The 486,009-nt window shown below is 44.8% G+C and overlaps 1 protein-coding gene and 2 pseudogenes across 6 annotated transcripts; all 3 read left to right on the forward strand.

Moving 5' to 3' along the window:
* The first annotated feature begins 33,694 nt into the window (after window positions 1-33,694).
* Window positions 33,695-446,091, forward strand: ppp2r3a (protein phosphatase 2, regulatory subunit B'', alpha). 6 transcript variants are annotated; one of them, XM_070883364.1, is made up of 16 exons: window positions 33,695-33,901; window positions 46,879-47,038; window positions 136,046-136,101; window positions 246,953-249,643; window positions 383,222-383,473; window positions 385,271-385,374; window positions 392,785-392,887; window positions 411,459-411,533; window positions 414,316-414,402; window positions 416,664-416,820; window positions 424,033-424,081; window positions 424,812-424,901; window positions 429,778-429,953; window positions 432,250-432,368; window positions 433,849-433,955; window positions 437,012-446,091. In XM_070883364.1, exons 4-16 carry the CDS (start codon window positions 247,514-247,516, stop codon window positions 437,106-437,108), a joined length of 3,546 nt encoding a protein of 1,181 aa, XP_070739465.1. In that variant the 5' UTR covers window positions 33,695-33,901; window positions 46,879-47,038; window positions 136,046-136,101; window positions 246,953-247,513; the 3' UTR covers window positions 437,109-446,091. The 6 variants fall into 6 exon arrangements, with proteins under 6 accessions (XP_070739465.1, XP_070739467.1, XP_070739469.1 ...); XM_070883366.1 differs by lacking the exon at window positions 136,046-136,101; XM_070883368.1 differs by lacking the exon at window positions 46,879-47,038.
* LOC139266518 (U2 spliceosomal RNA) lies at window positions 89,620-89,798 on the forward strand (annotated as a pseudogene).
* LOC139266504 (U2 spliceosomal RNA) lies at window positions 405,325-405,504 on the forward strand (annotated as a pseudogene).
* Window positions 446,092-486,009: the final 39,918 nt, after the last annotated feature.

Consider the following 486,009-nt stretch of genomic DNA (forward strand, 5'->3'; position numbering starts at 1 on the left):
TACCCCTTATCCTTAGACTATGTCCCCTGGTTCTGGACTTCCCCAACATTGGGAACATTCTTCCTGCATCTAACCTGTCTAAACCCATCAGAATTTTAAACGTTTCTATGAGGTCCCCTTTCATTCTTCTGAACTCCAGTGAATACAAGCCCAGTTGATCCAGTCTTTCTTGATAGGTCAGTCCCGCCATCCCGGGAATCAGTCTAGTGAACCTTCGCTGCACTCCCTCAAGAGCAAGAATATCCTTCCTCAGGTTAGGAGACCAAAACTGTACACAATACTCCAGGTGTGGCCTCACCAAGGCCCTGTACAACTGTAGCAACACCTCCCTGCCCCTGTACTCAAATCCCCTCGATATGAAGGCCAACATGCCATTTGCTTTCTTAACCGCCTGCTGTACCTGCATGCCAACCTTCAATGACTGATGTACCATGACACCCAGGTCTCTTTGCACCTCCCCTTTTCCTAATCTGTCACCATTCAGATAATAGTCTGTCTCTCTGTTTTTACCACCAAAGTGGATAACCTCACATTTATTCACATTATACTTCATCTACCATGCATTTGCCCACTCACCTAACCTATCCAAGTCGCTCTGCAGCCTCATAGCATCCTCCTCGCAGCTCACACTGCCACCCAACTTATTGTCATCCGCAAATTTGGAGATACTACATTTAATCCCCTCGTCTAAATCATTAATGTACAGTGTAAACAGCTGGGGCCCCAGCACAGAACCTTGTGGTACCCCACTAGTCACTGCCTGCCATTCTGAAAAGTACCCATTTACTCCTACTCTTTGCTTCCTGTCTGACAACCAGTTCTCAATCCATGTCAGCACACTAACCCCAATCCCATGTGTTTTAACTTTGCACGTTAATCTCTTGTGTGGGACCTTGTCGAAAGCCTTCTGAAAGTCCAAATGCACCACATCAACTGGTTCTCCCTTGTCCACTCTACTGGAAACATCCTCAAAAAATTCCAGAAGATTTTTCAAGCATGATTTCCCTTTCACAAATCCATGCTGACTTGGACCTATGATGTCACCTCTTTCCAAATGTACTGCTATGACATCCTTAATAATTGATTCCATCATTTTACCCACTACCGATGTCAGGCTGACTGGTCTATAATTCCCTGTTTTCTCTCTCCCTCCTTTTTTAAAAAGTGGGGTTACATTGGCTACCCTCCACTCGATAAGAACTGATCCAGAGTCAATGGTATGTTGAGCAATGACTGTCAATGCATCCGCTATTTCCAAGGCCACCTCCTAAGTACTCTGGGATGCAGTCCATCAGGCCCTGGGGATTTATCGGCCTTCGATCCCATCAATTTCCCCAACACAATTTCCCGACTAATAAGGATTTCCCTCAGTTCCTCCTCCTTACTAGACCCTCTGACCCCTTTTATATCCGGAAGGTTGTTTGTGTCCTCCTTAGTGAATACCGAACCAAAGTACTTGTTCAATTGGTCCGCCATTTCTCTGTTCCCCGTTATGACTTCCCCTGATTCTGACTGCAGGGGACCTACGTTTGTCTTTACTAACCTTTTTCTCTTTACATAGCTATAGAAACTTTTGCAATCTGTCTTAATGTTCCCTGCAAGCTTCTTCGCGTACTCCATTTTCCCTGCCCTAATCAAACCCTTTGTCCTCCTCTGCTGAGTTCTAAATTTCTCCCAGTCCCCGGGTTCGCTGCTATTTCTGGCCAATTTGTATGCCACTTCCTTGGCTTTAGTACTATCCCTGATTTCCCTTGATAGCCACGGTTGAGCCACCTTCCCTTTTTTATTTTTACGACAGACAGGAATGTACAATTGTTGTAGTTCATCCATGCGATCTCTAAATGTCTGCCATTGCCCATCCACAGTCAACCCCTTAACTATCATTCGCCAATCTATCCTAGCCAATTCATGCCTCATACCTTCAAAGTTACCCTTCTTTAAGTTCTGGACCATGGTCTCTGAATTAACTGTTTCATTCTCCATCCTAATGCAGAATTCCACCATATTATGGTCACTCTTCCCCAAGGGGCCTCGTACAATGAGATTGCTAATTAATCCTCTCTCATTACACAACACCCAGTCTAAGATGGCCTCCCCCCTAGTTGGTTCCTCGACATATAGGTCTAGAAAACCATCCCTTATGCACTCCAGGAAATCCTCCTCCACCGTATTGTTTCCAGTTTGCTTAGCCCAATCTATGTGCATATTAAAGTCACCCATTATAACTGCTGCACCTTTATTGCATGCACCCCTAATTTCCTGTTTGATGCCCTCCCCAACATCACTACTACTGTTTGGAGGTCTGTACACAACTCCCACTAACGCTTTTTGCCCTTTGGTGTTCTGCAGCTCTACCCATATAGATTCCACATCATCCAAGCTAATGTCCTTCTTAACTATTACATTAATCTCCTCCTTAACCAGCAATGCTACCCCACCTCCTTTTCCTTTTATTCTATCCTTCCTGAATGTTGAATACCCCTGGATGTTGAGTTCCAAGCCCTGATCATCCTGGAGCCACGTCTCTGTAATCCCAATCACATCATATTTGTTAACATCTATTTGCACAGTTAATTTATCCACCTTATTACGGATACTCCTTTCATTCAGACACAAAGCCTTCAGGCTTGTTTTTTTAACACCCTTTGTCCTTTTCGAATTTTGCTGTACAGTGTTCCTTTTTGTTCTTTGCCTTGGGTTTCTCTGCCCTCCATTTTTCCTCATCTCCTTTATGTCTTTTGCTTGTGTCTCCTTTTTGTTTCCCTCTGTCTCCCTGCATTGGTTCCCATCCCCCTGCCATATTAGTTTAACTCCTCCCCAACAGCAGTAGCAAACACTCCCCCTTGGACATTGGTTCCGGTCCTGCCCAGGTGCAGACCGTCCGGTTTGTACTGGTCCCACCTCCCCCAGAACCGGTTCCAATGCCCCAGGAATTTGAATCCCTCCCTGCTGCACCACTGCTCAAGCCACGTATTCATCTGCGCTATACTTGCTGTCTGGATTTGCCATAGCATCTTAACAGATGAAAACATGACGGGATAGAAATTCCGTTTTCTCAGTGTTTTTACGGTCGCGTCAGACGAGTTGGACTCTTGATCCATTTTCAGCTCTTTGGCAATTTTTTTGGAGCGGACCGGAATTCGGTCATAATGGGGGCAGAAGTGCGGTGGTAAGTGCTCTAGAGGGGTGGAAGTGGGGACGGGATGGAGCAGTGGTGACATCAGTGTGTGTGTACGTCACCACGTCTCACCCCTCATTTAAAGGGGAGAGAACCAGCGATTATTTAGGCTTGGCCACTGGGCCACCAGGGAAGAGGTGCCAGGCTGCCTGTTAGTGGCCCAGTCCGGTGCCATAATTGTCCGGCCAATCAGGAAGTCGGCTGGCAAAAAAAATCATGGCTGCCATGGCAGTGCGCCCTCCCCTTGAAGGGCCGTCGTGCTGCCATGGCTCACAGAGTGAAAGGAAGGTGCACCGACAGAAAAAACTGTCGGGGGCACCGTGTGGCGGATCTATGAGATTTCCATCTAAATTTCGCGGGGGGTGCCATGGAGGTGCGGGAGAGCGAAGGTGCGCGCTTTGATGACATGCTTCAGATGGTCGGCAGCAACGAGGCCGAAAAGGGGACCACCAAAAAAATCTCCGAGGTGAATTTCAATCGTAGTGGCCATTGGACCGCTCGACTCCGTCGCCTGGCCGCCACTTTCTGGCAGTGAGTGGCCTTTTTTGGGAGGCTGAATTTCGGCCCCAACAAGTTCAAATCAACCTCTATCTCTAAGATCAAAAGTGGAATCATTTATCAAAAATACGAGATTCACACAGAACAAATTGTTTATATAGTCAATGGATGACTCATTGCTCTGTATATTCCAATCCAATCAAGGGGGAGGCAGAGGGCAGTATTTTGTAAGGTGCTGTGAAGTGTGGGGATGTCTGCATGCCAATTGGGATCCCAGAAACACAAACACACACAAAAGAAACATGGAAGGGATTATTTTAATACCTAGCATTTAGATTACAATAGGATTTGCATTGCAATAAGATTTAGTACGGAAGTCTTGCAGTTCTCTATAAAAATAAGGAAATGAAAATTTTTGCGAGCAGAAATAACCAAGATTTAAAAAGTCATCATCATCATAGGCAGTCCCTCGAAATCGAGGAAGACTTGCTTCCACTCTAAAAGTGACTGAACAGTCCAAAACGGGAATTACAGTCTCTGTCACAGTTGGGACAGACAGTCATTGGAGGAAAGGGTGGGTGGGGAGTCTGGTTTGCTGCACGCTCCTTCCACTGCCTGCGCTTGTTTTCTGCACGCTCTCGACGACGAGACTCGAGGTGCTCAGCGCCCTCCCGGATGCTCTTCCTCCACTTAGGGTGGTCTTTGGCCAGGGACTCCCAGGTGTTGGTGGGGATGTTGCATTTTATCAAGGAGGTTTTGAGGGTGTCCTTGAAATGTTTCCTCTGCCCACCTGGGGATAGTTTGCCATGTAGGAGTTCCGAGTAGAGCACTTGCTTTGGGAGTCTTGTGTCAGGCATGCGAACAATGTGGCCCGCCCAATGGAGCAGGTTGAGTGTGGTCAGTGCTTCAATGCTGGGGATGTTGGCCTGATCGAGAACACTAACGTTGGTGCATCTGTCCTCCCAGAGGATTTGCAGGATCTTGCGGAGATATCGTTGGTGGTACTACTCCAGCGATTTGAGGGTTTAATGGGGTAATGCACTACATCACAGGACCAAATGACATTGGTTCACAGCATTGATCCTCAAGTGTGTTTGCCATCTCGACCATACCAGTTTGGGAGGGGTGTCACACAATTTCCTCACAGATAGGGACAGAAACTCGGAACAAGGGTCTTTTTTTTTTTAATGTATGGGACGGCACTCTCACACATCACAGTGAATGATTTCAGAGGGCCCATTGGTGGGAGCAGGTTTCTCATCCTTTCAGACCTGGATTGCATGTGGTGCAGGATAAGTGAGAAAGAGAAAAGGGACACAGGAGCGTAGGAACAGGAGTAGACCATTCCGCTCTTCGAACTTGTTCCACCGATCAACTAGATCGTGGCTGATCAGAATCTTAACTCCATCTACTTGCCTTGGTGCCATATCCCTTAATACCCTTGCCTAATAAAAATCTATAAATATCAGCTTTGAAATTTTCAATTGACCCAGACTCAACAGCTTTTTGGGGACAGAGTTCCAGATTTCCACTACCTTTTGTGAGAAGAAGTGTTTCCTGACATCATTCCTAAACAGCCTAGCTCTATTTTTAAGGTTGTGCTCGCCTTGTTCTGGACTCCCCCAACATAGGAAATAGTTTCTCTCGAAGAACTCTATCAACTCCTTTAATCATCTTAAACATCTCAACTAGATCGCCCCTTAATCTTCCATTCAGGAAGAAAAAAATACGAGAGGCAGTTTGACCCTCAGCTAAAAAAAGGGTAAATAAAACCACTGTTTGATATTGAGTGTTGACTTTAAATGCAAGGAAATTGTTTCAGCCATTGTAAAGAGCAGGATTACTGACGGGTAAGTGGGTGTGAAAACATTTCTGTGCTGTATGACTCAGACAGTTAATGTTACATGTTTTTCTTCTATTATTGTTACAACCACTTGAGAAATGAGTCATGGTGTTTCCCATTCAAGCTCGGCATGACATAGTCACTGTGGAAATCACTAAAGCATGCAACGGTCACTCCTATGTCCTGGCCGGTCACTATATGTCTTTCCACCTACCCAGGCTGCAGCAAGGAACATGTGGTGAGGTCATCACTCACCATGTACTTGCAGGGCACCTCGGGCTTCAAATCGGACCCCTCCTTCAGAAAGAGGCAGGGATTGAGCCGTAGCCAGATATCCAGGTCATGGAAGGGGTCTCACTTTAGGAAATTGGAAGGAAATGAAGGAGAGAGGTCGGCGGGAAAATAATGTTATCCGAATCCTCCAGGGTGTTTGCTATACTGCAGCTTGGAAAACTCTGGGAGATGACAATTATTTTATTCACATGAGCTTCTAAATCAGAAAATTCTTTCTAATAGACACAATAGATGGAATATATTTAAGTGCACACTTAGGAGTTTTGTTCCATCTTCCGGACACAGTGAACCAAATTTTCAGAGAGAAAAACAAACTTGTTGACATTAATGCTTTGTAGGTCATTTATATTTTCCCAATGTTCTCAGCTGTTTTCCTGAGCACTGGATAGAGAGAGCAGGAATGTGGCCTGATGTTTTCCCTGATAATTAAGCATAGACTAAGACCTTGAACTTATGCTGTGTGAATATTAATATACACATTTATTACATTCCTATGCAATTCCCCTATCATCTATTTCAACAGACTCCTTATAATAGCAGGCAAATAAATTAAGCATTTGTATTCAAATCTTTACACAGCTTAATTTTCAAAAGCAAGGATCAAATCTGAGAGTTGCTGGCTTGAACGGTTCACTACCACATTACATGGTATATTTATCCTCCAAGCCTTTTGGGAAGCCTTTGAGTCCATTCTTTAAGTACAGATGCATCCATATCGCCATTTTATTAGTTAGATTTTTCTGTTTATTCTTTAGCTTTCCTTCACGCTCCATACCCCAACCGACAGGTCAGGGCAGGGACGTTCTAATTCTCCCATGTTTCTTCCTCTGCTTTCAGGTGTATTTCTCCCCTCACCCTTCCCTCTCCCCCCAAGGACTGGTCTTTGTCATTCCAGCCAGCATCTCACATTTATTTTTTGTGTCCCTTTTTGTCAGCTTACTTCAGTCTGGAGTGGTGCTTTGAGCCTGTATCCCTCCACTTTGCAGCACTTGTATCAGCCATCTTGATGCACTCGTAAACAACTCAAGCAAATAAGTTAGGCTTTCGGATATGCACAAGGTCAAAGAAGTTAATATTGAACCCTCAGTTCAGTCACGGTGGTTGAATTATGTTGCCTGCTTTATATGCCACTGGTGAAAGGATTCTAAGATCCTTGTCGACATGAGAGCTAAGAGGTGGAAGAAGCGTATGCACAGGCTGAAGCGTTAAAGAGGCTGAGGTCCAGGTGAACTACTGCTGGAGATGCAGTACTGATCCGGCTTTCTGGAATCTTACATGGCAAATGGACTCTGGACACTTCTGTTTATACATGTACCGCCAAGACCAACAATTTAGAGGCACCTCAGATGCTGGTTATGAGAAGATCTTGACCATTGGTCTGTTGTAGTACTGTGCTTTGATGTATAGTAGTTATAAAATAAAAATGTGAAAACTCAACAAAAAAAAAGAACATCCCAATCCACTGCTGGCCTCTGATTCTTAGTGTAGTAAAGAGTTGAATTCCATCCAACTAACAAGTAAAACAAGTATTTCTAAAGCTTCATGTGATGTCTCTTCCCCTCTCCCCAACTGTGCAAGAATTTATTTTCCGTATTTGTTTTACTGTCCCCTTCCCCTTTCTGGACCTCTCCATGTTATTTACTGTTCAAGATAGGATGGGTAGCCTGTCCCTAGGCCTCTGCCAGTTCTTGGAAGCTGGCCATTAGTGTTTAGGAGCGGCCCAAGAAAAATCACCCTCCAATTCCCTATCCCTCTCTGTGAGGAAGCACCTGGCCTCTGATCTCGGTGGAATCTTTCCCACACCTGAGATGAGATGGCAACATGTAGGGGCTCACCAGGGTGAATCTGCCTCGCACCGTTCCATAGCACAATGTAGTCGGTCTCATTGTAGCACCCATCAGGAACATCTTTTAAAACTGAGAATGAAACAGCAGTGGTTCACAACCCCTTAAATCAGAATAGAATTATAAGATTGCACAATGCACAAAATCTGTGAAAATGTTGTATGTATTACTTATATGGATTGACACAGATAAGTTCACTCAATTTTTCATACCAACCCTCCATATCGAGGTACTTAATAATAATTTTCAAATCTCGAGGGACTACAATCAAATGGAAGAAATTGTTGAATAATTCTGGATCAATGTTGATGTCCTGAAAGTGGAGAATGTGACATACATCAAAGCATTTGTCATAGTGCTTTCCAGTTGCTTTTTGTTCCAGAGTTTATAAATGTAGGGTGGTATCTGTTATGTATGTATGTAGACCTTACCCAAATGTAAGACTTGCCACTAGGGGGCACACCTGTGGGAGACCTAAGGGTCACCTGTGCACCCTGGGGCAAGCAGGTATAAAAGGTGATTCACCATGCTGCTTCCTCACTCTAGAGTCTGAATAAAGAGACCAAGGTCACAACAATTTGAGCTTGCGATATAGTCGTGTGGATTTATTCTGAACATAACAAATTTGCGACGAGTAACGGATCATGAACTTTCGCGCGGTAATGGCTGCCGTTGGTATTCTTGAGCGATTTGTTGAGGGTGATGATTGGGAAGACTTCGTTGAGTGCCTCGACCCGTACTTTGTGGCCAACGAATTGAACAAGGCTGAGACGGCGGCCAAGCACAGGGCGATTCTCCTCACCGTATGTGGGTCATCGGTATATGGCCTCCTTAAAAATTTGCTGGCACCGGTCAAAATAACGGACAATTCTTACACAGAGCTGTATATGCTGGCTAAGGAACATCTCAAGCCAATGGAGAGCATCCTGATGGCCAGGTACCGCTTTTACACGCACCGTCGCTCCAAGGGCCAGAACGTGGCGAGTTTTGTCGCCGACCTAAGACGCCTTGCAGAGCAGTGCGACTTTGCAGGATCCTTGGGGGAAATGTTGCGGGACTTTATCGTGCTTGGAATTGGCCACGAGGTCATCCTTTGCAAAGTGCTGTCTGTCGAATCCCTAGATCTGAGCAAGGCCATCACGATAGCCCAAGCCTTCATATCCACGAGCGATAACACGAAACAGATATCTTCACAGAATCGAAGCTCACCAGTGAGCACCGTGCATAAAATAATGTTTGCAGCAGGCAGAAAGGCACAGGGCAGGGCCCACCCGATTGCAGAGGCCAGACCTAGGCCTAGAGTGCCTCAGAATCCGCCGTGGAGCGTGAATGCATATCCATTAGCACCATGTTGGTGCTGCGGGGGCAGCCATAGAGCTCATCAATGTCAATTCAAGCCCTATGTGTGCAAGGGCTGTGGAACAATGGGGCACCTCCAGCGAATGTGCAAAGGATCTCTGACTCACCACGTGGCAGAGTCAGGAGAGGACGACCGATCCAGTGAGGATCACAGTGAACGAGCAGAAGAGGCGATTGAACCTGAGGATGAAGAGGAAGTATATGGGATACACACCTTCACCACCAAAAGCCCTACGATAATGTTAAAAGTTGAACTTAACGGCACTCCAGTCTCCATGGAACTAGACACGGGGGCGATTCAATCAATTAAGAGCCGGAAGGCTTTCGAGAGGCTGTAGGGCGATGAAGCACAGCGACCCAAGCTGATCCCGATTCAGGCAAAGCTGCACACCTACACCAAGGAACTGATACCAGTTATTGGTAGCGCAGATATAAGAGTATTCCATGAGGGAGCAGTGCAGGATTTACCACTGTGGATTATTTCAGGTGATGGGCCAACGCTGCTTGGCAGGAGGTGGATGGGGAAGATTTGATGGAACTGGGAAGACCTCTGCGTACCTTCTCCGACGAACGAGGCCTCCCTTTCCCAAAGGCCGAGCAAACCCCCACTTCCAGCTGAACCAGGCATCAAAGTACAGATCGATTTGCAGATCCCCGAGGCACAGGCCGCTTATCACAACCACGAGGAGGTGAAAATTAACCGAGCAGCAGTACAGGCGCGGTACCCACCACCCAAAGCCAACGACGCTTTTACGACGACTGAAGAGGCTCCAGGTTGACCATGCAGAGTGGGACTCCGGCCGAAACGATCCGAATGCATCTTCCCGACGCCAGAGGCAAAATACCTGGGGAGGAAGATCACGGCAGTCGGCATCACAGACATGGATGAGAGGGCGCCCAGACCACGGGACGAAGGTGCGTCCAGACCACAGGATGAGAGAGTGTTCGAACCATGGGACGAGAGAGCATCCAAACCACGGGATGAGAGAGCATCCAGACCACGGAAGGTCCCTGCAAATAACGGAGGAATGTGTTGCCCAGCAAGGAAGATGACTGGGCTTGGGGCAAAGGTAAAGGGGCGGCCAGGAACCCACTAAGCACAAATAAATTGTGTGCACTATGTAACCCTTGTGAGCGGTCTTTCGCGGCCAATGATGTACCATTGTATGGGGTTGGGGATATCTTACAACAAGCCAAAGTAGCGGGCGACCACCAACCGGTCGAATATGTATCTGACAAAGTATTTGTAACAAGTGATGTGTTATCACACGGGGTCGGATGTGTTGTACAGCAAGCCGAAGTAGCGGCCGAACCCCAACCAGTTGTATATGTATCTAACAAAGTATTTGTAGCAAGTGAAATGTTACCGCACGGGGTCGGGATTATTGTGCAGCAAGCAAAAGTAGCGGGCGAGCCCCAAACGATTGAATATGTATCAAATAAGTTAAACAAAGCAGCGGTCTGTGTTCACGGGACTAAAGAGACGTACCAAAGAGTGTCCCAATATGTGCTCGAGTCAGACAAGCTGCTCATCCCACAAGCTTGGGAGAGCAGAGGCACCATTATCGATGCGTTGTTTCGAGAATGTCCAACACTGTCTGCACTGGGGTGGAAACGGTGCAGCCTGCAGACCCACTCGCGGTCATGGGAGTGCTAGAAAGGGAGGGGTCAACCATAACGGACCCCCAGCTTAGGACCTGGACCGGCCAGGATCCCATGTTACTGCCTGCCAAAGGTGAACTGCTAGACGGGATGTGGCAATCTATTTGCCAAAGAGACAATAGACCCATCCCAACGTTGCAAAGCAAGGCAGGGTGGCTACACACAGTGGTGGTCCGGGGCTCCCGTACTATGGCCCAATGTCCACGGGGACCACTAGACCTCACTCCACTACCAAAAGTCTCAAGGCCATTGCGGCCATCCTGGGCTTTCCAGATCTCAGGGTCAGCGACCAAATCACTAAACCTAGCACCACGCGTGCCATGGTAGACTCCCTCCAGACCCGGCCATCCTGGGTGTTACACAATCACCAGACAGAATCACTCAGAACCGAGCCTTCCGCATGCCATCAGCAGAGAAAGCACCATAAGCGCATGGCCCCTCCACGCGACATCAGAATAAGTGATGTAGACCATGTTCAGGGCCCCAGTTGGGCCGCTAGCGCTGCATTAGCCAAGGAGGGGAATAGAGTGTATGTGATGAAAACAGAGCGTTTGATTGTGAAAACATGTATCGGGCTAACGAGTAAAGCAGTGGGACAAGACCAAACTGCGAACTACAGATAACCATAAACCACTGTGAAAGGACCTGGCCCCCAGCGACCCACTAACACGATCAACTTCGCCGTCAACCACAAGGATGAACCTACCGTGTCAGGACTTCAACCCAGGCAATCGACCTGGAGACGCGGGGCGCCAGATCGCCTCAACTTGCAAATAACTTGCACAATAAGACTTTAGCGGGGGGTGATGTTATGTATGTATGTAGACCTTACCCAAATGTAAGACTTGCCACTAGGGGGCACACCTGTGGGAGATCTAAGGGTCACCTGTGCACCCTGGGGCAAGCAGGTATAAAAGGTGATTCATCATGCTGCTTCCTCACTCTAGAGTCTGAATAAAGAGACCAAGGTCACAACAGTTTGAGCTTGTGATATAGTCCTGTGAATTTAATCTGAACATAACAGTATCTAAGAATATGCCATCTGGATGTAAAACTGGGCAAATGGTTCTAGAAACTGGCCGGTTTACATTTCCATTATTTCTGTAATAAGCCGCCAATTTGCAACACCCGTTTTATGCCCAGCCGGCACGTATAAAACCTACCGTCATGTGTTTTCATTAGAGGCTATTCTTTTACTGACAGGAGGAAAATGTGTCATGTTTAGGTGGCTGTATATAGTGGGTATTTGTAAAACATAGTGTGATCTGTTTCAGTCCTCTGTCCACTCCTAATTATCAATGTGAGTCTCGTCGTCGAGAGCATGCAGAAAACAAGCGCAGGCAGCGAAAGGAGCGTGCGGCAAACCAGACTCCCCATCCACCCTTTCCTTTAACGACTGTCTGTCCCACCTGTGACAGAGACTGTAATTCCCATATTGGACTGTACAGTCATCAAAGAACTCACTTTTAGAGTGGAAGCAAGTCTTCCTCGATTTCGCGGAACTGCCTATGATGATGATGATCAATGTGAGTTTTGTAACTGTAGACGAGCTTGTGTCAAAATATCCGATATTTTAACCATGCCTAAATCTATTTTTATATTTTATTACAGCGCCATGTGCTATCAGTAAATTATAGATGGGTTGTAAAATTCTGACTTTAAATTCAAATTGTTCAATGATAGGGTCAGGCACATGAAAATCATAATGAGCCTAAAGATTAACTTACATCTGCACTTATTTAATGGCAGTGGTCAGGATACCAAATCAGTATACTTGCACACAGGTGCATATTTGATATAAACTCTTTGGAAAGTGGACCCACTAGCCTGGACTTCCCAATTAGGAAGGGAGAGTTCTCGCTCATAAATCAAGTAATCATGACCAGAAAAGCTGGCAAAGACCTGTAACACTTATTATGCAATTCCGCAGAGGTGAGGAACACATAAGATGCAACATCTCAATCAGGCAGGATGTTCATCTAAGTATTAATTTGAAGATGGGAATGTCTTACACACCGTTTCCCAATGTTCCAACATGCAGGACATCCATTCATAATTACATCCATGTAAAATGGGCATCCAGGGTTGCTAAGTAAAGGTAAATCTATGGAAGGTGATGGAAAGAATATATTAATAATAGGGTAAGAGTAATTCAGCCATTTCTTAATCACTTTTTTCTTCATTCATTTCCCTCATTTGTGGTGAAAAAAATACTTTGCTTCTGCACCATTCCTGGTACCAATGGATTTCCCAATGGGAACTCCCATATCTGAGGTGAATGGAAGAGCAGGATGAATGGAAAGTTCCAGGCAAGTCTGGCTGCATAAGAGGTGCAGTGCGGCCACCCGATGATACCTGCAGACAGAGATGATATGCCTCATTCTGGCAGATGATTAATGCTTGTGGAAGCTCTATACCCAAAGGAAGCAAGACTAGCAGACTTGTGACACCATTAAGATATGGGACTGGCTGACAAACTGTAATGTTAGATGCTTTATGTGGTGTTGTGGTGTATGTAGGCACCTTTAGTAATGACTCCACGAAGCAGGGTATGATGCTTTGACTGTGCAGACCTGCAGTCTTTTATTAGCAGCTCCTGATTGCTGACAACAAGCTGTTCCTTTTTATACTGGGTTACCTGCCATGTGCAGGCAATCCCTGGGTCTCCAGCAACAGCACCCTCTAGTGTGTACGGTATGAGGGTACATTCAATGTTGCAAGACAGTGTTACAGACATCACACAGTGAACAGGCATGCATACACAACACTTCAACTAAATATTGGGAAGAGCAAAGCCATTGTCTTCAGTCCCCGCCACAAACACTGTTTCCCAGCCACCGACTCCATCCCTCTTCCATGTCTGTGGCTGAACCAGACTGTTTGCAATCTCGTATTTGACCCCAAGAAGAACTACCGATCACATATCCGCTTCCATCACCAAGACCGCCTACTTCCACCTCCATAATACGGCCCGACTCCGCCCCTGCCTCAGCTCATCGACTGCTGAAACTCTCATCCATGCCTTTATTACTTCTAGACTTGACTATTCCAATGCTTTCCTGGTCGGCCTCCCATCGTCCACCCTCCATAAACTTGAGGTTATTCAAAGCTCTGCTGCTAGTTTCCTAACTCGCACCAAGTCCCGTTCACCCATCACCTCTGTGCTACATTGGCACCCAGTCCAGCAACGCCTCAATTTTAAAATTCTCATCCTTGTTTTCAAATCCCTCCATGGCCTCACCCCTCCCTATCTCCTTCAGTGCTAAAACCCTCTGTACCCTCTGCGCTCTTCTAATTCTGGCCTCTTGTGCATCCCCGATTTTAATCGCTCTACACTGGCGGTCATGACTTCAGCTGCCTAGGCCCTCAACTCTGAAATTCCCACCCTAAACCTCTCCGTCTCTCTACCTCTTAACTCCTAAAGGCGCTCCTTGAAACCTACCTGTCACCTGTCCTAATATCTCCTTATGTGGCTCGGTGTCAAATTTTGTTTGATCATCATCATAGGCAGTCCCTCGGAATCGAGGAAAACTTGCTTCCACTCTTAGCATGAGTTCTTAGGTGGCTGAACAGTCCAATACGAGAACCACAGTTGGGACACAAGTGGGACAGATAGTCGTTGAGGGAAAGGGTGGGCAGGGAGCCTGGTTTGCCGCACGCTCATTCCGTTGCCTGCGCTTGATTTCTGCATGCTCTCGGCGACGATACTCGAGGAGCTCAGCACCCTCCCAGATGCACTTCCTCCACTTAGGGCGGTCTTTGGCCAGGGACTCCCAGGTGTCAGTGGGGATGTCGCACTTTATCAGGGAGGCTTTGAGGGTGTCCTTGTAATGTTTCCTCTGCCCATCTTTGGCTCGTTTGCCGTGGACGAGTTCAGAGTAGAGCGCTTGCTTTGGGAGTCTTGTGTCTGGCATACAAATTATGTGGCTTGCCCAGCGGAGCTTCAATGCTGGGGATGTTGGCCTGGACGAGGACGCTAATGTTGGTGCGTCTGTCTTCCCAGAGGATTTGTAGGATCTTGCGGAGACATTGTTGGTGGTATTTCTCCAGCGACTTGAGGTGTCTACTGTACATGGTCCACGTCTCTGGACCATACAGGAGAGCGGGTATTACTACGGCCCTGTAGACCATGAGCTTGGTGACAGTTTTGAGGGCCTGGTCTTCAAACACGCTTTTCCTCAGGCGGCCAAAGGCTGCACTGGCGCACTGGAGACGGTGTTCAATCTTGTCGTCAATGCCTGCTCTTGTTGATAGGAGGCTCCCGAGATAAGGGAAGTGGTCCGCGTTGTCCAAGGCCGCGCCGTGGATCTTGATGTCTGGGGGGCAGTGCTGTGCGATGAGGACAGGCTGGTGGAGGACCTTTGTCTTACTGATGTTTAGTGTAAGTCCCATGCTTTCATACGCCTCGATAAATACGTTGATTTTGTCCTGGAGTTCAGCCTCTGTGTGTGCACAGACGCAGGCATCGTCCATGTACTGTAGCTCGACGACAGAGGTTGGAGTGGTCTTGAACCTAGTCTGGAGACGGCGAAGGTTGAACAGCTTCCCACTGGTTCTGTAGTTTAGCTCCACTCCAGCGGGGAGCTTGTCAGCTGTGAGGTGGAGCATGGCAGCGAGGAAGATTGAGAAGAGGGTTGGGGTGATGACGCAGCCTGCTTGACCCCGGTCCGGATGTGGATTGAGTCTGTGATGGATCCGTTGGTAAGGATCACGGCCTGCATGTCATCATGGAGCAGGCGGAGAATGGTGACGTACTTTGGGGGCATCCGAAATGGAGGAGGACGCTCCATAGACCCTCGCGGTTGACAGTGTCAAAGGTCTTTGTAAGGTCGAAGAAGTCCATGTATAAGGGCTGGTGCTGTTCCCTGCATTTTTCCTGCAGCTAGCACGCTGCAAAAATCATGTCCGTTGTGCTCCGGAGGGGACGAAATCCGCACTGCGACTCTGGGAGGAGCTCCTCGACCATGGGGAGAAGACAGTTGAGGAGGACTCGAGCGACGACTTTCCAAGTGGCTGATAGCAGGAAGATTCCTCTGTAGTTGCCGCAGTCGGACTTGTCTCCTTTTTTAAAGATGGTCACGATCACTGCATCTCCGAGATCTCTCGGCATGCTCTCCTCCCTCCAGATGAGAGAGATGAAGTTGTGTATTCGCGCCAGCAGTGCCTCTCTGCCATACTTCAGTGCCTCAGCAGGGATTCCATCCGCTCCCGTAGCCTTGTTGTTTTTTAGCTGTCTTATGGCTTTTTCTATCTGCAGTGCTGGGGTCTCACTGAGGTGGTAGCGGGTAGCATGCTGCGAGAACACTCGAATCAAAGGTAGAGTCTTGATTGAGGAAATCTTCAAAGTGCTTCTTCCAGCGGGCCCTGACGGCCTCGGTGTCCTTGATGAGTGTTTCCCCTTTCTTGGCCAGCAGCGGGGTGGGGGCGTAGGTGTTTGGACCGTAGGAGTGTTTGATAACACTTCTGTGAAACGCCTTTGGACATTTTACTACATTAAAGATGCTATATAAATGCAAGTTGTTGATGTTTCTCAGAAACACCCCAATTTCAGGATGTCATGCATTCAGTTTCATTGTGTGAAGGAAGACATGCCAGGGTACTGAAATACCAGATTGGTTGCACCCACTAAGATGCCAGCAGCCATAGCTGTAAGCTCTGGCACACCTATTAGAAAACAACTGTGGGAAACTGCATTCCCCAACCTATGCAGATGGTGCCATGGAGTGGCACAGAGGATCACCTGCCTTGCAGCCATCTCATGCAGCACCACCTCCTCTTCAGTGCAGTCACTTGCTTGCATCTCAGGTTTCCTTTTGCTTCAACTTTGCTCAGCACTTCTTCAACTGCTCCTCTTTTAGCCTTAGCAAAGTTGCCAATAGATGAGCCATTCCTAAATTGTAAGCATTTTTGTCACCCCTTTGTCCCCCACTTCCTTTTAATTGTTGGCATCCCTTTAAATTCATACACATCATTTTCTGCTCGCATCGCTAAGTGCTCCCTGCACACATCTAAATCCCGACCTCAAGCTATGCACGATTATGAGGAAAAAAAACCCTGGAAAATTTGTTGCAAATGAGCAGACTTCACTTCTAGCCAGCTTAACACCCACCTAAAATCTTTCAGGTGCAAACTTCACCCATATCAGAAACATTAGGCTCCTGTGTCATTGGGGTAGATTTTGACTTTGTGCAATAGTGTAAAACAAGTGATAGCAAATCGGCTGTCTGTTTTACATCTCTCCCATCAATGGAAATAAATATCGGGAGAGATGTAAACGGGCGGCTGATTAGTTATCACACACTCGCACAAAGTCAAAAATCTACCCCATAGTGTGCAAACACAAGCTTCAATTACAGTATTGACAATTACAGTGAGTTGGTACATAGTCAGGTCTGGTGTTATTGCTGTTGAACTCGAGAGTCAATCTTGCTTCATATTATTATCAATTCTAGGAGAATGAGTAATGAAGAATTGTTCTGGGACCTGGTTCTCACTCTGGAGCTTCTATATTGCCTGATAATACAATGCCTTGTTGTGCCATTCTATCAACATCGGTCCCTCGAACGAGGATGACTTGCTTCCACATGAGTTCACAGATGTTTTAATGATGGACCCGATGTTCCAGTCCTGAACTCCAATTGAGGGGGTGGAAAATGCCTGTGCGTGGATTTTTTTAATGTGTGGAGACCGTTGCACATCAGCCACCACACCGGCTTGACAGAGCTCAGACTTTATCCAGTGGCTAGGGATTTAACCAGGACGACTGGAGACCTGCTCTGCTGCACGGACCTAGTGCGCACACAATCGCAGTATGGGCTGGCCTGTGCTGCACCTGGGCCCTCGGTTCTTCTGGGCCCCGTACCCTCATTCACCGTACCTCCGCCACGATCTCTCACCATTCCTCCGCCACAAAACATTCACCGCGCCTCCGCCACGATCTCTCACACAAACAAACAGTATGATGCTAACACTACTACTGACAAAAAAGGACAATCTAAGTGAAAGTAAAGGGTTGCAACAGCTAGACTCAAAAATTATAAATATATTAAAAATGAATTGAAAAAAATATTACATTGACCATTTCCTTCAGCCTCTGGTGTATGACTGTTGACTTGTAACGGAGATGTGTCATTACCGTGGCACAATGCACGGTCATTATTAGCTCCCTCAGCTCCCTCTCCTTCTTGTTTTGTTCCTCTCCAAACAGCACTTCATTAATGTTGACTCTTATTGAACCCTGACATTTTGTATATTTAGTATTGTGGTATCAATACTGTTATGTCTCAAATAAAGCAATGAAATGAGTACTGTAGACTTGAGTAAGTGTGACGTTAGTCTCTTTATTCTGACTTATATGCAGTGCTCCCAAGGGATGCTGGGATCCCTTGGACTCCAAAGGATGCGCCCTCTGGTGCCGGTAGAATGCGGGTTACAAGGTGTTGCATACATAACATCACTCCCCCGCAAAGTCAATAGTACACTTATTTACAGGGTGAGACAATCTGGGGCTTTCTGCTCCCTAGTCGATCGTCTCGGTACAAACACAGGTGTAGGTGAGTTGGTTGGGCCTTCATTGGGCTGCTGCGCAGCTGGCCTTGCTGAGCTGCTGGGCATGATGAGTTCAGTTTCGTGGTCAACTGTGATGTCAGTTGCCACTTGTGTGTGTATCAGAGGGTCAAATTGGTGGTATCCTGTTCAAGTTGCTCGTGGCTGCCTGTGAATCGCAGTTTGGTTTGGTCCAAATGCTTTCTGCAAGTTAGTCCATTTGCAAGTTTGACCTCAAACACCCTACTCTCTTTTTTGGCTATGATATGCCAGCAAGCCATTTGGGACCAAGTTCATAGTTGAATATAAATACAGGGTCATTGACTTCAATATCGCGTGACAAATTTGTGCGATCATGATACATGCTTTGTTGATGCCGCCTGCCCTCGACATGATCATGGAGATCAGGGTGGGCTAGAGAGAGCCTTGTTTTGAGTGCCCTTTTCATGAGCAGTTCGGCAGGGGGAACCCTGGTGAACAAGAGGGGTCTTGTGCGGTAGCTGAGCAGGACTTGGGACAGGCGGGTCTGCAGGGAGCCTTCCGACATGCATTTCAAGCTTTGCTTGATGGTTTAGACTGCCCATTCTTTCTGGCTGTTAGATGCGGGCTTGAACGGGGCAGATGTGACTTGTTTGATCCCATTGCGGGTCATGAATTCCTTGAATCCAGCGCTGGTGAGCACGGCCCATTGTCGCTGACAAGTGTTATATATGTGGACTTGTACTTACTCAGTACAGCCACCAGAGGGCTCATTCCCTGGAGTCCCAAGGGATCCCATAATCCCTTGGGTGCACACTTCTAAAGGAGGCTTAAGAGGTTGGAGAGGCATTCTGGAGACCTGCAATAAAAGACTAAGGTCACACTTTACTTTGAGTTCACAGTGTTCAGTCTGACTCTTTCTCCATACACAACAACTGGTGACGAGATACAGACAGCGAACCAAAAGATGCCGAGAACAGTGGGCATCCTGGAGAAATTTTCAGAGGGAGATGATTGGGAAACTTTTGTGGAGTGACTCGACTAATAATTCGTGGCCAACGAGCTAGATGGGGAAGAGAGCGCTGCCAAATGAAGCGCGATCCTCCTCACTGGGGCACCAACGTATGGTCTCATGAAGAATCTGCTCACTCCAGCGAAACCCACGGAGAAATCGTACGACGATTTGTGCACACTGGTCTGAGAGCATTTGAACCTGAAGGAAAGCGTTCTGATGGTGAGGTACTGGTTTTATACCTACATAGAAACATAGAAACATAGAAAATAGGTGCAGGAGCAGGCCATTCAGCCCTTCTAGCCTGCACCGCCATTCAATGAGTTCATGGCTGAACATGAAACTTCAGTACCCCCTTCCTGCTTTCTCGCCATAACCCTTGATCCCCCGAGTAGTAAGGACTTCATCTAACTCCCTTTTGAATATATTTAGTGAATTGGCCTCAACTACTTTCTGTGGTAGAGAATTCCACAGGTTCACCACTCTCTGGGTGAAGAAGTTTCTCCTCATCTCGGTCCTAAATGGCTTACCCCTTATCCTCAGACTGTGACCCCTGGTTCTGGACCTCCCCAACATTGGGAACATTCTTTCTGCATCTAACCTGTCTAAACCCGTCAGAATTTTATATGTTTCTATGAGGTCCCCTCTCATTCTTCTGAACTCCAGTGAATACAAGCCCAATTGATCCAATCTTTCTTGATAGGTCAGTCCCGCCATCCCGGGAATCAGTCTGGTGAACCTTCGCTGCACTCCCTCAATAGCAAGAATGTCCTTCCTCAAGTTAGGAGACCAAAACTGTACACAATACTCCAGGTGTGGCCTCACCAAGGCCCTGTACAACTGTAGCAACACCTCCCTGCCCCTGTATTCAAATCCCCTCGCTATGAAGGCCAACATGCCATTTGCTTTCTTAACCGCCTGCTGTACCTGCATGCCAACCTTCAATGACTGATGTACCATGACACCCAGGTCTCGTTGCACCTTCCCTTTTCCTAATCTGTCACCATTCAGATAATAGTCTGTCTCTCTGTTTTTACCACCAAAGTGGATAACCTCACATTTATCCACATTATACTTCATCTGCCATGCATTTGCCCACTCACCTAACCTATCCAAGTCACTCTGCAACCTAATAGCATCCTCCTCGCAGCTCACACTGCCACCCAACTTAGTATCATCCGCAAATTTGGAGATACTGCATTTAATCCCCTCGTCTAAATCATTAATGTACAATGTAAACAGCTGGGGCCCCAGCACAGAACCTTGCGGCACTCCACTAGTCACTGCCTGCCATTCTGAAAAGTACCCGTTTACTCCTACTCTTTGCTTCCTGTCTGACAACCAGTTCTCAATCCACGTCAGCACACTACCCCCAATCCCATGTGCTTTAACTTTGCACATTAATCTCTTGTGTGGGACCTTGTCGAAAGCCTTCTGAAAGTCCAAATATACCACATCAACTGGTTCTCCTTTGTCCACTTTACTGGAAACATCCTCAAAAAATTCCAGAAGATTTGTCAAGCATGATTTCCCTTTCACAAATCCATGCTGACTTGGACCTATCATGTCACCATTTTCCAGATGCACTGCTATGACATCCTTAATAATTGATTCCATCATTTTACCCACTACTGAGGTCAGGCTGACCGGTCTATAATTCCCTGTTTTCTCTCTCCCTCCTTTTTTAAAAAGTGGGGTTACATTGGCTACCCTCCACTCCATAGGAACTGATCCAGAGTCAATGGAATGTTGGAAAATGACTGTCAATGCATCCGCTATTTCCAAGGCCACCTCCTTAAGTACTCTAGGATGCAGGCCATCAGGCCCTGGGGATTTATCTGCCTTCAATCCCATCAATTTCCCCAACACAATTTCCCGACTAATAAAGATTTCCCTCAGTTCCTCTTCCTTACTAGACCCTCTGACCCCTTTTATATCCGGAAGTTTGTTTGTATCCTCCTTAGTGAATACCGAACCAAAGTACTTGTTCAATTGATCCGCCATTTCTTTGTTCCCCGTTATGACTTCCCCTGATTCTGACTGCAGGGGACCTACGTTTGTCTTCACCAACCTTTTTCTCTTTACATACCTATAGAAACTTTTGCAATCCGCCTTAATGTTCCCTGCAAGCTTCTTCTCGTACTCCATTTTCCCTGTCCTAATCAAACCCTTTGTCCTCCTCTGCTGAGTTCTAAATTTCTCCCAGTCCCCAGGTTCGCTGCTATTTCTGGCCAATTTGTATGCCACTTCCTTGGCTTTAATACTATCCCTGATTTCCCTAGATAGCCACGGTTGAGCCACCTTCCCCTTTTTATTTTTACGCCAGACAGGAATGTACAATTGTTGTACTTCATCCATGCGGTCTCTAAATGTCTGCCATTGCCCATCCACAGTCAACCCCCTAAGTATCATTCGCCAATCTATCCTAGCCAATTCTCGCCTCATACCTTCAAAGTTACCCTTCTTTAAGTTCTGGACCATGGTCTCTGAATTTACTGTTTCATTCTCCATCCTAATGCAGAATTCCACCATATTATGGTCACTCTTCCCCAAGGGGCCTCGCACAATGAGATTGCTAATTAATCCTCTCTCATTACACAACACCCAGTCTAAGATGGCCTCCCCCCTAGTTGGTTCCTCAACATATTGGTCTAGAAAACCATCCCTTATGCACTCCAGGAAATCCTCCTCCACCGTATTGCTTCCAGTTTGGCTAGCCCAATCTATGTGCATATTAAAGTCACCCATTATAACTGCTACACCTTTATTGCATGCACCCCTAATTTCCTGTTTGATGCCCTCCCCAACATCCCTATTACTGTTTGGAGGTCTGTACACAACTCCTACTAACGTTTTTTGCCCTTTGGTGTTCTGCAGCTCTACCCATTGTCTGTACACAACTCCTACAAAAGGTCTGAAGGCCAGGAAGAGGCGAGTTATGTCGCCGAGCTAAGATGCCTTGAAGGACATTGCGAATTTGAAGGACATTTGGAGCACATGCTCAGAGACTTTTTCGTACTTGGCATTAGCCACGAAACCATACTTCACAAACTTTTGACTGTAGAGACCCCCAACCTTGAGTAAGGCCATAGCGATAGCCCAGGCGTTCATTGCCACCAGTGACAATATGAAGCAAATCTCTCAGCACACAAGTGCTGCTACAAGTACTGTGAACAAAGTGATGTTGTTTTCGAATCGTAACGTACAGGGCAGGTCATACCATCAGCTGCACGTCCGCAGGTGACTCAGAGTCCACCATCAAGGGTGATGAATGCAAAGCCCTTAACACCTTGTTGGTGCTGTGGTGGTGATCATCGCTTCCATTCATGCCGATTCAAAGAGTACGATTGCAAGGGCTGTGGAACAATGAGACACCTCCAACGAGTGTGCAGGAGCTGCAAAGCCTGTTAAACCTGCAAACCATCATGTTGCAGAGCAGGACAGATCCACGGAGGATCATGACAAACCAGAGCCTCTGATAGAGGAGGCAGAGGAACATAAGGTGCACAGATTCACCACGAATTGTGCCTCGATAAAGCTGAATGTTGAACTAAATGGACTCAAGGTGTCAATGGAGCTGGACACGGGTGCGAGCCAGTCCATCATGGGCAAAAAGACTTTCGAAAGGTTGTGGTGCAACAAGGTCTCAGGACAGTCTTAACTCCAGTTCGCACGAAACTAAGAATTTATTCTAAAGAACTGCTACCGTAAAGGTCTCCTACGATGGAACGGTGCACAAGCTACCACTCTGGGTGGTACCGGGCGATGGTCCCATGCTGCTCAGCAGGAGCTGGCTGGGAAAGATACGCTGGAACTGGGATGACGTCCAAGCGCTATCACCTGCTGACGACACTTCGTGTGCCCAGGTCTTAAACAAATTCCCTTCCCTGTTCGAACCAGGCATCGGGAAATTCCAAGAAACAAAAGTGCAGATCTACCTAATTCCGGGGGCGCGACTCATCCATCACAAGGCGAGAGCAGTGCCGTATATGATGAGAGAAAGGGTAGAGATCAAGCTAGACCGGCTGCAAAGAGAGGGCATCATTTCACCGATCAAGTTCAGCGAGTGGGCCAGTTCTATTGTCCCAGTCTTCAAGGGAGACGGCACCGTCAGAATCTGTGGTGATTACAAAGTAACTGTCAATTGTTTCTCCCTGCAAGACCAATACCCACTACCAAAGGCCGACGACATCTTTGCAACGGTGGCAGGAGGAAAGATGTTCATGAAGCTGGATCTGACTTCAGCCTACATAACGGAGGAACTGGGGGAATCATCAAAGGTCCTCACCTGCATCAACACGCACAAAGGTCTTTTTGCTTATAACAGATGCCCGGTTGGAATCCGATCAACGGCGCCGATATTCCAGAGAAACATGGAAAGTTTACTGAAGTCAGTCCCGCACACCGTGGTCTTCCAGGATGAAATCTTGGTCACAGGTCAGAACACAGTCGAGTACCTGCAGAACCTGGAGGAGGTTCTTAGTCGACTCAACCGCGTGGGGCTCAGGTTAAAACGCTCGAAGTGCGTTTTCCTGGCGCCTGAAGTGGAATTCTTGGGAAGGAGGATTGCGGCGGACGGCATCAGGCCCACCAGCGCGAAGACGGAGGCAATCATAGAAACATAGAAACACAGAAAATAGGTGCAGGAGTCGGCCATTCGGCCCTTCGACCCTGCACCGCCATTCAATAAGATCATGGCTGATCATTCCCTCAGTACCCCTTTCCTGCTTTCTCTCCATACCCCTTGATCCCCTTAGCCGTAAGGGCCATATCTAACTCCCTCTTGAATATATCCAATGAACCCGCATCAACAACTCTCTGTGGCAGAGAATTCCACAGGTTAACAACTCTCTGAGTGAAGAAGTTTCTCCTCATCTCAGTCTTAAGACTATGTCCCCTGGTTCTGGACTTCCCCAACATCGGGGACATTCTTCCCGCAACTAACCTGTCCAGTCCCGTCAGAATCTTATACGTTTCTATGAGATCCCCTCTCATTCTTCTAAACTCCAGTGAATAAAAGCCCAGTTGATCCAGTCTCTCCTCATATGACAGTTCAGCCATCCCTGGAATCAGTCTGGTGAACCTTCGCTGCACTCCCTCAATAGCAAGAACGTCCTTCCTCAGATTAGGAGACCAAAACTGAACACAATATTCCAGTTGAGGCCTCACTAAGGCCCTGTACAACTGCAGTAAGACCTCGCTGCTCCTATACTCAAATACTCTAGCTATGAAGGCCAACATACCATTTGCCTTCTTCACCGCCTGCTGTACCTGCATGTCTACTTTCAGTGACTGATGAACCATGACACCCAGGTCTCGTTGCACCTCCCCTTTTCCGAATCTGCTGCAATCCAGATAATATTCTGCCTTTGTGTTTTTGCCCCCAAAATGGATAACCTCACATTTATCCACATTATACTGCATCTGCCATGCATTTGCCCACTCACCTAACCTGTCCAAGTCACCCTACAGCCTCTTAGGTCCCCCTCACAGCTCACACCACCATCCAGTTTAGTGTCATCTGCAAACTTGGAAATAATACACTCAATTCCTTCATCTAAATCATTGATGTATATTGTAAATAGCTGGGGTCCTAGCACTGAGGCCTGCGACACTCCACTAGTCACTGCCTGTCATTCTGAAAAGGATCCGTTTATCCCGACTCTCTGCTTCCTGTCTGCCAACCAGTTCTCTTTCCACGTCAGTACATTACCCCCAATACCATGCGCTTTGACTTTGCACACCAATCTCTTGTGTGGGACCTTGTCAAAAGCCTTTTGAAAGTCGAAATACACCATATCCACTGGTTCTCCCTTGTCCACTCTGCTAGTTACATCCTCAAAAAATTCTAGAAGATTCGTCAAGCATGATTTCCCTTTCATAAATCCATGCTGACTTGGTCCGATCCTGTCACTGCTTTCCAAATGTGCTGCTATTTCATCCTTAATGATTGATTCCAACACTTTCCCCACTACTGATGTCAGGCTAACCAGTCTATAATTAACCGTTTTCTTTCTCCCTCCTTTTTTAAAAAGTGGTGTTACATTAAACACAATTTCCCGCCTAATAAGGATATCCTTCAGTTCCTCCTTCTCACTAGACCTACTGTCCCCTAGTACAATCGGAAGGTTATTTGTGTCTTCCTTCGTGAAGACAGAACTGAAGTATTTGTTCAATTGGTCTGCCATTTCTTTGTTCCCCATTATAAATTCACCTGAATCCGACTGCAGGGGACCTATGTTTGTCTTCACTAATCTTTTTCTCTTCACATATTTATAGAAGCTTTTGCAGTCAGTTTTTATGTTCCCTGCAAGCTTCCTCTCGTACTCTATTTTCCCCCTCTTAATTAAACCCTTATTCTTCCTCTGTTGAATTCTAACTTTCTCCCAGTCGTCAGGTTTGTTGCTTTTTCTAGCCAAATTATATGCCTCTTCCTTGGCTTTAACACTATCCTTATTTTCCCTTGTTAGCCATGGTTGAGCCACCTTCCCCGTTTTATTTTTACTCCAGACAGGGATGTACAATTGCTGAAGTTCATCCTTGTGATCTTTAAATGTTTGCCATTGCTTATCTACCGTCAACCTTTTAAGTATCCTTTGCCAGTCTATTCTAGCCAATTCACGCCTCAAACCATCGAAGTTACCTTTCCTTAAGCTCAAGACCCGAGTTTCCGAATGAACTGTGTCACTCTCCATCTTAATAAAGAATTCTACCATATTATGGTCACTCTTCCCCAAGGGGTCTCGCACAACAAGATTGCTAATTAGTCCCTTCTCATTACACATCACCCAGTCTAGGATGGCCAGCTCCCTAGTTGGTTCCTCGACATATTGGTCAAGAAAACCATCCCTAATACATTCCAGGAAATCCTCCTCCACCGCATTGCTACCAGTTTGGTTAGCCCAATCAATATGTAGAGTAAAGTCGCCATGATAACTGCTGTACCTTTATTGCACACATCCCTTATTTCTTGTTTGATGCTGTCCCCAACCTCACTACTACTGTTTGGTGGTCTGTACACAACTCCCACTAGCGTTTTCTGTCCTTTGGAATTCCGCAGCTCCACCCATACCGATTCCACATCATCCAGGCTAATGTCCCTCCTTACTATTGCATTAATTTCCTCTTTAACCAGCAACGCCACCCCGCCTCCTTTTCCTTTCTGTCTATCCTTCCTAAATGCTGAGTACCCTTGGATGTTGAGTTCCCAGCCTTGGTCACCCTGGAGCCATGTCTCCGTGATGCCAATTACATCATACCCATTCACTGCTATCTGCGCAGTTAATTTGTCCACCTTATTCCGAATACTCCTCGCATTGAGGCACAGAGCCTTCAGGCTTGTCTTTTTAACACACTTTGCCCCTTTAGAATTTTGCTGTAATGTGGCCCTTTTTGTTTTTTGCCTTGGGTTTCTCTGCCCTCCACTTTTACTATTCTCCTTTCTATCTTTTGCTTCTGACTCCATTTTATTTCCCTCTGTCTCCTTGCATAGGTTCCCACCCCTCAATCGAGAATGCACTGAGGCCACAGAACGTGATGGAGCTGCGGTCGTTTCTGGGACTCTTGAGCTATTTGGTAACTTCTTACCGGGTCTCAGCATACTGCTATAACCACTGCATGTCTCACTACGAAAAGGGGATGAATGGGTTTGGGGCAAAAGCCAAGAAAATGCCTTTGTAAAAGCGAGAAAATTGTTCTGCTCAAATAAATTGCTTGTGTTGTATGATCCATGTAAGCGTTTGGTACTAGCATGTGATGCATCGTCATATGGCGTCGGGTGTGTATTGCAACAAGCTAATGATTTTGGGAAATTGCAACCGTTTGCTTATGATTCCAGGAGTCTGTCTAAGGATGAGAGGGCCTGCAGCATGATTGAAAAAGAAGCGTTAGCGTGTGTCTATGGGAAAAGAAAATGCATCAATACCTGTTAAGGCTAAAATTCGAATGGGAAACTGATGATAAGCCACTCTTTTCCCTGTTTTCCGATAATAAAGAGATAAATACCAATGCATCGGCCCGCATCCAGAGATGGGCGCTCAGGTTTTCCGCATACAACTACGCCATCCGCCACAGGCCAGGCACAGAAAACTGTGCCGATGCTCTCAGTAGGCTGCCATTGCCCACCACGGGGCTCGAAATGGCGCAGCCGCAGATCTAGCCATGGTTATGGAAGCATTTGAGAGTGAGCAATCACCTGTCACTGCCCAGCAGATCAAAACCTGGACAAGCCAGGACCCCTTATTATCTCTAGTCAAAAGCTGTGTGCTTCACGGGAGCTGGTCCAGTGTCCCAGTGGAAATGCAAGAAGAGATAAAGCTGTTCCAGTAGCGCAAAGGTGAAATGTCTACACAGGCAGACTGCCTTCTGTGGGGCAATTGAGTAGTGGTCCCCAAGAAGGGCAGAGACATCTTCATCAATGACCTTCACAGTACCCACCCAGGCATCGTAATGATGAAAGCGACAGCCAGATCCCACGTGAGGTGGCCCGGTATCGACGCGGACTTAGAGTCCTGCGTTCACAGATGTAATATATGCTCGCAGTTAAGCATTGTACCCAGGGAGGCGCCGCTAAGTTTATGGTCTTGGCCCTCCAAACCGTGGTCTAGGGTACACGTCGACTATGCAGGCCCGTTCTTGGGTAAAATGTTCCTTGTGGTTGTAAACGCGTACTCCAAGTGGTTTGAATGTGAGATAATGTTGGCTAGCACCTCTGCTGCCACTACTGAAAGCCTGCGGGCCATGTTTGCCACTCACGGCTTACCCGATGTCCTGGTGAGCGACAACAGGCCATGTTTTACCAGTGCTGAGTTCAAAGAATTCATGACCCGTAACGGGATCAAACATGGCACATCTGCCCTGTTTAAACCAGCGTCCAATGATCAGGCAGAGAGAGCAGTGCAAACCATCAAGCAAGGCTTGAAGAGGGTAACTGAAGTCTCACTGCAGACTCGCCTATCCCGAGTCCTGCTTAGCTACCGCAAGAGACCCCAATCACTCACTGGGATCCCACCTGCTGAACTGCTCATGGAAAGAGCACTTAACATAAGGCTCTCGTTAGTTCACCCTGATCTACATGAACAGGTAGAGAGCAGGCGGCTTCAACAAAGTGCATACCATGATAGCGCAAATGTGTCATGCGAGATTGAAATCAATGATCCTTTATTTGTATTACATTATGGACAAGGTCCCAATTGGCTTCCCGGCACTGTCGTGGCCAAAGAGGGGAGCAGGGTGTTTCAGGTCAAACTTTCAAATGGACTAATTCACCGGAAACACTTGGACCAAATCAAACTCAGATTCACGGATTATCCTGAGCTACCCACCTTGGACCCTACCTTTTTTGATCCCCCAACATACACACTAGTGGCAACCGGCACCACTTGATGACCACGAAGCAGAACCCATCATCCAGAGCAGCCCTGCAGGGCCCAACACACCAGGCAGCCTAGCAAGGCCAGCTGCACAACAGCCCAGCGAGGGCCCAACAAATGATTCAACAACACCAGCTTTTACACTGAGATGATCAACCAGGGCAAGAAAGGCCCCAGATCGACTCACATTGTAAATAGTTACACTATTGACTTTGGCGGGGAGCGTTGTTATATATGTGGACTTGTATTTACTCTGTACAGCCACCAGAGGGCTCATCCCCTGGAGTCCCAACGGATCTCATAATCCCTTGGGAGCACAGGTATTTAAGGAGGCCTCACAGGTTGGAGAGACACTCTGGAGACCTGCAATAAAAGACTAAGATCACACTTCACTTTGAGCTCACAGTGTTCAGTCTGACTCTTTCTCCATGCACAACAAGGACATCAGGCAGGCCGTGCGTGGCAAACATAGCTCGTAGGCTTTCGATGGTGGCAGTGGACATGCTTACAGACATTATTACACACTCAATTCATTTTGAATAAGCATCCACAACAACCAAAAACATTTTGCCTAGAAACGTGCCAGCGAAGTCAACGTGGATCCTAGACCACAGTTTGGAGGGCCATGACCACAAACTTAGCAGTGCCTCCCATGGTGCATTGCTCAGCTGAAAGCAAATGTTGCATTGGCGCACGCAAGACTCCAAATCTGAGTCGTTGCCGGGCTACCACACATGGGATCTGGCTGTAGCTTTCACCATTACTGTGACTGGGTGGGTACTGTGTAGGTCGCGTATGAATGTTTCCCTGCCTTTCTTAGGCAAAACCATGCGATTACCCCACAGACAGTCCGCCTGTATTGATATTTCGTTTTTGCGCCGCTGGAACGGCTTGATTTCTTCATGCATCTCCGCTGGGACGCTGGACCAGCTCGCATGGAGGACACAGTTTTTTACAAGAGACGGTAAAGGATCCTGGCTGGTCCAGGTCCTGATCTGGCAGGTTGTAATGGGTGACTTTTCGTTTTCAAATGCATCCATCACCAAGAGCAAGTCTGTAGGCTGTGCCATTTCCACCCTGGTGGTGGGCAATGGCAGCCGACTGAGAGCATCAGCGCAGTTCTCTGTGCCTGGCCTGTGGCGAATTACATAGTTATATGCAGACAGCATGAGCGCCCATCTTTGGATGCGAGCAGAGGCATTGGTATTAATACCTTATATGCAGTGTTCCCAAGAGATGCTGGGATCCCTTGGAACTCCGACAGAGGCGCCCTCTGGTGGCTGTAGAATGCTGGTTACAAGGTGTTGCATACATAACAAATACACTATAGGAAGAAATAAAATCCACATCTAAGTCAATGCTGTTTGTCATGCAATATTCTTAATTCATCGCTTCCGTTTGGTCTCATCACAGCCACTGCCAGTGCTTCAACCTAGTAGTAGACAGTGAAAAAGCTCTAGATACAACCTAAACTTGGAATGACAAAAATCTGTAACTCCACTGCTAATTCTTTGTTGACATTCCATGTGGGCACAGTATGGACGTTTCATCTGTCCAAGATTATGTTTTATTAAAATCTTGGTGACGATTATCATTATGAAACTAGGCATGAATATTTTAAAAATTCAGATAAACCTTCACCTCTCCATCTTGTTGGCTTCTCGGAGAATAAAATCCACCCATTCATGTGCAGTGGTAATTCCGTCCTTGTAATACAGTATTCAGTGCCCATTATCATCTGCCTGTCAGCAGGGAAAATTTACTGATGGCTCTTAAAAGAACCTCTCCACAGGAAAATAACTTCTCATGCATATGAAGTGACACGATAAGATTAATTAAATAATAAGTGAAGCATGTAAGATCTTCTTCAGTTCATGAAGATGCTCTTCTGTCAGATCTTTGGGTCAGATCAGAGAATTGACTTAGATTAGAATTCGGTTCCTTTTACCACTCTAATTTTGAAGATTATGGGCAATGTTTCCATCCTGCTTGTCACCACCACATAACATTAGTGTCATGCCTGTGTAACAGCAGTACTATTGAATGACACACAAAAAAAGACAATATTTGAAACTCCTCGTCTCGACCATACAGAGTTTTCACACCACACTAATCTGCTATGACTGAGGAGTGCGAGAGTGGAATACAGAATACCAGTGATGTCTTATATTTTTTTACAGTGCCATTCAGACGATGTAGCAGTGATGCCAAGTACATAGGATGGACTGTAGCAGTGTCAACGCAAGCAGGGAAGTGGAATTGAGGCCAAGATCAGATCAGCCATAATCTTATTGAATGACAGAGCAGGCTCAAGGGACCAAATGGCTTATTCCTGCTTCTATTTCTTATGTTCTTATGTACACAACATATTTTCAAATTAAAACAAAAGCCCTGGTCAGAGCAGAACCCGAACAGCTTCTATGCCATTTCCAACTGAATAATTATTTTAGAAGTTCATATAATGCTCCTTAACTGGGGAGAGGGGGGGGCATGGCCAATCAAACTCCTTATGCCCTGGATTGTTATCCCTCCTGGCACAATAGTGAAGACAGATCTAAAGTACAACATAGACCTTTCATCTGGTGATGTGTAATGGCATAACAGAAAATAAAATAGGCCTTCAGCACCATGTTAGGGACATCTTTCTTAGTATTGTTAAGAGGCAAGCAGGAGAAATTCCTCCACTTTAGTTATTAATATAGTGATGGGGAATTATTCCATATCTTTACTGTATATAAGTTCTGCATGCACATCGAACCAATTTTTAAAAAATGTGTTCATGTGATGTGAGATCGCTGGCGAAGCCAGCATTTATTGCCCATCCCTAATTGCCCTTAAGAAGGTGATGGTGAGCTGCCTTCTTGAACCGCTGCAGTCCGTGTGGTGAATGTACTCCCACAGTACTGTTAAGGAGGGAGTTCCAGGATTTTGTTCCAGCAACGATGAAGGAACGATTATATATTTCCAAGTCAGGATTGTGTGCGACTTGGAGGGGTACTTGCAGATGATGGTGCTCCCATGCGCCTGCTGCCCTTGTCTTTCTAGATGGTGGAGGTTGCAGGTTTAGGAGATGCTGCTGAAGAAGTCGTGGCGAGTTGCTGCAGTGCATCTTGTAGATGGTACACACTGCAGCCACGGTGCGCTGGTGGTGGAGGGAGTGAATGTTTAAGGTGCTGGATGGGGTGCCAATCAAGCGGGCTGCTTTGTCCTGGATGGTGTCGAGCTTCTTGAGTGTTGTTGGAGCTGCACTTATCCAGGCAAGTGGAGAGTATTCCATCACACTCCTGACTTGTGCCTTGTAGATGATGGAAAAGCTTTAGAGCTAAGGAGGTGAGACACTCGCCGCAGAATACCCAGCCTCTGAGCTACTCTTGTAGCCACAGTATTTATATGGCTGGTCCAATTTCTGGTGACCCAGGATGTTGATGGTGGGGGATTCGGCGATGATAATGCTGTTGAATGTCAAGGGGAGGTGGTTAGACTCTCGTTTGTTAAAGGTAGTCATTGTCTGGCACTTGTGTGGCGCGAATGTTAATTGTCACTTATCAGCCCAAGCCTGAAAGTCGTCCCAGTCTTGCTGCATGCGGACATGGACTGCTTCATTATCTGAGGAGTGGCGAATGGAAACGAACACTGTGTAATCATCAGCGAACATCCCCACTTCTGACTTTATGATCGCTGCCCTGATTAACTCCTGCAGCGATGTCCTGGGGTTGTGATGATTGACCTCCAACAATCACAACCACCTTCCTTTGTACTAGGTATGAATCCAGCCAGCGGAGAGTTTTCCACCCTGATTCCTATTGACTTCAATTTTATTAGGGTTCCTTGAAGCCACACTCAGTCAAATGCTGCCTTGATGTCAAGGGCTGTCATTCTCAACTCCCCTCTGCAATTCAGCTCTGTTGTCCATGTTCGGACCAAGGCTGTAATGACGTCTGGCGCCCAGTAGTCCTGGGGGAACTGAAATTGGGCATGAGTGAGAAGTTTGTTGTTGAGTATGTGCCGCTTGATAGCACTATCAATGTATGTGGTGTGAAGCTTCATACTGTGCGCAAGACACAAGCGGACTATTGAACTAAAGTACCTTGTTATGCCCATCATCATCTGTTTAGCTGACCATTATATCAATCACTGTTTTCAGTCTCTGTTCTACAAGAAGTTTATACTTTATAAAAGAGAACATGATAATTTATTTATTTAGTAGGCATTGTTCATCTACATTGCTGCAGATCACCGGTTTGCTTCATTGTTACACAACGGGGTGAAAGATATGAGGACTACCCATTTGGAAGCAATTATGTCTAGCTCTTCAAGTTATTCAGTGGAGAAGTGTGCTGTCTTGAGTGGAATTAAGCCACACAAACCAGGAGGGCCCCAGATTCAAACTCCGGTCTTTACTGAGTTTACTGATTTTGGCCAGGGTAGTGTGACAGATGCCCTCAGCACCCTTGGGTTAGTCACAACAAAAATCAGCCACAATTCTCGTTCCAGATCACTAACCAATGGCCCCCACTGGAAAGTATGTGTGTGATGACATCAGGTGAGGGGCTCCACTGAGATGCCCCCTGTGGTTGAACAGTCTGTGAGCACTCACTCTCTAGCCTCATGCCTGAAGAATGGTTGAATTACTAGGTGCTGGCTAGCAGGCGTGGTCCCATATCTCAGCAGAGTCAGGAGAGTAAGGTAACTTGAAAAATAAAATAAAAATAATTTGAGTTATTTCGACTCCCAAAAAGAAATTGGTCATGATACTACTTGTATTCTTTATGAAACCTGACTGCTACACATTGCCTCAAAGAGTTAAAATAAATACCTTCTGCCATACACACAGCTTTTGGTTTGATCTGTTGAAAGCCATTTTTAGAGTACGTTTATAATAGATCAGCCTAAACTGGTTTTTAAATCCTAGTGTGTACAACTCTATCTCCAGCCAAGTCATGTGCTGCTCTCAGTGTCGCTCCAAAGTTTCCATACTCTGATTGGCTGTCATTAACTCCCCCAGAGGACCCCCTCACCACCACCACCACCACAATCCAGAGTCCCTCTGAGAGCTCTCCTCTACGGCATCTGCCTGCCTGTCTATGACTCTCACAGTTAGAATGGAATGAATTAAGAGTTTCAGCAGTGTTCTGTAGTCGGCCCGTAGAGGTTGTCAGTGGAAGTCTGTTCCACCCTTTTTTACAGACACCTCACCCAGAAAAGAAAGTAAAAGTCCCGAGGCAACAGCAGGGGCAGTCTCAAGTCCTTTCTCTTTTTCTAAAACTGTAGTCCCTTCATCAACTGAGCAGGAAGAATATCACTGAAAGTTAAAGGGTATGTGTACTATGCTTTTTTATGTTATCTGAGCTTTCTCCTTTATATTTACCTCAGACTTGAGTGTTGGTCACTGCTTTATTCAAAGGAACTGGAGCAGCAGTGCTGCTTTGCTTGTACTTATTGTGCCCATGAAAAAATCCTTTGTGAAAATCTGTGTTAAAGAGGGATCACAGTGACATGACATTTATACTTATTGCTCCAGGCTTGTTTTACTTTAAGTGCAGGAGAAAATTAAGTTAGATGAAGTAGAACTTCAACAGTAGAGTTACAGGGGCTATGTATCTGTATTTCTGATTTCTAAAGATAGAATTAAACAACCTTAATTATACTATTTTGCACATACTTATGCTAATGATTGTACTGTGTTGAATCCTGTCTATGTTTTTTTTTAATTGAAGTACTATTATCACAGTATTGTAGAAACAAGTTTAGTGCTGGGCTGTGTGAATAGTTTCGGTGTTGGCCTGATGATCGGATTTGAAAGCAATTCTGTGCACATGCATGGATAAATTTATAAGTGTGCTTCAGTTATTTGTTTAATGTAGGGATTTTGAACTGGTCTCACCTCAAGCACGGGTCTGCTTGCCAATACACACAGTGCTGTCGGGTCTGATTTTTGCTGTGTCACATCGAGAGCTATCTCCATTTACACAATATAGTTAGGGCAACAAAACATAAACAAGTGTACCTGATGTTCAGCTGCATGAAATAGTGTTATGCGGGATAGTGAGCAGGATCCACGTGAACAAAGTCTCTGTTCCTCTACAGTCCACAACATATTGTGTATGCCCCCAGTAATATGTGCAATGAGTTTTATATGTATATATATTTATAGAATAATTGAATGTCTAGCTACAAGACTGTAACTTAATCGAGGGGGTTCAGATGACATCATAAAAAGCAACAGTGTAGCCCAAGCAGTTTATAAATGTTATCTGAAACCCTCACTTAAGTACTAGTGTTAGCCTTTACCTGACTCCCTGGTATCTGATATTTAAAGGGGCACTGTCTTCATTTCAAAGTGTTTGGCAAACCTTTACCCATTTGGTTATAAACCTGTGTTGTTGTGCTATAATTCACATCAGGACACTTGCAGATAACACCCGGTTGATGAAAAGAGAACTCATGTCTTCTGACTCTTTCCATTCCCTAAACAAAAAAAAGAATGACCAACATTTGTTCGTGATGACAGTGCCCCTTTAACAACTGTGTGGAGCTTTATCTTTTATAATTTGTAAAAACTTCAATTTTCCTCCTCATTTCTTATCTGAATGCCATTCACAGAAAGGAATTATATTGTATCATACTTCCATTCTTCTAGGTTTATTGAGAAAATGATATGCAGTACATTATGGGATGAAGTACCGGCATAATGTAAAGAGGCATCTGCATTTTTCTGAGATTCACCTTTATATTAATGTTGTCAATGTTCATTTTTGTGTCCACGTCAGACGTTCATGCCTGGCTTAATAACCATGTGTCAAAACCTGCACAGTTATTTCTAAGATGTAAGACTGTTCAGGATGCTTCAGTTGCTGGGGATGTTGGACTTGGGTTGCAATCTGTTTTGCCATATGCGTTCTATCTGTTGGTGCCACATCTTTGTGTGTGTCTGTGGATGCTGGTGGGTGTAATGGTGTGTGAAGGACACGTGAGGAGGGACTTAGTTATTGCATGTGGGAGGAGCTGCTAGCCAAGCTCCAAAGGTCGTAGTAATTAGATTCTGTTGAATCTCTCTGAGGAAATGTCTGAGAGGAATTAATTACATATTGTGGTTATAAGAAAACAGTTCCATGGAGAAAGCGCCTGTTATGATTAATAACTCCGGGGCGATTCTGTTCACTGTGCAGTGCTGGCTCGGTGCAGAGCTGGTACAGAGTGTAGAGAGCTTCTGTCCTGCCTTTTCTGTGTGCCCCTGTGACTGTGACCAGTGCCTGCCGATTCTTGTTCAATTCAAATACTTTGCAAGATTAATTTGTAGGGAAAGGACTTAAAGACGTTATAAAACTAAATGCCCTTTAGGCAGGATAACCAAGTCTCGACAGGACTGTACCTGCATCAGGAAAGTTTTAACTTTGGCGCCTTAGGATACAATGTTACAAAAATACTAGGCGAGGTCCAGTAATTGGACTCTGTCAAACAATTGCTCTGCACAAAACTTCTCGCATGCTGGATTTTTCCTCGGAATTTGTGATAAGGGTTGCGAAAGGGTTAGCACGAGGACAACGACAGTGAAGTTTACAAAGTTAATGAGAAGAGAAGTTCAGAAGATGTGAAACGAGAAAAAGAAAATGCTGGAAACGCATTGAATTACAAAGAATTAAAGCACAGAGACAGGCTATTCGGCCCAACAACTCTATGCTGTTTATGCTCCACACAAGCCTCCGCCCACTGTATTTCATCTCACCCGATCAACGCCCAGCAGGTCAGGCAGCATCTGCGGAGACAACAGACAAGTTGATGTTTATGGGTAAGAACCCTTTGTCACAAACTGGGAAAACGTCCAGAGTTTGGGGCTATGCTAAAATGACCCTCCAGCTTTATTGTGGTCACTACATGTATATTGATGGAAGAGCCAGTAAAGGGAGCATAGCAAATAACATTTCAGGGCACCGAAGAGAAATCTATAACAATATTAGGTTACCTGGAGGTATCCTCTTTTAGATATTGGCCAATATTTGACATGCGGTCAAAATGGGCCCAAAGGCAGAGGTGCGATGGCTAGGCACGCCGGTCTGAAGCCTGAGTTAAATTAGGCTCCGGGCCGCATTTAAATGCGGCTGGCTCTCACGCACGGAGCTGCGGAACAGGTCAGGTCTGGTGGGGCGATCCGTGGGGCTCCACAAACCTGCTGACAGCGGGCTGAAGTCATTTTGTGGACTCGGGGGGAACTCTCTCCTGAGCTGCGAAATAAAAATCACTTTAGCCTATTTTGTTGAGCAGCCTCCAGCGGTCCCTTTAAGGAGTGGTGGTTAGACTGCTCAATGTCCGGTACAGGTAGGTTGAGCATGCTCAGCGCAAGCTCCGCCCATTTGTACCTGAATTTCAATCAGTGTCTTAATAGGACCCTAATTTTCATCTTTAAGCAGCCTTACACCTGTTTCAAGTGGCCGGGCTACTCTGCTATTTACAGGCCTCGCTGAATATCGTGGGCCTTTGGCACAAATGGGATGGACGAGGGTTGAATCTCTCCCCAGATGTGTCTAGCTTGGGCCACTACAGTTAACAAAAAGACAAAGAAGTATTGGAAATGAGTCAAAGAAATGGAATCAGGACCATACCGGGTCTGACCTCAATGAATTATGAAGAGACATTAAGGGAGCGAATGCTGCTTCTATTGAAACAAAAAAGACAAATGGGACAAGAGAGGCACAGCCTTAGATTTTTAAACTGTGCAGGAATCAGCAGGATGCATGGGAGGAAGCTATTTATGTGAAAAAGAGAAAAGGAGGATGTGATTATAAGCTGCGGAAATCTCAGTCCAAACCTAACTTCAGCAGTAACTACTTCCCACTTAAAGCTATCAGTGTGTTGTAGGCTGGCACTTGACTTTAGAATGTTCTGTGACAGTCACAGGAAATGAACTGGAATTTCTGAGGTCATGAGTCCCACTCTGTTAAGGGACAGAGATTCATGCAAAGGTGGTCTAGATTGCTGACTTAAATTACTAGCTGTGCTCTGTCACAGCAATTTCCAGGCAGGGTGGATGTGCCAAGGCTATTAGTGGTAAAGCAGGACAAATTGGATTTGATTTTTTTGTATTACATTGTTTTATGAGAAAATGGAGAAATAAATTCAAATGAAATTCCTAGTAGAAATCCAACTTTTCTTATGGCACTATTTTCAACATGGCATCCCCTAAATTGGTTAATGTAAGGGTTAAAGATCACCACTTCGCAAAGTCATATTCTTACCTTTATAATGATCATGGTTTATGGTCCCCCTCCCCTCCTCCTGGATAGAACTCTTAACTTTCCATTACATCAACAGTCTGAATAGGATAATAACATACAATAATGCTGCCTGTAGATCTGTTGTGTAAGCGCGCTGTAAAATGTTTGACAAGGTCCAGTACCAAAAGATGGCCTGGTAATGGCAAGTGGCAAGCAAGGTATGAGGTAACAGAGTGCTGATGGGGGCAATGGAGTTGATGTGATACATGGACTTCCAAAAGACGTTGGATAAAATGCCACATAATAGGCTTGCCAGTAAAATTGAAGCCCATGGTATAAAAGGGACAGTGGCAGCATGGATACGAAATTGGCTAAGTGACAGGAAACAGAGAGTAGTGATGAACGGTTGTTTTCTGGACTGGAGGAAGGTATACAGTTGTATTCCCCGGGGTCGGTACTAGGACCACTGCTTATCATAATAAAAATTAATGACTTGGACATGGTGTACAGGGCACAATTTCAAAATTTGCAACTGACATAAAACTCGGAAGTCTAGTGAACAGTGAGGAGCATAGTGATAGACTTCAAAAGGACAGAAACAGGCTGGTAGAATGGGCGGACATGTGGCAGATGAAATTTAACATAGAAAAGTGGAAAGTGATGTATTTTGATCGGAAGAATGAGGAGAGGCAATATAAACTAAAGAGTACAATTCTAAAGGGGGTGCATGCACAGAGAGACCTGGGGGTATATGTGCACAAATCGTTGATGGTGGCAGGGCAAGTTGAGAAAGCGGTTAAAAAGGCTTATGGGATCCTGTGTTTCATAAATAAAGACATAGAGTACAAAAGCAAGGAAGTTATAATGAAGCTTTATTAAACATTGGTCCGACCTCAACTGGAGTATTGTATTCAATTCTAGGCACCACACTTTAGGAAGGATATGAAGGCCTAAGAGAGGTTGTAGAAAAGATTTACGAGAATGGTTCCAGGGATGAAGGACTTCAGTTACATGGATAGACTGGAGAAACTGGAGTTGTTCTCCTTAGAGCAGAGAAGGTTGAGAGGAGATTTGATCGAGGTGTTCAAAATCATGAGGAGTTGAGACAGAGTAGATAGAGAGAAACTGTTCCCATTGGCGGAAGAGTCAAGAACCAGAGGACACACATTTATGGTGATTGACAGAAGAACCAAAGGCGACACAAGGAAAAACTTTTTTATACAGCGAGTGGTTAGGTTTGGACTGAGAGGATGGTGGACGCAGATTCAATCGTGGCTTTCAAAAGGGAATTAGATAAGTACCTGAAGGAAAAATAAATTGCAGAGCTATGGGAAATGGGCAAGGGAGTGGGACTAGTTGAAGTGCTATTGCAGAGAGCCGGCATGGGCTGGACGGTTTGAACAGCGGCCTCCTGTGCTGTAACCATTCTATGATTCTATGATTCTAAAGCGACACTACACAAATGGCTTTTTACCTCGACATGACTTCTTTGTAACCCAGCCACAAATATAAGATTTCAGACCAATTAACCTTCAAAGGAAAACTAAGGGTTAGATTTTGAACTGGCCGCTGGGATGTAAAACTGGTGTTGCTGATCAGCTGCCCGTTTTACACCTAAACGATAAGTTAAAAGTCTACCCCTCAACCATAGTTGTAACTATGATTTGGGTGAAAGGGCCTAACAATCATTTTTTGTGCTATGTCCGGAATTTAATATAGCGCCTTTCACAACCTCAGGACGTCCCAAAGCACTTTACAGACTATTAAGTACTTTTGAAGTGTACTCACTGTTGTGCTGTTGCTAGTAGGTAGAATTACATGAAGCTCACATAACTTTCGTAAAATAAGCTTTTACCATTATGGATGTTTATTGAGAAACAATGATGTAATTGAGAACAGGAAATGTCCCCGTTAAGTGGGTCTTGTCAGTAAAAATAAACAGTGAAGCCTTTGAGTTAATTTCAAATGTAACTCAATAAAGTTTATTAATAAAATTGTTGGCAAAAGTTGCGGCGTCAAAACTTCCTCTCGGACTCAAGAATTACTTGCAGCAGGAAGTTCCTGTCCTTAATTGCATTGTCATCTAATCAACAATGATGAAGAGTGATGATAGCTTGGCGGATGGATCTTATTGAACGATGTGCACTCTCTTGCCCGGGCAGCATCAGCAAGCAGAATGGTAGCAGCTTTCAACTTACTGCAGCATCCCTCTAATTCAAGGCACAGAGATACCTTACTGGACATTGTCAAAACCCACATCAAAATCAGTACACATGAGTAGAAGTTTGAAATTTGGCTGTGAAGCCAGTACTCATTAGATAGTGATATACCACTAACACATAGAAAATCAGTACTGTAGATATGTTGAAAGTAATTTTTTAATGAAACATAATGATCTCATTAAGTTGTCAACATCCATATCTGGTACAGACCAGGATTTAAAACAGACTGACAAACTGTGGATGGCATAATGGGCCAACAAAAAATCACCATTTGCAGTTTATGGTGCAGTTCGAGTTGAATCCTGATTGAAAATCTCGCAAATGAGCAGTGATTACCTGGGCAGTTCTTCACTCTCCATAATCTTCTGAAGTTCATGCCGGGAGCAAAGCAAAGTAAGGAAAGCACAATTTTTGGCCATTTTGGTTTTAAATGATTGAATTTAACAGTGTTGACATGGGAAATGTAAGTGGTTATTTCAGCAGAATTGCCTTTTCCCTCCAATTGTATCCCAACCTTTCTTGAAGGCGTTGACTTGTTGGGTACAGTTCCACTTATACGTCACCTACTAGTACCTACCCTAATGGCCATCCTTCCTGCGTGAGCCGAGACAGCGAGCAGATTATTTCACCATGGAGAGTATCCCGGCTGAATCTGATCCTGTCCTCACCCGATGCCCACGTGATCACACCTTCCAGCAGAGTTCACTGATGAGGAATGGGACGCCTGATTGATTTCTCCCTCGGTAGCCCTGAGGTGCTGAAGTAAGTTGCAGTGCCCGTACAGCTGCCTTGATTGAGAATGGCTAATTCAGCACTGATCAGCAATAAAACCTGAGACTTTTGTAAGCTGTTTGGCTCAGTTATACACAAAGTATTAATACAGAGGACTTAATATCTGAGGCATTTGGGAAGTTTAGCACTGGCTTGTCATTGGGTACAGGGTACAACATGTGATTAAGAAGCACAGAATTCTAGTGAAAATGGAGACTCGGTGCTATACTAAGTTTGTTGGTCTATCGTGTAGTAATGTCCAATGACTGATAATGTATGAAATAACTTGCATAAATAGCTGTCTCAGTGTGAGTAATGCAGAGTGTAATGTTTTATTTTGATGCCTCTTGGTGAATTCTATTATATTGTAACAGACATGATAAAACCCTGACTGGAATTTAAACTGTTCCCATAAATAATCAAACTCCAATAGTTCAGTAAATGCAGCAACCTGCCAATGGCCAGAGAACTGTGAACTGAATAGGGTGACATAATCCGATAAAGGTAACTCCGTTTGATATATTAGTTAGGTACTCTAGTCAAGTTGGTAGTTAAAGAATATGCCGGTCAATCAGATGCGAGGGGAATAGGCTGGCTCTCTATTATACGAGAGCTGTGCAGCTACCAGAGACCAGTAATGATTGTGTCCCCTGCTCTAGTAACAACATTTGAGATTAAAATGACTTGTGTTTGGTTAGCTGTTTCAACTTGCTGAGTGACGAGAACCACGAAGGTCCAAGCTCTTACAATGTATATGCATGAAAGCAATAAATCATTGTAAAGAAATAGAACTGTGATAGTGGGAATAGCAACACTGTTAATGTTATGCCATGGTAGCATCAACAATAGCTCGGATTTTGCGGTGGGTAATGATGGCGAACTGTCAGCATTTGCCATCATTAGCCCTCTGAAACTGACCGCAACATCAGTATTTAGCACATGCGCATCTAAATGCGTAAATCCTGAAGTAGCGGTCAATTGTTCACTGCTTCAACACAGGTTGTGCTGTGGCTGCCGCTCCCACCCCCACTTCCCCCTCCCCCTCCCACACCCTCCCTGTCCCCCCGCTCCCTCTACCTCATAGCCGGCAATCAGTGTAATCAGGTGTAACTGGGGTTTTAACAACCATTCTGGCCCTGAAAAGCTAATGTTTATATGGGTAGAATGTCAAATTTCTCCATTATGATAAAAAATTACAATTAAAAAATATATATATTTTTTAATAAGTTTGTTCATGATATTTCAGCTTCTACCTTAACCCCAACCTTTATTTTGCTCTGTGTATCATTTTTAAAAAGTGAGGATAAAAGGTGCTTTTTATTTCCTGTTTTGCTGTCTGTAAAACTTCTTCAATGTGACGTCACTGCAGCATCGACATAGGCATCTCCTATTCACAGCGCTACAATCAATCACACGTCGAGAAACCTCAAGTTTTGTTTCGCTGCTGACTGCAAATTACGGGCCGTTATGTTAGTTTGCTTTTGTCTGTGTTGATGGATTTATGTGTACCAGGGAATGATCATTTTTTGCAATTTGCAGATTTGCCAAAATCATAAATTCAAATAAAGAAAAGCACTTACATGAAAGAGTTAAGATTATGTGAGAGACAGGTGGACATATTGGGCTGAAAGATATAGGTATCACTATAGACTGGCACTACTCCAGTTTGCTGCATGTCCCAAAAGATTATCTATAAATTCTAGAAATTTCAAACAGGAATGCAATTACTGCAGAAACTCTTATTTATTGTGTTGGCCTGTTTATCTAGTTCACTCTGCAACTGGGACACACATGTGGATCTCAGAAAGTTATCTAGCAAAACATGGTCGATCTTTGGAGCTGGAATATTGTACAATTAAGAAGCAATATTCATGTAATGACAGTACAGCTAAATGCCAAAGTGTTCAATGGACCAGCGGACAATTCAACATAAGGAATCCAAAGTGTCTGAATTATCACAATGAAGGCGGGTGCACGACTGTCTCAAGATTTCACCAACATATTTAAATACTGTAGTATATTTGCAAACACTAAAATAAAATATGGAATAATATTCATAGAATCATAGAATCATGCAGTATGGAAGGAGGCCATTCTTCCTATCGTAGCTGTGCTGGCTCTTTGAAAGAGCAACCAATTAGTCCCATTCTACTGCTCTTTCCCCATAGCCCTGCAAATGTTCTTTTTCGAGTATATATCCAATTCCTTTTTGACAGTTATTATTGAATCTGCTTCCACCATCCTTTCAGGTGCATTCCAGATCTTAACAACTTGCTGCGTAAAGAAAAATTATTCTCAGTTCCCCTCTGGTTCTTTTGCCAATTATCTCAAACCTGTGTCCTCTGGTTACTGAACCTCCCATGAGTGAAAAAAGTTTCTCTTTACTTGCTTTATCAAAACCCCTCATAATTTTGAACACCTCTATCAAATCTCCCTTTAACCTTCTCTGCTCTAAGGGGAACAATGTCAATCCCTCTAGTCTCTCCACATAACTAAAGTCCCTCTTCCCTTCAGTTGAACTAGATAAACAGGCCAACACAAAGGACTGATCCCCCAATTAGGCACTCAGTGAAGAGTGGTGCTCAGCGGGAATGCTGATCAAGAAACCATGAGCCTACAGACCTTGATTTTCCATCCATTTAAATTAACGGCTGTAAAATTAGGGACTTCAGACCAGTCTTGACCAATGCTCCTTCTGAGTAATGCTCTCAAATCTCTCTGCTGAAAATGTTGTGATTACTAAGAATGCATCTTAATTACAGGCATATTTATTATTTCTTAGTTGAGATTTTTGATTGGGTTTATGTTAAAAACGAAATACTCTGCTTTTTTAAGCTATATTCCTATTGTAGCTTTTTACTTTTAAATTTGCATTTTGTATTTTTTGCTGTATTTTTGTGGTCCTTGATATGAAAGGAAATCGAATATTGCATTGCTGGGAACTTTGTTAATATATTTGTTCTTGGCATTTATTGCCTAACTCTAGCTGTCCTGGGAAGGTAATGGTGAGTCTAGTCCTTCACTGCTGTAGTCCCTGATTTGATGGTGCTCCATGATGGTTTTAAGTAGAGAATTCTAGTATAGTGGCCCAGTGATAAACTTGTAATTTTAAGATGGAGAAGGAAGAATGTTCCCAATGTTGGGGAAGTCCAGAACCAGAGGTCACAGTCTAAGGATAAGGGGTAAACTATTTAGGACTGAGATGAGGAGAAACATCTTCACCCAGAGAGTGGTGAACCTGTGGAATTCTTGACCACAGAAAGTTGTTGAGGCCAATTCACTAAATATATTCAAAAAGGAGTTAGATGTAGTCCTTCCTACTAGGGGAATCAAGGGGTATGGGGAGAAAGTAGGAATGGGGTACTGAAGTTGCATGTTCAGCCATGAACTCATTGAATGGCGGTGCAGGCTCGAAGGGCCGAATGGCCTACTCCTGCACCTATTTTCTATGTTTCTATGTAAGTTAGCTTGATTTTAAATGTGCTAATAATAACGTAAATGAGTTATAAAAACAGAAAATGCCGCAAATACTCCGCAGGTCAGGCAACATCTGTGTGGAGAGAAACAGAGTTAACGTTTCAGGTCGATGGCCTTTCATCAGAAGGAGTTATAATAGGTGGGGTGGTGACACAATTGGAGTCATTTTAATTTAATCTGCCCGACGGGAACGAGGCAGGTTTGGATTGTTTTACAACCTGTCCAATTTTATTTCCAGTGAAGTACATAGAGCATAAAATCGGGCAGTGTGTAAAACGGGTGTCCGACCTGAACCTGCCTCATTCCCACTGGGCTAAACTCGGGGCTAATAGGTTTATTGTGCTAATGAATAGTGTCATGGCATGTTAGAATACTGGTCCATTATGTGAGTATTAGGTATTAACATAACACTTCAGGTAACTCAACTGAGCCTAAAAAAAATCAAAACCCTTTCAATTGGATTCCAGGGGATAATCAGGTACTGACTGCCTTACAATTCTCAGGGAGAATCGCAATTTGTACAATATTACTGAATTGGTCAGATTTTAAGAACACGCTTGTTGCTGAAAGAATATTACTTGCTTCTTTTTTAGGCTGTGCTATCTCTGAAGATCCAAATCCAGCATTATGTTGAGTGATTTAACTAAACAAAGACCTAATTGCCTCTGTAATTTAGAGCATTGCCATAATGGCTATAATAGAGACCACTTAATTTCCTTTGCTAAACTAAATTAACATTCAAGGAAATGTGGGCTGCCAAATATATTTGAACTGAAGCAGCTTTTATTACATACTATTTAGCAACTCTACAGATCAAATGTATTATACCTATTGTACAGAATAATTACAACATTCTGAAATAACTAATATTAAGGTTAACACTTATAGGTTAGTACTGGTGCCATTCATACTGTATTCTTCCACTGTATCTAATATCTTTTACTGCACAATAGAAATACTATACCCTGTACACACATTCTCCCAAAAGATAATCAAATTAACAACTTAGAGCTACTGAAATGCTTTCGTTGAACACCTCTAGTTAAGCAACAGTTGAACAAAAATCGGCCACCTTGTGCAATTGGGACAGAAATACTCAAACTTTGGCAAGTGAATGAAGACAAAGTACTTTCTTATGCAAGGTTCATTATAGTGCGTGTGGAGGATTTTCCAATGGAGTCATGCTGGTTCGCCAGTCACCCCCACCCCTTCCAGGATTTTCCACCGGAAGTTGTCATGGGACAGAGAATGCGCCTGTCCAAATATTTCAAATGGCAGTGTTATAGCATCCAATGTATCTCCCAGTATTGCATCCCAGCATTGATGCACCCTGGGAAAACTAGTGTATTCCTAGTGTCCAGGGCTGATAGGACTGGGTGGATGTGAGGAGGAATAACGCCTGCGGGCCAATGACTGTCTACATAAAATGCCAACTGTTGTCATGTGTGTAAACCCGTGAAGGATATGAGATAGCTCACTGTGCGTCATTGGTTCAGAGATTTTGATTTGGATGGGACAAGTTGATGAGCTAAGTGGCTTTTTGTCATAACAGTGGATAAATGTGTCACCTGGTTTAGTACTGGCTCAATAAAGGCCAAGAAGATCTCAGTTTTAGTAAGTGATCTCAGGCAGGATCAACTTGTGGGCTCCACAACAATGGACTCTGAATCCCTACCGGAAAGAGATAATTAGCCAGGGAATTAAGATTGGGGCAAGGCACCGGTGGTAGGCCTCACCATCCCATTTTCCCACAGTTGCTGTACCATGTGATTTTGGTGTGGGATAGTGGAGGAAAATCCTGGCCGAAGTGTCAGCTTAGCCATGATGTCCATTAGCATGCCAACAGTCAGCTTTCAAGCTCATGAGAATGGTCTCTTTTGCAAAGGGATGCAACCCGCTTGATTGGAACCCCATCCACTACCTTAAACATTCACCCCCTCCACCACCAGTGCACCACGGCTTCTTTGACAGCACCTCCCAAACCTGTGACCTCTACCATCTAGAAGGACAAAGGCAGTAAGCTTATGGGAACACCATCACCTGCAAGTTCCCCTCCAAGTCACACTCATCCTGACTTGGAAATATGTCGTTGTTCCTTCATCGTCGTTGGATCTATGGGAGTACCTTCACCACACAAACTGCAGTGGTTCAAGAAGGTGGCTCACCACCACCTTCTCAAGAGAACTCAGAGATGAGCAATAAACGCTGACCTGGCCAGTGACGCCCTCATCCCATAAAAAAAAATCTCTGGGAACAGTACTCCAGTATGAGACTATACTCTCAGGCAAAGAGAAAAACAAATTAACATTACAAACAGTTTTGTGGCTATTGAGTTATTGTACTGTTCTTCATGGTTATGTAGGATGTGTGGTACAGCCCGATTTAATTAATTACCATATTGTTGGACAGGGCAAGGTTTTCTGGCACGATTGGCCTCTTTAATGTAGTCTATGTTTTTTTTAAATAACTGTAGTTTCCTGCAATTTCCTATGAGCCTTTTCATTCCGCCACACAAAAGCTCCGATTAAGTCACATTGATGCTGTTGTTGAAATTTTTTGAATGTTGGCTTTTGTCTTTAATATAACTGAAGATTTTTTTCCCCCCTAAAAGGTTGTTGAAGGGACACTGTCCTGATTGCTGTGGAGGGAGTACTGCAGAAGAGTTGGACATTCCACCTCAATGTGGAATAACATGCATGCCATGCTTTCTTGATGCATTTCAATACAAGCTGTGTCGTTGGATTGCAGTGTTTGACAAAGAAATAAAGAAGGTTAGTGAAATGTTTTTATGTAAATATAGTGTCCCAGAAATTCGTTCACACCATGTCGATTGTTCAGACGATAAAGTGTCCAATATGGTGTGTACGCTCATTCCACACTGGAAGCAGGCCGAATGGCATTTGGTTAGGGCGCCCGCCTCAAACTGACCTCGGGTCCAAAGCTTATGCATCTCGGGGGCTGAGTGCTTTTTTCAGGGCCTTTTCCGTAATCATGTGTGTGCTGCGGTCAGTTTTCTCAGGTGCAGAGCAGCCAAACCAACGGTCTTTAAAGGCGCCGATGAAGGTTGTCACCAAAAAGGTAACAGAATATTTGTTTTACTTACCTGAATGTGGAGCCAGGAGGAGCAGGAATGCCGCACTCTCGCCCGAGGTTAAAATCAGGGCTTAGGTCACGTTTGTACATCTGAATCAACTCGACAATAGTACTAGCCTATAAGTTGCATCCTGTTAACATCAAAACCAATTCTGAACAGTTATATCATCCAGGATAGACAGTGTATTCTGGACATTGGATGTAAATTTATGGGAGGTCCAATCCAACCTCAAAAATACAGTATAGCTATGGCACTATACTTTGGCACACTGAGAGCTGTATTTAATAATAGAAACTTTGTCGTCTGTCAATCTGAATCACAGTTGTGAATTATATTGCTTCCTGCCTTAAAATCATTCCCATCTTATCTTGTGAAGCCAATAGAATCATAGGTGACCTTTATCAAAATGACATCAAAGGTGTTTTGATTTGGTTTATGTCATAATTTCGTCCGTTTCTTAACAACTCAAAAAACATTTATTTTGAACGATAAGTGAGTCAAGGGTTATGGGGAGCGGAAGTGGAGTTGAGGCCAGGATCAGATCAGCCATGATCTTATTGAATGGCGGAGCAGGTTCGAGGAGCCAAAAGGCCTACTCCTGCTCCTACTTCTTATGTTCTTATATTAAGAAAATGATTGCCCTTTAACACCAATACTCCAGATAATGCACAAATCAAGAGGTAAAGGATCACAGTTGACCTACTGCAGTCTTGGCTCCAGTTCGTGAGACTTTGGCAGCTTTAGCTTCATATTGTTTGTTTGGGGACGTGCTCTGTCTACACTTTTTTGTTACAACTTTAAAGTACTTGTTGTTTGGTTTACAATCAGAAAATAGGCTACCCGAAGGTAAGGTTTGAAATTTAGTATTGTTAAACACAACCTTTTTGTAGGATTCATTAAAACAGCACAGCTTCTTTAAGCAAGAATGAAATCTTTAGGTTTAGTTATACAGAATGATTTAATATATTAAAATATGAAATTTATATTTGCCTTAGATAACATGTGATAATATTTACATTTTCAGTACAATCATTATCAAATACTCTGCTTTCTGACTATCAATCTAGTATAAAACAGTGCAAAGAAAGCTAGAATATGAGTCACATCCAATAAATGTTACAGGCTATTGATAAGAATTTGGGTTCATTCAGTGTAGAGTTGGCTTTGAAGGGCCTGAATTCAACTAGTTCACTTCTAAATCCAAGTCTGAAATGCCAAACTTTTAATCATAGATTTAATCAATATCCATGCTGATAGGCACAGATAAGGCTGCTCTATCAGGTTATTAGGCAATATAGTTAAAGGGGAGGACCACTGCGAGCTCTGCATATTTTTTAGTTAGATCCACTGGGCCATCAGGGAGGGTTTCGGCCAAGAGGGGGTGACAGGATGGCAGTTGCCGGCCCGGCCGAACCCGAAAGCATAATTGTCGAGCTGACCTGGCAGTCAGTCAACAAAAAATAATAACATGGCGGCCGCGGCAGTGCGCCCTCCCCTTTAAGGACAGCCGTGCCGCCATTTCACAGAGTGTGCACCGACAGCAAAAGCTGCCGGGGGCACCGGCCAGTGGCAGGGCCATTCCCATGGGGCAATTTCGGGTAAGGTGCAATTGCGTGAGGGGTCCCCACTGGTCGGTAGGAGGCTTAGTGCATGGACGCCGCGGTGGGAAAATGGGCAGAGCGGTCCCGGACACCACTCCTCTCCTGAGGATGGGCAATTTCTAAAATAGCGGCCCCTCCACGGAGAGTCGGCGGCCATTCCGCATCACCCCATGATCGCTGCTTTCCAGCGGTCATAGGCCTTATTGAAATGGGCAGTTTCAGCCCCCAGGGATTATAACCATTACCACACTGAGTTAAGTATGCATATTGCATACACATATTAGCATGAAAGTTACTGTCAGTGTGATTGCTTACCCTGGGGCAATTGTGTGGACAAAGGCAGCAATATCATGAAATCCTGAAGTCAAATTTCCCACCCACTCAGCACAACACTAAATATTTCTGTATGGTCTTTAAACCGGCAGTATACATTCTCACACACAGTATGCATTCACCAGCCATCAATTCGAATATGCTCATTATTACTCATTAAGAGGGCAGCCTGCTATTTTTTTCATGGACCACATGTCCAGTGTTCTAATTTCACCCATTTCAAAAAGACCAACCCAGATTCTTACATGTCAGGAATTGAAACATAGCAGAAAGAAGAAAGAAAGAATGTTCATTTATATAGCACCTTTCACAACCTCAGGGAGTCGCGGAACACTTTACAGCCAATTAAGTACTTTTGAAGTGCAGTCACTGTTGTAATGTAGGAAGAACAGCAGCCAATTTGCACACAGCAAGATCCCACAAACAACAATGAGACAAATGATCCAATAATCTGTCTTGAGTGTTGGTTGAGGGATAAACGTTACCCAGGACACTGGGGAAAACTCCCCTTGCTCTTCTTCAAAATAGTGCCATGGGATATTTTGCATCCACCTGAGAGGGCAGACGGGGCCTCGGTTTGTCTCAGTCAAAGCATAGCACCTCCAGTGACAGCTTAGGTTTTGTGCTCATGTCTCATGGAGTGAGCAATGACCTTCAGAGGCAAGAGTGCTACCATTGAACCCCGACTGTCACTTAACAGCAAAAATGTTCATTTGTTTTTGGTGCCAGGCATTGGTAAGCTATGGGGAGTGCTTTCAGTGCATCCCCTCACTTGATTCAGTGGAAGTAGAAAGACAAAGAAGGGCTGCCAAGAATATCAGATGCCACCAGAGGTGGTCTGGACACACCCAGCTTCTCTGCAGGCTCAGGCACAACTACTTGGCACTGACTGAAAAGTGATTTCACAGGTTCCGCACGAAGACAGTAGCAGAGCTGTGCCATTTGCTTCACAGAGACCTGCAGACAACTTCTAACATAAGAATGGCAGTGGCACTGGTCTTGGCCAATTTGCATCCCCGCCGCTCTTTACAGGCTAGTACAGAATCAGCCCATTGTCTCTCTGTGGATGTGTTAATCAGGGTCATGGTTCAGCAGTGTCAGCACCTTACTTTTTGTTTCCCACTGAACAGCAAGCAGCATTGATAGAGCACCCCAAAATCAACTACATTGCTGGATTTTAAGAAGTACAATGGGTCATTCATAGCTACTTAGTTGTAACTGTGCTCTGCTTCTGTTACAGTCTGGTGCTATTAACCAGGAGTGAAGAGGGAGCTGGTTGGGATTCAGATGGTTGAAGGTTCATGAGATGATCAGGTCACCAATTCAACCACATTTAATGTTGCTGCAGCTAACTCATCCTGTCCACTTTTTGGCACATCTACTATATCTTGGATGGCCCAGGTGTGGTGTCGCCCTGTTGCTGAGCACTCTCATTGCATGTCTGTTTGGGAATAGACACGATGGCAGAAATTAAATCTTAAAGCCCTACTTCAAAGTTCTCTCAATCTGAACCCCCACCCCCACCAACCATATATATTGGAGTCTCAAGATCTCTATAGTCATGGCCTGCGAACTCATGGGGGATATCGCAAGTAAGCTTAGGAACTGTGCAACGGAGGAGGGTGGGGCCTTCAAGTTGTCATGTAGCAACTAGTACCCTGCAGTGTGGGCAATCCTTTCTGTATGACTTCACAGTTGTAGGTAATAAGATTTCACCGCACTGATAGCAAACCTGCCCAGTATATTTTGAGCAGACTCAAGTGGCGCCTGTAGTGAATCCTGCTCAGACAACAATCTCCTTTTATATGCAGGCCCTGGCATTGCAGCAGAGGAAGGAACTAAGCTGGTCCTCCAGTCAGCGACTGTCTGCTCTTCTTCAATAGTGCACCGCGGCTGACCCAGTGCTCTCTCTTCAATCTATGTCCTCTGGGGTGTGTATAGCTGCACCGGTGCTTGTAGAGGTTGGTGAGAACGATGCAGGGTACTGTGAGATGCTGCATGGCTCAGGATCATTGGTAGTGTTGGCAGAATGTTCTCCCCAAACCCCTCTCCCCCTGCGCCCCCCCCCCCAGTAAAAGAAGAAGAACCAGTGCTTGCTTTGCAATAAACTGTGTGTGATGTTTCAATGCTGAGTGAATGCCAGAGTGTCTGTGACTGAACAAGGGATAAGATGTGAGGGGTGCAGGGTGGTACCGGCTCTCAGGTCAGGGGGGCCTCCAGCTATATCCTCCCTTACTCTCTCAATGTTTTCATACTCAGTGAAATCCAGGGTGCCTTCCTACAAATTAATCAAGGCTTTGTCATTTCTGGACCCTCATCCAGTTCAAGTCTGTTTCCTTTTGTTAGGTGCCATTTTGTCCTGCACGCAGTGAAGAATCCTTAAGATGTTGCAAGTTTAACAATCACATAACGTGACAGACATGCGCCCATCCTATAGCTCATCCTGTGTGTCAATAAATGAACATGCACCATGCAGCTAGCTTCTGTTGGAAGGATATGCTGTGTGAAGCCCCTTTAAGATTTCAGTGTGACAACATAGTTTCAGTTCTAAGTTGCAGTTTGTATTTGCTTTCCTGCTGTAGTATGGCCATGCATGGTAAGCATTCAATGGGCTGTAAAGTTGTATGAATGTTTTGGATCGCAGCAGTAAATGAGTTACAGGTTATCAGGAAATACTCGTGACATGCATACTTGGGTGAGTTACTTGGCATAGAAAGCCATTGTATTGACTCGCCTTGGCAGCTTTCTTCAAATTTGCCATTTTTATCTATATTTGGACCGAGGTTCTCTGTGTGGCACAGACAGCATTGACTCCTGTCAGCTATCTCCTGCAAGACTTGCTGCATGAGTCACTTCTGTGGAGAGTGCCCTTCAGTCCTAATGGGAACAACCCTCCTACCCCTCAATTCCTGAAGCATTAGTGCCGATGCAGCATTATCAAACCTGGCAGTGCATCAGTGGAATTTTCAACTGCAAACCCATGCCCTGTGCTCCCATACCAGAATTCTACAGGGTTAATGGCTGTTCAAGCCATTTAGGCCTGCCTTAGCTGTTCAACACTCCATTGGGCAGCCCACTGTATGGGGAGGAGCTTGGATGAAATCTGCATCATATGTAAAATATCAGGGATAAACGGTCACTCAATTCCAATCAAGAAAATGGACTGCATTGTACCATTTACTCTGATTTTCAAACGAACAGGTTTTTCAAGGCTATTACTTCCACAGTCAACCTTCCCAATACACTGTGTGGAATCTAACAGATAATACAAGAAGGCCACACACTCACATCCACTAGATCAGCAGTGGGATTATCAGCCAACAGGTAGCTTGTTTTTGAATAAGCCAAGATCAGCCACACTCAGTCTCATCTGCTATTACAACAGGGAAGCCTATTGGAGAAGACATTAAGTAATTACACACAGATCAAGATTGGGCATCACTGGCATCCAGTTAAGAGTCAAAACTAAGCCAAATTCAGTTATTTGGTAAATAAGCTGGCCCATTTGGAGGTTCCATGGGTATGGAACTCAGTTCAACCAACTTTGGCCAATTTGCAGACATCAGCATGCCTACTCCTAATAGGTCAACCTAATTTATGAGTGTAAGTCAGGCAATCCAAATTGGAAAAATAATGCCAGACCTCTGCCCACTTTACATCACTCATGGGCAGGGAAAGCCAGTGTTGGAAGAACCCAACAGGAGGAAGCTTCACTGAAGTATTAATTTGAAGGTAGTGACATTTTGTATACTAATTCATGACATTGGGGCACGCAGGACGTGCATTCATAATCATATGCCTGTCAAGTGGACATCCAAGATGAATTTATAACCCTGCATCCTTAAGAGGAATTGAAAATGGAGACTTTGGCACAGCCTGGTACAGACACTATTTGATTACTCACATCAGATATCACCTTTTATCTGTGGCACAAAAACAAATTGACAATGGTATAATTTTTCAAATGGTTGAAGGAATGTCCCCCTTTAAGCAGGGCCCTGTGAGCAGCATTGTTCACTCTGAATATATTCATAACAGTCATAAAAGGCAGTTGAAGTTTTGAAGTGTTTTTTTTAGCAGTGAACAACATACTGCTGTGTTGTGTGCCTCTGAATGCACTTGGTGCTCAAACAGAGGTTTTCATTGTTCTCTGGATTTTCTGCAGCCCTGGAATAAAGACCAAATTCAAGCAGGAAAAAAAGAAAGAAAATGTACAAAGACTTTCCTTTATGTACTACAGTTTCACTGCCTGTGTTTACTGTATGACAAAAAGGATGAATATCTGTTCTTCAAGGACAAAGGCAACCTTACCAAAACTGCAGATAAGCTGAAAGTTCGAGTAATTATTGCAGCTTGTTTTTGTACCCAACTAAGTAAAGCTGCTTGTGTAATAATGTCAGGTAGCTCATAAAGTGCCTTTAAATGATGAAAACACCATCAGCCATCGGTTTTCATTGCTAATGATGGAGCTAAGACCTGTAATGATGAGTAAACCTGTATCTAGGCCGCCATCAATCATTAGACAGATGCCCACAGGAGACAAACAGACTTTAAAGAAAATTGCTGGAACTATAATAGGTGGATAACATATGTCCCTGGAACAAATATTAACACAATGTTGGGCTCTATAAATGACAAACCGTATCCACTTTCTACAAGTCTCTCGCTTCGAAATAGATGCTTGTCTCTTGTAGGCACTCATACTGTCATTCATAGGAGTTTAGTGAGGCCCAAGTTCTGTTTGGCTCCAAAGCCACAAGAAATCTTGTCACTTCCTAGGAAAGCCTTTCTTACATCCATTTATTTCATCATTTACATTAATAAAAGCATTATTCTTCCAAATTGTTTCAATTTCAAAAAGTAGCAACATTTAATAATCCGGGAAATTCTAGTTCTGTTTATGGGTCAATCTCAGCTCTATCTATTAAAAAAAATATTCTTAATGGAGTACTGGTGAGTGAGTCACAGAGTCAGAAGATTTGGGTTCGGGCACCTCTCGAGACAGCTCCGGCAAGCAGAGACCGGAGTGCCAGCTCGGAATACTGGGTTAATGTCCAGCGGGGGTACGTGTGTCCAATGGTTGTGGGTGTCTCCCCCAGTTAAAGGGTACATGGGGCTCTTTAGTCTTGGTTGCAGTCTACTTGGGAGAAGCTTTCTGAAGATAACAAAAACCTATGGAAGGCAATAGGAAACCACCTCAGCTACTTTTCCTTGTAAGTGGCTGAAGATTCTTATATTCTTATTTTTGAACAATAATGGAGTCAAGGGTTATGGGGAGCAGGCAGGGAAGTGGAGTTGAGGCCAAGATCAGATCAGCCATGATCTTATTGAATGGCGGAGCAGGCTCAAGGGGCCAGATGGCCTACTCCTGCTCCTATTTCTTATGTTCTTATGTGTGAGTCTTCATTTAGGACCTGCCTAGGGAAGAACACAACAGATGGACAGACGATATGTACTACTGTAAGCTCACAGAATCTTGACTTGAAGAATGGTAGTGGTTCAAAGTGGTATCACCATGAATTCACATGCACGATTCTCCAGATTAAATTCACAATCTCTGCCATGCTGTCATAAGTGCCACTAAGTATCCGCCATGTGACTCCCCCCATAGATTGAGTCATGAAACTGAAGAGCAAATAAAGCCAGTAGCCTCTTCATAGCAGGTGTAGGAGTAGCAATGGTGAAGATCAGGGAGTGGGTGACTTAATCCTCCTGCCAACCACTGAATGGTTCACAGGAAATTATAGTGGGGAAACAATATTAAAAATGCAGTTGGAGTCACCAATTTAAAACCTCTCATGGGCCCGAGAAAGAATGTAACCTTGTCGTAAGTTTATATAAGTGGTATTCTTAATATTTGCTCTGACTTTCCATATGGTTGTATAACTTTGCCTTTTCCGCAGGGAATTGCGATGGAAATTTCGCAAAATTGAAAGCAAATTTAATGAATTATTGAAAACTTCGCACTTTTTAATGTTGTCCTTGGGGGCAGGAGGAATGTGTTTAAAGAATGGGGTCGTGATTTTATTTTTAAACAGTTTTCTTGCCGTTGTTTAAATTTCTCTTGAGGATGAAATTGCACTGAGCAATATCAATAATGAATTCATTAATCTTTAATAGAAGCAGAGGAATTCTATACTAACACATTACTGTATTCATTATTAATATGATACCTGTACAGCATGATTTAAATCAAAATGTATTTATATCATCGTGACTATAAAAAATAATACAATGGAAAATTCCCTGAAGGTGAGGTTCAGTGCCACTTGTGGTGTGGAGCATAACTGCATTTAACACTAAGCTTCGAATTACTGAATGATGTTAGGTTTGGGGGATAGAGGTAGGGACATCCTACCAACTGCAATGGAGCAGCTGATGGATCCATCTCTTCCCAGCATAGACCAAAATGCAGAAGGATTACAGTTTCTCTTTTTATGTATCTTTTTCTTGATCGTAAATTGATGTAAGATTATAGGCTGGTAGCAACTGAACAGCTGAAGTAGCCATTTCTATCAAAAACATGTCGTAGTCCTAAAAAAATAAGACAAGCTCTTCATACAGTTTAACCCCAATCCCCACCCCTGTGCTAGTCATGCACAGTTCCATTTGGGCATTCAAAGCAAAAGGAAAGAAGTTTCATTTTATCCAGCATGACTGGGAGGAAACCTAAAATAGGTTGGACTGGAGTCAGGTCAAGATTCATAAACACATTCTCTTTCTCTCCTGCTCTCCCCATGCCCATGCCTCAAACCCACTGCACCATTATATGATGCACATGGACTGCTGTCACATCACACTCTTATCAGCTCCCTATATATTCTTCAACACGTTATCAACGTGTATTAACTTCATCTCAATGCTCAGGGGTCAAAATTAAAATTAATACCAAACTGCATAACAGGCACTGTATTTCAAAGTAATTCATTAAATTCATTGTGCAAAGCACTTTGTTTTGATATAAGGTGCTTTTATAAATGTTTTTATTATTTCACGCTTGTCACAAATTCTTCCAGTTACTAACTGTTTCTCCATTTGTCATCTGATTGTACACATTGATGACACAGATGGACAGTGCCAGCATAACAGTAAGCAAGCTTCAAATGACAACGAGGGTCATTTTGACTTTTTGCGACAATGTAAAGTGGGCAATATCGAATCAGCTGTCCGTTATACATCACTTCCAATTTTCATTTCCATTGAAGCCAATGAATCGTTGTGGGTGACATAGCCTAATGGGCAAAATAGCTGCATAAGCTCAAGCAAACATCGAAGCACCTACAAAAGAAGGTTTGTAATCTAACATTTTAACATTACTTCTGAACATATGAGCCTATTTATATTCTCCCCTTCAAATAGCTCTGGCATTGCTATACACCACTCCCTAAACAAAAGGCTGAGCGGGGACCATCTCATCTAGTTATATTGTTCTTGACCCAACTGCTAAGACAAGGACAAACCACATTAACACACCCTCTGATTTTCCCTCTGGTCCTGAACGAGAGCAGCTTGCCACTAATCATCTCCCGTGATCAGACAAATTTAGGACAGATGTCAGGAAGTAGTTCTTTAGACAACAGAATGATCAATGGCTGGAGTAAGTTGCCAAGGGAGGATGGTTGATAGAAGGGCACTGGACTCATTAAGGAAACAGATAGATTATGTAACAGGAATGCAGTAGTGTTGGTATTCTGGAAAGGTGAGAATAAATGGGCTGATCTTGAGATGATGCACCTGAAATTGGGAATGCATCATGTTGGAATTCAAAGGCATAAAACTGCTCAAGTTAGGGCTCCAACACCACACATGACCTCATCCTTTTAGATTTTAACTCAAAATCTATGAGGCAATTACAAGTTATGACCTTTGAATCACTTTTTATCCATCTATATAATATGTTAAAAATATTATAAAATTCCTATCACACAATTTCTGGCACACCCAAGTGCCACACCTTACTTAAGCTGGTTAGGTTTAAATTTCTCATTTATTTTTCTTTATAGTTAGCTTTCAGTCCTCTCATCTCCCCATTGCATCTGCACAATGGTGGTGTAGTCCACAATATCACTGCTTTCACATTGCATTATTCCACTGGCATGATCATCTTCCTTTCCCCGATGCTGATCTGCAGCCTGGCCAAATCTCCTCCCATTCCCAGATGCTAGTTTTCAGCTCTGGCTCAATCCCCTCCTCCCTCCCTCCCACACACTCGTTCCTAGATGCCAGCCTGGAGCCCTGGTCAGATCTATCCCCGAAATACTGTTCTTCACCTGCCACTGAAAATGCAGCGGGCACCTAGATCCTCCCCTGCACCCACCAGGGGTACAAAAGGTACCCACAACTCCCCAGGCCCAGCCTACAGCCTGGTCTGGATTCCCCCACCCAATCGAATCTCCGCAGCCACCACTTCGCTGCTCCCTTCCCTGCAAGGCCCAAGTCACACACCACCTCTCAGACAAAAAAAGGCAAAAGGAAACAGACCAGTAAAAGAGGACAGAAAGAGAAGAGGAAAAATAAGTCAGAGAGAAATGGAGAGAGAACCAGACAAGAAAACAAATGGAGATAGAACCAGAAAAGGAGAGAAAAGGCGAGAGAAGCAGAAGAAATGAAGAGAGACAAGCAGGGTAGGAGAGAAAGGGGAGCATAAGAGTTGATAAAGAGGGAGAAAAGCAGAAGGGGAGAGAGATAAAGAGAGAAGCAGCAACATCGAGATGACAGAGACAATTGAGAGTGTATCTGCTGACCTAACATGAGCAAGGCCACAGGAGAGCAACTAAAAGATTGTTCTGCATCGAGCATTTCTGTCACACGTCACTTTGTATGAAACACTACAAAATCACAACCGAACAATTGTTTTAAGTATAATTAAAAAGAAAGAAAAGCCAGTCATTTAGCATTGGTTTCTCTGACCAGATAATTTTGCCTCTCCCAGGGAGATGAGCCAAGCAGCTACCATTCTAGAGAAACTTCAAAGAACAAGAAGCTTGTAATTATCATCAGGATATGCCTAGTTACACCCCTTCCCCGCAGGAAGAACCTGACCAATGGTTTTCAGCGAACAAGTCAGCTTAGCAACTAAACCTCCCCATCCCAGAGTACCTGTGAGCAACACCAATGGGTTTTTATAAATAAAGGTCTCTATTACCTCCCAGTAAAAGTGTTCGCCATAAACCGAGTTCATTTCTTCAGAAGAAATGCACCCAAAGGCTGGATCTGAGTCTCAGAACAGACAGAATTAGATTCGGAAATGTATCCAAATAGTGAGTTCAGCCTACTTTTGTAAAGAAGAATGAGAGAAAGGCTTCTCCTTTTATCGATGTAGTCTTTTTGTGCTTTGGTACTGTTCCGTGCAATACAAACTTCGATACAGGACGAGTGCCATGTAATTTCACAGATTGCTTCTTGTACAGCAGCAATGCTGAATACTAGATTCATGGGAAATAGACACGTAATGAACAAGCAGTACAATTGTTATCAGTTATATTCTATTCTGGATTCAGAAAGGATGTGTGTCTTATTCAATGCTCGATGTTCCACCAAATAAGTTGTGGTGGAGCATTCATTTTGAATGCTCTTTTGATAATGGTATAAGAACGGTTTAAATTTGCATTCTGCTCCAAAATAAAATGGTCACCAATTGAAACAATTGCTTTAATGTGTGGTATCACTAGCATAAATCTTTCTACCATCAGTTGCGTGATTATTGATTGGGCAAAAGGGCTGATCCTATGCTAGGCTGCTCCCAGTGCAAAGCGACATTCCCATTCGGGAATTTGCAGGCCTGCAGTTAGTGATCTTCCCTTCATTAGAAAATTATGGGCTGCGGGTCCATGATCTCCTGAACCGAGCTGCAATCTCCGAGGGTGCTGCTCCACTCTGGGAGCAGTCAACTACAGAGTCATCCAGAAATAGATAATTCGATCCAAATACATCCAAAGCTCATGTAAAAATAGGTCCTTGTTTCTTCTGCATGAAGAGGCAGCAGCCAAACCCAATCGTTCAGTGTGTAAATGAGCCTTCTAGTGGATGCTAAGTCATGGAGGAAGCTCCCAGGTTTCTACTCTGCTTTGTGCCCAATAACTGACCTCAGCTGGGCATCAGTTGAGAACTTCAATTGGACTCTGTGGGGGCGAAATTTCCCCTTTTATAGAGGCCAGTTAGCGCCACTGGCGAGGGGGGGGGGGAGGGGGCTAATTGGTCAGAAGAGACTTTTCGCCCAGGGCGGGGGTGGTGGAGGCTGGGTATGGGGGGAGGGGGAGGGCACTACCGTTCCCCAGAAAATTGCCCAGGAGTTTGTGGAGGCAACGTCATGCCCTTACCGCCCCGCGGTGGAAATTGCCACGTAGGCCGCAAGGCTGGCGTGGGCGGATGTCATTGCCAGCTTCGCGGGTTGCGAGCCGACATCTGCTGTCGGGGCGCTACTTAAAAGGAAGGGGTGCCAGCGCCCCGGGCCGCCATCTTTTCCAGATTGGCGACTCTCGGGTCGACTCCAGCATGGCGGTCCTAGCGTGGTCCAGACCGTTATCATGCAGCCCAGCACTCTGTTTTGGGTGCCGGGCTGCAGGCCCGGTCGCACGCTGCCCTGGTAGCCTAGTGGAGGCCATCAGAGGCTTTGCAGTGTGAGCAGCAGCCCTCCCCTTTAAGTTAAGGGGAAGGGCATTGAAGCGCATCAGCGCTACGCGGAGCATCCACGTAGCGCTTCCTTCATCGCCCCAGTAGCACCCTGGGCACACCCCCAAGGGAAGTGGAGCACGTGAGATTGCACTCCACTTCCTTTGAGGGGCGGTAAGCCCAATTCAGCGTCCGGGGTGGGACTTCTGCACCAGGCGCAGAAAGTCCTGGCTCCAGATGGTTACCGCCCCTAATCGGGGCGCGGGGCTATTTCATGCCCTGTGTTCCTACTCTTCATTACTGCTCAGTTCCTTTCTCCCCGACCCCCACCACACTAGGAAATGCACATATGTGCGGGACGGGTGAGGAGAGGGTTAATTCGGATGCTGGCCAACAGTGGAATAACCTGTTATGACCTGTGCTAATCGTGACCATGTAATAGTGCTGGCTGGAGCAATCTGACAATGATTACCTTGATGTAGAATGTCAGCTAGCATGGTGCCAGAATATTAGAAAATTCCGTTTCAGTGAAAGGGTCACCACGGCTATTTGGGCAAAGAATTGGAGAACTGCTGGCAACAGTGGAACTTTACCCCAGCATGAGACAGGGGAGGGAAAAGTTAGCAACAAAAGCCACAGTATATAGGCAGCTATTTAAGACCCTCAATGACCATAACAGTGCCTTTGTAATTAAGTGTACTGCCAGCTTCAAAGACCTTTGCCTTTAAGAAGTGCCATGACCTAATATCAGCTATACAACTACTGGTTGTCTGGAACAATAAAGTTTGATGACACCTTTTTTACAGGAGACTGATTGGGCACATTTAAAGTCCTCGTGACATTACCGTAATGGGAGCTGCTATATTTGTGACTTGGACAAAAGCATGAAAGCAGCAGCAACACAGAGCGCTCTCAACACTGAGAAAATGACTGCCCAACTTGTGTCCTGAAATCTAACCCACAATAGAAGAGAATCAGAAAGTAGAACAGGACAATGAATCAAATCTACCCAGCACTGCGTGAAGCAGTCTGATGATGATTACCCTAGTGCAGAATGCCAGTTAGCCCACTGAGAAAATCTGGAGAGTCCATATTAGTGAAAAGATTACAGTAACTTCTGAAATGTAGGTAAAAGTTTCTCTAGTAACTGGTTAATACTCACAAAACTCCATTGGGCACAGTCATTACCTGTTTAAAATAAGCAGATTAACAACTACATTAAAATAGCACACAAAGGAATTTTATGTGAATGCACTAGCCATTAACATATCGGAGGAAATTCACCTCCTGGTAAAATCAACAAAAAGATGCTGGGAAAACCGTAATAAATCCGTAGTATCTGGAAAGAGGCAACAATGTTTGAGGTGTGAGAACTGGATACTGAAGTATGCAACTCTATATACTGAACAGAATGGGCAAGGGCACAACAAGTTAGAAGGTGGGTATGGTGAATGCCATCATAAAGAGACAATTATTCAAAGTAATACCCTGTAAATGAGTTATTTAGAAAACTGAAACACAAGGTGAAAAACTGCTGGAAGATATATAAAGATCAACTCAAGTCAAGCGGTGAAGAGATAAGTGAATGAGTAAAAAGTATCAGTCAAAATAGTTTCGAAACAGAAGGGAGTAAAGTGAAAGGTGGATGGAAGAAAGGGAGATTATGGTGGGTATCAAAGGTCAGAAGTCATTCAAGTCAATCTTTGGCCCAGAGGGCTACAAACTACCAAGGAAAAAGGTCAATATTGTTCATAAAGGTTACATTGAACTTGTTAGAAGCAGTATAGAAGGTCAAAGATGGAAAGGTCAGAGTGGGAATGGGAAGGAGAGTTAAAGTGGGAGTCACAGGGAGATCACAATCACAATGGTAAACAGAATGGAGATAATTGGCAAAGTGGTGACCCACTCTTCATTGGGTCTCCCCAATATAGAGGAGACTACACCATAAGCAGTGACTACACCATATTATGTTGAAGGATGAGCATACAAATTTATATCTCACAAGGAGTGTTTGAGGCTTTGCTCAATGTTAGAATAAAAGGAAAATGAACCGGCGTTGCATCAGCCACAGTTGCACGGGAAAGAGCTATAAGAAGGGTAGCCAGAAGTGGGGGTCATGTCATAGTGAACAAGGGTATCTCAGATGTAATAGTCCTAATGGAAGCAGAGTGTGGAGAGGAGGAGATAATGTGACTGGCCCATCACCATTATTGCCCCGAAGTCTCAAAAGCCAAAAATCCAGCCCTTTTAAAAGGTCTAACTAAAACCGGCCAATCTATTTGTTTATTGCAACATACAGGCAACTCTCGATTATCTGTACATGGATCCAATGGGAAACGGGATGTAACGGGATTTAAAATTCTGTTGCTAACAAGTGAAAAAACAGCTCCAAATAATTTGGAAAAATCGTCTTCCAAACACTGTGCTCATTTGTATTTACTCATTCTCTCTCTCACACACTCTCTCTCTTTCTCACACTCACACATTCTCTCTCATACACTGTAAAAATTATCCTCCTCTGCCCTTGCTTTGCTAGTGTGTGTGTGCGCGCTGCTGCAGCCGCTGTCTCTCGCGGCCGCCGCTGACGTTGGGAACGGGGGCAGTGCCAGCACCGGGTTCCAGGCACAGAATCTGTACGTGCATGCTGGTAATGTTCATCTTTTGTTACTGTTTGTAGCTGATTGTATTGATTCATTAATGTTTTAACTTATAAATGTAAACTCGCCCTAACGATTGTATTTATTCATTAAAGTTTTAACTTTAAAATGTAGAATCACCCTAACGGAAAAATCATTTACCCGGAATAGCCCAATCGCCGAGGGACCCGGATAATCGAGAGTATATATAAAAAATTATATTAACTCTTGGGATATGGGCATCATTTATTGCCTGTCCCTAATTGTCATCTAGAAGGTAGTCGTGAGCTTCCTTCGTGAACCGCTGCAGTCTGGTGATGACAGTTCTTCCACAGAGCTGTTGAAAAAAATTGTTGTACCCTATGTCCATTTGTTTCTTAAGATGACTGATACTGCAATCCTTTTCATCATCTTCCAGTCATTTCATTTCATTTGGAGTGGGATTGAGGAAGTGGAAGTACATGATTGTGCTATTTCACCAAGCCACTTCATCACTCTAGTCATCTAGAAGAGGATTTGGAAAGATTACCTGTAAATGCAAAATAATATTCTTGTCTCTCACAGTTGATGGAATTTGAACGGCTAGAAAGAAATGTCCTCTTGGTAGCGTGAGTTTGAAAGTGATTAATTCCCATATAATGCCCCTGAAACACAATATATACACTCCAGTTTAGAAAAGAGAGTGCTCTTATAAAAGGCGGTTGGAATATTTTAAAATGCAGAGCTGTTAATAAATGGAATTTACTAGCAGGCTAATCTGTGGACACTTTGCTATAAATCAGTGGTACTCTGCACTAGGATGGTTTGATCAACAGAATGACCTTCAGCCCTATAAATGTATATCATCAATTCATAACAAATTTAAATTTCAGTTCAAAACACAAAAACAATGGCAGTAATCGATATCTTGTCAACTTGAAAGGAAACATGGAAACATAAATGATAGTGCTTGACCTCCTATTATTGAACCATTGCATTCTCATCTTTTGTTTGGTCTCACAGTTTGATTAAAGTGCTCAACAAGACTTGTAATACCATTAAGCCCTGAGATCAGGATACTCAGTGATAAAATAATGGCTAATAATGGGATCAAAGAAAATATTTAATTTAAAAGACTCATGTGCAGGGCTTGATGTTGAACTGGTAGTACCATTAGATGTTCTACATTGAAGTATTTATTCAATGTGCCGGTGAGATTCAGCAGCAGACAACAAAATTGCACTATTGTGAATTTTTACTATAATGAGAAATCACCAGGTTAGACACCTATAATCTATTTTATAATGTATCATTGGAACATCACCCATCTACAAAATAACGGGACATAAAAGGGTCCAATATTAAAAATCGTCACATACATTTTATGGGCCTAAGGGCTCAATTTTCACCAGTGATTTGCACTGTTTTTTTGGAGCAGGCTGCTCTTCTTGGCCTAAATTGAAAAACCACAGTTTCCCCAATCAATTTCCACCAGCGAAACTCAGTCAGTGACGATTTTTTTAGGTAAGTTTTTTTTTCAGCCAAAGGAGGCGTAACCTGCCACCCACACCAATTCTGGCCATTTAGGCAAGTTTGGCCAGCTGAGAGTTACTCCAGTTGTGCTTAGGCCAGAATATGTGGCCTCTGCAGAAAAACCTTCCGGAGAGTTAAGGAAATCGGCGCAGCAGATGCCCGGACACACTAAAAGAATTGAAAAACACATAGCAGCAACTTACCTCCAACCCCGCCCGAAGGCTGTCTGGTCCCATTCTCAGTCCCCGGTTCACACACACAGACAGAGAGACAGAGAGAGACAATGAATTCGAGAACCGAACTGGGGACCGAGAATGGGACCGGACCAGGAGAATGGGGACCGAGAATGGGACCGGACCGGCAAGCCCTTCGGGTGGGGTTGGAGATAAGTTGTTGCTATGTGTTTTTCAATTCTTTTAATGTATTGTAAGCTGGCTGTATGCTTCACTTTGCAGCCTCAGCTCACATTATGTCCCTGGTTACCATGGCAGCCGATCTTTTTGGCGCAGATCAAGGCTCCACCCCCAAAACTAAATGTCGGGTTACGCCATGTCAAAATGAAGAAATCCAACGGAGAAACTTAGAATTTTTTTTTTGGCGTACTTAGGCCCCCAAAAATTGGGCATAACTCTTCAAGTACGCCAAAAAAATGCTTTGGGGAAAATTGAGCCCATTAACACTAATCAATTTAGAAGGGCAGGGTATGGGTGATTAAGCCACTGTTAAATTGTTTGGGGCCTTTTTTTAAGTGGTGTTTTATATATATACTATTAGGTGGTCGCCTGAAAAAAGGCCCTAAAACTCTCAGGAATGTGGTATTTGAGGAGTCAGATCCTCCTGGCTCCAAAAAGCAACTACGGGTCAATGCCGGCCGGCCCACCTCTCTCCCCTTCTGATCGCCTCCGCCGCTGCCCACCCTCAGCCCTGGACTCACCTGTAGGCCTCTTGGTTGATGGACGATACTCGCTATATATACCCCAACAGGCAAGCTGTTTCCGGGTGCCTGATTAACACCCACAGCGATCCTGTAATAGTATGGTGAGGCCTGTGGACGAATTTAAGATGGTGCTGAGGCCTCTCTGTTCCAGTACACCATCGCCGTGCACTGCCAGAATCACGGTCGGTTTGGAGCACTGAAGAACTTAGGTCCCAAGGCTCCCTTTTTAGCATGATCAGGTGTGTAGTGAACCAGTTTGCAGACTGAGTAAATCTTTCCTCAGGACGGATCCAAAGCTAACATATATTCATCAGTGTACTTGACACACAAGACACATCAATGGAAAGGAAAACCAAGTAGAGTTTAAAACAGATGGGCAATCTGACATCGTCTGTTTTATACCCCAGCAAATTTGAAAGTTCTGCCCATACCTTGCTCAGTCATATGTTACAGAGTCAGGGCTACATATTGAATTAGATATTGTATCAGAGTACCATATTATCAGTTCAGTTACAGACACATATGCAGTGCTACACCGCTGCTATCTGAATAGCAATTCACTAAAATAAACAAAATAATTAAAGAAGCTGCTCATTCTCTGCTTTCTTGCGGAATCTCATTTGCTTTAAAAGGAACAATTGTACTTTTAATTTTCTTTGTGATTTAAAGCAATTAGTTGGGGAATTTCTAATTTAGCAGGTTCATGAGGTGGAACAGACTTCTTGGAATAAAACCCATTTAATGACAAAAAAGGACAAGAAAATGAGCTGAACTTAACTGATTCAGAACCAAATTGCAAATAAACAGTGTTGATTCTTCATTAATCCGATTAACTGTGTACCACCATTTTACCACCAAACTAAAACTGTCCAAACAAGAAGTGAGTAAAATTCCTTTGACTCAGCCCAAAGAAATTGAATTTATATAAACTCAAGCATCTGCACTGTCCTTGTTTGCAAAGCATCACAACTTGATAGTGTACTAAAATGTCATTAAGTGTAGTCCTCAAGGACTCAATTCAACTTATCAAGCTGCTTCCCAATTTATTTATTAGACATGTGAACTCAACTGTTCACTGTGATTATTTTCGACAGTAACTTTCAGCTCAAAGGATTTAGCTCCCTGGGGAGTTCGCAAAGAGGCAGGAGGATTTAGGCATTTTAGACATAGTGGCCTGATTTTCTGGCTTTGTGGGCTCAAATTTGGCCCTCCGTTTTTTTCGGTGCATTCATGTGAGGTGCGCCGACTTCCTACGCGCCAAAAATATATTCCCGTATTCTCCCCGCTCTGTCGACTGTCGTTGTGCTTGGCGCGGTGTGGCAATGTAATTAGGGGGCGGAGCCAGGGCCCTGCGTTCAAAAGAGTGCCGGTAGCTCAACGCTTGCGTACTGGAGGTTTTGCACATGCGCAGTAGCTCCTCTGCAGCGTGTTACCCGATGTCCCACCCCTATCCCAGGCCGAGTGGCGCCACGATGCACACCGGGCTGCTGCACGCCATAGAGAGAGCCCCGCACCTATCCTCGGCCGAGTGGCCTCCCGCACCGGCCGGCCGGCCCACTGACTTCCCGGGGCTGAAGTAGGACTTGAGTTTTATTTTTTATTTATTGATGGTTGTGCTTTGTTAGGAGAGTTTTGGTGGGAGGGGGGGCGTGGAAGAGTTTTGTTCGAGGGTGGTGGGGGGTGGGAAAGAGTGTTTTGATCAGGGCGGGGGGGAGGGGAGTCAGCAGCCCTCGGAGGAGAAGTCTACCAGTCCCTCGGAGTTGACTCCTGCAGCCTCCGTGTTCAGCGAGCCCAGCCTGCTGTGTGTTGTGTGTGGCTAGTTCCCTGCACTCTCTCTCCTGCCCGGGCGTCCCATCCACCCGCACTTATCCCCAGTAGAATGGCCTCTCGCACCGGCAGGCCCACTTCCCGGGCCAAGTTATGAAGGTAGGACTTAAGTTTTATTTTTTATTTTTTATTTATTTTCTTTAAATTTATTATTGATGGTTTTTATGCTTCTTGAATGTTGTTGTGAAGGTGTTTAGTGCTTTGCAAGGTCCTCTCCGCTTCCCTTCTTCCCCCATCTCTGGCTACCTGCGCTGATTTCTTAACTCTCCGCAAGGGTTTTCTGTCCGGCCACAAGTGGCCACATACGCTGGCCTAAGTTAGTTTGGAGCAACTATTAGCTTTCCAAACTGGATTAAATGGCCAAAACAGATGTAGGTGGCTGATAATGCCCCCATTTGAGAAAAAAAAACTAAACCAAAAAAATCCTAACTTAACTCACTTACACTGGCGCAAATTAAATGTGCAGAATGGGGATTTTTAAGATACTCCAGAAAAATCAAGTCCAAAAAAAACGGAGCAACTCCTGGGCAAATTTGGGCTCTGCGTAACTATCTTCTGTCTTTGTGAGTTTCCTGAACCATTCTCTATTCTCTGTCTCTTGTCGCAAACATATGCCATCATAGAAAACGCAAAAGTTTACTAACAGCTTCAAAAATGTTGACAGCTCAAAAACATGAGGCACTCTTCTACCTATGACCTTTTCACCTCTAGTTCACATTGGCACCTCTCCCCCTTCAGTTCTGGGTGGCACTGGTTCACTCAGTCTCATCCAGTTCACTGTGGCACCTCTTCTCCCACAGTTCATGCTCCAGACTGGAGTTTTATTACTAGTTACATTTCGTTTTGAGAGGAGACTCTATTTGTGCCTGATTATGCTCCTGTGAAGCACGTAGGGATGGTTTACTACATTAAAAGGTGCTATATAGGAACATAAGAACAGGAGTAGGCCATTCAGCCCCTTGAGCCTGTTCCGTCATTCAGTGAGATCATGGCTGGTCTCTATCTTGTATAAATGCAAGTTTTTGTTGCTGACTGCTTCTTTAAAGCACTTTATATCTCTGCTCCTTTTTTTTTACTATTGGCACCAATTGCTATCTGTAGTTCCTAGATCTTCACCTCCTTTGCTGTGAAACCAGCCACTAGGGAGGAGCTGAGGAGTGGCCCAGCCCGCGATTTCAACCGGTTTGACTCCATGGGGTTCACGGACTTCCAGCCCGCTCCGCTTCGGGTCGGCCCGCACGAATGTGCTGGCGGTCGATGCCGCTTGCCTTCCTCTTACCCGCGCCGCGCACCCGACGAGCGCATGGCGACTCTCTCTCCATTCCTGTCTTCATCTCTGAGTTTTTTTGGTCTTTGCTTAGCGCCCTCACAGCAGAACATCAAAGGTTGAAAACTCAGAATTTGGTGAGTCTTACTGTTCCAATTTAACTGACCCAAAATAATATCCATTAAATTTTGACTAATCCCTCTCCTCTCCAGTCTATCCATTGTGATCAAACTTCATATAGTGCATGATCAACAGTTTTCTTTTTCAGCAGTGACATGAACACGGGGAGATATAAACATCATAGGACAGAACACTTGATTAGCCCAAGTGACTCGAGGCCAAGCACAAATACGTTCTTCCCTTGGAGAGTGGCTGTTTTGAAGTGCTTATGAAAATAATCATCTTTACTGGAAAATATTGGCAAGTAACTATGTGGGTTATATATATATATACTTGGGAAACAAATAAGGCAGGACAGAGCAAAAGAATTTTTGCCATTTGCTCCTGTCTGTTTTCTGCACTATTTTCAGACCTCAGTGTGGTCCTGTCAACAGCACGGGTCAATTTGAGAATGAATTCTCAGTGTCACTGAATGATACTCAAATGCCTTTCTGCACCAGCATGGCAACTTGGAGGAAGAACAGACAGTGTGGTAGATGATTGCTAAAGTGCTCTAGTATTTTTCACTTTAGCCTTGTAACCTCAACGTAACATAGATCTCAAACGCAAGCCCATGTGTTCCAGTGGGGGTTGTATTACTTTTCTAATTGCCACGGATCACGGAAATGATAATCAGCACCATTCACTGAGAAAACTAATTCCCGTGCCTTGTCTTTTTCAAGCAGCAAGCTCTTAAGTATTATACGTATCTTGGACTGATCAATTTATTTATTAGGGAACAAAAATGTCAGCGAAAATAATTCCTGTGGTTTGGGCTTCCTCAGGGTATGAAAGCTAGTCAGATGATGTAGTTTAAATAAAAATTGACTAAATTAGATGGATAACTCTGGATTTAAATATGGTTGCAAATCTCATTGAGATAGGTGCATCTGTCCACCTTGGATAAGCTGGTGTTATTGATATAGTCACAGTTGATAGCAATGAACAATGCTTTTCTAAATCAGTCAAAATTGACCTATACATTTAAGGCCCGAGACTTTTCATTGTGGTTTATGTGTTGTCTTTTTCCATTCTTACTAACTTTCAAGCCATTTTTAAAAATGAGGGAATAATGCTTTTTCATGAAGAAATACATTTACTTTCATTTTAGCTAATATTTGAAATCATTATTTTTACTTTTTAAAAATCCATCAAATGCCTCCTGCACCAGCATTGAAACTTAAAGGAAAAATTGTGATTTTGCAAACAATATTTTTGAGGTCAATGAATAATTTGCATGTGATTCCACTTAATACATAAGTACCTTGGTTCTATTGGCTTGGTTGTACATACGCTGCAATGTATGCTTGAGGGTGAAGGCAGTTTATTATATTGTATCTCCTGGGATCCAGTTGCAGGTCCTTTCTCCATTGTTTGGTAGTCAGGTTGGATTAAATCATTTTTCTGCCCCAGGCTTCGGCAGGATCGTAATATTGATTCATGTCATCCTGCCGAATATGTCTTTGTCCTTCTCTGAGGAGGTGGTTTGGATGTGCAAGGAAAGGCCCCTCTGGTACTTCCACAGCTGTCAAAGCAGTCCATACATTGCGCATACTGACGTATGTGTGTGTGTGTTAGTTTGTGTGTGTGCAAACTGTGTGTGTGTGCGTTAGTTTGTGTGGGTGCGAACTGTGTGTGTGTGCGTGTTAGTTTGTGTGTGTGCGAACTGTGTGTGTGTGCGTGTTAGTTTGTGTGTGTGTGAATGTGTGTGTGTGTGTGTGCATTAGTTTGTGTGTGCGAACTGTGCGTTAGTTTGTGTGCGCGTTAGTTTGTGTGTGTGCGAACTGTGTGTGCGTGCGCGCGTTAGTTTGTGTGTGTGCGAACTGTGTGCGTTAGTTTGTATGTGTGCGAACTGTGTGTGTGTGTGTGCGTGCATTAGTTTGTGTGTGTGCGTGTTAGTTTATGTGTGTGTGAACTTGCCATACACAGTGTAAGTGGGGCAGTAGAGGCTCGGAAGAGGCACATTGGCAGCCTGGGCACCACAGTCTTCAAAGGGATTGGGCAGCCAGAGCACCTTCCCGTTTCAGGTGGTGGGCTCTTTTAATATTAAAATCCTAAGGCCTCCGCAGGGCCCCGATTGCAATTTTTGACGGACAACTCGCCCAGTTTATCAGGCTGGTACAGCAGAAGAAGCCCCATTAAGGAAAGTTGCAAATTATTTTGTGGAGCCAGGAGGGGCAGGATTGCTCCTCTGGGATCCACAAGGATAATGAGGGCCACTGCTGCCCTGGCCCCTCCCTGTGCCTAGAACCTACCTACCTGCCAGGTTGCCCTCCAAGGCCCTCTGATACTGTACCAGCCTGGAGCCTGGGAGCTGCAGCAGGACGCCTATTTGGTGCCCGCAGCTCATCTACTGCTCTGTGAAGCTCTACTTTTCAAAATACAGAGAGCGTTCAAGTGTTAATGAGTTTCATAACTGCTGTTGCATTGTAATGGTTTTCATTGCCAGTAAATGCTTTTATATGTCCCTTTACAAACGCTTGAGCAGTTGCTGAAACTCTTTGCTTTGTTGTACTTCGGGACAACACTGACGCACTTGCTGAGTAAGATATTAATGGTGACAGTCATCATCTCTACCACCCAATACTGTAATCCTTGTAATTATATATGTGTCAGAGATACAATGAGATTGATGGTGCTCACTTAGAACAGAAATTGTGGTGAGATTAGATAAGTCTTGTCTTGTGCTACTTTATAGGTGTTTAAGTTCAGAATTGTAATACATTCTAACAGCTTCAGGACTGCTGTGATAGTGACCCAGTGCGCAATTTAATATTTCATCAAGGTTCAGTACAAGCAGTTAATAAATATCCAAGTATTGCTTATATCTATTCATGCCCCCTCCCCCTCCCGCTCCCCCTCCCCCATTCCTCCTTCCTTCCTTGCCAAAGGAATGCAGTCATACAATTTTCCCTAAGGATATCTCTTTCCTATCCTTATGTTCCACCAATTGGAACTTCACATCCATCCTGCTGTTAATCTCCTCCCTGCTGTTAAGAGTCAACTGTCGGGAAATTGTCAGCAGTAACTTCAGGCTCTTGAACAGCTCAAACACTTAAGATACTGTGCTATTCAGGTGGTAAGAACACATGTTCACCCAAAGGTGGGTGTGCATGAGAGACATTCTAATCATTTTTTCCCCCTCTATGCCACCAACGGCTCGGCATCAAAGCTAATCATGAGATGTAAAGTAATTCCTTTAAAAAAAATAAGCAAAGGCAAATGTTCCATCTCTCAGGATTGCTGACATAAAGAAAATAGGCTTCTGTTGATTGTCTGATAGCTCGCAGTGGGACTGTCACTACTAATGGGCTTGATTGCTTGCTTGTGGTCAATCAGTATCTCAGCAGATTGTGGCAGAAGGAAATCATTCAGAAAATGTTTTAATTGAAACAAGATTTCCTGCATTACCAGTGATTGCGGCACTGGAGCTGCGCATGGATTCACTGTGGAGCATCCGCAATGCTGAGGATGTCGTGAATCGTACGTTTAGTGAGTTGGTCACACCGCAGGTAAAGGTTACTCAGGCAGATAGGGAATGGGTGACCATCAGGCAGAGCAGTGGAAGGAAGGTAGTACAGGGGTCCCCTGCGGTCATCCCCTTCCAAAACAGATACACCACCTTGGGTGCTGTTGGGGGAGATGATTCATCAGGGGAGGGCAGCAACAGCCAAGTTCATGGCACCATAGATGGCTTTGCTGCACAGGAGGGCAGGAAAAAGAGTGGGAGAGCTATATTGGTAGGGGATTCTATTGTAAGGGGAACAGATGGACGTTTCTGCGGCCACAATCGAGACTCCAGGATGGCATGTTGTCTCCCTGGTGCAAGGGTCAAGGATGTCTCGGAGCAGGTGCAGGACATTTTGGAGGGGGAGGGTGAACAGCCAGTTGTCGTGTATATAGGTACCAATGAAAAAGGTAAAAAAAAGGATCAGGTCCTACAAGCTGAACATAGGGAACTAGGAGTTAAATTTAAAAAGCAGGACCTCAAAGGTAGTAATCTCAGGATTGCTATCAGTGCCACGTGCTAGTCAGAGTAGAAACAGCAGGATAGCTAAGATGAATACGTGGCTTGAAGAGTGGTGCAGGAGGGAGGAATTCAAATTCCTGGGACATTGGAACCGGTTCTAGGGGAGGTAGGACCAGTACAAACCGGACAGTCTGCACCTGGGCAGGACCGGAACCAATGTGCTAGGGGAAGTGTTTGCGAGTGCTTTTGGGGAGGGGTTAAACTAATATGACAGGGGGATGGGAGACAGAGAGAAGTAAAATGGGGGAAGAAGCAAAAGATAGAAAGAAGAAAACTAAAAGTGGAGGGCAGAGAAACCCAAGGCAAAAATCAAAAAGGGCCACATTACAGCAAAATTCTAAAGGGACAAAGTGTGTTAAAAAGACAAGCCTGAAGGCTCTGTGCCTCAATGCGAGGTGTATTCGTAATAAGGTATACGAATTAACTGCGCAGGTAGCTATTAACGAATATGATATAATTGGGATTACGGAGACATGGCTCCAGGGTGACCAAGGCTGGGAACTCAACATTCAGGGGTATTCAACATTCAGGAAGGATAGACAGAAAGGAAAAGGAGATCGGGTAGCGTTGCTGGTTAAAGAGGAAATTAACGCAATAGTAAGGAAGGACATTAGCTTGGATGATGTGGAATCTATATAGATAGAGCTGCGGAACAGCAAAGGGCAGAAAAAGCTAGTGGGAATTGTGTACAGACCACCAAACAGTAGTAGTGAGGTTGCAGACAGCATCAAATAAGAAATTAGGGATGCGTGCAATAAAGATACAGCATTTATCATGATAGATTGGGCTAATCAAACTGGTAGCAATACGGTGAAGTGTATTAGGGATGGTTTTCTAGACCAATATGTCGAGGAACCAACTAGGGAGCTGGCCATCCTAGACTGGGTGATGTGTAATGAAAAAGGACTAATTAGCAATCTTGTTGTGCGAGGCCCCTTGGGGAAGAGTGACCATAATATGGTAGAATTCTTTATTAAGATGGAGAGTGACACAGTTAATTCAGAGACTAGGGTCCTGAACTTAAGGAAAGATAACTTCGATGGTATGAGACGTGAATTGGCTAGAATAGACTGGCGAATGATACTTAAAGGGTTGACGGTGGATAGGCAATGGCAAACATTTAAAGATCACATGGATGAACTTCAACAATTGTACATCCCTGTCTGGAGTAAAAATAAAACGGGGAAGGTGGCTCAACTGTGGCTAACAAGGGAAATTAAGGATAGTGTTAAATCCAAGGAAGAGGCATATAAATTGGCCAGAAAAAGCAGCAAATCTGTGTGGGTGAAATTTAGAATTCAGCAGAGGAGGACAAAGGGTTTAATTAGGAGGGGGGAAAATAGAGTTTGAGAGGAAGCTTGCTGGGAACATAAAAACTGCCTGCAAAAGCTTCTATAGATATGTGAAGAGAAAAAGATTAGTGAAGACAAACGTAGGTCCCTTGAAGTCAGAATCAAGTGAATTTATAATGGGGAACAAAGAAATGGCAGACCAATTGAACAAATACTTTGGTTCTGTCTTCACGAAGGAAGACACAAATAACCTTCCGGAAATACTAGGGAACCAAGGGTCTAGCGAGGAGGAACTGAAAGAAATCCTTATTAGTCAGGAAATTGTGTTGGGGAAATTGATGGGATTGAAGGCCGATAAATCCCCAGGGTCTGATAGTCTGCATCCCACAGTACTTAAGGAAGTGGCCCTAGAAATAGTGGATGCATTGGTGATCATTTTCCAACAGTCTATCGAATCTAGATCAGTTCTCATGGACTGGGGGGTAGCTAATGTAACCCCACTTTTTAAAAAAGGAGGGAGAGAGAAAACGGAATTATAGACCGATTACCTTGACATCAGTAGTGGGGAAAATGTTGGAATCAATTATTAAAGATGAAATAGCAGTGCATTTGGAAAGCAGTGACAGGATCGGTCCAAGTCAGCATGGATTTATGAAAGGGAAATCATGCTTGACAAATCTTCTAGAATTTTTGAGGATGTAACTAGTAGAGATGGACAAGGGAGAACCAGTGGATGTCATGTATTTGGACTTTCAAAAGGCTTTTGACAAGGTCCCACACAAGAGATTGTTGTGCAAAATTAGAGCTCTTGGTATTGGGGTAATGCATTGACGTGGATAGAGAACTGGTTGACAGACAGGAAGCAGAGAGTCGGGATAAACGGGTCCTTTTCAGAATGGCAGACAGTGACTAGTGGGGTGCCGCAGGGCTCAGTGCTGGGACCCCAGCTATTTACAATATACATCAATGATTTAGATGAAGGAATTGAGTGTAATATCCCCAAGTTTGCGGATGACACTAAGCTGGGTGGTGGTGTGAGCTGTGAGGAGGATGCTAAAAGGCTGCAGGGTGATTTGGACAGGTTAGGTGAGTGGGCAGATACAGTATAATGTGGATAAATGTGAGGTTATCCACTTTGGGGGCAAAAACATGAAGGCAGAATATTATCTGAATGGCGGCAGATTAGGAATAAGGGAAGTGCAACGAGACCTAGGTGTCATGGTACATCAGTCATTGAATGTTGGCATGCAGGTACAGCAGGCGGTGAAGAAGGCAAATGGCATGTTGGCCTTCATAGCTAGGGGATTTGAGTATAGGATCAGGGAGGTCTTACTGCAGTTGTACAGGGCCTTGGTGAGGCTTCACCTGGAATATTGTGTTCAGTTTTGATCTCCTAATCTGAGGAAGGACGTTCTTGCTATTGAGGGAGTGCAGCGAAAGTTCACCAGACTGATTCCCGGGATGGCAGGACTGACATATAAGAGAGAATGGATCGACTGGGCCTGTATTCACTGGAGTTTAGAAGAATGAGATGGGATCTCATAGAAACATATAAAATTCTGACGGGACTGGACAGGTTAGATGCAGGAAGAATGTTCCTGATGTTGGGGAAGTCCAGAACCAGGGGTCACAGTCTAAGGATGAGGGTTAAGCCATTTAGAACCAAGATGAGGAGAAACTTCTTCACTCAGAGAGTTGTTAACCTGTGGAATTCTCTACTGCAGAGAGTTGTTGATGCCAGTTCGTTAGATATATTCAAGAGGGAGTTAGATATGGCCCTTACGGCTAAAGGGATCAAGGGGTATGGAGAGAAAGCAGGAAAGGGGTACTGAGTGAATGATCAGCCATGTATTGAATGGTGGTGCAGGCTTGAAGGGCCGAATGGCCTACTCCTGCACCTATTTTCTATGTTTCTATGATTCAAACCACTTTAGAAATGGATACTTTGTGAAATAAATTGTTTGGTACTACGAGAACACATGAACTGATGCAGATACTGAAGAACAAATAACCCAGTAATGTACCAGAAACAACCCTACAAAACATTAGAACATTAGAACATAAGAAATAGAAGCAGGGGTAGGCCATTTGGCACCTCGAGCCTTCTCCACCATTCACAAGATCGTGGCTGATCTTCAACCTCAACTCCACTTTCCTGCACTATCTCCAAATCCCTTGACTCCCTTAGTATCCACAAATCTATCGATCTCTGTCTTGAATATACTCAATGACTTAGCCTCCAGAGCCTTTTGGGGTAGACAATTCCAAAGATTCACCACCCTCTGCATGAAAAAATTTCTGTTTATCTCAGTCCTAAATGGCTGACCCCTTATTCTGAGACTCTGACCCCTGGTTCTAGACTCCCTAGCCAGGGGAACCAACCTCCCTGTCAAGCCCTGTAAGAATTTTATATGTTTCAATGCGATCACTTCTCATTCTTCTAAATTCTAGAGAATATAGGCCTAGTTGACTCAATCTCTTCTCATAGGACAATCCCCCCATCTTAGGAATCAGTCTGGTGAACCTTTGTTGCACTCCCTCTATGGCAAGTATATCCTTCCTTAGGTAAGTAGACTAAAATGGTACACAATACTCCAGGTGCAGTCTCACCAGAGATCTATATATTTGCATTAGGATGTCTTTACTCTTATACTCAAATCCTCTTGTGATAAAGGCCAATATATCATTTGCTTTTCTAATTGCTTGCTCTACTAGCATGTTAACTTTCAGTGATTTGTGTGCAAGTCACGCAGGTCCCTCTGAAATCCAACATTTCCCAACCCCTCACCATTTAAAAAATACTCTGCTTTTCTATTTTTCCTACCAAAGTGGATAACTTCACATTTCTCCAATTTATTCCATTTGCCATGTTCTTACCCACTCACTTAGCCTGTCTCTATCCCCAAGAAGCTCTTTGCATCCTCCTCACAACCTACATCCCCACCTAGCTTTGTGTCATCGGTAAACTTGGATAAATTACATTTGGTCCCCTCATCCAAATCATTGATATAGATTGTGAATAGCTGAGGCCCAAGCACTGATCCTTGCGGCACCCCACTAGTTACAGTCTGCCAACCCGAAAATGACCTAATAGATTTGTCAACCATCTGCTCAATCACAACATAATGTAATTCTTTGGTACTTATGTCTCAAAAGGCTGTACTTCACAATGCTGTCCTCTGAGGAACATTGTCACAAGCTCTAAGAACATTTATTTTTAAACATTCTTTACACTTTACAGGTGAATTAAAAGCTTGGTTTGGTTTGCTTTTGGGTGGTACCGATAGGCCATTTAAGCTTTGCTCCTTGGAGTTTATGATAACATTCTGCAATTGGTTAAAGTCTGGTAATTGATTCTTAATCAGCAGTCATTCAACGTGTTTTATTTGCTATGACAATAAATTTGTGAGCTATATCAAGTGAGACAGAGTCACACTCTTTTTCTACTCACGGGAAACCTGCCAATTCCACAAGGAAAAGAAAATAGCCAGTTTTCTTCGACCAACTTAATGGCCTAAAATCAGATGTGTTATTTTCTCAAGTTGTACACATTTTTATTCACGTCTTTCTGTGGATTCACATGTCCATATTTTCTCTTGAGGCACTTTGAGCTCTATTTACATTTCAACTGCAGATTTGCACCTAGTGTAAATCACAGGAGGTATAAACCAATGCAGCTATGTAGCCTACAATCATAATTCAGGGTAACCACTTCAGGTGCAATTAAGAATGAGCACCTGATCAAATTTCAAATCAAATAAAAAAATTAATGTAGGCCAATTCTTTTAAATTCTTATGATAGATATGGGGTACAAATGTAATTCTTTGAAAATGCATACTCCTTTTGAGACGTGAATTTCCATATAACAATAGCAAAGACTAAGCATCCTCGGAGACTTCTGCACCAGCCATTGGAACTTCACGTGGGATAAAGGAAGAATTAATCCAAATTCCAAGTAAAATCTGAATTCTGTACTAGGATAGTAAAGCTTCCCTAACATGAACCTCCTGCCTTTTTTGGGATCGCTGGAGGTCAGATTAGATTCAATTTTGTATCATACTCATATGAAAAGAATATAATCAGTCTATGGTAGGTATGTAGCAAGAGCATTTCACACTCTCTGATTGAAACATTGGGCCTGATTTGCATTCTGCAAAACGTATAGCTTTCCAAATATTCATTGTGTTATACTATCAAACAATTCTTTCCTTATTTGAAATAAGTTTATACTGGTCATTAGAATTTTCAAACATCTTCTCAAACACAACTTTTTATTTTGCTTCAGTGATTGTAAACGATACGATTCATTGTTTTTAGTGCATTGTTATTATTGTTGGTATTTGCTCCAATTTGAATACCCTTAATTTGACCTGTGGTGGCATGAATATTGGCTTAGAAACAATAAACCATAGCAAGTACGATAAATAATTTTTATTCAGGAGCTAACAATGAGTACATAAGCGTATTTAAGGAACCAACTTGAAAATCTCAATCAAAATAGTGTTAACTTATTAAATCTTGCTAAACACAATGATGTAAAAGATTTGTCCTGGAGTCACATATATCACTTTTCACACATATAACTTTATGGGCCCAAGTTTCCACACGAAAAAAAACGGGCGCCCCTCCGAGCTGGGCGCCCGTTTTTCGCGCCTAAAACGGCACCTAAAAAAAAACTCGCGATTCTCGAGCGTTCTGCAGATCCTTGTCTGCCTGGCGTGGCGCCCAGGGGGGCGGAGCCTACACTCGCGCTGATTTTGTAAGTGGGAGGGGGCGGGTACTATTTAAATGAGTTTTTTTCCTGCCGGCAACGCTGCGCGTGCTCGTTGGAGCGTTCGCGCACGCGCAGTGTGAAAAAAACATTGGCACTCGGCCATTTTTGTAGTTCTTTGCAGCTGTTTAGTTTTTGAACATTTTTTTATCAAAGTACATTGCCATCAGCACATCAGCTTCTTGTAGCAGTGAGAAGGGTGCAGGAAGCCTCAGAAAGTTGAGCCAGCCGTTTCCCGACGACCTCCCCCTTTTGCCGTCGGGAAATGGCTCCTCAATTTTTGAGGCTTCCTGCAGCCTTCTCTCTCCCCCCTCCCCGCGTTCGGTCGTCTCCCTTTCCTCCCCCCCCCCCTCCCCCCCCCCCCCGCGCGTTCAGTCGGCTCTCTCCCTCCCGCGTTCAGTTGGCTCCCTTCCCTCTCCCCCCCCCCCCCGCGTTTGGTCGGCTCCCCCCCCCGCGTTCGGTCGGCTCCCCCCCCCCCCCCCCCCCCGCGTTCGGTCGGCTCCCCCCCCCCGCGTTCGGTCGGCTCCCCACCCCCCCCCGTGTTCGGTCGGCTCCCTCCTCCCCTCCCTCCCGCCCGCGTTCGGTAACGGCTGCCTCGTTTTGTGACGCTTGCTGCAGCATTCTTCCTGGCTGAAGCACTTTCACACAGGTAGGAAGATGGTTTATTTAATCTTTTCTTTGCTTATAAATGTTTATTCAGGTTGGATTTATTTGTATAATAATTGTATAAGTATAAATAAGGATTTATTGTAGAATTTAATGAGTTCCCCTCCCCCCCCCCACCTCGTGCCTGATTTGTAACCTGCGCCTGATTTTTTAATGTGTAGAACCGGTTTTTTCAGTTCTACAAAAATCTTCACTTGCTCCATTCTACTTTAGTTTGGAGTACATTTTCACTGTGGAAACTTTCAAATCAGGCGTCAGTGGCCGGACACGCCCCCTTTTGAAGAAAAAATTCTGTTCCAAACTAGAACTGTTCTACCTGACTAGAACTGCAGAAAAAAAAATGTGGAGAATTGCAATTTCTAAGATAGTCCGTTCTCCACCAGTTGATCCTAAAAATCAGGCGCAAATCATGTGGAAACTTGGGCCCTATGCCTCTGTCCCAAAACTGGGACACTAATCCTGAAACTTCAGAAGAAGCGATGTTCTAAACAGGAAGTGAACTGAGATTCACCCTCACAGCATAACAACTGCACTTCCAACCTTCTACATTTCTGGCAAATATGAACCGTACTTGGAGATGCCTAGGCCTCCTAGTATGAATGCTTGTGCCTGCTTTACATGTAAGGGATATTGGACAAACCTTCACTTTGGCAAGGCTGTTTGATACAATATTTATAATAAAGCATTTTTTTTTAAATTGGATCAATGGTGTTACATAAGTATATAAGGGCATGTTCCTCCATTACTTTATGGACTTGGTTAAACCTTAATATTTGTCTTTTTGCCTAAACATTGAGCCTTTGCCAGCTGGGTGATTAGTGGTGAATTCTGACCAGTGTGATCGCAATAGACATATACCATTTTGTTCATTATTTGTCTGAACAGCAGTAAATGGTTGACCCTGTTATTGGATACAGAGTAACAAAAGCTCCATTCACAGTCGGTACCATATATAAAAATATTTATTTAAATAAATATTTTTTAAATCAGTCAAAGTTAGTGCACATTGCGTACAGATTAACAAGTTCAACCATTTTGTGCTTTAAAGCTATAATATAAAACTAATCTCTTGTGGTGCTGACCAAACAGCATATAAATATACCACACATTTGGGCAATAACCCAAGATATTTATCACTAGTTTATCACTTGTAGCATCATCCAACCAACATCCACTACCAAAGAATTCCTGACTTCACCATTTATTGCCCCTCCAGATATACTGTTCCTGAAATTTCTGGGGCTAGAGAGAACAGAAAGAGAAAGGCCTTGAATTTGGGATGCAACCTTGTTATGCTGGGATTCCGCCCATTTCCTGGTAATCGGGCCATAAGCAGGTCATCCACCTGCCTGTCTGGGGAGCTCCCCGGCTGTCCCAGGAATTCCTTTATATCCTTCCATAGGACTCTGCAGAACCAGCTAAGACCCCACACCTTTAATAGGGAAAGGGAATTCATCCTGGAGGGGATCAATTATCTTCCCAAAGAGGCCTACTTGATTTGCTGGGAACAGAAGAAAGAAAGAAAGACAGACTTGGATTTATATAGTCCCTTTCACGACCACCGGATGTTTCAAAGAGGTGAAGAAGAAAAGTTTTTTTAGTGGCCTTGCCAGACCTCCTCTCTGGTGTAGTAGCAAGGCACTGCCCCTAAACTCCAGCTCTGCAGTTCAGGTGGGTGCCACTCTTGTGCCCTTGCAGATGCTATGTGTCTGTCCCAGCCATGCAAATTACCCTTCTCTGCTTCTCTCTCCTCCTTTCATCATCATCATAGGCAGTCCCTTGAAATGAGGATGACTTGCTTCCATGCCGAAAACGGATGAATTCACAGGTGTTTCAATGATATTCTGGAGCCCGAATTACATTTTGAAGGGTGGAAGACACCTGTGCGTGGATTTTTTTAACGTGTGGTGGCCATTGCATCCCAGCCACCATACGGGCTTGACAGAGCTAGGTCTTGGTCCAGTGGCAAGGGTTACCCAAGATGACTGGAGACCAGCTCTGCTGCACGGACTTAGTGCGCACACATATCGCAGTGTGGGCTGGCCCGTGCTGCCCCTTGACCCTCGCCTCTTCTGGACCCCGAAATTTTGTCTCTCCTGGGCCCCGATCACATCCCTCTATGAACACTTGCCGTACCTTCGTCCCGACCTCGCTGCTCCTGCTGCACCTGCTCGCACTGCAATCAGCTGTCGCCCTCCTGCAGCAGCATGCGCTGCTCCCTGCAGTGGAATGCCGCTTCACGCTGCTCCCTCTAATGGCCCCGGCCTGTTCCTCCTTTAAGACACTCCCTAAAATCTACTTCTATGACCCAAGTTGTCCTAACATCTTCTTAAGTGGCTCAGTGTCAAATTTTGCTTGATAACGGCCCTGTGAAGTGCCTTAGTATGTTTTACTATATTAAAGATGCTATATAAATGCGCTTTGTCATTGATAACCCCATGATTTGGGATGGTGTCTTCAGCTGGGCTCCAACTGATGGGGAAGTGGAGAAAACTCTCAGGAATTTCGAGACTATTGTTTTCAAAATTATGAGAAAAGTAAAGGTTGGAGTAATACAATCTTACACATTCACACCTTCGCAGAGCTGCTGAGTACGACAAGTATTGCTGATAGAATTCGGGCCTAACCAAACTCTTTTACATTGATAAACTAGAAAGACAGTGACTGATGAAGCTGGAAATTAAAACTAGTTCAGTGAAAATTCAATTATAACCTTTGGTGGATAATGCTTGCTAATAATAAATAATTAAACGGGCATTATTACCTTCTCGTTAAGGGAAGGTTTCCACAGATTATTTTTTTCCCATTATAGGTCTTTCGAGACCAATACTGTCATATATGTAAACCTGTAAATATCATGTTTAACCACCAGAGGGCTCATCCACTGGAGTCGCAAGGGATCCCACAATCCCTTGGGAGCACCTGTACATAAGAAGGCCTCACAGGCTGGAGAGGCACTCTGGAGTCCTGTAATAAAGGACTATTGTCACACATTACTTTGAGCTTACAGTATCTGGTCAGATTCTTTATTCAAGACATAACAACTGGCGACGAGATACAGATGACGAACCCCACCGCAACAATGCAGAGAACCATGGGCATCCTGGAGAAATTTTCAGAGGGAGATGATTGGGAAACCTTCGTGGAGCGACTCGACCAATACTTCGTGGCCAACGAGCTGGAAGGAGAAGCGAACGCTGCCAAACGAAGGATGATCCTCCTCACCGTTTGCGGGGCACCAACGTATGGTCTCAAAAAATCTGCTCACTCCAGTGAAACCCACAGAGAAGTCATGTAATGATTTGTGCACACTGGCCCGGGAGCATCTAAACCCAACGGAAAGCATCCTGATGGCAAGGTACCGGTTCTACACGTATAAGAGGTCTGAAGGCCAGGAAGTGGCGAACTACATCGCCAAGCTAAGGCGTCTTGCAGGACATTGCAAATTTGAAGGACACTTGGAGCACATGCTCAGGGACTTCTTTGTACTTGGCATTGACCATGAAGTAATACTTTGCAAACTTTTGACTGTAGATCTCAACCTTGAGTAAAGCCATGGCGATAGCCCAGGCGTTCATTGCCACCAGTGACAATACCAAACAAATCTCTCAGCACACGAGTGCTGCTGCAAGCACTGTGAACAAAGTAATGTTGTTTTCAAATCGCAACGTACAGGGCAGGCCTCACATGCCTGCAGCTGCACGTCCGCAGAAGTCTCAGAGTCCGCCATCAAGGATGGTGAATGCAAGGCCATTAACACCTTGCTGTGGAGGTGATCATCGTTTATTTCATGCTGCTTCAAAGGATATGTTTGCAAGGGCTGTGGAACAATGGGACACCTCCAACTTACGTGCAGGCGAGCTGCAAACCCTGCTAATCCTACAAATCACCATGTTGCAGAGGAGGACAATCCATGGTGGATCACGACAAACCAGAGCCTCAGACTGAGGAGGCAGAAGTATATGGCATGCACACATTTACCACAAAGTGTCCCCCGATAATGCTGACGGTTGAATTAAATGGACTCCTGCTGTCAATGGAGCTGGACACGGGCGCGAGCCAGTCCATAATGAGCAAAAAGACTTTTGATAAATTGTGGTGCAACAAGGCCTCAAGGCCAGTCCTGACTCCCATTCATACTAAACTGAGAATGTACGCAAAGGAACTGATTCCCGTAATCGGCAGTGCTACCGTAAAGGTTTCCTACGATGGAGCTGTGCACAATTTACCACTCTGGGTGGTACCGGGCGATGGCCCCACGCTGCTCGGCAGGAGCTGGCTGGGAAAGATACGCTGGAACTGGGACGACATCCGAGCGCTCTCGTCCGTCAACAACACTTCATGTGCCCAGGTCCTAAACAAGTTCCCCTCGCTGTTCGCACCGGGCATCGGGAAGTTCCAAGGAGCAAAAGTACAGATCCACTTGATTCCGGGGGCGCGACCCATCCATCACAAGGCAAGAGCAGTACCGTACATGATGAGAGAGAGGGTGGAGATCGAGCTGGACCGGCTGCAACGAGAGGGCATCATTTCACCGATCGAATTCAACAAGTGGGACATTCCGATTGTTCCAGTCCTCAAGGAAGATGGCACTGTCAGAATCTGTAGTGATTACAAAGTAACTATCAATCGTTTCTCCCTGCAGGATCAATACCCGCTACCAAAGACGACCTATTTGCGACGCTGGCGGGAGGAAAAACGTTCACGAAGCTGGACTTGACCTCGGCCTACCTGACGCAGGAGCAGGTGGAATCATCGAAGGGCCTCACTGCATCAACACACACAAAGGTCTCTTCATTTACAACAGATTCCCATTTGGGATTTGATCAGCCGTGCGATATTCCAGAGGAACATGGAAAGCTTGCTGAAGTCGGTCCCGCGCACCGTGGTCTTCCAGGACGACATCTTGGTTACAGTCGGGACAGCGTCGAGCATCTGCAGAACTTGGAGGAGGTTCTTAGTCGGCTTAATCGTGTGGGGCTCAGGTTAAAACACTCAAAGTGCATTTTCCTGGTGCTTGAAGTGGAGTTCCTGGGGAGAAGAATCGTGGTGGACAGCATCAGGCCCACCGATTCGAAGACGGAGGCAATCAAGAACGCACCGAGAGCACAGAACGTGATGGAGCTGCGGTCGTTTCTAGGGCTCCTGAACTACTTTGGTAACTTCTTAGCGGGTCTAAGCACACTGTTAGAACCACTACTGCGTAAAGGAGATGATTGGATATGGGGTAAAAGCCAAGAAAATGTCCTTGAGAAAGCTAGGAAACTGTTATGCTCAAACAAGTTGCTTGTGCTGTGTGATCCATGTAAGTGTTTGGTACTAGCATGTGATGTGTCGTCATACGGTGTCAGGTGTGTATTGCAACAAGCTAATGAATCTGGGAAATTGTAACCGGTTGCTTATGCATCCAGAAGTCTATCTGAGGCTGAGAGGGCCTACAGCATGATTGAAAAAGAAGCGTTAGCGTGTGTTTATGGGGTAAAGAAAATGTATCAATATCTGCTTGGGCTCAAATTTGAATTTGAAACCGACCATAAGCCACTTATATCCCTCTTTTCTGAAAGTAAGGGGATAAATATGAATGCGTCGGCCCACATCCAGAGATGGGCGCTCACGTTGTCCACATACAACTACGCCATCTGCTACAGGCCAGGCACAGAAAACTGTGTGGATGCTCTCAGTAGGCTGCCATTGCCCACCACAGGGGTGGAGATGGCACAGCCCACAGATTTAGTAATGGAGGCATTCGAGAGTGAGCAATCACCTGTTACCGCCCGACAGATTAGAACCTGGATGAGCCAGGACCCCTTACTGTCCTTAGTCAAAAACTGTGTGCTCCACGGGAGTTGGTCTAGTGTCCCGTTAGAGATGCAGGAAAAAATAAAGCCGTACCAGCGGTGCAGAGATGAAATGTCCATACAGGCAGACTGCCTCCTATGGGGTAATCGGGTAGTGGTGCCAAAAAGGGTAGGGGACACTTTCATTAGTGACCTCCACTGTACCCACCCAGGCATTGTAATGATGAAAGCGATAGCCAAATCCCACGTGTGGTGGCCCGGTATCGATGCAGACTTAGAGTCCAGCAAGCACAAATGTAACACATGTTCACAGTTAAGCAATGCACCCAGCGACGGGCCACTAAGTTTATGGTCCTGGCCCTCCAAACCGCGGTCCAGGGTCCATGTCGCCTATGCAGGCCCATTCTTGGGTAAAATGTTCCTTGTGGTTGTAGATGCATGGATTGAATGTGAGATAATGTCGGCAAGCACATCCGCTGCCATCATTGAAAGCCTGCGGGCCATGTTTGCCACGCACGGCCTGCCTGATGTCCTTGTGAGTGACAACGGGCTGTGCTTCACCAGTGCCGAGTTCAAAGAGATCATGACCTGCAATGGGATAAAACATGTCACATCTGCCCCGTTTAAACCAGCGTGCAATGGTCAGGCAGAGCGAGCAATGCAAACAATCAAGCAGAGCTTGAAGAAGGTAACTGAAGGCTCACTGCAGACTCGCCTATCCCGAGTCCTGCTTAATTACCGCACAGACCCCACTCGCTCACTGGGGGTCCCTCCCGCTGAACTGCTCATGAAAAGGGCACTTAAGACAAGGCTCTCATTAGTCCACCCTGATCTACACGAACAGGTAGAGAGCAGGCGGCTTCAACAGAATACACATCATGATCGCGCAAATGTGTCACATGAAATCGAGATTAATGATCCTGTATTTGTGTTGAACTATGGACAATCCCAAGTGGCTTCCCAGCACTATTGTGGCCAAAGAGGGGAGTAGGGTGTTCCTGGTCAAACTTTCAAATGGACTCACCTGCAGAAAACACTTGGACCAAACCAAACTCAGATTCGCGGACTATCCAGAACCACCTACAATAGACTCTACCTTTTTCGACCCTCCAACACACACACAAGTGGCAACTGACCCAGCGGTTGACCACGAAGCAGAACCCATCACCCGCAGCAGCCCAGCAGGACTCACCACACCCAGCAGCCCTGCAAGGCCAGCTGCGCAGCAGCCCAGCGAGGGCCCAACAAACGACTCACCAAAACCAGCATTTGCACCAAGACAATCAACCAGGGAAAGGAAGGCCCCAGATCGACTCATATTGTAAATAGTTACACTATTGACTTTGAGGGGAGGACAGGGGTGGGGAGGGTTGTTATAAATGTAATCCTGTAAATACCTTGTTTAACCACCAGAGGGCTCATCCCCTGGAGTCCTAAGGGATCCCACAATTCCTTGGGCGCACCTGTACATAAGGAGGCCTCACAGGCTGGAGAGGCATTCTGGAGACCTGTAATAAAGGACTACGGTCACACCTTACTTTGAGCTTACAGTCTCTGATCAGATTCTTTATTCAAGACATAACAAATACCACTGCTGTTGAGAACTGACACATGGTTGCAGCCCTAGTCCACAGCCAATGCTGTTTTTGGACAGCCACCGAGAGGCACATGCTGGTGAGGGCAGTCAAGCACCTTACTCATCCTCCTCCACCCAACATGGAGATGCTCAGTTTCTGGTTAGCACTTACCTAACTGCAGTGGAAGGATTGAAATGGTGTCATCCCGTCCCATGGCACCGTGTGTTGATGCTCCAACACATATCGCCGCCTCTCAACCTACTCGGAATCATTCGCAACCTAACTTTCCACAAACAGAACTCCTCTAGATGGGGCCAATCATCTCTGAGAAGAAATAAGATACATATAGCATAATGGAGAGTATTCGAAGGCCCAACACCCTCACGAGAGTCCCAACTAAAATTAATGTGATGAAGTGTACATCCATTCCTGTTATTTTAGGGACTGGGACAACAGGGAGAGGATGATGGCAGCCAGCTAGTCTCCCAATATGTCACCAAAGGTGTCCAATTCAGTAAAACAAGCAAGGGGCTTATATAACCCAAGATTTCAGATCAGGTGCAGGCAGGCCTTCAGGGAGGCAGGACATATGTCTGTGATAAGTGTCATCATCATAGGCGATCCCTCGAACGAGGATGACTTGCTTCCACATGAGTTCACAGATGTTTCAATGAAGCACCCGATATTCCAGTCCTGAACTCCAATTAAGGGGGTGAAAGATGCCTGTGTGTGGATTTTTTTAACGTGTGGTGACCATTGCACATCAGCCGCAATGCGGGCTTGACAGAGCTAGGTCTTTATCCAGTGGCAAGTGTTAACCAGGACGACTAGAGACTTGCTCTGCTGCACGGACCTAGAGCGCACACATGTCGCAGTGCGGGCTGGCCTGTGCTGCCTCTGGGCCCTCGGCTTTTCTGGGCTCTGTACCCTCACTTGCCGCATCTCCGCCACGATCTCTCGCCGCTCCTCCGCCACAAATATTTGCCACACCTTCGCCACGATCTCCAACCGCACCTCCGCACCAAACATTCGCCGAACCTCCGCCACGATCACCCACCGAATCTCAGCCACGATCCCTCAATGCGCCTCCGCCTCAATCACTCGCCGCACCTCTGCCACGACCTTCTTGTTCCTCTGCTGTACCAGGGCCCCACCAATGCTCCTGCCCACGCTCCAAACAATGATCTGGGTCCTGATGATGTCACCCAGTCGCCTACCTCAAAGCCATCGCACACTTGGAGCAGCTCGCGCTGGATGTTGTCGTAGTATGCTCTGGCTCCTATACTTCCCAACCTGTAGAGCTGTTCTTTCACAGGTTGGGGGGCCACATAAGTGTGTGGGAGCGTTATAGTACCTTTAGTTGACTAAGTTGAATTGATGTTGAAAATATAAAGGGGTGCTACAAGTGCTGGCCATTCTGACACTTAATGACATAATTAAAACCAAAGTACAGCTGCATTCTTCTCGTGCTCCAGCAAACTGCTCTGGGTGGAAGATCCCAAGTTTGTGCTGTGGATTTCTTCAGAGAGTATTCCCAGCCTTGACCACTTCCATCTGAGAGTGTTCTGAGTGGAGGAGTGATACTTCTGCAAAGGAAGTTGTGAATATCGGACCAGGCCCTTCCTACATGCCTCCCAGTGCTTCATCCAGGACTGCCTTTGGCAGGAGCCTGGGAGCAAGCCTTCAGCTGCAGAATGCTTCGGTGTGGGAAAAAATAACCGTAAAGAGTCAGAAAAATTCGAAGTATAAAAATACGAAAAGAGACAATCCATGTTTGAAGCGATGATTCCCTGCTTTAAGCAGAATGGTGGACAGTTTGTAATTATTTCCACCCACAGAGCTGCCACCAGCTCACTTGTGATTCCATCACTTGTGAAAATATTTTTCCCATTACACCCTCTAACATCATCTAAACTACTTGCACTTTAAGATCTTTTTAGTGGCATTCTCAAGAGACCCATTAAACATAAAGGCTTATTTATTAAAAAAATAAGTCTGTTACAGGGGGATAAACAAAATATTATTGCAATGAAACTGTCTATTTTTACAGTGTGCAATGGGTTTGCCAGTTGAATAAATATTTGGCAAGAATCAGTGATGTTAAATTCATAGTCTTAGCTCACTCACCCAGAGACAGGGAATCCTCGCAGTCATTTGAACCGAGCAGTAGGGGTGAGTTACACTCACAGCATAAACAACAAACTTAAGTTAATGTATTTTATGGCATGGCATTGATGCTTTCTGCTGAAGACATATTCTGCTGAGAACGTTCACTCAGTTTGAAGTGTTCATCTCCGGATTTGTGCACAGGGTGCTGGTATGTTCTAAATCAGGAGAGCTTTTGGGGCTTTATACTCTCCCCAACACAATTCCCCATTTGGGGAATGTGTAGGGACAAGGGAGGAGGAGGGTTGGGGATCTTGGCTCTTTAAGGCTCTCACTGTTAAACATAGGAAATAAACAAGACATCGTCACTGACACTGGTTCAATGTGTTCCTTCACCCTCTGTACTGAATTTCCAGATCTACATCAGGGTGTGGAGGCAGCAATTCAAGACCACATATCTTCTCAAAGACACAGATAGGAAACTGGAAGACCACTGTTCCACATCACCTGGTGTCCAAATTTGAGCACTGTTAGCAGCGGCCCACACCCTCAGCTGGGGTTAGTGCTTGAGCTGCGGGAAATAGAGACCCAGACTAAAGAAAAATATAAATGTATTACCGTTTTGGATAATGAGTGGCATTTTCAATAAATAGCATGGGTGGTGGGTGTCAGAATGTGCATTTCAAATTCCCATCAGTTAAGATGGAGTTTCTTTACAGAAAGTTTAGAACTGGTAGAATCAATTGCCACCAAGAGCAAAGAATGCAAAATCTGTTGACTCACTGAAGAGCAAACTGGATGTGTTCCAAGTTATGGGGGATTTGAAGATGACATGTTTGGATCAGGGATGTGATGGCGACAGAAACTTCTATCTGAGTGTCTTGGAGTTAGTATTCCAATGAGTCAGATATGCCATGAGGGCTCCTCTCATTCCTAGGATTTTTATTTTCTCAGAATGATGCTGAAGAGGAATTCACTCAACCTCCAACTTGAACTAATGGGTGGTAACTGGAACACCTGAGTGACACGATCACATTCATGGAGCATGAAAACCCTGTAGTCCTTTCAAACATATACTCTGATTCTACGCACTTACCTGGATTAAACGTTTGGGAAAAGTTGGTATATACAGAATATGATTCTCGGCCTTTTGGCTAAGATCAAGTGTAGTATCTGTTCTTATCAGTTTAATATCCCCTATGGGGACATGATATTGAATAGATTTTTGGACAGGGAGCTGGATCAGGGGCATGCCCCGTCCACTCCATGCACCGACCTGGCATTGCAATATTTCCAGGAACGGTGCAACTTCGCCTCTCGGCCTTTTGGCCTAAGATCAAACACATTGGCGCAAAGTGATCTTTGGCGTTAGAGTTGATCTGTAACGAAATTGGATAAAAAAAAAATACAGAATATGATGTAGTCAAAAAAAAGGAATTTGGTTAGAGAGCGTTGCCTCATGCTTATGATTAAATTGTTAGCTTCAAACAATGTAAACAACTGACTCTGTCTTTATAATGGTGAGAATAGTGGTCACTAAATCTGTGGTTGAAATAGGAACAGCAAAACTACTATGCACTTCCATGGAAAAATATAAAGGGATCTCTGGCTTTCACGGCTTTCAAGGGCCTTGGTGAGACTATACTTGGAGTATTGTGTACAGTTTTGGTTTCCTTACGAAGGAGTGTAACAAAGGTTCACCAGACTGATTCCTGGGATGGGGAGATTGTCCTATGAGGAGAGATTGAGTAGACTAAGCCTATATTCTCTAGAGTTTAGAAGAATGAGAGGTGATCATATTGAAACATACAAAATTATTACAGGGCTTGACAGGGAGGTTGTTTCCTCTGGCTGGGGAGTCTAGAACCAGGGGTCAGAGTCTCAGAATAAGGGGTTGGCCATTTAGGACTGAGATTAGGAGAAATTTCTTCACTCAGAAAGTGATGAATCTTTGGAATTCTGTACCCCAGTGGGCTGTGGAGGCTCAGTCTTTGAGTATAGTCAAGACAGAGATTGATAGATTTTTGGATATTAAGGGAATCGAGAGATATGGGGATAGTGCAGGAAAGTAGAGTTGAGGTAGAAGATCAGCTATGATCTTATTGAATGGCAGAGCAGGCTCGAGGGGCCAAATGACCTACTTCTGCTTCTATTTATCTATCCTGTTCCGATGTTCACAAAAAAGGCTACTTGTTAGTTGCACCCAAAAAAATGCATAATTGCTTTGAAGTAATGCTGATTTCCAGCATAATAGATTGAAATAAATGTGGGCGTAAGTGACTTGCACATCTTTTTATGTTATGTCGAATTTCCACAATTTCTTTGCACCGATTCAGCAAAAACCTCTGCCACTCATTATCATAGCTCCAGCCCCCATGCTGCTCAAACAAATTTCCTGATTTTATCCCAGTTCTGAGCGGGCTGTAAATTTAAACCTAAAATTCTGTCTGTCCATTTCTATCGATGTTTGTACCTGGGTATGAATTGAATAAACATTCATGTGTGTGTGTTTCAGTTCCATTTAGTTTCTGGCAAGAAATGTCGTGGTTTGTAAATAATCCAATATAACGTAATGATTTTGTGACCACCATCCTATTCATGAATCTTACAAAGTGCTTTATTTAAACAAGAAGTAGCAAAGTCACGCTAAAAAACACAGGCACATCATGCCAGCCTGTGGTGACCCAAAGCCAAAAAAACCTTTCTTATTTAAGAGAATCTGATTATAAGATTATCACCAAATTGAAATTAACCCGATGAAAGAATGTGTCTCAGTTTAGGTTTTAAGAGAATTTTAGAAAATGGAATACGCTTGCATAAGTTTTAAGGTATTTTTTCATTGAGAAAAATACTATCGAAATATTGGTTCTTGCTGTATTTAAGCCAGGTATATGCAATGTAATACTTTCATTTTTTTATCAGTTAATATAGTCAGAGTAAGACATAAATGCCAGGGAAGCATGGCTTGCTCACTGGAGAGTGTCCGTCAGATGTGGTATCTGCCACAAGTTGCTCCAGTATTCCCACCAATACCACCATCTTGACAACCACGGAAAACCAATGCTGCTTAAAAAACCCTGAAAATGTGACACAGCAAGTTTTCTTCACTGCTTTTTTTTCAATTAACTTTGTACTTCTCAAGATAAAGGATAAGGAATGGAACATATGTAAGGGTCACTTATTAGGCTACACTTTTTTAAAACTAAGTGATTTTGATCTGGAACCTTAAAAGATTGTATGGTCAGAACTGTTGAAGAGATTAAGACAAGCCAAACAACTTCTGTAGTTTGTCAGGAAAGGATTTTAAAAAATACAAAATTTAGTCATAATCACATCGTTTTAGCATTAGAGTTGTGAATTATAATATTGTTCCCTAGATATCAAGCCAAGTGAAAACAGTTTTAAGGATACAGGGAATGTGGGCTCATCTATGAGAGTAGTCTGAAACCAGGAAGCCAAAAATAATTAGAGTGAAAAAAGTAAATAAAATACTTTTACCCCAAGCATCTAATAGACTGTATGGTGTCATAGTTTTCCATTTTCCACATCAGCCATCCTTAAAGTCATTCTAAGTATCATTGCAACTTTTGTGAACATTTATGCTGAATAATGGGCTGTGGGTCTATACACAGTATTGAAAGTGTTGAACCTACCCAACTAATTTCCCTTACAGCCAGCAGTGAGAGTAGACTGTCATCCCATCAGTCTCAGTTAGATTTGAAACCAGGCCTCAGAAGGGAAAGAGCCGTGTAATTCATTTTACTTTCATTTACACCTTAGTTTTTTTAAACTGTTAATCCTAAAATAAAAATGATAAATCATGGTGGCTGATGACACTGACAATCACATCTTCATGGCTCGTCTTTATTCCTAAACATGTTAAAGTGTCCCTGGCATTCCTCTGGGGTCGATTTTGGTCCAGACTTGGCGCTGCGCCAATGGAAATCGATCATCGGGCCTCATCAACACATTTGGCGAGAGCTGCCGGTGTTGGTCGCGCATCCAAACGGAGCTCGCCCGATAAAGGACTTCAATTTCGGGCATTCTGCCGTGCCAGCAGAAGTCCCGGGGGGTGCGGGGGGAATGGAGTGTGATCAGATTGCTGCGGAGTTAGGGGAGCACAGAAGCCTGCCCCACTCATCGCCGACTAATTCCTGGATAAGGTCCTTCAACAAGTGTAAGGCCCCTAATTTATATATTGAAGAGATCTAACGCCTGTCTTAGGAATACCTAAAACAAAAGGTCCCCGAATTTTGCAGTGGGACCAGCACCTGCACAGATTGGGTGCAGGCTGTACCACTGCTAAAGTGCTATGATTGGTGCCCATTTTATGCCAGAATTTCTCCCCTTTATCTTTACAGCACTGCCTCTTTAAATAAATTTGATTCGTTTTCTATACGTGCTGTTTTTCAATACGCACGGAGTTAATTTTAAGCAAAGCATGGTGCGCATGAGGCCTGAAATAGACTTCAGTAATCTCACTGCATGTTCCTCATCAACCAGAGACTGCACGGCTCCAGTTAGGAAACTGAGCTCCTGACATTAGAAACCATATAAATCCCACTCTGGAAATGAGTCAGACGTGGCAGCAAAGTCCCAGGTGAGTCTGTGTTGAGTTAGCTGATCTCAACCTAGGCAACAGTTGGGACACTATTATTGGCCTCGGGCCTTCAGGCTAGGGAAAGGGAAAATAAAATATCCCAGATTTCCCACTCCTCATCACTATGTGGTGGCCTCTGCTGGAAAGTGGATGTGTTGATAATCAGGTAAGAAGAGGACTCAGGCTCAGCTTCGATTCTGCGCTTCCCCCCATGGTCAAGTAGCCTGATAACACTCACTTTCTCGGCTCACACACTCGACAAAGGTATTGCGGATTGCCAGCATTTCTGGCACTGCACTGCAGCCTGTGTAGGATCCCTCAGGAAAGTGCGTGGGCACAAATTCAGAAGTGCGATCAGATGTGTTACTGAATTTTGCACCAGATCTAATCTACACTCAAAGAACTGGATGTCCTGAAATAGATATGTTTTTGTAAACAAATCACAGTGCAATTGAAGTGAGAGGTCGGGCCACGGTTATAAGTTAGGTAATGAATTACTTCTAACCTCATACATCCAGAAAATCTATCACAAATTCTCTCACGTTTGTTAGCAGCACAATTATTGACCGTGCTGGTAAGATAAAGACCAGACAGTGATAGTGCTATGAAGCTGCAGCTGCACATTATTAGACCATGTTGACAGTACTGCGGACCAACATGATATAAGCCTAGTGAGAATGAAAGTGAAGATTGTTAAGGCACAATCAACTTTGGATACTTACACATTCTGATTACCTCAGGAGCCGACTGGGCCAGTGGTCATAGTGCCTCTACAGGGGCCTGGCTGACATCAATGTACTCAACATAGAGCAAGGGTTGAACTTAGGAGTTCCCTACTCTGCATAGCTCAGTATCATGTCATAAGGTCCAGTTAACCATTGATTCATTGGTGTGTGGTAAATCCGGTGACACTCACTCTTACAGCTTATTGATATCATTACTTGAGAATGTTTTAAATGGGTGGTGTCATCACAGTTATGTGTCTGACAAGACACTTCATCATTTTTAGAAACTGATGGATGTGCAACAACAGGATCAGCAGGCAAGCAGCCTACTCCCAGATATTACTCTTAGGAGGTATATAAAAGATAGATGCTGTATTGTGCAATTTCTTACTTACTGTTGTGAACAAAATCATTTGTAATTAATAACTTTTATTTATTTGGTGCCTTTAACATAGTAAAACGTCCCAAGGCGCTTCACAGCAGTGTTACAAGACAAAACAGATACGTTTGACACATTTGTCGAGCAAAATAGTTGGTATCAGCCTTGACTCAGTGGGTTGCACTCTTGCTTCTGAGTCAGAAAGTCGTGGGTTCAAGTCGCACTCCAGAGACTTGAGCACATAATGCAAGCTGACACTTCAGTGCAGTGCTGAGGGAGTGCTGCACTGTCGGAGGTGCCGTCATTTGTATGAGACATTAAACCACTCTGGCCTTTGTATAAGATCCAACAACAGTGGTGTAGACTCTGTACTTGAGCTCGGTGTGCTCAGGCCAAGGAAAGGGAATATATTCAGCCAAGGGTCCTGCTCCTCATCATCATCCGTTGACCTTGCTGGATGCTGTTTCAAACTGACCTTTTATAATAAATGCCCAATTTGCATATATTACCGAGGCTCCTGCCTGAGTCAGAGAGGAGCCTCGGCCGCCTAAAAAAAGCCCAGTTAAGGTGACAGCAGGAGGGAGGCAAGTGGAAATGAGACGATAAGTTCTCAGGTGGTGTTAACTGCATGGTTGCTCTGTTCCTGTCAAGCAGTGTGGGTTAAAATTACCCCCATACTTCCGTTCTCTACCAGAATGTAGAACTCACTCCCACAAGGAGTAGTTGAGATGAATAGCATAGATGCCATTTAAGGGGAAGCTAGATAAATACATGAGGGGAAAAGTGAATGGAAAGATATGTTGATAGAGTTAGATGAAGTAGGGTGGGAGGAGGCTTGTGTGGAGTATAAACACTGGCATGGACCAGTTGGGCTGAATGGTAAAATTCTATTTTCTAAGTGGAAAAAATAAGCAAGGCCCTGAAATTCTGTGGTGTTTCCAACCACAATTCAGGTGTGGACCCTCAGGGATATGACTTAAACAGACATTTACATCATTTTCCTAGGTATTCCACTGATCTCCCAGTTTCTGCGGGAGACAGGGAGGACTCCTTTATGTCTTCTGTACATTTGATAATTAATTTTTACAGCAAGATGCAAGTTTGCAGTGTATATAATGAAATCATATACCATCTGCTGCTCAGTCAGCTTTAATAAGGTATTTGCAAGTTCTTTTGGACAGCTGTAGATCACTTGTTTATGCAGCAACCTTTCCCATAGCATTTACAAAACATTACTGGATTTTATAATGAGCTATTTATCAGACTACTGCAATATTTACTTCTACCCTTAGAGTCAAATCCCAACCACGGGCAGCTGAAAGCCAGGCACTCAGTAAAACACTGCTTCATTTGTTACAGGATGTATAAGTACTTCAGCAGGAAATAGAGTTCTGCTGTCAATCACCTCAGCAGTCAACAGAGCAAAGACTAGAATCTTGAGTGCAAGGTGTTCCATGCGGATATTCAGCAGGAACAGCTATTAGGGACAGCGCAGTTGCTGCCACTAGTAATGGCTAGCGACACTGCAAGTGAGCCTATGGAAAGAAAGAACTTGCATTTATATCGTGCCTTTCACAATTTCAGGGTATCCCATTGCACTTTACAGTCAATTCATTATTTTTTGAAGCATAGTCACTGTTGTCATGTTGGAAATGCGGCAACCAAAATTACACACAGCAAGCTCCCACAAACAGCAATGAAATAAATGAGCAGACCATCTGTTTTGGTGATGTTGCGGGATAAATGTTGGCCAGGACACCGGGTGAACTATCCCCCTATCCCTCCTCCTTCACACAATGCTCCCAAATCAATTCAAACATGAATCTACAGTGTTCATTTCGAAGCTTCACTCCCATCCCTCCACTGCAAAGGGGATCGAAACTGGGAATGCTTCGAAATAACATGTAAAATATATTAATACATACAATGAAGCACTAGAACTTCTGAAGACTTATGTCTAAACAGTCACACTAATTGAAAAAAAACTATTAAAATAATTTATCGTGCTATTATCTGACAGCTCTATCACTAGCACTTCCGGAGTTCGAGATGCAACGTGCATTAAATATTTATTTTCCCACATATTTTCTAAAGAGTTGAGTAAAAGAAGAATTTGCTTTTAAAACAGAAGAACTTTGTTAATGCAACGAGAGTACACAGGCACAAACCGCAAATGCAAAGTATTTTTCTCCCGCGATAACCAGGGAAGGTTGGCAACCCTGCCACACACTGAGGAACTGGGAGCTGAAGGGTGGGAACTTAATCACCGTTTCACACTCCAGTTCAATGAAAAATGACAAGGTTGGGAAATTTATTCAGAGGCAGAAACAAAATGTCCATCCGTAGTTTCCAAACACTTCATTCCCAAGTTCCCTTACAGGTAGGCTACAGACTTAGGAAAAGATGCAAAAAGGAACTGATTGGAATAGCAAAGTTAGCACAAGTATTTAGCTTTTTTTTTATTCATAACGGGATGTGGGTGCCACCAGCAAGGCCAGCATTTATTGCCCTTCTTTATTTGCCCTAGAGAAGGTGGTGGTGAGCCGCCGCCTTAAATACAACTGAGTGGCTTGCCACGTCATTTCAGAGGAAACCACATTGCTATGGTTCTGGAGTCACATATAGGCCAGACCAGGTAAGGACAGCAGATTTCCTTCCCTAAAGGACATTAGTGAACCAGATGGGTTTTTAGGATTATTAATTGAATTAAAATTCCCCAGCTGCCATGGTAGGATTTGAACTCATGTCACTGGATCATTAGTCCAGGCCTCTGGATTACTAGTCCAGTAACATAACCACTATGCTACCGTACCCTAAAATGGCTGCATACAAACAGCTATTAGTCAGGAACTCTACTGCCTACGGTGCTCGCACAGGCTCCAGTGCAGCCTAACATGCCAACAGGAAACCCGCCCCGTGCCTACTGACCACCACGCCTGCCTGTCAAAGGTCTGCCTCAACTCATTAGTAGAGCATCACTGTCCATCATCTCCACTTCCTTATTTAGCAACCCAGGAGATTAATCTGTCATTCCAGGTGACTCCCAGACAATCCGGGATGGTTGGTAACCTTAGCTTCTGCCAATCTGCCAAAATTATGGTGGCTGATCAGGAGAACCCACAAGGAATTCCCGCTGTTAATATGCTTATACTACATTTTTAAATGGCATTTGATTTAAACAGGTTAACAGCTTCGTAAGAATAGCACACATGTAGGTACGTGTGGTAAGCATTCATATATGAAACTCACCAATTGGAAATTGTACCTTCAAGATAATATATTAGGATGCAGTCAGACTCCAACTCTAGTATCAGTAGATTCCACCAACACTGCAGTTACAATGTAAATAGAGCCTGAATCAGACATTGGGACCTGACCTGACCCGACATCACTAGAAAGTTGAGCGATGTTGGCTAGGAGGAGGTACCCTCAATCCACTTCACTCACAATCAGTTCAGCCTTGCCACCCAAGTTACATTCCAAATTTAGCTTTGGTGTTAGGCAGCTTCCTCTTTGCACCAACACTAAACCTGCAGAGTGTGAATGCAACCTTTGTGCACTGTGCAGCCAAGTAAGAAACTTGGATTCAAATCAGAATCTTGCTGAATATTTATCAGTGGGTTTCCCGCAGTGGGTTATTTGGCAGGCTTGTTTTTGGGCCATAAGGCACAGCGTCATGCAGGGTTGTGATGCCCTACCAAACTGGAGGGAGGGAAAATCGGCAGGTCATACTACAGCATCTCACAGACCAACATTGGCAAGACGCCTTAAAAATGTTCACAGTCAGCTATCTATTCGCTCAGTCCGAGTCCATGGTGCACAGTTTGGGAGGCCACAAAGGGAATGATCAGGGATGAAAGCAATATATAAAGCATAAAAGTAACGAAAGGGGTGTCAATAATAAATGTGGAGAGAAATTAATACAGTTAAACAAATCATTTCTGATTTGGTTTCTCCTGTTATGAAGAGCAATCTCTTTGATGTCCCACTTTTGATCTTTGCTGCTCTATCCAAAAGGAAATGAGTCCTGTTTTAGATTAAATAGATCTACCCCCTGCTTCTATTTTTCAACACATGCTTTGATGCCCCCCTTCCCCCGCCCGCCCCAAGAAGATTTCCCCCCTTGTGAATTTCCTTCAAAATTATTTTGCTCACATATTGGAGATCAGTTCAACTTCTGGGCTGGATAAAACTGTTAGTAGGTGAATCAAAAAAAAACTCCCCTCCTCCCCTCTCCTCCAGCCAATCTCATCAGTTTACCTTTTTAATCACTTGTTTTAGATTTCCTCTACTATTACAGTTTTAGCCCAAACGTTTAGCCAGAGCAAATACCGACTGCAATTTTGGGTTACTAGTAGCAGAGTACAGAATAGATGCCAAGCGCCACTTATGAAGAAGGGTGGTAGGCATTAAAAATATTGATACTCAGAAGAAAGATACATATATCTATGCAATGTCCATGCGGTCAACTGTCGGGGCTTTAAAAATTCCCAAGATATCATTTAAGAATTCAGAGTTTTTTTAAATGGTTAAGAAGGCAAGAGTTTTAGTAAATTGATTTGTTCTAATTATTTGGGGAGCATTGTATTACCTTATGTAGACATTTTTTATGCAGTTTTCCCCATCGTTCTTTGTTGCAGCTTAATTAATGTATTATATGTGCAGAGTCTGAAACAGCAAGGGCCACACAGCACTGGGTATATAATTCAAATTGCTAAAAAGCTTTTTGAGATCAGGCTGGTGATAAAGGTTGAATATGGGTATATCTTCCCTATGATGGGAGACTTGACAGGTCCAACATTGGGCGTTGGCTATTAACTTGTAGAAATTATCTTGAGCCTGCAGTAATAATTGCCATTTTCTGCAACAGGTATCTGCATGGATTGAGTTAGAGGAAGTTCATTATAAGAAATCACAGGGGGATAAATTACCTTGTATGCATTACACACTATTCTAACCTTCAGGGCTCAGGGGCAATAGTTTGACAGCACAGCTCTCAAAAAACATGTCCTTCTTTGTGTGCTCTAAAAGCTGGTGAGCAGTTCACACTATACTTTCTGGTCTCTATAGAGGAGCATTGTATCTGCACCTGATGTTGCACCTATCCATTTTTGACACATCATCTCATCATAATGTTGATGTATTACCTTCAACATCTCAAGACAGTAACAACTTTCTATGATTCTTGTATTTTATAAAGCGCCTTTCACGACTTCAGGATGTCCCAAAGCACTTTACAACTAATAAAGTATCTTTGAAGTGTAGTCACTGTTGTAATGTAGGAAACGTGGCAGCAAATTTTCACACGGCAAAGTCCCACAAACAACAATGTAATAAATGACCAGATCATGTGTTTTAGGTGTTGGTTGAGGGATAATTGTTGGCCAAGATACTAGGAAAACTCCCCAGCGAATAGTGCTGTGGGATTTTTTCTAACCCCTAAGAGGGCAGATGGAGGCCTCAATTTAACGTTTCAGCTGAAAGACGGCACCTCTGGCAATGCATCACTCCCTCAGTACTGCACTGAAGTGCCAACCGAGATTATGTGCTCACGACTCTGGAGTGGAGATAAACTTACAACAGCCTGACTGAGAGACAACAGTGCTATCACTGAGCCAAGGCTGCCTCTTGTATAACATAGCCACAGTATGTAATTTTTCTCAGCTTAATCTACCCCAGAGTTTTTCTCTTTTCTTGTGGTAGTTCAAGGACTCTCTCATGCGCCACTAATTAATTTTTAGCCATTAATATTTCCACATAGTATACTGTGGGTTTTGACTTGGTAATATCTTAAAATACAATCACATGATGTGTACATGCTGAGTCACGAACAAGTATAAAGTCTTCAGAAAATGACACTAAACAGCAGTAGAAAGAAAGATAGTAGGAACATTTTTTACTTTATGACTGGGGGGGTCCTGATAGCACACAGGGAACACGGAAGTCCGGGTCGCCTTGCACACTGTGCAGTTTTAATTCCATAGCGTGCGTGTGACATCACTGACAGGTTCCCCACCCAGAAGTCAGCCTGATTCACAGGCCTGGCTTTCAGTCGGGTGGGGAACACCAGAGAAGAGCACGCAGCCCCAGCAAGGTCTGCGCCCCGACCCCTGGGGACGGGCCGATTTCGGGGAGGGTTCTGATCCCCGATCCCAGGGTGTTCCGATTCCTGACCCAGAGGGGTACAATCCCAGCGGGTTCAATCACTGACCTGGGATGGGGGGGAGGTGGTGGCAGGGAGAGGTCCGATCCCAGGGGGTGTTGTATGGGGGTGGCTGATGGTGGGGAGGCATGAGGGGCAGTGGGGGAAGCACTCCTGCTTCTCCCGGCCCACAAGAAGTACTCCCCGAAGCTACCCTTGCCTTGCTACAACTGCCAGGATTCCCGAGGCCCAGGATTCCCGAGGGCGAGGATTCCCGAGGGCGAGATTCCTGAGGCCCGGTAACCCCGGCCAGTCAATTAAACCTGGACAGCAGGTTCAATCCGAGGTTTCCATCTCCATTAAAACCGGAAGTGGAGGGGTTGGAGGCAGGTCGGAGTGGAAGCAGGTCGGGGTTGGAGGCAGGTCGGGGTTAGAGGCGGGTTGGGGTTGGGATTCAGATTTTTAACCCTTCAACCTTCCATCTGAGCCAAACTCGCCTATTTTGGCCAGTTAAAATTCCTTGCTATGTTTTTTTTCTAGAATAACACTGTCACAATGGAGCCCTGCTGCACTGAGTAACCTGGTTAAACCACTAGTAAATGATGTCATCATTCAGTAAATAAATATTAACTGAAGTTTTCTAATCACAGATATAAAAGTAATACTTATCAGATTACAGGAATTGGAACTTGAATGACTAGCGTGTCCTCAGCTTGAGATGTTCTCGCACATTCTCAGTCACTTCTGTAACTCTCAACACAATACATAGCAATAGAAGACTGGAAGGCTATCCAAGAAAAGGAAGAAGCAACCATTCTTATACACACACTTAATAAAAATGGCAAAATCTCAGATGATTTAATCTACTGAGGTCATTCTGCACTTGTACAAATCTGTACTGATCATAGAAACAATCACTGGGCGAGAGGAGGGAAAAAAAGAACGGGTGTCTCCCCCAGTTTCTGTTTGATGTGGGTTATCTCTCCTCCCTCCAAATTATGAGAATTGCCGCTGAAGTCCCTCCTGACTGTTTTAAGTGGTTGCACATCTGGTGCTTCTCTAAAGTTTAACACATAAAATAGGTATAAGCATTCTGTATTATTGGAAGTATGTACAACCGCACATAATACTTGAAAGTGTATAAACACACGCGCGCATAGACTCCAATAATGGTTGGGTAATCATACTCAAATTAGTCAAATGCCTAATCTTTCTCAATACTAATTCTAAAGTTCTATAACTTAGTGCTTACATAGTGGTCACCAGGCCTAAACAGAAGCAAAGTCTTTGGTTTCAAACTATAATTATATCTGGCAGCTTGTTTTAAACTGTGTTTGTAATGCCCAAAGATTACAATATCAGTAAGACTGCTTTTATTGTGCTTTTATACCTTGTGCATTAGGGGATTGTTTAAATATTTCAGTTGGAATTCTGCCGTTAAAAAAAAATGCAGTCAGTCTTGAAACAAACAGATTAAAAACTCATTGCAGTTTGTAGTAGAAGTTTTACTTCACTGTTAGCTGTGGCTTAGTGATTAGTGCACTCGCCTCTGAGTCAGAAAGTTGTGGGTTCAAAGCACACTCCAGGGACTTGAACACATAAATCTAGGCTGATACTCCAGTGCAGTGCTGAGGGAGTGCTGCACTGTCAGGGGTGTCATCTTATGGATGAGACGTTAAACCGAAGCTGCTCTCTCAGGTGGACGTAAAAGATCCCATGGCACTATTTTGAGGAAGTTATCCCTGGTGTCCTGGCCAATATTTATCCCTCAATCAACGTAATAAAGCCAGTTTATCTGGTCACTATCACATTGCTGTTTGTGAGAGCTTGCTGTGAGCAAATTGGCTGCCGCATTTCCCACATTACAACAGTGACTACACTCCAAAAATAACTTCTTTGGCTGTAAAACGCTTTGAGACATTCGGTGGCCATGACAGGCGCTATATAAATCCAAGTCTTTCTTTTTTCTTTTTACTAGTGGCTAAGGTGTAAAGATTTACACTCACGGTCTATGACTGTGAACAGCAGCATGTTGGTTTGACAAGCTGTGAAACACTGATAAAAGTCATGAAGGCTGGATCCATTTGGATGTTGCTGGAGTTTGTGATCCTGTCCCTTTTACAGATTGGTCTATAAGCTGGGAGATACTGGCTTTAATAAGCAGGAAACTTACTTTACTGGTACCAGCTGCAGCAAGCTATAGCGACTGGTGCGGACCCTCTCTTCCCCCCCCCCCCCCACCTTCCCCCCAAATCATAGGCCTTCAAAGACAAGGGGGCAACACCAGGTCCTTACAGGCTAAAAACAATCAATCTTTTTTGACCATTTAGCCAATGTCAACGATATAAAAATGCCCACTGATCGCACAAAAATTATCATAATTTAGTACTGCTTTGAACATGACCTGGTGTCCCTCTTTCATCGGTGTAATATTTAAACTTTGTAATGTTGTTTTCTCTGAGCTACCAAGCCCTGATTGTTGACATTGCACAGATGAATATTGGAGTACTCTGTTCGTGAACTCAGGGCAGTCTAGACAACATTTGGTGAGATCCAATTATAAGGAAGGAGCTTTTAAGTCACTAAAATTTAAAGTACAAAAAAGCCTACAACTACATATCCGAGTTGTACGTGGCATTACCTGCCTGCTGAGATTTGTGAATATTTAACTACCATTCAAAGCAGCTTAAAATGTCCATTATGAGATTTCCTAAATAGTTATAAGCTGGTTCCCAGTCACACATTTTTACATACGACATGCAAGTCTGAGAATTCAAGAGTTCCTAACTGTTTTATTTCATACAATAAGAATGATTTTTTGGAAGACTTTGATGTGACTATCATAAAACATAATTAGAAAATAACCAACAAATCATTTCTTTCTTAGAAGTTTGAAAAGTTATCAATACCTATCAATTGAATATTAATGCAATCAATCATAATTTTAATATTGATATCTTATATTCCTCACACATTAATTAAATAATCGTTTAAAAAGTTTAAGAACAACCAGTATTTTAGTATTTCAGTGCAGTCCTGAGGAAGTGCTGTAATGTTCGAGATGTCATCTATTGAATGAGACTTTAAACCAAGACTCCAACTGCCCTCTCAGGTGGATGTAAAAAATCCCATGGCACTATTCAAAGAAGAGCAGGGGACTTCTCCTGGTCTTCTAGCCAGCATTTATCCCTCGACCAATATCACTACAAACCAGATTAACTAGTTGTTATCTCATTGTCATTTGTGGGATCATGCTATGCACAGATTGGCTGCTGCATTTCCCTACATTACAACATTCGCCACACCTCAAAAGTACTTCATTGACTGTGAAGAGCTTTGGGACCTCCTGAGGTTGTGAAAGGTGCTATATAAACACAAGTTCTTTTTTTTATAACCTTGATAGTTTGACCATTGATGTTTGCTTGGAAATTATCTAGTCGTGGCCAAAGGGTCAGTGCCACACACTGTGAGGGACCAGGACCTCACACTATCCTCAAAGTGGCTGACTGATGATTGAGCAATAGATACTGGAACCAGTTACTGTTCATTTACAGCACAAACAGGAGCTGTATTGAACTACGTAGGTATCCTGAAGACTATATAAACTCCAACAGTACTCTAACCAGTGAATGCACCTGCTGGGACTCAATCTGTCTTTACAGATACCTTTATAAACAGTATGTGACTGTTATGGCATTTTAGTAATATTCCTTTTCTCTGTATGAATCGTCAGGGTTCTCAGTTGTTGCATTTAACCAATATAATCCTACCAAATACACCATTTTGAAGTAGAATAAAATCAATAAAACACCAATCAGGGGAAAATAGCAAAGAAAAATGGTGTCTATTCGCCTGGAACATGCAATACATTTTTAATGAATATCCAATCATTATAACAGACTCAATGCATCATTCTTCATATTACGCAGTCAGGTAATCTGTTGTGAAAATACGGTATCATGCTACCCATCAACTATTCATTGCATAATATATATTGGCCATTAACATTTCCAGTAATCAATGCGAGCTATTCCTTGGTAACTGTTCAGTAATTCACAATCACTACTCTCCAAGTTATGAGCATAATCACCATCAACAACATGGAGAACATAACTCGTCAGTGGCCACACAATCAGGACCAAATGGCTCAAAACTAGACATGTAACTGAGTGAAACCACCCGATAAAATGAACAGTAGATTTTAAAAAGTTACATAGATTGAATAATTTGAAGACTTTAATCTAATGTAACGAGATGTACAGGTCCATGCAGTGAGAGGGCATGTTGTCCTAGCAAAAGTTTTACTTGAAGTCAAAGATTGGTTCTATTCTAAAACAAAGTGACTTATTAACCACCGTGTCAATCTACACCATCAGGTACCGTGGTGCGTTGTAAATTAAACAGGGTATTTGATTTGGGAAGTCATCCTAAAATACCTGAAGAACACAGGAGGACTGAGAAAAATAAGATTATGATCTGCTACTATGAATATTTTTTCACAGAAGCTCTAAACTTTGTAACATAGGAACATTAGGAATGGGAGGAGGCCATTCAGCCCCTCGAGGCTGCTGCACCATTCAATTCGATCATGGCTGGTCTCTACCTCAACTCCATTATCCTGCCTTTGCTCCATATCCCTTGATGCCCTTATCCAACAAAAATATATTTATCTCGGTCTTGAAAGCTCCAATTGTCCCAGCATCCAAAAACTTTGGAGAGTGTGGGGGAAGAGTACCAAACTTCTACCATCCTTTGTGCGCAAGAAGTGGAATAAATGTATCAATGCATTATCTTGTAAGTACGTACCATGTGAAAAATGTCTACCATATAAGTTACGTAGCATTGAACTAGGTTAAATGTCAGTTAGCGTTTGTTTTGGTAGAGGCTCTTCGAGCTTTGGAGTTTCCAGCTGAGAAAGAAAAAAGAAATAAAGACTTGCATTTATATAGCGCCGTTCACAATAACCAGGTGTCTCAAAGCCCTTTACAGTCAATGAAATACTTTTTGGAGTGTAGTCGCTGTTGTAATGTGAGAAACATGGCAGCTAATTTGCGCACAGCAAACTTCCACAAACAGCAATGTGATAATGACCAGATAATGGGCCCGGAATTCAGTACCGCTGGACTGCTGGTGCCCCCCCCACACACCTTTTTGTGACCATTAGCACTGAAATTTTTGAGTGGCTAGGCCACCCCATATTCAGCTCCATAAGTGAACAAATGGGTTCCAGCACTAATGAACCCTTCCAAAGTGGATTTTTCAGCGGTGTGGCTGTCTTAATTTGAGAGTTATCACCACTGAGAAATTCAGCATGCAGGTAAGGGTTTCTAATGAGCCAGCTACTCCAGGGTTTGCAGCAAGGCCCTGAGGGGGGGAAGGAGTTTGGAATGATGGCTGGTATAAGAGGTGCAAGGAGAGCCAACAGGTTCATTGATATGAAGCTGGAGACACTGATGGTGTGGAGGATCGAAGAAGAATACTGTTTCCTGACATGGGGAGACCTGGCAGACAGGCAGTACATAAAGCACGGAGGGAGATTGCAGGGGAGGTGTGAGGCACCTCCATATATGTGAGGACGCACCCTCCCAGGAGGTTGCTGGCCAGTCTGCATCCAGCCCTTCCAGGGTGGCGATGGGTCAACACCTCCTAGCTCTGGGGTGATGGAGATCCTCCTCCTCATCCTCCTCCTGCGCCGCCTCCTCCTCCTCCTCAGGTGGTACTGCTGGCTCGACCTCCAATGGCTATCCACTCATGATGGCCAGGTTGTGCAGCATGCAGCAGACCACAACGATTATGGAGACCCGTTGAGGAGAGTACTGCAAGGTGCCATCAGAGCGTCATTGTATGCATGGTTCCGTAGAGGAGTGAGCAGCCACGTAGACGGGATATCCCTTGTCCCCAAGCAGCCAACTGCAGTCCTTATTCGGGCTGGTGAAGACGGCGGGCACACTGGTCTGGGGCAGAATGAACGAATCATGGCTGCTGCCTCGCTTGCCCGCCACCTGTCTGCACGGTGCTCATGGCGACACCTTCTCCTGTATGCCGCCCTGCTTTGGGCCAGATGTACCAGGTGTCGCCCTCCCAACACTCCTCCCATCCTCAGGGTGAACCCTGTCAAGCAGGTCTCTGCAGCCCACAGGACTCCACTAAAGAGTCAGGCCTGAAAGTTGTACAAAAGTACAGGGGTATGTGCAAACCTCTGAGCAGCACTCAGCAGGTTTTATGGAGCCAAAACAATTAATAAAACTATATCAAAAGCTAAATACTGCGGGCCATGGAAAATGAAGTAAAAACACTAATAATTAATAAAACTATATCAACAGATAAATGCTGCCGATGTTGGAAAATGAAATATAAACACTAATAAGTAATAAAACTATTTACACACCGAAGGACCCCAGCGCATGTCGCGTTTGAGCACTGCATCGAAAACCTCGCGGGGGCACTGCCGGGAAAAGTCCTACCTTTTCCTCGGTGAATTTCGCCATCCTGGTGACTTTTCAGTGGCCCAGACGCTGCTTCCCTCTCCAATGAAAACATTCCTTTACAGCAGCTTCACCGTGCTGTTTCTGGTGGAATTGAACACCGCTGAAATCCTCCCCGAGCTGAATATGGCTCTGGGAGGGAAAAGTACCCGATCGCGGCGGCCGATCGATTTTTTTCGAGCGACTACCCAAACTCCGTGGTAGCTGTCCCTTCGGGGACGGTGAATTTCGGGCCCAATCTGTTGATTGAGGGATAAATATTGGCCTGGATACCAGGGATAACTCCCCTGCTCTTCCATGAAATAGTACCATGGGATCTTTTATGTCCACCTGAGAGAGCAGACGGGGCCTCGGTTTAATGTTTCACCCAAAAGACAGCACTTCCAACAGTGCAGCACTGGAGTGTCAGCCTAGATTTATATGATCAAGTCTCTGGAACCCACAACCTTCTGACTCAGAGGCGAGTGCACTACCCATTGAGTCACAGCTGGCACTGCAATTCACTGCAAGCATTCAAAAAGGAGTTGGATGATTTCCTGGCTGCGGAAGGTGCGGTATTGGGTGATGTGCCTCATGGTCACTGTGGTCTCCTGGAACACGGGGGATCTCTGGGGGTTGGAGAGGAATTCCCTTCAATTGACCTGTTTTTTGTTTTGCATCTTCCAGGAGATGATGACATGACTGCTGGTGGGTGGAAAGCATTGGGGATCATCACCTTAGTTGCAACATGACTATATGAGACAGGCTCAATGGACCAGCTGGTCTTTATCTGCTATTGCCAGTTTTCCACCCGGAGGTGAAAGTTCAAACCTACCCTATGCATTTTTGCAGCTCAGGGGAGCTGATACCCACCCCCATAACTCTGAGATTATAAGAGGAGACCCACTGCGGTATCAAGTAACAGTAGTTAAAAAACATTGCAGATGTAATAGGACTAATTAAAATGCAGCAAAATAAAACAATGCTTACTGAGCAAAGGAATAGAAATATTTTGTTATATTCTTACTTTTTAAAAAGGTCACTGGTTTTACATTACTGTTTAGAAGCTTAAATAATGTTAACACAATGGGCCCAAGTTTCCACAAGAAAAAAAACGGGCGCCCCTCCGAGCTGGGCGCCCGTTTTTCGCGCCTAAAAGGGCGCCTAAAAAAATCCTCGGTATTCTCCACCGACTTTCAGGTCCTGTGGCACTCGGCGCAGCCGGCACGAGCTATGGGGGGGGCGGAGCCAGGTCCCGGCGCTGAAAACAGTGCCGGGACCTCTGCACATGCGCGCTACAGTCGGCACGCAAGTGCAGTAGCTCCAGGCGCCGAACTGTGTGGGAGGGGCCCGAAGCACGCAGCCCCTAGCCCTGGCCCAATGGCCTCACTGGGGCTGCATGAATGAGGCTCCTCCCACGGCCAGCTCCTGCTCCCCGCCCGACCAGACCCGACACTCGCCCCCCCCCCCCCCCCCCCCCCGCCGACCCGACCCGACCCGACACCCGCTCCCCCCCGACCCGAGACCCGCTCCCCTCCGCCCCGACCGACACCCGAGACCCGCTCCCCTCCGCCCCGACCGACACCCGAGACCCGCTCCCCCGCCCCGACCCGACACCCGCTCCCCCCCCCGACACCCGACACCCGCTCCCCCCCGAGACCCGCTCTCCCCCACCCCCCCCCCCGCCCCGACCCGACACCCGCTCTCCCCCCCGACACCCGAGACCCGCTCGCCCCCGAGACCCGTTCTCCCCCACCCCCCCCGCCCCGACCCGAGACCCGCTGCCCGCCCCGACCCGAGGCCCGCTCCCCCCCCGACCCGCTCCCCGACCCGAGGCCCGCTTCCCCCCCCCCACCCGACCAGACACCCGCTCCCCCCCCCCCCGACCCGACACCCGCCCCCCCCACCCCGACCCGACACCCGCTCCCCCCCCTCCTCCCTCTCCCCCCCCTCCTCCCTCTCCCCCTTCTCCCCTCCCCCTCCTCCCCCTCCCCTCCTCCCCTCCCCTTCCTCCCCCTCCTCCCTTCTTCCCCCTCCTCCCTTCCTCCCCCTCCTCCTTCTCCTCCCTTCCTCCCTCTCCTCCCTTCCTCCCTCCCCTCCCTTCCTCTCTCCCCTTCTCCCTCCCTCTCCCCTTCTCCCTCCCTCTCCCCTTCTCCCTCCCTCTCCTCCCTCTCCCTCCCTCTCCTCCCTCTCCCTCCCTCTCCCCTTCTCCCTCCCTCTCCCCCTCCCTCTCCCCCTCCCTCTCCCCTTCTCCCTCTCCCCCTCCCTCTCCCCTTCTCCCTCCCTCTCCCCTTCTCCCTCCCTCTCCCCTTCTCCCTCCCTCTCCTCCCTCTCCCCTTCTCCCTCCCTCTCCCCTTCTCCCTCCCTCTCCCCTTCTCCCTCCCTCTCCCCTTCTCCCTCCCTCTCCCCTTCTCTCTCCCTCTCCCCTCTCTCTCTCTCTCTCTCCCCTCTCTCCCTCCCTCTCTCGCTCAGCGGCACGAACAGCTGCAGAATTCTCCCTGGCTGAAGCACTTTCACACAGGTAGGAAGATGGTTTATTTAATCTTTTCTTGGCTTATAAATGTTTATTCAGGTTGGATTTATTTGTATAATATTTGTAGAAGTATAAATAAGGATTTATTGTCGAATTTAATGAGTTCCCTTCCCCCCCACCTCGTTCTGGGCGCCTAATTTGTAACCTGCGCCTGATTTTTTAATGTGTAGAACAGGTTTTTTCAGTTCTACAAAAATCTTCACTGGCGCCATTCTACTTTAGTTTGGAGTACATTTTCACTGTGGAAACTTTGAAATCAGGCGTCAGTGGCCGGACACGCCCCCTTTTGAAGAAAAAATTCTGTTCTAAACTAGAACTGTTCTACCTGACTAGAACTGCAGAAAAAAAAATGTGGAGAATTGCGATTTCTAAAATAGTCCGTTCTCCACCAGTTGCTCCTAAAAATCAGGCGCGAATCATGTGGAAACTTGGGCCCTATGTTCTGTCTTCAGTGTGCTGTCTAAACATAATTTATTATTAATTGCAGCCATTGTAGACCCTCTTTATAAAGTTGTTTTTGGAAGTCCTACAAAAGTGAATGTTGTGTTTTGGGATAACTGTTATAAAGCAAGGTCGTTTATATGGTTTTAAGAGGGAGCATAAAAATGAGCTTAATATTAAAAATAATGTTACACTAAAGAGACTTGTGAAGGGGCCTTCTTGCCAATACTTGCGTCGATAGTTCACAAAAACTGCCAACTGCCTAATCACGCTATTCATAAAAAATGAAACAATTATTTTCTGCACATATATATATGTGCAAGAGAAAGAATGAATATAATTTCTCACCACCACCCTCCCCCTTCAATTTTTTTCATCCTCTCTCCTGAAGGCAATGATTGATGCTGGGGGTACGAGTCAATGACACCTTCCACTTTATGGTACCTCACCCAACTGCGCCTAAACAGGGACATCCCAAAACCCCATTGGCCATCAATCCCAAGGTAAATGACTGGTTCATTCAATGTACTCGCCCCCTGATGCTCTGCGAGGCTGTGGAGCCCTGATTTATTTCCCCTGTGCAAGCCACCAGTGCTGAGGGTAGTTGTAGCACCCCTGCTGAAATCATCGAACCAAGCAGGGATCGCACTAGGATGTTACATTTCTAACAGCAAAATTCAGGTCCTTGAACAAAGGATTGTTCCCTGAACATTTTTCAGGAGCCACTTGAGGGAATTGAAGATTATGACAGGCACCCTTGAGTTCCACTCCAGTTCTGATGACGCAAATCTTTTTGAATAGTTTCGAAAGGTGTATCAGGAAAAGATGAACAGGCTGGATCTCTTTTCTCTTGAAGGCGGAAGGGTGACCAAATAGAGGTATTTCAATTATAAAAGGTCTTGCTAGAGAAGACACAGAGAGAATAGAAACATAGAAACATAGAAAATAGGTGCAGGAGTAGGCCATTCGGCCCTTCTAGCCTGCACCGCCATTCAATGAGTTCATGGCTGAACATTCAACTTCAGTACCCCATTCCTGCTTTCTCGCCATACCCCTTGATCCCCCTAGCAGTAAGGACCTCATCTAACTCCTTTTTGAATATATTTAGTGAATTGGCCTCAACAACTTTCTGTGGTAGAGAATTCCACAGGTTCACCACTCTCTGGGTGAAGAAGTTCCTCCGCATCTCGGTCCTAAATGGCTTACCCCTTATCCTTAGACTGTGACCCCTGGTTCTGGACTTCCCCAACATTGGGAACATTCTTCCTGCATCTAACCTGTCTAACCCCGTCAGAATTTTATATGTTTCTATGAGGTCCCCTCTCATTCTTCTGAACTCCAGTGAATACAAGCCCAGTTGATCCAGTCTTTCTTGATAGGTCAGTCCCGCCATCCCGGGAATCAGTCTGGTGAACCTTCGCTGCACTCCCTCAATAGCAAGAATGTCCTTCCTCAGGTTAGGAGACCAAAACTGTACACAATACTCCAGGTGTGGCCTCACCAATGCCCTGTACAACTGTAGCAACACCTCCCTGCCCCTGTACTCAAATCCCCTTGCTATGAAGGCCAACATGCCATTTGCTTTCTTAACCGCCTGCTGCACCTGCATGCCAACCTTCAATGACTGATGTACCATGACACCCAGGTCTCTTTGCACCTCCCCTTTTCCTAATCTGTCACCATTCAGATAATAGTCTGTCTCTCTGTTTTTACCACCAAAGTGGATAACCTCACATTTATCCACATTATACTTCATCTGCCATGCATTTGCCCACTCACCTAACCTATCCAAGTCGCTCTGCAGCCTCACAGCATCCTCCTCGCAGCTCACACTGCCACCCAACTTAGTGTCATCCGCAAACTTGGAGATACTACACTCAATCCCCTCATCTAAATCATTAATGTACAGTGTAAACAGCTGGGGCCCCAGCACAGAACCCTGCGGTACCCCACTAGTCACTGCCTGCCATTCTGAAAAGTACCCATTTACTCCTACTCTTTGCTTCCTGTCTGACAACCAGTTCTCAATCCATGTCAGTACACTACCCCCAATCCCATGTGCTCTAACTTTGCACATCAATCTCTTGTGTGGGACCTTGTCGAACGCCTTCTGAAAGTCCAAATATACCACATCAACTGGTTCTCCCTTATCCACTCTACTGGAAACATCCTCAAAAAATTCCAGAAGATTTGTCAAGCATGATTTCCCTTTCACAAATCCATGCTGACTTGGACCTATCATGTCACCTCTTTCCAAATGCACTGCTATGACATCCTTAATAATTGATTCCATCATTTTACCCACTACCGATGTCAGGCTGACCGGTCTATAATTCCCTGTTTTCTCTCTCCCTCCTTTTTTAAAAAGTGGGGTTACATTGGCTACCCTCCACTCCATAGGAACTGATCCAGAGTCAATGGAATGTTGGAAAATGACTGTCAACGCATCCACTATTTCCAAGGCCACCTCCTTAAGTACTCTGGGATGCAGTCCATCAGGCCCTGGGGATTTATCGGCCTTCAATCCCATCAATTTCCCCAACACAATTTCCCGGCTAATAAGGATTTCCCTCAGTTCCTCCTCCTTACTAGACCCCCCGACCCCTTTTATAACCGGAAGGTTGTTCGTGTCCTCCTTCGTGAATACCGAACCAAAGTACTTGTTCAATTGGTCCGCCATTTCTTTGTTCCCCGTTATGACTTCCCCTGATTCTGACTGCAGGGGACCTACGTTTGTCTTTACTAACCTTTTTCTCTTTACATATCTATAGAAACTTTTGCAATCCGTCTTAATGTTCCCTGCAAGCTTCTTCTCATACTCCATTTTCCCTGCCCTAATCAAACCCTTTGTCCTCCTCTGCTGAGTTCTAAATTTCTCCCAGTCCCCAGGTTCGCTGCTATTTCTGGCCAATTTGTATGCCACTTCCTTGGCTTTAATACTATCCCTGATTTCCCTTGATAGCCACGGTTGAGCCACCTTCCCTTTTTTATTTCTATGCCAGACAGGAATGTACAATTGTTGTAGTTCATCCATGCGGTCTCTAAATGTCTGCCATTGCCCATCCACAGTCAACCCCTTAAGTATCATTCGCCAATCCATCTCAGCCAATTCACGCCTCATACCTTCAAAGTTAGCCTTCTTTAAGTTCTGGACCATGGTCTCTGAATTAACTGTTTCATTCTCCATCCTAATGCAGAATTCCACCATATTATGGTCACTCTTCCCCAAGGGGCCTCGCACAACGAGATTGCTAATTAATCCTTTCTCATTACATAACACCCAGTCTAAGATGGCCTCCCCCCTAGTTGGTTCCTCGACATATTGGTCTAAAAAACCATCCCTTATGCACTCCAGAAAATCCTCCTCCACCGTATTGCTTCCAGTTTGGTTAGCCCAATCTATGTGCATATTAAAGTCACCCATTATAACTGCTGCACCTTTATTGCACGCACCCCTAATTTCCTGTTTGATGCCCTCCCCAACATCACTACTACTGTTTGGAGGTCTGTACACAACTCCCACTAACGTTTTTTGCCCTTTGGTGTTCTGCAGCTCTACCCATATAGATTCCACATCATCCAAGCTAATGTCCTTCCTAACTATTGCCTTAATCTCCTCCTTAACCAGCAATGCTACCCCACCTCCTTTTCCTTTTATTCTATCCTTCCTGAATGTTGAATACCCCTGGATGTTGAGTTCCCAGCCCTGCTCATCCTGGAGCCACGTCTCCGTAATCCCAATCACATCATATTTGTTAACATCTATTTGCACAGTTAATTCATCCACCTTATTGCGGATACTCCTTGCATTAAGACACAAAGCCTTTAGGCTTGTTTTTTTAACACATTGCTGTACAATGGCCCTTTTTGTTCTTTGCCTTGGGTTTCTCTGCCCTCCACTTTTCCTCATCTCCTTTCTGTCTTTTGTTTTTGCCTCCTTTTTGTTTCCCTCTATCTCCCTGCATTGGTTCCCATCCCCCTGCCATATTAGTTTAACTCCTCCCCAACAGCACTAGCAAACACTCCCCCGAGGACATTGGTTCCGATTCTGCCCAGGTGCAGACCGTCCGGATTGTACTGGTCCCACCTCCCCCAGAACCGGTTCCAATGCCCCAGGAATTTGAATCCCTCCCTGCTGCACCATTGCTCAAGCCACGTATTCATCTGAGCTATCCTGCGATTCCTACTCTGACTAGCACGTGGCACTGGTAGCAATCCCGAGATTACTACTTTTGAGGTCCTACTTTTTAATTTAGCTCCTAGCTCCTTAAATTCATTTCGTAGGAACTCATCCCTTTTTTTACCTATGTCATTGGTACCAACGTGCACCACGACAACTGGCTGTTCTCCCTCCCTTTTTAGAATGTCCTCCACCCGCTCCGAGACATCCTTGACCCTTGCACCAGGGAGGCAACATACCATCCTGGAGTCTCGGTTGCGGCCGCAGAAACGCCTATCTATTCCCCTCACAATTGAATCCCCTATCACTATCGCTCTTCCACTCTTTTTCCTGCCCTCCTGTGCATTTGTGGGGCAGAGCAAAACTGGAGGCCATCAATATAAGATAGTCACTTAAAAATCAAATACGGAATTCAAAAGAAACTTCTTTACCCAGAGAGTGGTGAGAATGTGGAACCCACTACCACAGGGAGTGGTTGAAGCAAATAGTATAGATGCGATTAAGGGGAAGTTAGATAAGCATTTGAGTGAGAAGGGAACAGAGGGTTATGAAGGTGGAGTTGGATGAGGAAAGACAGGAGGAGGCTCGAGTGGAGCATAAACGCCAGCATGGACTGGTTGGGCCGAATGGTCTGTTTCTGTGCTGTATATTCTATGTAATCACATGTAACTTTCGTAGAAAAGACCTTCATCAGACTTTTCCTTGTAATTGTTTTGATAGATTCCCTACATAATTTTTTCTGTGTTCACATACAGTAAGGAAGATATGGAAACAATTTAACTGTGAAGATACTTTGATCCAAAGTATTTGCTGCTGAGGCAGCCAGGCTGTAGAGGTGTTGTTGTACCATTGAGTAGCAGGGCCCTAGTTAGCATCTGGAATTCCTCACCCACCAGCTCCCAAATCTTAACCTTGCTTGTCATCAGAAGAGATGCTGAGCAAAGACTAGGGGCTAGAATTTCCACTGCTTCACCGCCCGGTTTCTTGGCCATTTTGGACGAGAGCCGGGTCAATGAAAAATTCCCCAGCTGAGTTCTGCCGGTGATTTTGAAGTACTGCTGGGGAGCAGACCACCGGCGTGCATCATCCATAGATCGCCATGGCGTGATTTTTGGCTCAGCGGTGACCCGTAGGTAAGTTGGAAAAAAACCGCCCACGAGAATCAGTGGAGCTGGGCGGTAGGTAAGTAGTCCTGCAAGAAAAAGGTAAGTAATTGGTTTTTTACTAATTATTTTTAAATTCTCTTGTAATAATTGAAGTGAAAAGGGTCCTGAGATTTGTTATGTTTTCAGTACGACCTCACAAACACACAGGCTCTAAGATGGCTGATAACTTCAGGAAGCCTGTCAGGTGACTCCCTCTTTATTGTTGTAAACAACAATGGCTGCAATGCCACAGTAGTCCACTGGGTGGAGCCATATATATTACACTTCTCCCTCCTTAATGAAGAATTAATTGTAACAAACAATCATATATAACTTGCATGGTTATACATAACAAAAGATATGGACTTATTTTGCCATATTTACAAATCAAGCTTAACCACTTGTTTCCTGTTTTGAAGAGGATACCTTCACTCTTGAACAGAACATTCCAAACATGGTGTCGAACTTAGACTCATTCTAGGCTGATTCTGAAGAAAGGTTTCCTCCAAGGGATGCTCTTGATTTACATTTGAACTCTCTACAACTTCAGACTGTTTGTCTGCCTGACTCGGACTCAGACTTAAATTCTGACTTTCTCTTGGACTTGTTTCCAGTACATTTGATGCAGGATTTGCGACTGGCACTTTAGTTGTATCAAAACTATCTGATGAGTCAGAAATAATTGAATCATTCCAACCTTCAACTCCTTCCACATCTGTAGGTAAAATATGATCAATGTGAACAAACTTCCTGCATTAGGCAATGTATTGGGGAGATTACCCTCTAAAATCTGGTTTACGGTTACTTTGTAATCACCACACAACCTTACCTTACCATCGGACTTAGGTGCAACAACAACGGGTGAAGCCCAATTAAATAGATCTATCTTAGAGATAATGTTCTCAGTCTCTAGTCTTTTGAGTTCTTGCGCAACTTTCTCCTTGAGTGCATATGATATGGGACGTGGCTTGCAGTAAACCGGTCTAGCGTCCTTCTGTACCTTGACATTTGCCTTGAAGCCTTGGATCGGACGGCCTACTTCACAGAACACCTTCTGATTCTTCTTGATGACATCATCCTTTGATGCAAATCTCGTTTTAACACGAAAAATCTCACTCCAATCCAGCTTCAGTGATCCCAACCAATTTCTTCCTAGTAAGGCAAGCTTATCTCCTGCCACTACTAAGAGAGGCAAGCTCTGAAATTGATCCTTGTATTTCACCAGTATGGTGATATGACTTACCACAGGAATGTTCTCCCCCGAGGAGCCTCACAGCTCTATCTTGGATTTCTCCAATGGGAAATCATGCAATTTGTCGAGGAATAGCAATTCCGGTACTACACACCATCATCATCATAGGCAATACCTCGGAATCCCTTGCTTCCACTCTTAAAATGAGTCCTTAGGTGGCTGAACAGTCCAATATGAGAAGCATAGTCCCTGTTACAGGTGGGACAGATAGTTGTTGAGGGTGGGACAGGTTTGCCGCATGCTCGTTCTGCTGCCTGCACTTGATTTCTACATGCTCTCGGCGATGAAACTCGAGCTGCTCAGCGCCCTCCCGGATGCATTTCCTCCAATTAGGGTGGTCTTTGGCCAGGGACTCCCAGGTATCAGTTCAACACCACCTCCAGTGCACCCATGCAGCCTTCGGCCCCCTCAGGAAAAAAGTGTTCGAAGACCAGGCCCTCAAATCTGCTACCAAGCTCATGGTCTACAGGGCTGTAGCAATACCTGCCCTCCTGCATGGCTCAGAGACATGGACCATGTACAGTAGACACCTCAAGTCGCTGGAGAAATACCACTAATGATGTCTCCGCAAGATCCGCAAGATCCTACAAATCTCCTGGGAGGACAGACAAACCAACATTGGCATCCTCAACCAGGCCAACATCCTGACCACACTTGATCAGCTCCGCTGCGCAGGCCACAGTGTCCGCATGCCAGACATGAGACTCCCAAAGCAAGCGCTGTATTCGGAACTCCTTCACGGCAAATGAGCCAAGGTGGGCAGAGGAAACATTACAAGGACACTCTCAAAGCCTCCCTGATAAAGTGCAACACACACGGATGCACCAGTATCGAATTCCATGGGTATCTTGGTTCCTGCAACATCTATGTAGATGATATTTTTCGAATTGATGTTAGATACACTCGTGCTCCTGATGATGTGTTACTCTAAAACCTCCTTGTTCTGTTGTTTTTCTTCCATGCTATGTAGTCTCTGGGGATTTCTACTTATAGCTTTGAAAGTTCATTTACTCTTCAGTCGGCATGCCTTCGCAAGATGCTCAGTTTTCCTGCAGAAGAAACACTCTGCCTTCACATATGGGCAACTTTGAGCAATGTGTTGTCCCAGGCACTGATAGCAGGACTTCAATGCTCTGTTACCATTGTCAGTTGCTGAGACCTTGGGGCCCAACTGCCTTTTACTTTGAACCTGCAGGCGATTCACCTCGGTTGTCTAATGACTGGAAATGGTACGAAATTCTCGGGAATATTGGTTGGCCATGTCCATTGACATAGCTGTCTGACAAGCTAAATCAAAAGTCAAGTTAGGAGGTGTCAACAACTTTCTTATCGCTTCATTTTTCATCCCACAAACAAAGCGGTTACACAATGCTCGGTCCTGAAAGTTTACGAAATTACAGTGAATAGATAGCTTTTTTAATGCTACAATGTACTCACTGATACTTTCATCGGTTAACTGATCTCGTATTCCAAAACGATAACTTTCAGCAATTTCCAGGGGCTCAGGACTGTAGTGCTGTTATAACTTAGTTAGAATTTGCTTAAGTGATATGTCCTTTGGCTTGACAGGCACAAGCAAATTTTTCAGGGTTTCCTACACCTCGGGCCGTGCTTCAGTTATGAAAATAACCTGTTTTCTTTCCAACACCACTCGGTTATGGTTCCATCATCGGGGACTTCAGTGATACTATTTGCGGTGAAAAACATTTTTAGCCGCTCCACATTCGTTCCAAAATTTTCACGGTCGCATTGAAATTCCCCCAAGCGCCCTATTATTCCCATAAGTGCGGCCATCTGGACTCTGGCAGTTCAGCCAAGTGTGCTTGTAATTTACCTTGCATTTTTAGCTGTTACTCAAAACAGAGAAGCTCTCAAAGTCTCTCTGTCAGATGGCTGAATCATCCACCAACAAAAATTTCAGCTAGGTTATCCGATTATCCTATCCTTCATTACCAATTTATGTTTTCAGTACAACTTCATAAACACACAGGCTGTAAGATGGCTGACAACTTCAGGAAGCCTGTCAGGTGACTCCCACTTTATTGTTGTAAACAGCAATGGTTGCAATGCCACAGTAGTCCACTGGGCGGAGCTATATATATTACAAGAATGTTTTTATGATTTTTTTATTTTATGTTTTTTGAAAAAATATTTTCTGTGTTTTCTCCTCCTAGGCCCAACCCACAGCCTCAGTGTAAATTTTTAGTAAATTTATTATTTATCGCCCATTTTCTTTATGAACCGCCCAATCGGTCCAAGATTCCATTTTTTGCCGAGAATCGGTGTGCAATGCCCATTTTTTTCGTTGGGCGGATTTTTTTCTTTTTTGGGGGGAATTTTTCGCCAGTGATAATTTTGGGAATCTTGGCGGTAATTTGGGCGGCAATCGGGTGCTGGCGGGTTGTTGGGAAATTCTAGCCCCAGTGCTTCCCCACAGTGAACAAGAACATAAGAAATAGGAACAGGAGTAGGCCATACGACCCCTTGAACCTGCTCCGCCATTCAATAAGATCATAGCTGATCTGATCATGGACTCAGCTCCACTTCCTTGCCTGCTTCCCTTATCCCCTTATCCCCTTATCGTTTAAGAAACTGTCTATTTCTGTCTTAAATTTATTCAATGTCCCAGCTTCCACAGCTCTCTGAGGCAGCGAATTCCACAGATTTACAACCCTCTGAGAGAAGAAATTTCTCCTCATCTCTGTTTTAAATGGACAGCCCCTTATTCTAAGATCAGGCCCTCTAATTCTAGTCTTCCCCATCAGTGGAAACATCCTCTCTGCATCCTTCTGAATTCCAATGAGTAGAGGCCCAACCTACTCAACCTTTCCTCATAAGTCAACCCCCTCATCCCCGGAATCAACCTAGTGAACCTTCTCTGAACCGCCTCCAAAGCAAGTATATAATTTCGTAAATATGGAAACCAAAACTGCACGCAGTATTCCAGGTGTGGCCTCACCAATACCTTATATAGCTGTAGCAAGACTTCCCTGCTTTTATACTCCATTCCCTTTGCAATAAAGGCCAAGATATCATTGGCCTTCCTGATCACTTGCTGTACCTGCATACTATCCTTTTGCGTCTCATGCACAAGTACCCCCGGTCCCACTGTACTGCGGCACTTTGCAATCTTTCTCCATTTAAATAATAACTTGCTCTTTGATTTTTTTTCTGCCAAAGTGCATGACCTCACACTTTCCAACATTGTACTCCATCTGCCAAATTTTTGCCCACTCACTTAGCCTGTCTATCACCTTTTGCAGATTTTTTGTGTCCTCCTCATACATTGTTTTTCCTCCCATCTTTGTATCATCAGCAAAGTTGACTACGTTACACTCAGTCCCTTCTTCCAAGTCGTTAATATAGATTGTAAATAGAAGGGATCACGTCCCTTTGAGAAGTTGGACAGAGTTTTTGGAGCAGATTGCTTACCTTGATTGAAGAATGATGTATTACATGGGAAGGGGGTGGAAGAGGAAAGAGAAATAACTAATCAAATCAAGGTCTTTTTTAAAGTAAGGAAATAAACAGAAAAGCATTCTTCAGGAGACTTTGTGTAAATCTTTGATACTTTTTTAATGAGAAACTTAAGAGAAGGGCCAAGACCCATCGTGCAAAACTGTTAATAAGTGTGAAAAGTGTATATATTTTAACCTGAATATAGGAATAGACATTTACTTATTCTAAATCTGTTATCATCATCATCATCATAGGCAGTCCCTCGAACCAAGGATGACTTGCTTCCACGTCAAAATGTTCACAGGTGTTTCAATGATGGACCTAAAATTCCAGGCCCGAACTAAATCTTGAAGGGTGGAAGATGCCTGTGCTTGGATTTTTTTAACGTGTGGTGACCTTTGCACACCAGCCACCACACGGGCTTGACAGAGCTAGGTCTTGATCCAGTAGCAAGGATTAACCAAGACAACTGGAGACCTGCTCTGCAACACGGACCTAGTGCACACACATATCGCAGTGAGGGCTGGCCCGTGCTGCCCCTGGGCCTTCGCCTCTTCTGGGCCCCGTGAAGCACAGGGATGCTAGTTGGTGCCTACTTGTGTACTGTTGCTCGCTGATCACAGAGCAGAAAGAGCAACTTTGTTTTGTTACAAGTGTAATGATTAGTTATGCTACAAAGCTTGCTGAGAACAAGAGTTGAATCACAAAGTTATCGTAGCAGGTAAAAACAGACTTGTTCTCTGTATGCTGCCCATGATGGTTTATTTATTTTGCTTTTAAATGAACAACATGATCTCTTTGAAGTGCAAAGATCACATGCAAGTGTGCTATTGTCCTAACACCTGGGAAGAGCAAAGTTATTCTTCCCAGCTGTTCATAGCAGAACTATTAAGATCAAAGGTAAGTGAAAGAAATAACCGTGCGTAGCTCAATGACTTTCTATCTTACGCGGTTTAAGGAAACTGTGTAGTTGGGACCTGTGTGGTGTCGTGTGTCATATGCGTATTATATTCTGGATAACAGACATCATTGAGAAGGTGTATATGTGGTTTTCTTTATTAGTGATGGAGTTACATGTAATGAAAATTATGTCAAGGTCATGGTACAACAAAGAATGCTATATAGAACTATGCAGCACAGAAGGAGACCATTTAACCCATCGCACAATGAAGAAGTAATATTCACTTATTGACAGTACAGCTAAATGCTAAAGTGTCCAATGGACTCATGGACAATTCGACAAAAAGGATCCAAGATGTTCTAAATATCACTTTAATAACAATGAAGGCTGATGCACTCTTATCACTTTAGTAACCTGTGCCGGTTCTTTGAAAGAGCTATCCAATTAGTCCCACCCACATGCTCTTTCCCCATAGCCCGGAAAATGTTTCCTTTTCAAGTATTTATCCAATTCCTTTCTGAAAATTACTATTGAATCAGCTTCCACCGCCTTTTCAGGCAGTACATTCCAGATCATAACTCACAGGGTAAAAAAGATTCTCCTCATCTCCCCTGACTTTATTGCCAATTATCGTAAATCTGTGTCCTCTGGTTACTGACCTTCCTGCTTGTGGCAACAATTTCTTCCTGTCGACTCTATCAAAACCCCTCATACTTTTAGCACCTCTATTAAATCTTCCCTTCACCTTCTTTGCTCCAAGGGGAACAATCCCATCTTCTTTAGTCTCTCCAAATTCCCTCATCTCTGGTACTATTCTGGTATATCTCCTCTGTATCTCTCCAATGCCTTGACATAAGAACATAAGAACAGGAGTAGGCCATTCAGCCCCTCGAGACTGTTCCGCCATTCAGTGAGTTTGTGGCTAGTCTATATCTTAACTCCTATCCGCCTTGGTTATGTAACCTTTAATGCCCTTGCCTAACAAAAATCTATCAATCTCAGTTTTGAAATTTTCAATTGACCCCTAGCCTCAACAGTTTTTGGTGGGAGAGAGTTCCGTATTTTCACTACCCTTTGTATAAAGAAGTGCTTTCTGACATCAGCCCTGAACAGCCTAGCTCTAATTTTTAAGGTTATGCCCCCTTGTTCTGGACTCCCCCATCAGAGGAAATAGTTTATCTCTATCAACCCTATCAAATCCTTTAATCATCTTAAACACCTCAAGTAGATCATACCTTAATCTTCTATATTCAAGGGAATATGAGCCTAGTCTATGCAACCTATCCTCATAATCTAACCCTTAGACATCCTTCCGAAAGTATGGTGCCCAACAAAGCTTTTATTTGATATGCTCTTGCTCTTACTAGTTAGGAAATTAAAACAATAGTAACTATCAGACATCAAAGTATAGCAGAGATTATTATAGAGAACGTGCATTTATATAGTACCTTTCACAACCTTAGGATGTCCCGAAGGACTTTATAGTCAGTGAAGTACTTTTGAAGTATAGTCACTGTTGTAATGTAGGAAACGGACAGCTACTTTGCGCACAGCAAGGTCCCATCAACAGCAATGACAAAGTTATCTGTTTTAGTGCTGTTGGTTGAGGGATAAATATTTCCCAAGACACCAGGGAGAACTTCCCTGCTTTCCTTTATAATAGTGCCGATGGGATCGTTTACGTCCACCTGTGAAGGCAGACGGGGCCTCAGTCCAGAAGACGGCACCTCCAACAGTGCAGCTATTCGATCATCATCATAGGCAGTCCCTCGAAATCGAGGAAACTTGCTTCCACTCTAAAAGTGAGTTCTCAGGTGGCTGAACAGTCCAATACGGGAATTACAGACTCTGTCACAGGTGGGACAGACAGTGATTGAAGGAAAGGATGGGTGGGACAGGTTTGTCGCACGTTCCTTTCGCAGCCTGCACTTGTTTTCTGCATGTTCTCGGCGACAAGACTCGAGGTGCTCAGCGCCCTCCTGGATGCTCTTCCTTCACTTAGAGCGGTCTTTGGCCAGGGACTCCCAGGTGGGTATGATACACTTTATCAAGGAGTCTTTGAGGATATCCTTGAAACATTTCCTCTGCCCACCTGGGGCTCGCTTGCCGTGTAGGAGCTCCATTGGGTACGCCACAGTGTTCGCATGCCCGACACAAGACTCCCAAAGCAAACACTCCACTCGGAGCTATTCTATGCAGTCAATAGTAGTGCCTTGCAGAATATATTTTATTTTTAAAAATTGTTCAAAAGTTCAATAACAACAATAACCTTATTTTGAACCACTCTATTTTAATTTATTATAAAACCAAGGTGAAGGATCAAGCCTCTTAAGCAACCAAAATTGAAAAGAGTAAAAGAGAAGCCAAAATACATTTGGAATTTGTGATCAGGTATATCCCGAAGCTTGGATTTTAAAAGCCTGAAGTTATGGGAGGAAGGAAAGTGTGAGAGTAGTAAGGAATTCCATAGTTTTAAGGTCCTGGGAAACGATGAGTTAAGTGGGAAGGAGGAAGAACGTGTACTTTATTTGAAGTTTATTAAAAATAACAGAGGAAAGTTCAGAAGACTTCTGAACCTAGTAATATCAGTAAAGTACAACATGATAAAAAGTTTGTGAGAGAGGGAGAGAGGTTGGAAGCTGGAGGTGAGAGAGGGAGATCACTGATCAGACAACAAGCTTTTCTTTATATCCATCCCAGGTGTGTGAGAGAGGGGCGTGAACAGCCTCCTTAGATATGGAAACCCTGTTAAAGTCTCTCACCTTAGCCACTCTGAAAACTTCTGACAGCCAACTACAAACTGGTGGCCTGTGAATTATTAGTCTGCCCAGTCTCTCAGCTCGGAGAAAATGCTTGGCCTGAGGGGATATAAAGGAAGAGGAAATAGAGAATTTATGACATATTCTAAATAAATTATATGAGTGAACACATATAGGCTCCAATCTTGAGACCTCCACAGGGGTAAGAAATGTTGTTAATAATTTGCATATAGGCTACACAGCCAAATTAAACTTTTTTTTTAATGCAGCCTATATGTGAATTGATATGGTACATTAAGCACTCATGGTATAAACTGGTCATAAGTTAGAACAAACATTTGTGCAATGTAAAGTATCTCTCATGAGCTCATTGCTCTTGAGGTATGATATCATCCACATATGTTAGACACATTCATATCTTACCATCAGCCTGCAGCTCTACTTCAGTCTACAATGAAAACCTGTACAAAGGAGAACAGAAAGTTAGTAGTAATTTATTGACCCCAGATGCTAAATGCTCCACATGAGGTAGTGCGTAAAAGTATACCAGGCCTTTAAATTTTCCATAAATTCATGATGCCTCTCATTGTTGTAAATCAAAGCCACATGCAGTGAATTCTAATATCAGTAAATTCCTTATTATAAACACTTTGATACTCAGTGCCAATTCATTAAACATTTGAAAATATTTTGCACTTCCACAAATATGTCAAGTACACATTAATATGCTGACTGATGACATTCAAACAAGCACTTGTGAGAATCTAAAGGCAAAATAACAAAATATACCAAAAGATTACCATACAGGGATAAGCAGACTATGAAGGGACAAGTTTTTAAGAAAGAAGTTGCTTTTATATAAAATCCTTTCATATTCTCAGGATATCTCAAAGTGCTTCATGACCAATGAATTGTTTTTGAAGCACAGTTATGTAAGCAAACACAGTAGCCAGTTTGTGCACAAGGACCTACAAACTGCAAATTAGATGAATGACCATTTAATCCATTTTAGTGGCATTGGTTGAGGGATGAATATTGGCCATAACATGAGGAGAATTCCCCTTGTTTTTCCAGATAGTGCCGTGGCATCTTTTATGTCCACCTGAACAGGTTTAGCATTACATCCAAAAGTGGAGATAATTTTAATTTAATCTAGCGGGCGGGAAACAGAAGGGTTTAGGTCGGTCTCCCTATTTCACACCATGCTACTCTGGAAGATTAAACCGGGTAAGGTGTTAAACCGCCCATGTCCTTGCCAAGCAGCCCTGGCAATGGAACACTCCCTCTATAGTGCACTGAAGTATCAGTCTAGATTATATGCGAAAGTCCTGGAGTGGGGCCTGAATCCACAGCCTCTAGACTCAAAAGTGAAAATGCTACCACTTAGTCAAGTTGACACTGTGGGGGTGAAATTGGTCTTCAAAGGTAGCACAAATCGGGCAATAGCAAATCAACAGCCCAGTTCACATCACGCCCAATTTTCTTCTTCATTGAGGTCAATGAAAAAGAAAAATGTCCGGGGTGTAAACGGGCTGATTCATTATCGCTCATTTTGCGCTACCGCCAAAGATCAGTTTGACCCTCTTTTAAAGTGGACAATCTCATCTAAGAGATCATTACCATCAGGAGAAACTGTGGGCACATCAGAGAATTATGATGAGACCACAGAAAACTTTAGCAGGAAATTCCCCAAGCTTTCAAGTAAAATGGTCCATCATAGACACCAACAAAGGTAGGAAGCAGTACATGAAAGAAAAGGTAATGTTTCTGGCTAGATCATCACGGAGAAAGAGCTCTGCCTGGAAGAAAAGCCATAGCAAGAGGCTCTGCAGTGTTGAATATTGTGAATATAAGTGAATATTGAAAGAGTGATTTTATCCTTGCCATTATGGACACGGTGCTTCTTCATGGAACGGAATGATTTGCGACACTGAAAGATGTCCTCACTAAGGGCAGGTGATCTGAGAACCTTGTGTATGCAAACAATTATCTCAGGTGCCAACTACTTGAACTGTTGTTTTAAGACACACGTCTTCTGGAAACAGATATGATGTGCTTTCTGTACAAGAAACATGCAATGGAATCTGATTGATGCCAACATTGTCCCCCACAATCAACAGAAATTTCCACATAGCAGAGGCTTTGACCATCATTTTCCAGTCCTCTCTGGCTTCAGATGTGGTGCTAGAGGACTTGAGGACTGCTAATGTGGTATCTTTGTTTAAGAAAGGAGAAAGGGGTAGACCGAGTAATTACAGGCCAGTCAGCCTAACCTCAGTTGTGGGAAAATTATTGGAAAAAATCCTGAAGGACAGGATAAATCTACATTTAGAAAGAAATGGGTTAATCAGGGACAGTCAGCATGGATTTGTTAAGGGAAGGTCGTGTCTGACTAACTTGATTGAATTTTTCGAGGAGGTAACCAGGAGGGTCGATGAGAGCAGTGTGTATGATGTAGTGTATATGGATTTTAGCGAAGCCTTCGATAAGGTCCCACATGGCAGACTGGTCACAAAAGTAAAACCTCATGGGATCCAGGGCAAAATGGCAAGTTGAATCCAAAATTGGCTGAGGCAGGAAGCAAAGGGTAATGGTTGATGGGTATTTTTGTGATTGGAAGGATGTTTCCAGTGGGGTTCCGCAGTTCTCAGTGCAACGTCCCTTGCTTTTTGTGGTATACATCAACGATCGAGACTTGAATATAGGGGGTATGATTAAGAAGTTTGCAGATGATACAAATATAGGCTGTGTGGTTGATAATGAAGAAGAATGCTGTGGACTGCAGGAAGCTATCAATCAGTTGGTCAGGTGGGCAGAACAGTGGCAGATGGAATTTAATCCGGAGAAGTATAAGGTAAAGCATTTGGGGAGGGCTTAAAAAGGAAAGGAATACACGTTAAATGGTAGGACATTGAGAAGTGTAGAGGAACAAAGGGACCTGGGAGTGCATGTCCACAGATCCGTGAAGGTAGCAGGCCAGGTAGATAAGGTGATTAAGAAGGCATATGGAATGTGTAGTGTCCCTGCACCTTACTACAAACTCACATGAGGCATATACGCATCAGACACGGTCATTCTGTGACCTTCACTTTTATTCACAGGACCAAGGAGTGCTGACCCTGGGTTGCACCTCCCCTTTTATACCTGGAAACCCAGGTGAGGAGTGTCTCCCGCAAGTTCACCCCCTGTGGTCAGGGTGTGCCTTTCTAGGGTACAGGTACAGTGTACATGAGTTACAGTTACATGGCTATGTCATTGCAAAGTCTTTTTGTTTCAGAGGTTAAGTCTTTTTGTTTCAGAGGTTAAGTCTGTCAGGTGGTCGACACTCTCTCGTGTAGCGCCGCAGTTGTGGCTCTGGTGGCTGAGCCTCGGCACAAGTCTCTGTCACTTGAGGTGATTCCGACCTGTCCGGGCTGGCCGCAGGGATTGTGCATGCTGAGGGCTGTCTTTGTTGCTCGTCCGCTGGCAGTGGTGTGGGTGCCATCTCATGCTCTTCTTCAGGTTCCTCCGTGTCTATGCTGAACCTTTTCTTTACTTGGTCCAAGTGTTTGCGGCATATCTGCCCATTGTTTAGTCGGACCACCATGACTCTATTTCCTTCTTTGCCAATTACGGTGCCCTCAAGTCACTTGGGTCCCAAAGCATGGTTAAGAACAAATACCGGGTCATCTACTTCTATGCACCTCCCCCTTGAGTTTCGATCATGGAGCTCGGTTTGGGACTGGCGCTTGCCCTCAACAATGTCTGCCAGGGCTGGGTGAATGAGAGACAGCCGCGTCTTGAGCGTGCGTTTCATGAGGAGTTCCGCTGGCGGGACTCCTGTGAGCGAGTGCGGGAGGGACCTGTAGGCCAGCAGGAGGCGCGATAGGCAGTACTGAAGGGAGGGTCCTTGGATGCGTAACATGCCTTGTTTTACGACTTGGACCGCCTGTTCCGCCTGGCCATTGGAAGCCGGCTTAAATGGCGCTGTCCGGACGTGCTTGATAAAATTGCCCGACATAAACTCCTGGAATTCATGGCTGGTGAAACACGGGCCATTGTCGCTGACCAGGATGTCCGGCAAGCCATGGGTTGCGAAAACCGTACGCAGACCCTCCACGGTGATGGATGTCATGCACGAGTTCAATATGATGCACTCGATCCACTTCGAGTATGCATCAACAACGATCAGGAACATTTTCCCCATGAACTGCCCCGCATAATCTACGTGAATACGTGACCATGGTCTGGTGGGCCAGGGCCACAGGCTGAGTGGGGCCTCCATGGGAGCATTGCCCAGCTGGACACACATCGTGCACCTGCGATCCCAGTGTTCCAGGTCTGAGTCAATCCCCTGCCATCATACATGTGACCGGGCAATGGCCTTCATTAACACGATGCCAGGGTGCTCGCTGTGGAGTTCCCTGATGAACGCTTCCCTTCCTTTCTGGGGCATGACTACCCGGCTGCCCCATAGCAGGCAGCCGGCTTGGATAGAGAGCTCATCCATCCGTCTCTGAAACGGTCTGACTTCCTCGGGGCACGCCCTGTGTGCAGGCGCCCAATCCCCAGTCAGGACACATTTCTTTATCATAGATAGGAGGGGGTCCCTGTTGGTCCAGAGTTTGATCTGGCGGGCTGTGATGGGGGAGCCCGGTCAAAAGCCTCAACGGCCATGACCATCTCGGCGCTCTGCTCCAACGCCCCCTCGGTGGTGGCCAGTTTTAGAGAGGATTTGAGGGGAACTTGGGTTGTGGAGGTCTGGCACTTACTTCCTGAAAGGGTGGTACAGGCATAAACCCTCACCACATTTAAAAAGTACTTGGATGTGCACTTGAAGTGCCATAACCTGCAGGGTTACGGGCCTAGAGCTGGAAAGTGGGATTAGGCTGGATAGCCTCTTGTTGACACAATGGGCCAAAATGGCCTCCTTCTGTGCTGTGAACTTCTATGATTCTATGAAATATATTAGTGTGACTGCAGAGAGAGTTGGAATATAAAGACTTCTCTCCTCTTTAAACTAATCACAGAGATTTAATATTACCTGTATGCTTTGTAATTACTTTGGCATCCACCAGATCCAGGAAGCAAGCTGCTGGATGCTACCTTTACTTTATTGGGTATAGTATTCCTGTATCGTCAGTAAAGCCTAGAGCTGTGCTAGCGGAATGTTTGATACCGTATTTAATATTTAATGCCAATCATCTCTAATAGCGTCTTCTGGAGTCTGCTAATACGCATGTTGGCAGAGCTTTGCAAATGCCACGTACATGCTGATCGGTGCAAATAAATATGGAATTTTCCATTCTGCAGCAAAGTAAAATGTATGCCAAGTGGTGCTTTGTGAATACCATACATCTGTGAAAATTCTACAAATGACAAATTGTGAAAATCCACAACTGGCAGACTCAGAGGAACTTATATGAACAGGAGCTCGGTATAACTCTGATGTGCACGCTTTTTTATAAGCAACTATTTTTATTCATGCCAGCCTGTTGTGTATCACTGGATTCCGCCATATTTGCAGTTCTACATAGACACACTTCTCAGTAAATATCCACCCTCGTGTGGTTCTATACCGATGCCTGCCTTCACATCTCCTCCAAGAGATACATTTAGGTTGACTGCCACAGTGCATCAGGAGAGCAGAGTAGTTGAGTATGCCACCGGCTTCAGACAAATACTTTTTGCTAACAATGAGCTTTTGTATTTGGGCCGGATTATAGCACATCAAACAGACATGGCCATGCAATGATGCACTTGTTTTATTTTTAGAAAATTGAACGTATTTCAAACAAAACTGGGTCATACTGTTCTCGTATTTCACCAATACTGAGATTTTTTTTTTGTACTTTATTATGTCTCCAGCAGCAGGTCCCAAAATCCAATGGAATTTCTAAAAAACAATTCTATTCATTTCATATACCTTTGGCATTCCATGATTAATAAAACTTCAATTTAATTCTCCACGTAGACATATTGCTGTTGTCGACTGCTGTGGGTAAAAAAACATGGCAAACATTCAGTGGCTTATAAATGGAAATAAAATCAAACGTCCTCCAAATTTAAAAAATCTTATTTAAAAATAGATGGACCTGAATTTATAAAGTGCCTTTCACAAACTCAGGACATCCCAAAGCAATTTACAGCCAATGAAATAATTTTGAAGTGTCGTCACTGTTGCAATGTAGGAAATGTGGCAGCAAATTTGCAAACAGCAAACTCCCACAAACCGAAATATGATAATGACCAGATAATCTGTTTTAGTGATGTTGGTTATGGGATAAATATTGGCCAAGACACCAGGGATAACTCACCTGTTTTCTTCGAAATAGTGCCGTGGGCTGAGAGGGCAGGTGTGGCCTCAGTTTAACAACTCATCTGAAAGACGGATCTTCAATTCTGATCTTCCATTGAAATACTTATGTGTAATCTGGGGCCTGGAGCCTAGTTGTGAGGTTCAGCATATATATTAGTAACATGTTATAAAAATGTTCAGAAAACTGCTTTTTATAGATATATTGCTGAAAACAAAACTTTATAAAGCATTCATTACTGCTGGTTAAACCAATAATATTGTACGGTAGTGTTTGGGCAGCTTTTAGGTAATAGTGGGTTTCTGTTCTCTCACTCCACTGTAATTCCCCTAATGTGGTGCTGCCTGATTTTTGGGGGGATTCTCTGACTTTATAAACCATCGGATTTTCCAAACCCTGTAATCTTGACAAAATTTAAGTGCATGACCAACATAAATAGCGTAAGTGCCTCAGTAGATAGTCACCATGTTCTCTGGTTTAACCCAAAGTGCAGGCCAAAGATCCAACAGAACAATTCAAAAGATTGTAAGCCTCTTTATAGATTATCTAAATAGTTTGCATTTACATGAATCAGGCCCACATAACATAGTTATGCCCAAAGTGGAGGAAGAGCATCCGGAAGGGCGTTGAGCAACTCGAGTCTCGTCGCCGAGAGCATGCAGAAACCAAGCGCAGACAGCGGAAGGAGCGTGCGGCAAACCAGACTCCCCACCCACCCTTTCCTTCAACCACTGTCTGCCCCACCTGTGACAGAGACTGTAATTCCCGCATTGGACTGTATAGCCACCTGTGAACTCACTTTTAAAGTGGAAGCGAGTCGATTTCGAGGGACTGCCTATGATGATGATGATCAAAGGCAAAAACAAAATACTGAGGATGCTAGAATCTGAAATAAAAACAGAAAATGTTGGAAATACTCAGCAGGACAGGCATAAGCTGTGGAGAGAGAAACAGAGTTAACATTTCAGCTCAAGGAAGGAATGGAGGAAGGCAGGAAAGACAGACAATTAAGCACTTTTGACAAATCTTCTAGAATTTTTTGAGGATGTAACTAGTAGAGTGGACAAGGGAGAACCAGTAGATGTGGTGTATTTGGACTTTCAAAAGGCTTTTGACAAGGTCCCACACAAGAGATTGGTGTGCAAAATTAAAGCACATGGTATTTGGGATAATGTATTGACATGGATAGAGAATTGGTTGGCAGACAGGAAGCAGAGAGTCGGGATAAACGGGTCCTTTTCAGAATGGCAGGCAGTGACTAGTGGGGTGCCGCAGGGTCAGTGCTGGGACCCCAGCTATTTACAATATACATTAATGATTTAGATGAAGGAATTGAGTGTAATATCTCCAAGTTTGCAAATGACACGAAGCTGGGTGGCAGTGTGAGCTGTGAGGAGGATGCTAAGAGGCTGCAGGGTGACTTGGACAGGTTAGGTGAGTGGGAGATGCAGTATAATGTGGACAAATGTAAGGTTATCCACTTTGGAGGCAAAAACACGAAGGCAGAATATTATCTGAATGGCGGCAGATTAGGAAAAGGGGAGGTGCAACGAGACCTGGGTGTCATGGTACATCTGTCATTGAAAGCATGCAGATACAGCAGGCGGTGAAGGCGGCAAATGGTATGTTGGCCTTCATAGCTAGGGGATTTGAGTAAAGGAGCAGGGAGGTCTTACTGCAGTTGTACAGGGCCTTAGTGAGGCCTCACCTGGAATATTGTGTTCAGTTTTGGTCTCCTAATCTGAAGAAGGACGTTCTTGCTATTGAGGGAGTGCAGCGAAGGTTCACCAGACTGATTCCCGGGATGGCAGGACTGATATATGAGGAGAGACTGGATCGACTGGGCCTGTGTTCACTGGAGTTTAGAAGGATGAGAGGGGATCTCATAAAAACATATAAAATTCTGACGGGACTGGACAGGTTAGCTGCAGGAAGAATGTCCCCGATGTTGGCGAAATCCAGAACCAGGGGACATAGTCTAAGGATAAGGGGTAGGCCATTTAGGACTGAGATGAGGAGAAGCTTCTTCACTCAGAAAGTTGTTAACCTGTGGAATTCCCTACCACAGAGAGTTGTTGATACCAGTTCATTGGATATATTCAAGAGGGAGTTAGATGTGGCCCTTATGGCTAAAGGGATCAAGGGGTATGGCGAGAAAGCAGGAAAGGGGTACTGAGGTGAATGATCAGCCATGATCTTATTGAATGGTGGTGCAGGCTTGAAGGGCCTGCACCTATTTTCTATGTTTCTATGTTTCTAATTGTCGTCACTGTTGTAATGTAGGAACTTTAAGGCAGCCAATTTATGCACTGCAAAGCTCCCACAAACAGCAATGTGATAATGACCAGATAATATTATTTAGTGATGTTGATTGAGGGATAATTATGGGCCAAGTCATCAGGATAACTCCCCTGCTCTTCTTTGAAATAGGGCTATGGGATCCTTAATGTCTACTTGAGAGGCCAGACAGGGCCTCGATTTAATGACTCATCCGAAAGACGCCACTTCCGACAGTGCAGCACTCACTCCCCCAGTACAGTGCTGAAGTGTCAGCCTAGATTTTGTGCTCAAGTTTCCAGAATGGGACTTGAACCTAAACTCACAACTCATTAAAAAATGAGGATTTAAAAAAAACTTTTGTCGTAGCAAAAATGTTTTTTGTGCAGATTATATTCTTTCCATTTGATTCAGCTATGACTTCCTCTTCCAAACTTTGCTGTTCTATAAGGATTTAAAGCAGCAAAATCTGTGAGTATCAGTACTATAAGAATTATTCACAGTTACTATGCCATTTCTTATGGATGTAAGAATTGCCCTGTGGAGCTTTTAGAATCTTCACAAATAATTACTCTTAGAAGGTTGAAGAGATAAAATATTAAGAGTAGATTCCATGTAGATGATTTTATTTATATTCTGGCTTTGACTGAAACTTGGCTTAAAGTTAGCAACACCTGCCTCTTACCAAGTCTCCATGTCAGGCTAACCTTTCCACCACCTGCCCCACCCAAACGACCATGGTGGTAGCATGACCCTTATCACCAAGTCACAACCTAGTTTCTCCTTTTACTCTATTGGCATCTTCTCTTCCCTTGAGCACTTCATCCTGTTCCATCCCTCTCGTCTCTCCTTTAAAATCCTTGACATCTTCATATTGTCCAAGCCCCAACCCAATATTCTCCCTGAGATGTCCTCCCTCCTTGTCTCAATCATTCAATGCACTGAGCTGCTCCTCATTCTTGGTGATTTCAATTTCCTTCTAAGCTCCCCATGCCCTTTTGGTTTTGAATTCCTCACACTCCTGACCTCCCCTTAGCCTTTCCCTCTATCATCATCATAGGCAGTCCCTCGAAGCAAGGATGACTTGCTTCCACGCCAAAAAGGGATGAGTTCACAAGTGTTTCAATGAAGGACCTAATATTCCAGATCCTGAACTACATCGTGAAGGGTGGAAGATGCCTGTGCTTGGATTTTTTAACGTGTGCTAGCCGTTACACAACAGCCACCACACGGGCTTGACAGAGCTAGGTCTTGGTCCAGTGGCAAGGATTACCCAAGACTAACTGGAGACCAGATTTGCTGCACAGACCGAGCGCGCGCACATATCGCAGTGTGGGCTGACCCGTGCTGCCCCTGGGCCCTCACCTCTCCTGGGCCCCTCTCATTTCCCTCTACGGACTCTTGCCGCTCCTTCGCCCCTCCTGCTGTGCCTGGCCGCACTGCATTCAGCGACCTGGCTTCGTAGCCATCGCCCTCCTGCAGCAGCACGCACTGCTCCCTGCAGTGGTATGCCACCACACGCTGCTCCCTCCAATGGCCCCGGCCAGCTGATGGTCTTGCAGGCCCGGACCACTGCCTTCCCTCTATATAAACTCTCCTACCCATATACATGGCCACCCCTTCAAATATACCATCTCCTGTGATATCTCTGTTTCTGTGGTCTTCGTCACTGGCAAGGTCGTCTCTGACCACTTCCTTGTATCCCTCACCAACCACATTCATTTATTCCCTTCTAACCCCATCCGCACTAGGAAAAACTTCCCCATGTCACATATAACTGCACTTTCATATCTCAACTGGCTAGCCTCCATTTTCCATGTTACCTCTACAGCTGTCAATTTGCATCACTGCTCCCTCACCTGCACCTTTGATGCCTTTGCCCCCAGCAAATCCTTTACTGTCTTCCATTCTGTTTATTCCCCCTCATACGGCAACTATATTTGCTTCCTCCTGTTAAGGAGATACAAACTGAAGCACAAACGCCTTAGCAATTAATCACCAGATCTGCCTAGACCTCATCAAGCACTATCAGGCCTTAGCTCAATTTTGCCAAAACCAGCCACTGGTCTCGAATCATTATGTAAGGGAAAGATAACCCCAAGTTTATTTTCCTCAATACTACCTGCCTCCTCAAACTCATCTCCCCTGCCCCCTCCACCTTCACCTCTAACAAGTGTCAGCAGTTCACGGATTTCTTTGTCACCAAGATCAAGACCATCTGTTCAGCTGCCTCTGGTGTTTCTCCCCTACCCTTTCCCACTAAACCAAACCTGGTCGCTTCCCTGTTAAAACTCGGTCAAAAGCCCCTCCTTAAAAAAAAAAATTCCCCTTGCAAACTATTGCCTTATTATCAACCTACCTTCCCTCTCCAAAGCCCTGAAAATGTTTTTGCCTCCCAGATTCATGCCCATCTCTCCCACAACTCCCTATATAAATACAAGTTACAGTTGTGGTTGAATGTTATGGGCAGGTGAGGAACAAACCTCATTGAATAATCAGTAAGGATGAACTTGTAAATATGTTTGTACGTCTGACTCAGCTGCATTTGTATAGAGTGCAATACTCAGGCTTACTGAATCCATGCCCAAAGGTTGCAAATTAGGGCCTTTAATAAGGAAAGCAAACATATCTGACCCAGCAGCAACTTGGATACATACTCAGTATGGAAGTCAGAATAGCGGTGACTCTTATCCATGCCACTTTTACAAAAGTAGAAGAATACACTTACAAAACCTGTAGTTTATTATTCTAAACCAAATACTGCAAGTTATTAGGCGTCTTGCATCAGCGATCATTGGTTATCCTTGATCATAATTGGGGATAACCTTCATCCAATCCTCAATGTTATATTCTTAAACTCAGCTTCCGCTATCTTTCAGATATGTACAACTGGAGTTCATGAGGGTTGATTTATTCCACTTTCTGCACATTGATCTTTTACTGACAGCTGAGTCACATGGACTGACATGGACCACAGGCACCTGAGATTGAATCACATGACTGTTTTTCCTCAACGGTTTTCTCCCTTCCCTTCCTCTCCCTTTCCGAAAGCACTGACTCCTTGCTGGGGTACAGTTTCACAGGAGCCTGTCAACCTACAACACCTTGCCGAAGCTGCCGATATTTAAGTGTGAGCCTTAACAGTGAGTTTTGGTTGTCTCATTGACCACCAGGAGCATTACAGCTCAGCTCAATTCTGTTCTCACCAGATAGTTGCAAACCTTCCAACAGGAGTCACAAGACAATAATCTGGAGCAGAATTTCTTCTAACCCAGCATTGCGGAGGCCAATTTTAGAACCCTCCTGGCTGAAATTAGCTAATTCTGCGCAGACTGGGGTCCTTTCTGGTCAATGGATAAACTTCCTGAGTCATTCGAAGAGTTGAATAACATTACTTCAAAAGTGATGATGTGGAATTTGATTTAATTGCAAATTTCTGGCAACATAACTAAAATGTATTATGTATTAGCCACACAAAAAAGTTATTTTAACAATGTAGATATAGTGAAACAATAGTGTACTTTTAAAATACATGACATGTAATCTTAGTATTTATTGACAAGGCACTGTGGCTTTAAGACAGAGAGCGAAGGAATCAAAATTGTCATCATTAGCCCCTGTTAAGTCAAGGAATTCATTTTCCTTTTATGGACAAATTTAGGTCACCTGTCACAATGCATTTCCACTGCACATCAGGGTAACCTGCCTGTGGCACTTAGCTTCTTACAGGGATGTAAGTTGTATCAAATAAATATACTATTATTTCAATAGTCCAATGTATAAAAAAACTGTAACTTTAATTTGTAAAGGGCGCTGAAGCGACAGGCTAAGGCACATCCATGGCTGAGTCGTGTCAGCAATACAACAGCAGTCTGCTTCGTCTTTGAGGGGCTGGTCAGCGGTCCATGAAGTATATGCTAATATTTTTTATTTCGCTTTCAGCTACAGCTAACATCTCGAACAAAAGTAAGTTTCTTCATGAGATTTATCTTGTGTTTTCTCTTCAGAACAATCAGTGAGTCAAGACTGAATTAGACCTGAGCAAAATGCCATTTTATTTAAGGTATGACGAATGTTCAATTTATCTTTAATTAATGAACACATGCTGTGCTTTTAGTGTTAATGTAAAGTGTGCTTCTGTTGCTGACCACCTTGTTTGTTTTCCCTTGCTGTCTAGAAAACAAATTCTATCAGGTTTAAATGAGATTACTCGTATCAGCTTTTTATAGACATAAGCATTGTGGAAAAGATAAATCTGGAAAATGATTTCAACCTAAATTGCAAGACTAGGACAAGAGAACACAGGTTCAAGCAAGTAAAAGGCAAATTTAGCACGGATGTCTGGAAGTTGTTGTTATATGAAGAGTGATTAATACTCAGATTGTGGACAGTAGTGGAGGTGAAATTGCTGGTATTATTTAAACAGCAATGGGGTGTGGGGGAAGTTGCGGGGTCTTTCTGGATGAATGAACTAAGATGGGCTAAATGACTTCCCTCAACCATATTAATTTTGTGATCTTGAAGATTATTTAATCAAACTTTGATTAAACTGGATTCACTTAACCAGAGCTGATTATATCTTGAAATCAATGTGGAACTTACTGCCAGTGACAGCTTAAACTAATGCTAGAGTCGTATGAAGAGGTTTGAAGATCAGCTGTGATATTTTGTTAAAGACTAAAGTTATTAAACCTTTTAATAATTAAACTTTTCATATTTTTTCTTCAGTTTTGTTTTATTTTTTTAAAACCTACCGGTAATTAGATTCCCCATTTTCACAGCACATGGAGAAAGTGGGAGGGTGCACTGTTTCCAGGTCTATTCCATTTCTAATGGAATTTAATTCTTAGAGCATGGAAATTATGCGAAACTTTTATTCATCACTGGTTAGGCCTCAGTTGGAGCGTTGTGTCTAATGCTGGGCATCACACTTTAGGAAGGATGTCCAGGCCATCGAGAGGGCACAGAAGAGATTAACCAGAATGATAGTAGGGATGAGGAGAGACTTATGTGGAGAGACTAGAGAAGAACATAAGAACATAAGAAATAGGAGCAGGCCATACGGCCCCTCGAGCCTGCTCCGCCATTTAATATGATCATGGCTGATCCGATCATGGACTCAGGTCCACTTCTCTGCCCGCTCTCCATAACCTCTTATTCCCTTATTGTTTAAGAAACTGTCTATTTCTGTCTTAAATTTATTCAATGTCCCAGCTTCCACAGCTCTCTGAGGCAGCGAATTCCACAGATCCACGACCCTCTGAGAGAAGAAATTTCTCCTCATCTCAGTTTTAAATGGGCGGCCCCTTATTCTAAGGCTATGCCCTCTAGTTCTAGTCCCCCCAACAGTGGAAACATCCTTTCTGCATCCATATGTGAAGCTGAGATTGTTCTCCTTAGAGCAGAAGAGGATTAGGGGAGATTTAAAAGAGGTGTTCAAAATTATATGGGGTTTTGATAGAGTAAATAATAAGAAACTATTTCCACTGACATGTGAGTCGGTAACCAGAGGACACAGATTTGAGATAATTGGCATCAGAACTATAGAGAAGATAAGAATTTTTTTAATTATCTGGAATGTACTGCTGGAAGGGTAGTGCAAGCAGATTCAATAGTAATTTTTAAAAGGGAATTGGATATATACTTGAAAAGGAAAGATTTGCAGGACAATGGGGAAAGAGTAAAGGAGTGGGATGAATTGGATAGCTCTTTCAAAGAGCCAGCAGAGGCATAATGGGCGAGTGGCCTGCTTCTATGATATTCTCAAGCTTGATTCTCCCTCTCTGCTTCTCCTTTGCTTCGGGAGGAGTACATAGCCCCCACTCCACACTTGCTCTAAAACTGGTACCTCACCATGTGAGAATGTACTCAAATCGTACTGCTCTGTAGTCCAGTTGCTTTGCTGCACTAGGAAATCCTTAAATATGAAGAATGGAAGTACATTTCTGATTGCTGTTGTGATATTTAAGATAATCTACAGTTGAATAGGAGATAGATATTAAAGAACAGACTCTAAGCTACTGCTTGTAACAAAGTAGATTGAGGAAGAATATAGTTTAAAATCAGTTGATAAAAATAATCATATTAAACCACCATGGTGTGGGAAAAGAAGACATCACTGTGGTAGTTGATTTATAATGCCAAAAGACGACCAAATTTACCCTGTAACCCACCCTCCCATTGCCAATATATAATGTTTGCACTGTGATTGCCAACTCGGCTCTCATGTAAATGGTCATTATTGCCAATCCTAATACAAGAAGACACCCACCAGTATAAATTAGCAGTGGACTCCTCCTGAATACCAGCCATTGTATTCTTCATCTTCTTCCACCTCCATGTTGCTACGCCCCCAATTACTTGTCCCCTTATGCAGAACCCATCTGCACAGGCAGATTACTGCACCTGATCACAGCACAAATAAATTGGGAGATTTGGAATAAAAAAATCTACAAGGAATTTTTGATAGCTATTTTCAAATTTGAGGTTATTAGAAAACTGGAATTAAACAGTCATCAAATGCAGTAATGATCGTCTCATTTAAAATAAACAAATGGGCAAGTGCTTATTAGAGAGTGACAGGTGGATAGAAAGTTCAGGGCTTTGACTCAAGTAAAATAACTGTAGGATACTGAGGGATCTGGGAGTCCATGTGCATGAAACACATAAAGTTAGAATGCAGGTACAGCAAGTAATCAGGAAGGCAAATGGAATGTTGGCATTTATTGCAAGAGGAGTGGAGTATAAAAGCAGGGAAGTCCTGCTCCAACTGTAAGATCACACCTGGAGTACTGCGTACAGTTTTGGTCTCCTTATTTAAGGAGGGATATACTTGCATTGGAGGCAGTTCAGAGAAGGTTCACTAGGTTGATTCCGGAGATGAAGGGGTTGTCTTATGAAGAAAGGTTGAGCAGCTTGGGCCCTTTACTCATTGGAGTTTAGAAGAATGAGAGGTGATCTTATTGATACTGAGGGGGCTTGACAGGGTAGATGCAGAGAGGAAGTTTCCCTTCGTGAGGGAATGTAGAACTAGGGGGCATAATTTCAGAATAAGGGGTCGCCTATTTAAAATGGAAATGAGGAAGAATTTCTTCTCTCAGAGGGTCTTGAATCTTTGGAATTCTCTACACCAGAGAGCTGTTGAGGCTGGGTCATTGAATATATTTAAGATAGAAATAGATAGAGTTTTGAATGATAGGCTATGGGGAGCAGGCAGGAAAGTGGAGTTGAGGCCAAGATCTGATCAGCCATGATTTTATTGAATGGTGGAGCACCCTCGAGGGGCCAAATGGCCTACTCCTGTTCCTATTTATTATATTCTTATGTTCTTATGATCATCATCATAGGCAGTCCCTCGAATCGAAGATGACTTGCTTCCACGTCAAAAAGTTCACAGGTGTTTCAATGAAGGACCTAAAATTCCAGTTCCCGAACTAAATCTTGAAGGGTGGAAGATGCCTGTGCATGGATTTTTTTAACGTGTGGTGACCATTGCACACCAGCCACCACACGGGCTTGACAGAGCTAGGTCTTGCTCCAGTAACAAGGATTAACCAAGACGACTGGAGAGCAGCTCTGCTGCATGGACCTAGTGCGCACACATATCACAGTGTGTCCTTGCCTCTTCTGGGCCCCAAACTCACGCCTCTCCTGGGCCCCAATCACGTCCTTCTACAATCTCTCGCCGCTTCTTCACCCTGACCTCGCCGCTCCTGCTGTATCTGCCCACACTCCAATCACCGACCTGGATCTTGGGAGATTGGATTGAAGGGAGAAAAAATCTGACTAAACAGTGACAAGAACTATTTATTTCTATAGGGAGTAAAAGATCTGATACCTTATTTGGAATGATTCAATGATACAGATCTTAAATACTTTATGTTCAAAGTTGTATTGGGGTGCAGCTCTAACTGTTCCTTAGTGGTGCAAACCACCTGTCCCTGTTGCAGGATTGTTCTTCCAAAAGGATAGTTGTGCTGAAGAGAGCTATTTCTTGTTGCTAGTTTATGTTACCTTGTGATACGAGAGCCATAAACACTAATTTCATGGTGATTAGCATCCTTCGTGGGTCAAAGATTAACATCAATAGTTGTTTTCCAACCACAGAATTGACATCTCTGAGATTTTAAACAGGTGTTTTGAAGTATCTGGGATCTTATTTTACTTGGCACCTCAAAACATGCAGCAAATTTCTATCCTTTCAGTCGCGAAAAATCCTGTATAATTTAGCAAATGGCAAGTCAAAGTTTCTTTCAAAGCTCTAGGTGTCTGTTCATATCTATAAAATTTAACTCCACCTCATGTTCTTTTGAGACATTTTCTCATATAATTTGACAAAATAGTCACGAGTTTTCAAATATCCTGAAGTTGTGAAAAAATTCCAAAATAAGGCCCATTCCGTCATAGCTCTCACCGTGTTGCAATATACTTTTTGTCATTACTGTTTTGAACAAAGCATAGATTACCCCACTGACGGCTACAATTGTCAAACATTGATATGGACAGGCAGTGAGACTGATGACAATCATGTTTATTTTTTTGGATTTAGACTTTGTTTTGTTACATAGAAACATAGAAAATAGGTGCAGGAGTAGGCCATTCGGCCCTTCGAGCCTGCACCGCCATTCAATGAGTTCATGGCTGAACATGCAACTTCAGTACCCCATTCCTGCTTTCTCACCATACCCCTTGATTCCCCTAATAGTAAGGACTTCATCTAACTCCTTTTTTGAATATATTTAGTGAATTGGCCTCAACAACTTTCTGTGGTAGAGAATTCCACAGGTTCACCACTCTCTGGGTGAAGAAATTCCTCCTCATCTCGGTCCTAAATGGCTTCCCCCTTATCCTTAGACTGTGTCCCCTGGTTCTGGACTTCCCCAACATTGGGAACATTCTTCCTGCATCTAACCTGTCTAACCCCGTCAGAATTTTAAACGTTTCTATGAGGTCCCCTCTCATTCTTCTGAACTCCAGTGAATACAAGCCCAGTTGATCCAGTCTTTCTTGATAGGTCAGTCCCGCCATCCCGGGAATCAGTCTGGTGAACCTTCGCTGCACTCCCTCAATAGCAATAATGTCCTTCCTCAGGTTAGGAGACCAAAACTGTACACAATACTCCAGGTGTGGCCTCACCAAGGCCCTGTACAATTGTAGCAACACCTCCCTGCCCCTGTACTCAAATCCCCTCGCTATGAAGGCCAACATGCCATTTGCTTTCTTAACCACCTGCTGTACCTGCATGCCAACCTTCAATGACTGATGTACCATGACACCCAGGTCTCTTTGCACCTCCCCTTTTCCTAATCTGTCACCATTCAGATAATAGTCTGTCTCTCTGTTTTTACCACCAAAGTGGATAACCTCACATTTATCCACATTATACTTCATCTGCCATGCATTTGCCCACTCACCTAACCTATCCAAGTCGCTCTGCAGCCTCATAGCATCCTCCTCGCAGCTCACACTGTCACCCAACTTAGTGTCATCCGCAAATTTGGAGATACTACATTTAATCCCCTCGTCTAAATCATTAATGTACAGTGTAAACAGCTGGGGCCCCAGCACAGAACCTTGCGGTACCCCACTAGTCACTGCCTGCCATTCTGAAAAGTCCCCATTTACTCCTACTCTTTGCTTCCTGTCTGACAACCAGTTCTCAGTCCATGTCAGCACACTACCCCCAATCCCATGTGCTTTAACTTTGCACATTAATCTCTTGTGTGGGACCTTGTCGAAAGCCTTCTGAAAATCCAAATATACCACATCAACTGGTTCTCCCTTGTCCACTCTACTGGAAACATCCTCAAAAAATTCCAGAAGATTTGTCAAGCATGATTTCCCTTTCACAAATCCATGCTGACTTGGACCTATCATATTACCTCTTTCCAAATGCACTGCTATGACATCCTTAATAATTGATTCCATCATTTTACCCACTACCGATGTCAGGCTGACCGGTCTATAATTCCCTGTTTTCTCTCTCCCTCCTTTTTTAAAAAGTGGGATTACATTGGCTACCCTCCACTCCATAGGAACTGATCCAGAGTCAATGGAATGTTGGAAAATGACTGTCAATGCATCCACTATTTCCAAGGCCACCTCCTTAAGTACTCTGGGATGCAGTCCATCAGACCCTGGGGATTTATCGGCCTTCAATCCCATCAATTTCCCCAACACAATTTCCCGACAAATAAGGATTTCCCTCAGTTCCTCCTCCTTACTAGACCCTCCGACCCTTTTTATATCCGGAAGGTTGTTTGTGTCCTCCTCAGTGAATACCGAACCAAAGTACTTGTTCAATTGTTCTCCTATTCTTAGTCTCCACCTGCTTTGGATCAGCCTCAGCCAAGAGGAAGGACAGCTGATCTGTTCCTTGGCCACCCGGCCAATGCCCCTCACAGCAGCACAGGATGGCTCTGACTATTCTCAGTATCTCCCCACAACCGAGATTAGGAATTCAGTATGTGCAGGTCACAGGCAACAGCCCCTAAATCGCAACTCTACAGTGCAATCAATGTATTGGCTGTTCATCACTTCTATAGGTCTGTTTTACAATTACCTGCTTTAGTAAAGGACTCCTATTATTAGACCGTTCACACTATGTCATTTGGCAATGTGCAATGTTTTGCCTCTTCTCCATACTGATGAAAAGACTGGAACTCCTTTTTTTAATGGGAGGAAGGGGTAGTGTCCCAGTTAAAACCTTATTATAGGTTTCAAACATTAAATTATTTTCATCTAACACACATCTATTCTGCTCCATAAGGATGATTTTAACATGGGGTGGAGGGGATAAAATCCAGCCTTCCTCAACATGAGGTCCAGGACATTGTAACACCCAGGCCTCATCGGAATAGGCCCCGTCACTATCCCTCCTGAACCAAACAGGAAGTGGAAGCTGACCATTGGGCGAGAGCGGGGATGTCGGGGACAGAAGGCAGCCGTTGGTGAGCCGAGGGAACAGTCCCGGCACTCGGGTTTGGGAGGATCTCGCGATTGGGGAAGGCGGAGTTAAGCCTGAGGCATTAGAATCTCAGGTCTCCCTGTGGGGCCTGCACTCCTGGCCCAGAGGAAACAAAAAAATAAATGAAAACCATTTACCATTCTGGGCCTCTTACCACCAGGTAGGCCCGGTGGTGAAACCACAATGGCTTCCTTGCATAACCTCCAGCTAAACTAGCCGTCGTTGGTTCCCGATTTGTATATTTAAAGGAAGACCCTGTCGGCTTCCAGCAGTTTGCCATCTAGCCTGCTCAGGTCCTGTGTGAAGGCAGTGCAGGTAAGTCCCATGGACCATTTTAACTGTCCACCCACAGCCACCCCCCCCCACTCCCCCCAACCTCTGTAACCCTGCCTGGCAGGCAGAAACCGGCAATCAGTCTTCAAATGTCACACCTCAACATATCACACTTTGTTTTAAGAGGCAAAACAATCTTAATGTAGTGAACGAACTTGCATTTATATAGTGCCTTTCACCATCTCAGGACTTCCCCAAACACTTTGTAGCCAATTAAGTGCTTTTCAGGTGCAGTCACTGATGTAATGTAGGGAAACACGGCAGACAAGTTACACCCAGCAAGCTCCCACAAATGGCAGTAATCTGTTTTAGTGATGTTGGGTGAGGGATAAATATTGGACAAAACACCAGAAGAACTCCACTGATCTTCTTTGGACAGTGCAATGAGATATTTTATGTCCACCTGAGAGGGCAGACAGAGTTTTAGCTTAACATCTGATCCAAAAGATGGCAACTCGAACAATGTAGCACTCCCTCAGTACTGCACTGGAGTGTCAGTCTGGATTATATAGTCAAGTCTCTGGAATGAGGCCTGAACCCATGACCTTCAGAAGCAAGAGTGCTGCCAATGCGTCAAGGCTGACAGAAAAAGTGAAATACTAGGTTCTCAGACCTGGAGCCAGAAAATTACAAGCAGCTATCATTGCCCTCTAACTGACCTCACAATTAACAAGCAGCTACAATTACCAGATTTCTTAAGTGTCTTATTTATAACACTTATCTACAGTGAATATTTGAGCAGACCAAAGTTAAATACAACTCTTTTTTAGCAACGAAACATCACAATTATTGCTGTAGACGATCTATCAGCAAATTCTATGCGAGATCCATATGTTATTTCAATGTTTCTCTCATTCCTGGCTTTCTCGGTACCATACACCATGGCCATGTCATGAAAGTGGGTTATTCCCAGACCTATTCCAACACCACCAGATGTGCAAGAGCATCCCATGTGACTTTCTCCTTTAGAATGTCCGTCCACCTCCCTTGCAAGTGTCCATGCCCATGCTCCGTGCATCACAGCATCGCAAAACACTGAGTGCTGAACATTCGATCTTAAACTGATCTCAGTTACTATTATAATTCACGTAACCTTGACAATTCATATGCTGTTTGCACTCAAACTGTAATCAGTTCATCTTCAGTGACACAAGATCCAATTTCTGTACAGACTGCCTTCAGCCTCAAGGTAAGAAAGCTGAAAACACACATAATGACAAGGCATGTATTCAACAATACACTTGAAAATCCCAAGTGTAAGGTTAACAAATTACCAGTGCACAATCCAACAATAGAAGTCCTTCACTAAAAACAGGTCATCAGAAAGCATGGCCTGTAGCGGTGTTCAGTGGAGAGTTGATACTACAATCAGAAGCTGCAAAAATAATTTCAAGCCACAGGGTTGTCAAGTTTTAGAAGTGAACCTCAGCAAATAATGGTCAGTGAGCAAGCCCATCCCTGATTATAGCTCTCTCCACAAACACTAGCTCTCCAAAAGTATTCTTCTCTTGGGCACAGATTGGAGATATATCTATTGAATATTATTCAAAGTACTTACTTTAGAAAATAGAATCATAGAATGGTACAGCACAGAAGGAGGCCATTCGGCCCATTGTGCCTGTGCCGGCTCTTTGATAGAGCTATCCAATTAATCCCACTCCTGTGTTTTTTCCCCGAAGCCCTGCAAAATTTTCCTTTTCAAGCATTTATCCAATTCCCTTTTAACAGTTATATTGTATCTGCTTCCATCACTTTTTCAGGTAGTGCATTCCAGATTATAAAAATACACTGGCCTGCACTTTCAAACACAGCACAACCACATCATTTACAGGTTTAGGAACAAAAGGTAGATTGTGGGGGAACTGTGACAACGACCCAAATACTGAGACTCGCTGAATATCAGCGACACTCAGTGTATCTCACACCTTTAAAACTATTCACTGTTATTTTATTTTTAAATAGGTTTCTGCCATCAGGTATTGCAAGTAGTGCATAATATAGTATTTACAGGGCATTGGAGATATGAACCAGTAACTCTTTGCACTCCTTAAATATATTGAGCTGGTTGGTTTGCTATCAGATTTCAAGCAGTTGTCTGTAAATAATAACAGAGCTGCAGCTTCCAACAAACAGTACACAACTTATTGCCATAGTGATGTAAAGCTTCACTGTTAGATTGAGAGTCAGACTTGAATTTCAACTTGAATAATGAGGACGCATTTGTACTATTTTGGTGTATAACACTAAAATAGAATCGTAGGCCAGAATCTTCTCAGCTCTGCGAGTGTGGGTGAGGAGGCGGGCCTGCTGTCAAAATGGCCCTGATTGACAGCTCTGAACCCGCCTCCGTGTGCGTTTCTGACCTGTCATGTCTGCGTGCGGATTGCAGACCCGAGAGCAAGCGGCGGGCCATTTCATTAAGGTAATTAAAAGGTAGTTTAGTGCTATTTAAGAGGATTAAAAACAGGCACTTACAATTTTGCCAACTTTTTGATGGGTTTGCAATCCCTTGATGAACACGTCAGACAAGTGGAATCGGGTTCTCAGTGACTCTCCATTGCTTTGGCAAGTTGACAGCTGCAGAAGTAGTATAAAAGCTACCATTTCACAGCTGTTCACTTTCCAATGGCAGAAGATGAAGCCTTCACGATTTGGAAGAAACTGTTGAGTTATATGCAGGTTGGAAGTGTTTGCAGTGAACTCTCTATTCGCTGTCACCTCCTCGGAGCAACCTCTCTCACCATTGACAGATCGCTTCCGTCTTTTCAAGCTCACCTACCATCTATTCCAGCGGCATCAGCGCCCTTGATAAAATCTCACCTTGGTCCTCAGAATCCCACCACAATCGGCCCCAACACCACGATCACTAAACACACAAGCATCACCAACAACAACACCAAACGTCTATGTAATTACCTGATGCTGCACAGGACACAGGGCATCAGCACCTGACTATATTGCTGCCCGGGAAGCCAGGGATGGCCTCACCATGGCCACATTTACTTCACTTGATGCCATGCACCCTGGCTGCCACATGATGTGCCAGATTGTACACCACCCCACACCAGCATGATAAATCATCCCAGCAATGCCCAAGCCATTCCTTTCACACTCATCACCATTGTGCCGTATACCCTTATGTCTGACCATTCACCACAACTCTCTAAACTACTTCCAAAGGTGCACACAAATCTGTCCCAAGAACACAAAGTGTTCAAAATAAAGATTTCAATGTTTGACAATACATTAGCAGAAAGTCTACATGAACATTGGCTAAAACACCCAAGTGCCTACCTTTGCTTGTTGTTAGTTGGTATGATTGAACAAGGATGAGGGTGAGTGTGAGGGGTGGCTCGTGAGATGGGGAATTGATGATGTAGAGAGAGAGAGAGAAAGGGATGGGTGAAGGTGCAAGATAAATTGATGTGAGTAAAGATGTGCAGGAGTAGGGTAGAGAATGCAGAGTGATGGGGATGTGATAAGTGGCACAGCAGGATGAGGTTGATTGCAGCTTTGCAGTGACATTTTGTGATCTACTGAGATCATTGAAAGCTTTGTGCCACTACAGCCAGGTCCCCCTGACGATATCCCTGCTTGTGTTCTCCTGTGAAATGTGCAACCAAGCTGCGTTGGTGTCCTGGGGATGTCCCTTCCACCCATTTGAAGGGAAGAGGACCTCCCTGCGTGCTATGACTCACTCAATAAGCACCTGGAGGGAGTCACGGGAGAGCCTGGGTGCAGCCGTGCACCTCTGTGCAGTGCTTCTCAGTATTTGCATCACCTCAATGCTGCAGGACACTGACAGAAGAACAGTCAAAATCATTGTGAACATGGTCCCTTTAAGGAAACCGGCTGATGACTTGTCATCAATTGACATCATCAGACCCGCTTCCTCTTAATTGGCCAGGAAACCCACAGGGTAGGCTTAACAATCCCAATCATGGGAAGATTCCAGAGAGAAATCGGACTCGAGTCGAACGGGCTTTCCACCGCCAGTAACCCTGGCCGCATCGATCCCGCCGCTTGTGGAGAAATTGGGGCCAGTACTTCAGCTGAGGCCTCACCAGTGATTTATAAAAGTTTCATAAATTGCACTCGAGGAATGGGGAGGCAGAAAATTCACCTGTCTTCCCTCGTAATGTTTCATCTCCAGTTTGAGGGCGTTCCGGGAATTCTGTCTGTAGTCCCCTTGCAAGGCCCAGCAGGACCTACATGTGCAGAGAGCAGGTGCAAGTCCGATTCTGTGCCTACCGAGGACCCCAAACTGTCATGCATGTAACCTTTATGTAACAACACTGCAATACTGTATATACATAAGAAATGCACACCTTGACCACAGGGGGTGAATTTGTGGGAGACACTCCTCACCTGGTCACCCAGATATATAAAGGGAGGTCCCACGCAGGGTCATCACTTCTGGGTCCTGTGAATAATGGTTCAGGTCATGGAGTGGCCTTGTCCATAGAATGTGCCTCGTGTGGATTTGTGGTATTGTGTAAGGACTTTACAATGGCGACGAGAAACGGGAATCAACGACCCACGAGAATGGCCACTGGCAGCACAGATGAACGGTACTGTGTTGGCGAGAGCTGGAACGATTTCATTGAGAGGCTCCAGCAGAGTTTTGTCACGAAGGACTGGCTGGGAGACGCAGTGGCCGACAAGCGAAGGGCTGATCTGCTGACCAGCTGTGGACCTAAGACTTACGTGCTCATGAAAGATCTGCTAGCACCCGAGAAGTCGGCGGACAAAACCTTCAAAGAGCTCAGCAAACTAATCGGTGAGCACCTCAAACCGGCAAGCAGCATACACATTGGCCCGACACAGATTCTATACACACCGACGCCGGGAAGGACAGAGCATACCGGATTTCGTTGCGGATCTCCAGCGCTTGGCCAGCCTCTGTAAGTTCACAGACGCCTGCAGGGGGGAGATGCTAAGGGATTTCTTTATTGAGGGCATCGGTCATGCTGGGATTTTCAGAAAGCTAATTGAGACCAAGGACTTGACTTTGGAAGCGGTGGCGTTGATGGCTCAGACTTTTATGGCGGGGAAGGAGGAAACCAAGGTAATATACGCGCGCAATTCTGCCTCCAACGTGGCGATGGATCAGGGAGTCAATATCATAAATGCGACACAGAGCCCTGCAGGCAGGCAAGGGCAGTTCGAGACATCCCAGGTAGCAATAGACCCAAGAGTAAGTCTCCAACAGAGACAATGGCAGGCTGAACGGTAATTTACGCCCCCCCAGTGGACAATGCGGCCCGGGATGGGGCCATTGACACCCACTAACAGGGTGCTCAAGAGCAGTCAAAGCGACAATCAGCGAGGAATGCCTTGCAACAGCTCTTTTGTTCACAACAATGGAAATCGCAGTTCATGCTGGAGGTGTGGGGGCAGACATGCTACCAGGACTTGCAGGTTTCAACAGTTCGTCTGCAGAAATTGTAACCTCAGTGGCCATTTCGCCAGAATGTGCAGAAAGCTTGTAACCAGGCTAATATATGAGGTGGATGAACCAAATGAGGGGTCTGCGAGGCAGGATGACGCTTAGGGCAAATCAATGGATGATGAAGTTCACCGGGTTCATGTGGCAAACATTCACAGCTCATATACCAAAACGCCACCTATGATGATGAAAATCCTATTAAACAGCATCCCTGTATGCATGGAGCTGGACACGGGGGCCAGCCAGTAACTCATGAGTGTTCAACAATTCAAAAAGCTATGGCCACTCAAAGCCAGCAGACCCAAACTAGAACGCATTGAGATGCAATTACGGACGTACACCAAAGAAATCATTCCAGTGCTAGGTAGTACAATGTTGGCGGTCACACACACTGGATCGGTGAACCGGCTGCCGCTTTGGATTGTCCTGGGCAATGATCCAGCACTGTTGGGGAGGAGCTGGTTAGCTGAGATGAACTGGAAATGGGGGGATGTGCACGCTATGTCATCTGTGGAGCGAAGTTCATGCTCACAGGTCCTACAGCAATTTGAGTCACTATTTCAACCTGCCGTCGGGACGTTCAAAGGTATCAAAGTAGTGATACGCATCATCCCGGACGCCAGACCAGTGAACCACAAAGCCAGAGCTGTGCCGTATGTGATGCGGGAGAAAATTAAGTGCAAGTTGGATCGGTTGCTGAGAGAGGGCATCATCTCGCCCATTGAATTCAGCGACTGGGCAAGCCCCATCGTTCCCATCCTAAAAGCGGATGGCTCGGTCAAGATCTGTGGCGACTACAAGGCCACTATCAACCGGGTGTCCCGACAAGACCAATACCCACTCCCGAGGGCGGAGGACCTTTTTGCCACGTTGGCAGGCGGCAAGCTGTTCACCAAGTTGGACCTCACTTCAGACTACATGACTCAAGAACTGGCCGACGAATCTAAACTACTGACCACCATCACCACGCACAAGGGACTGTTTGTTTACAACAGGTGTCCGTTTGGCATTCGATCAGCGGCCACGATTTTTCAAAGAAACATGGAAAGCCTGCTCAAATCCATTCCTGGAACAATCGTATTTCAGGACAACATCCTAATCACGGGTCGTGACACCGAGGAACATCTCCACAACCTGGAAGAGGTGCTACGCCGACTGGACCGGGTAGCCTGCGATTCAAGAAGTCTAAATGTGTGTTTTTGGCTCCCGAGGTCGAGTTTCTGGGCAGGAGGGTTGCTGCAGACGGGATTCGGCCCACCGAATCCAAAACAGAGGCGATTCGACGAGCGCCCAGGCCCTGCAACACATCGGAGTTGCATTCATTTCTGGAACTCTTGAACTATTTTGAGAACTTTCTGCCGAACTTAAGCACATTGTTGGAGCTGCTACACGTGCTCCTGCGTAAGGGTCGTGATTGGTTTTTGGGGGACTGTCAGGAACGGGCTTTCAATCGGGCGCGGAACCTATTTTGTTCAAATAAGTTGTTGACCCTGTACGACCCCCGTAAGAAATTGGTTCTGACATGTGATGCATCGTCCTATGGGGTTAGGTGCATGTTGCAACAGGGTAACGCTGAGGGCCAACTACAATCTGTGGCTTATGCCTCCAGGTCGCACTCTCAAGCCGAACGGAGATATGGGATGGTTGAAAAGGAAGCACTCGCATGTGACTACGGGGTGAAAATGATGCATCAGTACCTTTTTGGCAGGAGGTTCGAATTAGAAATGGACCACAAGCCGTTAACATCCCTGCTGTCAGACAGCAAGGCTGTCAATGCCAATGCGTCAGCTCGCATACAGCGATGGGCTCTCACGCTCGCTGCATATGACTACACCATCCTGCACCGGCCCGGCACCGAAAATTGTGCTGACGCACTTAGAAGGCTTCCATTGGCCACCACCGAGGGGGCAACGGAGCAAAGTGCTGAGATGGTCATGGCTATCGATGCCTTTGAAAGCGCAGGCTCCCCCATCACAGCCCGCCAGATCAAAATCTGGACCAACAGAGATTCCCTCCTATCCCTGATTAAGAAATGTGTCCTGACTGTGGATTGGGCACCCGTACATGGAGCATGCCCTGAGGAGGTCAGACCGTTTCACAGACGGACGGATGAGCTCTCCATCCAAGCTGACTGCCTACTATGGGGCAGCCGGGTAGTCATGCCCCAGAGGGGCAGGGAAGCATTCATCAGGGAACTCCACAGCGAGCACCCAGGCATCATGCTGATGAAGGCCATTGCCCGGTCACATGTGTGGTGGCCGGGAATTGATTCAGACCTGGAACACTGTGTTCGAAGGTGCACGATGTGTGCCCAGCTAGGTAATGCCCCCAGGGAAGCCCCGCTCAGCCCGTGGCCCTGGCCCACCAGGCCATGGTCACATATTCACATAGTCTACGCGGGCCCGTTCATGGGAAAAATGTTTCTCATTGTGGTTGATGCGTACTCGAAATGGATAGAGTGCATCATTTTGAATTCGTGCACGACATCCACTACCGTGGAGAGTCTGCGCGCGGACTTTGCGACCCACGGCTTGCCGGACATCCTTGTTAGCGATAATGGCCCATGTTTCACAAGCTACGAATTCCGGGAGCTCATGTCGGGTAATGGCATTAACCATGTCCAGATAGCACCGTTCAAACCGGCCTCCAATGGCCAGGCAGAATGTGCGGTCCAAATCATAAAGCAAGGCATGCTCCGGATTCAAGAACCCTCCCTTCAATGGCGCCTATCGCGCCTCCTGCTGGCCTATAGGTCCCGACGCACTCGCTCACGGGGGTCCCGCCCGCGGAGCTACTCATTAAACAGACACTCAAAACTCGGCTGTCCCTCATTCATCCAGTCCTGTCCGACATTGTTGAGGGCAAGCGCCAGTCCCAAAACGAGTACCATGACCGAAATTCAAGGGGGAGATGTATAGAAATTGTGACCCCATATTTGTTCTCAATCACGCTTTGGGGCCAAAATGGCTTGAGGGTCCTGTAATAGACAAAGAGGGGAATAGGGTCATAGTGGTTAAACTTAACAATGGGCAGATATGCCGCAAGCATCTGGACCAAGTAAAAAAAAAAGTTCAGCATGGAGGAACCTGAGGAAGATCATGAGATAATATTCACACCACCGCCAGTGAACAAGCAACAAGAACATTCAGCAGCATGCACAGTTCCTGTGGTCAGCCCGGACAGGCCAGAATCACCACAGGTGACAGACACGCATACCAAGGCTCAACAACCAGAGCCCCAACTGCGGCACTCCACGAGAGACCGCAGACCACCCGAGAGACTTAACCTATGATCCCAATAAGATGTTGAGGGGGAGGTGATGTCATGTATGTAACCTTTATGTAACAACACTGCAATACTGTATATACGTAAGAAATGCACACCTTGACCACAGGGGGTGAACTTGTGGGAGACACTCCTCACCTGATCACCCAGGTATATAAAGGGAGGTCCCACGCAGGGTCATCACTTCTGGGTCCTGTGAATAAAGGTTCAGGTCATGGAGTGACCTTGTCCATAGAATGTGCCTCGTGTGGATTTGTGGTATTGTGTAAGAACTTTACACAAACAGTGTACAAAACAATGGTAAATCAATCCAGAGTGGCCCACAATTCCCCAGAAGGGAACACAAAAATATTGTGGCATCTTTTACTTTGGCTTGATCAAGTCTTCTTATTGCCCTCTTGGAGCAGAAAGGTGCCATTCTGAGTTCCCCCGTCCACTTGGGGTGGACACCTCTGTTGTATTTCAACACTCCTCCATTAATTAAATGCTCCCATCCCCAGAATTTGATAGAGGGTCAGGATGAGGTGAAAGCGGTAGTTAAAAGTTGGGTTTCCAAATACTAGCCTGCGGTGTGAGTAGCATGGGGCCCCAAGATACGTCTCATGCACTAATCATATGCTGATCTCATTTCGTACTTTATGAATTTTGATCGGTTCGAATCTGATTTCATAGATTTCAGTTTCAATTCCTGCGCATTCTGGCTGTCATCGGCCTTGCCAGCCAACTCCTGCATGCAAGTACATCAAAGACCAGGCCCATTTCTGCGCCACTGTCAGCATGAGGGAAAGAAATGAGCTTTTCATGTCTGTGCCAAGGCTTGAAGAAGCCTGTTTTACAAGCTGTATCTCGTTTTGTTAATAAAGTGTAGCCTTACCACAAGCTTTCACATTTGCCAAAAATTGTGGGGTTTGCGTCAGTGCCTAAAATTGCTTACAAATGTCCAATCAAGGTAATCTAGAATGTCCTGCTACATTCGTCATGTTTATAGTAGATAGTGCAGCCGCACAAAAGTAGTTTTAACATGAATATAAATTCTTATTTTTTCATGATTTATATAAAGCACCCCACATATAATTATTTTTTTTATCAAATCCAAACCATGATTACACACGATTCCTACCCTTTTAGTCAGGCACAGACTCACTTATAATTAGTCATCCACTTACGTTTATAAATGATTTAACAAATGCATACCTTCATGCACGCACATAGAAACACCTGCACACATACAGATGATACAGGAAAGCACACATCCACGAACATATACATGTACAGCAATACAAGTACAATGTGATCATTACATTACAAATGATTAAATGCACAGTTGTAGTCGAACGTCCAGTTTAACAGCAATCAATATATAAGCAAAGGCATTATGAGTGCACTATAGGTTCAATGAAGTACAATAAAACTAGTGTGAGTAAAACACAGTTGCAAACAGCCATGTACCTGTATAGACATGTATTCAGTGCTCATCTGCTCCTCCAATATGAAGAGCACAATTTTCTCATCTACAGTAATTTGTTCAGCAAATCAAAATTAGCATCAAAGCAGCATATATTGTTACCTTATTTATAGAAATGACTAGGAAATGCTATGACAGGCTGAGTCTCCCTCTGATTGTCCTGATTCCCTCTGGAAAGGTACCTGCATTCCACTTGCCAAAGATCCACCACAACCAAGATTGGAAACTTTCCATATGGAGAAATGGAGATGTAAAGCCACTCTCTATCACTCTGCAGCCCATTGCATTGAAATGCATACTCAATCTACCACTGCAGCACTCGTAGGAATTGCTGGAGAAAACATTACCACGGTCGACCTAGTTCACCTTCTACCATCCCAGTAGTCGCACGATACAATGGTAATGGACTAATCATAGCAATCAATTTCTTATCAATTAGTCTACAACAGACCCAGACGTGACGGGAGGAAAACCCCGGTGATGGAGAGCTATGGGAACTCATATATCTTCAGGGGCTTCAATGGAAAAAAAACTTTAAATAAAACACATGAAGGGTCCAAAAATTATCCACCCCACCCCCTACAATATAATAGCAGCCCTAAAGATACATGAACTATTTGGATCTTCGAAGCCTTTTAAGAAACAAGTCCTCTGTTGCAAAAAATGTTGCTAGTGATTTTTGCATTGTGAAATTTTCAAAGAGAAAGGGGCCGAAATTGCCCCACGGCCCATCCAGGGGCGGTAACCTTCCAGGCCAGTTACCGCCCGGGGCGCAAGTCCCACCCCCAGCATGGAATTGCCCTTTGTGCCCAAACAATCTAGTAGGAGGAGATTTGAGGAAGCAAGTGACATTGTTTGCAAGAATGAACAATGCAAAAAATCATATAAAATGGGAAAGTAAAAATGGAAAAGGTTTGATTGTTCACAAGGCACTATATAGAATATGCAGTTTCAAGTATATGATTGTGTTACATCACTCCAGTTTTGGTTTAGTCATCAATAAATGAGGAAGTATGTACAGGTGGGTGTGTTTGTGTGGGCTTTAGCAAAACCAAGTACTGAAGCACCTACTAATACATTTAATCCTCAGAGTTGGTGTCTTCAGATATATTATTGTCCTAATCATATTGCTTTTCACATTTTTTCAATTATGTTTCAGTCTAATTACTGTATTCAGAGACAAGTATGCGAATCTCAACCATTCCACATGCCAACGCCATGGAGTTAGGTATAGCTCCACTGCATTTCCTGTTGCTTCTATCAACCAGAGGAATACTGCATTGGCTTCTTGTCAGTAAATATCTTAGTTGGTCAGCAGGACAGTCCGTAGAGTCAAGCTCCTCTTCTGTTTGTAGTTGATGCTTTATGAGGTCTCTGATCATTTTCCCCTTTTGAACAAGTTAAACAGGCAGTTATAGGGACATTAGAATCAGCACCAGCAAAAATCCAGCCTTTGCAGAGGTGAGACGTCCATCATATTCTTAGCTCCAGTAATATCAAAGAAAAGACTATCTGACGGATAGGAAATATGTTCATGCAAATCTGACATAAACCATTCAAGTTGCCAGTCCCAAGTCAATCTTGATGGAGCCAATTCTACCATGTAGATCTGGTTCCAAGCAATTTATTTTACTGAACCTATTGCATATAATAAGATTCCACTAAACTTAAAATAGCCAAATTGTAAATTCCATTTGGTGCTTATTCATCCCTCGAGTAATAATGAATGCCTGCTTGGCTCCAGACACTGTTACATTTGCCCACCTCAGATATTTCTTTATGACAACCCATAATCATGTAATAGCACTATAGTACACTCAATGAAGTGCATGTCTCACTGATTAGATGTCTGAGAGTTAAATGTAGCACAAAGACCACATTGAATACTGCTGGCTATAGCATTTGGGACATCACATTAAACAGAGTTCTGGGTAGGCCAAATAGAATGCATGACATTGAACTGGGCCTAAATAAAACTGAATTACTAGGTAGGTTTTTAGTCAAACACAATGTTCTGAATTCTCTTTCCACAACGTTCTGCCTTAAGTTGTCAAATTTCAGCAGCAACATTCCCCAAAAAATCCATATCTATGTAAAGGCATGAACAGCACGATTGAGTCAGTCAGTTTTTACCTGGGCTGTATTATTACTCACTGCATTGCTATCAAGCTTCCTTAGTGTGCCTACTATAAAAAGAAAAGAGGGCAGGGCCCACAAAAATACAGAGTTACAAAGTCGGTTCTAGTTACATTGCTCTTAAAAATGCTAATTTTGTCACTGGAGATCAGTCTCAGAAATGTTTTTGTAAGCCTTATAAGGTTAACTCCAGAAAATGTTGGGATGTGTTAGAGCCGATGAGAAATGAGTCACTATTTGCCAAGTATTTTTCCATATTAGTCGCTGAGCGTGTGGGATCATTTAATCTGCCCCACTGTGTCTGGGTTCATTTTCAGTAAAGTGATAGTAGTTTAGTACTCTGCTAGGTCTCATTGCTTTTGTGTGTCACTTCGGTGGCTGTCACTGTTCCATTAAAAGCAGTTCAAGCAGCGTTTATTTTTTTCAAAACTGAGATAGATTTTTGATCGGTAACGGTATTAAGGGATATGAAATCAAGGCAGTTAAATGGGGTTAAGACATAGATCAGCCGTGATCTAATTGAATGGCAGAATAGGCATGAGGGCTGAGTAGACTACTCCTGTTCCTATGTTACCCCCATCTGTTCGCTCGATTCCATTGAAATCTTCATTCTCATCCCTTGTGACAATAAATCTTTATTCTGTGAGACCATTCAAATGTAAAGAAAGTGCACAATAAATGATCAACCCGTACACTTTGGATCATTGTTCACAGATTCCCTACATGAAAGCCTAAATCAAAATGTGCATGTGCATGTTGGTTTAGTGGTCACCAACAGTGCAAAATGTTCCAGCCTCCTATAAAAAGCATTTTATGCATTTACATCACGGCATGATGTAAATAACAGGCTGACCGTGACTATATTCTCAGAGGGTCCATACGGGCCAGCAATGTGACTTTCCTGTGCTGTCATGTTCAAACTTTCTACCACCATTAGGGAAGGTATGTGGGTAGAAAATTGTAGTATTTTAAACAACTGCATGACAGTTCTCCAGTATACACTGGCTGTAAGTGTTTCCCAGAAGCTGCACAGCCATAGAGAATCATCACAGTTATCTTCCCCAGAATGGTGGATTCCAGATGCTGTTTTACTCAGAATAACCACTCAGTCTTGTGGGTAGTGAAAAATCTGCTGGAACTTATTAATGCCAGCCAGACATCTGTACTGAATCGTCTGAAACCAATGCTTCAAAAAAATTGTAATATGGTGTCTGTTGTGTAATGCATTATTCCTTCAGGTCAGTTCCAGTTTTATTAGTCTCTGACTGACATCACGCTGCCTTCTGTTTGCTGCTATGCTCAATGAACTCAGTGCATAACTGTAAGAAAAGCAATTTAACTGATGCGATAACTGCAAGTATCAGCATAAATTAAAAATACATTATCTGTGAGAGCTTGTGCATTATGAGCATTATGGCTTTCTGTTTCCATGGAAAAACACACGTAATCGCTAGACACAAAATATCCAATAAACACCCGACACGGTATGTGACTGATCGTGGTGCATTCCTTCATTCTTCAATTTATACATAAGAAACACAAGAAATAGGAGCAGGAGTGGGCCATTTGATTCCTCGAGCCTGTTCCGCCATTCAATAAGTTCATGGCTGATCTGATCATGGACTCAGCTCCACTTCCTTGCCCACTCCCCATTACCCTTTATTCTCTTATCGCTCAAAAGCCTGTCTATCTCCGCCTTAAATATATTCAATGACCCAGCCTCCACAGCTCTCAGGGGCAAAGAATTCCACAGATTTACAACCCTCTGAGAGAAGAAATTCCTCCTCATCTCAGTTTTAAATGGCTAGCCCCTTATTCTGAGACTATGCCCCCTAGCTTTAGTTTCCCCTATGAGTGGAAATACCCTCTCTGCATCCACCTTGTCTAGCCCCCTCATTATCTTATATGTTTCAATAAGATCACCTCTCATTCTTCTAAACTCCAATGAATATGGGCCCAAACTAGGGCAGAGAAAATAGAGTACGAGAGGAAGCTTGCAGGGAACATTAAGACGGACTGCAAAAGTTTCTATAGATATGAAAAGAGAAAAAGGTTAGCAAAGACAAGTTAGTAGGTCCCCTGCAGTCAGAATCAAGGGAAGTCATAACGGGGAACAAAGAAATGGCAGACCAATTGAACAAGTACTTTGGTTCGGTATTCACTAAGGAGGACACAAACAACCTTCCGGATATAAAAGGGGTCAGAGGGTCTAGTAAGCAGGAGGAACTGAGGGAAATCCTTATTAGTCGGGAAATTGTGTTGGGGAAATTGATGGGATTGAAGGCCGATAAATCCCCAGGGCCTGTTGGACTGCATCCCAGAGTACTTAAGGAGGTGGCCTTGGAAATAGCGGATGCATTGACAGTCATTTTCCAACATTCCACAGACTTTGGATTAGTTCCTATGGAGTGGAGGGTAGCCAATGTAACCCGGCTTTTTGAAAAAGGAGGGAGAGAGAAAACAGGGAATTATAGACCGGTCAGCCTGACATCAGTAGTGGGTAAAATGATATCAATTATTAAGGATGTCATATCAGCGCATTTGGAAAGAGGTGACATGATAGGTCCAAGTCAGCATGGATTTGTGAAAGGGAAGTCATGCTTGACAAATCTTCTGGAATTTTTTGAGGATGTTTCCAGTAGAGTGGACAACGGAGAACCAATTGATGTGGTATATTTGGACTTTCAGAAGGCTTTCGACAAGGTCCCACACAAGAGATTAATGTGCAAAGTTAAAACACATGGGATTGGGGGTAGTGTGCTGACATGGATTGAGAACTGGTTGTCAGACAGGAAGCAAAGAGTAGGAGTAAATGGGTACTTTTCGGAATGGCAGGCAGTGACTAGTGGGGTACCGCAAGGTTCTGTGCTGGGGCCCCAGCTGTTTACATTGTACATTAATGATTTAGACGAGGGGATTAACTGTAGTATCTCCAAATTTGCGGATGACACTAAGTTGGGTGGCAGTGTGAGCTGCGAGGAGGATGCTATGAGGCTGCAGAGTGACTTGGATAGGTTAGGTGAGTGGGCAAATGCATGGCAGATGAAGTATAATGTGGATAAATGTGAGGTTATCCACTTTGGTGGTAAAAACAGAGAGACAGACTATTATCTGAATGGTGACAGATTAGGAAAAGGGGAGGTGCAACGAGACCTGGGTGTCATGGTACATCAGTCATTGAAGGTTGGCATGCAGGTACAGCAGGCGGTTAAGAAAGCAAATGGCATGTTGGCCTTCATAGCGAGGGGATTTGAGTACAGGGGCAGGGAGGTGTTACTACAGTTATATAGGGCTTTGGTGAGGCCACACCTGGAGTATTGTGTGCAGTTTTGGTCTCCTAACTTGAGGAAGGACATTCTTGCTATTGAGGGAGTGCAGCGAAGGTTCACCAGACTGATTCCCGGGATGGCGGGACTGACATATCAAGAAAGACTGGATCAACTGGGCTTGTATTCATTGGAGTTCAGAAGAATGAGGGGATCTCATAGAAACGTTTAAAATTCTGATGGGTTTAGACAGGTTAGATGCAGGAAGAATGTTCACAATGTTGGGGAAGTCCAGAACCAGGGGTCACAGTCTAAGGATAAGGGGTAAGCCATTTACGACCGAGATGAGGAGAAACTTCTTCCCCAGAGAGTGGTGAACCTGTGGAATTCTCTACCACAGAAAGTTGTTGAGACCAATTCACTAAATATATTCAAAAAGGAGTTAGATGTAGTCCTTACTACTAGGGGGATCAAGGGGTATGCGAGAAAGCAGGAATGGGGTACTGAAGTTGCATGTTCAGCCATGAACTCATTGAATGGCAGTGCAGGCTCAAAGGGCCGAATGGCCTACTCCTGCACCTATTTTCTATGTTTCTAACCCCTTCATCTCAGGAATCAACCTAGTGAACCTTCTCTGAACAGCCTCCAATGCAAGCCTATCCTTCCTTAAATACAGAGACCAAAACTGCCCTTTGATATGGTCAATCAACCTTCCCCTATCACTCTCTCTCCTCCATGGCACTGCCCTCTCATGGCTCGTATCCTACTCGTCCCAACGGAGCTCAGGCACTGGTTTCTGCTCCCACACCCACACAGTCAGTTCTGCTGTGTCCCAAGATCCATCCTTAGTCTCCTCCTATTCCCAATCTATATATTCCCCCTCAGTGGCATTGGGATAGAATTTCCATTGGGATCGCCAGATTACCGACCATTTTTGCTAGAAAGGCAAATTACCACCCTTTGACGCCCGTTTTAGTCCCGATTATCGCCAATGGTAATTCCGGCCCACGATTACTGCTGGTGTTGCTGCACATCACCCACCCACGTCCAAAAACCAAAAAACAAACATAATTCCTCTGCAGCGCTAATTTCTCTAAACATGCTGTTTTTACCGCCCGCTATCGCTCAGGATCGGTAATGCCCATTTTTTAGGTATTTACCTTGCTTTGTCCGAGCGTTATGCCTGCATTTTGTTTTTTTTCCTGTGGGGGGAAAAGGCTGTGTAAAGTTGCCAGCAGCCTGGAATGTATCTTTTTTGTGATTTTCATTGATTTTGAGTGATTTCTGGATTAGTTATTAAGGGATTTTGAATATATTGTGGATAATTGTGTGGACATCTGAACATACTTGTGTGCTTTAAAAGAAATGGGGCCTGTGGTTCTGTAGTTTCACTGCCAATATTGCTGACCCTTACACTGATTGTTACTCCTTATTTCCCAGAAGTGAATGAGGCACAGTACAAGAATGGTTCAGTTGAATATTTTTTTAATACAAGTTGCAATTAGAATTAAACTTTAACAATGTAATAAAATAATTCTTCTGAATGAAAATTTTACAAAACAAAACATTCTCAACAACAACCAGCAACGACAACAACAGTATAATCAACACTCAAACCACCCCTGCACCCTCCCACGATTCTACCTGTGGCCACCTTTCCCAACGCCTTTCCTCCCCAAATCCCCCCCTGACCCTTGGCCCTGATCCCCCTCTTCCTCCCGCTATCAGTACCCCTGGCTCTGTCCACGTCGGGACCAGTACGCTGTGCAGCAGAGCACATCGAGTGTGTCTGCTGAGGGGAGGGCGACAATGGCAGCGCTACGTGTCGTGCCTCTGGAGAAGACGGGGGTGTTGAGGAACCATCTTCAAAGTCGGAAGAAACTACTTCCTCCCGACGATCAGGTACTGTCACCATTGGTGGTATGGCACCTTGGGTGCAGTGCCATATCCCACAACTGTCGATTGCCATATAGCATTGGCATTGACAGTCTGGGTATTCTCCCTCACCGCCGCAATCAGCTCCGCCATGTCCTCTGATTGATGTGCTGCTAAAACCGCAATGTTTGTGGACAACCCAGCAATGGCCTGGAGGAGCTCGTGACTCAAGTCAGTGCTCATCCTAGGCAGTCCCACCATATCCAGGTTCGCACCTGCCTGTCTTGCAGCGTTCCCACCTTGCCAGATCAGCTGCCGCAGATTCAGCGTGGGAGTCAGTGTGCACCGTTGCATGCCACTTGGTCCCACTTCCTCGGACCGGAATCCGGAAAGTTGGATTCCGACGAGGAACCGGTGGCCGCAGGTAGAAAGGACCCTTCAAATCCCGCCGCCCCTCCCTCCTCCTCCACCACCACCGTGACAAAGTTTTGAGGAATGTTCTCTTCCTGCTCCTCAACCATCTGTTGCATCACCATCTCTTCCACCACCACCTCGTCACTCCTCTTTCCCTCCAATGACTCCTCTCTGGGAGGGGCAGGCGGCTCCACTTGTGCAACTATAAAAACATAACATTAATGGTTGGCGACAGGGGAGGGGAGGGGAGTGGTCAGAGGCAACATGAGAGCAATTCACTTTGCGCCGGCTTATGTGGAGAGCAAACAAATATTACCGAGAATTATTACCTGAAACTATCATAAGCCAAGTAGGCAGACACTACATGACATAACAAAACTTGAGTCCCAAGCAGTATGTTGCTTTCCAAGTGGCAGAGCGTGATCAACCAAAAATTCATGTCATAACGAACAACATTTTGTGTTCAAAGCAATACTTTACATTCTACATTATATTGACATAACAATGAATTACATGACCGCAGTACAGCTCAGGTATTATGCAGACTTACCCTCCACGATAACCAGTTCAGCACCAACACACGTGGTGGTGCGATCATACGCTCTCGTCAGGGCTGCAGCGCGTTCTTCTAGGTCTGTTATTTTAAGAGTCTTCGGCGGACCTCAGCCCATTTTGCGGAGCTCCGCCCTATTGCCGACTAATTTTTTCTGCAAAAATGATAATAAATATGTGTAAACTAATTTCACAGCTACTAATACAGAACACACACATACATACATTCATACATATATAGGTTATACATCCCCAATTAACCATCCCCCAGACCTTTCGTCAACGACTGCACCATTTCAGTTCTGTTAGCACGCAAGTGTTGCTTGATGAACACATGAAAATACAGAACACTAACACAATGAGATCGATGATGGGAAATATAAAATGGCACCAAGCTTTACAACATAATAAACCGTGGTACTACTTAAGAGTAATTAGTCAGTACATGATAAAAGTTATTACTTACTCTTGCCGACCCATCGATGTCATTCTACCATTTGCGGCACTAGTTCGGCCCCCACATCAGGGGCGCAACGGACGACACCGACTCAGCGATCTCTCGCCATAACCTCTCATACACATTTGGTGCAGGTTTTCCTCGCCCACCCCGTGTTAATTGCTCCCAGCAAGCCTCCACTTCATGGATCAACGATTCCTGGGCTTCTTCGCAGAAACAAATGGCCCTCCTCTTCCCACCTACCTCCCTCTCCACTTCCATACCTTGTTTTTGCATCTTATTTATACTGATATTTATATTTAAATAACTTTTTTTTTTATGTTGTACTATTATTACGTTATCTTATCAATTATTACTGCAATAATCTTCCAAAATCGTTTTATAAACAGATCTCTATATAACTCTTCTTGCTCATAATCGATCTCCACCTCAGCACTCTCAAAATTACCAACACTGTTCTCTGCGCATTCGCAGGGTCACCTTTGAACCTGAAATCATGGGAGAATGCCTGCGCATGCGCAGTGAACAAAAAAACGCATGTTTCATGGGGGGCTGCTTGCCTTTAGTAAGGCAAGCGGATTACCGACTTTCAGGCACTTTGCCACCGCCCGCTCAGGCCTGCTACCGCTACACACCACTATCGTCGGGAATCGACCATCAGAAATCGCGGGAGCACGCAGCAGCAATATTCCAGCGGTTCAAAAGATGCAACTGCCGGAATACCGCTAAGGATCGAGCGGGAGCGATCCCGATGGAAATTTTAGCCCATTATCTGTAAATATAAGATCATCTTCACATGTATGCCTATTATACTCATCTTACCACCCTTAACTCCAAGACTATAGCCATGCTGTCAGACTACTTGTCCAACATAAATTTATGAATGGAACAGAATTTCATGCAGCTTAACATTGGCAGAACAAAGGCACCCTGTTTAATCCCCTGCCAGCAACTCCACGCTCTAGCCCCAATCCCATACCGCTTTCCCCTACTCACGATCAACATGATGGCACATTCCTGCAGTGTTCTGATTGATCTTCAGCTGAACTTCAAACCCCACATTCAGTCCATTACCAAAACTGCTGACTTTTGCCTCCAGAACATTGCTCATCGTTGCCCTGCCGAATTACCACTGACACTCTCATCCATTCCACTTCTAGATTCAATTTTTCCAATGCTCACTTTCTGTATTCCAAAAGTTTCACTTTTCATCAACTCCAACTCATCTAGAACTCTCCAGCCCACATCCCATCCCTCAGAAAATACTGCTCCACTGTCACCCACCCCTCAGCGCATTGATTTCAAAAATCCTCATCCTTGCCGTCAAATCTCTCCACAGCCTTGTGTCCCATCCCCTTCAAAAAAAAAACACCTCCAGCCATTGGTCCCAGCTCATATCTTCTGCTCTTTCAAAACTGGTCCACTCCACTCCACCTGCGCCCTCCCTTCCCCACCATCTGCTCTACAGAACTTCACACTATGGGTTGGCTGCATGAATCCCTTCATCTTGCTATACACCTCTCGCTACTTTCAAAAACCGGTAGAGCTTTCAACAAGCTTCCCTATAGCCACCCCCTCCCCCACCCCATTACTGATCGGGTCTGACCCCAGCTGCGAAGTGACTTGAAATGCTTTGTTACATTAAAGGTGCTATATAAAAGTGAGTTGTCAATTTTTTTTTAATTTGCAGTTTCCCATGTAATTAAAATGAAAATTGGTCAGTTAGTCACATAAATCAGTGGTGCTGATAATGGCCTACGGAAGACTTGCTGGTAGTCAGCTTCACTAGTGAGACAAGCTCCATTTTATTTAACTCAAGTATTGCAGAGAATAGACAATGAAGGTCGGTGGTGTGCAGAAAATAAACTATTGAATGACACTGGCTGCATAACACAGTTATATCGGGAATGACGCGTGGTTGACTTGCAGCCAGTGAGTGAATGCTAGAGATACAATACTTATACACTTGTTGAAGCATTTTTTTTGAAGCATTTCCATTTTTATTAGTTTATCTCAAGTATACTTATTTTTTTACACGTGACATTTATGCTGACACAAATATAATGCTTTTGGGGCTTGTTTGTGTCAGTGCACAAGGCTAATGCTATGGTTCCACTAGTCACTCACATCAAGTCTAAATCATCAATGTAGAGCCCATACACATTGTCTAAACAAAATACATAGTGAGAAACATTTTACTGGATGTGTAAGAAAGATTTTCATCATGCATCTATAACTGTCAGTCTCTCTCACTTGCTCGTGAGCTATCCATTGCACACCTTCCCATTCTATATATCCTGTAATCTATTGTGGGAACATGGCAACGCTGCAGATTCAGTAACATGACCCAATGCACTTTGAGTTTGGCCTATGAGTTGTGGCATTTTCTTTGAAATTCATAAACGTCATAAAATGTTCACATTTTAGAAGTGGGCTGGTGTGAGAGAATCTCGATTTTTTTTTTACAAAAAACAAGGCAGTCTGGTGCATCTTATATATGATAATAGATATTTGGAAGTGAATTTAAGGCAGTAATTAGATCTCAGAACCTGGGGCTTGAACATAACTTGCAGAAGCTTTGCTCTCATGATTTACAAGATTGCCCTTAGATTGGATTACTGTCTTGTAACTCACTTACAAGTATCCATTATCCTTCATTTAGTACTACAGCTTGATTTTTTTGCTCAATTTAAAAAACATCGAGACTAAGTTTTGAGAGTGTATATAATGACAGCAGTCAGAAAAAGCTTTTCTTTTTTAAATAATTGTTTCCATTTATTTCAGCATTATTATTTTATTGAGTATTATTCCAATGGGTGTTCTGACAGTTACATGCCAAGGTAAATTCAAGCACTTAATTATTTGGGAACTAGCCATTTTTTGTAAAAAATTAGGCTTATAATAATTTGTTGATTGAACTTTCATCCTTACTCTGTACCTTGCAATAAATCTCTCAAAAATCACCACTGCATCTACAGCTTCTGATGAGCAGGATTATGCACAGTATAAATCAATGGTTATGCAATGAAGGTACATGGGTCAATAATTAATTGCATACTAACTGCTAAAAAGGGTATTCTCAGTAATCATTCTTGATGGCTGGGTAGTAATACATGTTGTGGTATGGCACTGAGGCATATGTACCAGGATGGTCTCAGCTTTGCTATGCTGCGTTGGTTGATCTCAGTTGTGGTGGTCAGAACAGTTGACAATGGTCATCACTATCTCTGGGCTAGCAAGAGGAAAATCCTATGCAGTCACCTCTGCTCCAAAATGAATGATTGGTGAAGAAGGATTGGGCTCATTGGTCAAATAGTCTGTAGGCACACTCAGTCCAGGTTCTCTGATGATCAATGGTCACTTGGATGTGTTACCAGTTATCTGTGAAACCACACTCCAGAACAACTGAGTACCTTCAGGAGAGGATTCCTGGACAACACAAGTTGGTCAAAATATATAATCAGGTAGAACAAGGGTGGATAAGTGAAACTGCTACACATTAGAAAGCAAAATAGACAACACGCAAGCTTCATGAATGCTGTTGATATAGCTAAGATCTGGTTAGAATGCATGTTGTATAGTCCACCCAGTTCTGGTTGCTAAGAAGTAGATAAACATTCAAGAACCACAAGGCTGAATGAGCCCCAGCATCAGGGGTCTGTTGGGAAGAAAGACTGGAGGAGTTTAGGTGTGTTAGCTCAGAGGTGGTACTCTCAATTCTGTCAGAAGGTCATGGATTCAAGCTCAATTCAAGAAATTTGAGCACATAATCTAGGCTGACAATTCAGTACTGAGGGAGTGCTGCACTGTTGGAGGTGCCATCTTACAGATGAGGTGTTAAACTGAGGCTCTATTTGCGCTCTCAGGTGGACATAAAAGATCCCAAGATACAATTCAAAAATGAGTTCTCCCAGTGCCCTGGCCTACATTTATTCCTCAACCAATACCATTAAAGCAGATCATTTGCAAATTGGCTGCCATATTTCCCTACATTACAATATTGACTACAATTCAAAAGTACTTCATTGGCAAGAAGTGCTTTGGGATATTCTGCGGATGTTAAAGACACAATATAAATCCAAATGCTTTCTTTTGTTAGAAAGGAGGCAACTGGGAGTTGATTTTATAAAGGTATTTAAGATTGTTAACATACAGAAAAAGTTAACCCAGAATATTACTTTAAATTAAACAGGAGTAGAACTAGAAGACATGGGTTTGAACTATTAAAAGATAATTTTAGGAATTATATCAGGAATATCTATATATATCCAAATAGGTTAGTGGAGGCTAAAGTACTGGAAACAAATATTAAGAATCCATTTGATGCTACACTTGGTGCGGGGAAGGGAGGGGCGGGGCGTGATGGGGGTGGGGTGTGGGTTGGTGGTAGGATCTCTTTGAATTGTTGATTTAGAGAGCCTGAATGGTTTTCCTCATCCACAACTATAATTTGAAGAGAGGAGAAAGAGAAAAAAAGTATTTTCAAAGTGCCTGATAACGTCGGAACAAGTTGCAGAATTAAAATTGTTGTCAACTGTTTATTCACATCTGTGACCAGCTGTTCTGGTCGGTTCTGTTTTCTGAAATGAAACCAGCACTATTTTCAAACATTCTGAAAGGAGGTGACAATGAATCTGTCTGCCTTACCTCAGTTCTTTACAGTACTACATCATAGTTTAAATTGGGAGTCTCAATCTCATTGCTCTTTTGAAATCAACTCACGGTTACAATTACCTTTAACATTTTTTTGGTTTATTTCTGTTTATTTTGTTTCCAAATTGTTCAAACAGCAAGTGCCGACAACATAATTGTAAAATTCGGAGTTACTGGCCCCAGCTGTGTGTGAAATTTCGATTAGCAGGCGCTGTTGAAGCTGCAGGACCAGCCCCTCCCCACCCCCACTCCCTATCCAGTAATGACTGATCTCCACTGATGCTGATCCAGTTCCCACTCCCACAAATAGTTGTGATTAGAAACTGGCCATAGGCCAGTGGGATAAACGTTCCCAACAAGAATATTCCAAAAAGAAATCACGTTAAAATGAATGATAATTCTTTGCAAAGGGTTGAATTTTAAAAGGAATTGGCCATTTCCTACACTAAGCCAGCGGGCAATTTGGGACTGCTGGTTAGGCCGCTCACCACTTGGTACAGATGAACGGAATATGCGCAACGCACACTTAATCCATTTGTACTTCAAAATTGCAGTTGGGGTCCTATGATGTCGGACTTTGATTTGCACATTTAAACTGCCTCCTGCCTGAAACCGACGTGTGCTGTGCGCCCAGTTACAGGCCCACCTTAAAATTGCATCAGATGGGCCTTGGCCATCCAAGGGGCAGTCGAGGTCCCTCTCTTTCCCCCCCATCCTACACCCTTCATTTTCCCCTGCTGTCTGCCCATTTTTCTGGGGAGGAACAGGCAGCCAGCAAACGAAAACCACCCCCAGAATGTTTATAATCAGGAATCCTGGACTCTAATTGGCAAAACAATTTTGGATGGAATAAATAAAATACTTTAAAGGGGTGATGCATACAACTGTCTTGACAAAGTAAATGGCAAGGGTAGTTCATGTCCGTCATTAATTCAAAATTTCAGCAGCCCTTCACCCTTGAAATGTTATTCAGTCGTCTGAATATGACATAGGTAGCGATGTGCTCTACATCAATCGATGGAAGAAACAAACATCAAACAGGGAAAAGGCCAGCAGGGATTACAGCAGAACTACCACACACGAATGTTGAGGTTTCCAGATGTTATCGGGTTTAACCTTGATTTTGTAATTAATTTTTCAAATTTAATTGTACTTCTGAAACCTTAGTAACATTATGTTGATTGTCAAAAATAAATGTGTTTGTTTTATCTTTGAATCTCCATTGCTTGTTGTATGATTTGGCCATCACTCATTCAGTGACGTGTTTGAATATAATTTATCAGGAATCCTGTCAGTAATATTCTGCATGGTTTTGAATTCTGAGAGAGTATTGACTAATGTCTGACTGCATGGCTGGTGAAGCTACCTTCTGCCAGACTGTGTTATGTACGTTAATCACAGTGACACACTGGTAGAAAGGTGCACAAAACCCAGCATGATACAGCGCAGAACGTTTTGTATACAATAAGCATTAAACAAAAGTTAGAATCTTACTTATTTCATCCTGGACAATATGAAAGTCTTGTTCTAGCCACAGTCATTTGACACAGCTCCTCATCCACTGCCAAAACCAGCACCATTACAATCGACGGTCGGCGTAAATGCACCCGCACCATTTTAACCGTTCGCCCGCTCCTTTCGGGCTGAACGTCAAGAGTTAAAATTCTCCCCTTGCATTATTCCTTTCCACAAAACCTCCATCGGAACACTTTTTCGGAGATTGTATTTGGATTCTCTGCAAGGTAACAACACCAGCCTATTGAGCTCAAAGCGGCTTTAAACCATTAAACTGCAAAATCAAAGATCACAATATAAATGAAAACCGGGCTCATTTCCAAGCTTTTTATTAGTTATGAGGTGAGACTTCTTGAAGAACAGAGAAATGTACCTTTTTATTGGAAATTCAAGCCTATGGTGAACTGAGCTGATTTCACCTTGACGGAGGCCCAGTCCAGCTGTTTGACCTCTCACCTCATAATCAGATGTTGATTGGACTTTAAAAGATTGGTGCCTCTGTTTCTACACTGCCCTCTTGAGGATTCCCTGCAGTGTCGTGACATCATATGACATGTTCTGTGCCGAGAGAGAAAGAGCTGACACTCTATAAATGAAGGTAAATGTATTTGTTTTAATGTTTAACAAGAGGTATTTATCCTCATTAAATGGTTACAAATCCTGTGCAGCCTGAAAGAGCAAAAGCACTGTTTAGTTTGAGCCCGCCAGTGTGAGACTCCAACAGCTGCCAAGTAACATATCAAAAGCTTTTTTAGCTAATGAAATGAGACTAGATTAAAATAAGAAAATTCACATTTTGAGAAAAATGAAATCACACAGGTTTGTTGTCAGCTGTGGCTCAGTGGGTAGCACTCTCGTCTCTGAGTCAGAAGGTTGTGGGTTCAAGTCCCACTCCAATGACTTGAGCATTGCTGCACTGTCAGACGTGCCGTCTTTCGGATGAGACGTTAAACCAACTCAGTAACTATTTGTACTGCACTTTTCTTTGACTGACAGGCGTCCGTCCAGCCCGCCCACCCCCTGCCCATACTGCACTTTTTTGACCGACAAGCTCCGCCACCCCTCCCGGCCCCAAATCATTCCCTCCACGTGATGCCAAGAAACAAGACCTGTGGCCCGAGACTCTGCTGATTCCCTCGCCAACTCGCAGGACCCCCCCCCCCCACCTTCCCACCCCCTTCCAAGGTTCTTTCCCTCCCCCCCCCACCCGCAGAACTCGGTCCCTCCCCTCCCCCACCCCCCTCCAGGACCCGCTCCCTCACTCCAGGACTCGCTCCCTCCATCCACCCTCCAGGACTCGCTCCCTCCATCCACCCTCCAGGACTCTCTCCCCCCCCTCCCCCCCAGAACTCGCTCCCTCCATCCACCCTCCAGAACTCGCTCCCTCCATCCACCCTCCAGGACTCTCTCCCTCCCTCCCCCCCTCCAGAACTCGCTCCTTCCCCTCCCCCTCCTTCCAGGACTCGCTCCCTCCCCGCCCCCCCCCCTGCCTTCCAGGACTCGCTCCCTCCCACCCCACCCCAGGACTCTCTCTCTCCCTCTCCCCCTCCAGGACTCACTTCCTCCAGGACTCCCACCTCCCCCCCCCCCCCCCCACCTTCCAGTACTCACTCCCTCCCCACCCATCCAGGACTCGCTCCCCCATCTCCAGGACTCTCTCCCTCTCCCCCCCCCTCCCTTCTAGGACTCGCTCCTTCTCCCGCACCCCACCCCCCCCCACCTTCCAAGACTCTCTCCCTCCCCTCCCCCCCTCCAGGACCCGTTCCCTCCACCTCCCTCCAGGATTCACTCCCTTCCGCACCCCCCCCTCCCGGACTCGCTCCCTCCCCCACCCCACCTCCCCTCCCCCCTCCCAGGACTCGCTCCCCCCCTCCCCCTCCAGGACTCGCTCCCGCCCCACCCCCCTCCAGGACTCACTCCCTCCCCCCTCCCTCCAGGACCCGTTCCCTCCACCTCCCTCCAGGATTCACTCCCTTCCGCAGCCCCCCTCCCTGACTCGCTCCCTCCCCCACCCCACCACCCCCACCCCTTCCAGGACTCGCTCCCTCCCCCCCCCCCCCCACTACTCCAGGACTCTCTCCCTCCCAACCCCACCCCCTACTCCAGGACTCTCTCTCCGCCCCCCCCCCAACTCCAGGACTCTCTCTTCCCCCCCCCCCCCCACCTACTCCAGGACTCTTTCTTCCCCCCCCCCCCCACTCCAGGAGTCTTTCTCCCCCCCCCCCCCCCTACTCCAGGACTCTCTCTCCCCCCTCACCCCCCTACTCCAGGACCCTCCCCCCCCCTACTCCAGGACTCTTTCTCCCCCCCCGACCCCCCTACTCCAGGACTCTCTCTCCCCCCCACCTCCTACTCCAGGATTCTCTCTCCCCCCACCCCCCTATACTCCAGGACTCTCTCCCTCCCACCCCCCCTCCCCCACTCCAGGACTCTCTCCCTACCCCGCCCCCACTCCAGGACTCTCTCCCTATCCCGCCCCCCCCCCCTCCCCCCAGGACTCACTCCCTCCCTCCAGGACTCACTCCCTCCCCCCCTCCAAGACTTGCTTCCTCGCAGGACTCGTGGGCCCGAGAGCGGCTGCCGGGGATCTGATAGCACAGGTCCTGGGCCCGATAGCGAGAGAGGTTGGGGTGTGGGGGGAGGGGAAGGGGAAAGAGTGAGAAGCTGGCGGGGGGGAGAGTAAGAGGCTGGGGTGGGGGGGGCGGGGTGGAGAGAGGCTGGAGGAGGGAGAAAAGAGAGGCTTGGGGGAGAGTGAGAGATACAGGGGAGGGGGGGATCAGAGGTGAGAGAGGGAACTCAGGAAAGATGGATCACGTTCTTCCAACCCCATACAAGGGACATCGTTGGAGTGGATGATATCCAGAAATCACGACGCTGTCAGTATTCACTTCATACCCAATAAACATGTTAACAATCCGTACACAATGCCTGCCCCATCTATGGTGGGGGCGGGGGGTGGGTGGAAGGATACACTTGCGTAGAGGTAAGGCACTCTGGCTGGGGGAGGGATGTACTTGGACCGGGGTTAAGGCACTTTGGCGAGGGAAGGGATGTCTTTTGGGGAGCTCTGTCCTCTGTCGCTTCAGGAAGTCAAAATGGATCAAGTTACAATTTGCAAAGTCAGTGAGACCTTGGGATAGGCGGTTCCAGTGACACATTCCTGTTAAACTTCAGGGTGTGGCTTATCCTCCAAGTGAACCAATCCGAAACAAATAAGCAGTGCAAATAAGCGCATCCTTAAACCGAGATCCTGTCTGCTCTCTCAAGTGGCAATATTTTGAAGAAGAGCAGGTGAGTTATCCCTGGTATTCTGGCCAATATTTATCCCTCAATCAACACCAGTAAAACAAATTATCTGGTCATTATCACATTGCTGTTTGTGGGAGCTTGCTTATGCTCAAATTGGCTGCCGTGTTTCCTACATTACAACAGTGACTACACTCCAAAAAGTACTTCATTGGATGTAAAGCGCTTTGAGACGTCCGGTGGTCGTGAAAGGCGCTATATAAATGTAAGTCTTTCTTTACCTGTAGCACACTGCAGGTCGTTGTTTTAATGTGTGATGTACATATCGATAAGTATGCTTTTTCTGCGATAAAATGAATTTGTCTGTAACCATAGAATGTTCCAGCACAGAAACAGGCCACTTGGCTGATCAAATCTGCGCTAGTGTTTTTATCCACGAGCCATGTAATCAAACAAACGTCTGCTCGTTCCTCACAACCTTTAATCATTTCTGTTTTCAAACTACCTAATGCCCTCTTAACTTAAATAGATTCTGTATCAGTACCAGTTTGTGGCTGAAAATTTCCCATTCTAACTAACCTCAGTGTGAAGAATTATTTTCTAACTTCCCCATTTATATTTTTTTGTGACTATCGTGAATTGGCGCTCTCTTTTAACCATCTCACTAACCAGTGGAAACAATCTATCACTGCCTTATTATTAACTTCCATGAACTTGAAGACCTCTGTCAGATCATCCCTTAACCTTTTCAGCTCCAATAACTATAATAACTTGCATTTATATAGCACCATTAGAATAGGTGCTTCACAGAGGCATAATCAGACAAAAATGGACACCAAGCCAAAAAAGGAGATATTAGGAGACATGACCAAAACTTTGGTCAAGGAGAGAGGTTTTAAGGGGGCCTTAAAGGAGAAGAAGGAAGTGGATAGACAGAGCATTTTAGGGAGGGAATAGTCTTTTCAGCTCCAATGGAAAAAAAACCTAGCCTCTTAAGTCTCTCATCATAACTGTAACCCTCAGCCCTTTGAACATTGTAGTAAATTTATGCTGTACATCATAATAGGATTCCTAAAGCTGTCACATTACTCCAACTTAGGCTTGCCAATTCTAGTTGGACGTATTTCAGGAAGTTTATCACATGACCTTCGATTGCCCTACCATTGGTTGCCCGACACATTCATCAACACGGCGCACTACCTTCCCACGCCAATTGCAAAGTGAACAGACACTTCATTGGGTGATTCTTGGCTGTCAGTTCAACCATCTTTATTTTCAGGCTTTGATTTTTTTTTAAATGTCTCAGTGATTTTTTTTCTCAAGATTAATCTTTTAATTCCTGAAGAAACCAGGACAATCTGGAAAGGTTGAGAACCCTACACCAACTGCAGTCTAACCAAAGTCTTGTACAAATGTGGAATGGAGGGGAAGGCCGGGGTTAGTGCAAATCCTACTTAAAGGCCTACATTTGAAGCCTGGGGTAATTTAACACCCGGGCCTCATCTACATGCCATTAGTCAGCTGTCTACCCCACTCAGTCCATTGTTAAAATGCAATCAGGGTCTCATTGACATAATAGGACCCCAATTTGCATGAATTCATGAGGCACCTGCCTGTTTTATGTAGCTGCCTTACCCGTCTGCAGGTTAAAATCCCAAATGGTGCAAAACGGTCGCGTTCTGAGTGGGTATGTAAGCCGCTCATTTTTAACTGCCCACCTACCTGTTATCCATCGGGTGGATAGGGATAATCGACACCTATGTCTCTAGATAAGAAAAAAGGAAAATACTCATAGCCTTGCCTATTTCTATTGCCACCTTCAGTAATGTATGTATCCTTTATTGCATTAGTTTGGAGCAAAATGGTGGCTTAAAAAGAGCCAGTTGAATGCCTTTCCCAATAGCTCAGTTAGTTCAGGTACTGAGCAGCTGAGCCCCAAAGCAAAACAGATCAGGAAGGTGCCAGGCTCAATCTGTGCTGAGTTAACTGATCTAAGCTGGGACAATAGTAGAGGATCTACATCGACGAGTCTTCAGTGCTCCTTGGTCCCCTGACCTAGCCAAATATTGGTTAGGATTCCAGCTGATAACTCCTGAATTAATCACAAAATCCAGTTGGAAGTGTGGTTAGGGTGGGTGAGGACATATTGAGCTCAAATATAATGCTCCCATGGTCAAATAAGCTGCAGGCACACCACGCCTAAGATGACACATGAAGAATGGTCACATAGGGTAAGGTACTGGAAGGGAACCGAGTATCCATAGAACTGTACTCCAGCAAGAGGTTAGGCACTTTCAAGAGAGGTGAAAGTTAATAGAAAATAAGGGAAAGAAACAACCAGTTAGAATGCCACCTTGCAGTAGGATAAAGACGAGCAGTGTTGTATTCTTCCCCTGAGTTGATTGCTTATCTCTACCAACCGCTGCAGATGACTCGGTTAGTAATGTTCTAGTTTGAGCCAAAAGGTTGGCAGTGTATGTAATGTATGCACCTATGAGTATGCTCACAGTGGCTTAGCCAGTCACGTGATGTTCACAAGGCTCAATAAAACCCCAGCCAATTGGGTTCGCGGGATCCACGACAAGGCAGGTGTTGTGAGCCTGGTGGATGAACTGGTAATGTGTAATGTGATTGTTAAACCTTTTGCTAATAAACCAACTAGTTCTTCATAGCAATGTATTGCTATGCATTCTTAAGCAAAGAATCCATGAAGTAAATACATTACAGTGTAAATCCCGAGTAGGAACAATCTAATACTTAGACTAACACCTTAAGCAAGTGTTTGAAGAAGGGAGGAATTATCCTTGCAACAGTACAAAGATTGCCCTTTGGACAATATGTTTTACTGAGGTCCAGGAACAACAAAGATCCCACAGCACCTGTTGCAGAGAACATGGGGCATCCTGTTGCCCTCAGCAATATTTTCTCAATATTGTTTCCCAGAGTTACATTGGAAATAAGATGTGGCATATCATTGTCGAATTACATTGCCCAATATCACAGTGGAGACATTTACGTCACATTTGCCTGTCATTCAAAGCTGCATGTTTCCTATGATCTCATCCAAGTCTGCTTTTGTTCAACAAGTTATTTTGAACTGTACCTCCCATAGGCATACTGTGTCAGACAGAAGAGAGGTCACTGAAGACCTGTGCCACTCCAGTTTTATTTTTGCTTTTAATCTCCGCTTCTCACGGTGTCAGTGGTTGGCCCTCTTGCCTCTGAGTCAGAGGTCATGGATTCAATTCCCACTCCAGAGCCTCGAGCAGATAATCTAGGGTGATACTTCAGTACAGTACCGAGGAAATGCTGCACTGTCAGAGATGCCGTCTTTCGGTCGTGTTAAATTGAGGCCATATCTACCCTAAAAGGCCCCATGGGACTATTTTAAAGAAAAGCAGGGATGTTCTCCCCAGTGTCCTGTGCAATATTTCTCCCTCATTCAACGTCATTAAAAACCGATGATCAGGTCATTATCACGTTGCTGTTTGTGGGACCTTGCTGTGCACAAATTGGCTGCTGTGTTTCCTACATTACAACAGTGACTACACTTCAAAAGCACTTCATTGGCTGTAAAGTGCTTTGGGGTGTCCTAAGGTTGTGAAAAGCATTATATAAATGCAAGTCTTTCTTTCTTTCTCACAGGTAAACTGTACAAAGATCAGTCACTAGAGAAAATATCAGGAGTCAGCATAGCCCCTGGACAACCGAACTGAACAATTAGCTATAAGTATAGAGTTTGCTTCCACCTTGCTCCAAAGAAGGCCTTCAAGCTGGGAACTTTATTTAATTCAGCAAAAATTTAGTATAGGTTTCCACTGTGACCTTCATTTTAATTAATTTGTTCTGCGCTGTAAAAGTAATTTTTTTTAAATAGGCAGCACATTGGAGTCCCATGGAGTGGCTTGATACAGGTTCTCAGCCTTGATTCTTCGCACTGGGAATTAATGGTGTCAGTGGAGTTGCTGAGTGAGATGCTGAGTGGTGACCAGCCACTTTCCCACAGGGAGGCGGGGAAGGGAAATGCTTTGTTATTTTCAGCAGATAATTATTAATGTCACAGGCCTTAAAGAAAAGCAGAGGCTAAAACCAAAAGCTGCATAAATGTACACCAAATAAAGAATCCCAATTTATCTGCCACTGCTGCCTCTGAGTAAATGGGAACTGTTATTAAAACAAAAGCACATTGTGAGCGGCATCTTCAGTCATTTACTGATCGGTCTGACTCATTTCAGTCATTAACATTTGGCTGCGATAATTTTGTTGGGGGCAAAAAAAATCACTGAATGTGGCAATTTTCCTCTTCTACTTGGGTGGTTTGATCCTTGGTGGAGAATTGCAAAACTCGGAACAACAAATGTCTTACAGAACTAGGTTGTTTAAAATGCTCACCGAATTGCAGTTGCAATTTCTAGTAGGCATTACAAGGAGGGATTCTTGACACTTTATGTAGGGAAAGGTGATTACTCAGCATGGAGTGGCATCATGACATTAGTGGAGAGATCCCAGCTGAAACCGAACCTCAGTTGCGAACCAAGTCTGGAGTTCATTATCTGAAGTCCCGGTATGATAGACGATGCTTGCTTAAGCTGAAACCATGACTGACTGCAACACTACCGTCCAGAGCATGTCAGTATGAAGGAAGCATCTTAATGCTTAATTCCGACTTATTCTATGCGTGTTTTTAAGAGAACAATTCGGGAGCATTGGGTGAGAGTGTTGGCTGCTTGCCCCTCTAATTATGTACCGCTAGTGACCCCATGATGACAAACAGAGGTGGCGCTGCATATCCGTATTTGGTGTGGCAATCATGGTTGTTTTAGTGAGACCGAAAGGAGCTCACTGCTATAATACTGTTGTCTTTCGTTTCTGTCCTTAAATGTTAGTAATTGTAACTAACATTGCTTTACCGACACTGAAAAGGGACCATGAATACTGAATTGGAGTGCTTTCTGTTGTTGCAATGACTTTCAAACGGAAGCAGAATGAACAAATCTTCAATGGGCCAGTTCTATTTAGTTTGTTATTGCTAGGCTAGGGAGGGGAGAAAGATCAGGCACAATTACTGCTTCTAATTGCTATCCAGTAATTTTTCCCCAGCCCCCCTCCAACCCCACTCGAAAGAATGCTTGTGTAAATACTGGGTGAGGACAAAACTGGGCTTGGCTGTGCTGCTCCTCACATTCGAGTACTTTTCTGACACTCGAGCAGGGGTTTCAGCTCCTGGCTGAAAGCAGGGGAAAAGTGACGGAATTCTTGCCTGGGAATTGCCGTGGGAGGCTGGTCAAATTTAACAGCCGACCTCATTAACATTTGCAGCCCAGCTGCCCCTCCAGAATGGGTGCAAAGAGGCAGCTGACCGACTGCCGAAGATCAGGTGTCCCAGAGGATGCCCATCGGTTCTGGAGTAAGGGGCGGGAGAGGAGATTGGGAGGTTCAGTTCTGAAGGGGAGGGAGCCCAATGCAGCAGAGGCCCAAATGTTCCTTTTAGGACCTGGAGGAGCACTCGGGCACCTGCGCAGTTATTCATAAACGTATCTCAAATTTAACGTGGAAAAATAGATGGAATAATGGAATGTCATTCTCAGGACACCAGTAAAAATCCAAGAAATTTTCATAATCTCGCATTATAAAAACCAAATTCAGTCATCAAAAACTCATGATAACTGGTTTTAACTGCTAGTCTGCAAAACATATTTTACAAACATTTAATGTAATAAAATATATTTTTTACCCGGCTTACAGTTCACAATCATTGCTTAACTTGCAGAGTGTTAGGGATTTTGTTATTCTTGATGCGCAAGATCTTTGCTGTTGTTTTCTGGCACTAAATGCTGGACGTTCCATACAACTGAGTCCTCGGCAAGTTGGATACTTTCACTCATTGGTGGCTCAGAAAGATTTTCAAACATCCCCAACAAATAATCAAGCCAGTTCTCAAACTCTCTGGTGAAAACATGAAGGCTCTGGCTGTGCAGTCAATTTGGAAGAAGACCTCCCACAAAGCACCTCCTCCAGGGCATTCCTGCACACACCCAGCAGACTTGGTGACATCCCTGGTTGGCCCTGTGCCACCCCACTGTGCGTCATTGAGTGGGACCTCTGGCCCTACAGCCATAGAAGCTGGCTGTGTCTTGCCACAAGGAATAATTTGAGAGAGTTGGCAGAGGATAACATAGGTCACTGTTCTCAGAGGCTGGGCTTGCATACTGAATCTATCATTGCTGTTAAAAGAAAACTATGTTATCTTGCTCTGGGGTTTCTTTTTTTTAATACTTTCATTCACCACTAAAGATCGTGTTTGTAGTCATTCCTATCAGAGTTTCTGGTTCCCGGAGATACCGAATGTCGTAATTAATGTGACTGCGCTAATTTGTAATGAGCTTTAGTATCACCTCAATGGAAAGGTATAGCGAATCAGTTAAAGCGACATCTCAACTGCAGCCAGCAGTGAACTGGTTAAAACGATATTGCAGTAGTTGTATGACTTGAATCAGTTAAAGGTTATTTAACAATGCAATTGGGAATATTGATTTTCTCTGCAATACAAATGGGCATTTGTTAAATTCATTACAGATCCACATATAATGGTAATTGGCCTAGAAATTCGATCACGCCCAACATCCGGCGAGCAGGGGGAGGAGCACACTGCGCGCACCTGCTCACTGGGTCCCAGGCAGCACGTTAAATTTGTGCTGGGACTTCATTAAAAATGAATCGGGTCTGCAGCAAGCACTACCATTGGCTGCACACCTCTTTGAGGGGAGCAGGATAGCAAACATCTTTGACGCCACTTAAAGCAACGGTGCACTCTGGCTGCAAGGAAACTTTCCAGATTGAAGATAATGGCTGGAAGAGGTCCAGACAGGGCACCCTGATACCGTGTTGGAGACCCTAGTCCAGGCAACAGGCAGGAAGAGCAAGATCCTGTTCCTCCTAAGGGGCAGAAAGTCCTTGAGCCTCCTCCAGCCAACACCTATTTGAGCATGCTGACTGTCTGATCCTGGTGACAGCTTGGCTCTCATTGTAGCCCAGCTCTCCAGCTGAGCCCGGGTTCCTGACAGGAGTCATGAGTCACGTCTGAACAGGATAGCCCTTGTTGCTCATTCACCAGCCTGTAACCTGACAGCCTAGTTGAAACAAAGGTGACACAGAGGATTGGCGCAAGATGGGTGCATCATGACTGCTGCCAGGAAACTGGGCACACAACTGCATAATTTGCTGCTTGTGGGTCACAAATCATCTAGATGTTGAGGGAAAGAAATCCCTTTCGATTCAGAAAGGTGCTAAGATGATGATGGGGAGCAAGGCAAGCATGTGCACACTCTTTGCACATTGAGGAAGCCTGCAAAGTGGGTGAAACCGAGTGGTCTCTCATCCTGCTTCACTCTGTCCATGGGGAAAGTCCTGGTGTAGAAAGCCTCGGTGACTTTCCTGATACAGTGCTGGACTGCAAACTATGAGATGTCACTGATGTCACCTGCTGCAGCCTGGAAATAGCCTGTTGCATAAAAGTTAAGGGCCACCGTGACCTTGACAGCCACAGTCAGTGCCGTCCAGGTCCTGGTTCAATACTTGAATTGTGGCTGCAGCAGGTGACCCAGCTCATTGACAGCCTCCTTGGTCAAGCAAAGGTACCTGAGGCATTGTTCCTCAGAGAAGTTGAGGTGGTAGAAGTTGTCCCGAAAGACCCGCTGTGGGTTTGGCCTCCTGCACAATGCCCTCCTCCTCCCTCTTCGCCCAGCTTCTCCTGCTCTCTCCTGTCTTTGCTGCTAACCCCGGTCCTCTAGCCCCAATGACAGCCCTACCAGACCACCCATGACTGCAGTAAAATTGTTGTGGCAGCAGCCAAAAATAATGCAGCAACAGCAAAAACTTAGCAGATGTCAGAATTCTATTTTATGTCAGAAAACAGACCAAAACCGCCCTGAGGTTAGCCAGCAGCCTAAAAGATAAACAAGTCAGCAACAAACCTATATGTAGTGGATGAGCTCCTCAAATAGCAATAGCAACAATATTTCCCCCTTTTGACCTAGACTCGAAATTCAACTCTCTCACACATGTACTTCTTCAATGTCTCTGAAGTGAAGGAAGCAATATTGTTGCTATTGCTATTTGAGGAGCTCATCCACTACATATAGGTTTGTTGCTGACTTGTTTATCTTTCAGACTGCTGGTTAACCTCTGGGCGGTTTTGGCCTGTTTTCTGACATAAAATAGAATTCTGACATCTGATAAGTTTCAATGTCTCTGAAGTGAAGGAAGTAAACAGTTAATGAGATGAGACATGATATTTATTTATTTCATAGCAAGTGACCACCCAGAGCAACGGTTATGATCAGATTCATTTAGTTCAATCAGTACAACTTAACTTCTCCACAATGATACAAAATAAAGTGGGTCAACTTGCTTGACTTAAAGATGATTTTTTTATAACTATCTTCCAGCATTTCAAACATCTTTGCCTCAGTGAAGGCCCTTACAGCTTCCCCTTTAACAAACCAGACTGCTAACCTCCTTCCTTCACCACAGAAAGTTGGGCTTGTGGATAACCGAACTTGCTACCATGTCCTCTTCATTTGACACTAGCTTCATGCAAAGTTCAACAAGAATGGGCATTCCACCCTGCTATGGTGTGACTGTTTATTGGGAGTCCCTGGGATGAGATCATATCTAAGCAGCCAATCCCATTGAAGAATTTTCACAGACAGCAAACCAGAAAATAAAAAGCAACTTTTTAAAATTCACTTAAAAAAAATTTTAAATAATAATTGGAACATACACACAGGGTTAAGGTAGATGCTGAAATATCAGAAACAAACTTTAAAAAATAAATTTAAATATTTCTTTTAATTATTTTTAAAATCTAGTAATTTATCATAAATGGAGAAATTTGACATTCCACAAATATCAAATTAGTTTTTCAGGGCCAGAACGGTTATTCAGCATTAAAACCCCAGTTACAGCTCTTTCAACAAGGATGAACTTTTTATGGGGTGTTTAACAGTGATATTAGAGCCGAAAAGAGAACATTTTCATCAATTCAAGTGATTTCACTGATTGCCAGCTCTGGCGGAGCAGGGAATGACTGACCGCAACATCAGAATTTCTGCGTTTATCTGCGCATGTGGTGAATTCTGAAGTTATGGTCAGTTTCAGAGGGGTAATGATGGCGAACGCTGACTGTTTCACTGTCATTACCATTGCAAAACCCGGGCCCTTGACTATTGTTCTCAATCATCCTCGGTCGCAGTATCAATGTCTTGCCTTAATATGCATACTGCAAACGCCTGCCGCCTGTGGAACTTTCTTATTAATCCTGTTACAATTCACTTTGTTTTAAAAACCCAACACTTAAAAATTAACTCCTTTCCATGGAAATAAATGGCCAAAACAATCCTGAAATGAAAAACTCACATTTGTAAAAACCGTTAATTTGACAGCACAATCATAGATCTGTATTTGAATGCATCTCTGGTGCCAGTGGTTCCTGGATCCTGGGCTTAGTTCCACTGTACAGTGCACTGATGAATGGAGACCTATGCGTCTTCAGTCAGCTGCACTCCCATAGTGTAAACCTTTAACCAGAGGGGATGTAGTCAACAGAGTTCCAAGCAGACAGTACTTATGTGGTATGGTGACATCAATTGATTTATCACAAAATCAATGCCTCATACTTTCAACGTTATGAATCTGTCTGCAGAGTTTGGTTAAATTGTGCCAGAGATTTCTTAATTGATTGCTTTCACAGACAGAACTACCAGTACCTCAGACTCTCCTCCTCCCCATCCCCCCTTTCCCCCAGGCAGCCTGCCAGTTATAGAGAATTTATTTTTGCAGATGTATGCGTTAACTTTTGCTTACTTCTAAGCCACAATCGTATTAGAAACGGTAAATTAACTTAATCTGAAATAAGTGCCGAGAATTCAGTCAGTACTAAGTACTGGATTACGTCAATTCCATAAACTCCTACAATGTATCTCATCCCCTTTCCTATGAATTCCACTATGTCCACTCAATTGCACATGTAATTCCACCCAGAACAGCTGGACACATACTGCTCAAGGCAGAAATATGCCTTTATAATGGGAAAGTTTGAAATAAATATTTGGTACAGAGACTCAGATAGTGCACATGATACTTTGATCCAGATTAGTTTTTGATGTATCGGTTTGAAAGACTGGCTTGAAACCAACTTTTGATATCAAGGCCCCATAACCATAAGATTTTATCCACGTGTTTTTTTCCTTCTGTCCCCGCAATTTACAGCACTACTCTGATTCGGCTTTGAGCAAAAGCTTTTAATCCCCAATCTGCTTTAAAGAAATTTCCACAGAGTCAACCACAGCTACTCCCCCCTGATGGCTCAGCTGTTTAAGGCAGTGAGTATAGTAGCTATGCACACCAAGAAGGATCCCATATTCAATCCCTGGTCTATGGTGAGTTGGCTGAACTCAGCATGGAGCAATGGTAGGGCACTAAAATTGGCTTTATAAGCTGCTGGGTAAGGGAGGACAGAAAATTGACCAGGAATCCAACTCCTGAGGACTATGCAACAATATCTGCTCCAATTGCACTAGCATGAATGTCGGGTGAGGGCAAGATCAAGCTCATGTGTGGTGCCCCCCAAGGTTGAATAGCCCACCAACACTTACTTTCTAGATTGATATACGATGAATGGCAGAGTGGGTCTCAATCCAGGCAGCAGCTGGGGCACTAAAACTGGCCTCAGTATCCATGGGCTAAAAGAGGATAATTGGTCATTTGCTGCAGTTCATGGTGGCCATGAGTTCCTACTCCTCACCGCTGTGCAGCAGCTCCTACTGGAAAGTGCATGTGTGAACATGGGGTGAAGATTGATTGTCCTCAGCTGTGATTTTTGTTCCATGGTCAAATAGATTACTATTACTTATTACTTGGTTGCAAAGAATTGCCACTTTGAGAAACTAGAGTGCTTGTGCAAGAGTCATTGCCTTCAGGTGAAGAGAGGAAATTGAAAAAAAAGCATTGCAACTTATTGTAAAAAAAATTGGAATCACACATGAAACCGGTCCTAGTTTGTGCAACAACTTTTCATTTTACATACTACTTTTGAGATTGTCCTGAATGTGCTATTGCATACTTAAACAAGAAAGAAAGGACACATTTTATTAAAAATGATTAGGAAAACTTTTTTTTCTGTTTACCAACCAATATAACCGAATGAGGTAAATTACCGTGAGAAATCTCATTGCATGTGGTCAATATTATGGCAGTAGAAACTATGCATAGCTGTTCTCCTCCCACAGTCAATTAAAGTGCTTGTTTAAAGCCACCATTTTCACTCCTCTCGAGATAAATACAGATGAGGAAGAACATCTGGCCCAGCCTAGCTCATCTGTCAAAAAAAACCCTACAGTCTCCTCCCTCATCATTGCATTCATCTGCCTCTTAAATTACTCCTGGGAGGAGTTACATTTCTGTGTGTGCTCTCCTGCACGCTCACCGTAATTCTGACAAAAGAGCTGCAGAAAAATGGCAGAATGGTGTTTCCGCCATTTCCAGGGGATTTTCTGCATCTCGCTAACTGAAGCTACAGTGGGTGAGCGGGAGAATCCCTGCAGAAATTCACCCCGCAAGATTTTTGGCTCTATTACCCTACCCAGAAGTCCGAAGTGCTGATCAGTCTTTGCACGAAGAACCTCCTGATAAATGTCCGATGTTTGCCTGGGTCTGCTGTCATGGTTTACCTTTAACCTTTGCTCCACATTTACCTTAAAGTGGAGCTTTAAATCCCTCTGAAATTGGCTGATCAGTGTACAAGGGCAAGTGTGCATAAACGTATTATGTAAGCAGCACATTAACTATTCTCATGGCAAGAAATGTTGCTACATTTTTACTCTACGCTGAGAATAAAATGGCACCAGAGTAAATATTGATGGAGAACGGCTGTGCTTTGGGCAGAGAGACACCAATATATTCACTACATCTAAATGAAGTAACTGCTTAATTCGAATGAGCTGTTTTCCGCTCATCACGTTAATTATTTATGACCTCCCCCATGCCATTCCTCCTAAGGTTCTGGCAGTTTGTCACTGACCAAAGTTTCTCTCTTAGGTCACACATGTTGGTCTGTGGAGGCATTCAGAGTTTATTCTTGATTAAATTAATTATTATTTTACTTAAAAGTTTTAAATCCAATTGTCATTTTAATGTTTCTGCTGAGGTTTGCTCAAAGTAGAATCAAAGTTTAAAAAAAATGATTTCCTTTGTGAAGCAAATAAGCCTCCAGTCCGTCATTAAGCATCTGAATCTAATTTGTCCGTGGAGGCAAAAGTGTTTGGATTTCTGTCTTTAAGGGTCAGTGACTCGAGCTTCGGTAATTGACTGCATCATTGGATGCCCAGGAGACACTGGAACTCTGAATGATTTTATACATCTGCTTCCTGGATGAGCTCCTGTCTGCGCAGGGTTTTTAGGTCACTCGGTTCTAAAAGGCACTGTATCTCTCTTGAAAACATATCTATCTCCTCTTTGATGGGTTTACGCAGTCAGCATTTACACAAAACAGAAGGTCTTCTTCACTCTGATCTCCGGCTTCCTCTGAAGACTATCTCCTGTTGCAATTCTGCCAAGGTTTGCTGTGTTCTTTTTTTACTGATTAGACTTATAATGCTGGTGGCGAGTTTGTTTACATTATGTTTGTCCAGTTTGGTACAGCAATGGAGAACATCCCAAATCAATTCTCTCCGGGAGGAGTGAACTAGTATTGGGAGTAAAATCCAAACTGCAGCCTCCCACCTCAGAATGTCACATTTAGAGGGGTTAAGACTGATTTTTGTTTTCACTGTGGAAACAATGCGAACAGATGTAAATGGAAAGAGTACTGGAAAAGGGGGAAATCACTTGAAGGTGAAGGTGCATTTTAAATATCAAATTGAGACCAATTTATGTAGGGCTGACAAACCTGAGTTATACTGCTGGTTCTACATCACTCTTGGCTAGAGAAAATATTCCAGTCAGCTGCATTTAAATATTAACGTTAATAGAGAGCCAATACGATGAAGGAAGTTTTCAAAAGTTGTCTTGCAGTTGGGAGTTATACTTTCACTGCTTGAAGCTGTAACAAAGTGCCAGTACCTCCTTGATGTTGATTCTCCCATTTGCCTAAATTTGATTTGGTCAGCTTTTCACTGGAGTTCTAATACACATTTTATGTCAATAAAAAGACAAAAGTGCATCACATTCATGCAAAATGTGTGGTACAGCTGGCCTATTGTTCAATCGGATCTGGGAAGAAAGGTTTCCTCTGGTCATTATGTATTAGCAACATTGTAGATATAGTTGGAACAGTTCCTTTGATCATCATTTCTAGCAAACTGCTAAGTGTGTTCTTTTCAGTACACGTGGAGCAGAGCTATTTATGTCTGATACTTCGAATAAAATCTCCCATGTCTGGATCCTGAAATTTGCAGCAGGCTGGAAAGTATGTTGCTCATTATATCGCACTAGTGTCCATGTGTCCTGTAAATCTCTTAACACTGTCTGCAAGCATATATGTGCAGGCTGTCAGGCTGATAATTTAAAAACAAAAGCGTAGTCACTCTCACCCCCATTGAATACATCCTCAAAGTGTAAATGGCACATAAAAGATTTAAAAGCCATCAAGATTATCTCCATTTTACTTTAAAACTTTCTACAGTGAAAATGTTAAAATGAGGGGTGGGTGGTATATCAAAGAACATTAGAATTGTGAGTTATATCTGAATATTTCGGGTTTTATACATATTGTGTTTCTAACACAGATGGGACTGCACACAGGGAGGTTAAAGTAACAGTGACCTCAGTCTTTATTAAGACAGTCCAGAGTGAGGAACAGGCCTTAGGGGTCGGTTTATATAGAGTGCTCCCAAAGGATGCTGGGATCCCTTGGGACTTCAGGGGATGAGCTCCCTGGTGGCAGAACATCGGAGTGCATGCTTTACAGATACACAACATCACTCCCCGTCAAAGTCAAAGTGAAAACTATTTACAAGGTAAGGCGGTCGGGAGCCTTTCTTTCCCTGGTGGACCGCCTCGGTACAAATGTCTGTTCTGGTGTGTTGGCTGTGCCTTCGCTGGGCTGGCGTGTTTTTGGCCCTGCAGGGCTGCTGGTTGAGCCTGGCCTTGCTGGGCTGTTGGGCGTGATGGGTTTCATTTCCTGGTCCGGCGTGGTGTCGTTGATACTTTGGGTGTGTGTTGTGGGCTCGAAAAAGTGATGTCTGCTGTGGGTTGTTCAGGGCAGTCTGTGAACCGCAGCCTCGTTTGGTCCAGGTACTTTCTGCAAATTTGTCGATTGTCTAGTTTGACTACAAACACCCTACTCCCTTCTTTAGCTATCACCGTGCCCGCGATCCACTTGGGACCATGTCCATAGTTTAGCACATTCACAGGGTCATTCAGATCAATTTCCCATGACACAGTGGCGCGAACATCATTTACATTTTCTTGCTGCCGCCTGCTATCTACCTGGTCATGCAGGTTGGGGTGAACCAGCGAGAGTCTGGTTTTAAGTGTCCTTTTCGTGAGTTGCTCAGCCGGGGGCACCCCTGAGAGCGAGTGGGGTCTCGTGCGGTAGCTGAGCAGTACTCGGAACAGGCAAGTTTGGAGTGAGCCCTCTGTGACTCGTTTAAGGCTCTGTTTAATTGTTTGTACTGCCCGCTCTGCTTGCCCATTGGAGGCTGGTTTAAACGGGGCCGAGGTGACATGTTTGATCCCATTGTGGGTCACGAATTCTTTAAATTTGGCACTGGTGAAACATGGCCCGTTGTCACTGACCAGTATGTCAGGCAGGTCGTGGGTGGCAAACATGGCCCTCAGGCTTTCAATGGTGGTGGTGGCGGTGCTTCCCGACATTATTTCACATTGAATCCATTTTGCAAAAGCATCCACCACCACCAGGAACATTTTACCGAGAAACTGGCCCGCATAGTCGACATGGATCCTCGACCATGGTCTGGAGGGCCAGGACCACAAACTTAGTGATGCCTCTCTGGGTGCGTTACTCAATTGAGCACACACACTGCATTGCCGTACACAGGATTCTAAGTCAGAGTCGTTACCGGGCCACCACACGTGGGATCTGGCTATCGCTTTCATCATTACTATACCAGGGTGTGTGCTGTGGAGATCCGAGATGAATGTCTCCCTGTCCTTTTTGGGGAGCACTACACGGTTACCCCACAACAGGCAGTCTGCCTGAATGGACAGCTCGTCCTTTCGCCGCTGGAATGGCTTGATTAGCTCTTGCATTTCAACGGGGATGCTGGCCCAGCTCCCATGCAGTACACAGTTTTTTTTACTAGGGACAGCAGAAGATCTTGGCTGGTCCAAGTTCTAATCTGGCGGGCCGTGACAGGTGATTTATCATTTTCAAATGCTTCCATGACCATCAGCAAGTCTGCAGGCTGCGCCACCATCAACAAGTTTGCAGGCTGCCCCATGGTGGGCAATGGTAGCCGACTGAGAGCATCCGCACAGTTCTCGGTGCCTGGCCTGTGGCGGATGGTATAGTTATACGCTGATAGCGTGAGTGCCCACCTTTGTATGCGGGCTGAGGCATTGGTATTTATCCCCTTGTTTTCAGTGAACAGATATGAGGGGCTTGTGATTGGTTTCCAGCTCAAATTTGAGGCCAAACAGGTACTGATGCATTTTCTTTACCCTGAACACACACGCTAATGCCTCTTTCTCAATCATGCTGTAGGCCCTCTCGGCCTTAGACAAGCTCCTGCAGGCACAGGCGACAGGTTGCAACTTCCCCGCAATGTTAGCTTCTTGTAATACACACCCGACTCCGTACAACGACGCATCACATGCTAGCACAAGTCTTTTACACGGGTCATACAATACAAGCAGTTTTTTGGAGCATAAAATGTTTCTGCCTTTCTCAAAAGCAATTACTTTGTTTTTTTCTCCATTCCCAGTTCTCACCTTTACGCAATAACACATGTAGGGGCTCCAAGAGGGTGCTTAACCCCGGTAGGAAGTTACCAAAATAGTTGAGGAGTCCCAGGAACGATTGCAGCTCCGTGACGTTCTGTGGACTGGGCCCGTTCCTGATAGCCTCTGTCTTGGCGTCTGTGGGCCAAATGCCGTCCTCCGCGATCTTTCTCCCCAAAACCTCCGCTTCTTTTGCCATGAAGACGCATTTCGACCTCTTCAGCTGCACTCCTACGCAATCCGGTCGCTGGAGGATCTCCTCCAGGTTTTGTAGGTGCTTGACTGTGTCCCGACCCGTGACCAATATGTCGTCCTGAAAAACCATCATGCGTGGTACCGACTTGAGTAGGCTCTCCATGTTTCTCTGGAAGATCGCTGCAGCTGACCGAATTCCAAACTGGCATCTATTGTAGATGAACAGTCCCTTGTGCGTGTTGATGCAGGTGAGGCCCTTCGAAGACTCCTCCAGAAGACTCCTCCAGCTCCTGCATCATGTAGGCCAAAGTCAGGTCAAGCTTAGTGAACGACTTGCCTCCTGCCAGCGTCGCAAATAATTCGTCTGCCTTAGGTAGCAGATATTGGTCCAGTAGCGAGAAACGATTAATAATTACTTTATAACCGCCGCAAATCCTGACCATGCCATCACTTTTGAGTACTGGAACAATCGGGCTGGCCCACTCGCTGAATTCCACTGGGGAGATGATGCCCTCGCGTTGCAGCCTGCCCAGCTCGATTTCCACTCTCTCCCTCATCATGTGAGGTACCGCTCGTGCCATGTGATGAATGGGTCGTGCCTCTGGGACCAAGTGGATCCGCACCTTCGTCCTGGAAAAGTTTCCAATCCCTGGCTTAAAAAGGGAAGGAAATTTGTTTAGAACCTGGGTACATGAAGCCTCATCGACATGTGATAGCGCTCGGATGTCATCCCAGTTCCAGCGGATTTTGCCCAGCCAACTCCTTCCAAGCAGTGTTGGGCCATCACCCAGGACAATCCAGAGTGGCAGTTCGTGCACCGTGCCCTCGTAGGTGACCTTGACCATGGCACTGCCCAGGACAGTGATAAGCTCTTTGGTGTACATTCTCAGTTTCGTGTGGATGAGGCTCAGGGCTGGTCAGAATGCCTTGTTGCACTACAGTCTCTCAAACATCTTTTTACTCATGATGGATTGGCTAGCGCCAGTGTCCAGTTGCATGGTTACGGGTAAGCCATTCAATTTTACATTTAGCATTATAGGTGGACATTTCGTCAAATGTGTACATCAGCATCTGCCTCCTCCTTCTGAGGCTCGAAATTGCTTTGATCCACCATGGACCGATCTTCCTCTGCCATGTGGTGGTTAGCAGGTTTTGCAGAGCTTCCAGCTCGTCTGCAAGCTTGTTGGAGGTGCCCCATTGTTCCAAAGCTCTTGCAAACATACCCTTTGAAGCGACATGAATAGGCTGAATGGAAGCTTCCACAACGCCAACAAGGTGTGAATTGCCTTGCATTCATCTTTTGTTGTGGACTCTGGGTCATCTGGGTCACCTGAGGCCTGCTGGCAGTTGCAGACTTGTGGTTTCTGCCCTGTACATTTCTGCTCGCAAACACAGTTCCAGTTAATTTATGAACATTGCTAGCACTTGTGTGCTGAGAGATTTGTTTGGTGTTATCACTGGTGGACATAAACGCCTGTGCTATCGCAATGTCCTTACTGAGGGTCGGTGTCTCTACAGTCAAAAGTTTTCGTAGGATGGTCTCGTAGCCAATGCCCAGTACAAAAAAGTCTCTGAGCATTTGTTGCAGGTAACCATCAAACTCACATTGTCCTGCAAGTCGCCTTAGCTCGGCGACGTGGCTCACCACTTCCTGACCTTCAGATCGCTGGCATGTGTAGAACCGACACCGCGCCATCAGCACGCTCTCCCTTGGGTTAAGATGCTCCCGAACCAATGTACACAGCTCCTCATACGACTTATCTTTGGGTTTCACCGGAGGCAGAAGATTCTTCATGAGGCTGTAGGTCGGTGCCCCGCAGACCGTGAGGAGGACCGCTCTCCTTTTTGCAGCGCTTCCTTCTCCGTCCAGCTTGTTGGCTACAAAGTACTGGTCTAGCCATTTGACATAGGCTTCCTAGTCCTCACCCTCCGAGAACTTCTCCAGGATGCCCACAGCTTGCAGCATCTTTGCATTTGATTCATATACTCGTCGCCAGTTATTGTGTTCCAAACACAGATGAGACTGCACACAGGGAGGTTAAAGTAACAGTGACCTCAGTCTTTATTAAGACACTCCAGAGTGAGGAACAGGCCTTAGGGGCCGCCTTATATACAGTGCTCCCAAGGGATGCTGGGATCCCTTGGGACTTCAGGGGATGCGCTCCCTGGTGGCGGAACATGGGAGTGCATGCTTTACAGATACACAACATCACATATATAAGATGATCTCCCAATCCCATTGCACTCAGGCAGTCTGGGATCTGGAGTACAGTTTTGATATATAGCTGCTAAAATGGAACTGTGTTTAACCTGCATGTCCCTTTACGGCCATCACTCAGGTGCTACCTGTGATAGAAGGTTGAATTGCAACTGTCCGTCACGAAAGACAAAGTTGAAAGCACCAGAGAAGTTCAGTTACTGTGCAACACTGCAACATTGTGAGTGGCTGAAAAGTCCAATTCTTGAGCAACAGTCCTCGCCACAGATGGTGCAGGCCTAAATCACAGGGTCAAGTGACAAAGCACGTACACTATTAACTCGTGAAGCCTGATGCACTTTCCTCTTTGCTCTTTTCTCTTTGAGCCACCTCTCTTCAGCCTCTTTTGCCTCCCTGGTGTAGCATGGCCCTCCAGTGTAGCCGATCGTTATCCAGCTCTTCCTAGCTTGTGGTATTGATGTTAAAAGTTTTCAAGTCCCTCTTGCAACCATCTTTAAACCTGACCCTGGATCGGCCCAGCAGCTTTGAAACATCTTCAAGTTCTCCATGTGAAAGAGCCTTTGACATATACCCCATCTTCAATCCCATATAGATAATCAAGCACTAATTAGCAATCTTGTTGAGCGAGGCTCCTTGGGGAAGAGTGACCATAATATGGTAAAATTCTTTTAAGATGGAGAGTGACACAATTAATTCAGAGACTCGGGTCCGAAACTTAAGGAAAGGTAACTTCGATGGTATGAGACGTGAATTGGCTAGAATAGATTGGCGAGTGATACTTAAAGGGTTGACGGTAGATAGGCAATGGCAAACATTTAAAGATCACATGGATGAACTTCAACAATTGTACATCCCTGTCTGGAGTAAAAATAAAACAGGGAAGTTGGCTCAACCTTGGCCAACAAGGGAAATTAAGGACAGTTTTAAATCCAAGGAAGAGGCATATAAATTGTCTAGAAAAAGCAGCAAACCTGAGGACTGGGAGAATTTTGTAATACAGCAGAGGAGGACAAAGGGTTTAATTAGATGATGGAAAATAGAGTATGAGAGGAAGTTTGCTGGGAACATAAAAACTGACTGCAAAAGCTTCTATAGATATGTGAAGAGAAAAAGATTAGTGAAAACAAACGTAGGTCCCTTGCAGTCAGATTCAGATGAATTTATAATGGGGAACAAAGAAATGGCGGGCCAGTTAAACAAATACTTTGGTTCTTTCTTCACGAAGGAAGACACAAATAACCTTCCGGAAATACTAGGGAACCAAGGGTCTAGTGAGAAGGAGGAACTGAAGGAAATCCTTATTAGGCAAGAAATTGTGTTAGGGAAATTGATGGGATTGAAGGCCGATAAATCCCCGGGGTCTGATAGTCTGCATCCCAGTGTACTTAAGGAGGTAGCCTTAGAAATAGTGGATGCATTGGTGATCATTTTCCAACAGTCTATCGACTTTGGATCGGTTCCTATGGACTGGAGGGTAGCTAATGTAACACAACTTCTTAAGAAAGGAGGGAGAGAGAAAACGGGTAATTCTAGACGGTTAGCCTGACACCAGTAGTGGGGAAAATGTTGGACTCAATTATTAAAGATGAAATAGCAGCACATTTGGAAAGCAGTGACGGGATCGGCCCAAGTCAGTATGGATTTATGAAAGGAAAATCCTGCTTGACAAATCTTCTAGAATTTTTTGAGGATGTAACTGGTAGAGTGGACAAGGGAGAACCAGTGGATGTGGTGTATTTGGACTTTGAAAAGGCTTTTGACAAGGTCCCACACAAGAGATTGGTGTGCAAAATTAAAGCACATGGTATTGGGGGTAATGTACTGACGTGGATAGAGAACTGGTTGGCAGACAGGAAGCAGAGAGTCGGGATAAACGGGTCCTTCTCAGAATGGCAGGCAGAGACTAGTGGGGTACCGCAGGGCTCAGTGCTGGGACCTCAGCTTTTTGCAATATATATTAATGATTTGGATGAGGGAATTGAGGGTAATATCTCCAAGTTTACAGATGACACTAAACTGGGTGGCAGTGTGAGCTGTGAGGAGCACGCTAAAAGGCTGCAGGGTGACTTGGACAGGTTAGGTGAGTGGGCAAACGCGTGGCAGATGCAGTATAATGTGGATAACTGTGAGGTTATCCACTTTGGTGGCAAAAACACGAAGGCAGAATATTATCTGAATGGCGACAGATTAGGAAAAGGGGAGGTGCAGCGAGATGTGGGTGTCATGTTACATTAGTCATTGAAAGTTGGCATGCAGGTTCAGCAGGCGGTGAAGAAGTCAAATGGCATGTTGGCCTTCATAGCTAGGGGATTTGAGTATAGGAGCAGGGAGGTCTTACTGCAGTTGTACAGGGCCTTGGTGAGGCCTCACCTGGAATATTGTGTTCAGTTTTGGTCTCCTAATCTGAGGAAGGTCGTTCTTGCTATTGAGGGAGTGTAGCGAAGGTTCACCAGACTGATTCCCGGGATGGCAGGACTGACCTATGAGGAGAGACTGGATCGACTAGGCCTGTATTCACTGGAGTTTAGAAGGATGAGAGGGGATCCCATAGAAACATATAAAATTCTGACAGGACTGGACATATTAGATGCAGGAAGAATGTCCCCGAAGTTGGGGAAGTCCAGAACCAGGGGACATAGTCTAAGGATAAGGGGTAAGCCATTTAGGACTGAGATGAGGAGAAACTTCTTCACCCAGAGAGTTGTTAACCTGTGGAATTCCCTACCGCAGAGATTTGTAGATGCCAGTTCATTTGATATATTCAAGAGGGAGTTAGATATGGCCCTTATGGCTGAAGGGATCAAGGGGTATGGAGAGAAAGCAGGAAAGGGGTACTGAGGTGAATGATCAACTATGATCTTGTTAAATTGTGTTGCAGGCTTGAAGGGCTGAATGGCCTACTCCTGCACCTATTTTCTATGTTTAAGTCACCGGAGGTGCCTATATTTGAGAAAAGTTATTAGACTTGGCACTTTAGGTTCCTCAAATACTTTAGTATCAGGAACCGAGTCTTCCCACTGGACATTTAGAATATTGCCGAGACAATGGACAGTGGGTGTGGAAAGAGTTGAGTCTTCTCTCTTACCTGCTATTGGTCAAAGTTTCGCTGCCGTACAGCAGTCTGCTTATAGCACACGTTTGGTCGACCTATATCTGGTGTTCAATGTTAATTCACTATTATTGCACACTCGTTAAATCAATTGGTTGAATGTGGTTGCTGCCTTTCTGATGTGAGAATTTAACTAATTATCTCGAGATAAGTTATCTGGTGCAGTTGATCCTAGATAACAACACTTGTGTACAAGTACTAGTGATTGAAACTTTTGGTGTAGTCAACACATCCTGTGCCATGATGAATTCAGACTAGCCCATCAGTCTAAAGAATATAGTGAAGGAATGGTCTAAGTACATGCATGTCAAGGTCAACTAGAGGCTAATTGTTGAGAGAAGTTATTTGTATATTAGCAGTTACTTGTAAATCCTGATGTTGGGGGAAGTCCAGAATCAGGGGACATAGTCGAAGGATAAGGGGTAAAAGAGATAAAGTTGTGAGAAATGGAGGAAAGGTGGAATACAAAGAAAAAGAGAGCAACACAAAAGGAATGGGAGATAAGTATAGAGACAAATACAGGAAAATAGCAATAATATTTATTAAAGAGCAATTAAATATTGAATAAGCTTCTAAAAATGATACATTTGACATACATTTCTGATCTGTCAAACTCAAAATTGTTTGTAACATTTCAAAAAAGGGGTAAAAACATTGACCTCCCCAGGGATACAAAATACTCAGACCAGAATGCCTGCAGGCTTTTAATTGGCCTGCATATAAATTAGCTCAGTTTATTATTTAACAGCAGGTACACTCTGTAACCTTACAGGGACATGCAGCTTTGTTTTAACAGAAGCACAATGCATTGTAGTATAATGTTCCTGTCCTTATAATATATTACATCCTCTGACTCACCGTAAGTATCGCCATGGGAGATTTGCTAGTAATACATATTCTTAAATACTACTTTAGCTTGTGCCAGACATCACACTCCAAACATCCTATTTTATCACAGATCCCAACAATCTTAAAAAAGCCAGTTACCTAATGCTGGATTCTTCTGACCTGGAGCCAAAAATGACAAGCACCTTACAATTTGCAAAGTTTCTTCAACAAACAGTTAAACGCTGAGTGATCCAAGGTTATGCTTACTTAAGATTTTATTGCTTTAAAGGGAAGCACCTCTGCCTGTAGCATTCTGCACAGCAGCCACAATCTCCAGGACCCCAATCATTCTGAAAATGAATGCCAGGGTTCTAAATTATAACCTGAAAATCATTTGAACGCTGACCCATTTGTGTTTACTTTACAGCAATTGAAATTGGTGGCCTTAAAAGGATAGAGCTTCACTTCAGCAGAAGAACGATACATTGTGTATTGCATAGTATAATAGTTACCCTTACAAAGCAACATTGTATAAAAAAAACAAAAGCAGTTACCTGGAAAGTATAACGTGCATTAGCAACTAAAATTACCCAACTGCCACTTGGTAAGGTACTTTAGGGCTACTAGCAATCGTGGAACTGTATCCCAGCATGAAGCAGAGCTTTCAGTTGAATGGAGAGAAGATCAGGGGGCGGGGGGAGGAAATTGTTGAAACCTGTGATATATTCACAGAGCACAAGCACACACAGCTTCCTACATGGCAGGCAGCTCTCTCAGAAGCCTCAGGAAATCTGCCTGGTTCTGTTTAATCATTAACTCTGCAATTGCAGTACACAATACGTCCACATCCACAGTGTGGTGCTACAAACATTACAAGCTTACAGACATTACACTTCTCCCTCCTTAATGAAGAACTTATTATAACAAACATCATACATAACTTTAATTTTTATACATAACACAGGATATTTTTTTCCATATTTACAAATTTAACTTTACCACTTGTTTTCTGTTTCGAAGAGGATACCTTCGTTCTCGAACAGAACCTTCCAAACATGGTGTCGATTTCACGCTCATTCGAGGCTCTTCCTGAGGAACGTTTTCCTCCATGGAATTTCCTTGATTTTCATTTGAACTCACTCTAACTTCAGGCTCTTTGTTTTCCTGACTCGGATTCAGACTTTCATTCTGATTCTCTCCTGGATTTGTTTCCAGTACATTGGATTTAGGATTTGCTACTGGTGTATCAAAACTATCTGATGAGTCAGAAATAATTGAATCATTCCCACCTTCAACTCCTTCCATGTCTGTAGGTAAAATATGATCAATATGAGCAAACCTAACCTGTCCATTATCAAACATCTTTACCAAATATGTGCGAGGACCACATATCTTCACCACTCTTCCTGGTAACTACTTTAACCACTTATGGTGATGCTTCTTCACTCTTACTTCTGGTTTAATTTCACACTTCTCTCTTTTACTGTACCTCTATCATCAATCTCTTTCTGTCTTAATTGTGTCTCTTCTACGGACTGCCAAATTTGGCTTTAACAACGAGAATTTGGTTCGTGGCTGTCGTTTGAGAAACAACTCTGCTGGTGTTCTACCAGTAGTTGTATGAGGAGTATTTCAATATGTAATCAAAAAATTAGCCAATTTGTGATCCAATGACAACTGTCGTTTCCTTGGATTTGGATCTAACCTTTTTTTTTATGAGGGCACGTTTTACAATTTCTACAATGCGTCCTGCTGCACCATTCGAAGCAGGATGGTATGGTGGAACCTTGGTATGTTTCGCACCATTTTTGCTCGTGAATTGTGCAAATTCTTCTGAATGAAATTGTGGTCCATTATCCAAAACAATTTCTTCAGGGAGGCCAAATGAAGAAAATAATTTTCGTAAAACGTCCAATGTTTTACTTGTTGTTTTCCACATTGGGAACACCTCAACCCACTTCGAATGGCTATCAATCACAATGAACAATTGTTGCCCTTCTTACTCAGCAAAGTCAATATATAGCCTTTGCCACACCCTGGAAGGACATTTTCATGGCTGTAATGGTACTGATGGTGGTTGCTTGCTTACTGATTGACATGTTGTACACTGACTCACGATGTACTCTATATCTTTATCAAGACCTGGCCACCATAAATAACTGCGTGCAAAACTTTTGGTCAAGCACATTCCCAGGTGCTAGTCATGGAGGTCTCCTAATAATTTGGACCTGACTTTATTTGGTATAACCACTTTTGTACCCCACATGATACAATCTTTATCGACTGATAATTCATTCCTACAAATAAAGAATGGATGTGTATCTTTGTCTGTTACCTGGTTTGGCCATCCATTTGCAATTTAATCATACACCTTTGACATCACTGGGTCACGTTTGGTTGCTCTACCAATCTCTTCAGCTGTGACTGGCAGTTCATCAATGTATCGGATGTAACTTGTGATGGGGAAGGCAATCTAGACATTGCATCAGCATTACTGTGATCAGCTGATCGTCTGTATTCAATATCATATGTATATGCTGACAAAATCAAAGCCCACCTCTGCATTCGGACTGCAGCTAATGTTGGAACTGGGGACTTTGGATGGAGCATTGCTGTTAGGGGCTTATGGTCTGTAACAATGGTAAACCTTACAAGTATTTGTGAAACTTCTTGACCCCAAAAATTAATGCCAAAGCTTCCCTTTCAATTTGCGCATAATTACTCTCACTGGCACTGAGTGCGTGAAGCAAAAGCAATTGGTCTCTCCTCCCCATTATGTGATACATGAGAGATCACTGCCCCAACTCCATATGGAGAGGCATCACATGCTAGCTTAATCTTCTTAGATATGTCATAGTGAACTAACATGGTGCTCTCTACCAATTTGCTTTTACACTCTTTGAATGCTGTATCACATTCTTTTGACCACTTCCAATGGACCTGTTTTTTCAAAAGTTCATTTAGTGGATGTAATACTGTAGCCAAATTTGGTAGGAACTTCCCAGAATAGTTGAAAAGACCCAAGAATGCACGAAGTTCAGTGACATTCCTGGGAGTGGGTGCATTTCTAATTGCATCCAGTTTTCCCATGGTCGGATGTAAGCCATCTTTGTCTACTCTGTACCCTAAGTACTCCAATGAGTTTTTAAATAACTCACACTTATAAGCAGACACTCGTACTCTGTGCTTCTCTAGCTGTTTGAGGACTTCATTCAATATGTTATTATGAATTTGCCTATTTGGTGTTGAAATTAGTATGTCATCCAAATAACATACTACTCCTTCAATACCTTGCAAAATCTGGTTCATCACCCCTTGGAATATGACAAAAACAGAAGACACTCCAAACGGTAGCCGATTAAATTGATATAGGCCTAGATGAGTATTTATAGTCAAACATGACTTGGACTCCTCATCTAGTTCAAACTGTAATTAGGCATTCGTAAGATCCAGTTTTGAGAAGATCTGACCACTTGTCAGTGTTGTGGACAAATCTTCTATATTCGGCAATGTATTGGGGACATTACCCTCTAGAACCTGGTTTACGGTTACTTTATAATCACCACACAATCTTACCTTACCATCGGACTTAGGTACAACAACAGTGGGTGTAGCCCAATTACATCGATCTATCTTACAAATAATGTTCTCAGTCTCTAGTCTTTTGAGTTCTTGCTCAACTTTCTCCTTGAGTGCATATGGTACGGATCGTGGCTTGTAGTAAACCAATCTAGCGTCCTTCTGTACCCTGACACTTGCCTTGAAGCCTTGGATCGGACTGCCCGTTTCGCAGAACACCTTCGGATGCTTCTTGATAACCTCATCCGTTGATGAAAATCTCATTTCCACACAGAAAATCTTACTCCAATCCAGCTTCAGTGAGCTCAACCAATTTCTTCCTAGTAAGGCAGACTTGTCTCCTTTCACTACTATTAGAGGCAAGTTCTGAAATTGATCTTTATATTTCACCAGTACGGTGATATGACCTACCACAGGAATTTTCTCTCCTGAGTAGCCTCGCAGCTCTATCTTGGATTTCTCCAGTTGGAAATCACGCAATTTGTCGCAGTATAGTGACTCCGGTACTACACTCACGGATGCACCCGTGTCAATTTCCATTGGTATCTTGAATCCCGCAACATCTATGTGGATTTTGATGCTTTCCAAATCGCTGTCCGTTAACCTCGTGCTCCTGATGTAACTCTAACATCTCCTCGTCCTGTTGTTGTTCTTCCATGCTATGTAATCTCTTGGGAATTCTACTCATAGCTTTGAACGCTGGACTCATAGCTTTAAAAGCTGGCTTACCCTTCAGTCGGCATGCCTTCACAAGATGCCCAGTCTTTCTGTAGAAGAAACACTCTGCCTTCACGTATGGACAACTTTGAGCAATGTGTTGTCCCAGGCACCTATAGCACGACTTCGACGCTCTGTTAGAATTTCCAGTTTCTAAAACTTTAGGCCCCCACCATCTTTTACTTTGAACCTACAGTTGATTTACCTTGGTTGACTGACGACCGTAATTCTTATTTAATTCTCAGGATTATTGTTCGACCATGCCCATCGACTTCACTGTCTGACAAGCAATCTCAAAAGTCAAGTCATCCGTCGTCAATAACTTCCTTCTGATTGCATCATTTTTCACCCCACAAACAAAACGATCCCATAATGCTCGGTTTTGAAAGTTTCCAAAATTACAGTGCATCGATAGCTTTTTTAATGCTACGATCTAATCACTGATACTTTCATCAGTTTTTTGATTCTGAATCCCGAAACGATAGCTTTCAGCAATTTCTAATGGTTTGGGGATATAGTGCTGCTCCAGCTTCGTTAAAATCTCTAAGCGTTGTGTCCTTTGGCTCATCAGGCACAAGCAGATTTACAAGGGTGTCATACAATGCCGGACCTGCCTCCGATAAGATGATCGCTCTCTTACGTTCCAACACAGCCTGGTCTGGACTGCATTGTCTGGAACTTCGATTATGTTATTTGCAATGAAATACATTTCTAGCTGATCCACATACGCTTTAAAACATTCCTGAACGTGTCTATATTCCCCAAATGTCCGATTACACCTGCCATTTTAATCTCTAGCTGTTCACACCATGTGCTGTATTTTACCTCGGATTTTGTAGCTTTTTCCAAAGACAGAAACTTCCAAAGTCTCTCTGTCGGCTGGCTGAATCCTTCCACAACAAAATTTAAGCTTTAAATCATCCGAAAAATCCCATCTCGCCACCAAATGTGATATTTTCACACAGCACAAGCACACACAGCTTCCTACATGGCAGGCAGCTCTCTCAGAAGCCGACTGAAATCTGCCTGGTTCTGTTTAATCATTAACTGCAATTGCAGTACACAATACGTCCACATCCACAGTGTGGAGCTACAAACATGACAAGCTTACAGACATTACAAAACCCATTTACCTGCATTTTAGTTCAAAAGTTTGAATGAAAGAAAGAAAGACTTGCATTTATATAGCACCTTTCACGACCACCGGACGTCTCAAAGCACTTTACAGCCAATGAAGTACTTTGAAGTGTAGTCACTGTTGTAATGGCCTTTTTGTTTGTTTTATGTTTTGCTTCATTTTCTTGAAGCACTGAACTATTGTGATAGGCAAACCCAATAAACCTCAGACTGCCCACTGCAGCTCCATATTACTGCAAGCAGGCTTTGGCTGAGCAGTAATGGTCAATTTGTGGTTTCAATGAAGTTGCCAGAAGCACTTTATAAAATAGGTTTATTTATTTTTTTACTTTCTGGCAGAACATAAGCAAATAAGCTCTTCAAGAATTGGATCCAATAAGTTACACATTAAAATATGTTAAATGTAAATCATTAATAATGGGCATTAAGCAATTTTAGATTTTAAAAGTTGGTTATTAGAAATAGCTAACAGGCTGGCTAAAACACTTGCTCTGAGTTGAGAATTATTCCCAGACTAAGTTTGCTGGTGAACATGTGTAACAACAAAATCATGAAAGTATTATTACTGCTGTACCACTGTACATTTGGGAATTGTTATGTCTTTAATACTCTTATGAATGACTCCACGAGGTCTAGTATTGTACTGGAGCTGTTGTGACCTTAGTCCTATTTATTGTAACTCCAGAGTGAGGCACAAGCATGGTGGGCAGCCTTTTATACTGGGCCCTGCACACCTGTGCAGGTGACCCTTAGGTCTCCCACCACAGTGCCCTCTGGTGGCACAACTTATGTAACTATACAGTTAGTATACATGGTCTACATACATGACATCACTTCCCCCCAAGTATTTAATGCAAATTGACTCGTACATTGACGGTGACCTGGGCTTTGCTCTTCCTGGCTGACCATTGGAGGGTCGCTTCTAGCTTGGGTGGGTTGGTAGTGAGATTTGTTGCCAGTGGAGGTCCCCGTGGTTTCTGGTTGTGAGTCCATGACTACTCCATTCTCCCCCCCCCCCCCCCTCCCACCACACACACAGAGATCATGCTAATGGCCCGTTACAAGCAAATTGCATTCAAGCTCATCACATGGGTTTCACATTTACATCTTGGTACATTTGTTGGGTGGATTACAGTTGCGTTTCTTTTTGTGTGGTACATTTACATGATCAGTACAGGTACACAAGGACAGTCTAATTCCAGCACGGCCGGATGAGATCCGGGTCGTCTGGTGGCAGCGCAGCACCCCATGCTAGTGGGCGAGGTGAGCTCATTTTGCTCGAGTTGCCGGAGCTCAGGGCTCTTGCTGTTACTCCTAGTGTCGGGCAGGCCCAAAGACAGCTGATGTGTCTGTGACCTCCCTGTCCATTTCGTTTGCACAGTGTCGCTGCTTCTCCCTGGGAAGCGGTCTGAGCAAGTGAGCATTTCGTCTAAGCGACGGTGGGGCTGCCTTGTCTTGTCTAGCAGTTCGCAGGGGACTGCTGACTCGCTTTCCTTGAGTGCACCGTTATGAGCACTCTCTAGTTTGGGATCCTGGCTGGTCCAGGTCCCGTTCGGAGGAACCGTTGCGGGTGACCCTTCGCTCTTGAGCATTGCCGTGGTGGCGAGTGGGTTTGTGGGCTGCACCTTTTCCACCCGGGTGGTGGGCAACAATAGCCGACTGTGAACATAGACGCAGTTTACTGTTTCTGGCCCGTGGCGGTTCATGCCATTGGGTGCCTGCAATGTTAAACCAATCTGAGGCAGGGTATCGCTACCGGTGCCTCTGCTCTCCGGGGATCGTTTACTCTGCAGCGTGGGAACACTTTATGATACATCGTTCTGGTCCGGGGGATGCAGGCTACAGCATTGGGTAGCCCGCTGGACCTGTATATGACCGTTAGGTGTTCGCCCGCTACATTGGCTGATTGCAATTTTCACCCAGCATCGCTCAACAACATTTTGCTCGTTACAGCTGGACTTTTACATTGGTTACCAATTTCAAGCAGTTCATTCAAAAATGGTGGGTTGCTGGCCTCCTTTAAAATGGCCTTACTACTTTTAAACCAATTGTCTTCCTTGCCTGGAATGATGTATCGTTGCTCCATTAGCGCTGCATCTCGTGGTTTGGATGCCATTTTTTCCCTGTCCATGATGTCGACTGCCGCGATCTTCTTTCTCAGGGATTCTGTCACTGAAGCTGAGAAGGCACCCTCGGATCCAATCTTCCTCTCCTGGAGTCCTGCCAATGAAACCGGGCAGGTGCATTTGGGTCGTCTCGGCTGGATCACCGCCACGCAGCCGTGATGTGCCTCGGGGGCTGCGTGGATCTGCTCTCCGGTGCCTGTTCCAACTGAAGGTGGGGGCTTGCTCTGCCTCTGAGCACGGGGGACGTCGATCGCTGGAGGGATGAAGTCTTCCCAGTTCCAATGAATCTTTCCCATCCATCTTCTTCCAAGTAGCGTTGGTCCTTCACAATGGTAAATTACGCACCGCGCCATCATGGGATACACATGCGGATGCACTACCAACAACTGATATCAGTTCCTTGGTGTAGGTGCGCAGCTTTGCCTGAACCGGGACCAGCTTGGGTCGTTCAGCTTGATCGTTCCATAGCCTCTCAAAGGCTTCCTGGCTCATTACTGACTGACTCGCCCCCGTGTCCACGTCAATGAAGACTGAAACATCATTTATCTCGACTTCCATTATCACTGGAGGACAATTTGTGGTACAGGTGTGTACTCCATACAGTTTGTCCTGGGCCTGAGCTGCCTCTCTAGCCATCTAGTAATCCGAGCTGGATTCACAGCCATCTGCTAACTCCTCTTCCACGTGGTGAGTCACAGCTCTTTTGCACATTCGCTGGAGGTGGCCCTTTGTGCTGCAGCCTTTGCACACATAGTCTCTGAACCGACACTGATGAGCCCTGTGATTACCTCTGCAACACCAGCATGGTGCTACTCGACTTACGTTTGCACCCCTCAGTGGACTCTGAATTAAAGGACTCAGGGGCCTGTACGTTTTGCCCTGGACAGATTCATGTTCAACAGTTCTGCCTGTGAAAGGCGCCATTCTATTTACAGTACTTGCCGGGTTTGCGTCCTGAGAGTGAGTCATCACCTGCTTGGAGCTGTAGCTTGAGGTCATGAACGCCTGGCTGATGCGGATATTCTGCAGAGTGACGGTGGTTTCGGCAGACAGTAGCCTGTGAAGAAGGGCCTCATGACCGATGCCAATTATGAAGACGTCCCGCAATGCATCAGCAAGGGATGCGCCGAATTCACACGGTCCTGCCAGCCTCCTGAAGTCGGCAGTGTACTTTGCGATTTCCTGGCCCTCGGGGTGTGTATAAAATCGATGCCTGGCCATGAGGATGCTCTCCTTCGGTTTGAGTTGGTCCCGAATTAGCATTTTCAGCTCCTCGTATGACTTGGTCGTTTTCTCTGGTGCAAGCAAGTCCCTGACGATGCCGTAGAGTGCGGGCCCACAACTGGTCAACAGGATAGCTCTGCGCTTATCTGCCGGATCATCGCCTACCAGGTCATTTGCAAGAAATATTGGTTGAGCCGCTCCATAAAGGTTTCCCAATCTTCACCCTCTGAGAACTTTTCTAATACACCAACGATAGTCATTTTTGCGTGAAAGTTTGTAATGTCGTCGCCAGTTGTTATGTCTTTAATACTCTTATGAATGACTCCACGAGGTCTCGTATTGTACTTAAGCTGTTGTGACCTTAGTCCCATTTATTGTAACTCCAGAGTGAGGCACAAGCATGGTGGGCAGCCTTTTATACTGGGCCCTGCACACCTATGCAGGTGACCCTCAGGTCTCGCACCGCAGTGCCCTCTGGCGGCACACCTTATGTGACTATACCGTTAGTATGCATGGTCTACATACATGACAGGAATGAAGTCATTATTTATTGCCCTAATTCCCTACGCTCTTCCTTCATGCTACTGAACTATCTCTTGTGCTATGGGCATTATCCTAATCTTCAGGAATATGGCACATGAACTAGCTATTACTAAAATAACGTTACACACAATATTTAGATCCTGGTTTAATAAGATTTCAAGAGTAAGAAATAAAACTGGAGCAAAAGAGAGAAGATCTCCTACACACAATACAAAACCCATCATCGGCTAATGTTTCACTACCACCATCTGTCAGATTACATTTTTAGAACATATTGTTAAATATTGAATGACTATATTCAAACATCAAACAGAATAATTTGTCTGCTGTATAACACAGATTAATGTGTGATAGACATCTTTACTGTAATTTACTTAATACAGTATAAATTGCATTGAAACAAAAAAGAAGAAAAAAGAAAGAACTTTCATATATATAGCATCTTTCATGATCTCAGGACTTCCCAAAGCACTTTTAAGCCCAATGAACTACCTTTGAAGTGTAGGAAACAAGGCAACCAATTTGCACACATCAAACTAGCACAAACATAATGTAATCTGTTTTTAATGATGTTGGTTGAGGGATAGATATTGGTCAGGATCCCGCAGAGAACTCCCCTGCTATTCTTTAAAATAGTGCCATAGGATCTTTTTAACATCCACATGAGAAGGCAGACGGGGCCTCGGTTTAACGTCTCATCTGAAAGACAGCACTTCCAACAGTGGAGCACTTCTCCAGTCCTGCACAGGAATGTCAGCTCAAGTCTCTGGATTGCTTCATGAACCGACAATCTTCTGGCTCAGAGGCGAGGTATAATATAACAAGGTACATCAAACATTCCTTGAAAAATCTTCCCGTTTATATATCACTTAAATTTACTTAATATATTTCCAAAAGTGTTTCTGGTGTGTTGGCAAATGGCCCCAGGGTTATACAGCAGCAGAAAATGGGGCAAAATTGGGCCAACAGGCCTACCACAACCTCACCGCCCTCACCTGTATGTACCTGTCCCTGCCCTTGGCGGGACCACCACATGCTACTCCTTCCCTGCCTGACACATGCAAATGCTGTGGGGGAGGGGGTGAATGAGTGTGTTGGTTCCCCAGCTGACCTCCCTCCCATCTACCCCTGTACCCGCCACTACCCAGGTAAAGCCTGATGGTAGTCCTACAATCCTAACCCCTTTGCGGCTATCCCGGGTCAGGCGTACTCCTCAAGTGTTCACTCTCAACTTATGGTTGAGGTAGCCGAATCCTGAAGACACTGAATGGGTCTGAAGGTCTGGTCTTGCTCTCCCTAAAGGAAAGGAACAACCCGAGAATGTTACTGTTCTCCAGATAGCACTTTATAGCAAGTTTCAGCCAGATTATAATGTCCCGGATGTTGTAAGGGTCCAGGGGGGTCTCCTCAGTAATGTACCTCTTCACCAAAATAGTGTATGGAGATGTGGTTCATGAGTTAATGATACAGAAGACTGAGAGAAAATTCTAAAATATATATAGGTTTATTAAAGAACCGATCTTCAATTTACAGTTGGTGAATCAGTTAATCGCAATGTTAACAGTTCTTTAAAAAAAAGGGAGAAATAAAATCTTATTTCTAGTAGAGAATCTAACTTTTAAATCTAAACTTTGGTACAGTATTACAGTTCTTAAAATTGTTTAAGCAGGATATCCGTCAATTATCACAGTAATAGTTACCTTAAATCCCCGAGTACTAGAAGACTATAGAGCAGGCACGATGCCTTCTGCCTTGCTCTGATAGTTGAGAAACGCTTATGCCCGTTTAAGCGGGTCGAAAAAACTTATCCAAGCTCTCAATATTTATACCCTTCTCGATTGTTTTTTTTGCTACCTTTTGTTGACCAAGTTACGCAGAGCTAGTTATTTTTTAGCTGACTATATCAAGATATGGCCATTGTGATTTTACCATCTATGGTCAAACGGCAGATGCCATTTGTTTGAGAGATGGACACCTGACTGTTGTTACATGTGTCCTTTTTTAAGAAGTTATACAATAACTATCCATAGTCCCAAGAATTTGGTCTTGTTTATGCAAACTGAACTAACTATTGTGTCCATTGTCAGATTACCAAGCTATGGTCAAAAGAGCTGGTACCATTTGTTTATGCGATGGGGAATCTGAATTAGGCAATTCAGCTGGCTGCTATTTCAACAATTGACTTATTTTAAGAAGTTAATAAAGTTACTTATCCAGGGTCAGCCTTTGAAGGTTAGAATTCTTTCATAGCTAGGATTCCAAATTAGCCAATTCAGCTTACTGCTATTTCAACAATTGATTTATTTTTTAAGGAGTTATAAGGTAGAATTCCTTCACAGTTCCTGGACCCATTTGAAAGATCCCCAAGTCCCTGATTGAAGGAGAGAGACTTGCAGCAGCCTCCTCTACTTTCATTTTGACACACCCCACTTACCTGCTGAAGGCCTCAGTGAGAGATCTGCTGAACTCTTTGGACTCCTCAGCTCCTTTAATGTGACTTCCAGCTCTTGCAGTGCTGCAGTGCCACATGTCATTTGTAACAAAAACAATTCAATAGCTGCACCTGCTAACTCAGCACAGACCGGGAATCAAAGCTGGGTCTTTGTTGTTTACATGCTGTAGTACCATACAGGCCATTGTATTTACATACTGTGCCATTGCGGGAAAAGGACAGTGGGGGGGGGCAGAGGGGTGAATGTGATGGCAAGGCAATATGCTGACCATGGGCAGCCTGGTGAGAAATGACTGATTGAATGACTAGATTGTGCAGATACAGGACTTGAGTTTTCAGCTTATGTGATGCTTTAGAATTACAAATAGTCACATGGGGGCTGATTTTAATTTGCTGAAATCGGCGTCAACAGGGCAGTAACAGCCTCAAAATGGGGTTGTTAGATGTCCCACTTATGGCGTGCTCCAGCCCATTGCCATCTTTTACATGGGGCCCATCACTGGTTGGTAGAGGTGCCCGCCCTGTTTTGGGCGGTAAGTCATTTTTCATGTGACGTACATATTATTACCCCAATTGCCATTTTAAGACAAGAATGGTCAGAACATGCACCGCTCACTCTCCCACCAGTTTTATTTTCACAGAGCCGAAGAGATCCCAAACAGGTAAGATTGAAATTATGTTTGTCAGGCTAGGAGAAGCGGGAGCATTCCTTCGAGCCGCACAAAATGAACCAGGTCACCGATATCACGGTGTGTTGTATTGGGCCTTATTGCTGCTGTAATGGGCGGGTAAGCTCCACCGCTCAGCCACCCCAAAGTTAAAATCAACCCCATAGAGTGATGGTGATAGCAAGGATTGATAAATGGAGCTTCTACATTCTGTGCCTTGGAGCTGCCCACAATTATTGGCATGGTGATTTTTTGACCCTAGTTGTGCAAGCCAGACAAGGGGGTAGAGAACATTTGCTAGAATGGGCTCGAAGAGCAGCAATAGCATGGCAGACCATAGGGAACAGATCAACTGTCCACTCGCTTGGCTGAGATGGTGGCTGGCAGAAGGGAGAGCAAGAGAAAGGAGAAGAGAAAATAATAATATAACATTTATTTTAAAAAGCGTAATTCCACAATGAAAAAGTAAACGCGGTGGAGGTTCCTTTCTAAAATTGGCACAGATTCTACCGAAGCTTTTTTACCAAATGGAAAAGAAACATTAGTTAAAAGTGCAGCACTGGCATGGAAGCAGGCAGTCACTTCACGCTGACCCTAGTGCACAGTCTGTCTGAGGCAGAACTTTCTGCTTTCCTAACAACCAAATGGTAAAATTGAGTAATGTGGTGTAACAGGATGTTTGTGCTGTGTTCTTCTATCTTGAGAGCACTTTGGCGGTTAGCCATTTCATTCCACCCACATTCCAATAGGAAAAATTAATTAATTAAGATCTTATGTCTTTTTCTCCAGCCTACATGAGTTATTTATAGTTATTTACAGTGACAGAAAGCAACCAGATAGTAATTCAGTCACTTTGCCTCTTGTGTGTCCTACGACACTTAGGCTATCAAGGTGTTAGAAACATAGAAACATAGAAAATAGGTGCAGGAGTAGGCCATTTGGCCCTTTGAGCCTGCACCATCATTCAATAAGATCATGGCTGATCATCACCTCAGTACCCCTTTCCTGCTTTCTCTCCATATCTCTTGATCCCTTTAACCGTAAGGACCATATCTAACTCCCTCTTGAATATATCCAATGAACTGGCATCAACAACTCTCTGCAGTAGAGAATTCCACAGGTTAACAACTCTCTAAAGAAGTTTCTCCTTATCTTGGTCCTAACTGGCTTACCCCTTATCCTTAGACTGTGTCCCCTGGTTCTGGACTTCCCCAACATCAGGAACATTCTTCCTGCATTTAACCTGTCCAGCCCTGTCAGAATTTTATATGTTTCTATAAGATCCCCTTTCATTCTTCTAAACTCCAGTGAATATAGGCCCAGTCGATCCAGTCTCTCCTCATATGTCAGTCCTGCCATCCCAGGAATCAGTCTGGTGAACCTTCGCTGCACTCCCTCAATAGCAAGAACTTCCTTCCTCAGATTAGGAGACCAAAACTGAACACAATATTCCAGGTGAGGCCTCACCAAGGCCCTGTACAACTGCAGTAAGACCTCCCAGTTCATATACTCAAATCCCCTAGCTACGAAGGCCAACATGCCATTTGCCGCCTTCACCACCTGCATGCCAACTTTCAATGACTAATGTACCATGATACCCAGATCTCGTTGCACCTCCCCTTTTCCTATTCTGCCCTCATGTTTTTGCCACCAAAGTGGATAACCTCACATTTATCCACATTATACTGCATCTGCCATGCATTTGCCCACTCACCTAACCTGTCCAACTCACCCTGCAGCCTCTTAGCATCTCCTCGCAGCTCGCACCGCCAGCCAGCTTAGTGTCATCTGCAAACTTGGAGCTATTACACTCAATTCCTTCATCTAAATCATTGATGCATATTGTAAATAGCTGAGCACTGAGCCCTGCCTGCCATTCTGAAAAGGATCCATTTATCCCGACTCTCTGCTTCCTGTCTGCCAATCAGTTCTCTATCCATGTCAATGCATTACCCCCAATACTATGTGCTTTAATTTTGCACACCAATCTCTTGTGTGGGACCTTGTCAAACGCCTTTTGAAAGTCCAAATACACCACATCCACTGGTTCTCCCCTGTCCACTCTACTAGTTACATCCTCAAAAAATTCTAGAAGATTTGTCAAGTATAATTTCCCTTTCATAAATCTATACTGACTTGGACCGATCCTGTCACTGCTTTCCAAATGCGCTGCTATTACATCTTTAATAATTGATTGCAACATTTTCCCCACAACTGATGTCAGGCTAACCAGTCTATAATTCCCTGTTTTCTCTCTCCCTCCTTTCTTAAAAAGTGGTGTTACATTAGCTACCCTCCAGTCCATAGGAACTGATCCAGAGTCGATAGACTGCTGGAAAATGATCACCAATGCATCCACTATTTCTAGGGCCACTTCCTTGGTCTGCATCCCAGAGTACTTATCAGGTCCTTGGGATTTATTGGCCTTCAATCCCATCAATTTCCCTAACACAATTTCCTGACTAATAAGGATTTCCTTCCGTTCCTCCTCCTCACTAAACCCTCGGTCCCCTAGTATTTCCAGAAGGTTATTTGTGTCTTCCTTCGTGAAGACAGAACCAAAGTATTTGTTCAATTGGTCTGCTATTTCTTTGTTCCCCATTATAAATTCACCTGATTCTGACTTCAAGGGACCTATGTTTGTCTTCACTAATCTTTTTCTCTTCACATATCTATAGAAGCTTTTGCAGTCAGTTTTTGTGTTCTCAGCAAGCTTCCTTTCATACTCTATTTTCCCCCTCCTAATTAAACCCTTTGTCCTCCTCTGCTGAATTCTAAATTTCTCCCAATCCTGAGGTTTGCTGCTTTTTCTGGCCAATTTATATGCCTCTTCCTTGGATTTAACACTATCCTTAATTTCCCTTGTTAGTCACGGTTGAGCCACCTTCCCTGTTTTATTTTTACTCCAGACAGGGATGTACAATTGTTGAAGTTCATCCATGTGATCCTTAAATGTTTGCCATTGCCTATGTTTCCTTTGTCCAATTGTTCCTATTTGAAGTCTATGTGCTCACCACACTTGGCTTCAATTCATTGTGCAACTGCCCAAAATCCCATGTCATTAGCCCATCCTCAACAGGTTTGTTAAAGAGGATCATTTAGGTTTCGCAGGACCAGGTCAGTGAAAAGGTAGTTGTGGAAAATGTAGAGAGCCTTGGTTCTGTGGTCACCACAATTTAAATAGATGTATGGCGAGGGAAGGAGTTGAGACAGCACATAACATCTTAAATAATTTTTCAGGAAAAGACAATAATCTCCTAATGAACAACTTTCCAGTGCCTGTGCCAATCAGCAGACACGCTGTTAATTGGGAATGTTTGCTTCAAGGAAAAATTTGTTCAGGCACTGATTCATTCCCCGCACATTCCAGTCGTAAAAATGGATTGCTTTATGGGTGGGTGGGAGTTTAATACCTGATTGGTGGATGTGAAAACTTACTCGCACATATGCTGAAAAATCACTCCATACCCTTTGAGTCTGAATTAACAAAAAGAAAATGAATATCTTTATCAAGTTCTTCATTGTGAGTTTACCACATAAAACAAGTTTTAAAATGAAAATGTACTATGATTGATCCTGGTGTTTATTTTCCTAACTGGCATAAGTGAAGCTCATTAACCATCTCACACATGACAGCCAGATTACATATAACCATGATTCAGTTTACCCCGGAAGTCAGCGGCCACTGCACACGTGCAGGCAGGTACAATCTATGTCGGCTCCAGGTTTGGGGGCCCAACTTGTACAGGTTTTTAAAAATTCATTATTTCTTCTTAGTATGTGGGAATGCTGGCAAGGCCGCATTTATTGTCCATTTCTAGCTGCTCTAAGAAAGGGATGATGGGCCTTCTCTTTCAACTGCGGCAGTCTTTGTAATGATGAGATCCCACAATGGTGTTCCAGGATATTAGTCCAATGACTGAGAAAACAGAAATGTATGTTCAAGTCAGGATGGTATGTGACTTGGAGGTGATGGTTTTCTATCAATATTGCTGCTCTTGCCCTTTACAGGAGGGAGTTTTTCCCAGTTGATCCATTACTACATATATGAGAACTTATTTTTCCCTCCCAATTTCTTGCCCAGACACACACATGTAAAGCGTACTTTTTGGTATTAATAAAGGCCAACACAAGTTCATTGGAAGTATCACAGTGTAACTTTGCCATTTGTTTTGTGTGACCATGATATAAGAACATAAAAACATAAGAATTAGGAGCAGGTGTAGGCCATATGGCCATTCAATAAGATCATGGCTGATCGTCGACCTCAAATCCACTTTCCCGCTCAATCCCCATATTCCTTGATTCCCTGAGAGTCCAAAAATCTAGCGATCTCAGCCTTGAATACATCTTCAGCCTTTTGGAGTACAAAATTCCAAAGATTCACAACTCTGAGTGAAGAAGTTCTTCCTCATCTCAGTCTTAAATGGCCAACCACTTATCCTGAGACTATGTCCCCTCATCATCATAGACGGTCCCTCGTATTCAGAATGGCTTGCTTCCACGGCAAAAAGGGATGAGTTCACAGGTGTTTCAATGAAGGACCTAATATTTTTAACAATACATTTTGAAGGGTGGAAGATGTCTGTGCATGGATTTTTTTTAACGTGTGGTAGCCGTTGTACACCAGCCACCACACGGGCTTGACAGAGTTAGGTCTTGGCCCAGTGGCAAGGATTAACCAAGAAGACTGGAGACCAGCTCTACTGCACAGACCTAGCGTGCACACATATCGCAGTGTGGGCTGGCCCGTGATGCCTTGGGCCCTCGCCTCTTCTGGGTCCCGAACTCACGCCTCTTCTGGTTCCCGATCACATCGTTCTGCAATCTCTCGCCGTTCCTTCACCCCGACCTCGCCGCTCCTACTGCAATTCAATATCGGATATCTGGCTTAGTGGCTCTGTAGTTAAAAGCATTTTGTACTACAATTATCCAAATATCAATTGGGAAAGAGGAGGGAATGATCTCTAAAACAACAGGGGCTTTATATACCAGTCAGCAGATGGCTCAACAGCAGCATAAACAGAGGCCTCAGAACAGGTTGTGGTCACTGCCAGCCTTCTAGGTCAGACAATGTTATGTGAGAAAAACACCTGGAGTTATATAAAAATCTGCACTTACTAAAATAAAACACTTAACAATACTGTCCTATCAACTCACAATGCATGTAATGTGTGAATCAGAATATAACTGAAAAAGCCAAATTTGGAAATGGACCCATCGACTCATGGGGCCCAAGTTTCCACACGCGCCTAGAACGGCGCAGTCCCGACCTGGACGCCCGTTTTTCGCGCCACAAAGTGCGCCTAAAAAAATCCTTGGTATTCTCCACCTACCTGCAGGTCCTCTGGCCCTCGGCGCAGCCAGCACGAGCTATGGGGGTCGGAGCCAGGTCCGCTGAAAACAGTGCCGGGACCTCTGCACATGCGCTACAGTGGGCACGCAAGTGCAGCAGCTCCAGGCGCCGACCTGTGTGGGAGGGGCCCGAAGCACGCAGCCCCTAGCCCTGGCTGAATAGCCTCACTGGGGCTGCGTGAATAAGGCTCCTCCCACGGCCAGCTCCTCTTCCTTCCCCCCCCCCCCCCGACCAGACCCGACACCCGCTCCCCCCTGCCTTCGGACCAGACCCGACACCCGCCTCCCCCCCCCCCCCCGCGCTCCTGTTCCCGCTCCCCGCCTCCCCGACTGGACCCGACCTGACCCGCGCTCCTGTTCCCGCTCCGCCCCCCCCCCCGACTGGACCCGACCCACGTTCCTGTTCCCGCTCCGCCCCCCCCCCACGACTGGACCCGACCCGCGCTCCTGTTCCCACTCCGCTCCCCCCCATGACTGACCCGACCCGCGCTCCTGTTCCCGCTCCCCGACTGGACCCGACCCGACCCGCGCTCCTGTTCCCGCTCCCCGACTGGACCCGACCCGACCCGCGCTCCTGTTCCCACTCCGCCCCCCCCCCGACTGGACCCGACCCAACCCGACCCGCGCTCCTGTTCCCGCTCCCCGACTGGACCCGACCCGACCCGCGCTCCTGTTCCCACTCCGCCCCCCCCCCCCCCCCCCCCGACTGGACCCGACCCAACCCGACCCGCGCTCCTGTTCCCGCCCCCCGCCTCCCCGACTGGACCCGACCCGACCTGCGCTCCTGTTCCCGCTCCCCCCCGACTGGACCCAACCCGACCCGCGCTCCCGCCCCCCGACCCGACCCGACTCCCGCTCCCAGACTGGATCCGACCTGACCTCCCCCCTACCTCCCTCCCTCTCCCCTCTCCCTCCCTCTCCTCCCTCTCTCTCTCTCTCCCTCCTCCCTCCCTCTCTCCCTCCCCCCCTCCCCTCTCTCTCTCCCTCGCCCCCTCTCTCTCTCCCTGCCCCCCCTCTCTCCCTCCCCCCCCCTCTCTCTCCCTCCCCCCCCCCTCTCTCTCTCCCTCCCCCCCCCTCTCTCTCTCCCCCCCCCTCCCTCTCCCTCTCCCCCCCCCCTTCTCTCTCTCCCTCCACCCCCCCGACCCGAACAGAACCTCCCCGACCCGACCCAACCCAACGCCACCTACCTGTAAATCTGGTGCTGGGGACGGGCCCTGCCCGAGGTCTCGGGCCGGCCCGTTCAGCCTTCGGTCACGAAAGGCCTGCCTGAAGCACTTTCACACAGGTAGGAGGATGGTTTATTTAATCTTTTCTTTGCTCATAAATGTTATTCAGGTTGGATTTATTTGTATAATATTTGTATAAGTATCAATAAGGATTTATTATCGAATTTAATGACTTCCCTTCCCCCCACCTCGTTCTGGACGCCTAATTTGTAACCTGCGCCTGATTTTTTAATGTGTAGAACAGGTTTTTTCAGTTCTACAAAAATCTTCACTTGCTCCATTCTACTTTAGTTTGGAGTACGTTTTCACTGTGGAAACTTTGAAATCAGGCGTCAGTGGCCGGACACGCCCCCTTTTGAAGAAAAAATTCTGTTCCAAAGTAGAACTGTTCTACCTGACTCGAACTGCAGAAAAAAAAATGTGGAGAAATGCGATTTCTAAGATAGTCCGTTCTCCACCAGTTGCTCCTAAAAATCAGGCGCAAATCATGTGGAAACTTGGACCCATAGATCCTATCTGCAAAGATTTGGATTTAAAGAATTTTTGAGCTTAAAAAAGGTAAAATTTATGACTAACCACCACCTTATTGTACCTACAGTTTTAATGTTGGGTTGCAGAATTAATTTGTGCAGGGTACAAATATTGGTCCAAAAAATATCAAGGCTTTCAACTAATACTACAGGTAGAAAGCCTTTTTAAAATTCCTTTGGTATGTGGTACATTTTTAGAAATATAACGTGCTGATTTTAAGGAATACTGAAGGTACTCTAAAAATGTTAATTATTAAAATGTTTTGACTGTAGTACAGTTACATAAATCTTGGAAAATTAATGTTCTGTTCAGAATTTCCCTTGAATTCTAAGTACAGTAAGCACAAGTTCTTAAAAAAAGGATATTACTCAATTATCGGTTCCTGTGATTTTTATGATTATTTTCTTGACACTGAGCAACTGCAACGAGGAGGTAAAAGGAAGCAGAAGATAGAGGCAGATGTGAGGTCCCTAGTTCATGGTTCACCAGCCAGGGCAAACAAAGCATCTACCCTGTCAATCCCCCTCAGAATCTTATGTTTCAATGAGATCATCTCCCATTCTTCTAAACTCCAGAGATTATAGGCTCAATCTATTCAATCTCTCCTCATAGGACAACCCACTCATCCCAGGAATCAATCTAGTGAACCTTTGTTGCACCGCCTCTAAGGCATGTATGTGCTTTCTCAGCTAAGGAGACCAAAACTGTGCACAGTACTCCAGATGTGGTCTCACCAAAGCCCTGTACAATTGTAGTAAGACTTCCTGGGGCCGAAATTGCCCCTCTCCTTAAGGCCCGTTACCACAGCAAATCAGCGACCACACTGCGGTGTGGAGCGGCTGCCAACTTTTTGTGGAATGGCCGCTGATGACTCAATCGCCCTTCTGAGTTTTCCCAGAGGTGCCCCAATCCCCTCCCCCCGCCTCCCCCCACTGCTGCCGATCCGTCTTAAGTGTGTCATCACTGTGCGCACTGCCGATCTACCCCACCCTCTCCTTTCCCCCTCCCCCCCGACGGCGACATTCCCCTCTGAAAATCTTCGGCCCGCCCGGCTGTGGCAAAACGTGTTTTTTCCCAGTGGTCTAGTGAGGCTGTGGCCTTCTGCAATGGAAGTGTGCCTTTCCTGAAAGGCTGTCGCCATGTTGTTAATTGTTGGCCGACTGCCATGTCGGCCCGACAATTATGCCTCCAGGTTTGGCCCGGCCGCCAACAGGCAGCCTGGCACCCCCTCTTGGGTGCCAGGCCACTGGCCCAGCCTAAACCCTCCCTGGTGGCCCAGTGGGCCAAAGTTTTAAAATCGCAGAGGCTCTCCCCTTTAAGTGAAGCGTGATAACGTCATCGCAGTGGCCACTCTGCACCGCCCCAAACTTCTGCCCTTCTGGTATACTCACCGCCCCAACTTCCGCCCCTCCTGTGTAGTCACCGCCCCCATTAAGAGTGACTTCCAGATCCTAATAAAAAAAACAACAAAGAGCAGAATTTTGCTCAAGAGGCAACCTCAACCACAGCTGTGGTAAAAACCATTGAAACGGAGTGTGTGTGCCCCGTTTTGTGTGGGGGGCAATTTCTACCCCCCTCACTCTTGTACTCCAACCCCTTTGCAATAAAGGCCAACATGCCATTTGCCTTCCTAATTGCTTGCTGTACCTGCATGCTAACTTTCTGTGTTCCCTTTACGAGGACACCTAAATCTCTCTGAACACCAACCTTTAATAGTTTCTCTCCATTTAAAAAAAATATTCAGTTTTTCTGTTCTTCCGACCAAAGTGAATAACCTCACATTTCCCCACATTATACTCCACGTGCCACCATATTGCCCACTCACTTAACCTGTCTATATCCCTTTGCAGGCTCTTTGTGTTCTCCTCATAGCTTACTTTCCCATTTAACTTTGTATCATCAGCAAACTTAGATACATTATACTTGGTTCCTTCATCTAAGTCCGTAATCTAGACAGTAAATAGCTAAGGCCTTAGCATTTATCCTTGCGGCACCACACTAGTTACAGCCTGCCAACTGGAAAATGACTGTTTATCCCGACTCTGTTTTCTGTCTGTTAACCAATCCTCTATCCATGCTAATACATTACCCCCAATCCCATGAGCCCTTATCGTGCATAGCAACCTTTTATGTGGCATCTTATCAAATGCCTTTTGGAAATCCAAATATACTACATCCACTGGTTCCCCTTTATCTACCCTGCTAGTTACATCCTCAAAAAACTACTAAATTTGTTAAACACAATTTCCCTTTCATAAAACCATTTTGATTTTTCCTAATATGATTTTCTAAGTGCCCTGTTACCACTTTCTTAATAATGGATTCCAGCATTTTCCTGATAACTGATGTCAGGCTAACTGGCGAATAGATCCTTGTTTTCTCACTCCCTCCTTTTCTTGAATAGCAGGGTTACATTTGCTGCCTTTCAACCGGCTGGGACCATTCTAGAATCTAGGGAATTTTGGAAGATCACAATTTCCCTTGTTAGCACTTACAGGGGTAGATTTTCAACTTGCCGTCCGGATGTAAAACTGGTGTTGCGGATCGAAAATGTTATTAATGGAAATGAAATTCGGGCGGTCTAAATAACGGGGCCGATCCGCAATGCCTGTTTTACGCCAGGGTTGCAAGATGAAAATTTTCCCCTGCAGAATTTAAACCATAGCCAGCTGTACAACTCCTCCATTCCTATGTAGTACAAGCACAGCTCAGTTGTCTTTGTAATCTTTGACACTTATTGTGCTCTATGGCTCTGGTGCCAGTACATTTTTGTTAAGACAAGATAGAGCCACTGTTGTCATACTGAGCAATACAGGTTCAGGTTTCATTCCTAGCCTAAGCTGGATTAGTTGATCAGGGCAGGACAAAATGGGTGCGGGGGTGGGGGGCCGCGGGGAACGCCAATTGAGTGCAATATTCACAAACAAAGAAGAGGCAAAACACCAATCAGAACTCCAGTTTCCAATCACTCTGGAAATGTTGCTGTAAAGTGCACATGTTTGGATGTCAAGTGAAGTCAAGATTAGGGTTGGTTGTGATCCCTCCAATGATTGAATAGCCTGCCAATATCCACTGTCTGGCCTCGAATAGAATGAGGGATCTGTGGGCCCGTGGAATTGAACTTCATTGTGGGTCAGTTCCTCCCAAAGAGGAGAAATAAGGGGAAAAAAGCAGAAAAATTAAAAAAGAGAATATATGCAAGGTTTGAGTCATGTGTTCGTAGTGCAAGTAGCTCAATCGCTAAAACAGCTGAACACCTGACATACAAACAGGTCAAATCACTCAGACTGACTTTTAGGAGGTCACTCAATTCTGTGACTCCATTTGCTGCTCTGGATACGACGCTGCTCTGGATGAGTGCACCTGTCAGTGATAATTGGCAACAGTTTATGGAAGTCACCTACAGGACAGATGTTGCATGAATGGCTCAAATGGAACATAGTTTTGAGAGATTTTTGAAAAGTGTATATATATTTTCCCTGGTTCCATAGGATATACTGCCCTCTCCATCTCTCCAACCTTTTTCGATCCCTACATGTCAGACACTTGGCATAACTGGTGGACAGGAAGTTCTGCACCCAGGCACGTCTGTGGAGAAAGTGCTAAAGCTCTGCTTGCCATCTCCCTTTGACAGATTGGCTGACACTAAAATCTAACACCTTGTCCAGCATCTTGATTGTGAGTCCCCATCCTATCATTCCAACCATGTTTTGGCACCAGCCCATCAAGCATACAAGAATTTTTAAGCATCAAAAACAAACTTGTGCAAACTGTAACTAGCACAATTTTTTTTAAGAGCTTAGATTATGACAAGCTCTTTCAACAGCCTGAAAGCATTTTCAGTGTAGAATATGAAGCTGATGTTTTTAACATTGCGAGAGTGAAGTTCATCTCAGAGGTAAAGAAGGACTCAATGACATTGAAAATTACTCAGAGGAGTAGATCATCCTGGGTGGAAGGCTTGCACACAGGAACAAACATGATATTTGAAACTAATTGCAACAGAATGGAACTATTTTTAAATTGGTAATATTGTGAACAAGGTTCAGTTCTGCTTCAGAGTGAGGTCACCACACAGAGACTGCCAACAAGGATAAAGAACAGTGGGTTTACAATATCAGGAGGTGCAGCAGCATGTGGTGTCAGAAGTGCATAACTGTAGGAAAATAATTTGTATATTCTGATATACAAATATGAAGAACTAAAGATATAATCAATAAAGTAATATTGAAATAGGTTCTTAGTGATAAGATCGTAACATACTCAATACATTTGGTGACAATGTAATTACCGGTTGAACCTCCCTATTCGGCACCCTTGGGACCTGGCCTGTTCTGAATAAGGGATTTTATCCAGACGAAGGGTGGTCACGTTAAATTGGATGGTACAGGGGATATAGGGGCTGGCTGGCTTGGGGCTGGGAGTGCGGCAGAGAGATCATGGGGGTGGGGGGTGCGCGCGGTGGATCGCGGGGTCAGACCAGCGATTGCGGGAGTCTGTAGCAAGGAAGGACTTCAATTTGTTCATTTTGGAGTTCTGCACATGCACCACCTGGGTAGTCAGGAATGGTTCTGGATGAGGAGTGGTTCCAGATAAGGGAGTTCTGGATAAGGGAGGTTCAACCGGTATAAAAATAATCCAAGGCTGTTGATATCTTTCAAAATGTTCTGAAATCTTTCTTATTTTTTAGAATAAATAATAGCTCATGGCTAGTTGGAGGATAAAGTGTTTTGTAAGACCAGGAGTTTTTTTTTAAATCATGTAATGCACAATATATTATTTTGCTGCTAAGGTGGACCAGTGACCCTTTATCCCAGTGTCTCCTTATCTAAGGAAGGATATACTTGCCTTGGAGGTGGAACAACGGAGGTGCACTAGATTAGGATGTGAGAGCTGTCTTATGATGAGAGATTGTGTAGAATGGGCCTATACTCTCTGGAGTTTGGAAGAATGAGAGGTGATCTCATTGAAACATACAAGATTCTGAAGTGGTTTGACAGGGTAGATGCTGAGAGGTTGTTTCCCCTGGCTGGAGTGTCTAGAACTAGGGGGCATAGTCTCAGAATAAGGCGTAGGCCATTTAAGACAGAGATGAGGAGGAATTTCTTCACTCGGAGGGTTATGAATCTTTGGAATTCTCTGCCCCAGAGGGTTGTGGATGCTGAGTCTCTGAATATATTCAAGGCTGAGAGAGATAGATTTTTGGAGTTTAGGGGAATCAAGGGATTTGGAAATCGGGCGGGAAGGTCGATGATCAGTCATGATCTTACTGAATGTCGGAGCAGGCTCGAGGGGCTGTATGGCCTACTCCTGCTCCTATTTCTTACGTTCTTTAAGGCCACAAGATCTAATTACTGTAAATAAGTCCTGAGGTCAACGAAAGGTCAAATCCTTCCACAGACATTGAGGTCAATTAGAAGATGATTGTTTCTCTTGAGCTTAGCAGCTGGTTGTAAAGCCCTGACTATTCCCCAACATCATGGACCATCTTTCTCTTTTTTTTAAATAAAGATTGTTTTGCATCTCTAACAAAGTCATATGGCTAGACAAGGCATATGCCAGAGGCAAGATTTTTCTTCACAATTTCAACAAAGCTGCTTAAACCCCAACTCTGCACTAAGGTAACACTTCAGTTTCTCATGCCAGCTATCATAGTGTCATATTTCCAATTTAATGCCAATTAATAGCAAATTATGACAGCTGTGTGTTTTCCACTCACGCCCACTAGAATTAAGATTGTGCAAATACATTTCAAGTGCGACTCTTAGTCAGCTGAATAAGAAGTTTCCTATCCATCAGTTTTGGCTGGATTCAGAATAAGTTCTCAAAAGGTGAAAGGTCGATATTCTAAATCACTGAAACACTCATTTCCATCAAGTTGATTGGACTACAACTCAAATATGCAGTAATTGATGAGCGGTTGGTAGTCATTCCCTTTTATTTCTGGGCTAGTTTTCATGTTAAAGTACAGGGACATGGTCAATAGTGGAACGTTTATGTATTTAAATGGAAACAAGAATCACTGTATATGATAATGTCTGTTTGACTGTATTTATTCAAGTCCAACTATTCAGATTTTGGGAATAGTTATTTTTAACTACGTTATCGGTCAAACAATTTGCAACCCTGTCAGAATCCAATGCAAGTGTTACTATGCTTAATAGATTTCAGAATTATCCAGATTTTTTTCCCCATTGGTTCTTTTCCAATCAAAACATAAGATACTCTTTCAGACACTTAGCAAATTCTCAGATGTAGTGTTTAGTTGAAGGATGACAAATAAGTCGTAGCAAAACCATCTCTACGGTGCTGCCAAAGGCTATCAGAGTACGTAGAAGAATTCCTTGCTGAGAGTACGTCGACATATGTCAACATCCCAGGAACTTAATCCACATTTCCTTTTCATCAACGTATATATCAACATGTTTGAAGGTCATTCAACCCCTTCCCCAGAATTATATATGTTTCTGTTCGTTCAGTATCTTTAGTATTTAATCAGTGAAGACACTGATATATAGCTCAATCGACTTATGGTGTTATCTGCTCAATATTATATCACAAGGGTAACAGCCATAGCAAACTCAAAGCAGTTACCTTTATAACATTGTTACCTTTGGGATGTGGCTAGCTCATGTGGCACCAATAGTTCTTCATATTCTTCTTCTGCTGGCAGAACACCAAGTATTAATTTAGAGACTTCTTTCAAGTTTTCACTAGGTTTGCTTGGGACATTATATCCTGAGCCTTCCAATTGAAACTTGTTTTTGCTCCATTACACTATGGTGCCAAAATTGGTGGACATACTGCCCGTAGACTGCCTAAAATCGCGAAATTGAACCTAAAATACCTACACACCGCCCACATACTGCCCAGCAGGAAATTAATCAGCGACATACCGCCAGGCGGTATGCATACCATCCGCCCATGCACACAGCCGACATACCACCCAAAATTGCCAAATTGATCACACACTGCCGACCCTACAGACCACACTGGAAAAGGTGATTTTAAGTCGATCTTCAGTCAGTGGTATGCATCTTTACCTGTGAAATTTTTTTTAGCTCTCACCCCCAGTCTCTTCCCCACCACCTCCCAACCCCCCCAGCGATCTCCCTCCAAGTAGCGATCTCTTTCCCCACCCCTCCAAGTAGCGATCTCCCTCCAAGTAGTCATCTCCTCCCACAGCAGCGATCCATCAACCCCGCCCCCCAACATACCTGCACAACGCTGTCAGACAGGCAGTCTCTGTCGATTCTGGTCTGTGTCTCTCGGGGGGCAGAGCTTCGCAGCAGCATGAGCGTGCGCACAACTCAGGACCCGAAGATTCCCGAGTGAAAAGGACTCACAACTCGCACACCGCCGGCTGCACTCCGCTCGACATACCACTGATGAAAATCGCGCATACTCTGCCCCAGCGGTACCCGGCGGTATGAAACCACATATCACTGGCATATCGCCGAGAAATGGGCGAACCATCGGTTTTCACCAATTTGGGCCCCTATAAGTTTTATGTAGAAATATTCAATATTTGTCCATTTGAAAACAGGAAGAAAGTGTTGCTTCACAGTGTGATAGAGCCAAATGTAATTAAACTGATTGGTGGACTGTATTTTAGCTCTGTGTTGTAGTTCTAAATTTACTTTGGATTCTGTTCAACAAAAACAAAATACTGTTGCTCAGGGAAAGCTGCAACATTTCCTGTAAGCTCCAGTTATGTTATCAACCATATGGAGACACAGAAGACTAGACCTCTGTGTGTAAGTGTATCAGTGAATGAATGTAATAATAGTATATTATTGACAAATGGCTTCCTCTCTGAACTGTCATCTCAGCTTTCTTTGATCTGGGTGTTTGAAATGTTCAGGAAGTTCCATATCCAAAGGCATACTTTCCCAGCATTAAACTGTCATGGTTGCCATGGTGATTCTGACTCCTGCTAAGAATAAATTAGAAACAGTATGGGTCAAATGTTGCTGGAGCCGGACATGAAGCATGCCTCGTTAGTTAGACTTGTTCATGCATGTTCAACATTTTTTGCCCACAAAGTTGCTGAAGCGCGAGTTGATAACAGCATAGTTAGGGCAACAGGGCATCTGGGATCTTAGTGAATGATGGGACGAACAGTGCAGCTTCTCAACCAATGAGATTCCAGGATTGAGAAATAAACAGAGGAAGGACTGAGCAGGAGGGTGAATTAGAATGAGTGACTTCAATGTCCAATCAAGTACAGACAGAGAAATAAAGGGAGGAACTTTAATTTTAAAAAAACAGTATGGGGGCGTGTGGGTAGTTAAAGTGTTAAAAATCTGAATCCCAACCTCAGCCTGCCTCCAACCTGCCCACTTCTGGTTTTAATGCAGGCGAGAAGGGGGCGGGCAGTCAATCCCCTGCCAGGACGCGGGTCGTCAATGCTCCACCGGCCCTCCCCATGCTGCTCCCATCTCCCGATCCTCACCCATCCCCGTCCCCCCATCGGTGCTGCTCCTCCAGTCTCCGATCCCTTCAGCAACCACTCCCCATGCTGCTCCTCTGGCACCCCAATCCTTCGGCGACACCACCCCCCCACACCCCACGTGCTGGTTCTGGCCTCCAATCCCCAGTGCCGCTGGCTGTCTGCGGGTGAGAAACAGAGGGTTCCCACACAAATCTGGCCTTGCCGTTAAATTCGGCAGCGCCCACGGGAAACCCACTCTCCCAGGTTTCCCGTCCGCTTCGGAGCCCCCCACCCACCCCAACCCATCTTTCCCATTAAAATTCAACCCAAAGAGAGAGAGACAGATTGGATTAGGAGACAGATCAAAAAAAGAGAGAACGGAAAAGTAAGGAAAAATATTTATAAATTTGACATTTTTAAAACCTCAAAACAATTTGCAACCTAAAGGAATGAGAGTCCACATTTTTAATTGTTCACTTTCTGAGCAAGTGAGGTTGATTGGCAGTCATTAACAATTATCACGTCGTTAAAAGGGTATTTGCGTAATTAATTACTAGACCTAACTTTTTGTGGCGTGCTTAGTGGGCAATTAATGTGCAAAAGCAGCAACTGTATGAAAATCACACGTAATGGCATTTTTGTGAAGCCAATGGCAGAACGGCACAAATCAGCCATCAGTTTGTGGTAATTCGCAATTCACAGGGTATCTCTTTCTCACTACAAGTTGCTGCTGATTTGTGCATTAATAACAATGTGTGTCATTCAAATGCCGTTGTTTTTTCAGCAAAATCTGGCCCCGTTTAAAACTTTCAATGTTTTCTACTGTATTGAATGCATTTGATATTACTCACAACTGTGTTGCATTTATCAGAGACTTGTACAGTTTGCTATAATACATGTGGAGAATTGTTTTGCTTTTCCAAATTTGGACAACAAACAGTGCAAGGAGTTTCATTGGGCCCAAGTTTCCACATGATTTGCGCCTGATTTTTAGGAGCAACTGGTGGAGAACGGACTATTTTAGAAATCGCAATTCTCCACATTTTTTTTTCTGCAGTTCTAGTCAGGTAGAACAGTTCTAGTTTAGAACAGAATTTTTTCTTCAAAAGGGGGCGGGTCCGGCCACTGACGCCTGATTTGAAAGTTTCCACAGTGAAAATGTACTCCAAACTAAAGTAGAATGGAGCCAGTGAAGATTTTTGTAGAACTGAAAAAACCTGTTCTACATATTAAAAAATCAGGCGCAGGTTACAAATTAGGCGTCCAGAACGAGGTGGGGGGGAGGGGAGGGGAAGAGAACTCATTAAATTCGACAATAAATCCTTATTTATACTTCTACAAATATTATACAAATAAATCCAACCTGAATAAACATTTATAAGCCAAGAAAAGATTCAATAAACCATCTTCCTACCTGTGTGAAAGTGCTTCAGCCAGGGAGAATTCTGCAGCCGTTCGTGCCGCTGAGCGGGAGGGGGAGAGAGAGAGGGAGGGAGAGAGAGAGAGAGAGAGAGAGGGAGAGGGAGGGAGGACGAGGGAGAGAGAGGGGAGGGAGGGAGAGAGAGGGGAGGGAGAGAGAGGGGAGGGAGGGAGAGAGAGAGAGGGAGGGAGAGAGAGAGAGAGGGGAGAGAGAGAGGGGAGGGAGGGAGGGGGAGAGAGAGAGAGAGAGGGGAGGGAGGGAGAGCGAGAGGGGAGGGAGGGAGAGAGAGAGAGGGGAGGGAAGGAGAGAGAGAGGGGAGGGAGGGAGGGGGGAGCGGGTCTCGGGGGTCGGGTCGGGGGGGGGGAGCGGGTCTCGGGTCGGGGTGGGGGAGCGGGTCTCGGGTCGGGGCGAGCGGGCGTCTGGTCGGGTCGGGGCGGGGGTGGGGGAGCGAGTCTCGGGTCGGGGACTGGAGCGGGTGTCGGGTCGGGGTGGGGGAGCGGGTGTCGGGTCAGGGCGGGGGGGGCGGGGAGCTGGTCTCGGGTCGGGGGGGGAGCGGGTGTCGGGTCGGGGTGGGGGAGCGGGTGTCGGGTCAGGGCGGGGGGTGCGGGGAGCTGGTCTCGGGTCGGGGGGGGAGCGGGTGTCGGGTCAGGGGGGTGGAGCGGGTGTCGGGTCTCGGGTCGGGGGGGCAGGAGCGGGTGTCGGGTCGGGGCGGGGAGCGGGTGTCGGGTCGGGGCGGGGAGCGGGTGTCGGGTCGGGGGGGTGGAGCGGGTGTCGGGTCTCGGGTCGGGGGGGGGAGCGGGTGTCGGGTCGGGGGGGTGGAGCGGGTGTCGGGTCTCGGGTCGGGGGGAGGAGCGGGTGTCGGGTCGGGGGGGTGGAGCGGGTGTCGGGTCTCGGGTCGGGGGGGGGGAGCGGGTGTCGGGTCGGGGGGGTGGAGCGGGTGTCGGGTCTCGGGTCGGGGGGGGGAGCGGGTGTCGGGTCGGGGGGGTGGAGCGGGTGTCGGGTCTCGGGTCGGGGGGAGGAGCGGGTGTCGGGTCGGGGGGGTGGAGCGGGTGTCGGGTCTCGGGTCGGGGGGGGGGAGCGGGTGTCGGGGCGGGGAGCGGGTGTCGGGGCGGGTCTGGTCGGCGGGGGGGGGAGCGGGTGTCGGGTCGGGGTGGGGGAGCGGGTGTCGGGTCGGGGGGGTGGAGCGGGTGTCGGGTCTCGGGTCGGGGGGGGGAGCGGGTGTCGGGTCGGGGGGGTGGAGCGGGTGTCGGGTCTCAGGTCGGGGGGGCAGGAGCGGGTGTCGGGTCGGGGCGGGGAGCGGGTGTCGGGTCGGGTCTGGTCGGCGGGGGGGGGGAGCGGGTGTCGGGTCGGATCTGGTCGGCGAGGAGCGGGTGTCGGGTCTTGTCGGGGGCGGGGAGCAGGAGCTGGCCGTGGGAGGAGCCTCATTCACGCAGCCCCAGTGAGGCCATTCAGCCAGGGCTAGGGGCTGCGTACTTCGGGTCCCTCCCACACAGTTCGGCGCCTGGAGCTACTGCACTTGCGTGCCGACTGTAGCGCGCATGTGCAGAGGTCCCGGCACTGTTTTCAGCGCCGGGACCTGGTTCCGCCCCCCCTCAGCTTGTGCTGGCTGCGCCGAGTGCCACAGGCCCTGTAAGTAAGGTGGAGAATACCGAGGATTTTTTTAGGCGCCGTTTTAGGCGCGAAAAACGGGCGCCCAGCTCGGAGGGGCGCCCGTTTTTTTTCTTGTGGAAACTTGGGCCCTATATTCTAACCTGGGTTTTGAATCTAATCTAGCCTGAAGTGATGAATATCTCATCTGTGGGTTGGAAATGCCTTGTTTGGACAAACGCAACCCAGCTCCCAGGAGGTGTGGATCTGCCTTGGTACTATATTAAGCAGTTGGCTCTCCCAACATTCTAGTAATCGGTCAAATCATGCTTCTTCTGCTTAACCATTTGGGACAATACCACTTAGTGTGCTCTTTCCCCAGTAACATATCTGGGAACTCCAGCATCATAGCTAACACTACACGCACTTCAAATAGCTCAAATACTGGTAATATATTATAATGCATTGTTCATAACCATGAAAAGGATATATTGGAGTCAGAACTCATGACAGTTTGTCAGTTCTCCAATAAATTTCAAGTAGAGTTTTGCATATCAGTGTATATCTTTTATGTTCATATGAGTCCATCAACAGTTTTGGCAAGCACGGGATTCTTTTCATGTTGATTTATTGTTTATTAGTGGAGAACAGAATGTAATGGGTCGAGAATATCCCATGATTTCATAGTATTACTTTGTGGATTAATGGTTTTATAATAGAGCTGGACAAATGTTTGTTGAGGAATGAACTGGAGGTTTGAAGGATGTACTGTGCACTATATATTATACCGTTAGGTAAGTGTTCTTTGCCTTGAAATTGGAGATCGCTAAAGACCTGTTGGTGCCACTGCAGGCCAGAGTTAACGGCCATTGAAATTGATGGCACTGGCGGGACCGGTAAATTGCCATTGGTTAATTATCAGCCCAGTGCTAAACTTACCATGCAAGGCCATATTTGTGGCATTCTTCCTGGCAGGGGGCCCCAATTTAACGTAGCCATAGCGTCATTGCAGCAAGAACAGCCTTCTCTTAAAGCAAGGCTGTCATTTCAGAAAGCAGTTCAGTCCATTAAATGGGAACTGCTTTCTAAAATGAAAAAAAAGAGTCATTTATAACTAGACAGCTTCTAACCCTTACAGTTCAACTGCCCACTGCAAAAAAATTTACATAAAAATAATTCCCAAATGGGAATATTTAGCTCTTAAAGCTGAATTGCCTTCCGCAACTAAAAAAACGGGAAAAGTGCGAACACACATGGCTCAGCAAGCCAGGGAAGGGGCACCCAGGGTCTCACATGAAGCACTCCAGCTTTGTGCAGGAGTTCAACACTGCAATAGAGATCCTCTACACATAGGGGCCAAGAGGCCATCCAGAAAGAAGGATGTGAAACCAGATCACTGAGGCCGTCACTGCCAGCATTGTCGCCCCCACGACCTGACTCTAGTGCACAAAGAAGCTTCATGACATCAGACCAGTGGTCAAGGTCAGTGAATGCATCTTCAAAAGCCATCTCCTACCAATTGCACCAGTAGCCTCACACACTTTTCAATACACTACTCCTCCCCTCCCACCCCCCGCCAATCACTCACCTACCAACAATCTGTACCAAACATGAAGCACACCTCCCATTCCTAGCCTCACGTCACCCCCTTGGAGGAGATGGTGCTGGCCATTCTTGGCAGGGCATGGGTGAGCCTTTGGCTAGTGGCGGGGCTCAAAGAATACAAGGTGCTGCTATCCTCATACGTTATCCTCCTTCTTGCATGTAGCTCTTGCTTTCCCACCCTCCTCACCACAACTCCACTCTTGTGCCTTCCTCATTTCACACACCCAAGAAATGCAGCCTGCCCAGCCAGTGGTTAACCAATAAGAGAGAGAAGAACTACTCCTCAATCTCACACTCCCAGCCACCAACTTCTCAAGGTCGACCAGCAAGGCCATTTGCAATGAACCCCACTGAAAGTCAGCAGACTTACACCAGCCATGCTGCAGCCACTGGGGTATCACTGCATCATGTCACTAGGACAGGTAAAGGCACACACAAGACAGTCACTAAGGGAATGCATATGGGTGAGGAGTTGATTTCTTGATATCATATTGGATGGATAGATGTATATAGTTGTATTGGAAAGTTTGCTTTGTGATGGCCTTTGTTACATAATTGTGGCCACGAGGATGTTGTGATGGTCAGTAACAGAGGGAAGGTAAGGTGTGGGACGAATGTTGAAAGGAGAATTGGAGTTGTGGTCACTGGTACCACAAGTGGATCATTCCATCCCAGATATCTCAGCCAGAAAGGGGCTGTCTGGATAGCATCCTTCCTTCTGATTCCTGCTATTCTGCTTCTTATAAAAACATAAGAATTAGGAGCAGCAGTAGGCCATATGGCCCTTCAAGCCTGCTCCACCATTCAATAAAATCATAGCTGATCTTCAACTTCAACTCTACTTCACACCCGATCCCTTGATTCCCCTAGAATCCAAAAATCTATCTCTCAGCCTTGAATGTACTCAACGACTCGGCATCCAGTCATCTGCTGCATCTTCCTCTTCTCTCTGCGAGTGGATGCTGTTTTTCTAAAATAAGTCAGGCAGCATTTCAACCTGAGACGTGAACTCTGTTTCTCTCTCCATGGATGCTCCTTGACCTGCTGAGTATCTCCAGCAATTTCTATCTTAGAGGCCTTCTTTTGTCATCCAAGGCTTCAAAAGGGTCCAGCAGCACTCCCTGCACACTTAAAACTTTTAACATATACTGCACCAAGCCACGACTTCAATAAAATATATTTTTTAAATCCAGTCCAAAAGCTTAAATGCAAGCTTACCTGAAAGAAGTGTGTGTCCCTTTAAGAAGTGCTGACAGCGTCTCTGTCAGTCTGCTGCCCGCTCGCTTTTCAGAGCGAGCTTAGGACTCAGCACTAAACTCAGTGCAAAGGTCCAAGTTTGCAGAGCGTGAAGTTAAGTCAGCATTGCATGCCGACTGATGTCACACTCTCCATGTATGCATCTCCAGGGCCAGCGCTGCTATCAATGTGGAGGATTGTTCCTGTACAAAAATAAGAACAAGGAAATAAATACTTAAAAAAATATAGCTTTTTGGCTCGTGGATGGGTTCCCATGTGATTTTTTCCCCTTTACAATGATATTTATAAAAAACAATCAGTCCATTTTTTTTAAATCACTCTTGCCCCTCTCAGAGAACAAGAATATAAGGAAGTCTCGAGACATTGAAATATTGAAACAACAGCACACACAGAGGAGACTGTGCAAAACATTTTAATAAACCTGATTTTAATTTACAAGCAGAACCTTGAGGGTTAATAGGCTTTTTTCAATTTTCTTATTCATTTTTCAAAAAAATTAACATTGCATTCATTAATTTTTCAGCGTTTGTACAAGTTAAATGATTCATTAACTGCTTGGAAATGATTAAAGATCCATTATTAACAGTTGCATTGTGATTGGCTGATTGCTTTACTTTTTTTCCCTTCCTTTTATCCCAATAATTATATCATATTTCAACAATGACACATAAAAACCATTTGAAAAGAATAATTACTGTCCCCACTGCTTACAGTTGGTGCCAACACGATTTTCCCTCTGCAACCGTTGGACAGTTTGTACTTCGAAGTGTTCTGTTTAAAGCCCATTAATCTCCCCCATCGCTGACTGTATCTGAACTATCCTATATTAATGAGGGTCATGGGAGGAGGTGTTGCTGGAACTCAGCATTCAATAATTCCCATCCGCTCGTACTTTTTTCCGGTGCAATGTACACCAGGGTTATTGTGCATGCTCTGCGGAATTCTCACACTGACTGAACAAGACCACAGACCACAAACGCCTCACTTACGTTTCTATACTGATGCTGTCCACAGATCAGTCAACTTTGCATAGCTTCTCTTCGGCTGAATTCCCTGTGTGACGCCATAACCAAGAACGATAATAGGTAATTGCACCTTAACAAGGTACGGACTACTTGTGGAGCACCTGTGTCTGCCCGAAATAGCCGGTACACTTAACACGCAGTAAGCAGCAACTTTGTTATTGACAATAATGGTCATGGCAAATGGTTAGCACTATTTACCCAATTGGGCAGTTTAAGTGGTAAGGACTGTAATCCTTCTTTCAAACAAAGAGGAGAATATACCCCATATTCATTAAACAAGGTACAAAAAGAATAAGATAATGAGGGGACTAACCTCATACTACAGATTACTAGAGGCTGCCAAAGCACGAAATGAACTTGCCGAAACAAATTTCCGCTCCAGGTAATGCTGAGGAAAATTAGTTCCCTTTTAATATCCATCGGAGAGAGCAACAGTCAGAGAATTCTATCGCAGCTGCCTGGACTGAATCCAAATCCACAGGTGAATGGACAGATTCCCAGCCCACAGCAAATAGTCGGGTCTCCTTTGCACAATAAAAGTTTAAGTATAAGCACAAAAACAAGGCCAACCACATTTGTTTCTGTTCAATGAAATACTGGAAACTCAAAACTCCTGTGAAAACTTACAATCCAACAATTAGGTGACTTTTTTTGCAGTCAACTGACAAACACATTGAGCTCTGTTCATTTGCCAGACGCCCACCCTACTACTCACAAAGAGTTGCAAAATTAGTTGTTTTTTCAACTGGCAAGTGCGGGGATGTTTATCGAGCCTGAGAAACAGCCACCTCATGAGAAAGAACTAGTGCAGGCTTGGAACAGACTTGAATGTGTACATTGCTGAATGAAGCCAAACAAATTACACCATATCTGATATGCTCCATCCAAAGGGTGACATCATCTGAAGCTGAGTAGTGACTTATTCAACAGTTTTATATCCAACAAAGCAGTCCGTACTTGGAAGTAATTTCCAAATAACCACCATTTTGAGAGACATATTTTTTAGCGCTTTAATAGTGTGGGATTATAAATTACCATCAGTTAAATTACTTGCAGTTGGTTGTTAGATTGAGTTTACCAATTAACTCCTTTGTTTGTTTTGTTGCTATTTTTATTAGAGTGCATGCTTTAAATCGCTAGTTTAGCACACTACAGATTACTAGAGACTGCCAAAGCACGAAATGAACTTGCCGAAACAAATTTCCGCTCCAGGCAATGTTGAGGAAAATAAGTTCAAGATTGTTGCCATCACCATTTGTTGCCATTACAGATGTTAACAGGTTGTAAAAGACAAATTATTTGTTTGTAGTCAGAAAGCCATTCATGGTACAGGCTCCTCGTCCAATTCCCCAGTTTGAGCTGACATTCCACCCCCTCCCCCGATTTCATGCCAGCAGTCTCCCTTCCTATTCCCTCTCAGTTAACGCTGGCATTCATTCCTCCCTACCACAACATACTCTCCCCCCTTCCTACCTAAAGCAATGCTCCTTCCCCCTTCCCTCTCCCCTTCATTACCATGCATTTCTGTCTTTCCTCTGTTGCCATTCATTTCCTCCTTCTTCATCGTCACACACTTGCCTGGATGAATGCAGCTCCAACAACACTCAAGAAGCTCAACATCATCCAGAACAAAGCAGCCCGCTTGATTGGCACCCCATCGACCACCTTCAATATTCACTCCCTCCACCACCAGCACACCGTGGCTACAGTGTGAACCATCTACAAGATGCACTGCAGCAACTCGCCACAGCTTCAGCAGCACCTCCCAAACCCATGACCTCTACCACCTAGATGGACAAGGGCAGCAGGCACATGGAAACACCACCATCTTCAAGTTCCCCTCCAAGTTATACACCATCCTGACTTGGAAATATATTGCTGTTCCTTCATCGTCGCTGGGTCAAGGTCCTGGAACTCCCTCCCTAACAACACTGTGGGAGTACCTTTACCATATGGACTGCAATGGTTCAAGAACATCCCGGAACAAATAAAAAATTCCCATTGCAATTTTCCATTCTCCTCAAACCAGAAACTCAATCTCATTAGTACCTGAATTTGGCTGCTATGTATCTCCCATGCCGCAATGCTAATCGTAGGGATTGCGACACAAAAGTGCTCAAGCATTCCTGTCGACAGTTTACAGAGGCCCTAATCCATGTATTAATGCTAGCACAGCTCCAAGAGAAGATAGGGACCAAGTCCAGTGGAACACCAGCAGGACTTGGGTAGGAGCAAGATTAGGAGAAGTGGAGCCTAATCCGCACTAATGTTGTTCAGCATGTACTCACCAGACCTGAAAATACACTGACTGTTGGTGTGAAACATTTACCATGTTCTTTTTCCCTCTTAGCATATTTCCATTCTGTTGAACCAGGATTTGTACATCAAACTGCAGATGTTCCCAACAGTGCTACACCACTGTGGGGGAAAAAAATCTTTCTAGTGGCCAATATAATGTCCAAATATTCAGGAAAGCTGCCTTTCCAAGCAACAGCACTACTTCCTGTCAGTAACAGGAGCTGCAGATCTTAGAGTTGCTCCATCATGCTGTATATGAACAATAGAAATTGAACGTTCACCAAGATTCCCCGTCAACGGAAATAACATTTTCTGTTCATTTTAATCAGAATTCCTTCTTTCCTTTTTTTCTGTCTTTTCTTTCATTTTTCCTTCACATATTATGCATACATTTCTAAAATTTATCTTATGTCCTTATCTGAAATCTAATGCCAATTGAAGGTTTCCCTCCGCCCCCAGTTTTCTTTCCCCTTATACTCCCTCCTCACCTGAAGCTGCTCACCCTTGCCAAGGTACAATTCATAAAGTACCAGTCACCCTTCACTATCTCAATCAAATGGCTGTTCTTCAAGTGTGATCCTAGGCAGTGAATGCTGTCAAGCAATATGACCAAGTAGTCATCAAGGCCAAGATCTTGTTCTCAGAAGATATTCAAAAGCACGCACTTGCCAATGGTGTTACTAATTGAGCTCAGGAGCAAGAACCCTGAATGATCTTTTTTGTGCATAAGCTGGGATCTTAAAAATGGAACTAGCACAAGAGTCTGCAATAATGTATTTGCTTAAAACAAAATTCTTTGGGATTATCTTTTGTGCTCATTAAGTTAAGGGATGTAAGTGCTAATCAATTAAATATTTTCCAGTCTTGCACCCTGTAAAAGTAACAAGCTCTTCCAAGAAAAGTGCTTTATGGGTGAGTTACATAAGCCTCATCAATTCTGCCCAAAAAGTTAACAGCAATTTCACTGAAGCACACCTTACTGCAACAGTGTAATATTTTAGTTTCCCATATCCACATTGTTATATATGTAAACCTGTATATACCTTGTATAGCCACCAGAGGGTTCATCCCCTGGAGTCCCAAGAGATCCCACAATCCCATGGGAACACAGGTACTTAAGGAGGCCTCATAGGCTGGAAAGGCACTCTGGAGACCTGCAATAAAAGACTACGGTCACATTTTACTTTGAGCTCACAATATCCAGTCAGACTCTTTATTCATACATAACAACTGGCAACGAGATACAGACGATGAACCCAACGATGCAGAGAACAGTGGGCATCCTGAAGCAATTCTCGGAAGGAGGGAAACCTTCGTGGACCGACTCGACCAATACTTCATGGCCAACGAGCTGGAAGGAGAAGCGAACGCTGCCAAACGAAGGGCGATTCTCCTCACCGTCTGCGGGTCACCAACATATGGTCACATGAAAAATCTGCTTGCTCCAGCAAAACCTACAGACAAATCTGTACGATGATTTGTGCACACTGGTCCGAGAGCATCTGAACCCAAAGGAAAGCGTTCTGATGGCGAGGTAACGGTTCTACACCTACAAAAGGTCTGAAGACCAGGAAGTGGCGAGTATGTTGCCGAGCTAAGATGCCTTGCAGGACATTGCGAATTTGAAGGACATTTGGAGCACATGCTCAGAGACTTTTTCGTACTTGGCATTGGCCATGAACTGATACTTCACAAATTTTTGACAGTAGCGACCCCAAACTTGAGTAAAGCCATAGTGATAGCCCAGGCGTTCATTGCCACCAGTGATAATACTAAGCAAATCTCTCAGCACGCAAGTGCTGCTACAAGTACAGTGATGTTATTTTCAAATTGCAACATACAGGGCAGGCTCCACATGCGTGCAGCTGCACGTCCACAGATGTCCGAGTCCACCATCAAGGGTGATGAATGCAAGGCCATTAACACCTTGTTGGCGTTGCAGGGGTGATCATCATTTCCATTCAATGGGTACATTTGCAAGGGCTGTGGAATTATGGGACACCTCCAATGTATGTGCAGACGAGCTGCAAACCCTGTTAATCCTGCAAACCACCATGTTGCAGAGGAGGACAGATCCACGGCGGATCACGACGAACCAGAGCCTCAGACCGATGAGGCAGAGGTATATGGGGTGCACACATTTACCATAAAGTGTCCCCTGATAATGCTGAAGGTTGAATTAAATAGACTCCCGGTGTCAATGGAGCTGGACACTGGCGTGAGCCAGTCCATTATGGGCAAAAAGACTTTTGATAAATTGTGGTGCAGCAAGGTCTCAAGGCCAGTCTTGACTCTGATTCGCACAAAACTGAGAACTTACACAAAGGAACTGATTCCCGTAATTGGCAGTGCTACTGTAAAGGTCTCCAATGATGGAGTGGTGCACAAGCTACCACTCTGGATGGTACCGAGCGATGGTCCCACACTGCTCAGCAGGAACTGGCTGGGAAAGATACGCTGGAACTGGGACGACGTCCGGGCGCTCTCGTCCACTGACGATACTTCATGTGCCCAGATCTTAAACAAGTTCCCTTCGCTGTTTGAACCAGGCATCGGGAAGTTCCAAGGAGCAAAAGTGCAGATCCACTGAATTCTGGGGGCGCAACCTATCCATCACAAGGCAAGAGCAGTACCGTACGTGATGAGAGAAAGGATAGAGATCGAGCAAGACTGGCTGCAACGAGAGGGCATCATTTCGCCGATCGAATTCAATGAGTGGGCCAGTCCGATTGTTCCAGTCCTCAAGGGAGACGGCACCGTCAGAATCTGTGGTGATTACAATGTAACTATCAATCGTTTCTCCCTGCAGGATTAATACCCACTACCAAAGGCTGACGACCTTTTTGCTACGTAGGCGGGAGGAAAGACATTCACGAAGCTGGACTTGACCTCGGCCTACATGACGCTGGAGCTGGAAGAATCAGCGAAGGGCCTCACCTGCATCAACATGCACAAAGGTCTCTTCATTTATAACAGATGCCTGTTTGGAATTTGATATTCGTGGCGATATTCCAGAGGAATATGGAAAGCTTGCTGCAGTCGGTCCTGCGCACTGCGGTCTTCGAGGACCACATCTTGGTTACAGATCGGGACACAGTCAAGCATCTGCACAACCTGGAGGAGGTTCTTAGTCGACTCAACCACATGGGGCTCAGGTTAAAACGCTCGAAACGCTCGGAGGCAATCGAGAATGCACCGAGGCCACAGAATGTGATGGAGCTGCGGTAATTTCTAGGATTCCTGAACTACTTTGGTAAATTCTTACTGGGTCTCAGCACACGTTTAGAACCACTGCACGCCTTACTGTGTAAAGGAGATGAATGGGTATGGGGTAAAAGCCAAGAAAATGCCTTGGTAAAAGCGAGAAAATTGTTATGCTCAAACAAATTGCTTGTGTTGTATGATCCATGTAAGCGTTTGGTACTAGAATGTGATGCGTTATCGTACAGCGTTGGGTGTGTATTGCAACAAGCTAATGAATCTGGGAAATTGCAATCAGTTGCTTATGCATCCAGAAGTCTGTCTAAGGCTGAGAGAGCCTGCAGCATGACTGAAAAAGAAGCGTTAGCGTGTGTTTATGGGGTAAAGAAAATGCATCAATATCTGTTTGGACTCAAATTTGAATTGGAAACTGATCATAAGCCACTTATATCCTTGTTTACCGAGAGTAAAGGGATAAATACGAATGCATCAGCCCGCATCCAGAGATGGGCGCTCACGTTGTCCGCATACAACTACGCCATCCGCCACAAGCCAGGCACAGAACACTGTGCCGATGCTCTCAGTAGGCTGCCATTGCCCACCACGGGGGTGGAAATGGCACAGCCCACAGATTTAGCCATGTTTATGGAAGTATTTAAGAGTGAGCAGCCCGACAGATCAAAACCTGGACAAGCCAGGACCCCTTACTGCCTCTACTAAAAAATTGTGTGCTTCACGGGAGCTGATCCAGTATCCCAGTGGAAATGCAGGAAGAGATAAAGCCGTACCAGCGGCGCAAAGATGAAATGTCTATACAGGCAGACTGCCTTCTGTGGGGTAATCGGGCAGTGGTCCCTAAGAAGGGAAGAGACACTTTCATCAGTGACCTCCACATTACTCACCCAGGCATCGTAATGATGAAAGCGATAGCCAGATCCCACGTGTGGTGGCCCAGTATCGATGCGGACTTAGAGTCCAGCGTGCACAAATGTAACACATGCTCGCAGTTAAGCAATGCACCCAGGGAGACGCCACTAAGTTTATGGTCCAGGCCCTCCAAACCGTGGTCCAGGGTCCATGTCGACTATGCAGGCCCGTTGTTGGTTAAAATGCTCCTTGTGGTTGTAGATGCGTACTCCAAATGGATTGAATGTGAGATAATGTCGGCTAGCACGTCCGCTGCCACCACTGAAAACCTGCGGGCCATGTTTGCCACGCACGGACTGCCTGATGTCCTTGTGAGCAACAACGGGCCATGCTTCACCAGTGCCGAGTTCAAAGAATTCATGACCCGTAATGGGATCAAACATGTTACATCTGCCCCGTTTAAGCCAGCATCCAATGGTCAGGCAGAGAGAGCAGTGCAAACTATCAAGCAGGGCTTGAAGAGGGTAACTGAAGGCTCACTGTAGACTCGTCTATCCCGAGTCCTGCTTAGCTACCGCACGAGACCACACTCGCTCACTGGGATTCCAACTACTGAACTGCACATGAAAAGGGCACTTAAGACGAGGCTCTCATTAAGTTCACCCTGATCTACATGAACAGGTAGAGAGCAGGCGGCTTCAACAAAGTACATATATGATGCGCAAATGTGTCATGCGATATTGAAATCAATGATCCTGTATTTGTGTTAAACTATGGACAAGGTCCCAAGTGGCATCCCGATACTATTGTGGCCAAAGAGGGGAGCAGGGTGTTTTGGGTCAAACTTTCAAATGGACTCATTCACCGGAAACACTTTGACCAAATCAAACTCAGATTCACGGACTATCCTGAGCAACCCACTTTGGACCCTCCCTTCTTTGACCCCCCCAACATACACACCACTGGCAACCGACACTGTGGTTGGCCACGAAGCAGAACCCATCACCTACAGCAGCCCAGCATGACTCACCACACCCAGCAGCCCTGCAAGGCCAGCTGCACAGCAACCCAGCGAGGGCCCAACAAACGATTCACCAAAACCAGCATTTGCACCGAGACGATCAACCAGGGAAAGGAAGGCCCCAGATCAACTCACCTTGTAAATAGTTACACTGTTGACTTTGGGGGGGGGGGGAGTTTTGTAATATATGTAAACCTGTATATACCTTGTATAGCCACTAGAGGACTCATCCCCTGGAGTCCCAAGGGATCCTACAAACCCTTGGGAGCACAGGTACTTAAGGAGGCCTCACAGGCTGGAGAGGCACTCTGGAGACCTGCAATAAAAGACTAAGGTCACACTTTACTTCAAACTCACAGAATCCAGTCAGGCTCTTTATTCATGCATAACACACATCTCTCTACATATTGCGACAGACTCTGACAAATGGTAAGTTTTTGTGTTGCAGAAAGATCAGTCTGGGTTAAATTTGCATCCAAATCCCAGAGGTGAAAGGGCAGTATCCCAACTGTACCCCACCTAATTCCAGAATTATTTTTGAATGGTTTCCAGGGTGCAATTCATACAGCAGTTATCTGTTTACTTTCAGGTCTGTCAGCTTCACGTAAACACACGCCTTACCCAAGCGTAGTTCCGATCTAAGAATACAATTTGAATCTATTAAACCACTTCCTTTTCATTTCTGTTCTGCATAAAATCTTGATCCAAACAAAACACTTAAACACCAAATCCTGTCCCAGGATGAAACATTACTCAATTATCTGGATTTTAAAGTTCATTATACCAAACGTGGTCAATCTGCTGCCAGCAGGACATTACCGAAGTCTAATTAATTACTTCTGCGTTCAATTTGTTTCTGTATAGTGTTTAATGTTGGTTTTGTTCAGATTAACTTGCTGAATGAATTAAATCAGCTGGATGCAGAGATCTGATGATCAGCTGTTTCTCTCCAGTTATTGAAATCCTGACAGTGTTTCGAGATCAGTGTCAGAGTTCTCCTGAGCACAGAATTTTTTTTGTTGCATTCTATTGGTGACTTTTGTGCTTCGTTTCTTGCACACTTACTAAACGAACAATATGAAATGCATAGAAATGATTGAACAGTTAAGATATCTTGATCCATAGTGTGCATTTGCAGGCAAATATATATAAAACATAGAAAGAATTACTGGAAAAATGAATAATATGCAGGCAAAGTAATTTGTGTATAACATTCAAACTGTACTTCTGCTCTATTTGTATCTCTTTCTTTATATCTGTTGGCTTCTCTCGCTTCATGACATGATAGGTCCAAGTCAGCATGGATTTGTGAAAGGGAAATCATGCTTGACAAATCTTCTGGAATTTTTTGAGGATGTTTCCAGTAGAGTGGACAAGGGAGAACCAGTTGATGTGGTGTATTTGGACTTTCAGAAGGCCTTCGACAAGGTCCCACACAAGAGATTAATGTGCAAAGTTAAAGCACATGGGATTGGGGGTAATGTGCTGATGTGGATTGAGAACTGGTTGTCAGACAGGAAGCAAAGAATAGGAGTAAATGGGTACTTTTCAGAATGGCAGGCAGTGACTAGTGGGGTACCGCAAGGTTCTGTGCTGGGGCCCCAGCTGTTTACATTGTACATTAATGATTTAGACGAGGGGATTAAATGTAGTATCTCCAAATTTACGGATGACGCTAAATTGGGTGGCAGTGTGAGCTGCGAGGAGGATGCTATGAGGCTGCAGAGTGACTTGGATAGGTTAGGTGAGTGGGCAAATGCATGGCAGATGAAGTATACTGTGGATAAATGTGAGGTTATCCACTTTGATGGTAAAAACAGAGAGACAGACTATTATCTGAATGGTGACAGATTAGGAAAAGGGGAAGTGCAACGAGACCTGGGTGTCATGGTACATCAGTCATTGAAGGTTGGCATGCAGGTACAGCAGGCGGTTAAGAAAGCAAATGGCATGTTGGCCTTCAATGCGAGGAGATTTGAGTACAGGGGCAGGGAGGTGTTATACAGTTGTACAGGGCCTTGGTGAGGCCACACCTGGTGTATTGTGTACAGTTTTGGTCTCCTAACTTGAGGAAGGACATTCTTGCTATTGAGGGAGTGCAGCGAAGGTTCACCAGACTGATTCCCGAGATGGCGGGACTGACATATCAAGAAAGATTGGATCAACTGGGCTTGTATTCACTGGAGTTCAGAAGAATGAGAGGGGATCTCATAGAAACGTTTAAGATTCTGACGGGTTTAGACAAGTTAGATGCAGGAAGAATGTTCCCAATGTTGGGGAAGTCCAGAACCAGGGGTCACAGTCTAAGGATAAGAGGTAAACCATTTAGGACCGAGATGAGGAGAAACTTCTTCACCCAGAGAGTGGTGAACCTGTGGAATTCTCTACCACAGAAAGTTGTTGAGGCCAATTCACTAAATATATTCAAAAAGGAGTTAGATGTAGTCCTTAGTACTAGGGGGATCAAGGGGTATGGCGAGAAAGCAGGAATGGGGTACTGAAGTTGCATGTTCAGCCATGAACTCATTGACTGGCGGTGCAGGCTCGAAGGGCTGAATGGCCTACTCCTGCACCTATTTTCTATGTTTCTATGCTCATGCAAGCACCGTCTATCCTGCCTCTCTCGTTTCTCCCAGAAAGCCCAATCCAAAATGTATTTCTAATACATGCCACCTCATAAATCTTTATAAAATCAATTGTGTTTTCTTTATATCCACTGAATTTGTCAATCTTTGTATTGTTCTTCATCTCCCCACTGATTGTGGTGCTGGTTTGTTCTTCTCTAAGAAAGAATGAACTTGTATTTATATAGCACCTTTCATGCACCCAGGGCATCCCAAAGCGCTCTACAGCCAATGAAGCACTGTTGAAGTGTAGTCCCTGTTGTAATGTAGGGAAAAATGGCAGCCAATTTGCACACAGCAAGGTCCCACAAATAACAATGAAATAAATGACTAGATAATCTATTTTGGTGATATTGGTTGAGAAATAAATCTTGGCCAGGACACTGGGAGAACTCCTCTGCTTTTCTAACCATGCCTTGGATCATTTATGCCCATCGCAGAGGCCAGACTGGTTGTTGGTTTAACATCTCATCCAAAAGACAGTGCAGCACTCCAATGTTAGGCTGGATTATGTGCACAACTCCTGGAGTGGAGTTTGAATCCACATGCTTCTGACTCAGAGGTAGGAGTCCTAAGGCTGACATCTTAGAATTGAAGCTTGAGCCTGTTATCCAGGTGAAAAATCAAACCCTCTCAAACTAGGTGGTTACTCTGTTCGACGTATCTCCATTTGGACTCTATTATAAATGAATAAGCAGTTTCTCATAATATACAAACCTGAAGTAAAATTGAACCAAAAGTCCTTTGCAATTCAGATTTTTGCATGAGTTCAATGGATTGAGTCAGTTCAGGTCAAACTGATCTTAAGATCTGAAACAAAGTTAGCTCCCTCAGCCCTAATTAGTATGTTCGATTGAGGAATGGATTTCTCGGTGCTATGGGCCCAAGTTTCGGGTGGAGTTGCTCCTAGTTTTTTGGAGCAACTAGTTTAGTTTGGAGTATGTTAGAAATTGCAATTCTCGGATATTAGTTTGCTCCAGTTCTAATGAGTTAGTTTAGGTTGGCTTAAGATAAGGTACTTTTTTTTCAAAAGGGGGTGTGTCCAGCCACTTGGGCCTGTTTTGCAAGTTTCGGCAGTGAAAACTTACTACAAACTAACTTAGGATGGAGTAAGTGCCTACTTTTGTAAGTTCTGAAAAACCTTACCTGGAGTTAAGTTTAGTGCAGGCACAGCCAGAGACGGCAGGTGGGAAGCATTAAACACAAAGGACACATCAACATCACAACGGGCGGGGGGGGGGAAGGGAAGTTGGAGGATTTTCCACAAACACCTTCACAACAACATTAAAGAAGCAAAGTACATTTAAAGCACTAAGCACTAAACAAAGCAGTACATTTAAAGCACCAAGCACTAAACGAAGTACAAAAAGTAATAAGCAATCAATCAATAAAAAATAGAATTCCTACCTTTATGTGAAACGAAGGTGTCTCTGTCAGTGTCTCTCTCTGTAGCGTCTCTCTCTCTCTCTGTATCTGACAGTGAGGGGGGCGGGGTGTGTGTGGTGTGTGTCTGTGTGTGTGTGTGTATGTGTGGGGGTGTGTGTGTGTGTGTGGGGGTGGGAGGGGGTTTGTGTGTGGGAGGGTGTGTGTGTGGGGTGGGTGGGAGGGGGTGTGCGTATGGGGGGGTGGGAGGGGGTGTGTGTTTGGGGGTTGGGAGGGCGTGTGTGTGTGTGTGTGTGTGTGTGTGTGTCTGTGTGTGTGTGGGGGGGGTGGGAGGGGGTGTGTATGTGGGAGGGTGTGCGTGTGGGGGGGTGGGAGGGGGTGTGCGTGTGGGGGGGGTGGGAGGGGGTGTGTGTGTGGGAGGGTGTGCGTGTGGGGGGGGTGGGAAGGGCTGTGTGTGTGTGTGGGGGGTGGGGGGGTTGTGTGTGGCGGGGGGTGGGAAGGCTGGAAGGAGGCACCCCTGCTCTCTCCTCCGGCCCTTCGATCATTCCGAGTGCCCCCCAACCCACGCCCCTCCATCCCTTGCCACGCTCTCCCCCCCCCCCCCCCCCCCTCCCCACCCTGGTACCCACGCTCCCCTCTATCCCTTGCCACCGCCCCCCTGCCGGTACCCACGCTTCCCCGAGCCATTGCGCAGGCGCATATGCTCCAATGTGCCTGCGCAACACTGCCGGCACTGAGAAGAAGGCATGATCCCTAGCCCCGCCCCCCTGCAGGCTGCGACCGGCTTGCTCCTCCCCAGGGAGACTACGCTGCGCCACGCCACACCACGCCATGGTCCAGGAGGACCGGAGAATTACTGCGGAATATTCCGGCGCAACTTCGAGCCCAAGCAGGTCACCGTAACCTCGCAGGTGCGCCGTTTTCACCAGATGCCGAAACTTGGGCCCTATATATTACTTGCCCAAAAGCCCTTCTCATAGAATCTCATACTACATATATACTGTTTTTTGCAACTGAAAACTGCTATCGTTACATTTGTATCATGTGGCATGATATAGTGACACTTTTGAACAAGATATTAATTGTGAGATAAAAGGATTGAGGGGACTTGCAGCATTCTACTGAACCATTTGAGGGCTGCTATACTATTTCCACATGAAAATTAAGGACTTAAGCAATATTCTATCAGAACCAGGAGCAGGGAGGTCTTACTGCAGTTGTACAGGGCCTTGGTGAGGCCTCACCTGGATAATGTGTTCAGTTTTGGTCTCCTAATCTGAGGAAGGATGTTCTTGCTATTGAGTGAGTACAGCAAAGGTTCACCAGACTGATTCCCGGGATGGCAGGTCTGACATATGAGGAGAGACTGGATCGACTGGGCCTGTATTCACTGGAGTTTAGAAGGATGAGAGGGGATCTCATAGAAATATATAAAATTCTGACGGGACTGGACAAGTTAGATGCAGGAAGAATGTTCCCGATGTTGGGGAAGTCCAGAACCAGGGGACACAGTCTAAGGCTAAGGGGTAGGCCATTTAGGACTGAGATGAGGAGAAACTTATTCACTCAGAGAGTTGTTAACCTGTGGAATTCCCTACCGCAGAGAGTTGTTGATGCCAGTTCATTGGATATATTCAAGAGAGAGTTTGATATGGCCCTTTCGGCTAAAGGGATTAAGGGGTATGGAGAGAAAGCAGGAAAGGGTTACTGAGGTGAAGGATCAGCCATGATCTTATTGAATGGTGATGCAGGCTCGAAGGGCCGAACGGCCTACTCCTGCACCTATTTTCTATGTTTTCTATGTTCAGCAGTTTATGTGGTTCATGAATATCTAACTTCTCAGAGTATCACTAAAATGTAATGCCTTACAGACGCATGTTATGCCAAATCTCATAATAAAGTCTATATTATTACTTGAACTCTTCAAACTATGAACTACTTATTTTGCAGCATCACTCTACTAGCCAGATTTTTGTATGAGATTCTGTTTCAAATCCTGAATTAAAGTATATTATGTACATTGGAGGCTATCCAAGTCCCTTGAGCCTTCTCTGCCATTCAATTAGTTCATGGCTGATCTGTACCTCAACTCCATTTACCCGCCTTAGCTCCATATCCCTTGATACTTTTACCGAACAAAAATCCTTCAATCTCAGAGCCTCAAATCGTTGGTACCAGAGCTCTGTTCCTGATATCACAATATGATCTTCATATTATGATGAGCAGAAATGCTCTTTATAAATCCACTCACACACATTACAGATTGGGAAATATTCAAAAGGAGTTTACAACAAGTCTCCATTACTGCGGGTTTAGAAAGAAACAATCGGCAGTAAACATAGAAACATCGAAAATAGGTGCAGGAGTAGGCCATTTGGCCCTTTGAGCCTGCACCGCCATTCAATAAGATCATGGCTGATCATTCCCTCAGTACCCCTTTCCTGCTTTCTCTCCATACCCCTTAATCCCTTTAGCCGTAAGGGCCATATCTAACTCCCTCTTGAATATATCCAATGAACTGGCATCAACAACTCACTGCGGCAGGGAATTCCACAGGTTAACAACTCTCTGAGTGAATAAGTTTCTCCTCATCTCAGTCCTAAATGGCCTACCCCTTATCCTAAGACTATGTCCCCTGGTTCTGGACTTCCCCAACATCGGGAACATTCTTCCCGCATCTAACCTGTCCAGTCCCGTCAGAATCTTATACGTTTTTATGAGATCCCCTCTCATCCTTCTAAACTCCAGTGAATAAAGGCCCAGTTGATCCAGTCTCTCCTCATATGACAGTCCAGCCATCCCTGGAATTAGTCTGGTGAACCTTTGCTGCACTCCCTCAATAGCAAGAACGTCATTCCTCAGATTAGGAGACCAAAACTGAACACAATATTCCAGGTGAGGCCTCACTAAGGCCCTGTACAACTGCAGTAAGACCTCCCTGCTCCTATACTCAAATCCCCTAGCTATGAAGGCCAACATACCATTTGCCTTCTTCACCACTTGTTGTACCTGCATGCCAACCTTCAATGACTGATGAACCATGACACCCATGTCTCGTTGCACCTCCCCTTTTCCTAATCTGCCGCCATTCAGATAATATTCTGCTTTCGTGTTTTTGCCCCCAAAATGGATAACCTCACATTTACCCACATTATACTGCAAATGCCATGCATTTGCCCACTCACCTAACCTGTCCAAGTCACCCTGCAGCTTCTTGGCATCCCCCTCACAGCTCACACTGCCACCCAGTTTAGTGTCATCTGCAAACTTGGAGATATTACACTCAATTCCTTCATCCAAATCATTGATGTATATTGTAAAGAGCTGGGGTCCTAGCACTGAGCCCTGCGGTACTCCACTAGTCACTGCCTGCCATTCTGAAAAGGACCCGTTTATCCCGACTCTCTGCTTCCTGTGTGCCAACCAGTTCTCTATCCACGTCAGTACATTATCCCCAATACCATGCGCTTTGACTTTGCACACCAATCTCTTGTGCGGGCCCTTGTTAAAAGCCTTTTGAAAGTCCAAATACACCACTTCCACTGGTTCGCCCTTGTCCACTCTGCTAGTTAAATCCTCAAAAAATTCCAGAAGATTCGTCAAGCATGATTTCCCTTTCATAAATCCATGCTGACTTGGACTGATTCTGTCACTGCTTTCCAAATGCACTGCTATTTCATCCTTAATGATTGATTCCAACATTTTCTATACTACTGATGTCAGGCTAACCGGTCTATAATTACCCGTTTTCTCGCTCCCTCCTTTTTTAAAAAGTGGGGTTACATTAGCTACTCTCCAGTCCATAGGAACTGATCCAGAGTCGATAGACTGATAGAAAATGATCAACAATGCATCCACTATTTCTAGGGCTACTTCCTTAAGTACTCTGGGATGCAGACTATCAGGCCCTAGGGATTTATCAGCCTTCAATCCCATCAATTTCCCGAACACAATTTCCCGCCTAATAAGGATATCCTTGAGTTCCTCCTTCTTCCTCTTCTGTCCCCTAGTACATTCGGAAGGTTATTCGTGTCTTCCTTTGTGAAGACAGAACCGAAATATTTGTTCAATTGGTCTGCCATTTCTTTGTTCCGCATTATAAATTCACCTGAATCCGACTGCAAGCGACCTACATTTGTCTTCACTAATCTTTTTCTCTTCACATATTTAAAGAAGCTTTTGCAGTCAGTTTTTATGTTCCCTGCAAGCTTCCTCTCGTACTCTATTTTCCCCCTCTTAATTAAACCCTTAGTCCTCCTCTGTTGAATTCTAAATTTCTCCCAGTCCTCAGGTTTGTTACTTTTTCTAGCCAATTTATATGCCTCTTCCTTGGTTTTAACACCACATCACAGAAGGTCTTCTGTCTAGTAATTGTTGCGTAGTTCTTGAAATTATGGTCTGGGATATCAGCATAAGAACAGTTAACACATTTGTATGTAATCCCTTCCACCTATTTTAATGGAGGCATTAACCTGTTTATTTTGCACGGGTTAGCGCCTCCTTAAGATAGCAATCTAGTATCCCATGCCATAAGTTCAAGGCTATAGAGAGTAATGGATACCTGGGATTGAATGCTCAGGGTTTAGATATTACCATAAACAAGCCTGAATATATATCCATCATCTGAACTCTGAGATCAGATAACTGCCCATCAGATTTATAATATATACTGAGTAGTTCATTGGATCATTGTATTTTACTTTGGAGTCTTTTGCTAACAGTGGTTATCATGGCAGATGTCAATACCTGATATGCAGCTTTTCATTGATGCATGAGGAAAGATTAATGATTTTGAAATGATCACCTCAAGCTTATAAAGGGGTAATCAACAGTTGATGATTAAGAAATAATACAGTCAAAATACGTGTTGGAGAAAATGTACATATAATTTCAAGACAGTTTGCTAATCCTGTCAGAAACCATAAGAATAATCAAAGGGTTTATATACATATCATTTTTGTGAATGTTTGCTAATTTATCAATTTTAACCGATTTTAATCTTCCCATTCCTGATATAATTTACAGTTCAATGATTTATCACTGATTTTATGCTCACCAACAAATCAGTCACAAATGAAAGTACAGAGGACATTTTAATTAGTTGAATAGACAGATTTATTGCCAGCAACATTGGAAACCACTATCTCTGCAGGACCATCACCTATTTGGCCTTTACAACTTGCATATATATGTCTGTTAACCTAATGCTAGATTTTGTTTCTGCTGTAATTTAAGTTTAATACATGCAGTGCACAAAATATTCCTTAAAATCAAAACTAACCTTGTGTTTTTCATGCTGCTTTGAGAATTTGTACTGAAATATACTCACAATTTTGATACTATGAGGATATTCTACCATTAAATTCAAAAAGGAATTAAATTCAAGTGGTAAAGTGATCCTTTCATTGCATTATTCGCTTTGCAAAAATCTCTCTCCTTTCTCGAAGGTACTGACATACTGAGGTATAATTCTCCCGATATTAGCTCCCCTCCAGTACCACATCCAATGCCTGAGTCTAGACAGTCTGTACTGGAATTTAACCTCCTCCAGCCCTACTAGAACTTTATGTTACTTCAACTCTGGCCTCTTGTCCAGCCCACTTCCTCCACTCCATCATTGGTGGTCGTGCCTTTAGTTGTCTAGCCTCCAAGTTCTGGAAATCCCTCCCTAAACCTCTGCCTCTCCACCTCTTCACTTTTACGATCCTTCTGAAAACCTATCTCTTTGAGTAAGCTTTTGGTCACCTGTTCCAATGTCTCCTTCTTTAGCTCAGTGCCAATTTTTATCTGATTATATTCCTGTGAAGCATCTTGGAACATTTTACTACATTAAAGGTGCTATATAAATGCAAGTTGTTGTCATTTATGGTGTTGAGGAAGGGCACCTAATGTGCATGGGGCAGGCTGGCGTAAATGTCACTTCGGGTTTATCACTGGTGCTCAGCTGCCTGATACAGCTGGAAACTCCAGCGTCACCCACTATTGGTGGGGAGTTGCTCAGGCCACCCCAGCCATGTCCTCCTTGGCCCCGACATAAAGAACAGGTGGGGGTTCTACCACCTACAAATCAAGTCGGAGCTTTGGCGCAACTGGACTTTCGCCATTTTCCAGTGAGATGATGGGGATGGCAGGGGGCGGAGGTAAGGAGAGAGGATTCTGACAATCACTCACAGGAGTTTCAGCAGGAGCCAAGGTGGAACTTCTGAGGGATTTTGACCCCCGAGTGTCCGCAGGCAATTTGACCATGAGGACATCACACTCCATCTGATCCTGTTCTCACGTGATTTAATGCACATTCCCACACCAGAAGGAATGACTCGATGCCGAATAGAAGCAGGAACTTATTACTCTGCTTTATTTACAAGTTACAGCGATCATTTCTTGCTGTTTCGTGCTCTTGTGGTCATTTCTACCATGATGTGTTTTTGCAGCACTATAATAAATTATTCAAAAAGCAATATTTTGCTTAGATGCTTTTTTTTTACTTGCAGCAAAGTAACTATCGCAACCATCCCCCACCAGCCAGTGCACTCAAATAATTACATGTTAATTAACATGGTGACAATATAAAAGGGTGTCTTACACACCAATACTAGACTTTGATTAACTAGCACTGACATGATTAAATAATGAAACATTAAATTCAATTTGCATTCTCATGTTAATGGCTTCACAAGTCACATTGTTGCTTCTCTCTCTCTCTCTCTTCCAGTCGGTGTCTGAGAAACAGGACGAAGGCTGCTGACACTGAATGAGCCTGTTGAATTCTGGAGCACATCTGCCGCACACATTCGGAACTCAGTAGGAGACTTGATCCCCTATCACAATTATTTCACGCTTGAACATCTCTTTGTGGATTGTGATGCCGCTTAGGTGCTTTGACAGGCCTGTGTCTAGGCCATATGCCCAGATATTGAGAATGAATACTGACGCCTTGGCTGCGGTGAACTTTGCGTCCATTTCCTGAGTGTGGAGTATAACATTGACGAATGACATGTGATCGTCTGACACAGAAGTCTTGACTAACACAGGAAAAGCAGCTGCAATTTGACCGCACGTCTCAATTGCAAGCCTCAAAAGGGTACTTTTGAGGCTTAGAACCTACATCTGTAGTTACAACCTGATTTGTTCGCAAACGGGACTTCTAAGGATATTCAGGTTTCTACTGAGAATGACACAGCTGGAACCCTCAAGGCCATCAATTTAATGGTTCAGCATAACTGTAGCCAGAGACTATTCGTCATCTTGTGATTCTTCCTCGTGATTCTCCAGTATGGCAGCAACATACAGACTTGTTGTTAGCACCGTGAACTGTTATAACAGCATTATAATTGATCAACGCTTCCAGCATACTGTACACTACTGTAATGGGTCCTGCCAAGCCTTCCCGAATGCTGCTGGCATCAACTGCAATGTGGTCCACCATGCCGTCTGTTCAGAACTGCTGAGTCCTGCAGCTCTCGCCTCGTCCAGCCTAAGATTTGCGGGTGCTCAGGACTTGACCCACAAGTTTCTAGCTGCTGAAAACATTGCAGCTTCTGCTGAAGTCGCTGCTGATGATAGTCACCAGCTTCTGCCTGGCGTTTCCAGGGTCAAAAAGGGAATGGGCACGCAAGGTTTGTGCAGTTTAAAAGACATCACCGGTGATGCCATAAATCTGGCGAGTGGCAAAATTAAAGAGTTTTCGTTCGAAAAAGTGAAGTGCCCCACAAGTCACGTGACATTCAGGAAAGGCAGAAAAGTGAAACCAGATATGGCCAGCAGAAAGTCTGCAGACTTTGAGATAACTTATAACCATATTGGCAACAATGAGAACTGCCCTCCTTTTGGTTTTGCACAGAAAACAGCTATTGAGGAAAAAGAGGCAAACCTTAGCACATTGCAGGAACAAAATATCAGCAATGCCACACAGCTATATCTTCAGAATCTCTCGGAAGATAATTTAATCGCCAAAATTTTAGAAAAACACAAAGCAGATAGTTCAGGCTCAGGAGAGGACATAAAGGTTTGCCTAGATATTTTGTTGAAATGCTCAGAAGACCTGAAGAAATGCACAGAGATTATTAAGCAATGTATTAAGAGCAAGTCCCTTAATAACGATGACAGCGATGCCAGCAACAATCCAGATCTAATCTATAAAAATGTAATGGCACGACTTTCAAGCTACCTGAAAAAGTTGCCTTTCGAACTTGAACATGGGTTATCTGGACGAGGTAATCAGCATGATCTTGCAGAACTCGTAAATAGCCTGCACAATTTGCAGCAAATGCCATACCCTCCATTTGGGAATGACCAGCCACCCAGATATGAGGATGTTGTCCAGTCATCACCATCCCCATCTATCAATCTACCTCTTCCCCCAGTGGATACTCAAATTGTCCATCGAGCAACCAATAGTAACAGTATGAAACCTGTTGAAAGTGTTTATGGTCCTTCATCTAATGGTAGTCTTCAAAACAATGGTACCCAACAAAAAGGTTCAACTGCTGTAAGTCAACCCCGTGTACTACCTCATGTAATTCCACTAAATCGCTTTGATAGCTGTCCCTCTCGAGATTCGTTCCTGTCCCGGAGTAGTGACAGTATTTCTAAGATACCAATGGAACCTCTTTATATTGAGGAGGATTGTGATGTTGACAAGGTTTTGGACCAGGAATCGAGAAGGAAAGATTATTTCAACTTTGGAATGGCTGAAAACAACCTTCAGCCTCAAAAACAGGTCTCTCCTGCTGATGCTCACAAGAGAATAGGAGATGTCGGGGTTGGAATTAGAAATAATACGGGAGAAAATAGATTCTGTGTGCAGACAACTTCTGGCTCTCTCAGCTTTTCCAATAATGTAAGTCGAACCCATGATTCTACGGAGCCCTCGATAAAAGGATCAAAATCGAAAACAGAAAATGATAAGATGACACAACAAGAAGAAATTGAAAAGCTACTGATGGATTTGGAATCCTTTTCTCAGACCATAGACACCAGGCAGGAATATGACTCTTCTAGACACAATGACATTGACTTGAAGAATTATAGTCAACAATCAGAACAAGTTAATTTTTTGACCACTGAGTCAGGAAGTAAACACTTAGAAGTGACACTCAGAGAAACTGCGCCATTATCTTCTCCCACAAAAGGAACCAATATAAATAAAAATAATAAAAATGAAGAGGATGATGCAGCTCTACTCTTACGTATCCTAGAGAGTATTGAGGGCTTTGCTCAGGAGCTGGTTGAACGTGGGAGTAGCAAGGGTATCTTGGCAAGAGAAAAAGAAGTAATGTGGATACTCCAAGACACATTATCACAGGCTTCTGAGTCTTGCAAAACTGCACACTCAGCACAGCCAGTTGTAGCTAAAGACACAGGCTCACACCTATTAGTTCAGCAGACACCAGAGGTGATCAAGGTAAGACTCAAATTGTACACACTATATTTGATTTATGACATATAGCTTCTTATTCAGTTGTTATCCTTAACATAATTAGCAATAAGGGAAAAATCAAAAGCACTCCATCTCTTCAATTTTAAAATTCAGACACATTTTGTGTGATTCTCCTCTTCCCATGGCATATAACCCCACCCCTTTGGTCTACTTCCTTTTAGTTTGTTCTCCTCTCATTGGTGATGATTAGATGCCTTGCCAGTTCACTTGAGTACATTAACCAATTTTGTGTTTCAAAACTAGAACCTTAAACTTGAATGTCATCATCATCACAGGCAGTCCCTCAAAACGAGGATGACTTGCTTTCACGCCAAAAAGTTCATAGGTGTTTCAATGAAGGACCTAATATTCCAGGTCCTGAACTACATTTTGAAGGGTGGAAGATGCCGGTGCATGGATTTTTTTAACGTGGTGGCCATTGTACACCAGCCACGACACGGGCTTGACAAAGCTAGGTCTTGGTCCAATGGCAAGGATTACCCAAGACGACTGGAGACTAGCTCTGCTGCACAGACCTAGCACGCACATATATCGCAGTGTGGGCTGACCCGTGCTGCCCCTGGGCCATCACCTCTTCTGGGCCCCAAACTCACGCCTCTCCTGGGACCCGGTCACTTCCCTCTACAACTTTTGCCGCTCCTTCGCCCCTCCTGCTGAGCCTGCCCGCACTGCAATCTGCGACCTGTCTTCGCAGCCGTCGCCCTCCCTCCAATGGCCCCGGCCTGCTGATGGTCTTGCGCCGATTTCCAATATATACCCCAAAGAGGAAAGAGCTCTACTTACCAAACAACCCAATACAGTCCTGGTTGACAAAAGAGGTGAGAGAACATAAAACTAAAGGAAAGAGCATATAAAAGTGCAAAGAATAGTGTAAATCCAGGGGATTGAGAGAGTTATAAAAAAACAACAAAGGATAAAGAGGGAAGATAGATTATGAAAGTAAACTAGCACGAAATATAAAAACAGATTGCAAGAGTTTCTACTGGTACATAAAAAGTAAATGTTGGTCCCCTAGAGAATGAGACTGGGGAATTAATAATCATCATCATAGGCGGTCCCTTGAACGAGGATGACTTGTTTCCACGAGTTCACAGGTGTTTCGATGAAGGACCCGATGTTCCAGTCCAGAACACCAATTGAGGGGGTGGAAGATGCCTGTGCGTGAATTTTTTTAACGTGTGGTGACCGTTGCACATCAGCCACCACACAGGCTTGACAATGGCAAGGGTTAACCAGGACGACTGGAGACCTGCTCTGCTGCACGGACCTAGTGCGCACACATATCGCAGTGTGGGCTGGCCTGTGCTGCCCCTGGGCCCTCAGCTCTTCTGGGCCTCGTACCCTCATCTGTCGCGTCTCCGCCACGATCTCTCACTGTTCCTCCACCATAAACATTCACCGCATCTCACCACAAACACTCGCCCTGACCTTCCCAGTCCTCTGTACCTGGGCCCTGCCGATGTTCCTGCCCACGCTCCAAAACGACAGCCAGAGTTTTGAATGTAGGGTGTTATCCATTGTCATATGTGGGATAGCCATATCTGGCAAGTAAGAATCATACTGCATTCTTCCAGAATGCCAGAATTCTTTCTATTTCAGACCTGCTCCTAATTTATTTATAGATGCAACAAGATTCCTGCTACAACTTTTACAATACAGAGTTCACTAGCAATGCTGTTCCATGGAACTGAAACAAATCAAAGAGATTTGGCCCACTGGTTTATTGTAGAATTTCATCGTGTAACTAAAACTGAAAGATACACATTGATTTCTTCTAGACCATTAAAAATGCAAATATCCTTTTTCATTTTGACAGGCACAAGATACATTTGAGAAATAAGATTCTTTCTTCAACACATGTTCAAAATAAAAGATGTGTAAAGGTTGTCGGAGTGTATTTCAAACACAATTCAATAATATTTAATTGCAGTTAAACAGAGACAATGGGAAAAGGGCGTGTTAGCATGTATCAAGCATATAACATGGCAGGGGTGAAATTGGTCTTGGGAGATGGCGCAAAATGGAATGTTTTACAGCCCATCCGATTTTTTTTCCATTGACTTCAGAAGACAATCGGGTGTGGTGTGAACAAGCTGCCAATTCTCCATCGTTCCTTTTGCACCACCGCCCAAGACAAATTTAACCCCTCACCCTCCCACCGTCCCCCTGCCCCAAACCGGTGGATTACTTAAAATTAAAAATTATCTTGTGTTTATAGTCAAAGTAAATTCATTCTCTATAGAAATTGAACCAACTGTATTCAAGAAAATACTGCTATTTGAATACAAATTGCTGAACATTGTAGATTCTTAGTTGAGGTATTTATTCAGTGTGTGTTATATTAGTCTTAGAAATAATAGGTGCAATCAAAATCATACAAAGATTTGAAAGAGGGAGTTTTGTACATCAAGCATTATTTTCTGAAGTGTTGAAAGTATGACGTTGTAAATATGTCAAACTTGAGTATCTGTTGCACAAAGTTCTGTAAGTCACTATCAGATAAAACAGTTACAGTAGTGTATTTGCTATGTTACTGGACTAGTAATCCAGAGGTCTGGACTGACAATCCAGAGATCAAGTGTTCAAATTCCACCATTTCAGTTTGAGAATTTGGAAAAAAAACTGGCATCAGTAAAAGTTATCATAAAGTTGTCAGATTGTCATAAAAATCCAACTGGTCAGTAACGTCCTTTAGGGAAGGAAAGCTGCTGTCTTTGAGGTCTGGCTTGTGTGTGACAATGTGGTTGACTCTTAACTGACCTAGCAAGCCACTTAGTTGTATAAAAACCACCACCCAGCAGTTCAAGTAGAAAGCCAACCACCATCAGCTTCTCAGGACGAATAGGGCTGGGCAATAAGTGCCGGCCTTGGCAGCGATGCCCACATCCCGAGAATGAATAAAAGAAAACGATTCTAAGTTAAAAATAACTGCTCAGATAAGGCACAAGGACGTGCAAAGTTATAATGGAGTGCTAAAAAAAATGTTTTTTGAAGACTCTCCTTTTTAACATAATGCTATTGAAAATTGGGTTGTTTGTTGTGTTGATATGAAAAGAGCACAAAGGGATGTCAGGACTGTGCTGTACCTGGTCTGAGGAACAACTATCAATGCAGACTTTAGATTCAGATCATCCAACATTCAAATGGCAAAATCTTTCCCTCCAGTACAGCAGCCTAGTCAAGGCAGTGTCCCACAGTTCTGACTTCAAGTTAGACTTTGTTTTGAAGAAAATGGCCATAAAAACGACTTGTGTTTATATAGCATCTTTCAACTCAAAACTTCTCAAAACGCTTTATATAATGAGAGGGGAAGCAGAGTCTTCTTTCACCATGCAGTCACTATTATGTGATCACTGCACCATCTCCTCCTGTGCATATAAATGTGACTGCCAGTAGCACTTTGCTACTAGCACTCCTGAAATACATTTCTCTTCTCCACTCAGATTGTTGCACATATTCACCCATCAGACTACTACACATAGCACAATCAATGGACTGGTCAGGTGGGCAGAACAGTGGCAAATTAAATTCAATCCAGATTTGTGTGAGATAATGCATTTGAGGAGGGCTAACAAGGCAGGATAATACACAATAAATGGTAGGATGCTGAGAAGCGTAGAGGAACAGAGGGACCTTGAAGTGCATGTCCACAGATCCCTGAAGGTAACAGGATAGATAGATAGATAAGGTGGTTAAGAAGGCATACAAGGACACTTTCCTTTATTAGCTGAGGCATAGAATATAAGAGCAGAGAGGTTATGCTAGAACTGTATAAAACACTAGTTAGGACGCAGCTAGAAGGTTGTGTACAGTTCTGGTCACCACATGACAGAAAAGATGTGATTGCACTAGAGAGGGTACAAAAGAGATTTACGAGGATGTTGTCAGGACTGGAGAATTTTAGCTATGCGGAAATATTGGATAGGCTGGTGTTTTTTCTTTGGAACAGAGGAGGCTGAGGGGAGACTTAATTGAGCTGTGTAAAATTATGAGGAGGCTTAGATAGAGTGGATAGGAAGTACCTATTTCCCTTAGCAGAAAGTCAATAACTGGGAGTACAGATTTAAAGTAATTGGTAGGAGGATTAGAGAGGAGTTGAGGAAAAATGTTTTCATCCAGAGAGCTGTGGGGTCGGGAATGCACTGCCTGAAAGGGTGGTAGAGCCAGAAACCCTCATCACATTGGAAAAGGTACTTGCATTTGTACTTGAAGTGCAGTAACCTACAGGGCTACGGACCAAGAGCTGGAAAATGGGATTAGGTTGGATAGCTCTTTTTCGGCCGCGCAGACACAATGAGCTGAATGGCCTCCTTCTGTACCGTAAATTTCTATGATTCTATAACAGTAGCTCTTTACTTTCTCATAACACTGCTACATATATGATCAAAGGCTGTCCATCGGCCATACATGCCACTAAACAGTTTGAAGATTACTAAGTGCATTAGTGGAAGAATTCTCAATTTGTATCAAAATCATTCTTTAGACATATGTTCATGATTTTGTGACAAATAATGAAAGGAGGAAATCTTCCCCACGTTGGTGGTTTCTGGAGTATGACTCATCTGCCTTTGTGGTTTAATTTTTAATTTAAATTCATGAAATAAATTCTAATAAAGATGGTAAAGGAACATCACTCAGAGCTGCAGATATATGTACATATATATATTGGTTTCCGATAATTTCAAAGGAATATAAAGAGGGATATGTCATTACATCCTGTAGAAGGTATTGACTCTGACATTATTAGAATGATTTACTCCCTCTATGCTGACACAGCCATTTGTTTCAGAGATATATTACTGCAAATGTATGTACATTTAACGTGCTTCTTGTTAGTGGGGAGAAACTTTGAAAATAAAAGCCGAGCTAAATATTCCCATCAATTTTAATATTTTAAACTCTGCATAAATACTTGGAATTGGAGACAAATTAAAACATCAAGCATCATTTTATTCAAAGATTATATTCTATTTGATTTTAGACTTTCAAATAAATTTAAGCAGACGTAAATTCCAAATGATTATGCTGTGTAATCCCCTAATATATTTAATGCTACATTTCCTTGGGTTCTCATTGTTAACCTGTTTATTGATATCAAATTGCACTGGTGAAATATAAAGTTGAAGTTTTAATCGCTGGACTACTGAGTTCCTCTGCCAACTTTCAAAATACACCGGGAGATTTCACCACATAAAAACTAAACTGCCTCAAACTCAGTTGCTCTCAATGGGTAACTTTCACGGGTACTCAACTGGGTTGCCTGGCAATGAGAGAGAAAAAAATGTATAGGTAAAGAGATTCGTCCAACCGAATAAAATATGCCTACTGTCAACCAATCCAGAACATGTCCTTGGTTGCTGAAATGTTTTATCTTGAGCTATGTTATTCTTTGACAATTATGCCCTTACAACATCCATTCCCCAGATTATACTGCCCTCCTTTTTATTTTGAAACATATTACCTTTCAATGAAGGGCATTCTTCCTTTCATTACTTTTCACGCTTTGAAGGTTCTCACTGGGCCATGCATTTCTGCAACCAAAGGGATAGGGCAGCCAGCCAACACTGCTCTCTCACCTGTCAACTAGGCAGCACACAAAAACAACACAAGCTCATTTTCCCTTCCCCTTCGTACAAAACATCCAAACTTCAGCTGGTGCTCCTGCACGAAGTAGCTGAGATTGGAAACTCAACAGAGTTAGTGCTGTATCCTTTTACTTCACAAGTGTTGTGCTCTTTTCCAAATGAGACAAGCATAAAAGCTGAAAGGATATTAAAGTTGTGGGAGCATTGAGGTTTCATTCCTATAAGAACATAACATAAGAAATAGGAGCAGGAGTAGGCCATACGGCCCTTGCGCCTGCTCCGCCATTCAATATGATCATGGCTGAATACCTCAACTCCACCTTACTGCACTATCCCCATATCCTGTGATTCTCTTCGTCAAATTTAGCTATTTTGTCTTATCATCATCATTATCATAGGTGATATGTCCTTATTATACAGTATAAATGCACACGAGGCCCATGCTTGAGAGAAGGTCACTCTGTGACCAGTTACATTTATTATCAAGACCTCAAGTGATGAAGGTGGGTGGAGCTTCCCCTTTTATACCTGAAAGTCCAGGTTAGGAGTGTCTCCCACAAGTTCACCCCCTTGTGGTCAATGTTCTCAAGGTGTACAACTTAGGTCAGCTTATACATAGGTTACAATGATAGTTGAATACATGACATCAGCTCCCCCCCAAAGTCTTATTGGGATCACAGGTTAAGTCTCTCTGGTGGTTTACGCTCCCTTGTAGAGCGCCTGAGTTGGGGCTCCGGTTGTTGAGCGCTGGCCTGAGTGTCTGCTGTTTGCGGTGCCTCAGGCCTGTCCAGACTGCCCACAGTGACTGGGCTCTCCTCCACTTGGTTCCGGTGTTCGGTCACCTGTGGTGGAGTAAACTCCGTCGTGTTCTTCCTCTGCTTCTTCTATGGGGTTGCTGAACCTCCTTTTAGTTTGATCCACGTGTTTGCGGCAGATTTGTCCATTGGTAAGTTTAACTACCAAAACCCTATTCCCCTCTTTGGCAATCACAGTGCCTGCAAGCCATTTGGGCCCTGCAGCGTAATTAAGGACAAAAATAGGGTCATTGACATCAATACATCGCGCCCCGCATTCCTGTCATGGTAGTCAGATTGTGACTGACGCCTGCTCTCAACAATGTCTTTCATAGTAGGGTGCATAAGGGATAACCTGGTTTTGAGCATCCTTTTCATTAGCAGCTCCGCGGGTGGAACCCCTGTGAGCGAGTGTGTTCGGGATCTATTGGCCAACAAAAGGCGTGATAAGTGACTTTGTAGGGAACCCCCTTGGATTCTGAGCATCCCCGGTTTGATTATCTGCACTGCTCGTTCCGCTGGCCGTTTGAGGCCGGCTTGAACGGTGCCATTCTGACATGGTTGATTCCATTGCCTGCCATGATGTCCTGGAATTCAGTGCTTGTGAAGCACGGGCCATTGTTGCTGACCAAGACATCTGGTAGACCATGGGCGGCGAACATTGCCCGTCGACTTTCTACCATGGCGGAGGATGTGCTTGAATTTAAAATGGCACAGTCAATCCATTTGGAGGAGGCATCTACTACAACCAAAAACATTTTTCCCATGAAAGGACCTGCGTAGTCCACATGGATGTGTGACCATGGCTTGGCGGGCCAGGACCAAGGGCTAAGGGGGGCTTCCCTGGGTGCGTTGCCCAGCTGAGCACACGTGTTGCACCTGAGAACACAAAGTTCCAGGTCTGCATCTATCCCTGGCCACCAAACGAGTGACCTGGCAATTGCCTTCATCATGACGATGCCCGGGTGCTCATTGTGAAGCCCATTCAGGACACAACTCTTAACTAAAGACAGTAGCGAGTCTTTATTTGTCCAGACTTTGATCTGACGGGCTGTCACAGGTGAGCTTTCACTTTCGAAAGCTTCAACAGCCATGACCATTTCAGCATCATGCTCAGTTGCCCCCTCGGTGGTGGCTAGTGGGAGCCTGCTGAGTGCATCGGCGCAGTTTTCAGTACCCGGTCTGTGCCGAATTATGTAGTCATAGGCGGCTAACGTGAGTGCCCACCTCTGTATGCGGGCCAATGCATTCGCATTTATGGCCTTGTTGTCGGCCAAAAGGGAAGTTAGGGGTTTGTGATCTGTCTCCAGCTCAAATTTCCGATCAAACAGGCACTGGTGCATTTTTTTTACTGCATATACACATGCTAGCGCTTACTTTTCTACCATCCCATAGCCCTTTCTGCCTGGGACAGACTTCTGGAGGCATAAGCTACCGGCTGTAACTGACCATTGGCATTCACATGCTGCAACACACAACATAGGACGATGCATCGCACGTTAACACAAGTTTCTTACATGGGTCATATAACGTTAACAGTTTGTTGGAGCATAACAAATTGCGTGCTCTATCAAAAGCTCTTTCCTGGCTGTCCCCCCAAACCTAATCACGACCTTTGTGTAGGAGCACGAGTAGCGGCTCTAACAGAGTGCACAATTTGGGAAGAAAGTTACCAAAATAGTTCAGGAGCCCCAGGAACGAACGCAGCTCCGTCATGTTATGGGGTCTGGGTGCTCTCTGGATCACTTCCGTTTTGGACGCAGTAGGTCTGATCCCGTCTGCTGCTACCATCCTCCCCAGGAATTCTACCTCTGGAGCTGAGAAGACGCACTTCGCCTTTTTCAGTCGCAGCCCTACCCGGTCCAGTCTGCGTAGCACCTCCTCCAGGTTGTGGAGGTGTTCTTCAGTATCATGACCTGTGATGAGGATGTCGTTTTGAAAAACCACCGTCCTTGGAATTGACTTGAGGAGGCTTTCCATATTTCGCTGAAAGATCGCGGCGGCCGAACAAATCCCGAACGGACATCTGTTATACTCAAACAACCCCTTGTGTGTCGTGATGGTGGTCAGCTTCTTCGACTCACTCACCAGCTCCTGGGTCATGTAAGCTGAGGTCAGGTCCAATTTTGAAAAAAGTTTGCCACCGGATAGCGTCGCAAAGAGGTCCTCCGCTCTCGGGTACTGATCTTGGAGTGACACCCGATTGATGGTGGCCTTGTAAGCGCCACATATCCTGACCGACCCATCCGCCTTGAGCACCGGCATGATCAGGCTCGCCCAGTCACTGAATTCGACTGGCGAGATAATGCCTTCCCTCAGCAGGCGGTCCAATTCGCATTCTATCTTTTTCCGCATCACGTACGGCACCGCTCTGGCCTTGTGGTGTACTGGCCTGGCGTCCGGGTTTATGTGAATCACTACCTTGGCCCCCATGAAAGTGCCGATGCCGGGTTGAAATAATGAGTCAAATTTGTCCAGGACCTGTGAGCATGATACTCGCTCCACAGAAGAAATTGCATTGACATCGCCCCATTTCCAGCTCATGACAGCAAGCCAACTCCTCCCCAGTAGTGCGGGACCGTCCCCTGGGACAATCCAGAGTGGCAACCTGTTCTCCGAATCTTTGTAGGTCACGACTACCGTGGCGCTGCCTAGCAACGGAATGATCGCCTTTGTATATGTCCGTAGCTGTGCACCAATCGGCAATAATTTTGGCCTCCTGGCCTTGGACACCCACAACCTTTCGAACTGTTTGATACTAATCAGGGACTGGCTGGCCCCCGTGTCTAGCTCCATTAATACCGGGAGGAGCACTTTCATCATTACCGGTGGCGTCCTGGTGTATGAACTGTATATGTGCTCCACATGAACTCGCTGAACTTCAGCTTCCAGCGATTTGCCCCCAGTATTCATTTGGCCTCGTAGGGCTTACATCGGGCCCGTCCTCCTCGTACATCAACCTGGCTGCAGGCTTCCTGCACATACGTGTCAAGTGACCGCTGACGTTGTAGTTTCTGCAGGTATATTGCTGATACCTGCAAGCTCTGGCTGGGTGTTTGCCTCCACACCTCCAGCATGAGCTGGAGGCCCCGTTGTTGGAAACAAAAGGTCCATTACCAGTCAATCGTCTCTGACTGTCTCTGTATCTATCCTTAGGCGCACCATTAATAGATGTTGATGGCCCCATTGCTGGCCACATTGTCCATTGCAATGGCATGAATTGCCGTTCAGCTAGCCATTGTCCCTGTTGAATTCCCCCTTTGGGTTCGACTACATGCTGCGGCATGTCCGATTGCCCTTGTCTACCTAGAGAACTGTATGCCGCGTTAACAATGTTGACTCCCTGGTCGTTTGCCGCATTTGAGCCAAGATTTTTGTCATACATCATTCTGGTCTCTTCCTCCCCTGAGATAAATGTCTGGGCTATCAGAGCCGCCACTTCCAAGGTCAAGTCTTTGGTCTCAATCAGTTTCCTGAAACCCCAGCGTGCCCGATGCCCTCAATAAAAAAATCTCACAGCATCTCCGCTCTGCATGCATCTGGGAACTTACATAGGCTCGCCAGTAACCAGAGATCTGCCATGAAGTCTGGAACGCTTTGCCCTTCTCGCCACCGGTGCATGTAAAACCGGTGTCTCGCCATGTGCATGCTGCTCGCCGGTTTAAGGTGTTCCCCGATCAACTTACTGAGCTCTTCAAATGTCTTGTCCGCCGGCTTCTCTGGCGTCAGAAGGTCCTTCATCAGGGAGTATGTTCTGGATCCACAAACCGTCAGGAGATGAGCCCTGTGTTTGTCGGCCGAATCCTGTCCCAACCATTCCTTAGTGACAAAACTTTGCTGTAGTCTCTCAATTAAGTCGTCCCAATCATCACCAACACAGTACCTCTCTTCTGTGCTGCTAGTGGCCATGCTCGCGTGGTTTAAATCCCAGTTTCTCGTTGCCAATGATATGTCCTTACTATACAGTATAAATGCATACAAGGCCAAACTTGAGAGAAGGTCACTCTGTGACCTTTATTACCAACAACTCAAGTGATGAAGTTGGGTGGAGCTTCCCCTTTTATACCTGAAAGTCCAGGTTAGGAGTGTCTCAAATAAGTTCACCCCTTGTGGTCAATGTTCTCAAGGTGTACAACTTAGGTCAACTTATACATGGGTTACAATGATAGTTGAATACATGACAATAGGCATTGCCTCGGAATCGAGGAAGACTTGCTTCTACTCTAAAAATGAGTTCTTAGGTGGCTGAACCGTCCAATAAGAGAACCACAGTCCCTGTCACAGGTGGGACAGACAGTCGTTGAGGGAAAGGGTGGGCGAGACTGGTTTGCCGCATGCTCTTTCCGCTTCCTGCGCTTGGTTTCTGCATGCTCTCGGCGATGACACTCGATGCACTTCCTCCACTTAGGGAGGTCTTTGGCCAGGGACTCCCAGGTGTCGGTGGGGATGTTGCATTTTATCAAGGAGTCTTTGAGGGTGTTCTTAAAACATTTCCTCTGCCTATCTTTGGCTCGTTTGCCATGAAGGAGTTCCGAGTAGAGCGCTTGTTTTGGGAGTCTTGTATCAGGCATACGAACAATGTGGCCCGCCCAGTGGAGCTGATCGAGTGTGGTCAGTGCTTCAATGTTGGTCTGGTCGAGGACACTTACGTTGGTGCGTCTGTCCTTCCAGGGGATTTTCAGGATCTTGCGGAGATATCTCCAGCAATTTGAGGTGTCTACTGTATATGTCCATGTCTCTGAGCCATTCAGGAGGGCGGGTATTACTACAGCCTGTAGATCATGAGCTTGGTGGCAGATTTGAGGGCCTGATTTTCAAACACTCTTATCCTTAGGCGGCCGAAGGCTGCACTGGTGCACTGGAGGCGGTGTTGAATCGCGTCGTCAATGTCTGCCCTTGTTGATAAGAGGCTCCCGAGGTATGGCAAATGGCCGCGCCCTGGATCTTGATGACTGGGGGGCAGTGCTGTGCGGTGGGGACAGGTTAGTGGAGGACCTTTGTCTTGTGGATGTTTAATGTATGGCCCATGCTTTCGTACGCCTCAGTGAAGATGTTGACTATGACTTGGAGTTCAGCCTCTGTCCGTGCGTAGACGCAAGCGTCATTCGCGTACTGTAGCTCGATGACAGAGGTTGGTACGGTCTTGTACCTGGTCTGGAGACGACGAAGGTTGAACAGGTTCCCGCTGATTCTGTAGTTTAGTTCCGCTCCAGCGAGGAGCTTGTTGAGTGTGAGGTGGAGCATGGCAGTGAGGAAGATTGAGAAGAGAGTTGGTGCAATGATGCAGCCCTGTTTGACCCCAGTCCGGACATGGATTGGGTCTGTAATGGATCCGTTGGTAAGGACCAAGGCCTGCATGTCATCATGGAGCAGGCGGAGGATGGTGATGAACTTTTGGGGGCAGCCGAAACGGAGGAGGACGTTCCATAGACCCTCCCAGTTGACAGTGTCAAAGGCCTTTGTAAGGTCGAAGAAGGCCATGCATAAGGGTTGGTGCTGTTCGTTGCATTTTCCTGCAGCTGTTGCGGGGATGCCGCTCCATCAGCCCAGCACTCAAACAGAGTGCCGGGCTGAGCGATCGCGGCCACGACCCCACAAAGAAACCGCATCAGGAGCAGCAGTGGAAAGGTGAGGTTTTTTCTCAGCACTTGACAACATCCACTTTAATTTTCACCCCGGTAGCGGCCAACCGCCCAATACGCATCCCCTGAAGCGTTGCTGTTCTCGCCCCATGATGCTTCAGGGGGCAAAAGCCAATTTGGGGGCCGGGGTCCTAACCAGGCAATACGCACAACAATGATGCCACGCTCTCTGGGCGCAGGGGATCGGGGTGCAATACTGTAGTGCTGCCGCTAAACACCCGCCCAATATGACGGGAGTCGTTAACAGCACAAACACATAAACAAAGCAGCCCAATTCTTCCCCCCAAGTGCCTTCATTGAATTTAATTGAAATCAAGTTCCAGTTTTTGCTGCAATGTAATCTGTAAGGAAACAGACAATTATGCCAAGGATCATTATGCAGTTGGCAATCAGCACAAGTCGTAGCTTTATTGTTTGACCCATAGCCAGTTATTTTGGCATAGGTACTTGACACAGGCCAATGGTTTTAATCAGTAATGGTTTGCAGAATGATAAAATACAAAAAATTATCATTTTAACTGTTTTCTAATTATGTGGATGTCAAACATCATTGGTTTTCACAAAGCTCCCTTATTATAAGCGATTAAAATATTCAATTTTATATATCTTACTCTTTGTATCTCAGATGTTTCTGCATCTGTTTTCCCATTTCTTGGTATGGTTCTGATTTTTCTTCATGAAGTGCTTCGGAACATTTCTTACATTAAGGCCACTATATAGATGCAAATGGGTGTTGTTATATCTTCTCTAAAATGGAAGATTAGCACCAATATGGCTACATTTGAGTGTGCTTTTATGCTCTGGATACAAACTAGAGATTCCTTAAATGCTTGGAACCCAAACCTTTTTCCTTTATCAGCTACAGTATTGGAATGAATGGAGCTTTTCCATGTTTGCTCAAGTTGACTCCAAGCCACAAAGTTTAGGAGAACAGTGCTGTAACCTGTGGTAACTCTTAGTCCCTCAGCAATTAGTAGCCCTGTCTGCCTTCGATCAACGTCCAGTTCCCCATTGTTCAACAACCAGCTCCCCAGTACTCAACTCCGAGTTTGAATTTTCAGTGACCAAGTATAAAATAAGATTCAAGTGAAGTTACCAGCAGCAGCCTGTGGCAAAAGTTAAAATACAATTGATTCACTTTCTGTTGAGGGGCTGGAAACAGCAAATGTAAATTTGTAGACTGCAGCCTAATGACACCGTTAATGAGCTGAATCTACTATCTGGCTTATAATGATCAGGTATTGCCACCAGCATCAGGAAAACAAGCTTCTTGTATAATGGTGTGCAGCTTTGTGTATTTTCCTACGTAATAGGAGTCACTGAAACTCAAAAAATAATGAATTGTGGAACACTTTTTGATCGGGAGGGCCAGAGGAGGCTGGTGATCGAGGCAGGTAGTGGGGGGAGCCTGGCGATCGAGACTGGGGGAGGCTGAAGGCTTCCTTGAGGAGCTGGGGGGCGGGGGGAGCATTTCTGTTCCTCCTGGACCATAACATGTGCAGAAACAGCCACTTACCTTGGGGAGACAACAACTCTCACCTCGGTTTCATTGCTGAGCTTTCCAACCCCTGGGAAACCCATGCTGCCGCAGTTAACGTCAAATTGTGCTTCCAATTGTAAATGTAAATACAATTTAAATATGTAAATAAGCATCCTGCCTCTCCACAGCGAGGCACTCGGACAATCCAATATCCACCGCTGCACAAATGGTGCCGAGCGCACGCACTGCAGGTTTGGGTCGTGTCCGGCGCATTTCACTTTTTAACCCCCACCCGCTCCCACCCATCATGGTTTATATCGAAGTCAATGTTGCTAAGAAATCTCCATTTTCTACCAATTTTGCAGCACAAGTCAGCTGTTAAGCTAGTGTGACTTCTCCATTGGCCAGGCTCTGTGGCGTAGCAGGTCACACAAAATGCACATGCCAATCAAACTGGGAAAATTAGAAGTTAAAAGCCAGATGGGCCTGTTCCTAAAAGCACTTTGGAATGAGCCATTAATGCCCTATTTGGCACTCCACAGCCATTTCTGGGTTTATACAATAACATTACTTACTGTAGTTAAAAACTCACATAGCACATACCTCAATGTTTACCAACCAACAATGAAATGACCAATTAATAAAATAGATGGTCTTTTTAATGAAAAAATGCTTGATGGTTAACTATTTTGTGTATTCTTTAAATCAAAGTGAAGGGACATAAAATAAGAGTAGGTTACTGATCAATAAGCACTTCAAGCCATTTCATAGCTTCTCTAACTTGACCTGTAATGAAAGATAGTCGGACACTTGACAAAGGTGCTGAAGAACCCCTGTGTAGTACAGAATTCCACTGGAGACGCTCTGTCGCCACTGTGAAAAACAAAACGTACAAGTCCTGAGGTCATTAGCGGGTGTTAGAATACCTTCACAGAATATGATCTGCTTCTGGCATGAGTAAGGTATGAAAACTAATGCTGGCAGCCTCTTACAGTGTTTGATGCCTATGATTAAACCAGACGTGTTAATCTCGGTAGTTAACAAGCAGCTTGTTGCGTGCACGATAATCCATGGGGCGTTGACCTCTTGACCTGTCAATAATAGCTTTAACCATGACGTTGACACAAGTGTGAGCAGTACACATATTTTTCCATGGGACATGTCTCTTGCTTAGATACTGAGGCCTTATTACTGTATTGATATTTTGAAAATGGTCTTTAAATCAAATGACAGCACCTAATCATTGTAACATGCTGTTTGGGAGCTAGGCAAAAAGAAACAGATTGTAACAAAAGACTTCTTAAAAGCCAAGTTCCACTGTAATTGTCAATATTTGCATTGTTGGGTTTGGCACCTTAAGTCAATCAACATAAATTAATGGAATTAAATAAAGGGATTGACTATTTCTGTCGGGTCCCCACCCCCGATATCTCCCGCCCAGTTGAGTCCCTGCCCCCGATATCTCCCGCCCGAACTGGAAGGGCCCTGCAATCAGTCCGACCACGTTCCGCGAGCCTCCGAGCGATCACCGACCGGGCCTTCAGATCCTCCGCTAGCCTCTAAGCGACCGGGGGAGAGAGAGGGCGAGAGAGAGATCCTGGGGGGGCGAGGGGGGGTGGGGGGAAAGGAGGCAGGCAGGCCGGGAGAGAAGTGTGCGGGGAGAGAGGCGGCTGGGTGGGGAGAGAGAGAGAGGCGGGCAGGTGGGAAAAGAGAGAGCTGAGCCGCAGCTGCTGTGGTCGGCGGGGGGGAAGAGAGAGAGAGAGCTTGGAGGTGAGAGAGAGAGCTTGGGGGGTGGTGGTGGGGGGGTGCAGAGAGAGCTGGGGGGGAGGCAGAGAGAGAGAGAGCTTAGGGGGGGGAGAGAGGGAGAGCTTGGAGGGGGGCGGGGAGAGCGCAGAGAGAGCTGAGGGGGCAGAGAAAGAGAGAGCTGGGGGGGGGAGAGAGAGAGAGCTTGGAGGGGGGCGGGGAGAGAGCATCTGGAGGGGAGGGAGAGCCTTGGGGAGAATAGAGACACGTGGGGGGGCGGGGGTGCCGGGGGGAAAGAGTGAGATGGGGTGGGAGATCAGAGGGGAGAGAGATTCTTCCAATCCAGAAGTCACAACACTGTCACTATTCACTTCATACCCAATAAACCTGTTCACAATCCGCACACGATGCCCATTCTGTGGATGCACTTGCGCTGGGGTACGGGACTTCGGCTGGCATTTGGTGGCTTCTTGGGAGATCTATCCTCTGTGGCTTCTGGAAGTCGAAGTAGATCAAGTTAAAATTTGTGAAGTCAGTGAGAACTTGGGCTGGGCAGTTCCAGTTACACCTTCCAGAGAAACTTCAGGGCATGACTTATCCTCCAAGGGACCAATCAGAGACAAGGGTGGCCATTTTTACAGTACAAATAAATGCATCCTTAAATAAATTGATACTTGACAATGTTACAACATTGAATTATTTCAGCAGATTATTTACAAAAGCAGATGTCATTGACGTCTCCACCCCTGCCTCAGCTTATCTGCTGCTACAACCCTCATCCATGCCTTTGTTACCTCCAAACTAGGCTGTTCCAATACTTTCCCAGCCGGTCTCCCATCTTCCACCCTCCGTAAACTTGAGCTCATCCAAAACTCTACAGTACAATGGACACTATGTAGGCAAATATATGGATATATAAGTAGCAATTACAAAAAGTCCATAAAACACAGAAAAAACATATTTTATATATGCATTACAAAATTGCAGCCATTAACATAAATAAAAGACAGCCACTAACAGATCAATTAAGGCATGCAGCCTCAAACAGTCAATTGGGCTCAATTTTGCCCAAAGCCATTTTTTGGCATATTGCCAGAGTTACGCCCATTTTTCTAGGCCAGAACTACTCCAAAAATAAATGTGCCAAGTTTCCCCGCTCTATTTTTCAAAATTGGCACCGCGCAGCCTGTCCAGTCGCCTCGGGGATGGTAGAGCCTACTGTCTGCGCCGAAAAAATGATGCCGCCCCTTCTGCGCATGTGCAAAAAAAAAGGATGTTTTTGATGTGATTCCTATGGGCGCGCATGTGCAGTACAGCTCCCGGTCTGCAATTGGCCATTTTTAAAGAGCCAGTTGTGTGTGTGAGAACTTTGAGTGCTGTGTGAGAACTTTAATTATAATTGGAAAAATCGGAGCTGCAATACAAGATGCAATGCGGTGCAAGGATCAAGAATTTCTTATAGGATGAAGTGGAGGCACTAGTTACCATGATTGAGGGCAGATGACAGGAGCTGGACACCAGCAGAGGTCACATAAAAGTTCCACCCAAAGAAATGAAGAAACACTGGAACCAACTTGCAGAAGATTACTGCGCAATGGTGACCCCCCCAAGATCTGGAGGTTAGTGCAAAAAGAAGTGGCAGGATCTTGGTCAAGTAGTTAGTGTAAGTAATATTTTTATTTTTCAATGGAATTGCAATTGTAAATGTGACCATCTGTACATGTGCCACCCAGCAGAAAGGCACCCTCCTTAAAAAGTTATATTTTCATCTTTACAGAGGAAAGTGGCACACAACAAATGAGAAAGAACTCAAACAGGAGGAGGCCCATCAAATCTACACCCACTGACACCCTTAGAAGAGAGGGTTGCTGCTTTGATGGGTCCTGCCTAGAGAAAAGCAACCACCGCTGCACAAGCTGGGCCCACACTCGAGGGAGAGGTTAAGTCCTGCAAATTCCACAGTCTGGCTTTGCTAAATGTTAAGTACGGCACGGGCTAGCCATGCTTCGGTTCATGAGGATGTCTCCATCAGCTACGCTTCAGTTGATGCAATGTGCTATCATTCATCGTGGTCCTTCAAATCAGCCTGCTGCCTGCGCTGTGTGAGCCTGCTCATGCCACCCACCCTGCCCCCTCCTCTGCTGCTAACCATTTGACTGTTCTGTTATATTTTGCAGAACTTGAGGCCAACCCTGACGATGCAGAAGAAGATTCAGATGAGGACGAGCCTGAAGAGGAGAACATCTTCCAATCCCACCTTCCAGACCAAGAGCATGGGAGTGAGGGGAAGGGGGAGGGATGGATGAGGTCCCCACTGTTGTACTCACTTTGGAGGAGGGGCAGGTGCTGCCCATTCAGGTGCTCGCCCATTCCCTGAGTAGTGGTTTGAGGGTTGGTGGGATATTCCATGGTTTCCCATCGTCCGAGGCTGGGGATTCCAGTGGGGTGCAGCGTGACACACCCAGGGCCCCACCATCCAAGGCTGCGGGTCCCAGTGGGGTGCAGCGAGGCACATCCAGGGCCCCACCGTCCGAGGTTGCAGGTCCCACTGGAATGCTGCGAGCCACACCGAGGGTGAGGAGGGGTAGGAGAGCTCGACAGGGCTCTCCTGAGGTGCAGGATCAAACAGATGTTGTTCAGATGATGGCATTGAGTGCTGAGTGCATTGACCTTACATGATCACTCCTGGACACCATCAGCGGGGTGGGTGATGAGGTATCGGGACTGTCGGGAGAAGTAACAATACTCTCAAGAGAAATGGGAATGCTGTTTGGGAACATGAGGGATGGAATATCTCAGTCAGCTGAAACCGTGACGGTGCACATGAGGGAGGGAATGTCGCAGGTAGCTCATGCGCTGTCAGTGAACATGAGGGCGAGAATGTCGCAGGTAGTTCAAACATTCTCAGTGAACGTGAGGGAGGGAATGTTGTAGGTAGTTGACACACTGTTGCTCAACATGAGGGAGGGCATGTCACAGGTAGCTGAGACACTGTCGGCGAACATGAGCGAGGGAATGTTGGAGGTAGTTGAAACACTATCAGGGCACATGATGGAGGGAATTTTGGAGTTAGCTGCTGCAATAAGGGAACATGCCCAGACTCCGCACCCATTGAGAGAATCAATTGCCACTCCCATTCCAATTCCCAGACCAGCCTCTGAAGCGGCCCAAGCCGGGCCTTCCACATTACTGCCTCCTCCGCAACCGCCCCCCCCCCCCATGAAGAAGTGCGAGATGTTCGAAAGAATAAGCTTCGTACCAACCTGAGAAATGCTGCGCCTTGATTTGATGCATAGTGCAGGCTTCTGATGTCTTCCAATCGCCTTCCACAGCACCCCCACCTCCACCACCCCTCCCCGCACCCCCTCCCGGGCTTCTCTTGCAGCCGAGCCCCGAGCCCTTGTGTCCAGATGCGGGACCGATTCTGCCGGCCGAAGTTCCAACCCTGCAGCCCTGTTTGCAGGTGTTCGGTGGTGGCATGCCGGTTGAAAACATATGAAAACTTACTGAATTCCATCAAACTTCCATTTACTGCATTATAAGGTCAAAAAATATAATCTTTATTATGCATATTTAAGTCTTCTTGACTCCCTCCAAAACTTCACTGGCTGAAAAACAATGTCGTCTTTCTGAACCAATTTTTCAATGTGCGCTGCTTTTTCTTAACTGACCAGAAAGTTTTTCGGGAATGGTCACATATGCCGACCTAGGAGAAATTTTTTGGGGGCACACTTCTATAATTGACAAAAACTGGCGCAGACATCAGGTTACACTTCCATGACGCAAAAAAAAACCTAGCCTAAATAAATCGTAACTAACTGAGTTACGCTGGCGCACATTCCTTGGGGAAACTTTAATTTTTTTAACATACGCCAAAAAAAGCGGCGCGTGGCAAAAAGATGGCGCAAATCACTGGGGAAAATTGAGCTCTTAGAGTGGGACTTCCTTTCTCTCCTTTCTTTCTTTCATTGAACTTTTTCTCACCATGTCAACTTCTTTGGGTGTTAGGGATAGTATTTAACTGGCATGCTTTGTGGCACGTTAATAGAGGAGGATGTGCTTTCTTCCTTGGATAGTAACTCGTGGATGATGGATATTTTTGGGTGTGAAAAATCTACTTCTCTTATTTACGCAGTCACAGTATACAAGTTTCTAATCAGTGCATCTAGATTACTGGATGAATCAGGTGTCCCAGAGGCTACTGGATGAATTATAGTTATAGGGGTCACGGGGGCTCATTTCCTGCTCGTTAAGGTGTTGAACGGCAATTATTGCATCTGAGGTCAGACTGTCTGAAGGTCAGAGTTAATTCCCAAAAGGTTGATGTCACGCTCCTACTGAATAGAACTATGTTTCCACGTGTTTGGAAATTGTGCCAATTGTACAAACAATTCTTTATGTTAAAAGTTCTAACAGACAACACCCAATGGCTTGTTCTTATGTTGTGAAGCTTCCAGTACAATGTAGCAGTATTTCAAGACAGGACATTTTATATATTACTTTCAACTTGAGAGAAACTATCCTAGAATTCAAACCTTTTGATTTCTCCAGAGTGTAGCACCCCTCCACCCCCCACGAGTCACTTATGTTTCTTTATGTCAATCTCCGATGAAGTGATCAAGAAGCTAATAATACAGTCAAAGTCTTCTACATGTTTAATGACCTAGTCATACAGTTAAATATCCATTACAGATCACAGTCACCAGGAACTTAACTGATTTGCAAACCTGCTTCTAATCTATGATCACTTTAATTCTTATTGAAAAAAAGCAATCTACTCTACACTACGTTTATAAACATTCCTATTGTTGTCTCCTTGGGCATCTCACCTCAAGGTGTTGAATGTTTGAGCCCAAACCCTTATCCGTGCCGTTTGAACCAAGTGCTAGGTCGATGAGAATACTCAGGGATAACTCCCACCCCTCGTGTCCCTCCAGACCTGTGGGAAAGAGCCTGACCTCTGCTCAGCATCGCCATACAATGCGATCAGAAGCTCAGTGATGTGAGGAATCCTCACCAAGAATCCACAACCTCAATTGTATGCCGCAGTGGGTTGGGATTGTAATGTGCTGGGATATTGCAAATTGGATGTTGGACCATGCTCCCTGTGACTGCAGACGCCTCATTGGGAGCACAGGATTGCAGAATCACCTGATGCCCTGACTGTCTGTCCATTGGGTTAAAGTGGACATTACGATATCCGAAGAACTGCCTTGAAGAAATCGGTGTTCATAAGGGGTTCTTTATACTGTATATTATTGCAGACTGCACTATAACTTTAGTGCAAATGGGTCCTTGTAGGGCTAAAGGAAATGAGACAGCACTGTTTTAACATACAGGTACCCACCCAAACCAGAGCAGTGTCCCTCAGAGGCCAGGACTGTGCTGACAAGGCATTACATCCTTTCTGCACCTATCAGAACAGCTCATTAATTACCATGGTGACAGGGGCTCCCAGCGTGGATACTAAAGTAGAAGAACAGCTATAAATCATACATTCCTGCTGAAAAGCTGTCAGAAAGGACATTTTTGGCAAGGATGGAGCGTGAACGATTTGGCCAAAGAGTTGAAAGTAAGGTTGCTGCTGCTGTGATGTTTTCTGCAGTGTTATCCCACACCCACAACAACAACTGGTATTCATATAGCAATAATGCTTAAGTATTCAGAATAGGCTGCAATCAAATCAACTCCCTCTTTAAGCCGATGAAAACACAATAAGAATATGTCTCAAACTATTTTTGTCTCGGTCAACTCATTACCAGCTGATGGATTTTGAGGAGTCATTTTCCAAATAGCATTTCCCAGTTGTACAAGTCAATGGATTCAAAGCTAAAATAAGTGTGCTTGCAGTATGATTCACAAAGCAAACTTCCGTTTGCCCTACCAGCTACAGTTTTCTTTCCTCTCAAGCCTTGAAAACATAAAAACAATTTATAATAATTTCATGTGAAGTGTTTCAGTTGAAAAGCTCAAGGTCACCCATAGGCTGAATTACTATCTTGTTTAGCAATATCATTTATGGAACAACTCATTTATTTTTCCATACTTTATTTCTTAGCTTGCAAAAATAAAATCTAGTTACTGAGCTAGCTATATTTTTCTATTTATGCATAACCACTGACTGGATGCAACAAGTCAAAGAGGTGGAACAGCCAGGGCGCCCAGCCAAGTAATAGAAAATGAATAATGCAAAATCATTAAGAACAATGTAATATGGTTATTGCATTTTCAGCAAAAGCAAGACTACCATCAAAAACAAAAGGTCACTCAGGAAAATGCCTGCTTTATTAGTTTCGAAGATTTGTGGATTCAAAGACTTGCTTCAAGATAATTATCATATTAAAATCTATGGGGCCCTGTTGCTTGATTTATACATGTTGAAATTGTGTATTATCGCTGGGACTGTGAAAGAAAAATGATATGGACAGCATAGTTGATAAAAATTGCTCAATCCAATCAGCTGGTTGTTGATCAGTGTTTTATATCCTGGACTGATTTTGATCATCTGAGGGAGTCAGAGAGGAATTTTCCAGAGTTCTCTCTTTCCCTTATTGGCACCGGCCCTGTTTTTTTTTCTGTTTTTTGCCTCCTCCAGGACATTACATGTGTTGGGGGGGAGGTGTAGTGTTGCGGGGTAGGAAATGATGCTTCAGGCATCATGAGTGTGGAACAGGTTTAATGGACCATCTGGTCTTTTCCTGCCCATCATTTTCGGTTATTTGGTTGGTTTTCCTATTAGATCATGTTCTGTACAACATTTGATCTTCAATTGTATCTCCTACAATTGACTGATGATGCCAATTCAATCTGATGCAGTTTGCACCCAAAATGGCCAAATATTGGTGGGTAATAGTCAAACCAGAATTAGTCTGAAAGAAGAACTGAGTCCAACTGGTCTTGGGTTGACCCTGTGATTTCCTCCCCAAGTTGCAGCCAGATACACCAAGTCCCGACCTAGTGCCCAAATGTGCTGAATGGCCAGTTTGGGGCAGATCCTCTGTCCACCCCAAACATGACCATCAACATAGGAGGGGGTGTGGCCTGGGGTGGGGACTCCGAATGTTGAAGTTCCTGTATCATGGGCCTATTTAGGATAGGACAGATGAATGTGTGGCTGGAAGGATATGCAGGAGGGAGGGCTTTAGATTCATGAGGCATTGGGGCCGTCTCTGGGGGAAGGTGGGACCTGTACAAGCCGGATGGGTTGCATCTCAATCGAGCCTGGGACCAATATCCTCGTGGGGGGGTTGCTAGTGCTGTTGGGGGAGGATTTAAACTAGCTTGGCAGGGGGATGGGAACCTGAGAATGGATTCAGTAGGGAGAAGAGCAAAGTTGGAATTTGAAAGCAAAAATGTAGAAAGTGAATTTGGAAGACAGAGGAAACAAGGGCTAGAAAGTAGACAACAAGGAAGTTTGGCAGTGTTAAATGGTATGTACTTCAATGCACGGAATATAGGGAATAATGCAGATGAACTGAGAGCAGAAATAGACACTTGGGAGTATGATATTATAGCTATTACTGAGACATGGCTGAAAGAAGGGCAGGTATGGCAGCTCAACATTCCTGGTTACAGAGTTTTCAGATAGGATAAATAGTGGGGTAAAAAAGGAGGGGTGGTCGCAGTATTGATTAAGGAAACAATTTCAGCTATATGGGGGGATGATATGTTAGATTGGCCAAATGGGTCATATTGAACAAAAAATGGGCGATCACACAGCTGGGAGTGTATTATTAAACCCCCAAACAATCAGAGGGAGATAGAAGAGCAAGCATGTATGCAAATTTCTGAGAAGTGCAAAAACTATAGGGCAGTAATAGTAGGGGATTTCATCTACCCTAATATTAACTGGGATAAAATTAGTGTGAAAAGTATAGAGGGTGCGGAATTCCTAAAATGCACTCAGGAGAACTTTTTTGGCCAGTTTGTAGCAAGCCCAACAAGGGAGGGCGCGATTCTGGACTGAGTTTTGGGGAATGAAGCTGGGCAGGTGGAAGGGCATTTTGGTGCTAGGGATCATAATTCAGTTAGATTTAGGGTAGTTATGGAAAAGGACAAAGATAGACCAGGAATAAAAGTTATCAATTGGGAAAAAGCCAATTTTGATAAGCTGAGAGATGATTTAGCCATAGTGGACTGGAAAAAGCTACTTGAAGGTAAACCAATGTCAGAGCAGTGGGAAGCATTCAAGGAGGAGATCCGGAGGGTTCAGAGCAAGTATGTTCCCTTAAAAAAAAAGGGTGGGACTAACAAATCTAGAGCCCTCTGGATGTCAAGGGATATACAGGGTAGGATAAAGAAAAAAAAGAGGGCTTGTGACCGATACTGAGGGCTCTATACTGCAGAAACTCTATAGGAGTATAGAAAGCGAAGGGGTGAAACTAACAAGGAAATTAGGAAGGCAAAGAGAGCATGAAAAAATGTTGGCAAGTAAAATCAAAGAAAACCCAAAGATGTTTTATAAATACATCAAGAGCAAGAGGAGAACTAAAGAAAGAGTAGGGCCTATTAGAGACCATAAAGGTAATCTGTGTGGAGGTAGAAGATGTGGGTATGGTTCTTAATGAATACTTTGTGTCTGTTTTCACAAAAGAGAGGGGTGATACAGACATTGCAATCAGGAAGGAGGAATGTGAAATATTAGATGAAATAAGCATAGTGAGAGAGTAAGTATTGGGTTTAGCAGCTTTGAAAGTGGATAAATCCCCAGGCCCGGATGAAATGTATACCAGGCTGTTAAGAGAAGCAAAAGAGGAAATAGCAGAGGCTCTGACCATCATTTTCCAATCCTCTCTGGCTACAGATGTGGTGCCGGTGGACTGGAGAACTGCTATCGTGGTACCTTTGTTTAAAAAGGGAGAGAGGGATAGACCGAGTAATTACAGGCCAGTCAACCTAACCTCAGTGGTGGGAAATTTATTGGAAATAATTCTGAGGGACAGGATAAATCTTCATTCAAAAAGGCATGGATTAATCAAGGACAGTCAGCATGGATTTGTTAAGGGAAGGTCGTGTCTGACTAACTTGATTGAATTTTTTGAAGAGGTAACAAGGAGGGTCGGTGGGGGTAATGCATTTGATGTAGTGTATATGGATTTTAGCAAGGCTTTTGACAGGGTCCCACATAGCAGATTGGTCACGAAAGTAAGAACCCATGGGATCCATGGCAAAGTGGCAAGTTGGATCCAAAATTGGCTCAGAGGCAGGAAGCAAAGAGTAATGGTTGATGGGTGGTTTTGTAACTGGAAGGCTGTTTCCAGTGGGGTTCTGCAGGGCTCAGTACTAGGTCCCTTGCTTTTTATGATATATATCAATGATTTAGACTTGAATGTAGGGGGTATGATTAAGAAGTTTGCAGATTACACTAAAATCGGCTGTGTGATTGATAATGAAGAAGGAAGCTGTAGACTGAAGGAAGATATCAATCAACTGGCCAGGTGGCTAGAACAGTGGCAGATGGAATTCAATCCGGAGAAGCGTGAGATAATGTATAAGTGTGGGGAAGGCTAACAAGGCAAGGGAATACCTTAAATGGTAGGATACTGAGTAACATAAAGGAACAAATGGACCTTGGAGGGCAGATCCACAGATCCCTGAAGGTAGCAGGCCAGATAGATAAGGTGGTTAAGAAGGCTTACAGAATACTTGTCTTTAATAGCCGAGGTATAGAATACAAGATCAGGGAGTTTATGCTTGAACTAGTTAGGCCACAGCTAGAGTACTGTGTGCAGTTCTGGTCACCACATTACAGGAAAGATGTGATTGCACTAAAGAGGGGACAGAGGAGATTTACAAGGATGTTACCTGGACTGGAGAATTTTACCTTGAGGAAAGATTGGATAGGCTGGGTTTGTTTTCTTTCGAACAGAGGAGGCTGAGGGGAGACCTTATTCAGATGAATAAAATTATGAGGGGCCGAGATAGAGTGGATAGGATGGAACTATTTCCTTTAGCAGAGAGGTCAACAACCAGGGGCATAGATTTAAAGTAATTGGTAGAAGGTTTAGAGGGGATTTGAGAAGAAATTTCTTCATTCAGAGGGTGGTGAGGGGTTTGGAACTCACTGCCTGAAAGAGTGGTAGAGGCAGAAACCCTCACCAAATTTAAAAAGTACTTGGATATGCACTTTAACCTACAGGGCTACTGACCAAGAGCTGGAAAGTGGGATTAGGCTGAATAGCTCTTTGTCAGCCGGCGCAGACACAATGGGCCGAAATGACCTCCTTCTGTACTGTAAATTTCTATGATTCTATGATTTAGCAACCCTAGTCAGCACAATACACCTGGGCAACCAACCAAAATAATTGGGGTCCACCTAAAACTCCAGGCAAAGCTCATAGGCCAGACCCCTGAGGATGATTTTTTTTAACATGGTTTTAATATGACCCATTTTATCAATAGGCCATGGGACACTTCAGTTTCCATGTGGGCCGGTGGTGGGGGGGTTGGGGGTGAGAGATCCAATTCACATCTACGCTTGGAACCCCCAAAATTTATGAAAGTTAGAGTCTCCTTATTAAATTCAGCAAGTTGACATCTCTGAGGTCTTGCACCTGAAAATGAATTTGTACCTGTGCCAGTGAGATATAATCAAAAACACCTTTATATAGCGCCTTTAATATAGTAAAACATCCCAAGGCACTTCAAAGGAGAGTTATCAAACACAATTTGACATCGAGCCACTTCCGGATATATTAAAATAGGTGACCAAAAGCTTGGTCAAAGAGGCAAATCTTTATTGGTTACTTACCAGCACAAAATGGGATTACAAATTGTGTCAAAGTACATCATCACAGCGCTTAAATAATGGAATTCTCTTCTGCCTCTTCTTTTCTCTAAAGTAAACAAAAAAGATTTTCCAGGCATGTTACCCTATGGACAGTGTCCCTTAAAGGAATAGTGTCATATAATTCTTCCTGATCTTTTCAATCGCAATATATGGACAGAGACCATGGCTCGGATTGTTCACTCAGCCACTTGGAGCAGAGCAGCAAGAGATGGGAAGACAAGGGATTTAGAGATTATTGCCAAATGTCATCGCTCTTTCAGTGAATCAGGAGCGCAACTTCGTCAACCTCAGATAATATTTTAAATGAGCAGATAACTCCTTGCAAAATACACAGTTAGCTAAAGAGTCATTTTCATAGCAACTCTCCAAGGTAATTAAAAAAAACTCAAGGGCACTTGGAAGCACTGTGATTGCATATGTTGACAGTGCCTATTCCAAACTTCCTTTCATGTGGAGTAGAGGAAGAATTTTTGAGAAGACACTCTCAATATGGAGGTGCCATTAAAAATGACCACCCCTCCCCAGTAAAGCGATGAAGTCTGTAACAAGGATAACATTTACCATCATGTCATCAGTATTTGAAACTCATAGGATTTGTACCTAGGGATAATCACATTGGAACTAACAATACATAACCCTTTAAAAATTCAATCAAAAGGCTAAAAATGACTTTACAATATTTCAAACTGGAAACATCATTGGTAAAAGAATGGAAAATGTCACTTTATATCAACGTTCAAAGGGGAAATGCAGTATTTCAAAGGGTCAGTGCATACGGTTAATTTAGAAACTGGATAAAAAGGAATGGAAGAAAGAATGCAAAGTATTATAATCTGCTGAAAGAGGCAAACCAAAATAAACTAATCACACAACTATACATATTTGATTCAAGGTCATAAACCACATCTGGTGAGCATTCTTATTACGCAGCCAAGAAAATGCTTCAGTATCGCACCTAGGGGAGAAACTGTCAAAACTTTTTTATATGGGCAAACTGTGTCTAAATATGGAACAAGACAACAAAGCACAGATCTGAAATTCTGTATAGGCTCAGGGACAAGTTTTGAAAGACCTTAACTGCCTGGTATGTAAACAGTTTTTTGTTAAAGCAAAGTCAAATCAATCAGAATATTTGGAAAAGAATAGAAATGTACAATCATTTTGTAATGTATTCATAGATTACTATTGTTCAAATCTATTGTGCATTTTATAAGCATAATTCTTTCTCAAGGAATAAGGCCAGGCACATTTTGGCTAATTCCTTCTTGGAAACTATTAACAGGGGAAAAAAATAAAACCTAGCTGATCCTGATGAGATTAGACCACAGTATTTTTAACCCACTCCAGCTTCGGCAGAATTCTGTCTGGTTTTATTTCTCGTGTTGAACTTAGCCATTTCAGACACCCCTTTGTTTCTTTTTTTTTATTTGTTCCTTGGATGTGGGTATCGCTGGCAAGGCCAGCATTTATTGGCCATCCCTAAATGCCCTTGAGCCGCCTTCTTGAACAGCTGCAGTCCTTGTGGTGAAGGTACTCCCACAATGCTATTAGGGAGGGAGTTCCAGGATTTTGACCTCCGACGATGAAGGAACAGCTGAAATACTTCCACGTCAAGATGGTGTGCAGCTTGGAGGGGAACTTGGAGGTGATGGTGTTCCCATGCGCCTGCTGCCCTTGTCCTTCTAGATGGTAGAGGTCACGGGTTTGGGAGGTGCTGTCTCTTCCCATCACACTCCAAATGTAAAGTGGTATATTTCAGGTAAAAGGACAAAGAATGGGTATGTACCATAAATGGCAAAATCCCCAATTGATCCCAGGCCATCTTAGGAGTGTAATTAGTGATTGGTATTTTTTGTGATTCAATTAATCCTATTATACCAAAAAAATATTCTATGACATACAGTTCATCACCCACCCCTCCATCAAACTTAAAAATAAATTTCATTTCATTAACACAAAAAAAAATCACATTTTCCCATCACACCTTCCTATCATTTTGACATCCCCACCCCCATGCAAAAATAAAGTGTCAATTCTGGATACTTTTCCTCTGCTGGCACTCACTCACTCACCTTTGCCATTCTACTCCAAAGCCTGGCCCAACTTCCAAAACACTTGTGTGAGGAAGTTATGTGCATTAGACCACAGACATGCTCACACTGTCATGTCTGCCATTCCCCACCCTCAGCTGCCAGATCGAGCCATTCTGTGCTCACCTACACACTCCCTCTTGTGGCTAGTCACAGTGTTCTGGTCCAGCTTCTGTGGCCCTGCTCCTGGCTCCCAGGACTCTGTCCCTAGCTCCTACAGATTTCTTCCTGAGGACCAGCATCAGGTTCACTTCTGTTCCACTCTTCATACCTCGGTCTACTTCTACTCTAATTCACACCGTGAGACTCACACCATTTCTAACCAGCCCAGATTAGATAAGAGAGGCCTCCAGGCCAACCAGTGATGGTCAGAAAGATCGTGATATTTGGAACTACAGGGTGACATCACTCACTACCCGACTCTAAAGGAAGCGGATATAGAAACCATGCAGAGTGAGACAGAGGAAAAATGGGATATTGAACGAGTGAAGGACAAAGAGAAAGACCGAGTGAATCAAAAAGAATTAGAGACAAAGAGAGAGAGTTATAAAAAGAGAGAACCATTTGTCTCTTCTGTAATCTACACCATGGGCGATCAATTAGTACCTTAAGAAATTTGATGATGTTCAATATCAATTATGCCAAATCTTGATAATGTGTTTGAAAAATAATTACACGTGAACTTAAAAGCACTAATTAATCTTGGCATATCAGGCATTAAGATGCAAAGGTAATATGGAGCACTTCAATGAATAACATACACTATGCGTATTTCTGTCTGCTTTAAAAAACACTTGCATTGTAAAACATGACTTTCTTTATAAGCACTTGGTTGAACCATCAACAACACCAGCAAATTATGCAGAGACATACATCAACCTGCACAGCAAAGTGACTCTCCGGTGCCACCTAACTATGATCTAGAGTATAACTTACACAACAGAGGAACAGAGGAACTAAGTGACGAGAAAGATACAACAACATCGAAGTACATAAAGTCAATCCTAATTACAACATGGCATCATAGAAGTTCTAACTGAGCCTCCTCTTGTTAAGATTAGAGCTCCTCCCTGATAATGCCAGCTGTGGCTCAGTGGGAGCACTCTTGCCTCTGACTCAGAAGGTTGTGGGTTCAGGACCAACTCTGGGGATTTGAGCACAAAAAATTTAGGTTGACACTCCAGTGCAGTGCTGAGGGAGTGCTGCACAGTCGAAGGTGGCGTCTTTCAGATGAGACGTTAAACTGAGGCCCCGTCTGTTTTCTCAAGTGGACGTAAAAGATCCCATGGCACTATTTCGAAGAAGGGCAAGGAAGTTATTTCTGGTGTCCTGGCCAATATTTATACACTCCAAAAGTGCTTAATTGGCTGTAAAGCGCTTTGAGACATCCGGTGGTCGTGAAAGGCACAATATAAATCTAAGTTTTTTTTTATATTACTGATGCTTCAGGCAGGAGCAGCAGGTTACTATAAAGGGAAGTTTACAAATAACAACGTTTGGGTAGAGTGAAATTGCATGCAGTGCTATTTGTAGCAAATGTGTTATTTAAAGTAAATAAAATTGCATGCAGTGGGGTTTGATTTGCTTATGCATTTTTCACTGAGAACAATTTCTCCTGACCAATAGACTAGGTTGTTGCCTGCTTTTTAGATAACAATTTAATTGCCCTGTTTATTCAAGTATATCAGCTACATTGTCATCCAAATTGTAACTTATTCAGCAGCCTTTCCCATTTACTTGTATTGTACAATTTAGTGACTGATTGTAGACTTTATTGAATTGTTGCTGGATCTTGACAGATCTCGGAATGTTGTCTGTGTTATAAATGATGTTACCAGATGCTGCCACATGTGGCCAGTATCTACTGCTATCACATTCACTGATCTTTGTTCTGATGGGATTCTGTAACACCCATGACAAACAGGCTGACTGCTCAAGGGCTCTTTCTCATGGATGTTAAGCACTCTAAAGAACAGAATAAAAAGACCTGTGGTCTAAGGTCAGATGTGTGGCTATTGATCACAAAATGCATTAATTCATCGTTTGACAAATCCATTTGTGGTGGAGTGTCTCTCTTGTGACAGCTGAACCTCTTGCTCAGTTTTCTGCCTTGATTTCCAGCAGTGGGTACCTTAGAATATTCAGTGTCATGCTCTGGTAGCTTTGTGCAAGTGAAGGAGGCATGCTTAATTCTCTTCTACAAGTCCTTTGCTCACGACTTCTATGCTGTACTAGCAAGGACCTTCACAGAAAAAAGCAGTTGTTTCTGTTGGTTTAGCATTCACGGAACTGAAATGGAGAAACATAGAAACATAGAAAATAGGTGCAGGAGTAGGCCATTTGGCCCTTCGAGCCTGCACCACCATTCAATAAGATCATGGCTGAATACGGTGGATAGCTCAGAAGAAAGCGATACCACAACTTAAACCACTTCAGGGCCACCATGCTTCTTTATATTCAAGCTGATTTTAAAATTACTACAGTCTTCAGAGGGCCTTGGCATAAAGTGGCTCTTAGTAGATAATCACTCTGCCCATTGACCTTCTCGCTGCCAATACTAAATCTATCAAATGTTTCACCTTAAAGGCAGCAAACCATGTTTGTATCTTCAGGACTCACACTGATTTTCCAACAGTAGACACTGTAACAGTGCACTGCTGTATAGGCACACACTACTATGCACCTTCTATGACTAGTGAACAATGTATACTTACCAAAGGTTATTTTTGTAGCTATAATTAAACTGTTTTGTAATATGTTCCAGCATTATGTAGAAGGGGCAGGTCAGTGTTAAATTCTAGACGCCCAAGGATTCCTTTGTCGTTACTATGTGACATACCCTTGCAACAGACTGATGTAATGTTTTGCATGAAATGATGTCACTAAATGATGAAGCTATCAATGTTCTGTAAAATGTCTGTGGATTAATTCTACTTTACATTTGAAGAAAGGGAGGGAAGATGATCATTTTTGCACTTGGTTCAATGAGGTTTTTTTTGAAGCGCTGGGTTGAGAATTGACAGAGTTGGGCACGTGTTTATATAGTGACATTCATGACTTCAGGATGTCCCAAAGTACTTCACTTACTTTGAAGTGTAGTCACTTGTTTGGAGGAAAACATGGCAGCCAACTTGTGCACAGCAAGGTTCCATGAAACAGCAATGATTTGAACGACCATTTAATCTGTTTTGATGGTTTAGGCTAAGAAATTAATGTTGGTCAGGACACACAGAATTCCCTGTTCTTTGAAAAAATATAATGGTAGATGGGTCTCAATTTAACATTGATCTGAAAGAAAGCATCTTCAACCATATAGCACTCTCTCAGTACTTCACTGAGATGTCAGCATAGATTATGTGCTGGAGTGGAGCTTGAATCTTGGGATATTGAGCAGTTTTGGCAGAGGAGAACAGGGCCTAATTGTGTTTATAGTGGTCCAGAGAGATCTGCTGATAAAAGACGAACACAGATGTGTGTCAGATACATTTCCTTGGACTTAAGGAAATGAAGATGAAGGCTGTACCAGGGAAACTACCAGGGTGGTTGACAGTAAGAGTTTTAATGGAGACAATGGCATCAAAGATGGAGGTGAGAGTGCGATTGAGTAAATCAATAGCTGCACAAGTATCATGGTAAACAAAGGGCAAAAGGCTGGACAGTTGGGAGTTTGAAAGTGTCGCTGTAAGCGAATTAGTGGGGGGGGCGGTGGTGTTATATATGTAAACTTGAATTTACTCTGTACAGTCAGCAGAGGGCTCATCCCCTGGAGTCCCAAGGGATCCCATAATCCCTTGGAAGCACAGGTATTTAAGGAGACCTCACAGGTTGGAGAGGCACTCTGGAAACCTGCAATAAAAGACTACGGTCACACTTTACTTTGAGCTCACTGTGTTCAGTCTGACTATTTCTCCATACACTACAACTGGCGATGAGATACAGATAGCAAACCTAAAGATGCAGAGAACAGTGGGCATCCTGGAGAAATTCTTGGAGGGAGATGATTGGGAAACGTACTTGTGCAGCGACTCGACCAATACTTCGTGGCCAACAAGCTAGATGGGGAAGAGAATGCTGCCAAACGAAGTGAGATCCTCCTCATCGTCTGTGGGGCACCAACGTATGGCCTCATGAAGAATCTGCTCACTCCAGTGAAACCCATAGAGAAATCGTACGACGATTTGTGTATACTGATCCGAGAGCATTTGAACCCGAAGGAAAGCGTTCTGATGGCGAGGTACCGGTTCTACACCTACAAAAGTTCTGAAGGCAGGAAGTGGTGACTTATGTCGCAGAGCTAAGACGCCTTGCAGGACATTGCGAATTTGAAGGACATTTGGAGCACGTGCTCAGAGACTTTTTCGTAATTGGCATTGGCCACGAAACCATACTTAGCAAACTTTTGACTGTAGAGACCCCAAACTTGAGTAAGGCCATAGCGATAGCCCAGGCATTCATTGTCACCAGTGACAATACGAAGCAACTCTCTCAGCACACAAGTGCTGCTACAAGTACTGTGAAGAAAGTGATGTTGTTTTCAAATCGGAACATACAGGGCAGGTCACACATGCCTGCAGCTGCACGTCCACAGATGTGTCAGAGTCCACCATCAAGGATGATGAATGCTAGGCCATTAACACCTTGTTGGCGCTGTGGGGGTGATCATCGTTTCCATTCATGCCGATTCAAAGGATACGTTTGCAAGGGCTGTGGAACAATGGGACACCTCCAACGTATGTGCAGGCGAGCTGCTAATCTTGTTAAACCTGTAAACCACCATGTTGCAGAGGAGGACAGATCCATGGAGGATCACAATGAACCAGAGCCTCAGACTGAGGAGGCATAGATACATGGGGTGCACACATTCACCACGAATTGTCTCCCGATAATGCTGAATGTTGAACTAAATGGACTCCCGGTGTCAATGGAGCTGGACACGGGTGCGAGCCAGTCCATCATGGGCAAAAAGACTTGCAACAAGGCCTCAAGGCCAGTCTTACCTCCAATTCATACAAAACTAAGAACATACACGAAAGAACTGATTCCCGTAATCGGCAGTGCTACCATAAAGGTCTCCTATGATGGAGCAGTGCACAAGCTACCACTCTGGGTGGTACATGGCGATGGTCCCATGCTGCTTGGCAGGAGCTGGCTGAGAAAGATACGCTGGAACTAGGACGACGTCCGAGCACTGTCGCCCGCTGATGACACTTCATGTGCCCAGGTCTTAAATAAATTCCCTTCGCTGTTTGAACCAGGCATCGGGAAATTCCAAGGAGCCAAAGTGCAGATCCACCTAATTCCGGGGACGCGACCCATCCATCACAAGGCGAGAGCAGTACCCTACATAATGAGAGAAAGGGTAGAGATCGAGCTAGACCGGCTGCAATGAGAGGGCATCATTTCACCGATCGAGTTCAATGAGTGGGCCAGCCCAATCGTTCCTGTCCTCAAGGGAGATGGCACCATCGGAATCTGTGGCGATTACAAAGTAACTATCAATTGTTTCTCCCTGCAGGACCAATACCCACTACCAAAGGCTGACGACCTCTTTGCAAAGCTGGCGGGAGGAAAGACGTTTACGAAGCTGGATCTGACTTCAGCCTACATGACACAGGAACTGGAGGAATCATCGAAGGGCCTCACCTGCATCAACACGCACAAAGGTCTTTTTATTTATAACAGGTGCCCATTTGGAATTCAATCAGCGGCGGCAATATTCCAGAGAAACATGGAAAGCTTACTGAAGTCAGTCCTGCACATCATGGTCTTCCAGGACAACATCTTGGTCACAGATCGGAACACAGTTGAGCATCTGCAGAACCTGGAGGAAGTTCTTAGTCAACTCAACTGCGTGGGGCTCAGGTTAAAATGCTCGAAGTGCCTTTTCCTGGCGCCTGAAGTGGAGTTCTTGGGAAGGAGGATTGCGGCGGCTGGCATCCGGCCCACCAACGCGAAGACGGAGGCAATCGAGAACGCACTGAGGCCACAGAAAGTGACGGAACTGCGGCGATTTCTGGGACTCCTGAACTACTTTGGTAACTTCTTACCGGGTCTCAGCACACTGTTAGAACCACTGTATGTCTTACTATGAAAAGGGGGCGAATGGGTTTGGGGCAAAAGCCAAGAAAATGCCTTTGTAAAAGCGAGAAAATTGTTATGCTCAAACAAATTGCTTGTGTTGTATGATCCATGTAAGCGTTTGGTACTAGCATGTGATGCGTTGTCATATGGCGTCGGGTGTGTATTACAATAAGCTAATGATTTCGGGCAACTGTAACTGGTTGCATCCAGGAGTCTGTCTAAGGCTGAGAGAGCCTACGGTATGATTGAGAAAGAAGTTTTAGCATGTGTCTATGGGGTAAAGAAAATGCATCAATACCTGTTTGGGCTAACATTCAAATTGGAAACTGACCATAAGCCACTGATAGCCCTTTTTTCCGAGAGTAAAGGGATAAATACCAACGCATCGGCCCGCATCCAGAGATGGGCGCTCATGTTGTCCGCATACAACTACGCCATCCGCCACAGGCCAGGCACAGAAAACTGCGCCGATGCTCTCAGTAGGCTGCCATTGTCCACCACGGGGGTGGAAATGACGCAGCTCGCAGATTTAGCCATGGTTATAGAAGCATTTGAGAGTGAGCAATCACCTGTAACTGTCCGGCAGATCAAAACCTGGACGAGCCAGGACCTCATTATCTCTAGTCAAAAGCTATTTGCTTCATGGGCGCTGGTCCAGTGTCCCAGTGGAAATGCAGGAAGAGGTAAAACCGTTCCAGCGGCGCAAAGATGAAATGTCTATACAGGCAGACTGCCTTCAGTGGGGCAATCGTGTAGTGGTTCCCAAGAAGGGCAGAGACACCTTCATTAATGACCTCCACAGTACCCATCCAGGCATCGTAATGATGAAAGCGACAGCCAGATCCCACGTGTGGTGGCCCGGTATCGATGTGGACTTAGAGTCCTGCGTTCACAGATGTAATACATGCTCGCAGTTAAGCAATGTACGCAGGGAAGTGCCGCTAAGTTTATGGTCTTGGCCCTCCAAACCATGATCTAGGGTACACGTTGACGATGCGGGCCCGTTCTTGGGTAAAATGTCCCTTGTAGTTGTAGACGCGTATTCCAAGTGGATTGACTGAGATCATGTCGGCTAGCACGTCCGCTGCCACTATTGAAAGCCTGCGGGCCATGTTTGCCACTCACGGCCTACCCGATGTCCTGGTGAGCGATAATGGGCCATGTTTTACCAGTGCTGAGTTCAAAGAATTCATGACCTGTAACGGAATCAAACATGTCACATCTGCCCGGTTTAAACCAGCGTCCAATGGTCAGGCAGAGAGCGCAGTGCAAACCATCAAGCAAGGCTTGACGAGGGTAACTGAAGGCTCACTGCAGACTCGCCTATCCCAAGTCCTGCTTAGCTACAGTACGAGGTCCCACTCGCTCACTGGGATCCCACCTGCTGAACTGCTCATGAAAAGAGCACTTAAGCCAAGGCTCTCGTTAGTTCACCCTGATCTACATGAACAGGTAGAGAGCAGACGGCTTCAACAAAGTACATATCATGATAGTGCAAATGTGTCACGCGAGATTGAAATCTATGATCCTGTATTTGTATTGAATTATGGACAAAGTCCCAGGTGGCTTCCCGGCACTGTTGTGGCCAAAGAGGGGAGCAGGTGTTGCGAGTCAAACTTTCAAATGGACTCATTCACCGGAAACACTTGGACCAAATCAAACTCAGCTTCACGGACTATCCTGAGCAACCCACCTTGGACCCTACCTTTTTTGATCCCCCAACATACACACCAGTGGCAACCGGCACCACGTCCATCATCCACAGCAGCCCTGCAGGGCCCAACACACCAGGCAGCCCAGCAAGGCCAGCTGCACAGCAGCCCAGCGAGGGCCAAACAAATGATCCAACAATACCAGCTTTCTCACCGAGACGATCAACCAGGGCAAGAAGGGCCCCAGATCGACTCACATTGTAAATAGTTACAATATTGACTTGCGGGGGGGGGGGGGGGTGTTGTTATATATGTAAACTTGTATTTACTCTGTATAGCCACCAGAGGGCTCATCCCCTGGAGTCCCAAAGGATCCCATAATCCCTTGGGAGCACAGGTATTTAAGGAGGCCTCACAGGTTGGAGAGGCACTCTGGAGACCTGCAATAAAAGACGAAGGTCACACTTTATTTCGAACTCACAGTGTTCAGTCTGACTCTTTCTCCATACATTACAGTGGGGGCAGAGAGTTTTTTCTAGAGGCGGATACAGAGGGAAGTGGGGTTGGAAGGGGGAAGGGGGGTGTGAATGGTGAAGGATACAAGGAAGTGATCAGAGCTGGCTTTATCTGTGATTGAGATGATTGGAATAGAGAGGCCACCTTAGACAACATTCTGTATCATTTCCAAAAAATCTGTCTGGAATACTAGCAGCAAATCTGTACACAGTGTGTGAAACAATCTCCCAGTAGAAACATAGAAACATAGAAAATAGGTGCAGGAGTAGGCCATTCGGCCCTTCGAGCCTGCACTGCCATTCAATGAGTTCATGGCTGAACATGCAACAAAACTGCATGCCGTACTCCAGATGCGGCCTCACCAATATCCTGTACAGATATAGCAGGACCTCCTTGCTTTTGTACTCCGTCCCTCTCGTAATGAAGGCCAACATTCCATTCGCCTTCCTGCTTACCTGCTGCACATGCAAACTAATTTTTTGGGATTCATCCAGAAGGACCCCCAGGTCCCTCTGCACCACAGCATGTTGTAATTTCTCCCCATTCAAATAATATTATCTTTTTCTGGTTTTTTTTCCAAGGTGGATGACCTCACATTTTCCGACATTGTATTCCATCTGCCAAACCTTAGCCCATTCGCTTAACCTATCTAAATCTCTCTGCAGCTTCTCTGTGTCCTCTACACAACCCGCTTTCCCACTAATCTTTGTGACATCTGCAAATTTTGTTACACTACACTCTGTCCCCTCTTCCAGCTCATCTATGTATATTGTAAACAGTTGTGGTTCCAGCACCGATCCCTGTGGCACACCATTAACCACCGATTTCCAACCCGAAAAGGACACATTTATCCCGACTCTCTGCTTTCTGCCAGCCAGCCAATTCTCTATCCATGCTAATACATTTCCTCTGACTCCGCGTACCTTTATCTTCTGCAGTAACCTTTTATGTGGCACCTTATCGAATGTCTTTTGGAAATGCAAATACACCACATCCATCGGTACACCTCTATCCACCATGCTTGTTATATCCTCAAAGAATTTCAGTAAATTAGTTAAACATGATTTCCCCTTCATGAATCCATGTTGCGTCTGCTTGATTGCACTATTCCTATCTCGATGTCCTGCTATTTCTTCCTTAATGATAGTTTCAAGCATTTTCCCCACTACAAATGTTAAACTAACAGGCCTATAGTTACCTGCCTTTTGTCTGCCCCCTTTTTTAAACAGAGGCATTACATTAGCTGCTTTCCAATCCAATGGTACCTCCCCAGAGTCCAGAGAATTTTGGTAGATTATAACGAATGCATCTGCTATAACTTCCGCCATCTCTTTTAATACCCTGGGATGCATTTCATCAGGACCAGGGGACTTGTCTACCTTGAGTCCCATTATCCTGTCCAGCACTACCTCCCTCGTGATAGTGATTATCTCAAGGTCCTCCCTTCCCACATTCCCGTGACCAGCAATTTTTGGCATGGTTTTTATGTCTTCCACTGTGAAGACCGAAGCAAAATAATTGTTTAAGTTCTCAGCCATTTCCACATTTCCCATTATTAAATCCCCCTTCTCATCTTCTAAGGGACCAACATTTACTTTAGTCACTCTTCCGTTTTATATATCGGTAAAAGCTTTTACTATCTGTTTTTATGTTTTGCGCAAGTTTACTTTCGTAATCTATTTTTCCTTTCTTTATTGCTTTCTTAGTCATTCTTTGCTGTTGTTTAAAATGTTCCCAAACTTCTAGTTTCCCACTAACCTTGGCCACCTTATACACATTGGTTTTTAATTTGATACTCTCCTTTATTTCCTTGGTTATCCACAGCTGGTTATCCCTTCTCTTACCGCCCTTTTTCACTGGAATATATTTTTGTTGAGCACTATGAAAGAGCTCCCTAAAAGTCCTCCACTGTTCCTCAATTGTGCCACCATTTAATCTGTGTTCCCAGTCTACTTTAGCCAATTCTGCCCTCATCCCACTGTAGTCCCCTATGTTTAAGCATAGTACGCTCGTTTGAGACACTACTTCCTCACCCTCAATCTGTATTACAAATTCAACCATACTGTGATCACTCATTCCGAGAGGATCTTTTACTAGGAGATCGTTTATTATTCCTGTCTCATTACACAGGACCAGATCTAAGATAGCTTGCTCCCTTGTAGGTTCTGTAACATACTGTTCTAAGAAACAATCCCGTATGTATTCTATGAATTCCTCCTCAAGGCTACCCCGTGTGATTTGATTTGACCAATCGATATGTAGGTTAAAATCCCCCATGATTACTGCCGTTCCTTTTTCACATGCCTTCATTATTCCCCTGATTATTGTCCGCCCCACCGTGAAGTTATTATTTGGGAGCCTATAAACTACGCCCACTAGTGACTTTTTCCCCTTACTATCTCTAATCTCCACCCACAATGATTCAACATTTTGTTCATTAGAGCCAATATCGTCTCTCACAACTGCTCTGATATCATCCTTCATTAACAGAGCTACCCCACCTCCCTTTCCCTCTTGTCTATCTTTCCGAATTGTCAGATACCCCTGTATGTTTAATTCCCAGTCTTAGCCACCCTGCAACCACGTTTCAGTAATGGCCACCAAATCATACCCATTTGTAATGATTTGTGCCGTCAACTCATTTACTTTGTTTCGAATGCTGCCTGCGTTTAGGTAAAGTGTTTTAATACTAGTTTTTAAACCATGATTTTTAGTTTTGACCCCTCTTGCAGCCCCTTTATATTCATACATATTGTCCCTCCCTATCATCTTGTGGTTTACACTTACCCCAGTGCTACTCTGCTCTGTTGCCTCCTGCCTTTTGCATTCTTTCTTGGGGTTCTGTTCATCTGAGCTCTCACCCACCCTAACTAGCTCAGAGCCCTCTCCTGGGTTCCCATCCCCCTGCCAAGCTAGTTTAAAGCCCTCCCAACTGTACTATCAAAACCACCTGCGAGAACATTGGCCGCGTCTCTGTTGAGGTGTAACCTGTCCGACTTGTACGGGTCCCATCTACCCCAGAAGCGGTCCCAATTGTTCAGGAAACTAAAGCCCTCCCTCCTACACCAACGGGAGAGTGGAGAGCACCAGTTCCAACTGTCACAGGACGGGAGAGTGGAGAGCACCAGTTCCAACTGTCACTGGGCATAGGAATGGTGTTCCAGCTGACATGCTGGAAACTTTTGTGCTGCTACTGTGAAATGTTCTTTCAGATGACTGACAGGCCAGCCGCATCTCTCCAGTGGAGCCGACGTCATTGCCTTCGGCCATGGGAAATGTTTGGACTTGGTGCTTGGCACTTTAGCCCAGATGCTGCAGGCCTTTTTGCGCACTCAGCAAACACTAAGACCTATGTGATAGAAAATGTGTCCTTGACACAGTTGCTGCTAATTGTATACTTTTGTTATGCCCGCACGTATACAAAAAGACACACAGCGAAACCTTCTGCCCTTTAAATTTTGATGGGGGTGCCAAGGGTGGATCTTCAATATCAGTTTCTGCATCAAGGGGCATGTCTCAGGTAGCCACATACCTCCCCCAGGAAATGTTGTCCTTTGCATCCTCCTTAGACCAAAGCAGACCTCTGGTCAGCTCATTGAGACCTGTTTAAAAAGTCCCCAAAGCTTTACTAGGGACAAGTAATTGATCCTAGAAGGTATTTATCATATTCCCAAAGAGGCATGTTTTCCCCATTATGTGTGGTTAATGGGCACAGGCTGACCAGTCCAAGAAAATCAGATGGAGAATTTATCACACCAAGCATAATTAGATCAATCCGATGATCTTACACACATGGTCACATTGAGCAGCTCCTACTACATTTGAAGGAGTGAGATGGTAGTCTCACAGTGCCAGCAGTAGCTGGTGTGCCCTGAGGACAGCAGCAGAGATCCAGCTACTTTGCACATTTCACTGTGATATAAATGTCGGTCAGGATTCTCTTGCTCGGGCCAGAGTCCCAGCATGCTTTTTGCGGGATTTCTGTTGCCAAGTGTAAGCCCACCAATGTATCAGAGCAGTCGGCGAGAGACCTTACTGGAGCAGAGGCTCCCCGCAGACTGGAATCGCTGTCCCACTAAAGACTTCAGAATATAAGAACTAGGAGCAGGAATAGACCATACGGCCCCTCGAGCCTGCTCCATGATTTAATAAGATCATGGCTGATCTGATCATGGACTCAGTTCCACTTCCCTGCCCGCTCCCCATAACCCTTTATTCCCTTATCGCTCAAAAATCATTCAATGACCCAGCCTCCACAGTTCTCTGGGGCAGAGAATTACACAGATTTACAACCATCTGAGAGAAGAAATTCCTCCTCATCTCAGTTTTAAATGGTCGGCCCCTTATTCTGAGACTATGTCCCCTAGTTTTAGTTTCCCCTATGTGGAAATATCCTCTCTGCCTCCACCTTGTCGAGCCCCCTCATTATCTTATATGTTTCGATAAGATCACCTCTCATTCTTCTGAACTCTAATGTGTATGCCCCATACCTACTCAACCTATCTTCAAAAGTCAACCCCCTCATCTCCGGAATCAAACAAGTGAACCTTCTCTGAACAGCCTCCAATACAAGTATATCCTTCCTTAAATATGGAGACCAAAACTGTACGCAGTACTCCAGGTGTGGCCTCACTAATACCCTGTACATTTGTAGCAGGACTTCTCTGCTTTTATACTCTATCCCCCTTGCAATAAAGGCCAACATTCCATTAGCCTTCCTGATTACTTGCTGTACCTGCATACTAACATTTTTGTGTTTCATGCACAAGGACCCCCAGGTCCCTCTGTACTGCAGCACTTTGCAATTGTTCTCCATTTAAATTATAATTTGCTTTTCTATTATTTCTGCCAAAGTTGTTAACCTCATATTTTCCCACATTATATTCCATCTGTAAAACTTTTGCCCACTCACTTAATCTGTCTAAATCCCATTGCAGATTTTTTCTGTCCTCCTCACAATTTGCTTTCCCACCCATCTTTATATCATCAGCAAACTTGGCTAATTACACTCGGTCCCTTCATCCAAGTCTTTTAATATAGATTGTAAATAGTTGAGGCCCCAGCACCGATCCCTGCGACACCCCACTAGTTACTGTATGCCAACCAGAAAATGACTCATTTATCCCAACTCTCTGTTTTCTGTTCGTTAGCCAATCCTCTATCCATACTGGTATATTACCCCCAACCCCATGAACTTTTATCTTGTGCAGTAACCTTTTATGTGGCACCTTATTGAATGCCTTCTGGAAATCTAAATACGTCACATCCACTGGTTCCCCCTTATCCACCCTGCTCGTTACATCCTCAAAGAACTCCAGCAAATTTGTCAAACATGATTTCCCTTTCATAAAACCATGCTGACTCTGCTTGATTGAATTATGCTTTTCCAAATATCCTGCTGCTGCTTCCTTAATAATGGACTCCAGCATTTTCCCAACGACAGAAGTTAGGCTAACTGGTCTATAGTTCTCTGCTTTCTGTCTGCCTACTTTTTTAAATAGGGGCATTACATTTGTGGTTTTCCAATCCACTGGGACCACCCCAGAATCCAGGGAATGTTGGTAGATTACAACCAATATATCCACTATCTCTGCAGCCACTTACTTTAAGACCCTAGGATGTAAGCCATCAGGTCCAGGGGACATGTCCACCTTTGGTCCCATTATTTTACCAAGTACTACTTCTTTAGTGATAGTGATTGTATTAAGTTCCTCCCTCCCTATAGCCCCTTGATTATCCACTATTGGGATGTTTTTTTCGTGTTTCTACCATGAAGACCGATACAAAATATTTGTTCAACATTTCTGCCATTTCCCTGTTCGCCATTGTTAATTACCCAGTCTCATTCTCTAAGGAATCAACATTTACTTTATCCACTCTTTTCCTTTTTATGTACCTATAGAAACTCTTACTACCTGTATTTATATTTCATGCTAGTTTACTTTCATAATCTATCTTTCCTCTCTATTATTGTTTTAGTCGTTCTTTGCTGACTTTTAAAATGTTCCCAATCCTCTGGCCTCCCACTGTTCTTGGCCACGTTGTATGCCCTTGTTTTCAATTTGATACCCTCCCTTATTTCTTTAGTTAGCCACGGATGGTTATCCCTTCTCTTACAGTCTTTCCTTCTCATTGGGATATATTTTTGTTGTGAGTTATGAAATATCTCCTTAAATGTCTGCCACTGCTCATCAACCATCCCACACTTTACTCTATTTTTCCAGTCCACTTTAGCAAGCTCTGCCTTTATACCTTTGTAGTCTCCTTTATTCACACTGGTTTGAGATCCAACTTTCTCACCCTCCAACAGAATTTGAAATTCAACCATGTTATGGTCACTCATTCCTAGAGGATCCTTTACTAGGAGATTGTTTATTAATTCGAGCTCATTACACATTACCAGATCTAAGATAGCCTGCTCCCTGGTTGACGCAACGTATTGTTCAAGGAAACTATCCCGGATACATTCTATGAACTCTTCCTCAAGGCTACCCTGGCCAATTTGCTTTGTCCATTCAATATGAAGATTAAAATCGCCCATCATTATTGCCGTTCCTTTGTTACAATCCTCCATTATTTCTTGATTTATACTCCATCCAACAGTGTAGCTTCTATTAGGGGGCCTATAGACTATGCCCACCAGCGACTTTTTCCCCTTATTATTCCTTATCTCCACCCAAACTGATTCAACATCTTGACCTTCTGAGCCAATATCATTTCTCACTAACACACTGATGTCATCCTCTATTAACAGTGCTACCCCACCCCCTTTTCCTTTCTGTCTGTCCTTCCGAATTCTCAAATACCCCTGAATATTTAGTTCCCAGCCTTGGTCACCTTGCAACCACGTCTCTGTAATGGCTATCTGATCATCCCATTTGTATCTATCAGCTGAAATCAGGGCCATCGGCAGGTAAGTGTTGAATGCTAGACTGAAGGGTGAGGAGAGCCTGCTATAAGACTCTCCCCCTCCACGGCAGACCTCAGAACCATTTCCACTGCTATCCTTGGGCCTACCACCACCTACCCCATGGTACAGACACAGGAAGCAGCGGCACCACAGGTGAAAGGGAGGAAAATCCTCCGAAGAGCCTGGCCCCGCCCTGCCACTGTCACTCGTGTGCGGCGGCTGGGGTAGGGAGATGCCAGCGGGAGCAGGGGAGGGTAATACAGAATGGGCAGTGTGATTCTGTGCCATGATCCCACACTATTTCAGGCAGGATCACAGAGGGGAATTCCAGCCAGTATGTCCAAAAAAGGTTGCAATTGAAGTTAGAAGAACTGGAGGGTGGAGGAGTGTGATTACAAGGAATTACACAGACGGAGTGGGAGTAATCGAGAGGGGGAGCGAGTGTCTGTAGATGCATCCAAAGAGACAGGTTTCATGTGGATTGGCACAAGTCCAACTAACTCTTGTGATGAGACTCTGAAACACATCTGCAATGATTTTGCGGTCATAATTTATCAATCTGGTTTTTAACAATGATCATATGTGCTGTGGCCTTACTGTGAAGAGTGTTTTCAACTTTCTGATGCTAATGGAATCATTTCCTCTTCTAGTTTTGTGGTTTGATCACTAATGATGAATAGCAGCGTGGCTTTCAACATAAAAACCTTAACAATTAACATGAAATCCTGTAATATGCAATAGGTTGCAAGGACTCAAGGTACGAAAGCTGTTTCGAATTAGTTTTGCATCAACCAGAAATGGATCTAGCTCAGTATTTACTGTATGAGGAATATATTGGTGATGATTTGCTAAAAATTCAACTGTATTTGAAAACTTCAGTAAAGTGCACCACATATCCCAATCTTGTTGGATTTAATTTATTTTAATTTAATCTTTATTTTATTTATCAGGGTTTTTTCTTTCCCCTCTTCATTTTCTGAGCTCATCTGGCCCAGCAGGTAGTCCAGGGAGACTGATTGCTCCTCGATTTCTATTGGCTCTCTCACCATCGGCTATGGAATCGATGAAAGTTTCCCAGGACGTCTCTGCCACCATTTTCCCCTCTCCCCTGTGGAAAGCGCTTAACCTCTGCTCACCACCTCTGTGCAATGGCACAACTTAGGATCTCAGAATCATTATGTTGGGGAGTCGCAGGCAAATACCTTTGCCTCACTTTGTATCGCGATAGTTCGAGCTCCAGTTGAACGTGCTACCATGGCATAGCCCAATGCTTGTCTTACACATAGTGCATTAGAAAGGAAGAAAGAATTTGCATTTATATTGCATCTGTCATGGCTTCAGGACATCCCAAAGTGCTTTACAGCCAATGATGTACTACACAAGTGTGATCACTGTTGTCATGTCGGAAACACGGTAGCCAATTTGCGCACAACAAGCTTCCACAAACAGCAATTAGATAAACGGACAGATAATCCGTTTCAGTGATGTTGGTTGAGGGATAAATATTGGCCAAGACCCTGGGAGAACTCCGCTGCTTTTTTCCAAATCATGCCAAGGATCTTTTACATCCATCTCAGAGGGCAGACAAGACCTCAGTTTAACATCTCACCCTAAAGACGACAACTTCAACAGTGCTGTACTCCCTCGGTATTGCTTTGAAGTATCAGCCTAGAACATGTGTTCAAGTCTCTGGAATAGAACTTGAACTCATTACGTTCCGACTCAGAGGTGAGACTATTACTACTGAGCCAAGGCTGACCCATTAGTTTGAGTTTTATATTGTTGTAGCAGTATTGATCCTGGAAGTGTATATATTAATATTGCTTACAAAAGTCACAGGAGTCTGCTCCACACCACCAGCTCTTTGTTCTGTGGTCAGCATAAACCAATAGTGCGGAAATTAAACTAATTGCATGTGGTTCAGGATATCAATCGATACTATAAAAGAAGAAAAGTCTCTTAAAAGAAGCACATTTAAAATACAATAACATAATCATAAATACTTAAAGCATAAAATATGGGTGCTGTCTCTGAACCTGGGTGTTAATCAATCCCCTTGTGTCAGCCTTGGCTCAGTGGGTCGCACCCTTGCTTCTGTGTCAAAAAGTTGTGGGTTCAAGACCCACTCCAGCGAGTTGAGCACAAAAATCTAAGCTGACACTCCACTGTAGTACTGAGGGAGTGCTGCACTGTCGGAGGTGCCATCTTTCAGATAAGATGTTAAACCGAGGCCCCGTCTGCTCTCTCAGGTGGAAGTAAAAGATACCATGGCATGATTTCCAAGAAAAGTAGGAGAGTTATCACCGGTGCCCTAGTCAATATTTATAGCTCAATCAACATAACAAAAACAGATTATCTGGTTCGTATCATATTGCTGTTTGTGGGACCTTGCTGTGCGCAAATTGCAGCCGTGTTTCCCACATTAGAACAGTGACTACACTTCAAAATGTACTTCTTTGGCTGTAGAGTGCTTTTGGATGTCCGGTGGTCATGGAAGGCGCTATATAAACACAAGTCTGTCTTTCTTTGATGAGGTGGGGGGCGCAAACGGGGCACAATGGTGTTTTTGTCCAGGGGAGGAGGGCGCTACCACCTTCTGGGAAATTGCCCTGGAGATTTGGGGGGGCGCTGTCCCGGCATCGCCGTGCCCCGTGATTAGCGCCCTGGGCCGGCGCACTACCTGCGATGACATCGGCGTGCACTCTGACCCCTCACCGCCCCATGCTGACCCCTTTCCGCCCCGCGCGGGATTTTGCCCCACGGGCCGCGAGGCTGCCGTGGGTGGATGTCAACGCCAGCTTCGTGGATCGTGAAACTGGCAGACATTCGCTGGCAGGGCGCCCCTTAAAGGGGAGACCTTTAGCGCCCCAGGCCACCATCTTTATTTGTCGACCGACTCCTGAGTCGGCCCGACAATGGCGGCCCTCGTGTTGACCGGGCCGCCCTTGCTTTGGGTGCTGGGCTGCTGGCCCGATCGATCGCGTTCCTGGTGGCCACCAAAGGGCCTGCAGAGTGTGCAGTGACCCTCCCCTTTAATGGAAGGAGAGGGTCATTGTAGTGTGGTCAGCACTATGCGGAGCTTCCACGCGGCACTGGACTCAGCGGCGTGCCACTGCCCTGGGACCGCCCCTCAGGAGGAAGTGGAGCGCTGGAGACAGCGTTCCGTTTCCTTTGAGGGGCGCGCGGCCCAATTCTGTGCTGGGGGCGGGACTTCCGGGCTGAGCGCAGGAAATCCCAGCCCCGGAAGGTCACCGCCCCCCATCGAGACGAGAGGCAATTTCTAGCCCATTGTTTTTTCTCTTTGCTGGCTGCAAGGGTCATAAATGAAATGATTTTGAGAAATCTTTACCTTAATCCTCAACACAAACATGCCGCAAACTAGTAGTAAATTTTCAGTCTTGGAGGGCCAAGGGGAAGAGGGAAGAGATTAAAGTTGAGGGGGCCTGTGGCCTCCCGCTGTCCACCTTTGGGGGAGTTTGTGGGATTGCAGGTGGATGTAGGGTCATGAGTGAGGTGAGTAACAGTGAAGCAGGAAGGGAGTGATACAGGAGTTGAGCGGGTAGTTCAAGAGGGAAAAAGGTGATGGAGTGATGGGAGTGAGGGGGTGGTTGTGGGAAGGGATGGGTAAGGGAGTGATGGAAGTGAGGGGGTGGTTGTGGGAAGGGATGGGTAAGAGAGTGATGGAAGTGAGGGGGTGGTTGTGGGAAGGGATGGGTAAGGGAGTGATGATTGCAAGGTGGTGGTGGAGTAATTGGGGGCGAGATTGGGAGGCGAGCAGCTGACCCACAGACCCCAACCCATGTGCAGCCTAAGGCTATTTGTGCTAGTGGTAATCTTCCATATATTGCCCACCCTTTGCCCATATCCCATTAACCCCTTTCCTTCAACCACCTATCTAACCCATTTTTAAATGTTAACGTTGTCTTTGCTCCGATCACTAGTTCTAGTAGTGAATTCCGCAGCCTCACAAAACTGTAAAACATGTTTCTCCTGCTGTCTGTTCAAAATTTCTTACATTTAACCTTGCATCTGTGAATCCTCTTTTTACATCACCCAACTACTAGAAACAATCTGTTTCTAGCTACTCTGTCCCATCCTTCATAATTTTAAACCTCTCTATCAAATCACCTCATAATCTCTTCTATTCTGATGAAAACAGCCTCAATTTTTCCGTCTTTTTTTCAGAATTTCCTCATCATTCTAGTGAATCTGTGCTGTACCTTTCTTCTACATCAACATTATTCCTATAGTACATTCCAAAACTGCACACAGTACTCTAACTGTGGTCTTACTAAGGTTTTATATCGTCTCATTGTCTCATATGGACTTTTATATTCTATCTCTTACATAAAACCCAGTATTTCATGAGCTTTTTTTATGGCCTTATCCACTGGAAGAGAACCCCAACCCCCAAATCCCTTTATCCAAAGCCTCCCAAAAGTATAATTACTACTTCTTTTTTACCAAAATATATCACCTCACACTTACTGCCATTGAATTCAATCTACAACATTTGTCCACTTCCCCATCTTAACAATATCCATTTGCAGCCCCAAGGTCCTCAGATTACTATGCCTCGTATTTTAGCATTGTCTGCAAATTTGGACCTCATTCCCTCTCGGCCTGAGAACGGGTACTGTGAGTGAATGGAAAAGCTTCACCACAGCATCTAGCTCTAACTAGCAAAACCATCCCGTCATTGGCCGTCAGAATCTCCTGACTTGACTCAACCTGAACCTACGTCACATTAAATTTATTTATTACCTCCTGACCCCTCATCCCACCATCCTTAGTACGCACGGCTACCGATCCCATTTAACATACTCAAGACTGGTCTCAAAACCCTTGATGAATGATGGCTGTTGATTGGCAAAGCCCACCCATGCCATTTTCAATGATTATCCACCCAATGAGCTCTCAATCTCGGCCATGTCACCATCGGGACACGAGAGGCATAAGTGCTTCTCCACATAGAAGCCTGACTCGAATCACCCTACATCACATACCCACCAGCACCTGGTCACTGAATGGGAAAGGCTTTGGAGCAGGCTAACTGCTCCCCTCTGACTCCTGCACTGATGATCTACGACACGGGGAAACCGTGAAGAGGGGAAGGGAATGGAGAAAAGCTATTTGATCTATGCAACATTTTACATGCAGGTTCCCCATGTTCTACCTGTTTGGTAGAGCAATGAATTCCTAAGATCGGTATACACATCTGATGTTGATTATTTTGCTGCGTCAATTGATAAAGTTCACTATGAAATAATCCAGTTTGAAAACATCCATAATAAGAACAAGAACTTATATTTATATCGCACCTTTAATGTAGCGAAACATCCCAAGGTGTTTTATAGGAGTATTATGAGATACAAATTTGAAACCGAGCCGCATAAGTAGAAATTAGCACAGTGACCAAAAGCTTGGTCAAAGAGGTATGTTTTAAGGAGCATCATGAAGGAGGAAAGAGAGGTAGAGAGGCGGAGAGGTTTAGGGAGGGAGTTCCAGAGCTTGGGGCCTAGGCAACAGAAGGCATGGTCACGAATGGTTGAGCGATTATAATCAGGGATGCTCAAGAAGGTAGAATTAGAGGAGCGCAGATCTCTCGGGTAGTGGCTGGAGGTAGTCACAGAGATAGGGAGGGGCGAGGCCATGGAGGAATTTGAAAATAAGGATGAGAATTTTGAAATCGAGGCGTTGCTTAACCAGAAGCCAATGTAGGTCAGCGAGAACAGAGGTGATGGATGAGCGGAACTTGGTGCGATTTAGGAAATGGACAGCCAAGTTTTGGATGACCTCAAGTTTACGTAGGGTAGAATGTGGGAGGCCAGCCTGGAGAGAGTTGGAATAGTCAAGTCTAGAGGTATCAAAGTCATGGATGAGGGCTTCAGCAGCAGATAAGCTAAGGCAAGGGCAGAGATGGGCGATGTTACGGAGGTGCAAATAGGCGGTCTTAGTTATGCTGTGGATATGTGGTCGAAAGCTCATTTCATTGTCAGATATGACACCAAGGTTGCGAACAGTCCAGTTCAGCCAAAAACAGGAGTTGGGGAGAGGGATGGAGTCAGTGGCTACGGAACGAAGTTTGTGGTGGGGTCCGAAAACAATGGTCTTCCCAATATTCAATTGGAGAAAATTTCTGCTCATCCAGAACTGGATGTCAGACAAGCAGTCTGACAATTTAGAGACCGTGGAGGGGTCGAGAGAAGCGGTGGTGAGGTAGAGCTGGGTGTCATCAGCGTACATGTGGAAACTGACACTGTGTTTCCAATAAATGCAATAGGTAGTAAGAAATCCAGTAAATAGACTGATTCACTTGGAGCATCACATGCAAATGACACTTTCACATAAATGTGACACATTAAGCTTTACTCTGTGTGTGTGTATATATATATAATATATATTTTATATAATGCAGATTTCCTGCTGCAAATCCAATTATGTACAAAGTTTTAATCTCTGTCTCCATCCAGTGGTGATAGTGTAGAATTACATCAAAGTATTTATTTAAATACTGTGCAACCAAAAGCTTCACCAACAGGTGGCGCTTTCTTCTGGACACTGGTGACAAAGATCAGAGCCACTGATTCACAGTGACGGAATAGTTCAAACTATGTTTTTTTTACTTGATTTTCACCAGTGTTTTAGGCATCATATTTTACAGTTCTACCTGTTTACAAATAATTCATAATTAGTCAAATTCCAATTGTATTACATGGGATTTTGGAATTCTTGCCTGATATAGGAGATCGAATTCTGCAATTTTGGCAATTGTTCTGTCAAACTCAGTGGCCTTGGTGAACGTGTAATTACCTTGCCAAAAAAATGTTCTTCAAGTTTATCCCACTGAACTGAACTGCCACGGTCGTGGGGAAGCTTGGAAAATTGTGGATTAATTAAGGAATTGATTAAAGGCAAATCGTGTTTAACCAACTTGATTGAGTTTTTTGATGAGGCAACAGAGAGGGTTGATGAGAGTAATGCGGTTGACGTAGTGTACATGGATTTCCAAAAGGCGTTCGACAAAGTGCCACATAATAGGCTTGTCAGCAAAGTTGAAGCCCATGGAATAAAAGGGACAGTGGCAGCAAGGATACAAAATTGCCTAAGTGACAGGAAACAGAGTGTAGTGATGAACGGTTGTTTTTCGGACTGGAGGAAGGTATACAGTGGTATTCCCCAGGGGTTGGTACTAGGACCACTGCTTTTCTTGATATATATTATTGACTTGGACATGGGTGTACAAGGCACAATTTCAAAATTTGCAGATGACACAAAATTTGGAAGTATAGTAAACAGTGAGGAGGATAGTGATAGACTTCAAGAGGACATAGACAGGCTGATTGAATGGGCGGACTCATGGCAGATGAAATTTAACGCAAAATAGTGTGAAGTGATACATTTTGGTAAAACGAATGAGGAGTTGGGAATGGCTTAGCCAGTCAAGTGATGTTCACAAGTCTCAATAAAACCCCAGCCAGTTGGGTTCAGGGGATCCACGACGGTGGTGTTAGCCTGGTGGATGAACTGGTAATGTGTAGCGTGATTGTTAAACCTTTTGTTAATAAACCAACTAGTTCTTAATAGCAATGTGTTGCTTTGAATTCTTAAGCAAATAACCCATGAAGCCAATACATTACAGATGTCATCACCTCCTGGGAGGGAGGAAAGTCAGGGGAGTTCTGCGTCATTTGCTAATCGAGAAGAGCACCATTCATGACGGACGCACAACAGCTGCCACAAACATGCTGGGCAACATTTCACACCAGCTGTGTAACATTTCCCATTTAAATCGCACTTCCCTCTGCTGCACGTTAAGGTTGGCATACCACAAGACAAAATGCAAATCAGAACTTTTACATTTCTTGCAGTATCCATGGCGAACGTGGAGCCACTGCCAAATACTCATAGTGTATCTTTCTCCAATAGATTTTGGTTAGGTACGAGTATCAAGAAATATGGAGCCAAGGCAGGTAAATGGAATTGAGGTACAGATCAGCCATGATCAAATGGAACAGCGGAGCAGGCTCAAGGGGCTGAATGGCCGACACCTGTTCCTATGTTCCGTTTTTTTTTGTTGGACTCAGCTCTTGGTTCTAGGAGGGGAACCACTGGGCTGCAAACTCAAGATCTCCCACTTGCAAGCGACTGGTTTAATCCACTCTGCCACATGTCACGCCTTGAGACCATGAGCATTCTGGAGTCAATTTGGGGAAGAAATTTGGGAGTGCCCCGTTTGGAGCGATAACCTTTAAAAGTTGAAAAAATTAGCAGCAGGCGCTAATGTTTTTCAACTTTTAAAAATTCGGGGTTTGCACTCCAGGAAGGGAAGCACTAAATCAAGCACTCCACTTCCTTCCTGGAGCGCAACAGGCAGCAGGTGAGGCGGTAGGTGTGCAGCGCAGCACAATGGGCCGTGCAGCCCTGCCATGTTGGAAGGCTCCTTCCTTCCCTTAAAGGGAAGGGCCATCACTGCAGGCTCTGCAAGGGACAATCTTACCTGCTCCCTGATGGCAGCTGCAATCCGGCCCGATCAGCCCGATGAACTGCAGCGGAGTGCCAGGCCGATCGATCGCTGGCGAAGACAAATGTAAAAAAAAGAGAAAGAGCATTGCATAATTTTTTTTACTTACCTCAGCCACCTCACCTTTAAGCATCGCCCCCGAAGTGCCCGAACTCCCGATGAATGCCTCCTGCAGCTGTCGGTGTTGTCTCCCGGCGATGCTGCAGAGGGTGGAACCGAAGTTCGGGTCCAGGGCGCTACCGGGGCGATGCACATGGCGATGATGTTACGGTCTCCGGGCGAAGGAGATCAAGGCGCAACGCCGTACCGCCGCTGCAAATCTCTCGTCGAATTTAGCAGGAGTCGATCTCGGCACGCCCGGTCTGTAAGTGCTTAGCACCCTGTTATCGCCCCCTGGAGGCAATAATGGGAGGTGCTAAGGAGGCCAATTTCTAGGCCATTCTCTTTCATCAATGAGAGAAGGGGGGCTACAGCATTGGGGGGAATTCAATAGGAGAGCATGCATTTGTAAACTGATATTAAGGGAATATCTTGCATTTAAACAGCAGGAGTGTACCAATGGCAGAGCTAGGGAGGAGGTGTGGCAGTTCATGTAAGCATCAGTACTGCGCTTGTATATACACAGGCATTAATATTGGCACTAACAGGGAGATCAATCAGCCAAGATACGTGCTCTAGATTGCTGTCCAACTTGGGAAAATATTGTGCAGAATGTTATGGGATGGCCTGGACATTTGGAATCATTAATGCAAACTGAAGGTCCAAGCAGCACTAGGAGGGATCTGGTTAACATTGTTCTCTTGAAAGAAACACTTATGTTAAAAAAGCTGTTTTATAGGCAGATAGTTAATGTGAGCTTCATCAAATCACTACAAAATAATGACTTAATGATTGTGAAGCCAGTTTAAAAAAGTATCTTGGGCTACATCATGTTGGGCATTGCTCATGTCAAACTGTGAGGAGCAGGGCTGGCTGGATATCATTTAAATACGCTCGCTGGGGAGGGAATCGTACAAGCACACAATCCTTAAAGGGCCGCTGTTCAAGATTAAATAAATTACAGGGCTACAGGGAAAGAGCAGGAGAGTGGGACTAATTGGATAGCTCTTTCAAAGAGCCGGCACAGGCACGATGGGCCGAATGGCCTCCTGTGTTGTACAAGATTCTATGACAGCGAATGATATTGAGTGTGCAATAAACAGAAAAATGAATGTTTTTTCTTTGCAAAAGACAGATGCTGTCCAGTAGTTGGCGCTGTGATGTAATGCCTCAGAGTGGACAGCACTTACCTGCTCAAATAAAAAATTAGTTTTCGCAATACAGATAAGTCAACTCTGAAGCCCCAGCAACGTTAAGTTGAACCCCATGCATAACTGGTAGTCAGGAGTTGATGCCACTTTTCAGCCAGGCCAGCAGATGGCACACAAGTACCCTATTTGCAGAGTGTGGTATGGGGTAGGGGCCATAGTCCAGCAATGGGCCGGACCAATCCCACCCACACAGATTATCACTTCATACAGTCGTCACATGGACCCACACAGAGCCACTCATCCCAGCTCATTGGGTTCTCCCAGCTGAATGAGGAAGGGTGGCAGCAGGGGACAGCTGCAGGGGGAACTTGAGATGGGACAGTACTGGGGAAACAAGTGTTCCCAATAAAAAGGAAACTGATCCGAATTAAATCAGACTGCAGCATTTGAAAACATGGCACACGGTTATGTGTCAACTAATTTCTCCAAATCTCACTGAACTCTCATTCCACCTCCCCAAACCCCAGCCTGGAGTGTGTCCTCCTGGCTGTGGCTCAATGGGTAGCACTCTCACCTCTGAGTCAGAAGGTTGTGGGTTCAAGCCTCAGTCCCAAAACTTCACTTCACAAAATCTAGACTGACACTTCAATGCAATACTGAGGGAGTGCGGCAGTGTCAGCGGTGCTGCCTTTCAGGCTGCCCTCTTCGGTGGACATAAAAGATGCAGAGGCACTATTTGTAGAAGAGTGGGGGAATAATGGCCAATATTTATCCCTCAACCAACGTTACTAAAATAGTTTGTCTGCTCATGTATTTCAGTGCTGTTTGTGGGATCTTGCTGTGTGCATATTGGTTGCCGTGTTTCCTACATTACTACACTTCATTAGCTATAATGCACTGTGGGGTGCCCTGAGGTCATGAGGAGCACTATATAAATGCAAGTCTTACTTTACTTTACTCTCTTGCAGTCACTGAACTCAACCAATACACACACACCTCCCCAAACCCAGCATGTACCTGCTGCCTAGAGTTAAAATCAGGCCTAAAGAGTGTGATAGAAGGAGTTAGTATTGAAATTAACATTTTGGTATACAGTATATGAGTCATTTGAGACACGACATGCAGCAAGTGTCACATGCTTGGGAGGAACAGTGGTTTTGGATCTATGTTTCCCAAAACTCTCCACCACGATGGTTTTCCCCCGCCTCGTGTTGCGGTCTGTTGTAGACTAATTGATGAAGATTTATTGCTATGAGCAGTCAACAACTCCATTATCATTGTATCGTGTGACCACCAGGATGATCGACAGCGAACTAGGGGGTCCTTGGTCTTTTTTTCCTCGAGCAATTCCTGTTTGTGCGCATAAACCGGGTATCCGCGAAAGTTGTACTGGCGGAGCAGGAGAAGCCAGAGAAATCTCCCAGCTTGAGTTGTTGACAGTTTGCTTACAGTTGAGTCCCTTTGTTCGTGTCGAGTAATTGGGATAGAATCCACGCCTTCAGCGCCTACATCGTGGAAATATGAGGAGTGATAATTTATAAGTATAAGTTTACAAATCCCTCCATGGCCTCACCTCTCCCTATCTCTGTAACCTCTGAGATCTCTGCGTTCCTTCAATTCTGGCCTAATGCGCATTCCTGATTTTTAATCGCTCCACCAATGGTGGCCGTGCCTACAGCTTTTTGGGCCCTAAGCTCTGGAACTCCCTCCCCAAACATCTCCACCTCTCCACCTCTCTACCTCTCTCTCTCCTTTAAGACACTCCTTAAAACCTACATCTTTAACTGTCATGTATTCAACCAGCATTGTAACCCATGTATAAACTGACCTAAGTTGTACACCGTGAGAACACTGACCACTAGGTGGGAGACACTCCTAACCTGGACCTTCAGGTATAAAAGGGGAAGCTCCACCCACCTTCATCACTTGAGTGCTAAGGAATAAAGGACAGGTCACAGACTGACCTTCTCTCAAGCATGGGCCTCGTGTGCATTTATACTGTGTAGTAAGGACCTATCAATGGCGACAAGAAACTGGGATTTAAACCACGCGAGCATGGCCACTAGCAGAACAGACGAGAGGTACTGTGTTAAGGAATGGTTGGGACAGAGATTCAACATTGTTAAAGCAGCACACAGTTCTCCAGGCAGACAAGGGCAGTCAGGCATGCCCCAACATGTAGTCGAACCCAGAGGGGGAGTTCGACAGAGACAATGGTAAGCTGAACAGCGATTCACGCCATTGCAAGGGGCAATGCGGCCAGTAATGGGGCCATCAACACCTGTTAATGGTGCACTCAAGGACAATAACAGGGGCAGTCAGGGACGATCGACTGGCAAGGGACCTTTAGTTTCAAACCGCAACTCATGCTGGAGGCGTGGAGGCACACACTCAGCCGGAGTTTGCAGAGATGAGCAAAATACCTGCAGAAATTGTAGAAATGGACACTGGGGGAAATCGCTGGGAGCTGAAGTTCAGCGAGTTCATGTGGAGCACGTATACAGTTCATACACCAGGACGCCACCGATAATGATGAAAGTGCTCCTCAATGGCATCCCAGTATCAATGGAGTTAGACACGGGGGCCAGCCAGTCCCTGATGGGTATCAAACAGTTCGAAAAGTTGTGGGCATCCAAGGCCAGGAGGCCAAAATTATCGCCGATTGACGCACAGCTACGGACTTACACAAAGCAGATCATTCCGGTGCTAGGCAGCGCCACGGTAGTCGTGACCCACAAAGATTCGGAAAACTGGTTGCCACTCTGGATTCTTCCAGGGGACGGTCCCGCACTACTGGGGAGGAGTTGGCTTGCTGTCATGAACTGGAAATGGGGCGATGTCAATGCAATTTCCTCTGTGGAGCGAGTATCATGCTCACAGGTCCTGGACAAATTTGACTCATTGGCACTTTCATGGGGGCCAAGGTAGTGATTCACATAAACCCGGACGCCAGACCAGTACACCACAAGGCCAGAGTGGTGCCGTACGTGATGCGGGAAAAGATAGAAGGCGAATTGGACCGCCAGTTGAGGGAAGGCATCATCTCGCCAGTCGAATTCAGTGACTGGGCGAGCCCGATTGTGCCAGTGCTCAAGGCAGATGGGTCGGTCAGGATATGTGGCGATTACAAGGCCACCATCAATCGGGTGTCACTCCAAGACCAGTACCCGCTACCGAGAATGGAGGACCTCTTTGCGACGCTATCCGGTGGCAAACTTTTTTCAAAATTGGACCTGACCTCAGCTTACATGACCCAGGAGCTGGCGAGTGAGTCAAAGAAGCTGACCACCATCACGACACACAAGGGGTTGGTTGAGTACAACAGATGTCCGTTCGGGATTCGCTCGGCCGCCGCGATCTTCCAACGAAATATGGAAAGCCTCCTCAAGTCAATTCCAGGGACGGTGGTTTTTCAGGACGACATCCTCATTACGGGTTACGATACTGAAGAACACCTCCACAACCTGGAGGAGGTGCTAGGCAGACTGGACCGGGTAGGTCTGCGACTGAAAAAGGCGAAGTGCGTCTTCCTAGCTCCAGAGGTAGAATTCCTGGGGATGAGGGTAGCAGCAGACGGGATCAGCCCTACTGCATCCAAGACGGAAGCGATCCAGAGAGCACCCAGACCCCGTAACACGACGGAGCTGCGTTCGTTCCTGGGGCTCCTGAACTATTTTGGTAACTTTCTTCCCAAATTGAGCACGCTGCTAGAGCCGCTACACGTGCTCCTATGCAAAGGTCGCGAATGGGTCTGGGGAGACAGCCAGGAAAGGGCTTTTGATAGAGCACGCAATTTGTTATGTTCCAACAATCTGTTAACGCTATATGACCCATGTAAGAAACTTGTGTTAACGTGCGATGCGTCGTCCTATGGTGTCGGGTGTGTGTTGCAGCATGTCAATGCCAAGGGTCAGTTACAGCCGGTAGCTTATGCCTCCAGGAGTCTGTCCCAGGCAGAAAGGGGCTACGGGATGGTAGAAAAGGAGGCGCTCGCATGTGTATATGCGGTAAAGAAAATGCACCAGTACCTGTTTGGCAGGAAATTTGAGCTGGAGAAGATCACAAACCCCTAACGTCCCTTTTGGCCGACAACAAGGCCATAAATGCAAACGCATTGGCCCGCATACAGAGGTGGGCACTCACGTTAGCTGCCTGTGACTACACAATTCGGCACAGACCGGGCACCGAAAACTGCGCCGATGCACTCAGCAGGCTCCCACTAGCCACCACTGAGGGGGCTACCGAGCATGGTGCTGAGATGGTCATGGCTGTTGAAGCTTTCGGAAGCGAAGGCTCACCCGTGACAGCCCGTCAGATTAAAGTCTGGACAAATAGAGACCCGCTTGTATCTAGTCAAGAAATGTGTCCTGAATGGGGACTGAGCAGCCACGTACAGGGCATGCCCTGAGAAATTTAAATCATTTCACAGGCGCAAGGATGAACTCTCGATTCAGGCCGATTGCCTACTGTGGGGAAACCGCGTAGTCATGCCCCAGATGGGCAGAGAGGTGTTCATCAGAGAACTCCACAATGGGCACCCGGGCATTGTCACGATGAAGGCAATTGCCAGGTCACACGTTTGGTGGCCAGGGATAGACGCAGATCTGGAACTTTGTGTTCGCAGGTGCAACACGTGTGCCCAGTTGGGCCATGCGCCCAGGGAAGCCCCCCTTAGCCGCTGGCCATGGCCCGCCAAGCCTTGGTCACGCATCCATGTGGACTACGCAGGTCCTTTCATGGGGAAAATGTTTTTGGTTGTAGTAGACGCCTACTCCAAATGGATCGATTGTGACATTTTAAATTAAAGCACATCCTCTGCCACGGTAGAAAGTCTACGGGCAATGTTCGCCGCCCACGGTCTACCGGATATCTTGGTCAGCGACAATGGCCCGTGCTTCACAAGCACTGAATTCCAGGACTTCATGGCAGGCAATGGAATTAACCATGTTAGAACGGCACCGTTCAAGCCGGCCTCAAACGGCCAGGCAGAACGAGCAGTGCAGATAATCAAACAGGGGATGCTCAGATTCCAAGGGGGTTCCCTACAAACCCGCTTATCACGCCTCCTGTTGGCCTATAGATCCCGACCACACTCGCTCACAGGGGTTCCACCCGCAGAGCTACTAATGAAAAGGACGCTCAAAACCCGATTATCCCTTATACACCCCGCCATGAAAGAAATTGTCGAGAGCAGGCGCCAGTCACAATATCACTACCATGACAGGAATGCGAGGGCACGATGTATTGATGTCAATGATCCTGTTTTTGTCCTCAACTACGCTGCAGGCCCAAATGGCTCGCAGGCACTGTGGTTGCCAAAGAGGGAAATAGGATTCTGGTAGTTAAACTTACCAATGGACAAATCTGCCGGAAACATGTGGATCAAACAAAAAGGAGGTTCAGCAACCCCATAGAAGAAGCAGAGGAAGAACACAATATAGAGTTCACTCCACCACAGGTGACCGAACACCGGAACCAAAGGAAGGAGAGCCCACTCACAGTGGGCAGTCCGGACAGGCCTGAGGCACTGCAAACAGCAGACACTCAGGCCAGCGCCCAACAACCGGAGCCCCAACTCAGGCGCTCTACAAGGGAGCGTAAACCACCAGAGAGACTCAACCTGTGATCCCAATAAGACTTTGTGGGGGGAGGTGATGTCATGTATTCAACCAGCATTGTAACCCATGTATAAACTGACCTAAGTTGTACACCGTGAGAACACTGACCACTAGGTGGGAGACACTACTAACCTGGACCTTCAGGTATAAAAGGGGAAGCTCCACCCACCTTCATCACTTGAGTGCTAAGGAATAAAGGACAGGTCACAGACTGACCTTCTCTCAAGCATGGGCCTCGTGTGCATTTATACTGTATAGTAAGGACCTATCATTAACCAAGCTTTTGGTCATCTGCCTTAATTTCTTCTTTTGTGGCTCGGTGTCAAATTTATCTGTTTTGCCTTGTATCATCATTATCATAAGCAGTCCCTCGAGTCGAGGGTGACTTGCTTCCACGCCAAAAAGTTCATAGGTGTTTCAATGAAGGACCTAATATTCCAGGTCCCGAACTAAATCTTGAAGGGTGGAAGATGCCTGTGCATGGATTTTTATAATGTGTGGTGGACGTTGCACACCAGCCACCATACGGGCTTGACAGAGCCTTGTAACACTGCTGTTGAAGCGCCTTGGGACGTTTTACTACGTTAAAGGTGCTATATAAATACACGTTGTTGTTATTGTAGATTGCCACCTCCAGACTGGAGTCTGTCATAAGTGTGTGAAACTCAGCTAAAAGCACACTATGTGCACTTTACTTTTTTAATGATTGCAGTCTACAATGCATTTTACTTCTAGTAGAGGATGCAGACTAGAAATTACTGTCTGCAATAATAATGGACGGATGCTTAACATGGTCACGTGATGTTGCTCTGTCCGTTATTGTTAGCGGAAGCGATTAACCCATTATTTGAACATCACCTGTAAAGCTGTGTCAAACTGCTGGAAAATGCATTAAATAAAGCACCAAAAATCCAAAATCTTTTGGGAAGAGAGGAGTGCAAGATAAGCCTCTAGATCCCCCTAGAAAATCAATCTCACACCTGCTGCACTACTTCAGTCATTTCTAAGTTCACTTTTGCTGCAAATATTCCAATACGATTAAAATGAACAAATATGTCGCTAGCTTAAGTTATGGCCTGCCATGTTCCACTGCACTTTTAGTGCAACCCGAAGGCTCCAGGCAGGGGTGCTCAACCTTTCTCCTTCTGAGGTCCTCCTATCATGTAATAAAATTCCACGGACCTCCTGTGGGGTGAGAAATATGTGGGGGGAGAAGTGGGTGGGGCAGGGGGAGGGATGGGAGTGGGGAGGGGCAGGGATGGGGGAGGGACAGGGGTGGGGGAGGGCAGAGGGGCAGGGATGGGAGTGGGGGAGGGGTAGGGATGGTGGGGGAGGGGCAGGGATGGGGGTGGGGGGAGGGGCAGGGATGGGGGTGAGGGGAGGGGCAGGGATGGGGGTGGGGGAGATATGGGGATGGGAGGGACCTGGATGTGGGAGGGGCGGGGATGAGATGTGCAGGTGACCTTTGGACCTCCAACAGGTACGCCCTCTGGTGACAAGTCTTACACAGTTATAATGTTTACATATATAACATCATTCCCCCCACCCCCCCAAGTCTTTGATACAAGATATTTACAAGTTGAGGTGGTCCGGAGCCCTTCGCTCCCTGGTTGAACATCTGAGTTCGAACCCTGGCATGAGTTGGTCGGGCCATTGCTGCACTGCAGCACGGCTGGTCTGACCGGACTGTTGGGCATGATGGGTTCATCCTCTTGATTGACGGCGAGGTCAGTTGCTGGTTGGGTGTATGTTGGTGGATCGATGATGGTGATGTCCTCTTCAAATTTTTCCTGGTTGTCAGTGAAGCGCAGTTTGGTCTGTTCCAAATGCTTTCTGCACGTTTGTCCATTACATATCTTGACAATAAACACTCTATTCCCCTCCTTGGCCAAGACAGTGCCAGCAACCCATTTGGGACCATGACTGTAATTAAGGAAAAGCACAGGGTCGTTTACACCAATGGCACGCGATACAGCTGCGCGATCGTTGTACATATTTTGCTGGTGACGCCGGGTTTCCACATGATCACTAAGATCCGGGTGGACTAAGGAGAGCCTGGTTTTGAGTGCTCTCTTCATTAACAATTCCGTCAGGGGAACCCTGGTAAGCGAGTGGGGTCGTGTCCAGTAACTGAGCAGAACCCGAGAAAAACGGGTCTGCAGGGAGCCGTCCGTCATGCATTTCAAGCTCTGCTTGATAGTTTGGACTGCCCGTTCCACGTGACCATTGGATGAGGTCTTAAACGGATCAGACCTGAAAAGCTTAATGCCATTGCGGGTCATAAACTTGTTGAATTCCGAGCTGGTGAAACATGGTCCATTGTCACTGACAAGGACGTCGGGCAAGCCATGGGTGGCGAACATGGCCCGGAGGCTTTCAATGGTGGCAGTGGACATGCAGGATGACATGATTACACATTCAATCCATTTAGAGTAAGTGTCCACTGCTACTAAATCCATCTTTCCTAGAAGGGGGCCAGCGAAATCTATGTGGGTCAGGTTTGGAGGGCCATGACCACAGACTCAGTGGAGCCTCCCTTGGTGCATTGCTCAACTGTGAGCAAGTGTTACATTGGTGTATGCATGACTCCAAATCCAATCTATGCCGGGCCACCAAACGTGCGACCTGGCGATAGCCTTCATTATGACAATGCCTGGGTGGGTACTGTGTAGGTCGCATATAAACGTTTCTCTGCCTTTTTTTGGCAAAACCACGCGATTACCCCATAAGAGACAATCCAACTGGATGGACATTTCATCTTTACGTTGGTGAAACGGCTTAATTTCATCTTGCATTTCCCTGGGAACAGCCGAGCAGCTCCCATTGAGGATGCAACTTTTTACAAGTGATAGCACAGGGTCCAGGCTAGTCCAGGTCCTGATCTGACGAGCAGTGACGGGTGACCCCTCGCTCTCAAAAAACATCCATGACCAGAAGCAAGTCTGCGGGTTGCACCATTTCCACCCCGGTAGTGGGCAATGGTAGCTGACTGAGGGCATCAGCACAGTTCTCCATGCCTGGTCTGTGGCGGATAACATAGTCATAAGCGGACAATGTTAGGCCCATCTTTGGATGCGGGACGAAGCGTTGGTGTTTTATACCTTTGCTTTCTGAAAACAGCGAAATGAGCGGGTTGTGGTCGGTTTCAAGCTCGAACCTGAGTCCAAATAGGTATTGGTGCATTTTCTTAACCTCGTATACGCATGCTAACGCCTCTTTCTCGACTATACTGTAGGTTCTATCAGCCTTAGATAGACTCTAGATGCATATGCAACTGGTTGAAATTTGCCTGATACATTGGTTTGCTGTAACACACGCCCGACCCTGTATGAAAATGCATCACAAGCTAGAACTAAACGTTTACACGGATCATACAATACAAGTAACTTGTTCGAACATAGCAGGTTTCTGGCCTTCTTAAAGGCTGTCTCTTGAGATTTACCCCAAACCCAGTCGTCACCCTTACGTAGCAACATGTGCAATGGTTCCAGCAAAGTGCTTAACCCGGGTAGAAAGTTACCAAAATAGTTGAGGAGTCCCAGGAACGAACGCAGCTCCGTCACATTCTGTGGTCTGGGTGCATTCTTGATGGCCTCCGTCTTTGAGTCCGTGGGTCCGATGCCGTCTGCCGCAATCTTTCTCCCCAAAAATTCGACCTCTGGCGCCAGGAAAACACACTTGGAGCGTTTCAGCCTGAGTCCCACTCTGTCTAGTCGACTTAGAACCTCTTCCAGGTTGTGCATGTGTTCGATGGTGTCACGGTTGGTGATCAGGATGTCGTCTTGAAACACAACGGTGCGCGGAATCGATTTCAGCAGACTCCATGTTTCTCTGGAAAATGGCAGTAGCCGAACGAATCCCAAAAGAGCATCTGTGGTTATATAAACAATCCTTTGTGCGTGTTAGTGCACGTCAATCTTTTCGAAGATTCAGCCAGCTCCTGTGTCATGTAACCGGAGATTAGATCCAATTTGATGAATGACTTCCCCCCCTGCTAACGTTGCGAACAGGTCATCTACCTTGGGCAGTGGATACTGGTCTTGTAACGATACTCGGTTGATCATTACTTTGTAGTCTCCACAGATTCTGACCGTGCCATCGCTTTTCAACACCGGAACAATTGGGCTGGCCCACTCGTTGAACTCAACTGGCAATATGATTTCTTCTCATTGAAGTCTGTCCAGTTCGATCTCGACTTTCTCCCTCATATATGGACCTGCTCAAGCCTTGTGATGAACAGGCCGTGCATCAGGGACTAGATGGATCTGCACCTTGGCGCCTGTGAAGTTGCCGATGCCTGGTTCAAATAACGACTGAAATTTGCTCAGCATTTGAGCACACGAGACGTCATCCACCAAAGATAGTGCTTTGATGTCATCCCAATTCCATCGAATCTTTCCTAGCCAGCTTCTGCTGAACACCATTGGGCCATCGCTTGGTACAATCCACATTAATAAGTCATGCACAGCTCCATCGTACGATACCTTCACTGCCGCACTGCCAATGACTGGTATAAGCTCTTGGGTGTAAGTGCGCAGCTTTGTATAAATCGGGCTCAGTTTGGGCTTTTGTGCCTTGTTGCCCCACGGTTTCTCAAAAGCCTTCTGGCTCATAATTGATTGACTCGCCCCCATGTCCAACTCCATGGGAACTGGAATGCCGTTTAATTTGACTTTCAGCATTATAGGAGGGCTCTTGATGGTGAAGGTGTGTACCCCATACACTTCTTCGTCGGCCTCGGGTTGAGTTGCCTCTCACTCAATCTGTTTGATCTTCTTCGGATCGACCATCTTCTGACGACTCTGCCACGTGGTGAGTCGCAGCACGTTTGCACATTCGCTGGAGGTGCCCCATTGTCTCGCATCCTTTGCATACGTAGTGCTTGAATCGACATTGATGGGCTCTATGATTACCCCTGCAGCGCCAACATGGTGTTAATGGATTCGCATTCACGCCCCACAACGGACTCTGAGTCATCCTAGGTCATGCAGCTGCAGACATGTAGGCCCTGCCATGTACAGTTCTGCCTGCTAACGGCATTATTTTATGCACAGTACTTGCCGGTGAGCTTCGATGCTGAGAAAATATCAGTTTAGTATTATCGTTCGTGGACATGAAAGCCTGGGCTATCGTGATGGCCTTGTTCAGGTCTGGGAATTTGGCAGACAGCAGCTTGCGAAGAATGACCTCGCGGCCGATTCCAAGTATGAAAAAGTCCCGCAGCATTCCCCCCAAATATCCAGCAAAATCACAAGGTCCCACAAGGCGTCTTAGGTCGGCGACATAACTCGCCACGTCCTAGCCCTCGGAGCGATGGTGCATATAGAAGCGATATCTGGCTATTAGGATGCTCTCCTTCAGCTTAAGGTGTTCCCAAACCAGCGTACACAACTCTGCATATGTCTTTTCCATTGGTTTCGTCGGTGGTAGCAGATGCTTGATGCTGTATGCTGTAGACCAACAAACAGTGAGGAGAATCGCGCTGCACTTGATCGTTTTATCGTCCGCATCCAGCTCGTTGGCCACGAAATACTGGTCGAGACGTTCAATGAAGGCTTCCCAATCATCATCCTCTACAAATCGCTCAAGAATATCAACGGCAGCTATAACCGCGTGAAAGTTCGTGATCTGTTAGTCGTCGCCAATTGTTATGTTTAGAATAACTCCACAAGACTGAGTACTGTAAGCTTAAACTGATGTGACCTTAGTCTCTTTAATAAAATTCCAGAGGGCCAAAGCAGCATGGCAGACAACCTTTTATAGTCGCTTGCATGAGGTGTGCAGGTGACCCTTGGGCCTCCAACAGGTGCACCCTCTGGTGGCAAGTCTTACACAGTTATAATGTTTACATACATAACTGTTGCCATGAGCAACCATCAAAGTTTACTCGACCTCGGCTCCTCAACACAATAACTTTCCCCCCACTTTACGGTGCCTGAAGGCCCTCACCTCCAGACCCCAGATCTCACTCACCCTCCGACAGATTTTCGATGCACTCAAAGATTATCTTTCCACCACCACCACGTCATTTACCTGCACTTTCGTCCGGCTCCTACGGGGAAACTTTTTCCCCTCAGGCCCACCAGCACCGATTTTAAACAGAGATCGAAGCCCCAGGCTGGCTTGGCAGAGTCTGACGGGCCCCAAGTCTTTGCTTTCGACCTATCCTACTCTTCCACCTGCACTCTCAATTGGTTCGCATAAGTGCCCACAGGCAGTGCCTGCCTCTCCCGTCACCAAAGGCCCGGGATGCAGAGGCCCAGCCGCTGACCTCCCCGCAGGGCGCCACCTGCAGGTGGCAGCGGTAAGGCAGGTCCACCCAAAGCCACCTGCTGAAGGTAGTCAAAGGTAGTCATGGTGTGAACCCCTTGAAATCTTCTCACTGACCCCTAGGGGACCACGGGTCCCTGGTTGAGAACCCCTGGTCAACATTTTGTGAAGCTGTTTGATCAGCTAGTGCTGGTTTTCTAGATTGGCATGTATGCTGACTCCATTCTGTAATGGCTGTTGATCTTTGTGTAAAACTGTTCAATAGTTTAGATTTCAACAGTCTTCAGCAACAAATAAATGGAGTGAAATCCTGCTGTGAAATATTATCATTTAAACAGCTTCATTACAATAGCAGAGGAATTTAGTACAAATGTAGACCGCATTGTCACCCCAAAGGACTACATTACACATAAAATAAAGATTTTAGAAAGATATCCATCAGATTGGACATTTGTTGCATCTTGGATGTCAGCTGTGGCTCAGTGAGTAGCCCTCTCGCCTCTGAGCCAAAAGATTGTTGGTTCAAGTCCCACTCCAGAGACACGAGCCCATAATCTAGGTCGACACTCCAGTGCAGTGCTGAGGGAGTGCTGCACTGTCGGACGTGCCGTTTGTTAGATGTGATGTTAAACCAAGGCTGTCTTAGATGGATATAAACAATCCCATGGCACTATTTCGAAGAAGAGCAGGGAAGTTCTGTCCTGTGTCTTGGCCAATATTTATCCCTCGACCAGCCCCGAAAACAGGTTATCTGGTCATTTATTTCATCGTTGTTCATGGGAGCTTGCTGTGTGCAAATTGGCTGCCACGTTTTCCTACATTACAAGTACTTCATTGGCTGTAAAACGCTTTGGAATGACCTGAGGTCATGAAAGGCGCTATAGAAATGCAAGTTCTTTTGGGTTTTTTTCATCTGAATTACACAAAAGTCTGAAAGTTTTTATAAAGAAATACGTCAGATTGGACAGACTGTTCCCTCTTCGTATGTATATGCAGAAGTTCAGTTTGTCCGCACACCCTGAGCTGCTGAAATGATCCATAGGGGTTTGCTGTATAGAGGGAGACCGAAAACATGTTTAAATGTGTGACACATAAAGCCTTGGAAGTATTGACATTCTTCTCTTAAGTTCATTAGCAGATAGAAAGGACATTTGCCGCTAAGCGCCAGCAAACAGCCGGCTGTGTTGAAAGTGCATGTCCTTGTCACTAAGCTGTAGGAAGTTATGTGTCTCCCATCAGAGGTCAGTACTGCCCACCACAAGACAGCGCTCGACTTCCTTAAATACTTCCTTGGTTAAGCATGGTTGGCAGAGCAAAGGCAGTCTGTTGGTTTGTAATGCGCGACCTTTGTTCTAACTATAAGCACAACAGCTGTCGTCTAATGATTTCAAACACGGCGGGTAAAAACCTCCATTTTGTGGTGTTATTTCAGTAAAATTACTTTACGCTTGGAGAAGCCGAAGCTTGCAATTGAAAACCACGCCAGTAATGATAGTTTGGGAGGTAGACCGAGCATGCCTTGAAGCTTTTTATAGCTGTGGCAGGAGATTTAAAATCCTTAAAGGGGAAGGCTCTCTTCTTGACCTACGGTTTAATTTAGGTATCATAATGCAAGCCAAAATAATGTTGTCTTCCACCTTACCCGTTATATTTTGGAGCTGTAGCTTCCTCCTCATTTGACTGAAATGTTTATTTATCTGATTGTTAACCCTTAAAGGGATACTGCCTTCATGAAAAGGTATCTGCAAAATCTTTGTCTATTTAGAGAGCAAGAAGAAGGGAGCCAAGTGTCATTTTTCCCAAGGTGGTGTCACCGTTTAATCAGACTATGCGCTTGGGGACATTTTTTCCTGGGTGATGGTGCCCTTTTAAACACGCTGAGGCCAAAACTCTGCATCTCTCTAGCACACTTCCACTGTACCTCTGGTGAGACCAAGCCAGAAGGATGGCAAATTAGGCCAGGACCTCGTTATGCCAAGTCCCGGCCTAGCATTGGTGTCCCCTCAATGGCTTGTCGGGGGGGGGGGGTGCAGAGCCTTGATGATGCAGCGGAGGGCGGGCAGGGTGGCAGGGAGACTCTGGGAGTTTGCACGTGGCATGTCATTGGCGGCAGTAAAGGATACCGGTCCACCGAATGGCGACATTGGGTCCCCGTCTGGATGTGTAGGCCAGGATCGTGGACTGGAGCCTCAAGGGAAAATATCAAGAAATTGTGAAAATTATTTTAAAGAGTTCCCCCACTTATAAAATCTGGAGGGCACATCCAATTCCTGTCGGGGGGTGGGGGAGAGGAAGGAAAGAGGGGGGAAATGGCGATGTCCCAGAATCAGTGGTTGGGCAGAACTTTCCAGAATGTTAAGGCTGGCAGGTGCTCTAGGTGCCTCCTTTTAAATATGCTTTCCTATTAGGAGGGTGACTATTAAACAGACAGCGTCATCTTCCAAACTAACATCTCTATACCATGGGCAGACTGAAGGGCATCGAACGTGGCAAAAAAAAAACAAGACTATCTGCCGTGCAAGCCATAAATTGCTATTCCTATAGAAACCTGTTGGTTTACAGGGTTTGAGGGGATAGTGGAATGCAGTTTACCAGAGGTATCACAAATATCCTTCAACTGTATCATTGAAATGACTCAGTGAGCATGTGTGCTATCTGATTGGGTGCTGAACCATATGGACCAGAAAGGTCTACATAAATGCTTTATGCAAACAGACCAGCTGACTGAGCAGCACAAACTGCCCATAAAGGCCAGCGATGCGTTTTTCAACTCTCTGGTCCGCATGGGCTTGGACAGATCTTTCCCCCATCCAGTGCATTGTGTTTCTCCTCCCCAGTGTCGTAGAATATGCCCAGCAACGTAAGCAGCGATGGTTATACCGCATCGGACTATGTTGCAGAACCAGAAGCTGTTAAAGCTGCTCTTAAGATTTAATACTAGGAGGTGCCAGTGAATTGAATAACCTTGATAATAGCACTTCCAGGGTGCCTTTAATGTGCAAACTGAAATAACACGCTCATCATGAGTGCAATTCCTTTACATTTCTATGCATGAATTGATCAACAACTCTGCAAGTAACTAGATGTTCATGTTAGCATTGAAAAGTTCCCAAAGAAACAAAGGTCCAGAAATTCCGGCCTCCCTGGGTCCGTACGGAGTGTGTACGGACCCGGAAAGGCATCGCAAAAGCTGTTTTTTGGCGTGCAATGCACATGTGCCGAAAGCTGGCTTTTCCAATCTGTCAAGTTCTGACTTGACAGATCACATGCATCTCGGCAGCCAGGACATTCGCATGGGCAAAATTGCAGTATTTGCCCATCTCTTGTCCAGCGAATGTCCTTAAAACTCTTGCGCCTGGTAAAAGCTAGTGTGAGAGTTTTAAAACATATAAAAAACAAAAAATAAAATTTAAGAACACATTTTAAAGTTAAAAACCCTGCCCACTAAGGTAAGTTTATTTTAAGCCATAATTACAAAAATGAAAAAAAAATCAGAAAAATATAATTTTTTTCTAATATAATTATTAATTTAATTTAAATTAATGTTCAATATGTGATGTTTTTTCTATTTTTTATTGGTGTTTTGATGTTGGGGGCGGGGGGTAGGGTGTTTCTCAATCATAATACTCCTACTTACGGAGTTCCCATTATTATGAATGAGAATACTTTACCTGGATTGGCTGTCCCGTGCCATGTGACTCCTGCTTCTCCCTCCGTATCTCCAAGATGTGAATGCGCTGCGATGCATAGGGAGAGGAGGCCTCAGACTGGGGTCGCTGGAGGGTGCAGCAGGAAAAGGTAGGTGCCGTTCTTTTTAACTATTTTCTGGCGAGCACCCAGAAGCCCAGCACCGGGATTTCAGGCCCAAAATATCAGTCCATTAGAATGGCCCGTAATTTGCGGTAAGCAGCGACGGTCCCAAAATAAGCTTCCCACAAAGCTCTCCCGATCTCTGCGGCAAGAAGTTCGGCTTTTCCAACGTTCAGTTGAGACCAGTGTAAGTTAATGGGGAATCCCTAACGCGAACCGCTCTGACATCAACAAGCTGTCGAAGCAGCCAATCACAATGCAGACTTCTCACAGACCGTGAACCAGGAAGTGAATAAGCTTGTTTTCGCGTCGAGTCAGCGGGAGGTCCAGGTCGCGTCGAGTCGTCCAACCGCCGCAGGAGGTCCAACCGGGAGGCCCAGGTCAAGTCCTGCTGACTCAACGCGACCTGCACCTCCCAGCTGGACCTCCTGCAGTGACTGGGCAGCTGGACCTGGCTATCGGACCTCCACCTCCTCCCCCTGGATCTCTCCTTCTGCACGGATGGCCTGGTCTTCTCTCCTCCTCCAGCACCTGGTGAGTACAATGGCTGTAACCCACCTGCCCTCCCCATTCTGAACCCCAGTGCACCGCTGGCCCCCCCAATGCCTGCTCCCAAACAAACCTTGGACCACCTACCACCAAGAGCACTACCCAGTGCCAAGCCTGCGGCCAACACATCGCCGTAGGCAATTAGACCCATATAGCAGTGTCTGGTCTCCAATCGTCCTGGACCCCCTTGCCACGTGCAACAATCACCCCACGTTTAAAGAAATCATGCACAGGCATCTTCCACTCCTCTAACATGAAGTTCGGGACCTCTAACGTCAGGACCCTCATGGACAACCCCAACAGCGATAGACCAGAACGCCGCACCACCATAATTGCCCGGGAGCTTAGACGCTTTGATATCGACATCACAGCCCTAAGCGAGACCCGGCGGGCAGGGGAAGGCCAGCTCAAGGAACAAGGTGGAAAGGGAAACCAGAGGCAGAACGCTGCCTCCATGGAGTCGGCTTCACCATCAAAAACGAACTGGTCGGCCGCCGCAAAGACTCTCCCTGCGGGACTAACGAGCGCCTCATGTCGCTTCGACTCACCCTATCCCGGAACCAGTGCACCACAGTCATCAGTGCTTATGCCCCAACACTCGATGCAACAGTTGAGGCCAAAGAGGGTTTTTACTCCAACCTCGAAAAATCCTGCATCTCCGCGGGCGACAAATTGATCCTCCTCGGCAACTTCAACGCCAGGGTCGGCAGGGACACAGACCTCTGGGGAGGTGTGATTGGCAGAGAGGGGGGAGGGAAAGCCAACTCCAGTGGTACCCTACTCCTGCAAAATGTCTAGAGCATGAACATGTCATCACCAACACCTTGTTCCGCCAGAGAGACAAATACAAGGCATCGTGGCAACACCCTCGCTCCAAGCATTGGCACCTGCTCGACTATGTCATTGTCTGAGCCAGGGATCGCAAGGATGTGCGCATCACCCGCGCCATGACAGGAGCTGACAACTGCTGGATGGACCACCGCCGAATCCGATCCATCATTGACATCAACATAGCCCTAAAGTGAAGGGGGTAGCAGAAGCAGTGTTGCAAAAAAGTCAATGCCGGGGCACTTAAGGACCCAGCTAAGAGAGCCCTTTACAGTCAGCACCTCACAGCTAACCTGACGTGCCTTGATGACCCCGAGATACAGAATGCCCACAGCGCTTGGTCTGCCCTCCAGGCCTCAATAACCAATGTCTGCAAGGAGACGCCCAGTCACTCACCAGGACTGGTTTGATGAGAATGATCAGAAGATTCAAGAACTAATAGACTGCAAACGCAGGGATTTCTGAGCCTTAAACAAGAACCCAACTCGGGAGCAGCAAAGCAGCATTACAGGCGGCTAAAGGCTAAGGTCCAACAAAACACCCGGGACCTAAAGAACAGGTGGAGAATGGAGAAAGCACAGGAGATACAGCAGCTGGCCAAAAGCCACTACGTGTGAGGATTCTTCTCCACAGTCAAGGCCACATTCGGACCATACTCCCAAGGCCCTACTCCACTGCTGGCCAAGAACAGGGAAACACTCATCAAGGACACCGAGGCAGTCAGGGCCCGCTGGAAGGAACACTTCGAAGATCTCTTCAACCGAGACTCTGCCTTTCACTCGGGTGTTCTCGACTCCATTCCGCAGCATGCGACCCGCTACCACCTCAGTGAGACCCCAACACTGCACAAGGTAGAAAAAGCCATAAGACAGCTAAAAAACAACAAGGCTACGGGAGCGGATGGAATCCCTGCTGAGGCACTGAAGTATGGCGGAGAGGCACTACTGGCGCGAATACACAACCTCATCTCTCTCATCTGGAGGGAGGAGAGCATGCCGGGGGATCTCAGAGATGCAGTAATCGTGACCATCTTTAAAAAAGGGGACAAGTCTGACTGCGGCAACTACAGAGGAATCTCCCTGCTATCAACCACTGGGAAAGTCGTCGCTAGAGTCCTCCTCAATTGTCTTCTCCCCGTGGCCGAGGTGCTCCTCCCAGAGTCGCAGTGCGGATTTCGTCCCCTCCGGGGCACAACGGACATGATTTTTGCAGCGCGACAGCTGCAGGAAAAATGCAGGGAACAGCACCAGCCCTTATACATCGCCTTCTTCGACCTTACAAAGGCCTTTGACACTGTCAACCGCGAGGGTCGATGGAGCGTCCTCCTCCGTTTCAGATGCCCCCAAAAGTACGTCACTATACTCTGCCTGCTCCACGACGACATGCGAGCCGTGATCCCTACCAATGGATCCATCACAGACCCAATTCATGTCCGGACTGGGGTCAAGCAAGGCTGCGTCATCGCCCCAACCCTCTTCTCAATCTTCCTCGCTGCCATGCTCCACCTCACAGTTGATAAGCTCCCCGCTGGGGTGGAGCTAAACTACAGAACCAGTGGGAAGCTGTTCAACCTTCGCCATCTCCAGGCCAGGTCCAAGACCACTCCAACCTCTGTCGTCGAGCTACAGTACACGGACGATGCCTGCATCTGTGCACACACAGAGACTGAACTCCAGGACATAGTCGACGTATTTACCAAGGCATATGAAAGCATGGGCCTTACGCTAAACATTAGTAAGACAAAGGTCCTACACCAGCCTGTCCTCGCCGCATAGCACTGCCCCCCAAACATCAAGATCCATGGCATGGGCCTGGACAATGTGGACCACTTCCCTTATCTCGGGAGCCTCCTATCAACAAGAGCAGGCATTGATGATGAGATCCAACACCGCCTCCAGTGCGCCAGTGCAGCCTTCAGCCGCCTGAGGAAAAAAGTGTTTGAAGATCAGTCCCTCAAAACTGTCACCAAGCTCATGGTCTACAGGGCCGTAGTAATACCTGCCCTCCTGTATGGCTCAGAGACGTGGACCATGTACAGTAGACACCTCAAGTCGCTGGAGAAATACCACCAGCGATGTCTCCGCAAGATCCTGTAAATTCCCTGGGAGGACAGACGCACAAACATTAGCGTCCTCGTCCAGGCCAACATCCCCAGCATTGAAGCACTGACCATACTTGATCAGCTCTGCTGGGCAGGCCACATTGTTCGCATGCCAGACACGAGATTCCCAAAGCAAGCGCTCTACTCCGAACTTGTCCACGGCAAATGAGCCAAAGGTGGGCAGAGGAAACGTTACAAGGACACCCTCAAAGCCTCCCTGATAAAGTGCGACATCCCCACTGACACCTGGGGGTCCTTGGCCAAAGACCACCCTAAGTAGTGGAAGTGCATTCGGGAGGGCGCTGAGCTCCTCTAGTATCGTCGCCAAGAGCATGCAGAAATCAAGCGCAGGCAACGGAAGGAGCGTGTGGCAAACCAGGCTCCCTGCCCACCCTTTCCCTCAATGACTATCTGTCCCACCTGTGACAGAAACTGTGGTTCTCGTATTGGACTGTACAGCCACCTAAGAACTCATGCTAAGAGTGGAAGCAAGTCTTCCTCGATCCCGAGGGACTGCCTATGATGATGAAGCTCCTTTTATTCTAACTTGTTTTAAATGTTATAGCAAGCAAAACAAAGATTGAGGCTCTCACATGGGGAATAGGTAAAGCTGAATTAAAAATGAACAAACTTAAAAAAAAAATTATGTTCTTAAAAATTTTGTTTTTTTATTAAATTTGACACTCCTCAAAATTTAAATTCGTCTTTCACAGGCATAACATTTTTTTAGCATTCAATACGCTGGTAAAACCGCTGTTACACCTAATCCAAAAGGGTCTAACTTTTAATGGGGTATTTAACAGCGATATTACTGTGGAAAAGCCGATGTTTCCGTCAGTTTCACTGATTTCCCTGATTACACCGATTGGTGGAAATGGGGTGGGGGGGGGGGGAGCAGGGCGGTGACAATGCAGCCAGTGTTGGAGCAGCGAATGACTGACCGCAACTTGATGCCAGCTCATTGGATGTGTTCGGGAGGGAGTTGGATGTGGCCCTTGCGGCTGGGGGGATCGGGGGGTGTGGAGGGGGGGCGTGGGGGGGGGGGCTGGGGGGGTGATCAGCCATGATTTTGTTGAGTGGTGGTGCGGGCTCGAGGGGCCGAGTGGCTGGCTCCTGCACCTATTTTCTATGTTTCTATAAATACGAATGCATCGGCCCGCATCCAGAGATGGACGCTCACGTTGTCTGCATACAACTACGCCATCTGCCACAGGCCAAGCACAGAAAACTGTGCCAATGCTCTCAGTAGGCTGCCATTGCCTACCACAGGGGAGGAAATGGCACAGCCCGCAGATTTAGTCATGGTTATGGAAGCATTCGAGAGTGAGCAATCACACGCCACAGCCCGACAGATTAGAACCTGGATGAGCCAGGACACCTTACTGTCCCTAGTAAAAAGTTGTGTACTTCACGGGAGCTGGTCCAGTGTCCCAGTGGAAATACAGGAAGAGATAAAGCCGTACCAGCGGTGCAAAGATGAAACGTCTATACAGGCAGACTGCCTTCTGTGGGGCAATTGGGTAGTGGTCCCCAAGAAGGGCAGAGACACCTTCATCAATGACCTCCACAGTACCCACCCAGGCATCGTAATGATGAAAGCGATAGCCAGATCCCACATGTGGTGGCCCAGTATCGATACGGACTTAGAGTCCAGCGTGCACAGATGTAATACATGCTCGCAGTTAAGCAATGCACCCAGGATGGCGCCACTAAGTTTGTGGTCTTGGCCTCCAAACTGTGGTCCAGGGTCCATGTCGACTATGCAGGCCTGTTTTTGGGTAAAATGTTCCTTGTGGTTGTAGATGCGTACCTGAAATGGATTGAATGTGAGATAATGTCGGCAAGCACGTTTGCTGCCACCACTGAAAACCTGCGGGCCATGTTTGCCATGCACGGACTACCTGATGTCCTTGTGAGCGACAACGGGCCATGTTTTACCAGTGCCGAGTTTAAAGAGTTCATGACCCGTAATGGGATCAAACATGTTACATCTGCCCCGTTCAAACCAGCATCCAATGGTCAGGCAGAGAGAGCAGTGCAAACTATCAAGCTTGGTTTGAAGAGTGTAACTGAAGGCTCACTGCAGATTCGCCTATCCCGAGTTCTGCTCAGCTACCGCATGAGACCCCACTTGCTCACTGGGATTCCACCTGCTGAACTGCTCATGAAAAGGGCACTGAAGACAAGGCTTTCGTTAGTTCACCCTGATCTACATGAACAGGTAGAGAGCAGGCAGCTTCAACAAAGTACATATCATAAGAGTGCAAATGTGTCATGCGAAATTGAAATCAATGATCCTGTATTTGTATTGAATTATGGACAAGGTCCCAAGTGGCTTCCCGGCACCATTGTGGCCATAGAGGGGTGTTTCGGATCAAACTTTCAAATGGACTCATTGACCGGAAACACTTGGACCAAATCAAACTCAGATTCACGGACTATCCTGAGCAACCCACTTTGGAGCCTACATTCTTTGACCCCCCCAACATACACACCAGTGGCAACCGACACCACGGTTGGCCACGAAGCAGAACCCATCACCTGCAGCAGCCCAGCAGGACTCACCACACCAGGCAGCTCATCAAGGCCAGCTGCACAGCAGCCCAGCGAGGGCCCAACAAGTGATTCACCAAAACCAGCATTTGCACCGAGATGACTTTGGGGCGGAGAGTGTTGTTATGTATGTAAACTTGTAGAGCCACCAGAGAGCTCATCCCCTGGAGTCACATAGGATCCCACAATCCCTTGGGAGCACAGGTACTTAAGGAGGCCTCACAGGCTGGAGAGGGACTCTGGAGACCTGCAATAAAAGACTACGGTCACACTTTACTTTGAGCTCACAGTATCCAGTCAGACTCTTTATTCATATATAACACTTTTTCCTTCAGACATGCTGGAGCCGATTTAGTATCAGGCTACGTTTATCAGATGAATTTTCAGTTCAACACTCAATGTGTCCGACGACTGCAGAGCAGGAAACAGGAAGACCAATTGGACGTTGAACTACACGGCCCAATCCATAGGATAAAAGCCAGAGGAAGCCCTGACCAAACTATACAGTGCTCTGTTTGGACCTGCACCTTAGGCCCTGTGCTTACTTTTGATCATTGAGCCAAGAGGGAGACATTCAACTGGAGGAGGCTGTGAAGAGGGAAACCAAAAGGCTGGTGTCAACACTCTGAATTATGAGGAAACACATAGGCTGGAACTTCCATTACCTGGATGGATCAGGTACGGGCAGTCGGCGAGGTGGCTTGGAACCCCATTGTTCTTTTCATCCCGCTCCTCAGAGCGACTTTCCTTTAATGACGCTTATTAAGGCAGACCTGCACATTTCCTGGCTCTATTAAATGGTGCGGGTCTGATGATGTCATCGCTGACTCAGTTCCAGCTGGGATATTTAAAGCAGCCTCGGCCACATTGCATTTGAAGGTTCATGTAGGAGTGTGCAGGCCATACATTTCGTCACCTGGTTATTGCTCTGCCTTGCACACATGGCTTCACAGCGGCAGAGGGCTACACCCAGGTTTTCAGATGATTCCCTACATATTCTTGTGGAGGGAGTCAGAGCACATAGGGAGGTCCTTCTCACTGCTGATGGGTGGGAAAGACCCAAATGGCAGAGGAGGTGGACATCAGGGATGTGGTCAGGAGGACCTGGGTGCAGTGCCGTAAACTCTTCAATGATCTCAGATCAGGAAAGGTGAGTACAAAGCCACACTCAACTTCATCCTACTGTGCCTCTAACCACATCCCCTTCACTCTGCCTTCCGAACCCAAACCTTGCACATCATTCCTCACATCAACATACCATGCACATCCACCCATCCCTGTCTCTATCTACATTATTACTTCCCCAGCTTACTAGCCACCCCTCACACTCACCCTCATCCGAATGCAATCATACCAACCAACAACACAAAAGGAGGCCACTTGGCACTGGCTGACACTCCCTCATCGTCTGATGTCAGCAGACAGTGAATGTTCATCACGTGAATAATGGTATTATGCATTCTTAATATAACATTTCTAAATCATCCCTTGACTCTCCCACAGTTCCATCAAGAGCCTGAGGAGGAAGATGACTCCTCAGAGGAACTTCCGGTCTCTGAGGGTGCACCATCAGCAGATCCAAGGGCACCCAGCACCAGCGCAGATATACACATCTCGGTGGGTCCTACGTGAGATAGAGCAGTGTTGTCAATTGGTGTCTCATAACTCACAAGTGAGCAAGAGCAAATGGTAGAGACAGGGACAGCAGTGGAGAGTCCTCGCTGGAGGGTGTAGGATGTGCACAGCTCTGCTCAGCTGCACGCAGACGCTGAGCCTCAGGGGCCATCCAGAAAGAGGATAACCATGGAGGTGCAGGGGATTCTGACAGGTTTTGTGGTTGTGATGTCTGCAAATATGCAGAGAATGGAGTCTATCGCGAACATAAGCACCACCATGTCACAGGTGATGGCGACTGTAGGCTCTGCCTTGGATAGGATGGCCACCTGCATGGAGCAGCTAATGCGCCACTCATATGAGCCCATGGTCTCAATGGAGAATAGATGTCTAGGAGGGTTGTTAGCATAGACTAGGGTCCTCATGGCCCCACTGCTGTGCAGCAAGATGCTCTTCAGCTCCTTGCTAGCAGGGAAGTGTGGGTGACCCATGAGAGGGATGGTGGTGAGAGCGCAAGTGAAGGCTCATCTCAAAGCACTCTCACTTCTCCCCCATTGCCACGCCCTCAGTCAGAGCTCAAGATGGCTCCCCGGACAGCGATGGCCGAGTCTGCCCCTGCACAGTCACAGGAGGAGCAGACTTTGGCGGGGCCCTCATTGGCTCCAAAACCCAGAGGACATCCGCCAAGAGTATTTATGCAGTTGCAACCTGCCTCAACCTCTGCTGAAACTACAAGAGTTGCACATCGTAGAAGCACACGAAAGAGAAAGATAACTCATAAGTAGATGCACAAGGGTGAGCATAGGCATGTTTAAAGAAGTGTTTTTGTTCATCTTCCGTTACTGTTATGTCACATAAAACTATTTATTTTCACTAATTTCTGGTCATGTCCATTTCTGTCTTGGAATGGTGAGACATAACGTTATCTCCAGCAATAGGGGTCAGTATAAAAGGAATGGCTTGGTCATAGTGGATGCATGGGTGATTATTTTCCAACAGTCTATCAACTCTGGATCAGTTCCTATGGACTGGAGGGTAGCTAATGTAACACCACTTTTTAAAAGAGGAGGGAGAGAGAAAACGGGTAATTATAGACCGGTTAGCCTGACATCAGTAGTGGGGAAAATGTTGGAATCAATTATTAAGGATGAAATAGCAGCGCATTTGGAAAGCAGTGACAGGATCGATCCAAGTCAGCATGGATTTATGAAAGGGAAATCATGCTTGACAAATCTTCTGGAATTTTTTGAGGATGTAACTAGTAGAGTGGATAAGGGAGAACCAGTGGATGTGGTGTATTTGGACTTTCAAAAGGCTTTTGACAAGGTCCCACACAAGAGATTAGCATGCAAAATCATGGTATTGGGGGTAATGTACTGACGTGGATAGAAAACTGGTTGGCAGACAGGAAGCAGAGAGTCAGGATAAACGGGTCCTTTTCAGAATGGCAGGCAGTGACTAGTGGGGTGCCGCAGGACTCAGTGCTGGGACCCCAGCTATTTACAATATACGTTAATGATTTAGATGAAGGAATTGAGTGTAATATCTCCAAGTTTGCAGATGACACAAAGGTGGGTGACAGTGTGAGCTGTGAGGAGGATGCTAAGAGGTTGCAGGATGACTTGGAAAGGTTAGGTGAGTGGGCAAATGCATGGCAGATGCAGTACAATGTCGATAAGTGTGTGGTTATCCACTTTGGGGGCAAAAACACAAAGGCAGAATATTATCTGAATGGTGGCAGATTAGGAAAAGGGGAGGTGCAGCAAGACCTGGGTGTCATGGTTCATCAGTTATTGAAAGTTGGCATGCAGATACAGCAGGCGGTGAAGAAGGCAAATGGTATGTTGGCCTTCATATCTAGGGGATTTTAGTATAGGAGCAGGGAGGTCTTATTGTAGTTGTACAGGGCCTTAGTGAGGCCTCACGTGGAATATTGTGTTCAGTTTTGGTCTCCTAATCTGAGGAAGGACATTCTTGCTATTGAGGGAGTGCAGCGAAGGTTCACCAGACTGATTCCCGGGATGGCTGGACTGACATATGAGGAGAGACTGGATCAACTGGGCCTTTATACACTGGAGTTTCGAAGGATGAGAGGGGATCTCATAGAAACATATAAGATTCTGACGGGACTGGACAGGTTCGATGCGGGAATAATGGTTCTGATGTTGGGGAAGTCCAGAACCAGGGAACACAGTCTTAGGATAAGGGGTAGGCCATTTAGAACTGAGATGAGGAGAAACTTCTTCACTCAGAGAGTTGTTAACCTGTTGAATTCCCTACTGCAGGCAGTTGTTGATGCCAGTTCATTGGATATATTCAAGAGGGAGTTAGATATGGCCCTTACGGCTAAAGGGATCAAGGGATATGGAGAGAAAGCAGGAAAGGGAATGATCCTATTGAATGGTGGTGCAGGCTCGAAGGGCCAAATGGCCTACTCCTGCACCTATTTTCTATGTTTCTGTACAACAACAGTAACAACTTCAGGATTTCCGCGTTAGGTTGCACATGCGCTAAATCCTGAAGTTGCAGTCAATTTCAAAGGGGAAATAACAGCAAACACTGTTATTACCCAATGCAAATTCCAGGCCATAATGTCCAAGTTAAACAGCCATCAGGATTACACATGCCTCTGGTCTTTTCACATAATATGAGAAACAGATGTCGGGTACGTATGTCGGCCTATGGACTTTATTATAGCAGCCTGTGTTGCAGAAATGGTACACTGACTCCACAAGCATGCTGGACTCTACCTGACCTATTGCTCGAGTCTTACTCGAACGAGGGCAGTCCGAAACTCTAAATCTGAATTGCACTTAGTATCAAAATCAGCAAGTAAACAAGAATGCATACGATGAGAAAGTTATTTTTTCCCCTTCCTTCTGGTTGGCAGCTGTGAGTGCAAAGGACCAAACTTTACCTGAGTAAGTTCTCTCCAAAGGAACAATCTGAAGAACTTTTTATTTAAATCACGCAAAGAAAAAAGAATGAGACCATCAAAAGGGAATAATACTTTTTTTAAAGAACAAGGTGAAGAAATAAAAAACGATTAAACACAAAATAAAACATTTTAAAGCGTTTCCCTCACCTTCGCCCTAACTCACAAATGTATCATGGTACCACATCCATCTTGGTCCCCATCCCAATATCAGAAAAATCTCCATCGTTCAACTTACGATTAGTCAACAAATTATTGTTGTATCGTGTGACTACCAGGATGATAGAAGGTAAACTAGATGGACCTTGGTCTTTTGTCATTTAGCAATTCCTACACTGTAGTGTGCCAACTGTCTGGGTGGTTTAATTACCAATGTGGCATCAAGGACGCATGGGACTGGCAGAATAACACCACAACCAAATTGGATTATTCTGATTTATAAATTAATACAATTATATGAAGACAGGAGCCTAGAAATTAATATTGACAATAATAACCGACACATGTTTAACAGGTTCAGGTGGTAATCCTTTGCTCACAGACAGAGGACTGTCAGACAAACACGTCAAGCGTTTGTCAGCAATCATCCTCATCGTCGAGGAGCGAATCCATTAGAAGACATTACCACAACCAGCTCCTTCCAACCGTTACGGTCAGGCCTCTCCTTGTGCCTCATCAGCAATAAGACCCATGCTGTTGAGGAATGATTTTTGCTGCAGTCACCAACAGGAATTTCTAAATTTCTGGTTTTCTTTAAAAAAAAAACAAGCTTTCAACCCTATTTGTTTCCTGCTGTAACAACATTGTTTAAACAAAAAAAATCAAAGACAATACAAAGAGTTGCAGCTCTGAGGCCAGAAACCTCTGCTGGATGTCAGATGTAGGCTGTGGTGCCGGTTGCCACTGGTGGGTCCAAGGTGGGTTGCTCAGGATAGTCCGTGAATCTGAGTTTGATTTGGTCCAAGTGTTTCTGGTGAATTAGTCCATTTGAAAGTTTGACCCGAAACATCCTGCTCCCCTCTTTGGCCACAATAGTACGGGGAAGCCACTTGGGACCTTGTTCATAATTCAATACAAATACAGGATCATTGATTTCAATCTCGCGTGACACATTTGCGCTATCATGGTATGCACTTTGTTGAAGCCACCTGCTCTCTACCTGTTCATGTAGATCAGGGTGAACTAATGAGAGCCTTGTCTTCAGTGCTCTTTTCATGAGCAGTTCAGCAGGTGGGATCCCAGTGAGCAAGTAGGGTTTCGTGCGGTAGCTAAGCCGGACTCGGGATAGGTGAGTCTGCAGTGAGCCTTCAGTTACTCTCTTCAAGCCTTGTTTGATGGTTTGCACTGCTCTCTCTGCCTGACCATTGGATGCTGGTTTAAACGGGGCAGATGTGACATGTTTGATCCCGTTACGGGTCACGAATTCTTTGAACTCAGCACTGGTAAAACATGGCCCGTTGTTGCTCACTCGGACAACGGGTAGGCCATGAGTGGCAAACATGACCCGCAGACTTTCAGTAGTGGCAGCGGACGTGCTAGCCAACATTATCTCACATTCAATCCACTTGAAGTATGCGTCTACAATCACAAGGAACATTTTACCCAAGAACGGGCCTGCATAGTCGACATGTACCCGAGATCACGGTTTGGAGGGCCAAGACCATAAACTTAGCGGCGCCTCCCTGGGTACAATGCTTAACTGCGAGCATGTATTACATCTGTGAACGCAGGACTCTAAGTCCGCATCGATACCGGGCCACCACACGTGGGATCTGGCTGTCGCTTTCATCATTACGATGCCTGGGTGGGTACTGTGGAGGTCATTGATGAAGGTGTCTCTGCCCTTCTTGGAGACCACTACTCGATTGCCCCACTGAAGGCAGTCTGCCTCTATAGAAATTTCATCTTTGCGCCGCTGGAATTGCTTTATCTCTTCCTGCATTTCCACTGGGACACTGGACCAGCTCCCGTGAAGCACACAGCTTTTGACTAGAGATAATAAGGGGTCCTGGCTTGTCCAGGTTTTGATCTGCCGGGCAGTGACGGGTGATTGCTCACTCTCAAATGCTTCCATAACCATGGCTAAATCTGCGGGCTGCGCCATTTCCACCCCCGTGGTGAGCAATGGCAGCCTACTGAGAGCTTCGGCGCAGTTTTCTGTGCCTGGCCTGTGGCGGATGGCGTAGTTTTATGCGGACAACATGAGCGCCCATCTCTGGATGCGGGCCGATGCGTTGGTATTTATCCCTTTACTCTCGGAAAACAGGGATATTAGTGGCTTATGGTCAGTTTCCAATTCGAATTTTAGCCCAAACAGGTATTGATGCATTTTCTTTACCCCATAGACACATGCTAACGCTTCTTTCTCAAACATGCTGTAGGCTCTCTCAGCCTTGGACAGACTCCTGGATGCGTAAGCGACCGGTTGCTGTTTCCCGAAATCATTAGCTTGTTGCAATACACACCCAATGCCATATGACGACACATCACCAGCTAGTAACAAACATGGATCATACAACACAAGCAATTTGTTTGAGCATAACAATTTTCTCGCTTTTACAAAGGCATTTTCTTGGCTTTTGCCCCAAACCTATTCGTCCCCTTTTCATTGTAAGACATGCAGTGGTTCTAACAGTGTGCTGAGACCTGGTAAGAAGTTATCAAAGTTGTGCAGGAGTCCCAGAAATCGCCGCAGCTCCGTCACGTTCTGTGGCCTCGGTGCGTTCTCGATTGCTTCCGTCTTCACGTTGGAGGACCCTATGTCGTCCGCCGCAATCCTCCTTCCCAAGAACTCCATTTCAGGCGCCAGGAAAACGCACCGTGCATTTTAACCTGAGCCCCACGCGGTTGAGTCGACTAAGAACCTCCTCCAGATTCTGCAGATGCTCGACTGAGTTCCGACCCGTGACCAAGATGTTGTCCTGGAAGAACACGGTATACGGGACCAACTTCAATAAGCTTTCCATGTTTCTCTGGAATATCGCCGCTGCTGATCGGATTCCAAACGGGCATCTGTTATAAACAAAAAGACCTTTGTGCAAGTTGATGCAGGTGAGGACCTTCGATGATTGCTCCAGTTCCTGCATCATGTAGGCTGAAGTCAGATCCAGCTTTGTGAACACCTTTCCTCTCGCCAGTGTTGCAAAGAGGTCGTCGGCCTTTGGTAGTGGGTATTGGTCCTGCAGGGAGAAACAATTGATAGTTACTTTGTAATCGCCACAGATTCTGACGGTGCCGTCTTCCTTGAGAATTCGGACAATAGGACTGACCCACTCGTTGAACTTGATCAGTGAAATGATGCCCTCTCTTTGCAGCCGGTCTAGCTCAATCTCTACCCTGTCTCTCATCATGTACGGTACTGCTCTCGCCTTGTGATGGATGAATTGCGCCCCCCGAATTAGGTGAATCTGCACTTTTGCTCCTTGGAATTTCCCGATGCCTGGTTCAAACAGCGAAGGAAATTTATTTAAGACCTGAGCACATGAAGTGTCGTCAGCGGGCGATAGCGCTCGGACGTCATCCCAGTTCCAGCATATCTTTCCCAGCCAGTTCCTGCCGAGCAGCGTGGGACCATCACCCGGCACCACCCAGAGTGGTAGCTTGTGCACCGCTCCATCGTAGGAGACCTTTATGGTAGCACTGCCGATTACGGGAATCAGTTCTTTTGTGTAAGTTCTTAGTTGGAGTTAAGACTGGCCTTGAGGCCTAGTTGCACCACAACCTTTCGAAAAAAATTTTGCCCATGTCCAGCTCCATTGACACCGGTAGTCCATTTACTTCAACATTCAGCATTATTGGGGGACAATTCGTGGTGAATGTGTGCACCCCACATACCTCTGCCTCCTCGGTCTGAGGCTCTGGTTCATTGTGATCCTCCATGGATCTGTCCTCCTCTGCAACATGGTGGTTTGCAGGTTTAACAGGATTTGCAGCTCGCCTGCACATTCGTTGGAGGTGTTCCATTATTCCACAGCCCTTGCAAATGTACCCTTTGAATCGGCATGAATGGAAACAATGATCACCCCCGCAGCGCCAACAAGATGTTAATGGCCTTGCATTCATCACCTTTGATGGTGGACTCTGAGACATCTGCGGACATGCAGCTGCAGGCATGTGTGATCTGCCCTGTACGTCACAATTCAAAAACAACATCACTTTGTTCACAGTACTTGTAGCAACACTTGTGTGCTGAGAGATTTGCTTCATATTGTCACTGGTGACAATGAAAGCCTAGGCTATCGTTGTAGCCTTACTCAAGGTTGGGGTCTCTACAGTCAAAAGTTTGCGAAGTATGGTTTCGTGGCCAATGCCAAGTACGAAAAAGTCTTTGAGCATGTGCTCCAAATGTCCTTCAAATTCGCAATGCCCTGCAGGCGTCTTAGCTTGTCAACATAACTCGCCACTTCCTGGTCTTCAGACCCTTTTGTCGGTGTAGAATTGGTACCTCACCATCAGAACACTTTCCTTCGGGTTCAAATGCTCTCGGACCAGTGTGCACAAATCGTCGTACAATTTCTCCGTGGGTTTCGCTGGAGTGAGCAGATTCTTCATGAGGCCATACATTGGTGCCCCACAGATGGTGAGGAGGATCGCCCTTCATTTGGCAGCATTCTCTTCCCCATCTACCTCGTTGGCCACGAAGTATTGGTCGCGTCGCTCCACAAAAGTTTCCCAATCATCTCCCTCTGAGAATTTCTCCAGGATGCCCACTGTTCTCTGTATCTTCGGGTTCGCTATCTGTTTCTCATCGCCAGTTGCTAAGTATGGAGAAAGAGTCAGTCTGAACACTGAGCTCAAAGTAAAGTGTGACCTTAGTCTTTTATTGCAGGTCTCCAGAGTGCCTCTCCAACCTGTGAGGCCTCCTTAAATACCTGTGCTCCCAAGGGATTATGGGATCCCTTGGGGCTCCAGGGGATGAGCCCTCTGGTGGCTGTACAGAGTAAATACAAGTTTACATATATAACACCACCTATACAGCCTTAAGGCAGGAGATGTGAGAAAGAGGTCCAAGCTGCAGGGTAAGACCAGGGCTTTGTCATTCCTTTCAGATACCAAAAACAGTGGCTGAAGGTAATAGACAAGGTTCCTGGTTTTCACTTTCTCAGGAATATGAACAGAATCATGTACTACAATCCCTAAAACACCACCTAAAAATCTTGGATCCGTATCTAATAAGTATTGAATTTTATTTGTTTACACACGATGAACCTGTGGCCCTGGTAATAGGCCCCTAGGCAAGGTGAAGAAATGTCACCAGAGCTCAGTGTAGCTACTGCAGGTAATGAAGGCTAGAGTTTACCTCGATTCATACAATACAGACAGCGGCCACTTAGCCCATCGTGCCTGTACCAGCTCTTTGAAAGAGCTATCCATTTAGTCCTTGCTCTTTCCCCATAGCCCTGCAAATGTTTATTTTTCAAGTATACATGAATTCCCTTTTGAAAGTTGCTATTGAATCTGCTTCCACCAACCTTTCAAGCAGTGCATTCCAAATCATAAAAACTTGCTGCTTAAAGGTACTTTTCCTCATCACCCCTCTGGTTCTTTTGCCAATTACCGGTTAAACCTCCCTTATCCGGGACCCTCGGGATCTGGCCTGTGCCGAATAAAGGATTTTGCCAGATAAAGGGAGGTCACGCCGGGGGAGGGAGGTGGGGCGGGTTGGGGGGAGGGGGGTGGAGAGGCGGCCTGAGGTCGGGGAGGGAGGGAGGAGGTCGGGGAGGGAGGGAGGAGGTTGGTGCCCCGGGTAGGCCGTGAAGCATCAGCGGGCCCCCAGCGGGCTGAGTGTTGGCGGGCTGAGTGTCGGTGAGCCCCGGCGGGCTGAGTGTCGGTGGCTCCCGGTGGGCTGAGTGTCGGCGGGCCCCCAGCGGGCTGAGTGTCGACGGACTGAGTGTCGGTGGGCCCCGGCAGGCTGAGTGTCGGCGGGTCCCCGGCAGGCTGAGTGTCGGCGGGCCGAATGACAGCGGCCCCCCAGTGGGCTGAGTGTCGGCGTGGCCCCAAAGTCGGGGTGAAGGTCGGCCGCATTCTGCGCATACGCCCCTGGCCAGCAGAATCATGCCAGATGAGGGGTGGTGCCGGATCAGGGAATCCTGGATAAGGGAGGTTCAACCTGTACCTTAAACCTGTGTGTTCTGGTTACTGAACCTCCTGCCAGTAGAAACAGTATCTCCTTGTTTACTCCGCCAAAACCCTTCATAATTTTGAACACCTCTATCAAATCTCCCCTTAACCTTCTCTGTTCCAAGGAGAACAACCCCAACTTCTCTAGTCTCTTCACATAATTGAAGTCCCTGGTACCATTCTAGTAAATTTGCATTACAGTTACATAGCTTTGACTGATAAATATAACTGTGTGTTCACAATGAAGTAATGGGGAACCTCCCAGTACTACTGGACGTCAGTAAGCCCAAAGTCCATCCTGGAGATCCTTTGGGAACAGATTATCTGCCTCTGACTCCTGAGTCATCCCAGTTATTCCTACTCTGTGCGAGTGTTTGTGAGATTGTGACGCCAGAGTGCACACATCAGCACAGCATCTGCTGCAACTTTGATTCTAAAATTTAATCCATTACAAGTTCAGCCCAGAGCAGTGGCTGTAGAGTAAACTGGGTTGCACTGTGGCAAATAAATAATTGTGGAAACATGAGATTCTTGAAAAGAACATCGAAATTCAAACTGAAAACGGAGCACAGGGCAACCCGGGACTAAAATAGCCTTTGGGAAAGCAGGATTGAATAGCAATAGGGGTTGGACAAGTACCTATTGAATGCAGGCTGGATAACATCAAGGGGAACACTTTCAACTTGGCACGATGGCGTAAAATTGGCATTGCGGATCAGCTGCCCATCATAGAAAGCAGCAATTTTAATTGACATTGAGTTAAACGTCAACGCACCGACTCGAAAGGTCTATCCCTTTATGTTAGAAATAGATTTCAGCTCTTGTAGGGTTCAGCTCTAGCCTTTCTTGGATTATCTCTCAAAGCCAAAATCAAATGTAGTAGCTGCCCATGTCACAAAGCTGCTTCCAGAGGCAGAACGGGATGGAGGGATGTGGCTGTGGCCAAACACATTGGTGCTTAGGAATCTTGATGTGTTTGATATTCTCCAAACAGCTGTTGTTGATTGGTGGAGTAATCTGGGAATGCAGTTGAACTGAAATGTCAGGATGCTGTGCCAACAGCAAGTGTGGAAGTTATTTATACATTGGGATGGGATGAGGCAGAGCAAAAGAGGGAGGGAGGGGGAAGAAAGGCTGCCTTAGGACATGTTAGTCTCCTGCAGTGAATCAATTATTTGTAAAAGGGTACCTATGAAATCAAATAGTTCAGATCTATGCCTGAAATACAGCCCCAATAATTTTTCCATAACTTTTTCTTCAGTTTACTCATGGAAAATTATTTTTCTTTTTCTGTTACTACTTTGTGTAATGATTTATTCCACATGGCTTCTCGGGCTGAGAGAAGCCTTTATTTATTTTTTTGCTTTGCCCTGCTTTCTAAAAAAGGCATGTGATTTATTGAAGTCCGTGCCTTACATTTTAAGTTAAGAGACTATTAGTGTAAACAGTGTCATAGGCGGCAAGATTATTCTCGGGTCTTCTTCAGCAAGTGCTAACTTTAGCTCTTCTGGTAGAGGGTTCTTCCTTTCCCACAATGCACTCGTACCAGTCCTGGACAGATCAATTGTCGTGAAGCCCTCCGATAGAACAGATCGCATTGCAGGTCATGTTTCTGGGTACAACACAGTAGTCGAGCGTCTGGAATCAAAGGCTAGAGTGCTAGATGGTTTGAATGTCCGGACTGGACTCTGACCTCAGTGGTGAGGTACAATGCATGGATATTGTCAGTCTGTGAGAATACAGGAAACAGTGCAGTCTTTCAAGAAGACAATTCTCATTCTTCTCTGTAAACTGGGACCCTGAGTGCTTTTTAATCTATATTTACCGCATCACAAAAGGACACACGCTCGCGCTCAAACACACACACACAAGAAGCGTTGCTGAGCAAGGCTTTTCAAGATGATGATCAAGGAAACTTCTCTGCGGAGGGACCCCGACTTACGAGGGGAGTTCGCTTTCCTCGCCCGTGGATGTGATTTTGTTTTGCCGTCACGATTCAAGAAGAGGTTGAAATCTTTCCAGCAAGCGCAGGTTTGAAACGTTTCTCCGTGCCTTGAATCTCGGTTCGATTGCCGTTTAGAAAGTGTCACTCTCTACTAATTGCTATCAGTGCATGAATGTCTTTAAAGAAAGCTATTTGCACTTATACCGACAGGTTTATAAATAGACCCCCATGATCTGCTTAAAAGTGCTGAGGCTGAATCATCCTTCAAAGGGGGGCTGGGAAGAGAAGGAGAGAGAGAGAGTGTTTTGATGGCTACTTATAAAAAAATACTTTACAGCTTTTTTTTGCAGTATTAACCTTAACCATATATAGACTTATCCTTTAGGTGGTGTGTGGAGGGAGGGGTTTGGGCTCTGTATCTCCTTACACTGGTATGGATGCTGCCTTTTACATAGAGATTTGCTTGAAGTAACACTGTTTGAAATACTCAAGTTGTGTCTATATTCCACTTTGTGAAGCCGTTAATTCCACAGTTGACACATTTAAACAAGTTGTTCCTCAGAGGAGTCAAAACTATGAAAAACAACAGCATTACTGGTGATCTAAGGCAAAGAAACTAATATTATTTAAGGAAAATGTAATCCAAAGTAAACCTGCAGAAGCTTTGCATTTGAAAATTTCCTACAAAATACTTAACCCTTTTGAAAGTTGGCTCTGCTCCAACAGATAGACACAGAACAGCAGTTAGTTCTGTACTTTGCCCTCACTCTTACGTTTTTCTGTTAAATTACTGAATATTGCTGGGGGTATCCTCTTCCATTTTGCTAACATCATTGTCGAATGATACAGCACAGAAGGAGGCTATTCGGCCCAGCATGCCTCTGTAAGAGCTATCCTATTAGCCCCACTCCCCTGCTCTTTCCGCACAACCTTGCAATTTTTTTTTCCTTTTCAAGTATATATCCAATTCCCTTTTGAAAGTTACTATTGAATCAGATTCCACCCTCCTTTCTGGCAGTGCATTCCAAATCACAACAACACACTACGTGAAAGAATTCTCCTCATCTCTCCTTGGGTTCTTTTGCCAATTATTTTAAATATGTGTCCTCTGGTTACTGAACCGCCTACCACTGGAGTTAATTTGCCAATTAGTCAGATTTAATTCAAAGACTTCACATTGGCAAGCTTAAATACCAAGTCAGCAGTGTGAGGAGAAATCTCGGCTCCTGTCACCTCACTGGAGCTTTGTCCAAAACTCTGCAGATGAAACAGTAAAAACAATTTTCTTTCTTCCAACTCGTGTAAAATGGAAGCACATCCTCAGATAAGAACTTTCAGCTCAAATATCTGCACAGCTTAGTAAGTAGCAGAGCAAAAATAGCCTTTTACTCTTCTAACTATAATAGCTGGCATTTATAATTTACAGACCACAAGACCAGGATCATTTAAAAATAAGCCAAATCCATTATTGTGACCAGGATTTGGTCAGGTTGATTGATGAAAATGTCACCAATTTGATTCAGGTTTGGGTCTTCAAACACTTTGGCCGCAGAATTCAGCTCCTAAGAGCCCGGATTTTTTTAACACTACGAGTACCTTTTTGGCTCCAAAATAGCGTCCATGGTGCGTGCACGCACTTCTGGTGCAAGTCGCGCCGGACGCCATACTGGTGAGGGCATTAGCGTGGGCTCAGAGACCGTCCGCCAGAAGTATGCAGAGTAGGCAGATCATGATAGCCATTTTGGAACTCAGCGCTCCAGCTAACGCCCTCTCAAGCTCACACAGCTGGTCAGGACAGCAATCAGGAAGGACAGCCCCCCACCAGCACTAGCTAAAGGAATCGCTAACTACTTACAGGTTAGTTGCTGATTCATTTCTACTGGCTGCTGCTGCGATTGTATGAGTTTTTTGGTGCTTTCGAGAGTATTTTAAAGTTGCGAAAGACTACTGGCAGTGGTGTGGCAGGTGCTGAAGGACTTTGTCCTGATTTGAAGGCTTCTGCACGAACCACTCCCAGAATGCCTACGACTGGTCCCAGGCATGGGTGCAGTAGTAGGCATTCCCCTTGGACTGCAGCATTACCGGGACAATGAGCAGAGGCAACACAGAGCAGGGCAAGCAGTGAGAAAAAGGAGGAGAAGGACTGGGAGAAGGGCTCTCAGCAGGAAGCCATATTTGCCCAGGGTGATCAGGGAGCAATTCTCCTACCTGAACCTCAGCGAGGAACAGTGTGTCAGACATCTGCGCTTCACTATGGACAGCCATGGCTGTGAAGGTGACCGTGGCCAGGAACCTTTATGTCTGTGGCTCCTTCCAGGCTGGAGCAGGAGATATTTGCAACATCTCGCAGTTCACACTCCACTATTGCGTAAGGGAGGTCACTGAGGCTCTCAATTCCAACAGAGCTGACTATATTTCATTCTCTCTTGCCAGAGAGACGCAGGCAGATGAGCACATGGGTTTGTGAGGATTGCAGGCTTCACCATGGTGCAAGGTGCCATTGAGTGCACACATGTCGCCTTGTGGGCACCGCATGTCAACTCTGAAATGTACCACAACCGAGAGGGATTTCACTCCCTCAAACTCCAGCTGGTGTGCGACCATAGTCAGTGAATCATGCAGGTCAATGCCCGGTATCCTGGCAGCAGCCATGATGCCTTCATTCTGCGGCAGTCCGCTGTCCCATCTGTATTTGAGCCACCATGACAAACCAAAGCATGGCTACTGAGCAACAAGGGTTAATCACTGATGACATGGTTCATGACTCCATTGTGCAACCTATGTACATGTGGGCTGCATGCATACAATGAAAGCCATGCTGCCACAAAAATGTGATAGAGCAATTTCAGCACACCATTGGCGTGCTGAAATAATGCTTCCACTGCCTGGATCGCTCTGGAGGAGCACTGCAGTATTCGGCAGAGCGCGTGCCAAGATTTGTGGTGGTCTGCTGCACGCTGCACATCTCGCCATCATGAGGGCACAGCCATTGCCACCAGCTATCCGGCTGCATCGGAAGCAACAGATGAGGGTTAATCCCACATCGCGATCCCTGCGCCCGTTTCGGGCCCTGTCCACTTCAGTCTCCCCTTGGATTTTCAACATGGAGGCATTTCCCCACACAGTGGAAACTTACCGTTCCAACCACAATAGGAAACAGAAGCACATAATTGACACTGGATAATATGTGTGTTGAGAGGTGTGCAATATGCAACAAACTAAATCCAGTGTGGGCTTCACACCATATGGAATATGTAACACACATGAATCCAGTGTTGGCTCCATTCTTTCTGGAATGTGTAAAACATGAATCCAGTATTGTCTGCACTCCATGTGGAATGTGTGACAATGAATCCAGTGCATGCACCACTCCATATAGAATGTGTAACACCACAAATCAGTTCTGAGATCCACTCCATTAGAAATCAGACTTAACCCAGTATAGGCTCCACATAATGTGGAATGTATAATACACTGAATCCATTGTAAGCACCTGTCCATACATGTAACAGACTGAATCCAGTATGGGCTCCACTCTAAATGGAAACTGGAACAGACTAAATCCTGTGTGTGCTCTATTCTATATGGAATGTCTAATGGAGGGAATTTGGAACAGGCTTTGTCGAATATGGAGCACGGAGCGGACTGAATCTAACGTGAATTTTAGACCACAGTCCAAGTTCAGGGAAATGTGGGTTATATTTTACTGGCTCCCAGCTTCAGTCCTACCACAGTCAGTCTGGTATAGATGAGGGATAACTGCCAGGATGGACTTTGGTCTTTTTCCATCTAGCAATTCCTATGTACCTTATAATTGTGTGGCAAGTCAGATTGATTGGTGCACATTCCCCAGAATTCAGTTCATATCTCTAATCCCTTTTTATTAACCAGCTAGGTTCCAGACAGTTCAACAGGAGACTGCTGATATAACTGTAATCCCAAGTCGATGTAAAAATCACTGTACAATCAGAGCTTCATTGCTCAAGGTTGCAACAATCCGTCATGGATGACATTGCGGTTCATATTTATCATCAGTGCAGCATAACTCTTATTCAGTTTCAAACTAAAAGCCAGCTGATGTTAACTGTTAAATTATCGACCTCCAGCTTTGCCAAGAGTTGAAATAGTTTGATTAAAGCTAATTTTATTTTGTTCTTCCGTGGGCTTCTAATAACGAGTGCAATAGTTTGACACTCAGTCAGACAGAGGCTCACATACACATCCATGATGCCTCCAGGAATATAACTGCAAATGTTCTGACTATTTGCAACATATTTTAGTTGGGGATCACCATCATTTTGTGGAGATAAAAATGTCAGCTTGGCTTACTTGGTAGTATTCTCACCCCTAGGTCAGAAGGTTGTGGGTTCAAGTGCCATACTTTGGTTTGAGCTCATTACTGAGGTAGACTCTCCAGTCAGGTACTGCTGGAGGTTCTGTCCCTCAGGTGCGGTGTTAATCCAGGATCTTGTCTTGGTTTTTTCTGGGGTTCAGATGGAAAGTGAAGATTCCATAGCACTACTCAAAGAAGAGCAGAGAGTTTTCCCCTGTGCCCCGCTGCTGTTGCCCTCATAACAACTGTCACTGGACTTCAAGGCGGCGATTCTTGAACTATCAGGGAGTCAAGGGTTATGGGGAACAGGCAGGAAAGTGGAATTGAGGCCAAGATCAGATCAGCCATGATCTTATTGAATGGTGGGGCAGGCTCGAGGGGCCGAATGGCCTACTCCTGCTCCTATTTCTATGTTCTTATGTTTAACAATAATTCTTTGTGTGGCGCATTTAGTGATCAGGAGTAGGAACACTGCCTGATTATCTTTCTCCAACATAGGGAAGGAGAGCGGCAATTGTTTGTTTTTTTAAGTGTTGTCCTTTTTTGCCCAGGACCATTCTGACTGAGATCAGCTAAATCAACACAGAAGGGATCAAACCTGAGAGCTTCCTGTTGTGCACAATTCAAGGTCACACCACAAGATGCCTTGAGCCATCAGTAGATCAACAATGTCCCTCTCAGCCCAACTAGGAAACCTGTATCTGTAGTTGCAGTTATATGGTGTGAAACATTCAGCGATTGATTTAGTGCATAATTGGACAGTTATCTACCATTGCAACCGTTCGGAATTCCTAATTTGTCCCTTGCTTCCTCAATTATTCAATCTGCAGTTCATATAAACAGCATCTGGCATACCCAGCGTGAATCGGTTAGTAAGATCTTGGTCGTTTTAGGTAAAGCAAATAGATTAAGTGTGTCATGTGCCTCAATAGTGAATGTAAATACTAATGTTCAAACAAATCACGTTGCTGTGACAGTTTTATGGTAACATAAAACAGACCCAGCGTTCTGTCCAAACCTAGAACTGAATATGTCCATAGACTCAGCATCAAGGCACCAAACAGAATTCCTGAATTAGATTAACATGAAAATATTTATTGAATCCTCTTAATGCTTGACTTTGCTGTTGGCAGTTATTGCACCCACATACACACACACGTATGTTTTTTCCATAAAGCTATTTGAAATAGAAGAAGACAGCTGCGCCTTATTAATTAACTAACAGCAGCAGAATAAACCAATATCTGTAGCCAGTGTAACTTGATGTCTTAAATAAGCAAGTTACACTGGCTACATACATTGCTCAGATTGATTCCAAGATATGCTCATCAATGCAGCAGACATAACAATAACAAGGTTTCACTCCACCCGTATGATAAAACATTACTTAAATGCTTATCAACAACTTTATGCCAATAAGGTTTATGATGTCTACTTGTTGAAAAAATGCACTACGGATCATCTGTGGCCAGTGTGTGCAAGCCATTTCAGCCCGCCCCCGCCCCCCCCAATTTCCTCCACTGCTCCTGAAGACATGGCCCTGACCTTATCTCGGAGGGAAGGAGCGAGAGGGAGGGGAAATGGGCTGGCAGTGGGATGGGGAGCATTTTGCAGTTGGGAAACCCAAAAGAACTGGATTGCTCAGGCCCTGCCGAATTTAATGGCAGGACCTGATTACCATTTTTTGTCCCCATTTCCCGGCCGCAGTCAGAGGGCGGAGAGGAAGGAGAGCTCGGAAAGACTGGGGGGCGGGGGCGGGAGGGTGCGGTGGGGGGGGAAGAGATTGGAGGCTGAGGTCAGGGAAGATCGGAGGCCGGAACAGGGATGAGATCGGTGGCCGGGGTCAGAGGAGATCAGAGGCCAGAGGCAGATTGGAGCCGGTCGGAGAGGGATCTAATTGTAGGGTTGGATCCAGCAGTCCTCGCCTCCCTGTAGCTGCCAGGTTTCCTGAGGCCCAGGAAACCCAACCAGCCAGGGTTAAATTTAAAATAGTGGTTAAATATGAAGAACGCAGTCTCATTATAATATTTAAATGAACAACCCGCATCCTGTGGGCGGGTTGGTTTCCTGCCCCCCATCTCGTCTCCACTAAATCTGGAAGTGGGCAGGTTGGGTTCGGAATTCAGATTTTTAACATACTTGCATCCCACCCGATCCAAACCCCCAAGCCCAACCCACCCATTTTTAGGGGTTAAAATTACCCCCATTGACTCTGCGCTAGGATACATCTCCATGGGTGCTCATCCTAAGAAGGCATTATTCATATACGAGTCTAAACAGAGAAAATACAAATACCAAGAAGTACTTGAAAAATTGAGACTTTCTTTGTTAGAGCAGCACAAATTATGGGCTGATATAATGGGATGTTTAAAATTATAAAAGGGTAGATAGAAGCAGACTGTTTCCAGTAGTTGAGGGGTCTAGAATGAGGGGGCATAATAACAAGATTAAATGTAAAAGAGTTAGAGCAGAAAGCAAGAGAAACTACTTTACTCAGATTCGTGAGGTGGTGGAATTCATCAACATGGTTAGTGGTTGTGCGGAAACGATGTCAATGTTCAGGATTAGATTGGATAGGTGGATGAAGGAAAAGGTAATAAAGGTATATGGGAACTAGGTGGGTACAAATGATTAGGACTATTTGCATGGAGGGTAAACGTTGACATGGACTGGTTGAACCAAATGGTCTGATTGCCTCTTCTAACTTCTATGTATTTCTGTGTAAATGGTAAGGCCTGGGTTTCCCAATTGTAACATTGACAATAACTTAGATACATAAATGGCAGAGAAGAAAAGACAAGCTTATCAATCGAGCCTGTAACATACTGTCATGTTGTAAGTTATCATTGTGACACTCATTGCCCTCTACCCACCAGCAATACCTCATTTATAATGAATGGGTCATTGACATTGTGATCGGAAAACCTGGATCAAAGACGTATTTGAACAAGAGGCACTTTACATCCAAGCTCGACATTGTCCACACACACCACACACACACCATCTTTCCAACAGGAGAGACTGGATTGTGCACCCTAACTGATTTTGCATCTCCTTACCTGCCCCAGAAGTAATGAAGCCAATTGTGGTGCTCCAGCTGATGTGCAAGTTGAGAGCCGCTAACTCCACACAGACTAAAGATCAAACTTCCTAGTCTGTATGGCTTAGTTAGCCTTAGTACCACATCATATGGCACATGTCTGTGCCATAGGTGACATTATGGAACAGTTCAGAGACAGAAGTTCCTATTGACCTTGTTTTAAATTATATTTAGTCAGCTGCCTGCTCCCTTATTTCAGTTGCAGGTCCAATTTTTTGTGGGTCTACGGGTCTGCTGCTAGAATAAGGGAGCATCATTTACTGGTCAAAAGGGCCCAAGTTTCCCCAGGAGTTGCTCCTTTTTTTTTTGGAGCAATTTGATTTTTCTGTACTATCTTTTTAGTTGCAACTCTGGCCATTTAATTTGCACTAGTATATGTGAGTTAGTTAGGTTATATTTTTAAGTTCAGTTTTTTTTTCAAAAGGGGGCGTTCCCAGCCACTTAGGTGTTTGGCCAGCAAATAGTTGCTCCAAACTAACTTAGGCCAGCGTTTGTTGCCACTTCTGTCCGCACAGAAAAACCTTACCCAGAGTTAAGGAATCGGCGCAAGTAACGACATTTAAAGTACCACCCAAGCACCAAACAAAGCACAAAAAGTAATAAGTAATTAATTAACAAATAAAATAGAAGCACCGACCAAAGTAATAAGTAATTAATAAATAAGAAATAAAAAAATAGAAGGAACCCTGCCCCTAAAGCACCAAAATCAATCAGTAAATAACAAATAAAAAATAGAAGTCCTACTTTAGGGAACGCAGCGGGCCGCCGATGAGGGAGCCCATTTGGCCAGGGCTAGGGACGGCGTGCTTCGGGCCCCTCCCACACAGCATGCAGCGTGCGTTTGCAGAAACGGCCTGCCAGGAGCTACTGCACATGCACGCAGACTCTAGTGCGCATGTGCAGAGATCCCGGTACTGTTTTCACCGCTGGGACCTGGCTCCGCCCCCAATCCATTGGGCCACGCTGCGCCACGACCGAAGAGTGGCTGGGAGCGGCCAGAATACCGTCGTCTTTTTTCGGCGCGCTTGGAGGCGGACAAAAACGGTGCACCTCGGGTGAGGGCGCCAGAAAAACAGGTTAGGGAAACTCTAGCCCTAAGTCCCTGGAGCTGGCTCACAGACATGCACATCTCTCAGAATCTGGATTTAAACAAAACCAATATGAAGCAGCTTCTTCTTAGGCAGTCCCCCGGAGTCGAGGATGACTTGCTTCCACACAAAAATTAGTTCTAAGGTGACTAATGAGACCAATGCGGATCTACAATCTCTGTCATAGGTGGGGCAGATGGTGGTTGGAGGGACAGGTGGGTGGGGTGTTTGATTTGTCATACGCTCCTTCTGCTTTTTGTGCTTGGCTTCCGTGTGCTCCCTGTAAAGTCCTTACTCGGCAGTATGAAACCACACGAGGCACATTCTGGGGACAAGGTCACTCTGTGACCTTAACTCTTCATTCACAGGACTCCAAAGACGATGGCCCTGCGTGGGACCTCCTTTTTTATACCTGTGTGATCAGGTAAGGAGTGTCTCCCACAAGTTCACCCCTTGTGGTCAAGGTGTGCATCTAGGTTGAGTGTATACAGTAATACAGTGGTGGTACATTGTGGTTACATACATGACATCAACTCCCCCACCCCGCCCCCCCCAAAGTCTTATTGGGATCATAGGTTTAGTCTTTCAGGTGGTCTACGCTCCCTCGTTGAGCGCCGCAGTTGGGGCTCTGGTTGTTGGACACTGACGTGAGTGTCTGTCACCTGTGGTGATTCCGGCCTGTCCGGGCTGACCGCAGGGACTGTGGATTCTTCTGATTGCTTTTGTTGCTCGTTCACTGGCGGTGGTGTGAGCTCCATCTCATGGTCTTCTTCAGGTTCCTCTGTGTCGATGCTGAACCTTTTTTTTACTTGGTCCAGATGCTTACGGCATATCTGACCATTGTTGAGTTTTACCACGATGACCCTATTCCCCTCTTTGTCAATTACAGTACCCTCAAGCCATTTGGGCCCCATGGCATGATTGAGGACGAATACAGGATCATTTATTTCTATGCATCTCCCGAATTACAGTCATGGTACTCGTTTTGTGACTTGCGCTCGCCCTCAACTATGTCAGTCAGGACTGGGTGAATGAGGGACGAGTTTTGAGTGTCCGTTTCATTAGTAGCTCTGCGGGCGGGACCCCCGTGAGCGAGTATGGTCGGGATCTATAGGCCAGCAGGAGACGCGATAGGCGGCATTGTAGGGAGGGTCCTTGAATCCTGAGCATACCTTGCTTAATGATTTGGACCTCACGTTCCACCTGGCCATTGGGGGCCGGCTTGAACGGCGCAGTCCTGACGTGGTTGATGCCATTGCCCGACATAAACTCTTGGAATTCGTAGCTTGCGAAAGATGGGCCATTATCACTAACCAGGATGTCCGGCAAGCCATGGGTTGCAATGATCGCACGTAGGCTTTCCACGGTGGTGGATGATGCGCATGCACTCGATCCATTTCGAGTACGCATCTACCACAATAAGGAACATCTTTCCCATGAATGAGCCCGCGTAGTCAACATGAATGCGTGACCATGGCCTGGTGGGCCATGGGCTGAGCGGGACCTCCCTGGGGGCATTACCCAGCTGGGCACACGTCGTGCACCTGCGAACTCAGTGTTCCAGGTCTGAATCAATTCCAGGCCACCAAACATGTGACCGGGCAATGGCCTTCATCATCACAATGCCTGGGTGCTCGCTGTGGAGTTCCCTGATGAATGCCTCCCTGCCCTTCAGGGGCATAACTACCTGGCTGCCCCATAGTAGGCTCATCCATCCGTCTGTGGAACGGTCTGACCTCCTCAGGGCATGCTCCGTGTGCGGGCGCCCAATCCCCAGTCAGGACACATTTCTTAATCAGGGATAGGAGGGAATCTCTGTTTGTCCAGATTTTGATCTGGCGGGCTGAGATGGGGGAGCCTGCGCTGTCAAAGGCATCGACAGCCATGACCACCTCGGCACTTTGCTCCGCTGCCCCCTCAGTGGTGGCCAGTGGAAGCCTGCTGAGCGCGTCAGCGCAATTTTTAGTACCGGGCCGGTGCTGGATGGAGTAGTCATAAGCAGCCAGCGTGAGAGCCCATCACTGTATGCGAGCTGATGCGTTGGCATTGACAGCCTTGCTGTCTGACAACAGGGATGTTAATGGCTTGTGGTCCGTCTCTAATTCAAACTTCCTACCAAAGAGGTACTGATGCATTTTTTTTACACCACAGACACATGCAAGCGCTTCCTTCTCGACCATCCCATATCCCCGTTCTGCTTGAGAGAGCGACCTGGAGGCATAAGCCACAGGTTGTAATTGACCCTCAGCATTGCCCTGTTGCAACATGCACCCAACCCCATAGGACGATGCATCACATGTCAGAACCAATTTTTTACAGGGGTCGTACAGGGTCAACAATTTGTTTGAACAAAGTAGGTTTCGCGCCCGATCAAAAGCCCGTTCCTGACAGTCCCCCCACAACCAATCGCAACGCTTATGCAGGAGCACGTGTAGCGGCTCCAACAACGTGCTCAAGTTCGGCAGAAAGTTCCCAAAATAGTTCAACAGTCCCAGGAATGAACGCAACTCCGATGTGTTGCAGGGCCTGGGTGCTCGTCGAATCGCCTCTGTTTTGGATTCGGTGGGCCGAATCCCATCTGCAGCAACCCTCCTGCCCAGAAACTCAACGTCAGGAGCTAAGAACACACATTTAGACTTCTTGAGTCGCAGGCCTACCCGGTCCAGTCGGCGTAGCACCTCCTCCAGGTTGTGGAGGTGTTCCTCAGTGTCTCGACCCGTGATGAGGATGTCGTTCTGGAATACGATCGTTCCAGGAATGGATATAAGCAGGCTTTCCATGTTTCATTGAAAAATCGCGGCCACTGATCGAATGCCAAACGGGCACCTGTTATAAACGAACAGTTCCTTGTGCGTGGTGATGGTGGTCAGTAGTTTAGATTCGTCGGCCAGTTCCTGGGTCATATAGGCTGAAGTGAGGTCCAACTTGGTGAACAGCTTGCCACCTGCCCGCGTGGCGAAAAGGTCCTCCGCTCTCGGGAGCGGGTATTGATCTTGTAGGGACATCCGATTGATGGTGGCCTTGTAGTCGCCACAGATCCTGACAGAGCCATCCGCTTTTAGGACGGGAACGATGGGGCTCGCCCAGTCACTGAATTCAACAGGCGAGATGATGCCCTCTCTCAACAGCCGGTCCAATTCGCTCTCGATCTTTTCCCGCATCACATATGGCACTGCTCTGGCTTTGTGGTGCACTGGCCTGGCATCCAGGGTGATGTGTATCACTACTTTAGTGGCTTTGAAAGTCCCGACGCCAGGTTGGAATAGTGAATCGAATTGTTGTAGGACTTGTGCGCATGAACTTAGCTCCACAGATGACATTGCGTGAACATCCCACCATTTCCAGTTCATCTCGACTAACCAGCTCCTCCCCAACAGTGCGGGACCATTGCCTGGGACACTCCAGAGCGGCAGCCGATTCACTAACCTATTGTGTGTGACAGCCAACATTGCACTGCCTAGCATTGGAATGATTTCTTTAGTGTAATTCCGTAATTGTGTCTCAATACGTGCTAATTTGGGTCTACTGGCTTTAAGTGGCCATAGCATCTCAAATTGCTGAACGCCAATGAGTGACTGGCTGGCTCCAGTGTCCAGCTCCATGCATACTGGGATACCGTTTAATAAAACCCTCATCATCACTGATGGCATTTTGGTGTATGAACTGTGAATATTTGCCACATGGACCCGCTGAACCTCGCCGTCCATCGATTTGCCCCAAAAGTCATCCTGCCTCAAAGATCCCTCTTCTGGTCCATCCGCCTCATATGTTAATCTGGTTGCAGACTTCCTGCACATTCGAGCTAAGTGGCCACTGAGATTGCAGTTCCTGCAGACAAACTGTTGAAATCTGCAAGATCTAGCTGAGTGTTTTCCCCCACACCTCCAGCATGAGTTGAAGTTTCCATTGTTGGGAACAAAGGGACTATGGCCAGGCATTCCACGCTGCCTGTCCATTTGACTGCTCTTAAGTACCCTATTAGTGGGTGTCAATGGCCCCATCCCGGGCCGCATTGTCCACTGTGATGGCGTGAATGTCCGTTTAGCCTGCCATTGTCTCTGTTGAAGTCCTACTCTGGGGTCTATTGCTGCCTGGGGAGTGTCGGAGACTGCCCCTGCCTGCCTGCGGGGCTCTGAGTCACATTGATGATGTTGACTCCCTGATCCATCGCCGTGTTAGAGGCAGAATTGCGCGCGTATATTATTTTCGCCTCTTCCTCCGCCGCCATGAAAGTTTGAGCTATCAACACCGCCGCTTCGAAGGTCAAATCCTTGGTCTCAATTAATTTGCGGAAAATTCCCGCATGACCGATGCCCTCGATAAAGAAGTCCCTTAGCATCTCCCCCCTGCAGGCGTCTGTGAACTTACTGAGGTTGGCCAAACGCCGGAGGTCCGCTACGAGGTCCGGTATGCTCTGTCCTTCACGACGTCGGTGGGTGTAGAATCTATGTCGGGCCATATGTATGCTACTCGCCGGTTTGAGATGCTCCCCGATCAATTTGCTAAGTTCTTCAAAGGTTTTGTCCGCCGGCTTTTCGGGTGCTGGTAAGTCCTTCATGAATGCGTAAGTCTTTGGTCTGTAGCTGGTCAAAAGATGAGCCCTTCGCTTGTCGGCCACTGCATCCCCCAGCCATTCTTTCGTAACGAAGCTTTGCTGAAGCCTCTCGACAAAATCGTCCCAGTCTTCCCCAACGCAGTACCGTTCCTCTGTGCTACCGGTGGCCATTCTCGTGGGTCGTGAATTCCCGTTTCTCGTCACCAATGTAAAGTCCTTACTCTACAGTATGAAACCACATGAGGCACATTCTGGGGACAAGGTCATTCTGTGACCTTAACTCTTTATTCACAGGACTCCAAAGACGATGACCCTGCGTGGGACCTCCCTTTTTATACCTGTGTGATCAGGTAAGGAGTGTCTCCCACAAGTTCACCCCTTGTGGTCAAGGTGTGCATCTAGGTTGAGTCTGTACAGTAATACAGTGGTGTTACATTGTGGTTACATACATGATACTCCCGGCGAGAAGAGACTCGAAGTGTTTAGTGCCTTCTCGGATGCACCTCCTCCATTTTGAGCAGTCTTGGGCCAGGGATTCCCAACAGTCGGTGGGGATGTTGCTTTTTTTTTAAAGGAGGCTTTGACAGTGTCCTTGAAGCATTTTCTCTTCCCTCCTGGGGCTCACCTGCCGTGACGTAGCTCGGGGTAGAGTGCTTGTTTCAGGAGTCTAGCATCGGGCATGTGGACAATGTTGCCCACCCACCGGAGCTGGTCGAGCGTGGTCAATGCCTTATTGCTGGAGAGAACGCTGACGTTGGTGCGCCTATGCTACCAATGAATTTTCAGGATTTTGCGGAGGCAGCATTGGTAGTACTTCTCCAATGCTTTGAGTTGCCTGTAAATAAAGCAGCTAGAGGGGTAGAAAAGAGCTGTCTCTCATATCAATCAATTGCCAGTAATCACTCTCTGACTCACTCATCCAATATATATATTAATATATAAATGGGAAGAAAGAAAGACTTGCGCCTTTCACGACCTCCTTTACAGAGGTACTTTTGTGTAGTCACTGTTTTAATGTAGGAAACGTGGCAGCCATAATATGCACAGCAAGCTCCCACAAACAGCAACCAGATCATCTGTTTTTTAGTGATGATGATTGAGGGATAAATATTGGCTCGGACATCGAGGATAACTGCCCTGCTCTTCTTCGAAATAGCGCATTAGGATATTTTACATTCACCTGAGAGGGCAAACAGGGCCTCGGTTTAAGGTCTCATCTAAAAGACGTCACCTCTGACAGTGTAGCACTCCCTCAGTAGTGCACTGGAGTGTCAGCCTAGATTTTTTTGTGCTCAAGTCCCTGGACTGGGAATTGTAGCCACAACCTTCTGATTTAGAGGCGAGGGTGCTACCAATTGAGCCACAGCTGACATATAATATGGCATACAATACACAGGTGGCTTTATATAGCTGCCATTAAGGTTTTTTTTGTAATTTTTGAAAGCAACAAACTTTAGCCAAGATCATTATCAAATGAGACCAAAACAGTGCTGATTAATGAGCATGTTAACACAGTTGGATGGAATTCCTGCATTTATTTTAACAAAGACGTTAACCTGTTTATTTAAATACATTACTATCCTTATTATAAATTGGCAAAGGATGTTCGTACAAACAGGTCCATTACTAAGAGTGAGCAAAGTGATCTCCACCCTATCATCTATTTCCACTTAAGTGTCAAGTTAAGTTTGTAATACTTTTTAATTTTTGTTCATTAAAGCTCTTGTTAATTTGACAACCTGTTCTGTTCAGGGTATAATCATAACAACAATATATGATAATTATCTTAAATGGAAAATTATTGGCATACTTCCCAAGTCTGCTGAGCAAGACATTTGGTAATGATATAATTCAAATTGAAACAATATCATAACATTGCAAAACATTATCGCAATCATTGCACAGATCATCAATATGAAAAAGTTACACTGACCTCTTTTGGATTCCTCCTCTCCCCAAATGGTAAAAATTAGTTACTGACCCCAACAACATGAGGGAGCAACATTATCAATAAAATGAATTACCGAACCTGACAATGTGAGGGAGCAGAGTTACATCAACAATTAACTAAATTAACTAAAAACATTTTTAGCACGCTTGTGATTTAACTCTGCTCATTAACACAACTCTCGCACTGATTGATACAATCATTACTCCGAGACAATTCTCTTTATGTCATCAGGACTTATTGTTTCAACCAATATTTTGGGTTATTATTGAGGGTGGAACTCCATTAAATGCACCTTCTGTTTTGACCTTGGGAGGAAGGATTGGACAAGCAGCATCACCTAACTCCCATGAGAGAGTTTTGGAGCAGTATTGGAAGTGATCTGGTAGCAGTGATCTCAGCTACAGATAGTGAATGGTACAAGAAGCCAATTAGATTGCTGGAGAAGAGAGAGGAAATCATGTGCTCCAAAAAATGTTTTTAAAACAGCCCTACAACAAAGTCTTAACCTTCTAAAAAGGTGAAGGCCCGAGATGCATAGTAGAGCTGAACATTCAGATGAGTGAGGACTTCTGGCTCACATTGTCCACCACCCAGTAAAACCATTACTGCAACAGTTCACCCCATGATACTCTGTGCATACGGAAGCACGTGACGATCTGATACACTCAGATCAGACAGCTTTATCAAGATCAAGAGATTCTAGATGTAGTAGAAATGTATATAGGTAGATGAATGAGAAGCATCAATTAGTCAGTATTGAAAAGCTCCTTGGTCATGTACATGGAAGTTAATACCTCCTGGAGCTTGAGCTGTTGGTGAATAAAAAAACAATTGTGCGATTATCGGAGTACATTTATAGCTTTAATATCAAGATAGCTCCATAGTTCTTCTCCATTTTGAAATGGATTCGGAATTGCAAATTAAGATTAGAAAGATCTTCTCCACTGGAGCAATATGAAGTGTGGAATGGGTATTAGGGTAATAGTGTGTTGATTATTATCAAAAAGAGCCACACGAATATCCGGTTCAGAGCAGCATTAAGCTTGTGAAGAATAAGTACAGAACAAGCTGAAGGATCCAAGGATCGGGCTGCAGGACAGTTCCAAGGTCAAAAAAAGTAAAATAAATGAAGGTACATCATAAAGCAGCAACTAGGTTTTGCCAAGCTTGGGTTTTAAAAACCGGAAGATTGTAGAAGAAAGGAAATGCTGAGGAAGGTGAAGAGTTTCACTGTTATGAGAGCCTGGGAAAAGGTAAGTTGATGCTGGAGACTGTGTGAGGATGGGGAGAGCAGGAAGTGCATGTAGGATAGAATATTTGATGCTTAGAAGAGAGGGACGTTCAGAAGAGCACTGGCCTTATTTAGTATAGTTGCAGTAATCGAATGGTGTTGGGAACAGTGATGGTTTCTGTGTTGCTCTAACTGTGGATCATTATATAAAATGGAGGGAAACTTTGTAGGTTTTTGTACAGCTGTGCACTCCACCAGCAGTATCGGCTGCTCCCAGGCGACCCATTATGCCTGGGTACAGGCTGGGGACAATCATCCTATCATGTCAAGGAAAGCAACTGCTTTAGAATGTATAATGCAGGATGTAGACGTCTTGGAGTTTTACTTTGATTTGGAAAATAACAAACTTTGTAGAGCTTTGCAGGAGAATAAATGGTTTGAATGGAATTTGTAATGGAGCATGTTGTTCACAGCCCATGCTAAAGTTGTCTACTTGTAGCATTATGTAATGCAAGTTGGTTTCCCCCTCTTTTGAAAATCATGGAAGTTTCAGTACAGAAGAAAGCCATACAGCCAAAAGTTCCCAGTCTGTGGAAGAAATAAATAGGCATAAATAAATAGAGCTGAATAGTCTTTTCTTGTTTCATTCTTTTGAACATTTTTTTTTCTTTAAATTCCTGTCCAAGCATAATAACAAGGAAAAGAAGCCAAGCTCTGGCTGATACCATTGTGCCTTGCTGTGTCAATGGGGGAACTGCTCCAGTTCTCCGACTGGCCAGAGACATTACTGTAGAGCATGGGTGGTTGCCAGAGGAAAGTTTCAAATGGCTGTACGAAGGTAAGAAACAGAGGAGCTCAGAAGGGAAACAGAACTGGGAAAATTAAGAGAAATAAAGAACCAGCCAACCACATTTCTAGAAGCATAAAATAACTTAAGTTTATAGAGGTTTTTAACTACAAAAGGAGATGGTAATTTTAGAATCAGTGATCTTTAATATCTTTTAATTTAAAGCAAGGATCAGGGGTCCTCTGTGTAGCAGGACAAAATTATGACCATTTTATTCACAGTTGCTTTACATAATTTGCACTCATTTTTCAACCCTATTTTTTGCTTTAATTGCAATTTGGGATCAATGTTCAAATAATTTTATTGCATCTTCATTGATTAGTTAAATCATTACACGGTAGTCACAAATACAAACCAACACGTGTACAGAGGGCTGAGTACAGTTAGGTAGTACTTAATAGCTAGCCGACCTAATACATAATGTCAGGTATTCAAAGATCCACACAGAATCACTGGTGCCAGTGCATTGAGACAGAATGGCTCTGCAGAGATGGAATACATTGATACTCATACTTCTGACTGGATGCACTGCAAGGGTATCCTGATGCACCAAGTGGCATCAAGTGTATCTGTTTCAGTGTGTACTCTGATCCTTCCTGCACATATACATACTTTTAAAACAAGGTTCTGTGTGTAAGCACAGCATTCCCACATCCTGATCAGACTCTTTCTCCAGATCGCACTGTCCCATGTGTTTTGCCTGCAGTATTTGTTTTCTTCTGGTCAATTTGCCTGTGCATACAGACTCTTAACTTGCCAAGTACAGACAACACACCTTCCATTTTTTTGGTTTGTTTTCGACTTGTGTACATATAGGAATTGGAATTCTTTTTATCTAAAATATGTACTGTTTATTGTCACACATTAAATGCTTCCCTTCTCTTTCTCTACAGCTGCTGGCTGTTGTTTGTCTGTGTAGTTCTGTGTTCACTCCCTGCTATTTCTGACTTTTCTTTTCTTGGTTTACCACCGTGTCTGTTTTTTCTCTATGTTTGTATTACTTTTCTTTTCTGTATTTTTTTAATTCCTTGTTTCTTTCAGATCCCCCCCCACCCCACACCTCAACCCGCACCCCACCACCCTTCCCTCCCCTACCTAATTCCCTGGATTTTTAACAGATTGAAATAATTCTACAGCTTGTAACCTAAGAACAAGAGTCGGCCTTCCAGCTCCTCGAGCCTGCTCCGCCATTCAATTAGATCATGGCCAATCTGTACCTCAATTCCATATAGCCTTAGTTCCCTCGATACCCTTACCTAACTGATATCTATCGATCACAGTCTTGAAAGCCCTGATTAGTCCAGCATCCACAGCTTTTTGGCGGGCGGACGGGGGCAGGAAGGGGCAGTGGGAAGCATTCCATATTTCAACCAATCACTGTCCAATAAATTCCTATATTTTTCACCCAAGTGTGAAGTTGATACCAAAATAATTTTGAACATTTGATGTTGCTTATGAAGGCCTTGTTTAATGGACTTTCAGGGAAACATACTACAGATTTCCAATGGGGCAAGTTAAAATGATCAGGTAATCATTAGCTCACCTGCTCGGGTGGAGTTAATTCAACGATAGCAAGGCAACGATCTCCGCAAGATCCTGCAAATCCCCTGGGAGGACAGATACACCGACGTCAGTGTTCTTGATCAGGCCAACATCCTCAGCATCGAAGCACTGAGCACGCTCGACCAGCTCCGTTGGGCGGGCCACATTGTCCACATGCCCGACACAAGCCTCCCAAAGCAAGCGCTCTACTCGGAACTCCTACACGGCAAGCGAGCCCCAGGTGGGCAGAGGAAACGTTTCAAGGCCACCCTCAAAGCCGCCTTGATTAATTGCCACCGACACCTGGGAGTCCTTGGCCAAAAACTGCCCTAAGTGGAGGAAGTGCATCCGGGAGGGCGCTGAGCACCTCGAGAGCATGAAGAAAACAGGTGCAGGCAGCGGAAGGAGCGGGCGGTAAACCCCCAGATACTCCACCCACCCTTTGCTCCAACCACTGCCTGTCCCACAGAGACTGTAGTTCCTGTATTAGACTGTTCGGCCGCCTGAGAACTCACTTTTAGAGGGGAAGCAGGTCTTCCTAGATTTCGAGGGACTGCCTTTGATGGTGAGCAAGGCTAAGCTCTGGCAGAGGATCTGGTCAACATAGATTCTGCTGCACTTGCTGCATTAACTGGCTCAGTGTTGCCCCGATGGGAGGATGTCCAGGAGTGTATAGGCTACCAGAGATGAAGCACCCATCCCTCTTATTACCATTGAGCTTTTGAGCCATGCTGCTCACAGGCACTTCAATCAGTTGAACAATGTTCTCTGGCCACTGGCTGTTTGTGTTGCCCAGCTGTACGGTTCACCCTTGCTCAAGGGAAATTGGAAATCCCAATATTTGGATGTTTAAATTAATCATTACAAGTGCCACAAAGGCCAGAACCAACCAGTAGATTAATGCAAACTGAAAATACGCACAATTTAGAAAACATGAATTGTTGTTTTATTGATTCAAAATGAGTTTTATACATACATAAGAACAAATACTTTTGTTGTAATGCAACAGCTCTATATAAATCGGTCTTTCCAAAAGCTGCACTTCACCATCTAATTGAATTGAGCAGTTCAGATTTGGTGCTCTGCTTAACATAGAAACATAGAATAGGTGCAGGAGTAGGCCATTCGGCCCTTCGAGCCTGCACCGCCATTCAATATGATCATGGCTGATCATGCAACTTTAGTACCCCACTCCTGCTTTCTCTCCATACCACTTGATCCTTTTAGCCGTAAGGGCCACATCTAACTCCATTTTGAATATGATGGGACAACCTTAGATCTGGCCTGGATGTGGCGGAGGTTGAACAGATTCCCGTTTGTCCGTAATTTAGCTCTACTCCAGCAGGGAGCTTGTTGAGGGTGAGATGGAGCATTGCAGCAAGGAAGATCGAGAAGAGCGCTGGTGCAATGACACAGTCTTGTTTGACCCCGGTCCAAACGAGAATTGGGCCTGTGGTGGATCCGTTGGTCAGGATCACGGCTTGCATGTCATCGTGAAGCAGGCGGAGGATGGTGACAAGCTGTTGAGGGTAGCCGAATCGGAGGAGGACGCTCCATAATCCCTCTTGGTTGACAGTGTTGAAGGCCTTTGTGAGGTCAAAGAAGGCCCAGTACAAGGGTTGGTGCTGTTGCCTGCATTTCTCTTGTATTTGCCGTGCGGTGAAGATCATGTCCATTGTGCCCCTTAGTGGGCGGAATCTGCATTGCGACTCTGGGAGGAGCTCTTCAGCCACAGGGAGAAGGCGATTGAGGAGGATTCTTGCGATGACTTTCCCTGTGGCCGACAGCAGGAAGACTCCTCTGTAGTTACCAGTCGGACTTGTCACCCTCTTGAAGATGGTCACGATTATGCAGTCTCTGAGATCTTCTGGCATGCTCTTCTCCTTCCAGATAAGAGAAATTAGGTCATGAATTTGTGCCAATAGTGCTTCTCCGCCATATTTTAGTGCTTTAGAAGGTCGAGACCCAGAGCAGGAGAGTCGGAGGTCAGGGCCCAGAGCGGGAGAGTCAGAGGTCTGTGTGTGCTACGGTCTTCAGCGTGTACGCCCCAATACTGGAAGCTACAGACGAGACCAAAGAGGAGTTCTACTCCAGCCTCGAACAATATCTGTCCCGAGTCACAACAGGTGACAAGCTGATCCTCCTCGGCGACTTCAATGCCAGAATTGGAAAGGACACTGACCTCTGTGGGGTGTGATCGGCAGAGAGGGGGTAGGGAAAACCAACTCCAACGATACCCTCCTCCTGACGAAATGCTTAGAACATCGCCTTGTCATAACCAACACCCTGTTCCATCAGAAAGACATGTACAAGGCTTCATGGCAACACCCTCGCTCCAAACACTGGCATCTGCTAGACTACGTCATCATCTGAGCGAGGGACTGCAAGGACGTGCGCATCACCTGCGCCATGACAGGAGCCGATGACTGCCAGATGGACCACTGCCTAATCCATTCTGTCATCGCCATCAACGTTGTCCCAAAACAGTGACGACAACAAAAGCAATGCCGCAGGAAAATCAATGCTGGGGCACTCAAAGATTCTGCTAAGAAAGCCCTATTCAGCCAGCAGCTCGCTACCAACGTGATGACTCACAGAGATGCAGAGTGTCCACAATGCCTGGTCTGCCCTCAAGGCTTCCATAATTAGTACCTGCGAAGAGATGCTCGGTCACTCCACCATGAAACACCAAGACTGGTTCGATGAGAACGACCAGGAGATCCAGGAGCTAATAAGCCGCAAGCGCAAGGCATTCTTGAACTGGAATCAGCAATACAACTCGAGAGCAAGAAAGCAGCTCTACAGACGTCTGAAGGCCGAGGTCCAACAGAAAACCCGCGACCTAAACAACAGATGGAGGTGGAGAAAGCACAGGAGATCCAGCAGCTAGCTGACAATCATGACGTGCGAGGATTCTATAGCACAGTCAAGACCACCTACAGCCCAAGCACCCAAGGCCCCACACTCCTGCTGGCCAAGAAGGGAGAGGTGCTCATCAAGGACAGAGAGGCAGTCAGTACCCGCTGGAAGGAGCACTTCGAAGATCTCCTCAACTGAGACTCTGGCTCTACAGTATTTTGCTGATGTTTCTGCTTCTATAAGTCATTGAAATTTTAAATAAATTTAGTCAGTCATTTCGCCTTTAAGCAGGGGTCAAATATTGTGACTACTTTCCGCCTTCTAGACTGCTAGGACGTGTAGTGGTAAACTGCATGCTTTTCATTTTTCTTTCTTTTTATGTGGAGAGGCTAGAGAAACTGGTGTTGTTCTTCTTTGATTAGGGAAGATCAAGAGGAGATTTGATAGAGGTGTTGGGGAATGTTGGGGAAATCCAGAACCAGGGGTCACAGTCTAAGGATAAGGGGTAAGCCATTTAGGACTGAGATGAGGAGAAACTTCTTCACCCAGAGAGTGGTGAACCTGTGGAATTCTCTACCACAGAAAGTTGTTGAGGCCAATTCACTAAATATATTCAAAAAGGAGTTAGATGTCGTCCTTACTACTAGGGGGATCAAGGGGTATGGCGAGAAAGCAGGAATGGGGTACTGAGGTTGCATGTTCAGCCATGAACTCATTGAATGGCGGTGCAGGCTCGAAGGGCCAAATGGCCTACCCCTGAACCTATTTTCTATGTTTCTATGTGTTCAAAATCATGAAGAGTAAATAAGGAGAAATTGGCCTGTGCTGGTAGGATAACGTTTCCTACATTACAACAGTGATTACACTTCAGAAGTACTTCATTGGCTTTAAAGCCCTTTGGGACATCCTGAGGTGATGAAAGGCGCTATATGAATGCAAGTCTTTCTTTCTTTTTCATTAACCAATCTACTGTAATCAAAGTTAGCCATTAGACCTGAACTATACTAACTTGGTGTGGCAGAGAGTGAAAACCACAGCATCTGGTTTGTAAGAGACACAGTCTGTATGTGGAGATTGTCAATCGAGCCACTTAGACAAAAGGTGAACCGGTTTCAAGAGAGTGAAGGTGCAGAGTAGAGGAAGAGCACATGAGACAGTATATTTGGAGCTTAGGAGAAACAAGAGAACAATGGCCCAGAAATCCTGATCGTGGTCTATCCGTGGGCAAACTACTGAAAAAAGGAAAAAAAATGCGCACTTACTGAAGGTGCTGTGCCCACTCGAACATCCGATCCTGAGGCCTTCACTCCCTACGTATCGGAGCACATGCCCGTTGGGACGTCCATATGCTGGAGCTGGAGTCACATGGCTCTGGGCAGCCAATCAAGGTACAGTATTTTCTCATTCATAATAATGGGAACTCTAAGTTGGAGCTCCCATTATTATGAATGAGAAACCCCTCCAAACACACAAAACACTAATAAAAAATAGAAAAATACACTACACATTTAAATTAAAGTTATTACAATAAAAAATATTTTCCCGACTTCTTAAAAAGTTTTTTTTAATTATGCCTTAACATAAAGTTACCGTTGTGGGGAGGGTTTTAAACAATAAAATATGTTTTCATATGTGTTTATTTAATTTAATTTTAATGTTTATGTATGGTTTTAAACACGTGCGTCTGTAAAAGTAAGCTATACGCCTGCTTTCTCAGGCGCAAGATTTTTGAGGACATTTGCTGGGCAAGATATGCGTAAATATCGCAAAACTTGCCCTTGCAAATCTCCTCGCTCCCGATATATGCGCGAGATCTGTCAAGCCATAAACTTGATTGATTGGAAAAGCCGGTTTTCAGCGCATGCGCATTGTGCGCTGAAATCCAGCTTTTCCGATGCCTTCCCGGGTCTGGAGAAACTTCGTACGGACCCGGGACATCAGAATTTCAGCCCCATTATAAATATGTATTGTATAACTGGTGATGTTGAGAAAACCAAGAGAATTCACTGCAGTATCTGACCAATGTAAACACCGTGGGCTGGATTTTCGGCTTTGATGATTTCGGGGCGGTAATGGCGGCGGGGCGGTAAAGTTTTCACCCGGGGACAGTTTGCGCCTCAGTCATCAAAATTGGGCAGCCGGGCCCTGAGTCTGGGGTGCAGCACGAAGGGAGGCATTGTACACCTCTCTTCGGGCATTAGCATGGGAAAATCCCAAGCTAAAGAGCAGGCTCGGGAGCATTCCGAAAGACGCCTGGGGAGAAAAAAAATCCTGAAAAAACCCCACAAAAATATGCCAAATACATAGCCCTCACCAGCATAACATAAATCGCGAGATAATATTACAAGAAAAAACAATCACACTTACCTTAGGACGGCATTACTTTCCTCTCTGCAGTTGGTATAGTTTGGACCGCCCGTATTTACAGGTGGTCACTGCAGGGGGCGCACGGGTCGGGCGGGAGTCAAAAAGCGCACCAGTTTCGCAACCAGGGGCGTTACACACCGGCACAGCTCTTCAGGCTCTGCTACTCCACGCCACCGCATAACCAACCCCGAAAACCCCCAGGGGGCGCTGGAGGCAACCACCTGCTCAGAAGCCCTCACTGCTGCACCTCCGGGGCGAAAATTGGAGCGCAAACATAGAAACACAGAAAGTAGGTGCAGGAGAAGGCCATTCAGCCCTTCGAGCCTGCACCACCATTCAATATGATCATGGCTGATCATGCAACTTCAGTACCCCATTCCTGCTTTCTCTCCATACCCCATGATCCCTTTAGCCGTAGGAAAGGACCGGAAAATCAGCCCCCATGATTTAATTATTTAAATAGTGACAAGACGACATGATAATTACCAATTTTTGCACCATCAAATTTGGGAAACAAGCCAGTAGTGCGTTTTATCCATAATTGTAGTATTTAGTAAGAGGTTACAACAAGGGAGAGGGCAATTTCACCAGGTTTGAAATTCCACAGATATATAAGAACATAAGAACATAAGAAATAGGAACAGGAGTAGGACGTACGGCCCGCCATTCAATAAGATCATGGCTGACCAGCTCCACGTCCCTGCCTGTTCTCCATAACCCCTTATCCCCTTATCATGTAAGAAACTGTCTATTTCTGTCTTAAATTTATTCAATGTCCCAGCTTCCACAGCTCTCTGAGGCAGCGAATTCCACAGATTTACAACCCTCTGAGAGAAGAAATTCCTCCTCATCTCAGTTTTAAATGGGTGGCCCCTTATTCTAAGATTATGCCCTCTAATTCTAGTCTCCCCTATCAGTGGAAACATCCTCTCTGCATCCACCTTGTCAAGCCCCCTCATAATCTTATACATTTCGATAAGATCACCTCTCATTCTTCTGAATTCCAATGAGTAGAGGCCCAACCTACTCAACCTTTCATCATAAGTCAACCCCCTCATCCCTGGAATCAACTTAGTGAACCTTCTCTGAACTGCCTCCAAAGCAAGTAGATCCTTTCATAAATATGGAAACCAAAACTGCACGCAATATTCCAGTGTGGCCTCACCAATACCTTATATAGCTGTAGCAAGACTTCCCTGCTTTTATACTCCATCTCCTTTGCAATAAAGGCTAAGATACCATTGGCCTTCCTGATCACTTGCTGTACCTGCATACTATCCTTTTGTGTTTCATGCACAAGTACCCCCAGGTCCCGCTGTACTGCGGCACTTTGCAATCTTTCTCCATTTAAATAATAACTTGCTCTTTGATTTTTTTTCTGCCAAAGTGCATGACTTCACACTTTCCAACATTATACTCCATCTGCCAAATTTTTACTCACTCACTTAGCCTGTCTATGTCCTTTTGCAGATTTTTTGTGTCCTCTTCACACATTGCTTTTCCTCCCATCTTTGTATCATCAGCAAACTTGGCTACGTTACACTCAGTCCCTTCTTCCAAGTCGTTAATATAGATTGTAAACAGTTTGGGTCCGAGCACTGATCCCTGCGGCACCTCAGTAGTTACTGGTTGCCAACCAGAGAATGAACCATTTATCCCGACTCTCTGTTCTCTGTTAGTTAGCCAATCATCTATCCATGCTAATATATTACCCCCAACCCCGTGAACTTTTATCTTATGCAGTAACCTTTTATGTGGCACCTTGTCAAATGCCTTCTGGAAGTCCAAATACACCACATCCACTGGTTCCCCCTTATCCACCCTGTTTGTTACACTCTCAAAGAACTCCAGCAAATTTGTCAAACATGATTTCCCCTTCATAAATCCATGCTGACTCTGCCTGACCGAATTTTGCTTTTCCAAATGTCCTGCTACTGTGTCTTTAATAATGGCCTCCAACATTTTCCCAACCACAGATGTTAGGCTAACTGGTCTATAGTTTCCTGCTTTTTGTCTACCTCCTTTTTTAAATAGGGGTGTTACATTTGCAGTTTTCCAATCTGTTGGGACCTCCCCAGAATCCAGGGAATTTTGGTGAATTATATCTTAGTTGGAAAAGTACAAGTACTTTTATTAGAATAAACCATTACATCACTCCAGACCAGTGAGAAGAGATATTTAGCAGCATAAGAATACGCCCGGAGCCGACACTTCATTCTCAAATATATTCTTATTTAATGTATTCATAAAGATTTAACACCAACTGTCTCCTAGAAGAGATCACATCAGAGATCCATACAGAACCTTCCAAACGCAAATGTCAATTTAGTTTATAACACTTTAAAGTTTAGAATTTATTGTGTTTAATGAGAATTGTACATTGATTTACAAGGAGTTTCTTACACGAGTAGCATGTGACACCTCTCTGCACTTCTGAGTTATATTGACTCAACTCCCCCCTTACATCAGAGACTGTAAGTAAGTCATGAGCGTGCTTCAGGAAGACATTTGAAAGAGAGTAACAATATAAACCTTCTGCTAACATTAAAGGCCTACATATAATAAATTGGGTGCCATTTTATGAGGCAAGAACCATCGGATTATTTGAGTCTAATCCCTTCTAGATTGCCACCTATCCAGGTTTCGAACGGACAGCCTTGTGTTTGACTGGGCTGTCCAGATATTTATAAACATGTAAACTGATCAAAAATCAACCTTCTAAAGTGTCAGCTGTGGCTCAGTGGGTAGCATTCTTGCCTCTGAGTCAAAAGGTTGTGAGTTCAAGTCCCACTCCAGGGACTTGAGCACAAAAAGAAAATTTGGCTTAACATTCCAGTGCAGTGTTGGAGGTGCTGTCTTTTAACCGAGGCCCCTTCTACTCTCTCAGATGGATGTAAAAGATCCCATGGCACTACTTCAAAGAAGAGCAGGGGAGTTATGCCCGGTGTCCTGGCCAATATTTATCCCTCAATCAACATAACAAAAAAAACAGATTATCTGGTCGTTATCACATTGCTGTTTGCTTGTACGCAAATTGGCTGGCACGTTTCCTACACTACAACAGTGACTACATTCCAAAAGTACTTCATTGGCTGTAAAGCATTTTGAGACGTCCGGTGGTCATGAAAGGCGTTATATAAATCCAAGTCTTTCTTTCTAAAAAAAAACAATTTGAACTCAGTTTTTCCACTTTGTTTCTGTACCTGATGTGAAAGCCTTGTTTGTTAATGTTATTACAGCTTTCAAAGAATTTTTATCAGCAGGAAACCAAGCATTACAGGTTAAGCTATGAACCCAACTCCTGCCCTGCTTCCGGACTTGGGAAAAGGCAACTGTGTACCAACATGCATATTCCAAGTCAAGTAGATGTATGAAGACTTTGGGGATCAATTTCCACAGGGGTTCTCCCACTCGCCTGCTAAAACCTCAGCGGCAGAGCCACTGCGTGCTTGGAAAATGGGATAAGCAATATTTACGCCGGTGAAAGGAGGCTCGTGTGGTGCATAAACGGTTGCATAATCGCCAGTATAGATCAGTTGGGCCGAATGGCCTATTTCTGTGTTGTCAACGCAATGTAAATCAATGTAATGTTGGATAAGCAATATTTACGCCGGTGAAAGGAGGCTCGTGTGGTGCATAAACGGTTGCATAATCGCCAGTATAGATCAGTTGGGCCGAATGGCAATATTTCTCTGTTGTTAACGCAATGTAAATCAATGTAATGTTGCTGTGGTATCAGTGGCTCTTCCACTGAAAGTGTGAGCAGGAAAGCGCACATGGATATTGACCCCTTTTGTGCCCAGGTCAAGCAGGAGAAGTCATATTCCTACCTAATCATACAAGTTATATGGTGCCTGGTTATTTGCAGCATTTGAGCCCGAGGCATCAGCGACTAGCAAAATGTAACATCACTACAGTATTTGCAAATAGCATCATCACATCTTTGGGGCAGTGGAATATGCTGAAGCTGGGAAGCAACATGGAGCAGCTGCTGGCATAAATATAACTCAGTGAACGCTAGCTGGTGGGCAGTGATAATATTTTAACCCCTGCGTGTGTCCAATTTAAAGCAGTAAATTCTCTAGAATTTCCAATGCTGGGACAAAGACAATAAGGTCTCTTAGCCGTGTGGGAATAGGTTTCCCATTCTACGTGACCGGTGAGGCATAGGGGAAGGAATTGTTGGCATTAGATCTCCACCATGCTTTGTGCATCTTCTGCCAGCTGACCTTTCAGGTCGGCCTACAGTTCTCTCACCTAAAATGGGTGAGAGGCTCATTGTAATATTACAATCAATGCAAATTATATTTAAACTGGTCGATCTCCTGTGCACACAGGAAGTCAACAGAAAGTGCAGTAAACATGTCAAGCAGGGTTAGAGAGCAGGCGGATGGGGGAGGGGGAAGGGTTAGAAGAAGGCAGGAGAGGAGAGGGAAGCAAATGGAGAGGGAGAATGAGTGGAGAGAGGAGGGGATGGAGCAGAAGGGTAATAGGAAGGGAGATTGGTGACGGGGAAGGGGGACGAAGGAGAGCGGGCAACGAGGATGGAGGAAGAGATTGTAGGGGTAGACGGGGGTAGACGGGCGGTAACATAGAAACATAGAAAATAGGTGCAGGGGTAGGCCATTCGGCCTTTCGAGCCTGCACCGCCATTCAATAAGATCATGGCTGATCATTCCTTCAGTACCCCTTTCCTGCTTTCTCTCCATACCCCTTGATCCCCTTAACCGTAAGGGCCATATCTAACTCCCTCTTGAATATATCCAATGAACTGGCATCAACAACTCTCTGCGGCAGGGAATTCCACAGGTCAACAACCCTCTGAGTGAAGAAGTTTCTCCTCATCTCAGTCCTAAATGGCCTGCCCCTTATCCTAAGACTGTGTCCCCTGGTTCTGGACTTCCCCAACATCGGGAACATTCTTCCCGCATCTAGCCTGTCTAGTCCAGTCAGAATCTTATACATTTCTATGAGATCCGCTCTCATCCTTCTAAACTCCAGTTGATCCAGTCTCTTCTCATATGTCATTCCAGCCATCCCTGGAATCAGTCTGGTAAGAAGAGGACGTTTGGATGATTAGTAGTGAGGGAGGTGGGAATTTTGCCAGGACCATTTTAGATGCTCTTTAAGAGAGTGCTGGGGAGAAATACCAGAAGGCCACTCAAAGTAGGAGGGAAAACGGGAAGGTGGATATCGTGGCCATAGGCAGGCGCCTCAGATTCAAGGCATACTGGCTGAAATGCTGCTTAGTGGCTAGGATGGGGGCCTCTATGTTGAGTGGGACATCAAGGAGAGGACCAGAGGCAGATGTGCTGTTGAATTGGGTGGTTTGGGGACACATGGGTAAAGGCTGAAAGGCCGCTCCATGCGGGGAGTGGGGTGGGGGGGGGGGGGTGAGGCAGAATTGTGCTCGGAGGGGTTAGGGAGGATTGCGAGTAATCCAGGCTAAAATGCTCAGCTGGGATGGGGGGGGGAGGGGAACAGAGGACACATGGCTAGATCCTGGACAATGGGAGGTGAAATGAAGTGTGCGGGAGGGCAGGAATGCTGTTCAGTTGGAGGGCTGATGGAAAGAGGGGAGGCTACCAGGGCCAAAAACCATGGTACTGATGAGGAGCAAAATTAAATTAAGGGGAGGGGATGGGGCTGGATTGCTGCTTGATGGAGGGGGAGGAGGAATGGGGCCAAAATGGGAACCTGGATAATTTATAAAACAGCATTGTGAAGAGTCCATTGTGAAGGTTTCTGCATTCCAGCTGCAGCTCATCCTTGGGCTAGTTAGTGGCCACTGAAGTGGGGTGGGGGGGGCCGGCTGAACCACGAAGGAGCTGGAGAATCAGGGCTCAACTGGCAAATAAAGGGGATACTTGAGTGGCAACGGTTCAAGGTGTCTAGGGGCGGGGGGACCAAACAGGCGTGAAATCCGATGGTCAGGTTTTTATTCAGGGGTAAGACTGGTAAGTGAGGGAAGGAAGGACTAGGCTGTGAGACAGGCACATGGCAAGGAAAGTTGTTTGGATAAAATATGGGCCCTGGGAAATACCGAACAGACTTCCCTTTACCAACATGGCTGCTGGTTTTCTTAGTAGAGCTTCAAGGACTTGGGTTGCTCCGTGGCAACACCTGGTAGCCAGAGCCTGTAATTGTATGCAGACTCAACCTTTTTTAAATGACCAACTCTCAGTTACTATCGGCTATTGTTCAGCAGCTACACATATGTGAAAACCCTTATCACAGCACCACCTACAGGCGCAACTACATCCAAACATTACCACATATAATAAAGGCTTTTCCTTTGGACAGAGCCTGACATAAGATTTTTCAATGCATTTTGAAATGGAATGCAATCTACTCATCGTTTTAAATATATAGCGTGGCACAATTCACTGATGCGTTCACAAGAGATCTTTCCATTTGGGTTTAGTATCTCTGGTACTGAGGGCTCCACTTCAGAATGCCAGGCAATCCATGATAGACTGCAGTTCTTACATAAGAACATAACATAAGAAATAGGAGCAGGAGTAGGCCATTTGGCCCCTCAAGCCTGTTCCGCCATTCAATAAGATCATGGCCTCAACTGCACTTCCCTGCCCACTCCCCGTAACCCTTGGCTCCCTTATCATTCAAAAATCTGTCTATCTCCACCTTAATGACCAGCCTCCACAGATCTCAGGGGCAGAGAATTCCAGATTCACGACACTCAGAGAAGGAATTCCTCCTCAATTCCGTTTTAAATGGGAGACCCCTTATTCTGAAACTATGCCCCCTAGTTCTAGATTCCCTATGAGGGAAACATCCTCTCTGCATCTACCCTGTCAAGCCCCCTCAGAATCTTTGTTCTGTTAAACAGTCATGCACTACTGCATGATGTAAGTTGCAGGTTCCTTGGAGGGTGCTTGACACATTTCCTAATGACAGCAAGACACTTTGGTCTAAGGTGGCTCCTTCTTTTGAATGGAAGCCCTATGAGGTCCACATTCTAGAACTTTGTAGCTGAGGAAGAACACAAGGTGCTATTGCCTGCTCCTGTTCACTTATACTTTGTTTCTCCCCTGGTGCGCTGACTGCCCAGATCTCTGGAATGGGCATACTGGTGCTGGTTCTCGCTGCAGAAGGATTGAATGACACAAGGTGTGCTGCAATACTGACTTCTTGAGTACCATTGGGAAGTGTAGCTGGTTCGTGGGGTTCCCTGTAAAAAGAGAAGAGGTTATGTAGCTAATAATGCGTTTCATGGTGTGAATGATTGTGCAGGGTGAAATAAAAAGAAATAGATGCTATGTCCCCTGAGCTTCAAGAAAGCCTGGTCTACTCTCGTTATGTCCTTATGCCCCAGAATGTCAAGCATGGCCTGTTCAAACTGCCCAAATGGTCTATAATTAGGAGGCCCTCCTCCAGTTCAAGTTTCCTCCCTCTTGTTATATGCTCTCTAGTTAAGCATGCAGAGAAATAGCACTGAGACGTTGGAAGATAGAGCGAGTCCCAAGTGCCCATCCGACATCCTAGCTTGTATGCAAGTAAATGAAAATGCATCATGCAAGTATTGATTTGTGGGCTTACATTTCCAAACAGTATTGTGACAACAGTTCCAATTTACATGGCAGCAATAAAGTCTGCCCTGATGCAGTATAGGCATGCATGGAGAGAGCATACAGCATTCATCATGACTTAACAGAGCAAGTTGAAGCTCTGCTATGCAAAATATGTCCATCCACTTGATAGAAACATAGAAATTTACAGCGCAGACGAAGGCCATTTCGGCCCATTGCGTCCACGCCGGCCGACAAAGAGCCGCACGGCTCTTGGTCAGCAGCCCTAAAGGACAATGACGAAAAGGCAAAGAGCACCCAGCTCAACCAGTCCGCCTCACATAACTGCAACACCCCTTATACTGAAACATTCTACACTCCACTTCAACCGGAGCCATGTGATCTCCTGGGAGAGGCAAAAACCAGATAAAAACCCAGGCCAATTTAGGGAGAAAAAATCTGGGAAAATTCCTCTCCGACCCATCCAGGCGATCGAAACTAATCCAGGAGATCACGCTGGGCATATTCTATTCCCTGCAGTACTTACCATTATATCTGCGTCATCCAACAAAAGGTCATCCAGTCTAACCCCAATTACCAGCTCTAGGTCCGTAACCCTGCACTTTAAGTGTCCATCTAACCATCCTTTAAAAGTGATGAGGGTTTCTGCATTCGCCACTCTTCCAGGCAACAAGTTCCAGATCCCCACAACCCTCTACGTAAAGAAGCCGTCCCTCAAATCCTCTCTAAACCTTCCATCAACCACCTTAAAACTATGCCCTCTCGTAATAGACCCCTCCACCAATGGAAATAGGCCCTTACTATCCACTATGTCTAGGCCCCTCAATATTTTGTCTTCTCTCAATCTCCTCTGTTCCAATGAGAACAAACCCAGCCTATCCAATCTGTCCTCATAACTAAGATTCTCCATTCCAGGCAGCATCCTAGTAAATCTGCTCTGCACCCTCTCTAGTGCAATCACATCTTTCCTATAATACGGTGACCAGAACTGCATGCAGTACTCCAGCTGTGGCCTAACCAAAGTATTATACAATTTAAGCATAACCTCCCTGCTCTTATATTCTATGTCTTGACCAATAAAGGCAAGCATTCCGTATGCCTTCTTAACCATCTTATCCACCTGGCCTGCTACTTTCAGGGATCTGTGGACAAGCACTCCAAGGTCCCTTTGTTCATCTACACTATTAAGTGGCCTACTGCTTAATGTGTATACCCTTTCCTTATTAGCCCTCCCAAAGTGCATCACCTCACACTTCTCTGAATTAAATTCCATTTGTCACTGCTCTGCCCACCTGACCAGTAGATTGATATCCTCCTGCAGCACATGGCTTTCCTCTTCATTATCAACCACACAGCCAATTTAGTGTCGTCTGCAAACTTTTTAATCATACTCCATATATTCAAATCTAAATTGTTGATATATACCACAAAAAGCAAGGGACCCAGTACTGAGCCCTGCGGAACCCCACTGGAAACATCCTTCCAGTCACAAAAACATCCATCAATCATTACCCTTTGCTTCCTACCTCCGAGCCAATTTTGGATCCAACTTGCCACTTTGCCCTGGATCCCATGGGCTTTAACCTTCATGACCAGTCTACCATGCGGGACCTTATCAAAAGCCTTGCAAAAGTCCATATATACTACATCGTACACACTACCCTCATCGACCCTCTTGGTTACCTCCTCAAAAAATTCAATCAGGTTAGTCAAACACAATCTTCCCTTAACATATCCGTGCTGACTGTCCCTAATTAATCCTTACCTATCCAAATGTAGATTTATCCTGTCTTTCAGGATTTTTTCCAATAATTTTCCCACCACTGACGTTAGGCTGACAGGCCTGTAATTACTCGGCCTATCCCTTTCTCCCTTCATAAAATCTAGTGCAATACAGGGCAGGCCTACTCTGGCAGACTACATCATGCTTTTAAACCTCTTCCTCATCTGCTCCCATGTCCTTTGGCTGTCAGAGAGAGCATTAACTCTGTCCACCACCAAGCATAGTGGATGGAACTCCTGCTGGGAGACTGCCCTAGGTTCATAAAACAAAAGAAACCTTCTTTGCTTCTACTTCTTTCACAAGCACATTACAAGCAGTATCACAGAATAAAAGTGCTCTGCACCCCAGACTGCAATTTCCAGATTTGGGCCTAGCCAAAGAAGCACCTTTAAATAGCAGCTGCATTTTATTTCTCTCCCACCCACACCCACTGGTCAAGAGCTGGCTATGCAGAATTAATTCAGCTAACTGTATGAAATTCAGTGCCGGGACCAGAGAATTTAGCCTGTAGTATTTTTGCTCACAATGAGCTATTATTCCCTTAGGAAAAGCATGTTTACTCTAAAATACTGTCAGAAACATAATAAATACAGTAAAAGTCTGTTATGTATGTAAACATTGTAACTGTGTAAGACTTGCCACCAGAGGGGCACAACTGTTAGAGGCCCAAGGATCACCTGCGCACCTCATGCAAGGGAGCATAAAAGGTTGTCTGCCATGCTGCTTTGGCACTCTGGAGTTGTATTAAAGAGATGAAGGTCACATCAGTTTTAGCTCACAGTACTCAGTCTTGTGGAGTTCTTCCATACTTAACAATTGGGGACGAGTAACAGATTAAGAACTTTCACACGGCCATGGCTGTTGTTGGTATTTTAGAGAGATTTGTAGAGGGTGATGATTGGGAAGCCTTCGTTGGGCGTCTCAACCAGTATTTGTGGCCAACGAGCTGGATGGGGACAATAAAGTGATCAAGCGCAGGGTGATTCTCCTCACCATGTGTGGGTCCACAATATACGACCTCATCAAGAATCTGCTAGCACTGGAGAAACCAGCAGAAAAGACATATACAGAGTTGAGTATGCTGGTTCGGAACCACCTCAAGCTGAAGAAGAGCATCTTAATGGCCACATATCACTTCTACACGCACCACTGCTCCGAGGGCCAGGACGTGGCAAGTTATGTCGCCGAGCTGAGACGCTTTGCGGAAACTTGTGAATTTGCTGGATTTTTAGGAGAAATGCTGCAGGACTTTTTTGGCATCAGCCACGAGGTCATTCTTCGCAAGCTGCTGTCCGCTGAATCCCTTGACCTGAGCAAGGCTATCACGATAGCCCAGGCATTCATATCCACGAGCGATAGTACCAGACAGATATCTTCCCAGCATCGAAGCTCACCGGCAAGTACTGTGCATAAAATAACGCCACTAGCAGGCAAAAATGCATATGGCAGGGCCTACACGTCTGCAGCTGCAAGACCTAGGATGACTCAGAATCCGCCATCAGGCATGAATGTAAATCCATTAGCACCATGTTGGTGCTGCGGGGGTAATCATCGAGCCCATCAATGTCAATTCAAGCACTCCATGTGCAAAGGCTGCGAAATAATGGGGCACGTCCAGTGAATGTGCAAGAGTGCTACAACTCACCACATGGCAGAGTCGGCAGAGGATGATCGATCCAGCGCAGATCACGCAATACAAACAAGAGAGGCAACTCAACCCGAGGAAGAAGTGTATGGGGTACACACCTTCATCACCAAGAGCCTTCCTATCATGCTGAGAGCCAAATTGAACGGTATTCCGGTATCAATGGAGTTGGACACGGGGGCGAGTCAGTCAATTATGAGCCAGAAGGCTTTTGAGAAACTGTGGGGCAACAAGGCACAAAGGCCCAAACTGAGCCCGATTCAGACAAAGCTGCGCATCTACACCAAAGAGCTCATACCAGTCATTGACAGTTAAGGTATCGTACAATGGAGCTATGCATGATTTATTACTGTGGATTGTACCAGGCGATGGCCCAACGCTATTCGGCAGAAGCTGGCTGGGAAAGCTTCGATGGAACTGGGATGACATCATGGGCCAAAGTTTCCACATGATTCGCGCCTGATTTTTAGGAACAACTGGTGGAGAACGGACTATTTTAGAAATCGCAATTCTCCACATTTTTTTTTCTGCAGTTCTAGTCAGTTAGAACAGTTCTAGTTTAGAACAGAATTTTTTCTTCAAAAGGGGGCGTGTCCGGCCACTGACGTCTGATTTGAAAGTTTCTACAGTGAAAATGTACTCCAAACTAAAGTAGAATGAAGCCAGTGAAGATTTTTGGAGAACTGAAAAAACCTGTTCTACACATTAAAAAATCAGGCGCAGGTTACAAATTAGGCGTCCAGAACGAGGTGGGGGGGAGGGGAGGGGAAGGGAACCTATTAAATTCGACAATAAATCCTTATTTATACTTCTACAAATATTATACAAATAAATCCAACCTGAATAAACATTTATAAGCCACGAAAAGATTAAATAAACCATCTTCCTACCTGTGTGAAAGTGCTTCAGCCAGGGAGAATTCTGCAGCCGTTCGTGCCGCTGAGCAGGAGGGGGAGAGAGAGAGGGAGGGAGAGAGAGAGGGAGGGGGAGGGAGGGAGAGAGAGGGAGAGAGAGAGAGAGGGAGAGGGGGGAGGGAGAGAGAGAGAGGGGAGGGAGGGAGAGAGAGAGAGGGGAGGGAGAGAGAGAGAGAGAGGGGAGGGAGAGAGAGAGGGGAGGGAGAGAGAGAGAGAGAGAGGGAGGGAGGGAGGGAGAGAGGGAGGGAGGGAGAGAGAGAGGGAGGGGAGGAGAGAGAGAGAGAGAGAGGGAGAGGGAGGGAGAGAGAGAGAGGGAGGGAGGGAGAGAGGGAGAGAGAGAGGGGGGGGCGTCGGGTCGGGGAACAGGAGCGCGGGTCGGGTCAGTGGGGGGGGGGGGGAGTGGGTGTCGGGTCTCGGGGCGGTGGGGGAGGGATGTCGGGTCTCGGGGCGGGGGGAGCGGGTGTCGGGTCGGGTCTGGTCGGGGGGGGGGTGGGGAGCGGGTGTCGGGTCGGGTCTGGTCGGCGGGGGGGGGGCGAGGAGCGAGTGTCGGGTCTGGTCAAACGGGGAGCAAGAGCTGGCCGTGGGAGGAGCCCCAGTGAGACCATTGGGCCAGGGCTAGGGGCTGCGTGCTTCGGGCCCCTCCCACACAGTTCGGCGCCTGGAGCTACTGCACTTGCGTGCCGACTGTAGCGCGCATGTGCAGAGGTCCCGGCACTGTTTTCAGCGCCGGGACCTGGCTCCGCCCCCCCACAGCTCGTACTGACTGCGCCAAGTGCCAGAGGACCTGTAAGTAGGTGCAGACTACCGAGGATTTTTTTAGGCGCCGTTTTAGGCGCGAAAAACGGGCGCCCAGCTCGGAGGGGCGCCCGTTTTTTTTCTTGTGGAAACTTGGGCCCCAAGTCACTATCTTCAGTGGATGATGCCTTGTGCGCCCAAGTGCTGAGCAAGTTTCCGTCACTATTTGAACCAGGCATCAGCAACTTCACAGGCACCAAGGTGCAGATTCATCTAATCCCCGATGCAAGGCCCGTTCATCAAAAGGATCGAGCAGTTCTACATATGATGAGGGAGAAAGTCGAGATCGAACTGGACAGACTTCAATGAGTGGGAATCATATCGCCAATCGAGTTCGATGAATGGGCCAGTCTGATTATTCCGGTGTTGAAAAATAATGGCACGGTCAGAATCTGCGGAGACTACAAGGTAACGATCAACGAGTCTCGTTATAAGACCAGTACCCACTACCCAAGGTGGATGACCTGTTCGCAACGTTAGCCGGGTGGGGGGAAATCGTTCACCAAGTTGGACCTAACCTCCGCTTACATGAGCTGGCTGAATCTTCGAAAAGATTGATGTGCATCAACACGCACAAAGGACTGTTTATATACCACAGGTGCCCTTTTGGGATTCGCTCAGCTGCTGCCAGCTTCCAGAAGAACACAGAGAGTCTGTTGAAATTGGTTCCGCGCACCGTTGTGTTTCAAGACGACATTCTGATCACCGGTCATGATACCACCGAACACCTGCACAACCTGGAAGAGTTTCTACGTCAACTAGACAGAATGGGACTCAGGCTGAAACACTCCAAGTGTGTTTTCCTGGTGCCAGAGATCGAATTTTTGAGGAGAAAGATTGTGGCAGACGGCATCAGACCCACGGACTCAAAGACAGAGGCCATCAAGAATGCACCCAGACCACAGAATGTGACGGAGCTGCGTTCGTTCCTGGGACTCCTCAAATATTTTGTAACTTTCTACCCAGGTTAAGCACTTTGCTGGAACCGTTGCACATGTTGCTACATAAGGGTGACGACTGGGTTTGGGGTAAATCTCAAGAGACAGCCTTTGAGAAAGCCAGAAACCTACTTTGTTCTAATAAGTTACTTGTACTGTATGACCCGTGTAAACTATTAGTGCTGGCTTGTGACACATCTTCGTATGGGGTCGGCTGTGTGTTACGGCAAACCAATGTATCGGGCAAACTTCAACCGGTTGCATACGTGTCAGGAAGTCTGTCTAAGGCTGAAAGAGCCTATAGTATGGTCGAGAAGGAGGCATTAGCATGTGTATATTGGGTTAAGAAAATGCACCAATACCTATTTGGACTTCATTTGAGCTTGAAACTGACCACAAACCGCTCATTTCGCTGTTTTCAGAAAGCAAAGGTATAAACACCAATGCTTCGTCCCACATCCAAAGATGAGCACTAACATTGTCCGCGTATGGCTATGTTATCCGCCACAGACCAGGCACGGAGAACTGTGCTGATGCCCTCGATCGGCTACCATTGCCCACTACCGGGGTGGAAATGGCGCAGCCCGCAGACTTGCTTCTGGTCATGGATGCTTTTGAGAGTGAGGGGTCACCCGTCACTGCTCGCCAGATCAGGACCTGGACGAGCCAGGATCTTGTGCTATCACTTATAAAAAGTTGCGTCCTCAATGGGAGCTGGTCGGCCGTTTCCGGGGAAATGCAAAATGAAATTATGCTGTTTCACCGACACAAAGATGAAATGTCCATCCAGTCGGATTGTCTCTTATGGGGTAATTGTGTGGTTTTGCTAAAAAAAAAGGCAGGGAAACGTTTATACGCGACCTACACAATACCCACCCAGGCATAGTCATGATGAAGGCTATAGCCAGGTCGCATGATTGGTGGCCCGCCATTGACTCGGACTTAGAGTCATGAATACCCAAAGTGCAACACGTGCACACAACTGAGCAATACACCAAGGGAGGCTCCATTGAGTCTGTGGTTATGGCCCTCCAAACCGTGGTCCAGGATCCACGTAGATTTTGCTGATCCCTTTCTTGGAAAGATGTTTTTAGTTGTAGTGGACGCTTACTCTAAATGGATTGAATGTGTAATCGTGTCATCCAGCACATCCACTGCCACCATTGAAAGCCTCCGGGCTATGTTCATCACCTATGGCTTGCCCAACGTCCTTGTCAGTGACAATGGACCGTGTTTCACCAGCTCGGAATTCAACAAGTTTATGACCTGCAATGGCATCAAGCATGTCAGGTCTGCCCCGTTTAAGCCCGCATCCAATGGTCAAGCGGAATGGGCAGTCCAAGCTAGCAAGCAGAGCTTGAAACGCGTGACAGAAGGCTCCTTGCAGACCCACTTATCTCGGATTCTGCTCAGCTACCGGATGCGACCCCACTCGCTCACTGGGGTTCCCCCTGCAGAATTGTTAATGAAGAAAGCAGTCAAAACCAGGCTCTCCCTAGTCCACCTGGATCTAAATGATCATGTGGAAACCCGGCGTCACCAGCAAAACATGTGCCACGATCACGTGGCTGTATCGCATGACATTGATGTTAATGACCCTGTATTTGTCCTTAATTATGGTCATGGTCCTAAATGGGTTGCTGGCACTGTCTTGGCCAAGGAGGGGAATAGAGTGTTTATAGTCAAACTATTGAATGGACAAACGTGCATTTGGATCAGACCAAACTGTGGTTCACTGACAACCAGGAACAACCTGAAGAGGACATCACTATCATCGATCCACCAACACACACCCAACCAGCAATCGACCTCGCTGTCAATCAAGAGGATGAACCCACCATTCCCAACAGTCCTGTCAGACCAGCCACGCCGCAGTGCAGCAATGGTCCGACCAACTCACCCATGCGAGAGTTTGAACTCAGATGATCAACCAGGGAGCGTAGGGCTCCGGATCGTCTCAACTTGTAAATAATTTGTATCAAAGACTTGGGTGGGGGGAGTGATGTTATGTATGTAAACATTGTAACTATGTAAGACTTGTCACCAGAGGGCGCAACTGTTGGAGGCCCAAGGGTCACTTGCATACCTCGTGCAAGGGAGTATAAAAGGTTGTCTGCCATACTGCTTAGGCACTCTGGAGTTGTATTAAAGAGACTAAGGTCACATCAGTTTTAGCTCACAGTACTCAGTCTTGTAGAGTTCTTCCATACTTCACAAAGTCAAAATCCTCCCAACATGTGGATTATGGCAAGAATTTCACACTTGCAAAGTAAAAAAAAAAGCTTGTTAGGAACAAAACTATATTTTTAGCAATCCATTAAATTAACAACTGCCACATTTTTTAAAGAGTGTGAGCTGTCCTGGAGGAACGAGCAGATATATAATTATAGACTTTTTAAATACATGACACAAGTTAAACAACTACACCCAGAAACATCTTTTTTGTCTTAAAATAACAATTATAAGTAAATCTAGGACATCATGGTACATTTTGGCAATCCTCTCTCAAATGTAAAGAAAAAAAATATCTTGCATTTATATAGCACCTTTCATGACCCCAGAACATCCCAAACCGTTTTACAGCCAATGAAGTATTTTTGAAGTGTAGTCACTGTTGTAATGTAGGAACCCCTGCAGCCAATTTATTCACAGCAAGGTCACACAAACAACAATGTGATCATCTGTTTTTAGTGACATTGGTTGAGGCATAAATGTTGGCCAGGACACCCGGGAGAACTCCACTGCTCTTCTTCTGTGAAATATTGCCATGGGATCTTTTACATCTACCTGAGAGGAGATGGAGCCTTGGTTAACGCCTCATTTGAAAGACAGATGTAAGAGCTTTAAGTTGCAAGTGGCAGAAGCAGGATTAAGTTGTGATTGTCTTTCACACAAGTCTGTTCTATGTGTGAGCAATCGCGTATTCTGAAGGATGTTTGTATTGCACTAGTGTTACCTGTCTATAGCTATCGCAGAGTTACAGATGTATCAAAAGATATATCAATTTATAATGAACCTGAGCCTAGGATGTATGGCTCACTAGCAGATCAACACAGTTCAGCAATACCAGGCACGAACTTTTGACATGTTCGTTCAATTGTGAAATTCCTCGAAGGCAATCCTCAAAAGGTGGCACCGTTTCAGTGTCATTGATCTAAGCTGAGGTAAACGTTGCTAGGGGCACAGTAAAGTTCTTTTATGAATGTTTTAAAAATCTTACATATCTACCATCCCTCATTACAACACACAATATCAGAGGAGAATCCAGAATAAAATAACACTCACATGGTAACATTTTACAATTAAACATTTCAACAATTGCAGAGAAATACTGATCATTTAAAATGTCACATTTTAAACTCATTGCCATTTATATACTATGTGAATAGGCAGTATGTGCAACTAGCATTTTTGTTCTATTGAGAAACCGAGTTGTAGGGCTATGCCCATAACTCAGGACACCATCAAAGGAGATGTTAAATTAAGCAATATTGGTTAGGCAATGCCAAGCTTGAGTTTTAAAAGGCTGCAGATTGTGGGAGGAAAGATTGTGTTTTACCACAAAGAGTGTTATTAGAGGAATGTTAAAATGCCTGACACACTTTGAGTTGCTGTTATTTTTTTTTTCTGGTCAATGTTGCAACGTGTTTAATTCCTATCCTTTCTGCAGTTGGCCACTTCTGAGGTATGGAGAAGTTTATTTCAGTGCAGGCATCTGTGTGGTATACTGGGGTCCTGAGAGGAGAGAGGGAGGGGGTCTTAGCTTCTTTGTTCAATCTTCCCTAGGCAACGTATGGAGCAGTGAGCAATGTGGGCAGTGGCAAGGCTTGTGTAAACTGCAAACTCCAGGCTCGCAGCACAGCCAGGGTTCGTTGTGTACCTGGTCCGGTGGCTTCATATGTAATTGTTAACCCTTTGAGGACAGCATTTTCTGCGCCCCACCTCCCAGATCTCAGCAGTCTGATTGACTGCAACATTGGCTCTTCCAACCCCACGAATACTCGGCGGTTTCTATGCATTTTTCGACTGATTCTTCATGATGTCTGCCATTCGAAATTTGCAGAAAGTCATTTCTGCAGATGCTATACGAAAGAAAAAAGGTGCGTGACAGAATTGTAAAAGTTCCGAAAGGGTTAAAGTCTGCAGGGATCCGTGGACCTTTGATGCCTTGTGTCCAGGGGCCACTGATTCTTCTGTGCCTGAATAAGTTGAATTGTTTTATTGTTACTGATAGGGACTCCTGAGAGATTTTACTGTGGATTTGGGGTGATCCCCGCCTCCTTTTAAAAAAAAATAAGCTTGTCGATTTGCGGTGAATGATTAAGCAGAATCCTATTTTTTTCTTACATGGGATTCCTAGAAGGTGTTTGGTTCGGCGATTCCATCCATTTTGCTGTGAACCCTGACAGCAGTGGCCGTGTCACTTGTAAAGCAGTGTGCAGAATGTCAGTCCATGGGATTACATTGTGTCTGTCCCAGTATCCAGGTTGGCTGGGCGATCAGGAGCCGGATGCCGGGGACCACAGTCCTTGCACTGGTTTGCAGCGCAGGCTGACCTCAGTTGCTGCAGCTGCTGTGTGAGGTTTTTTTTTGTGGGTTTATTTTTTTCCACTTTCTGCCGAACTCGTGCAGGCTTTCACTTTCAAAAGACCAAGAGGTGTAATCTGCAGAGCCGCCCACCTCCATTGCCACGTCCTCTCCGTTGTCATGTAGAAGTCCCTGAAACTTGAATTTTGTTTAATGTTGGTGTCATTGAATGTTTTTAAGTGTACTCTCTTTGCAATCTGAGCCTCAGATTTCCAACCAGGTGAACACTGAATACTACAGCCGTAGTTAAAGGAGCAGTGTCTTCAGGAGAAAGTGTCTGTCAAAGCTATTTTTGTTTGGGATGGGAGAACAGCCACGCCTCACTTTGACTGCAGTGATTAACACACAAGAAACGCGATGATATATTTATATACAACTTGTTTCATTGCATTAAGCATTTACAAATAAAGAAAAATGATTTGGCAAGCATAAAGTTTGGCACCCCTTTTAGCTCTTATACAAGACCAATATTACATAGTATTTAACAGCACATAAACAGGCCATTAGGCACAACAGGTGTTTATAGGAGCTGGTGTTTATGCTCCATGTGAGCAACTGTACTTCATCTCACCCTCAACATGTCCGATTCATTTCTCCCTCACCTAGCTTCCCCTTAAAAGCATCTATGCTATTCTCTTCACTACTCTTATATGGTAGCATGTTCCACATTCTAACCATGTTTCTCCTGAATTCCTTATTTGATTTTATTGGTGACTCTAGTTTTAGACTCTCCCAGAAGTGGAAACATCTTCTCTACATTTACTCTGACAAATCCCTTCATAATTTCAAAGACCTTGATCAGGTCACCTCTTAGCCTTAGCCCCAGCCTCTTCAGTCTTTCCTGATAGTTATAATCTCTTAGTTAAGGTTTGATTTAAAATGCAAGGCATTTAAAAAAAAAAATGGATCAGGAATACCAGTTAACAGTAGCAGTAAGAATAGGCAACAGAGCACTCTCACAGCTAGAAAAGGGACTGCCTTGTGTGGAATGGAGCCAAATGCACCAGCATAGTCCTATATTCATTCATAGTATGTACAAGGTCACAGCTGGGGTGGTAGGACAAGCACTGCAGTGGGTCTCAGCACCTCGGGTACGGGACGAGAAACTAGCAGAAAAATGGGCCACGGTTCCTGCTGCTGATTGCTAGATGTGAACATTGGGTCAGGGCAGGATCAGGATTGATTGCGACACCCCAGTGGTTGACTGATCTGTTGCCGTTCATGGAGCAATCTTCCAAGTTCCACCCCGAAAGGGCACAAGGTTGGCACAGCAGCCAAACCACCTGCCCAAAGTTGGCAATGAGAGGCCTGAATTTTCTTCTGGCTCGGGCCTCATTTAAATACCGCCCGCAGCAAGCAGGTTGTGACAGGGTGGGAAGAGAGGTGGGCGCTGGAGGGACTGGAGTGCATCATCACCCCTGGCAACCAAATTTTAATTTCATTTGTTTAACGTCCAAAGTTTAATTTGTGCATTTGTCAGTTTTAGTGCCCCCTTTTAAGGGAGGCACTTGATTTATAATTTTACTTAAAATAGTTGTGACAGAGCAGGAAATCAGCCAGCTCCCAGGCTGAACCAGGCGGAAGGCCAGGTTTTGGGGAGGCAATACATGGTTGGGCGCCTCACACAGGCCGGACTTATTTTGTGGGTCCAGGAGGAAGACTTGTGTTCCTGAACCCAAAAAATAAAAATTAATTTTTTTGAACAGCCTCCCGCAATTCCTTTAAGGACCACCCCTGGTACAAATGGATGGAGTGTTTGAGGTGCACACTCTGTCCATTGGTACCTAAAAATTGCAAATGGGGTCCTACAAGTGGTATTGGACTCTGATTTGCATATGTAAGCAGGCTCCTGTCGGAAACAGACAGCAGTTGGGCTGCTCGTCCATTTTAAGGGCTGCCTGAAAATTGAATCAGGTGGGCATTGGGCATCAATGGGGCGGCTGAGGTTCCCCCAACCCCCTCTGATTTTCATCTGCCGGCTGCCCATTTTTTTCAGGCAAGAAGCGGGCAGCTTGAAGTTGATAATCGTTCCCTCACTGTCTTGCCCATTCATCATGGGTAAGGCAATGGAGGTCAGCTGGTACGAGCAGAATAAGGCGGTGCTTCCTTGAGACAAGGGAAGAAAATTAGACAGGAAAGGAAATAACTATTTCTGGAGCTGCACTTCTATTGAGGTTATTTGATTCCTTTATGTCGATTTGAACATGTATATGTTTTTGAAACCAAAACTGATATGATTATAATATGACACACCAATCACCAGCCTGGATATATAAGATATGAACAACGAATACATTTCAAAATGCAGTGTACTTGAATCAAAATGCAGTATACTAGAATCATACAAATGGTTAATAGTCAGATTTCAATTATATTTCATGAAATAAGTTAGAAAGCCTGCAAATAGTTATCAGTATAATGTTGTTGCATCACTCCTAGCTAATCAGAAATGATATTTAGCCGACATGGTGACTTCGGTGGAACAATGACAAGCTATGTCTCAGTGCGTGTGTGTGTTTAGATATTTTTTTCAGCCAGAATTTACGTTCTAAGTCAGCTAGGAGAAAGTAAAATTCTCCCAGAGTCAACTAAACTTTACAAACTGTTTACATACGCACGCACACCTCACCTTGTCTCCCCTGAAAATTTGAAGAGCGCACCTGGGCAAGGCATGCTAGAAAACCCCCACTGCTGGGAACATTATTATTACATTACAATTGTTTATCACTTTACTGCCCAGAGACCAGATCTAGACGAGTGAGTGAAGTGCAGTTTAGAAGCTGGTTGGTAGTGGGTGCTTAGTCACTGGTGGGGCATACACTCTCGGACAGCACTCCTCCCACCAATAGCATCACTGAACCAATTAATTAACAATTGCATCAAAATTCATGTTGAGAAAAAAATACTCTGTGTCATAGAGTTCAGGTGCTCCGTCGTTGAATTAACTGCATCTCTAAATAAGTGAACTAATTCTTCCTGGTCATCTTAATTTCCCCCAACAGAAACCTGCCACATCTATCTTTATAAGCTCATTAACTGGATCTGAATAAGATCTTTACAAGCAGCAGCATATTTTTTACCAGTATCATCTTCAATTTATTTTGGAGTGAGCCTAAAAAAACTGCGTATTTTGGAATGGGCAAAAAAACTGATGGCTTCAATTTATCTCCCAATTTTCTGCCAGTTTTAACGCCTGCTGTGGAAATATATCGCCATTCAACGAGAGGTAAGATTCCCCCTCCCCAATTATGTGACTGAAATGTTGGTAGAGAAGTTGGTAGTAGCAGAGGGATTCCTTTTACACAAGAACACATCTGTGCAAGTTTCAATATCTTGTTGCATCCACTGTGAAGTCATAATGACTCTATTTACAATCCATTTTTTTATTTGTTGACGTAAGATGTTCCACAGTTACTGGCAGTCCTCTGTCCAAGTGCCCATTCATCTTGTGTCAGTTTAGTGAGCATCAGGACATTTTGACCATCACACCCCAGCCCGATATTGTCGCCACCGATACCCACTTTCCAGCAGGAGTAACTGGTTAATGATCAGGAGTACGAACCCAGGCTCACTTTGCCCCTCCTTAACCAAGGATACTGAGACTCATATTAAAGGAGCTCAACTACTATCCATAATAAGTTCAGTTAAGTAAACAGATGCCAAGAATTGAACCTGGGATCTCCTGGACTATACTTATCTTTGATTGAACCAATAAAGACGACACTTGGTTACCGAAAACACAGCTCTGCACGTGCCCCCTCGTCCCTAGGAGGAACCACTAATAAAATAATGTGAATGTGAAGTCCAATAAAAACTAAAAAAGCTTGACATAAACCTAAATCACAATATTGTTATCTCTGTCGATTAAATTGTCGATTACATCCTGCGAAAGGCCTTCGCGACTATGTAACTTGGTACCACACTAGATGGTGCATTTTTCCAGTAAGCCATTAAGGAAGCATGCAAATCAACTGATGAGCATTGTAAAACAATGATGTCCCATCATTTGAAAGTAACTAGTGCAGAATTTATGCCACGTGTTCCATTGTCTTTTACAGGTCCAAAGCAATAAAGAGAAGAAACCTGGAACTCCACCCCCCACTGTGACAAACGCTACTCCCAGTCCTCTCCCTTCAAACAAAGTTGTTGTCAGCACTCCTGTATCCATAAACATTCCACGCTTCTACTTCCCTAAAGGACTTCCAAGTGCAAGCAACAACCACAACGAGACCATTGCCAAGGTTGAAGCCGCCTTTGCTGAGTTTGAGGATGAAAAGGGTGATATTTATGAAATGGGGAAAATCGTGAAGGTAGGAAAAAGCATTTTTTTTTAATCTCGTAATGCTGAGGTATGTAACAAGCAAAGCTATTTTTGTAAAAATATACTTGACCATTGTATCCGTTCCACTTAGGATTCTGTCAGCGATGGTATTACTGTGATTGCTTGGTTACTGTTCAATGAGCATCATTTGGAATCCTGCAGTGCACAATCATTGGCCTCCAAAGCAAAATATTGTCATAACTGGAAGTATTTAAGTACTATTTGTGAGTTAAAATTTCAGCTTGCTGTCCAATCAGATTGGAAAGTGTTCCATCACTGAGCTTCAGCTTGCCTTCCCCTTCAAACATAGGCACACACAACCCGAGAGGGTGAATTCATCGATCCCATACCCCCATCAGGGAGTTGTGCTCAAAGGGTCGATGATGGGGTTACAACACTGATTGATTGTCCCTTTGACAGTGGCTCCCCTCTGAGAGCGACAAATTTACCCAAAGAACTTTTATTTCATAAAAACTTATAGGGCCATAAATTGCTGCAATGGCAGATTTGGCGGTGAATGATGTTAATTGGACTTTGATGCTCACCATTGACATCGCACTATATTTGTGCCATAAATTTCTGGAATGTCGATTCAATGTCAGTGTCCCATCTATAACCTCGTAAAGGTTATGCCCAGTGGCTTATCTCCTTGCCCAATGAAAGAAAAGGATAGAGAAGGGAAACGAGGATAGACAGAGTGTCAGCCTAGATTTTGAGTAAAGCCACAACCTTCTGACTCGGGTGAGAGTGCTACCAACTGAGCTCACCCTGTTATATTTCAATCATTACAAAATAGTGAAGGAAATGATTTGCTGTGTTTGCTCGTCACTCCTGATTCACTAATTTTCATCAATGGTAAAACAACACCGACATTATGGTAACACCACAAGTAGGATACAGATTTGAGACAATTGCAGGTGGTCTGAGGTACCACCCGTAACTTAGCAACTACTGTGCATTAGTGAGCGAAGGGGAAAAGTGGATCTGCAAGTACACAACAGCTCTGTCATTATCTGAAAAGAGAAAAGACAGGATTGGGTTGGGACTTTTGTCAGAACTAGGTAGGGAGTTATGCTGCATCCTGTGAATCTTGGGAATCTCTAATTTAACGAGTTGTAACTTATTGCAACCAACATTTAGGGGAGAAGTTTCTTGTCATTGGTGTGAGGTGACCAGTGACACAGCATAATGGGGTATCAACGCAAACAAAATGTTTCACAAATCTTTTAACTGCAGCTCTATGCTTTTGCCTATTATCAGTCTTCCTTCTCTACCAGACATAATAATAGCAATGAATAAAGTAAAAGGGTTTATTGTAGCTGCAGACTGAGACCTGTAGCCTGTCTTTTGCTACACTGCCACTACACGCTGTCTGGGAATAGTGAATGGCATCAGAACAATCGGTTCGATGTCAGATTTTTATAACATCCAGAACCTTTTGTGTTAACTCGGTGAATAATTGCCATTTTTAAACAAATTCACTGCACAGACTCCATTTGGGCTGTATTTGAATCTAAATTAGAGAAGTGAAAGGACAGTGTATCAACTCACTGACACACCCAGTTCCTCACCCTGTGGAATTTTTCTTTTAATGGTGTAAATTTCAAATTGTTGGATAGTTTGGATGACCAAGCATATTTCTGCCACACCCTATATTAGTTGGGTCTCAATGGAAACCCCATTTTATTTTATGCATAGCTGTGACAATTTTATTCAAAAATTAATTGTTCCCTGCAGGCCTCTAAAATAAGGAAGTGATATTTGAAGCTTAATTTTGTTTTTCCAGGAATGTGGCTGTCCTTTATACTGGAAAGCCCCCATGTTCATTTCTGCTGGTGGAGAACGGACAGGATTTGTGTCTGTGCACTCGTGTGTAGCGATGTGGAGAAAGTGAGTATCAGCCTTACCCTACATTTCAACAACAATAACCTGTATTTATATAGCTCCTTTTAACGTAGTGAAACGTCCCAAGGCGCTTCACAGGAGTATTATGAGATAAAAATTTGACACTGAGCCGCATAAGTAGAAATTAGCGCAGGTGACCAAAAGCTTGGTCAAAGAGGTATGTTTTAAGGAGCGTCTTGGAGGGTAGAGAGGCAGAGCGGTTTAGGCAGGGAGTTCGAGCTTGGGGCCTAGGCAACAGAAGGCATGGCCACCAATGGTTGAGTAATTATAATCAGGGATGCAGAATTAGAGGAGTGCCGACATCTCTGGGGGGGAGGGGGGGGGGTTGTGGGGCTAGAGGAGATTACAGAGATAGGGAGGGGCGAAGCCATGGAGGGATTTGAAAATAAGGATGAGAATTTTGAAATTGAGGTATTGCTTAACTGGGAACCAATGTAGGTCAGTAAGCACAAGGGTGATGGGTGAGCGGGTGATGGTTAGGACACGGGCAGCCAAGTTTTGGATCACCTCTAGCTTACGTAGGGTAGAATGTGGGGGGCTAGCCAGGTGCATGTTGGAATAGTCAAATAGTAATTTCACTTTGTATTACAATCACCAGCAGCAATTGTTCAAGGATACACGTATCTCACTTACATACAAAATGATAAACCTTGCATTTATATATCGGCTTTCACTACTTCAGGATGTCCCAAAGCACCTTACAGCCAATGAAGTATTTTTTGAAGTGTTGTAGGAAATGCGACAGCCAATTTGCACACAGCAAGGTCCCACAAACAACATTAAGATAATTGAACAGAAAATCTATTTTAGTGATGTTGTTTCAGGGATAAATATAGGCCAGAACACCAGAAGCACTCCCCTGTTTTTCTTCGAAAAGTATCATGGATCTTTCAAGTTTATCTGAGAGGACAAACATGTTAAAGGCGTTATAAATACTGGTTGTTATTTAAGGAGGATCTTAAAGGGAAGTGGGGAGGAAGAGAGGTTTAGGGAGTAAATTCCAGAGTGTAGGGCTTAGATAGCTGATGGCAAAGCCACCAATGATGGAGTGGAGGATGCACAAGAGACTTTTACTATTATGGTTCAATTCTTTTTAAATTAGACCCTTCTTCGTCTATAAGTGTGACTTTACAGGACCCTTGCAGCTGGAGAGAAAGACTTTCATCCTATCAATTTGGGCTGGATTTGAACCCAATCCCAGCTGCAAAAAGACTAGTGGTACTGAGTCCTATGGTCCAGGAGGTCTCCATTCAGTTGAATCCCAAATCTGGACTGAGTTAGAAACATAGAAACATAGAAAATAGGTGCAGGAGTAGGCCATTCGGCCCTTCTAGCCTGCACCGCCATTCAATGAGTTCATGGCTGAACATTTAACTTCAGTACCCCATTCCTGCTTTCTCGCCATACCCCTTGATCCCCCTAGTAGTAAGGACCTCATCTAACTCCTTTTTGAATATATTTAGTGAATTGGCCTCAACAACTTTCTGTGGTAGAGAATTCCACAGGTTCACCACTCTCTGGGTGAAGAAGTTCCTCCGCATCTCGGTCCTAAATGGCTTACCCCTTATCCTTAGACTGTGACCTCTGGTTCTGGACTTCCCCAACATTGGGAACATTCTTCCTGCATCTAACCTGTCTAACCCCGTCAGAATTTTATATGTTTCTATGAGGTCCCCTCTCATTCTTCTGAACTCCAGTGAATACAAGCCCAGTTGATCCAGTCTTTCTTGATAGGTCAGTCCCGCCATCCCGGGAATCAGTCTGGTGAACCTTCGCTGCACTCCCTCAATAGCAAGAATGTCCTTCCTCAGGTTAGGAGACCAAAACTGTACACAATACTCCAGGTGTGGCCTCACCAATGCCCTGTACAACTGTAGCAACACCTCCCTGCCCCTGTACTCAAATCCCCTTGCTATGAAGGCCAACATGCTATTTGCTTTCTTAACCGCCTGCTGCACCTGCATGCCAACCTTCAATGACTGATGTACCATGACACCCAGGTCTCTTTGCACCTCCCCTTTTCCTAATCTGTCACCATTCAGATAATAGTCTGTCTCTCTGTTTTTACCACCAAAGTGGATAACCTCACATTTATCCACATTATACTTCATCTGCCATGCATTTGCCCACTCACCTAACCTATCCAAGTCACTCTGCAGCCTCACAGCATCCTCCTCGCAGCTCACACTGCCACCCAACTTAGTGTCATCCGCAAATTTGGAGATACTACATTTAATCCCCTCATCTAAATCATTAATGTACAGTGTAAACAGCTGGGGCCCCAGCACAGAACCTTGCGGTACCCCACTAGTCACTGCCTGCCATTCTGAAAAGTACCCATTTACTCCTACTCTTTGCTTCCTGTCTGACAACCAGTTCTCAATCCATGTCAGTACACTACCCCCAATCCCATGTGCTCTAACTTTGCACATCAATCTCTTGTGTGGGACCTTGTCGAACGCCTTCTGAAAGTCCAAATATACCACATCAACTGGTTCTCCCTTATCCACTCTACTGGAAACATCCTCAAAAAATTCCAGAAGATTTGTCAAGCATGATTTCCCTTTCACAAATCCATGCTGACTTGGACCTATCATGTCACCTCTTTCCAAATGCACTGCTATGACATCCTTAATAATTGATTCCATCATTTTACCCACTACCGATGTCAGGCTGACCGGTCTATAATTCCCTGTTTTCTCTCTCCCTCCTTTTTTAAAAAGTGGGGTTACATTGGCTACCCTCCACTCCATAGGAACTGATCCAGAGTCAATGGAATGTTGGAAAATGACTGTCAATGCATCCACTATTTCCAAGGCCACCTCCTTAAGTACTCTGGGATGCAGTCCATCAGGCCCTGGGGATTTATCGGCCTTCAATCCCATCAATTTCCCCAACACAATTTCCCGGCTAATAAGGATTTCCCTCAGTTCCTCCTCCTTACTAGACCCCCCGACCCCTTTTATAACCGGAAGGTTGTTCGTGTCCTCCTTCGTGAATACCGAACCAAAGTACTTGTTCAATTGGTCCGCCATTTCTTTGTTCCCCGTTATGACTTCCCCTGATTCTGACTGCAGAGGACCTACATTTGTCTTTACTAACCTTTTTCTCTTTACATATCTATAGAAACTTTTGCAATCCGTCTTAATGTTCCCTGCAAGCTTCTTCTCATACTCCATTTTCCCTGCCCTAATCAAACCCTTTGTCCTCCTCTGCTGAGTTCTAAATTTCTCCCAGTCCCCAGGTTCGCTGCTATTTCTGGCCAATTTGTATGCCACTTCCTTGGCTTTAATACTATCCCTGATTTCCCTTGATAGCCACGGTTGAGCCACCTTCCCTTTTTTATTTTTATTGCCAGACAGGAATGTACAATTGTTGTAGTTCATCCATGCGGTCTCTAAATGTCTGCCATTGCCCATCCACAGTCAACCCCTTAAGTATCATTCGCCAATCCATCCCAGCCAATTCACGCCTCATACCTTCAAAGTTAGCCTTCTTTAAGTTCTGGACCATGGTCTCTGAATTAACTGTTTCATTCTCCATCCCAATGCAGAATTCCACCATATTATGGTCACTCTTCCCCAAGGGGCCTCGCACAACGAGATTGCTAATTAATCCTCTCTCATTACATAACACCCAGTCTAAGATGGCCTCCCCCCTAGTTGGTTCCTCGACATATTGGTCTAAAAAACCATCCCTTATGCACTCCAGAAAATCCTCCTCCACCGTATTGCTTCCAGTTTGGTTAGCCCAATCTATGTGCATATTAAAGTCACCCATTATAACTGCTGCACCTTTATTGCACGCACCCCTAATTTCCTGTTTGATGCCCTCCCCAACATCACTACTACTGTTTGGAGGTCTGTACACAACTCCCACTAACGTTTTTTGCCCTTTGGTATTCTGCAGCTCTACCCATATAGATTCCACATCATCCAAGCTAATGTCCTTCCTAACTATTGCCTTAATCTCCTCCTTAACCAGCAATGCTACCCCACCTCCTTTTCCTTTTATTCTATCCTTCCTGAATGTTGAATACCCCTGGATGTTGAGTTCCCAGCCCTGATCATCCTGGAGCCACGTCTCCGTAATCCCAATCACATCATATTTGTTGACATCTATTTGCACAGTTAATTCATCCACCTTATTGCGGATACTCCTTGCATTAAGACACAAAGCCTTTAGGCTTGTTTTTTTAACACCCTCTGTCCTTTTAGAATTTTGCTGTACAATGGCCCTTTTTGTTCTTTGCCTTGGGTTTCTCTGCCCTCCACCTTTCCTCATCTCCTTTCTGTCTTTTGTTTTTGCCTCCTTTTTGTTTCCCTCTATCTCCCTGCATTGGTTCCCATCCCCCTGCCATATTAGTTTAACTCCTCCCCAACAGCACTAGCAAACACTCCCCCGAGGACATTGGTTCCGATTCTGCCCAGGTGCAGACCGTCCGGATTGTACTGGTCCCACCTCCCCCAGAACCGGTTCCAATGCCCCAGGAATTTGAATCCCTCCCTGCTGCACCATTGCTCAAGCCACGTATTCATCTGAGCTATCCTGCGATTCCTACTCTGACTAGCACGTGGCACTGGTAGCAATCCCGAGATTACTACTTTTTAATTTAGCTCCTAGCTCCTTAAATTCATTTCGTAGGAACTCATCCCTTTTTTACCTATGTCATTGGTACCAACGTGCACCACGACAACTGGCTGTTCTCCCTCCCTTTTTTAGAATGTCCTGCACCCGCTCCGAGACATCCTTGACCCTTGCACCAGGGAGGCAACATACCATCCTGGAGTCTCGGTTGCGGCCGCAGAAACGCCTATCTATTCCCCTTACAATTGAATTCCCTATCACTATCGCTCGCCCACTCTTTTTCCTGCCCTCCTGTGCAACAGAGCCAGCCACGGTGCCATGAACTTGGCTGCTGCTGCCCGCTCCTGATGAGTCATCCCCCTCAACAGCACTCAAAGCAGTGTATCTGTTTTGCAGTGGGATGACCACAGGGGACCCCTGCACTACCTTCCTTGCACTACTCTTCCTGCTGGTCTTCCATTCCCTCGCTGGCTGTGGACCCTTCTCCTGCGGTAAGACCAACTCGCTACACGTGATACTCATGTAATTCTCAGCATCGTGGATGCTCCAGAGTGAATCCACCTTCAGCTCCAACTCCGCAACGCGGACCGTCAGTAGCCGGAGGTGGACACACTTCCCGCACATGTAGTCGTCAGGGACACTGGTGTTGTCCCCGTGTTCCCACATGGTACAGGAGGAGCATATCACGTGACCGAGCTGTCCTGCCATGACTTAACCCTTAGATACACTTAAATTGCCGACAACAATGCTAAAAGTTACTGACTAATAAAGAAAAAGAAAAACTACTCACCAATCAGCAGCCAATCACTTACCACGTTGGCTGTGACGTCACCTTTTGATTTCTTTCTACTTCTTTTTTGACTTCTCTCAGCTGGAGCTGCACCGGTACGCCTCTCTCGACTCCCGCCTCTCTCGACGCTCCCCGGACTGCTGAGCCTTTTATAGGCCGCTGCCTCTCTCGACGCTCCCCGGACTGCTGAGCCTTTTATAGGCCGCTGCCTCTCTCGACGCTCCCCGGACTGCTGAGCCTTTTATAGGCCGCTGCCTCTCTCGACGCCCGCCTCTCTCGACGATTCCAGGACTGCTGAGCCTTTTATAGGCCGCTGCCTCTCTCGACTCCCGCCTCTCTCGACGCTCCCCGGACTGCTGAGCCTTTTATAGGCCGCTGCCTCTCTCGACTCCCGCCTCTCTCGACGCTCCCCGGACTGCTGAGTCTTTTATAGAGATTTTCTTTAAAGGATGAATTTTTCTGTTTTCCTTTTGATTTGTCTTTTAAAACTTCCCCTCCAACCCCAGTGGAAACAATATCAAACACTTCTCCTTCAAAGAAAATCTCAGGTCTAACTCCTGTTTCCTAGTTTCAAGTTGAAGTTATGGTAAACCCAGAATATTACTTGATTTGCCAAGGAATGTACCAGTTTAAATTAGTGAGAAATGGTTTTCAAACTGATATTAGAAACTTTTTTTGCTCAGTTATATATGTTTAGCATAATCTTCCAGATTGGTGAGTAGCGGCAAAGACACAGGTGACATTCAGAATGAGGCTGGACGCTATAGGTGGGAAAGCTGGGTTCCTGTGGGGTGGGGGGATAAGATGCAATGGGCAAAATGGCCTTTTCATATTCTTGGCTCTTGTTATGAATGTTTTCCACTGGCTCAATGCAACCATAAAGGGTTATGGAAAATTGTTTACAGCCTAGTGTCACCAAACAATAATATGTGTACTTGTAAACAAATGGTGATATGCCCTTCCCATATTGATTAAAACAGCTCTATTAGTTTAATCTATGCTAAGGGATGCACAGTGGGGTAATCAAAATATTGCAAATTCTAAACCATACTACTTCGTGTAAGTCAAACTGTGCTATACTTTTATCGACCGAAGTGTAAAGACAAATTTCACTTGACAGACAGGGTAATGTGGATATAAAACTTCCCTTTTATTTCTGGGACCATGTTTGAATCTGCCCTCGAGCTATAGAATGACTGCCTTTACTATCTGATAGATGTAAGAGCTCTAACCAAGCTGAATTGTACTTTAAACCCATCTACTAGTAATATGTGGCCATAATTTTGAAGTGCCAGTAGGTTGACTGCCTCACTCAGGGAAGTTACAAAACTGAAATGGGAAGTGGAAAAATTCACACTGGTGCAATAGAGAGTTCTTTTGAAACTGACTTGAAGGCATGTTGTTGGGAAACTGTGTAGGCAGCTTTATCTTGCATGTTAACTGTGCTTTACCCAATCTCATTGATGCTGTCACTGGGTGTCAACAGTGTAAAAGTTGTGTTATTCCTGTGTTGAACCAGTTTTAGGGTTCATTAAAAGCCAAGAATTAATAAGAATTTGCATTTATATAGCACCTTATGACCTCAGACAGTAGAGGGGGTACAGCGCAGATTCACTAGGGTGCGAGAAAGTACAAAGGAAAACTTGAAAAATTGGGGCTGTTTTCATTAGAAGAGCGAAGACTATAGGGTTATTTGATGGAGTTTTAATATCAGTAAGGAATCATAGACTGATACAGCACAGAACAAGGCCATCAACCCATTGTGCCTGTGCTGGCTCTTTGAAAGAGCTATTCAATTAATCTCACTCCCCTGCTGTTTCCCCATAGCCCTGCAAAATTTCTTCTGGGACAGTGTAGATAGAAACAGACTGTATCCAGTGGTTGAGCAGTGTAGAATTAAGACATAAATATAAGCTTAAATGTAAAAGGTCTAGGACAGGATATTTTGTTTCTCTTTACAGACGGAGCGGTGCTTTTACTGTACCTGAGGAATAACGCAATGGTTGTATCTTTCACAGACTGCTGCAGAGCTGCCACGATGATGCATCTAAGTTTGTTTATCTTCTTGCCAAACCAGGCTGTAACTTTCTAGAACAGGAAGACTTCATCCCACTGCTGCAGGTCTGCATCCACTCTTCTCCCCTCTAGTGAATTTTTCAATGCAATGTACTATTTTACAAAGCCGAATCCTTGCCTATTTATTAACATCTATGAGCCGGTTTATTTTAAATTCTGTGACTGGTTTTGAATCCATTACATACTTGGAATGACCGCCTGTAGCCGTCCATTATGTAGGGTTGTTAGTAATGTGTTGAAGTTGATTATTCAACCTCTACTGAAAGTCTCGACTATGAGAAAACGACAAACAAAGGGAAAGCCAAATACTGCAGATGCTGGAAATCTAAAATAAATACAGAAAACGCTGGAAACACTCAGCAGGTCAGGCAGCATCTGTGGAGAGGGAAACCGAGTTAATGATTCGGGGCGATGACCTTTCATTAGAAACCATTTTGATGAAAGTCATCAACCTGAAACCTTAGCTCTGTTTCTCTCGCTCTCCTCCGATGTTGCTTGACCTGCTGAGTGTCTGAAACAAAAGGAAACCATTTGCAAACTGAAATTAGCTGCCTCCCAAGGGTTTGTGTAGGAAGTGAAAATAGCTGTTGCCAATATTGCAGTCAGATCTCCCTGTACAGAGTAATATGTGTGGAAGGATCAATATAAAAACGTACAAAGTTTATCCTCTGTTCTGAGCTGCGGGGCCCTATAGGATCTTTTGCCAGGTTTCTGTGTGCATCCTGATGAGAATCTGAAGAGATTCTGCAGTACCTGCTCCAGGTCCAGAGGAGCATAGAATTGCTGGACGAAGAAAGACCAAGGTCCATCTAGATTGCCTTCTACCATTCTGGTAGTCACATGATACAGCGAATAATAGAGTTGTTGACTACTAGCAATCAACCTCCATCAATTTGTCTACAACAGTCCCAGACGTGAAGTGAGGAACACCCCAGTGTGGAGGATTTTGTTAATTGTAGGTCCAAAGTTACCTGTTCCTTCCAAGCATGTGATACTTGCGACATGTCACGTCTCAAATTCCTGCTTTACTGTTCCAAGATGTTATCTTCTGAAAGTGTAGGGCAATTTTTGCAGGAGCTAGTCCTGCATTAAAACTATGCACATGCATAGTTGTTTTGAGGGTCATTATTTGTTGTATTCTACTGACACGGACAATACTTCCACAAGGCAGATATAAACCATCTCTTTTGGTAGTGTTCATGGTTTCCAGAGCCATTATATTAGGCTGTCTCATTTAGACTGCCAACAACGTAAATGGAGCATGGCCCCATTCTCTGCTAAAGCTCCCAACTATTCGAGTCACTAACTACAAGACTGATACACACACTATTGTACACGTTTACAATTTGAGGAAGTTATTAAATCCACCTTTGCAAGTAATGTTCAGAAGATAAAGGCTTCTGTCATACGGACATGATATTCTTAAATAGCAGGATGCCAGCCAGCCCTATGAGATGGGGGATTGAATTACACCAGACATGTTGGACAACACATATTGTACATTTCAAACCTGTGAGGGTGAAAGTTGTAATGTTCCTTTCTGGGCAACATTATTAGTTTTTTTTTCTCCTCGCATATACTGTCTTAAATACTGAATGCAGTTGTTTCATTAAATGCAATGTACAGCTGTGCTCTGTGAATCATAGTTAATTTTCAGTCTGTTAACTACAATTGTGTATACACCATACACCCCAAAACTCTCAAGATGTAAATATGATAGTGTATCCCCTGATCAATAGAATTTATATGCATACAGTGCAAAGTCGGAGCAGCCAATAGATTACAATTGTGCTGTGCAGTATTAGTAAGAATGCATTAATGAAACTTGCTATTTTTACAAAGGCTATCTTGTTTAAAATAAATGGGTTAAGACATATGCTAAAACAGCAGACACAGGAATTTCACGGTGACACTATAATGAATTTTTAAGATGAAACAGTCCACAAGTAAATTACTGGTTTGTCTAATTTACATAGGAAAAGGATAGCCAACATCTTAATTTAAATCAAACTCCATCAACAATAAAATCTGCATCTTTTCCCTGACAGAGTCAACACATTTTCTAATGAGAAACCAGGGTGCCTGGATACCGAAGGAATTTTCATGTGCTTGGAATTTCTTAGGGCTGGTTATTGTCTATCTCTTCTGGGGAAATCAAAAACTGTATTCCAAACAAGATCAGTTTATAGCTCCCCGGCTATTACAATCGCTGCTACCATGTACAGTACATATCTAAGTCGAGGTGATTGTTCAGCTTGTGCAGCAGATGGTGCTGTTGTAGGAATCTAGATCTGTGTGAGCTGCTTCAACATAGTCCTGCAAGAAAACCATTGATTTTTAACTATAGTTTCAGCTATTCATATCAATGTAACCTTTTGACTCTCTCCTACCCATTAAAATAATGCCTTATATAGGTGGGAGAGAGTGCAAGAATACATTAAATGCTACAGCCAAGTAAGTAACCAATATTTTAAACTCTTAACAATAAACAGATTCCACTGTACATGTATTTTTCAATTATAAAAGTTGAAATAAGAGTGCAATGGCCTGGATTTTCTGATGAGCAGGAATACCACTGGATCGGTGGACAGTGCAGCCTTTGCACTAAATTATCCTCTTGTGCTCTGAGCCGAACGATATTGTGGGGTCAGGCTAATTATTATAATAGTGGCAAGTTCCAGACAGTATTTCCTTTACCACTAGGTCACTCGGTAGGGGGAGGAAATTGCTGCACCACTTGCCAAAGCATGGCATGGGCAGTTATAGGGCGAAAAACCTTTCAAACTCCTTTTCATAATTTTTTTAAATTCCTGCTGGGCCTAGTGCAGTCAATTGCTCGGCAATCGCACGAAGATACTTAGGCCGTTAAATTTAAAATTCTTCTTTGCTGCACCAGTAACATTGGCACTATAGCGTTCACATCACGCTGCCCAGCACTGCTGAAGCATTAATGATGGAAAGCATGTCAAATGTCATATTTCCATCATTGGCATACAAGTTGAAATCAGCCGCTCAAAGTTCTTGGAAGTGGTGGCACCATCCCATAAATTGCTCTCAAAACCCCTCTCCCCAAATAAGTGGCGAATGCTCGGAAAATCTGGCCACAATGTTTCCTTTCAGTCAAAGCATGGGAGGGCACTGTAATTGGCAGTAATCATGCTTCCTGGATGAATAAAGGTACAACTGGCTTTGGGGTTTGGCATTTAGTCACCTTGAAGGTTTTACTTGCTGTTATTTGATTTTTGAGGAATTTGGATGGAGTTGGCAATGGGGCAAGTTTTGTATAGTCTGTTGAGGGAATGAGTTTGATGAACTGAATGCTTTTTCTCATTGTATGCTTTCCTGTATTCTCAATTTACTCTTTTGTGACCGCCAATGGGTGTGATAGCTCATGCATAGCTAAACTATATCCAACTGTCACTATTCTTTTTTTTTTAAATGCTGAGATTAAAACTGGTCTATCACCTCCACTTATTATTAAATGTTTATCCCTGAGTTGAGGAATCTGGCCTAGATTTGTGTCCTTATCAGGACCTGGGTTGGAGCTACGTGTTCAATATAATCCCTTTACACTTCATTGTCAAATTGCCTTTCCAATACACATGGAATTGCTGTCTGTTTCTGAAATCCCAGCACATTTAGGGCTGTAAATTAGGAAATTAATATTCAGGAGTGATCAGTGTCATAATCAATATAGCTTTAATTTAAAAAAATTGAAGTACATTGAGAATGCCATTTAATAGCTCTTATCTCACTCCATGAACTGATTCACACAACTCTGTCTATAACCTCTTGAGGAATCCTGTTCATTTTGGGACGCAAATGAAATGTGATCTGTAAAGTGCTTTGTTCACATGGGATGGCCATGTAAAGAATGCCAGGAGCCAAACACTGCAAAAGTACCGCCCACAGTGATTCATTGGCCAACTTTAGCAGGGGTTCAACTGAAATGCACATTAGCAAAGGAAAGTGATAGGTAACATTATAGCCGTTTGACTCGTGGTAGTGATTGGTAGATACTTTTATAAAATGATCAATGTAATTTAATCAGCACGATGACTCCAGAATCGTTTCTTCAACTGACAAAATGGTTAACAGTCAACTGTCTTACAATTGAGCATAAGTAAGTACAATCTTGAGCATTTGTGACATGTTACTGGCCCACAGAGAGTGCATCACTCCCCTAGGTTCGCTGCTAGAGACATCCCTGTTGACTGCTAGCACACAGACTATTATTCCCCACAGCAGCCAATGATGTGTCTTTAATTTTACTTTGCTATGATTTCCCACAGAAATCTTACCCAGTTGAAGACAAGTCTTATATTTTTGGAGCAAAAATTTGATTTAATTAGACCTCTTTTCTGCTTTTAAAAAAATAGAAAGATAGCTGATTGTAAGGAAGCTGGTGTGTCTGTGCACTATCTCCCATATACCGCTGAGGTAAGCTCACACCTGAGATTCTCCAAGATATTGTCAACATGATCGAGGAGGAAAATGAACGCAAAAATTAACCTGACCACCCCCCCCCCTTCCAAGCAGCTGATATCAGAGCTGCATGGGCAGAACAGGACAACGTCTAGCTTTGAGGTGATGCTACTTGTGGTTGAATGACCTGCCACCATGCATTTCCTCGGCTGATAAATCTAGTATGGTCATCGGCGCAAGATATTGGATGGCTGCCAGTGCTCACTCTTAACCAATGAATGGTACATGTAGCATGGACACCTGAAGGAAGCGGCAGATTAAAAACAACACACAAATATTTTGTAATCTTTTGTCATAAATAATGTAAGTAACTATCCTTGAAGATGCTGTCCTCCTTTTTGCGAGTGTAACACCCCACACTCTAACCTGATATTTGTTAGTTCAGATATGTGAGAGTATGCTGTTGGAGAGAAGGTGGAGTAAGTACTTCCATGACTCATTAGAAAAGAATTCTTGAATTCAATTTAAAGTAGCCATTCAAACAACATCCCCACACATTTCATGAGTTTATGCAAGTACTTCAATAGTATGAGCACAATAAAAAACCACATGAAAATCTATCAACTCTTCCTCATTTGAAATGTAATTCAGTCATTTTGATTTATAAGAGTCACCTATTTTAACATTCTTTAAAAATGAGCATTGTTCAAATGATTTAAATACATTTATTCTTGATCATAAGTCTCATTCCTAATGTTTCTGAGATTCAGCACGGGATTAAACCTTGCTACACATGACTATGCCACCTAGTGGCCTGATAAAGCAACTGAGCAAATTTAGCCACAGGCCAGATTTAAGGGACCATAAAAAACAGTCGTCTCTGTAGGCTAAATCTTGCTGTTTGTCCATGCTCCTAACTGGATCAGAGTAGATTTTTAACATGTAGCCAAACCGTCGGAACTTCTGGGTTTTCAACCAATTGTGTGTTCATGTTGAACTCCCATCTGCAAGCCTGTAGGAGCACTTGGACAGCTGGAAAAGTTTTGTTGTACTGCTGCAGCTATTTAAAGGGCTGCAGCAGGAATTTAAATGACTCCGTTGTTGATTCAGCGGAAAGCATTGTGAACTGAAAACAAAGTGGCTACAATGGCAGCGTTCCAGAGGATGCACTCCAAGATTTCAGGATACAGCAGCTGAGGTATTGCTACATGAATATGGCCAAAGGAAAGCTGCCCTGTTTGGCACCTCAGGATGCCCTCCCTGGCAGAAGCTTATCATGTGTTGAAGGCCGTGTCCAGCGTGCAGAGGGAAGATTTTACATTTCTGCACACATTTGATAATTGCACACCCCCAGTCTGTAATTTTCTATCTGAAGCACAAAATCTCCCCTGTGAGTCCAAATTGGAAACAAGATGGGAGGCCATAGGAAAGCTGCCAAGATAAGGCTACCCAATACCTTTCTATACAAAGTAGATGCCCCAAATATGCATGGTACAAAGCTTTCCCTTGCAGATGGTTAATATTTTACTGCAGTCCCATGCAAAACATCCAGCCAATCATACATCTTTTTCATTGTTTACTATGCATAGCCCTACTAGAAGCATAGCACCCATTCAAGCTGCAATTTATAACTTGTCACACAGATCTTAATATAGTTTCACACTCTTCTAACAAAACTCATCTGCATTAAACATGCTAATTTACTGATGCACATTCAACTGCAGAATAGGCATTTGGATATCACTGCATGTGTTCTTGAAACTTAAAACATCTCAAAACAATTTCTCCACTTACAGGATAAGGTGGCCCATAACCAGAGGGAGCAGGGCCCCGCATGAGAAAAGCTGCACTATATCATGTCCTTAGCTGCCTTCGAAGAAGCATGTTGGACATCATTGGGGTTGAGAGCACAGAGTGATTCGGTAGGGTGAAGCCAGTGGCCTCGAAGCTGAGCACCAAGCCTTCAAGCTGTTTTTGTTTTGTCTTCTGCCCCGTACTCACTCATTAACACACAGGCATACACTGAACAATAACACTATCATTGTTTGAAAGCAAGTCCTGCACATTGTATATCTGTGTTTGTAGCTGAACAACAACCACCAGCTAGTAATTCCAATGGCACAGAAGAAGCCAGCATCTCACAGTACTTGGCATTACTTAGACTAATTGTTGCAAGCTCTAGCATAGCTACATCTACCCTGGAGGATTTAAATAATGAGTTTCAGGAGCTGTGAGGGCATGGCGGCATTGGAGAAGCCAGAAACATTTGGTCGAAAGAGCCAACTAACTTCCATCCTCAGCAGCATCCACACAAAGCAGGACAAAACCAATCCGGCCAATTAACCCCCCCGCCCCCATCAGTCTACTCTCAATCATCAGCAAATTGATGGAAGGTGTCAGTGACAGTGCTATCAAGCAGCACTTACTCGCCCATAACCTGCTCACCGATGCTCAGTTTGGGTTTCACCAGGACCACTCGACTCCAGACCTCATTATAGCCTTAGTCCAAACATGGACAAAAGAGCTGAATTCCAGAGGTGATGTGAGAGTGACTGCCCTTGACATCAAGGAAGCATTTGACCGAGTGTGGCATCAAGGAACCCTAGTAAAATTGAAGTTGATGGGAAGCAGGGGGAAACTCTCTATGGCTGGAGTCATACCCAGCACAAAGGAAGGTGGTTGTGGTTGTTGAATGTTAATCATCTCAGCCTCAGGACATTGCTCAGAACATTGCTGCATCAGTTCCTCAGGACAGTGTCCTAGGCCCAACCATCTTCAGCTGCATCATCAATTACCTTCCTTCCATCATAAAGTCAGAGGTGGGGAGGTTCGCTGATGACTGCACAGTGTTCAGTACCATTTGCAATTCCTCAGAAAATGAAGCAGTCCATGCCCACATGCAGCCATACCTGGATGACATTCAAGCTTGGGCTGATAAGTGGCAAGTAACATTTGTGCCACACAAGTGCCAAGCAATGACTATCTTCAACAAGAGAGAGTCTGACCACCTCCTCTTGACATTCAATGGTATTACCATCGCCGAATCCCCCACCATCAACATCCTGGAGGTCACCATTGACCAGAAACTTTACTGGACCAGCCACATAAATACTGTGGGTACAAGAGCAAGTCAGAGGCTGGGTATTCTGTGGGGAGTGTCTCACCTCCTGGCTCCCCAAAGCACAAGTCAGGAGTGCGATGGAATACTCTCCACTTGCCTGGATGAGTGAAACTCTCAACAGCACACAAGAAGCTCGACACCATACAGGACAAAACAGCCCACTTGATTGGCACATCATCCACCACCTTAAACATTCACTCCCTCCACTACCGGCTCACCGTGGCTGCAGTGTGTACCATCAACACGATGCACTGCAGCAACTTCCCAGGGCTTATTCAACAGCACCTCCCAAACCTGCAACCTCTACCACCTAGAAGGACAAAGGGCAGTAGGCACATGGGAACACCACCACCTCCAAGTTCCGCGCCAAGTCACACACCATTCTGACTTGGAAATATATCGTCACTCCATCATTGCTGGGTCAAAATCCTGGAACTCGCTCCCTAACAGCACTGTGGGAGTACCTTCACCGCAGGAACTGCAGAGGTTCAAGAAAGCGACTCACCACCACCTTCTCAAGGACAATTAGGGATGGGCAATAAAAGCTGGTCTTGCCACCGAAGCCCACATCCCGGAACAAATAATAATAAAAAAAGCTGCACCAATCATGGATTCCAATTATTAATCTGTCCAAAACACCCCACAATGTCTGGCTATGAATGTGACGTGTGGAGGAGTTCACCGGTTTTTCTAGGCTGCAGTCGCCTGTGGAGTGCTTGGAAACTCAGTGACCATTAGTAGCACAGGCCCTTGTAATACAGGTTCTGATCACAGTAGGGAATCTCGTGAATGCTTATACTGCTACAGTAGAGGCCTAATCTACACCAGGCTGCCTCAATTGGTTACACTGTAGGACAGAAAGAATTTGCATTTATGTAGCACTTTTTATCTCCTCAGGACATCCAAAAGCACTTTACTTCTAATTAATTATTTTTGAAATGCAGGCAAACACAGCAGCCAATTTGCAAACAGCAAGGACCCACAAAACCCCAATGAGATGAATGGTCAGATAATCAGTTTTGTGGTTAATAGATAAATGCAGGCTAGGACACCAGGAGAGCTGCCCTGCTTTTCTTCCAATAGTGCCATGGGATCTGTTTACAACTATCTGAGCAGGGAGAGAGGGCTCAGTTTAACACTGCATCTTAAAGGCGGCAGCTCCAACAATGCAGTACTGAACTTTACGAGAACAGTAGCGTAGTGTGAATGTTTGTGGCGGAGGAGCGGCGAGAGATCATGGCAGAGGTGCGGCGAATGAGGGTACGGAGCCCAGAAGAGTCGAGGGCCCAGAGGCAGCACGGGCCTGCCCAAATTGCAATATGTGTGCGCACTATGTCCATGCAGCACAGCAGGTCTCCAGTCGTCCTGGTTAACTGTTGCCACTGGATAAAGGCCTAGCTCTGTCAAGCCCGTGTGGTGGCTGATGTGCAACGGTCACCACACGTTAAAAAAATCCACGCACAGGCATCTTCCACCCCCTCAATTGGAGTTCAGGACGGGAAAGCAATAAAGAAAGGAAAGATAGATTACGAAAGTAAACTTGCGCAAAACATAAAAACAGATAGTAAAAGCTTTTACCGATATATAAAACAGAAGAGAGTGACTAAAGTAAATGTTGGTCCCTTAGAAGATGAGAAGGGGGATTTAATAATGGGAAATGTGGAAATGGCTGAGACCTTAAACAATTATTTTGCTTCGGTCTTCACAGTGGAAGACACAAAAACCATGCCAAAACTTGCTGGTCACAGGAATGTGGGAAGGGAGGACCTTGAGACAATCACTGTCACTATGGAGGTAGTGCTGGACAGGCTAATGGGACTCAAGGTAGACAAGTCCCCTGATCCTGATGAAATGCATCCCAGGGTATTAAAAGAGATGGCGGAAGTTATAGCAGATGCATTCGTTATAATCTACCAAAATTCTCTGGACTCTGGGGAGGTACCAGCGGATTGGAAAGCAGCTAATGTAACGCCTCTGTTTAAAAAAGGGGGCAGACAAAAGGCAGGTAACTATAGGCCGGTTAGTTTAACATCTGTAGTGGGGAAAATGCTTGAAGCTTTCATTAAGGAAGAAATAGCGGGACATCTAGATAGGAATAGTGCAATCAAGCAGACGCAACATGGATTCATGCAGGGGAAATCATGTTTAACTAATTTACTGGAATTCTTTGAGGATATAACGAGCATGGTGGATAGAAGTGTACCGATGGATGTGGTGTATTTAAATTTCCAAAAGGCATTCGATAAGGTGCCACACAAAAGGTTACTGCAGAAGATAAAGGTACACGGAGTCAGAGGAAATGTATTAGCATGGATAGAGAATTGGCTGGCGAACAGAAAGCAGAGAGTCGGGATAAATGGGTCCTTTTCGAGTTGGAAATCGGTGGTTAGTGGTGTGCCACAGGGATCGGTGCTGGGACCACAACTGTTTACAATATACATAGATGACCTGGAAGAGGGGTCAGAGTGTAATGTAACAAAATTTGCAGATGACACAAAGATTAGTGGGAAAGCGGGTTGTGTCGAGGACACAGAGAGGCTGCAAAGAGATTTAGAGAGGTTAAGCGAATGGGCTAAGGTTTGGCATATGGAATACAATGTCGGAAAATGTGAGGTCATCCACCTTGGGGAGAAATTACAACATGCTGTGGTGCAGAGGGACCTGGGGGTCCTTGTGCATGAAACTCTTTTTGGAGTTCACCTGCAAAACATAAAACATTAAACGGTGCCACCCGACCTGGGTGACACTCCAGACATTTACAAGGCCCTTCTTTTTTTTTTCCCCCCTTTTTTTTTTGTGTTTTTCTTTTTTTGTTTTTTTTTGGGCACTAAAATCACAATTTTCCCCAGTGCCCCCTATAAAAGGGAAGGGGGACACTAAAAGCACCGGCATTAAAACAAATTAAACTTAAAAACGTAAAATCAAATTAAAATTTGGTTGCCGGGCGTGATGATGCACTCCAGTCCCTCCGGTGCCCACCTCTCGCGGAAGGCCGCGAGCATACCGGTGGACACCGCGTGCTCCATCTCCAAGGAGACCCTGGACCGGATGTAAGAGCGGAAGAGAGGCAGGCAGTCAGGTTGAACGACCCCCTCAACCGCCCGCTGCCTGGACCGGCTGATGGCACTCCTTGTGCATGAAACTCTTTTGAGTTTACCTGCAAAAACATAAACATTAAAACCATGCCACCCGACCTGGGTGACACAGCAGACATTTTCAAGGCCCTTTTTTTTTTTTTTGGGGGGCGCTAAAATCAAATTTTTCCAGTGCCCCCTATAAAAGGGGAGGGGGACACTAAAAGCACCGGCAATGAAAACAAATTAAACTTTAAAACGTAAAATCAAATTAAAATTTGGTTGCCGGGCGTGATGATGCACTCCAGTCCCTCCGGTGCCCACCTCTCGCGGAAGGCCGCGAGCGTACCGGTGGACACCGCGTGCTCCATCTCCAAGGACACCCTGGACCGGATGTAAGAGCGGAAGAGAGGCAGGCAGTCAGGTTGAACGACCCCCTCGACCGCCCGCTGCCTGGACCGGCTGATGGCACTCCTTGTGCATGAATCCCAAAAAGTTAGTTTGCAGGTGCAACAGTTAATCAGGAAGGCGAATGGAATGTTGGCCTTCATTGCGAGAGGGATGGAGTACAAAAGCAGGGAGGTCCTGCTGCTACTGTACAGGGTATTGGTGAGGCCGCACCTGGAGTACTGCGTGCAGTTTTGGTCACCTTACTTAAGGAAGGATATACTAGCCTTGGAGGGGGTACAGAGACGATTCACTAGGCTGATTCCGGAGATGAGGAGGTTACCTTATGATGATAGATTGAGTAGACTGGGTCTTTACTCGGAGTTCAGAAGGATGAGGGGTGATCTTATAGAAACATTTAAAATAATGAAAGGGATAGACAAGATAGAGGCAGAGAGGTTGTTTCCACTGGTCAGGGAGACTAGAACTAGGGGGCACAGCCTCAAAATACGGGGAACCAATTTAAAACCGAGTTGAGAAGGAATTTCTTCTCCCAGAGGGTTGTGAATCTGTGGAATTCTCTGCCCAAGGAAGCAGTTGAGGCTAGCTCATTGAATGTATTCAAATCACAGATAGATAGATTTTTAACCAATAAGGGAATTAAGGGTTATGGGGAGCAGGCGGGTAAGTGGAGCTGAGTCCACGGCCAGATCAGCCATGATCTTGTTGAATGGCGGAGCAGGCTCAAGGGGCTAGATGGCCTACTCCTGTTCCTAATTCTTATGTTCTGATGAACATCGGGTCCTTCATTGAAACATCTGTGAAGTCATGTGGAAGCAAGTCATCCTTGTTCGAGGGGCCACCTATGATGATGATGGTGGTTCTGTTACTGGACTAGCAATTCAGAGGCCCGGCCTACTGATCCGGAGACATGAGTACAAATCCCACCATGGCAGCTGGGGAATTTAAATTCAGTTAATTAAATATATCTTGAATAAAAAGCTACTACCAGTAGTGGTGACCATGTAACTACTGGTTTGTTGCAAAAACCAAGATGATTCACTAATATCCTTTAGGGAAGGAAGGCACTTCCCGGTCTGGCCTATATGTGACTCCAGACTCACAGCAATGTGGTTGACTCTTAACTGCACTCGGAAATGGCCTAGTAAGCCGCTCAGTTGTATCAAACCGCTCGAGCAATTAGGGATAGGCAATAAATGCTGGCCAGCTGGGGTGGCTTGACCCATCCACCTCCACGGAGGTGGGTGGGGGGCTTGACCCATCCACCTCCATGGCACGAACCTGGTATTGCAGTACTTCCAGGAACGGTGCTTGGGCTCTAGGCCTTTTGGCTAAGAGCATTGATGCAGAGTGATCCTTGACAGGTGCAAGGTGACCTCTGGCGTTTGTGATCTGACAAAGAATTGGAAAGATTGGCAACGAATAAAAAAAAATAAAATAAAAAAAAATGCTGGCCAGCTTCTCGGCCTTTTGGCTAAGATCAAGTGTAGTATCTGTTCTTATCAGTTTAATATCCCCTATGGGGACCAGATATTGAATTGTTTTTTGGAACAGGGAGATGGAACAGGGGCTTGCCCCGTCCACTCCATGCACCGACCTGGTATTGCAGTGCTTCCAGGAACGGTGCAGCTTCCCCTCTCGGCTTTTGGGCTAAGATCAAGTGTAAATAGCGCAAAGTTATCTTTGGCGCTGGAGTTGATCTGACAAGAATTGGCAACAAAAATAAATAAATAAATGCTGGCCAGCAACGCCCACATCCCGTGATGAATAAAGAAAAAGAAAGTGTCAACCTAGATTAGGTATATTTCTCCCCTTGAGCAATGATGGCACCAATAGTCATCCCAGTGGTAAAGCCCCTCTATCTGATGTGGCTGGAAGAAGACCAGGACCTACAGAAGGATGTCAGGCAAGTCTGCCTGCACAATAAATGCACAGCGTCCACCTGCCAGAGCACATATACCCGCTAGATATGAAAACTGTAACAGAAAGCCTGCTGATACAGAATTGCTCTACCTGCTGCAGCACAGATTGCTCCATGAGGTTTGTCCTTGTAGTTTAATGAGCCGACTAATTCTCAATATTCCACTCTAAGCTGCTTCAGCTTATTTAATATTAAATGACCTGGAGTCAACTCTTTCATTTGCTTTCTCTGGCTCTTTCCTCCTCCTTCATAATTTGACATTACTAAAACTTATCCGCTTCCCTTCCCTCCCCCCACCCCCCACACCCCCACCTGACAATGTGCTCACCCCTCCATATTGCAATACAATTTGAAGTAAATTATTTGGCACTTAAGCTTGCGAATGGTGTTTCTGACCACTTATACAAATGTGACTATGTATCCATCAATTGGAATGGTGTCAGGGCTAGAAATATGCAACTGCTACAGCATCAGACATGTGATTGACCACTAATGCTAGCAGACCATTATCACTGTTTTTAAAATGCTCTAATGTAGAGTTAAGGGAGCTGTCTTTTATAAGTAGTACTTCAGTAATGCTTTAGCTGCAGTGACAGATAACATATCTTCCTCAATGTTGCTATGAAGTGCGTTAAATAAAAATCTATGGACTGGTGGAGTTTTCCACTGATTATATTACAGCATATTGCAAAGTGGAGGCTGTTCAGCTTTTCTGGCATTGGATTAAACAATCACAGTTACCAAAATGTTATCACATTCCAGTCCAGACATCCCTATATTGTTGTATAATGCGTTAATGATAGAAGCATTAAACAAAGAGAAAGAAAATGCTTTGATTGATTAAAATGGAAATTGAGACAAGTATAGCAAAATATAAAGTTACAATATTGGAACTGAATTTCGTCTGAATCTGAATAATTAAGATTGGGCGAATTCAGATCAGTTCAGATTGTCCTGAATTTGCTGAGTTTTGATTTCAGATGACACATGCTGGTCAGTTCAGGTAAGTGCAACTTCAGGATAGTTTTTCTTCGTGCCTTTTTTCAAGGACTTCAGCGCCCATTCCCTATTTCTTAGTCGAGAGGATATTTAACTGTCCTTAACCTAGGCCTGTGCCACAGATGCTCTGTAAGCTGCTGTAATGAGGCAAGCAAGAGTGGCCCATATGAATTTCCCTCTAACCCATCATTGAGCACCACCTGGGACCCCTGCAGCATCTCTTAGCAACACCACCGCTAAGATCATGAGGTCACTGTTTTGGGAATTATGATATGAACCCACATTCTGTTACTTCTTGACACAGTGATGGATCACCAATGTTCCATGCTTCCTGACTGCCTTTAGCTTCAGGTTTTTAATCAGAGCTATTGTAGCCTGAAGCAGCAAAAGTTGTGCTGAAAAGCTGTCACATTTTGGGATAATCCAGGATTTCAATTGCCAAATTGGGGCATCCAGAAACAGATCAGGATCTGAAGCCAAATTTTGGATTCACCCAATAATACCAACCCAATACTGTATTATGTACCTTAACAGTAACGTAAAGGAACTAATGGGGTTGAAATTTTCCTGCGTTCGCAGCAAAGTGCGCCCTAACCAGGAGGCCCGAAATTGGGCCTCGGACCGAAGTTCAATCATTTAGATGAGCCTCCTCGCCTGTCACAGCTCGCACATTTGAAAAAATTAATATCTGGCTGCTTGACTCCCCAGCACTGGCCCTAAGGTATGTTCTGGAAGGGGAGATAGAGCGGCAGCGGGTGGGGGCCGATCAGGAGTGCTGTGGAGTCAGGGAGCACTCCTGCTCCTTCTGTCTCCATAGCAACAATTGCTGATTGATTTTTTTGAAAATATTCTTAAATTTTGTTAGCTTCCCTGCTCCACTAATCGGCAAGCAATTTGGGAGAGGTAACCTAAAACATGCGTTGGGCCCCTCATTTATACATGTACGGTGCATGACGCCTGTTTTAGTCGGCCATCCGGAACGCCTGCAAAGCCGCCTTTACCAATACGGTGGCGCTTATATGCAGGTGCAGATTGGGCGCAGGATTTTACGCCTCAAAATTGGTCTGTTTTCCGCCTAGAAAACAGGTGTAACAAGACCAATTTCTACCCAATGTCTCCTTATGCTATAGTTAATGACATGTAACGTAAAAGAAGCCTAGAATTTCCAGTTTGGGGTTGGTGGGGGGAACGGCAGCATGATCCCAATGGGAGACTGGTGCAATTTGGGGTGGAACTTGGATCCCCAAAGTACCTTCACCACTATATTTCACTGCTGTGGGAGCCACCCGCCCCCGGTACATCTGGGGAGAGATTCCGTGGCATTCCCAGGCTATCTTTCACCCAGCTCACTTCTGATGGGCCAAGTGGAAACCATGCCTGCTGGGAACCCAGTTGTGGCTTCCATACTGGGTCTCCTGAAGACCCCAACAATAAGAAGCACAAAGGCAATCAAAGCCATGCAGTCCTTGCAGGGAATGATATGGATTTTGCGGCCTTTACTCTTCTCCCTGATTATACCTCAGATGCTCCCTCTCAAAACGACTATTCCATCTGGCAGCTGGGAGGTACATTTACAGGCTTGTGTGCTCACCCCAGAGATTTAAACTTCCCAGTCTCCAGGGTTTGCGACAGGGGTTTGACTCTATCCTGCGGCAGTAATACCCCCCTTGAAAGAGTCTACAGAATTTTTAGGTTAGATAGTTTGCAAACACATTATGCAGATTTATGTGGTTCAGCATGTACGCAAGAAGGGTGAAGTGAAATAGAAACTATAACGAAAAATGAATCCCAGGGTACTTCCAATTTCCTTAGGAGAACTACAGCATGAATTGAGAAAGTCTGTGTTTGTTTGTATATGTCACCAGAAAGAATTTAATAATTTCATCTGCTGATGTAACCGTCTTTTCTGTAGAATCTGATCAATGCAACTAAATAAATCTGATTTTAAGGCAATAAAATATTAATTTATTAGATACTCATACATATAAAAATCAAAGATACTATCTCAATGACTCTTCCCGAGCTGTGAAATTTACACGAGTTAATTTGTTTAAAGATCCCTTTCCTATCACTTCTCTCCAAACCAAGGAAGTGCTTTCCTCTTTCACAACAGTCTGGTATTTCATTTGAACATGGTATCTGATCTGATTGAGGTGTTTTAAAGATTCGATGGAATAGATGTGGAGAAGTTATTTCCTCTCGTGGGGGAAATCAAGAACAAGAGGGCATAACCTTTAAATTGGCGCTAGGTCATTCAGGAATGAAGTAAAGAAACACTTTTTCCCACAAATTGTAGTAGAAATCTGGAACTCTATCTCCCGAAAGTCTGTGGATGCTGGATTAATTGAGCTTTCAAGACGGAGATTGATAGATTTTTGTTAGGTAAGGGTATCAAGGCATATAGAACAACGGCAGGTAAATAGAATTCAGGTGCAGATCAACCATGATCTAATTGAATGGTGGAACAGGCTCGAGGGGCTGAATCTGTTCCTTATGTTCCCATGCCATGATGTCATGGTGTGGGGACTTTACCTACACAATGATGAGTGAACGTAATGTTGGTTTTACCAGGTGGACTCTATCCAGGCTTAAAGGCTAACTCCATGAAATTGGCTAAGTGACAGGAAACAGAGTAGTGGTGAACGGTTGTTTTTCAGACTAGAGGAAGGTTTACAGTGGTGTTCCCCAGGGGTCGGTACTAGGGCCGCTGCTTTTCCTGATATATATTAATGAGTTGGACATGGGTGTGCAGGGCACTATTTCAAATTTTGCAGATGATGCAAAACTTGGAAGTACAGGTGCATCGCCTAAAATTCGGGACCGAGGCCATTCCGGATTCCAGGCTTTTCCTGACTTTCGATTTGCTTTCTGACGTCACAAATCCAGAAACAACTGAGCCCAGGTTCAGATTTCGGAATGTCGGAAAGCAAGGTGGGGGGGGGGGTGGAGAGGATTCCCGCCGAAGAACTGTTCGGGCCGTCCGGCACTGCCAAGGAGGATGTCGTCGGGCGGCCCTGCCAAGGAAGATGTTGTCTGGCCAGCCCCTGCCGAGGATGTTGCCCGGCGGGCCAGTCCCACCGAGGTGTTCGGGTGGGGTCCCGCCAAGGAGGTTGTCAGGCGGGCCGGAATGGAAGGCCCGAGGTCGGGCAGCAGCGGGGCCCCGAGGTTGGCAAGGTCGTCTGGTCCTGATTCCAGAATGTTTTACAGATTCCGGACGACTCTGCCACCGATCAGTCCGGATTCTGGAACATTCCGGAACTCCGGATTCTCAACGCTGCACCTGTATAGTGAACAGTGTAGAGGATAGTGATAGACTTCAAGAGGACGTTGACAGGCTGGTGGAATGGGCGGACATGTGGCGAAAGTGCAAAGTGATACATTTTGGTGGGAAAAAAGAAAAGATAGACTTGGATTTATATAGCGCCTTTCATGACCACCGGACGTCTCAAAGCGCTTTACAGCCAATGAAGTTCTTTTGGAGCGTAATCACTGTTGTAATGTGGGAAACGTGGCAGCCAAATTGCACACAGCAAACCCCCACAAACAGCAATATGGTAATGACCAGATAATCTGTTTTTTTGTTATGTTGATTGCGGGCTAAATATTGGCCAGGACACCAGGGATAACTCTCCTGCTCTTCTTCGAAATAGTGCCATGGGATCTTTTACGTCCACTTGAGCGATCAGACGGGCCTCGGTTTAACGTCTTATCCGAAAGACGGCACCTCTGACTGTGCAGCACACCCTCAGCACGACACTGGAGTGTCAGCCTAGATTTTTTTGTGCTCAAGTCCCTGGAGTGGGACTTGAACCCACAACCTTCTGACTCAGAGGCGAGAGTGCTACCCACTGAGCAACAGCTGACACAGGAAGAACAAGAAGAGGCAATATAAACTAAAGGGTACAATTCTAAAGGGGGGTGCAGGAACAGAGAGACCTGGGGGTATATGTGTACAAATCATTGAGGGTGGCAGGGCAAGTCGTGAAAGCAGTTAAAGAAGTGAATCCTGGACTTCATAAATAGAGGCATAGAGTACAAAAGCAAAGAAGTTATGCTGAACCTTTATAAAACACTGGTTTGGCCCCAACTGGAGTATTGTGTCCAATTCTTGGCAACCCATTTTAGGAAGGATGTGGAGGCTTAGAGAGGGTGCAGAAAAGATTTGCAAGAATTGTTCCAGGGATGAGGGACTTCAGTTACGTGGATAGACTGGAGAAGCTGGGGGTTTTCTCTTTAGAGCAGAGAAGATTGAGAGGAGATTTGACAGAGGTGCTCAAAATCTTGAGGGGTCTAGAAACAGTAGATAGAGAGAAACTGTTCCCTTTGGCGGAAGGGCCAAGAACCAGAGGACACATTTTAAGGTGATTGGCAGAAGATCCAAAGTCGACATGAGGAAAAGCCTTTTTACACAGCGGGTGGTTATGATCTGGAATGCACTGCCTGAAAGGGTGGTAGAGTCAGATTCAATCGTGGCTTTCAAAAGAGAATTAGTTAAATACCTGAAAGAAAGAAATTTGCAGGGCTGCAGGGAAAGGGCTGGGGATTGGGACTAACTGAAGTGCTCTTTCAGAGAACCGGCACAGGCTCGACAGGCCAAAGGCCCCCTACTGTGCTGTCACATTCTATGAATCTATGGTTCTATGATTTTTTTTTTAATGTCTTCCCCAGGATATCGTGGATACACATCCAGGTCTAACGTTTTTGAAGGATGCTCCAGAATTCCATTCCCGATACATTACCACGGTAAGATCAGGTTGGATACGCTGCACTTCAAAATCATGGCTTTCAAGCTGGGTCACCTGAACCCAAGGGAAGTCCCCAAGGGACTCCCTGAGGGAATCTGGAGTCCCCAAGGTCATCAAACATCTGTTTTTCTGGCAACGGTTTTCTGTATTTTTTTTACTTCTTTCTGTTGCAGTTCACTAATAAAAAGAGTTTACTACAATGATAACACGTTGTTATCTTTGGGTGTTGGACAATGACTGTCGGATTTAGGTTCCCAAGAGTGTGTCAGTATTTACAAGGAGTTCCCCCATACAGAAACATTTGAGAACTGTCGTTTTAGAATCACCTACTAGAACAAACAGAGGTATTTCCTGTATGCTGAAGTATGACCTGATGATTATTTTTTAATTGTGTCATCACGTCAAAATACTGTGTAAGCGTATCCTTTTGAAACAGTCTGAAAAAAAGTCTTCAATGCCAATGTTCAGAAAGATTTCAACAGTGTATTAAAGATTCATTGGGGAGCTTTTGGGCAGGAACAGTTTCTCGAGCAGTCTGCTCGTAGACCTATGCTGCTGAGTGGTCATAATGCATGCAAAGCACTGCCGTGGTTATTCAATTCTACTGTGTGAACTTTGACACGATGGCGAAAGTAAATTAGTGTCACACTGTGACCCTTGTTTGTAAACTTGGTAAAAATGACATTATTGTAATGCCGTCACTTTTAAAAGGAATATGAAGAAACCTCTTTCCATGACATCTTCAGGGAATTTTGCAAGATCAAGAAAAGAGCAGAGACTTGGCATAACCAGCTCCAACCCATTGGTTCCCAGATAATAGCCCTGGAATACTGTCAAAGCCATGGAAATTTGGTCCTTTCATGGCTAATAAGAGAGATACTTAATGGGTTGAGATGATTCAGCCCTCCAGTGTGTGTGTCTGCTCCCAAATGCAGTCATCTTACTTTAAATACTCATAATCTACTTTCTTTTGGTTCACGTAGAATGTCTAAATTCAGTCATTCATTGGGGATTAAAAATACAACGCAGCAGGTGGTACAAATTCATTCCGCAAGTCTTCTGAGTTCACAGTTGAACAGTCTTCCCCAGGCTGCCCTCACACACCTCCTAGCAGCGAATCAAGGGTAATATTGGTAAGAGCAGGCTGCCCACATTACACTCTTGGGCATGGGAGGTGTGTGGCCCAAAAGCGACTAGCAAGAGGAGAGAAAATAGAAAATACATCCTCATAATGGATACATACAGTCAAAGATAAATACAAGAGTTGAGCGAAGTGCAGTGTTAGCTATTGTTACACAGAAACCCGCTGGGTCACAATATTCTGTAGAGTGCGATAACCCACGTTATTTTTCTGTACCATTTGATCTCATTATTTTCCGTGACATTTTTCTCCGTATTCCGAAATGGGGAAATATTTGGTACAGTCTTGCTCTGCACTTATGTTGCTATTTAATGATTTATCATTCAGATTTGAGACATGTTGTTTAGAATAACACTGTTCCTAAGTAGTCTACCCTTCCAAGATTCTCTGAAGGTTAGAAATTAAACTTCATCCAAGCCCTGCCTTACATAAATAATATTCCTTTGTTGAGCTGTGAGCTTGTTCTGCACGCTGTCTCTGACTGTAACCTTCAGCCAGATGACTAGGAGAGATGAATGCAGGTCACATTAATGGCATTTTGTGGCATTAACTCAAGTGTAACTATGAATAGCCATTGCCAAGCCCTACTTCTCCTCCACTTTGACTGGTCACTACACCGTGCCATTGCAGCGTAATATTTGTAATGGTGAATTTTGGGGGTCGGAGGGAAAGATAGCTGACATTTTTCAGTTTTGATTCCTGTAGGTGGTCAGAATATTACTGGACTGAAGAGTCAAACTCCGCAGGCTTCACTTACTATCTAGGGTGGGCTGGGGTGCACCTGTGGTTTAATCAACACCGTTGGGGTTTGTATTTTGTAAACTGGAAGTTTTTTTGTTTTACCTTGTATTTAAATGATAGAAAATGATTTTCCACCTGTTGGCTATAGATGGACGTTATTACTGTCAGGTTTCTACTTTCCACCCTCCACCCCCAACTCGAACACCAGCCATAAGGAATTAAGTACAACAGCTTGGGGAAAAATAGTTGCCAGTATCCCATGGCCTGACTGCGCTCTCCCTTGATTGCCATTTGTAGTGACAAGACAGCTCTGTATTAGTTTCCCCCAAATGCCGTGGATGCTTCCTGACATCCAGTAATGAAATCCCCCTCGGTGACACAATATTCCAAACGCAATAATAAGAGGGGGGAGGGATTTTCAGAGTCCGGCGGCAGAAAAATAATCAGATTCACATGACTACCTCTCGAAAAAGCAAAGAGCTGACAACAGTAACCACTTGTGTATGCATGAGTAAGTGCTAAGGATTTCAAAATTACCATGTCATGGAAAGAGTGAGTGCTCGAAGGTGATCTCTTTCATATGACTCTCCTTATTAGGTAAGTAGTTTGTCACTAGTTTCCTTGATGTGTGAATAATGTTAATCCCTTTGTTTGTTAACAAGTCATAGTGAGGTGATTTAAAATAGAATGGTAATTTCTCCTTGGAGGCCAGGCATTTTGAATGACACTCGAGGCTGGCAAGACTGCGTTGTCAGTTTTATAGGATGTCTGTCTATAAACTGCAGCATTTCACTGTGCTGCCAGTTTGTTCTTCTCCTTGTCCCCTGGGAACTGTCTGATATCTGTACAGCTCTGTAGTGAGAGTTATTTGTGGTTTGTTTACTTTCTCCTTCCGTAGGTCATACAGAGAATATTCTACACAGTCAACAGATCCTGGTCTGGCAAGATAACTCTGACAGAGCTGAGGAAGAGCAACTTCCTGCAAGTATGTAAATCTTCCACCAGAGGCTACAGACATAGGTCAAGATTTATCACTATGTTGTCAGTCTGGACAACATGAGAGTTAAGAACCTGAAAGTAAGAGTTAAACATGCAGAATTCTACCAATGTACTTAAGGAGTTCATAGTAAAGAAGAAGGTGTAGCATCAGAGGTTTTCTTCCACTAGCTACCTCCATTGGCTTTAGTGAATTCTTTAGATTGAACAAGAAGAGGTCATTTACTGCATCAACTCTAATCTTTCCATTGACCATATAAAACCGCCTAACCATGGATCCGATCACATTTATTGAATTGTGCTAGGGGTATGACTTAACAACTTGTTAAATAAAAAATATTCAAGAAAATAAAACCCCCATGGTAATCCAAGAAAATTCCAGGATATCATTCTAATATTACAATTTGCCCTGTTGCATTCCACAGTGCATACAGCCTTTGATCCTCTATGTCTAGACTTGTCCTTTTAACCCTCCATCCTATTCATAACTAGATATGTAGGTCATGGAGAAAATTTTCATCAGTATTAAGTTCCCTTTTGCTACGTCTCAGTGCTTACAATTAGAAATATTATATGGTACGTACTTATAAAAGCACTAGCTACAGAAATCAGTATTGGACAAACATCCTTATTGGCCATATTAGCGTGGGATTATTGAATTTCAAGATCTTGATGTAGTCTAACAATTCAAATTCTATTTGAAAATATATTGGGCCAGATTTTGCTGGAGCGGGGCATCTCGAGGCATGGCCCGTTAGTTAGATTTGTTCAAGCATATTTAGGTCTTAAATATTTTTCCCCACAAGTTGCTGGAAGTGCGAGCTGCTAACGATGCAGCGAGGGAAACAAGACATCTGGGACCTTAGTGAATAATGGGACAAACAGTGTATCTCCTTAACCAATAAGATTAAAGGATTGAGAAATAAACAGAGGAAGAACTGTGAAGGAAGGTGAATTAGAGTGGGTGAATTCAATGTCAAATCAGGTACATAAAGAGAGGGCAAGACATATTTGATTAAGAGAAAGAGAAAAAAGAGACAGAAAGGAAAAGTAAGAAAACAATGTAAAAAAAAAATAGAATTAGACATTTTTTAAATCTCCTAAAACAATTCTCAACCTGAAAGAATGAGACTCCACTCTTTCAGTAGTTCACTTTCTGAGTCAGAGAGGTTAATTGGCAGTCACGAATAATTATCATATTGTTAAAAGGGTACTTACATTTTTAATTACTAGACTTAGCTTTCTGTGGCCTGTTTAATGGACAATAAATATTCAACTGCAGCAACTTCATGAAAATCACGGGGCGTTAAGCGCAAGATGCCATTTTCATAAAGCTAATGGCGGAGCGATGCAAATCAGCCAGCAGCTTGTGATGATTCGCAACTCACAGGGTACCTCTTCATGCCACAAACTGCTGCCACATTTACGCATTAATAACAGCATGCGTTGTTCACACACCTTTATTTTTCAGCAAAATCTGGCCCATTATACAAGATCGTGATTCCCTTAAGGTCAGTATTTTTCCAGCAAATTGAAATTGATCTCAAGAGGGCTCCACGGTCGTAAAAGGTTGTCCACTTTAGCCTCAGACCTTAGCATCTGATCAGGAGTCCAGTCGTTAATAATGGGCATTGATAGAGGACTGAAGGCAGGTGGCCTGCCTGCCCGGTGAAGAGTGGGAGGCAAGAGAGGAAGAAAATCATTTTCATATATATTCACCATATGAGAAAAGGTTCAGAGCACGTTGTCTGCCAACAGCCCAGCAGCCGACATCCCAGATTAAACAGTAGTGCCATATCATCATGCTGCCGAGCAAAACCTGATGACGGGCATGATGGGGAACAGCGTATTTTGTGTGTGTGTGATATATAAATTTGAGCAGGTTCTAGAAGTTTCAGAGCTACCCTGACAGAAGTAGTGAACGGTATAATATCCCATAACTTATCAGTCAATCATTTTTAAAACTACAATCTGGGGTAAGAGAAGTGGGAAAAGTAACCAATCAGCAAAAGTTAGAGACCTAAAAATTACATCAGCAATAACATTGTCAAATGGTTGTCCAGCAAAAGTGAACAGATTTGTCATGCCAGTTGTCGTCAGTTCCATTTTTCTATTGTTCAGACTGAAAGTTTGCTAGCTGTGCAGAATCAGTAAAGCCCAATGCAATAGTAAGAGAAGAATCAAGTTGACCCAACTGATGTTCATGTTACTTTCTGACGTTTGTCAATCATCACTCCTTGATTTCCTCAGACTCTTGCCCTCCTGGAGGAAGAGGACGATATAAACCAAATTACAGACTACTTCTCATACGAGCATTTCTATGTTATTTACTGTAAGTTCTGGGAACTAGACACTGACCATGACCTCTTTGTTGACCACAAGGACTTGGCCAGACACAATGACCATGGTGAGTAATTCTACAAGTGGCATAGCAATGGGTCTTAAGTTTTGTACTTTTCAATTTCCATGTAATAATGTAATGTTTTCATGTTCCTTTTAAATCACACGGTGAAAGATTTGAACTAATTCACTTAATTGTTGAATTATCTATTTTATTTCCAATTGTGTGACTCACTTTTTCTCTGCTCCCTTCCTGGAGGGAGTGTGTTGTGCTCAATACCAGCCCATTAGAACCTCATTCCAGGTCATTCTCTGTGTCCGAGTTCCAACAGTGCCTGTCTGCATGGCTTAAATCATGAGAGGTATCAAGGACGAGCCTAATCCTGCCCCCATCTTGCATCTTTTAGATAATAGCTGGATTGTTAGACAGCTTCCATTTATAGTGGTTTCACTCTCTTTAATGTAATTTACAGAGATATTAGTTCCGATTTAAACCGGGGTGGGCATCAGCATCTCCCCGATTCCCTGACATGAGGCCCGGGTCATTTTTACTCCCATGTCTCGTTTAAGTAGAGCTGGCCTGATTTCCCGCCTCGATGTTGTGAGGCCGGCAGGCGGGTGTCGGGTGAGCGTGGCATCCAGGACCCAATGGTACTGTCTCTGCCAGTCAGAAAAGTAGATTATGGGAGGGCCCGTCACAGTCGCACAGAGTGGGGGGTGGGGGGGGACCAAGATTTCCTTGTGGGGCCCAAAGGAGCACTCCTAACCCTGGCTCACAAGGAAACTTAAAAATTTTTAATTAGCTGACCTCCTCGGCCTTCTTTTGGGCCTGTTCCCTGCATGGCACGGCATTTCTCTGGTGAGGCCAGCAGCAGCAGACAACCTCACAACATGGTTAAAATAAAGTCAGGATCTAATTGACATCATCTACCCCTGACTTTCGAATCTAAATGAACCTCTCGAAGGTCTGCAGTGTGTATCTGGTGAGTGCTGCGCTACCAATATTTTAAAGCCCGCCACGTTCTCATCAGGCATGGGAGGGTTAAAATCTGGACTATTAATTCCACTGCTTGATTTATTTTCAGAGGAGATAAGGAAAGAAACTTATGGGGAGATTTAATTATTGTGAATAGGCAGTAAACCATTGGCTGACAGGGGCCGCAGTGGAAAACCCCGGTCTTCGTGTTCATTAAAAGGAAAAGATTAAAATGGTGGGGAATATAATCAACGTTTCCTATAAGCCGCACAGCCCGGGTCCGGCTTTTGCAATATTGAAGTTCACGCATGCGAGAAACTATGAATTGGGCCATGCAACACCTGAAAGGGCCGCGCACCCAACACAAAATGACAGGAACATTAGATATAATAATCATACATGGGCTCTGGATGAAACAGGCTCAAGGAGACAAATGACCCCCTTCAGACTTTCTTATGTTTTGAATTATTTGGCTATGTCACGGGATAAGGTGCATCACAGGCAGAGCTAGAGCTGTTGCATGGGTAGTAGCCTATTCGAAGTGTTACTTACCATGTGCCTAAATATGTAAGACAGAAGAATCTGAGAGAATAGGAGACACTTGCCTCCACCGTTCCTCTGAATCTTTGTGTATCTCAAAAAGAATTGTTCTTGGAATGCATTTGCAGCACAGAGTACAAAAACAAACAATGTACAGTTGTAATGACTGAGTCTAAAATTATCAGCTACACAAAGAAAAATAGAGACACAATATCAACATATTAGTGCTGTGTTTCATTTTTATTTAAAACCAACACAGAGCAATTTAAACAACATAATTGCTCTTTCCCAGTTTTAATGCATTTCAATTTTAACAAGTAGCAGTTAATCAAGTAATCAATGGTAACCGTTCTGACTCTAATTAATTTTGACTGCACAGGCTGCCTCACATAAATCCTCACATTTAATCTTAACGATGCAGCATCAAGGCTGACATTTTGAACTCACTTCAGTTTGGCTTTCATCAAAGCTCCCTGTAAAACCTTTGTCTAAATATTGTGAGTGTTGGCCTAAAATCTCTTCTGACTTATCAGCTGACACACGATGAGACCTGACAGATTGTACTGTGGCTTCCTGTCCTTCTCTGTTGTGTATCTGTAAAGCATGCACTCCCATGTTCCGCCACCAGAGAGCTCATCCCCTGAACTCCCAAGGGATCCCAGCATCCCTTGGGAGCGCTGTATATAAGCCGGCCCCTAAGGCCTGCTCCTGACTCTGGAGTATCTTATTAAAGACTTAGGTCACTGTTACTTTAACCTCCTTGTGTGCAGCCTCATCTGTGTTAGGAACACAATAACTGGCGACGAGAATACGAATCCAATGCAAAGATGCAGCAAACTGTGGGCAGCCTGGCGTAGTTCTCAGAGGGTGAGGACTGGGAAGCCTATGTCGAACGGCTAGACCAGTACTTTGTAGCCAACGAGCTGGACGGAGAAGGGAACGCTGCAAAAAGGAGAGCGGTCTTCCTCACAGTCTGCAGGGCACCGACCTACAGCCTCATGAAGAATCTTCTGGCTCCGGTGAAACCCACAGATAAGTCATATGAGGAGCTGTGTACACTGGTTCGGGAGCATCTTAACCTGAGGGAGAGCGTGCTGATGGCGAGGTATCGGTTCTACACGTGCAGCGATTTGAAGGTCAGGATATGGCGAGCTACATCGCCGAGCTAAGGCGACTTGCAGGACAATGTGAGGTTGATAGCTACCTGGAGCAAATGCTCAGAGACTGTTTTGTACTGGGCATTGGCCACGAGACCATCCTACGAAAATATTTGACTGTAGAGACACCGACCATAAGTAAGGCCTTTGCGATAGCACAGGCGTTTATGTCCACCAGTGATAACACCAAACAAATCTCTCAGCGCACAAGTGCTAGCAATGTTCAGAAATTAACTGGAACTGTGTTTGCGAGCAGAAATGTACAGAGCAGAACCCACGAGTCTGCAACTGTCAGCAGTCCTCAGGTGACCCAGATGACTCAGAATCCCCAACAAAGGATGAATGCAAGGCAATTCACACCTTGTTGGTGTTGTGGAGGCTTCCATTCAGCCTATTCATGCCGCTTCAAAGGGTATGTTTGCAAGAGCTGTGGAACAATTGGGGCACCTCCAACGAGCTTGCAAACGAGCTGCAAGCTCTGCAAAACCTGCTAACCACCATGTGGCAGAGGAAGATCGGTCCATGGTGGATCAAAGCAATTTCGAGCCTCAGAGAGAGGAGACAGATGCTGAAGTACACAGGGTGCACACATTTTCGACGAAATGTCCACCTATAATGCTAAATGTAAAATTGAATGGCTTACCTGTGGCCATGGAACTGGACACTACCATCACGAGTAAAAAGATGTTTGAGAAACTGTGGTGCAACAAGGCATTCAGACCAATCCTGAACCCCATCCACACGAAACTGAGAACGTACACCAAAGAGCTTATCACTGTCTTGGTCAGCGCCATGGTCAAGGTCACCTACGAGGGCATGGTGCACAAATTGCCACTCTGGATTGTCCCGGGCGATGGCCCCACACTGCTTCGAAGGAGCTGGCTGGGCAAAATCCGCTGGAACTGGGATGACATCCGAGCAGTATCACATGTCGATGAGGCCTCATGTTCTTAACAAATTTCCTTCCGTTTTTGAGCCAGGCATTGGAAACTTTTCCGGGGCGAAGGTGCGGATCCACTTGGTCCCAGAGGCATGACCTATTCACCACAAGGCGCGAGCGGTATCTCACATGTTGAGGGAGAAAGTGGAAATTGAGCTCGACAGGCTGCAACGTGAGGGCATCATCTCCCCAGTGGAATTCAGCGAGTGGGCCAGCCTGATTGTTCCAGTACTCAAAAGTGATGGCACGGTCAGGATTTGCGGTGATTATAAAGTAACTATTAATCGTTTCTCGCTACAGGACCAATATCCGCTACCTAATGCAGACGACCTATGCGACGCTGGCAGGAGGCAAGACGTTCACCAAACTAGACATGACTTCGGCCTACATGACGCAGGAGTCTTCGAAGGGCCTCACCTGCATCAACACGCACAAGGGACTGGTCATCTACAACAGATGCCCGTTTGGAATTCGGTCGGCTGCAGCGATCTTCCAGAGAAACATGGAGAGTCTACACAAGTCGGTACCATACACGGTGGTCTTTCAGGATGACATATTGGTCACGAGTCGGGACACCGCCGAGCACCTACAAAACCTGGAGGAGGTGCTCCAGTGGCTGGATCGCGTAGGGCTGCGGCTGAAGAGGTCGAAATGCGTCTTCATGGCAACAGAAATGGAGTTTTTGGGGAGAAAGATCGCGGCGGACGGCATTCGACCCACAGACGCCAAGACAGAGGCTATCAGGAACGCGCCCAGGCCACAGAACGTCACGGAGCTGCGGTCGTTCCTGGGACTCCTCAACTATTTTGGTAACTTCCTACCGGGGTTAAGTATCCTTTTAGAACCCCTACATGTGTTATTGCGCAAAGGTGAGAACTGGGTATGGGGAAAAAAACAAGTAATTGCTTTTGAGAAAGCCAGAAACATTTTATGCTCCAACAAGCTGCTTGTATTGTATAACCCGTGTAAAAGACTTGTACTAGCATGTGACGCATCGTCGTACGGAGTCGGGTGTGTATTACAACAAGTTAACGTTGCGGGGAAGTTGCAACCTGTCGCCTATGCTTCCAGGAGCATGTCTAAGGCCGAGAGGCCCTACAGCATGATTGAGAAAGAGGCATTAGCGTGTGTGTTCGGGGTAAAGAAAATGCATCAGTACCTGTTTGGCCTCAAATTTATGCTGGAAACCGATCACAAGCCCCTCACATCCCTGTTCGCTGAAAGCAAGGGGATAAATACTAATGCCTCAGCCCGCATACAAAGGTGGGCACTCACGCTATCAGCGTATAACTATACCATCCGCCACAGGCCAGGCACCGAGAACTGTGCGGATGCTCTCAGTCGGCTACCATTGCCCACCACGGGGGTGGAAATGGCGCAGCCTGCAAACTTGTTGATGGTGGCGCAGCCCAAAAACTTGTTGATGGTCATGGAAGCATTTGAAAATGATAAATCATCTGTCACAGCCCGCCAGATTAGGACTTGGACCAGCCAAGATCCTCTGCTGTTCCTAGTAAAAAACTGTGTACTGCATGGGAGCTGGGCCAGCATCCCCGTTGAAATACAAGAGCCAATCAAGCTGTTCCAGCGGCGGAAGGACAAGCTGTCCATTCAGGCAGTCTATCTGTTGTGGGGTAACCGCGTAGTGCTACCACAAAAGGGCAGTGAGACGTTCATCTCGGATCTCCACAGCACACACCTGGGTATAGTAATGATGAAAGTGATAGCCAGATCGTATGTGTGATGGCCCGGTATCGACTCTGACTTAGAGTCCTGTGTACGGCAATGCAGCGTATGTGCTCAGTTGAGCAACACGCCCAGAGAGGCACCACTAAGTTTGTGGTCCTGGTCCTCCAGACCATGGTCGAGGATCCATGTCGACTATGCAGGGCCATTTCTCGGTAAAATGTTCCTGGTGGTGGTGGATGCTTTTTAAAAATGGATTGAATGTGAAACAATGTCGGGAAGCACCGTCACCGCCACCATTGAAAGCCTGAGGGCCATGTTTGCCACCCACGGCCTGCCTGACATACTGGTCAGTGACAACGGGCCATGTTTCACCAGTGCCGAATTTAAAGAATTCATGACCCACAATGGGATCAAACATGTCACCTCGGCCCCATTTAAACCAGCCTCCAATGGGCAGGCAGAGTGGGCAGTACAAACCATCAAACAGAGCCTTAAACGAGTCACAGAGGGCTCACTCTAAACCCGTCTGTCCCGAAAACTGCTCAGCTACCGCACGAGACCCCACTCGCTCACAGGGGTGCCCCCAGCTGAGTTATTCATAAAAAGGACACTTAAAACCAGACCTCGTTGGTTCACCCCAACCTGCACGATCAGGTAGAGAGCAGGCGGCAGCAACAAAATGTAAACGATGGTCGCGCCACTGTGTCACGGGAAATTGATCTGAATGACCCTGTGTATGTGCTAAACTATGGACATGGTCCCAAGTGGATCGCGGGCACGGTGATAGCTAAAGAAGGAAATAGGGTGTTTGTAGTTAAACTAGACAATGAACAAATTTGCAGAAAGCACCTGGACCAAATGAGGCTGCGGTTCACAGACTACCCTGAACAACCCACAGCAGACACCACCTTTTTCGAGCCCACAACACACACCTAAAGGATCAACGACACCACGCCGGACCAGGAAATTGAACCCATCACGCCCAACAGCCCAGCAAGGCCAGGCTCACCTAGCAGCCCTGCAGGGCCAACAACATGCCAGCCCAGAGAGGGCACAGCCAACACACCAGAACAGACATTTGTACCGAGGCGGTCCACCAGGGAAAGAAAAGCTCCCGACCGCCTCACCTTGTAAATAGTTTTCACTTTGACTTTGGGGGGTGAGTGATGTTGTGTATCTGTAAAGCATGCACTCCCATGTTCTGCCACCAGGGAGCTCATCCCCTGAAGTCCCAAGGGATCCCAGCATCCCTTGGGAGCACCATATATAAGCCGGCCCCTAAGGCCTGTTCCTCACTCTGGAGTGTCTTATTAAAGACTGAGGTCACTGTTACTTTAACCTCCCGGTGTGCAGCCTCATCTGTTCGGAACACAATAGTCTCCATCTTCATCTATCAGATAGTCCCTGTTTAATCATTCCCATAGTGGTTTGATGCTGCAAAATTATATTTGATGCAGAAAAAGGAGTGAGGAGTGTCTCACTGAAGAAAGAAAACCCTTGTTAATAATATAACTTGCTATCGGGTCACATGCTCAATAGCATGGATGTGCTTACATCGCAAATGGGCGCAACATATAGGGCGATTTTAACCTTATCCCCCCCCCCATCCCGTCAGTGGAAACCAGGCAGGTGGACAGTTAAAATCACCCTGGAGCCACCAGAAATTGGTCGTTCCCAATTTTAACGTTCTCTCGTGAGGAGGCAGCAAGGACACCTGCCCAAAGCCGGCAAGGTCCTTTTCTTGCATATGGACAAGATTTGTAATACAGATGTGACTTTTCAGTAGACCTTCCCCCTCCGACTTCCAATACCAACTAGCCACTGATTGGCATGTATTGGCAGAGGCTGTGGTGATGAGATGCTTTTTCAACCCCTCAGCCAGTGTTCAGGGCCTCGGTATTTAATACCCGTCCTCACCTTCAGAGTCATGTTCGAAATAATAGATGTTGCAACTTTACTTTATTTCTTTCTCCACAGCTATCTCGAATAGAATTATTGAAAGGATATTCTCTGGAGCAGTCACAAGGTAAGTAAAACATCGTGATTTTTACATAACTGAAAAATGTTTCCCATAAAATTGATTCAGAAGTGAAAACATTTCTGGTGTGAAGCTGCATTGCGCTTTATTTTGACAAATGATTCATTTGTTTGTATGAAACTCCTCTCTCTCTTTGAAGGGAGGCGTTAACCTTTTTATTTTAACAGAGGAATTAATCTGGTTAAAATAATAGACAAAGACTTTTCATAGAAATACATTTAGCATTTATACACTAACCTTGCACAGCATAGTTTCACCCAATTTACGTGAGGACTCTAAAAAGACAGACAGAAGCTCAGCCCTTGTATTGTGTGGGGGCTTATGCCTGCTTTACTTCATAGAGCTGCCTGCAGCCCCGACTTCAGTGGTATCACTGACAAACAAATCAGAACTTGTCACTGCCTCCCATTTAAAGTGGCGGTCTTCATCAGTGCTCTGATAACGAATGGAAATGTTGGTGGCACAGGGAAAGGCCCCAATTTGTCTGGTGGTCAGTCTGCCCACATACAGCAGTGATCTGGCTCTCCTGCCCAAGCAATTGGGGGGAGGGGAAGCGGGTCTGCCGGCCAGTCATGAACCATGACCTTCAAATGACTTTGCGTGCAAACTCTTGAGAGTTTAATATTTTTTTTAAGAGCATTTTGCATTTGTCTTTTAAAAAAGAACTTGCAAAGTATTTTCTACTCTGATCTGGTAAATACAAAACCTCCATTTTCAGGGGTAACTGTGTGCAGAAAGAAGGTCGGATGAGCTATGCTGATTTTGTCTGGTTTCTGCTTTCTGAAGAAGATAAGAAGAATCCCACCAGGTAATTTTTCTAACGAGGCCGTTCCGTACCCCGTGTCATTTTATAGCTGCAATCGGTGAATCTTGCGTACTGTCACCAAGACATAAGAGAAATGTTCAATCCATGAAAGCAGTGCAGAGAAGAGCCACAAGGATTTTAACTGGTGTCAAAGAATTAGGACGAACTTCTAGAGAAACGGAACAGTTTAGCTTTGAAAGGAGGCAACTAAGATGGGACCATGACACTATGGGGCTGATAATAAGGTCCCTGCACTGCACCATTGGTGACCCCACCCAATAACGCGCAGTCAGCTCATTTATATGTTGTTCTAGTTTTCTTGACGTGCCAGTTGTGACACCCCAGAAGCACTAGCAGGTGGGGTCACAATTTTGCGCACCAGCAGCTAGTGAAGGGCTGTCAGCTGCTCATTGATGTGATTGCACTAGAGAGGGTACAGAGGAGATTTATGAGGATGTTGCCTGGTCTGGCGAATTTTACCTATGAGGAAAGATTGGATAGGCTGGGGGGTTTTTTGGAACAGAGGAGGCTGAGGGGAGACCTTATTGAGGTGTATAAAATTATGAGGGGCCTAGATAGAGTGGATAGGAAGGACCTGTTTCCCTTAGCAAAGGGGTCAACAACATAGAAACATAGAAAATAGGTGCAGGAGTAGGCCATTCGGCCCTTCGAGCCTGCACCACCATTCAATAAGATCATGGCTGATCATTCACCTCAGTACCCCTTTCCTGCTTTCTCTCCATACCCCTTGATCCCTTTAGTCGTAAGGGCCATATCTAACTCCCTCTTGAATATATCCAATGAACTGGCATCAACAACTCTCTGCGGTAGGGAATTCCACAGGTTAACAACTCTCTGAGTGAAGAAGTTTCTCCTCATTTCAGTCCTAAATGGCTTACGCCTTATCCTTAGACTAGGTCCCCTGGTTCTGGACTTCCCCAACATCGGGAACATTCTTCCTGCATCTAACCTGTCCAGTCCCGTCAAAATTTTATATGTTTCTATGAGATCCCCTTTCATCCTCCTAAACTCCAGTGAATACAGGCCCAGTCGATCCAGTTTCTCCTCATATGTCAGTCCTGCCATCCCGGGAATCAGTCTGGTGAACCTTCGCTGCACTCCCTCAATAGCAAGAACGTCCTTCCTCAGATTAGGAGACCAAAACGAAACACACTATTCCAGGTGAGGCCTCACTAAGGCCCTGTACAACTGCAGTAAGATCTCCCTACTCCTATACTCAAATCCTCCAGCTATGAAGGCCAACATGCCATTTGCCTTCTTTACCGCCTGCTGTATCTGCATGCCAACTTTCAATGACTGATGTACCATGACACCCAGGTCTCGTTGCACCTCCCCTTTTCCTAATCTGCCACCATTCAGATGATATTCTGCCTTCGTGTTTTTGCCACCAAAGTGTATAACCTCACATTTATCCACATTATACTATATCTGCCATGCATTTGCCCACTCACCTAACCTGTCCAAGTCACCCTGCAGCCTCTTAGCGTCCTCCTCACAGCTCACACCGCCACCCAGCTTAGTGTCATCTGCAAACTTGGAGATATTACACTTAATTCCTTCATCTAAATCATTAATGTAAATAGCTGGGGTCCCAGCACTGAGCCCTGTGGCACCCCACTAGTCACTGCCTGCCATTCTGAAAAGGACCCGTTTATCCCGACTCTCTGCTTCCTGTCTGCCAACCAGTTCTCTATCCATGTCAGTACATTAGCCCCAACACCATGTGCCTTAATTTTGCACACCAATTTCTTGTGTGGGACCTTGTCAAAAGCCTTTTGAAAGTCCAAATACACCACATCCACTGGTTCTCCCTTGTCCACTCTACCAGTTACATTCTCAAAAAATTCTAGAAGATTTGTCAAGCAGGATTTCCCTTTCATAAATCCATGCTGACTTGGACCGATCCTGTCACTGCTTTCCAAATGCGCTGCTATTTCATCTTTAATAATTGATTCCAACATTTTCCCCACTACTGATGTCAGGCTAACCGGTCAAAATTACCCATTTTCTCTCTCCCTCCTTTCTTAAAAAGTGGTGTTACATTAGCTACCCTCCAATTCATAGGAACTGATCCAGAGTCGATAGACTGTTGGAAAATGATCACCAATGCATCCACTATTTCTAGGGCTACTTCCTTAAGTACTCTGGGATGCAGACTATCAGGCCCCGGGGATTTATCGGCTTTCAATCCCATCAATTTCCCGAACACAATTTCCCGCCTAATAAGGATTTCCTTCAGTTCCTCCTTTTCACTAGACTCTCGGTCCCCGAGTATTTCTGGAAGATTATTTGTGTCTTCCTTCGTGAAGACAGAATCAAAGTATTTGTTTAACTGGTCCGCCATTTCCTTGTTCCCCATTATAAATTCACCTGAATCTGACTGCAAGGGACCTACGTTTGTCTTCACTAATCTTTTTCTCTTCACATATCTATAGAAGCTTTTGCAGTCAGTTTTTATGTTCCCAGCAAGCTTCCTCTCATACTCTATTTTTCCCCCTCCTAATTAAATCCTTTGTCCTCCTCTGCTGTATTATAAAATTCTTCCAGTCCTCAGGTTTGCTGCTTTTTCTGGCCAATTTACATGCCTCTTCCTTGGATTTAACACTATCCTTATTTTCCCTTGTTAGCCACGATTGAGCACCTTCCCCGTTTTATTTTTACTCCAGACAGGGATGTACAATTGTTGAAGTTCATCCATGTGATCTTTGAATGTTTACCATTTCCTATCCACCGTCAACCCCTCAAGTATCACTCGCCAGTCGATTCTAGCCAATTCCCGCCTCATACCATCGAAGTTACCTTTCCTTAAGTTCAGGACCCTAGTCTCTGAATTAACTGTGTCACTCTCCAGCTTAATGAAGAATTCTACCATATTATGGTCACTCTTCCCCAAGGGGCCTCGCACAACAAGATTGCTAATTAGTCCTTTCTCATTACACATCATCCAATCTAGGATGGCCAGCCCTCTAGTTGATTCCTCGACATATTGGTCTAGAAATCCATCCGTAATACACTCCAGGAAATCCTCCTCCACCGCATTGCTACCAGTTTGGTTAGCCCAATCAATATATAGATTAAAGTTGCCCATGATAACTGCTGTACCTTTATTGCACGCATCCCCAATTTCTTGTTTGATGCTGTCCCCAACCTCACTACTACTGTTTGGTGGTCTGTACATGACTCCCACTAGCGTTTTCTGCCCTTTGGTATTCCGTAGCTCCACCCATACCGATTCCACATCATCCAAGCTAATGTCCTTCCTTACTATTGCATTAATTTCCTCTTTAACCAGCAATGCTACCCCACCTCCTTTTCCTTTCTGTCAATCCTTCCTGAAAGTTGAATACCCTTGGATGTAGAATTCCCAGCCTTGGTCACCCTGGAGCCATGTCTCCGTGATGCCAATTACATCATACCCATTAACTGCTATCTGCGCAGTTAATTCGTCCACCTTATTACGAATACTCCTCGCATAGAGGCACAGAGCCTTCAGGCTTGTCTTTTTAACACACTTTGCCCCTTTAGAATTTTCCTGTAATGTGGCCCTTTTTGCTTTTTGCCTTGGGTTTCTCTGCCCTCCACTTTTACTTTTCTTCTTTCTATCTTTTGCTTCAGCCCCCATTCTACTTCCCTCTGTCTCCCTTCATAGGTTCCCATCCCTCTGTCATATTAGTTTAACCCCTCCCCAACAGCACTAGTAAACATTCCCCCTAGGACATTGGTTCCAGGGGCCATAGATTCAAATAATTGGTAGGCGGTTTAGAGGAGATTTGAAGGAACATATTTTTACCCAGAGGGTGGTGGGGTTCTGGGACTCACTACCTGAAAGGGTGGTAGAAGCAGGATCCCTCACCACATTTAAAAAGTGCTTGGGTGTGCACCTGAAGTGCCGTAACCTACAGGGCTATGGACCAAGAGCTGGGATTTATATGCCGGCGTGGACACGATGGACCAAAATGGCCTCCTTCTGTACTGTAAATTTATATGTTTCTATGAATACCAGGACATTTTCCGAGGGGGGAGAAAAGGGAGTGAGAGGAGGAGATGGTCTAGCAATACAGCAAATGTAAAAAAAAAACATTTTCACTGAGATCTCCCCTTCAGTGCTTGATTAATGACCCATATGGGAGAAGATTTCATCTGTGTGTCAGGTATAGCAAAATTGGAAACCTGTTCTTCATCAATACAATAACTACAATAGTACATCTTATCAGAGGGAAGAATCAGTGACTGCAATCGGAATCTTATTGAAGGAAAACAAAGTTCTTGTTTTGCAGTGACACACCATTTATGGTTCTGGTTCTTATTTTGAAGGTTTTATACATGAGATTAAAGCAGCTAAAATGCAATGTCTTCTCTTAATAATTGATCTACTAAGCTTTTAACATATATGACCTCCAGCCTTTTCAAAATAAAGCTCAGGTTGCATTGCAGGATTTTATGAAGCAATAAATGTGCCTTTTGTTGGCCAGGAAACGACATAGGTGATTTATAAAGACATCATGTTATCTGAGGTCACTCAGGAGTCATGGGCATCTTAGCCTTAAATCTAATCATTCTTTTTCAAAAACGCTACAGACTAACTTGTACAAAATGTGCAAATATCTTCAGTGAGTGTGTGAGGTGGGGAAAGGGGAGAGGGAGGTGGTGGCCTGAGAAAATGAAGATTTACTAAAGATTAAACCATCTCAAAGTGTCACCAATGTACCTGCTCACCCTGTTCAAAGTTTGGAGCTCAAGATGAATATATGATTGTGATTCACATAAAGGGAAGGATATTTTTTGTTAATTGATGGTAATTTGTCCTGTTTCTTGTATTTCACAGATAGTAATTGTAAATTGTTTCATTTTTATTTAGCATGGAGTACTGGTTTCGGGCCATGGACATTGATGGGGATGGGGTACTCTCTATGTATGAGCTGGAGTACTTCTATGAAGAACAATGTGAACGGATGGAGGGAATGGGCATTGAGCCATTGCCATTCCATGACCTCCTCTGTCAGATGCTGGATTTAGTGAAGCCAGAATGTGAAGGTAAATAAATGTAGTAATACATCATATGAGTGATTCCACAATCCAGTACTTCCAGCAGGGAGCAGCGCTCCAAGGAAGTGCATCTCAGAAAATTAATGGTCAAAATTCATGGGCTGTGTGCACACACTTTCCAAGATGTGTTCGCTACCGATGGCACTGTCCAATTGGAGTGCTGGATTTCAGAATCATCCTTTATGAGGACAGCCAATAACTAACCTGGAAGTAGCTATAAACAATTAGCACCCTGTGTCATACTTCTCACTCTCAGCAACCTTGTATCCCACTCCCCCACTCTCTCTCTCTCTCTCTCTTTCTCAGCTATCTTAGAAAGAACAGGTTACTGCCTCTGTTAAAATAGCAGAGAGTGGAATTTGATTAGAGTACATTAATCGCTTGTAGATAAAGCCACTCACAATACTTTTTGGGCTCATATTGTACAGTACTAAACAGTCAAAAGATTAGCTCATTGGCCGGGGAGCTCAGAATAGCAATGCCTTACAGCAAATAAATATTCTACTGTGTTTTGCTTCTTACCTTCAAGGAGGCCGATTGTCCTTTCAGCAGTTGTCAAGAGCACTGAGTTTCTGGGATAGTGAGCCTGCACTCAAACCAATGTTTCAACAACTGTTTGTTGTTCACCCGGAAGGCTTATGCTTTGAAGATTCATTATCTCATGCAGGTGTAACCATTTGCGTTCCTTTTCCCCCTGTCTCCCCTGAGGTTAGCATTTACTGCTTAGACACCTGAGGAATGGCTGCTACGATGAGGTACTGGAAGATGACAATGGCCAGCACCTGTGCAACCAAATCTCATAAATCAGATTCCTTCAAGAGAGGTGAAGCGAAGGCAGACAACTTATTTTATTTGTTCTTGGGATGTGCGCAACACTGACAAGGAAGCTTATTGCCCATCTCTAGTCAACCACATGGTGTGGTCTGGAGTCACATATACATCCGACTGGGTCACATTTCCTTTCCGTCAAGGGTATTAGTGAACCTGTTGGGTTCTTCCAATAATCCAACAGCTTACATAGTCTTTTTTTCTTTTACTAGATTTATTGAATGAAGTTTCACAAATTACCATGGCGGGATTTGAACTTGCAACCACTGGGATTACTATTCCAGTACCATAACTATCACACTACCATACCAACAGGTGGTCTGAAAAACAAGGAAGAATTTGTATTTAGCATAAAATGTATCATCAATCCCACTTTGTAGAACTCCATTTACGAGTACTCGGTAAAGTGGCATTTTATCAGCATGGTGGTGCCCCCCAAACATCCTGATGTCCTGAAATGTTTAAAAGCCAAAAGGAATGGCAGCACCCCAACACCTGATGAGATGGTTTGTGATGTACCAGAGACACAAATGTGTTGAATAGAACAAAATAGGCTGATGGAGCTGCTAACTATATTCTGAAATGTGCACATATGATTTTTTTTTATTCATTCATCGGATGTTGGCGTCGCTGGCAAGGTCAGCATTTATTGCCCATCCCTAATTGCCCTTGAGAAGGTGATGATGAGCCACCTTCTTGAACTGCTGCAGTCCATATGGTGAAGATACTGCCACAGTTCTGTTAGGGAGGGAGGTCCAGGATTTTGACCCAGCGACGATGAAGGAACAGCGATGCATTTCCAAGTCAGGATGGTATGTGACTTGGAGGGGAACTTGCAGATGGTGGAATTCCCAAGCGCTTGCTGCCCTTGTCCTTCTAGGTGGTAGAGGCCGTGGGTTTGGGAGGTTTGCCATAGTGATTCACTCAACTGCTGACCACCCCCGATGGTCAGTGTGTGCACTACCTGATATAAAGACCAGGAAGGCCTTGGGTTTAATTGCTCGCTGCTGGTTGATTCAGCTGGGGCAGTAGTATAGGCACTGCATTTAGTTTCAGCAATTCTGAGCTAGGGAACGAAAAATCAAAGTGGTTCCTGTTCCGGGACTAGGCATAGACCAGCTGCTGTGGAGGTGCATACGTGGAAATTGGATGAGGACAAGATCAGGCTCAGCTGTGATGGCTGCCTTAGTTCAATAGCCTATTGGCACTTTCTGTTTGGGCTTACATATGGGAAATGACATTCTCCTGCTGAATCCTCCAACCATCCTACCCCAATACAGACACACAAAGTTCATACTTTCAGCCAATCTGCTTTGTTGTCAACTTTCAGCCAGTTGATTTAAAAAACACTGCACCAAGGTGTGATAGTGATAGCAAGTAATTTGCCTGTGAAACAATATTTGTAGTTTTAGTTCTTCCCATCCTCACTTATTTTTATTACTGTTCTTCATTCCAGGTAAAATAACAATGCGAGATCTAAAGAGGTGCAGAATGGCTCATATTTTTTATGACACCTGCTTCAACTTAGAAAAATACCTGGACCATGAGCAGAGAGATCCATTTGCTGTGCAGAAGGTAACCATAGACGGGGCAGACAAGTAGTGTCATTTAACAACAGGAGCTGAAGCACTTATTTTAAGGTCAAGGCTGAGGTAATGGGTTTGAGCACCAGGGCTGTTTCTGACCTGAATCAGCCAAACTCGTGGGTGTGTCAGTTTCAGAATATATTGCAAGTTGGAATGTCTCATAATATCAGAATATTATAATACCTCTATCTGGAGAAGGGGAGAACGGTAGTGGCACTGTTCGCCCATGAAGAATGACCACTTACACAAGTATCAAAGGGCACCCGCCACCATTAGGACCACACCCTGGCATGAGCTAGGAAGGTAAGGACATTGAAAGGGTAAAAATAGAGGATACAAGTGTACAACAGTGGAATATAAACCAGCATTATATAGGACCTCCTGCCACATACTTCATATACAATGTGTTCGTCTAAAACTGTTCAGCAATTTGAATAACTATTTTATGCACCTGAATCAGATGCTCTTTCAGCTGAGGAAGGTTTTCTAATGGAGCCAATTGAGTTTTCAAACACTTGTCAACAACAGGGAGCAGAAAGGACTGCACTAATAAAGATGTGAATGTTACACATTCAAACCCAACTTTCACTCTAAGTTGTATAAACTCAACAACAACAGCTTGCATTGATATAGCGCCTTTAACGTCATGAAACTTCCCAAGGTGTGTCACAGGAATATTATGAGACAAAAGATTTGACACCGAACCACGTAAGGAGAAATTAGGGCAAAAACTTGGTCAAAGAGGTAGGAGCGTCTTGATGGAGGGTAGAGAGGCGGAGAGGTTTAGGCAGGGAGTTGCAGAGCTTGGGGCCTAGGCAACAGAAGGCACGGCCACCAATGGTTGAGCGATTATAATCAGGGATGCTCAAAAGGGCAGAATTAGAGGAGCACACACATCTCGGGGTTGTGGGGCTGGAGGAGATTACAGAGATAGGGAGGAGTGAGGCCATGCAGGGATTTGAAAACAAGAATGAGAATTTTGACATCAAGGCATTGCTTAACCGGGAGCCAATGTAGGCCAGTGAGCACAGGGATGATGGGTGAGTGGGACTCGTCCTGGACAGTAGAACAAAACGGGTGATATCGTAGTGGTTGCCCATGATACGCCATGTCCAATATTCATTGACTGCGATGGAACTGAGTATCAGGCAAGGCATATAACAGGCGACCAATGCAATACTGTCCTAGTTGCACTACAGCCCAGGATGAATTAATATACCTTAGTGCCTAGTGTCCAACAATGTCTTCATCTTACTGATTAAAATGTGCATGTTTTTTTCTAACTGAACGTTTCTAAAATAAGTTTATTTGAAATTTCAAGCAGAATTAATATTTTAGTCATTTAGTTGTGAATTTTGGGCCCTGCAGATTTGGATAAGGAGTCAACCTTCCTTTTTAAATGTATTTTTTAAAAATCGCAGGATGAAGTCACTGCACTTTTGCTGACCATCATGTTTTGCCTCTTGTAGGATGTTGACAGTGATGGTCCAGAGCCTTCCGACTGGGACAAGTACGCAGCTGAAGAATATGAAATTTTGGTTGCTGAGGAATCAGCCAATGAGCAGTTACAGGAAGGGTAGGTGGCTGTAAAGTGACATTAGTCATTCTATTTTTGCTACGCAGCGTGATAAATAAAATTCATTAGTGGCGTCAGTTCATTATTTTGGGGTCTTAGATTGAACACATTTCCGGATCACAATGATTAAATGGCAGAAAAACACTTTCTGATTACCTTCTTTAGTTCATTACAATATATTTCAGGATAAAAAAGACTAGTAGTTGATTTATCAGTACATGATTGGTCAAGTCCCAATGAATGTCTGTAACCATGGGCTGACCAGCTGATTGGATACAATTTTTTGGCTGAGCGAAACGTTCTATTTTTCTGAATGTTTAATGTCATCTTCAGATGCTTCCCAGAGTAGCAGAGTATCTACAACTCATTACCCGCCACAGCCTTCCCTTTCCTCTTATGAACTAAAGCAGTGGTTCTGAAACGGGTCCACTGACCCCTGGGGGTCCGTAGAGACTTTCCAGGGGGTCTGCGACCGGAGGTAATTTCAGATATCTGCCGGCACTTGCAATCAGGGATCAAACATGTAGAGTGGTCAAGGGACAAAGTGGTGAAGGCCAGTTGTGCAGAGGAGAAAATTAGAAGGAAAAATATTCCATGTAAAAAAGAATCTTGATAAAGCAAATTGGAGGTTGTTGTCACCAATGATTATTCAGCCCCTTCAACCATACTGTTGACTGTAGCTGCAGTATTTTAGGTGGAGCACGGGGAGGAGTAACCAGAAATGCCCCCCCCCCCCCCCCCCATGTTAAGGCAACGACCTCCTGCATGAAAAATGCAGCTCAACAATTGTTTGGACCCGCTCAGAACAAGTTGGGGTCAGGGCTCATGCAATATTGTGCACACAAGCAGATAAAATAGCATAGTGTCAACATTAAACTTCTTCAAAATGGTGTTATCAGAACCAATCTCATGGCCTGTGCACTATGTTATGTGGGGCTGAAGGTAGCACTTTAATTGAGATTGATCTGCTCCTGCCACTGTCTCCATTCTCTTCATAGCACTGTCAGGGGTGATGCAGAATTGAACTGCAGCATTTGTTTTACCTGAAACTTAGCCCAGTGTGTGTTAGTGTTTTAACTAAAGTCAGCACCACCTACTGTTAATTTAGGTATTGTAGCCACTCATGGCGCTCATAATTGACAAATCGAGGGAAGCCAGTTTAAAACAAAAGAAATTAATTCACTGACCAAAGTCTGATATTCAGTTTGCAGACAGGAAGTAATAAAGAGATTAACATATTTCTGCGCTGTATATTCTGTGTAATTCCATGTAACATATGTTAATAATAAGGATGTTGCAGAGGTTGTTTAGTGCTGTGAAGAGAGGTATTAACGAAGGGTCACAGAGTGCTGCCACCTGTTGTTGAAATAGAGGCATTGCCAAAGCTGAGTCCCTTCCTCAGTAACACTGGTACTGTTACACAATCAGAAAAAAACAACACGTGAATTATTTTCATTAGTGGCCATTATTTTCTGTCCAGTTCTGCCCAGTGAGACTACCTCTTAGTGCATATCTGTAAGTCTCCTACAATCAGCACTATAATTAGGTCCTTACAAACTTACAAACATGTGAGAAAATGTGAAAAATTTGTATAACAACCAGTTTGGACAGAACAAGTAGGATAGAAGAAGTGAAAAATGATAGAGGAGGGGAGAGAAATAGAATGGGGCATGTCCCATTGGAGAAGGCAAGATGGTAGAATCATAGAATCTTATTGCACAGAGGGAGGCCTAGCAGTGTGGTCTTCCCTCAGGATGATAAATATGTGTCAGTGCACAGCTGAGTTTTGTTTGAGCTCACCAAGGTAAAGGACATTAGCACTGGGAAATGCAAAACCTTCTCATTTTAGGCACCCAGTATCAGCATCAAGCACTTCCAGGTCAGAAAGCTACAGTGTATGGCTCCCTTTATTCAGCACCAACTCTATGTTACAGCCACAGCCCAGCACACAGGCAATTGACAAGAGCTCTGCGGTTTAGATTCCCTGCAGGCCTATCCGAAGAGCTATGAATGCAGGAATTGTGGATCAATGTCATCATGTTTACACAAATATGAATAAGATTTTGCATTTCCCAGTGACACTGGTGTGTTTGTGGGGGTGGATGTTGGGTGAGAACAGGATCCTGCTCGGCTGTGATACTCGCTATGGTTGAATACACTGCCAATGCTCGCTGTCTAGGGTCACCCATGAAGAATGGTTACTTGGGTGAGGTATTGAATAATGGCTAATGCCCACGTAACTGTCCCCAACGAGGGTCAGCACCTGCTGGAAAGAAGGGAATTGTTTTTTAAAAAGCAAAAAGATTCTAGCTCCGATTTTAACTCCCAGCAGTATTTGGGCAGATGGGACACCATCCATCTCTCTGCAGCATGTGAGGCTCAGGACATTTTAACTCGTGGGTTAACCATGCAGAGGCCCCCATCAGTAACCTGCCCTACCCTGTCAGAAAGTGCTTGATGCCTTGTGGGTGGAAGCAGGGTTTCACATGGCAAGACACTACCACTGGGGGCCCGAAGGAACAGTCAGGTAAGTGTTCAGGAGGGGAGGCGGGGTGGGAGGTGGGGGGGATGAGATTCCCAGGGCAAGGGTAACCCAAAGTTTCCATGTGGGACCCGGAGGACCCTCCTGCTCTTCCTCGACCACAAGGAAACAAAAGAAATTAAATTACTTGCCTATCTGGGCTTTTTCTGGCCCTGGATCCACTTGCCCCAAGGTTGGTCTGGCAACAAATAGCAGCTTCCCCGCATAGACCTCGGGTTAAAATTGACATGATCAGAGCCCGATCTGCATATTTGAAGAAGGACCATTTACCTAGCGGCAGGTGTTCCAGTCACTTGTTGTAAAGAGCAGGTTAAAATTGCAACCTGTGAGGCGGCAGTGGGATTAGGGGAGGTAAGTTGCTGCAGCCTTTTTAACTGCCTGACTGCCCAGTTTTCGCTGGACGGGCTGGGTTAAAATTGGCCCTTGTTTATTTTGTGAGTAAAACAATCTCATTATTGAAAAAGTAGTTGGATTTGATTGGATTCTGGTACAATCTTTTGCTTCTTCCTTGCAGCTCATTTGAGGAAGACTATGAATCAGACGAACTATCCAGTGCCCCAGAAATCAGCAACAAGATGGACAAGCTTGTCATTTCTGACCTTCCGACATAAATTCAAAGCTAGCTCAGCTGCTGGACAGTCAGGGTGACCAGTAGACACCAACTTTAAGGACTGACCACTGCCCGGTCAGATATGTAGAGAAAAAAATTGTTTATATCTTTTTTTGTTTGTTTTTTTTTTGTTGAAGAGATTATGCTAGATTTTATATCAGAACAAAAGAAGTACATGCTTATTGTGTGCAATGGACTTTATTCAAAATCAAAAAATACTGTCTGTTTGTGCAATATGTCTTAAAATGCAGTGTTATGTATATGGATTTCTACTAGCTGCCCATTGCTGCGTTTGGTTCCTGTTTAGTCATTGCTTGTTTTTCTATCTCTCACTTTTTTTCTTCTTCTTCTTCACATTTCAGGGTCGCCATCTTTCCAGTATAAACCACCCTTTACTCAGTGCCTTATCAAGGCTTGGTAAAGTTCCTTTCCTCCTATCAGTACTCACATGCTATTGCTGTGATTTTTTTTTTTTAATTACTCTCACTATCCACAGACTGTCATAGCTGAATAGGCTGAGGAAGCCTGACTTAAAGGCCCAGCTGGGTAAAATGAGGTGCTGGTTGCCTGCAAGAGCCAGCAACTTGCATTTATATAGCTCCTTTAACACAGTAAAACATCCCCAAGGCACTTGCTCTATAGCTCTGGGAATATCTGATATGCTTAGAATCCCACAGAACAGTGAGCTATGATATGACTGGCCTAAAAAAGGTGGCTTGTTTTCCATTTTCCTTGCATGTAATGTATTTTCTAGTTTGTGGGAGTTTCTACAAATTGGAAAATGCATCTTTCCTGTAAGAGCCATTCAGTGGCTTGCATTGGCTCAGTCAGTTCAGTTCACAAGCACCCCCAAGAGACCTTTCTGAGCCTGCATCTTGGGCCCTCATGGGCACCTGTGATTGCTCCCACTTGCTATTCCATTCAAATATCCGCCTGAAATTGAGCCATTGAGTCTGCACTTTTGACGCAATCCAATTGCTGCTACTGTGGGGATCCATTCTTTCATTCAACACTGGTTTCATGTGGTTTGGATGCAGATTAAATAATATTTACTGTCTGAGGAGTTCCCCTTTGCCAGCCATGTAATTACCTTTCACTTTCGGGCTGTATATCACACAAGCAACAGTGCCCAGGCCAGTGCCAAATACACAATTTCACACTGGAGGTGAAATTAATGACATATTTCCAGCGTTCTATGGCACGAACAATCCGCTTCAGTCATCAGTAAAGTCTGTCATTATTACCTTCCTGCAATTGCTCTTAAAAGTGATTTGAAATTACTCTCCACCCACCCTAACAGAAAAAGCTTTGGTTATTTAACAGGAATCTTACCCCCTCAGAGACCAAAGTCCTTAAATTGTAAAAAAAAAATTCCCGGCCACAGAATGTAGAAATTTAATTTAGCACCAGCATGAGAAGATAAAATGGTGCCTTCCGTTTCTGCATGTTAAAGGAAATTTGTAAACAAAGCAAATTCTAGGTTATTAATATTAAACAGTTAATACAGGGGAGAATACTGTAGTTTTGAGTCAATTGATACCGCTAATTTATTTTTATCAGGTTACTAATATTAAATATTTAATACAGAGAAGAGTATAGTAATCTTTCAATCAATGCAATTCACTTTTATTCCTACCTCCACATTTTAATAACATCAACTAAGCTATTATAACCTTTTTTGCAGACTCATTTAGAAATGTTGTGTAATGTCCAGTCAGTTCTGTTTCACTCATGAGGTTGTTACTTCTGATCTTTGGCATTTTTCCACTTGCTATTCTATTCAAATATCGACCTGATGTTGAGCCGTTGAGTCTGCACTTTTGATGCACTCCCACTTGCTGCTACTGTGGGGTCCATTCTTTCACTGAAGATCCAGTTCAAAGTGCTCACAAGCTCCCTGCAGTCTCAGAATTTCTTGATTTTATAACGGGAAATCTTTTTGGTATCGCACACTGGCGATCACGTTTTATTTACAGCCCATGGCGCACTTCAGTGTAGGCCATCTGTCTGTTTCAATAAATGACAATGGAGAAAGAAGCAACTTGACATCACAGTACTAAATAAAGATGTTTTGTTTTTAAATGGCATTTTCACAGTGTAGAGGCAATAATATAAATACCGATTGAAGGCTATGGCATATTATGAGATATTCATTCATTCTAGCCTAAAATCTTTTTTCTGTCGCATATCAAAAATATAGTGGAATGAAGAGAGAGAAACCTATAATTAGGAAGTCTACATCTTAAAAAGAAATCCATAAATCAATATGAAATAATAGAATTACCTTCATGCTATGTCTAATTTGTAATTCATTTTTTAATTTAAATTTCTATTTGCCTCTCATCTCCCTATCCCCCTCTGAACTCTCAAATCAATATCAACACTGGATACCTGGATTGCTTCTCCTGGTTCTTGATACCATCAATAAATGAGAAATAGTGAAAATGCTGGAAGTATACAGCATGTCTGTCAGAATCTGTAAAGAGAAGACAGGTTAAAATTATGGGTATATTTCAACTATATTTTCTGTTTCAAATTTGAAGCCATTCTGCAGGTTACATGTAACTTCCTATATGTGATCGAATGTTTCTTCCCCATCTCCCACCCACCTTTTTTTTCTACTAAAGTCTTCCTTATCGTTCAGCTTTGAGGACTATTCATACTTGATTAACCTGGCAGAAACCGTTCCTCTTTCTCTGCCTGAACATAAATACCATTTGAGACTATTTTCTTTTTGAGACTACGGTGCTCTCGTGTTGTTACTGTCTAGATATTCTGAATATGCGAAAAGTTCTGCACCAACAGAGGATCACTCAAAGCAAAATGATATGCCAATTGTTACAGGGGTAGATTTTTAATCACTTCATTGGAAATTAACATCGTGCGGTTTCTATAACGGGCGGCCAATCCGCAAGAATGCCAGTTTTGTGTCCGGGCAGCAAATTGAAAATAATATTTATTTTGCTCCATCTTAAAAACCTTTCCTGTATGAACATGATGACTAATATAGTATTTTGAGATGGTGACTAATACAACATTTTTAGAATTAACAAAGGTACAGTGCACTTTTTAAAAATCAAAATGTCCTGCCTGAATTGGAGAACAAAAGAAGTTACCGTTAGGAATAACTCTCCCTCCCACCCCCCCCACCCCGAACCATATAAAAACTACAACAGTGCGTCAAATGGGGGATCCAAACTTTTCTTTACCCTGAAATTTGTTCTATCCGGACCTGCCAGCAGACTTGATGCCAATGTAACCACAGGCTACCAGAATTAATTATTTTTTGCTTGTGTATCTTACCGTTGAAATGAAGCATTTTACAATTCTGAAATAGAACATATACCTCACTTTGCATCCACGGATCAAGCACTAACACCCAATCTCAAAAGAGCAACTTTTGTATTACCCAATGTACCATCTCCATTTCCCATACAGTATGACCTTATGGTATATGTCGCAAAATACATGCACGTTGTATAAAGAAAAGGGCATTTTGTGATGGGAGACTGTCGAAACACATTTTAGTTAAAGGGCCTGGCTTCTGTCTCTTGTGGGACCCTTCACTTTGTGTATAAACAGAGGAGGATGTGATTGCTGCATCTGCCAGATAATGAAAGTTTGTGTCGTAGCAGATTTAGTTTCTGTTGCAGCCAACAGGCGACCACATCATCAGGGGTTTGCACACAGGATATTTCAAGAATTCATCCCAGTGAAATCTCCCTGAAAAATCCCTTTGAGGCAAGTTCACGGCATCTGTCGAGTTGGATTTTAACCTATGTTGCAGAAGGAAAAAGGCCCATTTCTAGGCTAAATGTAAATATTTGTTCACGATACATAGTTAATTATTTATGTTTTCTCAGTCTCTCACCCAGGTAGGACTGGGAGATTTTTGGGTGGTGGGGGGGGGGCAAATGGAGTTTTATCCAGTAGATTTTGCTGTTTGTATGGCCCAATTTACTGTTTCTTCTACCAAGACTTTACTTCCAAGTATTGGCAATAAATGGGAATTACCTGGGAATTTCCATTCCGACTATGATGTGAAGGCCTAACTAGCCGACTAAATATGATGCCAACATTAACATTTAGTGGATTACTTAAAGGCTATAGTAAATCACAATATTTGTCACATTACTGCAATTTAGAATTGTTGAGAGCAATATGATAGATGGTTACACAGCAGTTACAGCGGGATAATATGCTTATATGTTAGTTGAAGACCACAAATGTTCAGCTAAACTTCCAAAAAATATTCCAATTCCAGTAATTCTAATCAGGTATTAATATATGGGGTGGGGCGTAATTTTATATATGCAAACTGTGCATTTGGGATGATTTGGAATTCAAAAAAAAAATCAATTTTGTTAAAAATTGGTGTGCTCATTTATTTTGTACGTTACAAATTGGTCAAATGTATATCCAGGTACAGTAATTTTACAAAGAAGGAAATCCTAATCTCAGTTGCAGAACAGATCCCCATCAAACCAAATTTGGTCCTGTGTCAAAATAACCTAATCATGAAGGGGCAAAGGAATATAGTGAGCAGTGGTTCACTGAGAAACAAGTGCTTGAGTAACACTGTACCCAAGAGCAGAGATTTGGATTATTTTTTAACAAATGCTTTGAAAAATGTAAAATCACTGGCACTTCAATTCTTGTGGATTCAATGACATCCAGTGATGCCTCACACCGGCTCTCCCCTTGAGCTTGGGAGTTACATGCAAATACATTCTGAGAGATTAGAAGCTCCGATTTATATCAACTACTGCACAGGATATGGTGGTCCCCTGCATCTGAGGCTGAAGCCAGGGTTGAATACTGGATCCAGGATGGATGATTATTCTGATTTTCCTTGTTGGCCTTTGAAGATTATGCAGTATTTATGTAGAACTTTACATCAGGAGATTGAATGGGGAAGGGGGTAAAGCCTATGATGATGTAGAACATAATGAAAGACCTTTTATTTTTGCAAGCTTTCCTTGTACCACCGGTTTTCCAGATATATGGACTTACTGCATGTAAACCTCTATCCCCTTTCTCACACATGCAGTATTAACTCTGAGCATGCTACGTTCCAAAGTCTACCTTTCTTAAACAATATTGCCTTACAAGCCAAGAAATTCCAACTGGTGAAACTCACAATTGTATTTGGAGATGCCATGGTGGTGGTAGAATTTGACTCTGGCCCTGAAATGATCCCATGGGATACCAGCATGCAAGTGCTTCATGCTTTAGAATGAACTACCTCACTCCACTACCTTAGCGTTTTTAAAAGAAGTAGGATAATGCCTCTGCTAAAATAACAAAAGAGAGGAGTTTCAGACAACTGCATTAAGCATTCATACTGAATAATTTCAGGGCCTCTGACTTTTAAATAAAAATTAATGGATTTCTGAGCGTGATTACAATACGGTAATCAAAAGGATTCAGTTGGAATCAGAAGTGCCCAAAGCAAAGCTTGAATGGTTTATATATTATCTGAATCCCAAAATGTAATTACAGCTTTAAAATCAAATCAGAGAGTCTGTTCCTTTTAGAATATGTACTGTGAACGTCATGGGTGTTTTTATTCAGCTTAACAATTCATTTTGGATGAGAGCAGTTTCCAGTGGAGAAGCCAATGACCAGTGTCACCATACATTTGATGGATGATGACATCTACACTGAAGAATAAATAGTGACATAATCACAGCAGATTTATTGAGATATCAGGAATTAATTACCAGAGGAGTATACTGTACATTCACATCCGAGGCCTGGGTTCAAATTGACTGATAGGACAAAAAGCTCCTCAAAATACCAGCTGTATGGGTCCTACTTTAAATAATTTGGAGCAGCTTCTAATGGGTTGGTGTCTGCAGCACAAACTCTCCACAAATTGGCAATCCTGGTCATACAGATGTCTGGGAAATGGAAGAACTCATGTTTCTGTTCCAAGGTTGGTGGCTAAAGCATATTGTTGGATCAACATAGAGGAACCTACTGTGTATTTGGCCGAGGAGTAGCAGGAGCGAAACAGTCTTCCATTTTCCAGCATTGAAATGCCTTTTGTTCCGAAGCACAAAAACTCATCAAAATTACTTGTTTTAAAGATTATCAGGAAATAATATAGCCACTATATACTGTATAAGTAAGGTTGGAGGCATTGGTGCAAACAAGACTTGTTATTTTAAAATTGTGGGATGCTGTTGGCAATGTTGAGACAACTACTGACTTTGGTAACAATGATAAAATACTTCCTCCGAGTACTAGGTGTAGCAAAATTATAAACACATTTACAAATTTGCAGATAAAAGAAATGTTTCCTTCATGTAGACATTTCTGAGTTGTTTGCCATAATTGCATTGCCTTCCATGATTAGACATTGGACCATAAGCGGGTAAAATTATATTTTTAAAAATTATTTGAAGGAACTTGGAAATAACTTTTTTTGTTAATAAGTCACCAGAACCAGTATTATATGCATGAAGTTGCAAAATGAGAGAAACCGTTCAGTACCTTTCACAAAAGAAATATTTGTTTTGTTATATTATCCAGAATACTATGCCACAAATGTTTAAACACTGGTTTGTCTGCACAGTAAGTGAGTGACGATAGTCCTTGTCGGATGCTATCAGACAGTGGTTGACCTTCGATCCAATGTCACTTATTTAAAAGCTTGTCTGAAGTGAATTGCAAGCAGTGTGAAAACTTTCAATTAGATCCCAAATCAAATGGCTTAAAATAAAAAAAGTGTAATGTAACAGTAGTACCTAGTTGTGAAAAGTCATCAAATATGAATGTGATAATTATGTTTTATTCAGGAGGAGTCTTTTAAAATGTTCACCATTGTGACTGAGAATTAAGCACATGATATGACAGATGGACTGTGCAGATATTTTTCCATGGATGAGTAACAATAAAAATTAGTACTGTTTGATGTGTGCTTAGTTATAATTAACAAAACAGACATGTTTTTTTTTTTCCTCATCCCCAGTCAGGTGGAGTGACCACCAGCCCATGCAGGATATGAACCCACATCAGCACACTGAAAGTTTGATTATTATTTAGCCTAATGTCCTGTATGGATATGGGATGAATATTTCACCTTTGGACTGGAATCTTCAACAGCATTGGCTAAAGCATAATTACCAAAATATTTAAACAGGCCTTTTTCTCTGGCCTCAGTCGCATACCCACTAAGCAAAACTTTCCCCTGAAGACTTGTTCCTTGAACTCTGCATAGCAATAAATTGTGCCTTCCTGAACCCACTGTCCTGGGGCTTAATTTTAACCCAACCTGATTCAAAGAGGCCCGAAGCAACAATCACAGTATTTCGCCAAAGCAGTAAAAGGAGATTTACAACTCCTAACACAGCTTATTTGCCTCCTTTTGATTACCAATTATGTAACATTTTGAACTGGCAGCTTTCTTGGATTGTGGCTTGGATTATAATTTCTAAAGTAGACACATTTGGGAGTTTTTGATTACATTAATACTGGTAGTGATGTGGATCTGTACTGTGTTCAATAAACAGCTGGAATAAGATTACATCCTAGAACCTCTCTATTTGTCAGAGGAGCTTTTCGCAGATCCTTATTTTCCTTCCAGTGTGCAATGAAAATTCCAAGAGGAGGAGTAAATTTGTTTGTAACTTCAGGCAATGCACCTTATACTTTCACAAAATTTATGTTTTTGTCAGACCACAACCAGGATGATCGAACCACTTGGAACAATATTTTAAATAAGAGGAAAGCCACATAGCCAAATATGAAATTCATTAACTGATTAATATTCAGTCACTTTTAAAAATAGGTACCACTTTGCACTGAATAGAAATTTCTCCTTTTTGCATCTAGATCTATGTTTCTTGTTTGCTCCCGTTGATTTGCACCATTACTCAGTTCAGACCGTACCTCTCAACTGTCTCATTTTAAGTGGGACATTCCAACATTAAAGTGTTTCAGAAGAAAGCAGCAGTGGTGTGCGAGACACCCGAGATGACAAAATTGGCCAACTTGGTGGGTCTACCGTAAAAAAACATGGTCCCACTGCCAGCCAATTCTGCCCTTTCAACACACTAGTTTGAGAGATATGGTTCAAACTAATTTGAAAGTCTACATCTGTATCCTTTTTTCTCATACAGTCTGTGAAGCTCTGTAAAATGTACAAATATGGCACAACATTTCTGCAACTGTCATTTACTTTCTTGTTAACACTAAATATTTTTTGAAACTGTGCCTTATTTATAACCTCTAGATAATTAATGTACACATATGTGTAGAGGAACTTGGTTTATCTCTGTAAGTAATGTAAAAAAAAACTGTCAGCCAAAAAGTGTGAAATTTGTTTTGTCCATTCTGTGTGGTTTGCCAATATAGAAACCTCAGCATTAGAATATCTGTAAATTTATACACTACCTTCTCATAGGGTTTTCTTTTTATTAAAAAAAAAGCAAAGGGAAGTGACTTCAGAGTTTGAGATTGAGATTAATATTCAATTTATTCTTGATGATAAACTGGACAGATTTATATATTAAATATGAAAAGCTCCAGCGTAGTTGCCTAACACTTTTTCCAGTGTTGGTTATTTATAGCAATAGGTCTTCTGTTTTTTATTGTTAAAAACAAACCCGTTATTCAGATGTGACACAATCTGTACCAAATGACTGAAGACTTGAGATGAAAAACTGCCATTTTTTTTTCCACAGTAATTTTAGCTCTATGCAAACACATCGGGGACATCTATGAAAAGTGGGCTACTGTTTAGTAACTTGAAAACTGCTCATAAAGTTTTTTTTTTAAAGTATTGTAACTGTTAATGATAAAAACCATTATAGAAATGTTCTAAATGAAAGCTGTGTTTGTGATGATGTGCTTATTTTGGTTGCTGAAAATAATCAAGTGGTGTGAAATATGCTGGTTGCTTGTGTTAGCATGGCTTTACATTCGCGGATTTACTTTGGAATTTTAAAATTAAATAAAGATTTTTAAAGAGGTTACAAGTTTTTTTTTTAATTTAGTACCTTTTTTCCCCACCTCATCTCCCAAGTTTCTGCATTCAAATGCAGGAGGCACCACAGCTAAGCTCAATCCTGCCTTCGCACTTACTCTCTACAGCAGTAGACATTGGGTAATGATGAGGGCAGAAACCTTGGTTGATTTCCCCTCCCTAGCCTGAAGCAGAGACCAATTGCATCAACCCCACCAGTGCCCAAGCCAAGATCAACTAAATCAAATGCAGTCTGTACGGCTGAGTGGGCAGTGCATTTACCCACCGAGCCACTAGAGCAACTCTTGAGTTTTGTTTTTTTCACTAATGTAATTGCCATAACTTCCTGGAAGAGGTGTTCCATACGGGGAAAAAAATCTAAATTAGTCTTCTTGGGCTCAGTTTATTTGGATCAGTTTTAACCACATTCACCAGGTCAATAAACTTGCTGGATCACATTAGGGTGCAACCTACCTCCATTATTAAGGAAGCAGTAGCAGGACATTTGGAAAAGCATAATTCAATCAAGCATGGTTTTATGAATTGGAAATTATGTTGGACAAATTTACTAGAGTTCTTTGAGGATGTAACGAGCAGGGTGGATAAGGAAGAACCAGTGGATGTGGTGTATTTGGATTTCCAGAAGGCATTCAGTAAGGTGCCACATAAAAGGTTACTGCACAAGATAAAAGTTCACTTGGTTGGGAGCAATATATTCGTATGGATAGAGGATTGGCTAACTAACAGAAAACAGAGAGTCGGAATAAATGGGTCATTTTCCAATTGGCAAACAGTAACTAGTGGGGTGCCACAGGGATCGGTGCTACGTCCTCAACTATTTATAATCTATATTAATAACTTGGATGAAGGGAGAGAGTGTAATGTAGCCAAGTTTGCTGATGATACAAAGATGGGTGGGAAAGTAAACTAGAGGTGGACACAAAGAATCTGCAGAGGGATCTAGACAGCCTAAATGAGTGGGCAAAAATCTGGCAGATGGAGTACAATGTGGGAAAATGTGAGGTTATCCACTTTGGCAATAAAAATAGAAAAGCAAATTACAATTTAAATGGAGAAAAATTGCAAAGTACTGCAGTACAGAGGGACCTGGGGGTCCTTGTGCATGAAACAAAGTTAGTATACGGGTACAGCAAGTAATCAGGAAGGCAAATGGAATGTTAGCCTTTATTGCAAGGGGGATAGAGTATAAAAGCAGAGAAGTCCTGCTACAACTTTACAGAGTATTGGTAAGACCACACCTAGAGTACTGCGTACAGTTTTGGTCTCCGTATTTAAGAAAGGATATACTTGCATTGGAGGCTGTTCAGAGAAGGTTCACTAGGTTGATTCCGGAGATGAGGGGGTTGACTTATGAAGATAGTTTGAGTAGGTTGGGCCTATACACACTGGAGTTCAGAAGAATGAGAGGTGATCTTATAGAAACATATAAGATAACATGGGGGCTCGACAAGGTGGATGCAGAAACGAAATTTCCACTCATAGGGGAAACTAAAACTAGAGGACTTGGTCTCAGAATAAGGAGCCACCCATTTAAAACTCAGATGAGGAGGAATTTCTTCTCTCAGAGGGTTGTAAATCTATGGAATTCTCTACCCCAGAGAGCTGTGGAGGCTGGGTCTTTGAATATATTTAAGGCAGAGATAGACAGATTTTTGAGCAATAAGGGAGTAAAAGCTTATGGGGGCAGGGAAGTGGAACTGAGTCCATGATCAGATCAGCCATGACCTTCTTGAATGGCGGAGCAAGCTCGATGGGCCGAATGGCCTAATCCTGCTACTATTTCTTATATTCTTATGTTACCTCGTTATGTTGTTGCAAGGTGCGTCTGAATACAAAACGGTTTCAAATCAGGCTATTTTGAACATCCTGGGATGCTAAACCCTATTGATATAACAACTGTGTCAATTCCATCTATACTTTTTTCATTTTTCTCCAAGATGAGAATCTATCTTGTTACATTATTTTCTCACCTTGCCCTTTCTTTGATCTTTGTGACCAACATCCTTGGTAAGAAAACGGGGAGGTAGTTTTCCTCCAATCACACTCTAAAACTGGTTTCCAAGAGTTGTATTAAAGCAGACCTGACAGTAGGGACTATCTCTGATTTTTGTCTCTGTCAAGGGGATACCTGACCTCACCTCAGCTTTGAGTCATTGCAACAGAAATGAGATCAGGAACCCAAGAGTGTGAATGGTCGGAGGTAGAAATCCATCTGACCTCTTGTGTCAGTGTTTGGACACTGCACCATGCCAGCCCATTTATTTTAAACAACCGTTATGTACAACAAGTAATATACATTAGCAAGTGTATACATTTGGAAACTTTAATTATTTTTAACATGGTATATATCAGAGGAATTTTTGGCACTCTGGGCAGATTTGGATCAGGATTGGATTCCAATAGTACCTTATACTGTTAATATTCTGCGTGTTGAGATTATCAATAGCATGAATCCACCTCACATTCAAGTCTGATTTCGTGCCTCTATATAAATGCAGCACAAGTGGTTTACAGTACCAAATGTAGGACAAAGTTCACGATGAATCCAATGTCTGCCAATATAATTGAGACAAGAGCCTGTGATTCAAATCTGTTTGCCAGAGAAGTATTAAGCCAGCACTCGAGTTTTGTTTTACTCTGAATTAACATTTTTATGAGGCACTTTAACATGGATGTAAAACATTGTGTAAATAAGGCTCAAGATCACTGAAGATTGTTTAACAACCATGAACAGTAATCACGAAAGAATTCACTGCCATCATCAACATGTAAACTGGACTAGATTGGATTGGATCCAAGGTCCATAGAAATGAAGATCTTCATACAGAAATTATGCTCCACTTGTGCAATATCAGCCTGAGGGCCACTTATGGTGTACAACCCTCCCTCCCCAGCCTTTACATGTAACTGTCAGCAGACTTCTTGCGTGTGCCTCTGGAGTTCCATTCGTAACTTCTCCAGCTATGAGATTAACAGCACTGGAATTCCCTTTCCTTGTACAAAAAGAAAAGGCACTTGAGAAAATGTTGCTATGAGACAGAACTACCCTAGCACCTAGCAAGTGAAAGAGTTCCATTAGAACTATGAGCCCTAAAGCAGCTTCTTCCCATAAGAAAATGGCAGCCCTCACTACATAGCTCCTCATAGTGGAGGATTAAAGGGGCTCCTAGTGTGAGAAATTGATGGGGCATATGCATATCTTATGACTGTGTGATGCAATATGTTTGAGCATTAAGAAACTTTCCCCTTAAGCAAGACACTATCTGGGATTGTGGCCTGTGACAAAACTGAGTAACTGTAATATTTATTCACCACTTTACAGATGATCTTTTAAACATTCAGATGTACATTAAAAAGTCTTCAATGCTCAAATATGTCACTGGCAAAATGAACTGTATCAGTTTTGGGTCCATTACTCTGCAATTTTTATAAACAACCTAGACTCGGGTGCAGGGAGCAGCATTATAAAATTTGCAGATGATACGAAACTTGGAAAGTAGTAGATCTTGATGAGGATAGTTATAGGCTTCTGGCTGACATAGACAGGATGTAAAATGGGCAGAAGCATGGCAAATGGAGTTCAATGCGGAGAAGTGTGAAGTGATGCACTTTGGGAGGACTAACATGGAAAGACAGTAAATGACACTTTTTTGAAACGTGTAGATGAGCAGAGAGACCTTGGTGTCTATATACACAAATCCTTAAAGGTGGCAGGGCAAGTTGATAAGATGGTCTATGGGTTATTTGGTTTTATAAATAGAGGAGTAGAATATAAAAGCAAAGAAATCAAGCTAGAACTTTATAAATCACTGATTGGGCCTCAGCTGGAGTATTGTGAACAATTCTTGGCACTGCACTTCAGGAAAGATGTAAAGGTATTAGAAAGGGTACAGAGGAGGTTTACCAGGAATGAGGGTCTTGAGTAATGGGGAGAGGTTGGAAGAGTTAGGATTGTTCTCCTTGGAACAGACGTGGTCAAGAGGTGACCTAAAAGAGGTTTTCAAGATGATGAAAGGTTTTGATAGAATAAATAAGGAAAACAATTCCCTCTGGTGAGCGGGACAATAACCAGAGGTCATAGATTCAAAATCATTGGAAAAAGATCTAGAGGGGAGATGAGGAGAATTTTTTTTCACTCAGAGTTGTCAGGATCTAGAACACTCTACCTGAAAAGGTGATGGAAGTTGATTCCATAAATAATTTTAAAAAGGAGTTGGACAGGTACTGGAGGATGCAGAACTTACAGGGTACGGACAAGAAGCCAGGATGTGGGACTAAGCACAGTTCTTTCAAAGAGCCAGCCCTGGTACAATGGGCCGAATGGCCCCCATCTGTGCTGTAAGTAATTCAAATATTATTGTATAGTAGTGTTGATTTGGTTCATTGTCTTAACATTTTTGTTCATTTTCATGAAGGGAACAAGGTAGAACTCGAAAATGTTCTACCGTTCACCCTCTAAAACCGATCGAGGAGTTGCCTGAAAGCAGCCCAGGGTGACTGCCTCTGAATTTCCCTTCCTATGAAGAAATAAAATGACCTCACCACACTGCTTCTCCATAGCAACAGGAATGAGATCAGGAACTGTCTGTGAAAGATTACAGACAGGAACCCAGTCCAATCTCACTGTGCAACATTTTAGGGCTTATTCATGCTTACTTTAAATATACAGTTTACACCACATGCAACTATGCAATATTGTATGCAACTTATTTTCTTAGGTAGATTTTTTTTTACAAGGCATATATTAAGAGTTTTGGTCACTTCTTTAATATTTTGATGATTTTCACCTTATAGTTTAGGGACAGCTGACAGCAGGTAGGGTAGGTATGTGTCTGTACATATTTGTTCATTGAATTGAAATCTCCCATCAGATATGGTCCTGCAGTCGCAAATTAGGTATTAATAAACAATTATTCTCAGAGACAGGTGTCTATTGTGAAATCTTGTTATTAGCTTACTGTTTAATGCAGTTGTCCAGCTTTATGGTAATAAAACTCCTCATTTGGTACATGCCTCAAAAAATAAATATTTTGCAGTTGTTTTCAGCTATAAAATTTAAATTGCAGCTAATTTTAACCATTAATAACAGCCTGTACACTGCCCTGGGTTGACAGAAGCAGACGGTTGTCATAGCAACAGGAAAGCATTAGACAGATCCACCTCTGTTCTTCTCCGATTGGTCTAGCTCCCTGCTATGTACACAAGAATTATCTGATTACACTCTCCAGGCATAAGCCACTAATAGGACTGCAGCTCCCCACAGAAGCTGCATCCTAGTGTCACACACAAACTGCATAAAGCTTTAAATAAATATTAAATAAAGAGGCTTTTTCAATGTTGTATGGATAGTAGGAAGAGCTTTTGAAAATCCAAAACATTTATCACGCTTTAAGTAATCTGCCAGATAGGCAAAAACATTAGGGGCATTCAAAATTAAACTGGATGCCAAAATAGGAGATTTGGGGTACCAGAACAATGCACTTTGATTGGCTAAAGAACCTATTCTCATCCTTGACTTTCCTATGTCATTATATTATTCTTGAGTTAAATTTACACTAGAGCAGAAAAAGAAGAGGTCATTTTGTACATTCTTTCTCTTTCCTTCATGTAAATTGCATGCAGCATTGATAATCATGTGACATCACAACACAGATGGATTGGTATTCCAACAATCATAATCTTATGTGGATTCAAACAAATTATCAGCATAGAATAAGCAGGCCTGTGTCATATCTTCTAATTGCTATAGGAGGGAATCATTAGCTGATTATGATTCAATTTAACATTGTACTATTGAACACTGTAACTAATTTAAAAATTGAGTTATTTTTCTATTACTTTACCATAAAATATGTAAAATCTACTAGGGAGTATTGATGTGGATAGTTAGGATTCTCACAGAATATCAATAATATTGAAATCAATTTCTTATCCCAATTCTAAAATAAGAATTTTCTTTAAAAAAATTGGATAGCTAAAATATTTTTTTTTGTGTACTAAAATAATTTAAAAGCAATTTATGTGGATCTTCACCCCTTCACCCTGAAAGTATACATTTGTAAAAGTAATGAAAAGTCTCCAAGGATCAGGGAGTTGATTGGTTACTTACTGGTTTGTAATTTCAATCTATTTCTATATACTTAAAAATAAATCCCATTGCAACTGACTTTTGCAAACTGCGGTGTAAAGATGTAACCAGTTGGGAGTTATGCCAGGGAAAATACTGCTATGCTTCATCAGAATTTTCATTAAATTAATTCCCAATTAGAAATATTTTTTTGCATTTAACTTTTCACATTCTCAATGAGAACAAAAGTCCCTCGATTTCTGCAAGCTGTTAATCTTTCTAATGTATCTTGAAGTCTTTATAATGTGGTCAGCATCTTGAAAATCCCCTAAACAGGGATTAAGCTTTACATTTACAAGGACACCTCAGGCAAAATTATTATCTGTTTTACCAGTGAGTCATGGTCCGAATAGGAATATTTAGCTCCACTGCTTGATACAAAACACAATTCAAACAGCTTTTCTAATTAAATGTTTGCTGCACAATATGAATATTTATATTCAGTTCCAAGGGTGTGAAGTGCAATATCAATGTTATCAAACACCTCAATCTGGCAGTATTACTGTTCTTTCTGCTCAATAACAAATTTAATTAAAAAAAGTATATATCAAGTTACAGAGGTAAAATGTCATACTTGCTCATCAACTCACATTGAAACTTATGTTGTTGGTGGTTGAGTTGGAGCCATATATTAATCCTGTTGCTAGCTGATGTTTTTAGAGACTGAATGGTATAGGAGTAGCCTGGGTAGCAATAGCTCTGGTTAACATGCAACACCGGTCAACATGTAGAAAGCAGCAGTTTCATGTTTTTGGTCTGCCTTTGATAGTCACAGCTTGTTGTGGGAGAGTTCCAGATTTCCACTAACTTTTGTGCAAAGAAGTGTTTCCTGACATCACCCCTGACTGGCCTAGCTTTAATTTTAAGATTGTACCTCCTTTCTTCTGCAGCCCCCCCCCCCCCCCCCGGAAGCATACCTAACCTATGCAACCTGTCCTCATTAGTTAATCCTTTTGGCCCAGATATCCTGGGCATTCCTGTAGATGGTCAGCAGCTTCTGTTCAGGAGAATGCCCACACTGCTTAATGTCTTACGAAAACGTTTGACTGTAGAGACACCGACCTTCAGTAAGCCCATTGCGATAGCACAGGTGTTTATGTCCACCAGTGATAACACCAAACAAATCTCTCAGCACACAAGTGCTAGCAATGTTCATAAATTAACTGGAACTGTGTTTGTGAGCAGAAATGTACAGGGCAGAAACCACGAGTCTGCAACTGCCAGCAGGCCTCAGGTGACAAAGATGACTCAGAGTCCGCAACAAAGGATGAATGCAAGGCAATTCACACCTTGTTGGCGTTGTGGAGGCTTCCATTCAGCCTATTCATGCCGCTTCAAAGGGTATGTTTGCAAGAGCTGTGGAACAATGGGGCACTTCCAACGAGCTTGCAGACGAGCTGTAAGCTCTGCAAAACCTGCTAACCACCACGTGGCAGAGGAAGATCGGTCCATGGTGGATCAAAGCAATTTCGAGCCTCAGAGAGAGGAGGCAGATGCTGAAGTACATGAGGTGCATACATTTTTGATGAAATGTCCACCTATAATGCTAAATGTAAAATTGAATGGCTTACCTGTAAGCCATGGAACTGGACACTGGCGCTAGCCAATTCATCATGAGTAAAAAGATGTTTGAGAGATTGTGGTGCAACAAAGCACTCAGACCAGCCCTGAGCCCCATCCACACGAAACTGAGAACGTACACTAAAGAGCTTATCACTGTCCTGGGCAGCGCCATGGTCAAAGTCACCTACGTCTGCCAATCTGGATTGTCCTGGGTGATGGCCCCACACTGCTTGGAAGGAGCTGGCTGGGCAAAATCCGCTGGAACTGGGATGACATCCGAGCGCTATCACATGTCGATGAGGCCTCATGTACCCAGGTTCTTAACAAATTTCCTTCCCTTTTTGAGCCAGGTAGTCGAAACTTTTCCGGGGCGAAGGTGCAGATCCACTTGTTTCCAGAGGCACGACCCATTCACCACAAGGCGCGAGCGGTACCTCACATGATGAGGGAGAGAGTGGAAATCGAGCTGGACGGGCTGCAACGCGAGGGCATCATCTCCCCAGTGGAATTCAGCGAGTGGGCCAGTCCGATTGTTCCAGTACTCAAAAGTGATGGCACGGTCAGGATTTGCGGCGATTATAAAGTAACTATTAATCGTTTCTCACTACAGGACCAATACCCGCTACCTAAGGCAGATGACTTATTTGCAACACTGGCAGGAGGCAAGATGTTCACCAAGCTCGACCTGACTTCGGCCTACATGACGCAAGAGCTGAAGGAGTCTTCGAAGGGCCTCACCTGCATCAACACGCACAGGGGACTGTTCATCTACAACAGATGCCAGTTTGGAATTCGGTCAGTTGCAGCGATCTTCCAGAGAAACATGCGGAGCCTACTCAAGGCAGTACCACACTCGGTGGTTTTTCAGGACGACATATTGGTCACGGGTCGGGACACCGTCGAGCACCTACAAAACCTGGAGGAGGTCCTCCAGCGACTGGATCGCGTAGGGCTGCGGCTGAAGAGGTCGAAATGCATCTTCATGGCAACAGAAGTGGAGTTTTTGGGAAGATCGCGGCGGATGGCATTCGGCCCACAGATGCCAAGACAGAGGCTATCAGGAACGCGCCCAGGCCACAGAACGTCACGGAGCTGCGGTCATTCCTGGGACTCCTCAACTATTTTGGTAACTTCCTACCGGGTGTTATTGCGTAAAGGTGAGAACTGGGTATGGGGAAAAAACCAAGTAATTGCTTTTGAGAAAGTCAGAAACATTTTATGCTCCAACAAGCCGCTTGTATTGTATAACCCATGTAAAAGACTTGCGCTAGCATGCGACGCGTCGTCGTACGGAGTCGGGTGTGTATTACAACAAGCTAACGTTGCGGGGAAGTTGTACCCTATTGCCTATGCCTCCAAGAGCATGTCTAAGACCGACAGGGCCTACAGCATGATTGAGAAAGGGGCATTAGCGTGTGTGTTCGGGGTAAAGAAAATGCATCAGTACCTGTTTGGCCTCAAATTTGAGCTGTAAACCGATCACAAGCCCCTCACATCCCTGTTCGCAGAAAACAAAGGAATAAATATGAATGCCTCAGCCCACATACAAAGGTGGGCACTCGCGCAATCAGCGTATAACTATACCATCCGCCACAGGCCAGGCACTGAGAACTGTGCGGATGCTCTCAGTCGGCTACCATTGCCCACCACGGGGGTGGAAATGGCGCAGCCTGCAAACTTGTTGATGGTGGCGCAGCCCGCAGACTTGTTGATGGTCATGGAAGCGTTTGAAAATGATAAATCACCTGCCACGGCCCGCCAGTTTAGGACTTGGACCAGCCAAGAGCCTCTACTGTTCCTAGTAAAAAACTGTTTACTGCATGGGAGCTGGGCCAGCAGCCCCGTTGAAATGCAAGAGCTAATCAAGCCGTTCCAGCGGCGAAAGGACGAGCTGTCCATTCCGGCAGACTGCCTGTTGTGGGGTAACCGCGTAGTGCTACCCAAAAAGGGCAGGGTGACGTTCATCTCGGATCTCCACAGCACACACCCGGGTATAGTAATGATGAAAGTGATAGCCAGATCCCACGTGTGGTGGTCCGGTATCGACTCTGACTTAGAGTCCTGTGTACGGCAATGCAGCATGTGTGCTCAGTTGAGCAACGCGTCCAGCGAGGCACCACTAAGTTGTGGTCCTGGCCCTCCAGACCATGGTCGAGGATCCATGTCGACTATGTGGGCCTGTTTCTCGGTAAAATGTTCCTGGTGGTGGTGGTGGATGCCTTTTCAAAATGGATTGAATGTGAAATAATGTCAGGAAGCACCGCCACCACCACCATTGAAAGCCTGAGGGCCATGTTTGCCACCCATGGCCTGCCTGACATACTTATCAGTGACAATGGGCCATGTTTCACCAGTGCCGAATTTAAAGAATTCATGACCCGCAATGGGATCAAACATGTCACCTCGGCCCCGTTTAAACCAGCCTCCAATGGGCAGGCAGAGCGGGCAGTACAAACAATCAAACAGAGCCTTAAACGAGTCACAGAAGGCTCACTCCAAACCTGCCTGTCCCGAGTACTGCTCAGCTACCGCACGAGACCCCACTCGCTCTCAGGGGTGCCCCCGGCTGAGCTACTCATGAAAAGGACACTTAAAACCAGACTCTCGCTGGTTCACCCCAACCTGCATGATCAGGTAGAGAGCAGGCGGCAGCAACAAAATGTAAACGATGGTCGCGCCACTGTGTCACGGGAAATTGATCTGAATGACCCTGTGTATGTGCTAAACTATGGACATGGTCCCAAGTGGATCGCGGGCACAGTGATAGCTAAAGAAGGGAGTAGGGTGTTTGTAGTCAAACTAGACAATGGACAAATTTGCAGAAAGCACCTGGACCAAATGAGGCTGCGGTTCACAGACTGCCCTGAACAACCCACAGCAAACACCACCTTTTGAGAGCCCACAACTCACACCCAAAGGATCGACGACACCACCCCAGACCAGGAAATCGAACCCATCACGCCCAACAGCCCAGCAAGGCCAGGCTCACCCAGCAGCCCTGCAGGGTCAACAACACGCCAGCCCAGCGAGGGCACAGCCAACACACCAGAACAGACATTTGTACCGAGGTGATCCACCAGAGAAAGAAAGGCTCCCAACTGCCTCACCTTATGAATAGTTTTCACTTTGAATTTTGGGGGGGGGGGGGGGGGAGAAGTGATGTTGGGTATCTGTAAAGCATGCACTGCCATGTTCCGCCTCCAGGGAGCGCATCTCCTGAAGTTCCAAGAGATCCCAGCATCCATTGGGAGCACTGTATATAAGCCGGCCCCTAAGGCCTGTTCCTCACTCTGGAGTGTCTTAATAAAGACTGAGGTCACTGCTGCTTTAACCTCCCTGTGTACAGTCTCATCTGTGTTAGGAACACAATACATTCCATGAAGAAAAATATGATTAAAAGTCCCGAAGCATCATAAGCACATACATAAAAATAGACAGTGCTTAAAGGGGAACAGTTTTCACATTTGGGGCAGAAGAGATTATTATATATAAGCATACAATGACATGTGGCTTGATGTGATTTATGTCAGCATATTGCATTAATTAAATGATGAAAAGGTTTGCAAAACAATTTCTTAAAAAGGGTAATCTTTCATGTTATTTTGTGAGGTACAGTTGACTTCAATAAGTACATACCTTCTTCAGAATTACAATGTCCCAAACCACAAATTTATAATTCCAGCAAAACACTAAATATTTAGTATTGGATTTCAGACAATTGGGGAGTGGGTTGAAAATATTTAGAAACAGAATCGTTTTGGAGCTGTTTTTTTAGACCAGAGGAAATTAAGGGGTAATTTGATCGAGATGTTTAAAATTAGAAAGTGATGGGGCAGAGTGGATAGAAATAATCTGTTTCCAGTTACAGCGTGGTGGAGAACAAGGGGACATAGATAGAAGATTAAATGTAAGAAATTTAGGACAGAGAGCAGGATCAACATTTTGGTTTTACTTTGAATGTTGTGAGGCTGTGCAACGCACCACCAGCCAGTGATTGAAGCAGAGATCACATCAACATTGAAGAATAAGCTAGATAGCAAATACAAGTATGTGGGAATAGAGTGGCCACATGGGATGAGGAATGTAGGAACAGGAGGAGGCCATTCAGCCCCTCGAGCAAGTTCCGCCATTCAATGAGATCATGGCTGATCCAATGTTCCCTGTAACTTTGTTTGCGCCGCGTGGCCCATTCAAAATTCCGCGCCCGTGCGTTTTTTTCTATTTAGAGGCCGGCTCACTGGTAGCCGCACAGCTTAAAGGGAACAGTGGGCTGCTCTGTATCTTAACTCCACCCACCCGCCTTGTTTCCATATGCTTTTATATGTTGTCCAGCAAAAATCTATCAATCAATCTCAGACTTAAAATTATTAATTGAGCTAATGTGATCGAGAGTTCCATACTTCTATCACCCTTTGTGTGAAGAAATATTTCCTAACTTCTCTCCTGAAAGGCCTGGCTGTGATTTTAAGGTTATGTCCTCTTGTACTACACTCTGTCACCAGCCGAATAAGTTTCCATCTACCCAATCAGCTCCCTTCAAAATTCTAAAAACCTCAATCAAATCACCACTAACCTTCTACATTTCAGGGATTACAAGCCTAGATTCTATAATCTCTCCTCATAATCTAACCCTTGAAGCCCTGGTTACATTCGTATTAGGGATTAGGACTGCTGCTCATATGAAGGAAAAACAGAGGTCGGAGCAGTCTGTTTCCGTGCTGTAATTTCTATGTAATTCTATAATCCCAGGGTGTATGATGGATCTAATAATTTGATAGTTATTTAAAGACATCATCTGCTGCTAAGTAATTAGAATCATAGATTTATACAGCGCAGAGGAGAACATTCAGCCCATTAAATCTGCGCTGGCTCTTTCGAAGAGCAATCCAGGTCGTCCCAGTTCCAGTCTCTCCCCATATCCCTGCAATTTTTTCTCCTTCAAGTAATGATCCAATTTCCCTCGGAAAGCTACCATTGACTCTGTTTCCATCACCCTATTGGGCAGTGCATTCCAAATTCTATTTCCTCATGTCACCTCTGGTTCTTTTGCCAATCACTGTAAATCTGTGCCCTCTCGTTACCGACCCTTCAACCATTGGAAACAGTTTCTCTTTATTTACTCTATATAAACCCTTCACGATTTTAAACACCCCTATCAAATCTCCTCTTAGTTATCTCTGTTCTAAAGAGAACAATCCCAGCTTCTCTAGTCTATCCAAGTAACTCTATTCCCTCATCCCTGGAACCATTCTAGTAAATCTCTTCTGTATCCGCTCCAAAGCCTTCACGTCCTTCCTAAAGTATGATGCCCAGAATTGGACACAATACTCCAGCTGGGACCGAAGTAATGTTTGATATAGGTTTTGCATAACTTCCTGGCTTTTGTACTCTATACCACTGGTTATAAAGCCCAGAATCCTTTATGCTTTATTAACTACTTTGTCAACCTGCTCTGCCACCTTTAAAGATTTGTGCACAAACACCCTAGGTCTCGCTGTTCTTGCACCCCCTTTAAAATTGTACCATTTAGCTTGTATGGCCTCTCCTCATCCTACCAAAATATATCACCTCACACTTTTCTGCATTTAATTGTAGGCGATTGACACATGGAACGTGCAACCTGCACACTTTAGTACTGAAAAGTACGGTAGGCACTGGCACATTTAACGACATCCTCACTTACCCATGCTGCCCACATCGTCGCCGGCAGTTCCGCTGCCCAAGGAGGGTGCGTGTCATCTGCAAGCATAAATGGGAGAAGGGCTGCCGTGAGGGGGAGGTGGGGGATTGACGCATGGAGGATGCAACTAGCAGACTTCCATGAAGGAAAGGAACAGTAGGTGCTGGCGCATTGAAGGAGAGTGTATTAAAGGAAGGCCTTCACTTACCCACATCGGCATCAGTACGACCATCGGCCACAGGGAATGCAGCATGGCCGCCGACCAACGCCTCAGCCCTCTCCTTCAGAGGTGTGACGACCCGCGTGTCTGCGTCACCACCACTGGTCCTCCTTTGCTCAGCTCTATTGTGAGCCAGTTTGACCTGCAAAACAAAGCATGGTTGGTGAGTACCACTCTGATGACACATCAGAAATGAGTGCACAAGTGTGTGTCCCTGACATGCAACTGAAAGTGTGAGACAAAAGGGAGACTCCATTGCGAGAACACACACATATATGTATAGAGATGTGAACAATGAAATGCTGCTTGAGTGACTAAACAATTTGGGAGATAAGAGCATGTTGAAGGAGAGTGTCGCAGATGCAAGGTCAGCAGTTGGTGGAAGAGGTACTCACTTTCATAAGCCGGATGATGTCGTGGAATCTCTTTCTGCACTGCAATGGTGTCCTCTGATATATGGAGATGCCTGACACTACCTCTGCTATCTCATTCCAGCAGTTATTTATGACATGTCTCCTTGGTCGCCCCACATCTGGAAACATCACTGGCTGTCTACCCTCCACACCTTGCATCATGGTCTCGAACTCCAGATCGGTGAACCTTTTCACCCTGCTTCCTCGTCTCACCCAGCCATCCTTCAATGCAACTCCTTCCACCCTCAGGGCCTAGCTGCAAACCCTGGTCATTAAAAAGGCCAGGGAGCAGCTGGCTGGTTAGAAACACTTACCTGCATGCTGAATTTCTCTGTGGTAATTCAGCTCCAATTAGGACAGCCACACCGCTGAAAAATGGACTTTGGAACTGGAACCTTAGGACTGGAACCCATTTTTTCCACTTTTGAATCGGGCCACCGCTGAAATCATTTTGGCGGTAATGGCCCCAAAAAGTCAGGAGGAGTGCCAGATTTCCAGCAGTGCTGAATTTCGGCCCGATGCACTTTAAGTACTATCAGCCTTTCTAGTACCTCCTTTTATCTATTTTTAACTCATCCCACATCCCAACAACCTCATTGTATACCATAGCTTTGGCAAAGTCCTCTACCAAGGGTCCTTGGTAAACACCGATGCAAAGTTCTCATTTCCAACCTCAGCCATACCTTCTGCCTCCAACAATAGATCTCCATTGTAGTCCCAAATTGGCCCCACCACTCTTCTGACAACCCTTTTACTGTAGATATGTCTACAGAAGAACTTTGGATTCCTTTTATGTTAGCCGCCAATCTATTCTCCGACTATCTCTTCACCCCTCTTATTATCTTTTTCACTTCTCCGTTGTACTTTTTATATTCAGCCTGATTCTTCCTTGTATTATCCAGCTAAATTACGACCTCTTTTTCTGCTTCATCCTACTCTCGGACTCCGTTGTCATCAAGGGTGCTCTGGCTTTAATTGCCCTCCCTTTCCCACTTGTGGAAATGTACCTAGACTGTACCTGAACCATTTCCTCTTTACAGGCCACCTATTGCTCCATTACATTTCTGCCAACCTTGACTCCAATTTATCCAGGCCAGATCTCTCAATTCACTGAAATTAGCCCTCCTCCAGTCAAGTACTTTATTCTAGATGCTCCTTGTCCTCCGTATCTAATCTAAACCTTATGATACTATGACCATTATTTCTGAGATGTCCCCCCCCATTGTAACATTCTCTACTTGACAGGACTAGATCCAGCAATGCTGTCTTCCACGTTGGGCAGGAACCATACTGTAGTGTATGGAGAAAGTGTCATGTATTCAACCAGCATTGTAACCCATGTATAAACTGACCTAAGTTGTACACCGTGAGAACACTGACCACTAGGTGGGAGACACTCCTAACCTGGACCTTCAGGTATAAAAGGGGAAGCTCCACCCACTTTCATCACTTGAGTGCTAAGGAATAAAGGACAGGTCACAGACTGACCTTCTCTCAAGCTTGGGCCTCGTGTGCATTTATACTGTGTAGTAAGGACCTATCAATGGCGACAAGAAACTGGGATTTAAACCACGCGAGCATGGCCACTAGCAGAACAGACGAGAGGTACTGTGTTAAGGAATGGTTGGGACAGAGATTCAACATTGTTAAAGCAGCACACAGTTCTCCAGGCAGACAAGGGCAGTAAGGCATGCCCCAACATGTAGTCGAATCCAGGGGGGGAGTTCGACAGAGACAATGGCAAGCTGAACAGCGATTCACGCCATTGCAAGGGACAATGCGGCCAGTAATGGGGCCATCAACACCTGTTAATGGTGCATTCAAGGACAATAACAGGGGCAGTCAGGGACGATCGACTGGCAAGGGACCTTTTGTTTCAAACCGCAACTCATGCTGGAGGCGTGGTGGCATACATTCAGCCGGAGTTTGCAGAGATGAGCAAAATACCTGCAGAAATTGCAGAAATGGACACTGGGGGAAATCGCTGGAAGCTGAAGTTCAGCGAGTTCATGTGGAGCACGTATACAGTTCATACACCAGGACACCACTGATAATGATGAAAGTGCTCCTCAATGGCATCCCAGTATCAATGGAGTTAGACACGGGTGCCAGCCAGTCCCTGATGGGTATCAAACAGTTCGAAAAGTTGTGGGCATCCAAGGCCAGGAGGCCAAAACTATCGCCGATTGACGCACAGCTACGGACTTACACAAAGCAGATCATTCCGGTGCTAGGCAGCGCCACGGTAGTCGTGACCCACAAAGATTCGGGGAACAGGTTGCCACTCTGGATTGTCCCGGGGGACGGTCCCGCACTACTGGGGAGGAGTTGGCTTGCTGTCATGAACTGGAAATGGGGCGATGTCAATGCAATTTCCTCTGTGGAGTGAGTATCATGCTCACAGGTCCTGGACAAATTTGACTCATTATTTCAACCCGGCATTGGCACTTTCATGGGGGCCAAGGTAGTGATTCACATAAACCCGGACGCCAGACCAGTACACCACAAGGCCAGAGCGGTGCCGTACGTGATGCGGGAAAAGATAGAAGGCGAATTGGACCGCCTGTTGAGGGAAGGCATCATCTCGCCAGTCGAATTCAGTGACTGGGCGAGCCCGATTGTGCCGGTGCTCAAGGCGGATGGGTCGGTCAGGATATGTGGCGATTACAAGACCACCATCAATCGGGTGTCACTCCAAGACCAGTACCCGCGACCGAGAGCGGAGGACCTCTTTGCGACGTTATCCGGTGGCAAACATTTTTCAAAATTGGACCTGACCTCAGCTTACATGACCCAGGAGCTGGCGAGTGAGTCGAAGAAGCTGACCACCATCACGACACACAAGGGGTTGTTTGAGTACAACAGATGTCCGTTCAGGATTCGCTCGGCCGCCGCGATCTTCCAACGAAATATGGAAAGCCTCCTCAAGTCGATTCCAGTGACGGTGGTTTTTCAGGATGACATCCTCATTACGGGTTACGATACTGAAGAACACCTCCACAACCTGGAGGAGGTGCTACGCAGACTGGACCGGGTAGGTCTGCGACTGAAAAAGGCGAAGTGCGTCTTCCGAGCTCTAGAGGTAGAATTCCTGGGGATGAGGGTAGCAGCAGACGGGATCAGCCCTACTGCATCCAAGACGGAAGCGATCCAGAGAGCACCCAGACCCCGTAACACGACGGAGCTGCGTTCGTTCCTGGGGTTCCTGAACTATTTTGGTAACTTTCTTCCCAAATTGAGCACGCTGCTAGAGCCGCTACACGTGCTCCTATGCAAAGGTCGCGAATGGGTCTGGGGGGACAGTCAGGAAAGGGCTTTTAATAGAGCACGCAATTTGTTATGTTCCAACAATCTGTTAACGCTATATGACCCATGTAAGAAACTTGTGTTAACATGCGATGCGTCGTCCTATGGTGTCGGGTGTGTGTTGCAGCATGTCAATGCCAAGGGTCAGTTACAGCCGGTAGCTTATGCCTCCAGGAGTCTGTCCCAGGCAGAAAGGGGCTACGGGATGGTAGAAAAGGAGGTGCTCGCATGTGTATATGCGGTAAAGAAAATGCACCAGTACCTGTTTGGCAGGAAATTTGAGCTGGAGACAGATCACAAACCCCTAACGTCCCTTTTGGCTGACAACAAGGCCATAAATGCAAACGCATCGGCCCGCATTCAGAGGTGGGCATTCACGTTACCTGCCTATGACTACACAATTCGGCACAGACCGGGCACCGAAAACTGCGCCGATGCACTCAGCAGGCTCTCACTAGCCACCACTGAGGGGGCTACCGAGCATGGTGCTGAGATGGTCATGGCTGTTGAAGCTTTCGGAAGCGAAGGCTCACCCGTGACAGCCCGTCAGATTAAAGTCTGGACAAATAGAGACCCGCTATTGTCTCTAGTCAAGAAATGTGTCCTGAATGGGGACTGAGCAGCCACGTACAGGGCATGCCCCGAGAAATTTAAACCATTTCACAGGCGCAAGGATGAACTCTCGATTCAGGCCGATTGCCTACTGTGGGGAAACCGCGTAGTCATGCCCCAGATGGGCAGAGAGATGTTCATCAGAGAACTCCACAATGGGCACCTGGGCATTGTCACGATGAAGGCAATTGCCAGGTCACACGTTTGGTGGCCAGGGATAGACGCAGATCTGGAACTTTGTGTTCGCAGGTGCAACACATGTGCCCAGCTGGGCCATGCGCCCAGTGAAGCCCCCCATAGCCCCTGGCCATGGCCCACCAAGCCTTGGTCACGCATCCATGTGGACTACGCAGGTCCTTTCATGGGGAAAATGTTTTTGGTTGTAGTAGACGCCTACTCCAAATGGATAGAGTGTGACATTTTAAATTCAAGCACATCCTCTGCCACGGTAGAAAGTCTACGGGCAATGTTTGCTGCCCACGGTCTACCGGACATCTTGGTCAGCGACAATGGCCAGTGCTTCACAAGCACTGAATTCCAGGACTTCATGGCAGGCAATGGAATTAACCATGTTAGAACGGCACCGTTCAAGCCGGCCTCAAACGGCCAGGCAGAACGAGCAGTGCAGATAATCAAACAGGGGATGCTCAGATTCCAAGGGGGTTCCCTACAAACCCGCTTATCACACCTCCTGTTGGCCTATAGATCCCGACCACACTCGCTCACAGGGGTTCCACCCGCAGAGCTACTAATGAAAAGGAGGCTCAAAACCTGATTATCTCTTATACACCCCCCCATGAAAGAAATTGTCGAGAGCAGGCGCCAGTCACAATATCACTACCATGACAGGAATGCAAGGGCGCGATGTATTGATGTCAATGATCCTGTTTTTGTCCTCAACTACGCTGCAGGGCCCAAATGGCTCGCAGGCACTGTGGTTGCCAAAGAGAGAAATAGGATTCTGACAGTTAAACTTACCAATGGACAAATCTGCCGCAAACATGTGGATCAAACAAAAAGGAGGTTCAGCAACCCCATAGAAGAAGCAGAGGAAGAACACGATATAGAGTTCACTCCACCACAGGTGACCGAACACCGGAACCAAAGGGAGGAGAGCCCAGTCACTGTGGGCAGTCCGGACAGGCCTGAGGCACTGCAAACAGCAGACACTCAGGCCAGCGCCCAACAACCGGAGCCCCAACTCAGGCGCTCTACAAGGGAGCGTAAACCACCAGAGAGACTCAACCTGTGATCCCAATGAGACTTTGTGGGGGGAGGTGATGTCATGTATTCAACCAGCATTGTAACCCATGTATAAACTGACCTAAGTTGTACACCGTGAGAACACTGACCACTAGGTGGGAGACACTCCTAACCTGGACCTTCAGGTATAAAAGGGGAAACTCCACCCACCTTCATCACTTGAGTGCTAAGGAATAAAGGACAGGTCACAGACTGACCTTCTCTCAAGCATGGGCCTCGTGTGCATTTATACTGTGTCGTAAGGACCTATCAGAAAAAGTGAGACTGAACACTGTGAGCTCAAAGTAAAGTGTGACCTTAGTCTTTTATTGCAGGTTTCCAGAGTGCCTCGCCAACCTATGCAGCCTCCTTAAATACCTGTGCTCCCAAGGGATTATAGGATCCCTTGGGACTCCAGGGGATGAGTCCTCTGGTGGCTGTACAGAGTAAATACAAGTTTACATATATAACAACACTCCCCCGACGCCCCCGCCCCCACCCAAAGTCAATAGTGTAACTATTTACAATGTGAGTCGATCTGCTGCCCTTCTTGCCCTGGTTGATCGTCTCGGTGTGAAAGCTGTTGTTGTTGAATCATTTGTTGGGCCCTCGCTGGGCTGCTGTGCAGCTGACCTTGCTGGGCTGCCTGGTGTATTGGGCCCTGCTGGGCTGCTGTGGATGATGGGTTCTGCTTCGTGGTCAACTGTGGTGCCGGTTGCCACTGGTGTGTATGTTGGGGGATCAAAGGTAGGGTCCAAAGTGGGTTGCTCAGGATAGTCCGTGAATCTGAGTTTGATTTGGTCCAAGTGTTTCCGGTGAATGAGTCCATTTGAAAGTTTGACCCGAAACACCCTGCTCCCCTCTTTGGCCACGACAGTGCCGGGAAGCCACTTGGGACTTTGTCCATAATTTAATACAAATACAAGATCATTGATTTCAATCTCGCGTGACACATTTGCGCTGTCATGGTCTGCACTTTGTTGAAGCCGCCTGCTCTCTACCTGTTCATGTAGATCAGGGTGAACTTAAGTCTCAAGTGCTCTTTTCATGAGCATTTCAGCAGGTGGGATCCCGGTGAGTGAGTGGGGTCTCGTGCGGTAGCTAAGCAGGACTCAGGATAGGCGAGTCTGCAGTGAGCCTTCAGTTACCTTCTTCAAATCTTGATTGATGGTTTGCACTGCTCTCTCTGCCTGACCATTGGACACTGGTTTAAATGTGGCAGATGTGACATGTTTGATCCCGTTACGGGCCATGAATTCTTTGAACTCAGCACTGGTAAAACATGGCCCATTGTCGCTCACCAGGACAGCGGGGAGGCCGTGAGTGGCAAATATGGCCCACGGGCTTTCAGTGGTGGCAGCAGCTGTGCTAGCCGACATTATCTCATATTCAATCCACTTGGAGTACGCGTCTACAACCACAAGGAACATTTTACCCAAGAACGGGCCTGCATAGTCGACGTGTATCCTAGACCACGGTTTGGAGGGCCAAGACCATAAACTTAGCGGCGCCTCCCTGGGTGCAGTGCTTAACTGCGAGCGTGTATTACATCTGTGAACGTAGGACTCGAAGTCCGCATCGATACTGGGCCACCACACGTGGGATCTGGCTATCGCTTTCATCATTACGATGCCTGGGTGGGTACTGTGGAGGTCATTGAAGGTGTCTCCGCCCTTCTTGGGGACCACTACTCGATTGCCCCACAGAAGGCAGTCTGCCTGTGTAGACATTTCATCTTTGCGCTGCTGAAACGGCTTTACCTCTTCCTGCATTTCCACTGGGACACTGGACCAGTGCCCGTGAAGCACACAGCTTTTGACTAGAAATAATAAGGGTCCTGGCTTGTCCAGGTTTTGATCTGCCAGGCAGTGATGGGTGATTTCTCACTCTCAAATGCTTCCATAACCATGGCTAGATCTGCGGGCTGCACCATTTCCACCCCCGTGGTGGGCAATGGCAGCCTAATGAGAGCATCGGTGCAGTTTTCTGTGCCTGGCCTGTGGTGGGTGGCATAGTTGTATGCGGACAACGTGAGCGCCCATCTCTGAATGCGGGCCGATGTGTTGGTGTTTATCCCTTTACTCTCGGAAAACAGGGATATAAGTGGCTTCTGGTCAGTTTCCAATTCGAATTTTAGCCCAAACAGGTATCGATGCATTTTCTTTACCCCATAGACACACGTTAACACTTCTTCCTCAATCATACTGTAGGCTCTCTCAGCCTTAGACAGACTCCTGGATGCATAAGCAACCGGTTGCAGTTTCCCAAAATCATTATCTTGTTGCAATACACACCCAACGCCATATGACGGCGTATCACATGCTCGTACCAAACGCTTACATGGATCAAACAACACAAGCAATTTGTTTGAGCATAACAATTTTCTCGCTTTTACAAAGGCATTTTCTTGGCTTTTGCCCCAAACCCATTTGTCTCCTTTTCGTAGTAAGACATGCAGTGGTTCTAACAGTGTGCTGAGACCTGGTAAGAAGTTACCAAAGTAGTTCAGGAGTCCCAGAAACGACCGCAGTTCCGTTACGTTCTGTGGCCTCAGTGCATTCTCGATTGCCTCCGTCTTCGGGTTGGTGGGCCTGATGCCGTCCGCCGCAATCCTCCTTCCCAGGAATTCCACTTCAGGTGCCAGGAAAACGCACCTGACGTGGTTGAGTCGACTAAGAACCTCCTCCAGGTTCTGCAGATGCTCAACTGTGTTCCGACCTATGACCAAGATGTCATCGTGGAAGACCACGTGTGCAGGACCAACTTCAGTAAGCTTTCCATGTTTCTCTGGAATATCGCCGCCATCGATCGGATTCCAATTGGGCATCTGTTATAAACAAAAAGTCCTTTGTGCATGTTGATGCAGGTGAGGGCCTTCAATGATTCCTCCAGTTCCTGCGTCATGTAGGCTGAAGTCAGATCCAGCTTCGGGAATGTCTTTCCTCCCGCCAGCATTGCAAAGAGGTCATCGGCCTTTGGTAGTGGGTATTGGTCCTGCAGGGAGAAACGATTGATAGTTACTTTGCAATCGCCACAGATTCTGATGGTGCCATCTCCCTTGACTGGGACGATAGGACTGGCCCATTCATTGAACTCAATCGGGGAAATGATGCCCTCTCTTTGCAGCCGGTCTAGCTCGATCTCTACCCTTTCTCTCATCATGTACGGTATTGCTCTCGCCTTGTGATGGATGGGTCGCGCCCCCGGAATTAGGTGGATCTGCAATTTCGCTCCTTGAATTTCCCGATGCCTGGTTCGAACAGCGAAGGAAATTTGTTTAAGACCTGGGCACACGAAGTGTTGTCAGTGAGCGATAGCGCTGGGACGTTGTCCTAGTTCCAACGTATCTTTGCCAGCCAGCTCCTGCCGAGCAGAGTGGGACCATCACCCGGTACCACCCAGAGCGATAGCTTGTGCACCACTGTATTGTAGGAGACCTTTATGGTAGCACTGCCGATCACAGGAATCAGTTCTTTCATGTAAGTTCTTAGTTTCATGCGAACTGGAGTTAAGACTGGCCTTGAGGCCTTGTTGCACCACAATCGTTTGAAAGTCTTTTTGCCCATGATGGACTGGCTCACGCCGGTGTCCAGCTCCATTGACACTGGGAGTCCATTTAGTTCAACATTCAGCTTTATCGGGAGACAATTTGTGGTGAATGTGTGCACCCCATGTACCTTTGCCTCCTCGATCCGAGGCTCTGGTTCATCGTGATCCTCCGTGGATCTGTCTTCCTCTGCAACATGGTGGCTTGCAGGTTTAACAGGCTTTGCAGCTTGCCTGCACAATCATTGGAGGTGTCCCATTGTTTCACAGCCCTTGCAAACGTACTCTTTGAATTGGCATGAATGGAAACGATGATCACCCCCTCAGCGCCAACAAGGTGTTAATGGCCTTGCATTCATCACCCTTGATGTGACTGCCCTATATGTTACGATTCGAAAACATCATCACTTTGTTCACAATACTTGTAGCAGCACTTTTGTGCTGAGAGATTTGCTTCGTATTGTCACTGGTGGCAGTGAACGCCTGGGCTACTGCTATGGCCTTACTCAAGGTTGGGGTCTCTACAGTCAAAAGTTTTCGAATAATGGTTTCGTGGCCAATGCCAAGTGTGAAAAAGTCTCTGAGTATGTGCTCCAAATTCGCAATGTTCTGCAAGGCGACTTAGCTCGGCGACATGATTCGCCACTTCCTGGCCTTCAGACCTTTTGTAGGTGCAGAACCGGTACCTCGCCATCAGAACGCTTTCCTTCGGGTTGAAATGCTCTTGGACCAGTGTGCACAAATCGTCGTATGATTTCTCCGTGGGTTTCGCTGGAGTGAGCAGATTCTTCATGAGGCCATACGTTGGTGCCCCACAGATGGTGAGGAGGATCGCCCTTCGTTTGACAGCACTTTCTTCCCCATCTAGCTTGTTGGCTACGAAGTATTGGTCAAGTCCCTCCACAAAAGTTTCCCAATCATCTCCCTCTGAGAATTTCTCCAGGATGCCCACTGTTCTCTGCATCTTTGGGTTCGCTATCTGTATCTCATCGCCAGTTGTAGTGTATGGAGGAAGAGTCAGACTGAACACTAAGCTCAAAGTAAAGTGTGACCGTAGTCTTTTATTGCAGGTTTCCAGAGTGCCTCTCCAACCAGTGCAGCCTCCTTAAATACCTTTGCTCCCAAGGGATTATGGGATCCCTTGAGACTCCAGGGGATGAGCCCTCTGGTGGCTGTACAGAGTAAATACAAGTTTACATATATAACACATACTGATCAAGAAAGTTCTCCAGAACACACTTCAAAAGTTCCTCCCCCACTCTGCCCTTAATGCAATCACTGCCCCATTCAATATTGGCATATTTAAAGTCTCCCATTATCACGACTCTATAGTTCCTCTCAGTAATTTCTTTCCACTATCTCCTTCCAAAAACAGGAAGGCAGAATATAATCTGAATGGTGACAGATTAGGAAAAGGGGAGGTGCAACAAGACCTGGGTGTCATGGTACATCAGTCATTGAAAGTTGGCATGCAGGTACAGCAGGCGGTGAAGGCGGCAAATGGCAGGTTGGCTTTCATAGCGAGAGGATTTGAGGTCTTACTGTAGTTGTACAGGCCACACCTTAAATATTGTGAACAGTTTTGGTCTCCTAATCTGAGGAAGGACATTCTTGCTATTGAGGAGTGCAACAAAGGTTCACCAGACTGATTCCTGGGATGGCAGGACTGACATATGAAGAAAGACTGGATTGACTAGGCTTATATTCACTGGAATTTAGAAGAATGAGAGGGGATCTCATAAAAACATATAAAATTCTGAAGGGATTGGACAGGTTAGATGCAGGAAGAATGTTCCCGATGTTGGGGAAGTCCAGAACCAGGGGTCACAGTCTAAGGATAAGGTGGGTAAGCAATTTGGGACCGAGATGAGGAGAAACTTCTTCACTCAATGAATTGTGAACCTGAGGAATTCTCTACCACAGAAAGTTGTTGAGGCCAGTTCGTTAGATATATTCAAAAGGGAGTTAGATGTGGCCCTTACGGCTAAAGGGATCAAGGGGTATGAAGAGAAAGCAGAAATGGGGTACTGAAGTTGCATGATCAGCCAAGATCATATTGAATGGTGGTGCAGGCTCGAAGGGCCAAATGGCCTACTCCTGCACCTATTTTCTATGTTTCTCACTATTTGGTGGCCTCTAAAATATACCAAATAGCATAATCGCTCCTCTATTGTTTCTTAACTCCAACCAAAAAAATTGCCTTCCATCCCTCAGGGACATTCTCTCTTCCTAGCACTATTGGTAATATTTTCCTTAATCAAAACTGCTACCCCTCCTTCATTTTTCCTTCCCAATCATTCCTGAATAGCTTGCACCCGGATTATTAAGCATCCAGTCCTCCCTTTGTGAGCCGGTCTCAGTTATTGCCACTGAATCAAATTCCCATGTGGCTATTTACGCCTGCAGCTCACCAAACTTATTAACTACACTTCATGCATTTATACACATGCACTCCAAACCTAATTTAGTCTTTGTATTTTCTATGACCCCACCTAATTGTGTATTATTTTTAACTCTGTCTCTCCCAGTTCCCTGTGCACCTTATTAATACTACATCTAGGTGCCCATCCCTGCCAAATTAATTTAAACTAGCAGAGACCCGCAAAATATTTGCGATCAATTTAGTATCTTTATTGCAAAAGTACTTGTTTAGACTGTTATCATCTTCTTCGTCTATAGAATCAACGCTGATGTCCTCCCTCCTTCTCTCTCTCTCTCTCCCACTCTATCCCTCCCTCCCTCTCCCTTCGGCCCTCCCACCCACACTCTCCCTCTCTCCCACCCACCACCTCCCTTCCTCCCCTCCTTCTGCCCTCTCAGGTGGGCATAAAAGATCCCATGACACTATTATGAAGAGGAGCAGGGGAGTTATCCCCAATGTCCTGGCTAACATATCAAAACAGATTATCTGGTCATGATCACATTACTGTTTGTGGGAGTTTGCTGTGGCACTTTGGCTGCCGCGTTTCCCACATTACAACAATGACTACACTCCAAAAGCACTTCATTGGCTGTAAAGTGCTTTGAGACACAAGGTGGTCATGAAAGGCACTATATAAATGCAAGTCTTTGTTACCCTCACCCTCCCAACCTCTCTCCCTCCCAACCCCATGGTCAAATTAGTATCTTTATTGCAACTGTACTTGTTTCGATCATCATCTTCATCTATAGAATCAACGCCGATGTCCTCCCTCCCCCCCCGCCTCTCTCTCACTCCCCTCCCCCCATCTCCCTCTCCCGCCACGTACTTTTCTCAGCTCTGCAGCAATGCCACCCCCGTGCCTGTGTCCATTGGCCCCACCGCATCCACTGCCACCTCCTCATTGGAGCAGACTCATCGCTCCCTGCCCTGATTTGTTGCGATGCCGGGCGGGCCTTGATCGCCCATTGCTCGGTACAACTGTCACGCAGTCCGGACAGCCCCTGCTCCCTCCCTCTGACAGACAAAACCCAGGACAGACAAAAACTGACTTATTATAGATTCTCCCTGACAGCACAAGTTGACCTGCCCGCGAGGATATTGGTCCCAGCTCTGTTCAGGTGCAATGTGTCCATCTTGAACAGATCCCGCTGCTACCGAGCTGGTCCCAATGTCCCAGGAATCTGAAGCCCTCCCTCCTGCATCATGTGTCCAGCCACGCATTAACCTGCCATATCCCCCTATTTCTATTCGCACTGGTGCGTGGCACTGGGAGTAATCCAGAAATTACTACCTTTGAGGTCCTGCCTATTAACTTCCTTCCTAGCTCCTTAAACCTGGACTGCAGGATCTCAAACCTCTTCTTCCCTATGTTGTTGGTCCTGTCATGGCTATGATTTCTGGTACTTCTCCATCCTCCCACGGAATTGTCTGCACCCTGTCTATGATGTCCCTTCCCCTCACGGAATTGTCTGCACCCTGTCTATGATGTCCCTTCTCCTGGCACTAGGGAAACGATTATACTATACAGGACTCAGATCGGTAGTAGCAGAACTGCCCATCTGTTTCCCCGACTATCGAATGCCCAATTACAATTGCTTTACTACCCTTTGCTGTACCCCCGTGCAGTCCTTTGCCTCACTGTAACTGGCTCAGGACTGCATTCCTTCAAGGTGACATTACCTTCATTGGTATTCAATACTGAATATGGGTTTGAGAGTGCCACTCTCCCGAAGGAATTCTGCACTACCTGCCTCTTCCTACCCTTCTGGGCGGCCACCGACTTGCTATCCTGTTCAATTTCTTATCCTCCCAAATCTCTTTTCCAGTTGCTACTTTGTGTTTTTTTTTCCCAATTACATGCATGTTGGCTCTGGGTAAACACTACTGTTTGTTATAGGGTTGAAAGCCAACTAAATTCAACACACGAGATGGATACGATACTATGTCAAGACATTTCCCTCTGCCCCATCCACAACAAAAAAAAAACTAGAGCTAATGTACCTATTGGAAGAATAGACATTTACCCCATATGCTAACAAACAGGAAGTTGAGGTGTTGCTTTATAACAGCGATAAAACACATCAGAGATTTATGAAGCATGAGCAGTCACTGGATTTGCAGATGTTTCACGCCTTAATCGTTAAATCAAATTGTTACATAACTTCTACAAAAATTCTCTATCTTTTTATGACCCCACTGAAATGTGAACACTTCATGACTTAAGCATATATTCCATTGGCTACACCAATGTAAAAGTGCTACCTGTGGAAAATCAGATACTTCACAGACAAATGAGACTTCTATCATTTTAATTCATTCATTGCATTTATGTTTCCTCGTGTTAGAGTGGGGCCATTTTCTGACACTTAATCATTCCTTCCTCACTTTCCCATGAGTTCTGATGAAGGGTCATCGACCTGAAACGTTAACTCGGTTTCTCTCTCCACAGATGCTGCCTGACCCACTGAGTATTCCCAGCATTTTCTGCTTTTATTTCACTTTCCCATCAGTTGTTCCAAAGCTCAGAGGCCAGTTTGACCTGGTGACAATTAAAAAAACACTTGATTTGAATGATTACCGTTGAGAGGAGTCATTGGCTGAACACAAAGATAGTGACCATATGTGACTGTGGAGGCAACTAAACAAATCAAGTGGAGGGACTACTCCAGTGAGCTAATCATTTGTCAAAGTGATTGAACATACATTCATGTCTAATAGGCAGTTTGGTTCAAGGGGTTAATTCCCTTACATATTTTGGTGTTCAGATGAAATGGCATTTCACTAAAAATAGTGTGGCGTCAATGAACTAAAGGAGGATGTTTCTGGGTCAACTAGTCTTGAGGCTTCGATGAGAGTCTTATGGCTAAGAACTAAAACTAGGAGACCTAAATGAAGTAAAATAGAGAATGTAAAGTGTGAATAGTTAATTCAATAGTATGTGTATAACAGTCAACTGAGAAAAGTTACACTATATGCAAGATTAATTAAATAAGGAAGAGGACTTAAAAATAGATAATGACAGCTTGCCACAGGTACAGCCCAGAGGAGACTGCAGCCAACCTGTTACTCAAGTAGTTGTGTGAGTTTATGTAAGCTCATTAGTAAGTAACAATCTTAATGCTAGAGGCTTACTAGTGGTAGACAGAATATATAGTGAATTTAAACTAACTAAGTTCACACAATAAGTTTGGATATCAAACATAATGTATATTGTTCCTGAGTAAAATCCAGCTAAAGCGGATATGTTGTGAAGTCTACAATTAAGTTACTGCTATGCTGCTGATAATTTGGGTTCTGTTGATTGAGGTTAAGAATTAAACTACCTTTACTGTCATCGCCAATACTTAATCTTGTGATGGTAATAACCAAATCATTGGTAAAGTAATGTTAGTAATACATCCGTGTCCAAAACTATCCTTGATATCTCTGGCAAATAAGAATTAAATTGCAATTCGCTCAGTTATATACTGTGGTCATCCTATTGACTGATCTGATTTAATCAATAAAATAAAGATTTTTCAGACCAGGCCATATGATAGTCTGATGCAAGTCTATTTGAACATTGCACATGATATGTTAAATCCCAATCTTAGATCTGGTACTGTGTAATGAGATGGGATTAATAAACAATCTCCTACTAAAGGATTCTCTAGGAATGAGTGACCATAACATGGTTGAATTTCAAATTCAGTTTGAGGGTGAGAAAGATGGATCACAAACCAGTGTCCTAAGTTTAAATAAAGGAGACGACAAAGGTATGAAGGCAGAGTTGGCTAAAATGGATTGGGAAAATAGATTAAAGTGTGGGACAGTTGATGAACAGTGGCAGGTATTTAAGGAGATATTTTATAACTCTCAACAAAAATATATCCCAATGAGAAGGAAAGACTGTGAGAGAAGGGATAACCATCCGTGGCTAACTAAGGAAATAAGGGATGGTATCAAATTGAAAACAAGGGCATACAATGTTGCCGAGACTAGTGGGAGGCTGAGGATTGGGAAACTTTAAAAATCCAGCAAAAAACTACTAAAAAAAAAAAAGTGGGAAAATAGATTATGAAAGTAAACTTGCACGAAATATAAAAATAGATAGTAAGAGTTTCTACAGGTACATAAAAAGGAAAAAAGTGTGACAAAAGTAAATGTTGGTCCCTTAGAGGATGAGACTAGGGAATTAATAATGGGGAGCAGGGAAATGGCAGAGACTTTGAACAAATATTTTGTGTCGTTCTTCACGGTAGAAGACACTAAAAACACCACAATAATAGATAATCAAGGGGCTATAGGGAGGGAGGAAGTTAATACAATCACTGTCACTAAAGTAGTAGTATTTGGTAAAATAATGGGCTAAAGGCAGACAAGTCCCCTGGACCTGATGGCTTGCATCCTAGGGTCCTAAAAGAAGTGGCTGCAGAGTTGGTGGGTGCATTGGTTATAATCTACCAAAATTCCCTGGATTCTGAGGAGGTCCCAGCGGATTGGAAAACCGCAAATGTAATGCCCCTATTTAAAAAAGGCAGACAGAAAGCAGGAAAATATAAACCGGTTAGCCTAAACTCTGTTATTAGGAAAATGCTGGAGTCCATTATTAAGGAAGCAGTAGCAGGGCATTTGGAAAAGCATAATTCAATCAAGCAGAGTCAGCATGGTTTTATGAAAGGGAAATTATTTTTGACAAATTTGCTGGAGATCTTTGAGGGTGTAATGGGCAGGGTGGATAAGGGGGAACCAGTGGATGTGGCATATGTGGATTTCCAAAAGGCATTCGATAAGGTGCCACATAAAAAGTTACTGCACAAGATAAAAGTTCACGGGGTTGGGGGTAATATATTAGCATTGATGGAGGATTGGCTAACTAACAGAAAACAGAGAGTCAAGATAAACTGGTCATATTCCAGTTGGCAAACAGTAACAAATGGGGTGCTGCAGGGATCGGTGCTGGGACCTCAACTATTTACAATCTATATTAATGACTTGGATGAAGGGACCGAGTGTAATGTAGCCAAGTTTGCTGATGATACAAAATGGGTGGGAAAGCAAATTGTGAGGAGGACACAATAAATCTGCTAAGTGATTGAGCAAAAATTTGGCAGATGGAGTACAATGTGGGAAAATGTGAGGTTATCCATTTGGCAGAAAAAATAAAAAAGCAAATTATAATTTAAATGGAGAACAATTGTAAAGTGCTTCAGTACTGAGCGACCTGGGGGTTCTTGTGCATGAAGCACAAAAAGTTAATATGAAAGTACATCAAGTAATCAGGAAGGCAAATGGAATGTTGGCCTTTATTACAAGGGGGATAGAGTATAGAAGCAGAGAAGTCCTGCTACAACTGTACAGGGTATTGGTGAGGTCACACCTGGAGTACTGCATACAGTTTTGGTCTCCGTATTTAAGGGAGGATAGAAACATAGAAAATAGGTGCAGGAGCAGGCCATTCAGCCCTTCTAGCCTGCACCGCCATTCAATGAGTTCATGGCTGAACATGCAACTTCAGTACCCCCTTCCTGCTTTCTCGCCATAACCCTTGATACCCCGAGTAGTAAGGACTTCATCTAACTCCCTTTTGAATATATTTAGTGAATTGGCCTCAACTACTTTCTGTGGTAGAGAATTCCACAGGTTCATCACTCTCTGGGTGAAGAAGTTTCTCCTCATCTCGGTCCTAAATGGCTTACCCCTTATCCTCAGATTGTGACCCCTGGTTCTGGACTTCCCCAACATTGGGAACATTCTTCCTGCATCTAACCTGTCTAAACCCGTCAGAATTTTAAACGTTTCTATGAGGTCCCCTCTCATTCTTCTGAACTCCAGTGAATACAAGCCCAGTTGATCCAGTCTTTCTTGATAGGTCAGTCCCGCCATCCCGGGAATCAGTCTGGTGAACCTTCGCTGCACTCCCTCAATAGCAAGAATGTCTTTCCTCAAGTTAGGAGACCAAAACTGTACACAATACTCCAGGTGTGGCTTCACCAAGGCCCTGTATAACTGTAGCAACACCTCCCTGCCCCTGTATTCAAATCCCCTCGCTATGAAGGCCAACATGCCATTTGCTTTCTTAACCGCCTGCTGTACCTGCATGCTAACCTTCAATGACTGATGTACCATGACACCCAGGTCTCGTTGCACCTTCCCTTTTCCTAATCTGTCACCATTCAGATAATAGTCTGTCTCTCTGTTTTTACCACCAAAGTGGATAACCTCACATTTATCCACATTATACTTCATCTGCCATGCATTTTCCCACTCACCTAACCTATCCAAGTCACTCTGCAGCCTAATAGCATCCTCCTCGCAGCTCACACTGCCACCCAACTTAGTGTCATCCGCAAATTTGGAGATACTGCATTTAATCCCCTCGTCTAAATCATTAATGTACAATGTAAACAGCTGGGGCCCCAGCACAGAGCCTTGCGGCACCCCACTAGTCACTGCCTGCCATTCTGAAAAGTACCCGTTTACTCCTACTCTTTGCTTCCTGTCTGACAACCAGTTCTCAATCCACGTCAGCACACTACCCCCAATCCCATGTGCTTTAACTTTGCACATTAATCTCTTGTGTGGGACCTTGTCGAAAGCCTTCTGAAAGTCCAAATATACCACATCAACTGGTTCTCCTTTGTCCACTTTACTGGAAACATCCTCAAAAAATTCCAGAAGATTTGTCAAGCATGATTTCCCTTTCACAAATCCATGCTGACTTGGACCTATCATGTCACCATTTTCCAGATGCACTACTATGACATCCTTAATAATTGATTCCATCATTTTACCCACTACTGAGGTCAGGCTGACCGGTCTATAATTCCCTGTTTTCTCTCTCCCTCCTTTTTTAAAAAGTGGGGTTACATTGGCTACCCTCCACTCCATAGGAACTGATCCAGAGTCAATGGAATGTTGGAAAATGACTGTCAATGCATCCGCTATTTCCAAGGCCACCTCCTTAAGTACTCTGGGATGCAATCCATCAGGCCCTGGGGATTTATCGGCCTTCAATCCCATCAATTTCCCCAACACAATTTCCCGACTAATAAAGATTTCCCTCAGTTCCCCCTCCTTACTAGACCCTCTGACCCCTTTTATATCCGGAAGGTTGTTTGTATCCTCCTTAGTGAATACCGAACCAAAGTACTGGTTCAATTGGTCTGCCATTTCTTTGTTCCCCGTTATGACTTCCCCTGATTCTGACTGCAGGGGACCTACGTTTGTCTTTACTAACCTTTTTCTCTTTACATACCTATAGAAACTTTTGCAATCCACCTTAATGTTCCCTGCAAGCTTCTTCTCGTACTCCATTTTCCCTGCCCTAATCAAACCCTTTGTCCTCCTCTGCTGAGTTCTAAATTTCTCCCAGTCCCCAGGTTCGCTGCTATTTCTGGCCAATTTGTATGCCACTTCCTTGGCTTTAATACTATCCCTGATTTCCCTAGATAGCCACGGTTGAGCCACCTTCCCTTTTTTATTTTTACGCCAGACAGGAATGTACAATTGTTGTAATTCATCCATGCGGTCTCTAAATGTCTGCCATTGCCCATCCACAGTCAACCCCTTAAGTATCATTCACCAATCTATCCTAGCCAATTCACGCCTCATATCTTCAAAGTTACCCTTCTTTAAGTTCTGGACCATGGTCTCTGAATTTACTGTTTCATTCTCCATCCTAATGCAGAATTCCACCATATTATGGTCACTCTTCCCCAAGGAGCCTCGCACAATGAGATTGCTAATTAATCCTCTCTCATTACACAACACCCAGTCTAAGATGGCCTCCCCCCTAGTTGGTTCCTCAACATACTTGCATTGGAGGCTGTTCAGAGAAGGTTCACGAGGTAGATTCCAGAGATGAGTGAGTTGACGTATGAAGATAGGTTAAGTAGGTTGGGTCTATACTCATTGGAGTTCAGAAGAAGAGTTGATCTTATCGAAACATATAAGATAATGAGGGGGCTCGACAAGGTGGATGCAGAGAGGATATTTCCACATAGATGAAACTAAAACTAGGGGGTATAGTCTTAGAATAAGGGGCCGCCCATTTAAAACTGAGATGAGGAGGAATTTCTTCTCTGAGGGTTGTAAATCTGTGGAATTCTCTGCCCCAGAGAGCTGTGGAGGCTGGGTCACTGAATATATTTAAGGCGGAGATAGACAGATTTTTGAGTGATAAGGGAACAATGGGTTATGGGGAGTGGGCAGGGAAGTGGAGCGGAGTCCATGATCAGATCAGTCATGATCTTATTAAATCATGGAGTAGGCGCGAGGGGTCAAATGGCCTACTCCTGCTCCTAATTCTTATGTTCTTATTTCATTTCCTGATGTGCATGTTTTTTTATACGTAACTATGTATAAATTGTGCATGGATGAAGGGGATGAGATTAGTCTGAGTGCCTTCCACTAATATAGGCTACATATTGGGATTTTTGATACAGTATTCCCAACACACTGGGACCATTCATAGAATCATACAGCACATGAGGAGACCATTGGGCCCATGTGCCTGTGCCAGCTCTTTAAAGAGCGATCAAATTAGTTTCATTCGCCTGACCTTTCCCCATTGCCCTGTAATTTTTTCTCCAAGTATTCATCCAATTTCCTTTCGAAAGTTATTATTGAAACTGCTTCCTCCACCCTTTCAGGCAGTGCATTCCAGATCATAACAACTCGCTGCATAAAAAGATTTTTCATGGCCCCTCTGCTTCCTTTGCTAAAAATCTTAAATCAGTACCCTCTGGCTACCGACCCTTCTGCCACTGGAAAAAGTTTCTCCTTATTTATTCTGTCAAAACCCTTCATGATTTTGAACACCTTTACTAAATCTCCCCTTAAACTTCTCTGCTCCAAAGAGAACAAACCCAGCTTCCCTAGTCTCTATGTAACTGAAGCTCTGCATCCTTGGTACCACTCTAGTAAATCTCTTCTCCAAGGCTTTGACATCCTTCCTAACATGAGGTGCCCAGAATTGGATATAATACTCTAGCTAGGGCCCAGTGTTTTATAAAGGTTTAACAAAATCTCCCTGCTTTTTTTACGCTATGTGGGCGAAATTGTTCTGCTCTTCGATTGGGGGCGGTAACCAGATGGGGCTGAGACTTTCTGTACCTGTGCAGAAGTCCTGCCGTCGCCACTGAAAGGAAGTGGAGTGCAATCTCACATGCACCTCTTCCTTTGAGGGCTGTTCCCGGGGCAATACCAGGGCGGTGATGGAAACGCCACACGGAAGCTCCGCGTAGCACTGATACGCTTCAACACCTCGCCCCCTTCGATTAAAGGGGAGGGTCACTGCACACTCTGCAATGCTTCTGATGGCTTCTACTAGGCCACTAGGGCAGCGTGGGACTGCCCGGTCCACCATCCTGGAGCCAACCAGAGAGTACAAAAAAGATGGCCTCGCAGGGCGCTGGCGCCCTCCCCGAGAGCAGATGTCGGTCAGCTTCATTGACATCCGCTCGCACCAGCCACGTGGTAATGGGTTGGTGCAGGGCTGTGAGGGGTCACCACACACGGGAATTAATTCATCGCCGGTTGAACAGCAGCCTGGGGCGCGATGCTACCATGACAGTTCCTCCGCAAACTTCTAGGAAATTTCCCTAGAGCCAGTAGTGCGCCCCCCCTCCCTCCCTCCCGGGTGAAAAACCTCCCCTGCCCCATTATCACCCCCACCACCCACAGAGGTGCCAACAGGCCTCTAAAAAAGGGGCAATTTTTTCCTTATCCCATATTATGAGATTTAATTTTCATATTTCCCACATTACTCAAAAAAATGAACAAAATAATTCACTACAGTACATCGTAAAGATGCATTAAGAAGTCTAGATATCAGATTCATCTCACTGCATTTTGGGTGCAATTGGCCAAGTCCTTTCTAACCTACATAACCAAAATATTATCTGTAATTCACACATACCACCAGATCCAACAGTATGGGCAATTGGTTTCATCCAAAAGCTTGAGACAACGTATGAAGCAGTGTCTGCTCCTACACTGTTACAATATAGCTCAACACAAGCTTGAGAACAGCACCTATCTTTCTATTAGGCACTTTAGTCTTGTGGTCTTAGCACTGAGTTCAACAATTTCAGATCATAACCTCTACCCCCATTTTTTTCAGACAGCAGCTGTTGCTGATGATTATGATATTCCCATTTACACCTTCTCTAGATCCATCTTTTGTTTCTTTACTTGTTCCATTACCATCTCCTTTCACCATCATCGCTTTTGTCATTTAGTGTCTCCTACCTCCCACCCCATCGCACACATACCTGCAGGGTTACCTCTGTTTCTTTCTCCACAGATACTGCCTGTCTTGTTGAGTATTTCTAGCATTTTCTTTATTTCAGCTTTCCAGCATCCGCATTATCTTGCTTTGGTTCCAAAGGCTGCATTGCCAGGGTTAAGAATATCTCCTCCCAGCTGGAGAAGAACTTGGAGGGGGAGCCAGGTGTTGTGGTACACGTAGGAACCAATGACAGGTAGAACGAAGAATGAGGTTCTGCTGAAAGAGTTTGAGGAACTAGGGTCAAAATTTAAATGTAGAACCCAACAGGTAATAATCTTTGGATTGTTACCTGAACCACAATCAAATTGGTATAGGAGATTTGGAAGACTGGAAGGTTGAATGCGTGGCTTAAAGAGTGCTGTGGGAGGTGAGGGTTTCACTTCATGGAGCGCTGGCACCACTACTGGGGAAAGAGGGAGTTATTCTGTTGGGATGGGCTGGGACAAGTGTCCAGGTGAAATGAATAATTAGGGTGGTAGATAGGGCTTGAAACTAATAATGGGGGAGGGTTCAGGAAAGGATAAATTCAAACGCAGCGAGACTGTAGAGCCGAGAAAGGACAGAAAGCTTAACAAAGGGTAATAGGGTATTAGTGACTAAGATGACATCAGGGAAAATAGAAAAAAGTTTAAGGCACTATATCTGAATGCACAAAGCATTCGCAACAAAATAGATAATTAATAGTACAGAAAGAAATAAATGGGTTTAATCTAATAGCCATTATGGAGACATGGTTGCAGAGTGGCCAAGGGTGGGAACTAAATATTCCATGATACTTGACTTTAAGAGATAGGAAAAATGAAAAAGGAGGGGTGTAGCCCTGATGATAAAGGATGGGATAAAGACAGTAGAAAGGATCTTAGCTTGGAAAAATCAAGATGTAGAATCAACATGGGTGGAGCTAAGAAACAACAAAGTGCATAGGACACTGATGGAAGTAGTTTATAGGACTCCCCAACAGTAATTGGAGTGTCAACCACAGTATAAATCAGGAAATTAGTGGTCCATGGAACAAGGGTAATTCAGTAATCATAAAGGGACTTGTATATACTGGGCAAATCAAATTTGCAGTAAGTGTGGACGACGAGTTCACGGAATATATTCAAGGTAGTTTTCTAGATCAGTATGTTAAGGAACCAATCAGGGAACAGATGATCTTAGATCTAGTTTTGTGCAATGTGACAGGGCACAAAACTTTATAAACTTTTAGTAAAGGAGCCTCTGGGGAAAGAGTGATCATATGATAGAAAATAATATCGAGTTTGAGAGTGATTTTAGTTAAGTCCAAAACTAGGGTCTTAAATCTGAACAATGCAAACTACATAGGCATGAAGGGCAAGTTTGGGAAAGTAGATTAAAAGATATGATGGTACATAAGCAATGCAAAAATTTAAAGAAACAATTCATAATTCACAACGAATAAGCATTCCCTTAAGAAATTAAAACCTCATGGGAAAATTGGTCCAAACGAGGCTAACAAGAGAAGTTAGATAGTATTAAAGTTGCCAGAAAGTGAAATAAGCCCGAGGATTGGGAGGATTTTAGAATTCAGCCAACAATGACCAAGAAATTGAGAGTGTGAGAAAAGAGAATGAGTAAACTAGCAAGAGACATAAAAACAGATTGTAAAAGTTTCTATTAGTACGTAAAAAGGATGCTATTAGTGAAAGTAAATGTGGGTCCCTTACAGCAGAAAGGAGAAATTATAATGGGGAATAAGGAGACATTAAACAAATATTTTGTATCTGTCTTCACAGAAGATGCAAAAAACATTCCGAAAATAGTGGGAAACCAAGGGTCTAATGAGAATGAGGAACTGAAAGATATTAGTATTAGTAAAGAAATTGTACTGGAGAAATTAATGGGGCTAAAAGCAGACAAAATCCCTGGACCTGATGGCCTACATCCTAGGCTTTTTAAAAGGTAGCTAGAGGGAGAATGGATGTATTGGTTTTGATCTTCTCGCATTCCCTAGATCCTAGAATGGTTCCCGTGGATTGGAAGGTAGCAAATTTAATGCCGCTGTTCAAGGAAGGAGGGAAAGACAACACAGAACTATAGAGCAGTTAGCCTGACATCAGTAGTATGGAAAATGCTGGAATCTATTATTCGGGTCATGGTAGCAGGACAGTTAGATCATAACATGATTGGGCAGAGTCAACACGGATTTATGAAAGGGAAATTGTGTTTGACAAATCAGTTAAGTTTTTTGAGGTTGTAAATAGCAGGGCAGATAAGGGGGTATCAGTGGATGTAATGTATTTGGATTTTCAAAAAGCTTTTGATAAGGTGCCACGCAAGAAGTTATCACACATAATTATGGTTCATGGGATTGGGGACAATGTATTAGCATGGATTGAGGATTGGCTAATGGACTGAAAACAGAGCACATGAATAAACAGGTCATTTTCTGATTGGCAGGCTGTAACTAGTGAGATACCGCAAGTATCAGTGCTTGGGCCTCAGCTATTTACAATCTTATATTAATTACTTAGATGAGGCGACCAAATGTAATGTTTCCAAGTTTGCTGACAATACAAAGTTAGGTGGAAAAGTAAGTCGTAAGGAGGACACAAAGAGCCTGCAAAGAGATATAGACAGGTTAAGTGAGTAGGCAAGAACATGGCAGATGGAATATAATGTGGAGAAATGTGAAGTTATCAACTTTGGTAGGAAAAATAGAAAAGCAGAGTATTTTTTTTTAAAGTTATGAAAGATTGGGAAATGTTGGTGTTCAGAGGGACATGGGTGTCTTTGTAAACAAATCACAGAAAATTAGCATGCAGGTACAGCAAGACATTAGGAAAGCAAATGATATGTTAGCCTTTATTACAAAAGGATTGGAGCATAAAAGAGTAAAGAAGTCTTACTGCAATTATATATAGAGCCTTGGTGAGACCACACTTGGAGCTGTGTACAGTTTTGGTCTCCTACAAATCTTTGAAAGAACACAACAAAGGTTTATTGGATTGATTCCTGGGATGGGGATATCATCTAAATGAAGAGAGATTGAGTAGACTAGGGCTATATTCCCTAGAGTTTAGAAGAACGAGAGGTGATGTCATTGAAACGCATAAAATGAAGGGGCTTGACAGGGTAGATGCTGGGGGAATGTCTCCTGCCCCCCCCCCCCCCCCTCCGGTTGGAGAGTCTACAACTACGGGTTTGTCTCTGAATAAGGGCTCAGCCACTTAGGACTGAGATGAGGAGAAACTTCTTCACTCAGAGGGTTGTGAATCTTTGCATTCTCTACCCCAGAGCACTGTGGATGCTCAGTTGTTGAGTATATTCTAGACAGAATTTGATAGATTTTTGGATACTAAGGGAAGCAAGGGATATGAGGCTAGTGTGAGAAGATGGAGTTGAGGTAGATCAGCCATGAACTTATTGAATGGAGAAACATGCTTGAAGGGCTGAATGGTCTACTCCTGCACCCATTTCTTATATTTTAATCTTAAAGCCTGTGCCAGCTCTTTGAAAGAGCTGTCCAATTTAGTTCCACATCTCAGCCTTTTCTCCATAATCCTGCAAATTAGTCCTCTTCCAGTACATGTCCAACTGCCTTTTGAAAGTTCCTATAGAATCTGACTCCATCACCTACAAGTAGTATTTTTCAGATCTCAACAACACTCAAAATATTTCTCCTTTAGTTCTTTTGCTAATTATTTTAAATCCATGGCGTCTGACACTGACCCACTTTCCAGAGGAAACAGTTTCTCCCAACTTGCTCGATCAAACCCCTTTAATTTTGAATACCTCTGTAGGTCTACCCTCAAACCTTGTCTGCTCTAATGACTTTCTTGTTTTTGTAGTCAATGCCACTATTTGCAAAGCTACTTTCTTAACCGCCTTATCAACTTTCCCTGCCACCTTCAAAGATTTGTGAATATGTACCCCTAGATCCCTCTGCTCTTGACCCCCTTCAAAATAGTACCATTTAATTATATTGCCTCTCCATGTAATTTCTCACTAAGTGCATCACTTTACACTTATTCGCATTAAATTGCATCTGCCCTGTGTCTGCCCATTTCACTATTTTCTACATGGTCAAGTTTTGTATCATCTGCAAACTTAAAAATTGTATACTCTATACCCAAGTCCAGGTCATTTACATAAAAGAAATGCAATGGTCCCAATACTGACCCCTGAGGGACCCCACTACATGGTTCTCTCCAGTCAGAAAAACATCTGTTCACCACTATTCTGTGCCGGCTAGCCAAGTTACCACCATTCCTTTATACCACATGCTTCTATTTTCTGAATAAGTCTGTTGTGTGGTATTTTATCAAATGCCCTTGAAAGTCCATATATATGTCTACTGCACTATCTTGATCAATCCTCTCCGTTGCTTCAAGGAACAGTTATTCAGATGTGATTTGCCTTTAACAAATTTATGCTGACTGTCCCTTGTTAACCCTTGCTTCTCCCAAGTGATAATTAATTGTCTGTGACAAGGTCTCTAGTAGTTTTCCCACCGACAGACTAAGTAGCTTGTAGTTACCAGGT

The sequence above is a fragment of the Pristiophorus japonicus genome, chromosome 6, assembly GCF_044704955.1.
Source record: "Pristiophorus japonicus isolate sPriJap1 chromosome 6, sPriJap1.hap1, whole genome shotgun sequence".
Classification (NCBI taxonomy): domain Eukaryota; kingdom Metazoa; phylum Chordata; class Chondrichthyes; family Pristiophoridae; genus Pristiophorus; species Pristiophorus japonicus.

Bases quoted from the DNA above. Each gene is read 5' to 3' on its own strand.
- ppp2r3a (XM_070883364.1), top strand. From the start codon at position 247,514: ATGGCAGCAACATACAGACTTGTTGTTAGCACCGTGAACTGTTATAAC. The intron at 383,474-385,270 runs GTAGGAAAAAGC...TTGTTTTTCCAG, and splicing joins AAATGGGGAAAATCGTGAAG to GAATGTGGCTGTCCTTTATA. The intron at 392,888-411,458 runs GTCTGCATCCAC...TGTCTTCCCCAG, and splicing joins ACTTCATCCCACTGCTGCAG to GATATCGTGGATACACATCC.